The sequence below is a fragment of the Lepidochelys olivacea genome (assembly GCF_965140295.1).
Source record: "Lepidochelys olivacea isolate rLepOli2 genome assembly, chromosome: 1".
NCBI classification, from domain to species: Eukaryota; Metazoa; Chordata; order Testudines; family Cheloniidae; genus Lepidochelys; species Lepidochelys olivacea.
The window spans coordinates 310,466,121-311,017,125 of record NC_140411.1 but is presented as its reverse complement, the minus strand read 5'-3'; the positions used below and the strand labels follow the sequence as shown (position 1 = coordinate 311,017,125).

Here is a 551,005-nt window from a genome sequence, read left to right as displayed (position 1 = left end):
TGTTGGGACTACACCCTCAACTGGCATCTGAAATCCCTCACAAGGGGACCTCTCTGTGCACCCAGGAGAGGAACAATGAGCCTGTTGTAGTCCCTGAACCCCACCAAGTGCTTACTCCCCAACCTTGCACAGAAGACATTCCCAGTTGTTCCCCAGAACAATTTTCCACAATTGTTCCGCCTTGTCAGGGGGAGGGAATGGCAATGAGACAGGTTCAGAGACATTAACGTTTGGCCGTTGTTCACAGATGCAGTCCTGTTATGTTTTGTTTGTTCACATTCCCTTTTAAAAATAATTGTTCCCCAAAATATGTTCAATGTACTAGTTTTAATAAATGTTGCAGTCTCCTTGACTTGTGTGTGGACCTTTCTTCCTGAGTAGGAAGAACATAAGTTGTTTTCAAGTTCGGGATTGGGCCCCATGACTCGCAGCACCTGAAATTGAATGGATAGAACTGTCTGGTGCCATGATACTGCAAACACTTTTCTATCCATCCCACACCCACAATGCCCACCCCCAGGATAGGAAATATCGGAAGTCCCAAGGAGACAGGGGAGGGATGGGGAAGCATTGTTGTGTGCTTACAGAAAGCACTGGTCATTTTAAAAGCATCAGAACTCACAACACAGAATATGGAAAGATAAATGTCTTTATGATTTGGTTCATATACAGAACAACAAAACACAATTAAAGTAACAATACAGGCACCTTGGGAAGCAGGCCAGTCTTCATTTACAGACAGCCCCCCCCAACCTGAAGCAACTACTCACCAGCAACTCCACACCACACCACAGAAATACTAACCCAGGAACCAATCCCTGCAACAAACCCTGTTGCCTACTCTGTCCCCATGTCTACTCTTGTGAAACCATCATTGGACCCAACCACATCAGCCACACCATCAGGGGCTCATTCACCTGCACATCTACCAATGTGATCTATGCCATCATATGCTAGCAATGCCCCTCTGCCATGTACATTGGTCAAACTGGACAGTCTCTATGTAAAAGAATAAACTGACACAAATAAGACCTCAGGAATGGTAACAGTAGCAGAACACTTCAATCTCCCTGAACATTCAATAACAGATTTAAAAGTAGCCATCTTGCCACAAAAATACTTCAAAAACAGACTTCAAAGAGAAACTGGAGAGCTACAATTCATTTGCAAACTTAACACCATTAATTTGGGCTTGAATAGGGACTGGGTGTGGCTGGCTCACTATAGAATCAATTTTCCTCCCTTGGTACTGACACCTCTTCATCAATTATTGGGAGTGGACCACAGCCACCCTGATTGAATTGGCCCTGTCATCATTGCTAGTTCTCCATTTGTCAGGTAACTCTCTTCTTTTCGTGTGCCAGTATATTTATGCTTGTATCTATAATTTTCACTGTATGCATCTGAAGAAGTGTTTTTTTTACCCACGAAAGCTTATAAATATATCTGTTAGTCTCTAAGGTGCCACCGGACTCCTCGTTGTTTATACAGGTACCTGCCACTATTCAGTGATTAAACTGACCCTCCTTTCCCTGGACTTCCAAAATCTTGACCAGTTTCAACTTTGGGGTTACTGCTCCAGAACAGCTGCAGTTAGCACCACTACCAATGAACAGTGAAAAAAAGAATGGGTGAACCTCTTTCCCACCAAACCAAACGTTGATGAGCTTGTTAAGAGCAATCATGTGCTCCTGATAACAGAGGTTTGTAAACAAGTGTGAACATTACAGAAAAAAGCATTGCGTAATGACCTCATTACAACTAGGACATCACCCTCCATAGCATAAACCCAACCCTTAAAGTGTTAACCCAGTGGAAACACCCTGTTATAATTGTTTGCAGTGGGTGAATAGTCACAGGAATGAATGGCTAGTGCTATCACCTACAGGGGAACAAAATCCTCAGGAAGCTATTTAGCCATGCAAGTGTTTTTTTCTAGCAACTGCCCAGGATGTGAAGATGTCCCTCAGCATAAACAGAGATCACCCTATGCCTCCCTTCTGTTCCAAGAGGTGTACACATATGGCATCCCTAATTTTGCCCACTGTGAATCAAGACCAGAGTGTACGTGGGTGGGATCCAACTGCCTGTACAAATTTGGTAAACAAGACTCATCCTGTGCCCATTCTGGACTGAAGCACTCCTCTTTACCCTCACAAACATTATGGACTGTGCAGCAGATGATAATTATATGAATGGCCTTAACCACATTGGCATCCAGACCATTGTATAGGCAGCAACAACAAGATTTCACCCTATCGCATACTCACTCTACAACCATTGGGTAGCTATTGAGTTTGTAATTGAATTCCCTTTTTTCCAAAGTCATTGATGTCAGGGAAGAGTTTTATGAGTCAAGTTCAGAGGGGGTATGCAGGGTCCCTCAAAATAACAGCTGGACCAGACACACCGGAAGAACCATATCATTTGTGGGGAATAAATGCCCTTCTTCCCCCTTGAAGTACAATCCCAATCGCCTCAGCACCCTGGTGTCATGATACATTCCAATGTTTCTCCTGTTGGTAGTCATGTATCTGCCACTGAATACCTTGCAGAACAAGTGGATAGTAAAATTTTTGGTTCATATATCTACTTTCCCCTTTTGGCGGGCAAAGTATTGGGGTGTGGTTACCATCAATAGCCCCTGCACAGTTCAGAAAACCCACCCTCTCAAATTTATTATTTCCAGAACTTTGCTTATGGCAACCACCTGTGGGTAGATAACAGTGTTAATTGCCTCACAACCCTGCACCCAAAACCCTCTTCTTCACGTTTATGGAATTGAGTGCTCTGTCTCTGGTGGTTTCCTAAAAGTGCCTCACAAAGTTCCATGAAGGTCTGTTTCCTCATTGGGAAGTTCTGAAGTCTCTGCTCGTCATCCCAAGTTTCCAAAATGATGTGTTGGTTCTCCTGTGCCAGAAACAACAATCCACCCATGACGATACCAGCAGTTACCATATCTGTACCATGGGAACTGAATGAATTGTTATCCCCCCTCAAGGTCCGCCATCTTCAGCATATCAGAAAGCTCTCCCCAAAGTCCATCCTGCAGCTCATCTAGCACCTGCTCCACCACATAACTAGCTGTTCTGCAGTAAGGAGAAGGGGCAGAATCAGATCATCATTCACTTACACCATGGCTTCCATTCAATTTGGTGGGGAGAGCAGCAAGTAGGAATTGCCATCAGCAACAGGTATGTGAAGGCAGGGGACAGTACCAACAACACACAGCAATGTGATTCCTAGAGTGTCTCTCTCTGATGCACAGAGCCCTGGGATGCTGCCTCTGAAATGATAGTGCTAATGTCGTGTAACAACAATGCCAATGTGGACGTGGGTATAGACTTTTAGCTAGCATTATACCCATGTCCAGCATACCATAAGTGGACACTCAGTGCAGATATTGGGAACTTGTGCAAGCATGTACATGGCCTAGTACTCCAGTATGCATGCCAGTGTAGTCATACCCATAGAATCCCTCCGGGGACTTGAAAGAAGTAATCTCAAGCAGTCATTAATATTTCTTTTAAAATAATAATAATTAAACAAGATGGACTCCTAGAGTACAAACTATTTATTTAGGTTGTATAACACCATAGGTAGCAATTACTTTCCCCTAGGTTTAACCAGAGAAAGCAAGCAAGCCAGCCCCTTGTTAGCTTTCCCCTATACTTATCAATTTAGTGGGAGGCATATTTTGGCTTTTTAAAAGGACCCCGTAAAGAAATTACATAGCATGTAGGTAATAATCTGGGCACATATCTTGTGATTTTTTAAATTGTTTGTTAAAGTTTATCAAAAATAATATAATATACACAGAATAAAATAAAATATAGAAATTATTTGAATCTGTTCACTGAATTATGAAATCAGCCAATACAAAATTTAGAACTAGTTTCTTTATTCACATCCATGCAGCCCTATTAGAGCAAATGGTATTGTTAGGGATGTAGCGAGAAGAATTTGGCCAATTTTTTTTTATTTGCTCTTGAATAAATATGCTAACCATTGCTAGTTACTGAGGCTAATGTTGGCAAATGTGTGGCAATGATGGAGAACTGGTACTGATTTTATATAGCCTCCTGTTTTGAAGTTGCTTCTTGGCAGACATCATTGGCTTTATGGTCGAAGAAGGAAATCTAGATGATAATAGGGCAAACTATAGATCTGAAAAGACTAATATAGCTCTGAAAAGACTAATAATGATACTGGTTATTGAGTTGTGAAGGCCAAGACTATAATAGGGTTCAAAAAAGAACCAGATAAATTCACGGAGGATAGGTCCATCAATGGCTATTAGCCAAGATGGGCAGGGATGGTGTCCCTAGCCTCTGTTTGCCTCAGACTGGGAGTGGGCGGCAGAGGATGGATCTCTTGGTCAGGGCCGTCCTTACCCATACGCAAAGCACGCAGCTGCGTAGGGCACCAGGAACTTTGGGGCAAATTTCCTGGTGCCCTGTGCAGCTGTGTGATGCTCCAGGACCTGCTCCAGCGCTTTCCCAGCCCTGCCCCCACTCCCCTGAAGATTGCCGCCAGGCCTGACCCTGCAGTCACCGCATGGTAAGTGGAACGACCTGGCCCCAGCCTGCTCCGCTCCCCTGGCTCCCAGCCACGCTGCCAGCAAGTGCTGTGGGGCGGTTCCCCCCAAGCCTGGGGAGCCAGGGGCGCAGAGTAGCCCGGGGCCCCAGGCCTCCGCAGCAGGGGGTGGGTGGGTCTGTGTAGGGCCCGAGGCCTCCACGGGGAGGGGTTGGGGAGCTGGCCCCAGGCCTCCACCGGGGAGAGCGGGGGGGGCTGGCCCCAGGCCTCCATGGGGGATGGGGGATGGCCACTTCCTGCGGGAAGTCGAGTGACCCGGCCCCAGCCTGCTCCACTCCCCTGGCTCCCAGGCTTGGGGGGAGAGGGGAACTGCCCCCCAGCACTCACCGGAGGCGTGGCTAGGAGCCAGGGGAGCGGAGCAGGCTGGGGCCGGGTCACTCCACTTTCCGCAGGAAGTGGCCAGCCCCAGTCCCCCACGGAGGTCTGGGGCCAGCCCCCCTGCTCTTCCCCATGGAGGCCTGGGCCCCCCTGCCCCCGGGGAGGGGGCTGCATAGGGCACCAAAATAGCTAGGAATGGCCCTGCACTTGGTGATTGCCTGTTCTGTTCATTCTCTCTGGCAATGGCCACTGTCGGAAGACAGGATCCTGGGCTGGATGGACCTTTGGTCTGCCCCAGTATGGCTGTTCTTCTGTTCTTATATGTGGATTAAGGCTTTCTTTTCTGCGGCACCATCATCTTTTGGCGTTACAAAAGTTATGCCAAACCAGGGACGTCTAACCTCCACCCTCTGATCCCATTTGCTCTCTGGGCAGTCCTGTCAGTCCTGGAATGATGTTTGGCTCACATGTCAGAAATGCAGTGTATGGACACATATGATCCAAAAATATTCAGTAACACATATTCAGTAACACAGTACCGTAAACAGAGTCATATTCATAACAGAGCTTCCAGCCATTCAGAGCTGACGCTCCATGAAGACTGTGGGCTGAATTCTCAGCAATGCCAAATTCTTGTGCGTTGGAGGGTCTACGTCTACTTCGAACTTGGAGATAGCTGTGGGTCAGACTGACTCTTGATGTAAAGTAGAGTGGCCACAGGGCAGCTCTAATTTATGCTGGCAAAGGAGCAAGTTAATACTGCTCTTACAGAGGATGATGCTGGGTAAGGCACTAAGCCCTGATCATATCCACCTTGTCTACAGAGTTTCTAAAATGGCATCATTTCTCCAGGAACAGACAGTAGCAGTTTTCTCATGTTTTATACTCACTTCAGAGGCTTATGTGTAACTGGCAACCCTTTTTCGTCCAATGCATGCCATGCTCCAGATGGGATAAGTAGGCCGCAAATCACCTTGCCTTTCTGTGCCTCAATTTCCCCTTCTGTAAAGTTGGGATAATATTATTTACTAACACAAAATGATGTTGTTTTAGGCCCTGTATAAACTTAGGCCAGGCCTACGCTACAGACCTATATTGGTATAACTGCGTCGCTCATGGGGTGTGAAAAATCTACACCCCTGAGCAACATAATCATACCAACCTAAACCTCCCCACCCCAGTGCTATGTCAATGGGGAGCTTCTCTCGAGGCGCTGGATTAACTACACTGATGGGAGAAGATCTTGCCCATCAGTGTAGTAGTGTCTTCACTGAAGTGCTGCAATGCTGTATGTGAAGACAAGCTCATAGAAGTAGGCATGATTTCTGTCCTGAAGGTCTTACAATCTCAGAAAGAACCTGGAGGGTATTTTTAGAGCCAAGGCTGCTTGTCTGGGCAACTATAGCTGCTGCAGACAATGTTGAAGCAGGAGTCCTGTGTCTGGAAGCTAGTGCTATTGGGTAAACAAAAATGCTCTGGACCCTCTGGTTAGAAAAAATAACTGCGCAGGAAGGAGACAATTGACTACGAGGAATCTGTATATTGTTATTTGTTTAAAAAGGGAAACACATGACCAAATATTAATTTGCATTACTTCATTTGGCTGAATTGCTGAAACTTCTTAAATATTTTGGAGTAAGCAGGAAACTAGCGTTTATTTTGTTTGGTTTTGAAATGGTACTTTATTGAAAGTAGCAGTTCATCATGACACCAGCCGTTTCCTAGGCTTACTGATAACAAAATCAACACAAATAGCATTTCAAGATAGGCTTTTAAAGTAATAAAACATTTGTTTGAATTTGCCTTGATATGTAAACTTGACTATATAAAATCTCCCCCTGTTTGTTTGTTCACCCACCTGTTGCAATTTGTTTCAGACTAGCCTTATATACTCCCTGGGGCAAGGACTGTCTCTTACTAGATCTGTACAGCATCTAGAACAATGGGGCCCTAAATTGGTTGGGGCATTTAAAAACTGGTGCTAACATAATAATTTTCCAGTAACTACATCATTATATGTTCTTATATGAGCAGAATTTTTAGCAAGTTTATATAGTCAGCACGCTTTTTACTTGAGGCTCAACCAATTCCCATTAAAGTCAATGGAAAAATGTCTATTGATGTCAGTGGAAGCTGAACTGGATAGCCGAACCAGATGGTTTCCGGGATAGATAATTTATCCTACTTTACAAGACATCTGGGAAAGTGAAATAGGTTTTTGGTCCTTTCTCTATCATTCCTCATAGTTCTCCAAGCAGTCTGAAACAATGTATCCCAATCAATATGGGTGGTCTGTTGGGCCCTATCTTCCATATTACAAACTTTTACTTTTTCATTGTTGTTATAATCTGAGTTATACAAGTACCATATGCTATTTCTTTGCAGTAGTGGAGTATCAATATGCAGTAGAGAGAAATTTACTGTATTACTTACATGTAAAGTTTTCAGTCACATTTTTAAGAGGTTAGCTAATAATGAATAAAATGGGTGTTTTATTAAAAGGGTGATTTTTAGTGGGAATTAAAATATTAAGTTTTGCTACTGACTTCAGTAGGGGCAGAATTGGGTCTAGGAATACATATATTTTTGAAAAGGAATAGTATGCATATTTCAAAAGTTTAATATCCTGGTGGATAAGGAGTTAAACCTAATAAAACAACCATATGAAGACGTGACATGATAAATTACAATTAAGCAAAATTTGAAAATGAGGAAACCAGTACATTGCAGGCCAAATATTCCCAGGCAGTCTCTAAAATTACAGGTGCAGTTTTACATGTGCAAATGCTTAGGGTCTCTTTCAGAATTTGTCCCTGAACCTGTATAGTACAGCCAATGCTGGCACTTTGAAGTCAATGAGTATTTTGCAGAGTCAGGACATTATTATACTTATGAAAGGACAGAACATTCTGTGATGAATAGGTATGCAGTGTAAAGGCTCTGTAGATATATATACCATGCAATCAGCCATGTATGCACAGTGTGATACTTCTGTTAATTGCAACAGCTGTAGTAGAGAACTAAGGCAGCAGCTTCTCATTCAGGTCTAAACAAATTAAAGCTAAATTTACAATGAATCCATCTGAAGAAGCTGAGTGTTGCTTTTATGGGTCATTAGCTATTAGCACTATTAGCAGTGTAAAAAGGTTGTTAATGAACTTACTATATATCACACAGCCTATTACTCAATCTGAGAAACGGATTAAAAAAATGAGACTTTATATGTGATCTAGGAGTTTGGTGTTAACTCAAGTGCTTTCATTTTTTATATCCTGTTAGAAAAACATGTCAGTGTTCATATCTGTTAATTTATACAATTCAAGGTCCAGGTCAAAGTTCACTTAGAACTCTGTATGTAAGTATGATGTGCTTTGTTTTCTTTTTCTTCTTTTGTTGTTGTTTTCTCAAATCAGAACATGATCTTCTTGCAATCTCTAATAAGAAAATACTTAAATGTTCAATATATTCACCTAATAGCCCAGAATGGATTATGATATTGGCTACTTCAATCTTGAAATCTTCTTCACACCAGTGTAGGGAATTGTTGTCAAGGAGAACAGATGGAATGCAAAATTGTGGGTTTTTTAATCCAAATCTGACTACTAATTCCATTTTCTTGTATCTGATCATATTAAAAACAAAAGTGGGTCATAACAAGATGCTCTTTAAATTATACACTCTTTTAGTTAAAAAAGGACATACTTCTTGCAGTGGACCTTGGGAGATGTGGGCACTGGATTTGGCTGTAATGCTGGCTAACACGTGGCAGATCACTCCCTTTATGGAAGAAGTAATATGAGCTCGTTAGACTTTTGCAATGGAATTACACTGATCATGGCTGAGATCTCAGCCCAACACAAAGAAACTTGGTTCAGAAAACCAGACAAAGGGGAAAATCTTGATTGTTAAAGTCATTCACAGCTCTGTTGTCTGTGTGACATCTGATATAGAGAGCAATTATTGTCTGTGGCTGGTAAATAGGAGGCAAACAATTCAAATTCAGTGGGAAAACCCAAGATTATAATTCGTTTGCCTCTCTTTTTTCCATTTGCATAAATAGCTGATTCACATGTGCAAAAGGGAAGTTAATATACTGTTGATTATTTTTGTTGTGGTAGCCCTCTAAATTCCCAAACGGGTACTGTACAATCTGTTCCGGGCACTGTACAAACACACACAGAAGGCATGTTCCCTGTCCTGAAAAGTCTATAATGAAAGGTCCTGATCCCTCCAGAGAATTGTGGGGCAGATGCTTGCGCCTGCATGGAATCCCATTCAAGTGAGATTCTGAGTGCAGGACCAGACTGAAAAAAATAACTGATGGTAAGGCCTGGTCTACACCACGGGGTTAGGTCAAATTTAGTCGTGTTAGGTCGATTTAAAAATGACTGCGTCCACACAACCAACCCCGTTCCGTCGACCTAAAAGGCTCTTAAAATCTACTTCTGTACTCCTCCCCGAAGAGGGGAGTAGTGCTAAAATTGACCTTGCTGGGTTGAATTTGGGGTAGTGTGGATACAAATCGATGGTATTGGCTTCCAGGAGCCATCCCAGAGTGCTCCATTGTGACCACACTGGACAGCACTTTGAACTCCGATGCACTAGCAAGGTAACTGCAGGAAAAGCCCTGGTAACTTTTGAATTTAATTTCCTGTTTGGTCAGCATGGCAAACTCAGCAGCACTCAGCAGCACAGGTGACCATGCAGTCCCCCCAGAATCATAGAGCGTTGAATGTTTCTTTGCTCCCCCTATCGTCTCCGTCCCTGAGGTTATCGCAGATTAGAAGGCGAAAAAAACGCACTCGCAATGACATATTTTCCGAGCTCATGCAGTCTTCCTGCACTGATAGGGCACAGCTTAATGCATAGAGGCATTCAGTGGCAGAGGCCAGGAAAGAATTAAATGAGCGCAAAGAGCAGAAGCAGGACGCGATGTTGAGACTAATGGGAGAGCAAATGGACATGATGAAGCGTCTGTTGGGGGAGCAAACGGACATGATAAAGCGTCTATTGGAGCTGCAGGAAAGCCAACAAGAGCACAGACCCCCACTGCATCCACTGTATAACTGCCTACTCTCCTTCCCATGTTCCACAGCCTCCTCAACCAGATGCTCAAGAACATGGTGGTCGGGGGAGGCTCCAGGTACCCAGCCACTCCACTCCAGAGGATGGCCCAAGCAACAGAAGGCTGGCATTCAAACAGTTTGATCTTTAGTGTGGCTACAATAATCAATGTGGCCTTGTCCTTCCCTCCTCCCCCACCCCACCAGGAGCTACCTTGTCCATTATCTCTTTTTTTTTAATTAATAAAGAAAGAATGCATGGTTTCAAAACAGTAATGACTTTATTTCCTTTGCCAGCTGTGATTGAAGGGGGGAGGGTGGTTGGCTTACAGGGAATTAAAATCAACAAAGTGGGCTGGTTTGCATCAAGGAGAAACACTGTCACACTGAAGCCTGGTCAGTCATGAAATTGGTTTTCAAAGCCTCTCAGATGCGCAGCATGCCTTGTTGTGGTCTTCTAATTGCTCTGGTGTCTGGCTGCTCAAAATTGGATGCCAGGCAATTTGCCTCAACCTCCCACCCCACCATAAATGTCTCCCCCTTACTCTCACAGATATTATGGAGCACACAGCAAGCAGCAATAACAATGGGAATGTTGGTTGCGCTGAGGTCTGACTTAGTCAGCAAACAGCACCAGCGAGCTTTTAAACGTCCAAAGGCATATTCTATCACCATTCTGCACTTGCTCAGCCTATAGTTGAATGGCTCTTTACTACTGTCCAGGCTTCATAAGCCATGGGAGCAAGGGGTAGGCTGGGGTAAGTGCTACCGTGCGGTGCTGCTGGCTGGGAGAGCAGCCTGAGATAGAAGCCTCCAGCTCGCATGATATTCCAGGCAGGACTGAATCTCCATAAGATGAAACTTAAAGAAGAAAATGACCTGGAGTCTCTGGCTCCCATTGGGTGCTCTAAGAGGACAATAGCCATGTCTTTCTCACCAAGGTCAGCCAGGAGTACCCAGGAGACATACGATGGCTATCAGTCCTACTGCACCATCTGCCACAAAGGCAAGGAGCTGCTGCTGTGTAGCAATGCAGTACTGTGTCTGCCAGCAGCACCCAGGAGACGTATGGTGATGGTGAGCTGAGTGGGCTCCATGCTTGCCGTGGTATGGCGTCTGCACGGGTAACCCAGGAAAAAAGGCCCGAAACAATTGTCTGCCATTGCTTTCAAGGTGGGGGTGGGGGGCCTGATGACATGTACCCAAAACCACCCGCAACAATGTTTTTGCCCCATGAGGCATTGGGAGCTTAACCCAGAATTCCAATGGGCAGCAGAGACTGCGGGAACTGTGGGATAGCTACCCACAGTGCACCGCTCTGTAAGTTGATGCTAGCCACGGTAGTGAGGACACACTCTGTCGACTTAATGCGCTTAGTGTGGACATACGCAATCAACTGTATAAAATTGGTTTCTAAAAATCGACTTCTATAAAATTGACCTAATTTCGTAGTGTAGACATACCCTGAGGCTGAAGGTCTGTGAGCCACTATTTCCATAAAAAATGATGAGATGTGGCTACCTTAACCTTCATTGAGATGCAGTAATAGTGTCTTGTTATCTGGTGATAATGCCACCACAGATATGCCATCTCTACAGGGCAAAGAGAAAGTAAGTTAAAGATGGCGGGCCAGAGTCCTGGCACTCTTGGGCTGCTTGCACTGCATTGTTGATGCAAAGCACCCATAAACACAAATGAACTGGTGAGTTAAACTGTATTTTTAGATACTTTGGGTCACTGAGGAGCACAACACAACCAGAGTTTACTAGTGACTCTGGCCGAACAGTTCAATTTGGACAAAATGTTATACATTCCAACTCCAGCAAATAAAAAAAGGGGAAACTTAAGGCTTGTCTGCACAGGGAAATTAGTGTAAAAAAAGCTCGGGTGTGAATTTAAAGCATATCAGCCACCTCACCCAAAGCTGTGTGTGGACACTCTGATGCCACACTAAGGCCTTGTCAACACTACACAGTTTTGTCGACAAAAGTCAGCTCTTGTATACACAAAAATGCTCCTCCAGCCGATTTAAATTCCCTGATATAAATAAATTAATAAATATGAAAAAAATAAATAAATTCCCTGACAAAATAAAACCACCTCGACAAGCGGCATAGAGCTTTCTGCGACATAGTTAGAATGATGCAGTGTCAGAGTAGACAGTGCCCTTGCTTATGTCACCCTAATTGGCCTCCAGGAGGTGTCCCACAATGCACATCATAACTGCTCTGGTCAGAAGTTTGAACTCCGCTGCGCTTCAGGTACACAGGCATATGTCCCTCTCCTGTTTAAAAGCCCAGGAATTTTTGAAATATCTCTTCCTGTTTTCTTGACATGGACTGTTCTCACAGCATCTTCCCAGCTGACCATGCTGGCGTTCTGCAACAGACACACTCCCACATGGAGTACACTGGAGCTGTTGGATCTGCGGAGACGGAAGGTTGTGCAACCACAGAGTCTCTCAAGCTGTAGGAGCTTTGATATCCATGGCCAGATTGCTCATGGCATGCAGGAGCACAAAAGGGACACACAGCAGTGCTGTGCTAAGGCCAAGGAGCTGAGGCAGGCATACCAGAAGGCAAGGGAGGGCAACCATCACTTTGGTGCAGAGCTGCAAACATGCCACTTCTATGAGGAGCTGCACACCATCCTCAGTGGTGACCCCACCGCCACTGCCAAGAGCCCTGTGGATACTTCAGGGGGACTAGAGGTAACTGCCAGTTCAGTCAACAATGAGGACAAAGTGGTGGATGAGGAAGTGGAGTTGGAGGAGGATGTGGGACATGTGACAGGGTTGGCTGGTGGTGTGCCAAACCAGGACCTATTTTCGACTCTGGAGGGGTCTAGCTAGCCCCAGCACTATGGTTCTGGTGCTCATGAAGCAGGAAAGGCAATCTCCGGTAAGCATGCACTTTGGTTTGATACTGCACAGTCATATGGTAGGGGAGGGATAAGGGATAGAAATTGCCAACAGAGTCTATGCAGCTACGCAGTGGGAGCCTGGTGGAAAAGTTTGTTACTGTACACCAGGTTGCATAGAGATCTCTAGGAAACTTTTGTGTAGGTACTCTGCAATTCTTTGCCGAAGGTTCCTTTGTACAGCTGCCTTGCTTCCCCCACTGTAGGAAACTTTACTGTGCCAACTGGCAATTATTTCTGCAGAGACCAAAGTAGCACACAGGCAAGCAGCAATTGGACCCAGTATGAAGCTACACACATGCAGGAGATGCACCCTTGCATCCTGGATTACCCTCAGGAGTGAGATCTCGGGTTCAATTACCCCAGTCTGTAGAAAAGTGTGCAATATTCAGAATACTCTCCCTAGGCGCATGTAGTCATAGGAGCTGACTCCATGAGTTCTGTGGGGCTGGAGCACCCACAGAAAAGAAATAGTGGGTGCTCAGCACACACCGGCAACTCGACGGACCAGCTCTTCCCCCTCTCCCCCCAGCCCTCCTGCCCGCCAGTGGGTCCTGCCGATCAGCTCCTCCCTGATGGGGTGGGATGCAGTGTTGGGGCAGGGGCGGGAAGAGGTGGGGTGAGGGTGAGGACTTGGGGGAAGAGGTGGAGTGGGGAACTGGGGAACTGGAGAGGTGGAGTGGGGAACTGGGGAAGTCAGAACTTCTGCATGTAGTGACCCTCTTCGGAAACTACCTAGACCCTTCATTCCTTCTTGCCCATTCCCTCTTCCCATCCCCCACCCTGCCCAACTCACCATATTTGGACTCTCACTTAGCTGTGTGTTAGCAAAGGGACAGTGAGAAAAAGGTGTATGTGACTTTTGTGATTCATGGCTTTGAGTACACTCCCAGTATTGTCTCTGTTCATTGTTTCCTTGGCTTTTGCAGATGTGCCCTTGAGGACAACCCCTACACACTGGCGGAGTGCCTCTATCAGACAAGGAGGTGAACCAGGAGGAGTAAGGAGGATATGTTTAGAGAAGTGCTGCAGTCAACAGATGCAGCACATAGCCAAACAAGAGCATGGAGGGAGACAATTAATGAAAAACTCAGGCTGGATAGCCTCGAAAGGAGACATGGGCAGAAGAGGATGATAGATGGACAGGAGTGGATGATAAAGCTACTGGAGGGACAGGCAGAGATGCTCAAGTCCCTCATAGTGCTACAATCTGAGCGCATGTATGCATGACTCCCCCTGCAACCAATACAGAACACCATTCCATGCCCTCCACAAACACCCCCAACAGATTCCTTGCATGTTCACATTCCATCGCAACACCCCTTGCAATCCACCCCTAGAGACTGGTTTCATGATGAAAGCTGGAGTTACACACAGGTATGAGAGCATGAACCGAGAGACTGCTCCTCATTGCCATGTCTCCTGTTGGCAACAACAACAAAAAATATATTTTATCTTTTAATTAAAGTCTAGAATTTGAAACAAAATGAGTCTTTATTTGTATCATGCTCATGGTAGTTGCTGTTAAAATTCAAACACAGTGGCTATAGGCAGGAACATTTGCACACTACAATTAAAGCTCAGGGAGCAAGCATTACAGGGGTCATTTAAGGGAGCAAATAAACATTGCCTGACTGAATGCATCACATAAAGACACATTACTGGTCCTCATAGTCAAAATGCTCCTTCAGATCCTGCCTGATTCTAATAGCCACCGCTGAGCCCCTCTAATTGCCCTGGTATCTGGCTGCTCAAACTCAGCGCTCCACCCTGGGAAAACTCCCCCCACTTCGCTTCACAAATGTTATGCAGAGCAAAGCAGGCTGCTTTGACCTTTGGAATATTTTCCTCATTGAGGTCTAACCTGCCAAAAAGGCAGTGCCAGTGACCTTTTAAAATCCAACAATCATTCGGGAGCAAGTGGTAGGTGGGATCTCCCAGGATCACTATGGGCATTTGCACATCACCCAGTGGAATCTTCTGGTCTGGAAAGAAAGTCCCAGTGTGCAGCTTTCTAAACAGTCCTGTGTTCCTAAAGATGCATACATTATGAACTTTCCCTGACCAGCCCTCAATGATGTCAGTGAAACAGGCCTGGTGATCCATTAGTGCCCCAAGACCTTGGAGAAATAGCCCTTTCAGTTGATGTACTCTGTTGCAAGATGGTCTGGGGCCAAAATTGGGATATGCATGCCATCTATTGCCCCACTGCAGTTAGGGAATCCCACTGCTGCAAAGCCATCAATTATTTTCTGCTCATTACCCAGAGTCACAGTCTTTCATAGCAGGAGGCAATTAATGGCCTTGCATGCTTGCCTCACCGCAACCCTCACCGCAGACTTTCCAACTCCAAACGGACTCACGATTGACCAGTAGTAGTCCGGATTTGCCATACAGCACTTGCCACTCGCTTTTCCACTGCGCGGGCAGCTCTCACTCTGGTGTGCTTATGCCGCAGGGCAGGGGTGAGCGCCACACATAGTTTCAAGAAAGTGGCTTTGTGCATCCAAAAATTCAGCAGCCACTGCTCGTCATCCCATACGTGAATCATGATGTGATTGCACCACTCAGTGCTTGTTTCTCGAGCCCAGTATTGATGGCCCACTCTATGCAGCTGCTTTGTGAATACCAGAAGCAATCTTGAGTTGTTTCTTTCCATTGCACACCACAGATTCATTTTCTGTTTCCCAGCTCATAAAATATTTCTGGACCAGCCATAATGTTCATAATGTTCCTCACCAGACTGGTCAGCAGTACAGGATCAGTGCTTTCCATCGGAGATGGTGGGCTTACAATTTACAGAGGCTGTTAAAAAACAGCATGAAACGAAGTCAGAAGCCCATGGAATATTGGGATAGAAAGAACTGCATCATGGGATGGTAAGCACATCCCCATGATGCACTGCGCTCCATTCCAGATCTCCCAGTGGCAGAGAATGGCGAGTTGCACAATGGGATAGCTACCCATGATGCAATGCTCTCTCTGTGGATGCAAGAGCACCGACAGTGAACACACTCTGCCGACACGAGGAGCACTGTCTGGACGTGCACAATTGATGTAATTAAAGAAGCTTATGTTCATTGATGTAACTTAAGTTGACTTAATTCTGTAGTGTAGACAAAGCCTAAGACTGCCTTTGTGCACTTTAGTGTAATACACTTCCACAGTGTAGGAGTAGCTGGTGAGCACTATCTATTCTGCTCTAGGTACTCTGGGATTTTTCCCTGTATAGACAAGCCTTTAGTGTTAATATGCTTATACTAATTTCTTTGCTTTTATCTTGTATACTTTCCCTTGGCATCAAATAATTTGGAACCAGGACAGATTATCAGGTTAGGAGGTCAATAAACCATAGTGTCAAGGTTCCATAAATACTCAGTGGCAAAGACGAAGTCCAAATGTGGGATTTAATGTGTGACAAAGAGCCAAAAATGTGGGATGCAAACATTTATTCCTGCAGAAACTCAGAGATTGTGGGAGATGCATTCCTTTAGAGTGAATCTTTCTCTGTCTGATGAGTCTTTATATCTGATGTAAATAATTTTCAATAATAAAATGGAGGGGACACAAAATGTGTGTGGAATAGAGATGACTTTGGGACTAACTTGATTGCTAACCTTTTGAAATGTAGGTAATTTGAGAGGTATGTTCACATGACACGTCATAACAGCTCTGTTGACAGGAGGAGCTGTTACTGAAGGGTAAGGAGGAATGTATTTTATAAAAATAATGCATAATCCACTATACCACTATTGTAGTTTAGTACTATACAGAATAAACAGCCTTATGAACAGTAGTTACTGTGAAGGCATAACCAAAAGCTGGTTTTCTAAGATTAATGACACGTGTGGTTTAATTTTTATTTTGAATAAAAAAGCCATGGCTAAATTATAGTGTATTAGCCTTATGTACAGGGGAAATCTGGATTCAAATGAGATTAGCTCACACATGAAAAATGAGTTTGATTGTCACAGCCTAGCTCCTAAGGCAAGTTTGTCTACAAAATAAATCCCATTCAATTCAGCACCACTGGTAATCTCTGGGCAGAATTGCATGGGTGTTGTGTAGGCCAGGGCTGAGCTGTATTGGCAGAGCATCTGTAAGTAAAGAAACAGGCACTGTGCCAGGCTCAAGCCAGTGTTCTAATCCCTTGAGTGGGTGTAAAAAGCACCAAGTTAAGAGGGGATTGGGAGGAAGCTATAGTGCTCTGAGTTTCCTTGGTCTATGTGAGAAATAGGGAAATGTTCTCATCTCTTAAGCTCTTTTCTCTGGTAAAAGCATGACTGGAGGCTCCTACTGCTGAGTGCTGATGAAAATTGAAGTCCTGGTGAGCAGCTTTGTGTGTATGGCACTGGACTAAGCCTCAGGAGATGAGTTCAATTTCTGGTTCTCCTATAAATTTCCTCTGTGACCTTGGGCAAGTTATATGGGGGAAATCTTTAAAAAAGTGGTCAGCTCCCAGCCACTTGCAATCCTCCCTACTCTCAGTGGGACCTTCTGAATGCTGGGCAGCACCTAATTAGGAACCAAGCTCTTCTGAAAATCTGGCTATTTACCTGGAGGAGGAGAAGCAGGTTGCCTGCAGTGAGACACCTTGAGTCCTGGCCTGGTAGAACAGGTAGCCAGGAGTTTTTTAAGAAGCTTCTCTACCATTTCGGGGGAGGGATAGCTCAGTGGTTTGAGCATTAGCCTGCTAAACCCAGGATTGTGAGTTCAATCCTTGAGGGGGCCATTTGGGATCTGGGGCAAAAATTGGGGATTGGTCCTGCTTTGAGCAGGGGGGTGGACTAGATGACCTCCTGAGGTCCCTTCCAACCCTGATATTCTATGATTCATCTTCCCCGCTGCTTGCTGAGGAGTGGTCTTACACACAGTGTTAGGCCCCAAAGTAAAGGCCAAAAGAATAACTCTCCTCTGGCAGGAGCTCTTCACTGTTAGCCAGGCCAAAAACTGAAGAGAAGTTATATTTAGAAAGGTTACGTGAAGCAAAAAAAGATTGTTTTGCTGAATTCGGAAGCAAGTGCCTAACTATTTCCAGGCAGGTGGCCAAGTAAGCCAGGAACATCATTACAGGGCATAAAGGTCAGTTCCTTTTTCAGCTTTAGATGGCTACCAATCTCTCCTGAGTGCAAACAGCACCCATCAGTGAAGACTTATAGACACACACTTGTTAGAGCAACATCAGAACATTAATCAACCTATTGCCCTGTTAAGCAATACTTTCCTTTAGGTATGTCTGCACTTTGGGCCGAAATGTGTGATTTCCAGCTCAAGGACCCAAACCTGTGCTAGCTCAGTTGAACTTGCATGGGTACGTCTCTTTGAGTTGGAAATGATGCCTCTAGTTTGAATTGCAGACACACCCTTAGGGCCTGGCTACACTGGAAAGTTCAAAGCACTGTTGCGGGAGCACTCCCGTGGCAGCGCTTTGAAGTGTGAGTGTGGTCGTGCGCGAGCGCTAGGAGAGAGCTCTCTCAGCGCTCCTGGTAATCCACCTCCACGAGGGGATTAGCTCCAAGTGCTGGGAGCGCGGTTCCCAGTGCTCAAAGCCTGTCCACACTAGCGCTTTAAAGTGCTCTGATTTGCTGCGCTCAGGGGGGTGATTTTTCACCCCCCTGAGCCAGCAAGTTAGAGAGCTATAAAATGTAAGTGTAGCCAAGCCCTAAGTCTCAAATTAAGAAAATGAGCATGCATGCATGCACATAAACATGTGCATCCACATTATGGACTGAAGGAATTACATTTAGAGCATTTTAGAAAACAGATATTTTTCCAGTGAAATTTCGAGATGTTTGTCTCCTTTAATTTGGAAATGTGGAATTATATGCGTGCCACGCTTCATCTCAGAGTGAAATTTAAGGTACAGAGCTAAGCCTCTAAATATGAGATTTAGAATGGCAATATTGACAGATATTTGACCACACAAATGTTATTAGGCGCTGCTATTGAGACTGTGCTTGGCAGATGAGAAGTCTCAAGTTTGAGACAAACACATCTCCTAAATCGTATGACTACCACCAAAAAAATGTGTGGTCATAAGATCAGAAAAGAATGGTTTGGAAAGGCATTTGGTAAATAAAAGCTTGTACAAATAATTGGGAATTATGGCAAATATCTTACACACTTTTCTAAGCTTGATAGGAAGGTATGTGTCATAAATATAAAGGGAAGGGTAACCACCTTTCTGTATACAGTGCTATAAAATCCCTCCTGGCCAGAGGCAAAACCTTTCACCTGTAAAGGGTTAAGAAGCTAAGGTAACCTTGCTGGCACCTGACCCAAAATGACCAATGAGGGGTCAAGATACTTTCAGATCTGGAGGTGAGGGGGGAGGGGAGAAGAGGGGAGGGAGGGAACAAAGGGTTCTGTCTGTCTGTGTGATGCTTTTGCCAGGAACAGATCAGGAATGCAGCCTTACAATTCCTGTTAAGTTAGTAAGTAATCTAGCTAGAACATGCGTTAGATTTTCTTTTGTTTAATGGCTGGTAAAATAAGCTGTGTCTTTTTGTAATTTAAGGTTTTTGCGCCTAGAGGGATTCTCTGTGTTTTGAATCTGATTACCCTGTAAGGTATTTACCATCCTGATTTTACAGAGGTGATTCTTTTACCTTTTCTTTAATTAAAATTCTTCTTTTAAGAACCTGATTGATTTTTCGTTGTTCTTAAGATCCAAAGGTTTGGGTCTGTGTTCACCTGTACCAATTGGTGAGGATTCTTATCAAGCCTTCCCCAGGAAAGGGCGTGTAGGGCTTGAGGGGATATTTTGTGGGAAGACGTCTCCAAGTGGGCTCTTTCCCTGTTCTTTGTTTAAAATGCTTGGTGGTGGCAGCATAGGGTTCAAGGACAAGGCAAAGTTTGTACCTTGGGGAAGTCTAAGCTGGTAAGAATAAGCTTCGGGGGTCTTTCATGCAGGTCCTCACATCTGTACCCTAGAGTTCAGAGTGGGGAAGGAACCTTGACAGTATGTAATAAGGAATATAGAGAAAAGAGAGTCACAGTTGGACAGATAGAAAAACTACGTCAGGATGTGATTCACTGTAGCAACTTGCATAAAACTTGGAGGGAGGAGCAGAGGTTGCAGGAGGGAAGAGTTTGGAGGAGGCACCAGGAACTGGCACAGTTTGTACCTGGTTAGAACGCTAACTACAGTTGCAGCATCTCTGTAGATAATTCTCTTAACAAAAAGAAAAGGAGGACTTGTGGCACCTTAGAGACTAACAAATATATTTGAGCATAAGCTTTCGTGAGCTACAGCTCACTTGATCGGATGCATTCAGTGGAAAACTCTCTTGACAAAGAGTCAATTAAATTTTACAAGCTTAGAATCCTCTCATGTTATTACCCAGCATGAGGTACTTTGAAACATTTTCCAAAAAGTGATTCAGCTTTATGAAGGTTGAAAAAGCTCCAAGAACTATGTTAACTGGCCTTGTGCAATGTAGAAGTCAAATTGATTTTCACTTAATCAGACCCCTAGTGCTTATGATACACTGAATAGAATTAATACTGAAACATCCCGGGAAATAAAGATTTCTAATAAATAATATGTTTACTCTACAAATACTGAGTTTAATGGAATTGGATCAGAAATATAAGGCTACCGAAAGGAGAGGATGATATACCATTGAATAGTAATTTAAATATTGAACAATAGAAAATTCAAAGGTCAGGAAAAAACTGGGGCTGATATTCAGCCCTTAACATATTGCCCACTATTTTGTCCCCATTTACATGGACATAGTTTATTCTAAAGTCAGTGAGAGTTTCAGCCATGTGACTGGAGGCTGAATTTATCCCAATATGTTGAATTTCAGAACAGAGTAATAATAAAAGATTAATTTTTTGTTGCTTTGGGACATAGTTCAAGCAACTAAAAAAAAATAAAATAAAATAAAGGTGTGTGTGTCAGAATGCACATTTAGTGGGTCATGGCCAAACAGGATAGTTCTAAGCCACTGTAATGGATTAAATTTGATCCTTATAATGAACTCCAGACATTTAAATATAGTATTTATTTATTCAACAGTTTGTAATTGCTCAGCAGGAGTCACTGATCTTGATTAACTTTTCCTGACCAGTTCCTCCAAATTGTGTTGCTGCTCAGCCATTGCTTTAAGCTGAGGTTTAAAAAACAAAATTTGGTGCCATCAAGTGGAAATATTCTGTACTGCTGAGCAGAAGTGTCAAAGTGGCAGGGCGCAGTTTTGAGCAAACATATTGGCACTTAAGAATATTGTGCTGTGAACATTTTCTTCTCCCTATGCACACCTCCCACCCCCTTCCAAAAGATACAGAAATATTCCCAACTGTTCACAGACTTTAGGTGCTAAAATGCTTCTCTTTTGCACAGGCAAAATGTGTGTAATCTTTTCCCATCTCTTCTTTACTGGACAATCACATTTATTGTGGTCATTGTAAGGAGAAAATCCGTTTCCATTATTTTGTGATTTCCATTATGTAACCCTGACATTATTGCCCCTAAACACTAATCTATTGCTAGATTATACTCCATTGTAGAATGTTATTTGTTTTTAAAAAGAACAGGAGGACTTGTGGCACCTTAGAGACTAACACATTTATTTGAGTATCGGAAGTGAGCTGTAGCTCATGAAAGCTTATGCTCAAACAAATGTGTTAGTCTCTAAGGTGCCACAAGTCCTCCTGTTCTTTTTGCGGTTACAGACCAACACAGCTGCTACTCTGAAACCTATTTTTTTAGTGATTTCTCCAAATTTTCAGACAGTTAGCAATTACTAGTGTTTGATGATCTAGTTCCAGTTTTGGAGTATTGAAAGTGATTTTCTTTGGCTTCCCATGTGAAATTCCCTATCAGGCAGAAATGCTGTGATATCGGTAGGGTCAACCATATGGGTTTGTATTATACTCATAAACTGCTGACGTGTACTCTCCAGCTTAACCCTATTTTAACCTAGTTTTTGTCTGCAAACTGAGTCACAGATAGAGGTTGAAAAGCCCTATTAGATTACTCAGCCTATGTCCCTGCCAGTGCAGATTTGGTCCCTACAGTACATTGCCTCGTTTGTTGTCGAATCCAGTTTTAAATATCCCAAGAGATGGCATTTTCACTATTTCCCTTGAGAAACAATTTGATATTCTCATTTATTTCACTGTCAGGAAGCTTTCAGACTAAATTTTACCATTCTTAATTCTATCCCATCACTAATAGTTAACATCCCAAAATATTCTATTAAATTATAGTTAAGGTTACACAAGTGTATTTCCTAACAACACAATCACTATAAAAATCAAGGAAATCAACAGTGAACAACATTAACATCCACTCCAATCTTAATTCATATGCCTTCCTATACAAACATCATAATACCTAAGTGCACTGGCAGAGTCTTGAACTCTACAAACTCTTTTTCACTTCCTAGATACAATCATGAGAATGTGCATGTCTAGTTCCTTAAAAATCTCCTTTGTTGCTGATATGCATTAGCACATGTTCGGAGGGGCAAGACAAAGATATCAAAGTAAAGCCACCTTTTTACTGTCATGACCTGGACTTGGGCAGTCAGGCCTAATGTCAAAGTCCAGGGGCCTAGGATGGAAGTTAGAAACTGGGACGGTGTCTAAAAGCAGTAGGCTGAGTTCGGGACTTGGATCAGGGTCCTAGTACTGATGCTAAGGGACAGGAATGGAGCCAGGATTCTAGGGGCAAAATTAGGGCCTATAGCCAAAGTCCGAGTTCAAATGATGAATCCTGGGGCCAAAGCTGTAGTCAGAGTTCAAGCACCAAAGCCTATCAAAGCCAGAGTCAGAATCCAAGTACCAAAGCTAGGGGTCAGGACTGGAGTCAGAGTTCAAGGGTAGAAGCTGAGGGTCTGATCTGGGGTTGAAGCATGGGAGTGAGCCGACAGGCAGGTCCACCACTACAGCTAGCAGGCATGTCCACCTCACTGCGCAAACAGTTCCTGGAACTCCTCCTGGGCTTAAATAGAATACCTGGACCAGTCAGGGGCCACAGGAGAAGCCCAGGCTTCCCAGGTGATACTTCCTGTGGCATTTATCTCCACAGGATCTGTGTGGCAGTACATGTGCCCATACCAGGGTTGCTGGGTAGAGGCCTTGGCCATTTGGCAGACCTGGCTTCTAGTGCCGTCCCTGCAGAACCTCACATTTGCTTTCTGTATTCTGGGGCTCAGTTCCTGGTATAAGTTACAGAAGCCTCAAAGGCTGCTCTAATTAATGCTCATGTCCTTAGCCCCCCTGTTAGTGCTGGGATTAATGGTAGCTCAGTGGACTTCAGTCATGCCCTTGACACTCCCCTCCTCTCACATGCCCAAAATTTGCCTTCTGTGCCAGGGAGTAAGGCTGGTGTAGAGCCTTTACAGTTCTACATCAGTCATGGTCTCTTCCTGCACAAAGGGTGTTCCCAAGAGGGATGGTTACACGCATTTTGAGGCCCCTTTACAGGGTTCTTACACCTCAGAGTGGTGTAAATGAGAATTAGGCCCACTATGTCTTGAAGGAGTGGTGTGTCAGTACTAGAAACACTGACTCCATCAAGAATATAGTCTTCTGCAAGTATATTTCCAGGAAAGAGAGACAGACACACATTAAATATGTGGGTGCGTTAGGGATTATGGCAGATAGATGTGACTAGCTGTTATAAAATTCCTTCATGTGGTATATTTAGACATGTCATTATTTTGCTTCTGCTTTCTGTATGCTGCATCTTGAAATCTTTAGGGGCCTTACTGTCTGGAAAGTATGTGCCTTTTTGCATGGAAATCATAAAATCCCACCACATCCAACATACAATTGTCTCCCCAATGACATCAATTGGACTTTTGCTATTGATTTAACCTGAAATGGGATCAGGAGGATCCTAATTGTGGGAGTGAGGGATTACTATTCATGGTTACTTTGAATAAAATGAGAGACTTTTTTGCTTCTTATTGGTCGGTACTAAGCTACGTTGTATCATATACCTTGATTCAAACATACCATAAGCATCTCTTTTATTATTTTATTGGTCATAATAGTTTTTAAGTTGGAGAGTGCATATTGATTTTCTCCATTTTAGAACCTCGTTCATAGATGGCCACTTCCATGTGTTCTGTTGAGTATTGTCAGAACTATAGCTAATTTGAATTTCACACCCTATATTTAGATAATCCGCCCATAATTAAGAAAATTGGTTAGGTGACTGGATGACTTTATAATGACTTAATAGCATTGATTTGTAAACCCAAGGAGAATTTTCTTTGGTGAGTTCTAATATCCTCATTTTCTTTTAAAAGAAAATTGTTAAATATTTTGCTGATATCAAAAAAATCTGAAAAAGCCTGTTCAACTCACTACTACTGTCTGAAGCTCAGGGTTGGTAATTCTGGTTTATTGTCTTCTGTTTTATTATTGTTTCTTCTGTTCAAGAAGCAAAATCAAGGTAATGGTTTAGCGCTAGACTTTTGTTGCTATGGAACTGTTCATTATCTTATAACATGTGATGCACAAACCAGAGACACAAAGATTTGATTTCATAAACATAATATGATCTCTTTAATCCTTGCATGGCTGTTGGATCACTCATATAGAATTGTAGTTTGCAGAAAATTTTTTATTCACCAAATGGCTGTGCTGGGTACATTCTTTCATTTAAAAGATTTTAAAACACATTAAACACATTCTTTCATTTAAAAGATTTTAAAAAGCATATGTGTGTGTGTATACATTAGATGTATATTTACACACATCTTTTGCCCCAATTATAGGAATATTAATACTCTGATCATAATATATAAATCATATTACATTTTGGGATTCATAGATTTTCTACTCATAAGGTCACAGATTTGGAGCTGCTGTGTAATAATTTATGACTGCAGTATGTTGGCCTGGTTGCTGTGGTGTTTTCTGTATGACCATATTGGTTTAACTCCACAGCACTCTGTCTGGAAAAACAGGCAGGAAGAAGAAGAATGGTTCAGGCTAAGCCCCCTCTCAGCAAATACTAAATAGTTGTTCAAGAATAATGCCAGAATTATTAGCTTTCATGATTTTCCCTCTTCTCCAGCCAACCTACAAAACTGGTTGTACCGGGACAGGGAAAGCCTGTGAACATAGAAGGATGAAAGGACTCTTGACAGCTTATTAAGGCATACTCAAGAGAGAGGCAATTTTTCTGAAGAAACAAACTGAGACACAGGACCCCGACAGAGGTGTCTGAAGAAGTTAGGCCTGCCTCAGTTATCATCAGGGATAGCTAAGAACTTTAGGTAAGACAGATGTGTAAATGGTTTGGTGTTTAAAATCCTTTTTCTCCAAATGTTTTGTTCCCATTGTTACAACAAACACTTTTGTTTTAAGAAGGCAGTCTCTCTCTGATCACTGTAAACCACTGGTCACAGACTCCTGATGGGGAGAACCGCAGGTGCCCAGACTTAGTCAGACCTGCAGCATGAGAACAGAGGTTACGCAAAACAAAGCACTGTGGACCATGGCCTGATCTAAGAAGTGGGAGAATTGTGAAATTCCATCCCAGTATAGGTAAAGTCATGAGGCCTGAGACCTGAGGGAGTGCTCTCAGAATGAACAGAAAGGGCACAGAGGTGTAGTTAGCCCTGTAAACATAACAGGTATATTTTTAGGAACCTCTCCAAATTTTAAAGAAATAAAAGTGAAAATTGAATAGTAATTAAAGTCCAGATTTCTCTGTGTATGTTTCTCCCTCTTTCTACCTCACCCCCCAAAATAATGCACACACATAGAGTTTTCATCTTCTTAATGAAAGTGTGTGTTTAGAAGTATTTAACATAGCCATTTGGTGAATAAAACATTTGGGGTAAAAAAGTCCTCATGCATTTTTCACTTTTACTGTAAATTGGCCCAAATAAAAACTTTTGATCTGAATAAACCCAAACTTTGGGAGACCTGGACCCAGGCCTTCTTTTTGTGAGTCTGGGCCATCTTTACAGTTTGCCTAAATTAATATAAACTAGGCCGTGTTTTTAACCTTTATATACTTTATGTGGTCTTGCATTTTGCTGGACCATCTGGTATGAAATACCATAGTCAGTGAGTGTTGTTGTGTACACACATACTGTGTAAAGAGATTTGCATATTATATCTGATTGGCTTAGAGGTCAATACTACATTTACCTAAACTCAGGCAGCCAATCAGGATGCAAATTGGTCAGCGTTATTGGTCAGTGTTGTGGAAAAGCAGCATCACTTGCCCCACAACCTCAGCCGTGCAGAACACAATGCCAGTCACAGCCTCAGAAACAACTCTGACATCATGATCAAAAAGTCTGACAAAGGAGGTGCTGTTGTCATCATGAATAGGTCAGAATATGAACAAGAGGCTGCTTGGCAGTTCTCCAACACCACTTTCTACAAGCCATTATCCTCTGATCCCACTGAGAGTTACCAAAAGAAACTACAGCATTTGCTCAAGAAACTCCCTGAAAAAGCACAAGATCAAATCCGCACAGACACACCCCTGGAACCCCGACCTGGGATATTCTATCTACTACCCAAGATCCATAAACCTGGAAATCCTGGGCGCCCCATCATCTCAGGCATTGGCACCCTGACAGCAGGATTGTCTGGCTATGTAGACTCCCTCCTCAGGCCCTACGCTACCAGCACTCCCAGCTACCTTCGAGACACCACTGACTTCCTGAGGAAACTACAATCCATCGGTGATCTTCCTGATAACACCATCCTGGCCACTGTGGATGTAGAAGCCCTCTACACCAACATTCCACACAAAGATGGACTACAAGCCATCAAGAACACTATCCCTGATAATGTCACGGCTAACCTGGTGGCTGAACTTTGTGACTTTGTCCTTACACATAACTATTTTATATTTGGGGACAATGTATACCTTCAAATCAGCGGCACTGCTATGGGTACCCGCATGGCCCCACAGTATGCCAACATTTTTATGGCTGACTTAGAACAACGCTTCCTCAGCTCTCATCCCCTAATGCCCCTACTCTGCTTGCGCTATATTGATGACATCTTCATCATCTGGACCCATGGAAAAGAAGCTCTTGAGGAATTCCACCATGATTTCAACAATTTCCATCCCACCATCAACCTCAGCCTGGTCCAGTCCACACAAGAGATCCACTTCTTGGACACTACAGTGCTGATAAACGATGGTCACATAAACACCACCCTATACCGGAAACCTACTGACTGCTATTCCTACCAACATGCCTCCAGCTTTCACCCAGACCACACCACACGATCCATTGTCTACAGCCAAGCTCTGCGATACTGTTGGGAACACTGGGGCATGGCCACTAGGTAACTCGAGGGGATGGAAGACCACGAGTGTCGATGAAGCCCCCTTGCACTAGGCCCCGGTGACCTTGGCCCCCCCTCCTGCCTGGAGGCACTCGCAGCAGCTCTGCGTACTAGGCCCAAGTGTCCTTGGCCCCCCTGCCTGGAGGCACACACAGCAGTTATGCTGAGAATCTGCAACAGTATGTTGCAGAGTCAGATTGCCTGAAACTAAGCAAGGCCAAACAGGGGAGATATGGAAGAACAATGCTGAATAAAGCAGCTTTATGTATAGTTTAACAAATGATACAGAGAATCAGGGAACTAGCTGGGAACTGGATTGGCTGGCTATATGGATACTTGGGACAGCTTGCTATTGGATAAGTATGCTGGGAAAAAGGATGTATAAAAGCCCGTGTAACTTCCTGCTCTGTTGTGCAGGATTTGAGATTTTATTCTCCCTGTACCTTTTTGCAGCTGCAAATAAACTTTTCTGCTTCTCCACCCCGTTGTGATTATTGGGTGCAGCACACTGGGTAACGAACCAACTCAAGCTGTTGTTCAGCCTCTCGGCACTGGGTGCCGGCAACAATACAACCGCATTTGCTCCAACCCCTCAGACAGAGACCAACACCTACAAGATCTCTATCAAGCATTCTTACAATTACAATACCCACCTGCGGAAGTGAAGAAACAGATTGATAGAGCCAGAAGAGTTCCCAGAAGTCACCTACTACAGGACACGCCTAACAAAGAAAATAACAGAACGCCACTAGCCGTCACCTTCAGCCCCCAACTAAAACCCCTCCAACGCATTATTAAGGATCTACAACCTATCCTGAAGGATGACCCATCACACTCACAAATCTTGGGAGACAGGCCAGTCCTTGCCTACAGACAGCCCCCCAACCTGAAGCGAATACTCACCAGCAACCACATACCACACAACAGAACCACTAACCCAGGAACCTATCCTTGCAACAAAGCCCATTGCCAACTGTGCCCACATATCTATTCAGGGGACACCATCACAGGGCCTAATAACATCAGCCACACTATCAGAGGCTCGTTCACCAGCACATCTACCAATGTGATATGTGCCAGCAATGCCCCTCTGTCATGTACATTGGTCAAACTGGACAATCTCTACGTAAAAGAATAAATGGACACAAATCAGATGTCAAGAATTATAACATTCATAAACCAGTCGGAGAAGACTTCAATCTCTCTGGTCACTCGATTTCTGATCTAAAAGTGACTATTCTTCAACAAAAAAACCTCGAAAACAGACTCCAACGAGAGACTGCTGAATTGGAATTAATTTGCAAATTGGATACAATTAACTTAGGCTTGAATAGAGACTGGGAGTGGCTAAGTCATTATGCAAGGTAACCTATTTCCCCTTGTTTTCCTAACCCACCCCCTCCCCCTTCCTCAGACGTTCTTGGATTTGTGCTGGAAATGGCCCACCTTGATTATCATACACATTGTAAGGAGAGTGATCACTTTACATAAGCTATTACCAGCAGGAGAGTGGGGTGGGGGAAGAGAAAACCTTTTGTAGTGATAAACACCCATTTTTTCATGATTTGTGTGTATAAAAACAAACATCTTCTGTACTTTCCACAGTATGCGTCCGATGAAGTGAGCTGTAGCTCACGAAAGCTTATGCTCAGATAAATTGATTAGTCTCTAAGGTGCCACAAGCACTCCTTTTCTTTTTGCGAATACCGACTAACACGACTGTTACTCTGAAACCTGTCATTCCAGACCTCGGTACTGTTCACATCTGAGGAAGGAAACTGAAGAAGCCTACTAATTCACTAGATGGCTCTTTCCATCCAGTCATGTTCCAGGATATTTTTGTTGTATGTAGTAAGAGAAATTAGGAGTACAAAAGATATATTAGGTCATCTGTTGCCTATCCCCTCTTGCAAGGCAAGCTTTCTCCCTCTAATTTAATCTTGGGTTCAGTTCACTTTAAAGCTGAACTGCTAAGGAAAAAGGAAACTGGAGTTAAACACACATTTCAGTGCTGAAGGCCCCCACTAACCACATTGCAGGTTTCTTCACAGAAATAAGTTTTAATTAATCTTTTCCAAATGTAACCCCCTGGGAGTTTAGATAGCAGGGCCCTTTTAAAATCTTGTCCTATGGCAGAGGAAGTGCTGTTTGTTCCAGGAGGAGGAGAGTGGAGAGAGGGAGAGCGACAGGGTGTGTGTGACTGTAGTGCCAAGCAGTAGGGCCTACAGTGAACAGGCCCTCATGTAGTGAAACAACTGAGAATGAGCCCAAAGCCTGGGAGGGACAGAGCAGACAATGGGGATTGTCCCAGGATAGGAGCCAGGAAGGGTGACCACTTGCCAGGTGTCAGGTTTTCAACTATGATGTCTGTTTGAAAAGGGAACCTGGCAGGCTGACCGGACACTAAACGTCCGGTTGCCTGCAGTAACCAGCCTCAGCCCCAAGGGGGGTGGGAAGAGCAGCAGCTGGGGCTGGAGCCTGAAGGAGCAGCTCTGTTTAGCAGGTGTTGCTCTCCCCCTCCTCCCCCAAGCCTGATGGAGAGAACTGGCTGGTTCCCAGACTGGGCTCCAAAGTAGGTACTGGTGCTGTCCGGGGTAGGGTGTAACCTGTCTGCCCGCCTGCCCGCTGGGCCCCAATTTCCCCACCCTGGCCCCTCACTCTGGGGACCCGCACTGCCCTACCATGCCCCGATTTTCCCACCCCAGCCCCTTGCTCCAGGGACCAACCCCCCCACTCCACTGTGCCCCAATTTCCCCACCCCAGCCCCTCACTCTAGGGACTGACCCCTGATGTGCCCCAATTGGGCAGGCAGGCCAGCCGGCAAGCTCCACATCAGCTCCTCCCAGCCCAGCTCTGCAGGTGGCAGGTGAGTCCCAAGGGATGGTGGAGTGAGCAATGGGGGCGGGGCTGGAGAGTGAACGACAGAGAGGGGAACAGGTGGGACAGGGGGCGGGGCCTCTGACGAAGAGATCGGGTAGGGGTGGGGCTTCAGGGGAAAGGGCAGGGCATGGGTGTTCAGTTTTCAGGGTTTAGAAAGTTGGCAAACCTAGAGCCAAGAGAAGCACCGTGAGAAGGACAAACTGGAGCCGGACCCAGTATCACTGTCTCCAAGAGCTGTATGGGGCTGTGAGTACTGGGGCTTGTGACTTTGCATTGGGACTAAGGGGGGAGGCTGTAGCTAGTGAAGTGGGGAGGTTGTTGCTCTGTGTGAGTTTGCAGAGAGGGGCAGAAGAGGACACCAGAGGGGTTTCTTGGGGAAAGTTTACTGGCATTGAAGATGACTAGGAGCACCCAAGACTCACTGCTGAACTGGAACTCTGCCTAGGATTCCTGAACTATGAGTCTAGATGCATTGGTTGGCCTCTATCCTTTTATACTGTGGTTCCTGTAGGTCCTCAGGTTGGATGTTACCCTGTTTAACTGCTCCCCCTATCTTATCACCCTGTTGTTTTTCTCTATTCATGTCTCTATAAATAAATATTTCTCTTTACTATATTCATTGTAGTATTCCGGTGTGCGTGCGCGTTTACTCTGGGTGGGGGTTGAAACAGCTTCCGCTGGGGCAGAAGAGAGTTTCCTTGCTGTATTGCTGCACATGCCATTATTTTGCCAGAGTCACCTGCAAAGTGGATTCCATCTTGGCCAGGAGGGTGGTATAGTTACACAAAGATATCCCAGAATGTCATATCATGAACCTCAGAAGTCACATTGTCAACAGACAAAGGCAACCCATGGCATTTGTGGTGTCCCACAATGATGTATTCAGGGTTATCATCAGTGAACCTAGAAATAGAAAGAGGATTTTACTAAGGAGGAAAAATTATATATCTATCTATATCTATATAGTTATCTCTATCTATCTATTGATATAAAAGTTTAGCTAAAATTTTCATAGATTCATAGATATTTAGGTCAGAAGGAACCATTATGATCATCTAGTCTGACTTCCTGCACACGCAGGCCACAGAATTTCACCCACCACTCCTGCAAAAAACCTCACACCTATATCTGTGTTATTGAAGTCCTCAAATCATAGTTTAAAGACTTCAAGGAGCAGAGACTCCTCCAGCAAGTGACTCGTGCCCCATGCTACAGAAGAAGGCAAAAAACCTCCAGGGCCTCTTCCCAACCCCAAATATGGCGATCAGCTAAACCCTGAGCATATGGGCAAGATTCATCAGCCAGATACTACAGAAAATTCTTTCCTGGGTAACTCAGATCCCACCCCATCTAATATCCCGTCACAGGCCATTGGGCCTATTTTCCATAAATATTTAATTACCAAAACCATGTTATTCCATCATACCATTTCCTCCATAAACTTATCGAGTTTAATCTTAAAGCCAGATAGATCTTTTGCCCCCACTGCTTCCCTTGGAAGGCTATTCCAAAACTTCACTCCTCTGATGGTTAGAAACCTTCGTCTAATTTCTAGTCTAAATTTCCTGATGGCCAATTTATATCCATTTGTTCTTGTGTCCACATTGGTACTGAACTTAAATAATTCCTCTCCCTCTCCGGTATTTATCCCTCTGATATATTTATAGAGAGCAATCAGATCTCCCCTCAACCTTCTTTTAGTTAGGCTAAACAAGCCAAGCTCCTTGAGTCTCCTTTCATAAGACAAGTTTTCCATTCCTCGGATCATCCTAGCAGCCCTTCTCTGTACCTGTTCCAGTTTGAATTCATCCTTCTTAAACATGGGAGACCAGAACTGCACACAGTATTTAAATTTAATTCTGTTCCAAATTGGCTCCCCTGAGCTTGGTTAGTGTGTAGGGCCTGTCAGCACATGCATTACATATTTAACCCCATTTTCATTTTTGCTTTGTAATCACCTTTAAATGATCTATGATTTTAGAGGCTTCAAAAATAATCTGGCTCAAGAAGTCCAGTGTAGGAAAGAGCAAGAGACTGATAGGAAGACCTGAACTTTAACCCTGGTTTTGACACTGATTTACTGTGTGATTTTAGGCAAGTTTCAATCTGTCTGGGAATAGATGACAGATCACTTGATGTTTACCTGCTCTGTTCATTCCCTCTGGGGCACCTGGCATTGGCCACTGTTGGAAGACAGGATACTGGGCCAGATGAACCTTTGGTCTAACCCAACATGGCCATTCTTATATTCTTATGTTCTTATGTCTCAGTTTTATCATCTGTAAAATGGAGATAATACACAATTCTCACCACACTGTTGTTAGGAAAATAAGTTGTTAGTCAATTACTTCAGTGACTTGAAGATGGAAAGCGCCAAATAAGTGAAAAGTGTTGCTGTTTTTGTTTTGGTTCCTCTATAAGAGATCAGCAACTTCTGACTGAGACATGTGGCAAGTGGCTGAGATAAGGCAGGGAGAACCATTATTTATTGAAAGAGCTTCATAAGTAAGGTTGTAGTTTTAATGCATCTATGGCATAATTGCTTAATGGACTCTTTAAGCTCTAAATCTTTATTCTTTCAGGGAAAAGCCAAGGTTTTGATTATATTCACACTAAGGATCAATATATAATAGAAGTTTAGTATTGACTTGAGAGCCCTACTAATGTGAATATGGACAAGCCTAATTCTTCGAACCCAGGAAAGATTCTCAATGCATTTATATTTCTCATAGACCCCAGGCTCACCCACTTATCCTTACTTTTGTAAGATGCCAGAATGTGTAAATGTTGTAAATCTAGTCGGAGAGATTCCTGTTTATTAACCATAGATGGGATTCAGCTAATGAAGCCTTCTTTGGAACTGCCAAATCTCTTTCTTGTGCTTTTGCACTGCCAGATTGTTTTGTTACACAGCAAGCTGACCTTTCGTCAGGAGAGCTGTGCTGTGTGAGATATAGGACAAAAATATTTTCAGAATGGAGGCCCTGAAAACTATTTCATTTGCACAATAAATTAGGCTAATTTGTATCCATAAAGCACTGCAGTGGCTTGCAATTATCCAAGTACTATATTCTTAACATGAGCCAGTTTGTTAATTGGATTTAATTATTTCATAGGTTGCAATTTTCAATTAAAATGATTTGCATTGCAATTTAAAAATATTTTGGAAAGATTTTAGTATTTAAGGGTACAAATGAAAATTGAATTCCAAACATGTATTTTTGGGAGAAGATGCTGCAAACAACCTAATGTGCATTGTTTTATGAGCATGGATGTACATGATGCTACAGCAATATTCAGTATCTACAAGTGTGACTAGATCCATGCCAACTGTTAGTTTAGTGGCCATTACTGAAGAGTACAGAGCCATTTCTGACGGTACCTGAAGCCCTGTGGATCCCAGTTTCCCCTGTTGGGCAAGACAATGCATTGTAATAGAGATTCCCTACCTGACTAGCAATGTGTTCTGTAATGGCTACTATTCTGATGTGAACTCTGTATTCACAGTGGTAGTCAACAGCTGCCACAGGTAGTTGCTTTGAAATAAAATGTCATATTTTTCAATAACCTCATTCTGATTAAAGTCCCGAAAGCTTTGTGGAAGCCACTTGATCTTTGCAGAACGAAACAAGAATTAAAACGGAAAATAAAGTCTGCTTGGTAAAGACATATTTTGTAGAAAAAGTCTTTTCAGGATGTTGATTATTCTGTTCATTTGAGACATGGGGTGAAATCCTGGTCCTATTAAAGCCAATGGGAATTTTGCCATAGATATCAATGTGGCAGGATTTCACCCTTGATATTTTAAGAAGAAAATCTGCTAAGTCTACCACTGACTGGGTGCTCAGGGGAGCTAAACATTACTATAACAGAAGCCAGCACCGTCCTATTTGTGCTGAGTCAAAAGCATTCCATTTGACTGAGAACTAACCCTTATAGTTGGGGACTTTCATAGAAGAGTATAGAAATGTAAATATTTTATAGAAATGTAAGGCTGGAAGGCACCTCCAGAGGTCAGCTAGTACAGTAGTTCTCAAAGTCGGTCTGCTGCTTGTTCAGGGAAAGCCCCTGGCAGGCTGGACCGGTTTGTTTACCTGTCACATCCGCAGGTTCGGCTGATCGCGGCTCCCCCTTGCTGCGGTTCACTGCTCCAGGCCAATGGGGGCTGCGGAAAGGGCGGCCAGCACATCCCTTGGCCTGTGCCACTTCCCGCAGCCCCCATTGACCTGGAGTGGCAAACCGCGGCCAGTGGGAGCCGCGATCAGCCGAACCTGTGAATGCGGCAGGTAAACAAACCGGTCCAGCCCACCAGGGGCTTTCCCTTAAAAGCGGCGGGCCGGCTTTGAGAACCACTGATCTAGTACATCCGCTTCTTCCCTTTCCCACCCCCCAGGTCAAGTAAACCTAGAATATCCGTGACAGGTGTTTATCGAACCTGTTCTTAAAAAACCTCCATTGACATGGATTCCACAACCTCCCATGGTAACCAGTATTTAACTACCCTTGTAGTTAGAAAGTTTTTCGGAATATCTAACCTAAATTTCCCTTCATGAAGATAAATCTGATTACTGCTGGCTTGCTCTTCAGTGGACATTGAGAACAATTGATCATTGTCCTCTTTATAAACAGCCCTTAACATATTTGAAGATTGTTATTGGGTTCTCCCTCAGTCTTCTTTTCTCAAGACTAAAAATTACCTTTTTTAACCTTTCTTCATAAATCAGATTTTTTAAAACCTTTTATCATTCTTGTTGCTCTCCTCTGGACTCCTTCCAGTTTATCCACATCTTTCTTAAAGTGTGGTGCCCAAAACTGGACACAATACTCCAAGTGAGGCCTCACCAGTGCTGAGTAAAGCGAAGCAAATACTTTCTGTGCCTTAGATATGACACTCCAGTTAGTATACCCCCAACTGATACGTGCCTTTCTCACAACTGCATCACACTGTTGGTTCATATGCTGTTTGTGATCCATTACAACCCTCAAGTCCTTTTCAGAAGTACTATTCTGGAGCATTATTCCCCATTTTGTAGTTCTGCATTTGATTTTTCCTTCCTAAAGTTCGCACCTATCTTTATTGAATTTCATCTCCTTGATTTCAGACCAATTCTCCAATTTATCAAAGTAATTTTAGATTTTGAATTCTAATCCAAAGTGCTTGCAACTCCTCTCAGCCTGCAAATTTTATAAGCATACTGTCAGGAAACCGGGTTGTAGGCAGTCTAGCCTAGTGGTCAGAATAGAAGTCAGGCCTAGTGCTTGGAGCACCAGAGTCCAAGTCCAAATGCCAGAGCCATGGGACAAGACAGAGTGAGAGCCAGGAATTGGAGCTGAAGGTCAGAAGCATATTACCTGGAATCAGGAAAGGCAGGAACAGGGCTGGTTCCAAGGCAGGAGTGAGGCTAGGAAAGAACTGGAACAAGGCTAGTTGCAGGGCAGGGTCTAGGCTGGAGCAATGCAGAAGCAAGGCAGGAGTAGGGCTTGGAGTAAAGTGAGCACAGAGAGACAGAGAATCTGTGTGTGTGTTGAGCAGCCAGTGAGCTGCTCCTGCTGCTGAACTTAGGAACAGGCCTGCTAGCTTCCTCAGCCAATCAGGTGGGGCAGTCTGTCAGGTGACCTAGCTGATGTGGCCCAGTTGTTCTTTTTAGGCCATCAAGAGACACACCTGCAGGGCCTTATTCCTGATAGCAATCCTCCTCCTCAAATGTCCAATTTCTTGGGGTGGTCTCTGTAATGGCCCGCAATGGATCTGGGGCATGGAGGTGATTTACCCTTTCCCAGGGCTGTTCATCCAAGCCATAACCCTCCCAGTCAACCAAGTGTTGGAGGTGTCCTCTAACAAGTCAGGAATCAAGGATTTGCCAGACTATGCACTCATCATGCCCTTGGATTGTTACAGGAGGAGACACCAGGCTAGAACGGCATTCTCAGTGTACGGATTCAGAAGGGAGGCAGGAGTGAGGCTGAGACAAGACTCGAACAAGGCTGGGAGCAGGGCTTGGAGCAAGGCGAGCACAGGGAAGCAGAGAATCCATGGGCATGTGCACTGAGCAGCCAGCAAGTTACTGCGGCTCCTGAGCTTAAGAACAGGCTCTGTAGCTTCTTCTGCCAATCAGATGGGGAGGTCTATCATATAACCTAGATGATGCGGGCCAGCTGGGCTCGTTAGGCCATCATAAGACTGAGCAAGTGCAGCTTCAGGCCCTTATCTCTGACACATACTCTCCATTCCATTACCCAAGTCATTAATGAAAATGTTGAACAGTACAGAACCCAGGACAGACTTTGAGTACAGTTTTACAATCAACTGTGCACCCACCTAATAGTAATTTCATCTAGATCACATTCCATGATAGATGGACTCACAGTCCACCTCAATCAGAAGGTGTCTCTTACAGAAAAAAGCTACAGCTACACACCAACTGGCTCCCTCAAAGCCTGAATTCCGTCTGTGTTTCCTTTGTTTCCCAGGGACCACATCCTCTCTGTCTGGAACTCTGTACAGCACGCAGACTGCTAGTGGCTGAATAATATAGTAAGAAAACTTAACTTTAGGGCAGAGGTAAAAATAAGCCGGTCTGGTCTGGTACTGCGTACCGGCAAGAGCCGGTACACAGTTGACCGTACCGGCAGGGGGCAGCTTTCCCAGGCTGGAAATTTAAAAGGGCCCTGGGCTCCAGGCAGCAGCCAGAGCCGCGGACCCTTTAAATTGCTGCCAGAGCCCCGCTGCTGGAGCCCTTCGGTAGCAACCATGAGCCCCGAGGCTCCGGCGGTGATTTAAAGGGCCAGGGGCTCCACTGTGGCAGTGGTGCCCAGGAGCCCCGGGCCCTTTAAATCGCTGCTGGAGCCCCGAGGCTCCAAAGACCCTGCCCCTTCTGGTTGAGGCTCCACCCCCTGCTCAGGACCCTGGCTCTGCATACTGGTAAGTCCCTTAAGTTACTTTCACCCCTGCTTTAGGGGTTAGCACTTCTGCCCTCCTTACAGCTTCTTGCTGCTACTCTAGTCAGTTTGATAATCTATAGTAAATAATGTCCCATCTGGTTGTAGAAGATCAGTCTGAATTAATCATAGTCATGTAACAATAGACAATGGTCTCCAATCAGGAGTATTAAATATCCAGAATCTCCTGAACATCTCGTCCTGATTATCACTCCTGGAACAGCCCAACACTGTAATGTAACACTGCTTCTCCATCAGACCCAGAAATGACAAAGGCTGTAAAGAATCTCCATGCCCTGGAAACAAGGATTTTCTTCACACCAAGATCTCTCAGAGCTGCATAACTCTCTAAAAATCCTCTCTACATGCATAGAACTTTTGATTAGTGAGCACTGCTGAGAAGTTGCCACTCCAGAGAGGAATGATGGTCTAGTGGTAAAGGCTCTAGTCTAGGACTTAGGAGAACAAGTCTGCTTTCCCACAGACTTTCTGTGTGACCTTAGGCAAATCACTTAGCTTCTATGCACCTCAGTTCCCCTTCTGCAAAGTGTGGAAAATAGCACTTTGCTACCTCACAGGGATGTTGTGGGGATAAATATATTCCACATTGTGAGGTTATCTGGTACTATGTTAATAGGGGCAATATAAGTACCTAAGATATATAGATGCCGAACAAGGTCATATAGAGTATTTCCAAGGGTCTTAAAAGCTAGGAAGCCCAGAGTCAGAAATAATGTAAAGTAGAGTTGGTTTGGTTCATTTCTTGCAATAAATTCACCAGTAACTGGTTTATTTTCCAATTCATTCTGTTTATAGACAAAATGGTTACTAAAATACTTTCATTAGTTTAATGAAGACCAGGTTATGCTAGGATACAGCTGACTTGTTTGTTTTAGTCATGTACCCTCTTTCTAGTAAATATAATACATAAATAATCATTTACTCTTATAAAAGAGCAGAAAACTAGGAGCAACCCTTAACATTGTAGCTCTTTCAGTTTCATGGGTGACTTAACCTCCGAGGTCACACACTAATTATGCTTTTTGAAAGACGAATGTTAATGTTTCAGCTACATTTTGTACGTAGATAAGATAAACACTAAAGAATTTTGCCTGCATTAGGCACTTTCATTCTTGCCTAGCCTACTATTTATATCTTATTCTCTGATCAAATAACCTTTAAAAAGTCTATTATTAAATATAATTTAGAATCACGAGTGCAAGAAAATGAGGCTGGTGTAATTGTCTCAAAATTCACTATTTGGTTCACACGCCCTTGTAATTCAGAATGTAATTGTCCTTATTTAGGTTGTTTTGGGGAGCAATAACAACAAAGTAGAATAAATTATGCCTTTTCTAAAAGGTGTGGACATAATTATGTACCATACACTACCTAATTAATAGAACTTCATACCCTTTAAATCTAGGTGCAATGCTTTGTATCTGCTTTATTAAGCATGCAAAGTGGAAATTAGATTCTGGAGGACATACGTGTGAGGTCCTTTTGAAATAGCAATGGGAGGATTGTTCTTTCCCATGATAAAATCTGTGGGACTGGAATAAAAGCTAAGAGAGACTCCTTATGCCACAGAGTATGGGGAAGGTGGGGTTCTCCCACTCTAACAGGGTGAGATAAAAATTCATCCCCAAATCTTGCGAATACCAGAGAATCTACAGAATACAAGTCATCCATCTTGAGGTGTTGTGCCTACATACAAGCTCTGGAGACCTGGATTTCCTTTCTCAGGAAATCTCCATAGGGCTGTTGTGCAGTATGATATGCTTCCTCTGGCCCCATCTAACTTGGGCCTACCTGCTCCTCGTCCTGGGCTCTTCCCCCAGGATGTATTTCAGCTGCATGGAGGGCTCCCTGCATGGTCCTTAGAAGGTGGGAAATCTTGGCTTGCATTCCACCATGAGCCTTTCTGCAAATCAAGTCTGAATTTTGAGTTTATAACAAAACCAGAAATCAGGGAGATTTTACTTGGCGTCAGATTTTATTGCCCAAGTTCTGTACAGCTCTTGTAACAATAAAGAAATAGGTTGGTTTGAAGTTTCTGTTTCTAACCTATTAAATCTAATTAATGCAGTTGGACACCTCTTGGGATAGAAAATCAATTAGGAAAAGTCGGGCATAAGCAAACATGCTTATAAGGGAATCTATGATCATTGGTATTTTAGATGGCAACCCAAATTTATGAAATATTTAGGGATAACTCATCCCCAAAGAGATGGAAAATCTGGTAAAAATTAATCTAGCATCCATCTTCCCCAGGGAGTGAGAGAATCTTAACCCCTTTGTCACTATTCCTCAGTTTTATTTTAGGAAAATGAACAAAAATGTTAAAATATTTCTCTGGGGTGGGCGCGAGGCCAATACTGACATTTTGTAAATGGCAACCCCCAATCGCACACAATGGAGGCTTCCTTTTCCACGGTTTGTATCATTATCATTCAGCTTTTATCCTTAGCCAGTCAGCTCTGTGGCTCCAAAATGCAATAGAGCAGACCCCCTCCCGGCTGCTGGTGGAACAGGTGTTGGTCCATCCCCTCCCACAGGCAGGAATACTGGGTTCAGCCTATTACAGTTTTGATCATCAAATATTCCATACAATATTGGCTACCAAACAAGGGCCAGTTTGGCTAGAAAATTTCTGCTGTTCCAAAAGCTCCAACAACAGTACAATCTATCTGGTCCAGTGGCGTGGTGCTATTTGCAATTTAAGATCTCTTGAAGGATGAATTTGGCCCTGATGCACTGGGAATACCAGAGACTCCAAAATTGTTATTGACGTGGAGGGAGATCTATAAATTCACCCAACCATTTATAGCCTTTACAACTTCCTTACCCAGAAGATCCTTGCTAATTTAGATTACCAGTGCCAAGCCTGAAATAAAGATTTGTCTATCTCCTTGAACCCTAGCCAATGGGGAAATCCCTTGCAAAACATTAAAAACTCAAATTTTGATCTCTAATTAAGGCTGATCCAACAGAAAAGTATATTTCATTCACACTGGTCCCCACATAGGTTACAGTGCATGGGCCTTACCCAAACAGACTGCTGCCATAGGTGTGGATCTCCTAGAGCTACAGTGGCTCACATGTCCCAGGATACAATCTTTTTGGCTAGGAGTAGGTAGGAGTATTAATATGATAATGGATCCCTTCCTAAAAATTACTTCCTAGAACTGTGTTTTGGGATATATCCTGTCCTCTTTGAAACACTCCAGCTCATGGAGAGCGTAATTTTTTAGAATAGTGCTTGCAGAGAAATGACTCATATTGCTTACAGGGAAGAGCAGACTGCCTCCGCAGATGGAAGCTTGGCACAGCAACTTGGCTGACCTGGAACTAAAGAGTAAGTAATGTTTCGGAGAAGAGGGACCTCAAAACATTTGAAAAGATTTGGTTTAACTTTTTATAAACCTTTGGTTAATTCCTGGTGGATGGAAATCAAAATGTCACTTTCCTCTCCCCTCCCTACCTCTTTCCTTCCTTTCTCATTCCTTTGCTTTTTTTTTTCCTTTTTGTCTTTCTTTCTGTTCTCCCCTTATTTTGGGAGAAAATATCAATATAATAATAATAGTAAAAAAATTAGCCTTGTTGATTTAGTTTAAACTAATTTAAATTCAAACTCCAGAATAACTGATCAACTTGTGAGAGATTTTTGTGCATTTACAGTATTTAACAGAACTATATAGAATTGCTAAAGAGCTCAAAAACCAAAGGGGGAACCCCCCCCGCCACTGCAGTAATGCCAGCTTTGAATGGAACACAAAGCAATGAGTAGCAAGTGCTCTTTAAAACCTGCTTTTCAGCTCTGCAGTTACTGAGGACATGCCTACATGTGCAGCGCTGTAGTGGTAAAGAAGACACTCTATGTCAACAGGAGAGAGCTCTCTCTTTGGCATAATCAAACCACCTCTGTGAATGGCAGAAGTTCTGTTGGTGTGAGAAGCTCTCCCACTGACATAGTGCTGTGCACACGAGCGCTTATGTTGATGTAATTTATTCACACCCCCGAGTGACATAAATTATGCCAACATGAGCTGTAGTGTAGACATAGCCTAAGTCATTGCTACTTTTGATCCCTTTTGTTTCCATGAATTTTCATTTGTTCATTCTCCTTGCAGCTTGTGTTCCTGTGTGAGTGACACAATTATAAATAAAATAGCTATAGAAATAAGAGGAAACTGGCTGACCTGCTAGTTTGAGTATAAGGCATTTGTGACCAATCTACCTAGGTTCATGGCCCATAACACTGTAATATTTGATGGCCTTACCAATGTTAATACATGTATCCCCCCAACATCCCTGTGAGATGGGGAAGTGCTATTATCCTCAATTTAACAGATAGGGAACTGAGTCAGAGAGAGATTGAAGTGACTTGCCCAAGATCACATTGGAAATTAGTAATACAAGCTGAGATGTGAACTCCAATTTTCAGGATCTTTACCAAACTTCCTTTGGGGAAGGAGACGAAGGTGGAAGAGTGTTAATAAATTTATTGTGACAAACTACATTCTAAAGAGGGTGAGGAAATCGATGAGAGGAACTAGAGTTAGTCCTGAGTAAAAAGTCTTATTGAACCAAACCAACACTATAATAGTAAGATCAGGTATAACACAAAATTTAAACTTGTCTTTACCTGTGATCATGTTGTGAGTACTTCTGATACAAAGAAAGTATCAGAAATAAAGGGACATAGGAGTCAACCTCATCTCTAATGATTTATAGATCTTGCTACTAGAATTGCAGGAAATAGGAAAGGCAGTTCCCAAGCTTATTCAGTCCTTACTCTCTACTAACACAATTCTCAGTTGTGATGATGGTTGTTGTGATGTGGTTTCATAACCATAAAGTTTGTATTGCTATTCTCCAGTTGCCTATCAGAGAGATGGTAAGACCAATACAATCAGTACAGTAGCACAGACCAGATGATCATAGTGGTCCCTTCTGGCCTTAAAAATCTCTGAATACCTTAACTTAAAGTAAATGCACAGGTATCGTTTTGCTCTGTGTTCATACAGCATCTAGCACAATGACTAGGGCTGCTGCATACTATGTTAATAGACATACATAGTGTAACCTTTCTGCCCGTCAGAGTTGGCAGAAACAAGGGCCGGGTTCAATATCTAGGGGTTCCATTCCAATAACACAATGCAAACCGGCTCGAGCCCCCACCCAGTGACCTGGGACAAATATATACCACCCCCGCTGGGCGCCTCCAAGAGGCAATACTTCCCCTCTCGCAAGCACATAGTCTGAGTGTAGCAAAAGTCTTTTAATAACAGAGAGAAACAATGTGGCATTATGTTGGGGAAACACCACCAACAGGATTCATAACACAACCCATGAGCAAAAAAAACCCCACCCCAGGCAAATTGCGGCATGCCCTTTTCCCTTTGGTTCTTGAGTCCAGCAACCCCAAATCACCCAAAGTCCCAAAAGTCCAATGCCCCAAAAGTCTCTGTCCCTGGTCAGGGCAGCCCCAGAGTTCGAAAGTTTATCTGCGGAGCTTTACCTCCCAACCTGGGTGGAAATGGGACGGGGGTAAGAGGCACCTTACGTGATCTGAAGCTGACCGCTCCATAGCGGCGCTCCACTCTGCCAGCCGCCCCACAAACTCCTTCGCTCAGCTGCGCTCCGCTCCGCCAGCCGCCCCACGAACTCCTTCACTCAGCTCCACGGCCCACAAGCAGCTCCTGCCATCCACACACTGCGCCGCGTCGAACTGCTTCACCAGCCGTCCCCCAAACTGCTCCACAATATATCTTCAGGCTCCCCCACTACCTAACACAACACTCAGTGATTTCAGCTCTTAGGTGAATTCAGCTTATAGTAGGGGAGCCCCAGTGCTGGTGCACTGTCAGCCCAAAGTGAGCTCAGCAGCCTATAACTAGACTTCTAATGAAATCAAAATTAGCTCTGATATTCCACAGTGGAGAGAGGAGGAAGTGCAATCAGCATGTAAGGCCCTCACCAAGGGGCCCATGCCACCAAATATTAATACTTGTCCCCAGCCTCTCTCCATTCACACAGTTTTGGAACCCATGACCCTTGCCTAGCGAGTGCTACTTAGTTGATGGTGAATCCCTCCATCATAACAAAAGGCCACGTACAGTTCCAAGCACAGTTCCCATAATCAGGGTAATAACAATTTATTCTTCCTGCCCCAATAACAGAGACACTGGTGATCCCACAGCAGCCAAAGTGACCACTTGGGCAGCTATGGTCTCATTCTAGGCGTGGTGAGTGTGCCTATGCAAATGAGATCGGCCCCTGAAGTTCTTTTCCACAACTTGCCACACCTCACCACCAGATGTCAGGGTGGAGCTCATCCTGACACTGCTTACATCAGTAATAACCAATAATTTAAATATCAGGAATGTCAGCAGATACTCCTATTGTTAGACTAGGAATGGGCTAATTAAGAAGATTCAGTTTGCACCCTATTTATCCTGCCTCTATCATCAGGTGTTTTAAGTAGTGACAGAAAACTGACAAATGGATAGGGTGAAAACGAATGAGATTTATTAACAAACAAGTGATTTACTAAACAATGACCCCAACGTAACTATAACAAGACATAAAACACCTCGGTTGTCAACACAAACTCAAATGTGGGCCTGAAGTCCTGATCATTGATTCCCACACGATGGGTAGGATAGGAACAATGAAAAGGGTTAATACATCACCATGCCATGCAGGGAAGGAGGACACTGGCACACTGGAGGGAGAGATGAACTGGAACCCTGGACACTGATGGACAGGAGAGTGGAAACACAGGAGGGTCTTCACACAGGTAAGCAGCTGATGTCTTCTGTCTTTAGGGCTTCTGCTCTTGATACGTCATTGTGCGTGTGACAATGCAGATGTTAATCGGTCACTTAGCTGGAATAGCAGGTGAGTGCAAGCAATGCGATACTGGCATGCAATGGAAAGGCAGCCAGATAGACCTAGGTAGGGAAGTAGGTGGTAATCTCACAGATACAGGCCTACCTCTGGGGAGAGCAGTCTGTCATGGGCACTGGTCTGTCACTAGGATGGACAGCCCTGAGGGACCCGTGAACCAGATTTTATAACCTGCTGTCTCTAGGCAGATTATGTGGTCACCTGACCTTCACTTTTCCCGCCTTATGGGGAAAGGGCGCCAAATCCTTCATGAAGAAGGAGACTCAAAATGGAGGCCAACAACATTTGAAAAAAAAACAAGATGGCCAGGTAAGGGCAAGGTGATAAAAACAGAATAAAACAGAATTCCCTTACATGTTCCCCTCCTTGGTGACTTTTTAGGCCTGGCTACATTTGTCACCACACCTGTATTGCTTACACTTCAGGTAGGCTGGGATGCCAGGAGCTATTAATGACCCTTCGCACTTTAGCCTTCACCCATCCAATGGTTGCTATGACTGAAATAATAATAATAACTTTCACAATTAAAATAACAATAAAAGGATGAATAAGTGTGTTCCATGCTTCTGTCAATTCAGTGGGACTGACAAAAAAACTTTCCCACCAGTGTGCAAATCTGGAATTTTTCAGCACCCTTTTAAGGATTTTCTTGATTTGCTCTGTAGAGTGATGCACTGTGAGTGTTAGGTCTTTACCTTGCTTTACTAAATCTTTTACATGATTCTCTAGCACGGGTGCTGTACCAATTGTTTTAGCACATCAGCGTTCACTCCAAGGTTGACAGGGTCAATGTGCTGGTACAAATTATAAAATAACCGAATATTTTCACATTCATTTTCTCTGAAACAAAGGTAACATCACATCCCTGGATGGCAAGTACAAAACAAACAGAGATTTACATGTGGGTCATTAACAGTGGTGTAAAGAAATGTACAATGAACTCTTTATATCTAATTCTTATACAAATGCAATTGCTGTTCACTACCACCAGCTCAGATTGGTTACCTGTTTGTAATTGCAGGTCATAGTGGCAGCTTCCCCAGTTTGGGCTCAGACAGATATGTGGTCCTTCATACACATCTGTGGTACAGATGTATCCACTATTAGGCTCCCAGACACAAGCATCTAAATTAACACTATGGTACTCTTACTTGATTTTAAGCGCCCGTTTTGGGATGTTCACAGGTATCATGATTGACTGATTAATGTTAATCCTGAGTGGAATGAGAGGATAAACCCAATTTGTTCTGGCATTATAAATGGTTAGTGTGTAGGTAGTTACCTTCTTTGAATCTGAATCATAGCTGAAATCCAGCAGTTTCCACCAAGCGTGGTGCTCCTTTTCAAAGGGTGATACATCCTTTAACATTAAATTTCTTATCTTCTTAGGAATGATGCCTTGGAAATCCTATCCTAAGGATCCCACTTGCCACTCCTTGCAGCCATGCCTGCACTTGAATACAGGTAAGTGCCCAAAATGCATTGGCTTGTAATGTGCCTATGGCATCTATTATCTTTTCCTGGTTCTGTTTCTGGGTATTATACCAGGTCTGCATGGTGCTGACTATGTCATAGTCTAAATCACTGATTTTATTCAGTGATGTTGTAAGAGGCTGGTCTAAAGATGACATATCATGGCCTACATTACTGATTCTTTGGGCTAGAATGCTAGCACTTAATGCATTAACCACTCCCAAGCCAGCTCCCACTCCACCTAAGACTTTGGCTGTTAAATCCCTCTTGGTCTTAGCCCTGGTCTACACTATGAGTTTAGGTCGAATTTAGCAGTGTTAGATCAATTAAACCCTCCATCCATCCACATGACGAAGCCATTTTTGTCGACTTAAAGGGCTCTTAAAATTGATTTCTGTACTCCTCCCCGACGAGGGGATTAGCGCTGAAATCGACATTGCCGGGTCGAGTTTGGGGTAGTGTGGATGCAATTCAATGGTATTGGCCTCCGGGAGCTATCCCAGAGTGTTCCATTGTGACCGCTCTAGATAGCACTTTCAACTCAGATGCACTAGCCAGGTACGCAGGAAAAGCACCTGGAACTTTTGAATTTCATTTCCTGTTTGGCCAGCGTGGTGAGGTCATCAGCAGAGGTGACCATGCAGAGCTCATCAGCACAAGTGACCATGCAGTCCCAGAATCGCAAAAGAGCTCCAGCATGGACCAAACGGGAGGTACTGGATCTGATCGCTGTATGGGGAGATGAATCCGTGTGTCATAAATATAAAGGGAAGGGTAAAACCCTTTGAAATCCCTCCTGGCCAGGGGAAAGCTCCTCTCACCTGTAAAGGGTTAAGAAGCTAAAGGTAACCTCGCTGGCACCTGACCAAAATGACCAATGAGGAGACAAGATACTTTCAAAAGCTGGGAGGAGGGAGAGAAACAAAGGGTTTGTGTGTCTGTCTGTAGTCGTCTTGGCCGGGGACAGAACAGGAATGGAGTCTTAGAACTTTTAGTAAGTAATCTAGCTAGGTATGTGTTAGATTATGATTTCTTTAAATGGCTGAGAAAAGAATTGTGCTGAATAGAATAACTATTTCTGTCTGTGTATCTTTTTTGTAACTTAAGGTTTTGCCTAGAGGGGTTCTCTATGTTTTTGAATCTAATTACCCTGTAAGATATATACCATCCTGATTTTACAGGGGGGATTTCTTTATTTCTATTTACTTCTATTTTTTATTAAAAGTCTTCTTGTAAAACACTGAATGCTTTTTCATTGTTCTCAGATCCAAGGGTTTGGGTCTGTGGTCACCTATGCAAATTGGTGAGGCTTTTTATCCAACATTTCCCAGGAAAGGGGGAGTGCAAGTGTTGGGAGGATTGTTCATTGTTCTTAAGATCCAAGGGTCTGGGTCTGTAGTCACCTAGGCAAATTGGTGAGGCTTTTTACCAAACCTTGTCCAGGAAGTGGGGTGCAAGGTTTTGGGAAGTATTTTGGGGGGAAGGACGCGTCCAAACAGCTCTTCCCCAGTAACCAGTATTAGTTTGGTGGTGGTAGCGGCCATTCCAAGGATAACGGGGGTAATATTTTGTACCTTGGGGAAGTTTTAACCTAAGCTGGTAAGGATAAGCTTAGGAGGTTTTTCATGCAGGTCCCCACATCTGTACCCTAGAGTTCAGAGTGGGGGAGGAACCTTGACATGGTGGCACAGTGGTGGGATTAACCTGAAATCATTTTGAGATCCAGTTGAGATTTTTTGAACTAGAAATACAGATTTTAAAAAGGAATTTTTAGGAAGTCCAGAAGGCAGCTTTGAAACTGAAAGCAGCTTGGTTTCTCTCTGCTTTGTGGCCAAGCAGAGACAAAAGGGGATTATCTTGTGAATTGCAGGTTTTCTTTGCCTGGAGGCACGGTACTTAACTCCTGCAGGGAAATTCACAGTCTTCCAACCCAGAGGTTTTTTTTTTTTTCTTCCTAAAAGTAAATAGGGGGTGTGTGCTCTACCCATTTGCCTGGAGACAAAAGTGGCAGGGTTTTTTTTTTAGGATTTTGATTTTTTTTTGTTTTACAAGGAGCACAGGTTTGAAAAGAAATTTTTTTCTTCTTTGGGCTGGGTAAGCAGGTTTCCAAGTAGTTGGAGGTTTTTTGCTTTAATTTGGGCCCAGAGCAGAGACAAGGGAATTGTCTTTTTCTGTAGGCTGACAATCACTATCAGAGAATAGGTATTCTATTCCAGCACAGCAAAATTTTACAGCCAAGTTTTGTTTGTTTATTTCTAAACCTCGGGTGTAAAGTTAGTTAAAAACAGAGAGGTTAGAATGGCCAAATCCTCAGCTCGACTACAGCTGGAATTAGCCAAATTTCAGGCTGAGGAAAAACAAAGGGAACATGAAAGACAGATAGAACTCATGCAGCTGAAGAAGGAACAAGAAAGGGAGGCAGAACAACACCAAGAGGCTGCCCACAAGAGGGAAATGGAGGCAAGGAAGCATGTGGAGGAGGAGAGGGAAAAAGAGAGGAAGCATGTGGAGGAGATGGAGAGGATAAAGGCCCAGCAGAATATACCAACAAACCCTAGCAATCCTTCTCCAGGTACCACTTCCCATCCCAGAAAGTTCCCCACCTACAAGGCAGGTGATGATACTGAGGCCTTCTTAGAAAACTTCGAAAGGGCCTGCCTTGGGTACAACATCTCTACTGACCAATACATGGTAGAGCTGAGGCCGCAGCTCAGTGGACCCTTAGCTGAGGTGGCAGCTGAAATGCCTAAAGAACACATGAACAAGTATGAACTGTTTAAATCCAAGGCGAGAGTCAGAATGGGGATAACACCCGAGCAGTCTCGTCGGAGGTTCAGAGCCCTAAGGTGGAAACCAGACGTGTCATTTACCCGACATGCCTACCACATTGTAAAACATTGGGATGCCTGGATATCAGGAGCAAGTGTTGAATCTCCAGTAAATTTGCCCTTCCTAATGCAAATGGAACAATTCTTAGAGGGTGTTCCTGAGGAAATAGAAAGATACATCCTAGATGGGAAACCCAAAACTGTAATTGAGGCAGGAGAGATTGGAGCCAGATGGGTGGAGGTGGCAGAGAAGAAGAAAACTGGTCGCAGTTGGAGCGGAGACCAGAAGGGACCACCCCAGACCACACCCTATTACCGGGGGCCGCCCAAAGCCCCACCTACCTCCCAAAGAACCCTCCAGACCCCTTATCGTCCCACCACCCCGTTCTCCAGCAACCCTCCTCGCCCCAGTGACCCGTCAGCTGGACGATGTTTTAAGTGTAACGAGCTGGGGCATGTAAAGGCCAACTGCCCCAAGAACCCCAACAGATTACAGTTCATTGCACCGGAATCACACCAGAGGTCCACAGGCCCAGATACCTCCCAGATACCCTTGGAGCGGAGGGAAACTGTGAGTGTGGGTGGGAAGAAGGTCACCGCGTGGAGGGACACCGGAGCACAAGTGTCAGCTATCCATGCTTCCTTAGTGGACCCCAATTTAATCAACCCAGAGATCCAAGTGACGATTCAACCCTTCAAGTCCAACTCTTTCAATTTGCCTACAGCCAAGTTGCCTGTCCAGTACAAGGGCTGGTCAGGAATGTGGACTTTTGCAGTCTATGATGATTATCCCATCCCCATGCTGTTGGGGGAAGACTTGGCCAATCATGTGAAGCAGGCCAAGAGGGTGGGAATGGTCACCCGCAACCAGGCTAAACAAGCCGTGAGGCCTAGCTCTGTTCCGGAAACTTCTATCAGGACCCAGTCAGAGGTGATGGACCTGGACCCCAGGCCAATGTCTGCAACAGCAGTAGTGGATCCAGTCCCAGAGACCCAGACGGAACCAGTCCCAGAACCGGAACCAGCCAAACAACCAACACCAGACCCCGTGTCAGCACTGAATCCAGTACTTGCAACCTCAACACCAGAGGGCCCCACCGAACCTGAACTGGCAGCAGCCGATAACCCTACACAAGAGGCTCAGCCGGAGCCTGAATCCCAACATAGTGCACCAGCGGAGAGCGGTTCACAGTCAACAGAAACAGCTCCATCCCCTATATCGCTTCCAGAGGGACCAAGCCTAGGTCCACAATCCCATGAGGAACTGATGTCTCCAGCATCAAGGGAACAGTTCCAGACCGAACAGGAAGCAGATGAAAGCCTCCAGAGAGCTTGGACGGCGGCACGGAGCAACCCACCACCTCTCAGCTCTTCTAATAGATCCAGGTTTGTTGTAGAAAGAGGACTTTTATACAAGGAAACTCTTTCTGGGGGACACCAGGAAGACTGGCATCCTCAGAGACAGTTGGTAGTTCCAACTAAATACCGGGCCAAGCTCTTGAGCTTAGCCCATGATCACCCTAGTGGCCATGCTGGGGTGAACAGGACCAAAGACCGTTTGGGGGGGTCATTCCACTGGGAGGGAATGGGCAAGGATGTTTCTACCTATGTCCAGTCTTGTGAGGTGTGCCAAAGAGTGGGAAAACCCCAAGACCAGGTCAAAGCTCCTCTCCAGCCACTCCCCATCATTGAAGTTCCATTTCAGCGAGTAGCTGTGGATATTCTGGGTCCTTTTCCGAAAAAGACACCCAGAGGAAAGCAGTACATACTGACTTTCATGGATTTTGCCACCCGATGGCCGGAAGCAGTAGCTCTAAGCAACACCAGGGCTAAAAGTGTGTGCCAGGCACTAGCAGACATTTTTGCCAGGGTAGGTTGGCCCTCCGACATCCTCACAGATGCAGGGACTAATTTCCTGGCAGGAACTATGAAAAACCTTTGGGAAGCTCATGGGGTAAATCACTTGGTTGCCACTCCTTACCATCATCAAACAAATGGCATGGTGGAGAAGTTTAATGGAACTTTGGGGGCCATGATACGTAAATTCGTAAATGAGCACTCCAATGATTGGGACCTAGTATTGCAGCAGTTGCTCTTTGCCTACAGAGCTGTACCACATCCCAGTTTAGGGTTTTCCCCATTTGAACTTGTATATGGCCGTGAGGTTAAGGGGCCATTGCAGTTGGTGAAGCAGCAATGGGAGGGATTTACACCTTCTCCAGGAACTAACATTCTGGACTTTGTAACCAACCTACAAAACACCCTCCGAACCTCTTTAGCCCTTGCTAGAGAAAACTTACAGGATGCTCAAAAAGAGCAAAAAGCCTGGTATGATAAACATGCCAGAGAGCGTTCCTTCAAAGTAGGAGACCAGGTCATGGTCTTAAAGGCGCTCCAGGCCCATAAAATGGAAGCATCGTGGGAAGGGCCATTCGTGGTCCAGGAGCGCCTGGGAGCTGTTAATTATCTCATAGCATTCCCCACCTCCAACCGAAAGCCTAAGGTGTATCATATTAATTCTCTAAAGCCCTTTTATTCCAGAGAATTAAAGGTTTGTCAGTTTACAGCCCAGGGAGGAGACGACGCTGAGTGGCCTGAAGGTGTCTATTACGAAGGGAAATGTGCTGGTGGTGTGGAAGAGGTGAACCTCTCCATGACCCTTGGGCGTATGCAGCGACAGCAGATCCAGGAGCTGTGCACTAGCTACGCGCCAACGTTCTCAGCCACCCCAGGACTGACTGAACGGGCATACCACTCCATTGACACAGGTAATGCTCACCCAATTAGGGTCCAACCTTACCGGGTGTCTCCTCAAGCTAAAACTGCTATAGAACGGGAGATCCAGGATATGTTACAGATGGGTGTAATCCGCCCCTCTGAAAGTGCATGGGCATCTCCAGTGGTTCTAGTTCCCAAACCAGATGGGGAAATACGTTTTTGCGTGGACTACCGTAAGCTAAATGCTGTAACTCGCCCAGACAACTATCCCATGCCACGCACAGATGAACTATTAGAGAAACTGGGAAGGGCCCAGTTCATCTCTACCTTGGACTTAACCAAGGGGTACTGGCAGGTACCGCTAGATGAATCTGCCAAGGAAAGGTCAGCCTTCATCACACATCTCGGGCTGTATGAATTTAATGTACTCCCTTTCGGGCTGCGAAATGCACCCGCCACTTTCCAAAGACTTGTAGATGGTCTCCTAGCGGGATTAGGAGAATATGCAGTCGCCTACCTTGACGATGTGGCCATATTTTCGGATTCCTGGGCAGACCACCTGGAACATCTACAAAAAGTCCTTGAGCGCATAAGGGAGGCAGGACTAACTGTTAAGGCTAAGAAGTGTCAAATAGGCCTAAACAGAGTGACTTACCTTGGACACCAGGTGGGTCAAGGAACTATCAGCCCCCTACAGGCCAAAGTGGATGCTATCCAAAAGTGGCCTGTCCCAAAGTCAAAGAAACAGGTTCAATCCTTCTTAGGCTTGGCCGGTTATTACAGACGATTTGTACCGCACTACAGCCAAATCGCTGCCCCACTGACAGACCTAACCAAAAAGAAACAGCCAAATGCTGTTCAGTGGACCGGAAAGTGTCAGAAGGCCTTTAACAAGCTTAAAGCGACACTCATGTCTGACCCTGTACTAAGGGCCCCAGACTTTGACAAACCGTTCCTAGTAACCACAGATGCATCCGAGCGTGGTGTGGGAGCAGTTTTAATGCAGAAAGGACCTGATCAAGAATTCCACCCTGTAGTGTTTCTCAGCAAAAAACTGTCTGAGAGGGAAAGCAACTGGTCAGTCACTGAAAAAGAATGTTATGCCATTGTCTACGCTCTGGAAAAGCTACGCCCATATGTTTGGGGACGGCGTTTCCACCTGCAAACCGACCATGCTGCACTAAAGTGGCTTCACACCGTCAAAGAAACTAACAGAAAACTTCTTCGGTGGAGTTTAGCTCTCCAAGATTTTGATTTCGACATCCAACACATCTCAGGAGCTTCTAACAAAGTGGCTGATGCACTCTCCCGTGAAAGTTTCCCAGAATCAACTGGTTAAAATCGTCCTTGAGATGTGGAAAATATTGTTAGTCTTTATGTACTTGGTAGTATATTTAGAGATGCATGTGTCTTATTAACTCTGTTTTCCTAGAGCTCCAGGAAGAAATCCCAGCCAGTGTTTCACCCTAGCTGAGATTTGGGGGGCGTGTCATAAATATAAAGGGAAGGGTAAAACCCTTTGAAATCCCTCCTGGCCAGGGGAAAGCTCCTCTCACCTGTAAAGGGTTAAGAAGCTAAAGGTAACCTCGCTGGCACCTGACCAAAATGACCAATGAGGAGACAAGATACTTTCAAAAGCTGGGAGGAGGGAGAGAAACAAAGGGTTTGTGTGTCTGTCTGTAGTCGTCTTGGCCGGGGACAGAACAGGAATGGAGTCTTAGAACTTTTAGTAAGTAATCTAGCTAGGTATGTGTTAGATTATGATTTCTTTAAATGGCTGAGAAAAGAATTGTGCTGAATAGAATAACTATTTCTGTCTGTGTATCTTTTTTGTAACTTAAGGTTTTGCCTAGAGGGGTTCTCTATGTTTTTGAATCTAATTACCCTGTAAGATATATACCATCCTGATTTTACAGGGGGGATTTCTTTATTTCTATTTACTTCTATTTTTTATTAAAAGTCTTCTTGTAAAACACTGAATGCTTTTTCATTGTTCTCAGATCCAAGGGTTTGGGTCTGTGGTCACCTATGCAAATTGGTGAGGCTTTTTATCCAACATTTCCCAGGAAAGGGGGAGTGCAAGTGTTGGGAGGATTGTTCATTGTTCTTAAGATCCAAGGGTCTGGGTCTGTAGTCACCTAGGCAAATTGGTGAGGCTTTTTACCAAACCTTGTCCAGGAAGTGGGGTGCAAGGTTTTGGGAAGTATTTTGTGGGGAAGGACGCGTCCAAACAGCTCTTCCCCAGTAACCAGTATTAGTTTGGTGGTGGTAGCGGCCATTCCAAGGATAACGGGGGTAATATTTTGTACCTTGGGGAAGTTTTAACCTAAGCTGGTAAGGATAAGCTTAGGAGGTTTTTCATGCAGGTCCCCACATCTGTACCCTAGAGTTCAGAGTGGGGGAGGAACCTTGACACCGTGCTATCAGAACTCTGTTCCAAAAGATGAAATGCCAAAATATTTGAAAAAATCTCCAAGGGCACGATGGACAGAGGCTACAACAGGGATCCACAGCAGTGCTGCTTGAAAAGTAAGGAGCTCTGGCAAGCCTACCAAAAAAACCAAAGAGGAGAATGGCCGCTCCAGGTCAGAGCCCCAGACATACCGCTTTTATGATGAGCTGCATGCAGTTCTAGGGGGTGCCCTACCACTACCGCACCCCTGTCCATGGACACCTGCAAGGGGGGAGTCTCACGCAACAGGGATGAGGATTTTGGGGATGAGGAAGATGAGGAGGATAGCGCACAGCAGGCAAGCGTAGAAACCACTCTCCCTGGCAGCCAGGAGCTGTTTATCACCCTGGAGCCAATACCCTCCCAAGGCGGGCTCCTGGACCATGAAGCCGGAGAAGGCACCTCTGGTGAGTGTACCTTTGAAGAAGCTGAAAGATGGGGGCTTACCATGGCTGCCTGCAAGCCGAATTCTGTTGCCCGGCCCTGTGTGTGTGATCTCTCACACCAAACCGCAGGCCCTCAATACAAGAGGCAAAATGCGACCTTGTCCCGAAAGCGCGTGCGCTATGTAATGTTAACAGCTTGGTTCCCCGTGAAAGTTGTTGTAACTTGTGCTGGAGCTTCTTAATTTTTCCCTGCCAGTCTGAGCGCTCCACCCACTGGCTTTGACTGGAACAAAGCTCTTTCATCAGCTCCCTGGAGGCAGCTTGGGATTCTTCCTGCTTCACATTCAGTGAGTGGATCTCTTTCTCTTCCTCAGCTAAGAGATCATGCAGGTCCTGCACCTGCAAATCTGGCCTGTTGATCTGCGCAACATATCCTCTGTTTTGGGACTCTAACCCTTCCACCCAGCTTTTCTATCTCAGTGTTCTTAGCTTTGATTTGGTCTTTCAGTTGGGCTACTCGGACTCCCTGTGTGTTGCAGTGCCCATTCAGTTCCCTACACACCTTACAGAGCCCATAAATCAGAGCCCTCTTTTTCTCTTTCTTGCGGGGCTTGAGCTTGTCCTGCACAAATCCTTCCCATTTTCTATTCAACATTGTCAAGTTTCCTCACCCACTCTGAACTCTAGGGTACAGATGGGGGGACCTGCATGAAAAACCTCCTAAGCTTATCTTTACCAGCTTAGGTCAAAACTTCCCCAAGGTACAAAATATTCCACCCGTTGTCCTTGGACTGGCCGCTACCACCACCAAACTAATACTGGTTACTGGGGAAGAGCTGTTTGGACGCGTCCTTCCCCCCAAAATACTTCCCAAAACCTTGCACCCCACTTCCTGGACAAGGTTTGGTAAAAAGCCTCACCAATTTGCCTAGGTGACTACAGACCCAGACCCTTGGATCTTAAGAACAATGAACAATCCTCCCAACACTTGCACCCCCCCTTTCCTGGGAAATGTTGGATAAAAAGCCTCACCAATTTGCATAGGTGACCACAGACCCAAACCCTTGGATCTGAGAACAATGAAAAAGCATTCAGTGTTTTACAAGAAGACTTTTAATAAAAAATAGAAGTAAATAGAAATAAAGAAATCCCCCCTGTAAAATCAGGATGGTAGATATCTTACAGGGTAATTAGATTCAAAAACATAGAGAACCCCTCTAGGCAAAACCTTAAGTTACAAAAAAGATACACAGACAGAAATAGTTATTCTATTCAGCACAATTCTTTTCTCAGCCATTTAAGGAAATCATAATCTAACACATACCTAGCTAGATTACTTACTAAAAGTTCTAAGGCTCCATTCCTGGTCTATCCCTGGCAGAAACCAGCAGACAGACAGACACAGACCCTTTGTTTCTCTCCCTCCTCCCAGCTTTTGAAAGTATCTTGTCTCCTCATTGGTCATTTTGGTCAGGTGCCAGCGAGGTTACCTTTAGCTTCTTAACCCTTTACAGGTGAGAGGAGCTTTCCCCTGGCCAGGAGGGATTTCAAAGGGGTTTACCCTTCCCTTTATATTTATGACAAACATGGTGAAAGCATCTCCTCCCTCGAGCAGCCCCTCTGCCCAAGGATTTTTTCCCTTCCCAAATAATTCACACAAAAATCAACGGAAACTTTATTTAACACCAGCAGGCACCCAGATTCACCATAGGTCCGAGTGCTCATCCTGCCTGCTGTTCTGATCACAAGCATGTGGGACCCCAGGCACTTAAGCCTGCCATGGAAGTCTTTTCTGGGCAACAGCACTCGTGACATGCCCGACGATGGTCGGCATGTGTCAGAAGCAATTCAAGTTTCTCTCAGTAGCAGTTTGGCTGTTTCACACAGACTGGGTTAGGACATGCAATAATGAGCCAGGCCGGCTTCGCCACCAGTGCCTGTTCCAATAAATTTACAAAACTGCTACTCTCTACAGAGCTGGGCTTTGCTGCAGTCTGTATGGAGCTGGGCCCTCTCCGCAGTCCACTGAGCTTACTAGCCGCAGTCTGTCTACTTGCTCTCCTGACACCCTGGTCAGAGATCCCCCTGGTTTCAGACCAGCGGTAAAGATCTCTAACAAGTATAGTTCTCCCGCAGTGCACAAGGCTGCAGCCCAATCAATGGGTGTTGGGCCCAACACAGTGGCACACAAAGCCACACCGGAGGAAGAGAATATCCTCTCCCTCACAGCATACAAGGCTGTCAACATGCTCTGGTACACAAGGCCGTAAGACGCCCTTCCTGGCTACAGGCCAGGCAGAGAGTCGGTGGCTGAATAGCCCCTTCATTCCCGGTACTCAAGACTGGAGGCTCCTCCTAGGTGCTAGCTAGGCAGGAAAGCCCAGTGGCACACAGGCCACACTTTAGTAGGACACAACGACTTGCAAGGTCGCCGGCACACAAGGTCTACCGGCTCTCAGCACTGCTCCGGCACTCACAGAACAGTGACCCACCCACACAGCCTGTGGGCCGCTAGTTGACAGAGCCAAGTAGATTATAATTACACATAAATTACAATTTAAAACAAAAAGGGGTTCCTGCTGCGGTCGCCAAATTATATTAGCCTAGGAATGGGCTAATTAAGAAGATTCAGGTTGCATACTTCTTATCCCACCTCTATCATCAGCCCAAAGCTTGCACCCCTCACCCCTCCTGCACCCCTACCCCTTGCCCCAGCCCAGAGCCTGCACCCAGCACCCAAACTCCACCCCAGAGTCTGCACCCCAGACCCCCCTCCCCCCACTCAAACTCCCTCCCAGAGCCCAACCTCTCACCCCTTCTGCACCCAAACACCCTCCCAGAGCCTGCACCCTGCACCTCTACTGTTCCCTAATCCCCTGCTTCAGCCCAGGGCCTGCATCCCAGACCTCCTCCCCCCACCCAAACTTCCTCCCAGAGCCTTAGGGAGGTGGGGGTGGAGTTTTGGGGGGGCGGGCTCTGGGCGTTCTGGGCACCACCAAAATTTCTACAAACCTGCCGACCCTGGGGTAGGATACGAACAATAAAAAGGGTTAATACATGTCACGCAGGGAAGTAGACACCGGCACACCAGAGGAAGAGACGAACTGGAATCCTGGACACTGATGGACAGGAGACCGGAAACACAGGAACACAGGAGAGTCTTCACACAGGTAAGCAACTGATGTCTTCTGTCTTCAGGTCTTTAGGTCTTCTGCTCTTGACACGTTGTCGTGTGAGCGGCAATGCAGACGTTAATTGGTCACTTAGCTGGAATAGCAGGTGAGTGCAAGCAATGCGATACTGGCATGCAATGGAAAGGCAGCTAGATAGATCTAGGTAGGGAACTAGGTGGTAATCTCACAGATACAGGCCTACCTCTGGGGAGAGCAGTCTGTCTTGGGCACTGGGTCTGTCACTAGGATGAACAGCCCTGAGGGATGGGTGAACCAGCCTTTTATAACCCACTGTCTCTAGGCAGATTATGTGGCCACCTGACCTTCACTTTTCCCGCCTTACAGGGAAAAGGGCGCCAAATCCTTTATGCAGAAGGGGACTCAAAATGGAGGCCAACAACAATATTTGAAAAGAACAAGATGGCCATGTAAGGGCAAGATGATAAAAACAGAATAAAACAGAATTCCCTTACACTATAGGGCCTGATTTTGATCCCAGTTACATTTGTATAAAGTCAATGGAGTTGCATTGGTATAAGTGAGATCAATTTGCAAAAACAAAACTTTTACAAAACACTAACTCTAGTTCTCCTGTCATCCTTTCCTAGACATGTCAAAAAGATTTGCACAATGAATTTATTACCACCCAGCCTCTTTATCATGTAATTTAGTCCCCAATCAACTTGCCTGAGAGATTGCTCTTTGTAACCTAAATACTTGACCTATAACTGCTTGCTAACTGAAGGTTTATCTCTTAGAGCTCTGATATAGTTGGGCCACAATATCAGTGGAAATGATCAAAGCCAGCCACATCCTTCAAAAATTACAACAGTATGTGATAACTAAGACATAAAGTCCTATAGTTTGCAATATGCTGTGTTAGTGAGGGCTATTTTCCCTTTAACAAGGGTACATTTAACAGGGCCTTGTATGAAGTAAAGGGCTAGTCTACACACAGTTTTTGTATGGCTTTATCTATATTGGTTTGGAAACCAATATAGGTAAAGCGGCACAAATTACTAGTGTGGAAGCAGTTATGTCAATATAAAGGTCCTTATACCAATATAGCTTATTCCCATAACACACCTTTATAACAGTCTGTGTCCACACAAGGCGTTTCAACCACTTTAACTATATCAGTATAAAATATAACTAACTTGAATAGTTAAATCACTATAAAAACCGTGTGTTGCCCATGGCATGATAGGTCTCTGGCAGAGTTTAATCCACTCTAGTAGTGTAATAGGAATTGTATAGTATGCTTGTAACTAGTTTGGGAGCCCTCTACTGGCCTCACTTGCCTTTTGGCACCTTAGAGACTAACCAATTTATTTGAGCATAAGCTTTTGTGAGCTACAGCTCACTTCATCGGATGCATCCGATGAAGTGAGCTGTAGCTCACGAAAGCTTATGCTCAAATAAACTGGTTAGTCTCTAAGGTGTCACAAGTACTCCTTTTCTTTTTGCGAATACAGACTAACATGGCTGCTTCTCTGAAACCTGTCACTTGCCTTTTGTTATTGTAGCCATCAGACTCCTTCCAGAGCTGCAGTGTCATACTTAGGGCTCCTGTCAGGTTGCCCTCCCCCTCAGTTTCCTGTTCCCTGGTGGGAGGGGGAAGCCGCCCAGCGCTTCTTGCCCCAGGGAAGCAGGATCTGGCTGCCCTGCCTTCTTCCTCCCTTCTCCCTCCCTGCAAGGAGAGGGGCAGCCTTGTCAATTTCAGGGCTCCATGCTGGGAGCAGGGGGTGGGGGGCGGGAAGCGGCCCTGGCTTCTCACCCCAGCTCCCAGCTGGGAGCAGGGACCAGCTGCCAAGGCTTCTCGTCCTGGCTGCGGGGCGGAGGTGTGTCCAGCTGCCCAAGCTCTTCAGGAGAGTGGGGTGCGAGGGGGGGGGCAGCTGAAATCTAGCTGCCTGGTTTTCTTGTCAATTTCACAGTTCCTGCTGTAAAATTGACAAGACAACCAACAGCCAATGTAAGTAACATAGTTTCTACGCAGATACTGTGTCACCCTAACTATACTGACATAAGCCCTCTACCTCTTGTGGAGATGGAGTTATTATATCGGTGTAGTAGGGTATTTCAATTGGTGGGAGCAAGACTGTAGTGTAGACACTGACACAATTAGTTCAACGTAAGCTGCCTCATGTTGACCTAAGTGTAATGTGGACCAGGCCTTAGTTTTTCATAGTGTATGTCTACCCTTACAATGCTACAGTAACAAGGCTGCAGTGGTTCAGTGTAGTTCTCCCGTCACTATAGGTAATCCATCTCCCCAAGAGGAGGTAGTTAGGTTGATGGAAGAATTCTTCTGTTGACCTAGCGTTGTCTACACCGGGGTTAGGTTGCCATAGCTACGTCTCTTCAGATTTTTCACACCCTGCAGAAATGTAACTATGCTTATGTAAGTTTTCAGTGTAGTCCAGCCTATAGAGCAGGGGTGGGCAAACTTTCTGGCCTGAGGGCCACATCGGGTTTCCGAAACTGTATGGAGGGCCAGGTGGGTAAGGCTGTGCCTCCCCAAACAGCCTGGCCCCCGCCCCCTATCTGCCCCTTCCTGCTCCCTGACTGCCCCCCTCAGAACTCCCTACCCATCCAAACCTCCCTGCTCCCTGACTTCCCCGACCCCATTCACACCCCTGCCCCCTGACAGGCCCCCCAGGACTCCCACACCTATCCAACCCCTCCTGCTCCCTGTCCCCTGACTGCCCCCCTGGATTCTCTGCCCCTTATCCAGCCTCCCTGCTCCCCACCCCCTTACCATGCTACTCAGAGCACCAGGACTGGCAGCCGCACTGCCCAGAGCACTGGTGGCATGGTGAGCTGAGGCTGCGGGGGAGGAGGGACAACAGGGGAGGGGCCGGGGGCTAGCCTCCTCAACTGGCAGCTCAAGGGCCACGCGGGCCGTAGTTTGCCCACCTCTGCCATTGAGTCTGTCATAAATATAAAGGGAAGGATAACCAACTTCCTGTATACAGTGCTATAAAATCCCTCCTGGCCAGAGGCAAAACCCTTTCACCTGTAAAGGGTTAAGAAGCTAAGATAACCTCGCTGGCACCTAACCCAAAATGACCAATGACGGGACAAGATATTTTCAAATCTGGAGGGGGGGAACAAAGGGTTTGTCTGTCTGTGTGATGCTTTTGCCGGGAACAGATCAGGAATGCAGCCTTACAACTCCTGTTAAGTTAGTAAGTAACCTATCTAGAAATGTGTTAAATTTCCTTTTGTTTAATGGCTGGTAAAATAAGCTGTGCTGGATGGAATGTATATTCCTGTTTTTGTGTCTTTTTGTAACTTAAGGATTTGCCTAACGGGAATCTCTATGTTTTAAATCTAATTACCCTGTGAGGTATTTACCATCCTAATTTTACAGAGATGATTCATTTACCTTTCCTTTAATTAAAATTCTTCTTTTAAAAACCTGATTGATTTTTCATTGTTCTTAAAATCCAAGGTTTGGGTCTGTGTTCACCTGTACAAATTGGTGAGAATTCTTATCAAGCCTTCCCCAGAAAAGGGAGTGTAGGGCTTGGGGGGATATTTTGGGGAAAGACATCTCCAAGTGGGCTCTTTCCCTGTTCTTTGTTTAAAACGCTTGGTGGTGGCGGCATACGGTTCAAGAACAAGGCAAAGTTTGTACCTTGGGGAAGTTTTTAACCTAAGCTGGTAAAAATAAGTTTAGGGGATCTTTCATGCAGGTCCCCACATCTGTACCCTAGAGTTCAGAGTGGAGAAGGAACCTTGACATGGTGGTAGAGTGGTGGGATCATTTTAAACCAGAGATCATTTTAAACCAGAAGCACAGCAGGATTTTAAAAGTTTTTGTAAAAGGTGATTGCAGCTCTAGATTCTGTCTCTCTGCCTGGGGGACAGAGCAGCAGGCATAACAAAAGGATTTTTCTGTAGGCTGAGAACAGCTATCAGAGAAAAATGTATCATGTTACAGCACAGCAACATTTTACAAGCCAGTTTTTGATTTGTTTTGTTTTGTTTCTAACTCTCGGATGTAAAGTTAGTTAAAAAAAAGAGGTTAGGATGACAGACTGCACTGTTCAACAGAAGCTGGAATTAGCCAGATTTGAGGCAGAGGAAAAACAAAAGAAACACGAAAGACGGGTAGAACTCAGACAGATGGAAATGGAGGCAAAAAAAAAAAAAGAAATGGAGGCCAAAGGAAAAAAAAGGGAGGCTGCCCACAGGAGAGAAATGGAGGCAAAGGAAAAAGAAAAGGAGGAGAAGGAAAAAGAGAGGAAGCATGCACTGGAGATGGAGAAGGCAAAGGCTCAGCAGAATATACTGAATAACCCTAACAATCCTTCTCCAACAATCCACAAATGGGAGTGACTATGTCCACATTATCATAGAATATCAGGGTTGGAAGGGACCTCAGGAGGTCATCTAGTCCAACCCCCTGCTCAAAGCAGGAACAATCCCCAATTTTTGCCCCAGATCCCTAAATGGCCCCCTCAAGGACTGAACTCACAACCCTGGGTTTAGCAGGCCAATGCTCAAACCACTGAGCTATCCCTCCCCCCCGATGAAGCCAGTGATATTGCTGAATATTTTCTCACCTTTGCACACTCCATCAAATTCCTGAAGCTCACAAGATGACCACATTGGTTGCAAAATTGACTGGAAGAGCTCTGGACATATTCAATAAGATGCCTATTGAGGAGGCTTCTGACTACAATAAATTCAAAGATTTGGTTTTAAAACAATTTCAAGTTACACCTGAAACTTACAGAGTAAAATTTAGAGCCCTTAAGAGAGTGGCTGATGCACTCTCCCGTAAAAGTTTCCCAAAATCAACTGGTTAAAATCGTCCTTAAAATGTATAAAATATTGTTAGTCTTTATACAGTTAGTAGTATATTTAAAGGCGCATGTGTCTTATTAACTCTGTTTATAAAGCTCCAAAAAGAAATCACAGCCAGTGTTTCACCGTATCTGTGATTTGGGGGGCGTGTCATAAATATAAAGGGAAGGGTAACCACCTTTCTGTATACAGTGCTATAAAATCCCTCCTGGCCAAAGGCAAAACCCTTTCACCTGTAAAGGGTTAAGAAGCTAAAATAACCTCTCTGGCACCTAACCCAAAATGACCAATAAAGGAACAAAATACTTCCAAATCTGGAGTGGGGGTGAACAACGGGTTTGTCTGTCTGTATAATGCTTTTGCCGAAAACAAATAAAAAATGCAGCCTTACAACTTCTGTTAAGTTAGTAAGTAATCAAGCTAAAAATGCGTTAAATTTCCATTTGTTTAATGGCTGGTAAAATAAGCTGTGCTGGATGGAATGTATATTCCTGTTTTTGTGTCTTTTTGTAACTTAAGGATTTGCCTAATGGGAATCTCTATGTTTTAAATCTAATTACCCTGTGAGGTATTTACCATCCTAATTTTACAAAGGTGATTCTTTTACTTTTTCTTTAAAATTCTTCTTTTAAAAACCTAATTAATTTTTCATTGTTCTTAAAATCCAAGGGTTTGGGTCTGTGTTCACCTATACAAATTGGTGAGAATTCTTATCAAGCCTTCCCCAGAAAAGGGCGTGTAGGGCTTGGGGGAATATTTGGGGGAAAGACATCTCCAAGTGGGCTCTTTCCCTGTTCTTTGTTTAAAACGCTTGGTGGTGGCAGCATACGGTTCAAGAACAAGGCAAAGTTTGTACCTTGGGGAAGTTTTTAACCTAAGCTGGTAAAAATAAGCTTAGGGGGTCTTTCATGCAGGTCTCCACATCTGTACCCTAAAGTTCAGAGTGGGGAAGAAACCTTCACAGAGTCATAGATTCAGTGGCCAGAAAGGACCCGTTCTGATCATCTAGTCCTACTTCCTGTGTAACACGGGCCCTAGAACTTCTGCAAAATAATTCCTAGGGCAGATCTTTAAGAAAAAAAATTCCAATCTTGAATTAAAAATTGTCACTGATGGAAAATGCACCACAATTCTCGGGAAATTGTTCATAAATTGTTCTAATGGTTACTTTCTGTCACTGTTAAAAAATTACACCTTAGGTAGGCCTATGTATTTGTATATAGTTAAACACTGTTATTTGGCATCCAACTGTGTAACTTAAGGATTTTGTTTTATTACTAACGTTGTGTAGAGAGCAAAGATACTGTACCGCCATTCCTTATTTTAGTGGGTGGAGAAAAGGGGAAATTAAAGAGCTCTGAGTTACTTGTCATTGAGGAGGAGGGGGATACACAAGGATTTTGTCAGCTGGGGAAGGGCTGGGATGCTTTTCAGAGGCAGAGATATGTTGATCCTTCCATGTCCTATCTGCCTTGCCAATGCCCATCCCCCATTACCGTACAATTTATGTTAAAAATACAATGTTGACACCCATTTTATTAATGCGTTTCTAGTCTCCCAGATCCACACGGTGTTTTCCCTGTCCCAGTGACTCTCGTATTCCAGACGCCTCTGAGTCATTTCGGGGAAGGGGAGCTCCGCTCTCTCCGCCATCCCCCGGACTGTCATGTATGGCAGATCCCGGCAGCATTGCGGGGTGTGCAGTCGGCGTGGCCAGTAGGATCCCTGCGAGCCCATTGATTGTCCGTATCTGGGAGCGTTCCCGTGACCTTGTGCAAGTCCCCTTGGAGAGCCAGGGCCCCGCAGCAGAACATTCCGGGAAATCTCCCCCGCCCCAGCCAAAGCAGGAGCACACACGAGAGAGGCGAGTTCGGGGGGTGTGTGTGGCGGAGAGACGAGACGTCACCAATAACGTCACGCCTGGGGACCTTTTGCGATTGGCGGAAAGGGAAGGTTGTACCCCGAAGGTCACACGCGATTGGCTGCCGGCGGGGGGCTGCATCCCTTCTTTCCCCTACATTCTGTACATAGCCTCGCTGGGCAGCCCCTGCCTTCCTTTGCGCAATCCCAGAGCCGGCGGCTCCCTTCTCCCGTGTAAACCCCCGCTCCGCTGCCAGGTGGGTGCCGCGCTTCGCGCGTGGGCTGGGCTCTGCGTCTCCTGCAGTGGGGTCCTGCTGTAGCAGCAGGCGGCGGAGGTTTCCGTGGGGGGCCTCCAGGCCGCGCGTGGAGCTGTGCCTGCTGCTGGGTCTGGGCTGGACCTTGGAGGCCGCTGCGGCCCGGGTCAGTGCGGGACAGCGGGCTGGGCTGTGGGAGTCGCTCCCAGTGATTCCGCCCCCCTCGGGGATGTCCCTCTCTGCCTCCGAGCCCAGGCGGTGCCGTCCCGCCGTGGTGGGTCGGGCAGAACGGCCTGGCTTTCAGCTCCCTCCCTCCCCGCTCCTCGGTACAGCTGGATTCTCGAGGACAAGTTTGCATCTTCGTTTCTGGCAACAAAGTAGCCACGTTCGTCCCTGGTGGTGATCCCTGCAGCGAGCCTGGATTTTCCAGCTCGTGAGGTCTTTTCTGGCCAGTAATTTAGACTGTCAGGGAGCAATCCATCAGAGAGAAAGCTGTGAAGGAGATTAAATGCTCCTTTTAGCTGCATCTCTAGATCAGGAGTTACCTGCCGCCCTGTTCTAACATGGGGGAAACAAGTTTGGATCACATTATATGTCTGGTTTCAGAGTAGCAGCCCTGTTAGTCTGTATTCGCAAAAAGAAAAGGAGTACTTGCGGCACCTTAGAGACTAACCAATTTATTTGAGAATAAGCTTTCGTGAGCTACAGCTCACTTCATCGGACACATCATATGTCTGTTAGGAAAGAACTATTCGTGACCTCTGGCAAAGGTGTATGTGAATCTGAAAGTCACCATTGTTTTAAAAAATCCTCGGGGGCGGGGGGAAATATAAAACCCATCGATCTGCAATTGCTTCAAGTAATAATTAAGATAAGTATAACTGAAGGAGATTGGGGGAAAATATTTTTCTATATCTTCACTTTGCATTGGGTACCTGGCAGAATTCTTAAGTTTTTTAACTAGTTGTTAAAGATGCAGCTGGAAAAACAGAAATTGGCAGTAGGTTTCAGGCAGGTATTGATACATGGGATTGTTTAATTTCAAAACTAAATGCTTTGAATAATCATTTAAAAAAATTTAAAACTCATACCAACTTCATCAGTTTGTGGCACTAAAACTACCATTAGAAGAAAAGCCACATATTCAGTATGCCTTAAAAATTGCTGTCAATTTAAAAATATGTTGTAAATGTACTATCTTTAACATAATTAATGCAGCTAAGATTATTAAAAGTAAGAATTTTTTTAAAACCCATCTTGCCAATCTTCGTATGTCTTGTACTTCTTTCAGTAAGGCCAGTGAAAATCAATGAGGTCAGTTTTGCTCTAAGACTTTAATAGTGTTTGAGTTTCAAAGGCTTCTGGGAATGTTTGTTTACAAGCACCTATTTTTATTGGAACTCAGAAAGTTTCCACACTGTTTTCTTTTGGTCTGAGGTTTTATAAAATCTTGTTTTCAGGCCAAATTTAAGGTGACAGTGTCCCTTTAATAGACCAAATGTCAAAAATACAAAGCACTGTACAAATGGGAAAGAAGATTTTTGCATGCTAACTCTTCTGTCCCTATCCCTATCCCCATGTGACCCATCCCTTATCCCCATGTGACCCATAATCAGCCAGTTAGTTTCTTGTACAAGTGGGCCTTCAGCAGGAAGGATGGTGTGCTTGCTGGCATTCTGCTCATAGGAAGGTGCTATGGAAGAATGTAAGTGAGAACTAAAAGATCATTACACATTGCATTTCGAAGTAGCTTTCTCTGATACTGTAGGATGCTCACTATTCATTTCTTGCTATTGCTCTGATCTTGCAAAGATTTACAGGTTTCAGAGTAGCAGCCATGTTAGTCTGTATCCACAAAAAGAAAAGAAGTACTTGTGGCACCTTAGAGACTAACAAATTTATTTGAGCATAAGCCTTCGTGAGCTACAGCTCACTTTATTGGATTTACAGACACTCCTAACTTGAAGTCCATGAGCAGTCCCACTGAGTTTAAAGGGCCTTTGTATGCTTAGTTAGATATGTGCATAGGTCTTCGCAAAACCGGGGTCTAAGAGCTAGATTTTCAAAGATGTTTAAATACAGATAGGCATCTAGACCAGATCCTCAAAGGTATTCAGGCATCTAAGTACGTTTTGAGGGTCTGGACCTTCGTGGGGTTTTCAAAAGTGCGTAGGCACCTAGCTCACAGTGATTTAAATTTAAATAGGGATTGGGTGCCTAGGCATGCTTCTGTAAGTACCTTTAAAGAAACGGCCCAAGGGCATTTGTCATTGATCATGTAGTACTCTTAACTGTACTTTATTGCTTTTTTATGAGTTAATCTCTTTTTTTTAATCACTATGCCAAGTGATAAGGAAGATATTTATAAGGTGGGGGGCTGATACATTTTTGGCTCTTGCATATTTATACTGGTGACTCAGTCTAACTGGCATTTTTGCTTAAGCCTCCAGCACTGATCACAAGTACAATAACTAGAATTAAAAAAATATACCTTGCACATGAGTAAAAACCTTTTGATACACCGATACTGGTGGTTTGATTTTTGTGAAGTAACCTTGTCAAGGTTCCTCCCCCACTCTGAACTCTAGGGTACAGATGTGGGGACCTGCATGAAAAACCTCCTAAGCTTATCTTTACCAGCTTAGGTCAAAACTTCCCCAAGGTACAAAATATTACCCCCGTTATCCTTGGAATGGCCGCTACCACCACCAAACTAATACTGGTTACTGGGGAAGAGCTGTTTGGACGCGTCCTTCCCCCCAAAATACTTCCCAAAACCTTGCACCCCACTTCCTGGACAAGGTTTGGTAAAAAGCCTCACCAATTTGTCTAGGTGACTACAGACCCAGACCCTTGGATCTTAAGACCAATGAACAATCCTCCCAACACTTGCACTCCCCCTTTCCTGGGAAATGTTGGATAAAAAGCCTCACCAATTTGCATAGGTGACCACAGACCCAAACCCTTGGATCTGAGAACAATGAAAAAGCATTCAGTGTTTTACAAGAAGACTTTTAATAAAAAATAGAAGTAAATAGAAATAAAGAAATCCCCCCTGTAAAATCAGGATGGTATATATCTTACAGGGTAATTAGATTAAAAAACATAGAGAACCCCTCTAGGCAAAACCTTAAGTTACAAAAAAGATACACAGACAGAAATAGTTATTCTATTCAGCACAATTCTTTTCTCAGCCATTTAAAAAAATCATAATCTAACACATACCTAGCTAGATTACTTACTAAAAGTTCTAAGACTCCATTCCTGTTCTGTCCCCGGCCAAGACGACTACAGACAGACACACAAACCCCTTGTTTCTCTCCCTCCTCCCAGCTTTTGAAAGTATCTTGTCTCCTCATTGGTCATTTTGGTCAGGTGCCAGCGAGGTTACCTTTAGCTTCTTAACCCTTTACAGGTGAGAGGAGCTTTCCCCTGGCCAGGAGGGATTTCAAAGGGGTTTACCCTTCCCTTTATATTTATGACAAACCTAGCCAAAGCAAAGAGAAAATGAGACTTTGTAATGTTCTCTTACTATTTCAGCTGTGGTTTACATTAGAGAGCTTATGTTTGGTAATGAAAGTAAATTCAGATTTCTCTTGCACAGGAAATCTGGGAATATTAGTATTGTTAATCAGAAAATTGTGATAATTATTGCTGGTGTTACGATCATTGTAGTGATTAGTTGAGTATGTTTTACAACAGATTTTTAAAGAGACGTGAACTTCTTGTACAAACAAAGTGGTTTCTAAGCACCTTTACAAGCCTGGTATCATTTAACTACTTTGTCTTTGCTGCCATCAGGTTTTATTATGCTACGAGCATTCAGAAATCCAACTGGTAAGTGTGGGGTCCACCTTTTAAAGTGCCGTCACCATCATAAACCTGTACTGGCAATCAGGAGGGAAGACGTTAGTGCTTGGGAAAGAAGAGCACCTCTAGCACCAAAGCATGTTAAGGAGCTAACAAATTTGGGATACAAAGTCTTAGTACAGCCATCAAACCGGAGAGCCATCCATGAAAAGGTAAGTTCTGCTGTGGTTCCCATTTAGAAGAACGAAATGTAACATTGGTTTATGTAACATTGGTTTACTTAATTATGGTACTACAGCATTAAAGGATGTAAATAATAGTGAACATATGTTATTATCTACTTCGTTATTTATTACAAAAGGGGGTCATTCTTTCCCACTGACAAAAGCAATGGGAATCATTGGCTAGATCTGTAAGTATCCCAATATTGATGCCTATTCATAGTTCTTTGTTTTTAGGTCTGTCCTGCCCTCCCTCAGCCGCACTGCCTTCTATTGTCTAAATTCTCAATAGTTCTTTGCATAGGAACTTTGGGGTTTTATAAAAAGAAAAGGAGTACTTGTGGCACCTTAGAGACTAACCAATTTATTTGAGCATAAGCTTTTGTGAGCTACAGCTCACTTCATCCGATGCATAAAGTGGATGCATACACAGAGATCATGCAAAAATGGGTGTTTACCATACACATTGTAAGGAGAGTGATCACTTAAGATGAGCTATTACCAGCAGGAGAGTGCGGTGGGGGGAGAGAAAACCTTTTGAAGTGATAATCAGGGTGGGCCATTTCCAGCACATTTCCAGGAGTTAACAAGAACGTCTGAGGAACAGTTGAGGGGGGGAGGAATAAACAAGGGGAAATAGTTTTACTTTGTATAATGACTCAACCACTCCCAGTCTCTATTCAAGCCTAAGTTAATTGTATCCAATTTGCAAATTAATTCCAATTCAGCAGTCTCTTGTTGAGTCTGTTTTCGAAGTCTTTTTGTTGAAGAATAGTCACTTTTAGATCAGAAATCGAGTGACCAGAAAGATTGAAGTCTTCTCCGACTGGTTTATGAATATTATAAATCTTGACATCTGATTTGTGTCCATTTATTTTTTTACGTAGAGACTGTCCAGTTTGACCAATGTACATGGCAGAGGGGCATTGCTGGCACATGATGGCATAAATGTTGGCATACTGTGGGGCCATGCGGGCCATTACCCTCTGATCCCACTGAGGGTTACCAAAAGAAACTACAGCATTTGCTCAAGAAACTCCCTGAAAAAGCACAAGAACAAATCCGCACAGACACATCCCTGGAACCCGGAACTGGGGTATTCTATCTGCTACCCAAGATCCATAAACCTGGAAATCCTGGGCGCCCCATCATCTCAGGCATTGGCACCCTGACAGCAGGATTGTCTGGCTATGTAGACTCCCTCCTCAGGCCCTACGCTACCAGCACTCCCAGCTATCTTCAAGACACCACTGACTTCCTGAGGAAACTACAATCCATCGGTGATCTTCCTGAAAACACTGTCCTGGCCACTATGGATGTAGAAGCCCTCTACACCAACATTCCACTAAAAGATTGACTACAAGTTGTCAGGAACAGTATCCCTGATAATGTCACGGCAAACCTGGTGGGTGAGCTTTGTGGTTTTGTCCTCACCCATAACTATTTCACATTTGGGGACAATGTATACCTTCAAATCAGCGGCACTGCTATGGGTACCCGCATGGTCCCACAGTATGCCAACATTTTTATGGCTGACTTAGAACAACGCTTCCTCAGCTCTTGTCCCCTAACGCCCCTACTCTACTTGCGCTATATTGATGACATCTTCATCATCTGGACCCATGGAAAAGAAGCTCTTGAGGAATTCCACCATGATTTCAACAATTTCTATCCCACCATCAACCTCAGCCTGGTCCAGTCCACACAAGAGATCCACTTCCTGGACACTACAGTGCTGATAAACGATGGTCACATAAACACCACCCTATACCGGAAACCTACTGACCGCTGTTCCTACCTTCATGCCTCCAGCTTTCACCCAGACCACACCACACAATCCATTGTCTACAGTCAAGCTCTATGATACAACTGCATTTTCTCCAAGCCCTCAGACAGAGACCAACACAAGATCTCTATCAAGCATTCCTACAACTACAATACCCACCTGCGGAAGTGAAGAAACAGATTGACAGAGCCAGAAGAGTTCCCAGAAGTTACCTACTACAGGACAGGCCCAACAAAGAAAATAACAGAACGCCACTAGCCATCACCTTCAGCCCCCAACTAATACCTCTCCAACGCATGATCAAGGATCTACTACCTATCCTGAAGGACGACCCATCACTCTCACAGATCTTGGGAGGCAGGCCAGTCCTTGCTTACAGACAGCCCCCCAACCTGAAGCAAATAGTCACCAGCAACCACACACCACACCACAGAACCACTAACCCAGGAACCTATCCTTGCAACAAAGCCCATTGCCAACTGTGCCCACATATCTATTCAGGGGACACCATCATAGGGCCTAATCACATCAGCCACACTATCAGAGGCTCGTTCACCTGCACATCTACCAATGTGATCTATGCCATCATGTGCCAGCAATGCCCCTCTGCCATGTACATTGGTCAAACTGGACAATCTCTACGTAAAAGAATAAATGGACACAAATCAGATGTCAAGAATTATAACATTCATAAACCAGTCGGAGAAGACTTCAATCTCTCTGGTCACTTGATTTCTGATCTAAAAGTGACCATTCTTCAACAAAAAAACTTCGAAAACAGACTTCAATGAGAGACTGCTGAATTGGAATTAATTTGCAAATTGGATACAATTAACTTAGGCTTGAATAGAGACTGGGAGTGGTTGAGTCATTATACAAAGTAAAACTATTTCTCCTTGTTTATTCCTGCCCCCCTCAACTGTTCCTCAGATGTTCTTGTTAACTCCTTGTTCTCTCCCCTCACCCCACTCTCCTGCTGGTAACAACTCATCTTGAGTGATCACTCTCCTTACAATGTGTATGGTAAACACCCATTTTTGCATGATCTGTGTGTATATAAATCTCCTCACTGTATTTTCCACTTTATGCATCTGATGAAGTGAGCTGTAGCTCACAAAAGCTTATGCTCAAATAAATTGGTTAGTCTCTAAGGTGCCACAAGTACTCCTTTTCTTTTTGCCAATACAGACTAACATGGCTGCTACTCTGAAACCTTTGGGGTTTTATGTAATTCATGATGTCCCATATAACTGTGTTTTTGTCTTCTTTTTTTCCTTGCTGCCTGAATTCAGGCAGAATATTTCCGCTGATGCTGTGTGCAGCTGTGACAGAAAAGGTGTGCCCCTCCCAACCCCCCCGGCACCAGATCCGACTAATTCATCTGAGTTATATTGAAATGATTGCAAAGCCCTGTTAAGTTGCAGGCCACCATGTTTGAAGCCTTGCTAGCTGGCTGTATTGTAGTCACGCTAGCCTGACTCTTAATGAGGCATTTGTGTTAAGCTAACGCAGTTGTGAGATATACCCTTTTTACTTATCAAGTCAGGGTCTGAGAGTGGGAGGAATATATTTGAGGCGAAAAAACCAAAAGACAACCTACTGTCCAGTCTTTAAGGATTTGTACTCTAACCAGATGTTTTAAGTAACAACCACATTTACACCAAAGATAACTTACTTTGTGTAAATCTATTGATTTTTGTTATGCTAATGTTCAGCCTGGTCCCACTGTCACTTGAAGTCAATGGGAGTTGTCAAGGTTCCCTCCCCACTCTGAACTCTAGGATACAGATGTGGGGACCCACATGAAAGATCCCCCTAAGCTTATTTCTACCAGCTTAGGTTAAAACTTCCCCAAGGCACAAGTTCTTTGCCCTGAGTCGGTATGCTGCCACCACCAAGTGATTTATTAAAGAATCAGGGAAAGGATCACTGGGAGTTCCTAGTTCCCCCAAAATATCCCCCCAAGCCCTTGCACCCCCTTTCCTGTGGAGGCTTGAGAATAATATCCTAACCAACTGGTTACAGAGTGATCACAGAACCAAACCCCTGGGTCTTAGGACAATGGAGAAAAGAAGGATTTTAATTAAAAAAAAAAAAAGGGGGGGGGTTAAAATCACCTCTGTAAAATCAGGATGGAAAACTTTATAGGGTAACAAAAGATTCAGAAACACAGCAGAACTTCCTCTAGGCTTAGTTTCAAAGTTACAGAAAACAGGAATAAACGTCCCTCCAGTAAAGGAAAAATTCACCAGCAGAACAAAAGATAATGTAACATGCCTCGCCTGGCTTTTACTCTCAATTTTTGTAATATGAGAGACTTCTAGGATGGTTTATAGGAGAATGCATTTTCTGACCTGATGTTTCTCTGCTTCCCAAGAGAACACACAAAACAAAGCCTTCTCTCCCCCCCACCCCCCACCCCAAGTTTTGAAAGTATCTTCATTCCTCATTGGTCCTTTTGATCAGGTGTCAACCAGGTTATTTGAGCTTCTTAACCCTTTACAGGTAAGGAGGAATTCTAGGCTATCCTTAGCTGTATGGTTATCATGCTGCTTCCACTGAAGTTGATGACAGAAGTCTTGCCATCAACTTCAGTGGAAGCAGCATGATAAGGCACAGAGATGGGAGCAGAAGCCCTAGCTTCTGTAACCCACTGTATGACTGTGGACAAACAACCCAATTTCTGTGTCTTAGTTTCTCCATCTTACAATGGGGATTGTGATGTTTTACCCACTTTTGAAGGAATGAAAACCTCCACAGTCTATTTATTATTAGTAATAAGATGGTCTGAATTCTGCCCCCAGGGACAATCCTATGCAATCCCAATGAAATAATGTAGTGTGACTGGGATCCAAGGGCGGGGGGGGGGCACACTGAGATTGCTCAATTAGGGCAAACTGCAAAGAATGGGGAAGACAGTCCCCCAAACTGGTTATTCTAATATTTAGATTCACAGACCCAGCAACAAAACTGCTTCTACAATACCTTACTGGTTACCCAGAAGCCAAAAATACAGTTCCCTTAAAGCAACTGAACCTTGAGCTCCCACCCAGGCAGCCAAGTCCAATATAATGAGGATTACTGAAAATCCTGTTCATCATATAAAAACAATGCCATACAAATGCCTATCTCACTTCAGGTAACATTATAAACAAGAAGTGGGCAGCATTATCTCCTCCTGCAAATGTAAGCAAACTTGTTAGTCTGTGATTGGCTGAACAAGAAGTAGGACTGAGTGGACTTGTAGGCTCTAAAGTTTTACATTGTTTTGTTTTTGAACGTTAGGTTCTTTTTGTACATAATTCTACATTTGTAAATTCAACTTTCATGATAGAGATTGCACTACAGTAATTGTACTAGGTGAATTTGAAATACGATTTTCTTTTGGTTTTTACAGTGCAGATATTTATAATAAAAATATAAAGTGAGCACTGTACATTTTATATTCTGTTGTAATTGAAATAAATATATTTGAAAATGTAGAAAGCATCCAAAATATTTAAATAAATGGTATTCTATTGTTTAACAGCATGATTAATCGCAATTAATTTTACTCTCTTGACAGCCCTAATAGAAATCCAAGCTCTTCACTCTTAAATAAGCTTGTTTAGTAACAGGCCTTGACTTGTTTCTGTATCTTTCTGCTTCATAAGTTCTTTTAAGACCTCTTTTGTTTTTTCTGCATTACTGTTGAAGAATGAAAGTGTTTCTTAATGCTCTGTTTACAGGAATATATAAAAGCAGGTGGCATTATTCAGGAAGATATTTCTGAGGCATCTCTAATTGCGGGAGTGAAGAGACCTCCAGAGGATAAATTAATTCCCAAAAAGAACTATGCATTCTTCTCTCACACTATTAAAGCCCAAGAGGCAAACATGTCTCTACTGGATGAAATTCTAAGACAGGTAAATATTTTAGTAAGAAGGATCAGTGACCGTTACCACAAGGTAATAAACAGGATTAAACATAGAAGTGCAATGGAAAGTAACGTAAGTATTCATAGATATTTGAGCTTGCTTTTTATGATACACTAATAGAAAGTCTGTACTCTCCGCAGTTGTTGTTTTAAGAGATGCATTTAATTTTTTAAGCTGTTTATATTGATTCTCTTAAGCTACAATATGGAAGTAGTCAAGAGGGTATTGTATATCCAAACACCAGCTATAGGGTATCTACAGCACATCCCTTAGCTATGGGTTAGAACACATTGCTGCATCGCAGCATTTATATTGTAGGCTTCTATTTTTATTCCTGAGGGAAATAAAAATTTTGCACACAATATTTAAAAATTCTACAAATTTTATTGGTCAATAAATAAATAAATGTGGAGGCTTTAGCATGGCAGTGCGGAGCACAGGCCACTGGCTGCACAGAAGTGGGAGATCACCCTGCAGCCCCAGTCCCAGGACGTGGACCTGGCAATGAGACTGCACTTGACCCTGACACAGCACAAGGGCTGGGCCTGCCCCAGAAACCCTCTGGTGCCCTGTCCCCCATGCCAGGTGCAGGAGGTGCCGGCAGGCAGGCTCAGACCGGCAGGATCCAAGTGTGGAGGGCTTAGTGTGGAGGATCCAGGTGTGGGGTGAGAGGGATCTGTGTGGGGCAATCTGGGTGCAGGTGGCTCAGTGGGGGGTCCAAGTGCAGGTGGTTCTGGATGAAGAGGGGCTTGTTGTGGGCTTCAGGGGCATGGGACTTTTCAGAGGGCTTCAGGCAAAGGTGGTTGGGGCTCAGCGGGGGGGTGGGTCTGGATGTGTGGGGCTTAGCATGGGGGTTGGGTGCTGGGGGGGTGGGGCTTTGTAGGTGTGGGGGTCCAGATGCAACTGGTTGGGGCTCTGGGGTGTGGCTTGTCAGGGTGGAGGTTTGAGTATGGAGAGTTCAGTGGGGGGTGGTCTGAGGGGTGGGAGTCCAGACGCGGGGGTTGGGGCTCAGCGGGGGAGGTTATGGGTTTGGGGCTTTTGGTGCAGGCGGGTCTAGGTATGGCGGGGTCCAGATGCTTGGGGTTGGGCAGATGGGGGAGCAGCTTCTCAAACAGTGACCCCTCCCCCTGTGGCTGAGGAACGATGGGGATGAGAAGCTGTGTGCGTTTGCGCGCAGAGCTTCCTGCAGCTGGGGGAGGTTTCTGGCCCTGGCCCGTCCTTCCAGGGGAAGAAGTAGTCCCGGCCCCCAGCCTAGCTGGGACTAGCAGCTGAGCCCAGCACAGGGTATGAGCCAGTAGTCGGGGCATCCTCAGCATTTCTTTCTTTCCCCACCCCAGTTATGCAGTTGTTTACCTCTCTGCCAGCTGCTCTGGGCACCCGAAACAATGCGCCTGCACTGCTGGGGACGGGGTGAGTGATTGCTCGTGCAGCTTCCCTTTGCTTCCCTGTCAGAAAGTCATTTTTCTGAGGGGAAGCAAAGAAATCTGCAGGGGACATGAATTCTGCATGCATGTAGTGATGCAGAATTCCCTCAGGAGTATATTTTGATATTTATAACTGGGCTTTAAACATTCATTTTAGGCTGAAATTGCCATTCCTGGCCTCAGTCAGGGACTTAATTATCCCTCTTTACTTGTTGTTTATATGATGCAAAGCGCTCAACTTGAAACTGATAGTCTTGGCTATAATACACTTTGAAAAGCTGCTTAAGTGCTGTATATGCTTTCCTAAGAGATATTCTCACGGTTAAAGAATATGGCTCTGATTCTGACCTTTCTTGCCAGAGTAAATTGTGAGGAGAAAAAAGATTGAAGTCCGTGTAACTGTACTTCAAAACATGATATTGATATCCAGTCTAAAGGGTCTGGTGTGCAGTCCTCATGTGACTGACTATCCCAAAGAAGCTAATTCTGCCTGATTAGGAATTGCAAAATTTGGCTCTTTGCATGTTTCATAACATTGGGTAAAATCCTGGCCTCATGGAAGTTTTGCCACTTATTTCACTGGGACCAGGATTTCATCCTCTGTTTGTTCAGTACATTGATTTGAGCAACTAGTTGTCCCCGAGAACAGAGGTCATCTGTCTGCAAAGAGCATGGGCAATAAAAGTGCAAGTGTCTCCCAACAAGCCACAACCTTGATCTTCCAACTTTTTTGGGGAGAGGGTGCATGGATACTGGAATCAGATGTAACATTTACTCTTGTCTCACTTCTGAGATTGACAATGAGTGTCTTATTTGTGAGGCGGCAAATATCCCATTAGGACTGAATCACCCTGCCATTTGGTCAGGATGCTGCTGTTTGTGGGTTATGACGTCTGGGTCAGATCCTCATCTGGTGTCAGTCAGTGTAGCTCTGTTCCTGAGCTGCTGATTTATACCAGATGAAGATCTGCCCCTCTGGGTTCCTCGAAGATGGTCATGTTTCGTTTCAGTGATCTGCTGATTGCTGTACTAACATTTTTATTTCTTAACTTAAAAGTGTTATGGAGACTCTGGTTATAAACCAAGCAAGCCAAAAATCAACATGTTCTTAAAAAACACTTTTTTTTTTCTCCTACAGTTGAAAACTCAGTCCTGTGCATGTGTGTGTTTCATGCACAAAACATGGCAGAAGGTGCATATAAAAGTAGTTCCCAGAGAAGCAGTTATATCCTTGATTTTGCTGTTTAAAATCAAACTTTTAGTGAAAACATAAAAGCAACTTTTTATGTATTTTCAGGAAATTCGATTGATTGACTATGAGAAAATGGTTGATCACAGAGGAATACGAGTGGTAGCTTTCGGACAGTGGGCTGGTGTAGCAGGTATAGTGCACTATACAATAAGTAGGCCTAGGACTAATAATGCTTCACCTTTTCAGTTTACATTAACTTCCTGAGAGTCCAGGCCTGTGGTGCTTTCTGTAGCTGCTGTGCAGCTCCTGAGAATCTCTTTCTAGTCTGTTGCTAATTCCCGGCACACAGTATAGTCAGCGTCCTGAGGATTCTCCCTAACTCCATTATTTTACTTCATATTAAGTCCCACCTATCTATACAGAAGCAGTATTTCTCTTGCCAGGAGAGTAGATACTCCACCTCACTGGAAGGAGAATCAGTGACCTTAGGCCAACAGAATATGTGCTCTAGAAAGAAATGTCTGTCACCCTCCCTGTGAGCCAAAGTGTGTGGTGAAGTACAACACACGTGCTAATCAGCCCTCTTTTTTTTGTGACATGGTCCTGATAGCTTTGTATTAAAGTATTTATTGTTTTTCCACTGTACCTCCAAAAAGCTCACTACTCTTCAGTGGAATTTAGCAGTGTGGGCTTTTTTTCCTCCCCCTCCCCACATGGTTGTTCTCTCCTTTCCCCTCCCCACCAAAAAGAGAAAATATATTGGCATGTTTGAGGGATGCCAAATGGAGGACTGAGATCCAAGTCTGCTACTGAACCTGTTTTATCTTGAGTCCAGGAAGATCTTGGGTATCAGTCACTGTAGATCCTATATGTCCATTCTTAATTATATTAACTGTGTAATTCTGAAATAGGAATGATCAATATTTTACATGGAATGGGATTACGATTTCTTGCCCTGGGACATCACACTCCTTTCATGGTAGGATTTTTACATAATATCACTTGAACATTTTAGTAAAAAGAAATATCATGGGCTCTGGACAAACACATTGATAAGAACCCTTTGTGTCTGGTTTCAGCACATTGGTATGGCTCATAACTACAGGAACAGCAGCCAGGCTGTGCAGGCAGTGCGGGATGCTGGCTATGAAATCTCTCTGGGTTTGATGCCAAAGTCGATTGGACCCTTAACATTTGTGTTTACAGGCACTGGTAACGTTTCTAAGGTAAGATGCCTTCCCTCCCACCAATGTAATACTCGTTTTTGATGTATCTTTTTACCTAAGTCCTATTTCTGAATCTTGTACGCATCAGACTCACTGTATGCAATTTCATGATAGATTTAATTTGTGCACTACTCTTGCTTCTAGGCTTTTTGCCATGGTATGATATGAATTCCCAGTTATCCTAGACTTGTGCTTGTAGAGGAGCTATGATACTGGTTACTAGTCATGAATCATATAAACTAGGCTGCACTGTCAAGGACAGCTGCTCCTCACCCCCTTAAATGCTATAGAATGGTTAAGGATGACTATGTGGGAGAACTTCTGTTTGCTTTATCGGTCTGTATGTATTATTCTTCAAAGAAGGTTAGACTTACACATTATTTATGTGGTGTAAGACTTGATGTTACTCTACCTAAAGGATGGATGGTTGATCCAATGGATGGGTTACGCTCTCCACTACTCCTGAGATGCAGGCATTCACAGAAGCTCTTTGCCTTTTGGGGCTGGGTGGTGGCAGAGTGCAGCCTCCATTACATTCACGCACCCATTTAACATACATCCTTAGGCAAGAGACTACTAGCCTGCTGTTGGCTGCAGTGAGCAACTGATGTGGAACCTGGTTGATGGTCTGTTAGGAGAAGCTAATGAGCATGTGCTAAAGTGAAATGTCAGCTCAGAATCAGCAGTGAAACTCCTTTCTGGGGTCAACCGAGCCTCAGAGACAGCATAATCCTGCAGGCCATCCTCCATGAAACAGAAGAAGAGCCAAAGGAGAATATCGGTTGTCCCACCTGTTAGGATATAGATATTCAGGCCTGTCTGTAAAGGCCTATAATTTAAGAATTTAGGTATGTTTATCATTTTAGCTAGTTATAAGGGTATAAAAGAGAGAATCAAAATCAGTGTCTGCCTGTGTGAGGGCCTTCGCTCACAGCGACAGTCTGAGGCCCTGTTCCTAAGCTAGGGCCTTTGACTAAGCAGTGGGAGCAGCCATAAGCTGGAAAGCGTTCGGTCGTGTCCTTGCACATTTCAAACCAGTCATATTGAAATAAGGCAATCTGGGGCTGTTAGAAAGGTGATCTGACCTATCACCTCCAGAGAAAGGGAAGAGCCTAGAAGATGTAAAAGGAAATTTAGTTTGATAGATTTCTGTTTGGTCAGAACTCCCTTATCAATAGACGTAGTTGGTTTCAGAGTAGCAGCCATGTTGGTCTGTATTTGCAGAAAGAAAAGGAGTACTTGTGGCACCTTAGAGACTAACAAATTTATTTGAGTATAAGCTTTCATGAGCTACAGCTCGCTTCATCGGATGCATAGTTGGGAAACCTAGTTGGAAAACCCTTATGTCTTTATAGATGTAGTTGTGAAATCCTCACTTCTGTATTGTTTTGTCATTATAGTTCCCATTTTGCTGTTGTTTGTTTGCATGGTCTCTGGTTCTGTAATTGTTTCTGTCTGCTGTATAATTAATTTTGCTGGGTGTAAACTAATTAAGGTGGTGGGATATAATTGGTTAGCTAATCATGTTACAATATGTTAGGATTGGTTAGGTAAATTTCAGTAAAATGATTGGTTAAGGTATAGCTGAGAATATTACTATATAAATTAGGGGCAAACCGGAAGTAATTTGGGATTCAAAAATAGGGAAAAAGAAACTTGGATTTAAGCTTGCTGGAAGTTTACCCCAATAAGCATTGAAGCACCTTCGGACTTTGGGTATTGTTGCCCTCTGTTCACGCGAAAAGAACCAGAGAAGTGGGAGGGTGAAGGACTAAGCCCTCTAACACCACCTGCCATAGGAAGAAGTGTCAAAAGAATAGCTGCTGCCATTCAGGAAAAAGAGGAGGGTCCAGAAGAGGATTAGATGCTGACAACATTTGTGTACCCAGAGCAGACTTTCCCAGTCACCTGCTACTCCCCTGGTTTACTAACCTAGCACAGGCCCTTCCCAGCTGCATACATTCTTCTTCTTTCTTTTCTTCTACAATTTGCCTATGATTTTATCTACTCCAACCCCAATCTGGAAAGGCTTTGATACCTGCACCTCTTCCCAGCTGAACCTAGATGCAATCTCCTGTGCCCCCCCCTCCCCCCAATCATTGTCTGGGAGCTGTGGGTATTCCTGCTCAGAAGAGAATCCTCTGCTGGTTAGATACTCCTAGGGGAATTCTGCGCCACTGTGCATGCACAGAATTCATGTCCCCCACAGATTTCTTTGCTTTTCTGACGGAAGCAAAGGGAAGCTGCAAGAGCAGTCATGCACTGCTCCCTAGCTGCGCAGGTACGTTGTTTCAGGCACCTGGAGCAGCCAGCGGAGAGGTCAATCACCGCAGGGCTGGGGATACCCCAGCCAGTGTCTCCTACCCTGAGCTGGGATCATCTGGGCTGGAGGCAGAAAAGGATGGGACTTCCTCTTCCCCTGCAAGGAGTGGCTGGGGCTGTGTCAGACCCACCCCTAGAAACCTCCCCCAGCTGCAGGAAGCTCAGCATCCTTCCCTGCTTCCTGCCCCCTTAGCTGCGGGGGAAGGGGTCACTGTATGAGGAGCTGCTCCCCCATCTGCCCAACCCCCATGCATCCAGACCTCCCAGACCCAGATACCTCTGCCGAGCCTCACCCCATACACCGATAACCCCCCTGAATTCCATCCCATTGAACCCCAACCCCTGCATCTGGAGCCCCCTGCACTCAGACACCCTGCCTGCAGACTTCCACCCCTGCACCCAGACCCCCCCCACCACTGAGCTCTCTGCACTCAAACCCCTACCCTGACGAGCCCCACCACCCTGAGCCCCCAGGCCACTGATCCCCCAATGAGCTGTACCCAAACCTCTCTGCTGAGTCCCAACCACTTTCACCTGGAAGCCCCTGCAGAGTCCCATTGCACCTGGAACCCCTGCAACAAGCCTCTGTGCATCCAGATCCCCCCCATACCTAGACCTCCCCCTCCACTGAGCTGTCTGTATCCAGATTGTCCCACACAGAATCCTCTCGCCCCGCACCTGGATCCCGCCCCCCCCACTGAGCCCCTCCACACTTGGATCCTGCCTGGGTGAGCCTGCCTGCCCCACACCTGGTTTGCCTGGCTCAGAGGGGCAGGGCCCCAGGGTGTTTCTGAGGCAGGGCCAGGCCTTATGCTGTGTTAAGGTCAGGTGCAACCTGAGCACTGAGTTTGTGTTCCTGGGGTTGGGGGTGGGGAGGCTTCAGGGTGATCTCCCATTTTCATGCAGCCAGTGGTCTGTGCTCCCCACTGCCATGCTGGAGCCTATGTATTCATTTATTGACAAATAAAATGTAGAGAATTTTAAAATATTGTGTTTAGAATTTTTAATTTTTTGGTGCAGAATGCTGTCAGGAGTAGTTAGAGGAGCCACACTGATGGGATGAAGCTTTTGAGGTCTGTGCGGGAGGGGTAAGAAACCTATTGGTAAGGATTAAATTGAGATGTATGATCAGGGATCAGGTGTCCTAGAGGGAATTAGAGAGAGAGTGTGTGAGAGATGCATGAAAACTCCTTTCTCTTCATGTGTCAGTATAATAATGCCTGCATCCTTAATTTTCACTCCATGCATCTGAAGAAGTAGGGTTTTTTTACTCACAAAAGCTTATGGCCAAATAAATCCGTTAGTCTTTAAGGTGCCACTGGATTTCTCATTTTTCCAGACGAAGTCTTTAGCAATAATGGGCTGTAACTTTCCAATGTGGATTTTAGGCCATTTGCCATAGTTTGGGTGTAATTTGGACTTGATATGTTACCTGCACAAAATTCTGTTACTATCACACTGTAGGGCGCCCATCCTTACCCTGTTCCTAGGGCTCAGGCATAACCTTGTTAATTTAGGCACCCACCCTCACCCTTCTGTGGACTCAGTGCATAACCTTACACTCTGCAGGTTTTCAGGGTCTTTTACCAGTGAAAAAGCCTTACACAGTAATATCCTACTTAACCTCTATTTATTATCAATTACCAAAACAGAATGCACACATTAACCATATAATGCTCACCACTCCCAGTAAGGCAGATGAATTTTTCTTGATGGCCAGTCAGGAACAGGTCATCTGGGGAACTCCAGCTTCTGCACGCTGTCATTAGCAGAATGTTGGGGCTGGCAGCTCTGATCTTGGGGCTGTGTCCTGGAGTTGGTTCCCAAGAACTTCCTTTTGGATCCTAGTTTATATAGTGAAACTTGAGTCCTGCTTAGCTGTCATTTAACCAATCATTTTACTAAAGTATTACTGAACAGTGTTCTAACCAATCCTATCGTAAAACAATTCTCTAACCCCACCACCTTAATTGATTTTTTTTTTTACACCTAGCTAAGTATGTAACAGACAGAAACAATTAAAGAACCAGAAAGAGACCATACAGATAAACAGTAGCGAAGTGGGGACCATAAAGACAAAACAATAAAGAAGTAGGGATTTCACAACCACAACCTGATAAATGATTTCTTGCCAGACAGAATGCCATCAGACTAAGTTTTCTTTAACCATCTTAAGATTTGTTTCCTTGTCTGGTGATGGTGGATACTGTTAGGACAGGATCGCCTTCTTACCAGTCTGGTATTACATTGTTTTAACGTAATTCAGATGGAATGTGATGATGTGACTTCCTGCTTCTTAGCTCATGGCGGCTGCTCTCCTAATATGACTGCAGACAACGGCCTCAGACCTTACAATGTGGCTACAGGAAAAGGCTGTATCCTCACAGGTGTTTTGTGATGAAAATCCCAATCAAAGGGACTTGTGGAAAGGTCTATATGGATGGTAAAGAACCTTCTGAAAAAGACTTTAAACAGTGGGGGTGATTTGCATAAAGCTTCATTGGTTTAACTGAAGAACATCTGTATCAACTTTAATCTAGCTAGCATGGGTACCGATAGGAGTGTAGTGGTGGTAGCCTGCACTGAAGCCTGTGCCATCAGCCAGAGTAGGGACCCTGGAGCTGAGAGCAACCACGCTTCAAAATAACAGTTGAGTTTCACAGAGCAATTGGGTTAGCTGCTGCTGACTTATAACTCAAGCTGTTGCATCCCTTTGCCTTATTAGCTCAAGCTTCCGCAACACTGGAATGTCAACAGACCCCCTGCTCTACTGTCTGACCCCCAATGGGCTAGCTAGCTAGAGTTAAAAGAACCACTTACCTGAAGTTAGAGAGAGTTGCGTGTGGATGGGAGTCGAATTAGGGGTAATATTTAAGTTCTAACTCAAGTTAACAATGCTCTGAAGACACATCTGGTGACTTTTTGTTTTTCGTTCACTAAGCTAAAATGAACACTTTCTCATGTTACACGGTAAACCAGATTTCAGGGAGGTACTTGGCACATGTGGATTAGTATGTATCTCTATAGAGACAGTGTAATCTGGCAGAACTGGCAAGACCTATTGAAAATGAGCCCTTGTGAACATTCTGTGAATGCAGTAATAATTTTCTTTCTGCAATTTTTCAATATCCTATACTCTTTGCTGATGTCCACGTGATTCTGAGTCATATTTTTATCTGCAGGGTGCCCAAGAAGTGTTCAATGAACTCCCTTGTGAGTTTGTGGAGCCACATGAACTGAGGGAGGTTTCCAAATCTGGAGGTAATGCTAAGGCACAAGTGTGATAAGCTTTAGAATCTCTTTGACCAACAGTATTGCTTCTTAAATAACTGACTTTCTCCTCTTTTTATTGCAGACCTTAGGAAAGTATATGGGACAGTGTTAAGTCGTCACCACCATCTTGTAAGGAAGACCGATGGGGTGTATGATCCAGAGGAATACGACAAATGTCCAGAACTCTACACTTCTCGTTTTAATACTGATGTGAGCGTTGTTGCTGTTCTCTCAGTACAAGGTTTTCCAAATACTGCTGATAGCAAATACTGTTCCACGTTCTATGTAGTTAGGGTATCACTTGTCTATAAGGCTAGATGAAATGCAAGTCCCCTTGACTATCAATAACATCCATGTGAGACCTTCTAGAATTTGTGACTTTCTTTGCAGATTGCACCGTACACTACTTGTTTGATTAATGGAATATACTGGGAGCAACACACCCCTCGCTTGTTAAATCGACATGATGCAAAAAAGTTGCTGGCTCCGATTAAACCTTCTGCTGCTGCAACTGAGGGTTGTCCAGAATTACCACACAAGTAAGGCACCTTTGATTGGTAGTAATAATTTATTCTCTAACATTCTAATTAAGTAATAAGGATCAGTGGTTTCAGCAAAGCATTGAATAAATACATTGACAGTCTCTGAGAGAAACTTAGGAGCAGAACCCAACCCATCCTGCTCTCTTTTCCCACATGCTTCCCTATTTCTGTTTCCTTTTGGAATTTGTACATCCCAGTTACAAATGTCATTAATTTCTACTATTGACAAATGGCAGATTTGTAAATTAAGTTAACCCTGCACGTGCTTCTCTCCCTGGGGAAAGGCTGGGAGAATAAATGTGACAGATGTTGTGGTGTGTGTGTGCAGGTTTAATAAATTATGATATCAAATACATCAGCTGAGTTAGTTAAGACAACAATAAATACTTAATAGAGTGCTATACAGAAAAGGAAACATACATTGCAAATTTGAGACTGGTGAACTGTGTCCCCTCCCCCCCAACCTGAGTTCACTTGCGACTAACTCCCTAAAACTCATCTCTAATATACTGTTCAGAACAAAGAAAAAAATCTTTTTTCATGCTTGACCTTGTTTAAGAATCAATAAACCAATGATAATTGTAACCAATTTTATCATTATTAGGACAATACGTAACCACAACTAGCTCTTAAGGCTTAGATGTTAATCCATACTTTAATATTTTGCTGATAAATTGATTATAGAACACATCTGCTGTACCACATGTTCCTTGTCCATTTTGTCAATTACTGAGTATTTATGGTCCTCCCTTATCAATGACATAATTTTGTCCATTACAACATACATCTATAATAGTAGGAATCTCTTTATATACTACTTGTGCTCACAGAAGAGACAAAGAAAATAAACTATTGACCATGGTCTCTTTTTCATGGTGTCTGGTTTACGTAATTGATAAGCTAAAGACCTCTCTTTATCTACTAATTTTATCATTTAAAAAAAAAAATCTATAACCAAGTCATTCTAGAAATAGTCTGTTACGCTTATCAGGAATTGCAGTCTTTCAATAGATTATTTTATTAATGATAGAAAACACCTGCCCCATGTCCGTTACAAGTAGTTCCTTTCTGGACATAAGAACATAAGAATGGCCATACTGGGTCAGGCCAATGGTCCGTTTAGCCCAGTATCCTGTCTTCAGACAGTGGCTGATGCCAGATGCTTCCACTCCCAGCTTCTAGCAGAGAGAGGCTTAAGACACCCAGAGCATGGGATTGCATCCCTGAGCATTTTGGCTAATAGCCATTTATGAACCTGTCCTCCATGAACTCCGCTAATTCTTTTTTTGAACCCAGTTAGTTTTGGCCTTCACAACAACCCTGTGCACTGTGTGAAGTAGTACTTCCTTTTGTTTGTTTTTAAACCTGCTGGCTGGTAATTTAGTTAGGTGACCCCTGGTTCTTGTGTTATGTGAAGGAGGAAATAATATTTCCTATTCGCTTTTTCCACACCATTCATGATTTTGTAGACCTCTATCATATTTCCCTAAAGTAGTCTCTTTTCTAAGCTGAATAGTCTCTGTTTTAGTTTCTCCTTGTATGGACTGTTTCATACCCCAAATCATTTTGTTAGCTTTAACTGCTGCTGTATGTTGAGTGGATGTTTTCAGAGGTGTCCCTAACCTCTGTTTGTCAGAGCTGGGAATGGGAGACAGCACATGGATCACTTGATGATTACCTGTTCTGTTCATTCCCTCTAGGGTACCTGGCATTGGCCACTGTCAGAAGACAGGATACTGGGCTAGATGGACCTTTGGTCTGACCTAGTATGGCCATTCTTATGTTCTTAACTATCCACAATAACTCCAAGATCTTTCTTGAGTGGTAACAGCTAATTTAGATCAAATCATTTTGTATGTATAGCTAGGATTGTTTTCCAATGTGCGTTACTTTGCAGTTATCAACATTTGATTTCATCTGCCAATTTGTTGCCCAATCACCTAGTTTTGTGAGATCCCTTTGTAACTCAAGTCCAAAGCAGACTGCCATCTTGAGTAATTTTGTATTGTCAGCAAACTTTTTACCACCCGATTGTTCACCTCCTTTCCCAGATAGGTTTCAGAGTAACAGCCGTGTTAGTCTGTATTCGCAAAAAGAAAAGGAGTACTTGTGGCACCTTAGTCTCTAAGGTGCCACAAGTACTCCTTTTCTTTCCCAGATAGTTTATGAATATGCTGTACAGAATAGGTCTCAGTACCGATCCTTGGGGCACCCTGTTGTTTACCTCTTTTTATTATGAAAACTGACCATTTATTCCTACCGTTGGTTTCTTCTCATTTTAACCAGTTCTGAACCATGAGAGGGCCTTCCTCCTTATCCCATGACTGCTTAGTTTGCTTAAGAGCCTTTGGTGAGGGACCTTGTCAAAGGCTTTCTGAAAGTCCAAGTACACTATACCTAGTGGATCACCCCACATACTTGTTGATCCACTCCAAGCATTCCAGTAAATTGATGAGGCTTGATTTCCCTTTAGAAAAGCCATGTTGACTTTTCCCCAACATATTTTATTTATCTGTGTCTGATAAGTCTGGTTGAAACTCTTGTAAAGAACAATCTTCTGATCTTTTGTAACTATTCTTATTTATGTTTTGGATGACTTTGTTTATTGTTTTTATTTAATTACTTTAGACTTATGGCAATATGTGACATTTCAGCAGATACTGGAGGATCCATAGAATTTATGACAGAGTGTACAACAATTGACAGTCCATTTTGTATGTATGACGCTGACCAGCATATTATTCATGGCAGGTGGGAGAACCTTTAATTTGCACTGTACTTTTTGTTTGAATATCCTATTCTACTCAAACCACTATATGAAGTCATGCTTTTGAAACATGACCGCTAAAGATGTGACAAAGAAAATGTGACATGGAATCATAATGTTGTCTCTTCCAGCGTGGAAGGCTTTGGGATTCTGATGTGTTCCATTGACAACTTACCAGCACAGCTTCCTATAGAAGCAACAGAATACTTTGGAGACATGCTCTTCGCTTATGTTGAAGAGATGGTAAGGCCTTGTGTATTCAGTGACAGACTGAAGGTTTGAACTTAAACTTTGATTGCATTATGTGGCTCTTCTGGTCTGCCGTATATAGATTTAAAAAATCTGCTGTAGAACATAACTGAATCAGTCTGAAAAATGACTGCTCCACAGTGTCTGAGGTAAAATTTCCAAAGGCACCGAAGTCCCATTTTCAAAAGTGAAAGTTAATGGGAATGAAAGTCACTTGAAACAATTAATTATATGGGTCAGGAGAATTTCAGGTTTCAGAGATTATTTTATGTGCAATTCCTGCATGTATTTTAATATACCTTAAAACCTGGACAGTTTCCTTCTTTTATTATTATTTTTTTTTTAATGAAGCAAATTTTTCCAGAGGATTTATCTCTGAAAGTTCTCTGAAAATTTGTGGGAAATAAAATGCTCAGACTGAAATCCTTCATCTCCACAGCTGTTGTCTGATGGCTCACAGCCTCTTGAAAGCCAGAATTATTCACCTGTTGTACGAGATGTAAGTCTTTCAAGCTATTTCCATTCCTCTTCTGACCTAGATATGTAAAGTTCAGACGTAGGAAAAGTAATTTTATGTTTCATATACTTTGTAGGCAGTGATTGCGTCCAATGGTTCATTGACTGATAAGTATAAATATATCCAGAAATTGAGGGAAAGCAGGTAATGTATAGTGTGGTTTAAGTTTCTCATTGTCTTGGTTCCTGTGACTCAGGTTTTAAATAACCATGCTTGCCTTCTACCTTCCTTTTTTCATTTATTTTAACTGTTGGTGGAATTCAGCTGTATTACATTATGCGGTTAAAGGTATCCTGAGTTGAATCTCCCCACTGTGTCTAACCCCATTAGCATATATTACTAATTTAATGCTGAATCTGAGGAAAAAGCAAGGGTAACAAATGTGTGCCTTGTTAATAATCAGGATTTCTCAGACAGAAAATAATTGCATGCTAACCCTATTATTTCCTCCTTGCACCTTCCAAACATGCAATGCTAGCTTATTTAGGGGTGGCTGGGCTCTGAGGACCAGTAATATAATTTTGCAGACTTCTAGTTTTAGTACTATAGACTTGTAGTTCTCGCCCTCAGGAAGAGGTGGTTCTCTTGCCCCACTGATCTGCAGCATTATTCTGTGACTGGGGTGTATTCAGGATTCTTCATAAAGGTCTCTGACTTGTACTATGCCCATTACTTGAGGTACCATTCTATCCTTGTCATGTCTATTTTATCTTGCAGTGGTAAAAATGAATGGAGCAGATGGGGTTAGCTTCGTTCACTTAATGTACAATTTCCCTCCCCGCCACTTCAGTTATTCCTAGTAACTAACACATTTTATTTTTATTCTTTTTACAGAGTAGCGTTGATTTGGCAGTGATTAACTCCGTCTTTGTGGTTTTTGGCTAGTTGTGGCTGGAGCACATATAATAAAGAAAATAGAAAAACACAAAGGAAATAAATATAGATTTAAGCACTAGGTACATTCATGGAAATTAAAAACAATATAATCTGTCATTTTCCTCATTTACTTAACATCTGGGCTGCAGAAATGTAAAATATAATGGTCCAGATAATTAATAGTGAATCCCTCTGAGGATATTAGGAAAATTCTGTTTTAAATGAAGACTAATTATTTACAGGACTTACTGCACCCTTTTCTTTAGTAGTGGAGCAAGTCATTTGCTTCTGGAAAACCACAGCTTACCACAGAGTTTTTGGTATATGCTGTTATGGTGGACAACCTTAGCCAGTTGTCTTCACGAACATACCTTCTTATTCCTGGCACAGGATTGTGGCCTCTCTTTTTTGACACCCTTCTTAGCGCACACTAGACCATGCAAGAGGTTATTAAGAAGCTGAAATCCCTTTGGAAAAGGGTCAGCTTGTGGGTAGACTTTTTTTGATCTTTCTACAAAACAGCATATTGTGCCTAAAGGAAGAGTGGTACTCACTAATGCCAGAGCCTTTTCTCTGATGCCTTCCCTTTGGATTTCTTTGGAACTAATGCAAATGAACTTACTGTTTAAAATGTGATGGTATACCCAAAGAGGGGAGAAGGTTTGATGGCTTGTTATACCCTTCTCCATAATTTCTTCACAACTGCATGGCTTATGCTGGTTATATGTTCCTCTTGCACAACTGCAAACGGCACATTTCTTTAACTAACCTAAATGTCCAAAGTGCTGTACAAAGATTACTTAATTGAACCACTCCCATGTATGTTTGTGATGAGCAATAGTTCATATGTTCTTTTCTGGAATATAAAAACTTTGCTGCAATTATTGATGTAACAAAAATGTCTCTTAACAGCTTGTAATGGACAAACACAAGTACAGGCAGGGATCAGCCAATCCCAGTTTGGTTAAACTCTTGCCATTGGACAGTTAGAGCTAGAGATCGGTGTGTTTAGAAGCTTGATATTGCAAAAGCCATTTCTTCTGCAAGGAGTCTTTCCTCTGTTGCAGCACTGGTGGTGCAATCTACTTTACCCCTCTTTGCATGTCTGTATGTACGCATCTGGTGTAGGTATGGAATATGTGACAAAGTCATCACTCTTTCTCTATGGGTCTGAGAGTAGTATCCTGAGTGAGGAGGATCTTTCATCAGAACTGATGATGGGGCTGTTGGAGGAAAGATTCTTTGTCCTACCATGCCAAAAGATCGACAAAGTGATATTTAGCAGGTGTTGGTGGTTTGTGAAGTAATGCTGGGACTGTTGTCAAATCTGGGACCATGTGTACAAGCAGGTTTTATTATGTAGGTGATATCTGCCTATATAGGTTCCCATGATGCCCTGAAGTGACTCTGGCATAATCTGTCCAAAGTTGGCCTCTCAATTTAGAGGTCACTGATGATGGCAGGAGCTAGGCACAATCTGGAAACTTACAATGTTAGTTCAAGATGATACAATCAGATCGTTAGCCCTGAAGTGGTCCAGTTGTTTTTGAACTAGAGTAAATGATGGATTCCTTTTTGATTTGAAGACTTCAAGTTAGATTTGAGAACTTCTGTAACTCAGACAGAGGTTGTGGGCCTATTGCAGGACTGGATGGGTGAGGTTCTCTTGCAATGTGCAAAAGTTTGTATTCGATGATCATGATGATCCTTGCTGGCCTTAAAGTCTTTGTGTCTGTGACCAAATTCACAGTCCATTTTAGTCAATTTCACGGTCATAGGATTTTAAAAATCATAAATTTCATGATTTCAGCTATTTAAATCTGAAATTTCACAGTGTTGTAAATTGTAGGGGTCCTGACTCAAAAAGGAGTGTGGGGGGGGGGGGGGTTGCAAGGTTATTGTAGGGGGGCTTGCAGTAGTGCTACACTTGCTTCCGCACTGCTGCTGGTAGCGGCGATGCCTTCAGAGCTGGGCAGCTGGAGAGCAGCATCTATTGGCCGGGAGCCCAGCTCTGAAGGCAGAGCTGCCATCAGCAGCAGTGCAGAAGTCAGGATCGCATGGTATGGTATTGCCACCCTTACTTCTGCACTGCTGCCTGCGGAGCTGAGCCCTCAGTCAGCAGCCACCTGCAGAGCTAGGCCCTCAGTCCGCAGCCTAGCTCTGAAAGCAGAAGCAAGGGTGGTATGGTATGGTATTGCCACCCTTCTGCACTGCTGCTGGCCGGGCACTGCCTTCAGATCTGGGTAGTTTATTTCTGCACTGCTGCTCTCTGGCTGCCCAGCTCTGAAGGCAGCACACAAGTAAGGGTGGCAATACCACAACCCCCTTAAAATAACCTTGTGACCACTGTTCCCTCTAAGCTGTGCATGTGTGCATGCGCACACAGATCCTAAACCCCAGGCGCAACAATTTGCACAGAAGCACAACAATTTGCGCAGAAGAATTTTTTTTGTGCTCACGGCCTGTCAAAAATTAGAGGGAACATTGCTTGTGACCCCCCCCCCCCCTTTTGGTCAGGATGTCCAATTTGAGAAATACTGGTCTCCCCTGTGAAATTTTTATATAGTGTAGGGTAAAAGCACACAAAAAGACCAGATTTCATGGCGGGAGACCAGTTTTCATAGTCCATGACACGTTTTTCATGGCTGTGAATTTGGTAGAGCCCTATCTATGAGGTTGGACTAGTTTGGCTGAGAAAAATTCAGTGACTTCTGAGGAAGAATGAGAAGTAGCAGCTACTGCAGCTGCTGGAGGAACAATGGAACGGGTTGGCTGGTGTGACCCTTTTTGAGGCTGGATGTAGACATTTTAGTCCACTTTCCCTGAAGTAGGAGTTGTGCAATAGAAATTTTGGAAAAGCTTAGGGAAGTGACGTACTTTGGCTAGAAAATCAGGCCGCAGAACTTAAAGTTCTTCCTGAAGTGAGCGCTTGGTTTGTAAACTTGCTAAAACATGCTGACTTGACATTGGCTTCAGCCGGCTGCTGTTTGCTTATCCTGTATGTTTTAATTTTGATTATAACCCCTCTAGGGAATACTCACGGTCACTGACCAAGGATAAGAAGAGGGTCTTGTTACTTGGATCTGGCTATGTTTCTGGCCCTGTGATAGAATACCTCACTAGAGATCCCAATGTAGAAATCACAGCAGGTACGTGAAAGCAAGCAAGCCCTTAAGTATTAAAGAACTGTATTAAGCTTCAAGTGTGTGTACTGTGTATTGAAATAATTTATTTTGTACCAGCATGGCAGCACACTAAAAACTTTTATTTAAAAGCATATGAAGTGTGCTATGGGAAACTGAAGATATATTCTACGTTTGTAACTACTGTGGACCTCATTCAAAAAATTATTCTGTAGCTTTAAGAACACCTTAAAGAGACACCAACTTGAAAATCACATTGCTATCTGAAAATATTTTACCTACTTCTTGTTACAAGTAGTGCCTAGGAAGAGACTACAGAGAATATTTCTTTCTTTTCAGCTTGTTTGCTTCCTGCATCTGACAGTATTTCATGCATAGTCAGTTTCATTCTTTCCTTGACAGTCAGCTGCATTTTCTGTCATGCAAAAGCATGATGACACCACTTTTTTTATGTGCTTCTCTGGGGTGGAGGCTCTCATGAACTGTCTTTCCCCTTCTCTACAAGCATGTGTTTACAACAATGGTAGCAAAGCTGAAACCAAATGGACAGCAGGCAGGCGTACGCACAGACATCGGGGGAAAGTGAGAGGAAGTTTGGCCAGGTGTGTTTTGCTGTCAGTCATGTCCAAAACAACCTTCCAGTCACCACCAGGAGAATGAGGATTTTTTTTTAAAGTCAGAATATACTCATTAATGTCTGCTCCATCAGGGAATGGGTTCTCTTGAAATTAGTCCACTTAAAAATTATAGTTGACATGTCCCTCTTAAGAAGAGCTAATGTGGTGCGTGTATATAAGAAATATCTCTCATGATCCTTCTTTGCCCACCTGTGCTACCTATCCCACCTTGTTTGGCACCCTTTGCTGTGGTAGTGGTGGCTGAATTACAGTAGAATGTAGCGAACCCAGCTGAGTTGGAGACTCTATTGCAGTAGGCATTGTGCAAACACCCAGTAAGAGACAGGCCTTGTTCTTAAGAGCTTGCAGTTTAAATAGACTACAGATAAAGGGTGGAAGGTGAAACAGATGCATGGAGAGGTGAAGTGACTAGTTTACTATTACACCGCAGTTCAGTAGCAGAGTCAGGAATAAACTTGTGCCTCCTGACTCCCAGTCCAGCACCTCTACCCACTAGACCATGCTGCTTTTCCATTCTGTTTTATACAGTAAACTCTTTGGTGCAAGGACCCTTTATTTTATTAATGTTGCATATGGTATAATGCTGTATGAATAATTAAAATAAACGCCACTTGTTTAAATTCCTAATTTGTCTAATATGTGTAGACCTAAACCTACAAATAAATACATCTTTCAAATAACACATTCTTACTTATCAGCCTATAGATACAGTGTTTCTCCTGCAAGCTGATGAGATTGTGAATACTAAAGCATTGTAATGATTACAGCTCTCTGATTCCATCATCTGTTGCAGGAGAAACAGACCCCTGAACCCAGTTCCTGGTATTTCAGTTTACTTTTCAGGCCTGTGAACCTGTTGATGACCAAAGGACTACTCCACATGGGTAGGGGTTGTGTAACTGGCCCCATCTCACAACATTAAGACAAGTTTTATAGTGTTGTCCACTAAATTGACAAGAAGATAAATCCGTGTCCAGAGGTTCATAGTTCTAGCGTTGTATGTGAGATTGTGTTGGGAATGGCGGAGCAGAATGCTTCATCCACCTAGATCCTCTTCTTTCAGGCTTTTCTGTGTTTGATCCTCTTGACTTTTCCTCCAGCAGTTTCTCCACTGACTCTTTATCTCAGAACAGGTACTGTTTGCCTGCATGAGTTCATGGTAGTTTTGGCTGGTCATAGCGTAGCTAGTTGCTGGTATATTTTCTGGCAATACCCTTTTATTCTATTCCTCCCACCTCTTGTCCTAGTGCATTATCAGGATTAATATTCCAGAGGAAAAATACTTTGAGATCCCATCAGCGTCTCTCTTGTGAATTGTGACCAAGATTTTCTCAGTCCTGAATATCCCCATTGTAGTTCTCCCTCCCCATGTGGCTTTTCCTTACATTCTGTGTAAGAATCCCTTAAGCATTTTTGTCTAATTGATCATCTTTTGGATCCAGTTCCAGCACCCTTCTAATGATGAAGGGAATTAGACTGTCCCCTTATCAGCAGTCCACTCACTATTTTTCAATTTTTTAAAAATTTCTGATGTTTCTAGGTGCCTCTTTTTCTTTTTCTAGTAAAAATATTAAGAGACTATGTGTGAGTGATTTATATTGAGGCTCCAGCCCTCCTCATGGAACCATATCTTAATCTTCATTTGAATCTATTCCCTCCTCCATCAGTTCTACCTGAGTGACTAGATTAGATATCTTGGGACATGCCTGGGAGTTGGTTTTGTGCCCTGTCTACACTATAACTACAACTGTGTTTTGTTTTTCAATCTGTTTGTCACTCCCATCTGACCCAGGTATGAAAAAACCCATTGAGTTGTGTCCACACAGCAACCTTTTTTACACACAACACAACCATGTTTCTGTGTCCTGCATCCACCACACTTCCTAATGGTGTTTGGTGCATCCTTGGTAAATGTGGGCAGCTATTCCATAATGCCTAAGCACAGGACAGAGGGCCTGCCTGTGAGGCAGTGCACTCAGCAATGTCCTGCTGCACAGAGTTGGGACAAAGGAGGGCTGGCCAAACCAGTGTTGCAGGCACAGTTTCAGATGCTGTGCCAAGATAGTGTGCTGAATTGCTGACCATAAGATCAACTTGTACTAGTCTTGGCTGCTGGTGAGGACAAAACGCTGTCAACAGCCACAGTTATTAACCATGTTTTGTGTGATTGGAGCCTACAGCGTCACTGACTGATTAGAGACGCTTTAAGGTGTGGGAGGAAGGGTAGCAGTTTTCACTTCACCTGGCTAATGTTGGTGCCCCACGAGGACTCAGAGAGAGACCTTCAGTCTCTCCTGATTCCTACAATAACCTGCTCGATCATACTCGAGACAGCAGATAAGGCTGCTAAGAAGAGAAGAGCGTCAAAATAAATAAAGAACAGGAAGGAATAAAACAGAGTTCTTAAATGCTGTTAATTTCCTGTTCTCATTCTGCAGTTTCCCTTAGTGGATCACTGTTTCTCAAGGTAACTATACTGTAGCTTGACATGAGCAACGCACTAGAAAATGAAGAAAAAAAGTCAAGACATGGGACACTTACACCTGTTTATCTTTCAAGTGTGCTCCTTTTTTTCTCTCCTTTCTGTGCAACTGCTTACTTAAAGAAAGATGGATGTGGAGTGTAGTTGTGTATTTGCGAAGGAACCCATGCAACAAGTGCCAGTGAATGGAGTTTGATGCACGATGACTAGGTTATTCTGCAAAAAGAAAAGGAGGACTTGTGGCACCTTAGAGACTAACAAATTTATTTGAGCATAAGCTTTCGTGAGCTACAGCTCACTGTTATTCTGCTAGTTTGAACCAGTGTGGAGGGTGTAGTTGGGGTTTTTACCTTGATACTTTGGGGAATGGGTTTGGGAGGGAAGTAAGAATAATTTTCACTTGTGTAACAGTTGAAATTCATACTTTTTAAACAGCATCCATCATGAAGGAGCAACTTGGCCAGCTGACCAAGAAATACAACAATGTTACTTCTGTTCATGTGGATATCATTAAGCAGGAGGATAAACTGTCCTCCTTGGTGAAGAAACACGACCTTGTGATCAGGTCAGAATGCTGATTAAAACACAGAGGGTTTGATCCTGAGATTTGCTAGGGTTCCTTTACATTTCTTCAGTGGCACAAGTCACCTGTGTAGTTGCCGTTAAATTGCTACTGGGGATTCCACCAAGGTACGGAGAATCACTGGGTGATGTAAAGCCAGCATAGTCCTCCCCCCCCCCCCCAACTCACAGCACTTGGGGAAGGGGTGGAGATGAAGTGTGTTGGGGGGCAGATAGCGACTAGCCACATCCCCATCTCTCTGCACACAAGAGTACCAGGAGTGTATCTAATGCAGTGTAATCTCTTCTTTGTTGTTAAAGAGGCATGATAACTTTGAGGCAAGATTTTCTGTTCTGGCTCTCTGTTCAACTCCTTCGTGGGCATGCAGTGTTAATTGCACAAACATTTGTGCCTACTTGGGGGACAGAATTCACCCACAAAGCCATCACCTGTATGTGCAAGTTACGTTGTAAACACATACGGTCATTGGCGCTTGCTAAATTGCATGCGCATGTACAGAGGCCAAATTCGGAAAATTTGGGCATTACTGTCAAATGCTTGAAGAGTAAAAGGTTTCCTTTCTGAGCATTAAAACTATCATTAAAGTAGGGATGGAAATTGCTTTATAGTGCTTGCCATTGGGTCCCCCTCACTGAACTTGTCCTGAGTGATACCTCCTTTTCAGGCATCCTGTGCCCTTCTAGAGATGGTTTAGCAGGACTTTTAATGAAAGCTTCTTCCAAGACAGCATTCTACTTTGAATCTGTTAAACGTTTAGCACACCAGTGTAGAATGTGGTACTGGGAAAGAGGGCCCGGTTCTGTTTTCACAAAGGTGGCACTGAAAGCTGGGGGCTGCAAAGGGTTGAGAGAATTTGAACTCACTCCTCTGCTGCCCTGCATTTTGTACAGTCACTTGCAGCAGTTCCAAGTGCATGTAAAACAGTGTCATTCCGCTTTGGTAGGAATTCACGCCCACTTGCATTAGTGTAAAAACTGCATTCAGATCAGTGACGGAGGCCCCTTGTGTTAATAGACCTCATCTAGATAAACTTTTTGCAAATTTTCTTCCAGTGAAAACACCAGCAACTAGTCAGATTTTGTCATACAATTTTTCTTTTGTTCATAGCTTGCTGCCTTACTCAGCACATCCTTTAGTTGCTAAGAAGTGCATTGACAGCAAAGTAAACTTAGTGACAGCCAGCTACCTAACACCAGCTATGAAAGAACTCCAAGAAAGGTAGGTCAAAAGATCAGTAATGAGATGTGACTTCTTTCTTAGGTACCTACATGGCCCCGTTACCATATTATTCAAATGCCCCACAACAGTTAATGTATTTATGCGCTCAGTGTCTCCTGACTCACTATTATCTGCATTCTACAGATGGAACGGAATCCAAGAGACTAAGGCCCAGATCCTCAGATATGTAGGCACTTAGCCCTCATTGAAAGATGGGTTAAAGCAGTGGTCACCAACCCACTGATTGCGATTGACTGGTCAATCCTGGAGCCTCTGCCAGTTGGTCATGGTCTCCTTGCTGCTAAAAGTCTGGTGGTGCAGCAGGGCTCAGAAGTGGCTGGCTGCTGGCATGTCTTTGCAGCCCCTGGTGTGGGGGTAGGTGTCTCCATGTGTTGCCCCTACCCCCAGCACCATCCCCGCAGCTCTCATTGGCTGGGAACTGGCCAATGGGAGCTGTGGGGGCGGTGTTTGCGGGGTATGGGCAGCTCATGGAGACCTGCTGTCCCCCTTCCCCTCTAGGGGCCGCGGAGACATGCCAGCAGCCAGCCGCTTATGGGAGCAGCGTGGGGCCATGGCAGGCATGCCACCTGCCTGAGCCCCGCTGTGACGCTGGCCAGGAGCCGCCTGGGGTAAGCGCCTCCCGGCTGGAGCCTGCACCTCACCCCCCTCACTCCCCGCACCCTTGTCCCAGCCTGGAGCCCCTTCCTGGACCCAATCTCTCTCTCTCTCTCGCTCTCTCTCTCTCCCCCCAGAGCTTGCAGCCCTGCCCCAGGCTCAGCCCAGAGCCCCCTCCCACACTCAGAACCCCTCAGCCGCAGCCCAGAGCCTGCACCCCCTCCCACGCCCCAACACCCTGCCCCAGCCTGGTGAAAGTGAGTGAGGGTGGGGGAGAGTGAGTGATGGAGGGAGGGGGAGAATGGAGTGAGCAGGGTGGGGTCTTGGGGAAGGGGTGGGGCTTCAGGGAAGGACCAGGGTAGATCCTGGGTTGATCTTAAATTCACAATGTGATCTTGTGCGTAAAAAGGTTGGCGACCACTGGGTTAAAGGCTCATACCCCCATTTCCCAGGCTCAGTACAGAATCTGTTCTAGCATTTCTAGTTTGTCCATGGCTGACCATGGATATCATGGGCCTATCGCTTGTCAAGTTAGACTTCAGGAATATTGTGCAATATTCTGACAATACCGTGTGTTTTATTATTTTAGTGTAGAAGCTGCTGGTATTACGGTTATCAGTGAAATAGGTTTGGATCCTGGCCTCGATCATATGTTGGCAATGGACTGTATTGATAAGGCGAAAGATGTAGGCGCTACGGTAAGGTGATGGATGAGTTGCACATGCATAGTTTTGTCAAAGCTATATTAACAAAACTGTCATTCCTTCAGCAAGAACCTGTCTTTGCTACTGTTCGGTAACTTACTGTCCCTAGAGGCCTTCAATCAATGGTGCCCAGAACTTGGATTGCATGATGATGCTAAATGCGAGTACAAAGTGCATTGGCACTCCCCTTGTGATGTCTGCACAGAGGGTTAAACTGAGTTACATCACTAGAATAGCTGTGTAGCTGTGCTTTAAACTAGAAGTATAATGCCAGTGAACAACTTACATTTTTAAAATGAATGAATCTGACTAATTGGCTTAATTACGTTGCCTCAGACAAATAGTATTTAACATCGTGCCATTTATCATAAGCTTTTAAGGTGGTACGGCTTTTACTCTGGAAAGGACTTCGCCACTTGTTTGCTGCAGGCTCAGATGGAAGCATATGGGCCACTTGTTTTTGGAGGAAGTGTTTCCTAGAGAACAGTGGCCATAAGGGTCACGAGTGAATATTGTTTTTCTATTTTAAAAATCAACCTTTTTTTTCTTTCCTCCTGAACAGAAGAGCCATGAATGATCTGGAAAATGCTCTATGCCTGCTGCAACTTCCTCAGTGCTAGAGCCATAGTTTTGTTAAACTTAAAGTAACAGCTGTGAATTTTCATAATTATCCATATCTAGCTCCTGGGTCCATATGCACATCAACGAATCCCTTTCATTTTGGCTCACTTTAAAGCCTACAAAGCCTCTTGCTCGTAGTTTCCATTTGGTGACTCGGGAGGACTGAGTCAGCTCTTCTCAGGCAACCTGCCAGTGCCGGTCCTTCTGGGCCAGAGAAGTCCCTGCTGAATAAAGCAGGATGCTCTTTCTCCTCAGGCTGAGCATGCTGTCTCTCCATTGTCCCAGCATTCTGCCGCGGGTGAGAGATCAGAATGGGGGTTCTTATTTGGCTATCTGACTCAGTAGTCAGATTTCAGAGTAACAGCCGTGTTAGTCTGTATTCGCAAAAAGAAAAGGAGTACTTGTGGCACCTTAGAGACTAACCAATTTATTAGAGCATAAGCTTTCGTGAGCTACAGCTCACTTCATCAGATGCATATCGTGGAAACTGTAGCAGACTTTATATATACACAGAGAATATGTTGCATTTGGAAAGGAAGATGATGTCTGTCTGTATCTGTACAAGTTTTTTCATGCAGTTGATAGATTTCCACTCCATACGGCTAAATGCAGTGCCTTGCATAATGACAGGTTTCAGAGTAACAGCCGTGTTAGTCTGTATTCGCAAAAAGAAAAGGAGGACTTGTGGCACCTTAGAGACTAACCAATTTATTAGAGCATAAGCTTTCGTGAGCTACAGCTCACTTCATCAGATGCATATCGTGGAAACTGTAGCAGACTTTATATATACGGATCCTCACCTTTGAGTCACCTGGCCAGATGGCGTGAGGGTAAATTAGCTAAACTCCATTGGCTGCAATGGATCTGGCCTAATATTTTCTTATCTATAATGCTTGTGAAATGTGCAAGATTGACAGCATTGTCAACTAAATTCCTCTACCAGCACATAAATACCTCCATAAACAAAGGCAGTCCCAGTGGTCTCTCAAAGCCCTGCTAATCTGCCTCAAGCTTTCCACAGAAGGGAAAGGGTAGCAAAGGGTAGCTAGTCACCAGGCCCAATTAGTTTTTGGCTTGTTGGCTCAGATTTACCACCAGGATGCCCCAAGCAGTGGTCTCAGTACAATTTCTATTGCTAAGCCAACAAATTGTGTCATGAGTTCTGCTAAATAACCGTTGGATGCTACTGTTCCATTGATGTGAGTGGTGCTTCACTGGAATGAATTTGCCCCATTATATATTGCATTGTTCATCTGTGACCTCTTCCAGATGGGAGCTGAAAGGGACAGCTCCTCAGGTGGTGTAAATGGACAATTCAAGCAGTTGCAGTCAATGGAGTGATGACCGTTTACACCAGCTGTGGTTCTGCCCCAATACCTTCAGAGATGAAAGTCCCATGAATAAACTTGCTCTGTGGCCTGTTATATGTGAAAATCATAAATATTTTTGGCACTGTTGGCATAAAATAGTCTCAGTTCTTTGCCTAATTCAGGCCTTCTGAGGAATGATTTACTAAACACAGGTAACTGAGTGTTGCAGGTGGTGATTGATTCCTTTTGCTAGCTGGATGATGCTGTAGATCTTTTTCTGATCATATGCGACTTGTGGATTTATTTTTATATTTGCAGGTTATATCGTACACTTCCTTCTGCGGTGGCCTGCCAGCTCCTGAATATTCTGCTAATCCTCTGCGATACAAATTCAGTTGGAGTCCACAGGGTGTTCTATTGAATACAGTTCAATCTGCCACATATTTAAAAGATGGAGAGGTGAAGTAATCCTGATTCTTCTATTTAAACACAAGCAGAGAAGATGGTATTAGGCTGAAGAGGAAACTGGGATTTGTGAGCTGTTGCATTATTTTTAAGCTACTGACAGATACATAAACTGCGTTTAAGTAATTGTCACTCTGTCACCTGTTATCTTTAGGCATAAAGTGACATGCCTCCTTGCTACTATCAGGCTAATATTTGCAGAGGTCTGAGGGCAGCGAAGAGGGATGGGCTTGTGACTAAGGCACTGGACTGGGATGGAGATCTGGGTTCAGGCCCCAACCCTGCCACTTAACCCTGTTAAGTCACTTTGATCTCCTTGTGCTCATTTCCTCCCTGTAAAAGAGGGATGAAGAGGCTTCCTTTCTCCTAATTTTTGTCTCTCGTCTGTCTAGATTGTGAATTCTTTGAGGGCAGGGACTGCCTCTTACTCTTTGTACAGTGCCTAGAACAATCCCTGATCTCCTTTGTAGGGGTGGGAGAGGTGCCTGGATGGTCCCATAATACCAGTGCTAAAAAGTAGTAATAACTGATGCTGTGCCTTGTTGCACTGGGGGTGGTCAGCATCTCATTGGGTATTGCATGAGCTCTTATTGTAATAAAAGGCAAAATTCCATATCACATCAATAGTAATACTTTGTAAAATGGCCACAGAAATATTCACTGCTAGGAGGAACCCTGGCATGAGATTGACTCGTTCAAGGGAACACAGCAAGACAGCGTCATTGCCAGATTTAGAAATCTGAGTTTCTGGCTTCCAAGCCTGTGCTTGTTCCTCTGGCCCACTCCACTTTGCTCAGATAAACTACTGATGGGTGCACCACTAAGTGTCCAGAGGTTCAGTCAGTATATAGGCATCCCAGAGTGTGGATGATTATCCAAACCCCTTGGATCTCCAAAGAGGCTTTCTTGTGACAATTCAGGGTTTCATTGTTCCAGCTACCATGCAAAATGAATTGTGAACTGGATTTTTATGTGGAAAAAAATAAATTGGTCCAAAAATTTCAAAGGAAGGCCATGTGGGTAGATGGAGAAGTGTTTGTTTAATTACGTGCTGGTTCACCCATTGCTAGTTGAAGTTAGATCATGGATGTCAAGGATTTGTTATGAAAGGCTCTGTGGGTCTCTTGGTAAATGCAGCAATTCTCCTCCTTGCCCCCAAATCCATAGTTCTCTTTGACTGTGTGGGCTTTCCTCCACATGTGTCTTAAGCAACACACACAATAAATTCCTGTGGCATGGCTGCAGGCTTTGCTGCTACGGATGGCTTTTGAGTAGGAAACGTCGCCGCCTTGCTTAGAAACCACAAAAGGAATTGGTGTTGATGCAGATCGGTGCTTCAGTTGCTTGAAGAAAGCAGGGTTCAAGGTTTTAGGGATGATAATGGAATTAGTCATCCCATTCTTTTCTTCTTTTTTAACAGGGTATTCTGTACATTTGCTTGCTTTTTAGTGGCAACTGAAGATGTTCATGGGTGCAGATGCTCTATCCAGGGCACATGGTGGAGAGTGATTACTGTAATCTTAAAACAAACCAATCCCTCTTCCCCACAAAACTTAAATTTTCGAAAGGCAAGTTAGTCAAGGGCCAGATCTTATCTGTCTTACACTGGTGTAAATCAGTGAAGTTATTCCAGATTCTCACTGATGTGAGATCAGAATTGGGTCCCTTGTTACTGAGTATAAAGCATAGCACAAATCTGCAATAGGCATTGAAAATAGAAATGTTCTTTTGAATAAACAACCTAAAATACAGTGCACTTACGTGCCTATTTTTATTTTTTTTACAATCCTTAGATTGTTAATATTCCAGCTGGAGGAGCTTTGCTTGATTCTGTTGCTGTCATGGATTTTTTCCCAGGATTAAATTTGGAAGGTTTTCCCAACAGGGACAGTACAAAATATGCTGAACCATATGGTATTCAGTCAGCCCACACCTTGATAAGAGGCACCTTAAGGTATAAGGTAAGATCTTAGATATTTTCTAGGTTTTTTTAAAATTAAAGTCTTGTTCAAATTAGACAAATTTTTAATAGTGTGAATTGAAGGGATACTGTCAATCTGTCACATTTTCAGTGATAACTTTTAACCTGCTATTGTTACAAGTAATACCTGTGATTGCTATAGCCAAAAGGGACCCAAAAAATTCAGTTTTTGCTTTTCTTTGTGGATATGACTGCACTTTGCTGTGTCCAAGAAGCAAGAATAATTTTTCCCTGTTTCCCTATTTAACTATTCAATTTGCATGGGTTTCTGAACCCCCAACAGCGTGGGGGAGAAATGTTTTAGGAAATTGGCAGGGATGGTTCCTGAAACTTGTATTTTTTGATGAAATTCTGAAGAAAAACTGTCATCTTGCACAAAACAAAATAATAATAATAAGAAGCACTCTCTGGCCAACTCTCTTAAAAACACATGGAAGATTAGAGCTAGTTTTTGTGAATGATAAGAGTAATTTGATGTCTCCTTCTTCCTCTTTTGCTCATCTTCCTCTGAGGTGAAGCTTTTGCCACGGGGATTTGTTTTTGGCATTTTGTGGACATGAATGAGGAGGTGTGGTGTGAAATTTTTTTTATCATGAAAATTCCACTGTATTATATTCCAAAAGGATTGAGTTGGTCCCTTTCTGTCTTTGTGCAAAAGCAGGTGGCAGAGATGGCTCAAGGAATTAGTGAAGGATATATTGGAACCTTCTAAGTCCAAGTATGGTTTATATTGGTCAGAAGCTCTAATAATATGCTAAAGGCCTGTGTGAAATGACTTTGTTACAGTAGGTACTGTGGTTATTAGGTACTTTTAAATGCTAAATGATGGTTGGTCTAAATCTAGTTCCTAGTAGATAAGTGTGAACTTAAATAAACTAAAAAATATCCACCATTTAGCTGGCATGAATTGGTATTCTCAGCTGTGAGGTGAAGATATGAATGGCCATGGAGACTGTACTACCTTCTTATCTCAAGGAGTTGGTCCCTCCATTTTAGGACTGAAATACATTGGCAGGGTTTTGTAGGGGAGCTTGTAGCATTGCTTTTTTTCTTTTTTCTTTTAAATCTGTCCTGTGGGTATCGAGTGGACTTCAACCTGAGCATAAACTTTTTTAAAATGAACGTAAGGCCTTGTCTACACACAAGTTGCACTGACAGTTATATCAGAGCAATCCCATTATATGGACATGAAAACTGGTTTAAGAGTGGCTTATCTGGATCTAAGCTTAAGTAGGTAAGGAATTAAGTCATATAACAGAAATGTCTGGATTGGTCTCTATGGGTACATCTACACTACAGTAAAAACAAACAAACTGTAGCACTGATCCTCAAAGGCTGAATCAACTGACTTTAGCTCACTGGGATTGGACTGCAGGGCTAAATATTGCATGTAGATGTCTTGACTGGAGTCCAGGTTCTGAAACCCCTCAAGGGGAGTGGGGTCACGGAGCCTGAATGAGCCCTGCGAGCGCAAGTCACCTGACTCAGGCCAGTAACAGCCATGGCATTGTCTTTATTGCAGTGTAGACCTTCCCTTTGACCACAGAACATGTGTGCCCGTGTGATTTCTCTGTGCCAGCCACCGTGGAGGCTGTTCTAAATGAAATTAGCCCTTTGTGGGAGTGTATTTTATTGTTAACCTGGGTTCTTGTCTTTCCTGCATCCTGTGCTGTCTACATAATAATTAATGTCCCATTGCTTTGAAGAATTGACAAATGGAGCAGCATTTTGTTTATGAAGTCTTTTAATGTCGGAGAATCAAGAAGCAGTAGTTGGGTGTTTTTTTTTTTGTTTTTTTTTTAAAATGAAAACCTTCAAATAAAACATGCTTTTAAAAGAAAGGGGGAGGAGGGGGAAAAAAAAGCCAACTCAAATCAGTCAGGAGATTTTTATTGCAAAGGCCAAACAACCTTGACAGTGTCCCTTAGAATGCATTCCACTTCTGTGCTGTTTGCAGCTCTGATATTTTTGGAGGAGGACTGACCATATGTTTGTACCCTAGGCATTCTGAGCCCAAATCTGATTTTACTTACTGTGGTGTAAACCAGGAGTTAATCCACTGATGTCTGTGCATGTACTGATGTAAAATTTGGGGTGTGTGAGCTCAGAATCAGGTCCTTTGTCTTTAATTTAGCTATTGGCCAGCTGAACAATTGTGACAAGCTTTCCTTTGGAAAGGTACTAGTCAGCTGAACCCTTTAATTTGTTGAACTGATGCTGCTTGCGGGGGAAGGGATAGCTATTTCTTCTACAGTTAAAGAGCATATTGAAAGGAGTGAGGAAGGCAGTGAGGTTAAACCCCCTTTGGCATCACATCTGACTGTTGCAGTCTTCCCATGTGTGTAATATTAATCATGGCTTTGTTTGTCCTTGTCTGACTGTAGTCCAAGTATGTAAATATTCACCTGAGCATCAACTTGGACTGCGCAGCATTTATAGCCACCTTTGTTTTGTTTTAGGGGTATTCGAAAGCTGTGGGAGGCTTTGTAAAATTAGGTTTAATAAACCCAGATCCATATCCTTTGCTTAGCTCAACGGCACCACCTATAACCTGGGTAAGTGTGTAGGATTTTATTTGGTTTTCTGCTTTCCTTCATTCCATTAATCTTTTTCTGTTTGTCAGGTTGGGGATTTGCTTTTTTTCCTGGGAAGCCTGTGTTGCGTTCTGTTCCTCCCTCCCCCTCCCCCCCCTTGTGTGTGTGTGTGTGTGTGTAAGGAGGTTGAATTCTTAATGGCCTTTATTGCTCATAATTCAGCTCTCACTGGCCACTGACACTTGGCCACAGTTGGAAGAGCGGATACTGGGCTAAATGGACCTTTGGTCTGACCCAGTGTGGCTGTTCTTACGCTCTCAAAACCAGAGGCTTCTCAGCATGCATTTTATTTCCTCAAGATACAGCGCCCCACCTGTGCCAAGGCATTGCTTTTACAAGCCTTTTCTGATGCAGGTTGCTCATATGAATACATGAGAATATCCATCAAGGAAATTAAAAATATGCACAAGGATATATAGAATGAAAATTCTCAAGTCCTACCCTCCTCCTCTGCTGTCTTCCTTTCCACCAGTTTTGCAAATTCTTCTCTTGTTCTTACATTTACATGTAGTTTTTCTCCTAGATGTTTCTCCTGATATTTGTCTTCTGCAAACTGCCACCCAAGGTTCAGAAACTCAGCTGGTGTAAATCACCATAGCTCCATTGAGGTCACGGGGACTACACTGATTACTCTAGCTAAGGGACTGGTCTACAGTGTATTTTTCCTTTGTTCAAGGCTGCCTGTGAATGTAGGACAGGGTCAACTGGGGATGGGGGTAGCTAAGAAGGATACAATTAGAGGCTTGACCTCTGAGAGTGTCTATGCTGCAATTAAAAAGCTGTGGCTTGCCTAAGCCAGCTGACTGGGGCTCAGGCTAAGGGGCTGTTTTAATTGTGGTGTAGACATTTGGGCATGGGCTGGAGCATGGACTCTAGGACCCTATGAGGTGAGAGGGTCCTAGAGCTCAGGCTGCAGCCCGAGCCAAAGTGTCTATACCACAATTAAACTGTCCTTCGCCTGAGCCCCGCAAACCCAAGTCAGCTGGCATATTGCAGTGTAGACTTCCTAAAAGCCCAGAATCTAGCCTGGCTGAAAATTTTTCTTGTAAACTATTTTTTTATGGAAAATCAGTTTGTGACCAAACCTTCCCCATCCACAAATGTCCACTTTCTGCAGTGAACATGACTCCAGGATCTGGGGCTTTAAGGAAAACTCCAACAGTCATAGGATTCGCAATAGCATGAGAAATGGCAACACTGCCATTTCAATGAATTTTATCCACGTGTATTAACCATGACAGAGCTGTCCTCTTCTATGACTCCTTAAGAATTTTTCCTTTTATTTCATTTCTCTAGTACAATCTTCTAGGTCATGGCTTGAGGCTTGCTGCTGAACTGTCTTTGTAACTGCCAGATGACACTTGCTTCATACATGCAATCCTGCTTTACATGTATCACCTTATTATATTTTTGGAAGAACATGGAGCAAGCAATAATTAGCATTACTGAAAAATATATTCAGTCCCTAAGATGTGTATGAAAGTTACAGGAAGGGATTTTTTGGTAAACATTTGTAAGATGACTAAAATCAGGGCTGTTGGCAGGCTGCTGCTATTCTGTCCTTTTTTCCCCTTCCTTTTGTAAATTGAAGTGTCTACCCCTTAGGCGACTGATGCAGCGTTTCTGGCCTTCCGATGACCTGCCCCCCTTGCTCACCTCACCAGTCCATTTCCTCCCTTCTTCCAAATGGGATTCCCCTGGCTCTCACCTGCTTTAAGAAACCCCCAACCAAGCAGAGAACCTCTGGCTCCTCTGACACTTGGTCTCTGACATTTGCCACCAGTTCAACATAAAGCAGTTCTGGGTTCGGTGTTGTCCTCCCCCACTTTGTGTTTGTTCACATTCCCATGCCCCACTTCCCTTGCTGAGCAAGGGGGCAGGACCAAGCAGAGACAGGTAGTTCAGAAAGAGTGCTGGCTGGCAAGACTGTCCGTGTGTGTGTCTGTGTGTGTGCACGTGGGAACACGCACAGCCCACCCCCTCTCTCGCTCCATGCAGCATGGAGAAGGGGCAATTGGCTCTCGCTGCACTTTAGAATTTTGACCTACCCTTGCTTTGCTGGAAGCACAGACCTTCTTCTCTTCTCTCCCTCAAACCCTAGAGATTCACTTGTCCTCAGTGACCTGCACCTTTAGTTAGCTAGTTTCCTAAAACTTCATCCCAGGGATATGAGAAGAGGTCCCAGGCCTGCAGGTGGTAACTTGCTATTTGAATTTTTTTGTAACTAGAAAGAGCTGATGTGTAAGCTGCTTGGACTCAAACCTTCTGCCGAATCTGATGTCCTGAGAGACGCAATCTACAGCAAACTGGAACAGGACAACAGTCAGCTGGAAGCAGTGGAATGGTAGGAGATTCCAGTCATGATTCTTTATTATTATTTTATTTTATTATTTTTAATAAAGCCTTTCTAGAAACCAAGTATGTAGCCCAGAACAGGAATGTTAGGGTTTACTAGACACATTCATTCAGAGCTTTATTCTAAACTTTACTTTTAAACCTGTTGTTTGATGATTGTGACAAACGTTTGGGAAGGCCTGATCCTGCAGTTGTTACACATGTGGACGTGTTGCATGGGGATAGGCTGCAGAACAGAGCTCCCTTTTATTAACCTTCTAGAAAACAGAAGTTTGACCCTAGAGATCAAATATTTAGGAACATTCTGTTGCGTTCCTTGCATTGCAGTTAATCAGATAGTTGATTGACACAGTGATGATTTTGCATCCCACTAACAATGCTATGATCTAATGGAGAGGTCTTCTAGAACTACAAGGATGCATTGAAGTTTTAAAAAAAAAAAAGTATAATTTCAGACAGCAAAAATTTGTCCCCTACCACCACCTTTTGGAGGGCCAGGGAACTGAGACTCAATCCTCGCAATGATGTGTTTGCTGAAATATGGTGCTATAGAAAATAGAAATCAGACGAAACGTCCACTTCAGCTCTGTTAGTGTGACTTTGGTTTGATTCTGTTTGTATAATTGGTGCCCCTTCTCTCCCCCCCCACGTGTGTGTATGGGAGTTAATGGTTTTTTTTAATGGTTTTTAACAGGGACTAGTGCTTTTATGTAGCTATCTGTTTAGTTGTATGCTTTTTGTTAAAAAAAATTAATAAAGTCATAAAGAAGCCCACACACATCTTGAGGGATGTATGTGGGGGTGAGGGTTAATGGAATCCAGTATTTGCCAATGCAACGCCATTCACAAAGTATTTCCTAGCATCTTCTCAGCAGAGCACTGTGTCACCTGGGTTCATATACTCTGCTCTGTTTCTTTGCAAAATATATCTTAACCTTTGTCAATGATAAAATTAGTAATGTCTGATTTCATGGTGACACCAGAGAGCAAGGTGAGGAAGCACAGTGGCTAGGATATGGTACTAGCAACCAGGAGAACTTAATCTCTTCCTGCTCTGCTGATGACATGCTGAGTCATGTTCAGGAAGTCGCTCCTCTTCTGTGCCTGCATTTTTTCTCCACTGACACAGGGATGATATGTAGCATGTTTCTAATTTGTAGATTGGACAGTGCTTTGCTAAGATGTTAGAAGTCTTGTTTATTGCTGCAGTGTGACCTAGTATTACATCTACTGTGTAGACCATGCATATGGATGAATTTTTTTGCTGGAATTAATCCTAGAGATGCTTTGCGCTTCTGTCCTGCTGAGTCGCAGGGTGGGTTGATTTTAAATCAGTGAGCAGGAAACCTCGATTTAAATGATCAATGTTCATCTAGTTTTGCATTTGTATCTTTTTCCTAAAGGTTCATTCTCCTTGGTTGGTATTGCTATTAATATATGTTGATTTGTGGTAGAACTCATACACAAATGCACAAAAACAAAACAATTTTTAAAATGCTGTGTTAACTAGAACTAAAGTGTTGTGGATACATAAGCAAAAAAAGGTTATCAAAAATGTTTCGCATTTAAAACTAACTGATTTACTAAACAAAGAAACTTCCATTAGTAAATTGATGAATTGTTTCTAGTCACCATGGGCCAGCTTTTTGAAGATATTTAGGTGCCTGAAGATGCAGATAGGTGCCAATTGGTGTTTTCAAAACTGAGCAGGTTAAGTGCCTAACCCCTTGAAATCTGTGGGGGTTAGATGCCTTCCCTGCTCAGATTTATTTATTTATTGAAAATACCCCAAGGTATCTATTTTTTTAGTTACCTAGATAGCTTTGAAAATCTGGCTGCATGTCCTTCAAGATTTTAGAATTTGTAGATCTTCTCTCCCACCTGGTTTTTATTTCTAGATGGGAAGAGGAAAAACAAGCTTTCCTGTTCTTTGTTGTCCCCCCCCCCCCATCCCCCCAACTTCTAATTGGTTTCTCAGCTTTGAATGAATTGATCTAACTGAACAAAATATTCTCTCTGCTCCTGCTAGCTAAACTGAACCTAAATGTAATTAAGGCAAAAGTTTTTCTGCACAACCAACGGAAAGTGCTTACATTTGGAAAAATGTAAATACCAGCATTCACTCCACTGGAAAGGCTGAAAATAGATTTTTCTTTCTTAAAATTGTGGTGTGCATGTACAGTATAGCTTGAGTTGACCTCAAAAGTTAAAGATGTTTTCCCCCGAGTCTCTATAATTAATCAAGTACCACTCTTTAACTCATTTAAAATTTTGAGGAGGACTCACTGATTTTAATATATTCTAGTAAGTTTAGGCCTTCACATGAGTTGTTATAATTTCAAATTTAATTTTAAACAGGTTTATTTCTCAAAAGGAAAAAAATAAATTATCTGTTTAAATCACTTTTTTTTTTATCCACCCTGTTGCGCTTTCGGTTACATAGATACAGGGTCAAAATTCTACATGATGTCCTATTGCTCCTCTCCCAGAATTGCACACTAAGGGCCTTGTCCCTCACTTTGTGGATTGTAGAATGTAACTTTCAGAGGAAAGCAATGATCTCATTCTGTCATCTTTCTCTCACCAGGTTAGGGTTACTTGGAGATGAGCCAGTTCCTATAGCAGACTCCATTGTGGGGGCTCTTGCCAAGCACATGGAGCTGAAGCTGCCCTTTGGTATGTGAGCCTGCATTATTTCACATTTGAACTGAGGTCTTGCCTACACACACTCAAGAAAATTTAAAGTAGATTGTTAAACCACATCAAACCCTCTGTGTGGAGGATCTCAGGCCTGGTCTTCACTAGGATATTCGGTCAATCTCACTATCTTGCTCATGGGTGTCAAAAATCCACATCTCTGAGTGATGCAGTTAAACCGACCTAACCCCTGGGGTAGACAGCGCTGGGTTGATGGGAGAATTCTCCCATCAACCTAGCTACGCCCTTTCAGGGAGGTGGATTATCTATGCCAGTGGTCACCAACCAGTCAATTGCAATCGACTGATTGATTGATCCTAGAGGATCTCCCAGTTGATTGTGATCTCTGGTGGTGCAGTGTGGCTGCTGCAAAAGCAGACTCACTACCCTGGTCCCACGCCATTCCCAGAAGTGGCCAGCGCGGCCCTGGGGGCAGTGGGGCAGGGATCTCCCTCTGCACGCTGCTCCTGCTTGCAAGCACCGCCCCTGCAGCTCCCATTGACCGGGAGAGCTGCGGGGGCAGTGCTTGCTGAGAGGGGCAGTGCATGGAGTCACTTGCCCTCTCCACCCACAAGGGGCCACAGGTGCTTGTTGGCCTCTTCTGGGAGCGGTGTGGGGCCAGAGTATGCAGGTACCCTGCCTTAGCCTCACCGTGCCGCCGACTGGGAGCTGCCGGAGTAAGTGCTGCATGGCGGGAGGCTGCACCCCAGCCCTGAGCCCCCTCCTGGAGCCAGCACCCCATACCACCTCCTGCACCTCTATACTCTGCCCCAGCCCAGAGCCCCCTCCTGCACCCAAACTCCCTCCTAGAGCTTGCACCCACTCCTGCACCCCTGCCCCAGGCTCAGCCCAGAGCCCCCTCCCACACTGCGAACCCCTACCCCAGTCTGGTGAAAGTGAGTGAGGTGGGGGAGAGTGAGCAACGGGGAGGGGGGATGGAGTGAGCGGGGTGGGGCTTTGGGGAAGGGGCGGGGCCTCAGGGAAGGGGCGGGGTAGATCTTGGGTTGCTCTTAGATTCAAAAAGTGATCTTGGGCATAAAAAGATTGGAGACCACTGATCTATGCCAATGGGAGAATCCCTCCCGTCGGCGTAGGTTGCATCTTGACTCTGCTGCTGCAATTTTTAAGTGTACACGTGCCCTTATTCAGAATTAAACTGAATTAAGGACACTTTTTATCTTAATTCACGGAGTGAAAGAATAAGTGAACTGAGCTAAACCAAAGTAAGGTCACTGTAATTCTGTGTGGATGCTCTTATTCAGGGGTTTAGTGCAGTTTAAGTAATCCAATATAAACTCACACCTTTAGTTAATTCAGATTAATTTTCCTGAGTGTCTTTATGTAGACAAGTCCTGAAACATGCTTTATTATTTCTCCCTATTGAAGGCAAACATGAGAAAGTCAAGCGAGATTGCTAACAAAGAGCATAGTTCAGTGTTGACCCCCGCTTGGCTGTTGCTTAACCCTGTAGATGTCTAAACTCATGAGCTACCAAATTTTAGCTGTAAAAGTCATCTAGGTGCCTAAGTTTCTGCTTCAGGGTATGTGCCTGCCACATCTAAGCCCCAGTGCAGTCCTCAAACCAGGTGGATATAGGCAGATGGAACACCTGTCTTGTCTGCTGGGCCTGATCCAATGAGGTGCTCAGAGCACACCTAACTACATGGAACAGCCAGGTCGAGGAGGAGGGGCATAGGAGGATGACCTCCCTTGTAACTTTTAGCCCAGTGGTACTCACCTGGGACCCAGTTTCAGTTTCTTGCTTTCCTTGATGAGGAGAAGGAACATGAAAAGGGGTATCCCACCTCTCAAGTGTGTGCCTTAACCACTAGACTATGGGATATTCTAATGTGGGGTGCTTTGTCGCTCCTGTGGAAGCTGTTCCACATGGTATGAATATAGTTTGGATGACAAAGAGAGTGAGAAGGCCAGATAACTGAGATGTGTGAACAGCTCTGTTCATCTCAATGGATGTTCTCCTCTCCCCTTTCTGCCTTCCTCTGTCCCATTTCCCCACCCCTCCCCACAGTGTCTATGCTTGTGAGCCTCTGTTATGTACCAAGCCATGCCCATTCGTAGCTCCTCCTCCCAGTCCCAGCATTGTTTGGCACAAACATGCCTGTTCTCAGCTCCCCACCCAGAGGGACGGTCCTCCCCAGGTCCTGAGTGACATGGGACGGGAGCAGAATCTGGGAAATGGGCTCAGACTGCCAAGAGTGGGGATGATGGAGAGGGGTTTGGAACCCCCACAGGGGCAAGACACCCCAGATCCTGGTTCATATGATGGAAGGGCACCCCCAGAAAACTTAGTCCTTCTATATCAGCTGTACTACTCAAGGCATGTTTCCCAAAAGTATAAAAAACCCTTCAACAGAGGCAGAGAGTAACAACATGCTCATTGATCATTCTCAGATTTTTGCCATGCTTAGAGTTCAAATTCACAATGCATGGGTGCAGCTCGGGTTCAGTGGCCACAGTGTTTCCCTTTGAAGGCTCAAACTCTGCTTCAACAAAGCTCTAATCTTGCTGCACATCCCATTTCAAATTTTTTGGTTGCAGCTGTTTTCTTCACTTAACCCTGAATAACTTCTTCAATATACATCCCCCACCCCAAGGGGCAGTGAGTGCCATGCCCCATGTGCTAAATTCCATGTGACTGAGATCAGTTTGGGGTGGATCAGAGCCATAGTTTGAGCCCCAGGTGTGGGTTTAAAAACAAACAAACAAAAAAAACCCAGAAGAATTTTAGAATGATCCAAGTTTGCACCAGCTAACACTATTCAGCACCTCCGTGAGGCAGAGTAAATTTCAAGACAGTCTGAGTCTTGTGCATTTTAAGCATGTGGATTTTAAAGCACATAAAGTAGGCCTTAACAGAGAGCAGTGATGAACGGAAACTCCACTCTAACAGAAATTAGTGTTGTACTTAGTAAATTGTTTGTTCTGTGTATACAGCTGATCCAAAGGTTTGTGCTGTGGAAAAAGTAAAGCAGTGTGGGCCTGAACCTGCAAAGCACATAACATGAGCAGTCCCATTGAAGCAAACGGGATTGTACATGTTTTGAGATAAGCACACGCTAAAGTGCTTTGCAGAATCAGGACCAGAGAGCTCAGAATCATGCTGGATCAAGACTAATCACAGTATCCATTCTATGTCCATTTTATGGATGGCTAAACAGACATGTGAAATAACCCAAGGTGGGAATATTAATAATTCTGCCATATAAAGATGCATCTTCAGAACAAGAACTACGTTATAAAATGGAGTACTTTTGGCACCTTAGAGACTAACCAATTTATTTGAGCATGAGCTTTCGTGAGCTACAGCTCACTTCATCGGATGCATACCGTGGAAACTGCAGCAGACTTTATATATACACAGAGAATATGAAACAATACCTCCTTCCACCCCACTGTCCTGCTGGTAATAGCTTATCTAAAGTGATCATCAGGTTGGGCCATTTCCTAAAATGGTTAGCTGGTCAAATGGCCATATTAGCCCAGAACCATTGTGGGTTAATTTTCTGCTTCTCCAAGGGTTCCGTGACTGGGTTTACATAGCCAAGTACAGTGTGCCTTTTACCACTGATGTAGCTAACCCTTTGTTACATGGCTTTTCAATTAATATCATGGGACTGATTCTGATCTCACTTATGCTGATGTGAATAAGGAAAGTCTCCAGTGAAGTCCAAGTAAGTTCAATAGGACCGATGCGCCAAATCTCCATATTACAGAACTGTTATCATTCTAAATGGGTTTATTTTATATACGAAATGCTCAGGATGAGGCGCTTAGCACTGGCAGGTGGCTGTTTGGGTTAATCAGAAATAAGAGCCTAAAGCAGAACACACACTTGATTTGTCAGCTCACGGGCCTGCAGCTGATCTTCTCCTTGTGTGCACAGTGCCTAGCACAATTGAGCGCTTCATAACCATAATAGAAATGATATATAATAATCTAGGTTTGTCTCTTTAGGTGCTGGAGAACGAGATATGATCATTATGAGAAATGAAATAGGTATCAGGCACCCATCTGGCCATTTGGAAGATAAATTCATCAGTCTGGTTGTGTACGGTGATGATAAAGGATATTCTTCAATGGCTAAAACTGTAGGGTACCCCACAGCTATTGCTGCTAGGATGGTTCTAGATGGTAAGTGCCTATTCATCCTATACTATGACTATACAATTATTGGTTTAGGGAATTGCTTCACACCTTTCTTTGTGTTCGGCTACCTCTAGAAAACGTAGAATGCGCACGCATGGCTTGTCTACACTGGCACTTTGCCGCGCTGTGACTTGCTCGCTCAGGGGTGTGAAAAGAGCACCACAAGTTTCGGCGCTGTAAAACGCCAGTGTAGACAGAGCACTAGTGCTGGGAGCCGCGCCTCTTGTGGAGGTGGCTTTAGTGCTGCCAGGGTAGACTAGCCCATAGTTTATATAAACCACCTTTAGAAAGTCTTGAATTGTTCCTGTGTCATCTTAAATTGATTTTTTTTTTTTTAAATTTCCATTTTTGGGTGTGGATATGTTAGTGATTTTCTTAAATTACTTTGTCACTGATTAGATTTTAAAATCTAAACCGTACCAAAGGCATGTTAATGATACTTATTAATGACTAACATCTACATAGAAGCTTTCATCCGAAGGTCCCAAAGTGCTTTTCTGCCTTTGAAAAATGATCTACAAAGTATGGGTTAAGAGTGAAAACTCCATGACATTTTTAGTCCCCTCCTAATCTTTATGCTGAATGGTCTTAGGGCCCACTGCTGAAACCCCAGAATAACTCTATACTAACTAAAATACAAATCTAGCCGTGCAGACCGATTCCTGATTTGATTTTCAGGGATCATGTTAAAGGAGAGATGGGAGGGATGTTAGATCATTTTGAGGAATGGGAGCTACTCTTTCTCCATAACCAAAATCTTCCCTAAAATCACAACAAAAAAATCACTGTCCTTGTTCTCTATCTATCGCTGCTTTCCAGTGTGATCATGTGCATGCAGAGAAGGAGGGGAGCATTACTTTTCCAAGATGCTCTATCCTTGCCTCTCCTCTGAGAATTATACTCTCTCCTCTCAAGACTGAGATCCTACTCATTCTGTGGCTTACAAGGAGATTGCTGAACCACAAAGGGCCAAATTCTGCATCTACTCCCATGAGTAATTTTGCCAATCAATGGGGCTAGTTGTGTGAGTAGAAGTTACTCAGCATGACTAAGGACTACAGAGTCTGAGCCAAGGTATTCAGAGGCTTCAGCTCACTTGCAAAATTTTAACTATCCTTAAAGGATTTTGACTATTGTTACTAAATTACTATTTTTGCCAGGGAAGAGCAGCCTTTGACATGGCAAATAAACTTCTGTTGCATTGAACAGAGAGAGATCCTGACTCACAACAGGCTAAAGGCAGACAAAGCTAGATGCTCTCATCTGCACCCTCTGAATCATTTAACTTTTGAGGTCTGCATTAAAGTTAACCAATCAGACTGTACATGTAAATAAGCACATGCTTATTGGTTGTAGCCACCTCTACGCCATTCCACACATTCAGATCTCCGTTCCTTTATTGGCTAATTGGAAATTAAGAAAAATTTTCTGAGTCTGATTTCACCTTGCTTTTTTTAGTTTGGTTTAAAAGGAAACTAATTGTTACACGCCTGACACTCATGGCCAAAATGGAAAGTCTTCCACATGTTTTCTTGGATCCGTTCGAAATGTGTATACCAATACATATGACAAGTTCCGTTTTTAGTATCTCTCGAAATTGACTTTTACCTCCAGGCAGCATCAATACTTTACCTAACAGGTTAATAAATCCTGATATACACTGCAACAGAAATTAGTATATGCACATTAGTCTAAATATGTAATTTCCTTTTTTATCTTTCAGGTGAAATTGATGCCAAAGGTATGGTAATTCCATTGAGGAAGAATATCTATGCACCAATACTTGAGCGCATTAGAGCAGAAGGCATTGTATATAGTACCCAAAGCATTATCAGACAATAACTGACAACAAGAGATTGAGCTTGATTTTTTTTTTTGTTGTTGTTAAAGGATCTTAATTTTGGCTTCCCGTTTTATGTACACAATTGTGGGCCCACTACTGAGCGTGCCTACAGATTGCAGCACAAATGATGCCCTTTGTAGAATTATCTACCTGCATTTATGTGGGCCTAATGAATATTTAGATGTATAAATGGTATCACTTTTCTCTTCCAAACTGAGGGGGCTGTTCAATAAACTAATTGGCTCTGCCCAGGTCACATCATAAAGTGCCCAAAGCCTTTTGCCATCAACATAGCTTACAATGCATTATTACACTGTATAATACATTAATGATGTATTAGTACTATACACTTTGCTAATAAAGGAAGATATCTAAGGAGATTTTAAACACGGTGTATATTTTTAGAACATGAGAGCATGTTATTGGCAGAAGCATGGAACTCTATTGTAGGAAAAATCTCAGGGTTAGGCCCACAAAAGGATTTAGGGCCATAACTGCCACTTTAGGTGCCTAAATCAAAAATTTAGATCCTCTGATCCCCATGCAGCTGCCACCTAACTCTGTACATGCCAAAAATCCTATGGCACATAAATTGCTTTTGGTAAAGTTCCCATGGTGCCTAAAAATATGTCTGAATATGCAAATAGCTGCCTTAGTCTAGGTGCCCCAGTGCCACTGGGGCTTAGGCATGAGCTAGGCATTTTCCACCTGTTTCTCCTGCAATAAGAGTCCCAATATGGTAGCTGTTCTCAGAAGCACATTCTCTCTGGCCTGATGTGCAGGGGTGTGCACAAGGCCGGGCAAGCAGGGGCATGGGCCCCCCAGTCAGCAGGGGCACAGAACTCCTCCAGCACCAGGGCTGCAGTGGCGGGGAGAGCCAGCTGCTTTAGGCTGGAGAGCAAGCTCCTGCTGGAGCTGGGATGGGGGAGGGAGAGAGGAAAAAACGAGCCGGGGGAGTGGGGAGGGGAAGGAAATGGGGAGCCGGAGCTGGCAGGGGGTGGGGTGGAGAGACCAGTGAGCTCCTGTCGGGGTGGGGGCGGCACAGGAGGTTATAAGAAAGGAACAGCTCCTCCTCCTTTTTTGCTTGCCGCAGGAAAGGGCTTAGGTATCTAACTCTAGGAAAGGGATCGTGCCTGTGAATTCAAAACTGAGAGAGGTGCCTGGAGTTTCTTTGAGGGGTAGGAGTTGAACTATACCCCCTCATCATCGTTTCCTATTGGCTAGCTTACATGACTCCCCACTCAGCATGCTGGCTTTTGTGGATTCCATTCTTAGGCACCTAACCCTCCCCATGCATTGTATAGGGAGCATGGGTACATAACTTAGCTATGGACGTCACTAGGTAGCAGGGTGCCTAAAATGTTAAGCACTGTGATGCTTAACATTTAAATCCCCTTTGTGGACCTAGCCCTTAAGTGTATATTAATATGACAGAAGTAAGTCTGGTTAATGAGTTCCAACCAGTAATTAACTTTAAACATCGTCTTGGTCTAAGTCGTTGACAAATTTATACCAAAGTCATTACCAGAAGCAGAACTAAATACTGAATTTGCATCTCGGTACCAAGAAAATGTTGATCATGTAAAATAAATGAATAATATTTTTGTACATCTCAGGGTAATATGAAAGCAATTATAATTTCAGAAAGTCTAGCTCGCTAGCGCATTCAATCATGTGAAATCTTGAAATGTCAGTCTTTAAATATAAAATCTGCATTTTCATATCTGCCAGATCTGTGCCTCTTGGAGATCGGAATAAATATACAAGTTAATAGAGTGCTTTAAAAAAACAAACAAAAAAACCCACACCAAAACCCATGTTTCTAGTTACTGAATAGAAGCTTATTATACAGTGGATTAATAACTATAACATGTATTGCTTTTTTTTTTTTTTTTACTTTCTTTCCAGTTAAAGGGCATGCAGTGGCATATAAAAGTACTCTACGCTTGGGATTAGCAAGGGCATTTAGGTTGTAAATATAGTGCAGTTAAAATGTCATTTGGAGAAAAACTCTTAAGTCTGTTTACTTTTGAATTACTCTTTCCACTTGGCCTAGCAGAATAATATAATTACAAGTGTAAAAGAAATTAGATTCTGTGGTGCGCAAGGCCTTAAGATATTCTAGGCAGAGAAGTGTAAATCCAGGATGTACTAATGTTTTTACACTGGTCTGTGAGTGCATTCTCCTTCTTCTCTGCCTTGTCCTAGAACACATTGTGAAAACATTCATCCAATATGTTAATCAGTTAGGACTTCCACAGAGCAGTGTCTGGCCTGTAAAACTGTCCTTTCTTCTTGTAATACTGACCATTGATTCTAGAAGTCTGCCTGCTTTCCTTCTTGGTTCTTCCCCACTGCACCCTTCTCCCTAGTTTACTATGTCACAGCCCTGAGAGGCTGGGCTACTAGAGGGAATTTTTGGTTTTGGCAGCTTGTCCAATAGTAGGAATCAGCTGCAAGCATAGATGAAGTTCATGATTAGAGGTAAAAATAAACTATTTTCACAGGAGTTAGATGTACTAGGTGCAGTATTTAATAAGATGATGGTTGGCACAAAGCTGAGGATGGAAGGTGGTAGAGGAAGGAAGCAGAAAGTAAGGGATGGTAGAAAAAGTCCAAGGGTCAAATAAAGAGGTGTCTAGGGAGGGATTTAGTGGAACTACTTCATGATCCCAACTCTTGATTCTGTTAGGTTCTATTAGATGATCAGGATAAATGGATGAAATCCTGACCCCATGAAGGCAATGGGAAAACTCCCATTGGCTTCAACAGGACTGGGATTTCACCCAAGAACTTTATCTAGAACCCCCGCACCCACTAAACCATGCATTCATTTCCCCCCATGACAGAAAGCAAGTGCACTAAGAAAATGGGGTTTGAGTTTTTGTTTTTATTTTTTTTAAATACTGATTTCTGAGCAGGAGAGGAGGAACCACTCTGGTGTTTCCTTCAAGAACTACCTCTGCTCCCTTCGAAGGGATATGAGAGAAGGTATTGCTATTTCCCAGCACTTGGGTTGTGTCTTTTCTGCTAGGCCATTTTTTGAAACCCAAAAGCCACTGAAACTTTCTTTCTGAAGACTGTAGACTTGCCTTTAAAGTAATAGGGAGAGTGCTGAAATTTGTATCAGCTGATGCATAGTACTTAAAGAAAAAATACTGGATTTAAACAAACCACTTTGTGTGGAGTGAACATAGCTTTTTGCTTTTTAAATATGGGGACTTCTGATGTTGGATTATTTTGTATACAACATGGATTTCTACATGTAGAATTGATAGCTGTCCAGGGCTTCTCTTGTGAAGTTTTCAATACACAATAAATGTCTTTTGAAGCTGAGTTTATACTTGCCTCCTTTTTGTTTTTGCATGAATCACAAAATATATTATGGTGGTGGCTGCAGAAACTAATCTCCCTGAACACATCGGGGTGTCCAGAAGCTGTTGTCTAAACTAGACTCCAGGGTGAAATTCTGGCCCTGTTGAAGTCAATGGCACAACTCCCATTTGACTTTAGAGGAGCCAGGGTTTTCCCCAGAGGCTCTGATTCTGCAGACTTCAATGGGGCTCTGCATGAGTACAGGGGTCTGCCTGTATGCAGCAGTGGGTGAGATCAGGGCCGCTATCAAGATGCATAAAAACTCAACCACACAAACATTAGAAACCCAGAAAATGCACAGTTGTACTTTCCACACCCCCACAACTGTAACTGTACCTCTGTAGAGCTGGCAATGGGGACTAAACCCCCATACTTAACACCACCTGCCATTTTCTACACCCCCTCATTTTCAACTCCAAATCTGCTGTCCTAGCTTCACACTTCCATGGACCCGTACTGCTCCTTGAGCGGGGGCGTACCAGCAGAGGGTAGGACGATTGGCTGCCTTGTCTAGATGTACGGGTTCTGCTTTAACTATACTGGTACAGTTAAAGTGGTACAGCCCTGTCTTCCTGCACTGTGGATGCCGTTGTACCTGTATAGCTTACTTTCGTAAAGGAAGGGGAATAAGGTATACTTCTGTAATGCACCTTCAAACTGCCTCCACAACAGGGCTTGTTCTAGTATAGCTATTTTGTGTGGTGGGTTTTTTCCTTTTTTAAATGCTAGTACAAAACCTGTGTAGAGCAACCCTTTGCTGAAGGATAAGGTAATGGAATCTTACTGAGAGATTCCTTTGATTCGGGATTAGAGAATTTAAAACACAATTTCTTTAGAGTAGCAGCTGTGTTAGTCTGTATCCGTAAAAAGAAAAGGAGGACTTTTGGCACCTTAGAGACTAACAAATTTATCAGCACATAAGCTTTCATGAGCTACAGATCACTTCATTGAATGCATAAAGTGGAAAATATAGTGGGGAGATCTTGCATACACAGAGAACATGAAACAATGGGTGTTACCATACAGACTGTAACAAGAGCGATCAGGAAAGGTGAGCTATTACCAGCAGGAGAGCGAGGAGACGAGGGATGGGACCTTTTGTAGTGATAATCAAGGTGGGCCATTTCCAGCAGTTTACAAGGACAGTAGGAGGGGAAATAAACAAGGGGAAATAGTTTTACTTTGTGTAACGACACATCCACTCCCAGTCTTTATTCAAGCCTAAGTTAATTGTATCTACTTGGAAAATTAATTCCAATTCAGCAGTGTTTCATTGGAGTCTGTTTTTGAAGTTTTTTTGTTGAAGAATTGCCACTTTTAGGTCTGTAATAGAGTGACCAGGGAGATTGAAGTGTTCTCTGACTGGTTTTTGTAGAGCTTGGCTGTAGACAATGGATTGTGTGGTGTGGTCTGGATGAAAGCTGGAGGCATGTAGGTAAGTATAGTTGTCAGTAGGTTTCTGGTATAGGGAAACACCACCCTATACTGGAAACCTACTGACAACTATACTTACCTACATGCCTCCAGCTTTCACCCACACCACACGATCCATTGTCTATAGCCAAGCTCTATGATACAATCACATTTACTCCAACCCCTCAGATAGAGACAAACACCTGCAAGATCTCTATCAAGCGTTATTACAATGACAGTACCCACCTGCTGAAGTGAAGAAACAGATTGACAGAGCCAGAAGAGTACCCAGAAGTTACCTACTACAGGACAGGCCCAACAAAGAAAATAACAGAATGCCATTAGCCATCACCTTCAGCCCCCAACTAAAACCTCTCCAACACGTCATCAAGGATCTAAAACCTATCCTGAAGGACGACCCATCACTCTCACAGATCTTGGGAGACAGGCCAATCCTTGCTTACAGACAGCCCCACAACCTGAAGCAAATACTCACCAGCAACCACACACCAAACAACAAGAACACTAACCCAGGAACCTATCCTTACAACAAAGCTTGTTGCCAACTGTGTCCACATATCTATTCAGGGGACATCATCAGCTACACTACCAGAGGCTCGTTCACCTGGACATCTACCAATGTGATCTATGCCATCATGTGCCAGCAATGCCCCTCTGCCATGTACATTGGCCAAACTGGATAGTCTCTACGTAAAAGAATACATGGATACAAATCAGAAGTCAAGAATTATAACATTCAAAAACCACTTCAATCTCTTTGGTCACTTGATTACAGACCTAAAAGTGGCAATTCTTCAACAAAAAAACTTCAAAAACAGACTCCAACAAAAGACTGCTGAATTGGAATTAATTTGCAAAGAGGATACAATTAACTTAGGCTTGAATAAAGACTGAGAGTGGATGTGTCATTACACAAAGTAAGTTTATTTCCCCTCCTACTGTCCTTGTAAACTACTGGAAATAGCCCACCTTGATTATCACTACAAAAGGTCCCATCCCCTGTCTCCCCCCCCCACTCTCCTGCTTTAATAGCTCACCTTTCCTGATCGCTCCTGTTACAGTCTGTATGGTAACACCTATTGTTTCATGTTCTCTGTGTATGCAAGATCTCCCCACTATATTTTCCACTTTATGCATCCAATGAAGTGATCTGTAGCTCACGAAAGCTTATGTGCTGATAAATTTGTTAGTCTCTAAGGTGCCATAAGTATTCCTTTTCTTTTTACAATTTCTTTAGTTTCCCTTTCTCCTTTAATTTTACTGCTGCTCCTCTTGACCCTTGAGCTGGCTGAGAATATCAGGGTTGGAAGGGACCTCAGGAGGTCATCTAGTCCAGCCCCCTGCTCGAAGCAGGACCAATCCCCATCTAAATCATTGCAGGCAGGGCTTTGTCAAGGCTGACCTTAAAAACTTCTGAGGAAGGAGATTCCACCCCCCCCCCCTCAGGTAACGCATTCCACTGCTTCACCACCCTCCTAGTGAAAAAGCTTTTCCTAATATCCAACCTAAACCTCCTACACTGTAAGATGAGACCATTACTCCTCGTTCTGTCATCTGCTACCACTGAAACCAGTCTAGATCCATCCTCTTTGGAACCCCCTTTCAGGTAGTTGAAAGCAGCTATCAAATCCCCCCTCATTCTTCTCTTCTGCAAACTAAACAATCCCAGTTCCCTCAGCCTCTCTGCATAAGTCATGTGTTCCAGTCCCCTAATCATTTTTGTTGCCCTCCGCTGGACATTTTCCATTTTTTTCACATCCTTCTTGTAGCGTGGGGCCCAAAACTGGACACAGTACTCCAGATGAGGCCTCACCAATGTCAAATAGAGGGGAACGATCATGTCCCTCGATCTGCTGGCAATGCTCCTACGTATACATCCCAAAGTGCCATTGGCCTTCTTGGCAACAAGGGCACACTGTTGACTCATATCCAACTTCTCGTCCACTGTAACGCCTAGGTCCTTTTCTGCAGAACTGCTGCCTAGCCATTCAGTCCTTAGTCTGTAGCGGTGCAAGGGATTCTTTTAATGGGTAGGTAGTTAAGTATTTTTCCTTGTTCAAATGAAAGGTGTAAAACACTTACTTGTAAAAAGTCTAGGCTGGTGGACTGCTAGACTGATACTAAGGTGGTTTAATGAGTGTAAATGAAATGGTTCCATGATTACTGAGCATCACAAAAGTAATCTCAATGGCAATACATATATATTCCATCTAAATTTTCCCCCACACTCTATTAAGGTTGCAAAGTGAAGCACTCAACCATTAGGAGATGCCAGTGTCAAGATGGCCCTTGCACCCTTAATTTAGCCCCTTCCCCCATACATTATGTTATGGTCCAGTCTTTAATTAGATGATCTCACACTTTCCCCACCTTCCTCTCCCTCTGCACCTATTAACCTCCTCACCCCTATCTACACCCTCCCGGCACCTGGGTCCTGTCCCCCTCCCCTGCAACTTTAGGAATGTGCCCATACACACTCCTCTGGCCACTGCTGCTCCCATCCACTGTCCCAGCTTCCTCTGTGTACCTATCAAAACTCCACCCCGTCCTCGCTGCCCTTATTCACTGGTCTTTCTTTTCTGGCTCTTGCCCTAACGCTGCACCTATCTACTCTCCCAGCTTCCTAACTCTTCCATTCACCCCTTCCCCAGGGCTCTTTATTTTCTCTAGCCCCCTGGCTCCTGCTCCCCACATTCCTCAAACCTCTGCTTTCCAGTCAGTCTGCTGCTGCCTTCTCCAGGTTGCTTGGGCTCTCACTAACAAGAACCTTGGGCGTGCAGGAACGAGTGTCACCCTGAGTTCAGTTCCTATGCGTGTCACCACTGCAGCCCTGCACAATGGGGAGATGCCGTTGCAGGGAAAGTCCTTCTTCAACCCCTGCAGGAAAATGCCAGGGGAAGCTTCAGAGCATTTAACTGTCAAATGCTAACAAGGCTCTGCATGTTCAGAGCTAACAGTGTGGCCAAATTTGGGTGAAGTGTTAAGTGGATAGCTAACACCAGGATAATGTCTATGCCAAATAGCAAGCCCTTGCACCCAATATTGGAGGTGGTAGAGTTCCTTAACAAAATGAGTAAGAATTTCTTTGGACACGAGCAAAACACCCTTTCTTCTCTCTGTGTGTCCCACTCTCCCTGTCCCCCAACCATCTTATTCTCAGGAATGGCTGGCCAGTTATCTTGAGGGAGCCACCCAGAATGAAAAATGTCTGCCCAGACAGTAAAGTTATAAGCAACGGAAACCAGGGTCTTATAAAGCCAAGGAGCAGGCAGCTGTAACCATTACACATGGTTGAGAGCCTTAGTTTATGGCAATTGTTATTGTGTCTTTAGAGCAGTTACAAGTGATACATAAATGACACCTGTAAAAGTTTTCCTTATATATGCAGTCACAATAATAAATGCTGTATTTTCAGGAGTTGGGAGTGTTGCTGGTGAATGTATGTTTATTTGGGCCATTTAGGTGGGTCTTCTTAGCAGGAAACCTGTTAAGCATAGCATGACATACACAGGTTTAAAAAAACCAAAAAAACCAAAAAAGCCTTAAATTGACATTTTGTTGAGTTAGTTGGAGACTAGCAGTCTGTCCCTAACATCTTTTCCCCACTTGACCCAATTTACAAAGACAGGATCTGTCTTTTGAGACTATAGCCTGGATTATAAGAAAAAAATTAAGTAAAAGATGGCCTTTGTCTGAGAATTACTTGCCAGCTCTATTTGGGAACTGACACGCATTTATTAAAATCAATAATCCATCACAGGTTGAAGATTAGGGAAGATTTCTTATGATTCTTAATTTTTTTCCATATCAGAACCAGTATGTGTTGCTAAAGAGATTATCCTAAGGACTTATGTTTTAAATAACTTGTCAGGCATGCTAAGATGATGAATATGATTGCAGACATCAGTGGAAAAAATCTTGGAATACCACTTGCTTCCTTGGATTATTATTTTAAAATGGACAGTGTTTCTTTCAAACTAGTTTTGTAGTTTGAAAGAAATACTGATTTCAAGGGTGAATTTTCAAAATAGGACCTTTCAGTTTTGCTTTTAGTCTGAGTTAGATTTAAGAGCTACAGGAGAGTGTATTTACCTATAAACCGTTTTGTGTACTTGGATTATATATAACTATTTTTAAGTGGAAGAGGTGGGGTAAAAATACTATCAGACATTGTCAGGGGAAAAAAGCCTGACACTGTGTTGGGTTATGGTCCAGTTTTCCTAGCACAAAAGCTGGAGCAGACGCAGGCTTTAGGGTTACTTGTGCTGTTGCCTTGAATCAAACTGTGTGCTGATATTATGGTGAGGAGAGCAAATATAAAGTAAGAGGATTAGGGAATGGGGTTTGGGAAACAGCCATAAGATCAAAATTAACCTCACTGGCACTTGCATCCCAGGGGATTAAGAGAAGAAAAAGTATTTTGTCTGTTTATGTTCTGTGTTGTTGGAACAGAAGAAGAGAGCCTTAAATTCCATTGCTGCCCTGTTTGAACTATTTATGCAAAGGTTTCAAGCACTTGAGTGCTTTGCAAGAAGTAGAATCCAGTTGCCTAGGCCCCTTAGAGGAATATGTCTTCTGGCAAAGAAGGAACATCCTACTTCTTTAAAATACAGCTCAGCTGAGGGTTGCAAAGATGCAATTTATGGAGTTTTACAATGTTATAAATTAATGTGTATTTTTGTGGGCGTGGTCAGGTACAATATACATGGAACTCTTTTGGTTTATCAAATGAAGAGAAAATATGCAAACTACAGAGTATCTGTACAAACATAAGTTTTAAAAACCAAATCTAAACTTTTTCTGACATTCAACATGGCTAAGACAATATAAATAATACTGCATCATATCCACACACACAATGTACCCCATTAAGCTATATTTTCTACCTAACCTATCATTAGCAATGTACAAATATGACAAGTAACAGCACAAGAATCACCATAGCAGCCAGCAACCTGATTCACAAAGAATGGCTTCTTTATTTCCATATGAGTTATTTGTGCAATTGGTTGACCCTTTGAATTAGGGAGGCAGGGGGGCTGCATAAGTATAGAAGCAGATGAGATCAAGTGGAAAATGGGATTTAACAGAATAAACACATTGGCACAATTTTAGAAGACAAATTATGCATTGTCTTGTTTTGACTGATTCAGGTCAGTCCACTCACACTTGTGATTTCATCTACATGTTACACAGCAAAATGAATGAGTTTGCCTAATTTTCTGGGCAAATCAGTTCTACTTAGGACTTGTCTATGTGGTCAGCTGTGTGCATCAAGTCACGGTGTAACTCTAGCTTGCTGCGTTCCAACTGGCCACGTGGACCCTGCTACTGTGCACTCAAATTCTGTAGCATGCTTTGATGTACAACTATTTCAAAGTGAGTTCTTATAAAATGAGACTCCTGGTTGCTGGAGGACCGAGACAATGTTAAGACTCCAGGACTGTAGACAATAAATGAGAGAAGCTGAAGACAAAATTTTATAAATGATTCCAGTGGCACAGGAACACTTTTAATGGGGGGGGTGTGCTGAAAGCCAACACCCTTACCCTTGTTTGCCTCTTCACCCTGAGCTGGGGGTGGGTGCGGGGCCAGGAGCAGAGCCCGGGGCAGGCAGCCAGGAGGGGAGGGGCAGTAGCCAGGACCCCAGGGGAGGGGGGAAGAAGCTGGGACTTGGGCATCGGAGCCCTGGCTAAAACCTGGGGGTGCTGCAGCAACCCTCGCACCCCTAGTTCCCACACCTATGAATGAGACCCATGTGAAGTTACACAAACAAGCAACGTTGCATGTCTCAGTACTTCTAGCTTTCACGGTTCTGAATTCTGGAGCCCAGAGATCCATTTAAATGCCTATCTGTTGTCAGGCACTCCTCAGGTAAGCACAAAAGAATGTCAATACTGAGTCAGACCAGTGGTCCATCTAGCTCAGTATCCTGTCTTCCGACAGTGGCAAATGGCAGATGCTTCAGAGGGAATGAACAGAACAGGGCAATTGAGTGATCCATGCCCCATTGTCCAGCTTCCGGCCGTCAGAGGCTAGGGACACCCAGAGCATGGGGTTGCATCTCCAGTCATCTGGTACAGAAGCTGATTTAAGTGATAGGTTACATACCACACATAGTAGTTCTGCAATTTCATATTTGAGTTCCTTTAGAAATCTTGGGTGAATATCATATGATCCTGGTGACTTATTACTGTTTATAATTTGTTCCAAAACCTCCTCTACTGACACCTCAATCTGGGACAGTTCCTCGGATTTGTCACCTAAAAGAATGGCTCAGGTTTGGGAATCTCTGTCACATCCTCTGCAGTGAAAACCAATGCAAAGAATTCATTTAGTTTCTCCACAATGGCCTTATCTTCCTTTAGCATCTCAATCGTTCCATGGTCCCACTGATTGGCAGGCTTCCCGCTCCTGATGTACTTAAAAACTAACAGCAAAAAAAAGCTTTAAGGCTTTTGCTAGGTGCTCTTCAAATCCTTTTTTGACATGCCTAATTATACTTTTACACTTGCCTTGCCAGAGGTTATGCTCCTTTCTATAAAAAGAAAAGGAGGACTTGTGGCACCTTAGAGACTAACCAATTTATTTGAGCATAAGCTTTCGTGAGCTGTAGCTCACTTTCAATGTTCCTCAAGTGTACAAAGGCCTCTCACAGTGCTCCGAAGAGCTCCAAGCCCAAGTAGATCGATCTTCATCTGCTTCTAGTTTCTGTCTGGGATAAAATCCATTCCCCTCTCATTGCCACAGCATTTCTGTCCAGCCTCATATCAGATATGCCCCCTAAAAATCTAAAACCAACTGTGCCAAAGTAAACTGGTTATTGTTACCCTAGCCTCTCTAAGATTTAGCGCTGCTTCAGCCTTCTCTATTCTCATGGACATAGCGGCTCTGATTTTAATATACAGCCTCTATGTCTAAAGTTATAAATTCAAAGGTTTGAGGAAGCTTGAAGGAAGGTTGAGGGGGCAAAGCCGAGACTCCTAACTCCTACTTAGAAACCACTACTTCTTGTGATGCTTCTGCCAGGTTCTGGTTCCTGCCTCACAGCTGGAGGCAACAAGGAGCTGAGAGCACAATCATAGCCAGATGGGGCAAAACCAGCCTGGAGGAGGCAGGCCAGGACTTAGCACTCATGAGTTTCACACAGGAAGTTTTTTTTTAACTTGATCCAGTAATACTGTTCTTGATAAGTAAAATGCCTTCAGTATTGATGACGCATATTGTTTACTGTGCTAGGCATAGACTGGAATATTTATATTTATTTTTTCAATGCCTTAGGTAAAAACAATTAAAACAATGCCAAGTACAGATGTTATTTTCATAAAAACTTCTCATTTCAAAACAACTGAATTTATATTTCCCACAAAAGGTTAAAATTACATGCACATATATGAAAGTTAATCAACAAAGATGCACAATAGTATATCAGAAGACTTTGTTAAAATAAAAATGGATACTAAACTACATCATTATAACAATGCAATTACACAGAACTAGAAAACTGACTCTGTAGTAAAATATAAAAATCTACAATTATAAATATAAATTTGGTCCATGGAATCACTATAGAAGTATTTACAGTAAGTATCAGGTTACTAGTCTAAGTCTCTACTGCATTCTTAAAATGTTGAATATTACAGAGAACAGTATTTTATTTACATTCTACTATATTAAAAGTTATATTTCTATCAAATGTATGGATTGCTATAAATACAGCAAGTAAATTGGATACTAAAAACATGACATGTTTATTTGTAGTTGAGAACTCCCCTACCATCTATAAATATGATAAATTTTAAGTTAAAAGTAAAGCCAGACAAATTGAAAACTAATACTGAAAAACATACCACAATTTCATTCTTAGAAACACTGTAAAATTCAATCAAGTTAGTCCAGACATAACAAATGTATTACAAGAAATCTTTCAAAAAAAGGCACACATTGTTAATGATGTGAGTTTGGAAGTAAAATCATATGCCACAAAAATAACTAATGTTTGAACAGGAGAAGGGAACAGATCATATAATAACTGGACAGATTTCTCCCTGCATAATTTAAAAAGGAAAACAACAATGATAAATTCCAGGGATGTCTGGGGTGTGCGTGTCTGTGTTTGTTAGTTAAACTAAAGATTCTAAGCTTTCAGCTGCATTTCCATCAGGTAAAGCTGTGCCATTACTGTCCATGGATGCAGAAGGGTTTTCTTCTTGCCTTGTGCTAACAAGACTGAGGATAGCTTTGTACAGAAACTGGTACTGCTCCTACAGAAGAAAAGAGGATACGTTCAATGTGGTGCTCTAAATAATAATGCTAGATTATTTTGTAATACTTGTACACAAAAATAATGTAGCAATTGATGATGAATCAATTGGTGCTATACAGCCCATCAGTCTACTGTGTGTAACTCATTATCTGATGTGTTAATTCTGTGACAAATAGCCCCCATCTGCATACAGTCTGTAACTCAGTATCAATGGCTGTTGTGCGTGTGCTCCAGGGGAGAATATTTTCTTGTGCATTTTTTTTTTTTAATATAAAGGGGTGAAATCCTGGCCTCACTGAAGTCAATAGTAAAGCTCCTATTGACTTCAACAGGGCCAGGATTTCATCCATAATGTGAAATGTTCCCATAACTCTGGAGTAATGGCACTGAACCTACTCTAGGTTTCCATTGTGTAACTGACAGCAGAATTCAGCACACAACTGTCATCTCTGTGTAAGGGCACTGTTGCCCCCTTACTAACATTCAGTGGGGGGTGTTTTAGTTCATAGCTCCCAGTACTAAAAGGGGGAAGGGTCGATGGGGAAGCAGGACCCTGAGACTGACAGCCCCCAGGAACAATGGGGAGCGGCCAATGCTCCAGGTCAGCCTGAATGACAGGGGGGGCAGGCTAATCAGGGAGTCAGGAGGCTCCATTCTCCGTGTGAGCTGGATTTGCCTGGGTCAGACAGAGTGGGGCCGAGCTAAGGAGAAAGCAGGGGCCCGAGCTGAACTGGAGAGCAGAGCTGGGCCAGATCCGGAGGGACCAGAAAAGCAGCCCAGAGAGAGTGCAGACCCTGTCCTGGGAGCAGAGCGGCAGCCCCAGAGTCAGAGGCCCAGCCCAGAGAGAGCAGACTTGCCCTGGGACGAGAGCTGCAGCAGCCAGAGCCAGAGGGGCCAGAGAAGCAGCCCAGGAAGCAGGTCAGTGCTGGGAGCAGAGGCACAGAAGCAGCCTGCAGAGCAGACCTGTCCTGGGAGCAGAGCTGCAGCAGCCAGAGCCAGAGGGGCCAGAGAAGCAGCCAGGGAGCTGGAGGCAGAGCAGCAGCCGTGCTGAGGCAGAGTGGAGCTGGGGCTGGAGCTGGGCTGGAGCAGTCCGGAGCCGGGTGTCGTGAGCAGCTGGGGAGGACGAGGGGGACCCTGGGCAGCGGGCCCAGCACAGGGAGACGCCTCAGTCAAGGGGCTCTGCAGGCCAGGCTTGGATCGTAACCCCGACAGGGCGGGGGCGACACTGGGAAGAAGGGTCCTACCACTTAGAGCCTGAGAGCGTGTGGCCACCGCCAGAGTGAGTGTCCAACCCGCAGCATCCCTGCAGCACAGCCAGGGCCTGAGAATGCGGCCTGGGACTTACAAGGAACAGACTGTGAACTGCCCTGACGTTCCAGAGACACTGTTTGTGATGTTCCCTGCCACAGAGCGGGGTGATGTGTTTCCTTTAACCTTTCCCGTTTTCCCTTATTCTTTTTAAAATTAACTGTTGATTAAATAACTTGCATTTGCTTCAAATTGTATGTAATGGTCAGTGGGTCAGAGAAGTGCCCAGTGCAGAGAGAGTACCCCGGAGTGGGGACACCCTGGCCCCTGTCCTAGGTGACCACAGCAGGGTTGGGGGTCGAGCCCCCCAGGAATCCTGGGCCCAGCCTTGTTGGGGTTACGAGGACTCTGGCAGACAGGAGAGTGGAAGGGGAGCCCTCCAGGGCAGGGAGGCCACTGGGTAAAGGAAGTGGGAGCGAGGATTCAGATCCTTTCGCTAGCCCACTTCACTGGGGTAGTGCAGAAGCCAGGAAAGTTCCCCGCAGTAGCGGGACTATCCCCCCGCTTACATCTGTAATGAATTTGTATCTGTTCCTACATGGACTTCACTGGAGATTTCTAATCTAATACTGTTTTACCCTTTCCAAAACCACAGATCAGGGCCTTAGTGGCAGTAGGAGTTCACTTTTACTAAAAATTGATCCTAACCATACCAGAGACATTCAGGTGATCACTCAAGGGTCTACCTGCAATGTTTGGGAGTGTGTATGTTTTCCTTGGTGAAATCAAGCCATAATTTGCAGATTATAGTGCAAGTTTTGTCATGGTATAGGAAGTGCTGCACTTTCTGACTGACAATTATTAAATAATAGTCTATCAAGTAGGCTTAAGTTCTTCATAAGAAACACTTTATTTTGGAAAGCAGTTTTGCTTTAACCAATGAAGAGATTCACACTGAAAAATGTGATTTTGCTGCTCTAACTCTAATTTTGCCAAAGATGATGCATATTTTGAAAAAATATACACAGCTGGCTTATTTACTTACAATGTCTGTGAAGACTCCTGGCCTCATCAAATTTATCATCTTAGCTACCTGATAAACATCCATGGAACTTTCATTTTCCAGCTGATGCATGAGTGTTGTTAGTGCACAGAAAGTACCTGCTGTCACTCCTCCATGCCTGTTGAAAGTTAAAAACACACAAAAGAAATATTTGTATGAACTGGGTCATATTCCCACAGCTGAAGAAGATACAGAAGCCCTCTGAGTGCATGGGGTGACATTCTGTGCTGCACCTCTAGGAGGTGTAGCACATAGGGAGGGTGGCCACTACGATGGCTTTATGCAGCTTTTGCACCCTTCTGATCCTTGGCTGCTTCAAGGTTACCAGTGTAATTTAGACACCCCTGTGGCCTGTTTTAGGGCAGCCTTCATGGACTTCCCTATGGGCAGCAACACAACCAGGAATCTCTGCAGCACTGTCACAACACAGCCCAAAGGCAAGCCCCTCTCGCTCCCACGCCTTTCCTGTGAGACCCCCCTACCCCAGGGCTTGTGAGGGGGTCCTCAGGAGGCAGCTTTGTGGCTGTCACTACAGTGCGTGCACTGAGAGAATCCTCCCACAGCTAGAACCAGGGCTGTTTAGTGCTCCTTTATGCTGCTCCTGCACTGTTTCCCATGGTAAAGGGGCCTGAGCAGGGGTGAGGATCTGACCCACAGTGATTTCTAAAGACCAGTGCCTAAACTGTGTATTTACTTCTCGCTATAATAAAAGAATGACACTAAGTTATTTAATCTCCATTGGATGGGAACTGGTTCATCTTTCAGATTAGTAAAAAACAAAGACTCCAAAAGAGAACATTCTTGATGCTGAGTCAAGTGTTTCTCTTGCTGATGCAGATAAAATAACAGGATTGTTCTGCTGCTTTGATTATTTGCTCTTTCTATATGCTTTAGGCCTAATTTCAGTGGATCAGACTCTTTATGAGAAATTAGCATGAGTGTGGTTGGATAACGGCGATGTATGTAGTATCCAAAGCAAAGCAAAAGTTACAATGCTTACTCATCGTGCACTATGATGGGTCCATCTCTGTTGGAACTTTCTTCTTTTATGATACTTATAAGTTCAAATGTTTTACTAATAGGGCTATCAGGATTTGGCCATTTTGGACACTGAAAATGCCTCACTTCAAGTACATAGTCATCCTAAAAGGAAAATGTCATGATTAATAGTTTTGCATAAATCTAACTCTTCAAAGAATAGACTGCTCTTGTATGGTGTCTTGTGGAGAGTTGTATACATGGTCAATGCTTAACACACAAAATAATTTCTACAATTTTCTTTCTTTTCTCCATTACAACAGGAAATTGGAGTTTCTTATGAGGTAACAGATGCTCCACAAATAACCTAGCAAAAATGTGACTTGTTTTTTCAAGACCGATATATCAAGTCTTAAACTAAACCCTAAGAGTGGAGTCTTGCAAGGTATTGACTTCTAGCTCCACCAAAACACTTACGTACAGGCTCAGAATTAAGCATGTGAGTAGGATGAAGTCAATGGATTAGGCGAGGGTGCTTAGTAAATTTCAGGACTAATCCCTTAAATTTCTGGGGTTAATTTGGTAATACAACCACATTTAACCTAGAATTTCTATGACGTTTCTATGAAAATTAATAGGGCATTTGTATGATTAAAACAACAAGGCATTTTTGGTGTTTCTGCGTGTGTAGTTATTGTCTATGTTCTTGATGCTATAGCATTCCATTCATGCAATTACTATTACTTATTATTTGTATTATCATGTATTATAGCATGCAAAGGCCCTAGGGGGAGCAAAGCCTCATTACTTTGCACACACATAGGAACACATGTTCCATCCCTAAAGAGTTTACAATCTGTGTCCTGGATCCACAAAGATATTGAGGTGCCTAATCCCCAGATTTACACCCCTGTGAGATGAAACTATGCTGAAGTAAATTCCCAGTGTACACTAGCCCTTACTCTGGGCATCTGGAACCTATCTCCTGCCTGAGCCCCAAGGCGATCTACAAACTGGAGGGAGATACATATTCACACACCTATCTTGCCTGCAGGGCCCTGTCTGGTAGGCAAACTCAGACTGGCTAGCACAAAACAGCTGGGTATTGGGGCTCCCTTATATCCTTCAGCCCAGTGGTTAGGGAACTCACCTGGGATGTGGGAGAGCACCAGATCAAGACCTGAGGAGAAGGGATTTGAAGAGTGATTAAGTACCTATTAGGTGAGTGACCTGGTCACTGCTCTATGGATTATTCTAATGTGGGTCTCCCTCAGTCTCTCCGACTGAAGTTGTTCCACTTAAACAATTGTATAATGAAACTTTAATTGGGCCAGAGAAAAAGTGAAAATCACTATGCAGTCTACTGATTAGCACACTCTCCTGAGAGGTGGCAGATCCGTGTTCAACACCCTTCTTCTCAGAGTGGGGACTTGAACCAGGGGGTCTTCTGCATCCTGGATGAGTACCCCAACCATTGGGCTAAACATTATAAGGGAAGCCTAGCTTATACTCCGCTCCCCCTGGCTGTTTTGTGTGGAGCTAGGCAGCCTCTGAGCATGCTTACCAGCTCGGGTCTGCAAGGCAAGATAGGTGTTTGCCTGCCTATTTCCCACCAGAGACAGGTGCCTCCCGTCACCCCAGACTTCAGCATCTTCATGAGAGGGATGAGGTTTAGGATACACTTCTCTCATCAACATCTTCCATTGGCTAATTTAGGCCTTTCCCCAACTATTGTGCTGGCTTTTGGGGATCATGTTCTAAGCTGCCTACCTCTCCCCATTTGTTGTATAGGGCACCTATGTGCCTAATTAAGGCTTTGTGGATCACAGTCTATTCCAGTATTTTCTAATCACCTAAAAGTTAGGTGTTGTGAAGCTCAGGGGTGCAATGCAATAGTCCCTCTGTGAATCCTGGCCTGTGTTTAAAGGACCTCGCATATTCTTTACATTTTAAAGGTTTTAAAGTAAAAAAAAAACTTTAACACATCAAATCCCCATAAATGTACCACTTTAATGATGTTACCTGTGTAGCTTCTAGAATAAAGTCTTGGATTATAAGCTTTTCCTCACTAGACAGACACTTGTGTTCTTCAGCAATCATAGTAACTTTAAAGCTCTCACAATTTATAGGCTCGTCTTTGTTTGGCCAGTAAACAAATTCATCCTCAGCCTAAAAAAAAGCCACAAAGTTAAGTAATTTTCTTTCCAGTTCTCAAAATAAAACAATCCAATGTAGCTGCTTTGGTAGAGAAATAATGCAAAATGTATATAAGTGACAGTCTTAAAGTTCAATTCATGAATTTAAATTTGACATGATTAAAAATGTCTTTTCTTGCCTGTATATTAGGCACAATTTACAGTTCTCAGAAGTTGCCCTGATCATGAAAGCTACGTTAAAAGTCTTTCCCATTTATGAAAAGAATAACTTTTATAAAATGTTTGTAGAGAAAGCGAGACTGTAGATTTTCGTGTTCACAGCTATTTCTAAACTTCTGTGAAGTTTCTCTCAAGCATTTGCATGACTGTCCTCCAAAATGCATACTCATACACTGTCCCCTTCCCATTCCTCAGGTCTTACCCAAAACATAAAAATAAAAACCCTGAGATGTTTCTATAGCATATGCCACTAGTCATTGAAGAGTGCATTAGCTCATTCTTAAAGTATACATACAGCTCCAACACTTGAGCATCTCTTTCAGTTTTTACTCAGATAAACTACTATTGTCGTCAGTTGGAGTTTGCCTGAATAAAGCCTCAAGAATTGGTCCACAGTGAATAACACAAGCTGACTTCCCATATGTTTCAGAGCAGTACTATCATATTATTTTAAAAACTGTGTTTGGTAGAGCCTCAGACTTCAAATCCAAGTTTTCTGTTGATCTGTTTGGTGTTTTTAAATTAGGATACTATTATAGCCTACATTGGATCAAACCACAACAATTAGCCATCAATCTTACCATGTTCTGACTATCAGGAAGCATGACTATTAGCTGAGCATTATGGTCCCATATCATTCTCCAAAAATCCTTGATGGTATGTAACAGGGGATGCTGGGTAATAATGAATTCATTACTTTGATAATAACCCTGCAAAACAAAAACATCAGTCTGAGAATTGATGTTCAACAATATATATATTTAAAGGAAGCTTTTACTATACAAAGACAGAAGTCTAAAAAACAGAGCTAGGTGGTATTTCATGAGACTCCCAGGAATAGAAATGAATGTATGTCAAATAGAAAAGGAGAAAACCAATAAAAAACAAAAAATAAAGTTCATGCTTCTCTCCCTCCCCCCAAAAATGTACTGCAATCAACAGAGGGTTAACTGTGAACTGCCAACTCAAAATAAAAATGCATATTAGCCCAGACATATGTACTGATTGCTCTGCCCTAGCTAGGCTTCTGGAGGGACTGGGGGTTTGCAGCAAAAGAATAAATTCAGTTTCCTAAAATAATTATTCTCTCTCTCTGTGAAATCCTCTAGCACTTCCCTGCTTTATAAAAGAAAGCCCAGACATACCTGCCAAATGTCACTCATCAAGAGTGTCACTCTCACTTATGCCTGGTAAAATGTCATGCATAAGCAGGTCTGCAGGCAATGAGCAAGGTTTCCAGTCAAGTCCTCCTACCAGCTGGCAGAGGCCACTCCTAGGGCTTTTGAATACACAGCCAAGGCTTTCTCCTCCTCTCTCTGCCCCACTCACTGTCCTCAGTGCAGCACAGTGAGGCAGGATAAGGGGCGGAATAAATGGCCAGCACAGCAGACTCCTGGCCCTGAACACATTCCACTCTCGGGAGAGGGCCGTGGTGTGAGGCGGACAACAGCGAAGGGGTTACAAAGGAATCCATGGAAAAAATGGTGCAGGGGTAAAGCAGAAGGCGGGAGGCGACACTTTATGGCTCCTGCACACAGCCACTAAAACATTCATAGACTGGTCCCTGCACATGATCAGGGAGGAAGCAAGGCTATGGCTCCCCTCCCCCAACACATGGACACTGTTTTTGCCAGAATGATTCACTGAGGCCTGAAAAAACTTGGTAGCTTTCATTTACCTTTGAAGCTTGCCCATAATTTGTGCCAAATTGTACTGCTTTTAAAAGTGTTGTGCGTTCTTAGTGTATGCTTAGTCAAACTGTAACGTGTTTGAGTGGACTTAAAAACAATTCCAATGCAGCATCCACCATGGAAGAATGGCACATGTGAAAAATGAAAGAGAAAGCAGAGAATCCCTTCAAAATAAAGACTGTACCACTAACATGCAGATATGTCAACTCTAAAAATATATCTAGCAGTATAGAGTATTTTGCAGCAGACCAGACAATTTGACTTACCATAATATAGGAAGCATTGATGTAGTCTGTACCTTCACCAGATAGTGATGAGATACCCACTCTAGATCTTTCCACTGTAAAAGAAAGTTGTGAACTAGTCTATATGTTGTAAAGATCTATCAAACAGGACAAAACATCACCCAGCTCTCTACCTTCTTCTCCTAACAGTGGCGACTTAGGGCAGGTCTAAACTACCACTTGTGTTGATATAACGTACATTGTTCAGGGGTGTGAAAAAAGACACCCCCGAGCGACGCAAGTTACAGCCACCTAAGCGCTGTGGCCACTGGCGCTGTAGTAGCAGGAGACGCTCTCCTGCCAACATAGCTTCTGCCTCTCGCGGAGGTGGAGTAATTGTGCTGACAGGAGAGCGCTCTCCTGTCGGCAAACAGCATCTTCACCATATGCACTACAGCGGCGCAGCTGCATCAGTGCAGATGTGTCAATGAAGCACTTCTGGTGTAGACTAGACCTGAGTGTGACACATTCCTTCGCTAACATTACGTTACAGGAATCATGTACCCTCTGCCCCACTGCCAGCGAAAGCAACTGATTTGAACAAGCCTACCAGGAATGATTGATGATGTTCTGTTCTTTTCTCTGTTACACTGTTTCAGTGCAGTAGAATAATCACACTGCTGTATATTAGATTGGCTCAGTAGCTGAAACAATAAGGAGAAAGAATCCTATTACGGTACAATCAACAAAAGAGAGATGAACTGTAGAGTTAGTTTTATTAAAATCAGCTTACAGTAATGTCTTAATTAGATCAAGTCATTCACATTTTTAATATTAATGCTTTAATAATCTTGGCTTTCAAGGGAAAGGAAACGTGAGGGAAACATCCACTCTCTGATATTATTTGGTTTGTTAGAATTTGGGCTTCAACGTTTCCTCCCATTTACACTTGGGATCCGGCCTGTCATGTACTTGCAGCCATGCGGCACTGTTAGGGGATTCCCTTCTGAGCTCACCAACCCTTAATTTCTCTGAAAGGGTTATTGTTGAGCAATCTGAGGTTCTGCTTTCTCCCAGGGAGTGACTATGCAGCATTACAACCTCGTCCTACCCAGGAGCGTGGGACAAACTGTGAATTCCTGCTAATAAGCCTGGTTTATTCCTATTCAGTCATTAATTATATCGGAGAAATGCTAGTACTGTGCATGTGTTAGTAATATTTGCTAGTAAATTAGAGCACTAGTTCAGTTGTACCACATAACCCAGCAAGTACAAAGGTGGGATTTGTTTTCCTAAATCAAAATTCATTTGGAAAGGTAGATTTCTCACTTAATGGGCCAGGTCCACCCCAACTAACAAACCTGTGTCAGCCACTAGCACTTCAGCTGGATGCCACAAAGGCTGTGGCTGTAGCAGGGATGTGTTGGATCAGTGCATCCCCCATTTTCTCCATGCCATGTCTCCTGCCCAGCCAGTGCTGCATACTTTTGGGGCTGTGCTGGCTGGCTCTGCCTACCCTGCAAAGCAGATTGCAGGCACCTTGTACCACTACAACGCCTTCCAGGCAGTCGTTCTAGCAGGGACACTTCAGTAAATCTGGCCCAATATCCACCTTTTAGACTGTGTTTCCAGCCCTTGTTTTCCAAAAACATGGCTTGTTTGAGGTAGAGTTCATGATTAGGTCTTTTTACCCAACATGTGCTATGTATTTTTGTGCTACTCTGGATCTAGTCTCAGCAGTTATGAATAGAGAAAACTAAATCAGTGACTTCATCTAGTCTCAGACTTTTCAAGCCCATTGTTTACTTGTGATGGGTCAGAGAATGAAAATGACACTGCCCTGACACTTTTCATTTTGACATCCATGAAAGCTCACCTTGAATTGTTTCTCAAGCTTTGTCTTTCCTGTTGGTCCAGGTATTAAGAGAACATTAACATAGGCATGAATGTGACTGTCAAGAACTTCTGTTTCTTTACTGAGTATGGCTTCAACCAGTGCATCATGAATAAAGACGTACTGCTCCTAGTAAAATAGCAACAAACATCTTAGGTCTAACAATTGTCAGATTGCTCCCATGAACACCTTCTTTGGTTGAACTGCCACTGTTGGCTCACACCAACCTTTATATATGATTATGAATTCTTCCCATCTTACTGCTATGATTTAGTCTGTTGAAATTTTATTTAGTTATATAACTGCAGCGAACTCCAACTCAAGATGTGCCAAAAACTTCTTCAGATGGGGTCTGGGAGCCAGAATTTCCCTGCCGACTATGCCAATGACTCTCCATTAACTGGATACCATTAAAGAAAAAGTCTATCAGCCTTTGCCACACAGTGGTGTGTGAGGTACCACAGATCTTCTGTATAATTAGAGTAGGGATAACAGTGGTAACTATGATATTTGTTGGCTAATGGTGATCAGTGTAATTAGAGACAATCAGGAAGTCAAGCATCTTTTTAATTGTTTAAATGGAAGCAGTAAAGCCTGGCTTTCCAAAAATATACCATATGTATACTGTCTGGGCTCCTGAAGGGGGAGGCCTCTCAGATGTGACCACAACAGACTGTGTCCCTTTATACTGAAATGTAATATTAAAACCCAAAAGCCCAATAAAATCACACTGTGACCAAATGCACCCCTGTAGCCATGCCCTAGACAGCATTAGAATAACCTTTGTACAAAGTATGAATGCAGCTGTCCTTAACACAGAACCCCCAGAGTTACTGGCAGGTCCTCTGTTGAATTTTGTGAGGTCTGACCCGATGGAGGTAGATATGGAATTCACAGCCCTATCTTTTTAACAGAAAGTTCAGGCTATTAACTGATCATTTCCATTAGTCTGGTTACACAAAATAAAAGGCTCCAATTCTAAACTGCTCCAATAGAGTCTCATTCTCCAAGAATATGATATGGAAATTGTGCATATAAAGGGAAAAGAGAACATGGTGGCAGATGACATGTCCAGGAAAGAGGGCTTTGATTTCCTGCTTCTGGGTCGGCAGTGGCTAACCCTCTTTCAGCTTTATAAGGGGGGAGTTGTGATTGAATTCACCCCTGTATTCACACCCCACTATTGTAATAATCTTTGTGCTAAATATGTCTTGTGAGGTATCATCTGAAAACTAATAACTCACTGGTCAATAATATCACGATGAAATGTGGATAGCAACATTATATGTAAAGTTGTGAATTCCATCTGAATGATGTTGGTAGCACATGTTCAAATCCACGTAGCCCCAATGAGGCAGGAATGGTCAAGCAGGTCTTAAACAAAGGAATGTGCGTTTACCTCAATTTATATGTAAGTTGTAAACAGGATCCTCAGACAGGGAGAGGGTGGAAGACAGGAGACAAGGAAAATGTACATTTCAGCAAATAGAGGTGAGAAGAAACAATGTGCAACCTCTTTTACCACCATACACCATGTCTCCTTCTTTATTGTTTGAAAGAACTTTAACTAAGGATAACCTTCAAGAAAATGCATTTTGAAGAGTGACTGATCTATAAAAGTGAGGGCAAAAACACCTCAAGTTAGCTCTCCCTATCGATCTCTCTCTTTTTCATTTAAGAGCACAAAAGAAACAACCTTTGGACTTTAGGAGCAGAACCTGACCTGAAACTTGGTCAGCAATGTTACTGGAAACCTGTGGTAAGAATTTCACCTTGAGACAAGTCTAGTTTGTTAAGTTTAGTACTAGGAAGCATTTATCTTTATTTCTTTTTCTGACTTAATGCCTCATACTTGTACTCAGTTTAAATCTTCTTATACTTAAATAAACTTGTTTTATTCTTTAAGCAAAACTAATCCAGTGCTGTGAACTCTGTTGGTAACTCCATTTGGTATAGCAGACTGTTGTACGTTGACCCCCTCAGAGGGGCAATGGTCCTAATATGTCTGAACTATCCAGGAGAGGGCTGGACAGTGCAGAACACACATTTGGGGGAGGGGAATTTGGGACTGAAAGGGTATTGGGGTCACTCTGCAAGTAGTAACCAAGGCTGCTGGAAGCCAGAGTGTGGCTGGTGTTTGCTAACAGGCTGCTGGGATCAGTGTTGCTGGCAAAGAATGTGGCTATACACAAACACTCAGGGTATGACTTGCATGCTGGCAGACTGTGAAGGGACCAGGTTGGAGCTACTGCAGCAAAGCATTGTGAGGCACTCAAGTTTGCAGGGCAGGTGTGACACAGCCCCTCACTAGTCTGAATTACACCCCAAAATGTCATACACATATGCTATGCATGGCTGGTGTTGTATCATATCCCCATCTGTTCTGAGACACCTGCAATTCCTACAACCACAGGATGAGTTAAGAATGGAATGATAGTCTTGGTCAGAATTTTCCAACCAGCCTCTTACTGAGCTCTAATTCAGCTGTCTTCCTTGCCATCACAATAAGCTTCTCTCCCCCAATTGCTACGGCTATGATGTGTTCCCTCTCTCAAGCATTTTAACACTTGGTCATTTGTGCTACTTTCTTCTCTAGCTAAGGTATTTCTAAGGCATCCATCACCAGGGTATCTAACCACCAACAGCATCTGACTCCAGCTCTTGAGATCTGAAATAGACTTTCCTATCCCCTTCCTATTTATACTCATTGTTTCTCTTTGACATAACACCATTCTGCCTATCTTTGTGCATTACTGGTACAATAGCCTTTTTATAAATATCATTTCATGCTTCAATCCCGATTACTGAACTATTGACGATTCTAGAAATGAGCTCAGACAAAAATGCCTAAAGCTCACCCAGAAAAGTGCCAATGTTGCCAGCCGCAGCTGCAGAGGTCACTCGCCTGCTCATTGCTTGAGGGAGCCAGGAACAAACATTCAAAGCAAAGGAGGGAAACCAAGCCAGCAGGAAAATCCTGGATGGTGATTGGTCACCATCCTGCCTGTCAGAGCAAATGAGGAGGGGGAACCCAGCGTCTGTGCTGTTGCCAGCTGAGTCACAGAAACTGGCTTCAGTTTACTTACCATAATGCATATTCTCTTCTTACCTCAGTCTGCACCAAGTAGTTCCTTTGTGTACGTATGTGTTTTAAGAATCCAAATATGTTGACTGTCCCTTCATGCTGAATTTGCTGCAGCATGCTGTCTAATACTATGTATGTGCCTGTTCTTCCAACGCCAGCACTGTAAAACAAACCCAAAAAAATGCTCCTGAGTTGGAAGCAGGGTGAAAGAACTCACATGGGGTGCATTATTGCTCCTTAGATATGAGTTTTTCAATGCAAGCTCTTACATACCTACATTACATATAACATATTCAGTGTAAGGGAGGTGATGAAGAGGAATCTCTCCCCCTTCCTCTCTATTAATCTTTTATTAAAGGGGAAGACTTATTTCTCATCTCCTTCAACCACTCTCCCTATATCCCAGTTTAAACAAGACTTGTGACTTCCCGTTGGTTTGCAGCTTTCAGGCCTCTAATGCTCCAGGTATCCTTTGAAGCAGGTGCACTTCAGAGCTGTGATGTGCCCAGAATCCTCTCTGCTGATACACGTGACCCTTCAGACAAGAGGCTACATTTACCAGACCTTACAAATTCAGACACTGCCTAGGGATCTTTCAAAGGAGATATTGCACTGAGGAAGATCCTAGGAAGTATCAGAACTGATGAAAGTACACTAGCAAATGGAAATCTTACTGCTCTTCAGAAATAGCCCAAAAAGGCAAGCAAAGTGTGAGGCCTTCCTCAATAAACAAGAGGAAGAAAGGGAGCCAACTTACACGGGTTAGTTGATCAATAGTTTATAAAAATCCTATTGATTGTGTACGAAGGTCTTTGGTGTTCAAGTATTTTAGGACTCATGATAGTGCCATAGTCTGATATTAACACCAAATTTTGCCCTAATGCAGCTTACCTGTGCAAATCCCATTCAATTTAGCATGCACATATCAAAGGCAAAATTTGTTGCTTATGCTTAGAACCCTAACCAAAACTTTTCATGAGAAACTAAAAAAAAAAGAGGTACTTTTGAAGCAATTTATATTTTTATCCCTGGATTATGAAACACAATCCAGTTATTTAACACAGTCTTAGATCCCACAGTGATGTGTGTTGTATAAAAACCTCAATACATAAACAGTTAGTTTAGGTTTCTCATGAATAGTTTGGGTTAGAGTTGTAAAGTCAATATTCTGTTCTTTGCTATATAGTCACAATTCCATTTATGTCAATTAGAATTGTATGCATGTAAAAGTGCAGAATTGGGCACCAACACAGTAATGTATAACTGAATAAGTCAAGGTTAGCAGCACACTATTAGACCCATTAAAATACAAATACAGATTATCAGGCACCATATACCCTTGTTAGAAATGACAAACATGAAATAACAAAAGCACTGAAATAAGAAAATAATTAAGTAAAATTTCATAAAAATAAGAGTATTTTCACCTCAGTGTAACCTGGAAAGGCAACAAGAGAAGTTAGTCTCATACCATGAGAGTCCTTCTAAACTCCATTTCAATCCAGAAACAAACAAACAAGTTTATAAAGTTTATAAAACTATTTGCAGCTTGAACCCTGAAATTTGTACATGACCCAGTGGAGAAGTCTGAATGAAGCCATACAATTTAGTGTTGTTAAAAAATTATTGAGGGCTGTCATATTGCCGATCTCTCTGCAACCCCTTGGAGAGTGTTGGTATTTCTGGAAAGCTCCAATTTTGGCCTTCTGAAGAACAATCAGAGGTGGAGATATCAGCATAACAAAGAAAACTTGATCATTTTTTTCCAGTACAAAAAATGTTTCAGTAAAATTAGATCATCCCAAAACAAATTATCTTCGACTTGCAGCTTTTCTATGGCAACTTTACCTGTTGGCTTCATCAGTCTCAGCTCTAGAAGGACAGAATTCATGAGGAGGCTCTCTTTTCAAATGTTCCATCAAAGATGAGGTACTATAGTGGAAAACCAGAACCTGCTTATATATTTTCCAATAATCTGGTCATTCACTGGTACTGTGAAGTAATCCCAGGTCCTGTAAATCATTTTAAACCAACTTTCCCTGGGTCGCTTCAGTCTCAGTGAGCACTACCAGTACATCTGCCTAAAACTTGCAGCATTGTCAGAGCTCAAGTAGTTTCTCTTGAACTCTCCTCTATGACAAACCATTGATAGAGCACAGAGTAATGATACAAACAGCAGAGCTATAGTTCAGCAGGTACTATATTCAGTCTTCTTTTTTGCATAGTCTCCTTTTAGAACTACAGTGCATCCCTGCACCAAAGACCATATGAACTGAAAAAAATTAGAATACATATTTTGGCAGAAGTGAAACAATTACTGCAATACGTATATCAGGAAAGTCCTTAGCTACCCAAACTGCAATATATACATGCAAAATAAATTAAAAAGAAAAGCAATTTGCAAAAGAAAAAATTTTCTGTAGCACATAGCAGCATCGCATTGTTTATAGTCACCAGGCGATTCATAGTGCTGGCACGGCCAGTTGATTAGTCAGCCTTACGAAAGCTACAACTACTAGATAAAGAATTTAGTGTTCTTTCACTAGTAATTATGAAATATTAATGTGAAATCCTGCCTATAACACCACTGAAAAAATATTTTTGTGCAAAAAAACAATGAGATAAAAATCAGAGTGAACTTTACTGCAGTAAAAACCACACCTGCAATGAACCACCACAGGCCCCACAGCATGGCGCTTAGCATATGATGCCTTTCGCACAAATGTGAGGACGGGCAGAGTATATTCTGGAACACCCATATCAGGCCACTGGGTATAATGGTACTGAGTAACTACACGTCCACTAGACCTTCCTTTCTGGGAACCCTGAAACAGAAAATAGTTATATATGTCAATAGGCCAAGTCAAAGAAAGGCCATCTTCTCACTGTTTCCTTTATATACTTAATATTCTATTTTGGAATTGAATTAACATAGTCACTATTCAGCATAAAGCACACGAGACCCTAAGAATACTGGTAGCGAATCATACAGTTATATGTACTAGAATGGCCAAATTGTGTCTTCCTTATTAGGAACACAAGGGGTCTTTCCACTGACTTTATTGAGTCAATACGCGTGCTGCTTTTGACTTCAGTGGGGCCAGGCTTTGACCTGCCTTCATTAGGGCTACTCCTGATTTACACTGGTCTAAGTGTGTATCAAGCTCGTATTTCCACTGGGATGCTCAGAGAAGTGTACCTCCTCCCTCTCCCCAGAACAGCTCTGCCTCTTAAACTGAATCATCTAGCCCTAGAAATGGAGCAAACTTTGCTGAGCAAAATGATTTAAAATCAGTCTACTTCTTTTTTGTTAGCCTTTTTCATTCTGAGAATTCCCCCGGCTCACTAGTCTAAGTGATGTCCACAGCAACAGACTTATATGACCATAGCCCTTCCCCTGCTGGTGGTATTTCTGCTGCACTCAACTTGCTTGCTACAAGGGCAGAACATGTGGCCTCAATAGCAATTTCCCTTAATAAGTCTAACTGGGCATTAGATTGTGGTTACACAGTTGTGAGGCCATCACCTCCACATTTAGAGAGCACTCAGGTAAAACTCGCTGTGACGTCAATGAGAGTTTTGCCTTGGTAAGGACTGCAGAATTCAGTCCTAAGTTTGTATCAAAACAGTTGACATTATAAGATTCTGAAAATCATAAAACATCCCTGTGTCCAGGACATGCTTTTGGGATATCACCAACCTTTTTGACCTTGGTGTTTCTAATAGTAAAATTCCTCACAGTGTAATAGGCAAGTACGTGAACACTTTTCTGAGTGACCAAAAAGTTTCCATATTCTTCGCTACCATCAGCAGGCCAGTACTGGTCACACTTTCTCTGTCATAAAGAGAGAACACAGTGTCAAACCGCAGAGTTAAAATGAACAAATTTAAGAGCACTATAATCTTCAGAAGTCAATGGGAACTCCAAGGACACACAGCAAAGGTAGAATTTGTCCCTTACTGTGCGTCTGGTTATCTCTTGCTATCCCCTTATCAGAGCAGGTGTTTATTTTGAATCTCAAAGTTGGGCTTTGCATTTCTTTCACTCTCTTCAGAAGCAAGAATATTGTAGAAAAGAATCCTTAAGGACAATTATTGACCAAATAGCCTATTAAGTATTAACTACAAAGAATTCATAGTCCCAGATCACCCCATGACATAGAAGAAGCTGCAGAAAAGGAAAGCATATTTGTGGTGCCTCTCCTACAGTTCTTCCCTCAGTTGTGTGGCGATGGCCGTCTCTTGGAGAAACGGAGTCTACAACTACAGGTCAGGACCCTGAGAAGATGCCAGGGGATGATAAATCCCTCTACGTGGATTGCAAGGATCTCCTAGCAGCATCTCCACTCCTGTGTCGTCTCTGCTACTGGCTTCTCCACCATAGCTATGCACTAGGGGAAATTAATAGTGGTCTGACCAATGGTAAATTCACAGTGGTGAACTGTCACTGAATTTGCCAGAGAAGCAGGCTCTGCTCATCTTGTGGTCCTAATCATAGCTTCATAGAGTCCAAGACCAGAAGGGACCACTGTGATCATCTAATCTGCCTCCTGTATAACTAGGGCCCTATTCAGGAAAACATGTCATGGACCATGAAATCTGGTCTCCCCCCTGTGAAATCTGGCCTTTTGTGTGCTTTTACCCTATACTATACAGATTTTATGGGGGAAGACCAGTGTTTCTCAAATTGGGGGTCCTGACCCAAAAGGGAGTTGCGGGGGGGGCGTGTCACAGGGTTGTTTTAGAGGGGGTCGTGGTATTGCCACCCTTACTTCTGTGCTACCTGTAGAACTGGTCAGCTGGAGAGCAGCAGCTGTTGGCCAGGCACCCCGCTCTGAAGACAGCGCCCTGCCAGCAGCAGCGCAGAAGGGTGGCAACACCATCCCATGCCACCGTTATTTCTGCCTTGCTGCCTTCAGAGATGGGCGTCTGGAGAGTGGCGGCTGCTGACTGATGGCCCGGATCTGCAGGCAGCAGCGCAGAAGTAAGGGTGGCAATATGACTCTGACTTCAGAGCTGGGCTCCCGGCCAACAGCCGCCGCTCTCCAGCTGCCCAGCTCTGAAAGCAGCACAGCTGCCAGCAGCAGTGCAGAAGTAAGGGTAGAAGTACTGCAACCCTCCCTACAATCGCTTTGCCACCCCCCCACAACTCCTTTTTGGGTCAGGACCCCTACAATTATAACACAGTGAAATTTCAGATTGAAATAGCTGAAATCATGACATTTACAATTTAAAAAATTCTATGACAATGAAATTGACCAAAATGGAGTGTGAATTTGGTAGGATCCTGGTATAACACATGTCATAGAATTTCCCCAAAATAATTCCAGGAGCATATTTTTTAGAAAAACATCCAACCTGGATTTAAAAATCCACCACAACCTTTGGTAAATTGATCTAATGGTTAACTACTGTCACTGTTAAAAATTTACACCTTATTTCCAGTCTGAATTTGTCTAGTTTCAACTTCCAGCCATTGGATCATTTCATACCTTTTTCTGCTAGATTGAAATGCCCATTATTATATATTTGTTTCCCATGTAGATACTTAGAGGCTGTAATCAAGTCACCCTTAGCCTTCTCTTTGTTAAGATAAATAGATTGAGCTCCTTGAGTCTATAAGACATGTTTTCTAATCCTTTAATCATTGTCATGGCTCTTCTCTGAACCCTTTCCAATTTATCAACATCCTTCTTGAATTATGGGCACCAGAACTGTACACAGTATTCCAGCAGCAGTCACACCAGTGCCAAATTCAGAGGTAAAATATCTCTCTACTTCTACTCAAGATTTCCCTGTTTATGCATCCCAGGAATGCATTAGCCCTTTTGGCCACAGTGTGACTTTGGGAGCTCATGCTCAGCTGATTATCTAACACGACCCCCAATTATTTTTTCAGAGTCACTGGTTCCCAGGATAGAGACCCCCATCCTGTAAGTATGGCCTACATTCTTTGTTCCTAGATGTATACATTTACATCTAGCCATATTAAAATACATATTGTTCGCTTGTGCCCAGTTTATCAAATGATCCAGATTGCCCTATGTATGTGCCCTATCCTCTGCGTTATTTACCAGTCCCCCAATTTTTGTGTCAGCTGCAAATTTCATCAGTGATGATTTTATGTTTTCTACACCTCACCCTCAGGGTAGCTGTGGGGCCTGGAGAGGGTAGACCTAAATAGTTGTTACAAAATGCCAAAATGTCTGTTAATGTAGTTATTCTTATAATTTTAGGTTATTATAAACTTGCTTTTGCCTTTACTGAATTTTAAGAGATAGTTATAACTACTTTCATACACATAATGCTTGGAGATTATAATAACTCACATACTTTTGTTTTTTGTTGCTTTTATAATTAAGTGAAATGTTTAAGTTTATTAAGGAACTCCCTTGGAAATCTCCTCTTTCTGTCAATCAGTGATGGACATTGAGTGTCAAAGATGATGACACCTTGTTAGCCATAAAACCATATTTATTATTTCCAGCTGTGTTTACACAGATTCTGAGGTGCAGCATTACGACTTCTATTTGTATTAACGTTCTACATTATTTTCTTTTATACTATGTTTTGAAAGAGGTATATAAGTATTATTGTGACTTCTGCTTTGTATAGAATATTTGATAGGAGTCTAATAGCAAATTGGAAATGTACGTAGGCGGCATGTGTAGGAACCATTTGGTGTAGATAGCATAAAGAAATGGATTCATACCCTTCCTTTCTCAACAAGATTAGTTATCATCACAATGACTTCCACATTATGCTCCCAAATCATTCTCCAGAAATCTTCTGCTGTTGATTTTAATGGCCCTTGAGCAGCAATGTAAGCTTTTGGCTTGTTGTAGCCCTAAATTAAAATATAAAGAAATGACACTTGTTAATGTACAGTTTCTATAAAAAAGGCATTTGGGTAGAGTACATGACATTTTATATATGGATACAATAGAAAATCCCACACAACTTCAGGTATTTTTTTATTTGTAACAATTTCATTCACATAAAGCCTGTTGGAACCGGATACAATGTGAATGGAATTATTATGTTAATGTGTAAAATTCCAAAAAAGGGAATAATACCCTGGCAGAACATTGACATACTAATGATTTGAAAAGATCTATTATGATATTCATGTAAGAAATAAACCAGTATCATTCACATATAACAGGTTTAAAGAATAGGGTAACTAAAACTGAAAAAATGCTGTCCCCCTGAGACCCTTATCCGAATGGCATACACATCTCATGAGATTATCACAGATAGAAGAATTAAGTATCTACTACAAATATATAAAAATATAGAAATTCAGAACTGAAATATTCACTCTGTACTGCCATACCACATACTTTATGGTATTAAAAAATCATCAGCTGATCTGAAGCCTCTACAATAACTGAACACAAAAACGTGTGTTCAAGATACAATCTGAGATTTATCTTCATGTTGATGGTTTGTGGATTTAAGTCAGATCCTTAAAGAATCTTCTACTAATGAAGCTTTTTATATTGTTTTGTGCATATATATTTAAGAATTAATCCATTTTTATGAACTCTAGATGCCTCATTGCCTCAGCTGTCTTGGAGATACCTGACCAGATTAATAGATATGTAAATGTACTTACATCAACATAGTTGGCATTGATGTAATCAGTCACTCTTCCATCTTTTTCTGCAAGTTGTGCAAGTTTAACCCTACTATGATCATCTGCAATAAAACAAGTCAAAATAACACAGCACTCTAGCAAGCATGGTTCCTTTTCTTTAGGAAACCTTTTACAGTGAGAGACGTTAATTGGATTTTAAAATATTTATACGGGAAGTACAACAACAATATGCAAGTATTCTGTGCTTAAATATGAATCACATTCAAAATTTCAGCTGGAGAAATGCTAACTAACATCTGGGATTTGGGTTGGGAAATAATCAAACACATATCTCCTAGAGAAGGGAGAAAGTTGATCACCCTGTGAGATGCACATGTGCAATTCCCTTTGAAGCCAATGGAAGGATGTATGGCTAGATGGTCAGAGAATGTATCTCTTTAGAAACCTATCTATATTGGTTCTCACAGTGCCACACATCACTATAGTATCCGAGCATCTCTCAGGAAATAACCAAAATCACCTGAGTAGTGATCCCGTAAAGCTTTGGATAGAAATGGGGAGAATGGGAGAGCAAATAATGCTAACCTTTGTTCTGTGAAGGTGAATCTTCAATAAGGTGAAGTGAACCTCTTTTGTTCTGGGGTGAAATTTACACCTCCCATTGCCAAATCAACTGAATTGGTCCTATTATATATACAGCTCTGGTGCTATGCACCTAGAACACCGTATTTATTTCTGACTGCCTTGTTACCAGAAAAATATTGGTAGACCAGAGAGAGTTCAGAAAAATAGCCACAAAAATGGTCAGGAGGCTGAAAGGACTGACATTAAAGAAAGATTAAAAGAGCTAAATATATACACACATTAGCTAAGAATTACTAGCATGATGGAGAGGGGCGAAGCAATTGGAACATGTGTCCCAGCTAATGAACCTGATTTATATTCAGTGACGGGGCACATACAACCTAAAAAACTGATAAATATATATTTCTGTGTGTGCAGCGACTACAGATCCTGGGATTCTGCAGATTGCTAAAGAGGATACATCGTCATTATTCCAGCTCAAAGATGGATTAACTTTGGTAATCAAAACATAGCTTCTTTGGCTTTATAATGGAATTGTAAGGAAGTCTCCAATTTCTTTTTTGTTTTGTCACAGAAGGCCTACACAGGTTTCACTATCAAAAGCTCAGTAGGGGAGCAGAATCTCAGAGAAATAACTTGAAAAGATATGAAAGTCTGTTCTGTTACTCACAGAACACTACTGAACAAGACCAATAATTTTCAGACCATTGTGATTCCCCCCTCCCCATGATAATACATAAGTGCACACTTCCCTATGCTGACCTTTAAAATACATAACCAAGAGTGTTCACTTACAAGCAACGATATTTATATATCGATTCTTATTCTTGTTGTCTGGGTGATTAGAGCTGTCTGAAGTAATACCAAGATCTACAGTACAGCTCTGGATTTCCTGAAAAGAAAATAGGCACATGCTATTTTAATAAATATTAACTTACATGCAATGTTTTAAAATGTAATAAATCAACATGAAAAACCACAACTATATACCAAACTATCTTACAACTAGTTCTCTGCTAAAAAAAAAAAAAAAAAAAGCAGTGAAATAATTCCTTACCTTGTAAAACTCTTTCAGTGTCTAATGAGGGAATGAATGCAAAAAAAGTAAAGAAATCAAATTCCACAGCACACAACAAATGGATAGAAGTGCTTATACATATTACAATGGAAAACAATTATGGTCATGCAATATATGTGTTTATAATATAGCAACAACGTTGAATATTTCTGACATAATGCATGCAAGTAAAAGAAATGAGAAATTCTGAACTTGAAATAACTTTCATAACAAAGACTGACATCTGTATGTATCACAGTGACTTGGCCTCAGTCAGACTCTGGACTTGCAAATACTTATGCATGAGTAGTCTCATTGACAGGGCAGAGGCCTTTAGTTATTGGTCCAGGAACTGGGTTAAGTTTTACAAGCCTGCTCTTACTCTCATTGAAGTTAACTGCAAAACCACAACTGATTTCCAAGGGAGCAGGATTGTGCATCTTTACATCTTCATGTGACTAAACTCTACCAGTTTCGGGCTCTAAACTACAACCCTTATGCATACAAGTAGTCCCATTGGGCCTAATGCATGTGTAAGGGTGACTTGAATGAGTAAGGGTAACATGAGCAGGCCCTTAAAAATCCATAATAGTATTCTCAGCATTTAATTCAAGTTTTTATTTTATGGAATGCTTCAACTAAATAGTAAACTCAATCTTCTATAAGGGGCACCTTATTAAACGGAAAATAAATTCCATTCATTTAAAAATAGTACAATTATGGTTCCTGTAATGTTCTGGGACTCATTTTAAGGCCAAAACATCTTCCTTTTAGGCTTTCTAAAAGTTAAAAATAAGAGATGTGGTTACTAGTCATGGTTAAAGCCTAATGACCTGGTAAATTAGGTTTTAAATAGGATTTGCTTTATAGTAATAGGAATTAAAAACTGAAAAAGCTAACTTTTGTCAGCTCTGCAAAGATAATAACTTCAGTTTAGAGTCTTGCATATCTTGTTAGTTCTCCAGGAGCAGAGAGAAAGTCAGGGCACATATTCTGGGGCGTTTTATAAACCTGGAAGAACAGATAGGTAGATTGGGGTTCTCACTCCTATCTCCAACTGTGCTGTAAGTAAAAATGCCGTTTTTCAACCATACAGTCTGAACAAAATGCCCTATATTGTGGTCTCTGGACAACAGTGGGAAATAGAGATGGGGGATGGTCAAGGGTCTGGTTTGTACAAGGTCTTCCTATTTGTGGTGAGACACAAACCAGACCCTTGACCAAAAAATTGAATTCTGCCAAGTCTATCTATAGGCCATATGTGTTGAGTGTTGTCTTATGGCCTATACAGGAAATGTTTATGGGATAAATTAGGTGACCGTAGGAGAGTTTTCCCCTATACATTGTGAGTGGACAGAGAAAACACAATAAAGCAGAGGGTGTTTAAGAATGAATGTCCATATTTTCAAACATTTTTGATGCAATTATAACATAATAATATTTATAATAAATACAGATGATCTATTTACAATCTTAACTGTGCCTCCACAAAACTTTTTTTTGGGAATACATACAAGATTTTTAACAATAGATCTTTGATGAGAGAAGTGAGATTGACTATTTCAATTTTACAGTTTTTTAGTTAGATATAGGAAATATGACTTCTCGAAAGCTTGTTCATGAAATACATGAGTATTTTATCATGCATTGAAATTCATTAGTTATATAGGGTAAAATTAATGAATTATGTGATGAAGTTAATATTTTCAATTTTGTGAAACACATAATGAATTATATGTGCTATGGGATTAATCTGAAAGTTCTCACTATCCTATACCAAGACTGTGCATCAGTACACTTGCTAATTCTAAGTCTAAGTAGATATATCTATTAATTTGTCAACACTTACATTTGTTCTTAGCTTTATACACATAGGTTCAAGGTACTCATGTCCATAAGTATTTACAGAATTGGTCCCAGAATCTGGATCCCATCTGACATTAAAGAATCCCTAATTCTTTATTTTCAAATTAATTTTAATCTGACATTATTTGTAGCCTTTCTTTAAAAAGAAGACATAGAGCCATACCTCAAATTCTTCAGTAAAACCATTACTTGCATGTAAGTCTGCAACATGTTTTGGAAAATGCTTTATTGGAATTGCTCCAACATCATCTTAGGGGTGGGAAAAGACAAAAAAAAAAAAAACATTTGTGAAGGATAAGAAGCCAGAGTGATATATAACAAGCTTTATAGTTAGGCAAACTATACAAAATCCCAAAATAAAACATGCAGCCTGCGTAGGAGCTTTTGGTACTTGTCTTCTTCTTAAAATCACAACCCATCTCTAACACTGTTTAAATGATGCATAATAATGGTGCTTTCTACAAGTTTTGCAAAGGCCCTGTGAAATAAGGCATACAAGTTCCCCATCCAGCTCTTTTTCCACCTTTGAAGATTCTCTCTTTTCCTCATGTCTGCATGCCCACGATACCTCCACAAACAAGGGGCTGATCCTGCAAAATGCTGAGCCTGTACATTGAAGAGTGCTCTCAGCACTCACTGAAGTGAAAGAGAGCCGAGAGTTTCAGCTATTTGCTGAAGCAGGTTCAAAGTGAGGCAGTCGGAGTAGAATTCTTTAGTAATGTTGACAGAGAGCAGAGAAGGAATTACTGGGTTCTGGAGTCAGAATGCTCTGTGTTGAGTGGTATTAAACTGGGTGTATGGGGCCAGCTGTATGGGCCCCGGACTAGGAAATTAAGCCAGCATCATGCCAACAAGACTGTGTTAATTACGGCATGTGTATCAGCTTGAGTGTCAAAAGTAACTTTTACTCTCTCTCTTTCACTCACAATGAATCACTTGTGCAAGCAAATTTTCTTTATTTGTTGTACACCTATAAGTTTCTGTGGTTGTAATTATTGGCAATAATTTTATGTCTCCTCCTGAGACGTGTTGAGCATCTGTAATCTCTCAGGATCAGGGACTGATAGTGCAATTCTTAACCAAGGCTTTTTTTCTCAGAGGTAACTCTTATTACCATTAATGGGAATTACACACACCAGGAAAACTTTCTGGATACCACAAATAAAATATTTACACTGTTGTGAGTTGCTTTACACATAAATATGACAAATTGATATTGATGGGTTTTTCAGTTTGCATTTAACATGCTGTAATCAGAATTCTCAGGCTGATATTTTTATTTGAGAAACTCTCTTTCATACTTTATGTAAATACAGAAAAACAGTTATGTGCAAAATATTCATTAAGGATCATGTAACAAACCTTCAAGGATTTTTAATCTGCAGGTCCCCAAAGAAATATGCTTTGTAAATAACATCATCTGTTCTGTTAATTAATTGTTAAAGGGCCACATTATTTTAACTAGTTTTGGCTCTAAAGTGGAGAGATCTTTTTTTTTCCATGGAAAGCCTTCCATAGATTAAACATATGACTATTTCACAATAGCAATTTCATAACTGTATGATATGACAAGGAAACATCAATTACATTGCATAAGGAACAGCTATTTACATCAACAGATGTTCATCTTTTAGGACACCCAATATTTTTAGGCTTCAGTTACCAGGGATTTGTTGATTTGTATTGAGATCCATCTGCTCTTTCCCTTACATGAATGGACATGAATACTAAAACCGAATTAGGCAGGCAAGCCTAAGAAAAACACAAATGTGTAATATCATCTTCACACCTAGGAGAAGGGTTCTGGCATGAAGTATGTTTTCCAGTGAGCTCAGAACACAGAAACAAGCACCAATATCCATCCACACACACACACACACACTATTGTTAAAGCTTCCTTCAGATAAGGTTTGACCATGCATTAACTAAATTCAGTAGCAAAACTCCCATTGACTACAATGAGCATAGGATCAAACCTTAAAAGTGTTCTAAAAATATTGCCCATTTATGACCATGACCGCAGAGACCCTGAGGAGGGAAGAGGGGTATTTTTAAAGTGGTAACAAGACTGGCAAATGCCAACCAGGCCTCCTATCTACTGTGTGTAAACAAATATTTGCAGCATTCCTGGAGCATGGAAACCTCTTGATCTTAAAACAAAGCAGGCTCAGAAACAAACAAATCAATCCCTGCTGCTCCTGTGGCATCTTGCCCTCAGGGCTACTTTAGCTATAGATGCGCAATAGCTGGGGAGGGAAGGGCAACACTGGGGCCATGGACAGTAAAGGAGAAAGGAGGTTGCTTGCACTTGTTTTTTATGGGCAGTGCTGAGCTGGCCCCCAGCTAGTTCTGGCTACAGGAGTAGGTCTTATCATTATTTGGCAGGTGCCATCGGCACAGTCCAAATGGTTGGACTAGTCCCCAAGTCCCACCCCAACAATCCAGAGTGGCCTGATTCATGCTACAGATCTCTAGGGCACGTTCTGTACATCTCTGGCATGTGGATCTCCCATGGATGCTAATGAGAATGCACAGAAGTAATAAAGAGTATGTAATAGAAATGGATGGTGTTTGCATTCAGTTATAATAAAAATAATACTTAGCGGTTGCATAGTGCTTTTCCTGCTCAAACTACTTTACCTACATTAGACTCATATGAGCCTTTCACATACTGTGTATTGAGTAGCCTTACATAATATGTCAATAGTTCTAAAAATACAATGATTTTAGAAAACATGTGCATTAGGAAATCTAAAACTTGCTCACTTAAAATCTATCACACAACACGGTAAGTCAGAATTATTTCTGCAATCTTTAGAAGTTTTCCACAAAAAGTTCTGTCTATTTTTGTCACTTTAAAAGGTTCTTTTCACCTGTTTTAAATTAACATTCATTACTATTTTTAGTAAATAAAATCCCCAGTACCATAACACATACATGAATTACACAAAAACAACTGCAGATGCAATTCTCCCCAGGACAGTGGAACGTTATATTTCCTGTAAAAACAAATGGCACAATGACACTGCAGTACAGTTATTGACTTGGAACCGAAACAGCCTTTCATGAACTACTCTAACAAGGCATGACAATGGCTAACCCAAAGTAAATAAACAAAACAAACAAAAATGGAACTTCTGCATGACATTCAGGCTAAAATCACTCGAGAGAATTGTTTGAATTTCTGGAGATATACCTATTAGTTTTGTGATTAACTATTTAAAATATGATGTTCCTCATGTCCACAGCTGTCACTTGGCTTAGAGGGAACACTTTAAAAATGTCTACTTTTCAGTTACAAATAGTAATCAAATGCTTGAGATTTAATAAATAATATGTATTTATTCGTTACCTATACAGATACCTGGCAGATTTTGTGCCCTTTACTCACTGTGTCTTACTCCCCAGTAATGACATTGTTTTCAGTGGCACTACTTATGTAGTGAGGTACAGAATATGGGTCACAGATTTTTGTAGAAAGTTTCATTCAGCACATCTCCCAAGCAGCCTCTATCAGAGGGGGTCTTAAAGAGCCCTGGCTGTAAGTTAAAGGTACTTTATTCCTGCAGAACATTCAGGTGAGCCTAGTGACAGTAGCATTGTCTGACTCCTCGGAGGGTGTCTCCCCCGCTCAGGTACAGCTGTCTCCATGAATACAAAGGGGTGCAAAAAAATCTCAAACTCTAACATTTCCAAGCGGTGAATCGAACCATGTTTATAGCTATTGGACTGTGCATGAGGAATGGTTATTGACCCAAAAGCCATTTGCCAGATCATCCTGTTTAATGACAGTACACTTTAATAAAAAGAACAGGAGTATTTGTGGCACCTTAGAGATTAACAAATTTATTAGAGCATAAGCTTTCGTGAACTACAGCTCACTTCATCGGATGCATAGAATGGAATGTATAATAATAAGAAATATATATATTCATACAGATAAGTTGAAGTTGCCATACAAACTGTGAGAGGCTAATTAGTTTTTATCAGCAGGAGAAAAATTTTTTTGTAGTGATAATCAAGATGGCCAATTTAGACAGTTTAAAGTATTAAATATTAAAGTACACTTTAATATTCACCACATTTTTTCAATGACAAACGATAATTCATAAAATATTTCAAAACAAATTACCTAAAACTGGGAAGACTGGTGCTGAGGGAGTGGAAATCACTCTAGGTGATGTGTTATCTTCTAAATAAAAGTGAGCAGTCTGGAAGCATTTCCTAAAGAAAAAAATCATATGTAAATATAGCAAATATAACATGTTTTCTGAGATGTCTTCCTGGAATATTGGCAATATGATAAAAAAAATTAAACATCTGAGAACCTCTTGTAAGGAATATTGAAATGCATCTGTTAAAATATAAATATTCACTGTAAGCACCACTATATTGCACTAATAACATTATGCCTACAATTTACGACACCACATACCTGCACATTAGCCCAGAAGATCAAATAGTTTATGCTACTTTTACCTGTACCAGAGGCAGAAGATCGAGCAGACATCAGCCATAGTGAGAGCCAAGAGAGTGTGAATCTGCACCTGGAACCACTGTAGATGCCGTACAGTAACTTTCAAGTGTAATGAAATTCCATTGCCCTATTCACTCATCCAGATCCACATGATTCTACTCCTTTCGTATTCTAGGTACTGTACTACTCCAAAGCTGGAATCCTCACTGAGAGACCTTTCCTACCACAGGTACTGAATTCAATAAAAGGTAATATGCTGCGTAGAAAACAAAACAGAGGCTCACGGTTCTGTTATAACTGGGGCGGGGGTGGGGGGGGAGTTGCTTCTTAATGTAGCCATCACTCTGAGCACAACCAAGGAAGTCATCATGATGCAGATAGCTGAAAGCAGGGGAGTTTATGATTCCAACAGATGCTAGCCGTGTTGCAGAGGGTTTAAGGATGAATACTAATAGAATCAACCTTAACTATGGCCCACAATGTTACTTGTGTCTATTTCCATACCCCAGCTGTGAAGAGAATATGGGTAGCATCTGCTAAGAGTATAAAACAAGCTATTCAAAAAAGTAAATAACCAACTGCTGCTTTAAGCACTGCACACCCTCCTTAATTAAAAAACTCACCAGATAATTAAACTTGCTAATAACATTCTTTGCTGTGGGTCATTTAATCTATTTGAAACATTACTCACAAGTGGTTAACTTTAAAAAGAGATACCTGTTTCAGGGAAAATATTAATCTCATTTTATGTTTATGAATTTCCATTTGCTGAAAGCCATTGGCTAAAATGGTTTTAGAGTCTTTTGCCATTTTGTGAGGTTATTGTTATTCTAAATTCTACTTCCATATAATAGTTTCTCCAAATTAATAGGATTGCACAGAGAAAATATACCTTATAATTAATCTGTGTGATGGTATAATGAAAAACAGTTACATCCAGCTTTTGTATGTTAAAACAGGAGCTCCACTTGCCAGAACTCAGTCCCTCTTACTATCACCCAATTTTATGAGACCTATTAAGAAAAAAATTTTAGGAGAGAAAATTCTGGGTTTACATAGGGGTAGATTTGAAGGTGAATCAGTGGATAATGAACTGGGGTAAGGACAGTAGATTCTGCTGTGGGTTAGGAGACCTCTGCCAGGAAAAAATGCTACTTCTTCTCCATCTTCTACCTCCGTCATCTCTCCCCTCACTAGGCCATTCATGACACTGCAGTTAGATATCTACTTTTCCTGCCGCTCTGATAACATAGCCCTCCCTTTTGCTTCAGTTCCCAAATTCCTCCATTATTTTCCTATCCCATTCCTCAGTAATTTCAATCTCCTTGATTTTAGCTTCATGGCTGTCCATACAGTGGTCCCTGCTTACATGTGGCTTTCATTTCACCCCATCCCCAGCCTTGTGAATGTATTTACACTGATTTCATGAAGATGCACCCATTGCTCCCCCACTCTACGCTTTGCCCATCTCTCAAACTTTATTCTGTGCTCTTTATTTCCCATGCTGCTCCCTATTCCTACTCCATTCTGAAAACGGCCTATGTGCAGAGCTGAGGACTCCCCTGGTGAACAAAGCTCTGCAGAATCTTACCTATGATGACAAGCTAAAGAACATAAGACTATACAGTATAGAGAAGAAGAGGCTGTGGAGACGTTAGCATTCTCTAGAAAAACATAAATGTAGACCACAGACACTTGGGTGAGAACTGTTTCAACTAAGCATTTGGGAAATATGTAGACATTCCTGGAATGATTTTTTTTTTTATTCCTTCAAACTGTAATCAGTGTCTGAATTTTTTTGTCCCTATAGCTCCTGACAGATTCCCCTCTAGGATTCTAGGGGGGTAAAAGGATAGTTACATGAACAACAAAATCATAGAGTATTAAAGGAGGTTGAGGATACAGAAGGGAGATTCACGTGACAGCCAAACTTGGGGCCAAGAAGGAATTTTCCCTCAAGGAATATCAGCAAGAGCCTTGGAGGATTTTTGGCCATCCATAGGAGTCTTGAGAAGGGATTATCCATTATGTACTTACTTTATTTTGATTTAGACAAATAAAAAGCGCCCGTACACAGGCTCTGAGCACCCTGCCACTGACTTAAACTACAACATGAAATATAAATCTCAGTCCCCCTTCTACTAAGAAGCAGCTCTTAATCAAATACTAGCACCCCCGCGATAGCCGATAACTCAATCCACTATCTTTCTTCAGAGGCTGGGTAAAAAATGTGGGTGCTCCAGTGTGACCTGACAGTCAACTTAATGGAAGAAGATCTTAGCTATTTTGAATCAGAATCAAGAGGGCATCCCAGAGCCTGCTGGAGAACACCCTGGCAGCCACCTCTGCTTTAATATACTGTATTGAGAGAGATCTAGCACCAGTGCCCTCATTGACTGCAACTCCATCTGCTTATCACAGTGAGATAGACGGTGTGTCAGGTAGGCTGCTTCCAGGCCCAAGTGTTGGTGCTCAGCACCTGCTGCAGATCAGGCTCATTTAAGATGTCTCAAGGAGGACACCCCAAAAATAAGGCACCAAAAATCACTAGTTATTTTTAAACATCCTGGCCTGATACTCAGTGCATTGTGCATTTTAACAGGGTGTGCTTATTAAAAATATATGAATAAATAAAAATAACAAAAGGAAAATCTAAAAAGCTTGACGCCATTGTTTCTAAAGATCTTGTTCCATTAAGTGTATACAGTCACATTACAGTGTTTTGTCACATTTCTGCATGAAAATGTTTAAATTAGAAAAGATTTGTGTAATGATTTTCACATCTAAAACATGCTTTAAAGCATTCTAGTAACATACTGTGTGTTAATTATCCCTTGTAGCCTCAAGTAAATTATACCCTAAAACATCTGGGAGAAAAAATTCAAAGCATCCTACTTAATCTAGAACAAGATTCAGACTAAGTATTCCATCTGCTCTGCATCAGCAGTGAAAGCCTTCATGACTAAGCTAAGTGTTGATAGCCATGTCACTTCCTGATTATCACTCATCTTTAATGAAAAAAGTGATGACTGTTTTAAACTTGCAGGCAAAAGTCCCATCAATCAATCTTAACCTCATTATTTAATTTACACCTTTTTACCTCAGTATTTTGATCCCATATCTAAAACTGTGTAATTCATAATTCAGACATTGCACTTCTTAGCACATTCAGTTAAAACCCAAGACAGTATTAAAGATGTTGCAATAATTAAAAGAGGCTATAGCAGGAGCGTAAGACAAAGCAGCAGCACATTAAACTGCCCTGAAGAAACTAGAGCTGAGTGAATAGTTTAAAAAGAACAGTTTAGGGCAAGACTGTGACTTGGACTCTTTAACAGGGGCTTACGGGGGAGTAACAACCCCTCCACCCACCCTTTCACCCCTCTGTAGATGTGCATAGACCTTGGCTCTGGGCATGCAGGAATAAGTAGGTGCTGTGTGCCTATTATTCCTTCCCTTCTGCTGAGGGCAGGGAGCAGACAGAGCCTTGGCTCTAACCTCCAACAGCTGGTCAGTGCAGCTCAGCTGGCAAGGATGATGGTGTAATTTGCTGCTAGTATAGGATAGGGAAACTTTCATTTTTCAGAACTGGGATTTTTTTTCACCCAGTGACCCTAAAATACAAATTCCATTCACCAAAGTAGAAAGCCATCAATAATGAAATTTGGGCCCAGAGCATCAGACATGAAATCAACAGAACCAGCAGATTCAAGCATTCCCAATGAGGCTCTGAATCTTCTATCTGTTTTCTTGGTTTCATGTATTCTATTTTTGGATGAAAAATCCTCCCAAAGGCTGTACAAAACGATGTATCCAAAGGGATAAGGCTGTGAAATAAATAAAAGGATCTCTTTGCCTACTTCACTGTAAACCTAGACTGTCGAAGAGAAAAGACAATGATATTGACTGGAAACTCATTGCCTGAGTTACAAGAGGCCTTGAACGACCAAACTAGAGGGGGCAAAATTATACATTTTTATTTTATATATGGAATCTGAATAAAAAATATTAGAAAACATCAAAATTAAAAAGTTGCCATTTCTGCCAGTCAAGACAATTTTTCATCATGAAAAGAGTGAACCTCTGTCTCATGAAATAGTCAAGAGTTGTTGTGAATTTCTCCAGGTGGAAGTTCAAGAATTCTTTACTAAGAACAGAGTTAAACAGCTAAGTTAGTTTTCTGCTGGCCACAACTGCTGTTTGTTTTTACAAACAATTTGAGGGGAGAGCAAAATAATTTCTGCATTTTCCCATGAATCTGACAAACAGGCATTTGTCAGCTTTGCCAGGGATGATTCTTTTTGACTCATCTTCAAACCAAAGACCTCCACTGGGTAGCTGGACTATCATTTTTTGTGAACACTGTTGTAAATAAGCATACAGAGATAAGTTTCTTGCAAGTTTAAGTATTTGATGAGCAGTTTGGCCCACAAAAAACAAAAAAGGCTCATATTGGGTATCAACTATCAGCTTAAAACCAACTAAAGCTGAGCACGAGAATTGCTCTGTTAGGGATTCAGTTGTATTATTCAGTTCTTCCTATAGAACATTTTGCAAGTATAAAGAAAATAAAATTGTCCTATAAAATTAATGTCCTAATTTTCCATTGACTTTAAAAAGATCTGTGGGTGCTCAGCACCTTTGAAAATCAGGCCACAAAGTCCAAATTACAGTACATGATATTTAGATTTCATTCCTTTTAAAAACATAGAAAATACGTTACTGGCTTCAGCATAAGGTCAACAAAATTTTCTCTTGAAGATTAACAAAAAAGAGCTCCATATTTTATTTTGTAATACATGGGAAATACACAAAGGATTAAATTAAACATCTAGAAGATATTACTGCTAACGGGATCTTTGCTATATTTTGAAAGACTGGGTTTCAAAACTGTGCATTCTCTGAGAAAGAATACCAAATGAACACAATGTCATTTGACAAGAACAAGCTCATAACATGTGTAGGATTACTAAAACTACACCATGCAATCCGGGTCTTAAAGTGTATGGCATTGTTTTCTTTTGTAAACAGGAAAGATTTCGAATACCATTTAGCTTTAAAAATAAAGCCTTTTGAAGATGAATATGAACATTCATGTTGGACAATGTGAAACTAAGAGAAGCCTGTCAGTAAAATGAAGGAGAGTTAACCATAAATCCCCATGGTAGAATTCATAATCAACTGACTAGAAGTAATCTAGGAAATGAGTTGTGCAATTCTTCTGGACATTAACTGATTCCTTTCCAAGACTCACTCTGAAGATGAAATATTTTAAAAACATCATTTTTCATACACCAGCTCTAATACTGTCAAAGGCTGGACTGCTAGTTACCATTGTAGCTTGGGAGACTTGGGTTCAATTCCCTGCTACACCACATAGTTCCTGTGGGACCTCAAGCAAGTCATGTAGTCCCTCAGTTCCCTATCTGTAAAATGGGAACAATAGCACTTCCCTACCTCACTGTGTCGTTGTGAGGCACAGTCTATTAAAGACTGTGAGATGCTGAGATACTACAATGATAGAGGCCAGATACATATATGAGATAGATAGATAGATAGATAATAGTAGTGTGTCATTATTCCTGAATTTATTCATTTTGTATTTGTTTTACACTTGTCATGCAGCTTCTTTGTTGAGTGATATTTTGACATGACAGTCTATTAGAATATAACACTATCACTTTATACCTTTATCAGGACATTTTAGAGATGGCTTAACTAGTGGTGTGCACATGAGTGAAACTAGATGTAACTCACATGCATAATAAGTGGAAGAGGGTGGCTATAGGAAAAGAACCAACAGGAGAATGTAGAGAGGTGTAAAATGTAGCAGGTCCCCTGTGGTTTACCTGACACCTTATATTCTCTGTTGGCTGTTGTTACAACTCCACCCTCCCATATCCTTGGTATGTAACTTACAGCCATTTGCATTCATTTGTGCAGATTTGGACCCACATGTACCTTACATTTATTATTTACATCACTTCTGAATTTATCCCCAATTGTTTAAATTTCCATGGATTCACATTATTTAAAAGACAGTAACACAGATAATATAAAAAGAGTACTTGTGGCACCTTAGAGACTAACCAATTTATTTGAGCATAAGCTTTCGTGAGCTACAGCTCAATTCATCGGATGCCTGCATGATAATATATCAGCCATGGAATGCCCTCCTTCTCCTTTGTACCGCTAACATGTATCTTCACTCCACTTCAGTCCCTCCCTTTAGATTTCCTTTTCCCAGGTGCATATCAATGATAATACAAGATAAAGAAAAAGCTGACCCACCCTCCAAAAGACATAATGGGCAGATTCAATCCTGAGCTACACTGACAGAGAAAGTTCTTTGGTGGCAGAAAATCCATCTGACAGAGGGTGGGTTTAGAATGATGCGCAGTGCCTGTAGGTCCCCCTCTGCTAGAAAGCTCAGAATGGCTGGTACTGGCCAGGGAGGGCCAGGAGACACACTGGCAGGGCAACCATGAGGTCCTATTGGAATCAAGAATTATGCTCCGCCAGTCAAACCCTCGAGGGAAAGGTGGTGGTGCAAATACTGACTTCCTTCCCCTAGGGATGGATTGCCACCCCCAGACACAATGGCCCAGGCTGGCCAAACTGGCCCAATATCTCTATTTGCTCACATCTTTATCTTCTGTGTAAAGTTGGTAAAAAAAAATGCTCAAGTTTTTTTTTAAATTTCAACAAAAATTTTTAAGAATTTTTTTGTGTGTGCTGTTTTCTGACCAGCTTTGAGAATCGCTTGAATTTTTCAAAAAATTCAAACTTTTTTGGTGATTTTTTTCCAAAAAACTGTTTACATTTTTTACACAGCTCTACTCCTGTGTCATGTTATATGTTTGCTTGGACCTAGCAGAATAGGGCCTATGACAAAGTGGGAATTTTCTGTCATATTTTTATTAAATCTGTGTGTGCCTCAGTTTCCCCCTATACTTTGCACTGGTAACCAGTGATTGGGAAAATGATTAAGTTTACTCTCAGGACAGGCAAAAAGACATAGGTCTGTGTGTCATCTCCCTGTCTGGGTGCAATGAACAGAGTCATTAAGGAACTGGTTGAAACTGACCCAGGCCAACAAGGCGTAGAGAGACAACAGATGCTCCAATGACTCATAGATTAAAGTTATCAGTAGCGAAGCTGAGCAGAGACCCCAGCTCAAGAACAAAGGACTGAGAGGTGTAAATTAGGGGAATAAGTGTGGGCTCTGAAAGAAGCTTGAGCTCTCTCACCTGCGAACTGACAAAGGAAGGATATCAGAGAGAGACACAGAGTCTGAAAATAGAGTTCACTACAGGTTGGTGAATTGCTCTGGGCTGACCAGAATGGACTAGGCATTAACCTTTATTTCTCTATGCCAGTGGTCCCCAGACTTTTGAGGGTCACGCCCCCCCTTGTCCCTGTCCATACCCCCCCACCTCCCCGGAACTGGGAGTGGGGCTGCGGCTCTGGAGCGGGGGCGGGGAGAGGACTGGACAAGGGGGCTGAGGCTGGGGCTGCAGATGGGGGTGGGTCTGGAACCGGGAGCACGGCAGCCAGAAGCCAAAGCTAGGGGTGGGAGCAGAGCTGCAGGTGGGCTGCGGTGGGGGCTGGCAGCCTCACCTGTGGCCAAGTGCATCTCCTTTCTCAGCCTTAGCCCCAGGACGGGAATGGAGCCATGGCCAGCAGCAGCGGCTGGCTGGTGCAGGGCCGGCAGCAGAGCTGCGCTGAGGCTAGGGACAGTGCCAGGAGCCAGGGACGCAGCTGGGGACAGGGAGGGGCTGAGTGGCACTCTGTCCCCGCCCCCATGGGCTCTGGCCTGGTCCCTGCCGGGTCCTCCCCCAACCCCGAAGGTTCCTCTGCACCCCACACTTTGGGGACTTCTGCTCTATGCTAACCTAAGGACTGTTAATGCTACTACACTCCAGATGACTAATAAACCCTGCTCTTTTGAAAACATTGCTTCAGTGTCACTGGGTGAGGTGCCTTAGTTCCTGAAGAATCTCGAACCAGGGGTCTATCTCAGTTGGATTCGCTGAGCAGAGCTCATGGTGTGAAGCAGGAGTGCTGAAGCCCCAGAGGATTAGTCTTGGAAGGTATTGAGGCTGCATGGCCTACCTTGAAGGAAGAGTGAGACTCCTTAGGTGTCTGGCACATTGAAAAGTTCCTCCAAGAGACTGTTCAAAAGCTGGGGGGCATAGCGTTAATCCTGTGAGTCCATGACAGGACACTATTCATAACTGGGATGTTTTGGCACGATCACAATATAAATAATAACCTGGGATCAGACAGCTCAGAACCACAGTATAACAGGAGGCTTTAGGGGAGGAAATCTCTGCAAGGGAATTTCTCCCTAATTGTCCCAGGGAATAGGCCATGGAGCCTCTGGAACTAGAGGACTACCAGCATTCTGCATGGATCTTGGGGGATCCACGGGAGGGCAGGGCTATCCTCCTAAAGACCTCTGTCTCCTCACTCACTTTGGCCCACAGAAAACCTTGTGTACAATGGAGCCATGCTTCAAGGTGGTGGAGCTAAGCATAAGCAGACTAAGCAACTGCTTAGGGCCCTAAGCAGCTCAAGGGGCCCTTGATTTAGTATTACCCCCAAAATACCATTAATGTAATTTAACATGGACTTTTTAACAAGTGCATTAGTATGTGTTATGTTGGCTTTTATTTTGGTTTGTGAAAATGATGCAATTCATATTTTTAAGAGGTGTGGGGTAAGAGGGACTCCAAAACATTCCTGCTCAGGAACTCTAATGGGCTGGCCCTGCCTCTGGCTATTAGAGAATCCCCTAGTTATGACTCTTGTTTTCTGTGGAATCCCCACTGGGCCAGAGGAGCACAAAGTGCAGACCCAGCATCTGCTAACCCTTCCACTTCATATGGGACAGTGGAACTGTGTGTGCTAGAGAAAGAGAAAAGGTTCCAGCCCTGGTCACCTGTTGTACTGTTGGCCTAATGTAGGATCTGTGCTTGCATGGAAGACCCTTAGGTTAGGACCTGTAACTTCCTCTGCTTTGTACATCTCCTTCCATGCTGATGGTGCTCCGTAAGTAATTTTAAAAAACGGAAAAAAATAGCCATGTAAAAAAATAAATATATTACTATACACTTAGCTTCACTGCATTTTAATAGGAGTTAAGAGCTAATCCCGCAGTCCTTTACAAAGTTCCCACTGACATCAAGAACTCCAGGATCGGGTACTAAATTTATAAATCCCCTACAGATACATTTCTGGTACATCTGGAAAAGGAAGCTGTGATGTTTAATTTTGTTTTTCCTATATCACTTAATTCCTAAAGGTAAACAAACAATCACATCAATTATTTGTTTTTTAAAATCTCTTGATATGCAAGTGAACATTTTAATAGCTTACCAGAAATGGGTATTACTGCAATACAAATAAATAATTATAATAATAATAATAATATCTGTTAGAAAGTCAGGATCCAGTCTGATCTCTTGCAAATCTTCAGTAATGCCAATTACATTTTTCTAATCAGGACAAAATCTACGCTTTGTAGAACTGCAAAAATAAATAACTTACCTCCAGTATATGAGAATACCCACAAGAATCACTAGACAGATAAAAGTCAGAGCTGATACGACCACAAGTGGTATAACTGTCTTCTTCTCTGATTCCAGACTCTCAGCTAGACCAATACGAGACTCATGGCTACTATTACTTGCCTCTGTAGTCAGAGAAAATTGAAATAATCCATATTTAAATGTCAACAAAAAGCACAGCATAACTGAATGTGTTTATAAGAGCCTTAGGTAATGTCACTTACCGTTCTAATTTTTACTGTGTAGCAGAAAACATACATATTTGCAAACCAGTTTAAAGAAAATAAGCAGACAGAAAGTATAGCAAAGTATCAGAGTTTATGCAACACAGCATCCCAGCAGGGTAGAACTTCTTTGTAAAAATGCAGATTGTTGTTAAAATATAATTTCAAGAAGAAAATGTTTCATTTTAAATTTCAATTAGCCGACACTCAGTGCTTCAAGGGATCTGAGTATATAATATTGAAGTGTTTAAAGATAGCTTTCATATTATATTTTTACTCATGTAATGCAAAATATTGTTCTTTTGATCAATAAATATAAATGGACAATGTTCTTAACATAGCAAATAGCTACATGACTGCTAAATTGCAACTGAAATTGCAATATTTTAATATTTTGTCAGTTCTGTAAATTTGGTCTAGCGATTCATGAGAGAAATCCTGCTTCCACTGAAGTCAATTCAATTGAGCCAAATTTCACTCCTTACTTGGCTTTTTACAGAGAATCAAATTATTGTATATATAATTGTATGTTATGGATCTGACAAGTTTCTATTAGCCAGATGCCTGAAATGCTCAGGCCCAGGAGTGCATTAGGATTTCAAAATATATTTTTAGTATTTTATTAAAATAAAAGAACATACTAAAGGGATTGGCCCTGCAACCCTTTCTCAGGTTGACCGTTAAACTTGAAGTCAATGGGATGTCTCACAATAGTTAGGATTGTGGGTTTTGTCCCAAATGACAGTTTTTCTAGAGAACGTCGTTCACGCATATCAACGTCTATGACCTTTACATTATCATCACTGCAAATGAAAAGGTATTTCACAGTTGTTGGAATTAAAGCCCCAATATTTCAAAGAGCAGTGCATGGGCAGACCCCTGTGCCCATGCAGAACCCCAAGTCAATGGGGGCAGGAATCTGCCTGTGTGGAGTCAATTGCAGGTTTTGGGCCTAAGGGAGTAATTCTACAGTTCTACTTGAACAAAACTGCCCTTAGATGGAGGGTTAATGGGATTTTTGTCCTAGTAAGGATGTCAGGAGCTACTTTCTGAAATGCACAATACTAGAGCTGCTTGGAAATTTGTCTATGAAACAGTTTTCCACTGAAAAATGGTGTTTCATCAAATCTGTAACTTTTTGCAAAACGCTTTATGATTTTGACAGAATTTTGTTTCAACTTGGGGGAAAATATGTCAACATCGTTGGAACAGAACATTCTGATTTTTCATTTCAAAACATCTTTTTGTTTACATTTTTTTATTTTATTTTAAAAATAGATTGAAAAAATTAAAAAGATCAAAATTGAAACATTTCAAAATTTCAATAGATTTAAAGGCCACAAAGAGCCATTGTGATCACCTACTCCGACTCTCTGTATAACACAGGCCATTGAACTTCCCCCAAATAATTCTTAGAGCGTACTTTTTAGAAAACCATCCAATTTCAATTTAAAAATTGTCAGTCATGGAGAATCCACCACAATCCTTGGTAAACTGTTCCAAAGCTTAATTCTCTCAGCATTAAAAATTTACATCCTATTTTTAGTCTAAATTTGTCGAGCTTCGTCTTCCAGCCATTGGATTGTATTATAGAATCCTAGAATCATAGGACTAGAAAGGACCTCGAGAGGTCATCTAGTCCAGTTCCCTTTACTCATGGCAGGACTAAGTATTATCTAGACCATCCCTGAGAGGTGTTTGTCTAACTTGCTCTTTAAAATCTCCAATGATGGAGATTCCACAACCTCCCTAGGCCATTTAATTCAGTGCTTAACCACCCTGACAGTTAGGAAGTTTTTCCTAATGTCCAACCTAAACTGCTCTTGCTGCAATTTCAGCCCATTGCTTCTTACCTATCCTCAGAGGTTAATGAGAACAATTTACCTCCCTCCTCCTTGTAACAACCTTTCTGTACTTGGAAACTTTTATCATGTCCTTTCTCAATCTTTTTGTCTCCAGACGAAACAAACCCAATTTTTTCAATCTTCCTTCTTAGGTCATGTTTTCTAGAACTTTTGCTCTAATGTATTTGTAGAATGTTTTCTAGTTACCCTTTATGTCTCTGGCTAGTTTCACCTCTTTTTGTGCCTTGGCCTTTCTAATTTTTATATCTTTCGCTCCTAAATTGAAGCACCCATTATTCAACATTTGTTCCCCATGTACATACTTAGAGACAATAATCAAGTTTGTTAAGCTGAATAGATTGAGCTCCTTGAATCTATCATTATAAGTCATATTTTCTCATCCTTACTTCTTGAGTAGTCCCACTGAAATCAAGACTGGTAGAATCTATACAATAAAACTACAAAAACAGCACCCATTTAGAAAATATAAAGTACAAATAATACATGAATTTCACAAACATCTACTAAATGAATCACTTCAGTTGAGACAACATGTAGTTCTTTTGAAATTTCATTTAACAAAAAAGGTTCAAAATGTTGGTTTTTTCATTTAGTTTCAGATAAAACAAAATTTTGAAATCTCAATTTTTTCTGTAGAATGTAATCTCCATTTTGACCCCAACCCTACAGAATAACAAATGGAATCTGCAAAGGCCAAACATTGAATGAATTGTCCTCTGAAAGCTATCCGCATTAGCAAAGTGATTAAAATATGTCAATGGTAAGGCAATTAGCAGGTTACTATCAGTTTCTTGAACTCAGGGGCCTCTTTTTTATAAAGACCTCAACTTAGTTCCCAATTTTGCATGGCACAATTTTGTTCCTATTTTTTGTTTATAGCATTTAAACATCTAAATAACTCACTTTCTGTAAATCATTTCCTGTAAATATGCAAATGCTATCAGTTGTGGTCACAACTGCAGGCGCAGAATTGCACTCACAGTATTGGAGGCTGTTTCTAAAAATCAGGGCCCAAATTTCTGGTGAATAAGATATGGGATGCACTCAAGATTTTAACTGGAACTATGTATATGCATGAGTGATCAGGATGTGGCCGCTGAGCAAAGTGCACTTATTCGACTCTGGAGGTACTCCCAGGGTAGAACATGATCATATATTTTTAATTACAAGGCAGCTTAAAAATGCACCATACTTTAGTGATTTAAATTAGGGGAGTGAAAAGAATGCATCCCTTCAGCCCTATAAAGTAGTTCTTTGCCACCATCTCAGTCATTCCAAATGCTAAATCCTACTAAATCCACTAGAAGGGTCATATTAATATTATTGAGTTCCTCATATAATTTATATTTTAGCTGTGCATTATGCCCATGAGGCACAGCTAAACTACAAATTTACAGTTCACATTTGAATCTACTAATACAGACACAGAAGTGTCCATGTGGTATTTTATAATAGAGAGATGCTTCCTCAGTGCACCATTAAAAGAAAACATTTATACTGTATGGTGCTCATTTAAGCAGCTCAGGTTTCTTGTACTTAGCCTTCAAAGTATGTGGCAGATTTTGGCCCATTCCTATCCCCTCCCACCCAAACCAAAGAAAGTGGGCAAAAGAACTTTAGAGACAGTGTAATTTGAAGTGAGCTAAGATAAATGTCAATATAAATAAGTAGCTAGCTCTTTACACAGTAGTTTGAATAGATTATTATGAAATCAAATCTTATGAAAATAAACTATATTATTATTTGATCACTGATTTCACAAGGAGCCAAATTCTGGTTCATGGTAAAATGGAAGTAAATTTCATATTATAACTGTGTCTGTGCTGAGCTGGCTGATTCTGAGGCAAAGTTTAGCTTGGTGCACAAGGGTCCGACGGGATGGTCAGCTGCTGATGTATAGGGTACCATTGTTCATAAGGTCCTGTCCTCTTCTCAAATTGTGTATGCAGAGTTTTTGCGAAGCTACTGCGGGGTGCACAGCAGAAACCCTAACCAAAAATAAGCATTACTTGTGGATATATGGGATTGCAGGGGACCTGTCTACATGTCATCCTTCCCCTGATTTCCACAGGAGAATGTTCCTATCATCATTGGGACCCTCTCATCTTCCTAGGTTACATCTTCAGCTCCTTTTTGGGAGGGCATTTTGCTCCAGGCAGCCCATTGAATCTCCATTCCATGGGTAATTGGCAACCAGGGTAGAAGCTGCTCCTCTCTCTCCAACTGGGATATCAGGGCCGCCCCTGGCACAGGGCTACAGGTGGTACAAGTTTGGTGGGCACATAGGTGGTAAGCAGAAAACTCTCATTTGGATACTGTTTCAGAATACAGCCCTACGGTCATGAAGAGTGGCCAAACCTTACAGTTCCATTTGCCTCTTTTCCAGCCAGGCCAGGATTTGGGCTCTGTAACTACGTTTAAATTAATCAACTATTTCTCATAATTAAGACATTTATTTTTACATTCAGTGTAACTGGTGCTATTCTAAAATACCGACACATATTAGTTTCTCAAAGCTCAATTCTTCCTGTGCTTATGCATTGTCATGTTTAGCAGCAAGAGCAACCACATTTGCTAATAGAGGTAATTAAGGGTCAGAATCTAAAATATCACACTTAAGCCCCGCATAACAATGAATTTTGTAAAATCTTCTACTTGGGCCTGGGCAGCATATAAATTCAAACTAACTCCGTACAGGGAGATTTTCAAAAAAACATTTCAAACAAAAACATCAGTCATTCTCTTCTACAAGAGCAACACTCATTAGCAGTAATAATTACAATTTATGTATGGTGTGAGACAGATGAACAATTCTCTGCTGTCATTAACAGGAGAATCAGAAAGGCCTCTTAATGTTCACCATCACTATTTTCCCAATGCAGTAAGTGGCATAACTCCTATTGATTTCAATGGTATAGGATCAAGCCCTGTGAGCCTGATTTAATGACCACAGAACTCAATGGGAAAACTCGCACTGGATTTACTGGGCTTTGGGTCAGGTCCTGTGTAATTTTCTTTTTCACCAAAAGCTAGTTCCTCCTTAATTTTGGACATGCCTTCATATCTGTGAGGCAGTTAGCCGTAAATCCTGCATCATCCTTTTCACTTCGATGTTACAATCCAGTTAAAAATTCATAGTAAACCTGTTATAGCAATTTTAAAATATGAATGACATCTTGAAATTCCCCTCAAATAAATGGTTCTATTGGAAAGCTTGACAAGATGATTGCTAATTGATAAAGCAATTTTTCAGTGATGCAGATCTTATAAATGCATCTCATACTATCACTACTACTAATTAATAATAAATAATAATAATAATAATAAGATTTACTATTAAACAAAATATGAGTTAATATTTTTAAACTCACACAAACTCTCAACAAAACATTTGACTTATGTAGCTACTGAGGATTGCACTGTAATACTTGACATTTAAATTTAATACAAATGTTCATATATCATAAGGTTCTTTTGTTGTTATTGTTTTTAAATTGAAATTAAGATGTAACTAGGTAGCTATTTCTGATTAGCAGGAGAGCTCATATGAGAAATGCTCCAATTTAATTGCTGTTTTATTAAAAGACAATATAGGGAATAATTTGTTGGAAGAAACTAATGCATAGGCAAGTTCTTTAATGAGAGTGATGACTGGAAACTAAATTGTAAATATGCATTATTAGTTAAGCCATGTTATACCATCCTTTTGGAGTACTGTCAAGAATCAAAGCTCTTCATTGTTAATTGAAAGTGAGGAATTTTAAGTTTAATTACAGAAAACTATAAATAATTTATGATAACCTTCATGTCATTAGCTGGTATAAAATGTGCTTAGAAATTATTCTCCTTTTCTTTTTTGCAGACCTTTAAAGGAAACACATTTATTTCATGTGTGTTTTATATAATTTCCCTTAGGAAACATCAAAACAATTAACCCATTTACTGACTCGATTGCTTGCTCAGGTAAAACTCCTGTTGACCAAATGGGCTCATGATTATCCATGCTACAACATCCTGAGATATGCAGACTGCCTGGGACTGCTTTTTTGCACAAAGTTATTAACAAATGTATCTGGTTGTATATTTGCAAGATCGGACCTAAGATTTTTGCATACTTTATAGATACCATTAGTTGGATGACACTGCCCTCTACAGAGATTATAAATATGTGATGGAAGTTCAATATTTAACATCTTTCCTACATTATCCAATTAACCTTGAATATTTCAAATAAGTACAGATATTGATGGTTCTGATTTTACACTTAGATTTCAACAAATGTGACAAAGAGGCAATGCAAGTTAATTGTTTGATCACTTCAAGTTTTTCACAACAGAACTTTTTAAAGCCTTTGCTTTACATTTTATCAAGATCTTATAAATGTATGGTCCAATTCTGCCACCCATACTTATGCTGAGAATGTTACTCCACAAATAGCTAATTGGCTTCAGTAAAACTGAACAAAGAGCAAGGCAAGCACAGCAGAATCTAGCCCTTAGTGATTTTAGAATGAGCAAGTCTAGGAGGAAATTTCTGTAAGTTACTGAAATTTAAAAATATGAGAAGCTTTAAAAATAAAAACAATTTTTTTACAAGCTAAAACCAGTCAGAACTAGGTTGAAACATCTTTTACCTTGCTCAGTTCATCTTGAAGAATACAAAATAAAAAGCATTGCCATAATAAACACATACTTTTAGGACTCTTTCATACAGAACTTTAGAATCTTGCAGTGAGCTTACCCCTGTGCAAATGGCCTAAGTCCCACTTAACCTTTAAAGAGCAAAAAGTCACACTTTTGTGCCCTCTGTGCATAATTCCCATTGACTGTACAAACATACCCAAGGGCAGCATTTGGACCTCAATACTACAGGATATTTCAGTTGCGTGTAATCAGAAGTTGCATTTACAGCAGAACTGTTTCAATGCTTACGTTCCCTGTTCCACAGCATTTCCTTAATCCAACTGTCTGCCCCATTAAGTTCTTCCATCACTGAAATATCTGTAGCAAATCTCACTAGTCTCATATATATTTGTGTTAAGATATTTTTTCATTTTCAGTGGCAGAAGAATGTCACAGCTACACATGTTATGCATTAAATTGATCCACAACTAACCTGCCTCAGAAATGTTGAATACTGGTGAGTGACCACTAGTTACAGATGGTGCTGATGACTGTGATGATCCAGGAGTTAAATCTGAGTTACCTGCTTCAATTGCCCCCTCAGTGTCTCTCTCATTAAGGTCAGGAAAACTGAAATCTGTTGAAGTCTCATTATCATTAAGGCTATCTGAGGTACCTTGACCAGAGCCACTTTCTTCATCACTTGTAAAAACAGCCCAAGATTTAGACTCTGGTGTGTTTTGCAATGGGATACTAAGAGTCTGAATACGGTTTTCCCATATAGTTGGATCGTTGTGCTTCTTAGGTATCAGTGCTGCCAATGTTGGTATTGATGGATAATTACGTCTGTCCATACCATGACTTATCTGACTGTCTGATGCAGCAGTTGTAATTTTCTTTTCTTCTTCTTCAGATTTCTCAGAATGTGAACTGATAATTAGGTTACTCTGATCCTTTATATTGTTTACCTGTGTATTCTGTTCATCTACTACCTTTTCCTGAGTTTCTCTATGGGAAGTGCATGTGATACAATTACTTACAGGTAAACCATCATCATACTCATCATAATCATCATCAATTACAGGAGGCCACAAATTAGTATCAGAATTGGCACTGGGGAACAACCCAGAGGGTGTCTGAGAGGGAACCAGCAACCTGGTTAGGGTTCTAAGGCCCTCACCACTGGGAGAAGCAGCCATAACAGAAATATACACATTTGGTAAAGGAAGGGCATGATGAGCAGATACATGAGAATCAGAAACAACTGCAGGCACATGAACAGAAACATCGGCACTAGTAGAACTTGAGAAAAAAATGGGAACCTCATTTCTTTGAGAAACACTTGAAGAAATATGGCTGTTTAGAAGAGTGGGAATATTTGGTAATATGTCAATTGTTAAGGCAGGAGTAGCCACTCTGTTCACTGCCTTGGGGGGAAAGGCATTTGTATTTTCTAAACGGGTTGACTGGAATGAAACATCACTACTGTACAATGAAGGAGCAACCTGGTGATTATCTTCATTGTTAACCAAACTGGATAAAACATATTCCTCACTTCCATAAGAGCCAGTTAAACCTTGAAATGATGTTGTGGGCTTACTAGAGGTGTGGGGAAACATGTCAACAACTGAAGGTGCAGATGTAGAATGCAACATTGTTTTATTTGTAGCAGAATCTGGTGCCATCTGATAGAATATTTGGTCAAATGTAGAACTATCTTTATAAACGCTGGAGCGTTCAACCAATATTGGATCAGTAGGCACAGTTGCAGCTGTTTTAAGCAGAGTGCCATCATCAGAAGATTGAAAGGAGGTTTGTTGTAATGCTTCATTATTTAATGTAGCTGAGGTCTCATAAAAGTACTGCTGTGTTGAAGGAGACAACATTTTGCTAGAAGCAGGGACAGAGACAGCTTGATCTGAGACAGCACTAAGCATAGGTTTAAGCAAAGTGTCATCAAAGGCTGGAGATGTAACATGCAAAGGCTGAACGGAAAAGTAATTTTCTGAAAGTTTACTAATATCATAATCAAAAATCTTAGTAGAGGGAAAAGCAAGAGAGACTGGAAGGATTCCCTTTGTGCTAGAAACAGGAAGTGGGGTTTCTTGCAAAGACGTAGTCTGCTTAATTACATCATTGTTAGAAACATATGTAGGAAGTTCAGGCATCACTGTACTTTCAGCATGGGAAGCCACTTCACTGAAAGAAGAAATTTGCAGTTCTTTCTCATCTCCATATATTATATCACTTTTGTGAAGTGTCTGATTAAGATCACTAAACTCATATGTTGCATATGTAAATTCACCTACAGAATCAGATGAAGAAACTTTAAGTATGGCCAGAGCATCTGTATCGGGCAAAAGGGACTCCCTACCAGAGTACGGTTCAGACCAATCCATATCACTAGATAGAGTGTGTGTAGGCAGCAGCAAGGTATCAGCTTGTGGTATTACAGAAGAAGGCTTATGCACCAGTACATTGTTATAGCTGCTAAATAAGGGACCCTGATGAAATACGCCAACAGAATCATGCACATATTCTGCAGAGTCATAAGAAACAGTAAAAGTTTGGAGGGAGCCCACATTACTAGACAAAGCATAAGTAAGTTCAGACATTGTAGACAGTGCATGCATATTTAAATCACTGCTGGATGGTTCAACTTGAGTAAACATGTGAGTTCTATTATGACCAAATATCAATGTCTCTGAAGCAGCATGAGTAGTCTGATGTGACATCACATCAGAATATTGAGCAAGGCTTGACTGTATTAAAGTATCCCCCTCAGCCAATGTCAAAGAAGCATGCAGGGACACCTTATCACTTGTAACAGCTGGAGTAACTTGTGGAAACATTTGAGAAACTGTATACAGATGGTGAAACATTTTACTACTGAAGGAAGCAGAGGAAAATGTAAGCAAAGGTACATCACCATAGGAAGACAGGGTGGGTTCAAATGACACATCAACACTGGGAAATACAGGTGTAGCATGCAAGGTCACATCACTACCTGATGTAGCAGGGGTAGTGTTGAGCATCTGAGTGTCAAACAACAAAGGGGTGACTAGAGGAAACACTTCACTACTGTAGGAAGGTTGAAGAGGTATCTCACCATTATATACTGGTTGAGTTGTCTGAGAGAGTACCTCACTGGCAACAGAAGCAGAGCCATATTCTCCAGAGCTTGAAGAGATAGAATGAGGTGATAATTCAGTAGGGGAGAAAGCAAAATTAGAATAATGTAGCAATTCTATATCCGCATCTGAAGTATCTTGTGATATCACTGGACCACTGGAATAGGGCACTGTAGCTGGCTTTGATTCCTCAACATAAGCATCAGTATAACTAGTCTGAAATAATAGCTCACTATCCGATGGAACATCAGATCTAGGTGTCAAATCTGTTGCATTTTGAAACCACAACTTTCCATCAACAGGAGTACTCTCTGCAGATTCTTCAGCACCTGAGGGTGCTACATCTTCTGAAATATTTTTTACATAGCCTTGTGAATCAATATCGTGTTTGCTTATTTCTGGACTTCCTGAATGAAGGATGTCTTCCTGGGATGCTTCCTCCGTGACAAATTGCATAGCAGAGGTGGTAGGAATGGAACCCCAAGAGTTGTCTACATCTTGATAAGGCTTAAAAGTTGACAATGAAATATCTTCCTCACTACCACCAGTAGCAGATATGCTTGTTGGTTCAGTGCCAGAAGAAATGTAAATGTATTCTTCATCAATACCTTTGGTGGAGTCAGTGACTTGCAGGGGGATTCCAATAATAGTTTGAGATTCCAAAGAAACATCTTCTTCATTTGATGTTTCAATAACAGGTCGGGAAGTAGGGTAAAAAACTACTTTGAAAACATCATCCTTTCCATGTGATCCTTCCTCTCTTGTTAAGTATCTGTTTGTTTTAGCTTCATTGAATTTTGTCCCCTTTTTCTCTTGGCTATAGCTAGATGTAGTCACCTGGAATTCTTTTTTCCTTATTTGGTTTACAGTACTATCAGTGGTAGGAATCACTGCAATTTCTTCATCCACCTCTGCCTCCTTCTCTTCAACTTCCTCCTTTGGAAAGAAAACAACATAGTCAAAGTTTACTAAGAGTGTTTATGGATAAAACAGGAAAACTCAAGGTACATGCTGCAAGACATTTGCCTGTGTCCATAAATTATAACAGATAAAATGGCAGGTAACCAATGAAATGGCTATTGAACTTAATAATAAAATGGCTTTATCTACAAAAACATTCATCTCGTATTTTTTTCTTGAAACCATAAATTTGTAATACTGACAAAAGAACCACAGATCCCTCTACCTTCTTAAACATTGTGTTCCTGCTACCTGTGACTCACTGTTAGAGAGAGATAAAAACCTCTCACTGTGTTTTGTCCACTTTACTCTATCGTTGTACAGTAATAATAAAAAAATGATAGAATGTTTTTTATTTGATAGTGTCTCAAAGATATGCATTAATATTCTTTGATATCAGTTCAAGAGTCATTGCAACATAACAGAAGATCATCATCATCTTCTTCCTTGCCATTTCCCTATTTGGAGTTGGTGACTTTTATAGCCTTCTTTCAAAACTCATGATTGTATGCCTGGCTGTTGTGCAAATTGGTCTTTCTAAGGTCTTTTGATATCTAGTCTTTGGCCTCCCCCTTAGTCATCTTCCGTCCATGATAATTGCAAGGGTCATCCAATAAAACAGAAGATATTTTTAAATATTTACGATCTGCTTTCAAATCATTTAATCTTCATAGTTACTCCAAACAGGATGTTAGGATTTAGGATTTTAAAGGTCAACATGACCCTGAGACACTTAAAAGCAATTTCACAGGCAGTATCTCAGATACCACATACTGAAATTTCTGTTGCGGACATCTTAGTAACTGTTTAGTGAACACAATTTAAAGTACTTCTGCAGAAATGTATGTTAGGGCTTTGCATTAGGTTCTGAAAATCCATTTTCTCAAGGCCAACTCCCCCAGTCTTTATTCAGTCCTAAATCAGGCAAAAATCACAGTTGAAATTAACTAACATCCTGATATCATATTGATGGGTGCAATATAAATACTTAGATAAAGAGTTTAAATAAATATAGATAAATGGATTGAACAAATGGGTAATTGGATAGATAGATTTGATAGTTTGGATGAATTGGTACAGAGATGGAAAGACAGATATGGGCCATTTCTCTATCTATTTAACTGACTAGGATTTGCCCCTCGGTGAGAATAATGTGCACATATTATCAAACAGTAAAACAGATGTTCTGAATGATCACTTGATGCTAACACATTTTATAGAGGTATTGGACACATTACAAAAACTATTTTACAGTCTATTAAAAATTGTACTGGGACTCTTTCATATTCCTCTGCTTGTATGCCAGCTACCGTAGTTGCCAAAAATGCAACTGTGCCAGATCAGAGGGAGTTATGAAAACATCTAAAATTGTATAAAACATGGTTACATTATTATAAATTATGGTTAATACATCAAAATGTCATTACTTATGTTCAAGGGGTGGAATTATCACCCTATTGAAATGAATGGAAGTTTTGCCATTGACTTCAACGGACCAAGGATTTCACCCAGTATTTCGGGGCCAGATTTACAAAGATATTTAGGCACCCAAAGCTGCAGATAGGCATCTAGTGGAAAGAACAAAAGTGCCTAAGCAGGTCAATCACTTAACTCCCATGGGCCCATGCAGGACTGGATGAGTGCTGGGTTCCTTCTGGAAGCTGAGAATCTCTCTCATTCTCAATAGTATAAAACTGCCATTTCTAGCATTACAGAGAAGCAAGGCTTGGACTTCAAAGTCATGACATTTTTATGTATAGAAAACCTATCACTAGCCCAAAGCTGAAGCGTGCCTGAGGCAGGTGTAACTGGGGAAGGGGAGGCAATTCCACATTTTGGGGAGAAAGAAAAAACATTTCTTTGGCAGGTGGATTTTTAAAAATTGTACTTTTTTGAAGCTGCTCAAGCATCTGGAACGTAGAGTAATTCCCAGGGGATATGCGTTAGTGGGCAAAGTGTAGGTGACATGGTTAAAAGTACATAAATTCAGCTCTGCAAGTTATCACAGTTGATCATCTCCATTTATGTGGAGTGTGTTATATATTATTTGAAACGTTTGTGTGAAAACGAATGTATGAAATTACTACACTTTACAATACCTCATATTCTTCAGTTTCATTCAGTTCAGGAAAGAGGTCAATTTCTATGAAACAAAAAGGTGCATTATATTATCCACTGTTTTAACCTCACAGATTTATTGATTTTGCAAGACACAATGGTATAATTTTCATGGTTAGTGTAGAAATGATAGACCAAAAGATGTTATTTAAGCTGTATTACAATCACAGGTCATTACAATGTTATAGTCATTTTCTAACCATGGCTGTATTAACCAATAAACCCATTAGGCTGAGGTCTGAGATGATTTTGGAGGTGCGATCTGCTGCCAAGTAGCTGCACAGAGGAGTAGCAGTGAGGGAAACAATGGGACTCAACAACTGGCTGGCATTTTGCTGATGGGCTGAGGGGTGTAGCTGAAGTTGCCTGTCTGCACAGAGGAACAGCATCCAGGCCCATGGTGATGAGAGTGAACAGGTGGGCCTGGAACTGGGTTGGGGGGTGGGGGAGACAGATAGGAAAAAGGTCCTGCAGTACTAGCTGAAGAATGCTCCAGGCCCTTGGAGTATGTCTAAACTGAAGCTGGGAGTAAGCCTACCCAGACCAGGTAGAAAGACACTTGCTAGCTCCGCTCAAGTGTATTAAAAATAACAGTGTGGATATTGAAGCAGTGGTGGCAGCTCAGGCTAGCCACCAAAATCCAAGCTTGCCTGACCACCTGGTCCAAACCCAAGCTGTGCCACTGTCACAACGTCCACACTGCTCTTTGAGTGTGCTGGTGTTAGTCTTTCTAGCTGGGCAAGGAGGCACGCTCCCAGCTGCAGTGTAGACATACCCTTTGTACCTGTGCAACGAGGCACACATTACGTTCTAGTTAGACTCATGGACTTTAAGGAGGGACTGTTGTGATCATCTAGTCTGACCTTCTGCACATTGTAGGCCACCAAACCTTACTGCCCCCTCTTATAATGGACCCAGGCACTTTGCACTGTTAAATTCAATCCATTTCTCTATTGTTTCCTTTTTAAGCTTCTCTAGATCTTCTTGTATGATATTCCAGTCCTTTGCCGTATTGTCAATACCTCCCAAGTTGGTGTCATCTGCAAATTTTATTAGCCCATTCCCAAGTTTTGTGCCAAGGTTTAAAAAAATCTATCTTCTCAAAGATAGAGATCAGGTTGGTCTGGCACAATTTATCTTTTGTAAAACCATGCTGTATTTTATCCCAGTTACTGTTTACCTTTATGTCCTTAACTACTTTCTCTATAAAAATTTGTTCCAAAATTCTGCATACAGCTGAGGTCAAAGTAACAGGCCAATAGTTTCCCATATCACTTTCCCCCCCTTCAAAATAGGGGCTATATTAGCAATTCTTCAGTCACAGGATATGACCCTCGAATTTACAGATTCATTAAGAATCCTTACTATTGAGCTTCCAATTTCATGTGTCAGTTCCTTTACTATTCTTGGATGGAGATTATCTGGGCCCCCCCAGTTTAGTCCCATTAAGATGGTTGAGTTTGACTTCCATCTTGGATGTGGTAATTTATACTTCCATATCATCATTTCCATTAGCCACCCTGCTACCACAAGCTTCTTATAACCCTTATTAAAAACTGACATGTTCATTTATGTATTGGGCCAGACCTAGGTTATCTTTAATCTCCATCCTATACCTCATTGTTTAGAGGTCCCACTTCTTCTTTCCTTGTTTTCTTTTTATTTATATGGCTAGAGAACCTTTTACTGTTAGTTTTAGTTTTCTTTGCAAGGTCTAACTCTGCTTGGCTTTTGGCAGTTCTTTCTTTTTCCTTACACTTTCTGACTTCCAAGAAGTAGCTTTCCTTGCTGATCCTTCCCATCTTCCATTCCTTGAAGGCTTTCTGCTTTCTCCTAATAACCTGTCTGAGATGCTTGCTCCTCCAGTTTGGTCTGCAACCCTTCCCAATGATTTTTTTTTTATTTGGTAGGCCAGCATCAACACACATGCCTACATTGCTGAGGGAAGGGTTAGGGGCAGCTGTATCTTAGTGTCACATCAGGTGGGATTAGACATTTGCTTGTAGACATTTGCAGTCAGAATAACCCCATGCAAATTTGGATTGGTACAATATGTGCAAATGAATAAAAGATGTACAGACTTCAGCTCATTTGTGTAGTGATTTTCCTTGTGTAGGAAGAAGAGCAGCATAATTCATGCCACTCTGGAGAAAGTAGCACATCTTAGATATACCTGGGGGTTTGAGGGGATCAGACTGATAGATACCTGTGTTCTCCACAGCTGGCTGGGAGTGGATAGTGTGATGGTAGTGGTGGTGGAGAAGATGACATGATGTTACCCATGGTGGGTATTGTTGGTGTGATCTGGCCTATTATCCCCATACTTGTGTGCATGTATTCCAATGATCCTTCCACAGTACATAACATATTTTCTGTTTTTCCCTCCCTGGGCACTGCTGCCCCCTGTTTGGGTGATGCAATCTCCTGGAGGGAAGGTTGAGGCTGCCTTGCTACCATTGCAACCTCCTTCTTGTACACCTTCCATCACGGAGTCAGGGAACCCTCAGGTGGGTCCTGTGCCATTATGATCTATGATGCAGTGCAAAATATGTTATAAAGGGACTTTTAAAAAATGGCATTATTGATTAGAGAGTTTGAATGTTGTCCTTGGACTGCTTATGGTCAACTTCTTAATTTGATAATCCTTGACACAATAGGCTAGACTCACATTCAGAGCCCAATTCTGGTCCCACTGAAGTCAATGGCAAAATTCTAATTGATTTCAATGGATCATGATTTGGCCCTGCAAGGATAAACTACAGTGGATCATATTAAGGCATTAAAAATATGTTGCAAGTTCTTATGAATAGATATAGGCATTGGGTGTTATGCATCTGTAATTAAATGGTTCCTTCTGAAAAGCAGTTATTATGCAGCTGCATTGTACATCCTTAACTGAAACATTTTGGCTGCATTCATATTTCATTATTCCATATTACACAGTAATTACTTGCCAATTTCTCCTGCCCCTCCCCAATAAGATAAGTTAAAGGTGACATTTTCAATAGTACTCAGTGCTGGTGGACATTGCTCTCATTTAGGTAAATGGCCACTGACTTCAGTGGGAACAGAGTTAAAGCCATAACCAAAAATAAATCACGAAGCAGTTATACTTCTATATTTTGCACTCCTGCATCTTAAAATGGCCACTCCTGATTGGACCCAGGGTAACGTTTAAAAAAAAAATCTAAATGATGTGGAGACTAGGTCCTATTTTCAAAAGTGTCTTAGGGCCAGATCCACAAAGGTCTGCTCAGTGTTGCAATGCCTAACCCTGAAATGTAGCCCTGAGTTAGGCACCCAGGCTCCCAATGGGGAGCGTTAGGTACCTAAGAGGGAGATCCTCAGAAACCAGTAGCTGAGTGGGGAGCTGCCTAAAACTAGCCTGGAGTAAAAGGTAGAGGCTTAGGTGTGGCTTAGACCCAGATCTTCAATGGTACCAGTGTTAAACTTCTATTAATCTAGACCTTAGGTGCCTCACTTATGGGCCAAAGATAGGCATCTCTCTCCATTCAGGATTCTCAGCCATTAATTCTCTTTTGGAGCCTAAACCAGGTCATGCCATAGCAGCCAAAACTCAGATCTTTCTCATGAAAAAACAGAGAAAATGAGACCCCAGAATAGCCCATTGTTTAGAGCTTTTATGTGGGAGACCCAGGTTCAAATCCCTGCTCTGCCTGATTCGAAATAGGGACTTTAACCCACATTCTAGATGAGTGCCCTAGCCAACTGGCTATTCTGGGGGCACATCTCTCTAACCTCCCCTGTTCTACTTTGAAGAAATAATTAAATATTAATTGGAGCAGAGATTCCACATTTTCCACATCCCACGTGAGTGTCCTAATCACTGGGCTACTGAGTCAGACTCTCTCTCTCCCAATGGATATTTGATTATTAATTAGGGTTCCATCACACTAACAAGTTAAAATATTTGGATTGATAAGTTGTAGAATGTAAAAAAAATGGAATAATCAATTCTCCATGAAAGCATTTTATAAGTAGTAATATTGAATTAAATACTTGGCATATTAACAAAAATATAGAAAAGTTATCTTACCTCTCTCTTTCTGAAGGCTAGAAGGCTGGGGGGAGGGGGGGGAAGATGATGATATTCCCTGGCTTCTCAATGGTTTCTGTTTACATTTTTAGATAGTGATTTCAAAATTCTTAATACTGTAGCCTGGTAACATACATTATGTGGTCAATAGACTCTTAAAAACAGCCTTTCATTAAAGAGAAATATGATTCTTTTTGTTGTTAGGATTAATTTTGTCTTCAAATAATCAAAATAAATATTTTCTTTCAGATTTCATGTTTTCTACAGTATCTATGTTATCTTTTGAACTTTATCTAGAAGAAAAACTAATGCAGTGATAATACAAATGGATGTAAAACACCTCTACAAACTTTATTTACTACAAGGAAAACTGTAAAAGGTTTCAATATCCTCCGTTTCAACCAGAATGAAACTACAATTTCATCCTGATGTATCCATGGAAACTCTCTTGATTAGATGGTAACAAAATAAATCTACTTGCTAGCAACATTTAATTACAGTTATTGTGGTTTTGCTAATCTTAATACTGTGTTCTTGAACCAATAATATATACAAGTAATATGGTACCATTTCCCAACACAGGAATAAAACTCAGAGGTAGGTTAACAAACAAGGCATGCTTGATTTTTTCTATAACGGCAACTTGGTTATTCTATAGCTTAGATTTTATTGGAGAAGTTCCAACCTTAAATTTATTAAAAGTTTTCAAGTGCATGTATATAATACTGTAGTTTAATGATTTTTGCAGAAATGATAGAATAAGTACAAAAGGAAAATGTGATAACTAAATATTTCCCTACAGTTAAATTAGCTCAACTCCTAAAAATATCCCCCATAACAATGTGTTCCATAATTTTACAATAATATTCACAGAATAAATTATCTTCAGTTCTACACTACAGTACATAATAAATGACACTGCAAGAACACAAGTAAAACCATTTTTGCCACATTTAAATGAAATATCTATTATCTTTTCATCATTCCTCAGCACAAGAATCACAAAAGCCCTCCTAAAGTGAAATATTTCAGATACCCTTATTCTTTATGCAGAAAATCTCTCACAAAGACAAGTTACAAAGACACTGCATAAAAAGGCCCTCACAAAGAACTGACGCTAGCATGAGCTGCCAAGTGGGAGCCAAAAGTTTGAGATTTATGTCCCATTATGTTGTTTTTATGAAAAACTTCAGTTGACTTCCTCACACAGAACAAGGGGAGGATACGTATTTAGTCCAGTGGTTCTCAACTTATGTATCACTGTGGGCTGCATAGTGGCCCACAATGTGTTACCTGGGCTGTAGGGGTCAGGTGGTAGGGCAGCAGCAGCCCGGACTCTGACCCTGGATGCCCGCTGCGGGGGCCCCATCTGCTCGGGGTCAGGCAGCTGCCTGCCCTGGATCCTAGAATCCTGCTGTGCGGGGCAGGGCAGCTGGCCTGGAGCTTGCGGGGCCAAGCGGCAGCCCTGGACTCCTGACCCTGAGGGGCCACCTGGGAGCCCTGGACCCACTCGGCGCAGCTGTCCCCGACCCCCGTCGTGTGAGGCTGGGTGGCTGCCCCAGAGCTTGCAGGGCCTGGCAGCACCACCAGACCCCGGACCCCAACCCCATGGGGCCAGCAGGGACCCTGGACCCTCACCGCGCGGGACAGCCTGCCAGCCCCGACCCTGCACATGGGATGGCGGGGCAGTCTGGATCCCACCGGGCTGGGCAGCCGGGAACCTGGACCCTGCCACGCAGGCCGGCCTTAACACACCGCTGAGCTGGGCCGCATTTATGCATCTATAATAACAGCTATAGAGGAAGTTACTGCAAAACTTTCATAACTATACAAATGTTATCTAAAGAATGAAACACATGCATTTAGATCACCATTCAGAAACCATTTCCAAAAGCAAATAATCAGATTATAAATAATGGTTGAGATATTGTCAAAGCTGGCTATGCCATTCAGCCATGCAAGTCCCATTAATTTTAATGGTATGGCTAAATCTCCTAGTTGGGTTTGAAAATGCTAACCCATGCTAAATAATGCTAACCCATGCTAATGCTAAATATTGATAAAGCACTCCAAGACCCGAAGCCCTTTCTGACTAGCCATGAGCTTACTGGAAACTATATATATACACACACACTGTATCACAAGTTTTAAAATTCCACAGTTCTAAATAAAAAACAATATAGGAACAAACAAAGAGAAAATCGTACAGTTCTTCTCACAAACTTAATAGATTAGTATGGTAGTTCTCATGACGGCACGTGGGCCCCCAGTGGATTGCAGAGCCCTTTTGGAGGGTCCACAGACTGTAATATTTCTTAGAACCCAGCAGTACAGGGATGAAGTTGGAAGAGGACCTGGCCCATGACAGGATCTTTCCTGTTATGTAATAGTCCTAGAGAATGAGAAGTTTCACTCTGGTTGGTGGATCACCTGTAGTCTGCAGAGCCCTTACTGGTGGTTCACAGAATGAAATGTTTTGAAAGGGTGGTGGCAGGCTATGAAAGGATCTCTCTCTTACAAATGGTCAGCATAATGGAAAACCAAGAACAAACGAATGGTAGCAGGTGTTGAGTACATAAAAATATATAGTACAGCAGTACTAAAACAGCCCCTATATTAAAAATATGCAGTCCAAGGGTGAAATTCAACCCCAAGCAGAGGGCCCAGGCAAAGCCTTCTGTATTAGTTAAGTTCCACTTAAGCTTTTAACATGAAATTTAATTTGTTCAGATGGCATTGCAGTGAATTTCATCCTAATTGGGCTGACATACTCAGAATAAATCTTGAATATAAAAGTTATTATACTGAATTTGAGTCCATTTTGTTTCAGGTCTTCATAGGTGAAGATAGTGTTTTTTTCATATATTCACAAGCAGGAGTTCTGGGAAATATTTCGGTCTTATTACTGTGAACCCCATTTCATACCACCATCTATAAAGCAGATCACAAAATCAGTTTTGGTATTATAGTTGGCAGGTGAATGTTTGTATGAACACATCTCTTTCTCTGACTAATTAGATACATACCTTCTCATGTCTCTGTTATTTAATATTTCCAGCACACTTCATTCAAATGCAACTGATTAAATCAATAAATTGAAGTTACAAGTGAAGGAACATTTTGTTTAGAATGTTACCATGTTCCCACTTTGTACAGATGTAAGATGACATTTACAAGACTAGGGAATACTGTAAATTCATATTAATGATACTGACTATATATGAGGGATTTTACACTGCTCTTACATAGTAGAGTTTCATAATTCAATCATTTTTGCATATGAAACTGTGAAAGTACACAGTGAAATATGTACAGAGATTGCTTTAATCTCCTCACATTTTTTCTTTAAAAATGGGGAAATGATAAACATATCTAGGAATTTATGTCAATGCAACTTTAAGGTTACCATTTTAAAAGTTCTAAAGCAATACAATGCAAAAATCAAGTTCTTATCATAACATTAATTGTTCATGCTGCACATAGGTATGGTTTTTCATTACTACTCATGAAGCAGATCCTGAATTCCTTATTCCATATTTACTTATTTCTCACTCAAAGGGAAATCATCAGGAGTTTCCTTGCAAAAAAATGGAATGAGAACCTCAAGCCTTGACCCTATGCTGATAAATGTAACATACAATGGATCCGTTTCTGCCCTCAGATATGCACACAAAATTCCAAATGATGTCTTTGTGCGTTTTATAGATGTAATGGAGGGTGAAATTAGTTTTTACAGAAAGTATGTGCCATGTAAAGGCCCCACTCCTGCCCCCACTGAAGTTAAAAGCAAAATTATCACTGACCTCCATGGGAGAACAACAGGGTTCAAATTTACTATGAGAATCTTCGCTTCTGAGCGTTTAAAGCTGTAATGTTTGTGTTGTACCAAAGTAAGTTTATGTACTGAATTAAGAACAGTTGGCAACTCTGTCCACATATCTATTCAGGGAACACCATCATAGGGCCTAACCACATCAGCCACACTATCAGAGGCTCATTCACCTGTGCATCTACCAATATGATCTATGCCATCATGTGCCAGCAATGCCCCTCTGCCATGTACATTGGCGAAACCGGACAGTCTCTACGTAAAAGAATAAATGGACACAAATCAGACGTCAAGAATTATAACATTCAAAAACCAGTCGGAGAACACTTCAATCTCTCTGGTCACTCGATTACAGACCTAAAAGTCACAATATTACAACAAAAAAACTTCAAAAATAGACTCCAACGAGAGACTGCTGAATTGGAATTAATTTGCAAACTGGACACCATTAAATTAGGCTTGAATAAAGACTGGGAGTGGATGTGTCATTACACAAAGTAAAACTATTTCCCCATGTTTATTTTTCCCCCCATACTGTTCCTCACATGTTCTTGTCAACTGCTGGAAATGGCCCATCTTCATTATCACTACAAAAGGTTTTTTTCTCTCCTGCTGGTAATAGCTCACCTTAACTGATCGCTCTCGTTATAGTGTGCATGGTAACACCCATTGTTTCATGTTCTCTGTATATATAAAATCATCCTACTGTATTTTCCACTGCATGCATACGATGAAGTGGGCTGTAGCCCATGAAAGTTTATGCTCAAATAAATTTGTTAGTCTCTAAGATGCCACAAGTACTCCTGTTCTTTTTGTGGATACAGACTAACACGGCTGCTACTCTGAAACCTGTCATTATGCAAGGTATTGAATTAAACATTAATTGTGGAAACCACATGAACGGTTGGCTTCAATCCAAATGGAGTCATACTGAAATCGAGGCCCTGATCCTTTAAAAGGTATCTGCCAATGAGGTGCCTTGCTTAACTCCAATGGGACTTGACACAGGAATAAGGGTCTGTGCTTGTGGATTCTTTGCACAATTGGGGCTCACATTGCTCCAAGCTTCTATAGTCTAGACTTTGGGTGCGTGTCTGTGGATGGAGTCCCCTCTCATGTGATTTTTGAAGCACAAGTTGGGAAAATTCTGTGGGAGAGACGTAAGGAAATCCAATATCAAGGAGTTACAGACTGGCATTTCACTTCAGTTTGTATCTTATTACATTGACAGAACCTCTCCTCAGAGAAATACAGAGTACAAAGGCTCTGACAAATATGAGCATAATAAGACCTAGGAAACACAGTCTTCTAAACATGTTGTTTTTGAAAGACAGGTTAAATATGCCTTGGAAACTTTTGTGTTTTAACCAAAAATGTCCCAACATAAAACAACTTCTTATGCTCATATATCATTACTTTCACACAATCCATGGTAACAAGCAGAAAATGGAAAATACTTATATTCTTTATCAGTAGTGGTTCTCTTAACATTATGGGCGAAACTGGGCTCTCAGGTACATGTACGTTTCTCTTCTGACTTAACTGGAGTTACACAGGTAGGTGTAATTGAGGGGAGAATTCCATACTTATAACCCAGAATTAAAAACAAACAACAATCTAATCCAAAGGTAAGAAAAACTGGGGTGTGTGAGTATGCTAAAGACCATAAGGGACTGATCCTATGATCAAGATACACACAGTCCAATCCAACAGCTGCTTAAGTCAATGGAAGATTTCCACTGACTTCTATGGAAATTGGATCAAGCCCTAAAACTTCCACTGACTTTAAGGAATGACTGAAGGACAAGGACAAGCCTCTCTATTTTGGTTTTAAATTATCTATCATTTACTTACAGACAGAGGAGTTAAATCTGGCTTTGAAATCAACAAGATTCGATTATTAGCCCCTTTGATTTTCACAATCCAACATTAAGAAGCAAGGGAATTCCATCACCACATATGCTTTGAAATCAAACTCCAAGTACTCATATGTAATAAAATTTCAAAATCAATTGAGATACACATTTTTAATTTATATTAGCTCATTTTGTTTACTTAACATTTTTATCACGTGGATTAATTTTAGGAGGCAGAAGGATGCAACTGAAACAATTCCAAAATGGCTTTACTTCCCAGGTTTATTGTTCAAAATCATTCATCTGATCTGAAATCATGTTCACTTGTTTAAATATATTTTTATAGTTAAAAAAATCAACATAAAATTCTCACGTTTAAAGGAATACATGGCAGAAAATGAGTGACAGAGAATACAAGTCACCTCATTAAACAAATGTAAGGTTAACTACAATGATTTTGAAATTCCATTTTAGTGTACTTTGATAGTCAAGCATTTTTAACTGGTTTGCAAGCAAACTATTTCTCTGAATACAGATTTGTAGCCAGAAGTTACTACTGTGCTCAAAACAACACTTACCTGGATCATCTAAAGGCATATCAACAATGACTTGATCACTGTATTTTCCATATAGACCATTAGTGCAAACTGCAACTATCTGAAGAACATAACTTGTATTGGGCAGCAGATTATTTAGAATAGCTCCCTAAAAGAAAAACCATGTTTAATCATATAAATATACATCTTTAGCATATTTTTTTTGAAAATATTAGATTATTTTATTCTAAGAACAGTGTTTTCTCATATGAGACAAGGTGGGTGAGGTAATATCTTTTATTGGACCAACGTCTGTTGGTGAAAGAGACAAGCTTTTTGAGCTACACAGAGCTTATAAGAGCTCAAAAAGCTTGTCTTTTTCACCAACAGACGTTGGTCCAATAAAAGATATTACCTCACCCACCTTGACTCTCTAATATCCTGAGACCAACACAGCTACAACAACACTGCAAACAACAACAGAAGATATCAACATTTTCTCACATGAAACATTCTAATACATCATTTTTTACATTTTATAGCCAGAAAACCAGGCATAAAGCTTTAATCAACTGATTTTGTGAAACGTCCTAATGGCAGGTGACCGAAAAACTGGAGAGAATACATTTTTCTATGCTGAATATTAGTTTTAGATTCTAATATTCCTTGTGAAGCTTATGCAGCTTCAAAGGGGGTGATTGTAAATGTTTGTGTTGGTAAAGGACCATCATATTATAAATCAGTGAGCCAATATTTATAGTAATCACAGATGGATCATTGTTCAGATGCTGAATTTGTCATTAGTTACCTGTGTACAACATCCTACATATCAAAGATCATTGGGGCATGATGAAAGTGTCTTGTGACTAACAAAATCTGAGTTTGACGCTATAGTAATAGTTATTTCAAGGTATTACAGACAAATAAGAACAGCAAATTTTTGAAAATTAGCACTGTAGGTGATGGTAGCTCTCTCCCGTATAGCTTTTTGTTTGTTTGTTGTTGTATTTTAAATTTGTCTCTGTGGCTGTATAGCCAAGGATACAAGCAGTGTTTCTACGAGCAGCGGCCAAAGACATTAATTCTAGCTGAATCAGCTCCCTGACATAATCTCTCAGAATAATTCTGGTGAGTGCTTCACCACCACCACTTTTGTATGAAACTTGAAGAGTTTACAGTTACCAAGTCCTGATACCCATCTGTCAGAAACTCATGTTTAGTCTGGTCTTCTCCATCCAATTGCTGATAAAAGACAGCAAATCTCTCGATCATGGCATCATAAACAACTCGAGGTCTTTCCCATGTAACAAGAAGGCTGGTATAGTTCTTTGGATCAGCTTGGACGTTTTCTGGTTCTGAGCTGCAAACTAAAAACAGCATCACATTTATAAACAGCATAACGGATTCTGAGCACTGAGGGTGTGGTCTAATTCCCATGGAAGTTAGTGTAAGTCTATCCATTGATTTCCATGGGAGTTGGATCAGTCCTTAAAATTCTAAACCATATAAATCTAAACTACCAAAGATCTACTTATGTCACCACTGTGTTTGAGTTGTTTTCCAATTGGTGAAAGTGGAGTTTTTCCTTTTGTTTTAATGATATTATCTAATAGAATGAAGAGATCTTGGTACATTCTAAGTTTTCACATTTTGATAAAGGTGCATATCAAGTCCCATGAAAATTAGAGAATAACATTCTTTTTGATTTGTGTTAGAACTGCTTATTGGCCATAAAGTACTGGTATACCCAGAAGGATAAATTTTATTTCTTTGTAATCATGCAAGTGGCAAAATGGAAGTGTAAAGGTTTTTACGTATGTTTCTCAGGAAAAAAAAGTCTCTAGTAGTCTATACTTTCATGAATCTGTGAAAGAGGAAGCCATTAGAGTAGGAGGAACTATGCATTGCCTTGACAATATCTGCATTTTATGATATGTTTTGTAATAGATTTTTACAATCAATAGCAGTATTCTTACAAATTATTATGAGTATACTATTCAACAGTAAGAATATTAATAATAATGGCTGAGATCTTCAAAGGAGCCTAGCAGAGTGAGGTGTCCAAGCCCCATGAGACTCAATGGAATATAGGTGCCTGTCTTGCTCCTTTTAAAATTCCAGCCAATATCTTCCATTTCCTTAGCAGTTTTCATCATAGGATGAAACAATTCCTAACTGCCAACAGTAATTGACTAATCCTCACAACACACTTCTTGAGGTAGGTAAATATCGGGCTTATTTTACAGATTGGGCAATTGAGGACAAACTTGCATAAAATACCTAGGGTGAAATCCTAGCTCTGTTGAGGTTAATGGAAGGTTTTGTTGTTGACTTCAATGAAGTTAAGATTTCACCTCTACATTTTTAAAATTGGACTCTAATTTTAGGTTCCTTAATATTTTTTACTCTAGGTGTCTAAAGCTGAAACTTGTGGTCATGTTTGAAAATTTGGGCCATAGTCACTTGTTCAAAGGTCAAGTGTCGGGGTACCCATGAAGAAGATGGCTGCTTAGTCTTGGACCTCCTCATTCCCCACATATCTATTTGTTTCTAATAATTACTTTTCTACCAAATTAGCAATAAGTTTCTGTGATAAAAGTTTAAATTAATCCCCTAGATAAACTACAAACTGTTGAATATGAATTTCAATGAAAAATATGAGAGGCAACAAAAGACCTAAGGAGGAGCTGAAGGAGGAGAACACAAGGCCACCACAGAACATAGCCCAACATATTTCAAAACTCAAAGAATTCCTCACAGATCGACTGGATTCAGTCTCAGTAGATATTTGTGGCCTCTCTAAAAATGTAAGCCATGTAAACTCCCAAATGGCTCACATAGAAAATGAGCTACAAAAGACTGTCATTGAAACCTGTGAAATTAAAGAAGAAACTGCCTCCTTAAATCTTAGACTAGATAAACTGAAAAAAAACCCCAGGATGACTTAGAAAATAGACCTCAAAGAAACAACTATCACTTCTTGGGGACTATTGCGGGTCAGCTTTCTTCAGAAGCTGCTCCCTGACATATTTAAATTGGACCCCCAGCTGCCCTCATTAGATATTGAAAGGGCTCATTGAATGGCTGATACTAGAAGGCAGGAGTCTGATAAGCCCAGACCCAGCATCTTCAAGCTGCTGAAGTTCAATGATAAAGTAATGTTAATGAATACTACCAGAGAAGCTCCAACCCTTACGTACAAAGGCCACAAAATGTCTCTTTTTCCTGACTTCTCAGTGGAGCTTAACAAAACAAATGCATTCAGTGGCATAAAGCAAATTCTAAGGGGGACCATAAAGTACCCATCCACCTTCATTATGGATTTAGCAGGCTGCACATGATTTTGCAAAAACCCTTCTGAAGCTTGGCAGACATTTCAAAGACTGAGACACTAAGCACCATCTACTGACTAATGTATTATCTGCACTTATCATCACAATTTGATAGAGAGAATCATGATATTATGATAACCACAAGTCCTTGGAACAGTCAATACTCCTGACATGTAAAGCAGACCATAACCTAAACCTTAAATAGCACTAGTTATTCAATTTGTGCAGGGCATTTAACAGAATATGAATATGATTATTTTATGCTGTTGTATTATTCATATTTAAATTTTGTACTAATTTATATTTGCTTTACCAAATCAATTGTAAATGTACATGTGATAAGTGTGTCTATATGTATATCCATATACATATGTGTATGTGTGTGTAAAACCTCTGTAGGTAGGTATATATTATACGTGTTCCAGAATGCCCAATGGTATTTACAAGATAAATTTGACTTTAAATATATTTGCATTGGAGATGTTTAGACTATTATTAGATAATATAGGGAGGAAAGGAGGGGATGGAATTGAAGCCATCAGGGATCTGAACATGCCCACACTGGCTTGTTTTAAGTCTGTTAAATTTGTTTTGTTTTCTGTTACAAATATATTTTGGAAGACACATGACATTTAACTACAGATCTTTTTGTATACTTGACCCTCTTAGGGGTTCAACTGAAGGCATACATTCATTCAAAATTAACCAGTATCTAATATATATAAATGAAGACCATATCATTGAAATATGGTTTTACAATATCAGTGGGGAAATGTGTGTCTTTAGAATAAGGTTAGATGTCTTACTGTATCATTTAAAACTTTGTCATGAATTTTCTTAGTGTATGCTCCTGGAATGTGAAGGCACTTAATCAACCTTCCAAAAGAATTTAAATCCTGAGGAATCTCAGATCAAAAAAAGTGCCAAGTAGTTTATTGCAGGAAACTCATCTAGCGGATATAGATGCCAACAGAATCAAGTAGATGGGGGTAGGTGCTGAGTATCATTCATCGCTGAATTCTAAGAGCAGAGGCACAACCATCCTAATTCATAAAATTTGTAATATATACAGTCTTGGTCTGATCCCAAAGGAAGATGCATTCTTCTTGAAGCCTCTTTCAACTCAAAGAAGTTAATTCTAGGAAGCATTTACAATCCAAGTGGAGGTAATTCTGAATTTTCCAAAGACATAGCAGACATTCTTTTTAATAAAAAAGACATTCCTGTAATTCCAGGGGGAGACTGGAATACTATGCTAGATAGACATCTGGACAAATCTAATTACATGAGACCCAGCTCTCAGAGCACAATAGGCCAACTCTCATTATTAATGAATGAACTTGATTTAAAAGATATATGGAGACTGAGACACCCCAAGGAGCATGACTATATGTATTTCTCTATAGTACATTCATCTTACTCCCGAACAGAGTTTTTTCTTGTGCCTTCAGAACTGATGCCGGCATGCCTAGAAGCAGCTATTGATAATATATTAATTTCAGATCATGCTACAATTATACTTATCATAGACACTGGTTACACATCATTAAAATCTTCTAGGTGGAAGCGGACACTGATTCTAAAAGCTCTGTTCCACAGTTGACTCAGTCATATCTAACTTCATAGAAGAAAATAAGCACTAATTTACGTCAGATACCATTTTTTGGAAAGCTCTGAAAGCTACTGTAAGGGGTGAATGCATAAAGTGTGCATCCCAAAAGAAGAAAACGAGACTCAAGTTACAAGATTCTCAGAACAAGGAAATAGATGAGTTGCAGAGAATACATGAGACTGACCCAAATAATGAAAACATCCTGCATTCTCTAATCAACACCAAATAGAAATATAAGGAATGCTTATCCAGCCAAGTTGAATTTGCACACAATGGGGTCAAACAAAGATATTGTGAACGGGGATATAAAGCAGGTAAACTACTTGCCAGAAGACTTAAGATGTGGCTAGCCACAACAATATTTTTTCCTTCTTACTAGAAGACAGGAGTACTGTCCTTGAACCAATAGATATAAATAACCAATTGAAAAAATTCTATCTAGCCTTTATATAATCAACCAATTTGACTTTAATAAATTTGATGATTTCATTGAAGGCCTGTCTTTTAATACCCTAACTTCAGAACAAGTCTTGTTTATGGACTAAGCTATCACAACACAAGAGATTGAACAGGCTATAAAAATATGAATTCTGACAAGGCCCCTGGGATGGATGGCTTTCCAGTAGATTTCTACAAAACATTTTGTAATCAGCTACCTTCTATTCTTTCAAAGGTCTTCACTGAAACATTCCAAAAAGAAACCATGTCTCATGACTAAGGCTAAGATTTTGTCATGGATATTTTTAGTAAAAGTCACGGACAGGTCAGGGCAGTAAAGAAAAATTAATGGAAGCGGTGACCTGTCCGTGACTTTTACTAAAAATATTAGTGACAAAATGCGGATCTGTGGGTCCCCACACCGCCTGCAGCGGCGCAGCTGCACAGTGGCTAGGAGCTCCGGGAGCTCCCACTGCACATTGGGTGTTGGAGCTCCAGGGTCCCCTGCAGCCCACGGCTGGTAGGTACGGAGCCCTCCGCCGCCTGCAGCACCTGGGAGCCATGGGGTACCCCTGCCGCCTGCAGCTCCTGGTCCTGCGAGGGGCTGGGAGCTGTGGGGTGCCCCTGCAGCCCACAGCTCTGGGACCCACCATGGTTGAGAGCTTGGGGGTTCCACCGCTGCCTGTGGAGGCCGAGATCTCCAGGGTTCCCACGCCTGCAGCAGCTGGGAGCTTGGGGATTCCTCAGCTCCGGAGTTCCCCGCTGCCTGGGAGCTGCAGGGTATCCCCGCCACCTGCAGCATCTTGGAGCTCCGGGGGCCACCAGAGATGGCTGGGGGACCCCACAGCCCCTAGCCTCCGTGGGTGGCAGGGGACCCTGCAGCTCCTGATCACCATAGGTTGACGTCACGGAGGTCGCTGGAATTCATGGATTCCATGACTTCCGCGACCTCCGTGACTAAATCGTAGCCTTACTCATGACATGAGAACTGCTTTAATTACTTTAATATTAAAGAAGAAAAAAAGATGGTCACAATTGTGATGACTTCTGCCCCATATCTCTGTTGAACACAGATTGCAAAATAAATGCAAAAATTTTAGCTGCATGACTCAACACTATCATCGCAACAATTATACATGCAGATCAGACTGCTTTCATTAAAGGCAGATTGGCTGCTGCTAACACAAGAAAAATTGCTCACTTGATCCAGCAAGCTCAGATGTCAGATGTTCCCTCCATAGAGTTATCTCTAGATGCAGAGAAAACCTTTGATAAGGTTGAATGGCCTTACCTAATAAATTCTAAATGAATACTAAAAGAATTCAGATTTGGACCAATATTCCTGGTTTGGATCAGTATTATACAACTCTCCCCGCACTTTACTATCAACCAATTGAATTGTTTTGCCCATATTTCAGCTACAAAAAGGGACACGACAGGACTGTCTGTCCCTTTTCACCCCTCCTTTTTCAATCTCTCTTGAAGCACTGGCAATGTACATATATCAGCACTCAGCCACTGAAGGTTTGACTGGAAACAGAAGAGAATACAAAATCAGCTTATATGTTGATGATATAATAGCACTACTGAAGAATCCTCCAATCATTATTAAATGTAGTTTATAATTTTTTGAAAGATCTCTGGCTTTTGCATTAGCTGGGATAAATCACAAGCAATGGATATATCCAAGAGACCAGATTCTTCTCAGTTTCAACATTTTCCATTTCAAAATATGAAAGGAAATAACTTATTTAGGTATTAAAATTTGTACTAATCTTCTTGAAATGGTTTCTATACATATGGACTATATATTAAAAGAAACCTCCCTTACTGGGGAGAATAGAAATAGCCAAAATGAATATCTGCCCAAGATAGACTTTTATCATTAGCCTCTTGTCTTTCAAGATCTCCCACTTGCTCTTTCCTTGAATAAACAGGCTTATCATACAATTTATATGAGATTTTAAAAATGGCCTCACTTGTCACACAAAACTCCTAAAAAATCCAGGGCAACTGCAGGGTCATGGGATTGCCAGATTTGTATCTATATTATCTAGCATTCCAAATGTGCCCTGCTGTAAGGTGGTTCCCTTCTAGTAGCTGTGTATACACACCAGCCTAGTTTTAAATGGAACAAAGCTTAACTATGCCATTTGGTTCCCTTTCTTCTTTTATTTACCTTAAGAGGCTACCCATACCCTTAAGGAAAAGTCCAGTCTTTGCATCTACAAGGGGCATTTCAGTGTGCGACCTTGCTAATTCTCTTCTTGTACCACTATGATATAACCCATGTCTCAGGATCAAGGCCAACTCCATACTTAAGACAATTTGGACAGAAAAAGGATTCATAAAAATGAAAGATATAGTACAAGATGATAGACCGGCCTCCTTCAATTACATGTGTCATAAATATCAGCTGTCCTTGTCTCATAGTTCCTTGTTGCAGCAGCTATGCTCAAAGATTCATGCAAGGATAAGGGGACAATTGGTCTGTTTCAACTCTCTCACTTCTAGAAGAGCACATTAAGAAATATGGAAACAAAAGTCATATAGTAGGAATTTAATAGGTGTCTTAATGCTTTGCACTACCTCCTTGATCTCAAAGAAAAATGGGGAAAAGTACTTAGCCTTACTGTCACAACAGAAACTTGGGAAGATATCTGGCTTCATGTGAAAGATACTTCAAGTTCTTTATCCTTGAGATTCTTCCAGAATGAGATATTAAACAGGCAATACTGGACTCCAGAACATTTGTTTAAGGCTAGATTGGCATCACACAGTGCATGTTGGCCAGCACATCCTCTATACCTGTCAAAAATGCACATGTTCTGGAATGCCATATTCAGTGTTCTCTCAAAAACTTTAAGTGTTGCTATCTTTCCTTCTCCAAACTTGGGTATTTTAGGGGTGCTGAATGAGTTGGTATTACCAGTTAACATTAAGAAATGGATTACAGTAAAAATGTTAGCGGCCAAAAGAGTTATTTTGAGACAATGGACATCTTTAATTTCTTTCTCATACACAGACTGGCTTAGTGAGCTCCCTACTACTGCATTAGTGAAAAAAATGACTCAGTCTAATAGAAATGCCTGAAAAAAATATGAGTATGTCTGGTCACACATGAAACTACTGCATATTTTTGTAGTTTAGTACATATTAGTCCCTGATACTCAGAGGTTATGTTCTTACTTATTTAGTCACTTTAATCATTGATGCCCTGCATGACATCTATGGGTTCAGATTTTGTTTGTTTGTTTTCCAGGTTTTGAAAATAATGAGTGTTGAATTGTATTATTTAATATACTATTTCCATCTTGTGTATGTTTTGTTTCATTGTGTTTATATTTTATATAAAAACAATACAAATAAATTCTAAAAAGGTCAAGCGTCAAGTCTCTGGGAGAATTGCAATATACACTTCTCACTCCCAATCCTGTGCTGTAACCACCAAATAACTGCCTCCCTTATAATGTCATCTGTTAAGATTTGATTGCAATGCATTATAATAAATGTGTCTCCCTATTGCATAACCAGTTATTGCATGTTACTTACAACATGAGCTTTGGCCTGCTAAACCCAGGGTTGTGAGTTCAATCCTTTAGGGGGCCATTTAGGGATATGGGGCAAAAATCGGGGATTGGTCCTGCTTTGAGCAGGGGGTTGGACTAGATGACCTCCTGAGGTCCCTTCCAACCCTGATATTCTATGATTAAAGTGTAACCCTGTAAATGTACGTGTTCCATTCAAGATTGTTTGAATTCGTAAACGCAGATCTCCATTTTTCTTAGAGAGGAAGGCAAGGGGCAAGTGAAGGAAGGGTTAAGGATACACAAATTATGCGATAGACATCTGGACAAAGCCAATTACATGAGACCCAGTGTACATGTTGTGTAGTGGTTAGAACATAAGACTCAGAGCAAAATCTTTTGGGTACTTTTTTCTGGCTCTTCCACAGGGTCTTTATGTGGCTTTGAACATGTCACTTAATCTTCCTATGTAAAAATGGATCCAATGGCTATAAAAGTACCTACTTCACAGTGGCTGAGAGTTAACCAGCTGTTTGCAGAGGATTCTGAGATCCTCAGAAGAAAGAGGCTACGTAAATTCAAATTATTTTTACTGTCCCCACTAATCATTATATGACCCTCAAAGGAGAGAGCGCTACGGAAGATGAAAAAAAAAAAAAGAAAGAGCAAGAGAGAGAAGAAAACTGAAGGAGTCAAGGAAAAAGAAAGAGAAGCAAGAACAAATGCAAACTAGACATGTTAAGTGCAACATTTATTTATTAGAAAATGTTTGTGGGACTGAAATTTGCCCTCTGAAATAAAAGTTAGTTCATGAGTACCACTGTTCTGTTCATTCTGTTTTCCATCCATCAACCTTTACATGCCAGGTCCGCCTAACACTTCAATACTCTTCCAAAAATACAGGTGACTGAATAAAAATTACATGGGAGAATCAGATTTTGTCACTTTACTACTTAAATTACCTGAGAACTGGACCAGTGTGTGGTGTAAATTAGCACACCAGGCCTAAGGGGTTTATCCCTACATGACTAAGTCACATTAACTTAGTATACAAACTATTTTGCTAAGGCTAACTAAAAGATGACAGACCATGTCACCTTACACTGAAGAGTAAAGTGACCCTAGTCCAGGGTTAATACATACAGTATTATTTTCTATTCTAGCCTGGGACAGCTATGAGTATCTTTAATGAAGTTAATAGAAAGAGCTTTTCAGATATCACTTTCCATTACCTCCTCTAATCCTACTTCTAGGAGATATTAGTATCCTGGAATCCAATCTAATGCTCCTTTCACAAACTCTAATGATCTGTTCCTGCAGTAACAGGAACTCTAATGATCTGTTCCTGTTCCTCAGTGCTTCCACTCTGTCCTCATCTCCTCTGCTGATTTCAGCCTTGTCAAATCCATTCTCCTTCTCCAAATCTTGCTCTCTCCAGAGACGATAGTGGCTCCGTCCTCTTCTGGTCTCCTCCTACCTCTCTGGCCATTCCTGCCATCCATCTTATCCCTTCACCCATTCTCTGTGGGGGTTCTACATGGCTCAGTCCTTAGCCCTCTGTCTTCTCCTTCTACATCCCCTCTAAAGACCCACTTCTTACATGAGGCTGATAAGCAACTGGCCAACTAATAACAGACAAGTTGAGATATCGGTGATATTTGTTCATTTAATTTAAAAAGCATATATAAAATTGTATATGTTGACTGTGCCCCGCACCCATCATATGCCACTTGTCTTCTTAGATTGTCAAATCTTTGCAGGATGGACTGTGTCTTTCTCTGTATAAAGAAAGCACAGAGCCTACCATGTTTTTTGGAGCTACTACAATGTAAATAAAAATTACAAACAAAAAACTGTGTTAAAAGAACATTGTTAAGGTTGCAAAGTCAAGCACCCAAAAGGTAGGAAATGGTAGAAATAAAATTTCCTTTATAATCTCCCCCTCCTTGTTCATGTGCATATGATACAGCCTTTAATTACATGATCACATGCTATTTATTCCATAGGGCCCCTGCCTCATTCAGTGCACAGGATGGATAGTGTAGCTATTCAATTTTTGTTTTCTCCTGACTGTTCAATGTGTGCCCCTACCCTAGGCCCTATTTACTGTACTCTATGCAAACCCTGCTCTGAAGACAACAATTGGGCTTTAGTCTGGTTCTCGTTGCTATGGCATATAAGTGCTTCACAAACATTAACTAATTTATTTGAACAAGACCCCCTGGAGGTGAGGGGATGGTATTATTTCTTTGGAGCCGGGACCTGAAATTGGTTGGGGAATGGCCTTTGAGTAGCTGCATAAGCTTGTCTCTTTCAGCAACAGAAGTTGATCCAATAAAAGATATGTCCTCCCCCATCCTCTTTCTAATATCCTGAGACCAACATGGCTACAACTGCTCTGTAAATAGATATGCCTTTTGCCATCTGTGTGAAAATCTGTCCAAATTTGGCCATTATAAGCTTTTGAAAAATCATATTTTACACATGCTTAGTAGAGACTTCTTAGTTTTTAGCAGCTGAATTCCCCAAAGATTCCATGAGGACAAATCTTGTGAAGACAAAAGTGCAGTTTGCAATAGAGGGGCAGGATCGGATATTGAAATTTTAATTAACCTTGCAGTTTGCATCTTGACCACAGGAGGGCACTGAAACTAAATATTGTTTTGCAAAAGCAAATTTCTCTACAATAGACTGGAGGGATGCTCTAAAAGTTCTTTTTTTTTCTTCTTTTTTCTTTTTTCTTTTTTTTTTTGTACGAGCGAATAAAACAACAAAAATTAGTGAGCTTGTCTTTCTTTTCCCTCATCAGGACACACTGATGATCCTTATAAATTATTCTCAAACCTCTCACTGAGCCCATTTTCATATTTCGGATGTACAGTGGTGATGTGTTAATGTCTTCATTATAATGAATTCCTTTAGGCGCAGTATGAGAAAATATGAATAATCACAATAAATTGTCTTTTCAAACCACTTTCAATTACATTAAATCACTCCAACTGTTGCTGTTACAGGTCCTGCCCTCCAGATGGCATGAGGAAATCACTACAAATAACCAGAGGACGTATGCTTTTTCAATTGCGAGCAACCATGAGGAACAGGGATGCTGGAACAATTTGTATAGTGGGGAGCTGAGAGCCACTAAACTAAATTATAAACCCTGTATATGGAAAACCACTTCAAGCCAGGGGGTGCAGCAGCACCCCCAGGACCTCTAGCTCTGGCACCTATGATGAGGGATGCTGTCAATAGGTAGGACATAACCCAGTGCTCAGTGCTCTGTTGAATTGGCTGTATGGGGAAGCAACTGGCCCACCTCCCTCTTCGCATGGGAATTCAGAGTCTTTTCATGGTGAAAGGGGGAGGTTGAGATTGAGAGTGATTTGGCAGTCCTACGTATTATCAGGTGGCTATGTCTTTTTAGTCACCCTCACTGCAGGTTGTAGCTGTAGCATTCCTACTAGTGAGCACTGTAGATACGGATGATGCAGTTTAAATCATCACTTTAAATCATCTAATGTAGTGTTCAGTTCAGTCAATCAGCAGGTCCCCTCCCTTGTGCACAAGCAGCAACCCTGAGAGCAATAGGTTCCCCCCAAGGATAGGAACCAAAATCAATCTAAGCTGGTCAATGAGACCAGGTGGATGGGGCCAGGAGCCTTCCCCGGTGACTCAAAGAACCTAGACACAGGAAGAAGAGGCCTAAACAGACTGGGAAGTACAGGAGGCACAGGATTGAGGAGGAGAAGCTGCCAGCTGGCACAGGACAATAGCCCTAACAGCTGCTGGGGCGGGGGGGGGGTAAGGGACAGAGACACTACAGGGGATACAGAGCCCAGAGGATGCAGAGGGAGAGATCCAGCCTTCTAGCAGCTGAATGGGAGAAAGCTAGTGAGACGAAGATGAGCAGCTGCAGGGAGAATTGCTGGAAAGAATTAGCCCAGCAGTTGGAGGGTGTGGGGAAGATTTAGGCGGGGGCATGGGGACAGAAGACTGCTTGATAGCAGGGCTCACAGAGCAATGGGGTTTGTGTAGGAGAAGGAGCTGGGAGGAGCAGTGAGCACCAGATAAAATAATTGAAACATCTTCATACAAAACACACAAAGCCAATATCCAAAACCAGTGGGGCAAGGGTTCCAGGCAGCTATTAGCCTGAGGACTTAACTTTACTAGCTTAGGTGAAAAATACCCCCAAACCACTTCTTCCAAACCACATTCATGCAATTAAAAAAAATAAAGCCACTTATTGCCTCCCATGCCCACTACATTCTGCTAACAATGCCAACTTCAACGCTGCATTCATTGCTTTTTCCGCACCCTCCTCTGGGTCTAAACTAGCACCCATTGAAATCTATGGAAAATTTCCCATTGGTATGAGTGGACTCAGGCCTTCTGTGCCTTTCTTGATGCTACTCCCTTTTGTGTGTAATGACTTCCCTGTCCCAGTGAGCCACCATTCTCTCCTCTTTCATCTACGTTATAAAAACGTATCTCAAAAAGTGAGTTTAAAATGAAATAAACAGTAAATAAAAAAAGAAACCCTCAAACTGTTCCCTCTTTGGACTGCCCAGTGTCTCCTGTTTGTTTAGCAAAGTTCTTTGGAGCAGGGACTGTCTAACTCTGAGGGGTTTTATCACTTTACGGATGCTAAAAAAAATAATAATGATGTGACCTACATTTAACTCTGAGCTCTGAACACAAAATCCAGCATTCAGGGACACTGGATTTGTGACACTTTCTAAAATACTGGGGACTTCTGGCTACCTATGTACTGTGACTGGGCAAGGCCAGATGGCTATAGAAAAGTAGTGGGAGGTAGATATATTAGCTCCAGGCTAAACAAATCCCTGGTACCAGGATAACTTAAATGGCAGCTGCTCCAGGTCAATTAAGACACCTGGGGCCAATTAAGAACTTTCCAGAAGGCAGGGAGAACGCTAGGTTGATTGGGACACCTGAAGCCCATCAGGGACTGGCTGAAACTAGTTAAAAGCCTCCCAGTTGGTCAGGTGGGTGTGGATGTCAGGAGCTGTGGGAGGAAGTTGTGCTGTTGGAGAGACTGAGCAGTACACACCATATCAGGCACAAGGAAGGAGGCCCTGAGGTAAGGGTGAAGTGGAGCTGAGGAAATGGGAGCTGCTGTGGGGAAGTAGCCCAGGGAATTGTATGTGTCATGTTTCTAAAAGGTCAGCTACCATAGCTGATACTGTAGGGTCCCTGGGCTGGAGCTCAGAGTAGAGGGTGGGCCTGGGCTCCCCCCTTTGTGCCCCCTGATTAATCACTGAGACTGGGAGACAACAGAGACTGTGCAAGGGAGGATAGCTTCTCCTCACCTCCCTTGCTGGCTTATGATGAAAATGGGTCAGTAGACTGACCCTTGTCTCTAGAGAAAGAAGGGTTATGTGGAGGGTCACAGTGAGCCTCTGAGGCTAGTGAAATCTGCCAGGAAACACGGGACCCACGGAGACAAGGACAGAGTGTTGTCACAGTAAATTTATAATTGCTCTGCCAGAATGGTCTGGCTACTGTTCTTCCTGTGTAATTAATCTATTTATGATTCAATATGTGTTATTGATGAGCAGGAACAGTTAACTGTTTTTTTCCAGACTATCCTGTGCAGGACAACACAACTGAATAGAAATGGCTTTTGCAAAGTGTGAGACACATTGTGTGCCATGCTGCAGCTTTAGTGACATGTCATGGCTTGAAAGCACAGACACTGATTTTTGGTTTTGCTGATGGGTGCTCCTCTCTGCCCCATGCCTCCTGTGTGAGCAGCAGGTGGGGTCTTGTGGGGAAGAGGGTGAGCGGGGGCAGGGCCTTGGGAGAAAGAGACTGAGTGGGGGTGGGGCCTCAGAGTGGAGCACAGGCAGGGTTTCAGGGGAAAGAGACTAAATGGGGGCAGGGCCTTGGGGTGGAGTGTCAGGCAGAGCCTTGGGAGGGAAAGAGGCTGAGGGGGGGTAGTGTCTTGGGGTGGAGGTCAGGCAGGACTTTGGGGGGGGGGGGGGAAGAGGCCAAGCGGGGGCAGGGCCTCAGGGCAGATCATGGGCAGAGCGGGGCATGGGGCCATGGTCTGGGCATTGGGGCCAACAAAAGATTAATCTGGCCCTGCAGGTACTGAGCACCCCTATTTTTTTTTCAGTGGGTGCTTGAGCCACCCATGGAGTTGGTGCCTATGCTTGAAAGACACTTCGTGATGCCTTTTCCTTGACTAGGAGACATGTCACATGCCACAAAATGCAGCAGCCCAACTTCAAAATCCTGCATTACATGTTGGTCAGGCATGTTGTGTTTCTGGGATCCATCAGTGATGAATTGTTGGCTTAGCTAAAAGAGAAAGTTGCCATACACTAATGTGACAATGTCTTATCTAAACCTGTTTGAAATATTTGCCCCCCCCCCAAAAAAAAAACCCTCCAAATCCACACAACTGATCTGTTTTCATGTTGGGTTACTAGGAATTTATACCAGCTTGGTGTAAAGGTTTTTTATGGTTCATGAGCAGTTTGAGTGACTCTGGGCCTAATTTTGAGGGAACCTAGGCCAATTTATGATTTTACATAATTTGTTGTTCTGTTATTGATCATTAAGTATTTTACAACCCTGCCCCAAATAGATTGCAACTCAAAAATCATGTGAATTTTGAAGTTTGGTTTGGTTTCAATTTTGATGTGGATTCAGGTGAATCCCAAGAGTTTTGACTGAGTTTGGTTTCGAGATCTTGAATTTGAATTCAAAATTGAAAGTGACACTCTGGGTATTGTTTGAGACCATGATAATCAGTCCGAAGAAAATGGGACCATTTCTGTCTTGCTCCTGAGTTCCAGGATGCAGCAGGGAGCTGGTTCCAGCACCCCAATTCTGAGGGCCCAACCCAACCCAATGCCACTTAGAGCTGTCCAGCAACAGCTCTAACTTTTGCCACTGGAGTAGGGTCCTTAGTGGACTCTGCCAGTGGAGGATTGGCATGGTCATGCTCTGCTATGCTACAACACATCCTCTATGCTGGAAGGAGGGGAAGCACAGGGCAGGTCTACACTATAGCCCGGATCGACGCTCTGAGATCAATCCACCAGCGGTTGATTTAGTGGGTCTAATGAAGACTTGCCAAATCGACAGCAGATTGCTCTCCAGTCGATCCCTGTACTCTACCCCCAACGAGAAGAGTAAGGTAAATCAACGGGAGAGTTTCTCCCGTCGACCTCCCCACGGTGTAGACCCTGCGGTAATGCGACCTAAGATCCATCAACTCCAGCTACGTTCTTCACATAGCTGGAGTTGCATAGCATAGGTCGGCTTATCACAGTAATGTAGACATAGCCTCAGATGCGGGACCCAGCAGTGGCACAGATATGTCAGCACCAGAGTTCCTTGTGCCAGGGAAATTGTCTGCTGGTGATTTGTGGTTGAATTATGTCTCCTTTATGAGTGGTATTAGGAGGCCATAATCGGGCTTGAGGCTGTGACCCAATATCTGCATGAGATCCTGTAAAGAGAAATTGCTGAGTTTCACACAGCTCTAGTTCTAAGGAAAATACAAAACGGTGAGTTAAAAGGTGTTTTATGTTGAGCACAAACAGTTGGTCTTTAATTTGAAGAACCTATAGGCTTTTTATGTCTTTACTGATTCTGGGTAAGATTACCAGGAGCTGTATTTCTACAGCTATCCTACAGGACACAGTTAGAGGAGTACATCTGCTGACATGTTATATAATCAGCTTGGTGTCTGTCAATATTATTTTCAGATGTATATTAACAACAATTGATCATTGTTAGACATAAATAGATTTTCATTTCTGCTGGGGCTGGGGACAGATAAAGGGCTAAAGTTTTCTCACAAGCTTTCTGTGTTGGGCCCTGATGTGCAGTCTTTCAGTCTACTACTAATGAAAATTACATGCAACACTGTGCAGGCTTAGAGAATGAAATACTTTTAAACCTAAAACAAAGCAGTCTCTGCAAGGTAAGTTTGCCAACGCTGGCATGGCTGCATGGAAATTCCTGACAGCTCATTTCTGAACCCAGTGTGTAGTTCAATAGAGAATGTATTTCCCATCACTAGCAGTCTTTTACACCTTCTAGGACAATTCCACTCAGATAACCAATAATAATAAATGAAAGGCGCAATCCTAATCTCTATGAGAGATTGCATTGATTCCAACCGGAGGAGAATTTGGCCCTAATCTCCTTATTATATAATTTTAACTTTTCAAATGGGCACTTGAGTAAGGGCTCATGTTGCACTTTCTCCTATGTTAACTGAAGGTAAATCAGATTTTTCTTCTGCTAAGTACAATATTAGTTGTAGTTTCTGTTGGTTAGAGAAAATAAACAGCATACGATTCCATTTATTACTGAAGTTAGCCATTCATGTTTTAATTTTTATATTTCAGCATTTCAGAGCTCCTTAAGATCCTTTCAGAGCAATGAGTTTTCTTCTAGTTTCTTTACCTACTAGCTGCTCAGAACAAGTGCACACAATTTAGATAAATATTGCTCGATACACATCCATAGCTGATGTTAATATTAAAGGCAGCTATATGTATTCACATCAAGAGTAATCACCTTTTCCTTTATTTACAGTGAGTTAAACATGTTAGGTGGAATTTTAAAATATGTGCACACCTGGAATTTTTATTAACCTGTACCAAGCCCTCCATTTTGCCTATGGGCAGAGCAGAATGTTTAACCTACAATTAGCAACTTTAAATTCCTACTTCAGAACAAATACTAAATGTGTTTGTTGCCAGGGTGATATGAAGAGCAGAATAAATGTTTCTTAAGCTCAGTAGATGGAAAACACTTTGTTCTGTGCCTGTACGTCTACACTGCAATAAAAGACCCATGGCTCAGCTGGCCTTGGTGAGCTGACTTAGGCTCATGGGGTCAGGCTGCAGAGCTAAAATCTGCAGTGTAGATGTCTGAGTTTGGATTCTGAGACAAACGCCCACCTCGCTGGGCTCCGGCCCAAGCCTGAACATTTACACAGCAATTTTTAGCCCCACCGCCTGAGCCCCATGAGCCCGAGTCAGCTGACCTGGGCGCTGAGACTAGGTACGGCAGGTTTTTTATTGCAATGTACACACACCCTGTTATATAAGTCTATCAGTCATGTGTGAAAATGTCTATTGTGCTAGTCTGAAACTGGAAGCTATCGAAAAGTCAAACTATATTCATACCATGTTAAGTATGAGGTTTTAATTGCACAACAGTCAGATGTTTTGAATAAATACAAAATATTTAATCAGTAGTGGAGTTTAGGTTACTCCCTATGTACACTGACTGTGTGACTGAGAGTAGAAAAGGACCTTGCTAACTTTAGATAGTTTCTCCACATATGTGCAATGAAAGGGCAGAAAGGGAGAAGTTGGATACAAATCTACCTCTGCAGTTCTATCCCCCATTGTGTAAACCCACACACTTCTGAGAGTCAGCCCAGAGAGGACTCCTCCAGGCTTTTGGGTGTGGGATGGGAAGGATAGAGCAGTAGCCCACTTTCTGTGGCACCATCCCCCATTCTGCCCCCTATTTCTATGTGGAAACCCAGGTGGGGGTAACACAGCTCAAAGCTGTATTAATGCCCTCTGGGTTCCTTCCACTAGTGCTAGTGGCCTGCAGGGACATGACCATTGGCAGAAGTGCTGCCAGATGGAGAGAGAGGCAGAGTGGAAGAAGGAGCCATCCAAGCAGATTCCTTCTCTCCCTGTGAGTATGGGGTCTCACCCCCAGTGAAAACCTTATTGGTGGATCCCAAGCTCCACAGGCTTGAGAGGCCTCATCCCCTCCCAACAACATGGATCCCCTAAACTCAAAAGGATGATCCATCTGAGGGAATGATCTGCCTCTGTGGGCCCTTCTTCAAGCATCTCCTTGGGAGGGGAAAAATCTTAGGCCTGGTCTATACTACACAGTTAGGTCAACACAAGGCAGCTTACATCGACCTAATTATGTCAGTGTACACACTACAACCTTCCTCCCGCTGATGTAAGTGCCCTACTACACCGACATCACTCCACCTCCAGGAGAGGCATAAGGCTTACGTTGGTGTAGTTAGGGTGACAGTGTCTGTGTAGACACTACATTACTTACATTGGCTGTCTTGTCAATCTCATGGCTCCATGCTGAAGCCATGAAATTGACAAGAATGCTGGGCAGGTAGAGCCCAGCTGCTCCTGGCTCCCCACTCGCAGATGGGATGCTGCCCAGAGGCTCCCCACTCAGGGAGCCGAGAAGCCTGGATGGCTGACCCCCAGGTCTCAGCGGGGACCCAAGAGTCTGTGGGTGGGGTGGGGGAAGAGAGCTGGGCTCCTGGCAGGGAGCTGTGTGGAGTTGAGAACCCTGGCTCTCATCCCCCACACTGCCCCTCATCAGTTGGTGGAAGTGCTCCTGGTGAGGACTCGCACCACCAATAGAAGGAAGGTAGTGTGGACATCAGCCACTGCAGTAATAAAATTGGCGCCCATGGTTTATGGAATCTAAGCTGGTAAAAATTACCACTCTTCCCCCCCTCCCCATTTTGGGGCATGATTTTGTGCTTGTGAGTATAAATCCCTAATAAACAGATTTAGTGCCAAATTTTGCTTTCAGTTACATGGAAGTCATTGCTAATGATTTAAGTGAGATTCCACAGGTATAAGAGAAAACAAAATTTGACCATTGATGCTGTAACCATTTTCAGTAAATGACTCACACAGTGGTCTGAGTTATGGCTGATCAGAAGTAGCTTCTCTTGCAGTTGCTTGGTAGGTTAAGTGAAATGAATTTGGTGGTCTCCTTTTAGACGCTACTGGACAGGGATCCCACACAACAATCACACAACAAAATTAAATTGGTATGGAAAACTAAGTACTTTTTCACCCCTACAACTGCAGTGTTGTCAATGGGCCACTTTACTTTGAATGGTTCCTCTTAGAATATGTACAAACTAATTATGCTAAATTATCTGCTCCACCTTGTATTTATCTGTGACACTTTGAGTACCTTTCCCAGACCTGAGGAAGAGCTCTGTGTAGCTCAAAAGCTTGTCTCTCTCACTAACAGAAGTTGGTCCAATAAAAGATATTACCTCGCCCCCCACCTTCTGTCTCTAATATCCTGGGACTGACATGGCTACAAGAACACTGCATACCCCTCAAGATGGCAGCTTTGATCAGTGTTGAAACAATTAAAAGGGCTGCATGGGGATGCTTGGACTGATAGCCTTTTCACTACATGTGCTCTGTAGATGCAAGAATTTAATTTTCCACTCCATTTAATCTGGCTTTTTTTTTATGAGCACTAACTTGTCTCTTAAAGCTGTGAGTTATTAGGCTCTTTTCTCCTTCAAGTTAAAACCAGGATCTTGTTATTGGGGTCAATAGTTATACTTAAAACAGTCTTATAATCTGTGAAGCCTGCAGTAGTAATTACTCCATAAATACCTGCTTCATGAATTTCTTCTTGGCCAGTATATGAGGAAAACACCTGTCCAAAGAATTTATATTGTTGTTCTCTAAAGTTGTTTTGCAGGTAATCCATCAGCATGACATAGCCAGACTGCTGCATTGTAAGGACTTCACAAAATACAGCCAACTGAAAAATAAAAGACAGCACACTTCCCCTAAGAAGTCATAAAAATTAACTGGATTCTGATATTAGGCACAACTCTGAGAAAGGGAAGGCCGAGATTGTCTCAGTTCAGTAGTAACCCCAGGAAACACTGATTCAGACACATACCTTTGAGGGTATGTGTACACTGCAATTAGACACTTGCAGCTGGCCCATGCCAGCTGACTTGGCTTGTGGGGCTTGGGCTAAGGGGCTGTTTAATTGCAGTGTAGACATTTGGGCGTGGGCTGCAACTCAAACACTGGGACCTCCCACCACACAAGTCCTAGAGCCTGGGTTCCAGCCCATGTCTGAATGTCTATATCACAATTAAACAGCCCCTTAACCTGATCTCCAGTAGCCTGAGTCAGTTGACATGGGCCAGTTGTGGTTTTTTAATTACAGAGATGCCCTGAGTCACTATTCCTCCAGTGCTTCCTACTTGCTTTGGGTTAGTAGTTTACCTTTGCACAGGCATGTAGTCAGAATCTAGCCATGAATGAAAAGGGAGGTGGGGGTGGTGGTGGAGGGGATTACTCAAACAAATAGATTTTAATTGAAACATGTGCAATGAAAAGCTAGAATAAAGAAATGTTAGGCTAGAAAAGAATGCCCTGCACTTTTTTACCACATACATGAAAATTGTTTTTCCTTGCAAATAAGAACAATTTCTTTCACATGGCTTAAATGAATTACCTGGTTTTCAGAAATGCTAATGGTATCCTTAAACACAATCCATTCGACTGTCTCTGAGCAGGGAGGCGTTGACAAAGATCCATTATAAGTATAATATTTGTCTGTTGAGTTCGGCAAAAGGTTCAGCAAAACAAATGGCTCTAATGCAGCCTGTTTTCCTGAAAAACATTTATATTCAAATTATTAAGATATTGAATAAAACAAAAGTAGAGCTGCAAGAGAACCAAAGGAAAGTTTGAGGACACTTGGAGTCTGATTTCAACGGCTGTTCAGCCTATGAAAGGTTGGGCCCTCTGCACTTAAGTTTTAACAAAGATCCTAAAACAATAATTCTACTGGGTCAGCAGATGGTTCTAATGAGCTACTTTATGGAAGGCTGAAGTTTAGCTGTAAACTCAGAACTCCCAATCTTCATCACGGCAGTGAGCTTCAAGAACCAACGCTTTTAGCCTTTGCATCTGAGACTCCCATGAAGTGCTGAATGACTTAGACCACTACTGAAGTTGGAGTCAGGATCATTCAATACATCACATTCACAGTACCTCTTACCCTCTGTGGGGCAGGGAAGAGGTATGAAAGCTGCATATGGCATGCCATCTAGTCCAGAGAAGTGTTACTTCATTGGAACACACTGAGCATTACATTACTCTAGCCTGGAGCAAACTGTGTTGAGATGCAGAAAATAGTAAAACATGGTGAAAAAGAATGGGAAAGCTCAAGGAACAATGTTGCAAGAGAGAGAACGGGAGATGAAGACCTCTTTCAAGATGAGATAACACTTCAGGTGACTGCCCTATACACAACAGTAAGGGATGGTCTACATGGGGAGCTCACATCAGCGTAGCTTCATTTCTTAGAGTGTGAACACTTCACACCCATGAGAGATGTAGCTATGCTGACCTAACCCCCGGAGTAGACAGCATTAGGTCAACAGAAGAATTTTCCCATCAACCTAGCTACTACCAATGAGGGAGGTAGATTACTATGACGATGGGAGAACCCCTCCTGTTTGTGTAGACAGTGTCTATACCAGGGGTGGGGAAACTTTTTGGCCTGAGGGCCCCATGAGGGTTGCAAAACTTTATGGAGGGCCAGGTAGGGAAGGCTGTGCCTCTCCGAACAGCCTGGACCCCACCCCTATCTGCCCCCTGACTGCCCCCCCTCAGAACCTCCAACCCCCCCCAGCTCCTTGTCCCCTGACTGCCCCCTCCCAGGACCCCTGCCCCTAACTCCCAGGACCTCCCCATCCAACCCCCTCTTCTCTCTGACCCCTGTCCACATCCCTGCCCCTAACCACCCCCTGGGACCCCACCCCCTATCCAACCCCTGCTGCCCCCAGTCTGCCCCCCCACGAACCTCCTCCCCATCCAACTGCTCCCTGTCCCCTGACTGCCCCCTGGGACCCCCTTCCCCTTATCTATCCTCCCCCACTCCCCACCCCCTTACCTCGGAGCGGAAGGAGCTCGCAACTCCGCCAGCCAGCCAGAGCCAGCCCCACCGCCACCCAGCCTGGCAGGAGAAGCAGGCCAGAGCACTGGCAGCACAGCGAGCTGAGGCTATGGGGGAGGGGGAACAGCAGGAACAGGGCCAGGGGCTGGGCAGGATGGTCCTGAGGGCTGGATGTGGCCTGCAGGCCATAGTTTGCCCATCTCTGGTCTATACTGAAGTGCTGGAGCTGTGCCGCTGTAGTGTTTCAAGTGTAGAGAAGCCCTTACTCCCCTTTGCATACACACACACACATCCGAGGAGGGAGGAGAAACATTCCAGCTCACTTAGATGCTTTGCACTCACTGAAGAGCATGGAAAAACCCCACTTACACATTTAGTCACGCGCGTAACTGTCTGGCTGGTGCAGTTGATCCACTTCCCTGGTGTCTTGCCAGGATTGGGGCTTGGACTGAGATTCAGCTGGTGAGGTAGCAGGAACCAGTCAGTGGAACTGGCAGAGATTATACTAGCTTCCTCAAGTGCAGGAATTTACCAGCTTTTGGACAATCCCACTTCCATGAGATGACTGTGTCACCTAAAATACCACTGATCCTTTTAGATGCGATTTTAGACAAAATTGGACTCACGTCTATATAATTTGCTGTTTATCAACCCTAGGTTCATTTCAATGCTACTGCTTTGAAAACTTCCCTATCTCAATATATATCCTTTCCAAATTATTTTCTCCACATGCATGTATTTCTAACCTAGTCATGTCCCTTTGCATTATATCTGTCCTCAGTGGTGTTTGTAATTCATCCCCATTTAGTGTCACCTTAATATTCGGCTATAAACTGTTTGCCAATTTATTGCACAGAATCACAGCTGTTCTACTGAGTCAAGTCTTAGAAACCACCTTTTCTTTCAAAATGACTTGTTCTTGTCCACATTTGATGACAGGGGAACTTTTAACAGGGTTGAGCAAAATCTTTCCACCTATCTGTAGTATTCTGTCAACCTGCTAGGCATCTTCAGATTGCAGCCACCCTAACAGTCCAGTGTAGATCTAGTTAAATAATTCTATCTTCACAAACCCTTTTGTAGTTGTGAGCATCAGGATATCAAACCTGACATTTACAGCAAGTGTCCTGATAAGATAACTTCCTTTGCTAGAAGGTTCTTCAAAAGCTTGTGGAACTTTGGATGTTAGTAACAACTTGTGTTCTGGTTTATGAGTGGTAGCCGTGTTAGTCTATATCAACAAAAACAACGAGGAGTACTTGTGGCACCTTGGAGACTAATAAAGAAACTTGTTAGTCTCCAAGGTGCCACAAGTACTCCTCGTTGTTTTAACTTGTGTTCTGTTTCACAGTCTAGACTATGAAACTTTTCAAATGTTTAGTTTTAAGAGAAAATGTCCTATGTCAAATAGTAACAAGACTGGTTTCTATTCCCAGAGTGTTAGCCTGGGAAGAAACTGAGAACTTCCACTCTAGAGCCTGAGAGCTCAGCAACTCTCATTTTAATATACAAAACAGAAGATGTACTATACATCTTTCTCCAGTATAAACCATCTGAATTAGTTTTGGTCTGAATTTTGTGAGCTCACTTAGATCTATTCAAATAAAGCGTGTTCTGTTCATCATTAAGTGTCATGTGCTTGACACCTGCTGCCCTTGGTTTTCCAGCTCCTCAGCAAGGTTGTTGGATGGAGTCTACCTTGATAGGTTACAATTTCCCTTCAGGTGTCTCATGTAAGCATAGCATCTAAGACTAATGAATAGGGCTGGTCAGAAATGTTTTGACGAAACACAGTTTTGTCAGAAAGTGCCAGTTCATCAAACCTGAAGTGTCTTGCAAAAGCAAGTCAGGTTTGACAAACTTTCATCGACTTGCGAGCAGGATTACAATGGAAACACTTCCCTGCCTGCTCACAAGGCCAGCTACTGTGGGTGCCAGGCTTTCGTGTTCTGGTGCAGTCATGTCATGATAGGGCATCCAGGTTTTCCAGGCTCCTTGGTGTGGAGCTGGGAGGCTGGCAGCCCTGGAAACCCAGGCTCTAGTTGTGGTTCTGAGGGTATGTCTACATTTTGTTTGTTTGTGTTTGTTTTTTAAAAAACAAATGTGGCAGTGAGTCTCAGAGCCTAGGTCAACTGGCCAGGGCTCACAGAGCTGGTGCTCTGGGGCTAAAAATAGCAGGGTAGACGTTCTCACTAGGGCTCTGAGAGCCTCCCTGCTCCCAGGTTTCAGAACCCAGGCTCCCAGAACCTGGGTCCAAACATCAAGAGTGCTATTTTTTAGCCCCACATGCAAGCCCAAGTCAGTTGACCCAGCCTCTGAGATTCGCTGACGCACGTCTCTTATTGCAATGTCTCTAGACATAGCTAGAGCTCTGCAAAGCCACAGATATCTGCTTTAAATCCATGGATATATGCATCTGTGGATGTGGTCGTATTGCTTATCATCTTGGATCGGACGTGGATCCAATTTTTTTTTTATCTGCCCCAGGCTCTAGCTCAACCGTGGGTTAATGGCCCCTTGTAGGGCTGCAGTTTCAGAGGATCTGCCCACAGGGCTGAAGCCCCAAGCCCTTGTGCCCCTATGGGGCTAAAGCCTGGAGTCCCAAGAGCCCCTGGCAGGGCTAAGGCAGAGCCCTGAGTCCCAGTGCCCCGTACAGGGCTAAAGCCTGGAGCTCTCAGCCCTGTCACCCACCCCCACACCCTCCAGAGCAGGGCGGCTGAAGCCCCAGTGCTCCCAGCAAGGCTAAAGCCCAGAGCCCTGTGGGGGAGGAGCTCTTGGCTGTAGACCCCTGGGGTGCACCAGGACTCTGGGCGCTGGGACTCTGGACTTCAGCCCTGCAGAGGGGTGCTGGGGTTCAGGGCTCTGGGCTTCTGCCCCATGGGGCTCCTGGACCCCTTGAAACTGGCTCATTGCCCCCCCCCCCCCAGGGGGCCACAGGCGCCTGGTTGAGAGCCCCTTCTGTAGAGGGTGCCTGTGTGGATAAAAGGTGGCATGTAGATTGCGGATCGGATACAATTTAATTACCTCGGGTGCAGATCAGATGCAGATACAAATTTTTGTATCCGCACAGGGCTCTAGACGTACCCTCGGAGTGTAGGATCCTGGCTTCACAGCAGGGAATACTGAAGCCCTAGGAGCCCCACATCTAACCAGTGCTTGGGTCCTGTCTCTGTGGCAGGGAGCATGGAAGCCCTGAGAACTACAGCTTGAGCTAGGGCTCTCGAGGCTTCCAGGCTTCTCTGCCGTACAGCCAGGAATCTTGAAGTCTTGAGATGGGCTTCCAGTCCATGGCTCTGGGACAACCCTGCTATGTAGACTCGCCTGGGGCAGTGACCCCAGGGCTTCCAGACTCATGGGCCAGCTGGCTCGTCATGCTGCTGATTCCCAAGCTGGACCAGGAATCTGGAAGACCAGGTGTCTCCATGCCTGGATTTGCAGATCCTGGGATCATGGGAAGCTGCTGACTGAAACTGATAATGTTAATTTCAGTCAGCATCTACCTGTCCCAGGGAGCATATTTCCTGTCAGAACCACCATGTGTCAGTGTTTTCTAAATGATTTTTTTTCCATGATATTCAGTTTGAGAGAAATTTTTGGATTTGTTTTGAAAAACTCAGAACAAAACCAGATTTCAAAGTAGGATTTCTCATTTCTGAGAAATTTTGGTGAGTTTGACCAGTTGTAATAATGAATCCTAGCTGATTTACACAATTCACCTTGTCCTCATAACCTATAAAAGTTCCATCACCTTGTTTTGTGTTTGTCTGTTGGAGACCAGATATCTGCTTCCATTTTGGGGGCTAAATGTTTAAAAGTTTGATACACATCCTATAATAACTAATCATAATAAATAAACAATACTTTACATTTTAAATCCATATATTTCAGAGGACTTTACAGAAGGTAGGTATTTTTATCCCCATTCTATAGCCAGAGAAACTGATGAGCCAGGCAGGGTGAAGTTTATCTACACTAAAGCTGCTGCAACAGCACCGTTACAGCTGTACTGCTGGAGTGGTGAAGCATATAAACTTCCTACATTGACACAAGCGATTTTACGGGGTAGTGCATATGCAGTGTGACAGAATTGGCCTCCGGGGCTATCCCAGAGTGCTCCAATGTGACCGCTCTGGACAGCGCTTTCAACTCCAATGCACTAGCCAGGTACACAGGAAAAGCCCTGGGAAATTTTGAATTTCATTCCCTGTTTGGTCAGCACGGCGAGCTCAGCAGCACAGGTGACCATGCAGTCCCCCTAGAATTGCAAATGAGTTCCAACATGGAGCTAACGGGAGACAGTGGATCTGATTGCTGTATGGGGAGAAGAATCTGTGCAGGCCGAACTCCGATCAAAAAGAAGAAATGCTAATATATATATGCCAAAATCACGCAGGGCACGGTGGAGAGGACATACAGCAGTGCCTCGTGAAAGTCAAAGAGATCAGGCAAGCCTACCAAAAGACAAAGGAGGCAAACAGTCGCTCCGGGTCAGAGCCCCATACCTGCTGCTTCTATGATCAGCTGCATGGCATTCTCGGGGGGGTGGGGTGGGGGGGGAGAGACCTTATCACTACCCCACCACTGTCCATGGACACCTTCAAGGGGGTGGGGGAGTCTCACGCAACATGGAGGAGGATTTTGTGGATGATGAGGAGGAGGAGAATGTGCAGCAGACACGTGGAGAATCTGTTCTCCCCGGCAGCCATGACCTTTTCATCACCCTGGAGCCAATACCCTCCCAAGGCAGGTTCCCGGACCCTGAAGCCGGAGAAGGCACCTCTGTTGAGTGCACATTTGTAACTAAACACAATTGCTTTTAACCCCTGTAATGTAATGTTTGATTTGCCCTGAAGAATTGTGATGCATTTGTGGCCAGTACAGCTATTGGAAAAGTCTGTTAACATGTCTCTGGAGGATTCCCGCTCCATCCCCAGACATCTCCATGAAGCTCTCCTGGAGGTACTCTGAAAGCCTTTGCAGAAGGTTTCTGGGGAGGGCTGCCTTATTTCGTCCTCCGTGGTAGGATACTTTATGATGCCAAGCCAGTAGCAAGTAGTCTGGAATCATTGCAGCACAAAGCATGGCAGCGAATAGTCCTGGGTTTTGGTCGCATTCAAGCAACATTAGGGCTATGTCTTCCTGTGTTAGCCTCAGGAGAGTGATATCATTCATGGTCACCTGGTTGAAATAGGGGAATTTTTGTAAGGGAACAGTAAAAGGACCCCATTCAAACTGGGCGGTTTGCGCTTGACTAAAAGGGATCATCCCTGAGAATAGCCATGCGGTGGGGGGAGGGGTGAAGGGATCATCCCAGAGAATAGCTATACAGTGGGGTGTGGGGAAGGGTGTGCTGCATATCCCCCCACAAACCGCAGCCGCTCCTTTTGAATGGCAAACCCAACCGGCATTGCTTGCTATGGGAAAGGACGCTGCTGCGGTTTGAAACCATTCCCACGTGTTATGAAGGCAGAAGAAGCCAACCCTGTGTACCCTTTGGCTTACCATGGCTGCCTGGAAACCGAATTCTGTTGCCCAGCTGTGTGTGATGTGTCACCATACTGGCAGGCACTCAATATAAAAGGCAAAATGCGACCTTGTACCTAAAGCACATGTGCTGTCTGCTGTGAATTGCTTGATTCACTGTGGAAGAGTCTCCCTTTTGTTCTCAGAAATGTATCATCTTAAATTTTACTCTCCCTTTTTATCCCCCCTGCAGGTGCAAATGTTTCTATGCTCCCCATATCATCTCCGTCCCTGAGGTTATCACAGATTAGAAGGCAGGAAAAAACACACTCGCGATGACATGTTTTCCGAGCTCATACAGTCCTCCTGCACTGATAGGGCACAGCTGAATGCATGGAGGCATTCAGTGACAGAGGCCAGGAAAGCATTAAGTGAGCATGATCAGAAGGTGCAGGATGCAATGCTGAGGCTAATGGGGGAGCAAATGGACATGCTCAGGCGTCTGGTGGAGCTGCAGGAAAGGCAACAAGAGCACAGATCGCCGCTGCATCCACTGTACAGCCGCCTGCCCTCCTCCCCAAGTTCCATATCCTCCTCACCCAGACGCCCAAGAACACGGGGGTGGTGGGAGGCTCCGGGCACCCAGCCACTCCACTCCAGAGGACGGCCCAAGCAACAGAAGGCTGGCATTTAAACATCTTTGATTTGTAGTGTGGCTACAACAAGCAATGTGGCCTTGTCCTTCCCTCCTCCCCCACCACACCCCACCCAGGATACCTTGTCAGGGATCTCCCTTTTTTTAATAAATAAATGCATGGATTCAAAACCATATGGACTTTATTTCCTTTGCCAGCTGTGGTCAAAGGGGGAAGGGCGATTGGCTTATAGGGAAGTAAATTCAACAAAAGGGGGCAGTTTTGCATCAAGGAGAAACACACACAACTGTCACACTGTAGGCTGTCCAGTCATGAAACTGGTTTTCAAAGCCTCTCTGTTGCGCAGCACGCCTAGCTGTGCTCTTCTGATCGCCCTGGTGTCTGGCTGCTCAAAATCGGCCACCAGGCAACTTGCCTCAACCTCCCACCCTGCCATAAACATCTCCCCCTTACTCTCACAGATATTATGGAGCACACAACAAGCAGCAATAACAATGGGAATATTGGTTGCGCTGAGGTCTAACCTAGTCAGCAAACAGAGCCAGTGAGCTTTTAAACGTCCAAAGACACATTCTACCACCATTCTGCACTTGCTCAGCCTATAGTTGAACTGCTCCTTACCACTGTCCAGGCTGCCTGTGTATTGCTTCATGAGCCATGGGCACAAGTGGTAGGCTGGGTTCCCAATGATAACTATTGGCATTTCAACATCCCCGATGGTAATTTTCTGGTCTGGGAAGTAAGGCCCTTCTTGCAGCTATTTGAACAGTCTGGAGTTCCTAAAGATGCGAGCGTCATGCACCTTTTCCGGCCATCCCACGTTGATGTCTGTGAAACATCCCTTGTGATCCACCAGTGCTTGCAGCACCATTGAGAAGTACCCCTTGCGGTTTACGTACTGGTTGGTAAGGTGGTCTGGTGCCAAGATAGGGATATGCGTTCTGTCTATCGCCCCACCACAGTTAGGGAACCCCATAGCAGCAAAGCCATCCACTATGACCTGTGCATTTCCCAGAGTCACCACCCTTGTTAGCAGAAGGTCAGTGATTGCATTGGCTACTTGGATCACAGCAGCCCCCACAGTAGATTTGCCCACTCCAAATTGATTTCCGACTGACCAGTAGCAATCATGCGTTGCAAGCTTCCACAGGGTTATCGCCACTCGCTTCTCAACTGTCAGGGCAGCTCTCATCTTGGTATTCCTGCACTTCAGGGCAGGGGAAAGCAATTCACAAAGTTCCAGGAAAGTGGCCTTACGCGTGTGAAAGTTTGTTTGCCGGGCACAGAATCGGCGTTCCACTGTATCAACCTGCCCCACTGCTGCCATGATGTCCCAACTGCCACAGCCCATGCTTTCAGGAACGTCTGTGTCCATGTCCTCCTCACAACCGTCCTCGTGCTGGTGTCTCTTAGCCAGGTTCTGCACATACTGCAGGATAATGCGTGAGGTGTTTACAATGCTCACAACAGCAGCGCTGAGCTGAGCAGGCTCCATGCTTGCTGTTCTATGGCATCTGCATGGGTAATCCAGGAAAAAAGTTGCGAAACGATTGTCTGCTATTGTTTTCATGGAGGGAGGGAGGGGAGACTGACGACATGTACCCAAAACCACCCGCGACAATGTTTTTGTCCCATCAGGCATTGGGAGCCTAATCCAGAATTACAATGGGCAGCGGAGACTGCAGGGACTGTGGGATAGCTACCCACAGTTCACCACTCCGTGTGTTGATGCTAGCCACGATATTGAGGACGTACTCCACCAACTTAAGGCGCTTAATGGGGACATACACAATCGACTGTATAAAATCGCTTTCTAAAGATCGACTTCTATAAAATGGACCTAATTTCGTAGTGTAGACATACCATTACCCAAGGTCATTGGCCTTGATTTAGGAAAGAATCCTCACTCATGTGCTTAAATGCTTTTCTCAATTGGGGACACAGTGAGACTGTGTAAGTAACAAAAACTAGGTTTCCTGATGCACCATCCTCTACTCACCATGCTCTGATGTAAATGAATAGACAATTTTTTAAAAAGCAAAGTATTCACACACTGAGTTGAAATCTGCTCTGAATGACACCAGTGTAAATGTAAAGTAATTTCATGGAAACTGACTGAGTTATTTCAGATTGACACCAGTGTCACTGAAAGTGGAATATAGCCCCCTGACTCTATTGAATACTGACATTCATAAAATCTCACTCTGTTCCCAGAACTAGTCTTGTAAGCCAGATCTTTGTTTGCTACAATAGTTGTATTTGTCCTACAAATTGCACAGAAAACTCAGATATATACGACTAAGAAACCGTAATGAATAAATCCGTAATTTCTCTTGACCAAACACTGGAAGTGTAGCAAAGGCCTTGGAAAAGTTAAATGTATTCACTTTGTGTCTCAGGCGCTTCCAGTTTTTTTCAAGTAATAATTTTTTTGGGGAAATATAACAAATTTGTGACATTTTTTATTTTAGTTTTAACAAAAGTGACCAAACCCAGCTTTGGGAGGTTCATGGTTCCCAATAGCTTCAATAAGTTTTGCATGCACGGTCAAAAGCAGAATTTGGCCCAACAAATAACCAATCAAGCAAGAAGATAAACTCACCAAATCGGCTAACACTATCTACTTCTTTGATGATTGCATTATAATCCATATTATCTTCCAGGCCAACCTGTTCAAGAGAAATTGTACACTTTATTAAAAACAGGATTTAATAAAAAAATGAAAGTTATACATTAACTGAATAGACAATACAGGATTTAAAGAAGAGAAATCAAACATATTTGCCCAATTGTTTTTTGTGCAAAACAAATTAGAAATATATATTAATGTGATTACTATATATACCAGAACCATTTAGCTTCAGATTGGATATTTGCTATATTTCAAAGCAAAGTTAATGCCAGAGATATACAAAATGGTTACCTCAAATAAAATTGATAAAGCTCTTAACTTCCCATTTCCTTTAACTGCCTCCTCAAAATTTGTATACTGATCTGCATCATAGCAGTAGATTTGCATCTGTAAATATAAAGATTAGATCTTCAATTTTCAGAGGTATACATTACATGATAGAAAAAAATCTTTAAAAGAATTTAAACAATACAATTATTTATTTCAGATATTCCTACTCTGAGAAAAATCTTGAAGCAGTAACAAACTTTAATTTTAATAAATGCCTCTTCTGTAGTTCTCGCATCCATTGCCTGAAAACTTACTTGGTGAAGTTGATGGCAAAACTATCAACTTCAGGAGGACAGGATTTCACCCACTGTATCTACCCCAAACTAAAAGTAGAGATGTATTGGTAATACAACCAAATCTTTGATCCGGTCTCTCCTGCAGCCTGGAGTCGGCTGGAGCTGTATGCTTGCGTCAGGCTCTAAATCCTCATACCCTCGCTCTTCCACCACAGGGGTAGCTCCATGGACAACCAAAACCTGGCTCCCTACCTTGGGGCAGAGTTTGTGACTCCACCCCTCTTCCCATGTTTTCAGAGGAGGCTCTGCTCCCTGACGTCCTGGCAGGATGGAAGATAAGGTAGGAGCTTGAATGGCAAGTCCAAATGGGTCATGAAGTCAAGAAGACTGAATGGACTGCACTGGCCACAGTGAAAGTTTGTGCCTAACATTTCTCCATGGAACTGGGGAGAAGAGAGGACCCCAGCAACCCCATCCCTCCATTTGTCCCCTCAGAGATATATACTGTTTTGTAACTTATTATAATAGACTATGAATGGGTCCACGGAGTTTACTGTAACTCTCAGAAAGAAAAGGAGTACTTGTGGCACCTTAGAGACTAACCAATTTATTTGAGCATAAGCTTTCGTGAGCTACAGCTCACTTCATCGGATGCATACTGTGGAAAGTGTAGAAGATCTTTTTATATAGACACCAAGCATGAAAAAATACCTCCTCCCACCCCACTCTCCTGCTGGTAATAGCTTATCTAAAGTGATCACTCTCCTTACAATGTGTATGATAATCAAGTTGGGCCATTTCCAGCACAAATCCAGGTTTTCGGAAATGGCCCAACTTGATTATCATACACATTGTAAGGAGAGTGATCACTTTAGATAAGCTATTACCAGCAGGAGAGTGGGGTGGGAGGAGGTATTTTTTCATGCTTGGTGTCTATATAAAAAGATCTTCTACACTTTCCACAGTATGCATCCGATGAAGTGAGCTGTAGCTCACGAAAGCTTATGCTCAAATAAATTGGTTAGTCTCTAAGGTGCCACAAGTACTCCTTTTCTTTTTGCGAATACAGACTAACATGGCTGTTACTCTGAAACCTGTAACTCTCAGGTATTTGATCATCTGTGGCAATTGTGCCTATATTCAGTTTGCAGGATTAGACCCTGTATTTAATACCAAGATATGTGCTCATCTCTCCTGAGCAAATCTGAATTTGAAAATGCACACTTTATTTTCAGAATGGCAAACTAAATACAACTGTACAGTAAGGACCTCATTCGGAGGCTACTGTAGTCAGTGGCAAAACTTCCATGTTCTTTGGCTCAGGTCTTGATTCATATTCGCAAACATAAAATTTAAATATTACTCATTTGCATTTGAAGGAGGATTATATACACACAATGTACCCTAATCAAATGATTCTTTAACAAGTAACTTGATTATTTGCAGGACTGTACAATATTGAGTCTATTACAATTCATTACCTCAAGAGGAAATTTTTGTCCTTCTAAACTATGTTCTGATCCATCTGATGATATATTGCATTTTCCCCAGTGAAAAGTTATCTTGCTTGCTTTAAATATTGTTTCTAAGCCACCTCCGCTGACATAATAATCATTTGTCAGGTTAATTTCCACTAAAGAGAAAAAAAATGGTCAATGAGCATGTGTGTGCATTTCAAATTCAAATACATCAACATTACTAGCTAAAAGGTGAACATATGTTGGTTCTCCTTACATTTCATAAACAGCTTGACAGAATGTGGATTATTCAGCTAAGAAAGAAAACCATTTGGGAGATTTATAGCCGCTAATAACAAAATGAAATGTATTTTACTTCATTTCAAACTTTGATTAATAAAATAGACATCTGGGGAGTGGAATTACTTTAATGCACTCTCATAATCCATTCTTTTGTAATCCATCTGAAACCTGTCATAGCCTTACATTAAACAAAAGCTCAAGAAAGCTGGCCTACCAGTGAAGCCCTCCTTCTAAGAAAAGAAAACAAAACCCTAACGGCCTCTCTTTGCAATCCTAGGATATAGACCTTCCGGAGTGTGGATGTGTTGATAAAACAAATGGGGAGGGAGGGAGGGAGGGAGAGAGAATTTACTGAGCATGGTAGAAGGGGATTAACTAGAAATAATGAGGTAACACTTAGGGCTTGTCTACACTAGGACATGGGACACTCCTTGGAGGAGGATAAAGTGACAACAGATTAAAGGCACTTTACTCCTGAATGACAGTATCCTCCCTGGGTGGGGGGATGGGATGTGGTTAAGGCACTTTAACTTTTCATGTAGATGTGGCCAAAGGAAAGGAAAATGTAGGCTAGATACCAGGAAGCATTTCCTGACTGAGATATACAAGGTTGTGGAATAGTCTCCCAAAGGATGTGGTGGAAGCTCTGTCTCTGCAGAGAATTATAAATAAACTGGAAAAAGAGCTGAACACAGATATGTTGTGGAGAATTATCCTACGCTGGCAGAGGGATGGACTAGATGATCTGTACTGTACTCTCTTCTTGCCACACATAACAGCAGTGGATTCTCAGTTTCATAAATTCCCTCAGTGCAGTGCCATGAACAAAGCTGACGGAGGTTTGGCTGGAGTGCCATGCTGCTCCTTTAAAATACTTTGAACTTCTACAACGGAGAAGGATCTCAGTTCACTTTCATGAGCATTCAAGAATTTATCCTCAGAACATTCCTGTAAGGTAGGGAAGAACTAATTGCCTAATTTACAAATAGGGAAATGGAGGCACAGGGGAGTTAAATGACTTGTCCAGAATTATACAGGAAGAATATGGCAGAGCCAAGAATAGAACCAAAATGTCCTTACTCCAAATCCTGTGCCTGAAACAAAAGACCACCACCCCCCACTTCTCCAACAGCCAAACAGCTTTTGATCACCACAGCTCTAGATCCAAATAGCAACCTTGGCTCAGTAAACACTAAGTAATCCTATGAACTACTTACTGGTGATTGGCTGATTATTCATGATATATTAAAAATGATTTTTGTACCTTAATTGCATCTCCCAGAACAGGCATTACTACTAGTAATTATTATTTTGTGGCAAATGTTAAATTATTATTTAGCTTCAATAAGTACTCATTATTGGATGATACTAATGATGTGATTACTTTGGCTATTTCTAACCGTGCACATAATTTCCATTTGTTTTCTTTATTTTAGTGACTTTCTATTACGCTTGGCTGCTATCACCACCTGGCTTTTGCCTAAATGCTAAAATCAGAAATGCAAAGGCTTAAAAACAAAAAAAAGAAAGAAAAGAAAAGAAAAGAAAAAGAAAAATATAATTAAAAAACCTGAGCTATACACCACATTTCACTTTCATGACCCCCAATTAACTCAAAACATGAAACCGGACATTTTACCTGTTTTGCCAGTATTGTGAATGAAAGTGTCTTCTGAAGTTTCCTTTTCCCAACCTTGGAATTTAAGTTTTTTGAGATTTACATTTACTTGGGTAAGATCTTCATCAATATTAATAGGAGATTGTTTGGCACCATTGCATGCCGGATATTTCTTCCCCCAGTTCTTTTGGTTCATAGTTCCTAAACATCAAAACATAACAGGCAAACCTTATAGGTAAACATGAACTTGCAAGCTAGTACTCTTATTTTTTGCACTTGGAAAAGGTAAAATATAGAATGTAATAGCTTGGCAGAAATCTTGCCTTTCTTAGTATTCATTTACATGGTAATATGCAATACATATGACTTACATCCGAGATATTAGACATAGAGAATCACCTTTTTAGGCCATCTAAAAAAATCATGTACAAAGAGTAAGGTGAAATGATCATGGACTGATGACATAGCAGATCACACAAGCATACAAAGTATATGCTAAAATATGTCTATAGGAATGGAACAAACATCCAGAGGCGGTCAAGCGAATCCAGAGTCTGATCATCTTTGGGAAATGCTGCAAAATCTTCTTCGCTGAAAAAGCTTGTACGCTATAAGACTGGTGCTTATAACACTGCCACCTTCTTGTACCAAATAAAGCACAGCAGCCACAACACAAAAAGAGGAAATTAATAACATCTAAAAAAAAATCAAAAACAAAATCCTCACCCCAAGCAGAATTTTTACCATTGAAAGGGAGACATGACAGAGATCTTATGATTCCACAAAGTCTGCTAATGACTTTGTTATTACTATGGGAATAAATGGCAGGCACTCCGATAACATGGTAATGAGTGTGGAGGATTTGGAGGTGATCTGTAATAACTGATGAATATTATATATGGTCTTTCTGTTCATCTGTTGTAAGTGGGGGTTAGCCCATGAATACTGAAACAAGGAACTCTGGCAAGATAAAAAGACAGGTCCTCAAGGACAGGGCAGGCAGTGACTGTAGAGGAACAGATTGAGCCCCAGAGGCCAATGATCTGGGGTAAGACAAGCCTGCCTCAACCTTTCGGCACGTGTATAGACTGTTTATTGTTTTAAAAGCCTCTACTTTTATACTTTGCCTTGTTTCTGCTGTTAAGATTAAACAATACTTTGTTTTAAGAAGGCAGTTTGTGGTCACTATTCAATGCTGGCCAAAAGTTTCCAAAGGGAAGAGCTGCAGGTACCAAGTCCAGTATGACCCGGTGAGGGTAAGCTTGGTTCATCCACAGAGTGCTGTAATCTAACACCTGATCTAAGAGTGGGAGAAATGTGTGCTTCTACTCCAGGGAGGTCAAAGCACTAGGCCTCATGCTAGAGAGTGGTGCAATGAGTGGTCAGAGAAGGGGGTCAGAGGTGCAGAAGTTTTGCAGCTGTGACAACAGCCAGTGGTATAAAACTCTACAATCAGACTGATTGATCTGTCTGTGTGTCAATCTCAAACTAAATAATTCAGGAAAGTGAGTTAAATAGGGTACTGACATCACCTAACTGTGTATAAGTAATGTAGGTACTGCTCTGAAATTTTGACAGATGAAACTGTCAGCTGCAATATCCAAGCAAACTAAACAGAGCTCACAATGTAGTTTTAGATTTTCTGGAGATGGGGGTTATAGCTTCATAGTAAGTACCTGACCACTGGAGAATGCCAACCTGTCTAAACTTCCAGCCCTATCCAAACATGCATACTCCTTTTAGTGGACAATCTCTAAAATGACTAATGGTGAACTTTGATGGGATTTCCTATTGCAAGGTAATATCTTGCAGTCTTGTGGAATTTTCATAAGAAAAAACAGAACATGAGGTGTGGAGCTAACATTCCACTCTCAAAACTTCCTTCAGAGGATTCTGGGCACAGTAAATAGGCATTTCTTGTGGTAAAACAAGGACAATGGGGAATTCAAAATACCATCTGCATGCAGAAGCAGAGAAATGTAGGGCTGGAAGGGAGTTCAAGAGGCCATCTAGTCTATATTACTACTTAATAGGAATGTCCAAGGTGATTGCATTTACAGCCAAGAAAGTTCAAGTCAAGTCCAATATCTATTCCACAATACCATATCAGTTGTATATCTAGGGTGAACTGACTATGCACTTTACCAGGATTGTTCTGTTTTTTAGGAACAGTACAGGTTTCCTGGCTGATATTATTGAGGCCAATTTTGTCCCAGATTCAATTTAATTGGCCAGCTGGCTGGCCAGCCTACCCCAACTTCATGCCAGCGTACAACTTCCCCTCCCCCAGTAGCATTTCCTCTTCTCAATTGCCTTCTGTGGGAATCCTTGCCTGCAACTCCCATAGTCTAGACATCATCTCTTCTAGACCCTGTTTATACTGCATCACTCGTTGCCAGTCTCCTGATTTAAATATGCATACACAGTAGCTCAATGCCTCAGTAAAAATTCATAAGGCATATAATTATGGTCAACCTCTTTCCCCCTCAAAAATGCCCTTGTGTCCCTCTTTTTCAAAAGACTCAAACCTGACCATTCTACTTGTCTTTGACTATTGATTGTTTACAACGATATCAATTTACTCTCCTTTAACTCAGTCTGGGATCCATACCAATCCAGCTTTCACCTTTCCCACTCTGCTTAAACTGCATTCACCAAAGTCTCAGACAACTCTTCCTAGCTCTGCTATGTCTCAGGGTCTCTATCTTGATCTTCCTGTTGTTTTTGGTAATGTTGATCACCCTCCCTCTTCTTCCTCAACATACCGTCCTCCCCTGAATTTTATACCCCGTTGTCACACAGATTCAAGGAAAGAGCGCTTATGTCCCCCCTCCATGGACTCTCGAGGGTACCCACTTAAGTTTTGCAGCTCCCACTTCTCTGGGGTGGAGATCTGCATCTCTCTCTCTCTCTCCCCCCTCCCCTGACCAGAGGTTTTCAGGCTGCTGAACTCCCTGCCTTACACTAGGATATCCTCAGCAAGCCATACTGCCTGAAGGCCAGCATCTGTGCTTTGCTTTCTCTCAGAGCTCTATGAACAGTATATTGCCAGCAGTTAGAAGTTACCACACACCTATTTCCAAGTAAGCATATTTATTCTTCAGCTAAAAGCATTTAAGAGAAAATGCATATAAAAACAACAGAAGTTCCTGTATGCATGCTAAAAGCTTACCAGAGTCTTACCCCATCAGTCTTGTGGGGCCTTAGCAGGCCCAAATCTTTTCCTTCCACAAATGATCATTTGGACAGAAGGTCCTGTCCATTTGCTGGATCAGAAAGACGGCCCTGAGGTCAGTTTAAACACAACCTTTTTATGCCAAAAGCCCTCTAGTTATTTGTTGGTCTCTATGAAGTCCAGTTTGAACCAGCATATGCAAGACTCCCCAAGGGTGGTATCTCTCTGGAGGTGTTTACAATTTGAGTGATTCACCTATGGCAAACCTCCTGACTCTGCACCCGCCCGCCTTGAGTTGCATACATAAACCGTTCATACCCTTAATACAATGTGGTCCCCCAAAGATACTGCATGTGGCTGACATCTCTTTCATTGTCCTCCTCTGACTTTTGTGGCCCTGTCCCTTCATTAGCACTCTTTTCACAGCATCTTTGTTGATAGATTATTCTCCCTTCCTTACCTCCTCTGTAGAAGTCCCACATGTTTCTGTCCTTCACTCCCTCCTCTTCTCCTTACTCCTGGGAGACTCAAACAGCTTCCATAGTTTCTGCCCTACGCTGACAATTCCCAAATTTATCACTTAAAACCAGTCCTTTCCTGCTCTACCCTGTTTAGTTTGCAAGTGTACCTTTCTCTCCTACACCTTACCTGGATAGCTTATCTCCAGTTCAGGCTCAGCTGAGCTTCTTATTTCTCTCTTTTGTCCACCATCCTCCCATTCTCTAAGGCTTGCAGTCTTTGTGTCATTGCTGACACTTCCCTTCCTTCTCCTCATATGAGCATCCAGGCTCTTGCCACTTCCTTCTCCACAACATTTAAAAAGTCTGATCCTTTGTTTCCGATTGTATGGAGATATCAGTTGTCCATACCCTTGTCATCTCCCCTCTTCAGTACTGTATCCTCTTCCTAGTCCTCTCTGGTTTCCTCAATATCCATTTCACAGCTAAAATGTTCATTCTCCCCATCAATCACAGTGTGCCACTATCCTCTGCTGAATCATTGCACTGGCTTCCCCTTGCTCACTGCAAAAACTTTTAACTTCTAGTCCTCATCTTCAAAACCCTGCCCTGGCAAACTGTTGGCTGTTGTGCCCTGCTGCATTCCCCTCAACCTCTTTTTTTCCCTCCCAGTGATGCCAGATATGAGGCCTCCACGGTTTCTTTCTCCCACTGCTGTCTTCTTTGCACTTTCTTCCCTCCCAGTGCCAGTGCAACAGGCCCCTAGCCTCTCTTCATTCGAATCCCCTCTAAAGCTTCACATCATCTATGAAGCCTAAAATTAAAATCAAAACATTTTTAAATAATTAAAAACGAACCCATAATATATGGCAACTCCTTCCTCTAGTTTTTCCAGCATGTTTTGTGCTGCTGTATTTGTCATTTAGAATGTAAGCTCTTTGAGTAAAGGATTGCCTTGTTATTGGAGCCTGAGACAGCACAGAGCATAACAAATCCTGAAAGCTAAATTAATAACAATGCTAATAAATAATCCTACAGTACCCCAGGAAGCACAGAATGGTTATAAATCCTCCATACTGCCCGGAATTAGTGCCATTAAATAGGAAACTGGCTGTAAGTAGTGCAGCATCACTAAGGCCCAGCAAAGACAGTTAGACCCTCCAGTCCTAAGGTAAAGGGGAGAAACTTGAAGTAAACAGGAAAGGATGGAGGGTGGTGTCATGAAAAAGGAGGAAGTATGACTGGCAAAAGAGAGAGGACAGAAGGCTGGGGACACAGGAAGGGATGGTGGCTGGCTGCTTGGCTAGGCAAGGAAGGAGTATGCCTGGAGAATGTGTGGGAGGGAAAGGGCCCAGGTGGCTTGGGAAAGTCAGAGTAAGTGAGGATGCATTGGCAGGAGAGGGAAAGGAAGCACATATTTTTTTCCCCTCCCAGTAAGAGCCCTGTGCAACCTGCTACAGCTGGCTGGGGAAAAAAAAGAATTATCTTTTTTAAAAAAAAAAATACCCAAAACAAAGGACAAATTTTGAAGGAAAGTTTTTGTGACTTTTTTTCAACCAGCTTTACTGCCTACCCGCTTTCAGTTACCAAAATTCTACGTGTGTGTGAACCCTGATGCCCTGGGAGAAAGTTACTGAATTGTACTGATAGCTTTCCAATGATATGTTGCACATAGTTACTGTTACAGGATGATCTCCTTCCTGTTATGAATAAAGGAAAAGCACAAAGTCTCCCTGTTGCTCTCTAGTTGAGAAAAAAATTACTGATCTTTGTATGGTGCCATGAATGTTAAGTGAAATCCAGAAGAATGAAAGAAAAGGCATTTTCAAACGTGCAACTGAAGGAGAGATAAGACTTCCAACTAAGATGAATTAATCAAGCCTCCACATTCACTGCGCATGGTAGGAAGTATGAACAGTAATTGGAAAACTTTCAAACAGACTTTTCTTCTCTATATTACAGCAGTTGATGCAACTGAAAAGCTAGATAAAGAGCAATATCGCTGCTTACAACTGCAGAATCACAAGCAACTGATATTGACCCGGAGGAAGACAAAATTGGCAAAATAGTTTGCAAAAGTTTGATACATACTTCTCTTCAAAAGGAGAATGAGCTATATGAGGAATATTATTTGAACACAGTAATAAGAAGTGACATCTGATGTGCTCATTTCATAGATAAGCAACTACAGAGATCTTACATAATTGATCGAATAGCATTAAGAGTTAAATATAAAGCAAATCACAGACAAACTGCAAAGAAAACAGGAGTTCAAGCTTGATGGTCCAATTCATATGTGTATGCCTGAGAGCACTATTACATGTAAGTATTGGTGTAGGTATTGAAAGTGAAAATTGGTTTAGATGATTTGTAAAAGTTCAACAAATAAACAAAACCCCATCAACTCCAAGATATTCAGCAAAACAGCAGATTGTTTAAACGTAAGTGCTGTGGTGTAAAATCACAGTTGTTGTAAAATCACAGAAATCGCTTTTTCAAAGCAATTCCAGCTATTTTGAAAAAATTATGAAAACTGAAGGTAAGAAAATAATTTTGCAAAACTATGCTTTGCTGAGAAGAAACCTGAGGAAAATAATAATCTTCATTGTGAAACTGAGGCAGGCCCAAAGGAGAAAATGTTAGTCAAAGCGGTCATCTGTGGAGACACATCTGAAGCTTCACAATGATTGAGAATGAGTGCGAGCAAAACAGGTAACAAGCTACGAGAAAGGTTGCTTATATCACTATCATCGTTGTTCTTGTTCTGGGGAAAAAAAATCTCCACAGCTGACTCTTAGTCCTTCTCCCTAGCTGAGTCTCATGTTCAATTCTGCTCCTTCCCTGCTCCCATTTAGGGCTGCCTGGAATAAAAGGAATTCCATTTCACCAAAAATTTTGAGACTTCAACACTTGTTTTTGTTTGGATGCAGAACAACAACAAGACCTTTTGAATTTTTTTCACAGAAAATGGAGGGAGAGAGAGACACATCCCCTGAACAGCTAATAGGCTAGTGGTTACGACACTTACATGGGATGTGGAAGACCCAAGTTCAAGTCCCTTCTCTCAATGATTCAGAGGAGAGACTTGAACCTGGTCTCCCACGTGCCCACTCCCATTCTCTCAATTCTATCCTGGACCTGAGAAACTCTCCCAAGGAAAGTTTAGTCAAAACAAGCAAGTTTCCAGGAAAAGTTTGGGCTTTGATGAATCAGTATTTTTCTTATGAAAAAACATTTTCTCAGAAAGATTCCCAAGCAGTTCTACTCTCCAGGATGCCATCTCTCCACTGATAGCTGTAGCTACTGACTCTGTGATCTACCCTTGTCTGCTGAGCTCCCTTGAAATCTGGCCCATAATATATTATTGCACAGCAGACCACTCCCCCAAAATCACTCTTGCCTTGTGTTAAAATACCAACAGGAAAAAACATCCGTCAGATGATAGTGCATGAAACATCTAGAGCTAGCTAAAGAAGTACACAGGATTTCAAAAGACAAGCTAGGAAATTAACTAGGCTGTCGTACCCTCTGCAAGTCTACAGAAGAGGTGCTTTTCAGAGGGTTGATGCACTGCCATGCACATACAGTCATGGCTGTAAACCATCTCGACGTACATTGTATCCACATGTACACAGTGATGATATACGACTTGTGGTTCACTTATCATGTATCAGTGCTGCTCGGGAAACATTATGCACAAAGAGCTTCAGATTCAAATCTGAAGCCAAAGGAATATGGTTCTGAAACAAGGAACACATATTGCATATAATTTCAGCACATTATGGAGAATGGACATATTTGTGCAAGAAACAAGAAGTTGAGATAATTATCATTCCCAGGAAACCAAAGTATGCCAGAAAGAAGTACATTAGGAAGGAGGGTTTTTAATTTGGGAAATTCCATTTTCCCAAGACTACATTTTAGTAAGGTACCATAGGTCAAAACTACCAGAGTATGTAACTGATTAAGTTCATGTTTCTCTTGAATGGAGGTATGTCTGCCCGGAGGCAATGTAAGATGGGTTAGTGTTAACAGCAGCTACTAGTGGATAAATGCTTTGCAAATATGTCAAGGTGGAGAGGCCACTCTCACTTCACAGGCATAAATTTTGAAAACACTAAAAGATTAGAGCCATAGTTGTAGGGATTAGGGATGGGAGAACTATATCATATAAAATAACTAGTTTGACTCTATTCCCAAATTGAACCGTCCCTCTTGTCAGTCATCTGAAATACTGCTTCTGGCATAGGCAGCTCAGCATGAGTGGAACGGGACCGTAGAAAAACAGTTATGGAAAAGGCACTTGAAACTACTTTAGGTTTTCTTTAGTACCCCTCTCCCTATTATCTAAGAAATGGAACCCTAGAAGACTTTATTTTTAAACTTGAGTAACAGATGAAAGAGAATAGAGAAGGGATATGGAGGTTTTTCCATCTTTTCTTTAATTCCGTCCTACTTAGTTTTCTCCCTTACTTCCCATCTTTTCTTCTCCCCTTCATTTTTAGAAGCGTATACTGCACACATAAGGGAGATTAAGGATATACATTCTATGCAATTAGTAATACTGGAACTGCCTTAGCTAAAATCTTACAATCTTATTACTTTTAAAGTAAGTGATATTAAACAATTCTATTAGAGCAGAATAATTCTACCCAGTGGTACCAAGAACGCACAGTCAACCTGTGGAATTGTTTGCCAGAGGATGTGGTGAAGGCCAAGACTATAACAGGATTCATAAAAGAACTAAATAAATTCATGGAGGATAGGTCTATCAATTGCTATTAGCCAGGATGGTCAGGGATAGTGTCAATAGCCTCTGTCAGCTAGAAGCTGGAAATGGGCAACAGGGGATGGATCAGTTGATCATTATCTGTTCTGTTCATTCCCTCTTGGGCACCTGGCACTGGCTACTGTCAGAGACAGAATACTGGACTAGATGGACCTTTGGTCTGACCCAGTATGGCCGTTGTTATGTTCTCAGAATAAAACCAACATTTAGCAGAAGCTTGTCTTTCACGATCAGAAGTTGGTCCAGTAAAGATATTACCTCACCCACCTTGTCTCTCTAATATCCTGGGACTGACACAGCTACAACAATACTGCATATGAACTTGGGATCTACCCAACACCATCCTGCTACTTAAGCTCCTTTGTCCCAATAGGGTCATCTCACCAGTTCCATACTTAGAATCATAGGGTTGGAAGGGACGTCAAGAGGTCATCTAGTCCAGTCCCCTGCACTCATGGCAGGACTAAGTATTATCTGGACTATTCCTGACAGGTGTTTGTCAAACCTGCTCTGAAAAATCTCCAATGATAGAGATTCCACAACCTCCCTAGGCAATTTATTCCAGTGCTTAACCACTCTGACAGTTAGGAAGTTTTTCCTAATGTACAACCTAAATGTTAAACCTCGCTTGCTGCAAGTTAAGCCCACTGCTTCTTGTCCTATCCTCAGAGGTTAAGAAAAACAATTTATCTCCCTTCTCCTTGATAACAGCTTTCAAGTACGTAAAAGGTTGTTACAAGTTCCCCCTTGGTCTTCTCTTTTCCAGACTAAACAAATCCAATTTTTTCAATCTTTCCTCATAGGTCATGTTTTCTAGACCTTTAATCATTCTTCTTAATCATGTGGACTCTCTCCAATTTGACCACATCCTTTCTGAACAATACTCCAGTTGAGGCCTAATCAGTGCGGAGTAGAGCGGAAGAGTTACTTCTCGTACCTTGCTTACAACACTCTGGCTAATACATCCCAGAACGATGTTCGCTTTTTTTGCAACAGTGTTACACTGTTGACTCATATTTAGCTTGTGGTCAACTATGACCCCCAGATCCCTTTCTGCAGTACTCCTTCCTAGGTAGTCATATACCATTTTGTATATGTGCAACTGATTGTTCCTTCCTAAATGGAGTACTTTGCATTTGTCCTTATTGAATGTCATCCTATTTACTTCAGACCAATTCTCCAGTTTGTCCAGAACATTTTGAATTTTAATCCTATCCTCCAAAGCACTTGCAACCCCTCCCAGCTTGGTATCATCTGCAAACTTTATAAGTGTACTCTCTATGCCAATATCTAAATAATTGATGAAGCTATTGAACAAAACCGGACCCAGAACTGATCCCTGCAGGACCCCACTCGTTATGCCCTTCCAGCATGACTGTGAGCCACTGATAACTACTCTCTGTGAACAGTTTTCCAACCAGTTTTGCACCCACCTTATAGTAGCTCCATCTAGGTTGGATTTCCCTAGTTAGTTTATGAGAAGGTTATGCGAGACAGTATCAAAACCCTTACTAAAGTCAAGATATACCACATTTACTGCTTCCCCCCATATCCCCAAGGCTTGTTCCCCTGTCAAAGAAAGCTATCAGGTTGGTTTGACATGATTTGTTCTTGACAAATCCATGCTGACTGTCACTTATCACCTTCTAGATGTTTGCAAATTGATTGCTTAATTATTTGCTCCATATCTTTCTGGGTACCGAAGTTAAAGTGACTGGTCTGTAATTCCCTGGGTTGTCCTTATTTCCCTTTTTATAGATTAGCACTATATTTGCCTTTTTCCAGTCTTCTGGAATCTCTCCCGTTTTCCATGACTTTTCAAAGATAATCACTAATGGCTCAGATATCTCCTCAGTCAGTTCCTTGAGTATTCTAGGATGTATTTCATCAGGCCCTGGTGACTTGAAGACATCTAATTTGTCTAAGTAACTTTTAACTTTTTCTTTCCCTATTTTAGCGTCTTCTGATCCCACCTCATTTTTACTGGCATTCACTACGTTAGACATCCAATCTGTCCAACTGAAAAACTGTCAACTGTCTTCAATTGTTTTTCCCCTTAGACTTGCTTCCCATGGGATCTTACCCACCAACTCCCCGAGTTTGCTAAAGTCTGCCTTCTTGAAATCCATTGTCTTTATTTTCCTGTTCTCCTTCCTACCATTCCTTAGAATCATGAACGCATTTCATGATCACTGTTACTCAAGCTGTCTGCCATTTTTAAATTCTCAGCCAGTGCCACCCTATTTGTCAAAATCAAATCTAGAACAGTATCTCCCCTAGTAGCATTCTCCACCTTCTGAAATAAAAAAATGTCTCCAATACATTCCAAGAACTCGTTGAATAATCTGTGCACTGCTGTGTTATTTTCGCCAACAGATGTCTGAGTAGTTGAAGTCCTTGTTTGGACTTCCCTTCTGCACTTTCCTCTAGCTCTTACTGGGCTGCACTTCCTGCTCCCAGGCTGCTTCCATTCTATGGTGTCCATTTCTCGAGCACCAGCTCCAGTTGCTGAGGCTGCATCCCTTCTTTTTCACCTCAGCTATGGGTGCCTCTCCCCCATTTCCCTCAGTAGGCAAGAGCTCTCCTCTACTCCCTGCCACAGCTCTGCCCTCCTGCACTGCTTCTCCCTACCTCCACTACTTAAGAATACCCCCTTCCAACACCCAGCTTCACTATCCTGCTAATTTAAAACTATCCTCACCCTTTCAGATTAAAAAAAAAAAATCTCGGCATTAAACAGCTGAGTGACTTGTCCAAAGCCAGAGAGGGAGTTAGGGCAAAGCCAGGAATAGAATGAAGTAGTTCCTGGGGCCTCATTTTGGACTCAGATAATTAGATTATGCCTCTTACAAATGTCTCGTTTCTTCTGGCTTTTCCAAGATGCTAACTGCCTGCCAATAAGTAGGTCAAGAGTTCAAAACCAAAAGTAACTAGTACTGCTTTCTCAGGTAATATCAAAGATCAACTGTCTGACCACCAGGGAAAACTTTAATGACATTGTAAAAAGCATTCAGGAAAGTTCAGCCCTCATATAAGCAGGCTCAACTATTACTGATTCAGTAATTATGAATCTAGTGAGTTGTGCCTTTTATACCACAGATATATTTGGCACATATCTAGGGGCAGGGAAATTGATGTATTTTATGCTGCTAACACAGGATGCAGCATTTAAAATGAAACAAACAAATGAACAAAACCCCCTAGATGGCTGGCAACTGTCAGTCCCTGATGCAGTCAGGACAAGTGAACTGGAAAAGATAGTCTGGTATTTATTTTAGCTGCTTATTTATCCTTTTCATGTTTTCATATCAGTGTATTGGTATTGTGTGAAAATGCACTTCAACCTCTGGACACAAGACAATAAGTAATGTACAAATAAAGACTTGTAACAACACAACAATCATGGGTTGTCTTGAGTAAATGACATCTACTGGATGACCCAGCACAAACAAGTTAGTAAACTCAACCTCTGCTATCAGAATATAAGGGTATGTATGATCTTCTGCCCTTGAGCGAAATCCAGTTCAAGGTGTCAATAAGTTTGGGAAATTCTACAGGGGTCATTTGTTGTCTCCAAATCACACAAAATCTAGTACTTTCACTGTGTTAGATAGCAATGCTTTCTTGATTATCACACACATTGTAAGGAGAGTGATCATTTTAGATAAGCTATTACCAGCAGGAGAGTGGGGTGGTTGGAGGTATTTTTTCATGCTTTGTGTGTATATAAAAAGATCTTCTACACTTTCCACAGTATTCATCCGATGAAGTGAGCTGTAGCTCACGAAAGCTTATGCTCAAATAAATTGGTTAGTCTCTAAGGTGCCACAAGTACTCCTTTTCTTTTTGCGAATGCTTTCTGCAGTGTCTCTGAAGCAGAACCACCCCTCCCCCCCGAAAGCATGGCTTTTGAGTAGAACTCCCCAGAAAGCATGGCTTTGGTATAACATCACAAATTGAGTGTGATTGCCACTGGGGAAAGATGCCCTCAAGGATTAGGAAATGAGGTGTTGCAGATTAAGAGAGGAAGTTGGAGATCCAAAGTCCTGAACTACCAGTTTGGAAGAAAAGCTTTAAAATAACAGAATACAAAATAGCTGTAGTTATTGTAAGAAAGTTCACTCCCATAGGCCCTGAAAGTTCTGTAACATGAACCTAGGTCTGGTCTACACACAGGTTTTTACTAGTATAAAAATGGGTTGGTCAAGGGTGGAATATTTTAAACGGTATATTGGTACAATACTCTTAACGTGGACATAATTACATTAATGTAAAGGTGGTATAGATTATTTCTTTTACCAGAATAAAGTACCTTGATACTGATATAACTGTGTTCACATTCGTTAAAGCAGTACACCTCTCTAGTATAGAGAAGACCATAGATAAGTACGTTTGTTAGTTTTTCAGGGCAGAAGTCTTGTCATCTTACTTGTCTATAAATTCCCAAGGACACTCGCAATGTGAGATAAATAAAACTATGTAATCATCACTTGCACTGTGTCTAGTGACACAGAGATATGGCTCAGCAGAACAAAAACTGAAAAAAAAATTAGTGACACTGCTGGACAAGACCAAGAACCAACTTTCTCCTTCCACACCACCCACGCTGGATAAAATGTTTAAGTCCTAAGTACAATTGTAGGGATAAAAAGCAACTTTGCAATCAGCATTATGATATTACTGCCAGCCTAGAGATTTTTCTGCCTGGGACTCAGCCTGATAATGATTCAGAGTCAGGGTGAGGAAAATACTGAGCCAATTGTGTAGAAGGATAAATGCCACTGTACACTTTCTTTTAATTTAAAAACAGTTTGCTCGTTCGCCTCACCTTCCTTCACATCCTTCCAAAACTGGCAATTGCTGGCTGGTTAGCAAGTATATAATCAAACACTTGCATACCAGAGAGATACCAGTCTTCACTATAGATCTATCTGCAGTGCTGTTTAGATTAGGAGGGGAATCATTAGAGAAAGTCAGTCAGACTAGAATCATAGAATCATAGAATATCAGGGTTGGAAGGGACCTCAGGAGGTCATCTAGTCCAACCCCCTGCTCAAAGCAGGACCAATCCCCAATTAAATCATCCCAGCCAGGGCTTTGTCAAGCCTGACCTTAAAAACTTCTAAGGAAGGAGATTCTATCACCTCCCTAGGTAACGCATTCCAGTGTTTCACCACCCTTCTAGTGAAAAAGTTTTTCCTAATATCCAACCTAAACCTCCCCCACTGCAACTTGAGACCATTACTCCTTGTCCTGTCCTCTTCTACCACTGAGAATAGTCTAGAACCATCCTCTTTGGAACCACCTCTCAGGTAGTTGAAAGCAGCTATCAAATCCCCCCTCATTCTTCTCTTCTGCAGACTAAACAATCCCAGTTCCCTCAGCCTCTCCTCATAAGTCATGTGTTCCAGACCCCTAATCATTTTTGTTGCCCTTCGCTGGACTCTCTCCAATTTATCCACATCCTTCTTGCAGTGTGGGGCCCAAAACTGGACACAGTACTCCAGATGAGGCCTCACCAATGTCGAATAGAGGGGGACGATCACGTCCCTCGATCTGCTCGCTATGCCCCTACTTATACATCCCAAAATGCCATTGGCCTTCTTGGCAACAAGGGCACACTGCTGACTCATATCCAGCTTCTCGTCCACTGTCACCCCTAGGTCCTTTTCCGCAGAACTGCTGCCTAGCCATTCGGTCCCTAGTCTGTAGCTGTGCATTGAGTTCTTCCGTCCTAAGTGCAGGACCTTGCACTTATCCTTATTGAACCTCATCAGATTTCTTTTGGGCCAATCCTCCAATTTGTCTAGGTCCCTCTGTATCCTATCCCTGCTCCAGCGTATCTACCACTCCTCCCAGTTTAGTATCATCCGCAAATTTGCTGAGAGTGCAATCCACACCATCCTCCAGATCATTTATGAAGATATTGAACAAAACCGGCCCCAGGACCGACTCCTGGGGCACTCCACTTGACACTGGCTGCCAACTAGACATGGAGCCATTGATCACTACCCGTTGAGCCCGACAATCTAGCCAACTTTCTACCCACCTTATAGTGCATTCATCCAGCCCATACTTCTTTAACTTGCTGACAAGAATACTGTGGGAGACTGTGTCAAAAGCTTTGCTAAAGTCAAGAAACAATACATCCACTGCTTTCCCTTCATCCACAGAACCAGTAATCTCATCATAGAAGGTGATTAGATTAGTCAGGCATGACCTTCCCTTGGTGAATCCATGCTGACTGTTCCTGATCGCTTTCCTCTCATGTAAGTGCTTCAGGACTGATTCTTTGAGGACCTGCTCCATGATTTTTCCAGGGACTGAGGTGAGGCTGACTGGCCTGTAGTTCCCAGAATCCTCCTTCTTCCCTTTTTTAAAGATTGGCACTACATTAGCCTTTTTTCCAGTCATCCGGGACTTCCCCCGTTCGCCACAAGTTTTCAAAGATAATGGCCAATGGCTCTGCAATCACAGCCGCCAATTCCTTCAGCACTCTTGGATGCAACTCGTCCGGCCCCATGGACTTGTGCACGTCCAGCTTTTCTAAATAGTCCCTAACCACCTCTTTCTCCACAGAGGGCTGGCCATCTATTCCCCATGTTGTGATGCCCAGCACAGCAGTCTGGGAGCTGACCTTGTTCGTGAAGACAGAGGCAAAAAAAGCATGGAGTACATTAGCTTTTTCCACATCCTCTATCACTAGGTTGCCTCCCTCATTCATTAAGGGGCCCACACTTTCCTTGGCTTTCTTCTTGTTGCCAACATACCTGAAGAAACTACTCTCCTTTTATTTCCTCCGAACCTTCACATGAGTGGTGCTAACTGATAATGTGGCAGCACATGACCCACACTTGCCAGGTATTTATGGTAATTAATTTTTGGCTTTCATTCATTAATAACCAGATTATATTTTTTCAGGTAATTAGCAAATCGGAGTTTTGTGAAAATACCATCTGATATATAGATATGCAAAAAGTAAAAAAGAAAAAGAAAAAATGCAGTCTCTCCTCTGATTGTATTTATTTAATTTTGCAGATATGTACACTAAATTGAAAGCTCTAGTTACCTCTTAGTGCCTCATGTTTCTGATGAACTAATATTTTATGGAAACGATTTCCTTTAACCCACAGACGCATAGCAACCTGTGTTTGCAAACCACTAACAGGGTTTCATAAGTGAGGAACATTCTAACAATGCAGATAAGCAAGGCTGTGAAGTTGCAAACAGAATCTGAATACTGTACACGAAGAAGAGTCATTGTAGTAACCCTGGCCCTGGTATTAGCACGTGATGCAGCAGCATCGAATGATGTCCTGGCAAGAGAGACAGTCAACGAGAGGGCAGCTCGAGCTGTGGCAGTTGGAAGGTGGTTAGAGAAGAACGAGGCAAAAAGTGGTGGTGCTGGGGTGGAAAGGCGAATGGCCAGTGGAAGCTGTGCTAGAGGAACCTGGCCCATGAGGGGCATGTGCAAAGAGCCTGGCTGTGAGGGGCACAGAGCATGTGACTGGTGAGGTTGATCCCTGACAGAGGGAATACACTTTGAGTGCCTGGGGAACGGGTGTGGCTCTTTGGGTGACGTGCTACCATTCATAGTTGGACCTATTGGAAAGGGGTGTTGCCACTGCAGTGTCAAAGCAAAGGAGCATCACAAGCAGGAGAGAGGCAATGGCAGGATAGCCAGGGTGAAGCTGGACTCTGCAGCCAGGGCGAGGTGGAATTGATTCCTTCTTTCTTGGGGTGACACAGCGTATTGTTAAAAAACAAACATTTTATTGTGATGGTAATTTACAGTTTATTATTTTCCTAAGTATTTCATGTTACTTTATATTGTATAAGAATCACAGAATCATAGAAAATTAGGGTTGGAAATGACCTCAGGAGGTCATCTAGTCCAACCCCCTGCTCAAAGCAGGACCAACCCCAGCTAAATCATTCCAGCCAGGGCTTTGTCAAGCCAGGCCTTAAAAACCTCTAAGGAAGGAGATTCCACCACCTCACTAGGTAAGCCGTTCTAGTGCTTCACCACCCTCCCAGTGAAAAAGTTTTTTCTAATATCCAACCTAGACCTCCTGCACTGCAACTTGAGACCATTACTCCTTGTTCTGTCATCTGCCACCACTGAGAACAGCCAAGCTCCATCCCCTTTGGAACCCCCCTTCGGTAGCTGAAAACTGCTATCAAATCCTCCTTAACCCTTCTCTTCTGCAGACTAAATAAGCCTAGTTCCCTCAGCCTCTCCTCATAAGTCATGTGCCCCAGCCCCCTAATCATTTTCATTGCTCTCCGCTGGACTCTCTCCAATTTGTCCACATCCTTTCTCTAGTGGGGGACCCGAAATTCCAGATGTGGCCTCACCAGTGCCAAATAGAGGGGAATAATCACTTCCCTCGATCTGCTGGCAATGCTCCTACTAGTGCAGCCCAATATGCCGTTAGCCTTCTTGGCAACAAGGACAAACTGTTGACTCATATCCATCTTCTCGGCCACTGTAACCCCTAGGTCCTTTTCTGCAGAACTGCTGCTTAGCCAGTCGGTCCCCAGCCTGTAGCAGTGCCTGGGGATTCTCCCGTCCTAAGTGCAGGACTCTGCACTTGTTCTTGTTGAACCTCATCAGGTTTCTTTTGGCCCAGTCCTCCAATTTGTCTAGGTCACTCTGGACCCTATCCCTACCATCCAGCGTATCTACCTCTCCCTCCAGCTTAGTGTCATCTGTGAACTTGCTGAGGGTGCAATCCATTCCCATCATCCAGATCATTATTAGTCTATTCTTTCTATTATGTTATTGTTCCTGCCACATTTCTTTATAATTTATAACATTTAAAATTAAGGTTATCTCCAATGTATGAGGTTGCCTCTCCTCACTGGAGGTATAGCCTAGCTGAAGGCTGAATCTTCTCTATCATGTTTAGATTCAGGGCTAGATTTTGCGTTTAGGCACAGCCCTGAGCAGGGGGTGACTAGGGATGCCCCTCTGAGACACAATTCCCTCCCTGCTTTCTCCTTGGGCCTACTAACAGCCTGTTACCAGTACCAGTAATGAATTATGACACTCCCTCCGTCAGCTCATCTGTGGTGGCCAGCAACAAAGGTAAAACTGAAGGCATCACTCATTCCCTGCTCACACTCTACCCACCTGCTTTGGGAGGGGAATGAGTGGCTGTGTATTGTCCACATATTTCTGGGGGAGGGTCATTAACTGGGTAGTTTCCCCTTTACATCCTTGCACAGCTGTGTCCTCCAAGTCATGATGTACTTGGAAATGAACAATGGTTGAATAAAAGAAAATGTGAAATCAAGGCATGCACCAATTTTTAATTAGGCCATGAAAGAGACAGTTTAAAGGGACATCACTTTTTAAAGATAACACAATTTGCTGCGTATTAAAATATCTTTAGTGTGTGTTCTAGCATTGCAACTGCAACATTAGAAGGGAACATGTGGGCTGAAACCAATCTGAAAGATATAGATAGCACCACTGAAAGTAAAGCCAGGTAGGCTATCAGGGGCTGAGGATGGTGGTGGGCAGAAGCTGTGGAAGCCGTATCTCCACTTTCAGCGCAGACCAGATGCAAGACTGGCAGCCAAGGATTTACCCCCTTCTCCCACAAAGTAGTGGCAACTTGCCCTCGCTCTCTTCCTCTGATCAGCAGGAGCAAAGGAGGAGGGGGAGATGATCATCTGCTTCAAATGCAGCATTTATCCTCCAGCTAGTAAGTGACAGCTGATATAGTCAAAGGAGATTAGCACAATGAAACATCTTCATAGGAGAGAAAATCACTATAAGCAGAATAAAGTTCACGGTCAAAAGAGAGGAAGTCTACTGAAACGTACAAAAGCAATTTTGCCTTCTCGTTCCATATTATTATATGGTAGATTCTACCGTGTTTCGAAAAGATTTTCAAGGAGGCACCATTCTTGCCCCCCAGTACAGACACAGATCATTGCAATGATCAGGGCCAGCTCGAGGCACCAGCAAAACAAGCAGGTGCTTGGGGCGGCACATTTCTAGCGGCCGCATTCCGGCGCCGGCCATGCCGCCCCTAGAAATGTGCCCCAGCTCGCCTCCGCTCCGCCTCCGCCTGCTCCCCTGAGTGCGCTGCCGCCGCTCCGTTTCTTCCCCCATCCCTCCCAGACTTGCAGCGTGCGAAACAGCTGTTTCACGCTGCAAGCCTGGGAGGGAGGGAGGAGAAGCCGTGTGGCAGCACACTGGGGGAGGCGGCGGTGGTGGAGCGGAGGTGAGCTGGAGCGGGGAGCGGTTCCACTCCCCCCCCCCGGTTACTTCCTACGCTCCCCCCCACCCTTGCTCACCTCCGCTCCGCCTGCTCCCCTGAATGCGTTGCCTCTCCCTTGCCTGAGAGGGAGGGGGAGAAGCGGAGTGGCGGCGTGTTCAGGGGAGCAGGCAGAGCGGAGGTGAGCTAGGGCAGAGGGTTGCGGGGGATTGCGGGGGGGGGGGCTGCAGGAAGCAATGGGGGGGGAATGCGGCACGCCCAGGGGAGGAGGTGGGGCCGAGGATTTGGGGAAGGGGTTGTGAAGGGGCAGAGCCAGGGGCGGAGGGGGGCACGAAAAAAAAGTGGGAGCGGCCAAAAAGTTTTTTGCTTGGGGCGGCAAAAATCCTAGAGCCGGCCCCGGTAATGATGTACCATCCCTCCATAAACTTGTCAAACTTAATCTTGAAGCCAGACATGTCTTTTGCCCCCCCTGCTCCCCTTGGAAGGCTGTTCCAGAATTTCACTCCTTGGATGGTTAGAAACCTTTGTCTAATTTCAAGTGTAAAACTTCCTGATGGCCAGTTTATATCCATCTGTTCTTGTGTTCACATTGGTACTGAGCTGAAATAATTCCTCTCCCTCCCTGGTATTTATCCCTTGATAGATTTATAGAGAGCAATCATATCTCCTCTCAGCCTTCTTTTGGTTAGGCTAAACAAGCCAAGCTCCTTGAGTCTCCTTTCATAAAACAGGTTTTCCATTCCTCGGATCATCCTAGTAGCCCTTCTCTGTACCTGTACCAGTTTGAATTCATCCTTCTTAAACATGGGAGACCAGAACTGCACACAGTATTCCAGATGAGGGCTCACGAGTGCCTTGTATAATGGTACTAACACTTCCTTATCTCTACTGGAAATACCTCGCTTGATGCATCCCAAGACTGCATTAGCTTTTTTCACGGCAATATCACATTGGCGGCTCATAGTCATCCTGTGATCAACTAATACTCCGAGGTCCTTCTCCTCCTCTGTTACTTCCAACTGATGAGGCCCCAGCTTAAAACAAAAATTCTTAATTAATCCCTAAATGCATGACCCTGCACTTTTCACTATTAAATTTCATCCTATTACTATTACTCCAGTTTACAAGGTCTTCCTGTATGATTCCCCAGTCCTTCTCTGAACTGGCAATACCTCCAGCTTTGTGTCATCTGCAAACTTTATTAGTACACTCCCACTTTTTGTGCCAAGGTCAGTAATAAAAAGATTAAATAAGATTGGTCCCCAAACCGATCCCTGATATACTCCACTAGTAACCTCCCTCCAGCCTGACAGTTCACCTTTCAGTATGACCCATTGTAGTCTCCCCTTTAACCAGTTCCTTAACCAGCTTTCAAGTTTCATATTGATCCCCATCTTTTCCAATTTAACTAATAATTCCCCATGTGAACCGTATCAAATGCCTTATTGAAATCGAGGTAAATTAGATCCACTGTGTTTCCTTTGTCTAAAAAATATGTTACCTTCTCAAAGAAGGAGGTCAGGTAGTTTGGCATGATCTACCTTTTGTAAAGCCATGTTGTATTTTGTCCCAATTACCATAGAGCTCAATGTCTTTAACTACTTTCTCCTTCAAAATTTTTTCCAAGACCTTGCGTACTACAGATGTCAAACTAACAGGCCTTTAGTTACCTGGATCACTTTTTTTCCCCTTTCGTAAAAATAGGAACTATGTTAGCAATTCTCCAGTCATACGGGATGGTATGATGGGATAGCCTAATTTTGGTAATTAATTGATCTTTGACTATTAGCGGTAAATATGCCCAATGGCCTATGATGGGATGGGATCCGAGTTACTACAGAGAATTCTTTCCTGGGTGTGTGGCTGGTGAGTCTTGCCCACATGCTCAGGGTTTAGCTGATCGCCGGATTTGGGGTCAGGAAGGAATTTTCCTCCAGGGCAGATTGGCAGAGGCCCTAGGGGGTTTTCGCCTTCCTCTGCAGCATGAGGCACAGATCGCTTGCTGGAGGATTCTCTCACCTTGAAGTCTTTAAACCATGATTTGAGGACTTCAATAGCTCAGACATAGGTTAGGGGTTTATTACAGGAGTGGGTGGGTGAGTTCTGTGGCCTGCGTTGTGCAGGAGGTCAGACTAGATGATCATAATGGTCCCTTCTGACCTTAAAGTCTATGAGTCTATGTACCTAAAAAAAACAAAAACAAAACCTCTCTCCATGTCATTTTCTTCCTCCTTCAGCCTCTCTCCTGATCAACAAAAACAACAGGTTTTCCTCCTCCAAGTGTATTAATTTTATCTTTTTACTCTTGTTATGGTGTTTATTTTCTCTTTATTTAAGACAGTGGTCCTGAATGTTAATGCAACACGAATTTGTCTAATTCCATGCAAAAGTTATTCTCGTACAAAAATCACAAAAGGAACTTTTTCTAGTTACCAGATAGATTATATTATTGAATTTACTGTGGTTCGCTGTCACCTAGGCAGGTAGTTTATTTTAGGACTTGCCTATCACTAAAGCTAATGTTATTTATTATTTTGCCCACAGTCACAGAAGTTCTGATCCAAACCCAACTGAAGTAAGTAGAAAGACCCCCAATGAATTCAGTGGGCTTTGGATACGGCCTATTATTATAGCACATGAAAAAAAATTACCAACAAATGACAGCAGAGGAGCCTTGTATGCCAAAATTTCACAAATAGCCATGAAAAAGGTCAACATTGACACCTGAATAAAAAGATGGCCTTCGCCTCAAGTTTCAGGAATAACTTAAAGCTACTGAAATGCAAGGACTTGACAGCAATAAAACAAAGCAAGACAAATATAATCCAGTGCTATTTTAATCTCATATCACTGCTTAGTCAGTCCCAGTAGCCATCAGCACAAACATGTCTCATGGAGCGTGAAAATAATTCCATTTCTTTACTCCTCAGTTTCTCACATTATGAAACTTCAAATTTTATAAAGGAGACATGCAAATCTCCACAACAATATGTTACCATAAGAAAATTATTTAATCTAACAGGATTCTGTATGTACCTGTGCTACACTTCTACAGGGAATAAGGGAATTTTTAAAAAGTGCTAATTTTACAAGCCATGAGGACAGAAAAGGATACAAATAAGAGAGAGTGAATTTTGCTTTGCAATATTCTATCGAGCCATATGGAATTCTTGCACACGTGTACATGTATACACACATAAACATTTGCCCAAGTAAACTGATTTTGACCCCAAACACTAGGTTCTAGAAATTCTATGGCCCATAAAGCATATCATAGTTCATAATATTCTGAAACTCATTCAATAATAAAAAGAAAAGGAGGACTTGTGGCACCTTAGAGACTAACAAATTTATTTGAGCATAAGCTTTCGTGAGCTACAGCTCACTTCATCTGATGCATTCAGTGGATGCAGGGGGGTGGGAGTTCACCTTCGCATTTTGAAAACATACAAAAATAGGTTCTAAGCAAAGAGATGAAAGCCAAAAAATGTCCTACAAGCCTTTTGAACTGAAATGGCATTATTTTTTTTGGACCCAGTGTAATTTCATTTGAACCATTATGTTCCCATTTTTCCACTGAAGCTATAATGGCTCCTTTAGAATTGTGACATCAATTTCAATGGAAGTATAAAAGATTCTTCTTCCGAAATTGTGTCATATTTCAATAGCACTATTATGTGATTATTCTGTCTTTGAGACTATCAGGCTTCAAAAAACACTCCTTACGAATGTTCCACTGAATAGGATTTTACTCTGCCTTGACATGATAACAACATTATGTAAATTACGTAATAGCTGTTATACAAACTCACACTTTTTCCTAGTTGAAACATTTTGTTTGAAAATTTTTTTCTCCCCTCTGCAGTTTTAAAAAAGGCGTAACCAGGCTTTTTAAAATCATCTTTCTGAACTAAGAACTTTCATAGCACTTTCCAGTGTGGAGAAATTATTCTTAGTTATACATTTCTGATGAACAAACAATCAGATGGCTAAACTCACCTCAGCTGTGGAATCCACTCAGCCTCAGGGTGTTTCTACTGCTGCCCTTAAAAGGAATTTATGTTTGGAGTGGTGAAGGAAGCAGCTTAATTGCAGCCGTGATGCATTGAACAAGTACATCCTTTGGCAACTGTATAATAATTCTCTATGGAAACACAGAGTTTTATTTTGAATGGTCTTTGTGTTCGAATGTCAGAAACTCTATAGCAAAGTTCTATTGCAAAGATTCCAATCCTTCCTATCATCAATTCTCCTTTTAAAATTCACTAAACTCTTTAAAGGTTAGGTAGCCTCATTTTTTTATTCCATCCATGAGTAATACACAGGATAATCAACTTCCAAGATGATTTGTATTACCATCATCCCTTTTCTTTTTTCATTCCACCAGTGAAAAATATTTCTCCCCCCTTCTTCCCTTATTTCTGCATGCAGAAGGATAGTAGAGAATCAGGAGCAGCAAATGTTATTTCTTTTCCCCCATCCTGTCACCTAGGGAGCAAAAGTAAATATTTATGATCTGCAGGAATATTTATAAAATCTTTTCTCTAACTAAGCCATTTCAAAGGGAAGACTACTAGATTTGCATAGCAGACTTCGTGGCCTAATTTAAAGAATGCTTCCAGTACCACTCACCAGTTTTAAACAGGAAGCTATCAGAGGAGCAGGCAGGGGCTAGATGAGTGCATGGCTCTGTGCCCTGCATATACACCCTCATCCATCCGTCCCCAAAGCAGAAGATGCACAAGGAGAGTTAATGCTTTCTGGAGAAGCATTAACTCACATACATATTGCCTATTGGATATCAATCAGATCCTAAAGAGGATATGCTGCACAGAGATGCTTCCCTGCTCCATTTCTTCTGGATTCAGAAAACCTCAACTGTCTGTCTCTGGAGGGCTTCTGTAGCAGGAGACTGATCACTTGCTTTAGTTCTGAGTAACAGCCGTGTTAGTCTGTATTTGCAAAAAGAAAAGGAGGACTTGTGGCACCTTAGAGACTAACCAATTCATTTGAGCATAAGCTTTCGTGAGCTACAGCTCACTTCATCGGATGCATTCAGTGGAAAGTACAGAAGACGTTTTTATACACACAAACCATGAAAAAATGGGTGATCATCACTACAAAAGGTTTTCTCTCCCCCCACTCCACTCTCCTGCTGGTAATAGCTTATGTAAAGTGATCACTCTCCTTACAATGTGTATGATAATCACGGTGGGCCATTTCCAGCACAAATCCAGGTTTTCTCCCCCCCCCCCCACCAAAAAAAACCCCCAAAACACTTTAGATAAGCTATTACCAACAGGAAAGTGTTTTGTTTTTTTTTTGGTGGGGGGGGAGAAAACCTGGATTTGTGCTGGAAATGGCCCACCGTGATTATCATACACATTGTAAGGAGAGTGATCACTTTACATAAGCTATTACCAGCAGGAGAGTGGGGTGGGAGGAGAGAAAACCTTTTTTAGTGATGATCACCCATTTTTTCATGGTTTGTGTGTATAAAAACGTCTTCTGTACTTTCCACAGTATGCATCCAATGAAGTGAGCTGTAGCTCACGAAAGCTTATACTCAAATAAATTGGTTAGTCTCTAAGGTGCCACAAGCACTCCTTTTCTTTTTGCTTTAGTTCTGTGGCTTTTAACTGTTTCCTGTTGGTGGCAAGTAGCTGTATGTATTTATGCTAAAAAACAAATTGTCCTCAGTAACATACTTGTATAACAAAATTGTCCTCTGGCAGAATTAAGTTATGTATTAGAAATCTTCCTGACAAGAATCTTCTCTGTTCATACTGTTGAGTATTGAACTCTCAGAGCTAAAATATTGACAGATGGAATTATTTGAACTAAATTATTATCAGCTACCAACAATAGAGCCCTGCAGGCCCTTTGTCATAAGCTTATAGGTAACCTTAAAAATTATTTTACTAGCAAAAGAAAAAGCAGAATAGGTAAGAAATATTATCACGTGTCTATGAAGATTGCCTTTCACAGAAACATACTGTACAAATTATTGAAAACTGACATCCCCGAAGATAGGGATTTGAGAGAGTTAACAATAAATCAAGGACAGCTACATTACTGTACAAAACATTGTGAAGATCTCTTAAAGAAACAGGCCCCTAAGAGATCTCCATTGTCCTTGCTACTGAGTATATCCAGGAAAATTATTAAAATGTAGATGACAGTTTAAAGTGCTTCTTTTTAGAAACTTAAATTAAATCATAATGTAACTCTACACTAATATTTCTCTACTACATTAGTCCTCAGTTTGATCTGAGCCCCAATCCTGCAATGAGACCCTCAGAGGCAGACCCATTTGAGTCAGCTATTCAGGCCACAGAACTTATCTTTATACTTGTCTGCAAAGCACCTTACATGCCGCTAAAATAATAAAAAAAATACAACATGTTTCTAGGGCATACTTAGAGTTCAGTCCTATCAAGGAAATACAGTTTAAAATGTAATTAAAATATTAAATATTTTATATTGGATACTCAAGTAACTTGGCTACCATTTGTTTTACGTCACTTAACTCCACACGGTACGATGTGTATCTACCAAAACATTTCTGATGCAACTTCACACAGACTCAGTAATGTCTGTATCAACTGATCATATTCAATCTCCAGACCATCAAACACAGAACTCAGTGTTTTATGCAACATAAATTATTCAGAAAAACAAGGGAAAATAGATGAAGCCAAAAAACCAGCAACAACTTTATAACTAGCCTGGCACAGAATATTAGTATGTGGAAAACCTTGCTGTTAAAGGTACCACACACATGCACACACCCCATACTTGACACAAACCCACAAAAGTAAGGAAATGAAAAGTTAATCCACCTAACAGAACATTCCCTCTACTTCTCCGTTCACCAGCACATCAGTTACCATCACAACAACTACCCTTCACCACAGACCAGGCACCACAACTGTAATTCTGTCTGTTTTGCCCTTCTGTGCATACCGGGTTATTTCCCCCTAACATTCGTAGTTGTAGACGATTGGTGTAATAGCTGGTTGTGTTGGGAGACTGTAGTTAGGTAAAGGATTGTGTACAGAAGGGTGGCGCTGTAAGGCTGGCATCTCTAGAGGGCAGAGGTTGGCTGTGAAGTGTAGCCTGTTGTATGTGGTAGTTATGATAATGCTAAAGTATATGTGAATAGGAAGAGGAGAGGGTATTTACTGTTAGGTCACTTATCTTTTCATTTCTTTGCTTTCTTGGGTTTTGTATATATGGCCAGTAACCCTAACTACTTTACAACAAAGTTTGTGTATTCATTTGAGGGTTTTTTAAATGCGTAATTGAGAATGGGGTTTGAATGAGGGTGGGTACAGCTTGTGGGGAGCAGGACAGTCGTTGGAGTAGATGTGATCTGATAGCAACATGAATCCTTTTCTGTCATCGGGTAAATTAAGACAGGAAAGTGTAGCTCCTAATGGAGGTTTCATGTCAAACCATCTAGCAGGTTTGCATTTGCCCAGCCCTCTTCCTCCCCACCATCAGTCAGGCTAATATGTGTCAATCAACGAGTCAAATGTATGTGCATAATCTAATTTAAAAATCAGGTTTGTGAGAACAGGACATACATTTTCACTTACAATGTGAACAATGGCTAAAAAGGGCCTTAAAGTCAACATTTAAAAAAAAATCCAAATACTGCCCATTGCACCAGATTTAGCTAAGATTCACTTCTTTACCAAGGTATGTGTAGATAGACAATGTTTAAGAGATATTGGTCATCAATGTAAAGTAGGATTGCCCTGGACAGATTTCAGGAAGATTGCCCTGAACAAATTTCAGAATGTCCTGTTAAAAATATAAGGAGCAAAACCAAACAAAACCTCCACAGAATATTAGAAGGGCAGCAAAAGTAATTCTGTGGGAAATTTCACTCTGACTGACCAACTACTTTTAGGGATGCCCCATTGTATGCTCTCTTTTAACACTTTTTTAGAATGTAACCCTAGCTAGGAAGTCACAATTGTGGTTTACATTGATATCAGTGCAGCTACGCAGGTGTATGTGATTGCAGAATTTGATTCTAATATATATTTATTCATCATTTATTTGTTTAGCACTAACAATGTGCTCAGCATTTTCCTTTCTGGAAGACATTACATCACAGCTGTACCGATGCAGTCACATCGCTGTAAGATCTCACGTGTAGCAGCTCTAAGGCAATGAGAGAGAGCTCTCCCCTGGCATAATTTATGTCGCTCAGGGATGTGGTTATTTCACACCCAAGTGACACAAAAGTTGCCGACATAAATGGTAATGCAGACATGACCTAAAAGAAAGACACAGAGAAGATGGGATACGAGACATCCAGAGATGGAGAGGACACAGTGATTGTTTCTTGTTTATTTGCGTTCCTCTTTCTTTTAGTATTTGTGTATGAAAGAACAGAGTAATTAACTAGAGTAAAATTCTCTTTTTACACACAGTAAAGTAAAGTAGTATATACGTCTTCCAGTATAAAATTGTGAAGATGCAAGGGTATTAGGGGTCTATTTGTGAATGATTTGCACAATACTTACATGGGAATTTTAGTGCGAAAGAGGTAATCAAAAGCAAATTACACAAGATCATGATTCATCCACATGAGTTTCATAGCATGTAATGGCAGATTAGATTAAAAAAAGGTGGGAAGTCAAGAGCAGGAAAGCAAGGAGAAACAAAGAGCAGATTATATCAATGTTTCTGACAATGTGGCAATACTTATTTGCAGATATGATGGTGACCTGTTTTGAATAATTTCTATAAAGTACAGGCACAAACATGACTTCTTCAACATCAGTTCTTTTGCATCAATCTTGTCTTGGAATAACACACAGGGCGTCATGTTCTCCTGTGCAGGGTACCATTCTGCAGGGGAAAGTTAAGTCTGGGACATTTGATGCAGAAGTTCCCTGGAATTCTTCTTGAAATCATGAAATGACATAGGACTAGCCTACTAAACCTGGGGATCTGCTAGAGGAAAAAGCCATCCACCTCTTGTCCACATAGCCATCTCAGCTCCCAGCTTTACTACCATCCCTTCACAGCATGGTTCCATCAAACATTTTGTTTTGGGTTGAACAAAATGTTTAGTTTAAACCAAGATAAAACTTTGTAATACTTTGATTCCTCCCCCACCCCCGCGCAATAATTTCTTTTAAAATTGTTTTCAATTTGACTCCAAACAATTTTTTTCATTACTGTCAGCAAACCAGTAAAATCTACTGTTGATCTAGTTCTGGTTGCACAGCATGGAGGTTCAATCTGTTCTAACTAAGTTACACCTCTTTGTCCTGAAAGTTTATGCTGAGAGAGAATCCTGCTGAGCATATGTGGCCTTCCTCAGCCCTGCCCTCTCTCAATCTGCAAGATCCCTGCACTCTTCAGAGGTCTGACTACTGCTTTAGGAGTCTAAGCAGATGGAGAGAATGGGGACTAGGTTGGCCATGGAAGAAGTGAGCAGACCAGGACTGGGACCAGAGGCAAAGCACATCATCCTCCTGCTGCTCCCTGTGGATTTTATAAGGAAACGATAATATAGTATGGCCTGGAGTGGCCATGACCAGAGGGAGTCACTGGTAGCTCAGCTTCATTAGAACTGCACATGCAGGGAGCACCTGCAGTCAGTGCATCTGTGGAGTCACAGAGCTTCCACAGTCTGGTCCTCCTGCCTCTCTAATGGCACTCACAGGGCATGGGGATGAGTCACACAGACTATTCTGTGGGTTGGCATGGCAAACTCTGCCCCCCATCCCCAACAATGGGAGCGTCAGTGGGGGGAGCCTGAAGAGGATTTCTTCTCACTAGATCCCTTTTGCTAGATGTTGTTATCATCAGGTATTGTCCCACTCCAGTCCCTGTGAATGTAGCAAGCAGTGCAGTACCCAGGGACAACAGCATGAGGCTATCAATTCAATCTCACACCAGAATTGATTATCTTTTTGTTCACTCAAACTCTTGTCAATATTATTTATTTTATAAATAAATTTTTATTATAAATTATTATAAATTATTTTATAATTGAAGAAATCCAATTACAAGCAATTTCAAGAAATATTTGGCCATTTAAAAAATATACTCCTCCCACCACCACCCTAAGAAGTAAAGAGCAAGCAAGATGTAATACCTGGTCTTGGCTTTAAATAGGTATGCAATTTAATTTTGTATTATGACAAACTGCTTAGTGATGTACAATAAATATTGCAACCACTCAAACCATTGTGATTCCCTAGCTAATAATGATGCTGCTGATTGTTAAAAAATTGGCAGTTATAGAACTTCTGATGTTCCAATTAGATGATTATTTAGGTTGATGGGTTTCTAGTATAAAGAATTATGTCTCACATACTAGGATATGAAGGAAATTCATTCAACACGTTAATCAATTTAAGCTTACTACATTTTAATGGATCTTGAAAAGCAAAATATTTATTTTACAAAAATGCTGTAAACAAATTGACACAAGCAATAACAAGTCATGTCCTTTGTACCCAGTAAGACAGAAATGCTTGTCGTAGCTGACCTTCAAAATTAATTTACAAATTTTCAACTGTGATGGTCTAATGAGCACACGAAGAGCATCTTATGAGGGAGCCAAAGAAAAGAAAAATTTCCATTCAAGAAATGTGACTTGTATTTTGGATTCTTATGAAGTATTGACTTGACAGCCATGCACAAGCCAACAGAAATTTTTGTTCTCTCGTTTCTGCTGGAGGTATTGTTTCAAAGGGGGTCATTGCTTTGCAAGTCTGACATCTACTTACATTGTTTAAAAATCTTCCAAAGCCCCTATTAGAATAATGGATACTGACATATATTTCCTAATTTGCTTCATGATTTAACTACTGTGGACAACTGTAATCAACTGCTGTTTCAGAAAGGGTGTTTTGTTTTTTTTAAAGGCTTCTTTGAAAAAAAATTGCTTCATTGATCTGAGATGTAATCTGCATCTGTGATGGTATAAACAATATGTCCTGTGGGATGACAGTATAAATATTTAATGAATAACTGCAAACTGCCTGTTACATGAGTTGCTTAATGCAAAAACAGCCTTTACTGAAGTTGCTTAATGAAAACTTTGAAGAGGATTTATAAATAGGCTTTAGGGAACATTGTCTCTGTAGGAACTGTATTTAAATTGAAGTTTTTCATTTTTAAATTACAGTATTGATATCCAATATACATTTTAAAGGACACTGTCAGCTTGAAACCCAGTCCGTTTTTTAAAATTAGATGAACAAGTTTCAAGTATTACACCTCCTCCTGAGTAAGGCTGCCAATCTTTGAGGTTTTATTATTACATTTCCTTTTTATATATATTTCTCCTCTACATTACTATGCAACTGATCCACATGAACACAAAAAGGAAACTGGCTTACTACTCAGGGGACACAGAAAAAATGACTGTATACAAAACGTTGCCAAATGACCAGTAAAACAAACTGAAAAATCAGACTTTTCCTCCACTAATCACATTCAGTAATAGTAGTCTTAAATGTTCTAACAATAGTAGGAAAAAATATTTTCAGAGTCTGATTTTCATATGTCCTATACAAAAAAGTAAACCCGATGCCAATTTAGAAATTACTACTAAATGAACATTATTAAACCAATGAAAGTTGGTTGCAGGTATATTGGATAACAATGCTGGGCTTCCTTAGCTACTGTAGTCCTGTGGTTGTGAAGTTCAGGTAGGGGCCCCCCAGACCACCTCACCACCCCTCTGATGGCCCACACCTGATCAAGGAGCACTACACACTAGGTCCCATGCAACCGCTTCTGAAAGCCAAGTGGGCCTGAATGAAATAATACTGTCAAGGTTCCTCCCCCACTCTGAACTCTAGGGTACAGATGTGGGGACCTGCATGAAAAACCTCCTAAGCTTATCTTTACTGGCTTAGGTCAAAACTTCCCCAAGGTACAAAATATTACACCCGTTGTCCTTGGACTGGCCGCTACCACCACCAAACTAATACTGATTACTGGGGAAGAGCTGTTTGGACGCATCCTTCCCCCCAAAATACTTCCCAAAACCTTGCACCCCACTTCCTGGACAAGGTTTGGTAAAAAGCCTCACCAATTTGCATAGGTGACCACAGACCCAAACCCTTGGATCTGAGAACAATGAAAAAGCATTCAGTTTCTTACAAGAAGACTTTTAATAAAAAATAGAAGTAAATAGAAATAAAGAAATCCCCCCTGTAAAATCAGGATGGTAGATATCTTACAGGGTAATTAGATTAAAAAAACAGAGAACCCCTCTAGGCAAAACCTTAAGTTACAAAAAAAGATACACAGAAATAGTTATTCTATTCAGCACAATTCTTTTCTCAGCCATTTAAAGAAATCATAATCTAACACATACCTAGCTAGATTACTTACTAAAAGTTCTAAGACTCCATTCCTGGTCTATCCCTGGCAGAAACCAGCATATAGACTGACACAGACCCTTTGTTTCTCTCCCTCCTCCCAGCTTTTGAAAGTATCTTGTCTCCTCATTGGTCATTTTGGTCAGGTGCCAGCGAGGTTACCTTTAGCTTCTTAACCTTTTACAGGTGAGAGGAGCTTTCCCCTGGCCAGGAGAGATTTCAAAGGGGTTTACCCTTCCCTTTATATTTATGACAAATACTAACTCCTGGAGGAGAAGCAAGCTCCAGGAGCCAGAAGGACTCCCTGACCAGCAACACCACTGTCGGCAGAGGGGGAGGCCAACTAGAATATATATCTGGATATCCGTAAACAGACGTTACATACCCCATATAAGACACCTGTGTTGCATTCTTCTCCTGTTTAAAATTACACCACATTGCATGGTGAGGAAAGAAGAGCAGAATTTCTAAATTTTCGAAGAGGTATATGCAGTAATGAGCTGCCAAAATCTTAACCGGTTCCCTATAAAAAGTTCTGGTTTAAGGGATGTGCCCCAGTATCTATTTTTGTACCAGTAGGGTTACCATACATCCGTATTTTCCCGGAAAATTTCCTAGGAAAACCCTAAAATTTAAAAATTCCTCCCGGACAGCGATTTAAGAACCAAAAAGTATGACATGTCCGGGAAAATACGGAGGTATGTCAACCCTACCTAAAGTTCTTTTTTAAAAAGATGGGTCTGAACTAAAATGAGCTCCGTTTCACATGTGTGGGTCCCCGCCACTCCCTGGGGATGTGCTAGGGTGACCAGATGTCCTGATTTTATAGGGACAGTCCTGATTTTGGGGTCTTTTTCTTATATAGTCTCCTATTACCCCCCCACCCCCGTCCTGATTTTTCACACTTGCTGTCTGGTCACCCTAGGGTGTGCACATGTGTGGGTCCCAGCTGCTCCCTGCCTCCCTCATTGAAGCAGGTGTGCAGGGTTACTGCCCTGGGAACTGCAGGGCACCAGTGGACGTGGGGCCAGCTGCAGACAGGGGCGTGGGCCAGGGCTATCTGGAGGCAGGGGGTGCGGGGCTGGCTGCGGGCAGGGCAGGGGGTGCAGGGCTGGCTGTGGGCAGGGGGTGCGGGCGGTGGCAGGAGGCGGGGGTGCAGGGGTGGCTTCGGGCAGGGGGTGTGGGGCTGGCTGGAGGCAGGGGCTGGCTGGAGGCAGGGCAGGGGGTGCAGCGGGGGCTGGCTGCGGGCAGGTGGTGCAGGGGTGGCTGGAGGCAGGGGCTGGCTGCGGGCAGGGTGGTGGGTGCTCACGGGGAGAGCGGCTCAGAGCAGCCCAAGCAGCAGGACGCAGCCCAGGTCCAGCAGAGCAGCTGGGGACCCACCAGACAGCAGCGGGAGCCCCAGGGCCAGGGGTCAGGGGAACAGCAGCAGCAACAGGGCTCGTGCCCAGGGCCAGGCGGCAGCCCACATGGCTCCCGCAGCGCAGCGCCCCCGGCGGCCGGAGGAGGAATTACATAACTTCCAGGCCGGAGCCCATCAAAGCCTCTGCGCCCCCTGCAGGGAAGCGGGTTAACAGCCGGTTCTAAAACAGCTTCAAAATTTAACAACCGGTTCGTGTGAACCGGCTCCAGCTCACCACTGGGTATATGGGGTCTTACACACAATTCAGAGTTTGTGTGCAACTAAAAATCCCCTGTAACTTCCTTGGAAAATGTAGGTACCCCCGCATGTGTACTAACATTTAGGTTACCAACTTACATGCAATATCCCATGCCTCTAGTGATCACAGGTTATAGAAGATCAATGATGAGGATTTTTCCATCCCCACTAAAACAACAAGGAGTCCGGTGGCACGTTAAAGACTAATAGATTTATTTGAGCATAAGCTTTCGTGGATAAAAACCCCACTTCATAAGCTTTCATGGGTAAAAATCCCACTTCTTCAGTTGCATCTGAAGAAGTGAAGTTTTTACCCATGAAAGCTTACGCTCAAATAAATCTATTAGTCTTTAAGGTGCCACCGGGCTCCTTGTTGTTTTTGTGGATACAGACTAATACGGCTACACCCTGATACTTGACTCCATCCCCACTGTATCCTTTATTTGAAAAAGTACAGAACTAGGTAAGAGCTCTATTCTGTAAATGGCTAAGTGCCCTCAACTCCCAATCTCTTTAACAGAGGAATCAATACTTGAAAGGATCAAGTCCTAGTATGTTTGTTGTATTTTAGTATATAAGAATATCAAATGAAATATTCTCCCAGGATATTATGCTTACTGAAGGGTAGCCAAATCCTATCTGACTGTAAAAATTAGGGGATAATGAGCTGTTCAATGAAAATAAAATTGTTTGGTTTTTAAGCATTGTACACAAAAGGGTGGTGAGGACATGCTGATGCTAGCTCAACAGTTTTACAGTAGTTATTAGTTTTTACAGCTCTGCTCATGCTCGGTTGATCTGTTTATAACTATGCTATCTTTAGATTCATAGGTTCATAGACACCAAGGTCAGAAGGGACCATTATGATCATCTAGTCTGACCTCCTGCACAACGCAGGCCACAGAATCTCACCCACTCCTGCGAAAAACCTCACCTATGTCTGATCTATTGAAGTCCTCAAATCGTGGTTTAAAGACTTCAAGGACCAGAGAATCCTCCAGCAAGTGACCTGTGCCCGGTGCTACAGAGGAAGGTGAAAAACCTCCAGGGCCTCTTCCAATCTGCCCTGGAGGAAAATTCCTTCCCGACCCCAAATATGGCGATCAGCTATACCCTGAGCATATGGGCAAGATTCACCAGCCAGATACTACAGAAAATTCTTTCCTGGGTAACTCAGATCCCACCACAGCTAACATCCCATCACAGGCCATTAGGCCTATTTAGACATGTTCACTCTAATTTATCTGGCTATATTATGCCATATCACTATATCAAGCAAAATAAACCTAATATTATCCATACATGATACAGATTCAACACCCACTACAGTGCAGCCACCTCTGGGAAGGCAGGCAGGCAGGCATCAGCCAGGTAGACAATTGGCATGTAGCACAAGAGTAGAGGGAGGGAAAGTGAATCACCAAGGACAAATATTTTCTGGTTTACTAGTACAGGTGATATGGACTCTAGTGCTGATGTGTACTGTTTAAAGATGACAGTAGAAGGTGTAGTAAAATGGCAAGTTGGCAAATTGCTCTCCCATGCTCTCTTATATACTTAAAGAGCAGTGGATACCAGGAGGAATGCAGATGGTTTGCTAGTGCTGGTTGGCCAGCAGTATGGGCTACAAAGCTTGGCTGCACTGCTGAATGAAGCCAGTAATTAAGGCATGACAAACTGAGGTAGTCCATACTGACGCACAAACCCTACAGAAGATAAAAGTAATGCAGATTCAGAATATAGGATCCTAAGGCTGACTTAAAAGAAAAGTCAGTAGACTCCAATTACTGAAAATCCAGGTCAGTGGAAGTTCCCAGCAGCTTGTGAAAGAAAATTCTCACACCCATCAGCTGTACATTGTGGACATCTTTTACCTTAGATTGCGGTAATGAACTCATGTTCTTGTGTTATCTCTTGAGCTAATGCAAAGTTCAACAATCCAACAGGAAGAGCATGAACACAAAATAAATTTGATAGAATCTTAAACTTCCTTGACTGCTGTTGTGTAACCGTTGAATACCCATGTAGCAAGAAGATCTTTAATGCCCACACAAAGTACACAAGCTCAAGTTTTCAAGACCTCCAAAACCATTTCCATAGAGTAATTTGTATTGAGCCCTTTGGAAGTATGAAGGGCTGAAAACAACCCCACTTGGATCTGACCATGGGGTACAGGAAGTCTGGATATTCAGACCCAAGTCTTAGATCACTAAGACATCATCTTAGGTCACCAAACAGTCTCATGTTTGATGGATTAGACCACTCTCCCTGCAGTGCTGTGGTAACCTGAAATAATAGCTTTGAGAGCATCAACTGCCCCATTCATGTCAATAACGTATTAAGTCTGAAGTCTCATGACAATTAAATGTCAACATTAATTTTCACTGATGATCAGTTTAGCTGAGTCATGTTAACATACTTGCCACTTTTTGCTGTCATGGCAAATAATGGGGAGGAAGGTGCAGTGGGGCTAGTAGTTTCTGTGCAGAAACACTGGAGTGACCCTATACGCATCTGCTAAAATCTCCAACTTCTGTCCTGATAACTTTTACAGGACAGTGTTGCTATTTAATATTTATGCAGGCCTTTATTTTAGTCCTGTAAAATGACGGGACTTTTATAATGCTTAAGCAGGAAAGAAGTTTTGGAAATTAGCAGTATTTTGGCTAGGCTGCAGAGAATTGTACGAATCAATTCTTATATCTTGACTCATGCTCAGCAAGTCAATGGAGCTACACCAGGAATGAACTTTGCTCACAGTATAGGAGTGAGACATGTAATTGGACAGTTCAGAAGACTATGAAAAATTGGGAATTGTGCTGAGTACAGCATTAATTATCCAAAAATGTTTCCACTAACACCCAAACAAAACATACTGTTTACTCTTCCAGTAATAATAATTACAAAATCTAAGGTTACAGTTGCTCTTACTCACAGTTGTCCAATCTTACAGACTTCACTGGAGTTAAACCAGTACATCCAGGAGCAGAATTCAGTCCTGTTGTGTAAAAAATATTTTTCAAAGAAACAGAGCAGAACAAACTGTAGTTCTGAGATGCTATTTCATTTGTTGCATCTGTCACAATATGTTACCCAGTGTAACTCTCTGCAGTGAAGCAAAACATGACAATACAACATGAAACAAATTATGGTACTGCAATTTACAAGCATCTTAACTTTTGGAACAAACATATTCATGTTTATGTTAGAAAATCTATTTATGAAGTGAATAAAATATTGTAGAAAAATTGTATAACTTTGTTAACAAAGGATTCCATAAAGTGTTATTTTTTTTAAAATGGACTCCACTGTTTGGGCATCAGTTTAGCTGTGGCTAGCTACAAATTTAAGATTTTTCTTTTATAATTTTCATACAGCTGGAGACCAACCACTCCTAATCTGCAGAGATACATTTGCACTCCAGGAAACAATGTGTATCAAGAAGAGGGGTTGTTTTTTGGAAATGACTGATCAGTTGTGAGGAAGTGGATAAAGCCTTCTAGCATCCTTGAAGAAGATAATGAACAAAAGGAACTGTTGGGTTTAACTGTTCTACAGTAATGCTAATATTTATAAACTGGTCAGCTGATTTGAAAAGCTCACAAGTAGTTCATAGATACACACAATGTGAGGGGGGGAAAAAGACAGAAAAAGAAGATTCTGAGGTACTAGACAGGTGACCAAAATGTAAAAGGAGCTCCAATAAGCACCTACTATAATATCCTTTAAATTGTAATAGAGTAGGTAAATGACTGGCATCATTATATGACCTTTTAAAATGTGTTGCTGATTTGCTGGTGGGTTGTATGAACTCTTGCAGACATTCCAACAGAATGCACCATGGTAACCATGCTGGAGAGTGTCTGTGACATTTCGGGAAATGCAGCTGAGGAGAGGATAAGCACAAAGATAGCCAAGGAAACAGAGTCAGCTGGCTCCTTTTCCAGTGTTGGAAAGAGTTTCTCCCTAGAATACAGTAGACAGAAAGTAGCAAAGTGACAGCTATTTTATAACTAGTATGTAGACAGAAGGACTAGGCAGGAAGACACCAAAAGGCCAGCCAGAGATAATTTACTTTGGGAAAAGAGAAATAGGCTCCATGGAAAGAAAGCAAAGCAAGAGACACTTTGAAAAACAGTGGTTGCGTCACAGGAGAAGAAAATTGGACAGTGTCGGCAGAGTCACAAATGTAAATGCTAGGGAGGGCTAATACAGTGAAAGGAGTGTCTTGAGAAAACACAGGCACTGAGTGCTTCTCTAAACTGGAGCCTAATTGAGAAGGAGGAGTGAATGCACAGATCACAATACGAACAAGTATATTTGCAATGCATCACAGAAATCCCTTCCTCCCATGAAGAAGTGAAGTACTATTAGCCCCATCTTACAGATTTTGTCTCAGAATTGAGGCATAATATGTTAAAGTGGCTTATCACATTGCAGGTCTGTGGCAAAGCTGGGAACACAACCCAGATCTCTGGACTTCCCAACCTGTGTTAGGGGCCAGACCTCTATGCCCAGTATATTACACTGCCTTAGGCCACACAAGAGGCCAGCAGCAGGTCTCAACTCCCCATCTGCTTTTCCTGATACTCCTGACTAAGGGCTCCCTCTGAACCCCATTTTCTTGAGATTTAATGCTGCCCCTGAATGGGGAGTTTGAAAGGAGTCCCCCAACTGCTGCTTTTTCATGCTGCATGCTGGTTCCTTTTCACGCACTTGCATCTCTTCATGAAAATCATCCCATCTCTGTCTCTGTCCTTACTCTCTCCTTGCCTCAGCCTTCCTGTCCTGTACCACCTTTCACACATCCTACTCAGCCTTCCCTAATATATAGAAAGTGCGTGTAATTTTAGGACAAATCATTCAAATGGGGGCGAGGGGCAGGGCAACTGAACCTCAGATGGGCTGAACAAACCCTGCAACCAGATTATCATCTGTTACTCTCACTGGTAAGAGGACAGACATTGCTCTTTATCTGGCCCTGCATTCATATCCAATAACAGATTTTGGCTAACAGTCAAGAGTTTTGATTAACAGTCTCTCACTAATCGTTAAAATGTGCTGTTAAAGATTAGTTATAGCAGGTTACTATAGTAATTACTATAGTACTATAGTAATACTGACAGTATAGCAGAGATTTACAGGTAAGGGGAATCTACAGATTTCCCTATTTAAATAATTGTACTTTCCCCCCAATAAAACATGCTACATGCTATCCATTCTGCTGTGTGCCACTCTTCTTCTTCACCCTGTTCTGGATATTCTGAAGATGGGTAAAATGACAGATTAAGGAGTTTGGGAATCTGCATTTCATATTTAAATCCTAGAGATCACTCTACTCAGAATGCCAAGGCTCACTTCACAAATAACATATTCCAAAACACAACTCTAGCCTTCTTGAGTACCTATCTGAGATAAGCGAGAAGGTATCGGTCACTAAGCAGCACTTTTTACTATAGATACCTGCTTTAAAAAAAATTCAAAAGAAAAAAATACAGATGGAGGAGTCATCCAACCAATACATTAAAACATTTACCAGTCTTGATTGTATGTATGCAAGAGTGGCCAGAGACTTTAAAAGTAGTTACTAAATCCATGGTTACCCGAGACACTAGAAAATAATTTGCAAATAACTGGAGCAATTCCAAATGCCCCACCTATCTGATGTTGAAATACTGTAGCAAAAGTTTGTGCACCTTTTGTCTTTTAAACAATCAAATAAAATAGTGTAGGATTTTTTGCTTGTTTGTTTTTAAATCTGTAGAAGAAACGGCTGCTGATCTGTGACAACCCAACCTTGGCCTGGATTAACTCTCTGTTAAACTAAGAGACTTCAGATATTTAAAAAACAAATTCCTAGTATCCTAAACTTCTAATTTGGGTGTCTCTTCCCAGCCGCCAACCATCTTTTCCAGGTTTCAATGCTCTCACCCCTCTGTCTCTCTTTGACTGTTCTTGTCTGTTCTGAGGGGGAGACAAACCTTGCCTCCCTGGTGGAGCAACAGGGAGCAAATCTCCCAGAAGACGACCCTCAGGAAGGTTTCCTCTTCCTCATTTTCCCAGGGAGGGAGTGATCAGTCCCTTTATTTTTATTCCCCCACCCCCCAATAAACTACTTCAACATTTATTGTCTCTCAACGACTCCTGATCAAATGTACTCATCTTACAAGTATTTTTTTCCCCAATTGCCAGCCCTGCAGAGTCAGCCTGAGATTTAAGTCAAGCTGGTTTCTTGCCTTGCCATGCATTACCACCAATGATAATAGAAGGTTTCAGAGTAACAGCCGTGTTAGTCTGTATTCGCAAAAAGATGCATCTGATGAAATGAGCTGTAGCTCACGAAAGCTTATGCTCAAATAAATTGGTTAGTCTCTAAGGTGCCACAAGTCCTCCTTTTCTTTTTAATGAAAATAGAAAGGCTGTAAACCACAATAGGTCATTATTGACACTTGGATAACCCCACTGGTGTGAACAGGTTCTCACAGGTGTAGTTGTATGGAACTCAGTAAACAATTCTGTTGTTGATGCACAAGGAGGAGGAACAGGAACCAGCTCACTCTCTGTTAGTTGTATTGGATCTGAAGTCCTAACTGGAGCAAGAGCAGCAAACACTTATTTTTGACACTAAAGTGAGCAGATATGACTCTGAATATGAGGAGGGAAGTGATCTGTTGAGTAGGAAGGTTCCATTTTTATATTGTCACTATTCAGTAACACTGCACTTTAAACCCATGAGTCTAGGAAGAAATTAAGAATTTAAATTTTGTGGGGAGATACTTTGATGTGCAAGAAAACACAAAAAATGTACAGAGAATCTAGAAAACATTGAGTTTCTCAAACTATATTGCAATAAATATATACAATATACAATCTATGACCAAAAAGTGGAGTTACATGAACGTGGTCTGAAAAGTCTTTAAAATGTCCTCTCTAGGCCTGTTATTATCCCCTGGCCTGAGTACCTGAAATGGCACATGGAAGGGAGTAAGACACCCAGAGTGTGTCCCTGTACAGGCTTACCTGGATCTTGGGCCCTGACTCTCTAGTCTAGATACTCCCCCTCAGAGCAGACAGGCTGCCATGGAGAGGAAGATCTGACTAGTGGGTTTAGCCTTGGCTCTGCCCCTCCAACACTTTGGCCAGAATAGATGAGCTTGTGGTGAAGTATTGTCATTTGATGCTGGTATAGGCCAGCAGCAAATTATCATCCCACTGTAGCAATGAGGAAACATGGAGGGAATTTTGATTTTTAGAGGTATAAGTCCTTCCCTGCACTGTTCCTGGCGCAGTGCACAGCTGTGCATCACCCCACGCAAGCCCTAAATATGCAAATCAGCTGCAGAAACTCTTTAAGAATGTTCCAAAACAGTAATAAATAAAATTTCAATTTTTGTCAATAGGGGATATTCATCCTCCCCTCACTTCTATATCAATCTAAGCAGTTGTTCATCTGCCTCAAACTGGATCCAATTGAAAGGGAAAATATACGTGTGCACCTTTGAGGTTCACAAAACTCTCCAGTGTAGAATATTCCAACATACTATGCCCTGTCTGTGCTTCTCCCACCCTCTGCCTACTCCCCACCCACCTGCACTGGGAATGCACGAGACATTCAGCCCCTGCTTAGACCACCTACCTTGGGGACAAGGGCAGGCTGAGAAGGCCACTGGGGGAAGAAGTCTTACCCCTCCTTATATCCCTATGAGGCTTTATAGGCTAGGCAGTGATCTGTTCCATGAGATTTTACACTTGTCACTGAATTACAGAAGGGATCAATTGTGTGACTCTTCTTCATGGTATGAACATTTATACAAGTAGTCTTACTGAAGCTAATGGGATTACTCACATGAGTAAATGCACACACCAAAAGAGGATCATAACTGGACCTAACCCAGTGGAATTGCTCATGGAATAAGATACTGACATGAGCATGAGTAAGGGTGACAGACCAGGTCCTAAGTTTGTAGGGCTCTGATATTCATCAGTGCAGAAATCTATTTTGGTTTGTGGTTGACAATAACTTCACGTTAAGCATCTGCACATTTTAGAAACAAGTATTCCTCAAGCAGACATCTTGCCTAGTGTAGCATGGCTTGAGTATGCTTACAAGTGAGAAATAAATCAATAAATTATATAGGAGGACGGTTTTATTATCCTCTTGAAGTGCAAAAATGCTTAACCACAGCACATACTCTACTGTGAGGTGATCCCAGCATGCTTGTTCCTTTTACTTCGATGCATGTCCCAGATAAGGTAAGCTTAGAAAAAGCATTTGGCTTAATATCGCCTATGTCTACCAGGTACCACATATACCGTTTTGAGCCTTGCCTATGAAATTTTCATCAAAACATTAGTACCATACTTTACACAGGCACATTCTCACGTGCATTCTGGATCATCTGTAACTTTGAAGCACCCTTTAAAAAGATCTAGTTAATGAGACGATGTGTTGATTCTGAGCATTACTCACCTGCTCCATTGCCTTTGCATGCAGCAGTTACAGGGGCCAAGTGGGGATGGGATAGGCCTCATCAGAGCAGGAAATTTTGGCAAACAGATCACTGCAGTCTTAATTGTGAATCATTAGATGGCAGAAGATTTTAGAACTTTATGAAACTGGGGACAAACATGAGCTGGGGTCATGCATGGGTCATGTCTTTTATCTTTGTTGCTTTCATCTGCTACAAGCATCCAAGACTGAAGGGCCACGTGCAGCCATACAAGGGTCCAATTTATTAACAATATCTGCATCGTGTACTTAGTTTTCCACCCAATTTATGCAAAAAATTGTTGATTGCATCAAAGTTAAATAAGCTGTAATTTGCTGTTACAAGCCTTCTTTTTTTGTGCTCAAAGACCAATTCTATTGTAACAAAAGAGGCAGCTTCCATTTGAATGAACAGGCTCTTTTGAACTATAGCTTTTAGAGGAACATAAGGGCCACATATATTTGACCATAAATATCGTTATTTTCTCATTTATTTTACATAATGTTCTTTGCTTGTTTCTCATTGACACAGTCCATCCAGAGATTTAAAATGGTGTTTTCTCCATGGCCAATAATGTTTACATGTAATTGCATATCAGGGAATACCGCATTCCTGTGATGCGCTGAAATGTGTAATGTTGTAATTTCTGCTGCTGAATCATCAGCCTGCCCAAATAAATAATAATGTAATAGACTTTATAATTAATGAGCCTGTGAATTGACTGACAAAACACTGGAGCTATCAGTGACCACATTGTTCAAATGGAAACAAATGTACAGAATGAACTATCATGCAAGAAGCATTTGGACAGCCTCCTAAGCAAACAACCTACTAGAAAAATGAAGCTAGCCTTTGCTGAGCCATTTTTAAAATCAGATAATCCAAAAATCCACACTATTTTTATCTCTTATGCTACAACTTTCATTAGGGTGGGACCCTCCAAAGCACAGTAGTATAGGTTTTTCTTTGTTACTTACAGCACTGATCTATCATTTATTATTATAATATATGGATACTATCACAGTGATGTATTTCCTGCGGGATGATAGAAATATCAGGTCTGATCACAACATTATGCCAGTACTGCTATGGTAGCTAGCCAGCAGAAATAAATACAAAAACGATGTGACATGCACCCTCTCATTGGAGCCCAGATGAATCCATGCTTCCTAGTTTCATCAGCCCTTGGCTTCTCTTGAACCTAAGTTTCCCATGTGTCAGCACCCTGCCATCTCTCACTTAGTCCTGGGAAGAAGGAAGGAATTCATTAGTTTTCTTTCACTGGGGAAACCATCCTATTAAAAATGGTATTTAAAAATTGCAATCTAACCACAATTTAATAGGACTTAATTACAAGAGACAGATCTTCACCTTGTAGGGGTATAAATAGGAGCAAAGTCCCTCCCCCCAACCTACCAATGCAGCTTTCCCATATCAGGCATAGGGAGGAGAAGCTGGGGTTATGACCCCAGGGCTCCACTCCCAAACAGGTGGGTGCGAAGTGGGCAGAGCGGGGTGACGAGTGGGTGGAGCCTCAGTTCTGCACTCCTAATCCGTAGGCAAACCCAGTTTAGCTGGCACATGGGTCAGGGGCGGATGGGGTTGTAATCTGCTACTGGTGGGGAGTGGTAGTTGATTACTTCCCCCTTATTCCCAAGGGAAAAAGTTAGGTCAGCTCTCTGTGCGTCACAATTCCTTCCCTGAGTTCCAGCGGAGGTGGCACAGCTATCTGCTGCCCCCTAGAAGAGTGAGAAATAGAAGCACACGGATTCCTAAAATATTCATAGAGTCAAGGCCAGAAGGGACCACCCTAAAACATCCCCAAAATAATTCCTAGAGTAAATCTTTTAGGAAAGCGTTCAATTTTGATTTTAAAATTGCCAGCGATGGAGAATCTACCAAGGCCCTTGGTAAATTGTTCCAGTGGTTAACTACCTTCATTGTTAAAATTGTATGCATTATTTCCAGTTTGAATTTGCCTGGCTTCAACTTGTAGCTATTGGATTGTGTCATACGTTTCTCTGTTCGACTGAAAAGACCATTGTCAAATATTTGCTTCCCATGTAGGTATTTATAGACTGTAATCAAATAACCCCTTAAATTTTTCTTGGTTAAGCTAAATAGATTGATCTCCTTGAGTCAATCTCTGTAAGGCATGTGTGTTGTAAGCCCTTTATCATTCTCATGGCTCTTCTCTGAACCCTCTCCAGCAACAAAGACTTCTTTTTCTCGCAATTCTAGGACACTGAGTATGCCACAGAATTTACCCAGTCCTGAGGAATTATGCAACAGGATCGAAGGTCAAAAAACCTAAAGTTGGGCACCTAAGTCCATACATACGCAACAAACAGAACTGGAAATCTAATACAGGGGTAGGCAACCTGTGGCATGTGTGCCAAGGGCGGCACGCGAGCTGATTTTCAGTGGCACTCACACTGCCCGGGTTCTGGCCGCCGGTCTGGGGGGCTCTGCATTTTAATTTAATTTTAAATGAAGCTTCTTAAACATTTTAAAAACCTTATTTACTTTACATACAACAATAGTTTAGTTATATATTAAAGAATTCTAGAAAGAGACCTTCTAAAAATGTTAAAATGTATTACTGGCACGCAAAAGCTTAAATTAGAGTGAATAAATGAAGACTTGGCACACCACTTCTGAAAAGTTGCCAACCTCGATCTAATAGAACACCTAAGAAAATCAGGTCACTTTTAGTTAGGAGCCTAACTATGGATTTAGTTACCTAACTTTAGGCACTCAGGTTTGGAAATTTTGACCTATATTTCCAGCACTCACAGTTTCAAAGATAAGCTTCTTAACATGAACTGAATGTGAGCTGGACCAGTGATGTTTACTGTAGACTGAAACTGACCACCTGAAACAGTAGCTCCAGCTGATATGTTGAATTATGGCAATGTTAATGTTAACGTTGCTAGTCGTTTTACCGCTGATTGTTTTCACAGTAAAGTGCTTACCCATAATTGTCAGAGGCTATTGGCGTGGGTGTGGAGAGGGACATCAGGAGTCAAGAGTTGCAGATCTGGTGAACTAGTTGTTCAAGACCCACCAGAAAAGGTTCAAAATTATCTTCAACCCAGCTCAAAAGGAGGGAGGAAAAGAGATGCATCCTTTGCAGCGCCAAAAGCCTCAGCAGCCCTCTGAATTCCAAACTACTCAACAACTCCCACCCCTTCCTGGACACTCCAGTCTCGAATGACCTCTTACCCAGTAGCCAGGGTGAAAGTTGGAGCTTTTGACAACTTCCGCAAGGCAGTTATGCATTGTCCTGCTGCACACTGGGAGGCAGCATAAACTGAATATCAAACAATAATACAAAGACTACTGAATTGGTTGTATTATTCATTTACATATTAAATTCAACAAAATGCCTCCCTTTTTTATTTACTGGAAAATTGGGCAGAATTTCCAATTTTAGCATAATACTGCACTGGAGTCCTACAAAAGCTAGGGACCTCATCAGAGAATTTAGATCCTGCTTGAGGCACATGGGAACATGAATATAAACAATAAATCCCTGACTGAGAGTAGAATTTCACCAAGAGAAAAAGGGATTCTTTGTAGTAGGAGTCCATGTTTATGAGGTGTATACACAGACTTGAAACTTCTTAGACCACATTCATCCAGATATATCAGAAAAGCTGCAGCAGGCCACTTCTTCCAGCTAAAATTATGTATTTAAACATGGCATCTATAAAAAAAACTTTCATGTAGATGTCACAAAAATAATTGAAACTCATGTTGCTTGTTTCACAGATTGAATTAACATAGGATTGCCCAGTCTTAGTAATATTGCTGTACACAAAGTATATATAAATGTTCATTGTCCACCAAATAACCAATTTCACCAAATGTAGTTACTCAGTATACTTAATTTTTTCTCTGTAAGATTATCAGTCTCATTATTTCTTAATATATTGACATATATATGTCACTACTTTACAAAATGCTCTACACTGGACAAAGTCATTTCATCTGATAATTTAATGCTCAATTATAATCTTATTGAAATAAAGATATTTACTTAGTAAAATAACTGTTAGGTACATTTTTCTGCTTCATGTATTACAGATACACCTACAAATGCTCTTACATTTCTTGCACCTCCAAAATTCAACACTTGTGCATTCAAACCAGCTTACTTCACATGCAGATTTATAGATCTATGCATGCAAATGCATAGTTTTGTGCACAGCTGAAAATTGGGGCCTAATAAGAATTATGACATTATTCAACAAACATGTATGCCTTCAGAGTACAATTTTATTTATAACATTTTATTAAGAGCCTAATTTAAAAGATATGTGAACAATACCATGGTATATGAAGGTGGTTTATTATTAAATTACATTTTCAGGAATTCTGGAAGGGAGATTCAAATTATTCTTTCATTTGTCCTATTCTAGATCAGTTCATATGCGACTATCATCCCACTGTAGCAGATGGGCACCTTCCAGAAGTGCATTAAGGAAGGTGACTAAATATAGGGTTACCAGATGTCTGGGTTTCCCCTGACACAGCCTCTTTTTTGAGGTTCCTTTCTTTGTCCGGGCAGATTTTTTCAAACAACAGGAAATGTGTGGGGGTTTTTGCAGAGCAGACAAGCTGTAGCTCAGAAAGAGCCCCAACTGGTCCACTTTCTGATTGGTCCCTCTCCTGCATTCGCAGCTGATCGGTCCATTCCCCTGCAAGCCACAGCTGCCGGATCCCACCTACCCAGGCCCCGGCTCCCAGCCTTGGGGAGGGTGTCCCACAGGAAGGTGCTGATTGACAACTGTTGCTGCGTCCTGGGCTTGTGCCTGCTGTCCTGCCACTGCCCCCCACCTCCAGTAAGTACCCCTACCACAGGTATCCCCTTCAACACCCCCATCTGTACCCCCTCTGTCTTCCCCTCTTCCCATTTAGCTCCCTCCCCTCCTCCCACATGGTGTCCTCTTTTTGATAACCTGAAACATAGTAACCCTAGACTAACATTTGTGGGCAGGGTGAAGTTTGTCCAAACCTGGCTATATTACAGTTTACTAACAGAACAGACTTACAGGCCCCTGTTTTTAAATAGGCTGCCTAAAGTGAATTATACAACTGCAGGACAGGGAATTCTTCTACCTCATGCTGATGAAACTCAATGTTTGGAAAGCCCCAAAGGCCCATAAGGCTCCCACAAAGCAACAGTCACAGAGGCTAATTTCTCAGGCTCCTTAGTGCTCAGGATTCAAGGCTATCAAATCCAAGCATAATTTGAGTCTGAGCAAAGAATGAGTACACTTTCTCAGTTTGGGCTGTACATTCAAACTTGCACATGCAAGTTTATGCACCAAAACCCTAGTTTCCATATACAAACAGGCATGTGCATACATAAGTACCTAGTATTGTCAATATTGAGTTTTCAGAAATCATGAGTCAGGCCTAACAATTCATGTGACTGGCTTAAAAATGTTGAGATTTAATAAATAAATAAAGGTTGGGTTCTTTTTATTTGCCTTCTGGCTTTTGAGCCTTTAGAATGCACTCAGGTTGTTACATTTTTAAGCTGTTGTCTGCAACCATGAGAACTAGAAACTTACTTTTTAAAAATGAAAGCTGCAGTTTTCATGTAAACTCTTGACTTCAGGAGCTGGAGCTTTAAGAAACTCACGAAATATCACGAGAGTTGTGATAAAATCATGAGAGCTGGCAAAATTGAGTACATAGGCAAATTCAAGTTTTGGTGACAACAAATGCATCCAAAAGGAGATACTTAGAAAATGTAAGACTAGGAAAGACTTTGCAAAAGAGTCTTAGGAGGTCTCATAGCAACAGAGCTGTGTTGTTCAGCTGTGCAGTGTTGTCCCAGCCACATACAAACGGCTCAGAGGTTCACAGAATCATAGAATATCAGGGTTGGAAGGGACCCCAGAAGGTCATCTAGTCCAACCCCCTGCTCGAAGCAGGACCAATTCCCAGTTAAATCATCTATTAGGTTAAGTCTATCCATCTGAATGGTATAGATCCAGTTTTTAAAAAATCCGGCAGAGAGGACGCCCATGGATTAGAGGTGTTACTGCAGTCCTGAGGGTCTAGTAGCAGCTGCAAAAAAGCTCAGATGGTGTTTTGTGGCCTAAGGGGAGGTTCTGTCCTTCCCTGAACCCCATACCAATCCCCTGTGCAAAGGTCCTTTACTAGTTCTTTGCACAGGGATCAGGATTTGGCCTCTGAGCATATGCATTCTTTGTGTTCAACTCTACTTCTTTTATACAGAGTAATGTTTACAAAAGACAGAGAAGGATTTTGAATAAGAAATGTTGTGCTGATTGATCTCACCCCTGGATACCATAGCGCAAAGTATCCGAGTAGGTGTTTCCATTATAAACTCATTGTTAAGAGGTTTATGACTTGCTTGCTTCAATTCTCTCTGGGCTCATATTTGTTAGACATGTTCTACCCTGGAAGAAAAGATTTTGCCTTACAAACTGAGAGACGGAGACTAAAATCACTTTAGATCTATTTTTTTTAGATACAGAAAGATTTGAAAAGTTATCCTTGGCTTCAGAAACTTTTTGAACTAAAAATATATTAAAAGCATAACTGGTGCCTTTTGAAAGTGACTAAACAAATTAAAGCTATACAAAAAGGACGTGGCTATGTACAGCTACTATAAGTTACTTTACATTTTTTTTAAATTGGTTCTGGGTAAGATGTAAGTAACATTTTCGAACAAAATTAACATTTCAATATGTCTGAAAGATGACAGTCCTTTATAGCAAAAGCTGGGAGCCAAATCCTGAAGTTCTTATACAGCCCACCTGTATAAATCTTATTCACCTGTTATTCAGTCCATACTGAAGACAAGTGGGTAAATCCCAAGAAGCACTAAATCCCTTTCCTCCTACAGATGGGAGCTCTGTACCAGACTGACTGATCCTGAGGATGGTTAAGTCAGTATGGTACCTGGTGTGGACAAGACACTCAGCTGCTCCAAAGATGAATCCCACAGAGTCCCAGAGTGGACATAGAGCAGGTACAGGTAATTTCGCTACCCCTCAACCAGGACTTAGCCAGTCATGGCCCATCTGTGTGCTTTACATAATCCCCAAATTGTGATATACAGGTGATGAGAGAGAACGCCTAACAATAGAGGGTGAGTACTCAAGTCTTAAAGACAGTTGAATGTTAAACGACTTTGCTTAATCAGGGCCATGCCTTTTTGAGCGTAACACATTCAATTAAAACAAATCTAGCTTGTTCTATGCAACTGAATCAGTACTTGTTCCTGAAGCTTTCCAGACTTAATTTCAAACTCTGTATATATAATTCAGTCCCCAGTACAATTTTAGCTACAGCTATATTGCAGAATCCAGGAGTTATAATAGTGAATGTGAAATATCAAATCAAAATATTACCTTCAGTCACAAAATGCATTTACCTGTATAGGACCAGTCGATCTCTTCAATCATTTTTCTCTGCTGTCTATAGTATCCATAAACCAAATCTATAAAAAAAACACAGTAAGAACAGAAAAGTATCAGTAACAACAACAACAAAAAAAGATGAATCCACAAACAAGTTGTGATGCTGGTAGACCAGGTACCAGTTCATGCCAGAGCTCCACCCCAATTCACTTGTATGTTAGTATAGATCAAAGTGATTGTTAAAGGTATGAGTATATTTGGTGTTTAAATGTCTTGAATACTAGTGGGATGTTATTTGCATTGTTTTTACTTATCTGTATCCCGTTATAACGTTGTAACAAACATTTACATTGTGTATACCCCTGTGACTAAATAACCCATCTAATGAGAAAGAAGCCTTGTGGAATGAAAATGAAGAACTTTAACAGAAAAGTGCTAACTTCAAAGCAAGTGGCCATTGTGTGTGATGATCAGAGGTCAAAGACTCAAAATACATTCTTCACTCTCCATTATCAAAGGAAAAGCCCATGTGGGTAATGACATTGTCAGCTTGTTTTCTGTGAGAAGAAGCTATGAGCATGGACTCAAGGAAAAGTCCTGCATCTCTGGACTGTTTGGACTCTTACAAGGAAGTGTACCAGATGCAAAACAGAGCTCCTCAGACACCTTTTGGGTATCCTGGAAAAGACTTTTGGGAATTATTTGGGAAAGACATTATTACATTACTGCCAACATTTGGAGTTACAAACTGTGACTCACCTGTGCCTATATTTAACCTCTCAATAACTCATGTCCTTTCCTTAGCTAATAAACGTTTAGTTAGTTTACTATAGAATTGGCTGCCAGTGTTGTCTTTGGTGTAAGATCTAGAGTACCAATTGATCTGGGGTAAGTGACTGGTCTCTTGGGACTGGAAGCAACCTAAATTAAATATGATGTAATTTTTGTGATAAAAGGTCACATACCAAAGTCTGGTTTGTCTTGGTGGAAAGATAGACTGGAGAGGCTAAGGGGACTGTCTGTGACTCCACAGTTAGACCAGTATCGTGATCCACGAGTTCAGTGGCTTGGTGAAATCTAATTATAGAACACCCCACCTGTTTGGGGTATCTGCCCTGTTTTCTGACACTCTGCCCTGAGGTAGGCACTCAGTCGTGAGCTGTAGCTCACGAAAGCTTATGTTCAAATAAATTTGTTAGTCTCTAAGGTGTCACAAGTTCGCCTTTTCTTTTTGCAGATACAGACTAACATGGCTGCTACTCTGAAACGCCAGACAGTATGACACAGGTGAATTATCATGTTTAATGCCTACACATTATTAAATTCACCTGTTTTAGATTTTGAATGGTAAATATAGACTAAATAGAACACTAGTGCCATCAATATTGCAGTCTATCGGTCTTATAAGCAAATATGCAAAAAAATAGAAATGTATTTGGAAGTTTTATTTGAATGTAGATTATTGATCAGTTTTAAAGCTTTAGCTTATCCACATTTGATATACTTGTAGGTAGCAAGACTAGTGAAATGAATCTTTCTTCTTTCCAGTCTTCATTCCATCCCCATTCCCTTCTTTCCATCACATCTATATTTCCACTTTTAAAAGTACAGCAACTGGCACCAGAAACTCTCACTTCCAGAAAACATATTCTGTATTGGCCCTTCAGAAATGGTCAATTCTGGCTCCACTGAAGGCAGTGGGAATTTTGTCATTGACTTCAAGGGGCCAGGATTTCACCCTAAGTCTTTCTTTGTCCAGCATGTGACTAGTGACTTCATTTGATGATAGGGAGAACAAAGCTTTCTGCAATGGAATTTCAGCACTGAATAAAAAATACTACTAAAAGTGCATATTATACCTTGATTTGTGTAGTTTTATTTGTAGATGAAAATCCACCATTAAATAACCTCGGACCAAACTCTGCTCTCACTTATGCCCATACAGCTCCTGTGACTTTATTAGTGTGCACAGGTGATAAAAGCAGAATCTGGGCCCTCACATTTAGACAGAGGTTGCAGGAGTTTTGAGAATCCCGGTCATATTTTAGGGTCATAATCCTAGTGTAGCTTCTTTAAACATTGTTCAAAAGAAGCACACTGTAACCTACTGAAGAAACAATTAACTTAGCAGGCATACCAAGTGCATGTACTGATTGTCTTTTTTGGGGGAAAATGCTGTATAACTCTGCTCATATTGTGCCATTGATAAAATTTTACAAAACAAACAAGTTAGCTCAGCAAGGTCCATGTATTATTTTCACCAGGATCTCTGGGAGAAAGCCATCATATACGGTGGATTATAGGATATTACAATTATAGTTCCTTCTGGGCAAGAATATTTTCATATATATATCATAATATTTTCCACTTGTTTCCCTGGAAGATTCATGTTGCTAAGTCTGACAGGACACCTGTATCATGCACGTGACTCGAACTCCTTTAAGATATTTCTCCTGAAATCTTGTACACCCACTGAAGTCAACAGGAATTTGGTGTGCACAAAGACAGCAGGATCAGGCCCTTACGAGGCAAAGTGGTAAATGAGCTATTTGTAGAGTACTTCTGGCATCTTGCACTATGCATCCGATGAAGTGAGCTGTAGCTCACAAAAGCTTATGCTCAAATAAATTTGTTAGTCTCTAACACAAGTACTGGTGATACAAGTGCTCCTGTTCTTTTTGCGGATACAAACTAACAGGGCTGATACACTCTACAAATAGATTTCAGAGTAACTGAAAGCGACGGCCAAGCCATGCGTTATGTATATTAGCACTTTTTCTGTACCACATTTTCAGACAATATGCATTTGCTAGTGTTTTCTTTTAATCAATATGTAAAAGAAAGCTGTTTAAGCCCTGATTCCCAGGTGTTAGTTGTGGTCTCCAATTTCCTCCTTTATCTATTGTTCTCCTAATTGTTACTTCAAACAATCTGTGGGGCATTCATATGCTAAAGAAGCAGAGTTTGGGCGTGAGAGAGTACCACCACTTTTAAATTCCATACAGAGGTCTGATGGACAAGGAGTGATAGCTTCAATGAACAAGAAAAAAGGAGAAGGATTCACTTTTTTTTGTGCATTATACACTTTTATACCCAGTAAATCCTGTGGGAAGCCTGTATAAATGCCAGCGGATTTTCTAAGTTCATACACCTTCTTTACTCTGGTTTCAGAGTAGCAGCCGTGATAGTCTGTATTCGCAAAAAGAAAAGGAGTACTTGTGGCACCTTAGAGACTAACAAAATCTGAATGCATCCGATGAAGTGAGCTGTAGCTCACAAAAGCTTATGCTCAAATAAATTTGTTAGTCTCTAATGTGCCACAAGTCCTCCTTTTCTTCTTTACTCTGCTATTCACCTATTGTACTCTTTTCAAAATGCTCACAGAAAACTGATTTACAAATACTATGCTTTCCAACATCTGCAGTTGTTAACTTTTTTCCTATTGCTTTCCTTCCTTTTTAAAAAATTGATATAGATAGATATTACACAGAGAGAGAGAGAACAAACTGCTTTTGAGGAAGGTGATGGTGGAAGTACTACACAGTGGAGGAGGGGAGAGTTAGAGAAAAGAGGGAGTGTGTGTGAGTGAGAGAAAGAGAGAACATAAACGTAACAGTTTTTCCTCTGTGGTACGGGTGTAATACTACTATGGGAAAATACAATAATGCTTTGTGTAAACACTTGATGTTGACCAGCTGACAATGTATGGACAAAATAGGGGCGGGATATCTTTGTATAATTTATTGTGTGTTATAATTAGCAAATCTACAACCACTTTATTCCTGGTTACCTGGGAGTAGGCACCCATGTAAATGCAATGTTTTATTGTGCTTAAATTAAAAATTTATTTTAGCTGAATGGAAGAAGAAAATAATTTAAAAAGAGGGGGAAAATATGAAGTCAAAATCTACATTATTAGTAACTAATTTCTGGACCGAACGCTTGATTTTAAAAATTGATGGCAGCATGGCTTTTGTAAAATTGACCTACAGTATTTCATCCAACACCTAAAAATAGTTTTAAATCTATTACTGGAGGATTTATTTTATAAAGCAAAAATACTTCATGTTTCCATGTGCACATAGGCTTGCATGAAGCTACAGAACAGGTTTCCACAGCTTGTTGATTTATTCGTACAGCAAGTTGGCGGAGTCATAGGGTCATGGTTTAGCCAGTTGCATGACTACTTTTCTATGAAAGTCAGATAGGAATGAAAAATAATCAAAATGCTTTTCCTTTCCCTATTCCCACATTTCAACTGGGCCAAAAATTTACTTGTGAGGCTGTGAAACTAATTTTCTTTTATTTCTGCAAAAATGGATTTCAGTAGTGCACATCGCATTTCCATTGGCACTTAAGGGACATTTCTGGCAAGAGGCTACACTGATCAAAAGGAGGTTACTACCAGGTTGACTCATTTGTTGTTGACCTTGTTGCATGTTCCAGTCCTTAGCCAGGAGAAGAAAATGGAGGGAGATTATTTTTCTGGTTAAAATTGCAGAACTGAGGGATAGCTCAGTGGTTTGAGCAGTGGCCTGCTAAACCCAGGGTTGTGAGCTCAATCCTTGAGGGGACCATTCGGGATCTGGGGCAAAAATTGGGGATTGGCCCTGCTTTGAGCAGGGGGTTGGACTAGATGACCTCCTGAGGTCCCTTCCAACCCTGGTATTCTATGACTGAGAATGACAAGATCTAGTAGTTATCTTTCATAAATATAAATAGCCAGAGTCTCCTCTCACTTACATCAGATTTACCTCACCAGTTAAACCACAAGGTTAGCTCCATTTACCTTAGTGAAGTTACTCCTAATTTACCTCTGGGTAAGTAAGATTAATAAAAATTCTGGGCTGACTCAATTAAAATGCAAAAGTAAACAACAAATAGTTCTGTCAATAAAAACAAAAACACTTCTATGCATGTGAACCTCACATTTGTTCTGGCTCCTTTATATTACTGACATTGGGTAAAGGGGCCAGAGGGCATAAAGGGACTTTAAAAACCTCAGATCCAGCCAGGAACCCTCCTCACAAGCCCCAACACAGGAGACACTGCTCATGGCAGAAGGGGCATGTTGGGATAGGGCCAGAGCACATAGTGCTGCAGAGATTCTGAGCAGGACTGCTGCCCAGAGGGCACTGTGAGGAGGCTGCTGTATCTTATTCAGGCCCTTAGGGCTTAGTTATACTGCGAATCACTCCAGCCACCAGAATCAGCAGGGCACAAAAGGTAAATTAAAGCCAGTTTAGCTCCCTTTTCCCATGGGCTGCAGCTTCTTTGGCTGTGTCTTTAACAGGACTAGCATAGAATCTCATCTTAGATATGAATCTGTCATCAAATAGCTTATTTATAGAATCTGGGCATATTTAGAGAACATCTCATTTCTGCATTTATGGGGTGTTCTGAAAATAAAGGACTGTAGGGCTGATGTTCCATACATATAGAATAGAAGTTAATTATGCATTATTCATTCAAACTGTAAATGTGTTTTGGGCCTGAAAAATCTCATGTCTCCCAGTATTTTCCTCTAACCCCAAAATATAATTTAAAAAAGCCATAAAGATGGGCTCTAAAGTAAGGCAGGTCTATCTTTGATGGAGGTATGGAGACTGATGCTGCTCCCATTGAAGTCAATGGGAGTTCTACCATTGAGTTTAATGGGACCAGGAGAGAGCCTATGATGAGTAAGGCAAGGAAAATTATGGGAATTTTCAAGGTTCCGTTAGGCATCTAAAGGAACCCCTGAAAAATACCAATTAATTATTCCTTTGATAAATCCAGGTTCAACGCTTGTGTACTCAAAGAGATCCATCTGATTTCATACTTAGGAAGGAGATGGACTATGGTAGACAAGGATTTTATTTAAAAACCATGGGCCAAATTTCGACCTTAGTTATATTTCCTCAATCCTCATTCACTTCACTAGTGTTCCATAGAAAAACGGAGAACAGCATCTGCATCCATTACAATTCAGTAATTAGGAAAGAGTATGTCTAGAAAATTAAATACAAGTAAAACATAAATGAGTTTATTGCTTTTTAATCTTTATGTTTGAACGTTTTCCCAGCATGAAATCTTTTAGGTTTCCCTATCCCCCCAAACAAGGCATTTCAGCATTGCAATTTTATTAACACGTGTACTATAAACATTATAAATACATCATCATGTAAATACTACAACTAAGGCATTAGCAGACACTTCTAACTCGACTTTGGAAAGGTTTTCTTTAAAATTAGTTCTTAGTAAGACTATACCTTATTGTTAATAACACATCTACCAAGCCATATTTACTTTTGGTCCTAGCTGCCTTATGACGCTATCATAAGTAGCCCCAAACAACTCTCACAGGAGTAAAAGCTACTTAGTAGTAGTAAAGAGTTGCAGAATCAAGCTGTTAGAAAATTCCTGTTCTTGTGCACCATCTCTGAAGTTGAAACCATTTGTTTTCCCTATTTGTCTGACAGAGTCCAAATTTATTGACCTTCGAATTGCTTAGCAAGGTGTTCATATTCACTCAGTGGCAAATTCTGTTTGACTTACACCCATGCAATATTCAAGTAAATAGGGTTGCATGGGTTTAAGTGAGCAGAATCTGGCCTTTAGACATTTGCCAGAAAGAGTGGTTTTAAGAGTCTGAATGTCTTTTGCACTTTATGGAGATATCAGAGTCCTCTTTTGGAGTATTTGTCATCATTTGGAAGATGGGGATTACCTTGTGTGGTTTTAATATTGATCTGCATTTACATTTAGAGAGATTGCACCAAGGTCATTTTATAAAATTAAAATAACTTTTAAACACACACACACACAAGCGTTCAAACTAGCAGTGTTTTGATTAGTAGTCCAGAGAGAGCCCAGTTCTCTTCCCAGTGAAACTGATATGCAAAACTCTCATAGATTGCAAGGACAGCAAGATCAGGCCACGATCTAGAGACAAGGCTTGTATTTCTACCCTCTCATTTAAGTGCTCCTCAGCAGCATGTTTTTTTCATTGACTGTCTGATCTTCCATCACAAAAGCAGACTGGAATAAAACCTGCCTATCTGCTTTCTTCTGTGCACCCATCCAGGTACAGACATGCTAAAGTTTTGTATAGGCTTAGAAGTATTCATTGCAAGTGGACATTCACACTTTACAGCTCTACATTAAAAATTATTTGCTGACACGTGGGATACAGGAGAAGCCTGGAAACATACAGTTAATGAGTTATACGCACTGCTATGCCCAAGAAGCTGCAAATGCATTACATTATCTATTATTGCATTTTCTGGCTGTCATTTATCACTTTTCTTGGCTGCTTTCCAACCATCCTTGGCAGCATCATTTTTCCCCAAAGATTTGTTATTGAATTTGATGAATTTTTTCAGGCTGCTGTCAGTGAGAGACTGAATGTGTGGTACAGGGCTTATAGCAGCATGCCACATATGTTAGTCACCATTAAAAAGTCACCACTGACCAAAAGTAGCCACACAATTGTATTTAGGTTACCATAGTATTTCCCAGTGCTCAGTGCTTTTTCTTAAATACATCTGTCTGGTAAGTGTAGTAAGTGTTGAGTACCTCTGTCACTCAGTAAATGGTCTGTCAGTAGGACATATTATATAGGGCTTCCCCCCTCCCCCTTTTTTTTGTTTTTTTTTTAAAGAAGGGGAGAGCAATGCCTACAGGGAACTACATTAATGCCATTTATTGTGTGACTTTAGCAAGATCTTAACACTGTGCTCTAATGGTTAGAAGAGAGTGTATTGACCAGTTAAACAAATGTAAATGTATATGACTTTACTATCTCATTAACCTTGGGCAAAAGATGTCATAAAAGATAAAACACTTAATATTAACAACAAAGGCCATTCTTGTGCATCCTATTAATGATAGTCTCAAAGCATTGAAGCAGGATGCCTTGAAAGTTTCATCAGTGCTAAATGACTACCCAGATGATCCTACTGCATATTTTTAGTATTTATAACACAATGCCAGTCCATGTCATGCCTTAGGTTTGGATATGCTTAAGGCAGGGACCATTATGTAGATGGTTTCCAGAATTCTTCCTAGCCTATAGACTGAATGCACATCCACTTTTCCTGATGTTTCATTTAGCCTTTACTGACCTATTAAAAAAGAACAAGCTATTAACATGTTCGGGAAAAACAGTCATCATAATTTTTGCTAAAATCTTCATGCAATTTACTGGCTCCCTGCACTACTCTTAATCTGTCAGTATACTTAGTAAAGCAGGATATGGGAAGTAGATTTTATAAACCATTAGATTCCCATTTTCTATCTTCAGTAATGGCTAGAATTTGCCTTTTGCAAACAGAGGTGCACCAGAGAGGGTGCAAAGGAGATATTCTGATATTTGCAGGAAGAATTCTGGTTAAATCAAAGTTCCTAGGGAAGAGCATGCCGGAATGGTTGTTCCACTAGAGAGGGTACAGTGTGTGCTCTCTGACCAACATAGGGGTACAGGAGGTCGTGGCCCTGTCTTCACCCATTTCAGGCAGTTAGTACTCACATGGATATTAACAAGGTTCTTACTCCCTAACTTTGAGTCTGGCAAGAGATGTGGGCCAGCAACCATCTGGTCCTCAACCCAATAAGGGTTTGATGTTTTTAACATCAGTAATAAATGAATGTGCTGCACAATTCTATCCAGCAAAGCTTCATTACATTTCTAGACTACTGTAAACATATTGGTGTGTTATACATTGGCTGTGCTTAGAGAGTCTTCATTGACCTTAGTGTACAACCAGGACCTCAGTACTTGCAATTTTTCCCTAAAATATGTGTTAGTAAAGTATAGGGAATACTGCAGATACTGAGGTAATGGCAATTCTTAAATACATACTCATGATATTTCTTTTACTGGACTCACTTTCTATTCTTCATTTCAGTGTATTGCTATTTATATTCCTATTACCATCTGGTATATTTTTAGGGCCAAATGCTGGCTCTCCTAGATATGCATATGTAAGAGAAAAGGGATCTATGAGAGGAACTGTGAGGCATAACTGATCCCTAATTCTAGCTCTCTGAAATTCCACAAAACTGGCACTTTGCAGGCTCTCTCTGAATTCACAAGAGCATTCCAAGGTGGGGCTCAGGAATCGTGTGTTATACTCTAGGTATATTTGTGTACCTTGGTGGTGCATATGTGATTGCTATGCACTCATCCTTGGAGAAATCTGCATGAGAAGCTGTTTAGGGGTTGTGTGAAGCCACATGGCCAGCCAGAATATGGTGAAGAAAAAAGAAGTAATGCTGATTTGTGCACATTTCAGATAAACCTGAAGAGAGTCAGAATTCAGCTAATTTCAGAATACAGAATCTACGCAGAATCCATTTAATATTTTCTCTCTCCAAGTGTCCGTTGTGACTAATTTAGTTCTAAAAGTTGCCCCCGAACGCTGAAATAACAGCCTTTTAGCATGATGGGCAACAAGCTATCCAAACGTAGATCATTTTCCTCAGCAAAGATACGGTGTTCAATCAACCATTGAAAATATGAAACTTTACCTTTCTGCAATCACCATCTCACATATAGTCCAACCTTGTGATAACACAATAAAAAGGCCTTTTACCAATTCTTGTGTGGTATTGGTGCACCATTTCTCAATTTGTCGGTTGAGCCACAAAATGCAGGTTATGACCTTTTGTTACTTGCCATCTTGAACTTTGTCTGTAACACTAAACTGGAAAACTTCACCTCAGCTAATCTCTCATAGGTTTCAAATTAGTTTGATACAAATGAAAGTTCACATATAGTGTCATTAGCTGTCAGTGCTGCCTAACCAAGTGCCAACAGATCTTGGCTCTTTCTTTGACTTTCTAGTGGAAGGAAATTAAATATTTGCAACAAAAATGAGATAAAGCCTGAGAACAAGACATAGTCTCAACACTATAACACAAAAACAGAAACTTCATAACCATTATTTGTTTACAGTCAATTGCAATGATAATCACCCAGACAAAAAAAAATAATTTTTTTTAAACTGTACCTCCAACCAGACTTGGTGGGGGGAAAGCAGGGAACGATCTATGAACTACCCACTATTAGTAGTTTTCAGAAGCATCCATGTGATTTAAGAGCCTAAGTGCCATTTTCAAAAGTGACTTTAGGAGTAGAGGCTGTGAAAGATTTTTCCCTAAAAGCTCCCCCCCCCCGGGGAAAAAAAATACAGATTTGGCTTGACCAAAACATTTGGCAAATTCATGTTGAATTTGCCAAATATTGTCTCAGTAAAACAAAACTAAAAATAAAATTAAAAAAAAAACAACCCATTTTGACATTCACATAATGAAATTATTTGATTTGAAGTGACTTACTTTCAAAATTTCCTTTAATTTTTTTAAAAATAATGTAGAAAAAGCTCAAAACCAAAATGAAACATTTCATTTTTGGCTAAACAAAATGTGTAGTTCAACCAAAAACAAGATTTTCCAATTTTGCGATTTGCTAAAAAATTTTTAAAAAAAATCAATTTTGGATCAACCCAAAATTTTTTTTTTCTATTTTTTCAGAATTTCCAGTGAACCAAAAAAATATGTTATTCACACAGCTCTACTTAGGAGTCTACGTCTCTTATAAATTAAATGGGATTAAGCTCCTACATGGCTAAATCACTTTTGAAAATGGAATTTAGAAGCCTAAATTGCTTAGGTCCTTTTGAAAATATCACCTTATGAGCCTAATCCAAAACTCAAGGAACTCAGTGTAAAGATTCCAGTTGATTTCCATGGCCTTAGGATCATGTGTTATAAAAAAGAGAAACTGAACTTTTTGTCCCCTCAGACTTTAGAGGAAACTTATTCAAATGAATAGACATTCAGCTGCTACACACTGCCTTCTTCAAATAATCCAGTAATGCTTTTCTTTGTCATCTTTTCTTTAGAAAAAACAGTAAATGTTGTGGTATAATGCATCTCTAGGATACATGAATACCTCTGCTGTGCTCTTCAGATATTATTTGACAGGTAGGAATCTGGTCAATGGTACTTCCTTTTTTTCTCACTAGGGGGACATTTAAACTTGCAAGTGACCTTTTTAGAAAACATACTATGTACAGCATTTGTTTATGTTATGTTTAAATTACTTTAGACATATGGGATTTCATTCTGCTTTTAGACACACTAGTTTGAATCCAGAGTACCTGAGAACAGAATCTAGTCCAACCTGTACACAATAATACTGCAATCTAGACACTGCACAGGATGCCTTCTTGATAATGAAAGCAACCATTTAGTGAATTAGACAGGTTTAAAATTCTGTTCAAGACAATGTATAGTTCTTACATAATATTTTGCCAAGGTAAAAAACTACTTTTACAAATCAAAATCCAAATACTTTTTTGGAGAACAGGACTAATTTATTTATCTTGGAAATCTCAGCATAGATGCAAGCTTTATTTTTCAGTGGATTCCTGCTTATTATCCAGTTCGACAGGCACTGAGCAGTGAAGAGAGTTGTCCAGGCGAGTTTCTCATCACTAAGCCACGTGGATTCATCAAAATCATCCAACTACACTGGCAGCAGCCAAAAAATAATTTTGTCATCTTTTCTACTAACAAATCCTTCCCAGGGTGGCAGATTCCATACTTCAGTACTATATACGAGATGAAATAAAAGTAGATCTATAAAAGTCAAACCTCATATTATCCTCACAAATAAATGCTAAATTAGCTTTAATTAACTTTGTGCCTCCCTTTAAAATTGATCCAGAGGAGAATACTATAGGTTTTTGAATTAGGGCTCCTTAGACAATGTACTTTACTTAAGCAGATTCTATTTTCAAAGGTGGAGATGGGGGTGGAGGGGGGGAAAAAAAAAATCAATCAGGAATGTAAACAGTTGGGTATGTGGTGACTGAGAACTGCTGGGTGACATGCCTGCTGGGTGTGAAGGTGACAGATATCATGAGACACCTAGATGGATTTCAACTGAGGAACCCTGTGCTCTGTAGTCATGATACTGGGAGATGTGAAAGAGGTCCTGGAACCTAAATTTTGCTACTAAGTAGAGGGCTTAAATCCAGGGCCTCAGTGGTAGCTTCTTCTGAAATAGTTCCAGTTCCATGCGTAGTACAGCTAGGCAAAAAAACCCTCAATGTATCGTGTGACACTGGCAGACCAGGTGCCAGCTCATGCCAGAGGCCCTGGCCAGTTCACTTGTATATTAGTATAGATCAAAGTGACCGTTAAATGTATACAAGCGTATTTGGTGTTTAAACTTCATGAAAACTAGTGGGATGTTACTTGCATTGTTTTCACTTATCTGTAGTTCATTCCTAATGTAGTAGCAAACATTTACATTGTGTATAGCCTTGTAACTAAATAACCCATCAAAGGAGAAAGAAGCGTTGTGAAATGCAAATGAAGGACTTTAATAGAAAAGTGCTAATTTGAAAGCAAGTGGTCATTGCGTGTGCGATGACTGGAGTTCAACGACTCAAAATGCATTCCTGACTCTCAGTCATCAAAGCAAAAGCCCTTGGAGATAGTGACATTGTCAGCTTGTTTTCTGTGAGACAAAGCTATAAATATGAATTCAAGGAAAGATCCTGGATCTCTGGACTCTTACAGGGAAGTGTACCAGATGCAAAGCGGAGATCCCCAGACACAATCTGGGTCCTCAAAAAGATTTTTGGGAAACTGGCAGTTTATTACATTACTGCCACCATTTGGAGTTACAAACTGTGACTCACCTGTGCATAAATTTTACCTGCTTTAAAGTTTCAATAACTCATTTCCTTTTCTTAGCTAATAAACCTTTAATTAGTTTACTGTAGGATGGACTACCAGCGTTATCTTTAGTATAAGATCTAGAGTACCAACTGATCTGGGGTAAGTGACTGGTCTCTTGGAACTGGAAGCAACCTAAATGTGATGTGATTTTTAGTGTAAGTAACCATTTTATCACAAAGTCCAGTTTGCTGGGGTAGCAAGATAGACTGGAGTGTCTAAGGGGACTGTCTGTGACTCCATGGTAAGACTGTAGTGTGATCCAGGAGTTCACATTTGTCCTTGGCTTGATGAAATTAATTATAGAACACACCACCAATTTGGGGTGTTTGTCCTGTTTTCTGACAGTCTGCCCTGAGGAAGGCACTCACAGTCGTGAGCCGCTCCAACGAGCATGACATGTGGTTGAGAAGATGGTACAAAGTTTATTAGGCACTGGGGAACATTTTGAGGAAGGTGGATCACACCCAAATGAGGATGGACTCTACTTTAAAGAAAATGGAGCCAGAATGCTGGCATGTAAATAAATAAGGTTTTGGAGGAGTGTTTAAATTAAGCGCCGGGGGAAAGCTAGCAGCAGAGGTGCTGGAACAGGGGAGGATCGGGAGCTATGTCCCCTTCACTTTTTACTGGCTGTAAGGGCTAGTGACAGGAGGAAGGGGTGGAAAGGAGTGAGCAGAGCCTCAGGGAGAGGGGGCAGGGCCTCTGGGGAAAAGGGGTTGTGCGGGGGCAGGACCATGGTTTGGGCACTGGTGACCTCCCCACTTTCAGGGAGCTTCTGCCACTCCTGACCAGCAGCAGTTGAGAAGCAAATCAATGAAACAGAGACATCTGTTAAGTACATCAGAAATACAACACTATCTGTATATCTAATAAAGGGTAGGATGCAAATTACAACTGGAGTAGAACAAGGAGAGGGTACAAAACACAGAGGTAAATTCTGTAAAATTAGCAGGAAGTCAGATTAAGAAATTAAATAAAACCAGACACCTAGTCAAGAGTAAAAACCTGTAATTGTCTATCTTCAAATGCAAGAAGTTTAAAAGCAAATTTAGATGAATTAGAATGCCTTGCAATGGATGAAGACCTAAATATAATAGGCATTATCAAAGCAGACAAAAAAAAATAATGATGGAATACTCTAATATCGGGTTATAAACTATATAAGCAAGACAGATGAGGCTGAAGAGGCTGGGTTATAGAGTTGCATCTAAATGATTCCACAGACTCTAGCAAGGTAAAAATTCTGAGTAGACAGGAATACGCAGCTGAATCTGAATAGATACAAATTCCAAGATATAAGGATATAAATATATTAGGGCTACATGACTGGCCCCTGGATCAAGAAAAGGAGATTGATCTCTCTCAACCCTGTGCAATCAGAGCAGCAGCAAAATGATATACCAGGGGACTTCAACTACTCACACACATACACTGGTCAAATAGCACAATGGGATAACATTTAGAAAAACAAAAAGAAACGGGAGTACTTGTGGCACCTTAGAGACTAACAAATTTATTTGAGCATAAGCTTTCGTGAGCTACAGCTCACTTCATCGGATGCATTAGCTGTAGCTCACGAAAGCTTATGCTCAAAGAAATTTGTTAGTCTCTAAGGTGCCAAAAGTCCTCCTTTTCTTTTTGCAAATACAGACTAACATGGCTGCTACTCTGAAACCTGTCATTTAGAAAAACAATTTCTCAACATTTTAAGTGATTGCTTCTGGGAACAATAAGTTCTAGAGCACAAAAGAACAGAAACTAATCTTGATTTAGGCTGTGTCTACACTGCCAAGTGAAGACAAAAAATGTCATTCACAGGTGCTTAAAAAAGCCGCCCACTCCCCCATGAAAGACAAAAGTTTTGCCGTGGTAAGTGGCAGTGTAAATGGCTCGTTATCAGCAGGAGCGCTCTCCCGTTGACAACGGAACCCCACTTGTAGGGGGTGGAAGTATTTTGTCTGCAAACAGCGTTTAGACTGCCTGACTTTTAGTGACATGGTCACGTTGACATGGCCGTGTCGCTAAAAGCTGTGTAGTGTAGACAAAGCCTTAGTCTTCAGTAACACCTAGTAGCTAATTCAAGAAATGGCTGTAGCTGACCACTAAACAACAGTGACCACAATATAATTGGGTTCAACTTCCAAGGGACAAGTAAGGTAACAAAAAGTGATACAGTGACACTAAACTTTAGAAAGGGAAATTTCAACAAAATGAGACTGTTGGTCAAAAAAAGATGTCAAGTTAAAAGTAAAGGAAGTAAAGTTCTTAGTCCTAGCATGGATGCTACTTTAAAAAAAAAAAGTCTCAGAAAAAACATCTACTGCTTAACAGAAAGGGAACCAAGAAGGCAAAGACTAAACCAATACGGCTACACGGCAAGCTTCTAGAGGCTATTTGAGCTAAACAGAAAACCTTAAAAATCTGCAGATGACAAAGTTATGCTATTTATAGGACAAGAGGACTGTGAAGAACTTCAGGGAGACAAAGAAAGTAGGTGAACGTGCAACAAAATTGGAAATGCTTTTGTCAATAAATGGCAAGTGGTATACATTGGAGGGAGAAATTTGAACTACTCATATACCTCACAGCCTTCTAAAGTAACTAACTATCAAATCAACAAAAGGATCTTCAGCATAGACTGCTCAATGAAGACTTTGGAATTCACAAAACCCCTGCTGCAGCTGTGGTCAAAAAAGCTAATAAGATGATAGGATGAATAAAGCTGGGATGGTGATGAGTACAAAGAATATTATAATGCCTTTATATAAATCAACGTTGCAGCCTCATCTGGAATACTGTATACAGTATTGATCACTCCATGTCAAAAAAAGCATATTGAAGAACTAATAAGAGTGATGAGAATGATCACATTGGAAAGCTGTTGGATAATGTCATTTTAAAGAAAGGTCAGGAAATATAGTTTCCATGCTCTTTGAATTCAGCTTCATATAGCATCACAGCAAATTAGTGTATCCCTAAAATTGTATTACATGATGGCGATACCTATTTGATTAAAAAAAATTAAACTAAAATAATATGGATGACTTATGCCGTACTTTTATTCTATTACATTTGCTCTATTGGTTTTTATCATCATCAAACTGTCCCTAAATGCAAGTAAAATATTAAACTTTGGAAATATCTGGCAGCATATTAAGCTATGATGTTAAGTGATCTTTTACTGTTGCTCAAATGACATTCTGAGGAAGCTAAACTGAGCATTAGCTAAACTGAGGAAGCTAAACTGATCTTGCAAGTTTAATACCTGCTGACTGTCCAAACGAACACAGATTATCTAAAACAGATGTAGTTGGTAGTACTATGGATTTAATGTAATTATTCAACGTAACAAAAAAACCCTCTAAAGTGGAGCATACGGGCTTGAGTTTTCCTCCAAGGGCAGAGGGAGATGCAATTTGAGCTATTCTGTTCTCACCAGGGCTGCTATGCCATTGGAAGCATTCATGTCTGGGGCAAAGCAGACTGTCCTTCCACTGCGGGAGCAGATACGCCCTCTGACCAGGGTCCCATAGGAGCCCTCTGGGTAGATGCTCCATGGGAGACTGAATCACCACTTCTGGGTGCCCTGGCCCCTCCATGCCTACTTTGTTGGATATTTTGGCCACCTCATCCCCATCCTCCTCAGAGGTGTGGAATGGGAGTTGAGGGCCTTGTGCTGCAGACTTCCTGCCACTGGGCGCTCACAGCCTGACAACAGTCAGCTTCCACTGGCTGAAGCTAAGCAATGAATCCGGGCCTATACGACATAGTCATGCTTCCAGATTCACAGCGGAGGTTATAAATAGTTACGGGATTTTTTTTTGTCTTGTGATGTGTTTGTTCTCCAACTTTTCTGTATAATTTGCTTATGTCATATAATAAGTGGCATCTTTTGAGTGTAGCAGGTGACCAGCATTAAGCTCTTTCAAAGAGAAACTCTTAATAAATGATGTCCAGCTCTGATTAACTTGGCTATCTGAATGCAAAGCATGTCTTGACTGTTTTCCATGAAAACAAGTGATCCTTTTCATGGCTTAATGCCATTGTAACTTCCTCCACACATTGAAGAGATTACCATGGACACAGATTCAGACTCCTTCCATTCACACAAGGTCTCTGGAAGTTTACATAAGTCTGCAGAGAGACCAGGCAGCCAAACCTTTACTGACTTGAGGCTTGTGATGAAACTTTCGAACACTACATATTTTTGTCTCGGAAAACTAAGTTCATAACTGAAAACTTAAATAGTTAATGCGGAGAAGGTAACAAAGTTTTACATTTATTTTTAGACAGTTGTATCAAACACTTTCAATATGCAATCAATATCTAACTGTGTTAAACTCATGATTTATTGTGAAAGCAAACCAAAAACAGTTTAGAAATATTCAGCATGGAATAAAAATGACATTTTTCTCTACATGCCAGTGAGGGTTCTTCTTATGATGTCAAAGTGTCATTTCAACAGAGAAACAGGTGAAGACGTACCTGGAACAAAGCTAAACTCTGCCAGCACTCACAGCTTGATTGAGGGGGATGTCCTTAGCACAGCCTGGTTTTACTCTAGGTCTTTTTAGCCCAACCCCCTTTTGAGATGACACATTCTTTTGCTAAAACTGGTGTACCCATCCTCTCCACACAAGGTATTTATTGTTTCTCAATCATTCTGAGCCCAATCAAGCAACCTTTATTCAAACAAGATTCGCACTGAACTCAGTTTTGGCCAGTTGATCAATATAGAATCATAAGGATTCGAAGGGACTGCAACGGTCATGTAGTTTAACCCCTGACCAAGATGCAGGGTTTTTTGTGTCTAAACCATCCAAGACAGATAGCTATCCAACCTCTTTCTGAAAACCTCCAGTGAAGGAGCTGCCTCAACTTCCCTAGGCAGTCTGTTCCATTGTCCTACTGTTCTTACAGTTCAGAAGCTTTTCTAGAGATTTAATCTAAGTCTCCTATGCTGTAGTTTGAACCCATTGAGTCTTGTCCTGCCCTCTGTGGCAAGACAGAACAAGTCTCCTCCATCTTTCTTATGGCAGCCTTTCAAGTATTTGAAGACGGCTGTCATGTCCCCACCTTAGTCTCCTCTTTTCCAAACTAAACATACCCAGTTCCTTCAGCCTTTGTACATATGGCTTGCGTTCCATTCCTTTGATCATCTTTGTTGCTCGCCTCTGGTTCCTATCTGGTTTCTCTACATTCATTCTATACAGCAATGACCAAAAATGGACAATACTTGAGCTGAGGCCTAACCAGCATTGAGTTGAGCAGTACTATCTCCTCCAGTGACTTGGGTTGCATTAACAGAGTAATAGCATGCAAAATTGCATTTGCTTTTTTTTATTTTGCAACAGCATCACATGTTGGCTCATGTTGAGATTGTGATCCACCACAAATCCTTCTCAGCAGTGCTGCTGCCAAGCCAGTTATCGCCCCATTCTGTATTTGTGCATATGTTTTTTCTTCCCTAAGCATACCACCTTATATTTGTACTCACTGAATTTCATTTTGTTGGCTATAGCATCTGTAGTGTGACTCAAGGTTTTTAGTCTTGAGGGCTGTCAACCAGCATGAGAGACAGGCCTGAATGGCAGAGTTCAGGTGCAGAATCGCACCCCGAGCTGCACTCCCCAGACTTAGCACGGGGTATATGAATAGGGTGCTCCAGTCCAGGCCAATCTCGAACCAGCACTATGTTCACCTTGAACAATAAAACGGACACCGATGATGTGCTAAAAAAAGATTTCAGATCCATGTTTAAATACAGAAACAAGCCTCCAGGTAAGGATCCCACTGCTGCCAGTGTGCTGTGCACCATATGGTCACTTAGGGCCACGTCACTGTGACAGCAATGTGGTCAATTCTGAGTTCAACAGCAGTTTTGCTTGAGTACAGAGTTTAGGACAGCGGCAGTATTTCTTGAATCTATATTTAGGTAACATTATTAGGTAAGATTTTCAAAAGTGACTAAGTGACATTCACCCAAGTCCAAGTCCCTCATTGGGTCTTGTGCTCCTAAATCCCATAGGTACTTTTGAAAATCTCTCCCTAAAAGGATGAGACAAACTTGCTATAATGAAATGTGGCATCAGGAGAAAACTTCACCTCTTCTGAGGAATCCTTAAAGGATTGTGCCTATTGTGCCACCCTTATGGTGAACAGCATTTTATATAATGAATAGTTGTCAGTGGGAATAACTTGTATGGTACTCCTCGGTGCAAGGAGGGTAACACTATCTGGCTCTAAATGAGAGGTGCATGAGACCTGCTCCAGCCTACTTTTCAGGCTATGTCTGCCCTATTCCCCTCCCTTCTCCTTCTGCTCATTTAGCACTAACTTCCTCTCTTTGCACAGTCCTGACACTGTTCGCTTAACAGCCTTCTTCTCTGCAGCTTCTGTCATCTAGGGACCGCCCCCTTGTATCTTTCACTGCCTCAGAAATGCCAAAATACTCCCAATGTATGTTATCTTGTAACAAATGTTGGTTGCTTTCCTAACAGAATCCTATACCACCAATCTTATTTTAAAGCCCCTTTCTTTTAACAAAGCTCCCTGCGTGTTAATAAAAGGAACTCTATTTTTTCTTACTCTGGAATCTATTTCTATAGCCCGTGAAGATACAATTACAAATTGAACATACTTCTCTTTGATATTTAAGGCTGGAAGTTTACTAGGTTCAGGGTTAATTGCTAGTTTCTGTGACAAGCTATGAAAAGATTTTTTTAAAGCCATGCTAACATACCACATTTCTAGTCACAATGCCTGATCCGGAATTCCTCGCACATCCACAACTCTATTGGGTGAAATCCTTGCTGCACTGAAGTCAATGGAAGCTTTGCCAGAATTTCACCCATTAAGTGCAGGAGAGATTTGGGAGCACAGGGAATGCAGGCACACACACATAGGGGAAGGATATCTCAGTGGTTTGAGCACTGGCTTGCTAAACCCAGGGTTGTGAGTTCAATCCTTGAAGGGGCTATTTAAGGACCTGGGGCAAAAATTGGGGATTGGTCCTGCTTTGAGCAGGGGGTTGGACTAGATGACCTCCTGAGGTCCCTTCCAACCCTGATAGTCTATGATAGGGTACTTTTCTTTAAAATGTCCCTCTCAGCTCAGAACATGTCATAATATTATGATTTTTAAAATACCACTTTGTCCAAATGTGCATTGTCTGAACCTACTCACCCTTACAGTCCTGAATGGATCCCTTACACTTTAACCTACCCATAAGACTGTAGATATCGGTTTCCAAAAAATTAAAACATCAGACTTGAAACACTTAATGGTGCAAACACAAATTCAGTCAAAGAAAAATAGAACATTAAATAATCATGAGCAATTCATCAGCAGCACTGACTCAATTACGAGACCATTGTATTATCAAAATAGTGAATGGTGACAACTCAGCTAAAGATAGGTCCTTTAAGCTTCCATTAATAAATTACTCTTTACATTAGAGAGTGCCTTTTAGATGACGAGCTCAATGTTAATCTTGAGGCTATCCAGAAATTAACCTTCAAAATACATGGGTGAGGAAGATGAGCATTTTGACACCCATTTTAACAAAATGGGATGACTGAGGCGCTAAGGTTTGCCCAAGGTCTCACACTGAGTCAGTGGCAGCTTGAAAGAGAACTTTGGAAACCTGACTTCCAGAGCTCTGCTCATACCACAGACCCCACTACTACCAACACATATATGTCAAATGCACATATGGTTTTCTGTTGTCCATCAATATTTTAGATACTTCTGGCTCAGTTCATCAATGTGTTCCTCCAGTTTTATGACAGTAGAACTCTATTGACCTCAGTAGGCTTCTACCAGCATAAAACTGGAGTACAACGGTGGTGAGTAAGGCCCATTGTGTTTATTAATAGTAAAGCAGGGTTCCCCATAGACAAAGCAATATATCTTTCCAAGTGATGAGCAGTGATTGTTTGAAGATATATATATTTCATTAGTAATAATGAGAAATGCTCTGCTGTTCAAACCTAAGGGCTGCAAGAACAAGCACATCAGCTGATCTCATCTATTGCAATGGTGCATAAAAAGAGATGTAGTTTCGGAGGAAACTAGAACCCAAACAATACAGAGCTTTAAAGATCTGAATCAGCATGTAGAGCTACATATGGAAGTGAACAAGAAGCCAGTGCCATTTTGGGATTACCAATGTAATATGGCCATGCCTGTTATATTCTGTGCTAACTGTAGCTTCTGAGTCACCATCAAGGCTAGCACATGTAGAGATCATATTACAATATTCCTATTTGAGTCCACAGTGGCATAAATAACTGTGACAAGGTCCACAGAATATCATAAAGTAATGGCACTAATCCTCATGTTAAAAGATGAAGAAAGAATATTACAGGCTCCTTCACTGTTAAAACTTATTGGCAAAGTGTGGACAAACTCCCTCAGGATTGGGGTAGCATTAACACCTCACCATGCCTTTTTTCTGGAGGTAGAGAACAGGCCTGAACAGGAAGAGAATGTCAGCACAGCTTTCTTAGGCATCATGCTACCAGATGTAGAAGCTAGGTAGCACCAATATGGGGCTGGACCTCTCTTGCAAGTGCTCTGTGATCTAGACAGATGGATCCTGACTTCCTTGAAGAGCCTAGAGCTTTCTAGCTTCCGTTCTTACCCTTCACAAATGGCTGAACCCACCCCTTTGAGCACAATATGCAGAGGAGACTCCTTGAGGTGAATCACAGGTTTCCACTAGAGGGGAATATCTGGTCCTTTTTAATTCTGTAATGAGAAAATCTAATCCTATGCAAAAGGCAAGCAGAAATCTTACATGCCACTAAGTCCCACATACATCCTCAAAATAGGTCATAAGTGGTTCATATTCTTTGTTCTCCCCATGTCCCCCCGCTCACACTCAAGAGTACATTTCACCCTAAATATTTCCCTGTCCCCTCTCCAAATGCTTCAGTACATATTTTATAAACATGAATTAAAATTACTCATGAATATTATTTGAGTAACAACAAAAAAATTGAGCTTTAATGAGAAAAATATGTTCAGTAAAGAAAGTGAATTTGCTTTCAGTGTTGGGAGAAATATTGTTTTAAAAGTATGGAAGAACATCTTGAGCTATCCAAGAAAATTAATTTGTAAAAAAGGCACTTTTAATAGCATATAGGGCAGAAATTCAAAATTTCTGGTCCCAATACATGGCAACATATGTATTAGGTAAAGGGGTGTTCTTTCAATCCTTCAGTAAACTCTGTCAATGTATCCTTGCAGTACCACTCAACAAGCACTAATCCTATGTTTCAGGAAGTATTATTTATAGGGCCCTACCAAATTCATGTCCATGAAAAATGCATGTTGGACCCTGAAATCTGGTCTCCCACCCCTCGCTGAAATCTGTATAGTATAGGGTAAAAGCACACAAAAGACCAGATTTCATGGGGGAGACCAGCGTTTCTCAAATTGGGGATCCTGACCCAAAAGGTCAGGGGGTCGCAAGGTTATTTTAGGGGGGTCATCATATTGCCACCCTTACTTCTGCGATGCCTTCAGAGCTGGGCAGCTGGAGAGAGGCAGATGTTGGCTGGGCGCCCAGCTCTGGACAGCACCCTGCCAGCAGCAGTGCAGAAGGGTGGCAATACCATCCCATGTCACCCTTACTTCTGTGCTGCTGCTGGCGGCAGCTCTGCCTTCAAACCTGGGCTCCTGGCCAGCAGCCACGGCTCTCCAGCTGCCCAGCTGCGAAGGCAGGACTGCCGTGAGCAGCAGCACAGAAGTAAGGGTAGCAGCAGCCCCCACCCTCCCAAAAAAAAATAATCTTGAGACACTCTTTCCTCACCCCACAGCTCCTTTTTGGGTCAGGACCCCTACAATTACAACACCATGAAATTTCAGATTTAAATTGCTGAAATCATGAAATTTAAGATTTTTTTAAATCCTATGACCGGGAAATTGGCCAAAATGGATCATGAATTTGGTAGGGCCCTAATTATTTGACAGTTATATGGGGAAAAATTAGAACTAGTTCTTGAAATACTAGATTGTTGCATCAAATGGGATGAGCCAGGATGACAGGCAGGACCGGTTTTAGCAGAAGGACAAATTCACTCTGTGCAGAGGACCAGCACTAGGTCCAGCCAACAGTTAAGTGTTGTTTATGTCCCCCAAAGTGGGGCTGGGCATAGTTTTTGTACTTTCCCCTTGCACTGAGTGAATTTCACTTTGGGTGAAGGAAACTAAAATGATCGTGTATATTACATCTGTGTGTGGAAACAGTTATCAAAATGAAGGTAGTATTGTGAAGAAACTTCTGCTTATCCCATGAAGAGGTACAGAATGGGCCTCAGATCTTCAATTTCCTTCTTAATTCCTTTTTCCAGATGCCTGATCTTCCCAAGACCTCTTGAATTTCTTCAAAAGCAAAACTAACATCACCCCCCCACCCCGCATTTCACTTTCCTCTCCTTCACCTTCCATTCCTAATTCTACCTTTCTTCCCTCTCTCCTGTTTCAGACTCTTGTCTTTCATCTACTTTCTGCTACAGATCTTCAGTCTGTACCTTTGACCTCATCCCTTCCCCTCCTGACATCTCTGGCTCCATATCTAGTTCCCCCCCCACCCCCAATTTCCTTATTTTTAACTTCTCTCTCTTCCCCCTGTAGCTTCCTATCCTTTACCATGTCAAATAGGAGTTCCTCATCCTCTCCTTCAAGAGCCCTCCTTCCCTCATCCCAGGCTACATCTGATACAATCGCACCCCCCCATCACTCCCCATGGTCATTTGGGGATTACCATTTTACTCCTCTCTTTGCTATCTTGTCTCACTCTCAGCTTCACTCCTCAGCCCCGTGTTGAGTCTTGTTTTCCTGTCCTCAGCAAGGACAAATCTACTCTCCCTACTGCTCTTCTTTATTAACTGCTACACCCTCCTTCTCCTCCACAGCCGCCCTATATCTTATTATTAGTTTTTTCATAATTAGACAGAGAGATAGAGAGAGCATAATTTATATATGTTTAAGTGCTTTGTAAACTAACAGTACGACATTACTATCTATAAAACAGTTATTCCATTATCAGAGAAATTCAGTCTTCTAGCAGAGTATATCATAAAAGAGGGATTAGAATGTTCGAATTAGAATTAATTAAGAAATCACACTCTATATTCCTTCTCTAATGTTATGCTCATTGCTTTAGCCAGTCCAACTAGTGTCAATTAAATGCAAAATCAGGTTGAGACAGAGAGGCTGCATTCTAAATTAACCTACAGTAACCTGGATTATTTCCAAATTCTCAACTGGATGAATGGATTGATAGCTCACATACTGGCGGCGAACCAGTTTATTAAAGTGAGGATTAAGAGTCTCATTCATTCATTAAGAGATATCTGCTCTGTTATATATTCCACAGTGAGCTTGGGTTGGGGGGATTGGTGTTTTTGTTTTATTGCCTTGCATCATAGCTTTACCATCCCAGAGATCCACTTCCTGAGAGGACACAGCAATCCATTAACTCTGCCACACCTTCCTCCTCAGGACTTCCGTAGTCTGGCTCTCCACTCATGTCACAATATAGTTTCCCCCTCTTCTGAGGTATCAATGATCCAAACACATAGTGCCCATCAAAATCGTGGTAGTCAACACACCATCTTCCTCCCATCCTGGGCTCCTCTTCAGCCTCAATCTTTTTCCAGAGCAGCAGCTCACAGGGCTTCCCCCTGGAGTCCCTGAGCAAAAAACTCAAAAACTAGACAAAAATACAAACTATGCAACTTCCACCCACCCCAGGGTTGAGTTTTTATTCCATCTTAACTTGTCCCCAGTTCTCCATCCTTCAACACAGACTAGCCTACAGGGCTACCTCCATAGAGTCTTGCACCTTTTCCAAGGCCCCCAACACAGAAGCTAATTCCACTCCTGTAACTTTCCCACAGTTCTCTCTTCACCTGGCTTCTGGCAGATCTTCCCACACAGAGGGAACTCCAAGCCTCCTCTCTCCAGCATCTCCTCCCCCAACTGTACTGAACACCTTCATTTTAACTGCTCTCTGAGCCTGACCCATCCTACAGATATGGCAAGGTGTGGCTAATAGAGCTCACAGGCTCTAGTTAACCCCTTCTCAGCCAGTGTGTGGCTTATACACCCTATCACACCTGGTTTCAGTTTTACTTTTCAGTTGTTACACTATATGGTTATTGGGTTTACAGTTAAATACTGGCAGCTTCTGACTATAAGGTTTTAACACTCCGTGTCCTATGCCCATCTTTTCGACTGTATCCTAGAGATAAAAGAAAAAACCCATCAGGCATATGGATATGCTAGGATATCCTTCTTCACTTCAGATTCTCCATTTTAGAAACCATCTGTATTAGTACGTTTATCTAATTTCATTTTGAATATTCAAATCACTGAAACCTAATAGAATCATAGAAGATTAGGGTTGGAAGAGACCTCAGGAGGTCATCTAGTCCAACCCCCTGCTCAAAGCAGGACCAACCCCAACTAAATCATCCCAGCCAAGCCTTTGTCAAGATGGGCCTTAAAAATCTCTAAGGAAGGTCATAAACATACAGCTAAGGGTAGCATAAAATCCCTCCTTTACCTGTAAAGAGTTAAGAAACTCAGATAACCTGGTTGGCACCTGACCAAAAGGACCAATAAGGGGAGAAGATACTTTCAAAAAAAAATTTGTTTTGTGCTTTTGTTGTTTTGTTTGGAGACAAAGAAAGAGACCAAGCAAGTAATTCAGCTCCTACTGAATGATACTTACTATTTCTCTAATTTTAGATGTAATAGCAAGGAAATGCGTTAGAGTATCTTTTGTTTTAGCTTGTGAATTTTCCCTATGCTAAGAGGAAGGTTTATTCCTGTTTTTTTGTAACTTTAAAGTTTTGCCTAGAGGGGAATCCTCTGTGTTTTAAATCTTATTACCCTGTAAAATTATCTTCCATGCCGATTTTACAGAGGTGTTTCTTTTACTTTTTTTCTTTATAATAAAAGTTCTGTTTTTAAGAATCTGATTGCGGTTTTTAGTGTCCTAAAAACCCAAGGGTCTGGTCTGTGCTCACCTTGTTTACTCTCAAGCCTCCCCAGGAAAGGGGGTGAAGTGGCTTGGGGGGATATTTTGGGGAAACAGGAACTCCAAGTGGTCCTTTTCCTAAATCTTTGTCTAACTCACTTGGTGGTGGCAGCGATACCGTTCCAAGGACAAGGAAGAATTTGTGCCTTAGGGAAGTTTTTAATCTAAGCTGGTAGAAATAAGCTTAGGGGGTCTTTCACGCGGGTCCCCACATCTATACCCTAGAGTTCAGAGTGGGGAGGGAACCCTGACAGATGGAAATTCCACCACTTCCCTAGGTAACCCATTCCAGAGCTTCACCAGCCTCCTAGTGAAATAGTTTTTCCTAATATCCAACCTAAACCTCCCCCACTGCAACTTGAGACCATTGATCCTTGTTCTGTCATCTGCCACCACTGAGAACAGCCTAGCTCCATCCCCTTTGGAACCCCCCTTCAGTAGCTGAAGGCTGCTATCAAATCCTCCTTAACTCTTCTCTTCTGCAGACTAAATAAGCCTAGTTCCCTCAGCCTCTCCTCATAAGTCATGTGCCCCAGCCCCCTAATCATTTTCATTGCCCTCCACTGGACTCTCTCCAATTTGTCCACATCCTTTCTCTAGTGGGGGACCCAAAGCTCCAGATGTGGCCTCACCAGTGCCAAATAGAGGGGAATAATCACTTCCCTCGATCTGCTGGCAATGCTCCTACTAATGCAGCCCAATATGCTGTTAGCCTCCTTGGCAACAAGCACAAACTGTTGACTCATATCCAACTTCTTGTCCACTGTAAATACCCAGGTTCTCTTCTGCAGAACTGCTGCTTAGCCAGTCAGTCCTCAGCCTGTAGCAGTGCATGGGATTCTTCCATCCTAAGTGCAGGACTCTGCACTTGTCTTTGTTGAACCTCATCAGATTTCTTTTGGCCCAATCCTTCAATTTGTTTAGGTCACTCTGGACCCTATCCCTACCCTCCAGCATATCTACCTCTCCCTGCAGCTTAGTGTCATCCGTGAACTTGCTGAGAGTGCAATCCATCCCATCATCCAGATCATTAATGAAGATGAGCACTATATTTGCCTTTTTCCAATTGTCTGGGACCTCCCCCGATTGCCACAAGTTTTCAAAGATAATGACCAATAGCTCTGCAATCAAATGAGCCAACTCCCTCAGCACCCACTGGGAGCTGCAGGCAGCCATGCCTGCGGATGGTCAATGTAAAGAAACTGTCTCACGGCCCACCAGCGGATTACCCAGAGGGGCCGCAGGTTGCCCACCACTGGAGTAGAGGCTCATGCATTTAGCTCTGGGTCCCAGGTTTGATCCCGCCTGCTGACGACTGGGGTCTGTTGGCCTTATGTAAATACAAACAGAAGGACAACATCTTCCTAAACTGCTCATCATAAAAAACAATTGATGTTTTGCCAGAGTACAGTAGCAGGATTTGCCCCTTTCTTAGGTTACTCTTTCTTTTCAGAGGAGAGCTCTCCTCTTTAACAGCAGCGTGTACAGTTTTAACCAGAATTAAAGTCCATTGGGCCCATTTCTGAAATCCTTGTCAACTCTTTAAGGGACTTTGGTGAGCAAACCTCTTTACAGCTCCTCCCATTTAGCTCAGTGGGATGTTTGGAGTTTTGCAGGAATGTAGAATTGTTGCCCTCATTTGGAACAACAGTCAGTACATTTTTCTTAAATTTTCTAGTAACAATTATAAAGGATTCTAGGAAGTACTGTTCATATCCCTTTGCTTAGCAAACTGTCACCCTTTATCTTTGCCCAGCTGTCCAGAATTTCATTATAAAATTCGTCATTTATCAGAAGTAATTAAAAATACTGGAAAATCTCTTTTTACTAGGTATTTTTGTTTGTTTTTTAAAGAAGGTTTCTTTAGTTCAGAAAAAATAAAGGTAGGTAGGTTTTCATTCAGCACTTGCTTGCCTAATTTAAACTCTTTGGGCACGTGAATGCTGGTTTTCATGGCCTGTTTTTAGCCTTTACTTGCAATGTGTATTGTTGTAACAAATTTGGGATCAATTGTGCTGAGTAAGGGTTGTTGAAGACACAACCCCAGCAGGTGCAGTGGGAGGAACTGCACCTCACTGTTGGAGCTTCCCGGTGGCCAGGGAGAGTGAACCTTCTCTGCTACAGCACCCTGTTTGCTTTCCTAGCCAGCTCCACTGACCTCCCTGGAAAGTTCAGGGCCACAGTTATGGCTCTTCCCTGCTACTTTTCAGGTGGCCAGTGCCCACACAGGTGTAAGCAGACCTCTCAGAATAGGGTTATTGTGTTATCATTCAAAATATATCCGAGGGTCACCACATCCCTAAACCACCGACCAAGATTTAGCAATGGTCCATCACAATGGGGGTATAATTTACTCAGCAAGTGAGAGCTGGGGTGGGGGGGGGGGAAGGAGGTGTTACACCATTTCAAAAAGGTTATTTAATGGAAGCAAAGATAATATAAATGGTTAATCAAAAAAAATAACAGGGATTTTATTTAAACCAGAACAAATGGAACTGGATTTGACCTACCTACAACAACATTAAATAGATGAAGAATACAGATAATAAACAAAAATTAGAACCATTTGATTATTATATGTATGCAATTATATACACACACACACACACACACTCTATAGCTTACTACTAAGTGTACTTAACGAAATGTAACTTCTAAATAAATAAAATGTATCTATATCTATCTTTGCATGCATAGGCCTCTTTTAGGTTATTATAGTTCAAGGTTCCCCTTTCCCAAATCTCTTAGTACTGTCTAATGCCCTACTCAGTCTCTGACCCTCAAGTGCCTCTCATGACTTCCTGAAAAGATGGACTGGACTGCAGTGATTCTTGCTTGCAGGGGTGCACATTAGACCAGACCATGTGATCTGAAGGACCTTTGGTTTTCCTGTTCCAAATCTCTGGGACAACATGAATCAATGACAGGAGATTATATTCTATGACTGGAACCAATGATCAGGAACATACAGGAACAGATGTTCAGGAACACACGTTCAGGAACACACCATCCAACACGGACTCACTTGACCAGCCAGCTTCCAACCAAACAGACCCTCTCCTGCATGTCTGTCTGTCCTGCCCAGTCTCAGCCTCTCCATTTACTCTCCTTCTCGCTCAGTCTCGGTTTCCCTCCATCCCTCTGGTTGCCCTCGCCTCCTGCTTCTCTCACTTTACTCACAGATTCTCAATTTTTTTATGTCTCTCTCTTTTAGCCTTCCCACTGCCTGCCTCTGTCCCTCCACCATCCCCCTCTTCTCCTCAAATTGTCAGTTTCCCTCCTGCAGAGGGGAGAGATCACCTCCTCTCCATACAGAAATGTGCGCAGTCGAATCCCTTTACTGTATTTACATGGGCTACAGGAAGGACCAGTCTCTGGCACTTGAGGGAGTGCTGGGATTGCAGCTTTCTCTGGTTGCTGTGCAGGATTGACATAAATAGGGAGGCATATATAATATACCGAGTACAGTGGCAATGGTCAGTGTCAAAAAGTCAACATTTACCACAGTGTTTTAACTATTGGTATCTGACACACTGTAATATTTTCCTATAGTTAGAACAGGAAATAATGGTGGTATCTTGGGACACTGCCATGTGGTAACTGTTGTTAAAATGTAGAATTTCGAATGGTGACCAATGTATCTTCTGATTCTGATCTCTAATGTTTGTTTTGTGACCTCTGCATTAGCAAGCCAGATCACCAAGTAGGAACTAGATGCTACTTTGGAACATGTGTGCCAAGGCCACACAGAACTGAGATGGCAGCTAATGAAAGATGTAACCTTGTTTACCACATGTTCCGGCAGTGAATGTTAAAAGCCTCACCTTTTAGCATAAAGAAACTATCAAAATTAAACAGGATGCTATTATTTCTTACAAATGTGACCCTTATGAGGAGCCAAACAATGACAGTGGTCTGTTAGCCATTGTTGAATGCTAGAAGATCTGAGTTTTCTAAACCTTGAAAGTGCCCTACCACACTTTTGGGGCATGCATAGTCATTAAATGAAAGGAGAAAGACACACCTGTTTTATGGATGTCCCATTCAACTTAAGTATTTCCTTTGCCATGCTATAGCTATGCTGTGGCATGGCTGACATCACAAATGCTCATCAGATGTGTCACATTCTTTTCACTTCACTGACTTGGATGCAACATGCCACAAAATGCTCACCTACTGCTTCCATTCAGAATCAGATTACTCGATAAAAGTAAATTGTACTTGATGGAATGAACAACATAGCAGTTAAAAATATTTGGCCTAGATGTTATATCTAATATTCATAGAAAACAGGGTTAGAGATGACGTATTGGGAATAAAATTGCAGACCAGCTAGTTTGACCCAAGTCTTCTAGCATATTCACAACTATGACTTAATTTATCTGAGTACATTTAAGACAGCTACATTCAGATGATGAGAACAGAGGACTCAGGGCTATTTGTCAGCAGAAGCAGGGTACCTTATTCCAAGAATATTTGTAATATTAACCCCACTTTTTTGCATTTACATAGTACTTTTCATCCCAAAGTGCTTTTAAAAAGGTTGGGGAGTTACCTCCATTTTACAGATTATATGATAAGTGACACGCCCAGCATGCCAGTGGTAGTCAGAACCAGTCACCAGGTCTCATGACTCCTAGTCCCATGCTTTAATCACTAGATTAAACTGCATCCCCATATGTAAATTTAGCCACAAATGTAATTCTAGTTATTGGTTAAAATACTGACCACAGATAAGGGGAATACAAATATAGGAACTACTCTCCCTGCCATCTGAATGGAAGTCTGCTTCCCTGTACATATACTGTAGATCTCCATAGACTATGAAGGAGTCTACCTATATCATTTCCTGACAGTAGGATTTTGCCCATCATCATGCTACATAACACTAACATAACATTTTCCTCTTGAAAGTACAATACAAAAGTTAACTTATAAATTCTCACAACATGCCTGGGAGGAAGGTAAATATTGGTAAGCCCATTTTACAGATTGGTAGCTAAGGCAGAGTGTTTAAATGGCTTGCCCACGGCTACAGAGGCCAGGATGAGAACTCAGGTGTTCCTAGAGCCCACTCTTGAACTAAGGTCCATAGAATGCTTAAGTCTATAGAATGAAAACCTCCTTCTATAATGTAAATAGCTATATTTCCCAAACACAAGAGTAATTGTAAAGTACAGAGGTATTACATCAGTAAGCATAGTAATAACATTTCCTCTTTAAATTAAAATCCTGCAGGTCTTTATATCTATAGAGATTATTTTGACCTGTATTTGTAGATCACTTTGTTTGGTAAATGAAGTTTCAAAAGCAACTAGTGTTCATTCACTGCCTCTTGAGAGGTGTGTCCACAAGCAAAATGGTGAAAAAACTGCTTAATAAATTATTTTGATGTAGAAACGTTACCAGAATATTTGTTTCCCTAGGGAGCAATGTTGAAGAATATTTTTTCACTTATTTGAACATAATTAAGAAGCATTTATTAAGCAATTTATCAGAGTAAACAAAATGTTTTTGAATATTCTTTGCCTGGGAACACTTTGTTTTGCATGTAATATATGAGTACAATAGCTAAAAGATATCCATGCAACCTTAAAATTAAAGCTTTTCTGTAATGACTTTATTCTATATACTTAAATATATATATTCATAAATAACTCCTAAGTGTAGAGAGACAACAAGCAAATTCTGCACTAATTTAGACCACAGAGCCTTTAGTACCTCTCTCCTTAATTCTGATCTCATGAAAAATTAATAGTATGGGGATACATTTTGGCAGATTCTGTTTCTGAGCCTACAACCAGCAAAAACACATCCACCACAAGTCATGAAGAGCAGAAGATGGCCTCAAAGATTTTGCCTCTTGGAAAAAGTCACAGCGACACCAACCTTCAGGGGCATGACAGGGCACAAACTAGGGATCTGGGGCGCAGTGTGCATTTTTAAAACACATACTGTATTCACTCAAGCCTGACTGACCTCAGGCCTCTATGTACAGTCTCCATGCAAAATTTTCCTTCTCTTGAAAGGAACAGACTGTTCTGGTCTCAGCCAGGCTATGGGCACACATTAATGCTGCTTTTTTGACCTACTGATGCAGTCACTCTCAAAGGTGAGGCAAGGAAGAGTGTGCCTACAATGACTAGATGTCCCAATTTTATAGGGTCAGTCCCAATATTCGGGGCTTTGTCTTATATCAGCACCTATTACCCCTCACCCTGCCCTGATTCACACTTACTATCTGGACACCGTAGGTGTGCCCCCTATTCCTTTCCAGCAGCCTGTTTGAATGTAGCCTTACATTTATGTACACGAGAGTTAAAGAATTTCTGTAAGAGGACATGAAAGGAAAATTCTTCATATTCTCTTCTCCCTCTTCAGATCATAAATACATGTAACTGCAGATAGCCTAAGACCTGGCCAGTCATTTCTGCAACACATAAATGCTTAAGTGGTTGCACATCTAGTTTTGGAAGTAGCAATAATAAATCTGTGTTTTGGTCTTTTGTCATGCACTGGATATCTAAAATTTGTAGTTGTTCTGTAAATATATCTCACCAGTGCAAGCTGAACATTTACTTCCTGTTCTGGACTGATTGAAAGCTTTTCAATCTCCAACAAGTTATAACTGCCCATTTTAAAGGATTATTGAGAAATGCTTTGTAAATCTAAAATAATAATAATCATAATACTTAGGACTTATCTAATGTGTTATATCTGCCAAACATTGCACAAAACTAACTAATTAAGGGGCCTGGTTGAGCTTTTACCCTGCATTGAGGGCGGTCTGAGATGTACTAAGTCAATGAAAACTCGGGGCGGTATTGTGCTTCAGAGAAGCTGAGTGACTCAGTGGGGAAATGGTTGTATTCTCTCCACTCCATCCAATGGAGCTGGCTTACTGTGAAAAGGAGCACATGTTCTACCCTCCTTAAGGATGGTGCAGCTGCTGCATGCTTTGTGAATCTGGGAGGTATTATATCTGCCTGTAGCAAAATGCATCTTGGAGCTCCAGCTGGGATGGTGCAATTACACAGTTTCCAACACAGGGATGCAGATTAATGACAGTTATACAACTGCACCCTTTAAGGGTGAAGCATGAACTTTTCTGCCAGACCAGTTCTGTTTCTGATACATAGAAATAGGGATCTGCCAAGACTGAAATGTGCATGGTCTTCTGGGATATGCAATCCCTCGGAGGCTGCCCAATTTCCACAAAGCCCCAGATGTACAGCAGCCCGACTTATCCAGAAGTAAACTGTGCACTGTGGGACAGGCTACAAAATTACAAATAACCAAGAATGAGAGACTCTCCTTTCAAGCAGCTCGGCAGCAGGGAGATGCGATACTGCTTGAGAGGATAATTTCTCATCTTCTTTAACAATGCTCCCTACCCCTACACCCCGCCCCCCCATTCAAAAGGGAAGACTGGTTCCAGGCCTAAGCTATTATTAGTTCAAAAGAATGCCTAACTTTGTGCTAGGAACCAAAGGACTTTCCCACCCTAAATATTTCTACTTTTGTTTATATTACAGTAGCACCAATCAAGAGCATGGTCACACTGTACCATACAAGTACATAAAACAACATGGATCCTACGGCAAAGAGCTTGTCTGGAAAGGAGTCCTGGAAATCACTGTTACTAGTGGTGACCCCCAACCTAGAAAACACTATCCTAATAAGAAAAGGAGGACTTGTGGCACCTCAGAGACGAACAAATTTATTTGAGCATAAGCTTTCGTGAGCTACAGCTCACTTCACTGGATGCATCACGAAAGCTTATCCTCAAATAAATTTGTTCGTCTCTAAGGTGCCACAAGTACTCCTTTTCTTTTTGCAGATACAGACTAACACAGCTGCTACTCTGAAAACTATCATAATAGACTCCTTTCTACAACCCTGGCAGTTGTCATACTGTGGGGAATTATCACTCTTTTCGTTCCATAGCCCATTTAAATCTTCTTCGTGGCATATCTGTTGAGCAGAATCTTTATCTCCAGCTCTGAGAAAGAGCATGGCTGGGTGACCACAAAGCTGAGTTTGCCATCACGTGGCTGCTTCCACGGGTTGTGCTGCCTTGAGGCAGTATTTCCTGGGATACTTGTGGTTCAACCACAAAAGACCTATTTGGCCTGGATAGGACCATTTTATATGAAAATGTTATTAGCCAGGGTAATTTTTATTCATTTAACCTTTTATTTCCTTTTTAACTACCACTCTAGTTTAGAGTTATTCCCCCAACACCGCCACTAAGAGGGATATTATTCACAAAATATACTGCTTTTAATATCTAATGTCAAGAACAAAATATAATTTTGCGTTACTATATAGAGTCTTTGGACATATTCTTGCTAATGAAGGTCTGATCCAAGTTCCACTACAATCAGCAGAAATCTTTCCAGTGATTTCAGCGGGAGTCAGACTGACTTCATATGCACCAAAAAATGCATGTAAGCAAGCAAATGGTGGAACCCACCACACATATGCAAGTGGAAGATTCCACTGGGATTCTAGATCATTGATGAATGTAGCTAAGGGAATGTGAAGCCCATTAAACCCAGCAGATCATAAATTCTACCTGTTTGCAACTAGACTGAAGATCCTGTGCTCTGGGCTATTTCCTCTTTCTACTATATTCACAAGCTGCTAGATAGCCTGCAAGGCAAGTGTATCCTGAATGAAGCCTCTTCTGCTGTTCTCATTCACTTTGACCTTTCTTCCCTGTGACTTTCTTTCCACATCAGACATTGCCATAGGATTTACTCCAGCTGCATGTGGGACAGAAGTTGGGATACTTCTTGTAGCCATTCCCTTCCTTATACATTTATGGAGGAAAAAGCCATAGCCTGGCCCAAAGACTGCAAATTCCTCTGGGTAGAGCCTTTCCTGTCTCCATTAATATCAATGATAGATCCCATTAATTTGTCAGCAAAACTGCATGCATACCCAGGGTGTCCTATAAACACTGAACAAATAGTGTCTACAATTACAGCTTTTTCATGATATAGTCTGTAATAAAGTTTTATCCACATACAGTATCTTCATTTGGAATATGATCTACAAATTTTATCCCTATCAACTGATTAACTTACAACTTATTTACCACAAACAAAACAAACACACATTTTCGGGTCCTCTTGTATTTTGTTTCTATTTCTTTGAAACTCTATGTAACCTGAAACTTTCCATTATGAACCACTGCATTATTATCTCCATCTGATTTATCTGAACTGATCTTCTTTCATTCAGCAAGACAACTAGACTAAGCTTAATGTACATTAAATTGCCCTAGTAATTTTTTCACATTAGGAATCTCTTTCCCTACAGTAAACATTTAAACAGTTGAAAATGTTAGTCACGTCATTTAAGATGTGCACATATTTCCAAGGGGAAGTATATATCCATCTTTCCTGGCTGCATATTTCTAGTAAGTTTTCTGCTTAGCAGTTCAACCACTCAGACAAATCTCTAGTAGATTGTGTGTCACAGTCACATCACCTCATGCAAAAAAGTCAGAGCTCCCCACGTAGACAGTGAAGAATACTGTTAAATGGAGGTACATTTTCTCTGCCAGTTCACACAATACAAATCCCACAGCTGACAGCACAATTCAGAAAAGACACAAAACTACTCAGAGCTAAAGGGCTGGGTAGTCTCCCAAAATCTTTTTTGTACAGGTCTATTTATCACTAATGGATGAGGAGAATGATTCCTTGGCTAAATGTATTCCTGTCTGCACTTGAATGAATGCTATTGAGTATAATACTGACTAATCTGTGTTCAAATGCCTATGTTGCTAACTACAGAAATCTGCTTTCTTCCTCTAATCCACAGATGCCAAACACTGTAAACCTCCATGCAAAATGATAAGACATGGTACAGAAAATAAAACAGAAAAAAAAAGAACTTTACATTTTTTTCTTTTACCTACTCTTTGTAATGAAAATTACTATTGATTGTGATTCATACCGACCTTAAGTTACTACTGTATACAGATAAAGTCAGTACTAAGCAAAACTAAAATAAGAATAAAAAATGAAATCAAGAATACAGAGTGGAATAAATCCAAATGCCAAAAACATGGAGAATAATATTAAGAAATAAAGAGAGTGGTTAGAAAGAGTGGGGAAGATTGTCCCCTCCATATGTGGAAATACATATGGGAGTGGGTCTGAAAACCCTGGAGGAGGAACATTGCAAAGCTTCCTGATAAGGATCTGGAATCATCCTGCACTTAATTCACTATAATCAACACAGCAGAAGTGGGTCTTTAGGAAGGACTTGTATGTGGATGAGGTAGGGGCTTTGTGGATGAGGTCAGAGAGGTCACACCATTTATAAGGAGCTGTGTGGAACAAGGCACGTAAGGGATTGTGTGAAAAGCTGTCCAACCAGCGGATAAGGCTTGAAACACTGTAAGAGTGGAAGGGATGGGCCAATGCTATGCTTAGCATTGACAAGCTAACACAAACTGGAAGGGGCAGCATTATGAAGAACTTTGAAAGTGGTAACAAGAGTCTTTCATTTCATGCAACAGCAGATGGGGAGCCAAGAGAAAAGTGCAAAGAGGGAGGAAACACGATCAAATGGATGGGCAAGGGAGATTATTTTAGTAGTTGCATTTTGTATGGATTGAAGGGGGGGGTGGGGAGAGAGAGAGAGAGAGTGTACAGCACAACAAAAATGGCAGCCCCTCATCTTTCATGCCCCACAGGACAATTCTACTCAGACAGACAGCCTTTCACTTGATAAAACTGAGATGAAGCAAGCCAGTGTCAGACCTATTGGCATTATTTTATAATTACACACACGCAAAAAGTACATTATTAAGCTTTTAAAGTCAAGCACTCAAAAGTTAGGAAATACCAGAATTGAGGTTGCCTGTGCACTTTGGCCCTTTGTATGTATGCATTATGAGAAATATTTAATTACAAGAACACATTCTATTTTTTCCCCATCGGACCCATACACTAGTCGTTCGTCCCTCCCTCCCCCGAGAATAATATTTCACACATGTATCATGCCTTCCATCTCAAAACATTTATTAATTTAGCCGCAAAACATGCCTCTAAAGCAGATGTTCTTGCCCCAATTTACAAAAGGGAATTCTAAGGCAGAGAGAGAGAGAGAGAGCGACAAATCTAAGCACAGAGTGGAAGTCTGATCGACTGAGTCCTAGTCTAGAGTCTTATCTACAAGAGCTTCTTTCCTCCACCCAGGGCAACTCTGCATCCATGTGAACCGCTTGGATGATATGGGAAGGGTCTACAGAATGGCTGGGGGAAGGAAGTGAGGAATCCTTCCTCCAGCGTGAGCAGCTACTGTTGCCAACTCTCATGATGTTATTACAGGTCTTGTAATATTTAGCATTTTATTTACAGCCCCAGCTCCTGCAATGACACGCTTAATTTGATCATTTGTTAAAAACTAACTTTTTAAAACCATTAAGAAGTTTCTAGCACTCCTGGTTGTGGAGAAAACCTTGCTTGAAATAGTAGATGCTACAGGGTTCAAAAAACCAGAAAGCAAATAAAAAGAACCCAAAATCTATATTTTAAAATCTCATGTTTTTTAAGACAATCTAATGGAGCTTTTGGGCCATGACTCCTGATTTTTGAATATTTGGGTTTGGCAACAGCAAATAGCAGTGGAGTTGCTATACAACCACTGAGTGTGGCCATGATCCAGTGTGCATTTCCCCTCCAGGGTGAAGGATGGCTTTTCTGGACACGTAGTCGTAGATACATGAATGGAGTAGCATTATTTTCCCCTTGACATGCTGAATATATTACTACTAATTTGGTACTCAATATTCTGATTAACCAGTTACAAATGCTCATTCTGGGCCTGATTCTCCCTTCAGTTATCTTGTAAAATCGCTAGTAACTTCAGTGAAATCAACATAGTACTAAAAGAAAATGCAATTATTGTCCAAACTTATAAGTAAATTACACATAACGAGGTACCCCATGACACTTCTATGTTATTTACAAAGCACCTATCAACGTAACCGATATGGGGAGAAAATGCACAGAACAAAAGTTTTCAAAATGGCTGGAATTGAATGAAACGACTGATTGAAATGAGTGATTAATTTGGAGATGCATCTGGAACTGAAAAAGGTAACTGCCTTTATTAAAATTAGGAGAACCTGTAAAATCATCTGTTTTTCCACTAACTAATTATTTAGTATCCAGTCCAATATTGCTTTTCACGTGAAACATCCATTGAAATCATGGGAATTTTGCATGTGGTATAGGCACAGAATCAGGCATCTCTAAGAAATGATTTTATGGACTATAATTTCCCTTAAATATATTGGCTCTGGCCTTCAAAAGGAACTTTCAGGTACCTTAATGCAGGCTGCCCCTATTGGAATATTACAAGGTATTCTTTCCCTAGGCTTTGACAGATTTAAAAAAAAAAAAAAAAAAAAAAAAACCCTAAAGGATTTTTTTTAAAATGAGTTACAATGCAGGGAGAATCCACTGAAGTCAATAAATTTTTCCATGACTTCAGTGGGAGTTGGATTGGGACCATATAGCATCTAAATCAACTGAAAACCAGACATATTAAAGGAACACCCGATGATTTGTCAGGAAAGTTTAAATGAGTTAGCAGTTCTCTATGAAATTCAATTAGTGCATATACAGAAACATAAGTCTTTATTCATTAAGAAACTTGATTTAATGTGTTTGTGTACAGCAGCCTTTATTCACTGTATTTCAAAGTACCTTGTAAAAATATTTCAATACAGCACTCCAGCTGTTTCATTTCTCCCTTTGTAACACGAATATTTCATCAACTCTTCACTTCTTTTATCTTTAACAAGCCTTAGCAAAAGATACTTAAGTCAGTGAGAACAGATATCATTCTTAATTGTAACTGTTTTATTCAATTGTCAAGCAATCTAGAACTAAACAGAATTCCCTGGACGCAGAACATGAAAATTAAGGGTCCAGCACCTGTCCTGTAAATCCTTAATCAAATGAGTAATTTGTACGCAGGTGAGTACTCCCAATAACTTCAATGGGACTACTTACCTGAGCAATTTTACTCATGATTATGGCTTTGCAGGATTGGTCCTTTATTCTGCAGAACACTTGTCATTTCAACATGATGCAACAGTTGCAAGAGCAAAAATAAAGATACCATTGAATTTTGTTGTAGTGTTTTTTGTTTTGAAGGTATCCTTAAAGATTTTACAAAGATATATACTGAGAGTCTGATGACTGGGTATGGAGCAACAGAAATCAGTATGCCCCTCACAATGACATATATAAATGCACAGAGAATTTTTTACATTAGAATCATCCACTTGATTGAAGAGGATTGTTTTCTAACTCCAAACTAGTTTGTAGGAATGCCAAATAATTTCTTTATCTTTATGGGGTTGAACCTGAAATGGGAATTTGGAATGCAGATCAGTTGGATGATTGTACCCCTAGATTCTAATCCTAACTTAAGATTCCCAAATGTAATATTTCAATTTTACATAGGGAATTTTTCAGGTATGATTGACATCCATAAATGTCAAGAAATACCTGGTTCTTTAGCATTCTTCCAAAGTAGTAAGTAATTTTCAAAAGCAAAATTGAAAGGATCCGTGGTAAACACAACATTAATAAACCTTGATATTTACACGAAGTCATGTGTATGACCGGTAGGGGAGCCAGGTGTCTAGTTTTCGACCGGAACACCCGATCGAAAAGGGACCCTGGTGGCTCCGGTCAGCACCGCCGACCGGGCCATTAAAAGTCCGGTCAGTGGTGCCGTGTGTCTAAGGCAGACTAGTCCCTACCTGTTTTGGCACTGCGCTGCGCTCCGGAAGTGGCCAGCGGGTCTGGCTCCTATGTGGGGGAGCCCATGGGACTCCACGCACTGCCTCCACACTCCCACTGTCTGGAAACCATTGCTAATGGGATATCGGGGGAGGGGGACAGTGCCTGTGGGCAAAAGCAGTGCACGGAGGCTCTTGTCCCCCTCACCTAGGTGCCGGACCTGCTACTGGGTGCTTCCGGGGTGCAGCGCGGAGCCATGACAGGCAGGGAGCCTGCCTTAGCCGCACTGCACAGCTGCCCGGGAGCTGCCTGAGGTAAGCTTGCACCCCAACCTTGAACCCCAACCCCCTGTCCCAGCCCGGAGCCCCCTCCAAACCTGGAGCCCCCTCCTGCACCCCAAACCCCTCATCCCTGGCCCCACCCCAGAGCCTACACCCCCAGCCGGAACCCTCACCCACTCCTACATCCCAACCCACTGTCTCAGCCCAGAGCCCCCTCCCACACCCTCTGGTGTGGGGCCAGGGATGAGGGGTTTGAGGTGCAGGAGGGTACTCTGCACTGTGGCTGAGGGGTTCAGAGTGCAGGAGGGGGCGAGGGCTCCAGCTGGGGGTGCAGGCTCTGGGGGTGAGGGGTTTGATGTGCAGGAGGGGGCTCCAGGCTGGGGGGTGGGGCTGAGGGTTGAGGCTAGGGGTGCATGCTCTGGGCTTGTGGTGCAAGCTCTGGGATGCCTCATACTGAGAAGCAAGATAAAATGGTGCATGAAGCTGTAAGAATCAAGCTATTAACTGGGAGACACGGGTTCCAGAACTATCTCAGACTTCCAGTCCCCAGGGGCAATATTGAGAAGCACTGCCCATTTGATGAGGAATTAAGAACATAACATAAGAATGGCTATACTGGGTCAGACCAAAGGTCCATCCAGCCCAGTATCTTGTCTACCGACAGTGGTCGATGCCAGGTGGCTCAGAGGGAGTGAACCTAACAGGTAATGATCTAGTGATCTCTCTCCTGCCATCCATCTTCACCCTCTGACAAACAGAGGCTAGGGACACCATTCCTTACCCATCCTGGCTAATAGCCATTAATGGACTTAATTGGATAAATTCATGGAGGTTCTCTTTTAAACCCTGTTATAGTCCTAGCCTTCACAACCTCCTCAGGCAATTGAAATGGTCAGCAAAAGAACAGAATCTGCTCTTCCTTAAATTACTAATTAGAGGAATCATAGTGGGAAGTGACCACTTAAATAATGTATGCAGGAAATGAGGAAAATAGCTTTAATTGGAGAATAGGCAATACATATAAAGAATAGGCAATACATATAGTTGCATGTTAATTTACTAACTCATAGTTGAAATATTCAGAATATAATCAAATTATCTCCACATACTTATTTCCTGAAGAAAAACATAATTTAAAAATTAACAAAAATATATTTAAACAACCTTAAGTAGTGCTGCCTAGCATAGCTTTGAAAACTTTGCTTTTACATTGCATTAGAAGTGGGAAAAATTACTGTGCCAGCTACGTTACATATCACACTCACAAACAGTGTGCAGCATAAATATTGGTTTGCACTTACGCTATTTCAAGTTTCATTAAAAACAGTCTCAGTAACTTCTGCATAACTTTTCAGATCTACTAATATTTATATGTATAATCAATACACACTTTGAAATGGGAATGTCTGTATAAAGTCTTTTTGGTACACAGATATATAAAATCAAATGATGGTTAAGAAAAGAAAATCCCCTTTAAATTCATGTTTATGTTTTGTCTTTTTTTATTCTGCTTAGCTAAATATATCCATAGAGAGCATGTAATAGGAAACGTGCATCATCTTAAGTGTAAAGCAGAGTTAATAATAAAATCTCCACTGTGATATCATCTAGTATAAAGTACAACAAACATCAGAAAAGAAATTTACGCTGGGCAATAGGGCCTCATTCTGTATTCTTTACATATCATACTGAATCCAAATGAGGTTGTAAATATGCACATAATGTATGATTGAGTCCATAAAGATCATAAAAGCATACTTGATCCAAGGCTTTCATGTTTGCATATCCATTAATTGTTAATTATTAGGGGTACATATCAAAGTACAGCACAGCAGGTGCATTCACAAAGCTCTTATTGGTAATGAGATAATTGCTTGTACTGTACCTCCACCACTCAGCTTTGGAAATAAACCCCTTGAAGTCAGTAGAATAACACAAAATGAATTATTTAGAAAAAAAAAGTGCTATTTTCTGTGTTCATAATGGCTTGTTACTCTGATGCTACAGACTGAACTAAAAACGGAGCAATGCATTGCACATAATGAAACCAAAGGACAATTTACTAACGGGAAGATTTCTTATTGGGTTTTGAAGGGTCAAGGGTTGGGTGGAGAGTGGAATTTAATAATGGCAAAATATAGATGAGCTACATTCCAAGTGATTTTTTTTTAATATACTTTGGGGAAATCATCTGTAAATTTTCACGAGTAAGAGGAGGGTACAGAGAATCACAAAGCAATCTGCAACATGTTAAGTTCATCTGAATATTTAAGTCACTAACTCAAAATGAATCACTCTTCATAATACAATTTGTTAAAATGCGTTTCTGGTTTTTAAAAAATTTTCTCCTCTTCAATTATTTATAGCTAAATCTGCACACTGGAAACAGAATGGGACAAATCCTGCAAAATCTTACAGCTCATGGATTTGGGTTACCTAGAATGTGTTTAAGTCAGAGCAGATTTGAAATGAGAGTGAATTAGCTGAATAAATGCAATTACAAACTGTGTCAATGATTTTTTGTTCATGGTAAAAATGCCACAATCAATGCAGAACGATGTGCAGTGCTTTTTTATTTTTTTATAATAAAAACAAAAATTTACTAGGAAATCTTTATTCTGACCATAGAATAATGTTTGCATATAATCACATAGTGCCAGATTCTACTACCTGTAAGGATCCCAAATGAATAGCATCATTGAAGAACTGAAGTAATTGGTACTATTTGAATAAAACCTTATCGCATAAGGAGTCCCAGTGATTTCAGTTCTTTAACTGACTTTAGTGGGACGACCTGTGGAATAGGGTATTATTCATCCCTAAGTAAGGGCATCAAATTAAGGGCATTATAATTTGCCCAGTAATACAGCAGATGAAACCCCTGCCCGCAACTCAAACTCTAAATTTTTCCTTTGGGAGTGAGTATTCTTCCCTCCTGTTTCCCTCCTAGGAGTTTTTCATAGGGTGGGGAGAGCCAGGCTTTACTTATTTTTCACAGATTAATGACAGGTTTCAGAGTAGCAGCCGTGTTAGTCTGTGTTCGCAAAAAAAAAAAAAGGAGGACTTGTGGCACCTTAGAGACTAACAAATTTACTTGAGCATACGCTTTCGTGAGCTACAGATGCATCCAATGAAGTGAGCTGTAGCTCATGAAAGCGTATGCTCAAATAAATTTGTTAGTCTCCAAGGGGCCACAAGTCCTCCTTTTCTTTTCACAGATTAAGTGCCTCATACTGCTCCCATTGAAGTCCAAGGCAAAACTCCAAAGTAGAACTGGACCCCAGAGCAGACTTCTCTTGAAGCACGAGAGGATATCACTGTAAGACAGTGGCAAACTGGGAACTCAACTGTATTTTTCTGAAATTACATGCACATCAGATTGGATCTGTAGAACACAGTAGGTTTTCAGGAGAGTTCTCTGTATCTCCCTGAGGATAAAATGATAGACTCTTGAAACAACAGGCACAGCCTTCACGAAGAAGCTACAGTCTACCAGGCACTTCAGCAACATTCCATTCATAAAATAAGCTGACGCTGGTTCTGGATACCAGAATGAATGGTAACCACTAGCCCAGTACAAAAAACTCTAGGACCTATAAAATTCACTAAACCCAGTGATTCAATTCTTTATTCTGAGAAAGCAAAACTAAATTAAATCAAAATCTAAAAAAAAAAAAAAAAAAACTTTAATCTTACAGGAAAAGAGCTATAGATTAGAAGTATTCTGGGTTGTAGGCAGAGGGAAGAAGATATTCAAATGAAATCTGATTAAAATTAGTCTAATAACCTGTCCAGTGTATTCATTCATGGGAACAATCACATCATTCAACAAGCTATGCAGTCTGGCTCATCAGTCCTCAGAAATGAGCTACCATTGAGACCAAATCATCCATCACCTCTAAGAAGGGTGACCCCTCCAGGTCAGTTTTGAAAACAATGGTGAATCTGTCAAGGGAGAAAAATGAAGTAGCAGCTGGTGTTATACCTGATGTGGGATTGAAAAAAAAAATGGTTTCTAGTATCGGCAGATCTTTTGTATTTACGTGTACAGTATACTCACACAAGTACACTGAGTGTTAGAAAGTTACATTATAAACAAACACCTTACTTCTACCAAGACACAAAAGGAAGTAGAACAAATGTTTAACAGTCAAGAATCTCTATTTCCCTAGAGAGTTCAAGTTCTACTTAATGCCTTTCCATTTTTTATAATATGGCATGACCACATTAACCTACAAGTAAGAGGTAAACTCCAGTACCATTGCACTTCTGTCAGAAATGTAATTATGACTTTATAACATATACATTGTGTCATAACAGCATACACCCATATTTACACGTTGTGAAAGTAGAATGAATTATATTGAAATTATATTTCATTAAACAAATGCTACTTGAAGGGTTTGTTGAAATATAGTTGTCAGGAAGAGAAACATTAAGGAGTGTGAGACAATGGGTCCTCAAACTAATTAACTTAGAGCTCCTACTGAGCTAGGAGATTGGTGAACGTTAGTATGCAAATAAGATATGTCTGTATATTTGTCAGTTTCTGCTTCCTTTTGTCTCTTGCGTTAAATTGGCTTTGGCTTATCTGTATAAATAAGTTAGCTTGAGCCTCAGAGAGGGGCTCACATATCTGCACTGGCAAAGCACTTTGCTAATAAACAGAGTGATCGGACAAATTATGTGAGTCCTGAATCTGACTTTGACAAGGTACATATAAATAGATTTTAATTTTGACTTTTAAAATAGGAATTTTCATTACTATTAGGAAATAAGTAAGGAATATATGAAAGATGTTATAAAAACCTCATTGAGTATATTTTGCTAGTTCATACTTTGCCATACCTTACTACTGGAAAAATGTATTGGTCTATTCATTTATATTTTATTTTAGAAAAAGATTTTTAGAATTAATATTTTAGAATTAAAATTTGAATAGCGCCTATCAAAAGTTAAGAATGTCGTTATAACAACTGAAATATTTTTAATTAAAGGTCATTTGCACCCATCAAGTTTACAATTCAACCACTTCCAATACGCTTTTTGGAAAGGAAATTCAAATTAGTTTCTTCCTCTGTCAAATCAAAAGAATTACCGTATGAGGAGTTCAACTACAGTGAAATTGATTGCACCGTTTGCGCATGACATTGATCTTTGTTTATAAAGATTTACTGTGCCAGAAGCAGCACCACCTATTGGATGAAAAATGTAGGTTAATATCTACTTTAACATGAGAGCTCTACTATAAAACTGGTTGTGGACAGATGACAATGACTGAAGATCTTATTTTCACATAAGTATGTGAAACTTAACCAATATTTTCCAGGGTTTTGGCAGGAGCTAATAGCATCACACCATAATATACAATATAAAATTTCATGATTTAAAAACATTTTTATTTTAATATATATGACAAAGTATTTAAGACAACACTTCTAATAATAAGTTAACTATTCCTTTAATATTTGCTTTCGAATGATAGAAAGGAAATTGCAGGATTCTAATGATGCACTCTGCATAAATCTGAATGTGTTTAAAATTAATTTGGTTATGTAAGTGGTCCTGCTAAAATCAGAATACCAATACTGTGTACAGTAAGGGTGAAATGTTAATATACAGACTAATGTATTTTTGCTTTTAAAGACATCAGTATCCTACTCATTTTAGAGCAATGACTGAATTAATCAGCTATTGGATAACTGTCTTCTTTTTAGACTGAGATTTGGCACCATTCATTGATACTCTTAAAAATGTTAATTGCCTAAACAGGCTGCTGGCTAAAATAAAATCGAACATCTAATGTACTGTACAGACAAGTTGATGCTTGTTGCCTATATTGCCTTGAATTGTAGATTTTTCTCTCTCTCTCATTTCATATGTGATAAATTTTCATGTGAGTGCATCCAGTCGGGCTGTGGGAGTGAATGGCTGGAACAGTGTCACCTCAGAGGAGGCTGATCCTGGCTCCTTGGCTAATGGCAATGCAAATAGCCCTTTACCTAGTGCTTTTGGTGTTAAATACCACTTTTCAGGCCAGGGCGTGGGTGGGATTGTGAGCGATCCCAGCCAGAGCAGCCTGTCTCTGCTAGTGGGGGCAGGACTCGAGCTTGCCTCCACGGAGCCCAGCAGCAGCAGCTGGAGGCTAAGGTGAGGAAGGAGAGAAGAAACATTCCCGTCCATGATGCTGACAGCATATTTCCGTGGTGTGAAAGTAAAAGAGGCTCCGGTCGGGAATGGCACTAGCCAGGGCTCACAGAGGCGCAAAGTTGGTTTTAAACCCCGCTATTATTAAAGCATGCAAATCTCACTCACCCACTCGGAGGACGCAGAGGAGCTGGATGCAAGCAAGCAGGCGCCCTAGAATTAGCATTTCCAAATCGTCCTGTTCCCCCTTCTCTCTGTGGCTCTCTGTCCCCAGGCAGCTGCACCTCTCCTCACTGGGGGAATGGCTTGTGAGCCTCCAGCCTCGCCTTTTAAACGCTTCCCAATCGAGGAGGAGGAGGAGGAGGAAGAGAAGGAGGGGGTGGGGGAACCTAGCAGGGCCAGACTTGGTGCTGCATCTCTGGGACTTTCGCTCGCGCTCTCCAGCCTGCTGCTCCCATTCACCCGCCGGCGGCGGAGCTGCCTGACGTGCGTGCGGGAGACTGCGCGAGCCCGCGCGCTCCAGCGCGTGAGGGTGGGGGCGCGCGCCCGGCAGAGGGGCGGCCCCCCAGCGCGTGCCTCGCTCTCTCCTGCTGCATGTCTGCGGGCTGGGGATTTGCCCCTTCAGGCCGGGGAGAAGTTCGTCGCGAGCCCCAGCGACGTCGGGGCGTCTGACTTGGCAGGAGCCAGCAAGGCTCCATTCTAAATATGCACCCTACAGAGCCTTGCAAGCCCTGCTGACTTCAGCTGGGCTGCACACCCAGGAAAGGGGGCGCCTAGGCCACCCCTGCGCTGCAGCCACCTGCCCAGCAGCTATTTTAACGACGCTCAAACCTGGCCACTCCTGCTTCATTTGCTCCGGGGTTTGCTAGGGCTGAGCCCCAGCACCTCTGGGCTTGGCAGTTCATAGCCCCAGCACCTCTGGGCTTGCTGCATCAGTTATGAAAGTAAAATAGTTGTTTGAGCCCGGCACCTCTTTCATTACAAATTAAGACTGCCTATCACCCACACTTGTAGGGATCCTGCAGGCATTCCCTGTGTGTATAATAGTGTGACTAAGCCCAGTGGTTTCCATGGAAGTCCTATAGTGCTGTGTACTACTGCCTATTACTTATATAGCCCTTTCCATCAGCAGATCCCAAAGCACTTCCCAATCTTTAAGGTGTTTATCCTCCACTCCACCCCTCTGAATAGGGAAATGTTGGTATTCCCATTTTCCACATGGGGAGCTGGGGCACCGAAAGGCTAAATGACTTGCCCAAGGTCACACAGGAAGGCCATGAACCCCATCTTCCATGTCCTAAGCCATAATCCTTCCTCTCTGCTCTGTGACAGGAAGCATAGAAGAATACTGGATTCATTTGAAACTGCTGCGGGGGCGGGGAGATGAAGGGACGGAAGTAGCAGAATATAATGAACCATGATAACATGATCAGAATATAAAAATTAGTATTATTTCTCTTGTAAAATGAACCACAGACTCTTAATGACCACTTGTTTCAATGTTTGGTAAGGAAATTGAAGGAGGCTACACAGTATGTGATTTTGGTGCTGTATGGATAAGTCAACCAGTAAGTGTCAGTTTCTCCTCAGCAAAGGGGTGATGGACTCTCTTAGACCAGTTTTCTGGACTGCCTGGAAGATGATCTTCTGATTCAGCAACTTCACTGACATTAGGAGCAAGGGATTAAGACCCTGGAACAAAAATGTTAACATTCTGTGTTTCAGCATTTACATGAAATCAACATCATATATTGAAAGTCTATCATGAAGTAGGTATATATAAATAGCACTGATTTAGGATGAAAGGACAATTCTGGGATTTTGAATGCCTATATCCATCAATTAGCCACACAACAAAAATAGGTTTAAAGAGCTTAGACTGTTGCATCTCTGATGCCTTGGTTTGCAAACATGGTATTTTGTAATAAAGTGCTGAACATATCCTGCTTAGAAGATGGAATAATAATCCTGTGCTTAATATTATTAAAGAGTCCATATGATATCCCACTCTATACCAAATCCCAAGGAGTGGAAGGTAATAACAGTCTGAATTATTTTTAATACAGTTTTGTGTTTCCAATACTATTCCCATCTGAGCTAAACCATCCACTCCGTTTGTATGTGACGTGACTTTTAACGGCTGGAGATACTGAAGTGTAATTTCACTTCATGCTTTATAGTTACGCTATTCTGTTGGAGCTTTGTTATTCCTCATGTACTGGTAGCATATGCTTCTACTTCACAAAAAAAGAAAGAAAAAACTCTTGCGTCAGCTTTTCGTTTAACATTTCTGGCTGCTGACAATTCAAGTGCCTGACTGTTTGGGCAGTTATGAGCTATCTTGACACAAAGCAAATTGTAGAGTTCTGAGAAAACAAAAGCTATACAAGGAATTGTCATTAATATTTAGGAATGTAGGACGTTGATTGTGTTAAGTGGCAAATTGCGTGTCTTATTATGCAAGTTCAGTATCTTCCACTATGCTATATGATGTACTTAGGAATGGAAGCTGGTTCATTAGTAGAAGGATTTGCTTTGAATGACAGTCTTGTTAACGAAGTGTTGTTGTAGCCAGGATATTAGAGACACAAGGTGGGCTAGTCCAATAAAAGATATTTCCACACCCACCCAGTCTTGTTAACAGAACACAATTTATCACATGAACAATAAAGTTTTATGTATTAAGCTTTCCCATCAAATGATGCTATTTCAAGATATTCCTAGGGGAAATGTTGTTGAAGATTTTCAGTCAGCTGATTTCCATGTTACTCATTGAGGCTCATATTCCAACAGGTGCCAGGTATAATGGCCCCCAGATGTGCATGCATACATGCTGCAAAAGCAGTGTTAATGTTAATGTGTATTGTGGCCAAGATCAGCCTCACCCTCCACACACAACATCACTGCACAAGTCATACTCAGAGAAGGAAATAATAAGCACTTGTACAATACTTTACATCTTCACAAGCACTTATATTAACATGTTCAGGAATAATCTGTGAAGAGGTCTGTGCTTAAAAGCCACTGCAGGGTCAGAGAGTATATACTCCATCACTCCAGATCACATTCTTCATTGGCTTACACCTTGTCTAGTAATTTTAATTCAGCCAAAAGCAAGGTCATATATCTAGGAAAAAAAGAACATAGCCTGTACCTATAGAATGGGGAACTGCAGCTTGAAAAGCAGGCTCTCAGTAAGGAACTTAAGGATCATGTGACCAACAGCCCATGAGCTCTTAGTACAGTCTTTGGAGATATAGATTGGGGAATATCAACCAAGAGGAGAGAAGCGGTTTTACCCTTGTATACAGCAACTGGGGTCCCCACTACTGGAAAACTGTACACTTTAAAAAGAGATATTGAAAAATTGCAGACGGTTCACAAAACAGATATACAAGAATCCAGAAAATATGTCTTACAATGAGAGATACAATAAGGAACTCAATCTATGTAGTTTATCAAAGAGAAGATTAAGAGATTACTTGATCACAGTATGTAAGTGTCACTGTCCCTGGATAAACTGCCCCTTCCAAGACTCTTATCCAGGCCCTTGAGCGCATTCCTTTCAAGTGACAGGCCTGTGCCTCCACCCTTCTTTGTGTTGGGATCCCATGGGCCAACACTTCAACAGAGCCTCTGGTTTACACCCCAGGTGGTCAACCATGCTACCCAGCAGGCCCGATAAGCCTGGCACCTGCAGGAGTTTCCTGTGGAACAGTAGCAGTATACACTGGCACAGAGAGAGCTTCTTCAAAATAAAGTATGGTTTATTTGCCAAAAGGTTCACAGCACTCAGAGAAGTGAATTTAAAACAAAGAGGCCTATACACATAGTGTTTTACCGATGGTTGGCATTCCCCTCCAGCCCCTAGGAAGACATGATTAGCCTTGGTGCCCCAGTTCTCTTTAGGACCAAGTTATAGCCTGCTTGCTGCAGATCCCGATTCCATCCATCGGTGTCAGCCCGCCATAACTAACATCCCCCCATACCCCCCAACACACACACTTTCTGTAGGGCAGAGCTTTTAATAAACCAATATATTTTGATCTCCAGGTTCTCAGACTTAGAAAAACATCTATGGAACCAGGCTTGGCACTGAGGAGTCTGCTCAGAACTGTTATTTACCTGATACTGTGTTTCTGCCTTTGTTAGAAGAAAAGGAGTACTTGTGGCACCTTAGAGACTAATCAATTTATTTGAGCATAAGCTTTCGTGAGCTATAGCTCACTTCATCGGATGCATAAAGTGGAAAATACAGTGAGGAGATTTATATACACACAGACCATGAAAAAATGGGTGTTTACCATACACATTGTCAGGAGAGTGATAACTCAAGATGAGCTGTTACCAGCAGGAGAGTGGGGTGGGGGGAGAGAAAACCTTTTGAAGTGATAATCAAGGTGGGCCATTTCCAGCACATTTCCAGGAGTTAACAAGAACATCTGAGGAACAGTGGGGGGGGGGGGGAATAAACAAGGGGAAATAGTTTTACTTTGTATAATGACTCAACCACTCCCAGTCTCTATTCAAGCCTAAGTTAATTGTATCCAATTTGCAAATTAATTCCAATTCAGCAGTCTCTTGTTGGAGTCTGTTTTCGAAGTTTTTTTGTTGAAGAATAGTCACTTTTAGATCAGAAATCGAGTGACCAGAGAGATTGAAGTCTTCTTCAACTGGTTTATGAATGTTATAATTCTTGACATCTGATTTGTGTCCATTTATTCTTTTACGTAGAGACTGTCCAGTTTGACCAATGTACATGGCAGAGGGGCATTGCTGGTACATGATGGCATATATCACAATGGTAGATGTGCAGGTGAACGAGCCTCTGATAGTGTGGCTGATGTGATTAGGCCCTATGATGGTGTCCCCTGAATAGATATGTGGGCACAGTTGGCAACGGGCTTTGTTGCAAGGATAGGTTCCTGGATTAGTGATTCTGTTGTGTGGTGTGTGGTTGCTGGTGAGTATTTGCTTCAGGTTGGGGGGCTGTCTGTAGGCAAGGACTGAAACCTGCCTTAGTTAGGACACTCCTTATCTAGGTCATAATGTTGTCTTTCCTGCTTGGTTCCCCTAACAGTCCACTTTTGAACTAACTCCACAGCAAGTAACCCATCTGTGACATTACGCCCCATATTCTTCATATAAATATTGTTATGATATGAATATGGCATAATTATTATATGCTTTATTTAAGATGGGTCATGTGAGGTATCATTGGAAAGGTTATGATTTACTGAATGTGCTTATCCAATCTGTATGCATGTATCATTCCTGTATCTGAAGTTAGGCATATAGACTATATAACAATTACAACTGTGTGTGTACTTGGGGAATGCCCACCAGACAGTAGGCAATCAGCCTGGATGGGCCATTAGGAAGGACAATAGGTCTCTGAAGATACTAATCTCTTTCCTTCCTGTGAAGCTTCCTGGGTTGCTGCTTTGACACTACAAGGTCCCATCTTGAGCTGATATTTTTCCACTGGAAGGGTGTGGGCTAGAAACAAGAGATTCCTGCCATATGTAAATCCTATTTAAGGCTGGAGAGTGAGTTAATCTTGGATCTTCTCGACTGCCTCCCTGTCCAAGAAGGAACACTGCTGAAAACACATGAAGAAACAAAGGATCTAAGCTGGGGGAGGTGGGGGTTGAGTCCAGGCAAGACAGATGAATCTGTAAAAGGAATCCCTGGAGATTTAAGCTAAAACCAGTGCAGTTTACCTTCAAGAAACTCTACAACCTGCTTGAAACAACATTTAGGGTGGGAAATTATTATTTGTAGCTAGTATTCCTTAGTGTATTAAGCTTAGTTTGCGTGTTTTGTTTTATTTGCTCGGTAATCTGCTTTGTTCTGTTTGCTATCCCTTATAATCACTTTAAATTTACCTTTTGTAATTAATAAAATTGTTTTTTGTTTATTCCAAAACCCAGTCTGTGCAATTCATAACAGCGGGGGAAGGAAACTGTGCATATCTTCCTTCACATTGAGGGAGGAGGCAAATTTCATGAGTTGACACTGTATAAATCTCTATACAGCGCAAGACAATATAGTTTTGGGTTTACACTCCAGAGGGTGTGTGCACCAGAGTGCTGGGCAATTCCCTGAGCTGAGCCCTCCCATACAGAGCTGATTGCAGACTCTGTGTGACTCTACAGCTGGGCATGTCCCTACCTGTGTATGTGTTGAAAGGGGGCGTGAGAGCCTGACACAGCAGCAAGAGTCGGGGGGGACCCAGGCTGGTGGGACAGGCAGGCACAGTGGGACCCCAGCACATCAGGGTGCACCCTGGAAAGGGGGCAGGGTCTAACCCATCACAGCATCATAAACAAAGAGTCATGTACAATATTCAAAAAAATAATACAAATATTACCCAGTGTCTACAATACGTACCTACATGGAGACAACATCTGGTACTGGAAGGCTCTTTAGTTCAACAGTTAAAATTTTGCTATCTTTAACTTCCAATTGATAATAAGGTACAAACTTTTATCAGTGCAGCTAATTAAGCATTAGAAAAAACTAACAGCTGATGCAGCAGATATTTCACCCTTTGAAGTCTTTACATTAAATTTAAAGTCTCCCTAAGAGATATACTCTAGTTCAACCACAAATTATTGGGCTTTGTGTCAGCCTGTGGCAACTGATCCAGGACTTACTGGGTGAAGTTCTGCAGCCTGTGTTATGCAAAAGGTCAGACAAGATCATAATTGTCCCTTCTAGCTTTAAAAAAAATTGATTAATGTACACACCTGGTAAGAGAATATATAAAATGCCGCCATCCTGATAGTTTTATACTCACTTTGCACAGGTGTACATGATTAGACAAGGCACCAGACCATAGGCCACACTCCTTAACACCCCTTCTGGTTCCTAGTATTTAACAGTTATGAGTGCAGTAGCTTTCTATAATGTTTAGGAGAGGTCAGAATAAAGGAGGGTCCAATTCTGCACCAGCATTTGGTAAAGGCCATCAGTTTTTAGTTTGTGTCTACGCATAGTGGCAGCCTGAACTGGCTAAAATATTTCGTAGGGAAGTTTGCCAATCAAACTGCTACAATAATTATAATTACCTCAGTTTCAATTGTTGCTGTCTTCTTCTATATAAAATATAAGCCACTACAGCTTGAGACACAAGGAATAAGACATGAGGAGACTGAACTTATGGTTAGCATTTCTCAGATTCCTTTTTTGAGACATATCTTTTATCAACTTTCATTTACAGTAAAAATATTGTGTTTGTGTTGAACCCCTTTTGTGTCAGAGTTTTTTCCTCCATTTGTCCTCTTTTGTCTGCATTAGTATATTTTTGGTGAAGAAACATGTCCTTTTTGTTCTGTGTTAATATTTCCCCCCCTAGCATCCTTTTTCTTACTTTATATTAAACCCTCCCTTTTTCATTGTTGTATTTGCTTTGTCTAATTTTGAGCCCTTTTTTACCCTCTTGGTTTGATATTGAATGTTTTCTTTCTAATCTCTCTTTTTTTATCCAATGTTACGTTAGTTCTTAGTCTAAATGACTCCTTTGCCAGTGTTGCTACAGTTCTTTTTTTTTTATGGTTGCAATCCTATTTTTTTCCTCAGAGTGAGTCATTTTTGGGTTCACCTTTCCTTGAGCTTGTTTTGAGGGCTTATATTTTTCAGAATAAAATCAAATGTTGTGTTGTGCTAATCTTTTGCTTCTCTTGTAGTGAACCCTTTTATTTTCAGCACTGTCCCTGATTCTTGCTGGTTATATAAGGCTTTACTTTTCTTTTCTTTTCTGTGTGAAGAACGCTCCTCTTCAGCATCTCTTCCAGTCAGGCTATAGGATAAGAAACCTAGATGAAAATTAATTTTTAGTTTCTAATGTGCAGAAAAAATATTATTTAATATATAAAAATGTCTGTGCACAAGCTTTTATGTCCCAATAATTAAACTTACGTTTAATAGGAATATCATCCAGCAACATAATAAAATAATCAAATCCAGATTCACCATGCCCCACATTTAAGTCTAAATATATTTGGTTATAATACCATAATGTCTTTTCAGAGGTATCAACATTTGGTGGCAACTTTTACTACATTAAGGAATAAACAATCTTTGGCTGAAACTGCAGACTCTGAACAGCTCAGACTTATGTATATGAACAAGAACTATGTATATATGATATATGCCCTAATATCTTTCATATCTATTTGTGACTGTTCCAATCACAATTTATATATAACCCTACAATATTGCAGCATGCCTTACCAAGCTGCAATGTCCTCCACTTAGATTTTGCCCCATCAAGAATATCTGTGACATTAAAGACATACCATCTGATTGCTTTTCCACTGTGACTTAACCAGCTAAGCTCTGGCTTTTAGATAATTGAGAGACTTGCCATGTTACAAAATGCTCCTGTAACCCCCTTCTCACACTTTCTATCAGCAAATTCATATGTATTGGGGCTGGGGGGGGGGAGATTGAGTTGTGGTTGCATGTCCTGCAATTGTTAAAAAAATGAAAAATATTTCACCTATTTGTAATTGATATTCAGTTATGCTTTGGTTGTTTATCAAATGGAGAATTACATACATAGCACTCAGGTTTCAGAGCAGCAGCTGTGTTAGTCTGTATTCGCAAAAAGGAAAGGAGTACTAGTGGCACCTTAGAGACTAACCAATTTATCTGAGCATAAATAACAAATAAATTGGTTAGTCTCTAAGGTGCCACTAGTACGCCTTTTCTTTATACATAGCACTTTTCATCAGTAGAACACAAACCACTTTACAAAGGAGGTCAGCATCATTCATTATCCCTGCTTTACAGATGGGAAAACTGAGGCACAGAAAGGTGAAGTAATTTGTCCAAATTCACCCAGTAGGCTAGTCTAAACACGGGGATTGGCATAGTTACTGCCACCATGTTTCAATTGCCTATTTACTCACAGGTTAGCAACAAGATACCTCCCTTACTAGTAAAGATACGAGTAACCTCCAAACATTGAATTAATTGGTGTGTGTGTGTATGTGAAGGGCGCATTATTTTACTTAAGAGACCGAAACAACATGGGCCAAATCCTGGAGTCCTTACTAAGGTTCAGATTCTGACTCACCTGTCTGTAGGTGGGAAAGGAGCACACTCCAGGATAAATGCCAGGAAGAGTTAGAGCCCTCAGACTCATTGTAGTGCAGAGAATACCCTCACCCTACTTCTCTGGGGACACATAATACTTCAAAGAGCACAAAGAGAGAGTGCAACCACCATGCTGCCTTCCCTAGGCAGTGAACAATGGAGCAGACAAGTCACATGGGGCAATGGGGACCAACCCACAGTTAAACCACTCATATTTCACTCAGTCCTCACCACAGACAAAACTCATTAAAGTCAGTGGGGTTACTCTGGATTTATGCAGGCGTATCAGAAGAGAATATATATATGAACTTCCAAGAAGGGGTAATGTCAAAACTTGGATCTGTGTAATTAGACAATGTATTCAGTGACACTACATAATAGAGAACTGCTAGCATGTAGTTAGCTATTTGTTGGCTAACAGCTTGTTACCTTTTTTTTCAAAATGTAATGTATGGAATGTTTGAGTTATGCAACTGCAAAAACAAAAGTCCTAATATTATTAAAGGCTTCTATTATTTTTTAAAAGATAATACACATCAATGCATAAAATCAATGCAATTCAACACAACTTATATATTTGCAAAGGTAGAAAACCAGGATGGAAAACTTAAGTACCTTCTTAAAATATATATTAAAACCACATATACAAACTTCAAAAATTTGATCTTGCAGATAAAATAAACAAATAAAAAAATACCACCCTCTTTAACAGTGTCCATATTTTTTTTTTCATTTAGAGAAAAAAAACAACAGCTCTCAAAATGAGATCTAATAGGTCAAGTTCCAGTCAAGAGCAAATTGTTTTGGCTGAGTCACAAATATAATCAAATATTTCCTGATTGACTCCATATTTCCAAATTTTTATCTCTTTCATTTGTAAATGCTGTGACCTTCTTATTACAAGGATCGCAATTCTACAAAACACAATAGATGTGAAGTCCCTGGAATAATTTATCATAATCATGCTTGAGTAACACTGTTGATTATTCTTCACAGAGGAGTTTTCAGGTAAAGCTATTGAACTTTTAAGTACAATTTACTGTTGCGAAATGAATTTTTCTTTTAAGTTTTCTTCTACAATTGTATAAAAATCAAAATGTACCACTATGAGATGGAATTTTCAGTTTTAAAATTGACACATATCATCTAAATCAACCACCCTAGGCCATAAATCTGACCTACTATTTAACTACAAAAAGAAAGAGGAGTACTTGTGGCACCTTAGAGAGTAACAAATTTATTTGGGCATAAACTTTTGTGGGCTAAAACCCACTTCAAGCTTATACCCAAATAAATTTGTTAGTCTCTAAGGTGCCACAAGTACTCCTCGTTCTTTTTGCTGATACAGACTAACACGGCTACCACTCTGAAATCTATTTAACTGCAGTCATTTCAGAAGGAAATCTCATTGATCTGAAATGTTTATTTTTCCCGAAATCCACCATTCAGCCGTTGGAAAAAAAGCAAACAATAAGGACCTCCGGATTTTAAGGAACTGCCCTTAAAAATAGCCACCATTACATGCATTCAGGATATACTCCTATTAGAATATTCACAGCTGTGCACATTTCTGCCAATACCACCGGTGATGCCTGTACACAGATAGGAAAATAAACAAATGGAACCATGCTAGCTTCGGTTGCATTTGAAATAAAAAATAATGGCAATGTTTTCAAATAGGGAAAAGGACAAATCTGGTACAAAAATATTCTTCTCTAGCATCCAAAAATAGTCAGGCCAACCTATCCTAGGCAATGACTCATAGGGCTAGCGAAGATCAGTTGCCAACAAGAGGTGATCTTTTTTTAATGGTTGGACAAAATTGTACTGGAAAACTTTGGCAGCTCTTAACATGGTCATTTAAACAATAGAGTTGCCCTTTGACAGCCTTTGGCCCACAGAGAGATTTAAAAAAATCCTGTAAGGCATGGACTTGCTTAATGGAAATGATACTTAGCACAGTGATCACTAAAATAGATAATCTAGAAGCTAACAGAGCCCCTTTAACATTAGCAACATCAATAATTCCTCGCTAAAGCATCTCTGAATATTGGGTTCCCTCTTCAGTTTACTGAGTTGGCATTAAATTATGCTTCAGTCAAATGTATCTATTTCATTATTAGAGCTGGGAAGGAACTGGAATTTCTGTTCTGTAGAAACATTCACAATTTTCAAATTGGAATAAGTCAGAAGTATGAAATTTTCCATGAAACAGAATTTTCAAAAGAATTCCATTTCAGGGGAATTGAAATTGATTTTTTCCTCAAAATCCAGGACAACTAGGGAAGCCTTCACCAGAGAGTCTGCTTAGTCCACCAGGCTGGCAGCCATTAAGCCATAAAGCCTGGGGAGATGGAAACTTCACCCACCTGCCAAGTGGGGAGCTAGAAGCTGTGGAGCCTGCAAGGTGGGTAGTCAGGGAATCAGTCAGCTTGCCTGATTTCCATTGAACTTTTTGGCAGAATCATGATGTTACCATGATGGTTTTCTCATAATGTTACCATTCTGTTGAATCTACATTTTCTGATGGAAAACTGGTCCATCGGCAAATTTTCAGTCAGCTCTACCCAGCATGATAATGTTATGACTCTCGTGAACATTACTGACTTTTGGAGGCAAACAAATCCAAAATAAATGTGGGAAAGTGCTAAATTTATACCACCCTCTTAAAGCCCCCTACTGACACACGCGCAGAATTCTTTCTACCAAGATGAACGTGTTCATGCCAGTCCTCTATTTCACTGAGCTGCAGACAACACTGTGAGTAATTACCTTCTCTTCCTTTTCTTTCTAAACTCCTGTGTAGAGGTAATGTACATGTGAACAATTGAAACAAGTACTGGAGGCTAACCTTATTGATAGGAAAGTGATTTCTCTCTCTTTAGTGGAGGAAGCATGGTCCAGTGGCTTATGTACTAGCCTAAGACTTGGAAAATCCACATGCAATTCCCTTGTCCATCACAGACTTCCTGGGTCATCTTGGGCAAGTCATTTTGTGGCTCATTGTTCATCTGCAAAATGGAGATGATAGCACTTCTCTATCACACAGAAATGTTGTGAGGATTAATACATTAAAAACTGAGGTGCTCAGATACTACAGTAATAGGGGCCTTATAAGTACCTAAGATAGCTATAGTTTGTGAAGTAGCTAGTAAAGTTTGTAAAGCACTGAGAATTATTTAGATGAAAGACCCTTTAAGATGCAATATCATTATCAAAATTTTCAACAAGTTGCATATACCTGCAGCTAGTATATGATTGTGTATAATTTTATGCATTAGCTGGTTGTGACATAATACATTTAGCTAAACTGTTACTAATGAGAGGCAGGAATACTTGCTAAGAGGTATTACCACAGAGGAAAGATTACATTTATGTGAACAGTTCATGGATGTAATGCTCTGTGCTTTCATAATTTGGAACAAATGGGTTGTTTCTTCCCTCAGTTGATAGATGGTTCCAGGCTCCAACATTTGGCACCTCCAAGATAGTTGTTACTAACCAGGGAATTTCTCTCTCTAGTCCTTTGGCTTAGTGCACTTTAGCAGTAACCGCTGCATTCTGTGTTCACCTTTTAATCTCCTATCAGGTCATTTGCAGGTTTTGAAAATATTCTGGATTATGGCAAAAGCATAAAAAACCCAAGATGAAGACAGAATTGTAAAGAGTTCTTCTCACTTCTGTAACCAGTGATTGCCACATTGGCTAGCATGAATTGTTCTTCGGCTTCAGCTCATCCAGAAGGGTTGTGACCTGGGAAGTCAGACCCTGAAGCCTCCCTCTCTGGTTTACAGGTCTAAAGATGACAGTAGCCTAGAGGAAATTGTCATTTCCAAAGGTGAGGCAGCTTCTGTTACAAGAACTGGTAGAAAAGGAGTTTACAAAAAAGGCTCCTTAGCCACATGTCTAGATCACACAATAAAAGTTTTTAATTAAAAATGTTGGAGTAAATCCGATAGTTGGAAATGTAGTCATGCATAACTACCTACCAGTCAGAGTAGCTAAATTTGCTAGAATATACAGTAATGTGCTCCCACATGTCAGAGAACAGTTTCACACCTTCAGTGTTTAATTAAAACGAAGCTAAACTTCATAAGCAATTTTATGGTATTGAAGTGCTGGCAAGCATGCTTATCTTGAGAGTAATAATTTTCATAATACAAATCTTGTTATAGGACTGGATTAATTCCAATTGTCAGGAAAAAGAACTATGCAGTAGCCATAAAATGTCTTGTACTTGTTTCTGTAAAAACACTTGTGAAGTTTCTTGTTAAATATGGTAAATGCAGGAAATATTTGTCTGAAATATTTAGGCCTTGATTCTTTGTACTTCATGTAGTCATTTATAGTACACCAGTGCAATGTGAGTGCCCAACACTACTAGATCAGGAGGATAATATTTTATACCACTTAGCACATGTGCAAATGACTATACAACAGCAAGGCAACGAAGAATCTGGTCCAGTGAGCACTAACATGCAGAAATGTTTTGGAATGCAAGTACCCAAATGGATACTGGTTGGTTGGTTTTAAAGCTTTAATAGCCTGCCTTTAGAAAACAAATTTAAAAAAGCATTTTTTAAAATAGCTGTTTATTTAGTTGCAAAATATGTAGAAAGGCATATTTTGCTTTGCTTGATCAGTTATATTGCATTATACGAGTATATGTTGAAAAATAATTAGCCTGGGAGCGATTATCAAAGTAAGAGATTTTTGCTTAATATAACAATCATGCAGCATGTTGATCTAGGAAAGGTTTATTTTGGACAAAAAATGAAGTTTATTGCACAGCAGCAATGCAAAGTGGCAAAAAGGATACTTTATTGCTATAGGCAGAGTGAAACCTTGTTACTGGTTGCGTTAAAACCCCATTGAGGTTGATAGGTGTGAACTCACCCTTCAATTAACATAACTGTAAGCGTAAGCCCCCACCAAAGACAAAACTTGACAACTTGCCCAGGAGCTGAATATTATTTTGGGTAGAGAGATGGGTATGTGTGCAGTGTCAGGCAAGCAGGAACCTGTAAGCAAAGGTGGATTAAGGTCTCCTGGGGCGCTGGGCCAGAGCAAGTGGGCGGGCTCACCCCTTCTGCCTGTGGTCCTGCCCCCATTCCACCCTTTCTGCCTGCAGTCACGCCCACAGCCCCACCCCATTCCACCCCTTCCGCCATGGCTATGCCTTGTTCCGCCCCTTCCCCCATTCTGCTTATGGCCCCACCCCTTTCTGCCCCTTCTTCTGCTGCCCCACCCCTGCTCACTCCTTTCTGCCCCCACCCCTCCTGCTGCAGCCTCGAGACCCAGAGAAGCTCTGTGCTCCCGTCGCTCTAGTCCTGGGGCCATGGCATGGAGTGAGAGCTCTTTCAGCCCAGGGCCTGCGACGGGGAGAGATTTTTCCAGGGGCCCCAAATTGGCTGGGGCCCTTAGAAATGAGCCCCATGGGCCCGTGCAGTAATCCGCCATTCCTGTAAGGACAGTATGACACTGGAAAAGCTAGAGAATGAAAGCTTTTGGGTTTGGTGTTGGCTGAAGAGGCTTGGGTTGAAGAGGCTGTAAATTAAGAAACTGCTCCTTTTGTTCTTGGTTCAGTCTGTATTCAGAGCCACAGGACTTTGTGCATTTCTTGTAACACAGAAGATTCCATCAGAGAAAATACAGACTCCACCAGTTTCTGCTTCCAGCTGAAACATCATCAGGGCCTCAAACTTTGACCAGTGGAAAGAGTGTAAAGCAAATGGAGTGATTTTGATACATCACTTGCTAGCGGATATTTGGGGTGCTGTGTTCTGTACTACTCATTTTACCCCAAGAAAGATATTAATTCCTTGGGTAGAGTGGAAAACAGTAGCAGGTAACAGACGATAGCAGGACTAGCTATACATGAGTTCAAGGAGGAGGGAATTGAGGAACAAGGTGAACAATGAAAGTGGGATTCAAACACCTCTGTCCTCTTTCTCCCCCACCCCCGCAACATACACAAGCACAAACATGGGATGAAGGCTACTAAAACGACTGTTACACTGGGTTGGATTGCATTAACCCAGACTCTGTACGGAGATCCGCCCTGCAGTAGGAAGGAGCTATTATCGCTCTCACAAATCTGGATGGCCTTTTCCGTTCCTGACATTTCTTATGTTATCATATAACATTATTTATCATTTATTTCATCCTCAGTGGTTTGAGGGGAGCAATGGCATGGGAAGCAGCTATATTGTGGTGCTTGTTCCTCCCCGATGCAGATAAGCCCCTACCAAACCACAGAGCCTAGTCCTGGCGTGTATCTATAAGGGTGTTTCTGGAACACTGCAGGGAAGGCATTGAGCATGCTGCAGCCCTACATTTCTGCACCCCAAATCTGCCTTATTCCCTTTCAACAGTAAAGCAGGAAGAGTATAGGGGCCTTACTGAACGTGGTACATAGTTCACATGTAAGAGGATAATTCAGTCTGATGCTGACCTGTGGTACATAATATAGTTTAATTTGTGTATTATGAGGTATAGTAGACATAATGGGTGAAATCCTGGCTCCACTGAAGTCAATGGCAAAACTCCAATTGGCTTCAATGGGGCCAGGATTTCACCTAATACAGAATATGTGTGTTATGAGGTGGAGGTGATATTTTGGCTTGGTGGCAAAACTGAAAAATCAAAGAAAGACCTGCTCATTTTGAACTGAAACTGAATTTAGTTTCTTGTTGAAATAGAAACACCCAGCTCCCCCACCCCCTCAAATCAGGCCAAATGAAACGCATCGAACATCATGTTGAAATGTCATTTCAAATCAAAACTTTTGATACGTATCAAAACTTTTGATAGTCTCCCACAGTATCCTTGCCAGCAAGTTAAAAAATTATGGATTGGATGAATGGACTATACGGTGGATAGAAAGCTGGCTAGATCATCAGGCTCAACAGGTAGTGGTCAACGGCTCAATATCTAGTTGGCAGCTGATAGCAAGCGGAGTGCCCCAGGGGTCAGTCCTGGGGCCAGTTTTGTTCAACATCTTTATTAATGATCTGGATGATGGGATGGATTGCATCCTCAGCAAGTTCGTGGATGACACTAAACTGGGGAGAGCGGTAGATAGGCTGGAGGGCAGGGATAGGGTCCAGAGTGACATAGATAAATTGGAGGATTGGTCCAAAAGAAATCTGATGAGATTCAGCAAGGACAGGTGCAGAATCCCATGCACTGCTACAGGCTGGGGACCGACTGGCTAAGTGGCAGTTCTGCAGAAAAGGTCCTGGAGATTACAGTGGATGAGAAGCAGGATATGAGTCAGCAGTGTGCCCTTGTCTCCAAAAAGGCTAACAGCATATTGGGCTGCATTAGTAGGAGCATTGCCAGCAGATTGAGGGAAGTGATTATTCCCCTCTATTCAGCACTGGTGAGGCCACATCTGGAGTGTTGCATCCAGTTTTGGACCCCCCCACTACAGAAAGTATGTGGACAAATTGGAGAGAGTCCTGGAGAGGGCAACGAAAATGATGGGGGGTGGGGGCTGGGGCAAATGACTTATGAGGAGAGGCTGAAGGAACTAGGCTTATTTAGTCTGCAGAAGAGAAATGAGGGGGGATTTGATAGCAGCCTTCAACTACCTGAAGGGGGTTCCAAAGAGGATGGAGCTAGGCTGTTCTCAGTGGTGGCAGATGACAGAACAAGGAGCAATGGTGTCGAGTTGCAGGGCGGGAGGTCTAGGTTGGATATTAGGAAAAACTATTTCTCTAGGAGGGTGGTGAAGCACTGGAATGGGTTACCTAGGGAGGGGGTGGAATCTCCATCCTTAGAGGTTTTTAAGGCCCGGCTTGACAAATCCCTGGGCTGGGATGGTTTAGTTGGGGTTGGTCCTGCTTTGAGCAGGGGGTTGAGCTAGATGACCTCCTGAGGTCCCTTCCAACCTTAATCTTCTATGATTCCCCTTCCCATTACACTCACATCAAAAAAGGGTGCCCCCTACATTCATTATTCATGTTTCTTTTCTCCAGTGTCCCTTAATATGCTTCAGGACAGCCATAGTGGATTTTGATGTAAAGCTGTGTCTGTTATTTGATTTTCCTTCAAGGCAGAATTATCAAAGAACAAGTGGAACTGTGTCGTGACCTTCCAAAACAATTACTTAAATCCTCAATAGACAGAATTGTTTTGACTCATGATGACAGATTAAGATCGAAAATTATCTAAGAGTTAAGGGCCAAATTTTGCCCTAAAATGTGTTTGCCATTATCCTCATTCAGAGCCCTATTTTTTAAACTTCCAAGGGCAGAAAGTAAGCACAGCCGTAAGCACAAAGATGATTTTGAGGCTGCAACTTTTCCTTCTCTTCATCAGACATTGTGACAGCATTGGGACCCTCATGGTAAACAAACACTACTGAAGAATTTCTGTATTAAAAACTGCTGTAAACTTGGAAACTATCCCATTTCTGTGTAAGATTCAGTGAAGGAAACTTTCTAGCTGTAGTTTATTATTATGCAAAGGGCCCACTTTCACTCTCAGTTATATCCAGTGCAACCTCACCAATGGCAAATTTTCCGAAAGTATTCAGTTAGCGCTAATGTAACACCAACAGACTCCAGTCATCATAGGGGTGGGATCAAACTTGGGGCCTCTGGAGTTTAGTGCATGAGTTATAAGCCAATTGGCTGTTAGCTAAGGCTGTAGAGCAGTCTCTCTGTCGCTCTGTCTTGCTCCCTCATCACCACTAGATGGGACAGAAGACCACACCCAGAAGATGTGTAGGTTACACTAAGCCTTGGATTGTTTCTTTATGAGCTAAGAAAGGTGAAAGGTTTCTGCTCATATTTGAAATTGGCATTCATATTAAACTATAAGCTCTTTAAGCAGGGACTATGTTTTTGTACAATGCCTAGCACAATAGGATTCTGCTCTATGACAAGGGCTTCTCAGTGCTATGTTAATACAGATAATAGTCATGTTATTATTAACAAATAAATAAATAATTAATAAGTGCAGCTGGCCAAATCTTTCCCAAATGGAGCTGCACAGATTATTATTTCAATATATCCAGAAGAAGATGCATCAGAACTGAGGTTCAATCCTTTCAGCGATTCCAGTCTCTAAGGTAAATGGGAAGTGCAGACAAAAACCACAGCAATGCAAGCACATCAATTTGTTTTTAGTCTGGTAGCCTGAATGGAATATGTGTCACTGGGATGTGTCAGCTGAAAGTTACAATTTTGGGGAGGGAAAATTTACCATCTCGCTACAGGATCAGACTGTGATCCCCTTTCTCATGCTGATGAGTAGTTGAAGTCAATGGAATTTGTCATGTAAGTGCTCACCAACATGAGTACTGGCTCCATAATCTGGACCTAAACCCATTTCTTTTGATAAATCCTATTAAAAAAATATCTCCATTAGCTACACAGCTATTGATGGGCAAAATATTACCAGTAGAGAGAAAATCAGGTTTCCTGGCAGTTCTAGAAGAACTTTTTAGTGGCATATATTAGTTGCTATTTACTCCTTACTTCGTTACATTTTATTTTATGCTGATTAGCAAAGCTTCTTCTAAAATAGTACAGAGAGCCATTATATCAAGATATCTACAGGATCTAGCAACATGAATGACACATGTCAACACAAAAGTCATGGGCTGAGGGACGTACCGGCCGCCGCTTCCTGCAGCCCCCATTGGCCGGGCACAGCAAACCGCGGCCAGTGGGAGCTGCGATTGGCCAAACCTGCGGACACGGCAGGTAAACAAACTGGTTGGGCCCGCCAGGGGCTTTCCCTGAACAAGCGGTGTCCCAAGTTTGGGAAACACTGGTGTAGGATATAGAGTGACTCAGCTTGTAATTACCATAGAATGTGAATGAAGAACTGGTATCTTGCCCTTTCTCCTTTCCCCTCCCCCTGCCCACACTTTATATAGCACCTTATTCTATGAGATGCCCCACTGAAAGCAATGGAATTACTCAGGGGGAAGGAACTGCTCTGTGCAACAAATGGAAACAATCTGGCCCTCAGAACCAAGACAATGAAAAATGAATGTAATTTCACTGATGGAGCCTACTTCTGGTACCAGAGTAACAGCTGTGTTAGTCTGTATTTGCAAAGAGAAAAGGAGTACTTGTGGCACCTTAGAGACTAGCCAATTTATTTGAGCATAAGCTTTCGTGAACTACAGCTCACTTCATCGGATGCATACTGTGGAAAATACAGAAGATGTTTGTTTTTATACACACAAATCATGAAAAAATGGGTGTTTATCATTACAAAAGGTTTTCTCTCCCCCCACCCCACTCTCCTGCTGGTAATAGCTTATGTAAAGTGATGATACATACACATTCCTGCTTAACAAACAGCTCTTGGGTTTGTTCTCAGATAATAATGTACCTGTGCAATAAGTGTTTGTGTTGAATGTATTCTATACAGCAAAACATAAGAGCACTGTCTGATTTTATAAAATACACATGATTCACATCTGCATTTGTAAATTCTGGATTGAATATTTAGTACAGAGGGTGAAGGATTCCATAGTCTCAGTGAAAATTTCCTTTCCCCACCATCAGATTCAGTCTACACAACAGGTGAGATTCAGCTCTCTGGCGGGTGCCTGGCCTGGCCTCTTTGCACCACTCGTGCGGTACAAAGAGACAATCAAGCTGTATTATTGATCCAGCTAAGGATCAACCCAGTGTGAGACAATCACTGGTGGTGACCAGCTGTTGCACCCAGTTCTACATAACGTAAGAATGGCCATGCTGGGTCAGACCAATTGTCCATCTAATCCAGTATCCTGTCTTCTGACATCATGCCAGATGCTTCAGAAGGAATGAACAGAACAGGGTAGTTATTGAGTGACCTGTCCCCTGTCATCAAGTCCTAGCATCTGGCAGTCAGAGGCTTAGCTATCTTGGCTAATAGCCATTGATGGACCTATCCTCCATGAACTTAACTAATTCTTGTTTGAACTCCATTATACTTTTGGCCTTCATAACAACCTCCGGTCAATGAGTTCCACAGGTTGACTGTGCATTGTGTGAAGAAGTATTTCCTTTTGTTTGTTTTAAACCTGCTGCCTATCAGTTTCATTGGGTGACCCCTGCTTCCTGTGTTATGTGAAGGAGTAAATAACCCTTCCTTATTAATTTTCTCCACACCAATCATTATTTTGTAGACCTCTATCATATCGCCCCTATGCCACCCTTTCACAACCCTGAGCACCAGAAGAAGGCTGGTGAAAAGTGGAAAGGAGCCATAGCAGAAGTGGCACTATGCTCTGTTGGTCCCTCGTTGCTAGAACATGGATTGGAGCAGCTCCGTCCACATTAGAGCAGCCCTGAATTCCACAGAGTTACACCAGGGAAAGATTAGCGAGAGAAGACCCATGCCATAGTTGCCGCCCTAAGGACATTACAAGCTAACACCCCAACCGGGCAGAGTGAACCCTGTGCTCACACAGTCCTGCAATGGAACCTGAAGTCTAACTTAGAACTGAGTTCTGAGGAGTGATATGAAGTACCAGGGTGGTTTCTACACCACTAAGAATAGTCTGAGCCACCAAAATTAACCGGCCTTTGACAGGGGCATGTGCAGGAATTTCAATTTGACCACTTTTAGAGGGGCATGTTCTGTGCTCCCACGATGGCCACAGGGCCAGAGGAGCTCTCTGCCCCTGCCAATTATTGGGGGGGGCCCCAGTCCACCCCCCCCTTATGCACACCCCTGGTCTTTCGGTTGGAATGCCTCCTGAATCTGAGGTCAGAGGCAAAGAGCACAGCTAATTCCTTTTCCTGACCTTGTGCAGTTTTATTATGAACTGACTATCCTGGCAAAGTTGTGCCAGTTCAAAGCCTGATGATTTTACCGAGCACCATCTCGGTAATGCTTGCAAGAGGTTAGGCACTAAATGCACACCCTGCGATAGATTTATTACAGAGGAAACGTACATTCAATAGTATGAGCTGAATGTTTGGGGGAAGAGTTCAGGCAGACGCAAAAGGACAGTGATCTGTCCATGGTACCTTTTTTAAAAACACAAACTTTTAGTTTTTGATAGGCTGCCCCAGACAAAGAATGTCATCTAATTTATATTATTTGGATAAAATAAACCCTAAAAAACTTCTATAAGAGGTCCTGATTCACCACTGTATTACACCAGTGTAATTAAACTGAAATCAACAGAGTTATACCTAAAGTAGCACAGTGGTAAATATTATAAATATTCTAGCTCACCAGCCAAAATGATAAAAAAAAAGACCCACTAAAAGAAGCCCCACCAACCCACAGCAAGACATCCTCCTCCCCCAGTCCATTCCATATCCAATGAGCTTCAGTGTCCTCACTCCCTTTTCAGGGGCAAAGAGTCCTGTGGCACCTTATCGACTAACAGATGTATTGGAGCATAAGCTTTCGTGGGTGAATACCCACTTCGTCGGATGCATGTAGTGGAAATTTCCAGAGGCAGGTATAAATATGCAAGCAAGAATCAGGCTAGGGATAAGGAGGTTAGTTCAATCAGGGAGGATGAGGCCCTCTTCTAGCAGTTGAGGTGTGAACACCAAGGGAGGAGAAACTGCTTTTGTAGTTGGCGAGCCATTCACAGTCTTTGTTTAATCCTGAGCTGATGGTGTCAAATTTGCAAATGAACTGAAGCTCAGCAGTTTCTCTTTGAAGTCTGGTCCTGAAGTTTTTTTGCAGGAGGATGGCTACCTTTAAATCTGCTAGTGTGTGTCCAGGGAGGTTGAAGTGTTCTCCTACAGGTTTTTGTATATTGCCATTCCTAATATCTGATTTGTGTCCATTTATCCTTTTACATAGGGACTGTCCAGTTTGGCCGATGTACATAGCAGAGGGGCATTGCTGGCACATGATGGCGTAGATTACATTGGTGGACGTGCAGGTGAATGAACCGGTGATGGTGTGGCTGATCTGGTTAGGTCCTGTGATGGTGTCGCTGGTGTAGATATGTGGGCAGAGTTGGCATCGAGGTTTGTTGCATGGATTGGTTCCTGAGTTAGAGTTACTATGGTGCGTTGTGTCGTTGTTGGTGAGAATATGCTTCAGGTTGGCGGGTTGTCTGTGGGTGAGGACTGGCCTGCCTCCCAAGGCCTGTTAAAGTGAGGGATCGTTGTCCAGGATGGGTTGTAGATCACTGATGATGCGTTGAAGAGGTTTTAACTGAGGACTGTATGTGATGGCCAATGGAGTTCTGTTGGTTTCTTTCTTGGGCTTGTCTTGCAGCAGGAGGCTTCTGGGTACATTTCTGGCTCTGTTGATCTGTTTCCTTATTTCCTCATGTGGGTATCATAGTTTTGAGAATGCTTGGTGAAGATCTTGTAGGTGTTGGTCTCTGTCTGAGGGGTTGGAGAAAACGTGGCTGTACCTCAGCACTTGGCTGTAGACAATGGACCGTGTAGTGTGTCCGGGATGGAAGCTGGAGGCATGAAGGCAGGCATAGCGGTCGGTGGGTTTTCGGTATAGGATGGTGTTAACCGTGACCGTCAGACAACCCACCAACCTGAAGCATATTCTCATGTTTGCATTTCCAAACAGAGATTGATTAATTAATTGAATCACATATATTAATTCAGCTATAAAATGGAATGCTACAGGTAAACACAGAAAAAAAGAATTCATTTACACAAATGGAAATCCAGAATAATGCCACCAAAAGTGATGGGGTTACTCCAATTTAACACCACTAAAACTGACTTCAGAATTTCTTGGCTTGAAGACACTGCCCAGGTGGGATAACAGAGCACCAATTTTAAGCAAGTGTCATGTCACAACACTATTCCTTAGAAGTGTGTTGACCATACAGTGATTTCCTAGGAGAAATGTACAGTGATTCTTCTACGAGAAGAATTAACTTTGGAAAAAAATAATGAACTTTATAATAAAAAGAGGCCTGTATAAATCGGAGGGGGTTCAGATTAGAAAGATGAAGCAACCAGAAAATGTTAAACCAGAATATTAATATTTGTTATCTACTTAAGTTTCTGTTGTCAGGCCCTTGTTCATCTCCTTTTAAAGGTTACATATATCTTTATTGGCAACAGTATCCACTCTACTAATAGGGTTGTTGTGAAGCTTAATTAATGTTTGCTTTAAGTCTTTATATGTGCTCAGCATTGATAAGTACCTGTAATTACTATGTACTCGGCACCTCTCAAAATTAGGACCAATGTGAATTATGCCAGATTGAGGTCTCAGTTAAAACTTCAGAATTTGACCCATGGAATTATATTTTTAATATTGAAGTGTTCTGATTAGAAGCCATTATAAATAAGGTTGTCGTAATCATGTTTCAGAGAAACATAAGCCTATGAAAACTAATATAGACTCTGACCTGTATTTCAGCCACTATGTTACTTTCACTTTTGTAACTGTATCGAATTAAACACTGCAGAGACTTGGTCTGGCTCTGTACAATTTAAATTAATTCCACACATTCTATTCAAGTCATTACAGAAATAGAAAAGGTTTAAGAGTCCAGGAGAATTCGCTCCCTCCATCCTTTCCGTTTATGTGACATTTATATACGTATGTGGCATGCTATTATTTTGCCAATTAAACATGCCTCAACTGTTTATTTGCATAAAGCTCAGGTAGATTTATTCATATGAATAAGTACTTCAAAGTAGCATCAGACATTTCTACTGGTCCGACTGAACATCAAAAGCAAAGCTTGCTGCTATTCACCACTAGGTTCAGTGCCATGACAACAGATGGCATTCATGCTTGGCTGGGGAGGGTGGAGTGCGAGAGACTTCCAGCCCACTGTCACTTTTCGTAAGAATCCCTAAAGAGAAAATTATGCAAACTAGTAGAAACCAAATGCAAAATGGAAAGGGCTGTGAACCTATGCTATTTGCATTTACACAAAATAGCTTATTTGTGAAACAATGTGCGTGGTACAACTAGATATGGAAGTCATTTAAATGCTTGGGAGGGGAGTGGGGGAAGGAAATGGGCCTGATCTTGCTTCCACTGAAGTCAATGGGAACAGAGTCAAAACTGTCATGGGGTTACAGGCAGATTAAATACAGCCACAATTTCTGTGTCATTAAAAAAAAAAAAAGATTCACGTTTCTGATGAAAATTATTTAAGACATTTGGACTCAAGGATAAGTATTTGCACTGATTATTGTACAGTATTTTTTACTCTTTAGAGTTTCAATATTTTGGACATTTCCATACTGTTTTGAAAGAAAACTTCAGATAAAAGTTTATTCTGTGGAAGAAGCTACCCATGTGTTAATATCTTTCTTAGAAATAGTTACTGAAGTTGATAGGATTCACTGGTGTAAATGAGAAAAGAGTTTGGCCTGATTTTGGCTGGTCAAGCACCCAGGAAAGTAGGGCCATGAGTCAGCTCTTATTCACCTATTAGGAACCAAAGTTACTTTGAGTAACTGGATAGCTTAAATTATATGGGCCTAGAAAAACCATGGGATGGGGGTGTCTGGTACACAAAAGATTGCCCCCAAAGCTCTCTCTCTCCTAATAGCTTTCACTAGACTACATGATCTCAGCAGAATTTATCATTAGTACAGCTACAGGCAGGAGAAAAAAAAGCATGAGAAGGTGGGGAAGGAAAAGTAAAGTGATGAAGAAAAACAGGCTGACTTTATGGGGCTGGATCCTGCGCCTTTTTAGTCAAAGGAATTTTTGCCGTCTATTTTGGTGGATGCATGATCAGGCCACATGTAAGGAATAGAATATGACTTGTAGTTCTATAAAGGTACTCTCCAGTGATCTGTATTGGTATCAAATGGAAGTATTATGCACCAAAAATAGATTCAGTATTGACTTAACATCCCTCCACACCCTAACAGAAATAGACATAGCTCTGCAAGAGATTGACCCTCAGAGAAATCTCTAATATTGATCAAAAGCATTAACTGGTTTTTGCAGTATGGCAGTTGGAATTAACTGTTTGGTTCCTCATTAGATTAATTTTGTTAATGTTTATCTGTACCCCGGTGACATCGGACAGTACAATGGTGGGGATTGGAGAATGCTGGAACATTCCGTGGTATGAATTACAAAGCCATCTCAACTGAAATTGCAATTACCGCCCTGTACATCATGAAGCATGACCTTACCATAAGAGCTAGGCCAATGGAATATTCTACATCCTATATAACTTTGAGGACATTCAGATCTGAATCGTCTGGATTTGTGGAGCAGATTCAATGCTACTTAATACAGAGTAAAAGTCTGCCCATTTTCTGATTGCCCGGTTTCACATATTGTGAAAAGAAGGAAGCCATCTTTTACCACAAAGCTACAAAGCTATTCCTTTGTGTAATTTTCCACATATTGTCCTGTTTATTCCCACTAAAAATGGATTTGAATGACACCCTTAACATCTATATTGAGCCCTCTCAACATTTGGGACTGATCAGGTCTAGGGTTTTGATTTTACCCATTACCCATTGATTGTCCCATTGATAATGGGACAACAGATGAGAAATATATATCCACACAAACTGGGCAATTGGAAGTCTAATTATTGCATGCGGAAGTTGTACATTCAGATATTGTGGACACAAAACGAGAGGAGTCTTTTTGAAAATTTGGCCCACCTGTAAGTTGTATATCTGCTTTTGCTCGCATTCCTGGTTTGTATGTTAAATGCATATATTTAGCCATTACGCCGCATGACACTTTACATTAAAGCCTACATATGGTTCCTTGTAGCGATTCTAATGTTACTTAAGAATCAATGAATGAGTGCCCAGAATTAATCACTACGGCAGAAGAGACCGAGCGAAGTAAATTTAAGTACAGCACAGAATGTAATGGGCTTATCAAATAAAACGTTCACCCACAAGTTTAATATTCTCATACAATAGACAAATGCATCGTGTCAGTATACACAATGGGGCCCCTAATTTAGAAGGGGTCACCGAACTTCACAGGGCACTTTCCTCCATTCTAGTGTGGCTATGCTCTTTGGCAAATCTCACCTTTTGACTAAAGGGGGTGGGAGGTGGTAGCAAGGCCTATTGAGATGCCTATGAGATCAAAAAAGCAGGAGTAATTATTCAAATCACACAGCGAAATAAAAGCAGAGAGTAAGATGTATTGAACCTAAAAAGTGGCAGACAGGGTGAGGAACGGCCAAAGGGGAATGAGAAGCAGAAACTGAATGGAGAGGCCAAGGCCTGAATGAGAAGCAGGAAAGACTGGTAAGAGAAGATGAAAAGGAAGGGAGGAGGGGAAAGTCTAGGGCTTGAATGAGGGAGAAGAGAGCAGTGAGAGGCACAGTCTAGTAAATGAAGCAGAGATAAAAAGTTGATCCCTGTCAGACTATAACGGTTGTCTGGGGTATTTTATGATGAATTCTGTGATGCTAAAACACAGCTAAATAATTCTCTTTCATAGGGCTCTAATTTAATTCAAGTAACATTTTCTGCATCTGCTATTAGGAGTTGGCCATACTGTTGAATGGCAGGTAAAGTTTCAGAAGGCCATGACACACCACATCCAGTTCTACTACAATTCATTCAAGCAACAAATATAGGAGTGCCTCACCTCACATTTTGCACTCCCTAGTGTTCTATGTGCCATGTTATGGGCAATAACACAAAAAGAGTCCAGTCTTGTAAAACTAAACTGGCTTCTTATTGAGTGAGTTATTTACGGAGATGCTGCAACTGCAGCCAGCATTCAAGCCATGTGCACACAGACTAACTTCCTGGTGCTTCCTTTAAATGTTACAAATCCCTTCTTCAACTTGTACATCTCTGTAAAAGGGCATGCCTGCCCTGTAGCACTCCCTGCTGGCCAAGCATGGCTCTGTAGTGCCTTGCCTCAGTTTACTTTCCTGCAGGGTGTCAGGGTCCAGGTCATAGGTGGTCATGCCTAGTGGCCAGAATCCAAATGCCACAGGCCAAGGTCAAAGCAGAGTCAGAACCAGGAACTAGGGCCAAGGGTCAGAACTGGATTACCTGGAGTCATGGAAGGCAGGAACAAGGTTAGTACAGGACTGGAATAAGTGTGGGTGCAGGGCATGGCATAGGCTGGAGTGAGGCTGGGTGCAGGGCAGGATCTAGGCTGGAGTAGCAGGGGAGCAAAGCAGGAGCAGGGGTTGGAGTGAGGCAGGCACAAGGAGACAGAGAATCCACAGAACTGTGCACTGAACAGCCACTGAGCTATTGCTGCTGCTGGGTTTAAGAACTGGCCTACTAGCTTCCTCAGCCAATCAGGCCGGGCAGTCCATTAGGCAGCTTCATTGACTCATTAGGCTGTCAGGAGACTGCCCAGGCACAGCTGCAGGGCCTTATTCCTGACACGGGGCCCCTCAAGAACTCCACACAGTTGTAGAGTTGAAGGCCAGAAGGGACCACTAGATCATCTAGTCTGACCTCCAGCATATCACAGGCCACCAACCACACCCAGCACCCACACCCTAAACCCAACACCCCAAATGAGACCAAAGTAAATGAGATTCGCAGAAGACTAGACTATTTGCCACAGGCAGAGAATAGGAAGGAATAGGAGGTGCACCAGTGCTCAAAGCCCCGATAATGGCAAGGAAATGATTAGATGAGAATTGTGGCAAATGATCCACATCCACACACTGCAGAAGAAGGCAAAAAATACCTAAGGTCACTGCTAATCTGATCTGGGCAAAAATTCCTTCCTAGCCCCACAGATAGCAACCAGTTAGATCCTGAGCATGTGAGCAAGAACCAGCCAGCCAAGCACCTGAGAGAGGTAAAGATAAAGACAAAAATCCTCTGCTGGAGCTCTATTCTATTAAGTCAAAATAAACTTGAAATAAAGGCTCTCTGACCTGTAGTTAATCCCCTTGGATTCAGGGGGTTGCCCAGCCCTCCTTCCTTAGGGCCTGTGCAGCAGTGCAAGTAGGGCGGTATGGTCCAGTACGCCATACCAGCAAGATATTTATAGCTGATACGGTGTACCAGAAAGACATAGGAGGAGCAGAATGTGGGGCCACTGGGTGGCCCCATGCCGGCAGCTCTTATGGCACAGCTGTACTGCCCCCATCATTTCACTTAAAGTTGCATTTTTCGGGAACATAACTACAACGTTAAGTGAGGAGTTACTGTAATTCTTTCCCTTTCCATCATGGCCTGAGAGAGCTCCACAGCAGTCCTTACCCTGCAACTGTCTGTCTTGCACTGAGGGAAGAGAAAGAATATATACAGCCTTATTCCCGGAGCTTGTGTTATATGGTTGGTAGAATGGTAGAGCTCTTTCTAGGGCCCCCGGTCCCAGGCCTTTAGAGCAACAGTAGCTTGGATTTTCACCAAGCCTTGAGTGTTCCTCTGGGACTATCTTCCTCTCTCGCAACACCTAGCTCTGCCTCCCCTAGAACTTCATCTGCTCACAAACTCCCAGAGCCTAAAGGGACACACCATGGAACAGGTGCTGGCTGACCACTAGTCCTTACTACCCTGAAGGGGACAGTCTCTCTCCGTCCAAGTTTCATGCAGGTTACTACATCCTGATCTAGAGCCAGCTGCATGCTCTGAGGGTCTTTCATCATAAATTAGAGCAGATTTCAAACTGCTGCGATACATGTCAGATGTTAACTGCCCCTGAAAGCCAAAATGGCAGCATAGGGAACCTATTCTTTCTAGGTCCTGGCCATGCCCTGTGTGCTGCTACCAGGGAGGAGAGGTGGTGCAGGAACATGGAATTTATATCATTGCAGAAACTTCCTACACTGAGATGAGATGAAGCCAGATTATGCAATCAGATTCCAATGGAAGAGTTGCACAAAGAGACAAACAGCATGTAAGAATCTGGTCCAGAGACTGCATGTGCACAGTAATGTAGTTAGGGGAAAGGAAGCATGGATAAGATGGGAATTACTCAGAACGTATTTCACCTCAGCTCCAAGAAAACGATGGCATGGAATCTAAAAAAGCAGGACTTATAGATGGATATTAAATCAATTTATTATTATTTTTAATTGGCCACTGGCAGGGCCATGAATTTATAAAATAAGGCCCAGTTCCCCATTAAGCAGTGGTCAAATTGTTTGCCGAATTGCTCTATCACCAGTCCCTCATTTAGGCAATGCATTTAAGTATGTATTTAAAAGATAGGAGTGTGTTTCAATGGAGTCCAGACAAGTCAAGAGTGGCAAGACGAAGGATTGTGTGGCCGTGGGTAACTGTTTGATTTACTTAACTCTTCATTTCCAGACACTTTATTGGTTGGGTTTTATTACCTCATGTTGTTTAAAAAAATTAAGAACAGGAAAATTAATATAATTTACTTTTATTTTTATTTTTTAAACTACCTGTTATGTGAAACTAGGCACTAGAAAGGTTAGAGAAGCATGAAAATTACATGGAGTAATCTAAGTTTTGGAAATAATAAGATAAAATGAAGTCTGTGGTTAAATGTGGACTGTATGATATCTGTGTAGCTCTTCTGCCAGGTGGAGTTGCAGCAACCAAGGGCCAGGTTCAACATCAAGGGGTTCCTTATGACAATACAACACAGCACTGGCTCAAGCCACCACCCAGGAACACCACCACCTCTGGGCACCTCTAAGAGGCAATACTTCTCATCTCGCAAGCACTGGGTCTGTGTATGGAAAAGAACACTTCTAATAAAAGGAGAAAGGAACCTGGCATTAAACTGGGAAAACACCACGAGCATGATTCAAAAACATATGACCATGAGCAAAATACCCACCTCGGAGTACATTGGGCAGTGTCCTTTTGCTCAGTCTCTCACCTTGTGGTGTGAAAGTCTGACAAACAACTGTCCCTTTAACACACCACTCGCATCTCCCTCCACAACGCTCACAGTTGTCCTTTGTCAGTGGCAGCCCAGAGTTGCATTCACATGAGTTTACCTCCCACCCCGGGGTGAAGAAGACGTTGAGCAATGCCTCAGCTGCTGTCGCTGCACCATTTACGCTGCATCGCTGCCCATCTGCCATCATTCACTCCACCGGGGGCTGCTCTCTCTTGAGGATGTCTTGAGGCCCTGCCACTTCTCACATCTCTAAGTGATTTCAGCTGTTGGTGGGGGCACAGGCACTGACTCTGTGGATGCTCTGGGGCTGGAGCACCCACGGGGAAAAAATGGTGGGTGCTGAGCTCCTCCCCTCCCCCCGGCACCTCCTGCCCACCAACAGGCCCCATGGATCAGCACCTCCTCCTCCCTCCCCGTGCCTCCTGCCCGCCATGAACAGCTGTTTCAGGAGGAGGCTGGGAGGGAGGGGGGAGGAGCGAGGACACAGCGGGCTCTGGGGAGGGGGCAGAACTGGGCGGGAAGAGCTGGGGTGAGGGTGGAGCTGGGGAATGAAGATTTGGGGTGGGGCCTTGGGGGAAGGGGTGGAGTGGGGGCAGAGGCTGGGGTGGAGCCAGGGGTCAAGCACCCTCCAGCACAATTAAAAGTCGGCACCTGTGAGTAGGGGAGCCTCACTGCTAATGCAGGCTAGGCAGTTTCTTTCCCCAGAGACACTGTCTCATCACAGGTCTAATGCTGAGACCTGGTTATCAGTGATTTCTGCTCTAGCGAGCCACAATAAAAGACTCTCAATTGAGTCGTTCTCAGCTCTTTCATTACACAGAGGAGAGGGTCAAATGGTGTCTAGGACCCTTTGGCAAAGCCCACACCACCAGGCACAAATATCTCCTCCCTCCACCTCTCCACTGCCATCTCCACTGGGCCTTGGCAACCCTACCCACTGTTTAGCGAGTGCAGTTCATTTGAGGGTGAATCCCTCAATCCGGGCATGCCTCTGCCTTAGGTAACAGCCTCCTTTGTCTCTCTGTGTTTTTGAGTTTGTGTGTGTTATCATTCTGAGTTCTAAGAGATACAGCTGTGTTATGTTCCAACATTCCAGCAGGAGTATTTATGTTTTTACCTAATTTTTCTGTGTGTAAGCTGTGAACATAACAGGAACCTTACTCCCCAGCTCAGTCAAATAGGACAAAGGTACAGTTTTACTCTCAGAGACTTCCCATATTTCTAGCCCTCTGCAGTGGGCTAACACACATCTGCATTTGAACTACACAGTTGCAAAAACCTGAGCGCCTACTAACACTTGTGTGCACCCTCTTAAGAGTCTTCTGTTGTAACATGGAGACAGATGTTTGCAAAATGCAGGTAAGTTTGTGTATGCCCGTGTCAAGACCAGAGAGAGGCCTAGCTGAAAAGTATATGCAAAGATCAGGAAAGTATGAAAGTATTGACATAAAACAGCATGGAAATTTGAGACACTAAAGGGAAAAAAATCATGAATTAAAGAGTCAGGGGAGGGGGGAAAGGGTGAAGAAAAAATTAGATGCAAGAAGAAAAAGACAGAAGTAGTTGAAGAAAAAGGAGGAAAGTACCTCATGAGTAAAGAGATGTTTTACTCCTTTTTATAAGATATGCAAGTGCACTGATCTAGGATTAAAAAAATATATTAAAGGCCTTGTTGAAGCATTGCACCCTTGGTAATATTCCTTTGGACATAGAAATTTTGTAGTTTGTCTCTTGTGCAACTTCCATGAAATCCATATTCAGCAACTCTAGTTTCTAGCAAACAATGAAACATTCAGCTTATGTGTGACGAGTGAGGGCATGCAAGTGAAAAGAGAGAGCACAGAATGGGAAAGAGTGTCAATACTGGTACAAAAGAGGCAAAGAATGCCAATTCAGAATGCGGGTGTGAATGTGAAATCTGCTTCCATGCCTGCTACAGTATACATTACACAACTGGCACTTACTTGGCAAATCACCCATTCAGGCACTGACCTTGGCAGCATTACAGGGATAACCTCTATGTGTGTGTATGGTAGGGGGCTGTTCTTTAACAAGGTCTCCAATATTTATGGCACCAAAATACTTTTTAAAAATCAAGCATTTTTTCCCACCTTTAGTCCAGTTGAAAAACAGCATTTTCGTCAACTGCAAGGGAAAATGTTTGGGTTTCCTTGTATTCTTCATATTGTGTTCCAGATGATTATAGATTGCATATAATTAAGGCTATGAGTCGGTCATGGAGGTCACAGATTCTGTGATTTTACGTGACCTCCGCGACTTCAGACCCACGCGGCGGGGTTCAGGCTGTCAGCCCTGGGTGGCAGGCTCCAGCTTCAGCCCCGGGTGGCAGGGCTCCTGTTTCAGCCCCACACAGTGGGGCTTGGACTCCCATGATTTATTGTTTATTGCCCATGTCCCATCCATGACTTCTACTAAAAATACCCATAATAAAATCTTAGTCTTACATGTAATGTAAATACTATTCCACAACCATGCCATTCTTGTAGCATTTCCCTTCAAAATTCCAGTGTCACAGAGCAATAGTTGTGTTCAGAGACCTTCTGTACCAAAAATGCTATCTGGTGTTATTATTCTATAAGTGGTGACATAATACGTGGTGTTGTAGGAAGGTTTATCAAAGTAAACAACCTGATTGTTCTAAATAGTAGAATATAGAAATTCTCCATCTTTTCCTGTGCTCTAACATCCGTTAGAGCTATGGAGGCTGCAAATGTTGGGGCTTTATCATCAGGAATATGAGATAATTAGGTTGAGGTAGTGTTTTTACTACTAGTAAGCTTGCTACCAGCATTTATGAGATGCCGAAGATTATATTTCTACCTTGCATATTGTACATTCTAACGTCTTGATCTTACAAATATTTATGCCTATGAATAAGTGAATTTAATGGGAATACTTATGTGAGTAAAGTAAAGTTACACATGTAAGGTTTTGCAGAATCAAGTCTTTAGGCAGGTGCTTTTTTTTAAAAAACTATTTATTTAGGAAGTATTAACAGATTTATAAATCCTTGCCTTGTATCAATACAGAAGTGAGCTTTTGTTTAGAGAGGCATTATATACAGCAATATAGTTAACCAGATCTCTCTAGTTAACAGGGTGTTACCATATTACAGAGTGAACATCATTCTAATACCTATGACCTATCGTTTCTAGTGATTTTATTAAACTGAGTGAAATCTCTGATATTTAACGGACCAGGTATGTCTCTTAAATGTTAATATTCAAACTAATTGGACAGGTGTGCTTTTCTTTTGTTGTTGTTGGGGTTTTTTGTTTTGTTTTTTCAGGTGAATGTACTTGTCTGAGTATTGAATAAAAGGTAATTAGTCAGTTACTCTTCACATGTATCTTATATTCACAAGCACATGGTTAAGACTGGCCAGAGCACACGTGTAAGGAGTGCAATCCCAGTGGTCTGGGAAATATGGATCTCAGGTCCCAGATTATTTATATATTAAATCCTGAAATCATTGGAATTATAATTGCTAATCCTGGGGTTTTAAGGAAGAATTTGGGCAAAAGTATTAGTCTGAAAATTTGTAAAAAAATGCAAAAGCAGACAGAGCAAGGGATGACTCTTGAGAATGAGATGAGACCAAATGCCATTGCTTGTACTTGGTCTCTGGAGAATGATTGAAAGCCTTTCGGTATAATTAGAAGCTCAAATGTGTCTCTTGCTCTAAGCAGTAAACTGTGAAAGCAAAAAAAAAATATACCAGGAAGAGGAATGGCAGCCACAAGTAAATATATGGTGTATAGGTCCAACACTGTAGTTGCTCCATGCACAGAACTCCCATTGACTTTAAATGGAGTTCCACGAGCAGAAGAGCAGCTGTAGCATCAGCCCCTATGAAATCACATTATTCTATTTGGAAATCATTTTTAAAGAGAAAATTGCAGTCAGTCTGCACACTGTATTTTTAATATCTAAAGATGGTGGGAGACGGACTCTGGCAGCCTTGGCAAATAGGTTGAGCACCCCCCAAATAATACTCTGTATGTGTGACATATATAATGCCTGATGATGTAGTATAATGTTCTTATTTGCAAGACTCTGGGATGGCTGCATTAATCCTGTGTCTCACTTCTCTCTCTGGTGCCTGCCACCTTCACTCACTTTCTTCAGACCTGGAGTGGGTGTGATGGGGTGGGGTGGACGAAGGAGGCTCCTCATGCCCAGATCTGGAGGGGGCATCACAGGAGTCTTTTCACCAACTCATACACCTTAAGCAGGGAGGAGGGCACCCCCTGAGACTTGGCTGGACGGGATGCCACAGCCATCACTTGACTGCCCTGCCGACTTAGAAGTAGGTGGGAAGAGTGTCCAGCTTGAGGCAGGAGCTTTGGTCTTAGTTCCACTTATTCTCCCTGTCCTGAGACAGAAGTGCCAGAGTGATTGGAGATCAGGTCAAAGCTCCACTCTGCACCACCAGTTTGGCTCTGTGAGCCTTTAAGGGGCCAGCTAACTGGGCAAACACCTGGTTGCCCAATCATCCAGCCAGGACCTGGCTGCAGGTCTCCTAGAGGACTTTGCACATACGAAAGCCAAACAGCATTCATTTTATGGCGTTTTTCACAGAATGAATAAATATCATCAGCTTTTCAAGAATCATAAGTCCAAAGGTTTTTTAAAAGGATGGGGAAAGGGGTGAGAAGGGCAGGGGATTACAGACTACAAAGGAGAGAAGCCGATCTAATGCGCTATGTAAAGGAAATCCTACATTGTAATTCTGTGTCTGATGCTGACTCCCTTTATGGCTTTGGGAAAGGCATCTGACATCACTGCCTCTGTTTCTCATCTGTGAACTGAGAATAATCATCCTTACTACCTCACAAGAATGAGGATCAAATAGATATAATCTACCTACGTATGTCTGTGTCCTTATATGGTCCCTCCCATCTCCATAGCATCAGGGAGTGGGCCTAATTCAGCAACGTTGGTGCAGGGAACATTAATGCTTATAATTCCGGTCTGCTATTTTAAGCATTTAGGCTACTTTATTTATAGGCATTTCCATGGCACTCATTACCATAGCATCTGAGTGTTTCACAACATCCCTGCAAACTAGGGAAAGTACCATCCCCATTTTACAGAGGGGAAACTGAAACATAGAGAAGGTAGTGTATGTGTGACTGCTGAACCCTCTGTTCCACCCACCTGAGCTCCCTCTCACACTGTGATGCTGTTGCTAAGCCACAAACCTCTGTCAGGTCCTGCACTTACACAGACATCCACAGGCAGGGACACACCCAGGTCAGTTACATGAATGTTCTCCCAGCCACTCATGAACCAACAATAGAAAGGCTGCAGCCAATTCCCACACAACTCCCCAGCCTTGCACCCCAGAACTCTACCATCTTGCACTAATGAGAAGGCTGGCCAGTGTAAAATTCATTAAGGCCTTGTCTACACTAGAGGGTAAGTCAATGTAAGTTACGTAGCTTACGTAACTTAAGTCAATGCAGTTTACATCGACTTAACACAGTGTCTACACCATGCTATGTCGGCAGGAGACACTGTCCCATTGACATAGCTTCCACCTCTCATTGAGGTAGAATACTGAAATCGATGGGAGAGCTCTCTGCCATCAACTTATCATGTCTTCACCAGATCCACTAAATCAACACCGCATTGATTGCAGCAGCACTGATTTAGCCGGCAGTGAAGACAAGCCCTAAGTTCACCACTTCTACAAAGGAAAGTGGACATGTCCCAGCCTTTGTTACCTAAGCTGATTCCTCAAGCACTTCAACCAGTACAAACTGTTTTAGGTAAAATATAAAACAGATTTATTAACTGCAGAAAGAGATTTTGAGTGATTATAAGTAGTAAACATAGAGATCAAAGTTGGTTACCTAAGAAATAAAATAAATTCTCAGTCTAAGTTCTATAAACTAAACAGGATTTGACTCAAGCAGTGTCTCACCCTGATAGATAGCATAAGCAGGTTACAGATCTTCAGTACACAAGTTGGAACTCTCCTTCAGCCCAGGACCACTCTCTCCAGTTCCTTTGTCCTCCAGATGTGTTTCCAGGTGAGGAGTTGTGGAGTGGGGCCAAGTGATGATGTCAGTTCCCCTCTTTTATAGTTTCTTGCTGAAAAGATCTTTGCTTGTGAGATTGGGATCTATCCCCATTGAGCAAGCATTCTCCATTTTCTACATGCTATCTCTGAGAAGTCTCCATTGTATACAGTTCCTGGAATAGTGAATTCTCTTTAATGGGCCATCAGCACATCTGCCTGCTCCATTATTATGCCTGAACGGCTGGTTCTGGGTGTTCCCAACCTCACATCCTATTTCAGTAATACACATATATCAAAACTTCACACATAATGATAGCACATACAATCCATCAGGATATTAATGTTCAACAGATCAAGACTTTTTAAATGATACCTCACAAGGCATACTTTGTACAAAACATATCATAATTATATGACAGCGGTGAATATGGGGGTTCCAGGGTGCTGTTCCAAGGCACAGAATGCTACAGTATGGTCACACATTACATTTGTAGAAGAGGATCTTCTGACTCCCTGGCTTGTGTTTTAGCCACAGATCCATCCTTCCTCCCCTTTATTAGCTCCCTATTCTTCCTTCCCGTTATTAGATCATAGACCAAATAAATATGTGATTTATATCCCAAGGTCTTACTTCTGTTTTTTTCGTTACACGATATTTGGCGCAAGATGACAAATCCATGAGCCATAGTTAGTGTACATGGCACAGTGCCAGCTGAAACTAGTATTAGTGTTGGAAAGTGAGTAAATCATAGCCTATCACTGAATAAAAAGCTTTATTACACTAGTGTGGAAGCAGAAAGGGACTTTTCTGCAGCTTGCACCTTGTCTACCATGTTGCGCTCAAGGATGAGTGCTGAATGACTTGACTGTTTATATTTCCTATGTGCATTTTATCGCAGTTCATTGGGCACCCATGAGCCTGACTAATGATTATGTGCCGTGTGTAAAAGCAATGAGAAATGAGAAATTAAGAGAAATGAGTGACAGTTAAAGAATAAGCTATAATTACAATCTCCCTTTTTCATGTGTTTTTTTGGCAACTTCACAAATCGTGCGTGTTAACTGATTCAGGTTCAAATTCCCTGTTTTATAAGGGATACGAGTATCTAATAAGTAACATACCAATGCAAAATAAAGCCTTAATACTAAACATTCGATTCCAAAATCAATTTGCTCCATTGAAATCAGGCACCTGGCACCTCTCAGTATTTTTTCCATTAAGGGCCCATGGTTGCCCAAAAGAGAACATCTGTCAAGATCAATGCTGCCACATGGAAGCCTTTCCCCATAGACGCTATGTACAAAATAAAATGGGGACATTAGCTTTTTCAGTGTGAACGAGGCACCTATAGATATGAAAGAGAAACAGCTCCATTACAGACTCCTTCCCCTTCCGTAATGCCCAGCAAAGCTGGCTCTCTTCCTTGCTTACAAGTTGGTCTCCTATAAATGCCCCTGTTCCCAGAAACTATTTCCCTTAATGATGTCCCAGAGATTATTCAGTTTGGCTAAAAAGTTAAACTGGCCTAAGGGCCTGTCTCTTAGAAGGGACAGGACAGAGCTGCTAGATGGGACAAACAAATCAATAAGCAGGTTTACTGAGCATTAGTGTTACTGATGTGTGTACTACTTTAAGGTTGGTGACTTACTGGAAATCAGTGGATAGTTAAAAGCTGTGTAGAGTGATTGCTATTAAAAGGCAATTATTTACCAGTGGTTACCACATCCTGGTGAGTGTAATTGACAACTAGAACAATTTATTCAGGCTTGTGGTGGATTCTCCATCACTGGCAATTTTGAAATCAAGATTGGATGTTTTTTCTAAATGATACACTCTAATTCAAACAGGACTAAATCAGGAATGTGCCCTGGATTATACTATGCAGGTGGTCAGACTAGAGGATCTCAATATATCCCTTCTGGCTTTATAATCTGTGATGTTGGAGATACTGCAGCTTTTGCTATAGTTATAATACAGAAACCCAGATATTGTAGGGCAGTAGGTGCTGGTAAAAAATTACTCATTAATATTTATGTGTGTCTCACTTTCTCTTGGGATACTAGACAAATTCATATTGCATGGAAACTGAGTGTACTTTGAGGCTTGCAAGTCAGATTCATAGTTGCTCTATGGCTCCTTTGTGCTAACTAGGATAGTACAAAGGGGCTGTATGCCAAATGTAAGCCCCCTTCTCCCCAATCAGGAATATACCCAGGGCATGTTATTCATTTCATTTATTAATCATGAATCCAAATATTGGTATTTTTATACAGAAACCCTAAAGATTTACATAATGTGATGTCAGGATTGTCTGGGATTGAATTCCCTAATTCCAAGTCCTCACTATTTTTCTGCAGTATTTGGGAAATTTTTGTCTCCTCTCTTTCCACATCCATCCTTATCTGCTCTACAAAGTTCAGCTAGGCTGACACAAGGAAACAACCTTTTGCAGAGATGACAACTCCCAATGCATACTTTAAAAAAAACATACACCAGAGAAATATCAGAACTGAGGTGGGGAAACAAGACAGCTGGTGTTTATTTCTCTTTCTATACAACAAGATAACATTTCATCATTAAAGTACAGCACAATACTAGGTTGGTCTTTCAAAATTCATTGGTACATGTTTGCCTCCTGTTTGAAATTTGAGATGTCTAGACGTCAGTGGCAGATGGACTGGTCTATATCTAAGTCATTGAAATTTTCATTCAGCACTACAACCACCATCAGAGAACTGAGCCAAAAATAAATAAATAAATAAAAAGAATGGAAGTTTGTCTAGTAGGGCAGGTTGGGAATTTTTTGACAAATGTTTTTTCATTGGAAACTGCTGATTCATCTAAACAAATGTTTCATGGTAAAGGGTTGGTTTTGATGAATTTCTTGACTCCATTTTTTTTTAAACATTTCATAATTGTCTGTTTTATTTCAACATTTTATAAATGAAAAATCCCAGTTTTCTGATTGGATACAACATTTTGTTTATAAGTTTAAACTAATTGTAGTAAAAATAAAATAAAAATGGCCTAAATTGAAGTAAAACATTTTGATTGACCCAAACTGATTTATTGAGCTATTTATTTATTTATTATTTGGGGTTGTTAAACCATTTGAGATTTTGACTTTTTTGTCCAATTTGGGATGAGAAGATTTTTTTGAAATCTCATGTGGAGACAGGAAAACTGTTTACTATCCAGTTATATTCCCTAGGCTTTTCTCTCATTCTCTCACCACCTTTTTATGCAGCATATCCCGACAATGCTTTATAAATGTGTTTAAATATTTAGAACTAAAGTGCTGTAATGACCAACATTTTCTCTCAAGCAAGGGGAAAAAACTTGCAGGGAAGGGTTGCAGACCAAATGGATGAACTAGTATCTGAACCAGGTTATTAGGAGAAAGCAGAAAGCCTACAAGGAATGGAAGAAGGGATGGATCAGCAAGGAAAGCTACCTCTTTGAGGCAGAAGGTGTAGGGGAAAAGTGAAAACTGCCAAAAGCCAAGCAAAGCAGGATCTTGCAAAGGAAATTAAAACCAATAGTAAAAGTCTCTTTAGTCATATAAATAAAAAGAAAATAAGGAATGAAGAAGTGGGACTATTTAGCGCTGAGGATGGGGTAGAGATTAAAGATAATCTAGGTATGGCCCAACACCTAAATGAATACTGCGATGGGTTACCCTCCCCCCACTCTGGGGTGCCACCTGATGTACTGGGGTACCATTGAGGCAATATGGGTCAGGGGAGACTTGCTTTCCTTCAGTTTGGGGGGAGTTATATCTCAGATACTCCGTAGAATTACAATGGAAGCAACTTCTAGGGTCTCCTGTTTTTAAGGGTGGTTTGGGATGGGTATGGGAGGTAGAGTTCTGGGAGGGTGAGTGCCCCATCTCCCAGCCACGCTCCCTCTTCCCAGGGGTAAAGTGGTAACCTTGCTTCCCACCAAGCTTAAATCCCTCTGCCTGTGATTTATTTCTAATAGCTGTTTGGGACTGTTCAAATCATCCACAAAAGTAGCAAGCTCTTTGACAGTTTTTACCCTTTTATCTCATAAATACTGTTTTACATCATCATGACACATATTCAGGAAATGCTCCTGAGCAACAAGATCACACATTTCTTCAAAGCTTGATATGCCTTTTCCCCTTACCCACTTATCCATCAAATTTCTTATTTGGTTTACAGGCAATACAGTTTGGAGTTTGCACCCCAGAGGGAGTGTGCACTTGAGTGCTGGGCAATCTCCAGGCTGATTCTTCCCACACAGAGCTGATTTCAGTGTCTGTGTCTTTCTGCAGCTGGGCGTGTCCCTACCTGTGCATGTGCTAGAGGAGGCTTGAGGATCTGGCTCAGCAGGACAGGGTGAGGGAGCCCAGGCTGGTGGAACGGGCAGGCTCAGTGGGATCCCACTACATCAGGTGGCATCCAGAGTGGGGGGTTACCCGTCACAGTGGTGCAGCGAGCAAGGTAACCCGAAGCTTGTTGATCTGAGACACTGGTGGTGAATTTTAAGTGTGTTGGCTAGAGAACAGCCAAAGTGGTTACCAGTTTGTTATTTTCTGTTTGCTTACTTTGGGCAAGGGAAATTTATCTTAACAAAATGAAGGCTGAGGGGAGATAGGATTGCTTGCTATAAATACATCAGAGGGATACATACTAGGGAGGGAGAGAACTTATTTATGTTAAGGGCCAATGTTGGCACAATAAGAAATGGATATAAACTGGCTATCAACAAGTTTAGTCTTGAAATTAGACAAAGGTTTATACCATCAGAGGAATGAAGGTCTGGAACAGCCTTCCAAAGGAAATAGTGGGGGCAAAAAACCCAACTTGTTTCAAAACTAAGCTTGTTAAGTATGTGGAGGGGATGGTATGATGCAGTTGCCTATAATGACATATGGCTCATCCATATTTGCTATTAGCAAGTATCTCCAGTGACTGTAAATTGTGAAAGTGTGACTGAAAGCACCGTTGTATTCACACCCTACACACTATTGTAATAACCTTTGTGCAAAATATGCCTTGTGGGGCATCATTTAAAAATTAATGACTCATTGATCATCAACACTCTTGTGTAATGTATGAAATGCGTACTAAGAGGTATGAACATAAACTGAAATTATAACTCAAATATGTTTACCAGACAAGTCTGGGGAGGAGGGTAAACCTGTTGCTCAAAGACAAAGGACAAACTGACACCTCTTGCCAGGTGTCATCAGAGTTGATTGGCAATCATCGGTCAAGTGGCCATTCTTTGGCAATGAAGGGGAGGGGCAGGAACAGATTGATCTGTATTTTAGCAAACAACAACATGGAACCTCTCTCACCAGGAGACTTCATGGCTCCATCCTCATAATGGGAAGGAACTTTATCTAGGGGTAACTTGGGAAAATACATTTCAAAGTGTGACTGGACTATAAAAGTCAGGAGCAAAACTCCCCCAGTTATTCTCTTGTTCTTTCTCTCCCTATCTCTCTCTCTGTCTCTCACTCTCTTTCATCTAAGACAACAAAGGAACCAACTCTTTGACTTTGTGGGGAAGGGGATCCTTCCTTGAGATTTTGGCCAGCAATGTTGCTGGGAACATGTGGTAAGGATTATATCATGAACCAAGTCTAGTTTGTTAGGTCTTAGCTACTAGAAAGTGTTTTATCTTTATTTCTCTTGTAACCATTTCTGACTTTAATGCCTTATACTTGTACTCACTTAAAATCTACCTCTTTTTAGTTAAATAAACTTGTTTTATTTTTTAATTAAAACTAATCCAGTGTTGTGTTTAAATTGAACTGTTTGGGTAACTCCAGTTAAAGTAGCAAACTGTTGACTATTGACCCATTACAGGGGCAACAGACTTATAATATCTGAACTGTCCAAGAGAGGGATGGACAATGCAGAACACACATTTTGGGGGAAATTCAGGACTGTAGGTGTGTTAGGGTCACCCTGCAATTAGTAATCAAGGCTGCTGGAAGCCAGAGAGTGGCTGGTATGTTTCTGACAGGCTGCTGTGGTCAGAGTTGTTGGACCAGAGCTGCAGCTATACACAGACAGTCAGGATGTGACCTGCATGCTGTTTGACTGTTTGTAAGTGGCCCAGGTTGGGAGCTACAACAACAAATCATTGTGAGACACCCAAGTGGCAGAACATAGAACCCCACTGTTCTGGTTTGCACCCCAGAATGTGACAGAGGGCTCTGATTTAGTACAGAGAATTCTTTCCCAGGTGTCTGGCTGGTGGGTCTCACCCACATGCTCAGGGTCCAACTGATTGCCATATTTGGGGTCAAGAAGGAATTCCCCCCCAGGTTAGATTGGCAGAGACCCTGTGGGGTTTTCACTTTCCTCGGCCGCCTAGGGTAATGGTCACTTGCTGGTTTGAACTAGAGTAAATGGTGGATTTTCTGTAACTTTATGTCTTTAAATCAAGATTTGAGGACTTCAGTAACTCAGCCAGAGATTATGGACCTATTGCAGGAGTGGGTGGGTGAAGTTCTGTGGCCTGTGATTTACAGGAGGTCAGACTGGATGATCATAATGGTCTCTTCTGGCCTTAAAATCTATGAGTCTATAAGGACACAACTGTTTCAGTCACTAATTTAAGCAAACTCTTGTGCTCTGAAATTTATATCTGAAATTACAGATATAACAAAGACTGTGGTGAGCAATTTTGTTCCCAACCTTCCAGCTTCCATGCCCTTACTCTCTTTGCCAGGGGCAGACACTATCTTATCCTGAAACCTCTTTGATACAAATGTTGGCAATGGAATTAAAAATGTGTAAATCGTCAATCAGATCAGGAAAATGAAGTACACGTATTCTATAGAACTTCTGGACTCATTTGGATGCTTTTTTAGGAGCTAAGCCTGCGGTTGGTAGGCTGGGAAACTGCTTCTAAAGTTTAGAATTCCTTGCCTGTTGACAGTAGGACAAACTACTGAATATTTATATTTTGTAAGGATGGCCAGTCTCACAAGAGTTCAATTCACAGCCAGGAAATGTCAATCGTTATCTCCCTTGTTTTCTCCCTTGCTTATAGTGTGCTTACAGAAAATAGGGCTGTTATATGAATAATGAATAATGTTGCATAACAATTGGAGTGTCTCAGGGTGCCCATGTTCTCTTCAGTATAACTGCTTCTCTACAGAATTTACTAAGCATCTCTCATTAAAGAAGAGATAGTATATAAAATTGCAGTTTACAAAAGAATACCTCTCAACAAAAAAGGTCACTGAGCTGCTTAGCAGTTAGTCAGTCTAACGCTAAGCATATACTGTCACAGACTTATGCTAACCTATGCAGTTTGTAATCAGGACAAGCTACGGCACAAATATTTGTTTGTTAGTGAGAGACATAACCCCTGAGCAGAGATTCTGCTGGACATCAACCTCACTTGCCATAGCTTTTGGACTCAAATATATTCCTCCCTATGAACAATACACTTGAAACCCTCTCACAAGTGAGACTGTTGTGGTGCAGGAATAAAGTCTAACGTCTTTTATTGTGGGAATCAAGGGATCTATTACTGTGCAGCTGATCTCATAAAATAACACTCATGGTGAAATGACTACCTCATGGTTCTCTTTGGAATGTGATTTTCTTAAACAGATGCACATCAGAGGCGTGATCATCAGAGCAAGTGGAATAGGTTTAGCTTGGAGGGTTATTCGTGGTTGGGGTGATATTTGTGAATATACTGTGGTATGTTTGTTTCTTCACTTAAAGGGCTTGTGAACATTTGCATTTTTTGTTATGATAAATTAGGAGGGTAAATTAGTTTTGAGAGCTGATGCACCTATTACTAGGGAACATTTCATCCAATCACACTGCCTGAAAAAATGTCATGTTTGCAAAATCGAGAATTTATATGTAATTATTTCTAGAGTGGCAATATTTCCTTGTGGCTTTAATTAGAAAATGAATAAAAACAAAGTTCCAGGACACAGGTTCCAGACAACAAATTTAATAAATATTGTTGCTTAAATATATTTCATGCATTAACCAAAACAGAGGTAGATTTCTAACGTTGCTCACTCGGAACTGCTTCTCTTATCTTTCCTGCAGTGAAACTTTTCATTCCCTTGTTCATTACTTCAACCACTGCTTTCACCCATACAGGCAGAAGATTGCCCATTAGCCTCCACCTCCTTCATACGGCACTTCTTGCTTGTTTCATTCTCCCATGGAGACTTGCCTTCATTGAACAGCACACCATGAGAAAGTATGGCTTTTTCTCTGTTACTAGTCCAGATGTGACAAATGCCTAATATCCTATCCTCGTGACAGTCAGTTGTTTTTATACAGCTGTTAACAATAAGAATTGGGGACAGCATGGGGTCAGCGGAGAGGCTTCTATTATGGAGGCATTTTTCTCTGTCTTTTTGAGCATCTCTTCAGTTGCCATTGATCCTGGGGAGGGCATGCCACTAATAATGGGTGGGATTGTTGCCCTGGATTTGAGGGGTGTGTATACTCCAGAATGTGATTAAGCTAATTGCAACCATATTATGTGCACTCAGCCACCATGCATTACTTGCATTTAATCCTTGATTAGACAGAATTTCTGTGTTCCTATTGATTTATTCCTGACACTGCCTGGAGTGAAATAGTTAAGCTGCCCCTGCTGTGTGTGTTCTGAAAACCCTGAGTAACAGGATGAGTCATTGGTATGGCTATTTTGCTGCTTTTCACTGTCCTTTAAAGCAGTGGTTCTCAAACTAGAGGTGCCGCTTGTTCAGGGAAAGCCCCTGGTGGGCCGGGCCGGTTTGTTTACCTGCTGCATCCACAGGTTCGGCCGATCACGGCTCCCACTGGCCACAGTTCACCGCTCCAGGCCAATGGGGGCTGCGGGAAGGGCGGCCAGCACGTCCCACGGCCTGTGCCACTTTCTGCAGCCCCCATTGGCCTGGAACGGCAAACCACAGCCAGTGGGAGCTGCAATTGGCTAAACCTGCAGATGCAGCAGGTAAACAAACCAGCCTGGCCTGCCAGGGGCTTTCCCTGAATAAGTGGCGCCCCTAGTTTGAGAATCAGTGCTTTAAAGAAAATAAGGAAACAAGAATGCTAGCAAGTGTGGCTCTAGCATGTGCTAATCCTTGAGGTGATGTTTATGTTGTCAAGGGATGTGTTACTTGTGGAAAGAGTGAGTACCCTAATGGATAAGGTGTCTTCTTCAAATGTCTTAGGCCATCAGTTCAAATCCTTCAAGGCTGCACTTGAACAGAAGTGAGAGGTAAAAACAACAGAATGATTAATTGAAAAGCTATTGTAGAGGCAAATGGGTGTGTTTCAGAGAAAATTGCTTTTGAGGTTTTACAGAAACAAGCAGAGATTCTGCCAAGTGTTTGTTTTGTGTGTTGAGTGTCTTGTACGTAGTTGAAAGCTCTGATGTTAGGAGCTGAAGAGATGTATTTGCAGTGACAACGTGGGGTCAACCAAAGTATATCAGCAAAACTCAGTGAAATATTGTGGATAGGAAGACAGCAAAGAGGTGGGTTGCTGAAGAAGTTCAAAGAGGAAGAGATATTATAGTGCCTTATGTAACCCTTCTGCCAGGCCAAGTTGATAGCAGCAAGGGCCAGGTTCAGTTCACAGGAGTTCCCTCTCATCAAAGCAAATGCAAAACTGGCTCAAGCCCCCATCCGGTGACCTGGGAAAATCCTACACACCCCCTGGGTGCCTCAAAGAGGCAATACTTGCCCTCTTGCAAGCACAGAGTCTCGGTGTAGCAGAGAATCTTTAATAACATGAGGTAAAGGACATCAGCATTAAATTGGGAAAACACCACAACTAGGGTTCATTAACCAAACCATGAGCAAAGACCCACCCCAGCAAATTGGGCCACATCCCTTCCCTCGGGTTCTTGAGTCCCACAACCCAAACGTCTCTTGAGTCCAGCAATCCAAAAAATCACCCAAAGTCCGAAAAGTCCAGCCCCAGAGTTCAAAAGAGTTCACCATAGTCAGGTGAACAAGGAGGGGAACCTGAGGGAATGAGATTTACTTTAGCCCCGGAGTGGCACTGCTGGCACATGTAAGGACTACTTACAACAGAAAGGAGTTACAGGCCAGAGTCCTACTGCCCTGTCTGGCTGGTGGGTCTTGCCCATGTGCTCAGGGTCTAACTGATCACCATACTTGGGGTAGGGAAGGAATTTTCTCCCAGGTCAGATTGGCAGAGCCCTGGGGGGTTTAACTTTCCTCTGCAGCATGAGGCACGGGTCCCTTGCAGGTTTAAACTAGTGTAAATGGTGGATTCTCTGTAACTTGAAGTCTTTAAACCATGATTTGAGGACTTCAGTAACTCAGCCAGAGGTTAGGGGTCTATAACAGTGCCCCAAGGGTCAGTCCTAGGACCAGTTCTGTTCAATATCTTCATTAATGATCTGGAGGATGGTGTGGATTGCACCCTCAGCAAGTTTGCAGATGACACTAAGCTGGGAGGAGTGGTAGATACACTGGAGGGTAGGGATAGGATACAGAGCGACCTAGACAAATTAGAAGATTGGGCCAAAAGAAATCTGATGAGGTTCAACAAGGACAAGTGCAGAGTCCTGCACTTAAGACGTAAGAATCCCATGCACCGCTACAGACTAGGGACTGAATGGCTCGGCAGCAGTTCTGCAGAAAAGGACCTAGGGGTTACAGTGGACGAGAAGCTGGATATGAGTCAGCAGTGTGCTCTTGTTGCCAAGAAGGCTAATGGCATTTTGGGCTGTATAAGTAGGGGCACTGCCAGCAGATCGAGGGATGTGATCATTCCCTTTTATTCGACATTGGTGAGGCCTAATCTGGAGTACTGTGTCCAGTTTGGGGCCCCACACTACAAGAAGGATGTGGAAAAACTGGAAAGAGTCCAGTGGAGGGCAACAAAAATTATTAGGGGGCTGGAGCACATGACTTATGAGGAGAGGCTGAGGGAACTGGGATTGTTTAGTCTGCAGAAGAGAAGAATGAGGGGAGATTTGATAGCTGCCTTCAACTACCTGAAAGAGGGTTCCAAAGAGGATGGATCTAGACTGTTCTCAGTGGTAGCAGATGACAGAACAAGGAGTAATGGTCTCAAGTTGCAGTGGGGGAGGCTTAGGTTGGATGTTAGGAAAAGCTTTCTCACAAGGAGGGTGGTGAAGCACTGGAATAGGTTACCTAGGGAGGTGCTGGAATCTCCTTCCTTTGAGGTTTTTAAGGTCAGGCTTGACAAAGCCCTGGCTGGGATGATTTAGTCGGGGATTGGTCCTGCTTTGAGCAGGGGGTTGGACTAGATGACCTCCTGAGGTCCCTTCCAACCCTGATATTCTATGATTCTATGATTCTATGAAAAGTTCATCTGCAGAGTGTTTCTCCCCAGTCTGGCTAAAAATGCGCCTGTGGGGGGGGGCGGAGAAAGAGGTAAGGGGCACCTTACGTGACCTGAAGCTGACTGCCCCACAGGGCTCTGCTCCGCTGTCTCACGAACAGCTCCGCTCTGCTCTCTCACAAATGGCTCTGCTCAGCTCGGCTCGCCGTCTCACAAACACTCCGCCAGCCTATCCACGAACAGCACCACTGCACTCTAGATCTTCCGGCTCCCCACTACTTGACATAGTGATTTCAGCTCTCAGTGATCTTAGCTCTTTAATGATTTCAGCTCATAGTAGTGGGAGCCTTAGTGCTGGTGCACCATAAGGCCAAAGTGAATTCAGCACAGCACCTGTAGCGAGACTCTTAATAGACCCAAAATTAGCTCTGACATTCCACAGTGGAGAGAGACAGAGGTGCAACGGGTGTTTCAGGCCCTCACAAAGGCACCAACACTACCAGGTACTAATGCCTATCTCAAGCCTCTCTCAATTCAAAGAGTTTTGGAACCCATGTCCCTTGCCTAGCGAGTGCTACTCAGTTGATGGTGAGTACCTCCATCATAACAAAAGGCCAAGTACAGTTCCACTGTCCTTGATTCCCATAATCAGGGTAATAACAATTTATTCTTCCTGTCCCAATAAGAGAGACACTGGGGATCCCACAGCAGCCAAAGTGACCATTTGGGCAGCTATGGCCTCATTCTAGGAGGGGTGGGTATGCCTATGCAAATGAGATCAGCCCCTGAAGTTCTTTTCCACAACTTGCCACACCTCACCACCAGATGTCAGGGTGGAGCTCATACTGACTCTGCTTACACCTATACAGACAGAGTCCAACAAGAGTAGAGGATATCACTAGAAGTAAGATCCAACAAGTGGAACATGCCGTGGCTGCCATTCAAAGTCAACAGTCCATTAGCAAAAACAACTAGGAGTCCTTGTGGCACCTTAGAGACTAACAAATTTATTTGGGCATAAGCTATCATGGGCTTCATGGGCTTCAAGCTTTTCATGGGCTTCATGGCCCACGAAATTCAGTTTCCATCACAAATCCAAAATACTAGGATTACATTCTGTCATTGTAGATATTGGGAAACTAATTTTTAAAAAAGATGTGTTCTGTTGCTCCTTCAGCACTTTGCAATTAAAAAGCAGATAGCCTTAAAATTAAACAGACAAACAAAAGCACAATTTTATAGCCATCTTTCATTTTTAAAGCCATTTTCCCACAAGGTTTGTGCCTATAAACAAATGGATAAGTTATACAGCAAAGAATGGATGAAGGCAGCATTCCTTTTCTCATTACATTTAAAAAATAAAGATGTCCACAATATGGCTACGCACTTCTTTAAGCTTGTATTAAAAAAAGAAGTCAAGACTAGACAGTCAAGGAAAGTTATTCAGTTGATACATTAGTTAAGTTGACAATGGCAGATTGTATCTTCCCTCTATTAACACACTATTCTAATTTACAGATACTTAATGAAAAAATAGACTTCTTTAAGCCCATCTATGACAAAAGAAAATTGTGCAATACTTTTTGCTCCCTTAGGAGAATGCCACATAGTTACAACTCTGCTGAGCAGTGCTGTAATTGTGCTTGTCATGTACATGTGAGTCAGTGCCAAGGCTGAGATCTGCAACTGTAATTCTGAATTTTCTTGGTTTCTAATTTCTTTTTCTAACTCTAAAGTTCTCAAAAGGTAATATTTACTCAGATCACTGATATATGCTTCAACCTTAACTTCACCTTAACAAAGTTACTTTGTCTTGGAAAATGTCCTTAATTTTCTTCATATTGTTAACATGTGACTAGAGAATCAAGAGGGAAGGGGACTGGCATTTTCCCTTCTTCCTGATGACTTCATGAGGTAACATAGCTTTGGCCTGGTCTACACTAAAAAACTAGGTTGGTTTAAATGCATCGGTCAGAGATTAAAAAATTAACACCCCTGAGAGGCGTTGTTAAGACAACCTAGAGATCTGTGTAGACAGTGCTAGGTTAACAGAAGAATTCTTCTATTGATCTAGCTACCACCTCTCAGGGAGGTGGATTACCTATACCAATGAGAGAACCCCTCCTGCCAGTGTATGTAGTGTATCATGCAGTTCATAGTGTTTAGCAGTTCCAAAATTATCACAACACTGCATATAAGCCTTGTTGCACAGCTACACCATGAGTTTGGGTCTCTCTGTTTGACATACTACACCTTCATGGATTCTGTGTTAATTACAATGAGCTCAGGCCATTCATCACTAGTGCTGCAAAAACTGAAATAGTAAGACTCCAGGTCGGTCTGTTCATTCCAAATGGAATTGTACCACTTCATGCTGGTGGAAATCTCATCCATGAAAGAGAGTATAATATAGAAACCAATGTAGAGACCACGCATAGGAAGAATACCTTCCATTCAATGGCTAAAGTGGTATTTCAGAACAGCCTGAAGATAGTCCAGCATCACAAGAAATATCACTGAAGTGTGGGAAAGAAAAGTCCCTTACCCTCCCTGGGTAATCAGAGTCTCTTATGCAGTGTACAACATTTGAAAAACCTAGGATATGTCCAGAACTAACTCACGAAGAAAATGTACTTGAGAAAATAAACTCTTGTCACTACAAATGAATGCTTTTCGAGATTTTTCCTGGTGTCTTTGAAGACTACTACCTCATGCTGTCCTATCAATACCAAATGACACTGATATTGTTCATACTCTGTTGATTCCATTTTGGACTGATTTTAACCATAAACTTTCAACAAGAAGAGCACTTACACCATGGTTGCATATGCACCTATTGTGGATGCCATACCAGCTGATAATGGTCTCAGTCTATGTCACAGTGCTGAATTGTAAGGAAATGTCTAGGACAGCAACATACCATTCAAACCATGGATCAGCAGCTGTATGCTGCTGCTCAGCAAGAGAAATGGACTCTCCCAAATGAACTTGGTACCAAAATGATTTGCCTGGATGTTTTTCACACCCTGTGCTGTTTTACTGCATGTATTTGGAAATTTTGGGGAGAGGCAGGATTACTAGACTTTCTTGTTGATTCTGTTGTGTATGTAGCTTGTACTGCAGATAAAATGCTTGCTGGTAAGCAATTCAATCATGCCCTATGTGGCTCGACTAACATTTGAGGCCCTGAGTGCTATGAAACTTTGTCCGTTTATTAAATGGTGTGAGCAGGGAGGAGGTACTCATGTAGTTCCAGCATTTGTCTGGTAAATGTTGGCTACATTCAAAAGGTATTTGAGTCTGAAGACACTGAGTCCTTACAACACATTAAAAGAGCTTGATGATGCTGTAATTCAGCATATACTACCACTACTGGAGGACTTTAAGACATGGGGGTCTGCCCAGTCTCCTACTTTTAAGTTCTGGGGTAATTTTCTCCAGGTTATGCAGATACTAACTTCTAAATGTCTATGCAGTGCAAGAGGCTGATTGGAAACTTCACCGACACACACAGTGTGCCATGCTTCCCTACTTCTTTAATGCAAACAGATCCAATTATGCCAGCTGGATACCAATCTTCATTCTTGATATGTTAAATCTCTTTGAAGAAGTACACAATGGCTTTGAATCTTGGCAATTTGCTATACGTCAGATTTTTGGTTCTTTCAATAGAATTTGGAGTGACATGGGAACACAGAAAACTGTCATCAAAGACTCACAGGGCAGCAGAGGGATTGTAGGACTGACCATAAAGAAGCCAACCCTTGTCAGATGTACCCTCACAAGAAAAGGCAATGAAGACTGTGGTAACTCACACACTTTAAATAGAGATCATAATGATGAACAAGATGATAATGATGTTGACTAGAAATGTCACCAGCGCTACTACATTGCAATAATACCTGTACAAATTTATTATTATACTGTTCTTGTGATGCTTTGCAGTCACAAATAAATCCAATTTTATGGACTGAAATAATAGATAGAACCATTAAGCTAACAGAAACAAATGCAAATATTTCAAAGCGGTCACTTGAATGTGTTGATGGTGTCACTGATTATTCACGTTTCTATGGTAATATCACCACTTGATAGCTTCACCTCATGCCTCATCTTAAAGTAGACATAATAAGCTTTCGAATGATGTATGGTGTGTGTGTTTGTGTGTGTATGTGTGTGTGGAGAGAGAGAGGGGGTACATTAAGTCAAACAAATTGGTGGTTTTTGCCGCTTGCCTTCTACAGTCACTGCATAATACCTTGATATAGCAACTGTTGGTGACTTTACTTCTTAAGAGTAACCACTGTAGATTGAATACGTTGAGTCTATTTTGAGACTTGGATCTAGGATTGACTAAGGCAGAGCTCTGACTTCTGGACAACAGTCTGCACACTCCTAGTAAACACAGATCTTTTCAAACTTGAAGCTGCTGGTGCTATAGATGTCAATATACAGCCTCCAACAGCGATAGCAGTAGCTGGAGTATAATGTCAGCTCAGCTTGAGAGGATACAATAGTGAAAAAGAATCCTGTGAACATGAACCTCCTGACATCACAGCAAGCAACACTTAGCAATTCTATCTGGCAGATGACTGACTAGAAGGCCAAGTACAGCAGAAAGTAAATGATGGCCAAGCTGTTTAAAAAAAAAAACCAAAAACCCAGTTCATTAGTTTGCATTTTGCCCCATCTGATTTTTTGAAAACAAAAAATAATTATAGGAAAGCTGTGGGAATTCAGTGGAACATCATAACACTTGGGAGAGAAGTGGTATTTTTGGGTTTATATTTGTAGGGCTAAATTCTGCTCTCACTTACACCAGTGCTTTTTTTCAAGCCACTAGTATTCTTCATCTTGTGTGAATTAAACCTCAGCCAGCTAGTTCTCATCCAAGCCCAACAAGGTTACAAAAGTGAGAGAGTAAAATTTGACCCCAAAATGACTGTTCTGCTACTTAAAAGCATTTATGGCCTCCTAGATACCTAGCTGTAGTTCCCTCAAGAGAGGACACTGATGTCCTTTATGTATCTGTCATGTGGTGCACCCTTCACCGCCCGACTGGCACCTTCCCCTGGTTGCTTTGGGGATTAGCTTGAGGCTGACACCCCCGTTCACAGTCTGCACACCATCACTCTGTCTCTGCTTCTGCCTAGAGCCTTTCTCTTGGCTTCTGGAACTGCAGCGTCCTCTTCGCAATTCAGCCCTCCAGTCATGTCACTGTCTGTTTACCCCTTCTGGGGTGGGGGTGGGACAGGATGTATCACAGTCTTATTGTCCAGCCACTTCTCCAATGGCAAGTGGCAGGGACCCAGGCCCACCCGCTACTCCAGGTCCCAACCCAGAGATCATGTAAATAGCAGTCTCCTGCTTCGCCTCTTTAATTTCCATCAATGCTGCTATATTTCCTTGTGTCACTTCCACATGGCCCCAGCACCTGCTTTGCCCTCACCTCAGGGCCCTCAGCTGCTCAGCCCCACTGCCAGTCAGGAGATCCCCCTTGCTCTTCTAGTCCCTGCTAGCAGCTGCTCGGTCCAAGATGCTTACAGTTCTCTCAGCCCTCCAGGGACACAGTGCTTACTTCCTAAGCTCCCAGCATCCACTGACCCGTTCTGGCCCTGCAGCTCCTTTTATGTGAGCCCACTGGGCCCTGATTGGTGGCTCCTTGTATCCTATCCCTGATTGGTTGTGCCTTACACAGTTTCTCTGGGCCACTCAGAGGACTCGCCTCCACTGCTCCTTTTGGGACAGGGCATGGTTAACCCTTTCTATATCTGTGTGGGGCAGGCATCCCATCACAATAGCCCATCCGTGAAACAAAGGAGAACCAGTATCACGTACCACTGGCTTCAACAGCTTGTGTTTTATTTTTTGCTGATCTATTTCCATCTTAGTTTTAAATCTTCTCTTCCCCTCCCTCTGGCTCATTGGATGAGTTTCCCCAAGACCTCTTTCACCATGCCTGTGAGTGATGATTCTTATCTTGGCAAAAGGGAATGGACAGAAGCTCTATTCCAGTTACTTTTCCTAACTCAAAACACAAGGCAGCTAATTTCTTCTGCAAGATTTCATGCCTAAGAAAATCTGTTCTAATAGCAAAGGGACTGATAAGGCAAATCACTGAGTATGCCCCCTGTTTTTGACAAAAATTCTTCATAAAATGTTGCACTGGCCATTGAAAAAGGCCAATATCAGACATAAAAGGAAATTCTTGAGATCCAAATCACTTTTAGTGTAGCTTTTCTTTGGATCTTCGTTACATTTTGCATGGCCCCACATAGAATGTAATTAACATGGTAATTTTTTAAAAGTTTATATTAGGTACTAATGCGGTCTTGGGATGCATCAGGCGAGGTATTTCCAGTAGAGATAAGGAGGTTTTAGTACCATTATACAAGGCACTGGTGAGACCTCACCTGGAATACTGTGTGCAGTTCTGGTCTCCCATGTTTAAGAAGGATGAATTCAAACTGGAACAGGTACAGAGAAGGGCTACTAGGATGATCTGAGGAATGGAAAACCTGTCTTATGAAAGGCGACTCAAGGAGCTTGGCTTGTTATAGCCTAACTAAAAGAAGGTTGAAGGGATATATGATTGCTCTGTATAAATATATCAGAGGGATAAATACCGGAGAGGGAGAGGAATTATTTAAGTTCAGTACCAATGTGGACACAAGAACAAATGAATATAAACTGGTCATTGGGAAGTTTAGACTTGAAATTAGATGAAGGTTTCTAACCATCAGAGGAGTGAAGTTTTGGAATAGCCTTCCAAGGGAAGCAGTGGGGGAAAAAGACCTATCTGGCTTTAAGATTAAACTCGATAAGTTTATGGAGGAGATGGTATGATGGGATAACATGATTTTGGTAATTAATTGATCTTTAAATATTCATGGTAAATAGGCCCAATGGCCTGTGATGGGATGTTAGATGGGGTGGGATCTGAGTTACTACAGAAAATTCTTTCCTGGGTATCTGGCTGGTGAATCTTGCCCATATGCTCAGGGTTTAGCTGATCATCATATTTGGGATCGGGAAGGAATTTTCCTCCAGGGCAGATTGGAAGAAGCTCTGGAGGTTTTTCGCCTTCCTCTGTAGCATGGGGTACGGGTCACTTGCTAGAGGATTTTCTGGTCCTTGAAGTCTTTAAACCACGATTTGAGGACTTCAATAGCTCAGACATAGGTGAGAGGTTTTTCGCAGGAGTGGGTGGGTGAGATTCTGTGGCCTGAGTTGTGCAGGAGGTTGGACTAGATGATCATAATGGTCCCTTCTGACCTTAGTATCAATGAATCTATGAAAACACCTGCTGTGGGTGCACTTAAAAATGTCTATTGTTGTGAATGATTCTATTGCTTCCAGAGATATACCCTATCTTTTCATTGTGGCACTCCAATAGAAAAGACAAAATCTGTATATAAGCAAAACTGAATAAAGTAATATTTCCATGTGTAAGATGATTCTCCTTCACCTCTCAGAATGTTATTTTTGTGCAGACTTAGCATATTGTATATGACTGGAGCCCCAAATTGTTTACTTTTGGCTGCATCTCTTAAGTGGAACTTCTATCTTTATACAATGAGACTATGCTTTCTCCTTTTAGCTGTGGCTGAAATCTATAGAAATGCATTAGTGGTGTGCTGAGGTAGTTTCAGCAATTTTGGGTAAGTTTTAGGATACAAGCCCTCATTCAAGGAAAAAGCTTTTATGGTTGTGGGCCTACAGAAACTTCTGGTCTGTGCAACCATGAAGGCATTTCTCTTCTCAGAAAAGGACATTCCCACTCCAGTAACTGCAGAATGCTAACCAAGATGAACATTGTGACATTACCAACTTGAACATCACATATGGCCAGGCCCTTCAGAATGTCACCAGGGAATTTGACATTTAACTAAGGCAAGGAAGAAGTGTGATCCGAAGTTTCTGTTCCTTGTAAGGGAAGCCTTAGCTGAAGCTCCATTTTAGAGGTCAGACAGGGCAAGGAGGAAAAAACCATTGAGGCCTGAAGGTCCATTTCTTCTCATTCCTTCAAAACAAAATCTAATGCTTTAGGGAAGTCAGGAAAATGATCTCTTGCTTTCCTCCCCTCATGCAGACACACTTACCGTGGAAACAGCTCATAGACATGAAAATGGAGCTTTTTATTTAATTTCTGCAGCAGGTCAGTCTTCTCCTGGATAAGTTTGGCTAGTATAAATGTGCAGTCTTCCAAGTGAGCACCAGTGAGATGGCCACGGATGTTTTCAGTGACATCAGGTCCTAATTGTGTTTTTTTGCTTCTTCTTAATACTAAAAAAATTCAAAATGAAGCTGACCCAGACAATGGTAATAAAGACAGCACTCCTATACTCCTTATTTCACAGATGATAACAGTGGATCATTATTTTGTGTCAAAGTAGAATTTTTAAAAAATACAGTTAAATGTTTTGCAGTTGAAATAGCAACATGATTTGTTAATCATTCTGATTTTTCTAACCAGAATTAATCAGTTAAATGTGCAGTTCATTATTACAATTTAATTAAAGGACAACTGCAGATGAAGATCTCAGAAAAAAGTGAACAGACTAAATTAAAATATATGAGTAAAACAAAATTAGGTGTACATTTCTTTAACTGACTTATACCCTGTGAGTTTTTCCAAAAAGATGAACATTATTTATGACTATTTCAGGATTCTCTTTAATACATATTTGATAGGCTTTGAGTGTATTCAGACTCAGAAATTCTCTTTTATTTGGATCTCTTTTAAATACTAAAGTGAAATCAACCTTGGATTTAAAGGAATATTAGCTCTCTCCTCACATATTCTGTCTGGTCTTGTGAGAGCTGCCCATTGTACCCAAATACAACAGTTTCTTTAGCAGTGCTGAAACTTAGACACTAAAGACAGCCTCTCCTCAATGGGGGCTACTACAGGGGGGAAAAGACATTTTCAGTGCATCAGAGAAGGGACAATCTAATCCTCTTTGCTGGTACATCTGCTCTGGCAGTTTTGCTCTACAAATCAAAAGGCACCCCATTAATTAAAGTTCCTTTTTCCTTTCATTTTTATTCAGCTTGTGAAATGTGACCAGTATTCACAAAAGTTTCAGCCCACTTTAGACACAAATATCCACCAGAAGGGTATGCACTTTGATTTGTTGTCTGGTTTCCGCTTACTTTTCTTTCTTTCTTTCTTTCTTTCTTTCTTTCTTTCTTTCTTTCTTTCTTTCTTTCTTTCTTTCTTTCTTTCTTTCTACATGAGGACTTTCTCCTTTGGCAAAGTGTGATACATTCAGAGAGACTTACAAAACAAAGCTTTCAGTTCTTGGTCAGCAACAAACTCATCTTTGTTCATGCAGCTCTATTAAGGAAAGAAGGCCAATTTTATGCAGGTTTCTATGGTCTGCAGCACAAAGGCATCTAACTGCATGCAAGCTATCTGGCAGGCACACTGCAGACTATGAGATCATCTATTTCAGCAATTGCCAGCTGCAATGAGGAACTGTAAAAATTATAAACTGGTTTATATAGTGCTTTTATTTTTCCAAACAGCCTGCACTACAGATTTATGCATTGTTTTGTGGACAGTTAACAAGTGCAGCTAATAGGGTCCCTTCACATCTAGATCTCAGGACCTCGTCTACATTTTTTCCCCCTGTGATTCCAAACTATTTTGATTGGATACTAATGTTTTTTATCTTAAGCAGGAAATGATGCTCGACTGCCTCATCCCTGGGATTTCTACTGCTGCCTAAGGAATCTGGTCCTTTATTTGATGGACTTTTACTGCATTTTCACTACCGTCCACCATCATCACATAGTGGGTGGCCATCTATTTAACTCTTGCCAGTTGCATCATATACTCATTATAAAGAGAGCATACTGTAATTCCACAGGATGAGAAAAATGAGAACATTTCACAAAGTCAGACTTACTCTTTATAGAAGAACAAGAAGGGAGGGGGCTTGGATGGGATTGGGAGGGTTTTTAGAATTTTAAAAAATATTCAGCTCATAACTAATCATGACGCTATCAAAAGAGTTGAGCGAGTGAGAGAGAGAGCATAAGATCTCAATTATCATATGCTTTTAATTTGAACTGCATTGTGCAATATTTACAGTGAGTGCAACTGTGTATAAGGGGACTGTTGCCCCTTACTAACATTCAGTGGGGGTGTTTTGGTTGGCTAGCTCCCAGTACTAAAAGGGGGAAGGGTCGATGGGGAATCAGGACCCTGAGACTGACAGCCCCCAGGAACAATGGGGAGAGGCCAATGCTCCAGGTCAGCCTGAATGACAGGGCGGGCAGGCTAATCAGGGAGTCAGGAGGCCAGGGAGGTCCCATCCTCCGTGTGAGCTGGAATTGCCTGGATCAGACAGAGTGGGGCCAAGCTAAGGAGAAAGCAGGGGCCCGAGCTGAGCTGGGAGGAAGAACAGTGCCAGATCCAGAGGGGCCAGAGGGCCCAGGGAGCTGGAGGCAGAGCAGCAGCCGTGCTGAGGCAGAGTGGAGCTGGGGCTGGGGCTGGGGCTGGGGCGGGAGCAGTCCGGAGCCGGGTGTCGTGAGCAGCTGGGGAGGACGAGGGGGGGACGCTGGGCAGCGGGCCCAGCACAGGGAGACGCCTCAGCCAGGAGGCTCTGCAGGCCAAGCTCGGAGGGGGATTGGTAACCCCGACAGGGCAGGGGCAACGCTGGGAAGAAGGGCCCTGCCACCTGGGGCCTGAGAGCGTGTGGCCACCACCAGAGCGAGTGTCCAACCCGCAGCATCCCAGCAGCACAGCCAGGGCCTGAGAAGAAGGCCTGGGACTTACAAGGGACAGACTGTGAACTGCCCTGACGTTCCAGAGACACTGTGATGTTCCCTGCCACAGAGCGGGGTGATGTGTTTCCTTTAACCTTTCCCATTATTCCTTATTCTTTTTAAAATTAATTGTTGATTAAATAACTTCCATTTGCTTTAAATTGTATGTAATGATCAGTGGGTCAGAGAAGTGCCCAGTGCAGAGAGAGTACCCCGGAGTGGGGACACCCTAGCCCCTGTCCTAGGTGACCACAGCAGGGTTGGGGGTCGAGCCCCCCAGGAATCCTGGGCCCAGCCTTGTTGGGGTTACGAGGACTCTGCCAGACAGGAGAGTGGAAGGGGAGTCCTCAAGTGCAGAGAGGCCACTGGGTAAAGGAAGTGGGAGCGAGGACTCAGATCCTTTCGCTAGCCCACTTCACCGGGGTAGTGCAGAAGCCAGAAAAGTTCCCCACAATAGCAGGACTATTCCCCTGCTTACATGTGCAATCTTTTATCTATTGTAATGGGTCACAGTGCTTCTCATTTATATCAATGCAACTTCATTTACCAAAATGGGCTTTTACCAAAGCAACTCAGGAGCAAATCCAGCCCTTATCTAACCCACAGATGGCGCGCAGGTCAGCTGACTCGGGCTCCTGGGGCTCAGACTGTGGGGCTAAAGTAGACATTTGAGTTCATGCTGGAGCTGGAGCTCTGGGACACTGTGAGGGTGGAGGGTCCCATAGCTCGGGCTCTAGCCCGAGCCTGAATCTACACAGCAATATTTAGCCACGCAGCCCGGGACCCAAAAGCCCAAGTCAGCTGTCCTGGCCCAGTGGTGGTTGTGCCATGGGGCTTTTATCCCCATGTAGACATACCCTCAGTGACTGTAGAGTTGCCTCCAAAGCCCTGTGAAGTCAATGGAAAGACTCCCAGTGAATCTGTGGGCTTTGAAACAGGTCTGTGGTGCAACTCGCTGCACAAAGGAGGGTGCTGGATTTAAGTGGCTCTCACTGTATGCTGCGGAGTTCAGGTTCACAGGAACTCCCTGCACATTAGTCCTTGGAGGCAAGAATGACATAGGAGCATGGACAGATTGGGGGATGGGCAAGGCCAGTGGGCCCACTGCTGCACAGACAGTACACCCTCTACACACTATAGCCATCTTAAGCATGGCCAGACTTTTTTAGCCAATGGCCCAACGTACCACTGTGAAGCCATTCCTCGGATTTGGGATGAAAGCATGCCTTCCCTAGCTCTCCCTGCACATTTTTCTACATCCAGCCCAGCACCGCAGACTAGACACTAGGGTTAGGATTTGCGTCCAAGAGCAGAATGTTGGCCTAACGTATTGAATTTAATTTTTCTTAATTGAAAAAGTCATTAACAACAGCTACTGTGTTACATTAAAATGAAGTGCAAGCAGTGTGGGATGGAAATGTTTGGAGGAGTGAGAAAATGGGATTCTACAGACCCTTATTTTTCATAGATTGTGTGATGTTTATTTACCTGAAGGGTAACAACTCACAATGTCTTTCAAGCATATTTGACAGAGAACTTTAATACATGTCTATAAAGAATTCATAAGCTTTTGTTATCCAAGACCTGTGGTTTGAAAACAATTAAGTACTGTAATGAGAGTAGTGTACACTCTTTATTAATGCAGAGTATCCTCTTGCAGTTAATGCCATAGGAAAGTTCACCCTGTTTGTGAAAACTTTGTCTTTATATCCATTATACCCTGACCTATATAGTATTCCTACAATCAAAGTAATAATTCTGCTGTACTTTCTCTTTGATCAGTAACAACCATATCATTCACTCCTAAGTTAACAGTTACATATTTAGAACAAATATGTAACGCTGTAGAATATTGAGCTAAGTCACTACACATGATGCCAATGGCTGCTTAAAATAGATTACTGTGCTCTCTGTGCCTTTCCAGAGCACTTTGAGCCAAATTCTGCCCTAAGAGACTTTGCTCCCCTAGATATCACTAGGATCGTTATTATTTATACATATTACCATAGCACCTAGGAGGCCTTGTCATGGACTAGGATCTCATTGTACTAGGCACTGTAAAAACATGGTGTGAGCTTTGAGCATGTGTTTGTGGACAGAATTTCTCCCATTGTGTTTATAATACCTAGTAAATGCCTAGACATAGTCTTTGTTTTGTTTCCAAACATGAAAGCAACTCTGTGTATTCAGTAATGCCACAACATGTGGGTGAGAAGTGATCTGTATCCCAAATGAATGATTTAATAGCCCATGTGTTGATTTGTAAGGATGATCATCCAGCTAATGTGTCTTTCCCTAGGATGTTGGCTATAATTTGTAGATTTAACTTGGGTGTAGTCGTATTCTGATGACAGCTTGGTTTGGGAAGAAATGTTTGTTCGGGGTATATGGATCTGCTCTGTGAACTGAATCTTTCTTTACTTCAATTTATTTATGAACTTCAGAGACTAACGGTGATTCACTGCTAAGGTTTGATTCATGATTGGTGTGCTTGTCAAGAGAGCTCTAGTCTAGAATATGATCCACTCAAAAAGACATTGTGATAAATTGTAACTATTTCTCTACCTTTCTATCCTATATTTTAAGCCTACTTTACTATTACTGCTGTCTTACATTTACAATTAAGATCGGAAAGGATCCCAAAGCACTTTATAATTATTTAGACAGAGCACCATAACTGTAGCCACATCTTGGCTATAGAGATAGAAACCAGCCAAGATACAGTATATTGCACAAGAATGCAGGGGGGAGGAGGGGATGAGAGAACAAACTACCACCGTCATCTTTAATGACCATACTGAATCCTAGATTTTCAAAAGTTTTGTTGAAAAGAATAAAATGCATGGTCTTCAGTCTACCTGTCTTAGATAATGAAGGACTGGGATTTAAGCCTGGAGTTCCAAGGAATCCAGACATTTCAAAACTGAATTTTTTAAAATTTATTTCTCTGGATTTATACACACAGACACAAAAAGAGGGCATCTGCCTCTTCAAGCACCTAGGCACCTTGACATAAGTTGAAAAGAAAAGAAGCAACCAGGAGAATAGCAGGGAAATTTTCTAGACGTGGGAAAACAGACACTTTTGGGTTTGTGCATATAGAAGGTCCATCCATCCAATGAGAAGTTATGGCCTTGATGCAGGAATTACTGGGTGAAATTCAATGGACTACTTCATGCAGGAGATTGGACTGGGCTAACATTTTTAAAAGTGTCTAAGTGACTTAGGGGCCCAAATGCCTTGGGCATTTAGGAGCCTTAGGAGCCATTGACTCTCAATGTGACTTATGTTTATAAGTTCCTAAGTCACTTCTGAAAATGGGACTTAGGTGCCTAAGTCAATGAGATAATCATAATGGTCCTTTCTGGTCTTAAATCTATTAATCTGTCCTAGGTTCTTATACTGTGCCAGTCAATGAGCTAGTGGAGGTCTATGACTGCTTTTTTGTGTGGAAGAGCTATATGCTGTGAATAAATTGTGGCAACCATCTAAACTCTTTAATAGATGATGCAGCCAACATAAAAGCTATAAAATTGAAGGAACCCAAAATGCTTCATACAGAAGGTAGCTGGAGACCAGTGGGTTCCACTGGCATAGTGTGCAAGTCACTTCTGCAGGGGCCCCTAAGAAAAAAATAACTGGAATGAGCAAATTCCATATAATCAGTGATAGCCAGAATCTCTTTGGCTGGGGACACAGAAGCCAGTTCTGCTCATTCTTTTCCTTACTCTAGTCAATGACCAGATTTGGGCAGAAGGGTTTTTTCAATCTGAAACCAACTCAGAGGCGATTACTGTACCCGACTAATCACTTGTTTTTCACCTGTAAGAAACACAGATAAAATCTGGATATTTGTGAGAACCCCATACTGGTTGCTCATTTTCTAAGTTCAAATAAATACAAACTCTGAAATTTGCAATCACAAGGAATACTTAGTAAACAATCTGCAAGGACAAAGCTGGATGAGTCAACAAGAGTAGGCGAGGCACTTGTTAGTTGATGCCAGGTTTAGGTTTCTTTTGAGATATGTGTAACTACGTGGTATTTTCTATAATGAAAAGCTTAAATGACAGGTATAAATGCACTATAGAATCTTGTGGAAAGCAGGGAGGGAAGTAAAGGTGATGCATCAAAATAAGGACAACAATACAAGAGAAGGATGCTCAACCAATTCAAACTTGACATACAACGTAATTTACCTTTGTTCTTTTAATACCAAGGGATGTGGCAGAAATTCTGAATTCTAGGAAAAAGCATGGAAGACAGCAGAAATATCCTTCCTAAACATTCCTTCAAACTCCATAGGAACAGAAACAGTCTGACAAAGGCAGTACACATTACTGTTTGGTTGTTTCTTAGGAATAAAATCTGCATTTTTTTTCTTCCTAAGTGATTGTACAAATCTACAGATCCCATAAGGAAGCTCATTTGAACTGACATGCATAGATCCCATCCAGTCTATCCAGTGGTTGGCAAACACAGGACTAACTAACACTCTCTCAGAAACCAGCACAACTGCTTGTCCGTAGTGCTGGGATAGTCTAGGAGCCCAGCTGCAAAAGGGAATGTTGCTGGATTCAAGCAGGGTGCATGACAGCCTCCCAGTAGAAGTGAGGCTTTAGAGAGTCTCTCACTCTGGACAGGTCTGAACTAAGGTCCAGGCTCTCCTCCCAGAAATAAGGCTGCAAAAAGCTGTTTTGCACAGCATTTATTAGAACTTTGGCTGTGAGATTTGTTTGCATTTACAGATCCCATGGCTGTGAGAAACCTTTTGGTTATCTGTATTTCAAATGCTAGCTGGTTATTTTTTCTCTGGCTTTGTCTGTTGCTATGGCATTTCTGCAGTCACATTATGTTCATGATATACGTTGCAATGGTAGTTTGTTGCTGAAATGTTTTTACTGAAAATGAAATAGAGTACTAGAATGTAGTCCTTACCCTGTAACTAACAGCATCTGGTAGCCTCATTTACTGAGGACACACCAAAGCAGATAGCATGTGTTGCCACATATCAGAAAATTCCCTAGAAGGCAACAGAAATTCTTATATGTTCATACTTCACACTGAGAGACATAACCAGTTCAACCTATATAACTTATCCAAAAGAAGATCAAGAGGTGATATGATTATGGCCTATAAGTACCTTCACAAAGAGAAAATACTGGGTACTAAGGGGCTCTTTTGCAGAAAAAGGCATAACAAGAACCAATGGCTGGAAACTAAATCCAGACAAATTAAATTTAGAAATAAGGCACACATTCTGAACAGCAAGGGTGATTAACCAATGGAACTAACTAGCAAGGGAAGTTGTGGATTCTCCATCTCTTCAAATCAAGATTGATTGCCTTTCTGAGTGATATGGTTTAGTCAAACTCAAGTTATTGGGCTCACTACAGGAGTAACTGGATAGAACTCTATGGCTTATATTATACAGGAGGTCAGCCTAGACAATCTAATGGTCTCCTCTAGCTTTAAAATCTATGAATTCATTCAATTCTGTTTCTGTATCTACAGTTCCATTTGATAAGCTTCCAAATTTCTGGGTGCTGAACTGAACTTTGGAAGGTTCGCCTGTCGTTGACTTTTACATGTCACTCCTTGCATTCTACTCCAAGAACACATCTCATTATTATTAGTATTATTGATTATTTATATTACAGATACAGCTAGGGACCCTGATTGGGAATGGGCCCCACTGTGCTGGACACTGTGCATACATACAGTAATAAGAGGAAGAGTTTATAGACTACAAATATGATGAGGCACAACAGATAAAACAAATAAATGGAGGGAGGACAAGGTAAATAGTGAAGCAATAATAAATTGTAACAGCACACCAACTGTCTAGCCATGTCTTGGAATCTAGACACTAAAGCTCTTTAATGGAATTCTAGCCCTATAATTTAAATTCTACCTATTCCAAAAATATTACATCCACGCCATGCAGCAGCTGCCTCTTTTAGCTTCAATACCTGCATTCACATTGCAAAATGACAGGCCTCACACCTGAGTCACAGCAGGACTCAGGCTCTGACCCAGCCCCTCTAGCAGGGTCCTAGTTCCTAGTGTTCCTAGTGCTTGCTGACTGAGTCAGACTGATTTGTGTGGGGACTTGGGCTCAAACCTAAATCAAAGCCTGGCCTAAGTGTGCAGTGTAGACATACCCAGAGTGAGCTTTTTCTACTTCTGTTTCTCCACTCTTCTTCCCAGATTCTAATACTGCCACCTTCCTTCCACACACTAGTACCGCCTCGGTTTCCTCCTGTTGCTGTGCCTGTGCTCAGTTCTCTCAGACTTTCTCTGCTGCCTCACACTGCAGGTGACATGGCTGTTCTGCCCTGATAAATTACTTGTATCATCTCCCAAGACTAGTTATGAGCTATGCAGGAGGTCAGACTAGCTGATCATAATAGTCCCCTCTAGCCTTAAAATGTGTGAATCTATGAGTCACAAACGGTCCTGTGCAGCCATTCCATAGATCCCACTTGTCAATGCATTCAAATATCTAGTGTATCTATAACCCACATTTAGTTTGGTTTTGAAAGTGTGGGTCCTTTAATGGAAACAAACAGGGCGTGTTGCATAAAATTCCTAAAAAAGACTCATTGAGCAACCACAATTAGTAAACCAAAGATGTTATAACATGTTTGTTTTCTTGAAGAGGGAATAATGTGATTAATAAATGGAGCTCTTAGTGGCAAAGTTCCAAACACTGTCATTTGTTTTATCTGTAACTTCAAACAGCTTTACATTCATGAACTTGAAACTATAAAGGTCACCTATAAAGATTTTGATCCTGCTCCATTGAAGTCCATGGGAGTTTTTGTCATTAACAACAATGGGAGCCTGAACAAGCCAATAGGGTCTGATTTTCAAAGGTGCTTAGCACTCACAGCAGCTATTGATTTAAATATGGGTGATCAGCACCTCTGAATATCTGCCCTTAGCTCTCTGATACAGAATCCACTATATAAATGCGTAGCAAAATAGTGTTCTTTCTTTGCCACCTCCTCTTGGTTTATTGGGAACACCTGTGATACATCAAGATCTGCAGTGAAAGAACAAACAGTTCCTGATTCAAGCTTCCCACTGTGATGAAACTTTAATGGTGAGTCATGGTTCATGGCATTAAATATTTAAGATCAAATATGTAGTGTGACTTCTGTCTTTTGACATGTTCAACGATGACTAGCCCTTCAGATCTGTCTAGGCAAGTGCACATGTTGCCCATCCTTAAAATGCAGAGGATACATAAATTCAACACACTAGCTCTATTCTCCTCATTGTACCAGTACAACCTTATTTTTTTCAATGAGTTTGCACTGGTATAACTGTGGAGGATCTGACCCAAGGCATTTACATCCTTGAATAAAATAGTCCCATTGAAAAGGTGGGGTTACTTTGACATGGACGGCAGTAGTATATTCAGAAGCTGTCTGCTGAACTAGCAATAGTGAGTGATAGAGCAGGAGAACATAGAGAACCCCTAGAGCAGAAGGTGGAGCTATTCTAGATATGGAGAAGCAGCTGTGGGGGAAGAAGACAGGCTGAGAAGGAGCTAGAGAAGACGGTGTAGCAGGAGCTTGTAGAGAAGAAGCAGCAGTGGGTGGGGGTGAGGCAGTAATACTTTGTGAAGGCACAGAGGAATAGAGAAGCCCTGGGAGTTGATGCAGGGGAGGGATCCAAGAGACATCCCAAGGAGCTTGGTGGGAGAGGAGCTATGGAAATGCTCTGTGGAGGCTGGAAGACAGGCAGATGGTGCAGAGCATGGATCCGGGCTCAGATTCATGCACTGTATGAAACATATAAAAAAAACTTATTTTGAATTATGAAACTGTAATTCCATTTAGGAGCTCAGGTAACTGCACAAACCACTTGAGCTTTGGTCTCCTGGCTTCTGACATTATTGAGACTCCTTGATAGGATTAGACCCCTGTAATTCACAGTGGCTGGTTATTTATTATAGATGTAATTAGCCTGAGCATGCATAAATGCACAGTAGTTTCTATTGTGTTACAGCATAATCCAATCATAATTGCAGTGGTTATTTTATTGTCAGGTAAAGAACATGGAATTTGAGCTGTGGAGATCAGAATAAATATGTGAATGCTGTAAGAAGTATTTATTTAGGCGTAATTCTAAACGGCATACTACAGCCCATCATGAGGTGAGTAGCTGTAATACTGAAACTGCCTATGAAAGTATACTCAGAGCCTAATAGATTGATGTTAACTGACCTAATTTTTTTTCTAAATCAATAACTGTCATCAATATCTGCATTATGGTACAGTGGAGTTCTCTCATAAGTGTTATGACAGCAAGAGGTTCAAAGCAAAGATGCTCAAATGAGATGCCACCCATTTATACTATATCAGTAGAGGTGATCTTGAGGGTCTGGAAGTCTTCACACTCCACTGTCCAGCATACTTGACTGGGGCTGCCCTTGGTGAGGAGCTCAGTCAGGGGGGCTGCAATTGAAGCAAACAGGGGCATGAATCATTGGTAATACCCATCCAGCCACAGGAACTGCCGCACCTGCCTCTTCATGGTCGGGGCAGGAAAGGCCTGCAGGACTTGGACCTTCCCCACGAGAGGGTGTACTTGCCCCCACCCCCTGCAGGGTGTGTCCCAGGTAGGTGGTTTCTTGCCACCTGATTTGGTATTTTGGGGGTTCGCTGTTAGCCCAGTGGCTCATAGGGCCCAAAAGATGGCCACCACCTGGTTTAAAAGGTCCTACTAGCACTGGCTGTACAGTACTACATCATCCAAGTAGGCTGCAGTGTACGCCATAGGAGGCAGTCCATCATCAGCTGGAAGGTCGCTGGGGCTCAGTGAAGGTTGAAGGGCATTTGAGTGAAGTGATAGAGTCCTGTCGGGGTGGCAAACACTGTCTTCTCCCTGGACCTCAGGCCCAGGTGATTTGCCAGTAGCCCTTCGTGAGATCAAGGGTTGTGATGTACCAAGATTCCCTGAGATGGTCAAGGAGTTCATCAATCCAGGTAATTTGGTAGGCATCAAACTTTGAGATTACATTCACCCTCCAGAACTCGATGCAGAACCAGAGGGCTCCAGGCTTCAGGACCAGCGCAATGGTGCTGTGCCACTTGCTCTGTGACCATTCTACAACCCCTAGTTCTACAATTGCCCGGACTTCCTTCTCCATGGCTTCCTATATCTGCTGCGGGAGAGGCTGTGTTTTCCAGCACAGCATGCTGGACCAGGGATGTCTGGCTGGGCACCACAGTTAAGGTCTTGGAGAAGGCTTATAACACTCTGTGGATTTGTTTCCACTGCTTTGTGATTAGGGTGTCACCCAACTGTGGCTCCTCAGAGTCGGTGGCCTCAGAGACCTGTAGCCCTAGAGCTAGTTCGGGGGGATACGGGATGATCAGCAGCCCCTTGCATTCCCACCAGGGTTTCAGGAGGTTCACATGGTAGATTTGTTTCTTCTTCTGGCAAATTACTTTGTAGGGGCCCTGCCAGCAGGCTAGGAGCTTCGATTCCTTCGAGGGGAGTAGAAGGAGTACCCAGTCGCTGGGCTCAAAGGTGCAAACCCGGGCTCCCCGGTAGTAGGTATATTCTTGCACCTCTTGGGCCGCCTGCAGATTCTCCTTTGCAAGGTCCCCCACTTGGACCATGCACTCCTATAACTGAATGACATACTGCAAGAGTCCCTGACTCTTTGACAGGGTGTGCTCCAAAGCCATCCTCATTAGGTCCAACAGCCCACAGGAATTTCAGCCATACAATAATTTGAAGGGCAAGAACTTTGTGGATGCTTGGGGCACTTTCATAATAGCTAACAGCAAAGGTGGGATCAGTTGTTCCTATGGGTGGAGCTCCTGCAGGGGAAACTTACAGAGCATCTCTTTTAAGGTCCAGTTGAAACACTTGACCAACCCATCCATCTGGGGGTGATACACTGAGGTCTGTAGCTTGATACCCAACAATGTATACACCTGGAAGACCAGCCTGCAGGTGAAGCTGGTGGTCGGTGAGGAGGGGAGTCCCACCCAGGTGAAAAACTTTGTGAGTTCAGCTGCAATGGTGCGGGCATTTGCATTTTGTAAGGGGATGGCCTCGGGGAAATGGATGGCATAATCCGTCAAGACGAGAATGTATCGGTAGCTGGCACTACTCTTTGGGAGAGGTCCCACCAGATCCTTAGTGAACTGCTGGAAGGGGACCCTGACCATGGGTAAGGGCACCAAGGGGACCTTCCGCACTCCCAGGGGAGCCATGAGCTGACCCTTGGGACACAAGTTACAGTAATCCTTCACCTTGTGGTGGACCCTGGCCAGAAAAAATGGGCCAGGACCCAAGCCAGGATCTTCTTGTGCTCCAGATGACTGACTGCTGGGATGTCATAGGTACGTTTCAGAACAGCCCACCAGTGGCTGGGTCCAGACTTCACGGGTCCATGGGTCTTGGTCAATGTGCTACAGCGGTTGCTTCTCAGGTCAAAGCAGGGCCACTGGCCCACCCAACTGGCTCAGTCACCTCTTTGTTGACGCAGGCCAACTTTTCATAGGCTCAACTGAGGTGTCCTGCCTCCTGGGTTACTCATTGTCTTCCTCAGGCAGATCCCACTTGAGGCCTTCCTGAGTAGGGAAAGCCCTGAGGTTTGAGCCCCTAAGCAGTTCTGCAAACCCCACCCAGTTGTGGCTGAGGATGATGGGATAGGCGAGCGTGGGGACCAACTCCACCGTCATCACCCAGGTCACTCCATTTCTGGTCAGGGGTTCCAGGCACTGGGATACAGTCGCACATCCCAGTGAGTACACTGCAGTCTTATTTTTCCAAGCACCTGCTCGGGGTCAGGGGTGAGCTTCTGGCGGATGAGGGTCTGTCCAGAGCCCAAGTCTATGAGGCCAGTGACCTGTATCCATCCTACCTCCACAGGGGTCATGAATTTTGGAGCGGGTTGCCAGCAGGCATGGGATTCTCCCATGTAGACCTGGCCACAGCTACAATCCATGTCTGGGCAGTCTCGTTGCAGGTGTCCAAACCGGCCACAAGCAAAGCAGGGCCCGAATTCTGGGCATGCCAAGTGGGTGGCCACCTCAGCCAGGAGGTTGGGCTGACTTGGGTTAGACAACCTGCTGCCCCTAGTTGGGGCAGCGTGGGGCTCCCTGGAATGCAGGATAAGGTCGGCAAGGAGCGTCGCTCACCCAACCATCATGTCTCCAGGGTCCAGGTCGTACATCAGCCTTGGGCCTGGACTTCTTCTCTGGACCCGGGGTGGTCAGTCCTGTTGCCAGGGTCCAGACTCTCAGCTCAACAGGAACTTCAGTAGCCAGGAAGTCCTCCATCAAACCAACAGCCACACTGAGCATAGCAGGCCGGTGTCAAGGGACCCAGGCTGTCCCTCGGGGTGGGAGGATATGCATGAACTGCTCCATGGTGATCTGTTCAGCAACGTCACTCCTGGAACGCCTCTTGGGTTGCAGGCATCACCAGCAGGTGTCCTTCAGTTCCTGGGCTACGACCCAGGGTCAGGCACCCGCCGAGTAGACTTTTCCTTGAAACCGTTGTTGGAATATCTCCAAAATAATGTCCAAAGCATTGATGATGGTGGCCTGCACCTGTCCATAAGTCCCAGGCCTTGTCGTTTGGAAGCCCCCAGTAGGCAGTTTGAGTCATCCTCATCAGGTACAGGGCTTGGAGGGTTGTCCACTCTTCAGGTGGACACCCGGCAACTGGGGACACCATAATGAAAATTGCTTTTTGCTTCTTCCAGATTTGGCATCTTTTGTTTTTTGCTTCATTTTCCTCTTGTTAATGCGACTTACTGAGAGGAGTCTTTGGAAAACATGAAACAGGCTGCTCTGAAAATGCTCAGGTTTGGGCACTGTCACAGAGTTGCTAGCCCCTTTAAGGAGAGTCCAGGTGCAGGCTACCTATAAGAGCTAATTTAAGGAAAACTAGCCTATCTAGGCAATAAATTGAATAATGAGCACCTGACCCTGATCAAAGGCCGCTGGGGCTCAGTTGCAGGGAGATACTCATATAGAAGCCTTGTCAGGGAGAGGAGTTCCAAGAGAATCACAAGCCCCAAGGAGGAGGGGTTTTCAACCCAAGCCTAAAGGGAGAGCTTTTATTTCAAACTTATTCCAGTGAGGTAGCTCAAAGTAGAAATTTAGCCATCCACCATAAGTTGGGGCCTACCCAATGTCACCAGGGCAAATCCAGAGACTTGGAAACCAAACTTCCTTACTCCTGCATGGTGGGGGAGGAGGGGAATCTTTGTGTTTGTCCAAATTTCCAGGGCAGTAGCCACAGATGGTCCTGAGGAGGTGAGGGCAGAGAGGGGATGGTGTCAGGAAAGGGAAGAGTCCTGAGCTGTGTTGCTGTCTCTGGAGGTAGTTGGGAAGTACCTGCCCTGCAATGAATCTCTGCCCTGCCCCCAGGGCAAGTCTCAGAGTGGGGCAAGGTTAGAGAGTGAAGCCCTGGCCAGGCTGTGCCCCACACTTTATTGATAACTCAGTGCTGCACCTGTTCCCCCCATTCCCCTAGGCAGGACTCACCAGTGAGCTGACTGAAGGAACTATCCAGGTCTCTGGAGTCAGACTCTCCTTCCTGTCCTTGCTCTGCATCTTCCTCACTAGCCACACTCGGGAGGTGTCCCAAGCCTGGCCAGGTGTGTCTGTCAAGGAGAGAACCTGGTTCTGGGTTGGGACAGGAGGGGACCAGGTGCATCTCCTCCCTCTCTGACTGACAGCAGATACTTTGAGCAGGGTGGTGGGCACAAGACAGGGGATGTGGAGCAGGAGCAGGTGAATTTTGGGTGAGCTTGGGTGCTAATGGGGTGGGCCCACCAAGGCCCACCCATGGCTATGCCTCTGGTTTATTTGTATTTAATAAAGCAGAACCCAACAGGGGAATTTTGTCTGACACCCTTTTGGGCTGTGTGTGTTTCTTAAGGGTCCCTGAGAGGAGGAAATTCAAGACAGCGCATGCTTGCAGTGCCATGCTAGGTCAAGAGGAGACACTACAGGGCAGGCGTGACGTGCAACAGGCATGTTTTACTCTCCCTGGTTAGGTTGTTTCATGCTTGGGGCCCTACACCAAGGATGTTCTAGCTCCTTTTCAGAGCTCCTCCTTGGACCCTATTGGATAAACTGTCACAGAGGAATGCAGCTAAATGGATCATTAATGGAGAGGCAGCTGATCACAATCTAATGAGGATGTTTGACATCCTAGAACTGTAGATTGACAATGAAATGAACTGGGAGCCAATTGTGGGTGCAGAGCACTGGTATGATGAGTTCTCTGCATTATTCCTGTTAAGGAAATGGGCTGTGTATACTATGCAAGCTGGAGATTTTGTGTTGTTTCCACCTGCAGCCCCAAACAAGCTTAGCTGCACATGGATCATCGTGACTAGGTCTTCATCTGAGAGTCAGAAGTTGGAAGAAGGTATCTCTCATTACAGTTGCTAGCTGGATATGCTCAAGCGGTCCAGTTGGCAAACAGCTGTTTTGACTGCAACATCCTTAACGTGTTACCTCTAACCTTTTTTCTGAAAGCTAAGAAGAGTCAGGTGTGATGTCTACTTGTATAGGAGACAATCTGAAAGATCATATTGCTTAAATTGTTTCAGCAGTAGAAGAATTTCCTGTAACCCAAATAGCAGCCGAAGGTAAAAAGCTTTAAGAGCCATCACCAAGTAAGATCTGTTCAAGACAGAGAAAGGATGGATTCCTTACATACATCATGTAACCCAAGAAAGAGATAATCCAGGTGTTTGTTGTTTTGTATCACAAAGTCAGGGCTAGTTCTAGTGGTGGGTGAGGAGGGCAGCTTGGTTTTTATCCCCCCCTGCTCTCAATTGGCTGGCATCTTGTTTTCTTTTTTGCCTCAACTATTGCGGGTGGGGGCAGCCTGCCAAAAAAAAATTCTGCCCCAGCCAGCAAAATGACTAAGGTCTCTCTTGCACATGGTTTTAAGCCCTATACTCTCAGGTGAATAAACCTGGCCCTCTGTGCAAATAGGGCCTACTTTCAAGTTCCTGCTCCTTTTACCTGTCCCTGCTAAGAGTTTGTGAACACTCCAGCTGCAAGGCTATTGTTACCAAGTCCTTTTGAGTGTTAAGAATGTAAAAGACTAAATTCCTTGTTTAAAAAATAACTTCCATAGTTTCATAAATGTGAGTGCCCATTAGAGCTGATCAGAGGACTGACAAGTCCATTTCACAGGAACTTCCAAGTTTTGAAATTTTCCAAATGGGAATGAAACCAAAAGGGTTTGGAATGATTTTGTGAAAATGGAATTGTGTTTGTGGATAAAAACCTGAGCTGTTCAATTCAGGAAATGGAGTGGGGGCAGTTTATAGCACTGGCCTGAGATGTTCAAGTCCTGGCTCTGCCTGAGTCAGAGCAGAGTGGTTTTTGATCCTGATACTCCAAATCAGGCAGTGCAGGAACCTAAATCAGGATCTGCCATACCAGTACCTGAACCAGCAGGCTACAGAGTCTCCTTCCCTCTCTCCTACCCAGAGAAAATGTCATTAAAACTGATACATCTCCGTGGAACATTTCAGCTTTGGCAAAATAGCATCTTTTGAAGAAATTGCATTTAGTCAAAAATGCTCTGCCCAGCTTTATCCATTATTTACTACTGTGGGCCTTTCACCATGAGCTGCACAGCCTCCTCCAATGTGTATTCCTCTTGTAATGTTTTTTCTCTTCATGCTATGTATCCCTTTGCCCCAAAGTGTGCTCGCCTACATCTGAGGAAAACTACAAAAGTCTGAAAACAAAAAGCATGAGTAGCTAGCAAGATTTGTGGGTTTGCTTTATAACAGGTTCTACAGCTGTCTGCTGTTCTTTTAATTGAGAATGGATGTGGCACTCTGCAGGGAGACTCTGTGGCTGAGATTGATACTAGAATAAGACAAAATCTGTTGAAACAAGTCAGGAGGGGCACTAAGGAACATCAATGAGAGCAGTTCTAAAGGAATTATTAAATTTCTTTTAATCTTTCTTATAATTGTTTTTCCTGTTCGTACATCAGTGCTTTTACACTGCTGAGAACTCTTGGAAAGAAGTAAGCTGTCTTCTCTAGCAAGGGGTTTAGGTGCATATCCTGGTTTCAGATGATATTAGTGAAAGGGTATCTGCTATGCTACTCATTGCTGGAACGGAATGCTCTTCTGTCTCTTGTAATTGGAGTCTGAGACAAGATTAAGACCTTTGTCCTTAGTCCTTCAGTGCTTCAGTTTAATTCATTTTTTGTTACCATTTGCTAAAATTAATAGAAATACCAGTTAGGGGCCTGATCCTTAGGGGGTGCTGATTTAGTAACTTGCCCCATATCACACAGACAGATCAATAGCAAGGTTAAATGTAAAATCTGCAACTCTTGACTTACATGGCTATGTGTGAACCACAAAATGTTTCATTTGATCTCAGTAATAATCATTAAAAGATTGACTGTTGTGTAATTTTTTCATGTCAGAACAAAAATAACTAACATTTTAGAGTAAATAGCTCTTCAGGAATATAAATGGCTATCACTAAATCTGGGAAATGTGCACTTTTTAGTTAGAGTAGGATAACATTACTTTCTTCTTCAAACTTCCCATAATCTATGTGTTGAGACTAGAGCTGGATGGAAAATGGAATTTTTCATCCCTCTTGAAATTCCAAGATTTTGAAATATGGTTTTGTCCGGAGGCAAGACGAAAAGTCAATCTCAGAATCTTTTGCGACACAAAATATTCTGAAATATTTCACTCTGACCTTATCAAAGTATTTCAGGGTCAAAATGTTTCATTTCAACTTTTGTTATATTACTTTATATTTTGTAATATAATATGAAAGTCAAAACACTTCTAATTTTATATTATATTATAAAATGTTATGTAAATTGAAAGGATAAAGCTGAAATGAAATATTTCAACCTTATTGAGATTAAACATTTCAATTATTTTGAAGAAACTGATACATTCCTGCAAAATGTTTCAGCTTCATCAAATCAGCATTTTCTGATGGAAACTGTTCTGCTGAGAACTTGTCTCAACTCGAGCTTGTAGAGCAGGGTCTTGAACCTCTCAAAGGACTACCTAAAATCATTGCTGAACGAAGGTGGCAGAGAATTGTACTAAATATGTCAGCAAAGATGTTGGGGGAAATTTTTAAAATAGGTTTCCAAATAAGAGTGACTCTAGGAGGTGGAACAGATTTCTCCAGTGGATCCTGACCTAACAAAACTGCATGCAAGCAACTGAAAAACAGCTGAAACCACCATTGAAGCAGAACTATTATTGTTATAACAGTGAGCAAAACTTTCCTAGGAATTTGAGAGGACAAATAAAAATGCTAGGTCTCTGTCCCAAAAGGCTCACAACCTCATTTTAACTGTTCAGGATTAGACGGGATAACAAACGGCAGTGAGTATAGGGGGAAAGGAAGGGCAAGTGTTAAAGTAATGAGATTCCAAGGTTCCTTCATTCACGCATATGTACTCCTAGATAGTTTGATTAAAAGTAGCCTTGTACATGTATATGATTGGCGGGTTCAGTTGTGTGTGGAAGAAGTGAATCTGAAGGAAGGAGTTGAATGAAGAGAGAGTAATGGCTCAGGTGACCAGAACTGACGCAGGGTAGGGGGGATGATAGCCAAGATAATGTTTTGAGGGGGGATCAGTATGCCAGATGAGTATCACTTTTGCCCTGACATGAAACACAAAAGTCACAGATTAGAGTTATTTAAATAATTTCACAGTATTTTTATTTTCCTGTGAAAAAAGTACTATGCTCAGTTAAGGCTGCTGTGAGTTTTCTAACACTTTCTATTATCCCCTCATTTTTTTTATAAGCATTAGGCAGCAGTGTAACATTAGGCAACAAAGTTAAACTGTTGCCTAACACTGGGTATCAATTTTCAGTCACATTCAATTGAGGAACAATAATGTCAGTGCCTCCCCCCTGCATTTTTATGCAAAATAATGTAACAGAATGCTAGAGAAGGTCCCAAGCCTTCCTTGTGGAAACGTAGTCTATTCAAATCTCTGTTATCTGTCCTGAGCTAAATGGCCACACCGAAGATGGAGACATGGAATCTCACTTTTCATATGCCCCATGTCACAAGGGTGACTATCCTATAATAGACAAGGGCAAGAGGGGGTTAATGCCCTGTCCTAGAGACAGGAGATACAGCTGCCCCACAGCCACTGTCAACAATATTGAACTTGGGGGCAGGCCCTCCAGGAAGGCTTCACAGCTGGGCTGCCCTGAAAGAGAAATAATGGGTCAGATCTTTAGTCAGTGCGAGTGTAACTCTATTGAAATCCATGGAGCTATGTTGATTTATGCCAGCTGCTGATGTGGCTGACTGATTCTTAGGCAGACAGGACCTAGTGGGTAGGTGGAAAAGCTGGGAGCAGTCAAGGCTGGGAGGAGGGTTGGACTGGACTATGATTTCCCATTGTTCATTCATCAGTTAATAATATTAAACCTCAGGCAGAAGGTGAGTGTGGTGTATGGATTGTTTTACAGCATATGGGAATGTCTCCGGCTCACACTCCACCTCCCTTTAAATTCGCACAAATATTAGAGGAAGAACTCAGCAAACTGATCAAACTAACTTCCTTTACAAACATGGATTAATTCCAGTGACAGAACAGAGAGAGAGATGTATAAAATATATTACCCCATGTAATATCTTACACAAAACTAGCAACATCAGATTCAGACCCAACCTGTACTGGGGACAGAGTTGGGTTTGAAAAAGCTCCCTAGAACAGGCAATAGCCAGAGCTGAGGTGGACTACAGATGCATCTCCTATTTAGATCAATGGGAACCTTTTCACTGACTTCAGTGGAGCCAGCATGAGGCCCGCTAGGTTCCAATTCAGCAGTCCATCCCTGTCCAGCAAACCACTTAAACACATGCTTAACTTTTAGTCATGAGCTTAAGTCCTATTGACTTCAGTGGGACTTAAGCATGCTATTACTTTTATTATTTAACATATTTATTACGGTTGTGCTGAAAGGCCAACCAAGAACAGGGCCTTGTTGTGTTAAGCGCTGTCTAAACGCAGAGTTTAGTCCCTACCTGGAAAAGCTTATAATCTGAACAGACAAGACAGACCACAGGGTGCGGAAAGGGGTAGAACATACAAACAGAGTGAACAATATGATGGCAGCAAATCACACCTTGTTTCCACTTTTTATTTTTGGGGGGTGGGTGGGTTTGCTTAAGAGGGGCTTTGCTAAACGGAAAGAAAAGGGGGAGAGTGGAAGAAGGCAGAGGAGAACAGGGTAAGAGGGGCAAGTGTGCAATGAAGCTGAGGTAAAGAGGCTGGGAGGGAAAGGGAGCAGGAGGGTTGGGTTAGGTTGCTTGTCCTTAAATGTAAGAATATGCTTAGGCCGGTGGTTCTCAACCTTCATTGCACCATGACCCCTTTCTGACAACAAAAATTATTATACAACCCCCAGGAGGGAGGACCAAAGCCTGAGCCCACCCAAGCCCACCACCCCAGGCAGGGGGTGCCAAAGCCCAAGGGCTTCAGTCCCTGGCAGGAGGCCTGTAACCTGAGCCCCGTTGCCCAGGGCTGAAGCCCTGGGGCTTCAGCTTCTGCCCTGGGGCTCGGGCTTCAGCCCTGGGCCACAGCAAGTCTAAGCCAGCCTTGGTAACCCCATTAAAATGAGGTCACAACCCACTTTGGGGTCCTGACCCACAGTTTGAGAACCACTGGCTTAGGCACTTTGCTGAATAGCGATGGACTTAGGCATCTGCTTTGCTGAACTGGAGCCTCTGAGAGAGCGGGGGCACAGCAACAATTACTTCATACGTTTCCAATTATTTCCCACTGTTATGAAATGAAGACGCTCTTACTATTAGACAACATGTTTTAGAACAAGAATATCTCCCCTTTTCCCCAGACCTGACTAGTCAGTATGGGGAAGGTTGCTGTCCTTTTCAAAACATCTTTCTCCTCTAGTTCTTCCCCTGAGGAATTTATCGTTGAGCATTTCCCAGTTAAGTTGTCTGTTCTTTTTCTTGCCTTTTTCATTATGAATCCTCCTGCTAACTCTCTTACATCACTGTATCCTTGTCTCAGATTTGTACTGACATAAAAAGATTTTTTTCCCCAGAAGATTTTAGTATCTTTCTATCAATTTCCTCCTAGTCCCTGAGGGTGCTTGTCCTTCTGTTTCTTCCTGCTGCTGCAGAAAAGGGCTGAATATCCCCCCCAGCAGGGGATAGTGCAGGTACTAAAGGCCCTTGGCCGGAGCCACTGAGCCAGCTTTGGGATGTTCTGCAAAGGGATGGGCATGTGCCATCACTACTGCAAGGGCCCACAAGCCAGTGTAGCATAGGTGCAAGTTCAGCACCAGATGCAAAACCTGCCTGAAGTCATGGCTGACTCCAAAAAAATATCAGCGCTTCAAGAACAATGTGCTCTGACTCACAGCTTTTTATTTATTGTTTTAGTCCTTGTCTCTCCCTTCTCAAACGCTTTCTTTGAGGGCTAGCTGCATTTTGATGTTTGTCTCCTTTTAAGCCCTGAAAACAAGATCAGCTCTTAGTTTACTAAGCGTTCATTGCAGGGGCAATGCCTTCTTATTTCTGAAAAGCGTCATGCAAATTAATGGGGCTTCCCACCCTTTCTCCTCCTTCTGTCTCCTTCTCCTCCTTGAGTCTCTTGACACTGTTCTCTCTTGGTACAGCTCCTACTCAACTCATTTACTGAGATTTATGTGAATTGATTGCTGGTGAATGGTACCAGACTGACAACCCTTGAGACTGAAGGCATGTATTTATCTACTGAGCAGATACAGCGTGGCAGTGTCTGTGGACACTTCTCCACATTGCACAGTTAATGTGCTTCATGCCTGGCCCACAATCCATCTGCCAGAATGAGCAACTAGTTTAGTGACCAGTCTCTACACTCATTCATTACTTGGCATCTCCTCCAAGACTACAAACAAGGGAGCTAACTAGCGCCCATTGTGATGTTGGATTTTGCCAAATTTACTTATGCACTGGCAACTGGACTGATACCATGAATCACAAACGCCATCAAACAGCCATCAGGTGGCAATATTTTTTATGCTGACCTGGATTTGAATAAATGGCTTTGAGGTTAAAGTGTATCTCTTGACTTATCCAGTTGCAAGGAATTTGTGTTCAGTGAGGTGCCAATTTTTGCACTCAATCCACTGTTGCAAGTATCCCAAAAGGCTTTGTTCTCAAATCTCTTGTTTTTAGTATAGATCGGCTTTGTCGTAGGTATATTCTACCATCTTCACTGTTAACGTAATAAATTGTTGTAGACCTTTGCAGAAACAAAGAATATATCACTTACTTCCCCCCATAATACCCCAGCCTCGTATCATATATATGTAGTGAATTTTGTGTGTGAGAACTGGTGGTCATATGGTTATACCCTCTTGCTTCCAGGTTTACTCTGTGATTATTTGCCCTGAAGATCTGTTGGCCAAGAGCCTTGTCTTGACTTCCTGGTGCCATATGAATGTGTTTAGAATTAAAATCTTGAATCAATGCCATAAATGTTTACTTTAGAGGGCAAAAATGTGTGTACCCCCCCACCACAGTGGAGGAGGGGGTGGACCAGCAATAGTCCCAGATTTCTCAAATGAGAAGCAGCAGTCACCAACCCATGCCTATCTTGTCTGTAGAACTGGGCATAAAATGAAGTATAGATTCCAACATCTCATACTTTGGGAAGTCCAGGTCCAAACATGGTAGCTGGCCCTTGCAAAAGTAACACTGAAGTTAATGAAAACTGACTTCTGTCACGTAACATAGACAAAGGCCTTTTAAACCCGACTCCTGTCATGTGACAGAGCCATTAAAGTACACTTAACAATATGTCCATTGGACTCAGCCAAGTTACGTCTCATCTTTCGAAGTATGTATGTCTACACTGCAATTACAAATCCACAGCTGGCACGAGCCAGCCGACTTGGGTTCACAGTGCTTGAGCTACACCACAATTCAACAGCCCCTTAGCCCAAATCAGTTGGCACAGGCCAGCCATGGGTGCTAATTGCAGTATACCCTATGAGCAGTGATGAGCTACCAAAATCTTAAGAATCGGTTCCCTCCTCACCCCACGAGGGGCTCATGGCCCGCCCCCCGGACCCTGGCCCCGTCCACCCCCCTCCCCTGTCCCCTGACTGCCCCTGGATCTGGGCAGGAGGGTCTCGTGGGCCACTGTAGTGGGTGCCCACCCTGCCCCACCCCTAAGAGAAAGAGGGACCTGCTGGGGGGTGAAGTGGGGAGTCATGGCAGTGCTTACCTGGAGCGGCTCCCGGGAAGTATCCAGCAGGTCTCTCTGGCTCCTAGGGGTGGGGTAGCATAGCTAGGGGGGAAGTAGGGGGAGCAGCCGCTCCCCCCACTGATCACATCAAACGTGGAGCCCCCACGGGGAGAATTTGGTGGGTGCAGAGCACTCACCAGCAGCTCCCTGCCCCATACCTTGCCGCAGCTCACCTTCGCTCCGCCTCCACCCCTGAATGCGCCGCCCCGCTCTGCTTCTCCACCCCCTGCCTCCCCCTCCCCACGAATCAGCTGTTCGCACGGGAAGCCTGGGGGGGTGAGAATCAGGCGGCAGCTTTGCGCTCAGGCCCAGGGAGACGGAGGTGAGCTGGGAAGAGGAACGGTTCCCCTGTGCGCCCCCCCTGGGTTACCTGCTGTGGCGCAGGTGGCCCTCCTCGTGCCCCCCTGCCCCAGCTCACCTCCGCTCCACCTCCGCCTCCTTGGGCCTGAGCGCGAAGCTGCCGACTGCTTCTTAGCTCTCCCAGGCTTCCCGCACGAACAGCTGATTCGCAGGAAGCTGGGGGGCGGGGCGGAGAAGCAGAGCAGGGCGGAGCGTAACTCAGGAGTGGAGGCAGAGCGGAGGTGAGCTGGGGTCGGGAGGAGAGCTGCTGGTGGGTACTCTGCACCAAGGCACCACTTTTGGCCAGTTGTTAAATTTAGAAGCCCTTTTAGAACCGGTTGTCCCTTGCAGGACAACTGGTTCTAAAAGGGCTTCTAAATTTAACAACTGGTTCCAGCGAACCAGCTCCAGCTCACCACTGCCTATGAGGGCAAACCAACTCGCATCTCATCTGAATACCTTCGAACTTTGGGAAAGTTCAAATAGAGACAAACGTTGTAGCTCTGTTTATTTTACTGCCACACAAAAACATCAATCAAATTCATATTTGAATGAATTGAATTTGAATGATGTATAATCCTGGGGATTTTAATGCCTGTGGCTCTATTATGCCCATCAAATTTTGGGCTAACAACACACTGTTGGTGATAGATAAATAACTGGGTAAGGAGCAAAGTCTAAATTTCAGTTAGGTTTGAAAACCAGGCATTATATGTACCCTTGACTCTGGCTACAATGTATGAGTAACTGCAATAAGAAAATCAATTTAAACAAGGTTAAACTGAAAAAGATATATATTTGGTTAAAGTAATACGGATTTTCAGACATAAGTGAATCCTAAACTGATTGTATGTCTTATCATTTGAAGTATTACCTAAGATTACCTTAACGGAAACTTTTTGAGAGCTCAGACTTTTCTCTATGTTTCAGTTTATTTACTTGTGCAGTTGATGGCACTTTGTGCATAGTCAGTTTCACTGTATCCCCATCTAATCAGTTACGGCCTGATTGTGAATTCCTTTCACTGGGGTTATTCCCAGTGATGAGCTGCCAAAATCTTAACAACCGGTTCCCTATAAAAAGTTCCGGTTTAAGGGATGTGCCCCAGTATGTATTTTTTGTACCAGTAGGGTTACCATACGTCCATATTTTCTTGGACAGCGATTTAAGAACCAAAAAGTATGACATGTCCGGGAAAATACAGATGTATGTTAACCCTGCCTAAAGTTCTTCTTTAAAAAGATGGGCTTGAACTAGAAATGAGCTCCGTTTCACATGTGTGGGTCCCCGCCACTCCCTGGGGGTGTGCTAGGGTGACCAGATGTCCCGATTTTATAGGGACAGTCCTGATTTTGGGGTCTTTTTCTTATATAGTTTCCTATTACCCCCCACTCCCTGTCCTGATTTTTCACACTTGCTGTCTGGTCACCCTAGAGTGTGCACATGTGTGGGTCCCAGCTGCTCCCTGCCCCCCTCATTGAAGCAGGTGTGCAGGGTTACTGCTCTGGGAACTGCAGGACACCAGTGGACGTGGGGCCAGCTGCAGACAGGGGCGTGGGCCAGGGCTAGCTGGAGGCAGAGGGTGCGGAGCTGGCTGTGGGCCGGGCAGGTGGTGTGGGGCTGGCTGGAGACAGGGGGTTTGGGGCTGGCTGGCCGGCTTTGGGCAGGGCTGCAGGGGGGTGCGGCAGGGGGTGGCTGGAGATGGGGGGTGTGGGGCTGGCTACCTTCGGGCAGGGGGGTGCGGCAGGGGCTGGCTGGAGACAGGGCAGCGGGTGCGTGCGGCAGGGGTTCGCTGGAGACAGGGCAGGGGGTGCGGCAGGGACTGGCTGCAGGCACGGGTTGCGGGGATGGCTGGAGGCAGGGGCTGGTGCGGGCAGGGGGTGGCTGGACGCAGGGCAGGGGGTGCGGCAGGGGGTGCGGGGTTGGCTGCAGGCAGGGGCTGGCTGTGGGCAGGTGGTGCAGGGGTGGCTGGAGACAGGGGTTGGCTGCGGGCAGGGTGGTGGGTGCTCACGGGGAGAGCGGCTTGGAGCAGCCTGAGCAGCAGGACACAGCCCAGGCCCAGCAGAGCAGCCGGGGAGCCACCAGGCAGCAGCGGGAGCCCCAGGGCCAGGGGTCAGGGGAGCAGCAGCAGCAACAGGGCTTGTGCCCAGGGCCAGGCGGCAGCCCACATGGCTCCCACAGCGCAGCGCCCCCGATGGCCGGAGGAGGAATTACATCACTTCCGGGCCGGAGCCCATCAAAGCCTCAGCGCCCCCTGCAGGGAAGCAGGTTAACAACCGGTTCTAAAACTGCTTCAAAATTTAACAACTGGTTCGTGCGAACCGGTGCAAACTGGCTCCAGCTCTCCACTGGGACTACTTGGATGAGTAACTGCTCATCACTGGGAATAAGAGGTTCTCAATCTGGCCGTCAGTCAGTCTTTTTCTATGTGGTTGGAATGTCTTTTCTCCCAGCAACAGAATAGAGGAACAGATTTTGAAAAATAAATAAATAAATGTGGCTTTTAAAGCACAAATATTGGCATAGGGACTCAGGTACAGGGGTAAGTATTTGAAACTACATTAACTCAGTTAAAAAATAGACAAGGTTTCCAGAAATAAAATACAAATTCTGCCCTTATTTAGGCCCTGATTCAGCAAGGCACTTAAAATGTACTTAACTTAAGCACATGCTTAAGTGCGTCACTGAATCAGAGTCCTGTACTCATGAAACCTTGTTGCTCAGTTTAAGGAAGGACAGAATTTGGCCTTGTAATTTTGCATTAGTAGAACAATCCTGTTATCCTAGTCACTGCAGCTATACTTGCATCAGGACAGCAAGAATCAGGCATTGAGAACGAGAACTTTGAACTATTTTTCACAGTTCAGTGTTCTCATTTTTTGTTGTCAGTTGCTTGCAGGCATCTGTGTGACTCCTTCTGCTACAGTTAGTTATGCAAGCTTCAATGCACCTTTTTCAGTTATTAGCCATACACAGTATCCAAGCTCTTTCCTTTGGGCCACATTTTTAAATAGAAGGGGCCTAACTAGCTCCCATGCAATGCACAGATACAAAGAGGTGATTTTTTTCGTATGCACAATTACCTGGTTTCAGTGAGTACACACTTATTCTGTGTACAATTACCTACTGGCATGCACATATATTATGAATGCAATTTAGATTCTGTTTGAAAAAAATATCCTTTAAGTTTAGGAACTAACCTGACTTACTACTGGTTTGACAACATATTGATTTAACATTTTATCAATTGCATTGTCATTATCCAGGTTATTTGAGTAATTTGCTGGTAATATTTGTCCTTGAGAAATCTCTTATTCCTAAACAGGACCTTTACAAGTACCTTACACTTGGTCTCTTATTTCAAGCTGAGTCTTTTCACTTGCTGTATTTTCCATCTATGGAATTACTTACTCTTGTGTCTTAGAAGTGTCCTTGAACTCTCTTAAAAACAAAACTGTGGTTTCATTCATTAGTTTTCTTTTTACTTACTTTTATTCTGTTCGAAATCTAGTTTTCGTTTGTTATCATTATTGACAATACATGAGACACTTCCATCAACGGCACTACAGAATACATATTGACTGAGTGATCTAGAGTGGCAATAGTGGCTCTTTATTTCACTACACAGTGTACCCGGTTTCCTATAGCACCTCCTTTTTTAAAATGTTCTTCTTAAATAATGTAGAGAGCTGGCAACAGAAGAGTGCATGAGTACAAACCCAAAATATCAGAAAAGCACTTCAGGGAATTCTCATTTTGATAGTTCTGTGACATCTGGTCTCAGTTCATCCCAAATGGAAATGTTTGATATTACTGACGTAAAGAAAATTTACTGTTGATGTTTCTATTTTAACATCATCGTAACAAGGCACTGAATACCCAGCACAGCCCCACTCTGTTCTTTGTAATGAAATGTGCTCTTCTCTTATACATTTTGTTTTATGTTTCCTATTAGAGTGTGATATAAGCTTTATAAAGGATTTGGGAATGCCAAGAGCTATTAAGTATTATATTGGCTCCCTTCCCATAAATTGTCCCCTTCTGCTTCTGCTGTAGTATTGTCAGCTTTTGAAAAAACCTAGCAATCATAATAAAGACATGTAACTGTCTAGTTTGTAGCAAAAATAGATTTCTAAATCATGTAAATATCTTTTCATCTCAATTTGAATGGTGGACATAAGAACATCTCATGTTAGGTAGGAGTGAACAGTTCTTTCTTGCAGGCATTTGGGACTGTAATTTATTATAAGATCTGCTCATATTTCATAGAGAAATACAAGTACAAATTATATTACTCCCTCTTTTAAAATGTTTTGCTTAAATAATTTACAGAATTGGCAACAGAAGAGCGAAATAAAAGTACAAATTACTTAACCCAAATGTTAAAAGAAATTCTCAAAACCGGCCCCTTTACTTAAAAAAAATTAGTTTCTTGCTTTTATAACACCAGCGATCACAAAATGTTAAAATATTGTTTATCATGTTACCTACTGCATGTTGCACTGTATGTTGGGTTTGATTTGGACACATCTGTTTACATTACAAGAAACAGTGTAGGAGAAACCAGTGTTCTGTGATTACAAGTTAAAAATCTGAGATGAAAAATAGTGCTTTTTCTATAGTTATTAAAAGAAACCTGTTTTCACAAGAGCACATTTCTTTGCAACATCCACTTTTGAATGACTGTTAGCTGGAGGAAAAAGTAGTGAATAAACAATAAATCCAAAGTAAAAAGAGGTCTATCCATTGTCCATATCAGGGGGCAGCAACCTTTCAGAAGTGGTGTGCTGAGTCTTCATTTATTCACTCTAATTTAAGGTTTTGCGGCCAGTAATACATTTTAACGTTTTTAGAAGGTCTTTTTCTATAAGTCTATAATATATAACTAAACTATTGTTGTATGTAAAGTAAATAAGGTTTTTAAAATGTTTAAGAAGCTTCATTTAAAATTAAATTAAAATGCAGAGCCCCCCGGACCGGTGGCCAGGACCCGGGCAGTGTGAATGCCACTGAAAATCAGCTTGCATGCCGCCTTTGGCACGCGTGCCATAAATTGCCTACCCCTGGTCTATATCTTGTATGTACGTAGTGCCAGGCACTGTAGTATCCAGGCCCAAGGCTCTGAGATTATCCAAGCTCTGCTTATTACAATTAATATATCTATTTACAGTAAATGGCCTATTGTCTGCTCTTGTAGTTTGGAACCCCATTGACTTCAATGAGGAATCTTGTGGGGAACATTGCCTCTTGTTAGGCTGTTTCTCTCTATTAATGCCTAAACTAAAACCCCAGATCTGTACACACCTGAATTATCAACTGGGTTCAATGGGTGATTTCAATGAGGTATAAATGGGAGCAGAACATGGCTCTACATATGGACATGCTAAAACACCCACGGGGAGGTAGCACATACTTGAGGGAATAGCTACTAGAATGGTTTTGGAGTAGACCTGAGACACCACTCAAGGATTTAAGATTGATTGTCACTGGTGAAAAGTTGTTTGCAATCTTCTTGTAGCTGTGTTTGGTCTCTGGATATTCGAGACAAGGTGGATGAGGTAATATCTGTTATTGGCCCAACTTCTGTTGGTCAGAGAGACAAGCTTTCAACCTTCCCAAAGAAGATCTCTAAGTAATCTCAAAAGTTTGTCTCTCACCAACAGCAGTCGGACTAATAAAAGATATTACCTCACCCACTTTGTCTCACAGATGAAAAGTGTTAATGTGTAATTACAATTTTTCACTTAGTCATACACTGAGAGAAAGTTATGACATTTTAATTGTATAGGTCCCGATTTAGCAAGATATTTAAGCATGTGCCTAACTTTAAGCACAAGCAGTACAGCTGGTCAGAACTTTTTTGACTAAAAGAGATTTTGCTGAAGCATTTCGCAGAGACGTATCAGTTTCAACAAAGTTTTTGTCAAGAAGCTTTAGAGAGATGCCCTCTGTTTCAGGGGTGCTGCGACAGTTTGTGTAGTGGCGAAGCTGAGAGCCGTTGAACCAAACTGTAAACCCTGAATATAATGGAATCCACTTCATGCCAGGGGGCACTGCAGCACCCCTAGCTCTAGCACCTATGCTCTGTAGCCTGGTGGTTAGCACACTAGCCCCAGGTGTAGAAGATAGTAGTTCAAGTGCCTGACTCAATGCAGAGATTTTCATTGCAGAAGAGGGATTTGAACCAGGGTTTCCCCCATCCTAGGAGTGTGCCCTAACCGGCAGGATATATGAATAGAGCCACTTGCCATCACTTTTGATCCAAAACCAGACATTCTGACACAATTCCATTTTCATGAAAATGTTCTAAAGGTTTTGGTTTTGTTCCAGTGCGGAACGAAAATAAATTTCAAACCCTCGACAGCTGCCACAAAACAGAATTGTCATCGTCCAGTCAGCTCTAATGAGTAGCTCCACTGAAGTCAATAGGGCTCCTCATCTGCTTAAAGTTAGGCACGTTCTCAAGTGTCTTGCCAAATTAGGGCCTAAACTAAGCCAACAGTTAATTAGAGGTTAAAATTAAAATTAGAGGTTAAACTGTGTCAGAATGGTGAAGCAATCTGATCCAGCTCTTCCGATAAACCCCTAAAGACAGATTGTGTCACTATTTAGGACACAGTCTATTATTAAGGATGGTATCCCCGGAACATCCCAGAGAGTTCATAATTTGCTGCTGGCTTATAGACCCCTGCCCTGGCTCAGTTAGGTTAGCACACAAAGGGGAAATGGAACCCCAGGCTCTGCTCTTTCCCTGCCCACCTGCTTTAAGGGAGGAGTAAGTGGTATATAGCATTCACTTAGCCCTGCATGCCCAGACCCAGGAAACTTATTCTCCTTTATGCTCCTGTGCAGAGTCACAAGAAGCCCATATTTTTCTTGATCCCTTTCTGAGCTATAGAGAGGAGACTCTACATCTTTCCTATTCACCTCCCTTAGTAATAAGCAGCCTTGCAGACCTTGTATATTTTAAATTCGGAACCTTTATAATGCTGTGAAACAGGCAGGAAGAGATGGCTGGTCCCCTGGAAGAAACCAGGGAAGGCTTCACCCTCCAGGAGCCCATCTCTGAAGCAAGAGGTAACCTATCAGCAACATGGAACTCCCAGCATCTCATTAGTGGGGCTTAGCAGGGCTGCTGCATTGGATCTGCTGTCTACTCCCATGGATTCAGGAGTCTTTCCTGGGGTTTCGCCTACTTTTCTGGGGTTTCTCCAGTGCCGGGAAGTACAGATGTTTTTCTAATTGTGTCTGTATGTGTTTGTTTGGGGCGGGGGAGGGAGACTGTGCACACAGAATCATAGAGAATTCTAGCACCTGGCGGTATCCATTTAGATTTAAATTTCCAGGAGCCATTTCCCTTGGAGTCCCTTCTCCGGAAGATTTCTCTGAAAGGAGTGTTTACTACTAACAGTTCAGTCTGTATTCTGTATTGTGATGCTGGTAAGTTACTTCCCAGCTACACCACTTTTTTTTCTTACTACCGTAGTGTAAACATTACTTTTTGCCCCACCTTTGTTGATGAAAACCCCCCAATGTATCAGGCTTAGTAGTGGAGCCACCAGTGATTTTTAATGTGGCCCCAGATCCTGCCCATCATTTTCTTTTCCATCTATGAGGTAGCCTCTCCCAAACCAAAGCAGCAGTGGCCTCCTGGGAAGATCCTGTTCTGGCTGAGGGGGCGGTGGGCTACACCATGCAGCTACACAATCCCCTTCCTCAAAAATCCCAATTTAACCAGTGAACACAAACACACAAACAAAGCAGGATACTTGATATATTTTTCTCTCTCTTCGCATTTGCATTCAGCAGAACTTCAGGAAAACACCTCCTAAATCCCTTCTGAATAATTTAGCTTGAAATGTTTACCCTTTGATGAACAAGCACAAAAAAAGTAGAAAATACAAAGTGCTGAAACCATTCCCAGAAGCTACCGTCACATACACGGTCTTTACATATTTTAGACTCTTTGTGCCAGAAAAGGCCTCAGGCCTTCTGTGCTGCACAAGGCTCAGGAAGATACAAAAGAGACTGTAAATCTTGGCTATGCCACTGAACTCTCCTTCCCACATGTGAATTTCCTCTCAACAGAGAAGAGCCAAAAACCAATTCACTCTGTAGTATGTTACTTCAACTAAACGCAAAAGTAATTCCCTAGTGGACACCCACAGATGGTCAACAGAGTTCATTGCAGCTGTCCTATTTCTATAAGTACCTGAGTTACAATGAAGGACACTTTTTCTCATTTTTAACTTTTCAAAGTGACTATGGCTTAAGGTGATTCACAGCTGCTATGGCAACTAGCTTTCTACTGTTCTGCTCAAGAGAGCTCTCATCCTTGTTATATCATGAGAATTTCCTGCTCCTTAGAGCCCCCTTGGTTTTGTTATTGGTTGGATTAAACCTCATTGAAACTGCTGGGTATAACAGCCACCCCTCATTTGGGAAAAATGTAAGAAGCAATTAAGCTCTTTTATGGAACCAGAAAGCCTCCACTCATAACACAGACACATGTCACCACTCAAAACAAAGGCACATGAAAGGCATGGGTGGGTGAAGGGGTTCACTGGGTATTGTTTTAGGAGAGGGGTGCATGTATGTGTGTGTGTGTAAGAGTGACAGAGACAGAGAGAGAAGCAGGAGAAGCATCAGAGAAGGAGAGAGAAAAGCAGCAGAGAATCAAGGACATACCCAAAAGCAGCACAGGGTCTGGAATGAGGCTCTGAGAAAAGACTAGGGAAAGAGAGCTTTTGGACTAAGTGCTGGCAGGAAAGTGGCTTGGAACTGTGAGCAAAGAATTGGTCGTCTCCTGTTTGATTTCTCCTGTGTTCCGGGAAACAGTATTTTGTACGTTCTTTGTAAATACACAGAATTGTTCAAAGATGCGTGGCTCCATCATCAATTTCTCCTCCTAATTGAAGCAACCTGTAGGACCCTGAATTTTGGCTAACTGCTTGGGTCAAAAAGGGTTAACTATCATAACAAGAGCTACATTACATGAGTGTGGATGGCAAAGGCAAAAGAGAACAATATTCATACCTTACACCTTTCATCCCCCCAGATCCCAAGGCACTTTACACTAAATATAGGAATTATTTCACCCATTGCAGAAATACAGCCACCTCTAGGATGGAATGTGCCAGCTGTTTAACACTGTACAACAATACACAGGAGTTCAGGACAGGAAATGACGATGTATTGTAACTGACCCTGCTGCAGGGAGTCTCTGTGAGTGGTATGGTACACCATTCCCGTAGATGGCTGGCAGTGGGCTGTGTGAACTACACGCTGAGAGGCAAGTGCTGCAGGAGTTCCAAGCAGTAGGCCCTTCAGTCTCTAGCCCTTGGTGTTTTCCCATAAATACAGAACCTGACAAAGAGTGACTAATGCTTTACTAGGGCTGCCAGCAATAAACAGTGCAATTAATGATTGCTTTAAGGACTAGTGTCCACACCAGTATAACTATGTCAGTTAGGGGAGTGGATTTTCTACTGCTATATTTATCCCGGCATAAGCCCTAGTGTAGATGCACTTGTACCAGTATAAAGGATATAGGGGGATAGCTATATGCACATTTATACCAGCATAACTGCGTTCACCCAAAGGGGGTTGTACTGATTTTAACTATACTGGTATAGTTACAGCAGTACAGCTCTTATGTGTAGACAAGATAAACAAACAGTCCCTAACCCAGCCCCTGATACCTTTGGGTAAGGTAAGGAGGTGGGGCCTCTACAGCCTGGTGCCAAAATTACTCACCCCAGGCCACTGCTGTCCTGCAGGCAGTCACACACAGATCCCCCAGCCAGAGCCCAGCCCTCTTGCCTGGCTAGCTCAGACCGAACTGCCCTGTTTGCAGGCTGTTCCCATGTAGCCACCTGTTGTGATTGCCAGCAATGAGCCATTTCTTAATCTGGTTCTCAGCCTTTCAGTCCTGGCGCTCCAGCTACTCAGCTTTCTCTCCGCAGCCAGCTCCCCACCAGGCTACCACTCCTGCCTGCTGCACCAACCACATGGCCTTTCGCACCCTCTGACCTACGGTGGTAAGTCCCTTTCCTGAGCTGAAGGGATTCTGGACCCCTCGGTTGGCTGGATGTTGCCATGGGAATCAGTGCCCAGTGCGGAGTGCCCAGTAATGAGCTGCCCGGTTCATTTCAATGTGTAGTAACTGAAATTACAGGAAACTGTGACTAGCCAAATCAGAACAGGGCAGGACAACAAGATTAACATCCTAACTCTGCCTTTTGAAAAGTGCAATGAGCTCTTTAATTACCATAATCAGTCAGGACTTCAGTTTTATATCCTACTCCATTAGTGTTATTTGCCGTGTACTCATCTTGACTCCTGCTTCCCTCCTGGCTTTTATACACTGGAGCCTCCCCTTTCTTATGCACCAAATGGCTTCCTTTTCCTCCTTTAGGTAACCCCTCAGAACACACTTCTTCCAGAAAACCTTATAAACAATATCTCCTAGTCCCTCTTACATTCATCCCCCCATTCGATACATGTCTGAACTGTTTGTATGTGTGTGAACTGATCCTTGAGGCAGGGATCATATTTATGTCTGCACATGCCAAGAGCACAGTCAGCAGTCAATTAATAATAATAATAGTTTCTTACATCTATTCAGGTACAAAGCTGTGGAAATCAGATAAAGTTCTGCATCTTATCACCTGAGGACCTGAATGTCTATGGAATGCAGCCCTTCATGGTTACTTTGTTTTGAACAACCATATTGTTTAAGTATTGAAAATAAGAGTGATCTAAGCACAGGCCTGGAAGGCAGTAAACTACATTCTACTCTCAGATCTGACATTAACTTCCCTCCGTGACTGTAGAAAAGTCATTCGGATGCTTTATCCCGTACACCCCGTCTACAATTTAGATATGACTTACTTTTAGTGTTTTAGGCCAAGGTTTTCTAATGTTTTTGGATGCCTCATTGTTTGGGTGCCAACTTGAGACTCCTTAAAGGCGCTTAATTTTCAGAAAGTGCTGAGTACCGACCCCTATGGTCACCCTTCAAGTGATAGGTGCTGACTCTATGGGTGCTCTAGGGCTGGAGCACCCATGGAAAAAAATTAGTGGGTGCTTAGCATCCACTGGCAGCTAGCTCCCCTCCTCCCTCCCAGCACCTCCCATCTGCCAGCGGCCCTGCTGATCAACTCCTCCCCCTCCCCCCGAGTGCCTCCCGCCTGCTGCGATCAGCTGTTCTGCAGCTTGCAGAAGTTGCTGGAGGGGAGATGGAGGAGTGGGGATGTGGCGCACTCAGGTGAGGGGGCAGAACTGGAGAGTGGAGTTGAGCACCCCCAGGGCCTGGAGGAAGCCAGTGCCTGTGCTTCAAGTATCCCAAATTTACCCCCCACTCCTCCCCAAATCACTAGTCGTATTTGAAACGCTTGGTCCTTATGTCAGTAAACTGTTTTGTAGATGAAAGTGCCAAGTATTATTCACAGTTGTACTGTTTGTGAAAGCTTTAAAACTACAGTGAAAAAAGTTTGAGGATAAAGAGAAAAATTATATATATCTAGCTGCTGTTCCAATAAAGAACACTATGATAGAATTTCCTGTTTGTTTTTCTTTAAAGATGAGCTTGTGGCTAAAGCACAGACTTGGGACTCAGGAGATCTGGACTGTAATCTCAGCTCTGCGTCAGATTTCCTCTGTCACCGTGGGCAAGTCACTTAGGCCAAAGTGTTCAAACTTGGGTGACTATAGTAAAGCACCAACGTGGAAATAGTTGGTTCTTAACCTTTGTGCCTCAGTTTCCCCATCTGTAAAATGGGGGTGATAATACAATACAGGAGTTTGGGGAGTTTTAATACACTAGTAATTGTATAGCACGTTGAGATCCTTGCATGGAATGGAAAGTGCTATATAATTGCAAACTATTAATATTGCAATATGCCGCAGTTACCTTGACATAAAATTAATTTAAATGAAATCAGAAGCTCAAGCCCAGTATATAGGAGTAGGTGAGAAAGTTATATAATGCAAAGGGCATGAGGAACTAAAAAGAGCTAAAACAAGAATTTACAAGGCAGCAACTGGTATTGAAAAGCTTTGAAAATTAATTGGAAAAAGAAGGTGGATGAAATCCTGCAATCCCAGTGTTGCTCTAACCTACTTTCTGTAGCCTATTGTGAGTCTTATAGAGCTAGAGTGTTTAAATCCTTCCCTTCCCCACTAAGTAAAGAAAAAAGTAAATGCTTCTGCCAAATCATATGAGATTTAACCTACTTGAAAGTACTTTCCAAAAGAAACAGACTCCAACATGTCATGTCTCTCTGCTCTTCTCTGTTCTTGAGAATAATTAAATATGTATTGCAGACAGGGAAAATACATTTTTTTCTGATGCAAATTGATAACATTTCCGAATTCCTCTAACCAGTTCATACGTTTGTCCTTTTTCTTTTCACTGTTAAAAATCTTATAAGAGTGGGCTTGGAGGTGTTAAATGCGGTAAAGGGAGGTAATTGGGAAAGGGCACATGCCAGGCTACACAGAGCACATGTTTTATGTGGATGTTATTAGCTATACGAACCATTTTGTTTTATTCCTTGGGGAAGGCATGACAAGCAGCGTAACACTCCACTGAACAATTCCTTTATGGAAATCTCCTGTTCTGACCTGGTGAATCATTCTTGTGTATTATGATTCAAAGCAGATGTTTCCCTTTGTCATATCCAGCATTTCATTCAAACATGCCTCACACAGATTCATAAGCTTGAAATAAACTGTTTCTTTTTCTTGTGTGTTTCATACATTGTGGGAATTAGGTCAGAACTGGCCTTTGCAGGCCCATGGAGCTCGTGCCCTTTTCCCCTTCTTCTATCTCCCAATTTCAGGAACCTAGAAATGTATAGGAGAACCCCTCAGCTTTTTTTTTTTTTAGTATGTTTCTAAGTCTTTTCCTCATAATGAGAGCCTTGAGCTGTAACTGATGCAAACTGATCGCTAGGAGTGCAAGTTTCACCAGTTTTCCCTAAAGGACACTAGTTATTCATAGCAACTTCCTAGTCACCCAGGAGAGGGCTGTGGGCCCCTGTAAAACTATAGCCATTGATACCTTGGTTTTGGAGAAGACCACAGAGCAGTTCAAAGCAATAAAGTGCAGTGTTGCTCTGGCTACTGCTGATCGCACAAGGCTATAACAATTTCCTACCAACTGAGCTGGTAGCTTGGCCCACAAGAGGCGTAGCTCAACAGCATGAAATAATGGATTAAGCAAGGGTCTGACACTAACCGCCTCGGTGGATTTTTTATAAGCCACACAGGCCAAAATTTCATACGTGGGTGCCTAAAATGAGTCTGAGAAAGCCAGCTCTTCTGCCGGTGTAAATCAGCATGGCTCTGCTGACACAGGGTATGTCTGGACCTTAATCATGGGGTGTGACTAGACATAATCGGGCTAGCTTTAATTTAGCTGGCTCAGGTACTGGAGCAATGAAGCTGTGGTAGCATGGGCTGTACACCCCTACTTGGTACCCAAACGACTAGCTATGTTGCTGTGGCTTTGCGGCTCTGGTACCCAAACTAGCTAGATTAAAGCTAATTTGGGTATGTCTACACACTCACTCACACCCCATAATTGCAGTGTACACATACTCTTGGGTAGAACCAGGCTCTTCTCCACAGCTGAGGCTCTGGCTCTGAGAGCCTAACTGTAAGCACATGAGCCTGTCAAAGATCTGCTGAATTCTGTTCTCTCAGACACTAACTCCCTCCATGGCTTTAGGCAAATTGCTTATGGCTTAATGATACTTAAATATATCCTTAAAGTTAAGCACATAGAATCATGAGCCTATATGGCTAGAAGGGACCTTGAGAGGTTGTCGAATCCAGCCCCCAGCGCTGTGACAGGACCAAGTAAACCTAGACCCTGACAGGTGTTTGTCCAATCTGTTCTTAAAAACCTCTAATAATGGGGATTCTACAATCTCCCTTGGAAGCCTATTCCAGATCTTAACTGCCCTTATAGTTAGAAAGCTTTTCCTAATATCTAACTTAAATCTCTCTTGCTGCAGATTAAGCCCATTACTTCTTGTTCTCCCTTCAGAGGACATGGAGAACAATTGATCACCTTCCTTTTTATAACAGCCCTTAACATATTTGAAAATTGTTGTCAGGTCTTCCCCCTGTCTTCATTTCTCAAGACTGAGCATGCCCAGATTTTTTAACCTTTCCTCATAAGTCAGGTTTTCTAACCTTTTGATAATACTTGCTGCTCTTCTCCGGACTCTCTCCCGTTTGTCCAAATCTTTCCCGAAGTTTGGCACTCAGAACTGGACACAGTACTCCAGCTGAGGCCTCAGCAGTGCTGAGTAGAGCAGGACAATTACCTTCTGTATCTTACATATGACAACCCTGTTAATTCATCCCAAAATGCCTTTTCACAACTGCCATATAAAATTGACTCATATTCAATCTGTGATCCACTATAACCCCCAGATCCTTTTCAGAAGTACTATTGCCTAGCCAGTTATTCCCCATTCTATAGTTGTGCATTTGATTTTTCCTTCCTAAGTGAAGTAATTTGCAGTTCCTGAAGGATTTCCAAAATAAGGAGGGGTTAAGCACATGTTTACATGCTATCCTGAGTTGGGCCATAGTGGTCTCTCAGCCTCCTGGCTTCCACATGATAAACTGCATTAAAAAGCAGCTAATACAATTAAATGTTTTCCTAATATTACTTTTCAATGAAAGCCATTACCACAGAGATGCTATATGATCATGAATGGAAGGCAGATGGCACACAAGACAATCACCCTATTGAAATGTGGCCAACAATATGGAAAAGTTTAAGAAGCACTCATATTCAAAATGACAGGAAGGCCCAGGTCCACAAAGGGACTTCTTCTTGCTATTTTGTATGGTATGCTCTGAGCACACCTACCAGATTGGGCCTTACAGGCAAGGAAACATCTATCTTCCCCTGGTTTGAGGATCATATTGGGGCTTAGATGCAAGATAGGTATCCAGGCATCTGCCAGAGGTAGCAGTGTGCATGTCCAGAGGCAGAAACATAGGCACCTAGAGGACTTTTATAGCCAAAAATTAGGTCCCGAGTGAGTTTAGGCACCAACAGGGTTAAGTGGCAGCCGAGAGGGGGTTTTGTGCATTGCAGTGGTGTCTAAAAATGGGACCTAGGTGCCCAAATCTGGCCTTTAGGTGCCTAAGTCCTTGGGTGGACCTGGCTGAAAGCCATCACTGTTTGGGAAAATAAGTCCCACAACTGAGATATTCAGACCTTTCGAAGAAGTAGTAATTTTTTACTCATAGCAATATTGAGGTGATCCATTTCAAATTTCCTCTACCTCAGGACATGATAAACGTCCCACGATTTTAACTTGTAGTATGATTTAAGATTAGCTATGAAACAGAGAGATTTTATCGTAAACATCCAGCTGGATAACAATGAGTATGTTGCACTGTATCACTGGATCCGCATGTTAGAAGAGGATGGAATACAAGCATTTTCCTCACTCAGTTGGTGAATCCAAATGCATTGTAAAAACAACGATGAGTCCTTGTGGCACCTTAGAGACTAATACATTAACACAAATAAACGTTTTAGTCTCTAAAGTGCCAAAGGGTGTTTTGGTTGATACAGACTAGCGCGGCTGCTACTCTGAAACCTGTCTCCAAATGCACTGTGTAACCCACACCTGCTTAGTGTGGCACTCTGTCCCCCTCTAGTGGCACCTAGCCTAGCTAGAGATTGATGAATCTGCTACAGCCTTGGCTAAGAGCCACATGGCTTTTAGCTCAGGCAGTAGAAGCTCATACACTAAGTTTCAGAGCTCCCGGGTTCGATCCCAATGACCGGGGGTCTGTCAGCATTATAATTCCATAAGACGTAATGCAGGCTCTTTGCATGTGACAATGACACCATCTCTCAGAACCCAACCCAAGAATATCTGCTGACTTCCCTTTTTAAAACAAGAGGAGACAGTTGCTTGGGTAGATTTAGGGTGTGATATCTATGAGTGTAACAGCCTGAGGCAAAAATGCAAAGGAGTTACTAATGGGTAATTTAACTGGGGAGTTACCTCTTAGAAAGTTATTTTATAAGTAAGTATTTTATGTTTAAAATGAACTTTAATTTCCTTACAAAGCGTCCTTATAATCAATTAATACATAATAATAAAGCAACTCCATAGGCCTTTGACATTTCTTAACAGAATAACACTCCTTTAGACAATCAATGGATGCCTCATAATTTTGCCATCCAATACAACTAATTCTTCCCCTGCTAGTTCATTTCATATTTACAAAGGAAGATTTACAGCCTTATTTAAGCTTACCTATCAAGAATATGTTTAGTAGAGCTGAGCAATGAATTCCCAGTGAATAATCTGACTAATTTAGAATTTTTTTCTGGTCAAATTGCCTGAAAGTTGTATATTATTTTCTTTAAAATATATTTTTGTGAATAATTTCAAAATTATTGACCTAATGTCTATATGAATAATTCTTCATCTGTATATTATTCAAGAGCATCTTATTGAAGGTATTTAAAACTTGAGCTGTGCCGATTGGTTTTGATTGACAAGAAGTGTAAATTGAACTCGTTTGTGTATCAAGGTTGTATGAATGAAGTGGTTCTTTAGCATGCTTTTCACCTCAAAGGGACTCCTCACTCCTGCACACACGGATACACAAAATCATGCTCTGTGAGCCAGATCTGAACCATTTCTCTAGAATGTGATTCTGAAAGCCAGACTTCCTCTCATCATTTGGAACAGCCCTGTTCATCTGTGTGACAGAAGTTACACATCGTTTTTCAACATGTGGGAATTGCTTCCTTATATAGAGTGGCAAGAGATGACGCTTTAAGTCCTTCATAACAGAAAACCTGTACTCTTGTAGTTTTTATATAGGCCTCGCCTTCCATTCTTACTCAGTTTTGAAGTGGAAGACTAAGTTGTCTGTAGAAACATAAAAAGAACTTTAATATCCCTTACTAAAGAAAAACAATTTTTAAAAACTAGACAAAAGCCACAGATAAGCAATAAATACAATCTTTCTGAAAAAGGAATATTGCCTTCTTTCACACTATGGTAAAGTATTTGAAATGAAACATTATTTTTATTATTATTTTACAGTGCCCCAAAATGAGATACCTTCTTTACAGAACAATTCAATATGCATAACATTGTCCCTGCCTCAAAGAACTTGCCATCTAATTTTCAACATGTTGCAATAATTGAGAGTAACAAACAATGGAAGTGAAGGGAGAATGAATTGAAGAACAGGGTTATAGTTATTAAGTATGTGGTTACTTAATTTTGGTGTTTTCAAAAATATGATGGTTCCATTCCATTTTTTTAACTGGGATAAGTCAAACTGAGAATTCCCCCCCAATGCCAAATCTTGGAAAATGAAAATATAAGGAATTATACACAAAGGGCCAGGTTTTTAGAGGTATTTAGGTGCCTAACTCAATGGCAGTTAGCCACCTAAATACCTTTAAAAATCTTGCCCAAAAAGCCCATTTGAAATTTGTGAGAACAAAGAACAAGGGTAAAGTCCTGGCCTTATTAAGGCAAAGGGATCTCTCCTATTGACTTCCAGAGCAGGATTTCACCCCACAACAACAAAGACCAGGGGAATTAATAATATTTAACACAAGGATCTTAACACTCATACCCGGCACCAGTTTTAACAGGCAAATGTCTATCCAGTTTGAAAAAGCACAGGATTACGCTGAAACTGTCTAAAACTCCTGTAATATATGCTGAAAGGTATAAAGACAATGCTAGTGTTCCAAAAAAGATATTTTCTTTCAGGTATGTTTGCTGCTAACTACATACTGAAGGACTGATTCATATTGTTGGTACATTTGAATAGAATCAATTCTTAACTGAGATTCAATGATCATGGTGCCTAAACTGGCTTTACGAAAGGTCTATTCACATTAATTATGTATGCGCTATATAATGTGTACTTACTAACTCATAGGAGTTACTAAACTCAGAGCCAGATGTAATGCTCTTCTCAATTAGTTTTTCTTTCAAAAATCATATTGACCTAGAAAACCACTCTGTCAAGTACTAATGAAACAGGATACATTCTCTAGACTCCTTAATAATCTGTTTGTATATGAAGTGCAGATTTTATTTTCCCCTATGTATGGTGTATGCTCTTCACAGGGAAAATATCACGCGGGATATATTTTGTAAGATCAGAAATAGATCATGAAAGTACATGATAAAGCATACTGGTGGCCCACAATAATGGCATGCTTATTATTGTGCAAGATAATATATGTTGTATTGTGAGAACTTTTGGGATTACATGTAACACTAATTTCCCATTGAATAGAGTTATCAAAAGGTTTTACAGTAAGTCCTGTGATAAATGAGCAATTACTGCGTGCATATATAGTCTGAGAAAACACCCTTTTTAGTTACATAAGCTTCCTTCATATATTACTGAGTGAAATCTGCATGCTTACTCAGTTATATAGAACGGGATCTTATAGATGTTATCACATTATTTAATTATTCCTCCATGCAATAGCATTACACAACATTTTATTATGAAAACATTCTGACTGGCTTCTACAGTGCACGCAAAAATTGAGAGCCAAATTCTACTCTCAGTTACACCAAAATTAAACTGCAGCAATTTCATGAAAATGAACATCTGTCTAACGGACCAAAGTCTGGATCAAAGTGTCCTGCAACAAAACATTGTTGCAACATAGTGCAATGGGGCCTGATGCAAATCTCACTGAAGTCAACGAAAAGATTCCAGAATCAGACCCCAGGTTATATGATACAAAAAAGGTAGGACTCTTTCAAATTACTGCCATGAAAACACAGACATCGGTGCCAATTCTTTCATGGCTTCGTCATATTAAAATGCCTCTGGGCTTTCCCAGCTGTTCATTGAAGATTAATTCTGGATGCTGTAAAAGTTGTTAATACTCAAGGCACTTTACAAAAGTAGTAAAAGACAATAGGCATGAGTCTAATCTGATTCACAGTGATGTGAATCAGGAGACTCCCCGCTGAAGTCAGTGGATTAATACAAGTGTAAAGGTCGTGTAAGAGCAGAATCAGCCCCAAGGTCCCTGCTCTGAACGATTTATATGCTAACTGAAATAGGTAGTGGAAGCGCAATGAGCAATTACGCAGGGCTGCAAGTTCCATTCCTGAATTGAGTTCCTCATCTTCCAGGTTTACAGACAATCTGAATGGTGAATGAGAAGCATACTCAGTCCCAGTGTGGCTCTGTATGGACACTCTCCACCAGCAACAGAAATTACACTAAAACCAAATCCATCTAAATGACAGATATGCCTTTGGAAGGGGGTGTCAAGAGATAAAAATAGGAAATGGAGTAGCTCCAGATGACTTGCTTCTGTCTAAAACCGCTGTAATATATGCCATTGAAAATATGCTGAAATGCTTGAAAAAATTCACTACAAATTAATTTTGGAGCAAAGATTTAAAGTGTGAATGCAAGAAAAAGTGACTGGGCAAAATGGAAATATGTTATAACTGAACAAGACTTGAAGTCATTCATTTTCCACAGTGATGGATGTGGTATAAAAATCGACATAGAGGTGTAGAGGCTATTGTCCCCTGATATTACAGTTACTTTAGTAATTCTGCAACATGCGGAAAAGTAGCAGCATCTGAAGATGGGGTTTTTTGTCTTCACAAGGACCATACTCATAAGTACATACAAATATTCTTAGAAGTTATTCTTCATTCCTGGCCTGGACAACTTCAGAGATTTGTTTAATATTCAGTGTGCATAATCCCAAAAGGTCAGTGCACATATTTACAATTTCTCTGTACAAAGGTATGTTACTGAATGTTATTTCAGCGGTTCTCAACCTTTTCAGACTATTGTACCCCTTGCAGGAATCTGATTTGTCTTGTGTACCCCCAAGTTTCACCTCATTTAAAAACTACTTGCTTTCAAAATCAGACATAAAACTACAAAAGTGTCACAGCACACTATTACTGAAAAAAAAAACTTTTGTCATTTTTACCATATAATTATAAAATAAATCAACTGGAATATTAATATTGTACTTACATTTCAGTGTATAGCATATAGAGCAGTATAAACAAGTCATTGTCTGTATGAAATTTTAGTTTCTACCGAATTCGCTAGTGCTTTTTATGTAGCCTGTTGTAAAACTAGGAAGATATCTAGATGACTGGATGTACCCACTGGAAGATTTCTGGGTACCCCCAAGGGTTAGTGTACCCCTGGTTGAGAACCTCTGTTTTAGGTTATGGTACTCAGACCTGCCTGAATAGAAGTCAGAAAGGAGAAAGATAAGACAACTGCTATTAGGCAACAATACATGGAAAGGTCAAACATTATTTATATTAGACAAAAATATCAAAAGTTTTAATCCAAAAGGAGAATCTTTTTGAAAGTTCTGAGTAAATCAAAACAGGGCAATAAAAGAAACCATTTTGGAATCCTAACTATAGCACAAGTCATCATGATACTTTTAAAAAGTGTTTATAGACAGAATATTTACAGTGAAATGTTCAGATTCTCCCTGTCGCTAATCTTTTTCTATTTCACCAACACAGTGGTGTTGTATTGTATTCTGTATTGTACTGTACTATTCCATATAGTCTACAAAGTCTACTTAGTTTTGTTGTTGGATACATGAATAGGCCCTTAGTTATGGAAGCAATGGTTTTGTAATACAGTAGTGTCTTAGGTGTAATTTGATAACTATCTGTATTTTCCTGTAGGCCAGCTGAAGAGCCCAAGTATCGCTGCTGAAATATATTTATTGTGATAGCCCAGATAAGGGCATCTTTCTTGCCACTGTAATGTTATATAGTACATCTCAATGTCTCCAAGAAATGCCCCCCAGCATGTTCCATGTATACATGAGGCTGTATCGTAGTGTTAGTTGATGCTGCCATTAAAATAAAAAAGTAAAGAACGCATGGGGTAAAGGTGAGTGGTTACATTAGAAGAATGGGCACAGTAAATGAAACATGAATATTACTGGAACATAAAGATCCTGCTTTTTGAAGAACGAGGTGACATTTTTAAACCACTGACCAAAAGAAAAATAACCTGAAGAGAAAGAGCAGAAGGCCAGTGTCAAGGTTCCTTCCCCACTCTGAACTCTAGGGTACAGATGTGGGGACCTGCCTGAAAGACCCCCTAAGCTTATTCTTACCAGCTGAGGTTAAAACTTCCCCAAGGTACAAACTTTTACCTTTTGTCCTTGAAACCAATGCTGCCACCACCAAGCATGTTAAACAAAGAACAGGGAAAGAGCCCACTTGGAAACGTCTTTCCCCAAAAAATATACCCCCAAGCCCTAAACCCCATTTCCTGGAGAAGGCTTGATAAAAATCCTCACCAATTTGTACAGGTGAACACAGACCCAAACCCTTGGATCTTAAGAACAATGAAAAATCAATCAGGTTCTTAAAAGAAGAAAAGGAGGACTTGTGGCACCTTAGAGACTAACCAATTTATTAGAGCATAAGCTTTCGTGAGCTACAGCTCACTTCCTCAGATGTGAAAAGATGTGAAAAGAAGAATTTTAATCAAAGAAAAGGTAAAAGAATCACCTCTGTAAAAATCAGGATGGTAAATACCTTACAAGGTAATCAGATTCAAAACACAGAGAATCCCTCTAGGCAAAACCTTAAGTTACAAAAAGACACAAAAACAGGAATATACATTCCATTCAGCACAGCTATTTTACCAGCCATTTAAACAAAAGGAAATCTAACGCATTTCTAGCTAGATTACTTACTAACTTTTTACAGGAGTTCTGAGCTGCATTCCTGATTTGTTCCCTGCAAAAGCATCACACAGACAGACCCTTTGTTCCCTCTCCATCCAGCTTTGAAAGTATCTTGTCTCCTCATTGGTCATTTTGGTCAGATGCCAGTGGGGTTATCTTAGCTTCTTAACCCTTTACAGGTGAAAGGGTCTTGCCCCTGGCCAGGAGGGATTTAAAGGTGGTTACCCTTCCCTTTATAAAAAAAAAAGGAGTACTTGTGGCACCTTAGAGATTAACAAATTTATTTGAGCATAAGCTTTCATGAGCTCACTTCATCGGATGCATTCAGTGGAAAAAATCAGTGGGGAGATTTATATACATAAAGAACATGAAACAATGGGTGTTACCATACACACTGTAACGAGCATGAACACTTAAGGTGAGATATTACCAGCAGGAGAGCGGGGGGGAGGGGGGGGCTTTTGTAGTGATAATCAAGGTAGGCCATTTCCAGAAGTTGACAAGAATGTCTGAGGAACAGTGGGGGGGTGGGGGGGCGGAATAAACATGGGGAAATATTATATAGGAGGCAATTCCCACATGTTGAAAAAAGATGTGTAACTTCTTTCCACAGATGAACGGGGCTGTTCCAAATGATGGGGACTCTCGTTGGAGTTTGTTTTTGAAGTTTTTTTCTTGAAGAATTGCAACTTTTAGGACTGTAATCGAGTGACCAAACAGACGTCTGACATCTGATTTGTGTCCATTTATTCTTTTACGTGGAAACTGTCCAGTTTGGCCAATGTACATGGCAGAGAGGCATTGCTGGCACATGATGGCATATATCACACTGGTAGATGTGCAGGTGAACGAGCCTCTGACAGTGTGGCTGATGTGATTAGGCCCTATGATGGTGTCCCCTGAATAGATATGTGGACACAGTTGGCAACGGGCTTTGTTGCAAGGATAGGTTCCTGGGTTAGTGGTTCTATTTCACATTTGGGGACAATGTATACCTTCAAATCAGCGGCACTGCTATGGGTACCAGCATGGCCCCACAGTATACCAACATTTTTATGGCTGACTTAGAACAATGCTTCCTCATCCCCTAATGCCCCTACTCTACTTGCGCTACATTGATGACATCTTCATCATCTGGACGCATGGAAAAGAAGCTCTTGAGGAATTCCACCATGATTTCAACAATTTCCATCCCACCATCAAGCTCAGCCTGGACCAGTCCACACAAGAGATCCACTTCCTGGACACTACGGTGCTAATAAGTGATGGTCACATAAACACCACCCTATACTGGAAACCTACTAACCGCTATTCCCACCTACATGCCCCCAGCTTTCATCCAGACCACACCACACGATCCATTGTCTACAGCCAAGCTCTACGATAAACCGCATTTGCTCCAACCCCTCAGACAGAGACAAACACCTACAAGATCTCTATCAAGCATTTTTACAACTACAATACCCACCTGCTGAAGTGAAGAAACAGATTGACAGAGCCAGAAGAATACCCAGAAGTCACCTACTACAGGACAGGCCCAACAAAGAAAATAACAGAACACCACTAGCCATCACCTTCAGCCCCCAACTAAAATCTCTCCAACGCATCATCAAGGATCTACAACCTATCCTGAAGGACGACCCATCACTCTCACAGATCTTGGGAGACAGGCCAGTCCTTGCTTACAGACAGCCCCCCAACCTGAAGCAAATACTCACCAGCAACCACACACCACACAACAGAACCACTAACCCAGGAACCTATCCTTGCAACAAAGCCCGTTGCCAACTGTGTCCACATATCTATTCAGGGGACACCATCATAGGGCCTAATCACATCAGCTACAGTGTCAGAGGCTCGTTCACCTGCACATCTACCAGTGTGATATATGCCATCATGTGCCAGCAATGCCTCTCTGCCATGTACATTGGCCAAACTGTACAGTCTCTACGTAAAAGAATAAATGGACACAAATCAGACATCAAGAATTATAACATTCAAAAACCAGTTGAAGAACACTTCAATCTCTTTGGTCACTCGATTACAGACCTAAAAGTTACAATTCTTCAACCAAAAAACTTCAAAAACAGACTCCAATGAGAGACTGCTGAATTGGAATTAATTTGCAAACTGGATACAATTAACTTAGGCTTGAATAGAGACTGGGAGTGGATGGGTCATTACACAAAGTAAAACTATTTCCCCATGTTTATTCCACCCCCCCACCATTCCTCAGACGTTCTTGTCAACTGCTGGAAATGGCCCACCTTGATTATCACTACGAAAGGTTCCCCCGCCCTGCCGCTCGCTCTCCTGCTGGTAATATCTCACCTTAAGTGATCACTCTCGTTACAGTGTGTATGGTAACACCCATTGTTTCATGTTCTCTATGTATATAAATCTCCCCACTGTATTTTCCACTGAATGCATCCGATGAAGTGAGTTGTAGATCACGAAAGCTTATGCTCAAATAAATTTGTTAGTCTCTAAGGTGCTACAAGTCCTCCTTTTCTTTTTGCGAATACAGACTAACACGGCTGCTACTCTGAAACCTTCCCTTTATATTTATGACAGCCAGTGATTCATTCTCATAATAGCTAAATGAAACCCATGGCATTAAATCAATCTATCTCTCTCTCTCATATGAATATCTCTTTTCCTGTATAGTATATAACTCCCATCTGTTTGTATGTTAAATCTAACTAAAGATGGCCCTCATCACTGTGGTATCTGGGTGCCTACAGGCATTTATGAATTTATCCTCACAACACCTTAAAGATAATTATGTACAGATGGATAAATGAGGCAAAGAGAGAATAAATGCACACACTGCCCAGGTTGGATTGACAGCTCATTAATTGACTGTAATTCCACCAAGAGAAGGTAGCCCATAGAGTGAAAGGTTGCACGTGTAGACATTTCTGAGGAACTCCACAGCTTTCAGTTCCAGCCACAGTTGGGATTTGTTTATTTTGTGTCCCACCCAAGAAATGGCCATATTTTAGAGGCAAATAAAGTAAACGGGTATCTGGATATTTTGGGGTATGCTTTTTTAGAATTGTATTTGCACAATTGCTCATGCAAAAAAGAATAAGTGCGCAACTCTGCAGCTAATTCATAGACTATCAGGGTTGGAAGGGACCTCAGGAGGTCATCTCGTCCAACCCTCTGCTCAAAGCAGGACCAATCCCCAATTTTTGCCCCAGGTCCCTAAATGGCCCCCTCAAGGATTGAACTCACATACATGGTTACCACAAATGCATGTGAAAATGTTCATACATGTGCAATTGAGGATTTGTGCATGCAATGGTGTTAATTCTGCATGCAGATTAGGCGTTTTTGGCTATGTCTATACTACTAGGTAGGGGTGCGAATCCTCTGCTTGTGCACACATTCTCGTACTAGCTTTCATTCAGCTAGCATGAGTATACATAGCAGTGTAGTCCCAGTAGCACTGGGCAACAGCTGAGATGTGTCAAGTAGAAACCCGCCCAAAACTGGTGGGTATGTACGTGGCCTGGCTCAGCCATGCCGCCGCTGCCCCTGCTTGTGCTATTGCAGCTACACGGCTGTTTCTACTCAGGCTGGCTTCATGCGTGCTAGTGGGAATGTGTGTGCATGAGCAGGGGCATCACACCCCTAGCTCATAGTGTAGACACACAGCCTTTGTGTTTATATAGTTCTTAAAACGAGAACCTCTGGACAGCTTCTAACTCTGCAGAGCACCTTGCTGTTTGTGAAAAGCGATTGCCACAGGGCTCCTCCGTCGCTACTCAGGTTTCAGAGTAGCAACCGTGTTAGTCTGTATTCGCAAAGAGAAAAGGAGGACTTGTGGCACCTTAGAGACTAACCAATTTATTTGAGCATAAGCTTTTGTGAGCTACAGCTCACTTCATCGGGTAGGCTTCCTTGCAGCCCTCACTCCCTGGCCCAGGCTTACAGAGCTTCTACCTGAGCTGCCCCTTGCTTCCTGTTTCCTCTCCTTATATTCTCCCCAATTACCCTGTTAGCCCAGTGATTGTCATCCAGGCGCTCAGAATCCCCCACCAGAAAGTGTATAATTGCCCTCAGCTGGGCCTGCAGCCTTCTCCAGGCTGCAGCAGTGTCCATGATCAGGGGGCTACTGATAGCACCCTGTCACAGATATGTGAACAACATGCACAATAGTAATTAATTATATTAGTAATTTACTAATATATATCTCTCAAATAGACACTTATATACGCTCTGTATCACATTCTTAATCAATATTTTCCTCTGCCAATATTTCAGTTTATCCATTGAAGACATATTATGAACTTCACACCTGTATTTAAAACCTATCTACTTAAGGTACTTATATGGCCTGCATTTCCATAGTATCTGATCACCTCACAATCTTCAGTGTATTTGTTCTGCAGTAGGGAAGTGCTATTATCCCCATTTTACAGATAGGAAACTGAGGCACAGAGGGTGGGATCCATGGAGGGATTTAGGTGTTGCAATGCTGACCATCACAGTGCCTAACTTTTGGGCACCTAGAAAATTAAAGCAACAGCACTGTGAGCCATAAAGCCAAGTTAGGCACCCGTACAATGAATAGGGAGAGACAGGCGCCTAAGAATTCAATATGCAAAAGCCAATATGCTAGATGGGACTCAGTCTAAACTAGCCAATGGAAGATTCCTGTGTGCTAAACCCCACCCCTTTCTCACAGATACATGCCAAAATCCAAGCTGCAGGGCACTGTTCAGTTCTGCTAGCAATCCACACATGGAAGCCCTCTCCTGGCTTCGGGACCTACACAGTTTCTTGGGGAATGAGTTAGGTGCCTGTCTCACTCCACACACAATGTCCAGAAGAAGGCGCGGCCCAGCTCAGTGGTTAGAACACTTGCCAGGGATGTTGGAGACCCAGGTTTAATTCCCCTCTGCCAGGGAGGGGGAAAAAATGGATTTGAACAGGCAACACCCCACCTCTCAGAAGAGGGCTTTGCCCACTGCACTATGAGATATTCTGATGCAATGCTCCCTCATTCTCTCATGTTGAAGTTTTTGTACTCAGGATAAATAATGAAAGAGTGACTGGAGCAGGGGGACTGGACCCAGGTTCTCCTGCCCCCCACCTGTGTGCCCTAACCCCCAGGCTACAGTCATTCCTGCTAGCACATTCTCTTGCTCACTCCCTTATAATTATAAAGGGAGCACCACCTCCTTCTCCAGCCTGCTTTTCAGTGGTGCCCTATCAACAGGCACATGAAGAGATCAGCCCTCTTGGGCAGGTTAGGCAGCTGACAGCCTGTCTTTCCCCAGTTCATGAATTGCCCTGTGGCTTAGGTGACAGAGGCAGGAACACAGGCCTCCTAGGGAATTTTTAAATGGAGGACTTTATACACTGAGTGAGTTTAGGCACCTTTAGGGTGTGGCACTGGCAGAACAGGTCCCCATGCCTTAGCTGAACACTGACACGTACGTAGCTGGAATCAGTCTGTCTCACCTGTGTGTTAGTACTGTTAAAATAGGTATTAAAACTATAGGAATGTGTTTAGACTTTATTGAATGCTTGTGAGTTGCTGCATGCATTAATCTCATTTCTTATATCTGTATCCCATTTTGTAAGGTAAGATGTGAGCAGTTGTTGAATCTCTGTGACTCTGTAAATCACCAGACCGGAAAGAGACATTAACTAGTGTGAAGTGCTGATCTCCAACAGAAAGTGTTAGATCCTGCCCAACAGGAAAGGTCCATCAACACCAGACAGTCTAATGTGGGATGATAAAGAGGACAAAAGATGTTTGTTGCAAATGGATTCCTCTTGTCAGCTGAGTTTGCAGCTGAGAGCACGAGCGAGGAGGGGAATAAAAACCTCTAAAGAACAGAACTGGATCTCTATGCTGCTTGGACCCTTGGGGGTAAGGTTTATGAGGCATAAGCAAGAGATCCCCAATGCTTAGCCTGGGTTAGTCTTAAAGGTCATATAGAATTTGCTTTTTATAGAAAATTCTATTTTTGAAACTTAAGATTGTAACTCATTTGTGTATCTATGTTTACCTGCTTTAACCTTGTAAATAATTCTCTTGTTTTCTTTTCCTACTTAATAACTCTTTAGATAGTTTATTATAGGATTGGCCACAAGACTTGCCTTTGGTGTGAGATCTAAGGTGCAACTGAGGTGGGGTATGTCTCAGTACTTTGGGACAGGGAGTAACCTGAATATTGCTCTGATTCTTGATGTAAGGGACCATCTATCACAAAGGTATGCTTGCCTGAATGTCAAAATAAGTCAGACTATCTAAGGGTACTGTCTGTGACTCCATGTTTAGGCCATTATAGTGCCTGAGGAGTTTACATGTGATAATTGGTTGGATAAATCTAAGTCTAAAACTCCCCATCCAATTTGGGGTATGTGCCCTGGTTCCTAACAGTCTATCCTGAGGTCGGTATTCTTTATCCTGAGCCACTGCAGGCAGCCTGACAAAGGTTTCAACAGGAGTTTTCTGGATCACAGCAGGGGACTAAACCATCTAAGAAGCTTCATGGATTCCACCTAGAGAAACAAAGTAACTTAGCCAAAATCACACAGGAAGCCTATGGAGAGGCAAGGACTTGAATCAAGGTCTCCAGAGACCTAGGCTACCATGCCATCCTAACTACTGGGCCATCCTTCCTCGGTGTAATTTTATCTTATTTTAAGATACTTGTGGTTTAAGATGTAAGTGGTCTCTTTTGTTTTGTGTGATGCTTTAATAACATAAGTATTAAATAATTTCAGGACAGACTGACATTAAACAATAGCTTATCAGATGTGCCAAAAACGGGGTCATTAAATCAGGCTGGATCTTTACAGCCCTGTTTCTTTAATCTTCCTGTGTTTTTGAGGCACCACCTGGGGAAGTATAAAGGGCAGGTTCTACTGCTTAATTATTTGGAACAGGCTTTACTCCTAGAGCATTAATACATATTTTGTGCCCGTACCTGTTCAGTGTCGCCTGTTCAGAAAGTTGAATTTCTTGGTTTTGGCAGATCACTGCTTAGAGAGGAGTAGATTAACCCAGGGAGAAAAGGTTGGGAAAGAAAATGGCAAGGAAAAGATTTTGTTTGTTTGTTTGTTTGTTTGTTTGTTTTAACTACGTGGCAATAATTTACACTCTTGTCTAAAAGTTATTCTGGAATAAGGCAGGTTGTGAATTTAAAGTAGAACAGCTGTTCTGGAATAACCCCATGCACAGACACCTTTATTCCAAACCAAAAGTGCCTTCCAAAGTGGATTAAGCTAATTTGGAAAAAGATATTCTTATTCTAGAACGAGAGCCTCCATACGTGAAATTACTCTGGAATAACTCACATGTAGACAAGCCCTTCATGAAAACAAGCATATGAAAACAATTAATTTTGATACAAACAAATGTAAATGTGTTAAGGTATGGAAATGCATAGGTAATGAATCCAAACGACCAGAACTCTGCCCTGTAGTGATGCCGGGCAGTAACTGTAGGATTAGAATTAGGTTGTTTTAATGTCTGTGGTCTGAGATTAGATTCAATTGATTTTCAAAGATGCATTAGATTTTTATTCTTCCATGAAGTTGCCATGTGAAAAGCCATGGGCCAGCCCTGATCCAACTTACCTGAGAGTCTGAGGTAGTCCAAGATTGTTTAATAGAGCCATGCAGAGGACAGAAATTCTGTTTTGTGAAGAATTTCAAGATTTCATTTTGAACTGGAACAAAATCCCAAACATTTGAAATTCTCCACAAAGGAAAATTCCAGAAAAATAATCATTTTGAGGCTAGCAAAATGGTCTGATTTTTGACTTGGTTTTGTCAAATTTTCTCCAGCCAGTTCTCGTGTTTTATTTATGCCTTCTTTTAGCCCCTCCTTTCACAATTCTCTCATTTACACAAGTATTGTGTTACACTGGACTTATACTAGTGTATCTGAGCACAGTATTATGCCCTGAGTGTGCAAATTACCTCAGTTTATGCTTTTAGGCCTTGTCTATATTAAAGATGAACTAACTGAATTGGTTTAGATTCACATCTTTAGTTATTGAGGTGTAAATTGTGTGTGGCTGCTCTTATTTTGAAATAAACGTGCTCTATTTCCATTTAACTTAAATTGATTTTTTTTACTGTTAAGATACGGGCTTAATTAATTATTTACAAAGTGCTTAGAGACCATCGAGTAGAAGGTGCCATTAGAGCAAGGAAGGGTTTACTCTACTGTATAATGAGCTGTAAAAATAAATTCCATTTGTGACAGCCACCATCTTGGCCAACGCCAAGGACCCCCTGATCTGAAAGCATAAGTCTGCGTAGCTTCCAGCTGTAAGAGGCTCGCATCTTTTGTAGATTGGGCATAAGTGGTCAGGATACGACATACACACTAACCCTACACATTCACTTCTGCCTGGGAAATCAGGAGTAGCCCCACTGATGTGAGTAGAATTATACCACTGTAAAACCTTAGTAAACAAGATAATAGTCAGTGCCAAACTGTAAGAAAAGCAAATAAGATTGGGACAGAGTAGAATGAACAAGCAGTAGGAATGCTCTGTATGGTCTCTTACAAACTGTGACAACTGTACACATAACACCACACTAAGAGCACAGCATATGGCAAGAAAGCATGCAAATGGAAGAATTTTAATGTGACTATGATGGTCAGTAGTTTACTCAATTATTGCACAAAAACTATTAGTAGCAGCTGACTGCGCCTGTGGTGTACTGTGCGGGACCTCACCTAATTGCATTGCATTGCCAGAGATGAAAGATCTATTTTCCTGAATAGTCAGTGATCTAATTAGTGCATTTCTGTTTCTATACCTCTTAGTCTTTCTGTGACCATGCTATGTGGTATCCAGAGGCAACAACATTGAAATAAATGGATGCTTAGCATACTGTGCCAGTCTTAATAGAAAGGCTTTTCAGAGCTGAAACGCCCTGGACATTTTAATGAATCAGGGCACAAGTTTCATATTCTGTCTCACCACTGAAATCTTCAACACACTGCAAATGAAGTAAATTCATTGCATAACAATTCACTGAAAACAGCAAGGTTGGAAGAATCATACCAAGAATGGAAAGGATATGCATATCCAAGGAGCCAAAAAGGCAGATAAAATGGATTCCCAGCATACTTGTCTACTAAATAGCACCTTAGGAGCCCTTGGGTTAAGTCCTATGCTTAAGATGCTCCGTGGATGCCCTCTGAATATGCTATAGGAAGTTAGGGATGCATAGGAGATGACTGGAGTAAATAACAGATGCGGTTCGAGTGTATTTAGAGAAAACACTAGATGAGCAATAGCAAGAAAAGAGAAACAATAAGAACAATCTTGTGGCTAAAGAGACAGACTGGGTGGCAGAAGATCTATTCCTGTTTCTGCCACTGCCTTACTCTGTGACTATGGCCTCAGGTTCCACTGCGATAGGATAAATACCTAGATAGACAGGTGAGTCACAGCCCTTCTGGGCCTCAGTTTCCTCATCTGTAAAAGGGGATAATACTTTCCTGCTCACAGGAGTCCTGTGAAACTTAACTGTTTGTGAAGCTCTTTGAGATCCTTAAATGGAAGGTGCCTTAAAAATGCAAAATAATGTCATTATATCCTATCTCTACACCAGAGAGAGGGCTCCAGACTCCCAGAGCATGGTTTGAGGCAATTGCTCTTCTTTCCCAAGGTTGCTATTATATAGAGATCCATGGGGTTCCATCTTATCTTCCCTTTATTCAGTGTGTATGTGGGGCCATTGGGAGAGTTAGAGAAGGCATAGGGTAAAGAAGTCACAGAGCTGTATATCTGTACCTCATCCACCCCAGTATAACATTCAAATGCCTTGCCGATGGCTGAGATTTGAGCATGGATGAGATTGAGCTAATTAGGGCTTAGTCCAGATAAGGTGGAAGTAATTATAACAGGTTAGGGGAAGCAACCAGAAGATATGCTGAAGATTAAATCTGTCTGATGAAAGCTGCATGTGCACGGTCTATCAATTAAGTTTGCAATCTGCGGGAGTGGTTGAGATCCTTTGCTTCTGTTGGATGATTAAGTAGGTGCAGTGGTCAACAGAACTCTGTTTTCCAGCTGTGTCTGGCCAGAACTTTCAACCATTTCTTTCTGATGTGGACATGTTTCCCTGCTCTTATCACCTCAAAATTAGACTCCCGCAGTACAGTCTACATGAGATTATACCTTAAAAGGGCTACTGCCAGGCTGTTCCCTTTAAGAGGTCGTTGATTGGAATTTGCTCCCATGCTTGGACTGGAATAGCTCAGATCTATTGGGTTTTAGGCATGCTGCAAAGCTCATCTCTTTTATTGGACTTAGGGGTGGGAGGAATGCAATGAGGATGGGTATGCAAGTGGAGGTTGGGGAGATTGCTTTGATTTTTATTTTCTGCGTGTGCAAATGATGGTAGGCTGTCTGGCTTATTGGATTGTGTTTTACATATTTCTAAAAAGTGCCTGCAACCCTGGCTAGGCGCTTTTAATGTTGTGTAACCCAAAACAAATACATACATAAATTCCTCTTTAATGGCTCAGTGTACAGGGGCCTAATGGAGAACCATGCAGAGTGAAGCTAAAGTAATCCTACGAATGGAAGCTAGAAGTCATGCCTTTAGTGAGTAAGAGGTTGCTGGGGTAGGCGTTAAACTACTACTGCAGTGTTGAGGTTGTCTTAGAGTGTATCACCAGGATACTTGGAATATTTCTGAAACAATGAAGCAAGTCTGTATAACCAGTTGTGAACAGTGTGAATTTTTGAGTGCCAATATTTGAGAAGAATGACATTATATTTCAGCATGGCACACAATTTTAAACTTCAAATATCCTGAAATCTGTAAAAAGAAGAGGAGTACTTGTGGCACCTTAGAGACTAACAAATTTATTAGAGCATAAGCTTTCGTGAGCTACAGCTCACTTCATCGGATGCATAGAATGGAACATATAGTAAGATAGATATATACATACAGATAAATTGGAAGTTACCATACAAACTGTGAGAGGCTAATTAGTTAAGATGAGCTATTATCAGCAGGAGAAAAAAACTTTTGTACTGATAATCAAGATGGCCCATTTAGACAGTTGACAAGAAGGTGGGAGGATACTTAATTTAGGGAAATAGATTCAATATGTGTAATGACCCAGCCACTCCCAGTCTCTATTCAAACCCAAGTTAATGGTATCTAGTTTGCATATTAATTCAAGCTCAGCAGTTTCTCGTTGGAGTCTGTTTTTGAAGCTTTTATGTTGCAAAATTGCCACCCTTAAATCTTTTACTGAGTGGCCATAGAGGTTGAAGTGTTCTCCTACTGATTTTTGAATGTTATGATTCCTGAAGTCAGATTTGTGTCCATTTATTCTTTTGCGTAGAGACTGTCAATGTACATGGCAGAGGGGCATTGCTGGCACATGATGGCATATATCACATTGGTAGATGTGCAGCTGAACGAGCCCCTGATGGTGTGGCTGATGTGATTAGGTCCTATGATGGTGTCACTTGAATAAATATGTGGATAGAGTTGGCATCGGGCTTTGTTGCAAGGATATGTTCCTGGGTTAGTGTTTTTGTTGTGTGGTGTGTGGTTGCTGGTGAGTATTGCTTCAGGTTGGGGGGGCTGACTGTAAGCGAGGACTGGTTTGTCTCCCAAGATCTGTGAGAGTGAGAGATCATTTTTCAGGATAAGTTGTAAATCTTTGATGATGCTCTGGAGAGGTCTTAGTTGGGGGCTGAAAGGTGACTGCTAGTGGCGTTCTGTTATTTTCTTTGTTCGGCCTATCCTGTAGTAGGTGACTTCTGGGTACTCTTCTGGCTCTGTCAATCTGTTTTTTCACTTCAGAAGGTGGGTATTGTAGTTTTAAGAATGCTTGATAGAGATCTTGTAGGTGTTTGTCTCTGTCTGAGGGATTGGAGCAAATGTGGTTGTATCTTAGAGCTTGGCTGTAGACAATGGATCGTGTGGTGTGTATTAAATCTGTGTTAAGGCAAAATTCTCATTTGAAGTAAATTGCTATGGGGAAATGGAGGATGGCTCTATGGCAAAAAGCACACTGAAACAGGAGAAAGAGTGGCATAGTTCATGCTTGAACACTGCTCAACAGAAGAATCTCTCATGGGATATTTTTCAAATATCTAAAAAAAAAATCAAAGCAAAGCAAATAAGGCATATTGTAAGACCCGTGAGACACTCAGATGGATGCCTGCATTTCAAATTGTGTGTCATTAATAATTTTGTGCTCATTCATCATCATGAGGTTTAATAATTATTTAGAATGTGTATTCCCTGATGTTTCTGTAGGTAGTAAGAAAGAAGGGGAAAATTCAGAAACAAAGATATGTGAAAATTAGAGTAGAGTGACTAAAAAACTTTTTCTCCCAAAAGAGAGTTTCAATGTCAATGCAACTTTTCAGGGAAAAAATGATTGTTGTAGAAATATTTTGGGGATTTATGACATTTTTAACAAAAAAGATCTAAAATATTTTTTAATTTTTAGTTTGAAGAGATGGGGGGGGGAAATCCCACATTATTTTACCTTTTTCCCAGTATAAAAAGATGAAAAAAAGATTTTAAAGTGAGAGAAAATGTTTTTTTTCTCCCTCACACTCTTTTTTACTTTTCTCCCATTCCTCCTCCCCTTTACTGGAAAAGCAGGGAGGAGGCTAAAAAGGGAGAGGAGAGGAGGGAACAAAAATTCAAAATGATTTTTTTCATTTTTCCCTACAAAATTCTATTTTGAAGTTTTTGTTGAGTAAACAAAAAACAACCAACCAACCAAAAATAATGAAAAATTCAAATAAAATATAAATAGTTCATTTTTTAAAATAAGCCTGGTTTACATTAAAGCAATTGAATTTTTCTTGCTCAAATGCGCACCAAAAAGGAGTTTTCAGTTTACACATTTAAGTATTCATAAATAATTAAATTTAAGGCCAGAAGAGGCTATTATGATAATCTAGTCCAGTGTTTCTCAATGACCTGTCCATGGACAGGTACCGGTTCCTGAGATCTCCCTGACAGTTTCAGAAGGTAGCAAGCCAGTCCCTGGTATCAAAAAGGTTGAGAAACATTGACCTGCTGCATAAAACAGTAAGATTTCACCAAGTAATTTCTGCTTCAAGCCCATAAGGTCTGACTGAGCTAGAACATATATTTTAGAAATACACTCAATCTTCATTGGAAAACTTTAAGTGATAGAGAATCTACTGCAACCCTAGGTGAATTGTTCCAATGGTTAATTATCCTTACAGTTAAAAAAATTCACTTTACTTCTAGCTTGAATTTGTCTAGCTTCAGCTTCCAGCCACTGGATCTTGTTATGCGTTTGTCTGCTATATTAGAGCCCTTTATTATCAGAAATCTTCCCATCCTGTAGAGGTCTGTAGACTGTGATCAAGTCACTGCTAGACTCTCTCTTGGGTAAACTAAATAGATGGAGCTCCTTTAATCTTTCACTGTAAGGCAAGTTTTCCAGAACTTGAATCCCTCCATTGAACACACTTTTCTACATAGCCTACCAGTAATAATCCCCTGAAGAAATGATCTCTGTAATACAACATTTACTCATAAAAGTGACATCTGCACCACTTTGAGATCTGATCATTGTCTCATTACTCTGTATATTTTGTATCTCAACTGCTTGAACGAACAATTGGGACAGTGCTCACCCAGGTGCACAGAGCACACAAGGAGCCTCCTCACTCACCCTGCTCAAGGACCTGTTGGCATTTCCTTGTTGAGCATAGAGGATGCACATTGCTCCCCAGGTGGTGGGGCAAGGCAGAGCTGGCCTGGCATGCTAGTGTGTGTATACTTTGCCCTCTGAAAGAGTATAGCAGGTTGCATGCTCCCTCTGCATACTGGGGGGCTCTCTCTGAGATGATGCAGCCCTGCACTGCTCTTAACACAGTGCGGTCTGTAAGTGACAAACAAAGCCCTTAGACTGTAGGCTCAATGGGGGATGGGACTGTGTCTCTTTCTGTGTTTTGTATGGTGCCAAGAACATCAAAGGATCTCTGTAAATCAAAATGATAAATAATCTGTTGGAGTTTCGCTGTGACTGCCGCCACACTCTGAATTGCTGTGTGCCTTAATGTGATTTGACACATTAATGAGTCATGAGTGGTCTCATTTTCTTGCAGAGTGAAACAGATCTAGCAATAAAATGGAAGGTAACATATGTCAAATGCTGCCTGCACTTTGCCTGAAAGTGAATTAATTTTACCATTAAAAGAAAGGCATCTTTAATGGAACCATCAAGATATACAGGTTTCAGAGTAGCAGCCGTATACAGCCACCATAACTGAATAACCACGAGGTCATAGTACAGATCCCTGGTGCTTCCTCCTCCCTTACTCTGTATTTGTCCTACTCCTTGTGTCATGTCTGAAAGTAGGTTGTAAACATTGCAGGGGAGGGCTCAGACCTTTGTTCTGTATATTTATAGGTATTTTATAAATATGTAGGTTCTTGACTACGTAAAATTTAACATGAATTTTGTAACAGTGACTCATATCTTCTGGTATGGCCAAGCTGTGCTCAGCCCAGGACTATCGGGGGCTGAGATTGGACAGCAAAGGTTACTTTAAGCCATATACATTCCTTGACCCAAAGACTAGTCAGGCCTCTGTCATAAGTTAAAGCACCCTGGAGAAAGGCTTATGACAGGACCCTGAATGGTCTCAAAGTCAGGGGAATGAATGTGTCTTAAAGTAACCTTTCCTCTTCACCTTCAGCCTCTTGCTAGTTCTGTCCTGCTACAGTTTATGCCTGGCTGGCCATGATGCCACCAGGCTGATCCATCATATAGGGGCTGCCAGAATACTGGGGAACTGTTCCTTTTCACAGCCATCCCTCTATGTGCAAACCAGCTGGAACAGATCTGAAAATCAAGTCCAAGTGTGAGCTTATGAGCCCCTCAGTGCCCCCAGCGAAGACTTTACTGTTCTGTAACTACAACTCTTACTAGGCCTGACAAACTCACCACACCTAACAGTGTTGTCATAATATTTATCCAAAAAGTATCGTGTAAGGCATCAAATGAAAACTGGTGATCCTCTGGTCATTAGCATTGTGCAATATTTGTATAGTTAGGGTATAAAATGTGCTGGAAATACGTTCCTAAAATATGTTCAGACCAAGCAATCTAAGTAGAGCAGATCAACAGGTTTGTCCCTGACAGAGGAATGTGGATTAACCAATCTGCTTGGTCTTGGCTTTGTAAACCAGAGACAATGAACATTTGCATCTGAGGTAAACACCAGTTATCAGGATGAGAAGACAGCATGGCATCAGCGTTCTGGAGCACAAGCCACAGGGAAGAAAAACTTTATCTGGGGATACACTTTAAAAGAACACATTTTGAAGGTTTACAGACTATAAGAAGAAGGAGAGAGAACTCCTTAGTTATCCATCATTTAAGGGACAAAGAGGCCAGCACTCTTAGAATCTGTGAAAGGTGGATCCCCCAGCCATGTGGGTGGAAGATGCTGAGAATTGACTGTAAGTGAGAAATTGCCTGAGACCTGGATTGTAATCTGTTAAAACACATTTTCTAGTGTCTCAAAGTTATTTGTGCCCACTTTTGTTTCCATTATCTTTGCTTACTGTCACCTAAGTCTCTATTCTTTATTTATAAACTTATTTTTGGTTTTAACATAAAATCATCACCGTGCTGTGTAGTAAAGTAAAAGGCTCGTCCTCAGCTAAACAAATGGGCTGGGGTGTGCACGGTCTCTTTGGTGGCAGCAGACTTGGTAATTTCTGAGAGTGTTCAGTGATAGGGGCTAGACACTGCAGAGAAACATCTCTGGTGAACTCAGGAACTGAGGCGCACTGAATGTTACCCGTAAGGCAAGGTTTAGACTGTCAGCGTCTCGAGGAGGCGGACAGGTTGGAGTGGCAGGACGCTGCCACACTTTAAGCTCCAGCAAAGCTCTCTGCTGTGACAGAGAGGCAACAGTGGTTTACAGTTCTGGGCTCCCTGAGGAAAGTATCACACCAGGATTTTGGTAGGAGCCTCTAAAGGTCCCATCTATTTTCCATCCACCAAAGGCCCTACATTACCGGCATTTCCCCACCATCCAAGGCAGGCTAGTTACCCTGTAGAGCATGTTAAAGGCGCTTGAAGGGCTTTCCAGAGACCAATGCAAGGTATTCTCTCCCTTTTCAAGGCGGGGGTGGGTGGGGAAGGGATGAACATATTTTTGCTGAATGTGTTTCTGCAGCTCCCCCATCTCTGGATAATCTGGAACCTGAATGCTCAGCCTCTGTGCAAATACTTTATATTTCTACACCACTTTTCTCCAAGAATCACTAAGCACTCTATAAATCTGAAGCCTCACAACCTTCTTGGGAGATAGTCACCATTATGCTCATTTTACAAATGAGGCTCAGAGAGGTTAAATAACCTATCCTAGGTCACAACGTGAGTCAGCCACAGAGCCAGAAAGACAATCCAGGAGTCCTAGTTCCATATCACCTTGTTCTAACCACTAGACAACATGGCATGTAGGTCTCACTGACTGTACACAATGCTATCTTCCTGCCTAGATTGTTCCTGGAGAAGGAAAGGTAAGAAACTGTGGTGAATCAGATGTGACAGTCCTGGTCCTATTTGCACCCTTCTGGTGTTAGTGGGAGAATTCTTTAGAATGTTGCATTATTCTGGCAGTACATAGGACATACCCTGTAGCTAGATGGCTGGCGGGGACAAGGAAGATCTAAACACGCATAGGTATAATTAAGACAAAGTTTTTATGTATTAAATACAATAAAATCATTTTATGACCATTTAAATTTTTTTTCACCTTTTGGGAAGAAGAAAAAAAAACCCTAATCAAATAATGTAGGGCATCACTCTGAACAAGTCTAGCCCTGTATGCATCTAGAAAGTCATAACTCCAAGGATACAGGACCTACTGTGGCTTTTTTATAGCCCAATAAAAGAGAGACAGCACAGAGCTTACCCTATAAAGGAGCTGCAGACAAAGAGTGTGAGGTTTCTTTTAAACCCAGAGGTCCCCATTAAACATACTAGTAAAAATCAGCACTTGAGGAATTGCCTGGTCTGTAATATAAAACAAGTAATAATGCAAACCTGGACACTTACAATAATGGTAGAACCTTTCTCCTGTTCAGAATGGAGAGAGACAGAGATGCTGTCTGCACAGTAGAGAATTAAAGACCTTGTAGTTGAACTGACTCACAGAACAAACTGTCCCTGTTAGTCATGCTGATTCAGTTTAAGAGCCCTTTTGCCCTGCATCCCCTCTAGCACTATTCTAAACCTTTTCAGTCGCAAAACCTTCTGGATACCTAGCTTACAGTTCCTGGCAGAGCTCCCAAAAAGCAGTGGATTCTGGAAGATTTCAAGTGGTCATTAGCACACTGTTTTATGGTAGTGGGAGGGTTTGTCCACCCTAAAGTGGTTCACAAGGAAGCAGTTCTTAGAGCTGCTGAAAGCAAGTCTAATTTGGACACAGATGGCATCTGGATCTCCCAAGGGACCAGATCCTCAGCTGGTGTAAATTGGCATAGTCCAATGGAAGTTGATAGTGCTAAGCTGATTTGCATCAGCTGAGGAGCTGGTCCATTAAACTGGTTGGAGCACTTGTGTGGCTGCAAAGTGTTTTACAAGTATTCAAAGGACTTAGAATGGTTCTTAGAGGGTGAATTGATCTAGTGTAGGAAATGCCTGAGAACAAAGCAGGCCAGTGGCAGAATGGGATGTATCCTGTACCCCTGAAGGCTCACATTTTGCACTCACAGAAAAGCTCCATTGTTTGTTGAAAACAGAGATAAGTTTAACTTTCCAAGCAAGAATGATCTTCATTTCCTAAGGGATAAAATAAAAGATAAAAAATACTGTCTCATAAGGCCAGGAAATTCAATAATTTATTTTGTGCTTTGATCTCAATCTTTTTTCAGCCTGACAACCTGGTGTAAGTTAATTAAAGATGGACAAAATAAGGAGCATTATGCATATTTCTACAGTGCCATAAGAGTGAAGGCACATTCATGTCATCAGGGCATGCAAGTAGCTGATACAACACTCAACACTTCTTTACTGGAACAACTGATTGTGCATAACCACACAGCAGTGTGTTTCTTGGCTAGCTCTTTGAGAGAGCCAGGTGAGCTCGCTTAGCTCTTTAGAGGTATGGGCTGTCCTTTACTACATGTTTGCACACCCCCAGCACAAACTGGACTCCACTTGGTTGAGGCTTCTGGGCACTACCACGATATGAATATTAAATAATAGTAAATTGACGATAGACTTTCTTTGTGTGATTTATTTCTGTGTCAAGGTAATTAATGGTAATAAGACAAGAACTCTGCCCTGAGCAGCCAACAATCAGATTTCTAGAGAGGTGACAGATACAATGAATAAAAATAGAAATCATCAATGATTGTTGAGTGTGGGAAGGGAGAGAGGGAGGGGCTAATGAGTTACAAAACAAAAAGGAGAGGGAGCAAAGTTGTGGGAAACTGGGAATGTTGGCTCTGTTGCAATCATTCATGTTACTATATTCCATTAATTTCTTGGGTGTATTTTGCTTTTCAGGGGAGGGAGGAAGTGCTTAGATGGTGTTCTCCTAGTACAACTGGGAATGAGCGTGTCAATGAGCAACACCATGGGGGAAAAGAGGGTCGGTGACAGAAAAGTAGTGAGGTTTAAAGAGGAAGGAATCAACATTTCTAGATGTGTTAGAGGAATGAAGCTATTGAGGGCAATATGAAGTAAAGAGTCATGAGTGGGAAGAGGCAAAGCGAGCAAGAAAGCAGGTCAAGTTAGCAAAGGAAAGTGTGCATGAAGGGACATTAACAGAACAGAGTCCTGCAGAGGCAGAGTTTTGAAGAACCTAGAAGTTTCTGCTACAAGGAGTCTGTGCATGATCAGGAAGGAGGCAGGGAGTCATCAGAGACTTGAGATTGGGGAGTTTGCAGCACTGGGAGAGAAGGTGACTTTTTTCAGCCACATTTTGGAAAGACCGGATGGGAGCGAGGTGAATCAGAGATTTGGGGAGGGGAGTGTTGCTGTAGTGAAAGTAACAAAGTAACAGCATTCAGGTATAAACAAGAGTTTTGTTCGTCCAGAGATAGACTGAACAGGAAAAATAAACAGGATTTTGCTGGATAGGAATTTTGTGGTAGGAATGGAGGGGTGCAAAAGAAAAAATGTTGGTCTAGCCGCAAACTGGGGGAGCATGGAACATATTCTGGAGGTGGGGGTGAGACGCTTCAGGAAAAAAACTTACTGCATGCATTTTACCCACAGCAATGAATAACTAGCAATGCTGATTCCTCCAGACATATCAGTTCCTCAGATGAGGCTATGCATTTGTCTCAAGATAGCACTGTGCATTTTGACAGATTTCTGTTAAGCTTGCATAGCATTATACAAAGTTGTTGCCATCTGTATGTTAAACTTGTTTGCTATGATGAGGGGTGGGCATTTAATTGTCAGCTTTTGCTCTTATTACAATGGATCGTTGGCTCATTTGTGCAACAGGAAAAAACACAACTCAAGAGAAAAACGAAGAAGCCGAAACTGATTCAAGCGACAGGTTTCAGAGTAGCAGCCGTGTTAGTCTGTATCCGCAAAACGAATTGGTGTATGTACTTGTGTGTGCAGACGGGAGCATAAACTGCTACAGGCACAAAGAAAGGGAGTACAATCACATTAGTTTGAGAACCACTGGTCTAGAGACTCAAACACAAGTCAGAAAGCTCAGCATGACTGAGTTACAAATCTGGCTCTGACAGAGACTCTCTCTCTCTGCCCTTATCTGTAAAAAGGGATAACACTCACTTGCCTGCCTCACAAGCATCTTTGGAAGATTAATGAGCTACTGCCTGTGAAATGCTTTGAAGATGAAAAGTGCTGTTTCTATGTCAAATAATATTACCCTGCACGTCTGCTGCTGCACCCCACACTTGAAAGTCTCACTGCTACTATTCACACTTGTGAAAACAGTAAATGTAATGTTGACAGGTAGTAGTGATCAGCTCTAGGTTGCAAGCTGCTGGGAATGGCCACAGAGGAGAATGGCCAAGCCACAGTGGTTCTGAGACCTTCTCCTTACCTTAAAGTTTGTTGCAATGGAAGGGGTGGTTAGAGTGTGTGGAGGATGGTTCTAGAGAGGAAGGGGAAAAGCTGAAAGGACAGTGGGTCTTCAGAAGAAAGAGCAAAGCTTTTTCACGATAACAAGCACCAACTCTACCACACACCCCAGCTAAACACACTCCCTAGGGATAAATTCTCTGACCCGTTCTCTGTCACGAAGCCCCTTATTATGGTCATGACCCTTACATTATTACAGAACAGTTGTTTCTCTCCTGTACTGATTAATGATGGCTACTCCATGCCTAGTGAGAAACCTGTCCCTTCTTCCAGGTCTAAATCAATATTAATGGAAAATGAGCTTCTCATTTCTTGGGGTTTGTCTACACAGGGAGCTAGTGCATGGCAAGCTGGAGTGTAAATCCAGTCTGTACACACTAGCTGGATGTGTGGACCTTGCTACAGCACACTAAAGGTTCCATGGTGCATTCTGACTTACTGCTGTTTGAAACTGCCACATGTAACTCTCCATATAGACATCCCTCATGGACTTGTCATTAAGTAGGTGCTGCTTTCTTTTCAAGCAAAACAGAAAAACCATAACTATAAAATGACAAATTAACCAGCAAGAGATTTGTATAAGCAGTAAGCAAAACACAATATCATTGGTCTTATATTCAGGACTTTTCTGGGGTTTAAAAAAATGGGTGTGTCATATATTCTAGTTATGTTGGTGTCTGAAATTTAAAGGGTTCTTCTCAAAGTTAGTAAAATGTTTTGACAAAACGTACTTCTTTCAAAGATCTTTAGGTTTGTCTGACTTCAGAGGATCTGTAGAGGAGCTCAAGGCACCTAATATAGGACAGGCACCCTTTGCAAAATACTAATGACCTTTAGGGGATAAAATGAAAACAATATTAATATGAAGGAGCCTGGATTCAAATGATTCAGGTTAATTGTCCTGTGAAAACTATGATTTTGAAAGCAGGCAAGCATGAAGGAAAACTTTCATTTTTAACGTATTTGATGGACTCATATTACAGCTCAGTCCACAACAGCTCAGAAAACATTTCAAAATTACAGAGCAGATTTTGCAGGGAGGCATATCGTACAGCAGGTAATTATAGGAAGTATATTTAATGAGCTACAGATTAAAGAAAATTGCTATTTTCAAACCAATCCAAACAACCAACCAAAGCAACTGAGCTAGCAGATAATAGAGCTGACATCTGAAATGTTACCCATAAAGATGAAGAATGTCGAGATTAAAAGCAGAATTTGCAGTGTATCAACCAATTTAACTAGACTTAAGAATAAATGTGCAATAACCACTGCAACTGTTGGCCCAAAGTTGCAAATATTTGCACATGTGAGTAGGTCTCTTGATTAATGTCTCTAACTCAAGGGCATAAAGTGATACATGTAGATAAGGGTTTGCAGAATCAGGACCTTAAAAATCATCTGCTTTATCCAAAAGTGGTACCTAAGTTTTCATTATTGGCAGAACTTTCTTTTCATTTAAATCTCATTTTGACCCCAAACATGCAAACTTTTATACACATTTTTAATTTTAAGCATGCAAATAGTCCCACTGATGTCAATTTAAGCTCACACATGAACAGTATTGTCAAAAACCATTCATAAATCATGGGTTGGGTCACAAAACCCTGCATGAAAATCATGAGATTTTTAATTTTAAATAGTAAGTTTGGGGTTCTTGTAGTGTATTCTGGTTTCATAGCCTTTAGGGTTCATGTTATTAACCTTTTCTATGCAACTTTGAGGATACAAACTTTAATTTAAAAATAAGGAAAGTGGATATTCTCACATAATCACATGAAGCCAGGAACGGAGACTTTAAGTAAAGTCTCATATATCACAAAACTCACAATAAAACTCACAAGAGCTCGTAACATAAACTTTGGCAGGACTGAGATATTTGTGAAGATGCAGCAGAACCAATATGGAAAATTTTGATCTGATAACTAGTTTAACTTGTTTTAAGATTTCCTTTTAGGGGACTAGACGCAACCATAGGGCTGTATAGGCTAGCCTGCCAACTGTCACAGGTAGTGTAGCAGTGTGTGGAGGCCTGGGCACAGACAACTGGTTAGTTAGTAAGTACTCATTACACCTCTGGCGTTTAGGGCAGCGACGAAGCTCCTCCACTCCTGTCTGTTTCTGGCAAGTCTTTCAATGGTTCCTCAGCTTTGCCCCAGGTTTTTCAGCTTAGCTTCCACAGCTCTTTCCCATGTTGTTTTCGGGTGGCCTTGTTTTTGCTTGCTGTCCAGAATACAGCAAAGTTTCTCCCGAGGCTGTTGTTAGTCTCCCTGATCCCATCCATCTGCTCTCGCTGATGCCCAGAATGTGTAAGCTGTAGCATCTCATCTCTGCTGTAACCTGAGCTAGCTTCCCTGTTTTGTACATTGTCCGTACATTCCAAAAACCAAACTTGGTTTTTGTCTTGGTGGAGAGCACTTCAGTCTTCATGCCAGTGGCTTCCTTTTGGCTTTCACCACTGGCAGGGTCATTGACTCCTGAAGGCCATCACACACACTAATGGTTGATTTCTCTGCCACTGTTTCCATGACCTATTTTGTTTTTTATGGGACAAGGTTGTTAGCCCTCTGCCTAACCCCTGACCTAGAGGACCAGGGTGTCTGCTTTGTCTGGCCCCTCCCCCACAGATCAATCTGGCCTGGCTGAATCTGACAGGAGCAAAAAAAAAAACCCCAGCCAGCACAGACTCTGGAGATTGTTAGAGCCCGCAAGCTGTCCCGCCACGACACGGCACAGACACAGGAGGACAGAGACAACTGGTGGCTTGCATTAATAAAAAAGGAGATGCTGAGTTTGGAACAGAATCTCATTTATCTCACTTTATTAATCGTGGACAAACTAGTCATGGTACAAAACTCCTCATTAAAGCATTACTTTTTAAACAGGAGCAAAAAGACAACTTAAAATCTGAAAGCATTCCAAACAATGACCTTGAAATGAATTAGTCTGCAACATCTGCAAGCTGTAAGCCATCAGTTTTTCCTTGGGTATATGTAACTCTTCTGCCAGGTAGTGTTGGCAGCAACAAGAGCTGGGTTCAGTATCTGGGGGCTCCTCTGAACATTACAAACCAGAACGAACTTGGGCCCCCACTCAGAACTCTGGGAAAACTAAACACCATTCCTGGATGCCTCTAAGAAGTAGTACTTTCCTATTTGCAAGCACTGAGTCTGTGTATAACAAAAGAAAACATTATTTAAGAGAAGGAAACACTGCATTAATCTGGGAAAACACAGCTACAATGACTTGAACCTATTCAGCGATAAGTAGAACACCTGCCCCACAGTATCTTGGACAGTAGTCTTTCGCCTCAGTTTCCCACTTCGCCATATGAAAGTGCAGTGGACAAATGTCCCTTTCATACACCACTTCCCTTTTCCCTCCATTGCCCCCCACTTATTGCTTGTTGTCCAAGGTCAGCAAAGTCCCAGAGTCCAGGGATGTTTTCAGATGGGTTCACCTCCTTCCCTGTCGGTGTGTGTGGGAAGGAGGGGGTTCAGCAGTACCTCACCTCTGATTACTGTGGCTTGCCATTGTTGCCTCTGCCAATGCTTACTATTATTGCCTCTGTTGCAGACATGCCAAACCCACAGGAAAAAGGCAGAAATTGGGCTTGTTTTTGGCTTAATTGGCTTGTGGGCTAGTGTTTGGCTTGTAGCTTGTTGCTTCTTTGTTTTGATCAGCTCCCGGCAAGCAGGGGCAAGGCGGGGGAGAGAGTAAGGGGTGCACAGCAGGCCCACCACAGTCTCAGACTGCTCGCCGGGGGAATCTAGTCACATAGAGTGTTGGGGTTCTTAGGGATTGGCTTGTTTTGGCCTTGTTTTGAAACGGGATTCGCTTGATTTTTGGCTTATTGTGAAAGTCGGGGTGCTTATTGACCGCATGGAGGCTGGCAACTGTGCTCTATTGCTGCTCATTGGTGTCACCTCTGCTGCTGCTGCCCTTAGCTGCAATGCTGTGTTCTGAGGTTCCACCACCTAACCTAGTCCACCTTCAGCTGCAATCCCATGTTACGAGGTTCGACCACCTCTCCCAGACCTCAGTAATTTCACTGCATAATGGGAAACCTCACTGCTTCTTCTGCATTGTCCCCACACCAGCTGTAAGGCTCAGCCCTTAGACCAGTTCATCAGTGATTTCCGCCCTAGTGATCACTGACAAGAGACAAGGACTCAACAGAGTCGAGTCCGCTCAGTTTTGAAACACTGGAGAGAAAGAGAGTCACTTAGCATTGAAGACCCTTTAAACAGAGTCTAGGTCACCAGGTAAAAACATCACTCAGTCACTACACACTTAGTAAGAATCACTTAGGATGGGAGAATTAAAAACACATACAGAGTGTTCTGTGGCAAAATGAAACATTTAGCTGGCTTCTTGGTTTTACATAGTTACTGTGTTCTTTGTAGAACAGTTTAGAATATGGCAGAATGGAGAAAGGGAATAGCAGACACCTGATCTGTTGATTACACTGGAAAACAATTGATATTGTGTTTTACTTGAGGAACCCCCTCAATCTCACTCTGAGACTCAGACACAGAAAAGACTACAAATAAGATAACAGCTGTGGGCCCTTTGACCCCCCAGGCCTGCTGGGACTGGAGTGAGAGGCTGCAAAAGGACAGCCAAAGAATCATGGGCTCGGTTGTGATAATTGGGCCTACAAATTTACCCCAATTTGAGCTCCACTGTAAGAAGTATGTGAAAGTTCATAAGATGTCACAATAACAAATGCTGACAGGAAAAGGTACGCAAGAGACAGAAAGACTGAATTAGTCCAAACCAAAAAGGCCTACTAATATAGCTCAAGGACTGCACTGAGATCCAGCTTGGTACACAAGAAAAGTGTGGAACCAGAAATCAGTGAACCAAAATTGGGTATCAGAAACAAGATCTAACTGGTCGACAAAATAATGAGAGGATGGGCTATTCCACCCATGACTCCCTTTAAAGGTCCTTAAAGAAAGAGATTTGGGGGAGAAAAATTGGCTATTGGAGTGAGCTACACCACCATGGCTGCATCCTCACCACCTTCTGTGACCCGGACCTTCTGTCCGAATCCTGAGAAATGTCCTGACCAGATCATGCCAGACACAGGGACTCAGGAGACAGTCCTGCTTCTATCGGCTCCAGCTGAATCCCAAACACCACTTGGAATGAATCGGGATTGGACAACAGCTCCAGCCCATCTCAACAAACTTCTCCTCTTTTCCCCAGAGGACAGTTATTACCATTACCATTATTTGATACTATCTAAGAGACTATCAAACAAGGAGGTTTTTCCTTCTAAAAACTCTCTCCAGATAAAGGGAACAAGGGATGTTGTAAAAATGGAAGACTTACATTTTATTTTACATTTCAACTGCTTTCACTGATTTTCCTTCTTTTCTTTATCTTTAATAAAAGGTAAAAAGGATTTATAATGTTGTTTGCCATGGTATTAAGCAAGCTGAGGTCTCTGTACCGCAAACCCCAAACCTTATTTAATGTTTAAACACTGTTTAATGCTGGATAGTGACTGGGTATTTTAAAACCTTTCGCCCATATATTCCATCAAACTAAATATGACAGTTCCTAGATATCAGGCCTTCCCCGACCCTTTGTGAAAAAAGCACATTGAACCTGGGGGATGGATGGGGCTTGTTGTGATTATTGGGCCTACAAAGTATACCCCTGTTGTAAGCTCAAATGTGTAAAGTGAGTGAAAGTTCACAAATGTTACAATAACCTGTCATTTTTCTCTGCTTTGAAATTAACCATGAAAACTAGGTTGAGTCGTTTTCAATAAATGAATATTATAAACAAAATACAAGGGAAACAGATAAAGAAGCAGGTTTAGTCCAAACAAATGGGACCTACTGATATAATTTGAGGACTGGTAAAATTATGTTTGGTAAAAACAGAAGATGTGGAAGCAGAAGTTAATAGACTAAAACTGGTGTGACAGATATTAGGCCTAAGTGGTAGATAAAATAAAGAGGGGGATGAGCTAGACTGCCCACTTTTCCCCACATTGCAGCCCAACTTGTCTCATCTCATCTTCCCTGGCCTGCGCCACTTCCCGCAGCCCCCATTGGCCTGGAGTGGCAAACCGCGACCAGTGGGAGCTGCGATTGGCTGAACCTGTGGACACGGCAGGTAAACAAACTGGCCTGGTCCACCAGGGGACTTTCCCTGGCAGGCCGCGTGCCAAAGGTTGCCGATCCCTGACCTACAGAGAGGGGATCAGAAGTCCTTGTGCATGGAGAGATAATAAAAGAATCTGTAGCTTCTATAAGAGAAGGAGGGAAACAGCCAGCCTTGCTGTCAAAAGAGTAGGAGAAGCACAGACAGGTGAGCCTTACCCAGGCACCCCGAATTTATGTCAGAAGAAGAGGGGACCCCGCTTCCTGAGTCATTTACCAGTCAGGAAAAAGAAGAACCAGAGCCTGCTGCAAGCAGAGCAGTTCAACTTGGCCCCAGCTACCAAAGACCAGCTGCTACTCTGAGGTCAAGAGAGGGACTTCAAGCAGCCAAGAGCATCAGAGGAGTCCTCCTCTCTTCCTGGGGTGAAGAGAACAAACTGAGTAATCAGGGAACTGTCCCTGCTAGAACAAGTAGATGGTGTAAAAATCAATATTCAACAGCTTTTTTAAAAAAAACTCTAGCCCTCTCCATCCTCCCCTGCCCTGTGAAAGGGAAAAGGCAAAATAGCTATAATAGCACTACAGAGGAAGAGGATGGGCAGACAGCAAGATGCCACTGCATGACAGGACTTCAGCATTAGCTATTCCCGAAGAATGTATTTCTGTACTAGTGTAGCGGCAAATTCTCCCGTGTAGGGGAGTGGACATTTTGAACTAGTGGAGATTCTGTGGAATTCTGCAGACAGAGTAAGAGCAAGGAAGAGGCCAGAGGTTCGCCTTCTAGGTCTGTGACACCCGGATTCTCACCCAGATCTCACGGATCCAAATGCCCAGTCCCTCCTTTCTGCTGCCTAGCATCCCTTAGCTCACTGCACCTCCTGGGCACCTTCAGGGGCACTTCAGACCACAGAATGCCTCAAGACTCCCCTTTTGAGGAGCTTCCAAACTATGGAGGAGGCAAATAGAATAAGTGATTGAAAGCATAGTGTGCTGTGGGTCACAAGTTACTGGGAGGGAAAAGTCTGGCTGAAGTTGGCTGGCCTCCTCTTCCCTGCACAGCTCTGTTGTGCTCAACACATTATTAGGCTTTTCCATGTGTGAGGGGGCTTCAGCAGCAGTAGCGTTTTCCTGCTACATCCCTAAGTCTAGGCCCAGGAGTGCAGACTCCTTCTCTGTGTGAGGAAGTGGAGTGGAGAATGGCCTGGAACCATGTATTTTTTCAAAATAGTGCAAAGATTTTCATAGCTATTTTCCAATCACCCTTATTACTGGTTCTTTGCAATGTTTTAGGCCCTCATCATGCAATGAGGTGCATATGAATGGAACCCTAAGCCCGCAAGGAGACTCATTGACATCAATGGAGCTCAATGGGGTTGCAGAGGTTCACCTGCATGTCTCTCATTGTAGGATCAGGACCTTAGTTTTATACCTATATAGAGATTCACTTTTGAAATCTGAAGGCTCCAAAAGGAACAACTGAATGCTCTTATTTAGAAGGAGATTTCTAAGTGGCATTCAGCCAACACATCAAGTGCCCCTAGAGGCCTATCAGCACCTGATGCATAGTGAGTTCTTGTTTTACAGCCATCCTCATGGCCTCCTTAAACACTCTAACACAGGAATGTTTGAAAATGTAATTTCAGGCCTAAAATTCAACTTGTTGCTGGTTCCCACATGGAGTGGGAATCTTGGAGAGGGAAGGCCACTGGGCCCACAGCCCTCGGTGGGGCTGATAGTCTCTACATTCATCCCCTGCTCCAGAGGCGACACGTGAGGGCTGGGGAACGTGGGATCATGTGTCCCCTGAACCCCCGAGTTACAGCTTGTCTTATACTGATCATGCATGCACGGACTGAGCATTCTCAGTAACATCTGCTGAAGCTGCTGCCCTCAATCTGCCTCGCCACTATTGCCAGGTAAGGGTCGCCTCTGCCCTGCTCCATGTTGCTGATTATAAACCCTGAGTCCATATATTGTCCAATGTGCTCTCCCCAAGTATTCTCACCACAACCCAGCGTGCCAAATTGCTAATAGTTTCCTTTAAATCACTGACATCAACATTCTAAGTTGAACCTTAGTCTTTGTGACATCGTTCATGGTAACTCCCCTTGAGCCAACATTCAGCATGCTCTAGCCCTTGGGAATGTACACTTAGGGTATGTCTACACTACGAAATTAGGTCGAATTTATAGAAGTCATTTTTTTAGAAATCTGTTTTATATATTCGAGTGTGTGTGTCCCCACAGAAAATGCTCTAAGTGCATTAACTTGGTGGAGTGCTTCCACAGTACCGAGGCGAGAGTCGACTTCCGGAGTGTTGCACTGTGGGTAGCTATCCCACAGTTCCCGCAGTCTCCACTGCCCATTGGAATTCTGGGTTGAGATCCCAATGCCTGATGGGGCTAAAACATTGTTGTGGGTGGTTCTGGGTACATGTCGTCAGGCCTTCCTTCCCTCCCTCCCTCTGTGAAAGAAAGGGCAGACAATCGTTTTGCATCTTTTTTCCTGAGTTACCCATGCAGACGCCATACCACGGCAAGCATGGAGCCCGCTCAGCTCACTGTCACCGTATGTCTCCTGGGTGCTGGCAGACGCGGTACTGCATTGCTACACAGTAGCAGCAACCCCTTGCCTTGTGGCAGCAGACGGTACAGTACGACTGGTAGCCGTCATCGTCATGTCTGAGGTGCTCCTTGTTGCCTCTGTGAGGTCGATCAGGAGCGCCTGGGCAGACACGGGCGCGGGGACTAAACTTGGAGTGACTTGATCAGGTCATTCTCTTTAGTCCTGCAGTCAGTCCTATTGAACCATCTTATGGTGAGCAGGCAGGCGATACGGATTGCTAGCAGTCCTCTTGTACCATCTTCTGCCGAGCAGCCATGAGATGAGGATGGCATGCAGTCCTTCTGCACTGTCTGCTGCCAGCCAAAGATGTAAAAGATAGATGGAGTGTATCAAAACAAGAAATAGACCAGATTTGTTTTGTACTCATTTGCAACCCCCCTTTGTCCCCCCGTCTAGGGGACTCATTCCTCTAGGTCACACTGCAGTCACTCACAGAGAAGGTGCAGCGAGGTAAATCTAGCTATGTATCAATCAGAGGCCAGACCAACCTGCTTGTTCCAATAAGAACAATAACTTAGATGCACCATTTCTTATTGGAACCCTCCGTGAAGTCCTGCCTGAAATACTCCTTGATGTAAAGCCACCCCCTTTGTTGATTTTAACTCCCTGTAAGCCAACCCTGTAAGCCATGTCGTCAGTCGCCCCTCCCTGCTCAGAGCAACAGCAGACAATAGTGCATCTGAGTTGAGAGTGCTGTCCAGAACATTCACAATGGAGCACTCTGGGATAGCTCCCGGAGGCCAATACCGTCAAATTGTGTCCACAGTACCCCAAATTCAACCCGGCAAGGCCGATTTAAGCGCTAATCCACTTGTCAGGGGTGGAGTAAGGAAATCGATTTTAAGAGCCCTTTAAGTCGAAATAAAGGGCTTCATCGTGTGGACGGGTGCAGGTTTACATGGATTTAACGCTGCTAAATTCAACCTAAAGTCCTAGTGTAGACCAGGGCTTAGCCTCTCCCTACTGACTATAGCTTCATCCTAAACTCAGAACAAAGCTGCCATGTGGCACTTTTAATGACATGCTCCCCATATATATGTAAAATTGTCATCTCTTCATTTCACTGCTGTACTGGTCTTATACAACCATATAGTTTTTGCTATGGAGTCAGCCAGTTGGCATGACAGTACCTGTCCTGCTGGAAAACTCTGCACAGGAAGTTTAAAAATAACCAGTTAATCACTGCATCTGCTTAAAACTCCCCTAACAGGCATGAATTGTCTGAGCCAATTACACTACACTATAAGATTTTTCTCTTTATCCCCAGGCACCTGTGACTTCATTTGATCTGAAGCTAATTAAGTGCACAAGAATGTGAAAAGCAAGTCATTAATATTAATCTTAAAACTGAACTTTGCAGCACCTCCTATTGTAGGAATATCCTAGAAGCCCCAAAGAATAGGCAAGAAGCCACATATTCTCCTTATCAACATATATTTTATCTTCAAACTTGATCACCTTGTTGTTGAAACCTAGCAACAGACAAGATGCCTATATAACTTTGCCATAAACAACTATCTCCCACACGTCCTTCTTATCTCTTACTTGTTAAATAGAGTTATATGATACACAAAGCAGGTGTTCCATCATTAAAAATATTCACCTTCTGGGTGAAGTAAATAGCGTACAAATTCCTCAAAACCCTGACTAGAATCACTTTCATGTGCTAATGTGATGTGTTTTAAAATAAACCAATTTTACTTAATATTGAACAGTTTCCCTTCCTGGACCATCACAAGTTTTTTTTTTAAATTTCTGGCATTTATTGTACATCTGCACATCCATGCTATTTTTAAAAAATTCCTTATTTGCTATATTTTCGAATGGGTGTGTGGGCTTTTAATCCTGAAACTGCAAGGGATTCCTCATTGAGGGATCCCTGACACTGCACAGATTTGGTTGCAGGCTTGGAGCCTTAGCTTATGTTTACAGTTGTAATGTAAGACCAGGGTTAGTGGGACTTGAGTCAGCTGACCCTGGGTTAGAGAACCCCGGGCTTGAGATCTACACTCATTGTTAACCCTAGATTAAGAATTTTCTAGCCCAGGCTCAAACCTGGGTCACTGGCATCCACACTGTAGCATGCAGACCTGAGTCAAGCCAACCATATCCCAGACTCCCTAGTGCCCACCTGAAAGTTGGCTGCTGTAGCCCTTTGACCATGGTACATTGTAGGAAAATTTGATTGTTCACCCTGCACAGAAAGTTTAAACTGCTTTGGGTGGTTGCTTTTGTTTTCAATAGAGTAGATTCTTGGGATAGAGAGGACAAAGGAAGTTGGCCCATGGGATTGTGGGATACTTTCTGGAGGACCTGAGTCAAGTGGTGCTCCATCTACACCACAAACCAATAGGGCTGAAACCCTATTAAATCTTGACTTGGACTCAGACTCTGCAGCGCCAGGAGGTCCTGGGACCCTGTGTCCGAGCCCTGGATTAGTACAATTTGTGTGTGAAAGGAAGGGGAGGTGGGCTCGAACCTGAGCCCAGGCTTACATGTGAGTGAGATATACACTAAGGCACTTGCCTTGCTTTGACTTTAATAGGAGTTGTGCATCTGAACCCGAACGCCTCTTTGAAAATATAGCTCATTTGTGATTGATTGTGTATCCCACACTCTGATCATTCATGCTGACAGTTATTAATTTTATTTTCCAGTTCATGAAAATATGCCTCACAGCACTTGGGCCCAAACCAGAAAATACAGAACACATACAATATCAATCAATCAATTACACACAGAGTAACACGATGTCAAACTTAAAAAAAAGAAAACAACTTTCTCCACTTAGTCTACAACTCTGCTCCTGCTAATCCACACCATCATCTTAAAGCCCAGGTGAAGAGATAACTCTCAGAGCAGGCTGAAAAACCTAACAAATTCAGGCTGTTTTGTATAAGCAGGAAAGGCAAGTTCCAGTCAAGAGCCCTTATCTGAGAATTCCATGCCACTAGCCTGCAGGTTTATCAATCTAGGATGTGTTAATTCAAGAATTCCAGATGATCTCAACAGCTGTGAAAAAGCATGAAGAGAAAGGAGGAGATTTTCAGAAAAGCACAAGACCCTTGCGTTTCAGTGAGACATGCTCCTATGCCACTCAGGCACATTTGAAAAAATCACTCAAAGTCTCTGAACACTTCATGCTGCATCACTGAAGTCAAAATGAGCTCTGCCATTGTCTTCAGTAGGATCCGGCCTAAGATAACAAAGAATAAAAACACATATGGCTTTACACATTAAAATTGACACATTGAGTGACAACCAGAGTAAACCCTGGAAGCCAGTGAAGTCTATCGGCCTCCCATGTAATATGCTCTGCATATATGATATTGTCAAGAAAGCAGGTAGCTGTATTCTGAAACAGATGAAATTTATGAATGGTCTTCAAATGTAGCCCCACATAGAGCACATTGCAGTAACCCAGTCTGGAAAACACAGAAAATCATTTACAAATTGCTCTGATATGTATCAAAAAAAGTAAATGATGTAAGTGAAATTCAACAAGGATCAACTTTTTCCTGTCCAACCTTTATTTTTCCAAGCCTGTTGAGCCCTATTCAAGAGAACGGTTCTTGTGAACTGAAACCTCATTCAGGTCTCGTCTACATCTAAACCTTAGGTTGACCTAGCTACATCACTCAGGGGTTTGAAAAATTCACCATTCTAGTTAAGCAGACCTACGCCCCAGTGCAGATACTGCTAGGTCAATGTAAGAACTCCTGTCACTGTAGTAAGTGTCTATATTACAGTACTACAGCAGCAGCGCTGTACCTGTGCCTCTGTAGTGTAGACATAACCTGAGTCTACAGAAAAGCTGCAGCTGAACAATCAAGCATAGACAGAGCAGACCCAATCAATTCATAGTCCAGTGATAACTAGGAGTCCAGGCACAGATAATACAGATCTAGTTAGTTCTAGTGGGGATGAGGAGTCCAAGCATGCATGGAACAGGCCAATATAATAGCCAGTGGTGTTGATCATTAGTCAATTGAAGAATAAATTCAAGAGAGGATTTGTAAGCAATGTGTATGGAAGGTTATTTATGCTTGTAGTTATTCTGTGCTACTGGAGCTGTTTTTACTAGTACTACTCAAAGTAAAACCTCTTCAAAACACAGTTTGCAGAATGCAACAATATTCTACAAAAAAACATTCACAGTATGCTTAGCATATTAAACTATGTAAATACTAGATAGTGAAGCTAACAATATTCCCCAGCCATATTATATCTAAGGTCAACCACCTGCTAGGGTGAAATACAATTCCCCTCCCCCCCAGTCATTAGGGTGACCTACTTATGACACACAGTGCACGTTAATTCTTACCATTCGGTGCTCTGTGCAAATAGATTTGACATACAGTGTCACTAGCTAACTCCGTAGAGTAAATTCCCCTTTCACTTACCCTAGAGTTGCACAGATTTCAGTGGCATTGGTAATTGTTTGTGTGCACTTCAGGGAAATAGGGGAACACACTGACAGAATGGTACATCCTAAGGCAGAGACCAATGTCATTGCTATCTGATTTGAGAATCAAATAAAACTTAAAAGAACATAGATCATGGACCTCTGTTGATATATATTTTGATCTCTTGCTGGTCAGACTTTTCACCACAACTTCTGGCCCCAATCCTGCAAAGGGATCCACATGGACAGATTCTTATGCCCACAGGAATCTCTTTGCGGGATCAAGGTCTTTGTAATGAACAAAATTGACTTCAAAAAATGGTGAACATTTAATTTTTTTGTGAATGTTTTGACCAGTTTTAGTAATCAAATAAGACATTAAAATATCACTGTCCAGTTGAGATTATGAATTACTGTACTAATTGAATCATTTGAATATTCAGTGGTTTTATTAGGAAACTAAGACCCAATCTACCCTGGTTGAATGACAGAATTTAAAAATCATAGTATTTGGTTGTTAGACTGTAATCTTTTAGTTCTCTTTAGTTGTCATCTCTCAGGAAAGAATAGCACTAATTAAACTATTGACATTTGCATTTCTCATTCCCTAATCACATTTTAATACCATTCACTTTGTTCTTCATCTCCCTTGTTATAATTAGCATTGAAAGGATGTGCTGAAAAAGCCAATAACTGCATCCACTGAGGCATTCCCTTTCCCCAGTTCTGAGAACTAATTTCCCCAGTATTCATATGGGAAATGCTAAAAGAAAAGCCTGGGTGCATCAACACTAGATAGATTTCATATGTTTGCCATAGTTCTGATAACAGATAATACTTAACACTTTAGCATCTGTTTTTAAAATACTGTACAAACATTAACTAATAAATTAATTGCTGATGTTGTTGCTTGCAGTTTGGGAAACTGATCCACTCCTCTGCCTAAGTTTTCTACAGTGCTCCTCATCTTAACTTCCATGTCTTCAACTGCACCTTTATTAGCTGCCACCTTTCACTGGTTTTTAGCTTTCTTGATGTATGGCTCCTGCAAATCCATAAATGTGCCTGCCATACTGTACTTCCAACTACCTGCTCATTAACATAGGTTCCTGAGCTCTCCCAGTATTGCTCTGGGCAGGACATTTCACTTCCATAATACATAGAAATGAAGTTCAAAGAGACAATATGGCAGGGAAGTACTTTAAGCCTCTTCAGCCATCAGAGAAAGTGATCTTACTAAAGCTGTATTTGGCTGGTAAGAAACCAGAGCTGTAAGGATTCACAATATCATTTCAGCTGCTGTCAAGGAGGTTGGATCAGATATGGGCACTGTGGGATTATTTCAGTACCCTCATCCTCCCTCTATGCTGTGTCCAAGGAATTAGGAATCTAAAAGAAAAAAGGAGAGACTCAAATGGCAGACTGACACAACTGATTTTATAACAACTGTTTTATTCTGACAGGGGGATATAATAGAAAGAAAAGCCCAAGCAAGTAATAAAAGCAAGAAAATTCCAACTGGTATAAAAATAGCTAATGCTATTGAGCTAAACGAGTCTCATTCCTCATACTGATGTGTTGAAGAGGATCTCTGTGTCTTGTACACTTAAATATAATATACATTTCATCTCGTTTGGCAACTCAGCTCTTATGTCGCCAAGTTTTCAGCTCAGCTTTTTCTCTGTTTCCACAAAATTGGAAACGCAAATAATTGCAGTCACAGTTTTGCACCTGTAATTTGCACCACAAAAAAAAGAGGCCAGTGTTCAAAACTCCAGCCTTTAGCGTATATTATAAGCAGAGAACAAATACAAGTTTAACCTTCTTTTTCCCCAGAGATTCTGCCTCATCCAGTGCATGAGAAATGTTACATCCGTGTGTCTGTTCCTATTTCCCCATCCTTCCTGAACCGACTGTGAATACAGCTGTCTATCACTTCCTTTTTCAGTGTAATCCTGGGGATAGCAGCATAGTGGCTGCCAAAATGTTTTTGTTAGCTGTCTCCTTCCCAATCGTGTTCTGTGTCTAGGTCCAAACTTTCTAGGTTTTCCAGACACCAGAGGACAAACATTATACAACACTGAAGTGAAATGCAAAAATTGGCTACAGTGTGAAGAGTGGCATCAAGCCAAAGGGCACCACCTCCAGTGAACGCTCTCTCCCTCTGTGAATGTAAAGGCTCTTCTGAGGCACTGGAGAAACTACAAAGCAACAGCAGGGGCAAGAAAAGGGTGTTAAGAAGGTGATTGCTGTGTGGGGGCATGCAGAGTTGCCAACACTGTAAAAATGTTGGCAGGGACAACTCTCCATATAATAAGCCAGGGGTCTGAAAGCAGGGGTGGGGGTGCTAGGCCCCCTACTGTCAGAGGGTTTGCATGTAAATTCTGGTGCATTTTAGGCTAATTTGAATATGAAGACCTCATTAAGGGCCTCAGTCACTGTGTGGTCTGGATAACCACCCAGAAGTTTGAAAGCTTATTCACACTTATGAAGACTGCGTAACCCTCCATCCCCAGGAACCCCATCACCTACAGAAGGCTCTCTCTGCTTGTAGGTCTTCTTGTGAGAAGGCACATTGGGAAGGAGGATGGCATCCCAAAGGGAGAATGGCCGGCCTGTTCCCTCTCTTCTCTTCTCAGGGAGGGTTGTAGGGTTTCTCCCTTTTTTAGGGGATTTTTTCTTAAAGGACATGGAGCTTCAGTTCTCTCTTTCTCAGAGGATCACAGAGTTTCTATTTATGGTCTCCACTTTCTCTATTTCCCCTAAGTTCCCCCATTTCTCCTGCTATTAAAACCCTGCATTGTATCATGCAACTCTGTGTGTGTGTGTGTGTGTGTCTCCCGTTCTGAACTCCTTTCTCTGTTTACCTCCCTATTCTGGCCCCTATTCTGTACTCTATGCAGCCCTTCTGTTCTGCCCCCTGTGTCCTTCCTAACTTGGCTCCCTATCTGTATTCGGATTATTGGCTGGGACTTAGGGCCTCCAGGATTGGGTTTACAAACCTATGGCACCTGAAGCCAAACTAGGACAGTGCCACAAGTCCTCCTTTTCTTTTTGCAAACTAGGACAGTTTGTCAATACAGTAGATTTTCCACTTTTCACCTACATGCTAATGAACTAGCTAAGTTTTGCCAGCAACAGAGGGAGGGAAAAAGCAAATGAACCTCCTCAGGCAATGGCAAGACAGGGAAACAAATACCAAGAACTTTACAACTGAAATAGTAATGTATTTGTCTCTGCATTGAGTGCAAGGTGTTTCACAGAAGGCATAAAAAGACAATCTCTGCCCCCACGGGATGTACATTAGAATCGAGACCATGCTCTGCACTGCACCTATGTGGTCAGAGGGGTTAGCTGAACTCAATTCTAGCTCACCCAGTTCTCGGACAGAGCTGGGATACCAAAAGAACTTCCTGGTAAGAAGTCATTCCATGCTAACCACATGGAGTCGGTTGTCTTTCTGCTCACCCAGCAGGAAGTAAAGGAGAATGAATTCTTTCTCACCCCTCTGCATGGCCTCAGAGGACCTGCTCTGATCATAAGTTCAAGCACCCAGCGCTTTTCCATGCAAACAAATGGGTAGACAGCGGGCAGTTTCGTGGCTTTGCCTCCACCCCTGGTGAACTGGAACAGTATCCTTCACCCCCGAAAGGGTGCATAATCAGTGACTCTGTCCAGTGCTTAGTTTGTGCCAGGACTTGCCAGCACCTTTAGGCTTGGCAGTTCATAGCCCCATACCTCTTGACTTGCTGCATCCATTATGAAAGTAAAAAAAATTGCTTGAGCCCCAGCACCTAATTGCTTGAGCCCTGGCACATCTTTCATTACAAATTAAGCACTGACTCTGCCTCAGTGCAAGGGAGGAGCCCAGGAAGGAATGGTGCTGCTTTTCTTTGAGGCAGCACGGCTGTGCACTGCCCCATACTTTAGGCTGAGCCTAAAGGCAATTTAGATGTGACGTATGAGTGGAGGTGACAAACAGGAAGGAGAAGATGGAGTGAGGAAAGACAGTAGTTATTGCAATACTATCCTGTGGCCACCCATTTAGACACATGCACATCTTGTCAATGACTTTATATGCAGGGGGAGCCCCACTGAAGAGAAATACTGTGAAGAATTGGAGCGAGCATTTCGAAGTGTTACACATAGCAAGAAATTGATGAGAATTATTCAGGGTATTTTTGTCATCTTCATGCTCATTCAGAAAGTGGCACAGCAAAAAGAACTGCCTGGGTTCTTTCTTGATTTGCAGCTGTTGTGGCAATTCGTTTGGGTTTGCTGGGATGATGCATTTAACCTCACAGGTGCTTTTCAAGGACTGTACAAGTACCCTATCCCCAAATACAGGTCAATGATCAGGTCTTTGAAGGCTCAATACTTTATCCCCCTTCTGCCACCAATCTTGGAGCCACCCCTGGCCAAGCTTCTCCTGGAAGCCTCCTGTCTGCAGTTCAGAGATGGGGGGCTGATGTTGGAGGTGTCCCCCTTCTCTCATCCCCATGCCTCCTCTGTACCCAGTCTCTGCTGAGCTGGGGTGGGAGGACAGGAGTCAAAAGTGGGAGCTGCTGGCAGCTGCTGCTGTCTGAACAAGCCTTCAGACTCGTGACTTCTGCTCTGCTTAAAGTGACAGCGCACTGTCTCTCACACTCCCCCAAAACACAAACTCTCTCACACACTCCTCCAACACACACTGTCTCTTTTACATACCCCCAACACAAACTCTGTCTCTGTCACACACACTGTGTCTCTCTCTCTCACTCACACACACACAGAGTCACACACACACACACACACTGTGTCTCACAGACACACACTTCTCTCTCTCTCTCACACACACACACACACTCCCTCTCCCCCCAACACACACTTGTTGTTATTATTACTTCTTGGTACTTCCTATCAAAATTCATAAGGCATATGTATTATCTGATTTTCTTCTTTCAAAATTCATTAAGGATTACAATGCTGTTATTTTAATTTTTTCACTGGTCTATGCATTTCATAATTTTATTGCTCACTTATGCTTAAATTTAATTCTTTGAGTATTGAGTTCTAAAATGCGTAACCTGTCCTTGCTGGAGTAACTACCATATTGTGCTTTGTCATTCATTATTTAAAATGGTACAATCAAATAATAGTATCCTTCTAGAATGTAAATTTAACTTGTACTCACCTTAGCAGTGCCAGTTTTAAAAACATTAGCTAAACACATAACTTTAGACACTGTGCAGATGAAGGTCATTCATTTTCAAATTGTATTTTTAGTTAAAATTTGTACAAAAATAAATGCAGTTCCAAGTATGATAGTAATAGCAATGATGGAGTCCAATGTTAGTGAGTCACGTACATGATTGTGATTGGTAAAGATAAATGCCAAAATAATTAGAAAAATAAATTCCCGTTCTTAATAAAAGAGGAAAAAACCTTAATCATGTATGTTAAAATTAACTAAATAAATTTTTAGTGGAGTGAAAAATAATTGACTAAAATAGAGTATATAATGGCAGTAACATAGAGTGCGTCTGTTAGTGAAAGTAAGCAGATCTTATTTATTTTTATATATCTCTAAAAATAGTATACAAAGTATCAAATGTGTGTTTCTAATATGTGTTAAATCTCCAGAACTGATACCTCAAGGTTTGGGATTGGGAATATCTTGCTGTATTAGCTCCTGATTATTCTAAATTTACATATAAACTTAAAATATGGCTTTAATTGCAGTTTGTATATATTTTTCTTTCTTTATATATGTAAGGGGACTGTGATCCCCTTACTAACATTCAGTGGGGGTGTTTTAGTTGCTAGCTCCCAGTACTAAAAGGGGAAGGGTCTATGGGAAACCAGGACCCTGAGACTGATAGTCCCCAGGAACAATGGGGAGAGGCCAATGCTCCTAGTCCTAAACTAACAGTTAGTCAGCCTGAATGACAGTGCGGGCAGACTAATCAGAGAGTCAGGAGGCCAGGGAGGTCCCGTCCTCCGTGTGAGCTGGATTTGCCTGGGTCAGACGGAGTAGGGCTGAGCTAAGGAGAAAGCAGGGGCCCGAGCTGAGCTGAGCTCGGGAGCAGACCTGGGCCAGATCCGGAGGGACCAGAAAAGCAGCCCAGAGAGAGCAGACCCTGTCCTGGGAGCAGAGCTGCAGCCCCAAAGCCAGAGGCACAGCCCAGAGAGAGCAGACTTGCCCTGGGAGCAGAGCTGCAGCAACCAGAGCCAGAGGGGCCAGAAAAGCAGCCCAGGAAGCAGGTCAGTGCTGGGAGCAGAGTCACAGAAGCAGCCTGCAGAGCAGACCTGTCCTGGGAGCAGAGCTGCAGCAACCAGAGCCAGAGGGGCCAGAGAAGCAGCCAGGGAGCTGGAGGCAGAGCAGCAGCCGTGCAGAGACAGAGTGGTGGAGCTGGGGCTGGAGCAGTCCGGAGCTGGGTGCGGTGAGCAGCGGGTGAGACCAAGGGGGACCCTGGGCAGCGGGCCCAGCACAGGGAGACGCCTCAGCCAAGAGGCTCTGCAGGCCAGGCTTGGATCGTAACCCCAACAGGGCGGGGGCGACACTGGGAAGAAGGGTCCTACCACTTAGAGACTGAGAGTGTGTGGCCACCACCAGAGCAAGTGTCCAACCCACAGCATCCCTGCAGCAAAGCCAGGGCCTGAGAAGAAGGCCTGGGACTTACAAAGAACGGACTGTGAACTGCCCTGACGTTCCAGAGACACTGTTTGTGATGTTCCCTGCCACAGAGCGGGGTGATGTGTTTCCTTTAACCTTTCCCATTATTCCTTATTCTTTTTAAAATTAATTGTTGATTAAATTACTTGCATTTGCTTTAATTTATACGTAATGGTCAGTGGGTCAGAGAAGTACCCAGTGCAGAGAGAGTACCCCGGAGTGGGGACACCCTAGCCCCTGTCCTAGGTGACCACAGCAGGGTTGGGGGTCGAGCCCCCAGGAATCCTGGGCCCAGCCTTGTTGGGGTTACGAGGACTCTGCCAGACAGGAGAGTGGAAGGGGAGTCCTCAAGGGCAGGGAGGCCACTGGGTAAAGGAAGTGGGAGCGAGGACTCAGATCCTTTCGCTAGCCCACTTCACCGGGGTAGTACAGAAGCCAGGAAAGTTCCCCACAATAGCGGGACTATTCCCCCACTTACATATAGGAATTAGCTACTACTGCTCCTGTCAGCTAATTCCTAAGTTATTATCTGCAAAAAATGCTAGAGTTTTCAGGTGTCTAAGTAGTTTCTGGAATAACAGTTAAAGCATTGAGGGGAGGCAGTGTGGCCCAGAGGTGATGCGGGGTGCGGAGCCCGTGGGAGCCAGAGGTGCTGGGAGGGTGGGGAGCTCGCGGAGGCCAGGGTGATGGGTGTGTGTGCAAAACACAAGTTTGCCCGGGGTGCCATTTTCCCTAGGGCCGGCCCTGACAAGCCTAAACTTACTGATGGCCAGTTTATATCCATTTGTTGTGTCAACAATGGTGCTTAACTTAAATAACTCCTTCCCCACCCTCATATTTATCCCTCTCATGTATTTATAGAGAGCAATCATTTCTCCTGTCAGCCTTCATTTGGTTTGGCTTTGAGTCTCCTCTCATAAGGTGCGTTTTCCATTCCTCTGATTACCCTAATAGCCCTTCTCTGCACCTGTTCCAGTTTGAATTCATCTTTCTTAAACATGGGAGACCAGAATTGTACATAGTATTCCAGATGAGGTCTCACCAGTGCCTTGTATAATGGTAAGAACACTTCCCTATCTCTACTGGAAATACCGCACCTGATGAATCCTAGGACTGTATTAGCCTTTTTTCATGGCTGCGTCACATTGGCGGCTCATAGTCATTCTATGATCAACCAATACACCCAGGTCTTTCTCCTCCTCTGTCACTTCCCACTGATAAGTCCCCAGCTTATAGCAGAAATTCTTGTTGTTAGTTTCTAAGGGCTTGAACTTGCACTTTGCACTATTAAATTTCATCCCATTTCTATTCCAGTTTTCAAGATCTTCCAGATCTTGTATGATATTCCTTTCCTTCTCCATACTAGCAATACCTCCAAATCTTGTGTCATCCACAAATTTTATTAACATTTCCACTTTTTGTGCAAAGGTCATTAATAGAATCATAGGATCACAGAATCATAGGACTGGAAAGGACCTGAAGAGGTCATCTAGTCCAGTCTCCTGTACTCAAGACAGAACTAAGTATTATCGAGACCATCCCTGACACATACTTGTCTAACCTGCTCTTTAAAATCTCCAATGAAAGAGATTTCACAGCCTCCCTAGATAATTTATTCCAACGTTTAACTACTGTGGCAGGAAGTTTTTTCTAATGTCCAACCTAAACCACGCTTGCTGCAATTAAAGCCCATCGCATCTTGTTCTATCCTCAGAGGTTAATAAAAATGTTATGTAAGATAGGTCCCAAGACTGATCCCTGAAGAACTCCACTGGTAACCTCCCTCCAGCCTGACAGTTCACCTTTCAGTTTGACTCGCTGTAGTCTGCCCTTTAACCAATTCCCTTTCCACCTTTCAATTCTCATATTACTCCCCATCTTCTCCAATTTAACTAGTAATATTTCCTTTGTGGAACTACATCAAATGGGTTACTAAAATCTAGGTAGATTAGATCTACTGCATTTCCTTTATCTAAAAAATCTGTTACCTTCTCAAAGAAGGAGATCAGGTTGGTCTGGTTCGATCTACCTGTTGTAAAACCATGTTGTATTTTATTCCAATTACTGTTTACCTCTATGTCCTTAACTACGTTCTCTTTCAAAATTTGTTCCAGAACATTGCAGACAATTGAGGTGTAACTAACAGGCCTGTAGTTTCCTGGATCACTTTTTTTCCCTTTCTTCAAAATAGGAACTATATTAGCAATTCTCCAGTCATAGGATATGACCCTTAACTTTACAGATTCATTAAGTATCCTTGCTATTGAGCTTTCAATTTAATGTTAGAGTTCCTTTACTATTCTTGGATGGAGATTATCTGGGCCCCCCAATTTAGTCCCATTAAGGTGCTTGAGTTTGACTTCCACCTCAGATGTGGTAGTTTCTACTTCCATATCCTCATTTCCATTGTCCACCCTGCCACTATCCCTAAACTCCTTATTACCCTTATTAAAAACTGATGCAACATATTTACCTAGATCTCTTCAATCTCCATCCTATGCTCAGGATTTAGCAGTCCCACTTCTTTCCTTGTTTTCTTTTTATTTATATGGCTATAGAACCCTTTACTATTAGTTTTAATTCCCTTTGCAAGGTCTAACTCTGCTTGGCCTTTGGCAGTTCTTTCTTTTTCCCTAGGCTTTCTGAGCTGTGAGAGGTAGCTTTCCTTGTTGATTTCTCCCATCTTCCATTCCTTGTAGCCATTCTGCTTTCTCTTAATCACCTGTTTGAGATGCTTCCTCATCCAACTTGGTCTGCAATCCTTCTTTATGAATTTTTCCCCTTGCTTGGGATGCAGACTTCAGGTAGTTTCTGCAACGGGGACTTATAGTAATTCCAAACCTCCTCCACATTCAGATCCTTGAGTCCTTCAGTCCAGTCGACTTCCCTAACTAGTTCTCTTAATTTTTTTAAGTTTTCCCAGAATATGACACACATTTCACTAAAACTTCTGATGAACACAGGAAAGAAAAGCTGTTTTGTGAAAGATTCAACAACCCCCCCTTTCAAGTGGCAGCTCAGAAACCTCCCATTCCAGTTCTCTAGTACTTGAGGGAGCTTTCCAGTAAAAAAAATTAAAAAAACTATGAAAGACTTGATATTCCTGTTACTGTACAGTACTGCTGTCAATGGGACTGCTGGCAGAGTTGAGCCCTGTCAAGGTTTCTTCCTCTCTCTGAACTCTAGGGTACAGATGTGGGGACCTGCATGAAAAACCCCCTAATTTTTATCAGTTTAGGTTAAAACTTCCCCAGGGTACAAACTATTTTACCTTTTGCCCCTGGACTTTATTGCTGCCACCACCAGGTGTCTAACAAATATATAACATGGAAAGAGCCCGCTTGGAAACGTCTCTTCCCCCCCCCCAAATCCTCCCAAACCCTACACCCCCTTTCCTGGGGAAGGCTTGATAAAAATCCTCACCAATTTGCATAGGTGAACACAGACCCAAACCCCTGGATCTTAAGACCAAGGAAAAAGCAATCAGGTTCTTAAAAGAAGAATTTTAATTGAAGAAAAAGTAAAAGAATCACCTCTGTAAAATCAGAATGGTAAATACCTTACAGGGTAATCAGATTCAAAACATAGAGAATCCCTCTAGGCAAAATCTTAAGTTACAAAAAAACACAAAAACCGGAATATCCATTCCATTCAGCACAACTTATTTTATCAGCCATTTAAACAAAACAGAATCTAACGCATGTCTAACTAGATTGCTTATTAGCCCTTTACAGGTGTTCTGACCTGCATTCCTGCTCTGGTCCCAGCAAAAGCACAGACAGAGAGAACCCTTTGTTTTTCCCCCCCTCCAGCTTTGAAAGTATCTTGTCTCCTCATTGGTCATTTTGGTCAGGTGCCAGCGAGGTTATCCTAGCTTCTTAACCCTTTACAGGTAAAAGGGTTTTTCCTCTGGCCAGGAGGGATTTAAAGGTGTTTACCCTTCCCTTTTATATTTAAGACACGCCCCCCAAATCACAGATAGGGTGAAACACTGGCTGTGATTTCTTCCTGGAGCTCTAGGGGAAAACAGAGTTAATAAGACACATGCACCTCTAAATATACTACCAAGTAGATAAAGACTAACTATATTTTCCACATCTCAAGGACGATTTTAACCAGTTGATTCTGGGAAACTTTCACGGTAGAGTGCATCAGCCACTTTGTTAGAAGCTCCTGAGATGTGTTAGATGTCGAAATCAAAATCTTGGAGAGCTAAACTCCACCGAATAAGTTTTTTGTTATTTCCCGAAGCAGTATGAAGCCACTGTAGTGCAGCATGGTCGGTTCATATGGGCGTAGCTTTTCCAGAGCGTAGACAATGGCATAACATACTTTTTCACTGACTGACCAGTTGCTTTCCCTCTCAGACAGCTTCTTGCTGAGAAACACTACAGGGTGGAATTCTTGATCCAGTCCTTCCTGCATTAAAACTGCTCCCACACCATGCTCGGACACATCTGTGATTACTAGGAATGGTTTGTCAAAGTCTGGGGCCCTTAGCACAGGGTCAGACATGAGTGTCGCTTTAAGCTGGTTATAGGCCTTCTGACGCTCTTCGGTCCACTGAACGGCATTTGGCTGTTTCCTTTTGGTTAGGTCTGTCAGTGGGGCAGTGATTTGGCTGTATTGCGGTACAAATCACCTGTAATATCCAGCCAAACCTAAGAAAGATTGGACCTGTTTCTTTGACTTTGGGACAGGCCACTTTTGGATAGCATCCACTTTGGCCTGCAGGGGGCTGATAGTTCCTTGACCCACCTGGTGTCCAAGGTAAGACACTCTGTTTAGGCCCATTTGACACTTCTTAGCTTTAACAGTTAGTCTTGCCTCCCTTATGCGCTCAAAGACTTTTTGTAGATGTTCCAGGTGTTCTGTCCAGGAATCCAAAAATATGGCCACATCGTCAAGGTAGGCGACTGCATATTCTCCTAATCTCGCTAGGAGACCATCTACAAGTCTTTGGAAGGTGGCGGGTACATTCCGCAGCCCAAAAGGGAGTACATTAAATTCATACAGCCCGACGTGTGGAGAAGGCTGACCGTTCTTTGGCGGATTCATCTAGCGATACTTGCCAGTACCCCTAGGTTAAGTCCAAAGTAGAGATGAACTGGGCCCGTCCCAGTTTCTCTAATAGTTCATCTGTGTGTGGCATTGGATAGTTGTCTGGGCGAGTTACGTTTTTGCGTGGACTACCGTAAGCTAAATGCTGTATCTCCCCAATTGGTTTGGGAACTAGAACCACTGGAGATGCCCATGCACTGCTAGAGGGGCGGATTACACCTATCTGTAGCATATCCTGGATCTCCCGTTCTATAGCAGTTTTAGCTTGAGGAGACACCCGGTAAGGTTGGGCTTTAATTGGGTGAGCATTACCTGTGTCAATGGAGTGGTATGCCCGTTCAGTCAGTCCTGGGGTGGCTGAGAATGTCGGTGCATAGCTAGTGCTCAGCTCCTTGATCTGCTGTCGCTGCATACGCCCAAGGTTATCCTAGCTTCTTAACCCTTTACAGGTAAAAGGGCTTTTCCTCTGGCCAGGAGGGATTTAAAGGTGTTTACCCTTCCTTTATATTTATGACAAGCCCTAATTGTGTTTTTATAAACTGATAGAGCCTTCAGTGTGGGACACATTCTGCTCTGTTACACCAGTATAACTCCAATAACTCCACTGACTTCAACTGAGTTGCTCTGGATCTATACCAGAGTAACTGCGGTCGGCATGTGACTCTGATAGAGTAAAGTGGGTAACATAATTCCACTTCCCTCTCACTGTACATGAAGCCTAAACAACTCCATGTTGTTTAGATCCTTGAGGCATAAATAATAATGAGACAGTTGACTGAGCACAGGTTATTATCTCTTGTGTGGGTGCACTTCTACTGTAGCGTAGGCAGGGGAAAGCTGAACACAGTGTTCAGAGACACTGACAAGTGAAGGCGTTCCTTCACTCTCCCTTACACATAGCATGAACATACATCATCCCAAAGTGATTAAACACAATACTCACAAATGGACACTTGGAATATGTTCTCTCTCTCTTCTACAGTTTGCTGTTTTGGCAGAGCAGATAGAAAACAAACAGACAGTTGCTCGGAACATCAGTATGTAATGGGCATAATGTGCGGCCTTCTATTTATAGTTTCTCTCCCTCAACATGCATGCAATAGCCTATTTAGCATGGATGACATTAGAGGCCTCTTCTATTCATCCTGATTCTGTCTTAGTATCTGTCAGTCATGTGGCACCGAAATCAGCTGAATATTTCACGGCTGTCTTTCCCTTCTTTCCAGTATTTCAGCTTCTCAAACAAGAGAGCTAGGATTTGTCTTCCCGCCCAGGAGACACGGGTTTTGGAGCGTGGATCACTTGAACCATCTGTAATAACACACTTAAAGAGACAGGAGATGCACCTGAAAGAACAGCAGAAGTAGCAACTTTTCGTAAAATGTCTGGTGCAGCAGTGCTGAAAGGTTTAGTTCAGCATCTGAATTACCTGTGCTTATACACGTTGAACTAAACCTCTAGGTTCACACGTCAATACAAACCTCTGAATCTAGAAATCTGATCTTATAAACTGGAACTTATTTTTTCTTTGGTATTTGATCAATGTAGTTTTAAACAAGAAAATAGAAGAGAAAAAATATATTCCGGTGAAATACCTTTACTCATGAAATCCTAGGCTAGGCTCTCAGCTGGTGTCAGTTGGCATCATCAACAGCGCGATGCTGATTTACACAGATCTGGCCCATAGTCTTTTCATTAAGTCATCTGTATGAATTTGAATTAGAAACACTGTCATAGTAAGCCTGATCCTCTGCGTACTGTGGGTCAGTTGGAGTTGAAGGTGCATGATGCCTTGGGGCAGGTGTTAAGCACTCTCTAGAACTGGGCCCTCATCCAGAAGAATCTGAAAATTCAAAGATGTAGTGTTTTCTTTTAGATTATACTTGCAGCTACGACGTTAATCAAGATGGTATTGAAGCTTTCATGGATGGGCAGGAGGCCAGCTTTTGATTCGTTACCTTAAATTGCAAACACAGCAGAATCACTTGTTTAACAAATACTTGGTGTGAAATGCAGACTGTGAGGGGTTTTTTCCCTCCCATTGAATGGCAGGAGTATTAAATAGTTATTGTTGCAGTCTAACAGTGAAGCTGGGGAGATAAACTGCTGCTCTTCAAGTGCTGAAAACATTTTTCTGGTAAAATTGTAGCAAACCGCTATTGTGTAAAGGTGACCTTATGTGACTCTTGTAAAAGACAATCAAGTGCCCTAATCCTCTGCCATTCTGTACACTTTTTTTAGATTAATTTCAGAGGGCTGCTTGCAAATGATTGGCAAACTTCTATTCTCCAATCTACACAGGGATCTAGCCTCCAGTAGTCTGCTTGCCACATGTGTGAAAGGCTGCAGACAAGGGGTGGAAAGATCAAATTAACTGATCAGAGAAAAGAATTTTGCTCAATTTAAGTATGACAACCCTAATAATAGTGCGATATCCATCTATCATATTTCTAACATGCCCATCTTGTGTAAAGTATATCTATTCAATTCACATAACTCTATTTTAGCATTGCAAGTTTTTATTAAATAGGACTGTATCATAAATACACTGTAGTTATACTCGCAGTGCATAGACTTAAGACTAAGAGGACTTATTGATGAAGCAACAGCAAAAGGTTGATTGCAGACCTGATGTTGAACTTCTGAAGCTTTCAGAGTATCAGCCGTGTTAGTCTGTATTCGCAAAAAGAAAAGGAGTACTTGTGGCACCTTAGAGACTAACCAATTTATTTGAGCATATGCTTATGCTCAAATAAATTGGTTAGTCTCTAAGGTGCCACAAGTACTCCTTTTCTTTTTTCAGAAGCTTTGCCACTCATTTCAGTTGTAGCATGGTGAGGCCCTGAGTGGAAATCTACAGAAATAGCTGAATTTCATTTAAACATGTTTCAGGAAGCCTCATTGGAAGGACAATTTTTACCTGTTTGCAACTTTTGTATTCAACACAAATATGTACAAGTGCAGATACAACATGCTGAAACAGCTCTTTAAGGAAAAATAAAAATCAACCAAACCCTGCCCCAGTAGAAAGAGATGGGACAGGGTTTAACACCCCATCAAGGTATCCACAATCATTACACTCTGTGGAGCTCTGTTCCCAGGAACTTTGGGAGTAATGGGAAGTTTGGGAGGTATAGGAAGGAGACTGGTGTATCCATGACTATGCAGATCTACTCTCTGTTCTTTCCTATGAAGAAAGAACATACTGGCCTTGGAAGCTATTGTAGCCCAGAAACTGCAGTGATAGGCCCAAAACATACAGGGAGGATCCTTTCCAACATGCCCCTGGCAAGAGTCCCAGGACACAACCCAGTCCTTCAGGCTAGATGCTGGGTACATGGACTAGACCTTATATTGTTGCAACTCCTTCAATTTAATGCATTTACTGGTTAGTTTCATCCTCTATTCTTGTTTACAGTGAAATTCAGATGTGGAAACAGGATGATTGGTACTCCAACCTTTCTGAACTTGTCAACCCATTGAAAAGTGAATTTGAAAGAGTTTACAGGACACAGGTCCAGAGATGGTGATGTTACTCTAACATGATGGTGTATCAGCATCATATCCAGCAGGAATGAGCAAGAACAATCAAAGCTGAAAATGCAACAGAAAAAATGCAACTATTTGTACTTTACATGCTGCCTTTAATGGAATTGGGGTGAGGTTTCAACAGAACCCGTCAATTACTTGCATTTAGTTTATGTGAATTCAAAATATGGTTAAATGTTCTCCAGAAGGGGCACAGTTGCTGCCAAGCACTCCCTTTCAGCTGAGTGTGGCTCGAGTCAGGGTTAATCAACCCTAGGCCTCCTGGGTTTAGGTGCTTCTACTCTAAAAGTCCCTGACTAGGATATATAAGGGAACCCAGGCCTGCCCACTCCACTGAGTTCCAGTTTAGGGCCCTGGTTTGGGACAGCCAGAACCAGTCCTTCTCAGTCCCTTGCTGTTGCCTGAGCTACTTGCTATCTCTGCAGTCTTTCCCAGCCTACTGTCCTGTTTCTCCCTCTTAGAAAGTTTGTTTTGTCTGGCAACATCTCACCAGGCTGCTGGAGGGATCCTCTCACTGGCAGCCACCTTTCTTCTCAGGAGGTCTCCCTCTAACTGAGGTCCTTAATCTTTCATTATGCCAGGTCTTCCTGCCTGATTAACTACCTCCCAGTTATTCAGTGGGGTAACTACTCTTAGGTGAACCTGAGCTGCCTCATTCCCCCGTGAAGTCTGTCAGAGGTAGGCTAGGGTTGCCACCCATTCAGTTTTCACCTGGACAGTCCAGGTTTCAGCTTCTGAGTCTGGATGCCTTTTGACAAGCCCTGATGTCCATTTTTTTTATCTGGGGGGGAAGAGGTGGAGTAGGGAGTGAGGCCTTGAGGGAAGAGGTGGAGAAGAGGCAGGGCCATGGGGGGAAGAGATGGAGCAAGGAAAGGGCATTGGGGGAAGAGGCGAAGAAGGGTCAGGGCCTGGGGGGGAAGAGGAGAAGCAGAGCAGGGGTGGGGCCTCTGGGGTCCGGTTACCAGTCATTAGAAAGGTGGCAACCCTAAGGTAGGCTGCGCCCCTGAGCCCTTCAGAGGGTCAGTTACTCTCAGACATGTTCAGAGAGCAGCAATCATAGTCTTGAGGAAATGGAAATTTCTTTGTCACCTCATATGCGGATTGCAGTGTAGCAGTGAATGATTTGACAGCGCTAGTGAGAACTTCTTTTAAGATCCGTGCTTTAAAATGAATGAGAAATTAGAAATATTTACTGGTGGTTTTATTCCACCCAAATGTTTCGCTCCTGCTCATCCTTCTCCTACTTTCCTCTTCATGCTTTCTTGTATACTGATCTACATTCTTGGAATGTCCTCTCAGTGTGCCAGCCTAACACCTCATCATTCAAATTCCTCTTTAAAACACTATCTCCACAAAGCCTATGAGTATTAGTACATTAGTACATTTACATCCTCAGTAAAAGATTCTGTTTGAAACTTCTCATAGACATATACATACAAATGTATGTTAAAAATCCTTTCAGCACTATAAGGTAGAACTTCTCTCTCATCTTCTAATGCATTTTGTGTCTGAATACACTGGTGCCCATTTAGTCTGAGTTGTTAGCTAATATTTGGGGCCTTGCAGAGTTATTGCCATTAAGAGGAGCAATGAATGATATGAGTCAGGTATTTCTTTGGTGCAATCCTGTTTATTTACAGAGAATCGACACAAAGACTTGTTTCCCTGAACACAGGAGGAACAAACAGTGAGCAATTTCCTTGCTCATAACTTACATGTCTGCTTTCTGCCCTGCAAGGCTAGCTGTCTCTGTTCCCTTAAAACTGCTTCTCTCACTATTTGCTGGCTTTTGCCAGGCTTTCTGCCTCTAACACACAGTTGGCTAAATGATAACCTCTAGCCCTTGCATGTGCAATCAGGGAAACCCTCAGCCCTTGTTTTTTAGGCCTGGTCTACACTAGAAAATTAAATCGGTTTAAGTATGTCACTCAGGGGTGTGAAAAATCCACACCTCTGAGAGACATAGTTAAGCCGACCTAATTCCTAGTATAGACAGTGCTATATCAATGGAAGAATTCTTCCATCAACCTAGTTACCCCCTCTCAGGGAGGTGAATTACATATGCTGACAGGATGACTCCTCCCAGCGGCATAGGGAGTGTCTACACTGAAGTGCTTCAGCTGCAGCATTGTGTTTGTGCCACTGTAGAATGTCAAGTGTAGACAAGCCCTTATCTACTGATCAGGCCTTGCCATGCAGTGGCTTTTGTTGTCTCCAGATACTTCACTGCATAAATGGTTTAACTGCTCCTACCATTGAGTCTGAAAGAAGGGTGCTTAGGGTGCTTGCATCGATTTTAACCAGACCTGTGACCATCTATAAATTACAGAAGCACTTGATGGCAGACATCAAAACCTTCCATCATAACCATATTTCAGACATAGATTGCTTTTACTGTTAATTACTTTGACAGGATTTTCTGACTTTGATAGTTACAGGGTACATGAACTACCCTTCTTAGCTTAATGTCTCCACCCTGATTAGATGATTGAAACTTCTAAAATCAGGAAGAGAGTTTGAATGAGTCACTCCAGATTAATCCTTTATGTGAAGCTTTGCACTTACACACATGAATAATTTATTTCAGCTCTCATTGTCCCAACATCCAGCTAGGAATGTTTAGATAGGTATTGAATTTTGATGCAACTTGAAATGAGGCTGCACTGCAAAAGTTATTTGTGTATCTGTTCCATGAATTAATCCAAATTCTGGTTTAAAACAAACAAGAAGCTACTATAGGATAAATGATTTCCTATCCTGTCAAGACTACATAAGAATGGCCATACTGAAACAAAGATCCATCTAGCCAGTATCCTTTCTCTGACAGAGGTTAGTGCCAGCTGCTTCAGAGGGAATGAGCAGAACAGGGCAATTTCGAGTAATCCATCCTCTCTCATCCAGCCCCAGCTTCTGATAGTTGTAGGTTTATAGGCACCTGAAGCATGGGGTTGGGTCCGTGACCATCTTGGCTACTAGCCATTGATTGACCTATCCTCCATGAACTTATCTACTGGTGTTAGGATATAGATATTCAGGCCTGTCTGTAAAGGCCTATACTCTAAGAATTTAGGTGTATTCTTATCACTTGGCTAGTTAGAGGTATAAAAGAAAGAATCAAAATCACTGTCTGCCAGTCTAAGGTCCTTCTCTTACTGGGACAGTCTGAAGCCCTGTTGTTAGGCTAAGGCCTTTGGCTAAGCAACAGAGGCAGCCATAAGCTGGGACCGACCAGTCACCTCCTCACATTCCAAACTCGTCACATTGAAATAAGGTGCTATTGGGCTGTTAGGAATACAATCCTGTCCTGATAATGCCTATCACATCCAGAGAAAGGGAAGTGCCTAAAAAATGTAGAAGGCAACTTAGTTTGATAGCATCCTGTCTGGCAAGAACTCACATCAATAGGTGGGATGTGAAATCCTCATTTCTGTGTTTGTTCTATCACTGTAGTCCCCATTTCCCTATTCTTTGTCTGTATAATCTCTGTCTGGTTCTGTGATTGTTTCTGTCTGCTGTATAATTAATTTTGCTGGGTGTAAATTAATTAAGGTGGTGGGATATAATTGGTTACATAATCATGTTACAATATGTTAGGATTGGTTAGTTAAATTTCAGGAAAATGATTGGTTAAGGTATAGCTAAGCAGAACTCAAGTTTTACTATATAGTCTGCAGTCAATCAGGAAGTGTGTGGGTGGGGAAAATTGGAATCATGTTTCGCTAAGGGCTGGAATGGGAACAGGGACACAGGTGTAAGGCTCTGTGGTGTCAGAGCTGGGAAGGGGGACACTAAGGAAGGAAACTGGAATCATGCTTGCTGGAAGTTCACCCCAATAAACATCCGATTGTTTGCACCTTTGGACTTCGGGTATTGTTGCTCTCTGCTCATGCGAGAAGGACCAGGGAAGTAAGCGGGTGAAGGAATAAGCCCCCTACCAACCGGTAGTTCTTTTTTTGAACACAGTTATACTTTTGGCCTTCACAATATCCCACAACAATGAGTTTCACAGGTTGACAGTACATTGTGTGAAGAAATACTTCCTTTTGTTTAAACCTGCTGCCTATTATTTCATTGGATGATCCCTAATTCTTTTATTATGCTCTCAATACCTTTTAGCATTTCCCTTTTTTCTTCCTCTGTACTGTTCATGATTTTATAGACCTTTGCCATATAGTTGTCTCTTTTCTAAGATGAATAGTCCCAGTTTTTTACTCTCTCCCATATGAAAGCTGTTCCATACACCTAATCATTGTCATTGCCCTTCTCTGTACCTTTTCCAATCCTAATATTCCTTTTCCGGGAAGGGCAGACCTGTACTGCATGTAGTGTTCAAGGTGGGGGCATACCATGGATAGATATAGTGGCATTATCATATGTTTTTGTTTTATTATCTATCCTTTTCCTAAAGGTTCCTAACATTCTGCTAACTTTTTTCATTGCTGCTGCACATTGTTTTCAGAGAACTATCCACAATGACTCCAAGATCTCTGTAACAGTTAATCTAGACCTCATCATTTTGTGTGTATAGTTGGGAGTATTTTTTCCAATGTGCATTACTTTGCACTTACCAGCATTGAATTTCATCTGCCATTTTGTTGATCAGTCACTCAGTTTTGTGAGATCCCTTTGTAACTCTTCAGAGTCAGCTTTGGACTTAACTATTTTAAGTAATTTTGTATCATCAGCAAATTTTGCCACCTCATTGGTCACCCCCTTTTCCAGATCATTTATGAATATGTTGAACCGTACTGGTCCCAGTACAGACCCCTGGGGGACACTCCTGTTTATCTCTCTCCATTGTGAAAACTGACCATTTATTCCTACCCTTTCTTTTCTATCTTTTAAACAGTTACTGATCCATGAAAGGACCTTTCCTCTTCTCCCATGACTGCTAACTTAACTTAAGAGCTTTTGGTCAGGGACCTAGTCAAAGGTTTTCTGAAAGTCCATGTACACTGTATCCACTGGATCCCCCTTGTCCACATGCTTGTTGACACCCACTAAGAATTCTAATAGATTGGTGATTTCCCTTTACAAAAGCTGTGTTGACTTATCCCCAACACATTGGGTTTATCTGTGTGTCTGATAACTCTGTTCTTTACTACATCTGTTTTAAGACTGACTTTAGGATTTTGCAGTTAATCCAGACTTTTTCTACCAAACCACTCATTTCCTTTTGTACCAAGTTATCTGTGTTTTCTTTTATGCTGCTAGACATATTATTATTTTATGCTGCTAGACATTATATTATTTACTAATGTGTCTAAACATGCTGTAATTAAAAAACTACAAGAGGAAGAAGAATGTAGATCTGATCCTATTTCTTTTCTTCATTTTAGGCCTTATCCTGAGGAGTGCTGAATGGCAGCTCTGAATGGTTAGAGGGTGCTCAGCTCTTCACAGGATTTGACCCAATGGAAGTTATGGATGTTCACTTCCTCTCATGATCAGGCCCTATCATTTTTATCCCACAAGGTCCAACTGGTTTTTCACAATGATGGAATTATTCTTTCATGCTTTATATATCAAATTATACAAACCAAATGAGACTTTTAATACTCTTTACTGGATAGATAAAATCCCCTCCCCCTTTCTCCTTCATATTATTTAATTCAGTCACACAAAATCAAGGATGAAGGAGGGTTTTTACAAGTAATTGCCCAGAATTATGTTCAAATATCAATGTCTTTACACCCAAGAGCAAAACTGTTTGTTTTTCTTTTTCCAGTTTATAACTAGTTGTAGCTGCTTGACATTTATTTTGTCAAAACATCCACCTCCTTCCCTCCCCCCATCCCAAATAACTTTTCAATTGAAAATTTCTAGGGATGTTTCCCTCCCTCCCACCCCCCAATATGAAAAATAAAAAATGAAAAGTTTTTAGAAAACATTTTGTGGGTTCACCCACCCCAAAATCATTTTAAGACAAAAAATAAAAACACAGAAACTGAAGTTTTCATTGGAAATTAAAAACATTTTTTAAAGATTTCCAGTGAAAAAATATTTGGCATTTTCCCACCAGATCTGCAATTTATTAGTTTTACCATTGCCCAAAGGTGTACTTGGCAATTTACAGAAAAAGATAAGGCTCCTTGTGAGGTTCTCTCAGGGCTTTTCTGCCTACAGCTGGAGGTATTAGTACCCTTACAGCATCCTGCTCTGGGTTGGTGACCATCAAGTCTTAGCCTTCAGAGGCCTAGAAGGGCCAGAAGCAGACCCTGACCAATCAGTAGCCAACAGGCTAGCTAAGAAGACTTCCCTGCTTCTTTTCATGGGAGTGCTAGATGAGCTCCTTAGTGCTAGCCCAGAATCCCAGGGCCTTGTCAGGGCCATGCCTTCAAACAATGCAATCAAGCATTGTTTTTATTTAAAGTTGTTTTTATTTAAAGGCACACACAATCAAATTCTGAGTGTGTTATCCTTAGTTATCTGTTTAGAGACTGACACTGAGCTTAATGTATGGGCTGCCCTGCTCTGAGCAGGAATCCCAAACTTATGGCCTAATGCAGGGAGTGCCTGCAGTGCCTCATCTGGCCCCACAGGGGGTGCTTCACAGCAGACTTACCTGCCACATTTCTCACTTGAAGAACTTAAAAATCTAATTTTTAGATGTGGTGCAAATTGTGGGTAACAAACAAAAAGAGCAGGTTGCAGCAACAAGGTCTTTCAGTTATTCAGCTGAGTTTTGCGCACACCTTCATGACTCTGGTAAATTGTGTGTGTGTGTATTTCAAATCAATGACATTGCAGAAGTAAGTTTTAGGGATGGAATTAAGGTGCTGATCCAATGCCCCCTGAAGACAATACGAAGTCTCCCACTGATGTCAGGGGGTATTGGATCAAGCACTCAGGGAAGAGAAGGAGTTAGCTAAACACAGAAGGTATTTCATACATAGGGAGCAGCATGGAAGAAGACACAAAGCAATAGTGGGAGAAGGAAATTAAGAAGGTATCAACGCTGATATTATTGTCTATAATGAAAAACAACCTGGTGCCAGTGTAGAATCCCAGTACTGATAGCAGCAGAGTACAGCTCTGAATAAGAAAAAAATTCCATTTCTCAGTTAATTTGCTTTGCTATCCCACTTAGATTGGCTTGTTTTAAATTGGTTTGTAGCATGAAGGAGACTAGGAATATGTTTGCTCTCCTGGACTGGACCTTTAACATGAACTTTCCTTTAAAACCCCTGATTAATGTGTGCTGTTGGCACATGGTACAAAGCTGCAAGAGGCCAACTGCTGCATGGAAAGTGAAATACGTCACCTAAGAATTCTGATATTTATTTTGTTGCTGACACAGAGAGACAAGGAGAAGCTGAGCTGGCTTCAGTATATCAAAACTGTACAGGAAAAAAATTCAACCCTTCAGTCCTCTAGCCTTGGTTAATATAGTAACACTATCTAGACTATCCCAGTTTTCTAACTGAGATCGGAGATTATTTTAACTCTCTGATTCAAGAATGACATTTTTATTTGGAGCGTAATGATGCAAAACTTCTGCTCTGGAGCCTTAAAATTCCATTTGTCCTGTAGAGGATCTCCTGACAGGTGAGGGCCTTTCAATAAAATGGGATGTGTGTGTGTGTGTACGTACATTTGAAGGACCTAAGGGAAAAATCTAGGTCCCGCTGACATCAACGGCAAAACTTCTTTTTCCCCACTGACGTCAATGAGCATTTTGCCATTGATTTGTCTGGGAGCAAAGTCGACCCCTATATAATTTGAAGATAACAAGAATTTTATATTAATCACAATAGCATTAACTATTCATTTAAAAATAGAAAAAACACTTAATGTACATCTCCCATGAGTTTAAGTTCCAGCAGGCAACTATTCTCAGAATTGAATATTAAACAGGAACAAAGCCTTTGGTCATTATTCAGAGCAAATTTCTATTGAAGTCAGGGCTATAAGCTTTGACTCATAGTTAGCAAACAGTCAAAGCTTCCTATGCTATAGCAGTTCCTTAACATTACAGTATCTATTTTCAGTTTAAATCCCCCCTTTTTTAAAATAGCATTTTACCTTTAAAAAAGAAAAGGAGTACTTGTGGCACCTTAGAGACTAACTAATTTATTTGAGCATAAGCTTTCGTGAGCTACAGCTCACTTCATCGGATGCAACTCTCAAATAAATTGGTTAGTCTCTAAGGTGCCACAAGTACTCCTTTTCTTTTTTTGCGAATACAGACTAACGCGGCTGTTACTCTGAAACCCATTTTACCTTTGATATTGCAACTTTCAGTAGAGTCTCTTAGGAGGAAAGAGGTGGCAGGTACCTAGAATATTTTGAGTTCTAGATTTCCTGGAACAAACATTTCTAACTTAACCACCATATGAATGGGATCCAGCACTGAGTAAGCACAGGATATTTTCAGTGTTCTGCGTGTACTATGGCAAATGGTAAACAATGACCAAGTGGTTTTAGACAGAGACTAAATAAATTGATGTCAACTTGCAAAATCAGTGAATGCAGAGCAGCTAAATACCTCTGTCAAAAATCAAGTTAATTGTTTCAAAAAGTCCTCAGACAACTTCATTAATGCTACAGTACAGTTTATTTATAATGCCTTCCAGGCACATGGCTTGTAATCATCCATCAGATGGCAAACACTTGTCTTCAGGTTACAGCTTTAAACACTCAGGGTACGTTTACACTGCAATAAAATACCCACAATTGGCCTTGGCGGAGAGGCTATAAAATTCAGTGTAGATGTTCATGCTCAGGCTGGATCCCAGGTTCCAGATCCCAAGATCCAGCCCAAGCCTGAATATCTACACTGCAGTTTTATAGCTCCTCAGCCTGAGCCCTGTGAGCCTGAGTCAGCTGAGCCAGGCCAGCCGTGGGTGTTTTATTTCAGTGTAGACATACTCTCAGTTGTCAGGAATTACAAAATTCAATGTTTTTATAACAATCTTAACTCATCTACACTTCACAGATTGGGTATTATCTACACCAGATTTCCAATTAATTTCCATGTGCAATTCAGTGTGTTAGTTTTGATCAGTAAAGCCTTAAAGGGTGTGAGTCCTAGTTACCTTAGAAGCCTCCTCTTTCACTGTGAGATCCTGCTGGAATTGAGGGCCGCTGCATCTTCAAGCTTTAAAAGTGAGGTGATTACAATCAATGACTTCCCTGAATGGCCTGACAAAGTCCTAGTTCTACCTAAGGAAGAGCTCTGTGTGGCTCAAAAGCTTGTCTCTCTCGCCAACAGAAGTTGGTCCAATAAAAGTTATTACCTCACCCACTGTATCTCTAAGAGTTCTAGTTTGTTAACTTTCAAGCCATGCTGCAAAGGCCCGTGTGTCTTCCCGGGTTTTCTTATGAGACGGCAAGAATGCACAACCAGGAAGCACTGAGAACGTATCTGTGTGGATGGGTGGATTGAAGGAAGAGATTAGGAAAGACTGTTAATTGTGCCATTGGGTTGATTAGAAATGTGTGCTTCTGGCTTTTCATTGAATTGATTTGTGTGTGTGCTTTAAACTCTGGAGAGGCGAAAGATAAAAATCTAAATATGCTAGTTAAATTATTTAAATGTTTACTTTTGTATTTAATGTAGTGGTTCTCAACCCGTGGCCCATGGGCCACATGCATCCCAATTAGCACACATCTGCAGTCCAGCTGTGTGCTAAAAAAATTCAAAATTTGCTGCTCTGGTCTAGCAGGGCGTGGGGCCGGTTAAGGGGGAGACAGCATTTTGCAGCCTGCACCAGTGCTGCTGCCAGCAGGGGGCGGGTGAGTGCTGCAGGTAGCAGGGGGTGGGAGAGTTGGTCTGTGGGTAGGTTTGTAGGGGGGAGCTCTGGGCAGTGAGGGAGTGGGGGGCACCGTGAACTAGGGGTTTGCTGGGGGGCTGCAGCACCCCTAGGTGTTAGGTGCAGCTCCGTTTCTGGCCTCCCTTCTCGGTTTCTGTTAGCCCATGCCGGGCGCTCTGCTCCTCGCCCAGTGCTGGGGGTCCCGGCTGCCCATCCGTGCACTGTGGCACTCGGGTCCCAGCTGCCCATCGCAGCATCGCAGCATTCGGAGTCCGGATCCAGCTGCTGCCCGGCCCTGAGTGGCGGGTCCGGGACCCGGCCACCCAGCCTGCGGCCAGGGTCCTGTTCTGGGCGGGGTTGCTGGGCATAGGGGACTGTGGGTGGTCTTGAGGAGAGGCGCTGTGATTCTCAACTTGTGACCCAGGTAACACATTGTGGGCTGCATATGTGGTCCACAATGATAAACAGATTGAGAACCACTGATTTAATGTAACTGTGCAACCAGTAATCTAGAATCGCTATGGTCCAAATTCAGCCCTGATATAAGCAAGTGCAACTTCATTGAAGTTGACAAAGTTGCAATCAATGTGCATTACCCATAAGTAACAGGAACAGTTTAAACACTTTGGTGTGTAATGAGGTTTGGGGGTTATTTCTTAGAATAAAGGCTGGATTAACAGCAGAGGGATCTGCTCTTGGTAGAACTCAGGTCCTGCTGAAGGACCAGGAGCTAGGCAGAACCCTGGTTCTAGTAACTGAATGGTAAGAACTGTGCCGTAGAGATTCACCTCAGCAGGAACTCCATAATTTCCACAGGAGTATTTTGTGTTTTTCCCAGTCATTTCTACTTTCAAGCTCTCTTTTTTTTTAAATGAAGTCATTTTTAATACACCCTTCCAGCCTCTTTAATGTGATATCTCAATGCCTCCCAATAACATTTTTTAAAGAAATCCTTTGATCCCAACTGTGCTGAATTATTGCTGACAGAAGCACATTCTGTCAATCATTGGCATGAAGTGCAGCTTCCCAAAGTGTTCTGTAGCAGTGGGTGGTACGATGTTGAGAAGCCAGAGGGCAATAGGCAGGAGGAATCATTACAGTAAGAGGATTGAAAAATAAATGAAAACATTTTAGTGATGGGGGATGGGAGAGAAAGGAGATGGCAAAGGAGAGGGAAAATATCAGAAGGAGAAACAGAATAAGGGAAGGAGGAGGGAAGGAATATAGCCAGAAATGGGCATGTAAGAGGAATGGGGGGAGGACGGCCCCAGGCCCAGGTTCCAACCTAAACCCCAATGTCTACACTGTAATTTTACAGTCCTGCAGCCCGAACCCTAGTCAGCTGACAAAGGCCAGCCACAGTTGTTTAATTGCAGTGTAGATACACACTAAGTCCTTATGTAAAGGCACTGGAAGGAAACAGATACCTATTTTGCCAGGTGAAAGGCTGGTGTAGTCTTCCCACAAAACAAGATAGACATTTTCATTGCCAGCTGGACCAGTAAAAGTGATGGCCACGGTTGTGGAAATAGCTGCTCCATTGCCCGCTCTGGGCTCTCTAACTGCACCACATCAGGTGTTAGATCTCACACACTTACCTGTCTCGGGGTGTGTGACGGAATCCCCAGGGTACAACCTGGAACTGCGGTACGACTGTGCCCCCTTAACTTTCCAGCCTGGGCTGTCTGTCATGACGCTTTACTAGTGACAAGCAGCAAACCCCTCCAGGTGCTGTGATCACTCAGCCACCAACATACAGAGACACATCCAGTCAGATTGCATGAATGCTCTCCAAACCACACATGAAGTATTCAGAGAGAGACACCAGGAAATCCCCCCGGCACCAGCCTTGCACCCCAGAAATGTATGGTCTTACACTGCTCAAGACCGTCTCTTGAGCAATGCAAGCTCATTAATTGGTTTGCCACTTAGTCAAAAGATAGTGGACATGCACCAGCCTTTGTAGTCTGAGCAGGTTCTCTAAGCACTTTAGACAAACTCGCTGGTAAGATAAAACATTAAAATAAGTTTATTAACTACAGAAAGATAGATTTTAAGTGATTATGAGTGGTAGGCATAAAGGTCAGAGATAGTTACCTAAGTAAATAAAAAGTAAACACACATTCTGAATCTGAATCCTAAACTTTCAGACTAAGCAAGATTTGAATCAAACAGCTTTTCTCACCCCTCTGAATGTCACAGGCAGGTTACAGTTCTTAATACACAGACTGAATTCTCTTCTCTGTCTGGGACCAGTCTCCTCAGTTCAAAGTCTTTTTCTTCATAGCTTCTCATTGTCTTCAGTGTAGGTGGGGGAGGAGAGAGGTGGTCTCATGATGCCCCGTCCCTTATTTTATACTCTCAATTCATGTCCCAGGAAAAATACTGGCCCAGACATGTCCTGGTGGGCCTTGCTGAGTCACAGAGTTAAGCAATCCCCATTGTGTAGTGCTTGCACAACTGTCTCTTACTGAATTGTAAATCTTTTATTTACAATTCCCCTGCTGGTCAATGGTCCATGATGGTCACTTAATGTCCATTTGGGTGCACTTCACCTACTTTGTTGCCACTAGAGAGCTAGCTGTGGGCATCTCCCAGACACACAACATATTTCAATAACAACCATATAGCAGAATGTCATAATTCCATATACAATGACACACATATTTTGAGAGAACAATGAGTTTCAGCAGATCATGGCCTTTCATATGGTACCTTACAAGGCATGCTTTGTATGAAATATCACAACCATATGTAACAAATGATGAATTCGGGAGTTACAGGGTGCTACTTTGAGGTACAGTGCGTCACAGGATGAAATCTTGTGATTCTTCCACTCTTAGACGGTGAGCCCAGTACACTACCTTGTGGATACCAATCACTTAACACCCTGCAGACCTGACTGGGTTTTGGGCACCTGCATTTTGGGCATCTTCCCTTTGGGAACCTGTAGCCAGTGATACAATGACCTTTAGCATTCTTATTTTTTATTTAGTATCTGGAACAAAGCATTAGGGGGAAAAAACGTTTTAAAAAACAACCAACAGCCTACCGGCACATTTAGTCTCATCTAATCTTATGCTTCACTACAAGCTAATGGTAGATTGACTTTCCTCTTAAGTTACAAGAACAAAACAGACCCAATTTACATTCTCCTAACAACCCCAGATCCTCCCATGTGTCTAAGGGTCAATCTAGTCTAATTTATACTTAGAAGTTTTGAAATTATAGTTATATCGGCAAAACCTTCTTAGTGTAGGCACAGTTGGGAGGCTCACGGCTACCACACCCAAGAGGAGGAGATGTAGGGTGCTGGTGGTTGGGGACTCCCTTCTGAGGGGGACAGAGGTGTCCCAGAAGGTGTCCTGCCTGCCTGGAGCCCAGGCCCGAGACATTACAGAAAGGTTGCCGAGGCTCATCCTTATCTCTGACCACTACCCCATGTTTCTCATCCACAGGGGCAGATCAGCAGTGGCTACAGGGCTCTGGGAGCAACACTGAAGGGGTGGGTATTGTAAGTTGTGTTCTTGTCCATCTTCCCAGTCGAGAGCGAGGGATGACCTAGGTTTACTTGGTCTTGCCTCAGTGAAGAGGCTGGACTTGATGACTTCTCAAGGTCCCTTCCAGCCCTACATTTCGGTGACTCTGTGATAACTCTTTTTACACTGGAACTTTGGCTGACATAGAAGTGCTTCAAAAAAAAAAAAAATCACATCCCTAACCAACTCTGTTATGCCAAGAAAAGTTCCTGTTGTAGACCTGATCTTAATCTGGTTCTCTCTCAGCTACTGTATTCAAACTTGATTTTTGGGTGCTGCCTAGGAGAGAGGGCTGGAGCCATTAAGACTACTTGCTCTGGCATTGTCCCTTAATGACCCATTAGTGTAAGTGTTAAGTGACTATTGGTAATGGCATCCTCTGTCTTTCTCTAGGTGGGCAGGCTCTCCTACCCAGTTAGACTCCTACGGCATTTAGTGGATGGTAGTGACAGATCCAGGCACCATGTTAATCCCTAGAGAGCACCCACATTTGTCACATAAACCTAAAATAGTTAACAGAGGCACTCAGACACAATGGAGATGAGTGCAACAGAAAGCATAGCTAGAGAGATGCCCCTGGCAAGCCATGACAAAGAAAGGTGGCTCACTATTTCCATTCCTTTGACTCACAGATCCCAGGAAGAACTGCCACAAAGCTCACTTTAATACCACTCTCAAACACTGTATTAAAATTCTGGTTTTCAGCAATTGTCTCATAACCTGATATGAGTGAGATGTGTAGGCAGCAACAAATACAAAACTGTGTCCAACAGTTGGACTCATTTGGTCCTTAGTTCTCTTTTCTCTGTGTTTCTCTCTTGGTCTTCATTGATCTCATTGGAATATAAAATACATTCCTTGCTGCATATCCTTTGTGATTTGTAATGTTCCTTCAATTAAAGGGTGAGAAAATCATCCACGAAGATTCAAAACCAACTCCACTACTGCAGGAGTGTGTGCTTTAGGTATGTTAAATTAATGAGCTTCATATGAAGTTACCATTAGGATGCAAAATAAAATATATACATATTGAATGAACCATATCTGAAACAGAACTTACTTAATGTGTTCATTAAGTGATTAGGGACCTATACAATCAGCATTTGCATGGAAGAGAAATGAGGGGCAAGTGGAGATGGCTTCTAAAAATGGTTAGTCTAGCTGTCCCATCTGCCTGTTGGCAATCCAGCTGCATCTTGTCCAGTGACTAATTTACTTTCCAAATGCACCATTTCTCCTGTAATATTTCTAGGAAGACTTCATCTGAATTCCCTATTTTAAAATATCAGGTTCATGTAGATGTGTGGGTGTATGTGTTTACTTGCATGTAAGCTGTCAAGGTTCCTTCCCCACTCTGAACTCTAGGGTACAGATGTGGGGACCTGCATGAAAAACCCCCTAAGCTTATTTTTACCAGTTTAGGTTAAAACTTCCCCAAGGTACAAACTATTTTACCTTTTGCCCCTGGACTTTATTGCTGCCACCACCAAGCGTCTAACAAATATATAGCAGGGAAGTAGCCTGCTTGTAAACGTCTTTCCCCCAAAAATCCTCGCAAACCCTACACCCCCTTTCCTGGGGAAGGCTTGATAAAAATCCTCACCAATTTGCATAGGTGAACACAGACCCAAACCCTTGGATCTTAAGAACAAGGAAAAAGCAATCAGGTTCTTAAAAGAAGAATTTTAACTGAAGAAAAAGTATAAGAATCACCTCTGTAAAATCAGGATGGTAAATACCTTACAAGGTAATCAGATTCAAAACATAGAGAATCCCTCTAGGCAAAACCTTAAGTTACAAAAAAACACAAAAACTGGAATATACATTCCATTCAGCACCGCTTATTTTATCAGCCATTTAAACAAAACAGAATCTAACGCATATCTAACTAGATTGCTTATTAACCCATTACAGGAGTTCTGACCTGCATTCCTGCTCCACACAGACAGAGAGAACCTTTGTTTCTCCCCTCTCCAGCTTTGAAAGTATGTTGTCTCCTCATTGGTCATTTTGGTCAGGTGCCAGCGAGGTTATCCTAGCTTCTTAACCCTTTACAGGTGAAAGGGTTTTTCCTCTGGCCAGGAGGGATTTAAAGGTGTTTGCCCTTCCCTTTATATTTATGACACAAGCATTGTAAAGGCTTGTGTGGTGGTCATTTGCTCAGATAGCATTAACGTACTAGTGACACTTCTGGAATGAATAAGCAAACACCTTCGTATTCTGTCTCCACAAAGAAACCTTCCACAAGCTATAATCCTCTGCTGTTTTAGTGTAGCCATGGCATTTATTTATAGCACCACTCTCTAGCAATGGGTGGGCTTGCAGATGGTTCTGTCTCACTGCAAAGCTAAATTAAGTAATTTCTTTTTGAGAGGGAGGCTGGTTTATTGACCTCAATAATGTTAATCTTGATTTGCCTGGAGCTTTAAATAAGAATATAAGGCAGCAATTTTATGTCACTTACTCTGTGATTTCTCTATTTTTCAAAGTGTGGTTTCATTTCTCTTCCCATCCTTTATGGCTTCTAATGTAGCCATTTTCCCCTGACCATCTGATTTCAGGCATATCCTCCAGTGCTGATCTCGGTAAACTTTTTGTTTTAGCTGGCTATTTAGAATCCCACGTAGGGTGGTAAAAATTTCAGGTAATCACAAGTCTGTGAAAGGCAGACTGAGCCTGCAATTTAATTTAACTAAAAATAAAGGCATGGTGCGTTAGAATGCAGAATGCATTCAACTCATCACAGTCAGGACATCTGGCAGCTTTTTCTCCCATCCTATCACTCGAGCCACTTTGCTTACTCCATCCCTCACATAAACACTGGGGGTGGCTGATAGCTCTCGCTGTTTCTTCATCACATGCGGTGGAGACACTTTACAGAACACAGGAAGGGGGTAAATTAGACCAGCTTCTTCTCCTCTGGGAGATCAAATTGCTCACTTCTGTGTTTGCACTAATAAAGACAGCAATAGTTTGGATATTGCTGCTGAACCACGGTCACACTCATAGCCGGGAAAATTGCTGACACCAATGACACCAAGCCATAGGCTGATATTATGGTAGCCAGCCTCTCTACTGCAGTGCCAAGTGCACATAGATCAGACCTACCTAATAAGCTCAGGGGCTTGACCTGCAACTCCCAGGCTCTATGGAGTTCCCCTGATTAATCCAGGGCTTCTTTTGGCCCCTTATCTACAAAAACGACCAGTGCAAATGATTCCTGGGTATCATGATTCCTAACGGTAAAAACACCATTAGAGCTAAAAATTACATATAAGCAGCAATTAGAATCAAAACCAGCTTTATAGAAATCCCACACACAATTTCCTTTAATCCCATGTCCACTGCAAACTAGATAAACATCAGCAAATGAACTGACTACATTTTTTCATATTGAACGTAGCAAAGTCCCTCGAACAGGAGACAAAACAGTAACGGAGTGAATATGCCTTGCTGAATTAGCAGAGCTGCTCCAGCTGGTGGATACACATTCTACACATCCTTATGACTGAGATTTAAAGCTGGATGTTTGTGGTTCTTAGTAACTTAACAGGGTAAACAAAAGGCTCCCTGTATTAGCCAAGTTAATAAGAACTATGGGCCTGATATCCCCGTCTTGTGGGGAAACTAATGGTACTCATAAATTGATCCCAGATTTTTCACAAATAGCAATGTGTGTCCATGCAGAGGATATCAGTGCAAAAGGGAAAACCTCAGCTAAGCTGCCACAGTTAGTATATCACTTGTGCGCATTCATACTTGGCTTCCTGCATCTGCACTGCATGCATTCACCAGGAGTACTTGTGTCAATGCACAATGCAGTGCACCCTGGGTAGATGTTCCAGTGTGCAATCCGCCATCATCCAGCGCACTGCCTTTTGAGAAGTTTTTGGCAATGCATGCTGGGGCAGAAACATGTCGTGCAGGGATGACTTGGAGCAAGGGATCTGTTTTCCAGTGTACAACTGTCTCCATCCCATAATGTCATCCATATCCCATAATTTTTTGTACTTTTTTTAAAAATCCCACCAACCCATGCAGTTCTCCTCACTGTCTGCCATCTCTGACAGAAGCATGGAGCCTGTACCGCTCTGCACTATTGTTGTAAGCGTAGCAAGCACAGGATGCATGATCCTCCGGTATTTGCAGCAGTAAGAAGAACCAGATCGGCGGGGAACATGACAATTTCATGGAAGACAGATTGTTGTGGGACCTAGCAAGAAGGAATTTAAGGTTGTTGTTAGCATTCACGGCGCAGCTGCAAACAGAGGAGTGCCATTTCTGGGCCTGAGAAAGGAGCACTGACTGGTGATATCACAGCGTAATGCAGGTTGGGGGTAATGAGTACCGGTTGCAGAACTTTTGGATGTGCAAGGCCACATTCCTGGACCTGTGTGACAAGCTCACTCCAGCCCTTCAGTGCAGGACACCAGAATGAGAGCTGCCCTGACAGTGGCGAAGAAAGTGTGATTGAAACTTGCAACATCAAATTGCTACTGATCAGTGGAAAATAAGTTTGAAGTTGGAAAATCCATAGAGGGGGACGTTGCCATGCAAGTGTGCAGAACCATTAATCATCTCCTGCCATGCAGGACTGTGCCTCTGGGCAATGTGCAGGATATTGGGGATGGATTTGCAACAATGGGTTTTCCGAACTGCAGTGAAGTGATAGATGGCATGCACATCTCTATTTTAGCACCAGGCCACTTTGCTACAGAGTACATCAACAGAAAGGGCTACTTTCCTATGGTTATGCAAGTGTTGGTGGATCACTGGGGACACTTCACTGAAGTCATTGTTGGATGGTCAGGGAAGATGCATGACGCTAGAATCTTTAACAACACAGAATTGTTCAGAAAGCTGCAAGCAGGGACTTTCTTTCCCAACTAGTGGATTACCACTGGGGCTGTTGAAATGCCAAAAGTGATCCCAGAGCACCCAGCCTACCCCTCCCTCCTCTGGCTCATGAATAAGGTTGAGATTTTGTTACATTATTTTTTAGTAAAAGTCACGGACAGGTCATGGGCAATAAACAAAAATTCACGGGAGTCTGTGACTTTACTAAAAATTAACCGGGGGGCCGGGCTAGGTCAGGGGGAGGAATGACAGCTGGAATCCCAGGCTGGGGGATGACAGGCTGAGCCTCCCTGCCATGGGGAGAGGGCACAGCCTCGGCTCCCACAGTCGTAGCCACAGTGGGGTACAACCGGGGTACACAGCCCCCACTCCAGAACTGGCTGCAGTTGCAGGACAGGGCCTGGCTCCAAACCCAGCCACAGGTGCTCAGTGCCGGCTGCAGTGGGAGAACGGGGGGGCTCACGGCCTTGAGGCTGTGAGGGGGGTGCACAGCACCCATTGCAGCCCTGGCCAGGAGTGCATGGCCCCGGCTGTAGCCCCAACCACAAGCCATGGGGCAGGGGTGCACAGTCCTGCCTCCAGCCCTGGCTTCAGCCGCTGACAGCTGAAGCCGAAGAAGTCATGGAGGTCCGGTAAAATAATGGAATTTGTGACTGACGTGGCCTCTGTGACTAAATTGTAGACTTACACAAAGCTGTACACCAACCACAAAAACAGCACCAAGTAAAGATTCAGCTACTGGCTCAACAGATGCAGAATGATAGTTGAATGTGCTTTGGGGAGATTGAAGGGACAATGGTGTTGTTTAGTCACCAGACTGGATCTTAGTGAAAAAAATCCCAATGGTTATAGCTTCCTGCTTTGGCTTATGTAATATCTGTGAAGCAAAGAGGTAAAAGTTGACACCGGGGTGGAGGTGAAGTGGCTGTCTGCTGAGTTTGAACAGCCAGACACAAGGCTATTAGAAGAGCTCAACGCAGAGCTATATGGCTCAGGGAGGCTTTGAAAGAGCTTCTGAAAGAGTTCTCCATGGACTGCAAAGGGAGGCGAGCCTGTGACTGTTGAACCTGTAGACCCACAAGAGTCTGCAGCATCTGCCTTTGTGACACAGAAGCCCCATTATGTCCTGGTGCATCTCCCTCTCCTTTTCCCATGCCTTGCTTCTGTCTGCTTTGTCCTTTTCCATACAGTCTGCAATGTTCACCCACCACGCTGTCTGGCTTGCATAATCTCACTGAAAATGTCATCCCAAATCTTCTTCTTTCTCCTCCTTAACTGGCTCAGGCTCTCTGTAGATGGGGGAACCCCTCAAGACTGCAATGGCCACAGCTACAGACAAAACACCCAGAGGTACCATTCTCAGTGTAGTCACAACAGAAAGCAAAAGTTAAGATTCAGGACTCCCTTCCTGGCTCCCCTTCAGTTTCAAACAAGACATGCTGATTGACACTTCTGCTTGGGAGTGCCTGTGCATGGCACCACTCACAGCACCAGCCATGCTGACTTTGGCCTGCCAGCAGAGAGGGAAATGAGGAGGGAATTGTTCAGTTGAATGAAACGATGAGTATAGGGCTGTGGCACTGAAAACTGGCACCATTTGCCACAGGCGGTTGTGATTTTAGCTGATATCTCATGGTTGAGGGTAACAAAGGCAGAGAGAGCACAGCTGCTGCTGGTGTCCTGAAGCACCCAGGCCTGTATGCTGCTAGCCTGCTTGCTGCAATGGTGCTGGTCGAAGGTATCATGGACTGGCATGGGAAAGTGTCCTACCACAAAAGAAGAAATAAGGCTGCCATTCCTAGAAACCTAGCAGAGCACCTCCATGAAAGTTTCATCGCGTTCTCTCAAGAGGATTCAAGGGACATCCCTGTGCACGTAAACAAACTGCTCCACATCACCACCACACCCAGCTAACTCTACAGGGGACTGAAAAGCAGATAACTCTACCTCTCTTTGTTGTACCGCTACCTCTTCTAGTAAGAATAAACTAATGAAAAGTCAGTAGTGGTGTCCTGCTAATTTGGGGGTGCCATCCCTGTAATAGGAAATAAACGTATACACTTACCTGAGGTTCCTTCCCCTGTATTGGGCTTGTTCGTGCTTAACTACCAGCACTGACTGGACTGTGGTGGAGTCTCAAAAGGTCCTAGCTCAGCATAGCTGGACCCCCTGGTCACATGTCCCTCATCCTCCCGCTCTTTATTGTCCACCTCCTCCTCATCCTCACTGTTCACACCAGGGGCCTGTGACTTGGGCTCCTTGGAGGTATCCATGAGGGTCTGCGGGATGGTGGTGGGGTCTCCGCCAAGTATGGCATGCAGCTCTTTGTAAAAGCGGCAGGTCTGCAGCTCGGCACCGGATTGACTGCTGGTCTCCCTGGCCTTCTGGTATGCCTGCGGCACTACCTTGCCTTTCACTTGGCACTGCTGCTGATCCCTGCCATACCCCTTCTCATGCATCCCCTAAGCAATCTACTCATAGATGTCCGCATTACTGTGACTGGTTCATAGCAGTGCTTGTCCAGCCTCTTCTCCCCACAGACTCAAGAGTTCCAATATCTCCTTTCTAGTAAAGGCCAGAGCCAGAGTGCATCTAGAGCAGTGGTTCTCAAAGCCAGTCTGCTGCTTGTTCAGGGAAAGCCCCTGGTGAGCTGGACCGGTTTGTTTACCTGCCACGTCCGCAGGTTCGGCCGATCGCGGCTCCCAGTGGCTGCGGTTCGCCGCTCCAGGCCAATGGGGGCTGCGGGAAAGGTGGCCAGCATGTCCCTTGGCCCGCGCTGCTTCCCACAGTCCCCATTGGTCTGGAGCGGCAAACCACAGCCAGTGGGAGCTGTGATCAGCCAAACCTGCGGACATGGCAGGTAAACAAATCGGTCCGGCCCACCAGGGGCTTTCCCTGAACAAGCAGAGGACCAGCTTTGAGAACCACTGCTCTAGAGTGTGTAGCCGGCATGGTCAGCTGGACACAACAATGGAGTGGTGCTTGTGCTTGCCAAGCTGGACAGTCAGGAAAAGGCATTTCAGATGTTTGCAGGGCTTTAAATGGGCAGTCTCCGTGACTCCTGGGAAGTTGAGTTCATAATTACAGTTGTAACCATAGCGATGAGTGTTGGGCATTGTGGGACAGCTCCTGGAGGACTGATATTCGAGTTGACATAAGTAACACAATACCTACACTCAGGCTGCATTAACCTCAGTACATCAACCATGGCTCAACGCTGCTTGGGAGATAGTGCTACTATGTTGGTGTAATGGAGAGCTTACATGGGTGGGATGCAAATTTAAGTGTAGCCACATGCACACTAGCTTGGCACAAGAGGGCTTACACTGGCCTAACTTTGTAGTGTAGACCAGGCCTCATTCTCTGGAGAAAGGGTTTAGTACACGTTTAAATCATGAACCAAAATTATAGTGCAAGATTCTCATTAGACTATAAGGTTAGTCACAGTGTCTTGACTTTTTAGCTATTCCAACAGTTCATTAATTCAGATGAATTTCTACTTACAAATTCTTTCAGCTAGCTACATGCCAAGGGCAAAAATCTGCCCTTGGACACATGAAGATGTTTCCCCCTGATTACAGTGGAAACTCTGCATACTTCAGAAGACATGTGGCTCAGTGCACATGGAGAAAGGTTCTCTGAGTCTAGCTCACCAAGAAAAACTGTTTCACTGTAATATATTAAGCTGAAACTTTTCATGAACTTTTCATTTTACCAGCCTGGTCCAGACCCCCCACTACATCTTATGCAATAGCACCGGGATATTTTTTGCTAGAGGAAAACAAATATGTAACTTCTATTTACAAATCAAATGTATTTATACTCACACTATCAAACATAGTGAAACACAATGCCACTCGTGTTTCTATTGTTAGAGTTGGATCCACTATAAACTCAGATTCTTGTAACTTCTAACCACTGTTGGAAAAATTCACTCCGGGATGAAATTTTGCATTAAAAATTTAAGATCATTTTTAATTATTTGTCTGTATACATTTTAAATATCCACAGAAACACCTTTAAGGTGAATGTATTGATCTGAAGACCTTTTTGTTTGTGAGATTAATTCACTGTGGTAATGTATGTCAAAGCTAAAATTAAAATTGATCAGATGGAAAACTTTAAATAGTAGCACTGACAACCAATCCCACATGTGCTGTAGCTTCCCTTAGGCTGTTCACTACTGAAAACTAATACTAAACACTGCTAAATAGGGCAAAATGAATTAATCCTGTTCTGCTCCTATTGAAGCTGATAGGAATTTTGCTGCTGACTGTGGTGGAAGTGAAAGAGAGCAATAGGGTATGTCTACAGAGCAAAAAAAAAAACTCAACCAAGGCAGCGAGTCTCAGAGCCCAGATCTACGGATTTGGGCTCGAGTAAAAGTGCTAAAAATAGCTGTGGAGATGTCCAAGCAGGGAGGAGGGTGGGTTTCAGAGCCCGAGCTCCAGCCCAAGCTTGAACGTCCACACAGCTATTTTTAGCACCATCACATGACCTTGGGTCTATAGACCTGGGCTCAGAAACACTGCTGCAGGGTTTGGGGTTTTTTCCCATGTAGACATACCCACAGGGTAGGTTTACAATGGAATAAAAGACCCGTGGCTGGCCTGGGTAAGCTGACTCAGGCCACAGGGCTAAAAATTGCCATGTAGATGTTCAGCTTGGGCTGGAGCCCAGGCTCTGTGATCCTCTGCCTTTGCAGGATCCCAGAGCTCAGGCTCCAGCCTAAGCCTGAACATCTACATGGCAATTTTACAGCCCTGCAGCCTGAGCCCCGTGAGCCTGAGTCAGCTGACCTGGCCAGCCCCAGGTGTTCAATTGCTGTGTAGACATACCCACAGAGACCAAGGTTCAACTGGAGAGGTCAGATCCTGAAGGAGGCTGCATGTCCTCAACTTTCATTAACTTCATTGGGAATTGAGGACACAATGCCCTTCACAGGAAATACTCAGGACGTCACATGATCAGGTCCATAATACGTTTAAAGGTCTCATACAATTCTGCAGGCGACATTTTCCCACAAAATGAACCCCCCAGAAAATGTAACATGATTGACAATTTCTGCTTATGCTGGCCAACAAGTGGAGTAGCCTGGGGAACACTGCAGTTCCAGACTGAACAGGCTTGTGTGGAAGCTTGCACAGGCCTGTCCATGCCCTGCCTGTATCTAGTCAGAACTGTTAGTCCCTCCCTTTCATAAGCAGTGCTTTCTCCTGAAAAATAAAAGGAGAAAACTGTTCTATTGGGTAAACTATGGGATTTCAGTATTGTGTAAATACAGGCTATAGCTCAGCTATATCTGATAGACTAAAAGATCTTTTCCATTCTTGTTTCCTGATACAACTGCCATAGTTCCGGTAGAGATCTTTCTTCTCTTTGGTAATTTTTTGAGTTGTAATAATACACCCTAGAGTCAAATCTCAAACATTTTCCTTAGCATTCCACTGTGCATAATTACTCTCTTACAGCAGAAATGACAGGGTGAAATCTTGGCCCCATTCAGGGCTGGATTAAGACCTTTAGAGGCCCTAAACACTGAAAAGATTATGGTGCCCCCCCATATGTAATTCAAATAAAAACAGTACTATACCGTAAAATAAAATTTTATTTTTCGAAATGACACAAAACTTACATGTATGCTGAAGTTAAAATAGCTTCTTTCTAGATTTTCTGATTGCAAAATCTGATTGCAAAATTCTGGATAAATTCATTGAAGCTGACTCAATGAAGCATGACCGCTTCCATACACAATAGGGAAAGTGAATCAAGTCTGTCCTGACACGTTGTTCTCTGAGGGTTTTTTATTCTTTTCAGCTGAGAAAAAGAACGTTCTGTGGAGCAATTAGTCATCATCAGTGTTAGAAAAATACATAGAAAATTTGGAAATACAGTTGGAAATACACACTGTATTCTGTCTTTCAATATTGTGTCATGAAGATCAATGTGACTGAATTTCATTTTTCCTGTTTCATTAAACTTTGCGCGCATATAACAGTGGAACTGCCGTACTTCTCCACAGAGATTCATGTACAAGTCAACAGGGTCTGAGTCAACTAGCTTTTGGGAACCTTGTGAATATTGTTCATCAGATAAGTCCATATCATTTAGAAAAGAAAATCTACTTGATACTTCTTTGTACAATTCACCTCTCCTCTTCATATGAGCTTCCAGTGTATCAGTTATAGCATAGTAAGTAGATACGCGAAATTTGTCTCTAGGATTCAATGCTGTTTCTGTTGCACTGCTATCATTTGCTTGTTTTTTCCTGATTCGCTTGCGGGACTGGGCTTCTTTGTGATTAGTATCAGGCAAGATATCTTTTGATATGCCTTCAAATCTTTCAAAATCATTCCTCAAAGTGTCTGCTAATGATTGACGGAGGTCTGCACATGTTTTCAAATCCAATTCTTTTTCTTGGAGAGCTTGACTTGTGTGGTAAAAGTGTTGTAAAATTTCATTCCACATGGTCAACATGAATACAAACTCTAGTTCTTGCATCTTGTTTGCAATGTTTTCTGCCTCTCATATAGTTTCTCCCTTTTGTGATTGGTCTTCAGCTATACTTTCTAATGCATCCACAATCTTTGAGTAGGACTCCAGAACTGCACTTGTTGCCACTGCATGGCATGTGCCTCCCAGCAAGTATTAGAAAGAGATTTCAACACACGATCATTGCCCAAATATGTTTTAAGAACTGCCCATCGGTGTGTTGAGGCAGAGAAAAATGTATAAAGTAACTGGACTGTTGAGGAAAAAACTTACTGCCACCGGACAACAATCAACAGCGCTGCGGCCAACAACATTGAGAGAGGTGTGCAGCAAATGGTATGAATATGGCATATTTGTTCTGTTCTAAAAGCTGCTTCTGCATTCCTTGATAACGCCCTGAAATGTTGGCAACGTTGTGATAAGACTGACCAAGTTTTCCAAACTTGGCACAGATAATGCAGTACTTGATTTGCCATTTCTTCACCACTGTAGCTTTTCAAACTGAGGACTACATGCAGAGGTCCAGCGCTATTGTGCCTCCTGCCCTGAATGCCAGTTGCATAGCCCCCGACCTCACTTGCGGGCCCCATTAGTACCTTTGTCTATTATTGAAGTCCCTTTCAAGACGATAGCAATGGACATAGTGGGCCCACTGGAAAGATTGGCACAGGGCCACCAAAACGTACTAGTCATCCTTGACTATGCCACGCGGTATCCAGAAGCCATTCCTTTAAGAAATCCCACATACAAGGCAATAGCAAAAGAACTACTCCAGGTTTTTGCCAGAGTGGGCATCCCTAAGGAGATCCTGACAGACCAAGGAACCCCGTTCATGTCAAAATTAATGAAAGACTTATGTACCCTACTCCACATCCAGGCCATATGGACCTCAGTCTACCATCCACAAACAGATGGACTGGTCAAGAGGTTTAACTGTACCCTTAAAATATGATCCGGAAGGTGGTAGTACAGGACGGAAAAGACCGGGATACCCTTCTACAGTATCTAATGTTTGCTATACGGGAAGTCCCCCAGGCGTCCACTGGTTTCTCTCCCTTTGGACTACTATACAGACTCCACCCACACAGAATATTAGATATTGCCAAGGAATATTAGGAAAAAAACCCAACTCAGGAAAGAATGTCATTGAGCACATGATACAGATGAGAGAGCAAATAACTCAAGTAACCCCTATAGTTACATTTGGAACATTTGGAAAAAGCACAAGAGGCCCAGCGGACATATTACAACCGTCGAGCGAAAGTACGGAGATTTCAGCCAGGGGAAAGGGTAATGGTGCTAGTACCAACAGCAGAAAGCAAACTCCTAGCTAGCTGGCATGGACCATATGAGATAGTGGAAGCCATTGAGGAGGTGGACTATAAGGTCAGACAACCAGACTGCCAAAGGCCAGAGCAAATCTACCACATCAACTTACTGAAGCCCTGGCGTGACCAAGAGATATGCCTGGTCATTCGGGGAGCTCCACCCCAGACAGACGACCCACAGGGGCAGGTGAAGATATCTTCTGAGTTAATTCCAGAACAATGAACAGAGGTCATTGGTATGATCCAACAGAACCAGGACATGTTCTGTACACAGCTGGGCCATATGACACTGGTCCAACATCATATTGTCACCAGTCCCGGAGTGAGGGTGATGATAAGACTGTACCGAATACCGGAAGCTAAAAGGGAAGAAATTAGGACAGAAGTGAAGAAGATGCTGGAACTCGGGGTTATTGAAGAATCTCACAGCCAGTGGTCCAGCCCTATCATCCTAGTCCCCAAGCCTGACAGCACCCTGAGGTTTTGCAACGACTTCCGGAAGTTGAATGAAGTGTCCCAATTCGATGCCTATCCGATACCACGCATTGATGAGCTAGTTAATCAGTTAGGCACGGCCCGATACCTAACCACTCTAGACCTGACCAAACAAAGGATATTGGCAAATTCACCGGCTGAGAATCCCAAGGAAAAGACTGCCTTCTGTACACCTGATGGCCTGTTCCAATACACAGTCCTCCCTTTCGGACTCCATGGGGCCCCTGCAACATTCCAACATCTTATGGACAAATTGCTGCGACCCCATGCCAAGTATGCTACCGCCTATGTAGATGACATAGTCATCCATAGCCCTGACTGGGAAACGCCCCTCAGAAAAGTAGAAGCGGTGCTAGGCGCCCTGCACAAGGCCGGCCTCACTGTCAACCCTCTCAAATGCGTGATAGGACTAGCTGAGGCCAGATACCTTGGGTATGTAGTAGGGAGAGGTTTGGTGAAACCCCAATGGAACAAAGTGGAGGCAATACAATTTGGCCTCAACCAGTCCGCAAAAAGCAGGTCAGAGCATTTCTAGGGATAGTAGGATACTATCGGAGATTCGTCCCTCATTTCGCCACAAGAGCAGGGCCATTGACGGATTTGATAAAGGCTCAAGGCCCCTAGATAGTAAAGTAGACTGATGTGGCAGAAGGAGCATTTGCAGATTTAAGGACAGCCCTTTGCTGCCATCCAGTACTCATAGCCCCAGACTTGGAGAAGGAATTCATCCTACAAACAGAAGCCTCAGAGGTACGGCTCAGAGCTGTCCTTTTGCAGATGGTAGGGGAGGAGGAACACCCGATCTTGTACCTCAGCTGGAAACTCCTCCCCAGGGAACAAAAGTATGCCGTCGTTGAAAAGGAATGTCTGGTGGTAAAATGGGCTATGGAGACTCTCCGCTACTACCTACTGGGGCAGCAGTTTACCCTCGTGACACACCATGCCCCACTCCAGTGGATGCACAGAAACAAGGAGAAGAACGCAAGAGTGACTAGGTGGTTCCTATCCCCGCAGCCCTTCCATTTCCGGGTACAGCATAGCGCCAGAAGCCAACACGGCAACGCTGATGGCCTGTCACGACAGCACTGCCTCTCATCCCAAGTAGCCCAGGGCAGCAGGAGAGTGTTAGAAGGGAGCTTTATTCCCTGTAGAGGGAAGAAAGTTTGCTATAGATTAATTAAAGCACCTGAAGCCAATTAAAGCACCTGAAGCCAATTAGAGCACCTGATAAAACCCCCCTGCTTCAATCAGACAAGGGAAGGAGTTGAAGCAGAGTGGATTGGTGTTGGAGTAGAGAGCAGTTTGGAGGGAAGCAGAGGAGAGTTTGGAGAAGCGCTGCAGTGGGCTAAGAAGACCAAGACCCTAGGTAAAGGGACACCTGGTTTGTGCAGAGGGAGGGCAGGAAGCCCCACAAGCTGAAGGGCAGGAGAGAGAAGTAGCCCAGGGGAAGGAACCGGTAGTTCAAGAGGTTTACCGCTATCCCTAGGGCCCCTGGGCTGGGACCCGGAGTAGAGGGCAGGCCTGGGTCCCTCCCTCTCCACTCCCCTCCTCTAGGACACTAGTGGGGCAGTTAATACCCCAGTTCAGGGGCGAGAAATGGTGCCCTGAACCCTCCCCAAGAAGAGAAAGTGCAAGACCCATGGAAGTAGTGCCATCAATTTGCCACAGTAGACAGACTTCCACATCATATCTGCCAAGGCACCACGGCAGTTGCTGTATATGGGGGGAAACATGGTTTGTTGGAGGGAAGCTGTAGGATTTCAGTGGGATTTGCAATTTCTTACTCCAAGACTGAATTTGGTCCGTAACATTTTGTATTCCTACTACACAAACTTCTGACAGGCTTTAAAGGCCAGACGTTATTGGGAAGCAGGAGAGGGCAACATTGTTTGTTATTTTTATGAGCTTTTGTATTAATTTTTAATTAATAAATAAAAGACATGAAGTAGATCAATATCTAATCAATGACATATTGTCAAGTAATTTCATACAAAAATCTAGCACATGCATCTGATTATTGTGGAATCTGGAATTCAAACTCTCTGAACAATCTCTTCTTTGCTGGCAGAAGTGAAGGAAATGATTTTACAACTATGACTTCCTGGCATGGAGTCTATATCACTAATATGCTAGATACAGAGCTTTAACATTCTCCATTGTTTCCATGTCTGTTAAGTGCAACTGAGATTTTTATACTTGTGCCACACACTCCCTACAACGAGTATTTTGAACAGCACATTGTTTCTTTTAAAAAAAGACTAAATAGAAATCATGTAAGCTGTTATGAAAACTTACATGCACAAAAGGTTGCACCCTAAAAGGTTGCAATTTGTTAATAGATGTTTTATTTATCTTTCCTCCAAAATCAACATTTACTGTGCATATTAAAGGATTATGTCCCCTGTAATCCCTGGCAAATAATTTTCCTGTAAACCCCCTCCTCTGTCAGATGCACTGTAAATCCTTCTTTTTTACTCTATCAAATATAATCCTACTTCCACATCAGATACCAAAACACAGCTGCTGCCAAGGCATAGTCTCAGCCCCCATCTCCTCTGAGATGAAGAAACCTTCTTTCAGATGTAATGTATAGTAAATCTTCGGTGTCTGTGATAGATATCCATTACAAAAAACCCTTCAAATGGGACAGATCAAGGGACTAAAATGAAATCCCGTTTAGCCTTGATTTTCATTTTAATGAAACTGCAGTGGGTTTGTCTGTTCTGATATTTCCACTGCCATTTACTACGTGGCAGGATTCACATTTTATAATACTGTCTGTGTTACAGATTTCCTTTCCTTGCTATAAGTAACAGTAAAGGATGCATGACTGAATACTTATGCTATCCTGTAATTTAATACCAGGAGCTTGCTGTCATTCACAAACTACTCAAGCTGAATTCCCTGCTTAAATAGATCAGCAGGAACTCCCTAGATTGAATTATACTCTGATATTCTATTGTGTAGCTTGTATTATTCTTTATTAAAATATAAAATGAATTGCTCTGCAGCAGGAACGTTGCCAAAGAAAATGTTATTAAATCAGTTCCCAGGGTCATAAGCTTGGCTGAAGTATAGTGCAAGGGCTGCTTCACCTATATGCTCTGACTAATGACCAGATTTGCCAGGAGGAGAATACCTGCCACACTTTCTTTTGCAAATAAGAACATAAACACTGCTTGCTGCCCACCAAGTATTTATGAAGACATTAATTTCTGGTGGTGGTAAGGTGCATCCTTTCTTTTTTTGCTTGCCACTACCTGCAACAGCCCCAAGATAGCAAATTGCTGCCTTGAGTGTTGGCCAACAGGAGTTGCTAAAGAACTCCAGGTCTAAATCAACGCCCATAGTCAATGGGAGTCTTGCAACTAATGTTAATGGGCTTTGGGTGAGTCCCTATGTCAGGTGCTCTCTCCACAGTGCATCCAGCTGCAGAAGCAAGATTACATCTATAATAAGTAACTTTTATTTCTCATAAAAAACTGATTGCATTGTCCAGAGCTGGGCATAACCTGCTCAACTATGTATCTCACTCATCACATCTATCTAACTACGTAGTATCTGCTGTATCTCTCTGAGCAGAGATTACAGCTTGTATGGTGGCTTCTGGGTGATGCAAAACAATTCCTAGAGACTACCTTGTGGGTCAAGGGTAATATATACTACAAATTTTCAGGGGAACCAGAGACACAACCAGCCATAGTTGCATAGGCAACAGTCTCAGCACATCAAACCATTCAAAAGAGACTCTGCAACCCAAAGTCCTCACTAGGGCCTGATCCAAAGCACATTAAAGTCAATGAGTACTTGTGGCACCTTAGAGACTAACCAATTTATTTGAGCATGAGCTTTCGTGAGCTAGCTCACGAAAGCTCATGCTCAAATAAATTGGTTAGTCTCTAAGGTGCCACAAGTACTCCTTTTCTTTTTGCGAATACAGACTAACACGGCTGTTACTCTGAAACCTGTCATTAAAGTCAATGGGAGTCTTTCTATTGACTCCAGTGGGCATTGGATCAGGCTCCAGGCCTTCAGAGACTATAGAATCAGTGGGTCCAATTCACGAAAAAAAATCTAGTATATGAACATCTTAATCAAAAGGGCTCTTTCTCTTTCTGCCACTTAAATTCAATTGGGGCTGTACAACAGAATTTACCCAAGTCATAAATTAAAAGATGGGAGTCCATGGCCTGTGTTATGCAGATCAGACTAGATGATCACAGTGGTCCTTTCTGACCTCAAAAATCCATGAATTTGTATGCAAAAGCAACGCAGAAGGAAAAATTGCAAAGAATAAGCTATTTATTTTCTTCTAAAGATTTGGCATGAGATGCATCTTTTGCGTGATCTTATATTTTATTAAGCCATCCTTCAGAGAGGTTGTCCAAACTGCTCATATTAATTAGTAGTCTTTGAAAGGCATAACTTTACCAAGCTGCTTCTCACAGATCTTAGATTTCTCAACCATTTCCTTCTTTAGTGCCCACAGATATAATCAGGCCATAGAAACAAAAATGGATAATGCTTCCTCCATTAAAAATATTATCTAATATTTTTTCCATCTTAATTAAATTATATAATCTTATCTAGAGCCACATTGTTAATAAAGTATCTATTCGTTAAATGTTAGCAGTGTACTCAGTAATGTACAAGGCAGCGCCTGCCCCTAGGCATTCACAGTCTAAGCAGGCTTTACAGTCTAAACAAGCCAAATCACTCCAGCCTGCAGGAAAAACACAGGAGATGGAGGAAGGTGGGAGGGGCTACAGATTCTAGAGGCCATGCCCCCTGCTAACTCCACAGCTCTCAGTGACCAGGCAAAGACAACTATCTCCTGGGCTGAGATGGGAGCCATTGCATGGAAGAGTGCTGCTCTGCTGGCTGCTCTCCCCTCTGGCAACATGGCACTGGCTGGATCTCTTCCACCCCTGGGTGGGTGTCCTTCAGGAGGCCTCTGGAAAGAAGGAAATACAGCTCCAAGCTAGATAGATCTGAGCTCCTGGATTTTTATGTAAAGTACCTCTTTATACCCAAATCCCTTGTAGTCCAAGTTGCTCCATCACAGGGGCACCTGTGCCAGGTCAGGGCAGAAGATGACATGAGAGAATTGGTACTCCCTCTTTACACATGGAGAGGAGGAGATCAACATGTAAAAGGCTGCTTTCCTGTGTCTGAATCCACCTGGCATAATCCATATATCAGATGCCAAAGGAAGCACATTGTAGGCCTTTATCCTTCAAGCTGTTCCATGAAGGTGCAGGGCCGGCTCCAGGCACCAGCAAAGGAAGCAGGTGCCTGGGGCGGCCAATAGAAGGGGGCGGCACTCCGTCAGTTATTGGGGCGGCACATCCGGGTCTTCGGTGGCAATTCGGCGGCAAGTCCTTCATTCCCTCCCTTCCACTTCGGTGGCACTTCGGCGGCAGCTCAATTGGGTTTTTTGGTTTTGGTTTTGGTTTTGCTGCTTGGGGCGGCTGGAGCCAGCCCTGTGCAGATAGATCCTTGTGAATGGGTGGTGTCCCAGAGAAGTCAGTGCAGCTTGCAGGACAGTGACCCCAGAATAGATTTTGGTGCTGTTTACATTACAGTGCACAAGGTGGAGTTAATGCCAGAATTCTGTTTCAGGAACAGTAGCTGAAGTTTATTTTGTAATTCAATCCATAAGGCCAATTGGTCCGTATTGCCAGTTGTAATTAATGAACTATTCTGCAGCAGACTTTTGTTGATTTCTATTGATTAAAAGTGGGAAACACATAAAAACCTCACAAAATCATCTCTAAATTCTCCACTAAATCCTTATGGGAAAGCTTTGTTGAATGTAAAAGGGATTAAGCCAATAAGTTAGTATAGGAATTTAATAAGATTCATAGATTCCAAAGCCAGAAGGAACCACTGTGATCATCTAGTCTGACATCCTTCGTAATACAGGCCATGGAACTTCCTCAAAATAATCCCTGTAATGGACTCTTATAGAAATTAACCGAAAAAATGAAAGGAGCATTGTCAACTTGAAAATCATACCTCTGTTTATTTTTCACCTCTGCTATTGTTTTAAGTAACGCATGAGTTTACCATACCTAAGAGGAAAACAGTTCTGTTTTTCAATGTGTTTATTTTGTGTATTTGAAAGCACTTTGTGCATAGTCACTGTCACTGTTTCCTTGTATAGTAGGCTAGTCAGTTTCCCCTGTTTGTGTGGGTCTTTCAGAAGTAAAAGATATGGGAAATATTTTAAAAACATTTAAAAACAGGATTTATGGATTTATTTTAAGTTGAAAGTGTTCCTAAATAAGAGAATGATCGATTTTCTGAGTGTTTAGAACTATCCTACAGAATTCCAGTGATGATGCCGGGGGAGGGGGAGGGGTGGAAGAGCTTGCAGGGGCGATAGCCACTCCAAAATTTGCCTTAGTCCTCCCCATAACACCCCCTCCCAGGGCAAAGGTCAAACGTTACGCAGGAGTAAGTTTGCCATGGTATGGTATCGCCACCCTTATTTCTCAGCTGCTGCTGGCGGCAGCGCTGCCTTCAGAGCTGGGCAGCAGGAGAATGGTGGTTGCTGGCCGGGTGCCCAGCTCTGAAGGCAGTGCCACGGCCAGCAGCAGTGCAGAAGTAAGGGTTGCCATCCTTACTTGTTCGCTGCTGCTGGCGGTGTCTATAGGGGCTGGTACATACAGCCTACCTGAACCTCATACACAGTGGTTGGGGAGTACATGAGGATACGGCAAGAGATCCAGTACTCTCACCCATGTGGTGTAGCCTAGGAAAGGAGGGGGAGCTCCTGATCTGGCCTCCAATCTCAGCTCAGTTGCTCTTCTCCTGGGCCAATCAGAGACCAAGAGACACACATTTAAACTCTCTTCCTGGAAGGAAGATGCACTGACTTGGATGGCTCAAGTGCAATAGAGGGAGGTGGGACAGTCACTTGTGCACCAGTCAGAGACCGGGGAAGTGTGATGGGCAAGTGGGAGTGCAATCAGGCGGCGGAGAAAGGCTCCGTGTATCTTTTTGGAGCAGATGGCTACACTGAGTCTCTGTGAAGGTTGTCGGAGGGGTTCCCCACTTCCTGCCAGGACATCTTTGACCTGGGTTTGGCTCTGCTTTCAGGGGCATGGCTAAAGGTACCCACCTTGACAGGTGCTGGGGGGGAGGGTAAGTTATGGAGGGCTCAAGGGGGTGTATAAGCTGTGTGAGTCAGGGGGGTCTGGCTATGGGCAGGATGCGTGTGTAGGGGCTGTAGGCTGGGCACCTATGGGGGCCTAGGATTCTGAGTTATATGATGGGCTGCAGATGTGTGGTGTTCTTTTAGGGAACAGAGGGAAGGGGTCAGGGAGTGAATGGGTTGAAGGAGGCATATGGGGTGTGAGGGGCACTGGAATTCTTCTGAGGAATGCTGAGGTGTGGGTGGGTATGAATGGAACTGGGGTTCTCCTGGGGTTGGGGACTACAGCCACTGCCTTCAGAGCTGGGCGGCTGGAGAGCAGCTGCTGCTGTCTGGGCACCAAGCTCTGAAGGCAGCGCCATTGCCAGTAGGCAGCACAGAAGGGTGGGATTGTATAGTATCGCCACCCTTAGTTCTGTGCTGCTGCTGGCGGCAGCACTGCCTTCAGAGCTGGGTGGCCAGAGAGCGGCAGCTGCTGACCGAATGGCACAGCCCTCCCACGTTTCTGTCTAGCCCACCTCAGACCCCCCACCAGGAAGAGACTGGTAGAATTCTATAAATTATAAGTAGTAATTCTATTAATTTCTATAGTATGCTTCAAACAACCTATAGAAATGTATCTTCCATTGTTGTTTGCAATGTTGTGGTAGCCATGTTGGTCTCAGGATATTAGAGAAACAAGGTGGGTGAGGTAATATCTTTTATTGGACCAACTTCTGTTGGTGAGAGAGACAAGCTGTGTAGCTCGAAAGCTTCTCTTTCACCAGCAAAACTTTGGTCCAATAAAAGATATTACTTCTCCCACCTTGTCTCTATTGAAAGTAATCACTTTCTGTTAATGTCTGTACGGCTTTTCTATAGGGAAACATCTGATCCCACAACCCCTCCACATATGGAATCCCTTTGAATTAAGTGAGAGGTCTACATCAAGAGTACTTGCAGAATCAGACCCAGAATATAGGTCATAAAGAAGGGATCCCAAGAACCTCAGCTGATTTACTTCCTTCCTTCCTAATGTTCTGCTGTCCTTGAACAGAAGGCTTCCCAGTCTTGCCATGAACACCAGAGATTGTAGTTTTGATCCTAATTTATTAATATTTGTGGCTTGGAGACGCAGATTGGAAACCTCTCAGATGTCTATGGTGTGTGTCAGAAATTATTAGAGAAGGAGTTTAGAATTTAATTTATGAGAGAGCAAGAAATCACAATGGTGTTGCATAATAGGCAAGTAAATAATTTCTCAAAGTGATCAAACTCCAAATGGCTGAGCTTAATGAGTTTGCTGACCAAGGGAATGATTTCTTAAATGTTGTCTTTCTTGTGAGCCATCCAAGAAAATCCACAACACCCAAGTGATATTGGGTTCCCCTTTGCGGATTTGATTAACTTTTAACCTGTTGCAGCCAATGAGAGAGTTTAATGGCTTTTAATAGGTTTCTGAATTCTACCAGATGTTAATGCTGCTAAAATTTCCATGTGTCACCCAAGTATACTCTGTTTCATCAGGCAGCTGACGTAAAAGATATCATACTTTCTCACAAAGACAAATTATAGCCTGACTGTCACAGTGAGAGGCAGCAGACACACTACATGGTGCATCCTATCCTACAAGAATTCTGCCAAGATTCCTCCCAGCTAGCTGGTGGGGATGTACTATAGAGCCCACTTTGCTGCACCCGTGACGACAGACAAAGTGCACTTGCAGTAGCCCTTGTTGCTGATCATTTGCTGGTTTTCAGAGGAAGAGGGGATCGCACTCCCCCAGAATCATTTACCATGCAGTTGCGTCACGGGGACGTGGAGGCAGTCTCTCTGACAGCTTGGTGTAACCCTCTGAGGGCTTTAAAGATCAGGACCAGCACCCCTGAGACAGATTTGGAATTGGAGCCAGTCTAGAGCACAAAGTACAGGTATAATATGCTGTCTCAAGGCTGTCTCATTCAGGGGGTGGGACACTAATTCTCATTTCAGTTTCCTGATGACCTTCATTATCAGCCAAAGGCCACAACATATTTCAGTAATCCAGCCTGGAGGTCATCAAAGCATACTTCAACATGATTAGGACCACATGTGAGAGGAAAAAGGTGCAATCTACTGCATGCCGAAGCTACAAGAAGCGATTTCTGGTCATGGCTGTTAGATGGAAGGCTAGCAGCAGCAATGAATCCAAGCCTGCACAAACCTAGTCCTCTGCTCTTAGCGTTTGCATTTGTTTATTAACTAGAAAATTATAATAGACCTACAGTATTTAATTCTATTGACTAAACCTTACAGAGATTTACCAAGCTATCTGAAACTCCACTTCCATCTGTTTCTGAACTCTTAGAGCATATTCTAGCCCCAGTATATCTAATATTCAAGTATTCACAATGCAGAAAATGCTCTGAATGTAAATCACATCTGCAATATGACTAGCTGTTGCTCCAAATTTAAAAAAAAATTATCACTGCCAAAAGAGGTCTTTCTAAAAACACGGTGTGATCAATGGTATCATGGTGTTCACCATTTGGCACACATTTTAACAAACAAAAAAATGCCCCAAGCTTACTTTCTGCTAATGTTCAACATAAATTCAGGTCAAGACTCTACTTCCCTCATAACTTGATCTGGTAGATGGAAGCAAGTGGAAGATTCATGAGCATCAGGAAATTTCCTTCTATTCCACAGCTTGCTATCACTAGTGCTGTGACCCTGACCCATCACTGCCATCTGACTGAACTCAGAGGGAATTGGTGGTGTCTTCTAAACTTCCAGCACATTTTTCTTGTGTAATCAGCACAGAATCTCATGGAAAATTTATGACGTGAACATCCTCCTCATCGTTACACTTACTCAGCTAGCTGAAAGATAGTCTCAAGAGGGCAGCGGAAGTAATAGTTCATGTTTAAAACCAAATATTGCTCATTTTTGAAGCAAGTCCCTTCAATGCTTTGAACATGAGGTGGCCAGAAGAATTATTGATATCATTAATATCCCCTGCTTGTTTTTAATTTTAATTTTATTTTTTCAAAGATCCAAACTAGAACTGGACTGAGGATGACAATTCAGTTTTGACATTTGTTTTTGTTCCGATTTGGAACAAAACCAAAACCTTTTCAATGGTTTTGTGAAAACAGAATGGTGTCAGAATGTCCGGATTCAGACCAAAACCTGTGCTTTTTGAATAGGGGGGCTAGGGCACTGGTCTGGGACATGGGAGACACACATTGAAGTTACTACTCAGCCTAAGTTAAGATAGAGATCTTCATACTAAATCGCTCTACCTCATTTAGAGTATGGACTTGAACTTGCTTCTTACACATTTCCAACCCATGCCCTTATCACCAGCTTGCAGGGTCTCTCTAATTTGCTTTCGCTCACAAAAAAAAAAACCTTCCCAACAAAATGTTTCAGCTTTGATTAAATGTCTTTTAGTCAAAATTGTTCCAAACAGTTCTACTTCAGACCTGAGGTTTGCCCAGACAAAATTTATATTGCCATGTTTTACTATCACTGTACGCATGTCCTCCTACTCCCATTGTTATACCAATAAAATCAAAACCAGCAGGATCTTATTAAAGGGGAAAAGGCAAAATGCCACATTTATTGTGAATACAGAAAGAATCATAGTAAGCAGTTAGTTATAGCTATAACATTCCATTCAATTTCATATTTATTCACACATTCACACACACACACATTCATTGATTCATTCATACACACACACACACACACAGGTTCTGCAAGGTTGTTATCATAGTTACCAGCCTTAGAGTTGCTCATGCCAAGCCACTTGCCAGGTGGCCTGGACATGAGGAGGGAGCAGGGCCTTGTCAGATGCTCATCTGATGCTCCTGGAAGTTGGTTTGCAGAATCAGACCCCAAAGTTCTCACTTTCTAGAGTCCATTTTTATAGGAATTTCTTCCTATGCCAGTCTATGAGAATTGTTTCATCATGCTGTTGCTGAATCAATCAGCAGATGGCACATTCCTGAAGGCTCCATGCTGCCAGATGTTATCTTGTTCTTTGGTTCTCCCATTCTTGAGGCTGTTGGGTGGATTCCAGTCTGCCCTCCAGGGGTCCTCTGGTTATTTCCACTTGACGCCTTCTTCAGCTGATGGACACTGGATTCTTGGGCTGGCACCTCCCTGATCATTCAGTTATTATCCACACCAAGCATCCATCCACATACATCCTCTATCTCTATGTTAATCACAATTGTTAACAAAGCAAGATGAATACAACAAAAGGGTGGGGAGTCTCTGGGTGCTGTTTCTGTTGTTACAGAGTATTGCTTTGAGTCTCTCTCTGTGTAAATAGTTGTTGTTACAAAGAATTGCTTTGAGAACAGACTCTGTCTTAGAATGTACTAACACAATTAGCAGCTTGCAAGTTTCACACATAGAGGGAGAGAAACAGTACCTAAAACCAAGAGACCACTTAATTAGTAATACCCTGGAATTTAAACTATGGGGAATCAAACTCATTTGTGATTTGAATACAGAACTTCTTTAATATGATCCAACACCATTCCTTCCATTTGTTTGTTACACTCACTTGCTCCATCATGTTTTACCTTTGATTGTAAGCACTTTGGAGCTGGAATTGCTCTGTGTTTGTACAATATCCATGTCATAAATATAAAGGAAAGGGTAACCCCCTTTCTGTATACAGTGCTATAAAATCCCTCCTGGCCAGAGGCAAAACCCTTTCACCAGAAAAGGGTTAAGAAGCTAAGGTAACCCAGCTGGCACCTGACCCAAAATGACCAATGAGAGGACAAGATACTTTCAAATCTGGAGTGGGTGGAACAAAGGATTGGTCTGTCTGTGTGATGCTTTTGCCGGGATCAGATCAGGAATGCAGCCTTACAACTCCTGTTAAGTTAGTAAGTAATCTAGCTAGAAATGCGTTAGATTTCCTTTTGTTTAATGGCTGGTAAAAGAATGGCTGGATGGAATGTATATTCCTGTTTTTGTGTCTTTTTGTAACTTAAGGTTTTGCCTAGAGGGATTCTCTGTGTTTTGAATCTGATTACCCTGTAAGGTATTTACCATCCTGATTTTACAGAGGTGATTCTTTTACCTTTTCTTTAATTAAAATTCTTCTTTTAAGAACCTGATTGATTTTTCATTGTTCTTAGGATCCAAGGGTTTGGGTCTGTGTTCACCTGTACAAATTGGTGAGGATTCTTATCAAGCCTTCCCCAGGAAAGGGGGTGTAGAGCTTGGGGGAAGACGTTTCCAAGTGGGCTCTTTCCCTGGTCTTTGTTTAAAACGCTTGGTGGTGGCAGCATACGGTTCAAGGACAAGGCAAAGTTTGTACCTTGGGGAAGTTTTAACCTAAATTGGTAAGAATAAGCTTGGGGGGGTCTTTCATGCAGGTCCCCACATCTGTACCCTAGAGTTCAGAGTGGGGAAGGAACCTTGACAACCCAGCACAGATCTAATTGCGACTGTGTATGTTACTGCAATACAATTAATGTAATAACAACACCAAACAGATGCAGGTCTCTCAACTCTGTTTTTTGTTTGAAAGCCCACTGATAGCAATAAAATCTACTGAAAAATAAGATAATTCAGCTTTCTTTTACTAATGGGAGTTACCAATATAATCGTGGTCCATGCAGATAAGAAGAGACCTTAACAGAGCATTTTGCAATCATCTCAGCATGGGCTGTGAACTTTTCAGTAGAAATGGACATGTGCATTAGACACCATGGAGATAAATGTCTGGCTAGTACATCAGAGAGCTAGATGACTTTTGAGGGAAATGCAAGTGCTCTAAGAGATGGTGCAGAGCACAACACAAGCAGACCATGTTTTACTTCTTTAGTATTGCACTGCTCAGCATGCCACTTGTGGCCACTGTGCTGCTGGTGATGCCATCTTTCAGGTGAGCTGCGACTTCTTTCACGCATGAGGTACCATGGGCACAGGTCTAGATACCAAGAACACCTGAGTTCTAGGTCTGCCTCTACCACCGAGTGTCCTTAGGCAAATCACCTCGCTACTTTGTGTCACAGCTTCTCACTCTACAAAATAACATTTACTTACCTCCTGAGGGGGTAATATTAATTAATTAATATTTATGCAGCTCTTTGCAAATGTAAAGCACTACATAAATGCTATAGATTCCTATGTCAAAATAAGGGTAGTCCGATCGTTAATAAAATCCCATAGCACTTTTGCAAGATTAGGGCTGTGGTCCTTATCAAATTCCTGGTAGTTCAGGTCAGGCAGTTATCACCTGACTTCTGCTTCTAATTTAAACGGAACATATTTTTCTCACTGTTTCCTGAAAACACTTCTGTAGTGCTGCTTGTACAGAAAAGCTGACTTGTTTCCCATTATGCCAGAATTTCAGAGCTCAGTAAATGCAAAATCTGGAATTAAAGGTGCCATATAAATGTACAGTATTATTGATATTTTCCATAAGCAAAGGCACTTCAAGGACCTTACAAGGGAATATTTCCATAAAAACAAATCAAACTGATAGTGTAGCTCACCCGTTAGGGCTGTTTTTGACAGAATACCACTTCAAGAAGAGACTGTATAAATTATGCAGGCCAAATCCATCACTACTGTTTCCCACAAAACTCACTAGATGGCACTAAGAGCACCAGCAATACCTCATGGCACTGTAATTAAACTAAAGGGCTGAGGTTTCATTGTGTCAATATTTCATTAAGATTTATAAGAATTCTTTGCAGAAAGTAAAGCAGTTTTGAACGTTCATTTTTCATGTTATGTCACATGTGCATTTCTGATGGATACTGGGCTCCAATTTACTTAAACATCAATAACGTAAACAAATCAGGCTGACATCCCAAGGAAATGTAATATCTTTCCAAGTATTAAAAACCTGCGGTGGTTTCAAAAGCCTCTCTCTGGGTTCTGTTCCTGAGTAGCTCACGGCTGTATTCCAGTGGAAATGCTGGTATACAGTATTCTGATAAGTTGACTAAGGAGCAGTTATCTATGGTTCTCTGTCAAAGTGGGAGGGCGTATCTAGTGGGGTCCTGTAGGCTTCAGTCTTGGGTCAGGTATTAATCAAGATTTTTATTAATGACTTGGATAATGAAGTGGAGAGTATGCTTACAAAATTTGCAGAAGATTCCAAGCTGGGAAGGGTTGCAAGCACTTTGGAGGACAGGATTAGAGTTCAAAATGACCTTGACAAATTAGAGAATTGCTCTGAAATCAATAAGATGAAATTCAACAAAGACAAGTGTAAAGACTTCACTTAGGAAGGAAAAATCAAATCCACAACTACAAAATGGGGAATAACTGGCTTGGTGGTAGTACTGCTGAAAAGGACAATGGGTCATGAAATGAATGAGTCAACAATGTGATGCAGTTTCCAAAGAGGCTAATATCCTTCGAGGGTATATTAACAGAAATGTGATATGTAAGACATGAAGGTAATTGTCTCACTCTGCTCGTTGCCAGGAAGGCCAACGGCATATTGGGCTGCATTAGTAGGAGCATTGCCAGCAGATCGAGGGAAGTGATTATTCCCCTCTATTAGGCACTGGTGAGGCCACGCCTGCAGTATTGTGTCCGGTTTTGGTCCCCCCACTACAGAAGGGATGTGGACAAATTGGAGAGAGTCCAGCAGAGGGCAACGAAAATGATTAGAGGGCTGGGGCACCTGATTTACAAGGAGAGGCTGAGGGAACTGGGGTTATTTAGTCTGCAGAAGAGAAGAGTGAGGGGGGATTTGATAGCAGCCTTCAACTACCTGAAGCGGGGTTCCAAAGAGGATGGAGCTTATAGGTGCCAACTTCCCCTCAATCCAGGGGGATGCTCAAACCCCCTCCACTCGAGGCTCCACCCCCACTCCACCCCTTCCCCCAAGCCCTCACCCAGCCTCTTCCTGCTCCTGTTCTGCCCCCACCCCACCTCTTCCCCACCTCTTTCTGCCCCTTCCCCCAAGCACGCCCCATCCCTGCTCCCCTCTCCCTCCCTCCTGGAGCCAACCTGCATGCCATGAAACAGCTGTTCGCGGAGAGCGGAAGGTGCTGGGAGGGAGGGGGAGAAGTGATCAGTGGGGCTGCCAGTAGGGGAGAGGCTCTGGGGGCCAAGGGAAGAGAGGGGGAGCTTGGCTGCCAGTGGGTGCTAAGCACCCGCTAGTTTTTCTCCCTGGGTACTCCGGCCCTGGAGCACCCACGGAGTTGGCGCCTATGATGGAGCTAGGCTGTTCTCAGTGGTGGCAGATGACAGAACAAGGAGCAGTGTGGGGGTCTCAAGTTGCAGTGGGGGAGCTCTAGGTTGGATATTAGGAAACACTATTTCACTAGGAGGGTGGTGAAGCACTGGAATGGGTTAGCTAGGGAGGTGGTGGAATCTCCATCCTTAGAGGTTTTTAAGGCCCGGCTTGACAAAGCCCTGGCTGGGATGATTTAGTTGGGGATTGGTCCTGCTTTGAGCAGGGGGTTGGACTAGATGACCTCCTGAGGTCTCTTCCAACCCTGATATTCTATGATTCTATGACACAGGTGAGGCCTCAGCAGGAGTCGTGTGTTCAGTTCTGGTTGCCACACTTTGGAAAAGATGTGGCTAAATTGGAGAGTCTCCAGAGGAGAGCATCAAAAATGATAAAAGGTGTAGAAAACCTGACCTTTGAGGAAAAGTTAAAAAAAGCTGGGCATGTTTACTCAAGACTAAGCGGGGGACATAATAACAGTCTTCAGATATGTTAAAGGCTGTTATAAAGAGGAGGGGGATCAATTATTCTCTGTGGCCACTGAAGGTAGGACAACAAACAGTTGACTAAATCTGAAGCAAGGGAGCTTTAGGGCTTGTTTGAAGAAGACTGTTAACAGGAACTAGCAAGTTTTTAGTTCACACCTGCAGCAGCCACATGGCACAGTTACAGCATGGCACTTTGGTGCACACTGCAATTCACACCCCCATCACCCAAACTGTGACACAGACATAGCGTTAGAAATTGTTTCCTACTACTAACCTAACTAAAGGGTAGTTAAGCACTGGAATAGGCTTTTAAGGAAAATTGTAGAATCCCCAGCACTGGATGTTTTTAAGAACAGGTTGGACAAACACCTGTCAGCGCTGGTCTAGATTTACTTGGTCCTGCCTCAGAGCAGGGGGGCTGGACTTCATGACCTCATGGAGTCCCTTCCAGCCCTACATTTCTATGATTAACAAAGAATTTTAGCACAGAAATGAGCTCAAACTGGAACTCAAGGTCAAAAACTCCCCCACACTTCCAAGAAGCTTGGGGAAACCTGGATCCAGATCCAAACATCACAGCTCATCTTTTTCTATAATGAGCCTGCATCAGAACACTGATTCAGATCAGAAGCCAGTTCCAAAGTCTTTGTATTCGTACTTTAAATATTTTCAAAATCCTAGCGACACGGGACAAAGTTAGCAGAAACATTTTAGATCTCTTCAGAGAAAAAGGCTAAAAATCATTTTTCTTTAATTTTTCGGACAGCTCTGACAAGGTGAGAATGGACAATGATGTAGAAACTGTGACAGGGTATACATGCTAGCAAGGGAAGGAAGGGGTTACTGGGCTTCCCTAAAGGGGAGGGGAAATACCTGTCCCACTTCGAAGAGAGTGATGAGCTAGAGGGAGGGGCTGACAGAGAGGGCTCATTAATGAACTAATTGTTTTAAAGAGTATGTTTGAGTTAAAGGAATCCATGGTTCGAGGGAGGAATATGCTGTGGAGATCTATACCTACAGTGCCCAAGTCTGAACAGCACATAAGGGTAGAAGCTTTGGATTTTGGTTTTAGATTGTTTGCTTACTGATCTTGCAAAGTATTTCTTCCAGGGAATCTGGAACATGCTGTGTTTCGTACCGACCACAGACTTGTGCCTTTTGGTCTGAACCTAAACTCAGTTGGACCACAGCTTTTAACAGATGTTAACTGTACGTTTTCAGTAAAAATAGGTTTCTGGAGTTTTATTTTGCTTTTTCCGTTTCTCCCAAGGTTCTGCATAATGTTTTAAGGATTTGTATAAGTAATTTCTATCTAAGGAGTGGTTGCCTTTATTACAAACTGTCACTGGGTTTTTTTTTAAAAGTCTGTCTAAGTTAAAACAAAGCCTCAGGCATGTGTTCGTTCCTTGTAAAGCCTGTAAATGTAAAATTTTCAGAAACACCTAGGACCAGTGTGGACCAATATAATACGCACAACTCTCTCAAATTTCATAAAACTCTCTTCTAATTGGAAGCACCTAACGAGTCTTGCTATGTGACCCCCAAGATCGTCAGCAGATCTGGACTCGAATGAACTTGGGGGAGGTAAACATTTCATCAGCTAGAACCCCTCACTAAAATGGACGGTGCTCTGTTCTTCTCCCACTTAGACAGCTCTAAATCAGGAGTAACTCTATTGAAAACAGTAGGATTACACCAGTGTAAAATTGGTGTAACTGAGATCTGAATCTCATCCCGATCACAATTACACAGGGGGATTGTTAATGTGAGGACCTCAGCAGATCTTTATTATAGTATAACCCTTCTGCCAGGCCAAGTTGATAGCAGCAAGGGCCGGGTTCAGTACACAGGGGTTCCCTCTCATTAAAGCAAATGCAAAACTGGCTCGAGCCCCCACCCAGTGACCTGGGAAAATCTTACACACCCCCTGGGCGCCTCAAGGAGGCAATACTTCCCCTCTCGCAAGCACAGAGTCTTGGTGTAGTAGAGAATCTTTAATAACATGAGGTAAACAACATCAGCATTAAATTGGGGAAACACCACAACTAGTGTTCATTAACCAAACCATGAACCCACCCCAGAAAAATTGGGCCACATCCTTTCCCTTAGGCTCTTGAGTCCGGCAATCCACAAATCACCCAAAGTCCAAAAATAGTCCAGCCCCGGAGTTCAAAAGTTCATCTGCAGAGTGTTACTCTCCAGTCTGGCTAAAATGTGCCTGGGTGTGGGGGGAAAGAGGTAAGGGGCACCTTACGTGTCCTGAAGCTGACTGCCCCACAGGGCTCTGCTCCGCTCCACCACGACCGGCTCCGCTCTGCACAGCTCGCCATCTCACGACCGGCTCCGCTCAGCTCGCCGTCTCACGAACACACCACCGTCTCGCGACCGGCTCCGCTCAGCTCGCCGTCTCACGAACACACCGCCGTCTCGCGACCGGCTCCGCTCAGCTCGCCGTCTCACGAACACACCGCCGTCTCGCGACCGGCTCCGCTCAGCTCGCCGTCTCACGAACACACCGCCGTCTCGCGACCGGCTCCGCTCAGCTCGCCATCTCACGAACACACCGCCGTCTCGCGACCGGCTCCGCTCAGCTTGCCGTCTCACGAACACACCGCCGTCTCGCGACCGGCTCCGCTCAGCTCGCCGTCTCACGAACACACCGCCGTCTCGCGACCGGCTCCGCTCAGCTCGCCGTCTCACGAACACACTGCCGTCTCACGAACACACCGCCGTCTCACGACCGGCTCCGCTCAGCTCGCCGTCTCGCGAACACACCGCCGTCTCACGACCGGCTCCGCTCAGCTCGCCGTCTCACGAACACACCGCTGTCTCACGAACACACCGCTGTCTCGCGACCGGCTCCGCTCAGCTCGCCGTCTCACGAACAAACCGCCGTCTCGCGACCGGCTCCGCTCAGCTCGCCGTCTCGCGAACACACCGCCGTCTCGCGACCGGCTCCGCTCAGCTCGCCGTCTCGCGAACACACCGCCGTCTCGCGACCGGCTCCGCTCAGCTCGCCGTCTCGCGAACACACCGCCGTCTCGCGACCGGCTCCGCTCAGCTCGCCGTCTCGCGAACACACCGCTGTCTCGCGACCGGCTCCGCTCACCCCGCCATCTCACAAATAGCTCCGCTGCATACTAGATCTTCCGCCTCCCCACTACTTGACACAGTGCTCAGTGATTTCAGCTCATAGTAGTGGGAGCCTTAGTGCTGGTGCACCATAAGGCTGAAGTGAATTCAGCATAGTACCTGTAACAAAACTCTTAATAGACCCAAAATTAGCTCTGACATTCCACAGTGGAGAGAGACAGAGGTGCAATTGGTGCTTCAGGCCCTCACAAAGGGGCCTACACCACCAGGCACTAATACCTGTCTCAAGTCTCTCTCAAGTAACAGATGCCAAGCAGAGATGGGCCTGTTAGGTTAACATGATTGAGAAACTGGGAAGGGCTCCCATGCCCCAGTCTCAGAGTGGTAGGACTTGAGACAGGGTGAAGGTAGAGAAACCTATCACTAGAGGGGTGCACTCAAGAGGGACTAAAAAGGGGTCCAACACACAGCTTGCCCCGTAACCATGGAACATGTCAACTCCACAGCAGTGACTTCAGTGGGAGTTGAGGGTATTCGGCATTTTGCAAAGGTGGTCAGCGGGTTGCAGAATAGGATCCTTGGTAAACCTGTTAATCTACACATATAGATATAATCAACAGTGAATGTAACCCCTGAAGATAAGTACTGTATTCCTTCATATACATTTCTTATCTCCCAAAGTAGGTGCAGTTTTAAAACAGTAGCTTTGGCCATATATAATTTGATAGGTTTCAGAGTAGCAGCCGTGTTAATCTGTATTCGCAAAAAGAAAAGGAGTACTTGTGGCACCTTAGAGACTAACCAATTTATCTGAGCATGAAGTGAGCTGTAGCTCACGAAAGCTTATGCTCATATAATTTGATGTAATCAAACTGGAACGTACATTGTGCAACTCTTGAACAAGGCTTGGGGGGCTCCATCACCAGGCTTTTTGTTATATTACATATTTGCCGACATAAACTCTGCCTGGCGTGAGTGGAAAATATGACCATATGAACATCTTGTTGATTCTTAAAATTTCCACTGGGAATGCTTTGTCACACAACACCCTTTCTCTTTGTGGGAACCGTTCTCACATCATTAATAGTTTGTCCTAAAATTCAAAGTATCAGTTTCATAACAAAGCCCAAATTAAGGATTTTTTTTTTTAAAAGTACAACAAAAACATAAAATGTCTGAGCATTTAGGTTTTCCCAAACTGGATTACCTTCTACCTCCATTTCCACTCATTCTCTTTAAAATTCATCATGTCTGTTAGAAACTTGCTATGTCATCTCATTCTCCACAAATATGAATATCCCAGTTTAATCATGGAAGACTAATAATCACATTTTTCTTGCTGCTTTTACTAAAGGACACTAATATTTCAGCTAATGTCTAGAATCTGTATATTATATATTGATTATACATGTTGTAATTGTTCGATTTCATTCTTGTTTTAAATCTAATCCAGTTAACATAACTTTAAGGATTAATAGCTATTAAAACTGCACTTAAAAAAAAGATTTATCTAAAAGGCTACAGTTTAAGTATTATTTTAGTGTGTGTGGTAAGAGAGAGAAAGAATGTTTATTATATACAGCTAATACGAAGCTCACAGCAGCCACTGAAAATATTCTTATTTACTTGGGCTTTGGATCAGATGTATAATACTTATTTATATATCTATGTATGTTAGCTATAATGCTATAAACAATTATTTCTATTCTGCAATACCCAGTTCTGCTCCTGAAAGCATGAACTGCAGACATGTCTATCTTTCTCCCCTCCCCCTAATTTATATGAATAAGAGAGTCTGTAATTTTCCTAGAGAGAATAAGCATGTGTAAGGAATATCACTCACTATGATTTAGGACATGAGCCAAGCACTGACTTCTGGAGGTCAGGAAGAAACTTCTCCTGTAAGTGTACTACGCCATAACTGTCCATGGGCTCTTGTACCTTCTTTCAAAACCTCAGGTACTGGCTATTCCCCCAGACTTAGGAAACCATTTTTAACCAGTTTTCTTAAGATTAGACTCTCATCACTGTGATAACACCATTTCTGCTGCCTTATATGGCTATCTCCCAAATGTTTATTGGGTTGGAGAGGGGGACATTAGACATGGTGGAACTGAACAGTATTCAGAATCCAGATGGATGTTCACAAACTGTATTTGAGGTACTTAAATTGCTTCTTTAGCTCTGTATATTAAAGATGAATGCAAGCTAAGTCCATTAATTCTTTATTCTGGGCCTGACAGAATTGTGTGGGAAGGAGGGGCTATCCCACTACACATGCAAAACAATATAATATATATTTCAGAATACATTTTTCATTTTTAGCTCAAATTTTCCAGGAAAAAGAGGTAGTTTTTGACAGATTTATTGCAAAAAAAAGTTTAACTAGAAGAAAGTGTGGGGTATTATCTTTAACTAGATTAATGAATATGTCATTCTTCACATGTGAATAGTCATGAAGACAAAATTGATATTGCCCTGTACTGAAGGTTTTTACAAAGCTGTCTCTTTGTGAATACAATTTTGCTGGGGTCTGGATGGCTCAAGGGATATGGAGATAGTTAGTGGCATATGGAGCTTCTCGGCTCCATCTTTTTGTTGAAAGAAAGCCCAGTTTAGCAGTGACCAAAAGTTAATCTGAAAGCTAGCTAATGGTTTATATGAAATGAGTTTGCAGTCTCATTCAGTTCCCAAAGGAAAGATGTTGACATCACAAAACTTCTATCACAGATGCCCCCTTGTTTGCAGTTTTAACAGAGAAGCCTAAAGGTTGAATTGGAATGGAAAGTGAATTACCCTTTCACTCCTAGCATGTTGTGGTACAATTGAGGCACAGGAGTTGACAAGAAGGGAAAGAGCTTTATGAATGGCAAATTCAGAAGCAGCGTAGAAGAAGCAACACTTCTTCCAGATCTAGTAGTATCTTCAATCTTAACTCATCCAGCGCACAAGCAATTGAAACACATTAAAATCATGGAGCAGGTCCTCAAGAAAACCATTCTGAAGCACTTGGAGGAAAGGAAGGTGATCAGGAACAGTCAACATGGATTCACCAAGGGCAGGTCATGCCTGACCAACCCGATTGCCTTCTATGATGATGAGATAACTGGCTCTGTGGATATGGGGAAAGCAGTGGATGTGATGTATCTTGACTTTTGCAAAGCTTTTGATACAGCCTCCCACAGTATTCTTGCCAGCAAGTTAAAAAAGTATGGATTGGATGAATGGACTATAAGGTGGATAGAAAGCTGGCTATATTGTAGGGTAGTGATCAACTGTTTGATTTCTAGTTGGCAGCCTGTCAAGGTACCTTCCCCACTCTGAACTCTAGGGTACAGATGTGGGGATCTGCATGAAAACCTCCTAAGCTTACTTTTATCAGCTTAGGTTAAAACTTCCCCAAGGTACAAATTATTTTACCCTTTGCCCTCGGACTTCCACTGCCACCACCAAACGTTTATCTGGGTTTATTTATTAGGAAAGCGTTGTTTGGAAACATCTTTCCCCCCAAAATCCTCCCAACTCCTGCACCCCACTTCCTGGGGAAGGTTTGGTAAAAATCCTCACCAATTTGCATAGGTGACCACAGACCCAAACCATTGGATCTTAAGAACAATGAAAAAGCATTCAGTTTCTGATTTTAATAGAAGTAAAAAGTCAAAAAGAATCACCTCTGTAAAATCAGGATGGTAAATACCTTACAGGGTAATTAGATTCAAAACATAGAGAATCCCTCTAGGCAAAACCTTAAGTTACAAAAAGACACACAGACAGAAATATCCATTCTATTCAGCACAGCTTAATTTCTCAGCCATTTAAAGAAATCATAATCTAACGCATATCTAGCTAGATTACTTACTAAATTCTAAGACTCCATTCCTGTTCTGTCCCCGGCAAAAGCATCACACAGACCCTTTGTTTTTCTCCCTCCTCCCAGCTTTTGAAAGTATCGTCTCCTCATTGGTCATTTTGGTCAGGTGCCAGTGAGGTTATCCTAGCTTCTTAACCCTTTACAGGTGAAAGGATTTTTCCTCTGGCCAGGAGGAATTTTAAAGGTGTTTACCCTTTCCTTTATATTTATGACACAGCCGGTATCAAGCGGAGTACCCCAGGGGTCGGTCCTGGGGCTGGTTATGTTCAACATCTTTATTAATGATCTAGATAATGGGATGGATTGCACCCTCAGCAAGTTTGCAGATGACACTAAACTAGGGGGAGAGGTAGATATGCTGGAAGGTAGGGATAGGATCCAGAGTGACCTATACAAATTGGAAGTTTGGGCCAAAAGAAATCTGATGAGGTTCAACAAGGAAAAGTTCAGAGTCCTGCACTTAGGATGGAAGAATCCCATGCACCGCTACAGGCTGGGGACTGACTGGCTAAGCAGCAGTTCTGCAGAAAAGGACCTGGGGATTACAGTGGACGAGAAGCAGGATATGAGTCAACAGTGTGCCCTTGTTGCCAAGAAGGCTAACGGCATATTGGGCTGCATTAGTAGGAGCATTGCCAGCAGATCGAGGGAAGTGATTATTCCCCTCTATTCGGCACTGGTGAGCCACATCTGGAGTATTGCACCCAGTTTTGGACCCCCCACTACAGAAAGGATGAGGACAAATTGGAGAGAGAGTCCAGCAGAGGGCAACGAAAATGATCAGGGAGCTGCGGCACATGACTTACGAGGAGAGGCTGAGGGAACTGGCTTGTTTAGTCTGCAGAACAGAAGTGAGGGGGGATTTGATAGCAGCCTTCAATGACCTGAAGGGGGGTTCCAAAGAGGATGGAGTTCAGCTGTTCTCAGTGATGGCAGATGACAGAACAAGGAGCAATGGTCTCAAGTTGCAGCGGGGGAGGTCTAGGTTGGATATTAGGAAACACTATTTCACTAGGAGGGTGGTGAAACTCTGGAATGGGTTACCTAGGGAGGTGGTGGAATCTCTATCCTTAGGGGTTTTTAAGGCCTAGCTTGACAAAGCCCTGGCTCAGATGATTTAGTTGGTGTTGGTCCTGCTTGGAACAGGGGGTTGGACTAGATGATCTCCTGAGGTCTCTTCCAACCCTAATCTTCTATGATTCTATGATAACAGCACAGTGTGGAGAGTCTTGCAGTGCTGATATCCATCCTGTGAGTAAATGGCCATTCTAGGGATGTCAATCCAACTCCTTTGACAAGGGTTCCAAGGCTTCCCAAGCATGTAAACTGGCAGCTCTTACATGGATGTGTGAGCATGGGTGTGGGGTTGGCACAGTTTGTTAATACAACCAAGATTTGGCAAGAGGGAGACTCCTGGGTATACCCAAATTGCAGCCCCTTTTCTGGCTTCTCCATAACTCATTATTATATTTGTGGCTGTTCTTCTCTCTACACTTTATTTTTTTTATTTTTATTTTTTTGCATATCCTATGTGAGCCTCCCCAAAGCCCATAGACCTCCTTGTCAACCTTCTCTTGGAACTCGCTAACATGGTCATTCATCTATCAGGAGGGAGAAGTTAGGAAGATAGGGGAGCTGGCTTTTCCTGTGACTGTGGGGCCTATTTCCTCACACTTTTATGATCACCCATCCAAGCAGAATTTCTTTGGGTACCTTCATATCTTCTTGGAGTGGTGCAGGTTGTCTGAGGTTCTCTGCTTGGTGGCCCTTTCTGACTGGTTAATTTTATCCTTATAGCTTCACTTCAATTCCTTCACTTTCAATTCCTCCTTCCACCCCTCATTTTTTGTCCCCTGTAATAAGGTTATTCATGTAGTCCCCCCCATATTTTTGTAGATGAGGCTCATTCACTGGGGACTTTACCCACCTGCATGGGAGTCAAACAGGCCAGCTCTTGTAACAAGCACTAAACTCACTACAAGAAAAATTCTATTTTAAACAACCTACTAATTTCAAGTCCCAGCATGTTGCTATGGTCAAGCCACCAATGCCTTTTCTTATGTGAGAAAAACAAAGCCACATTTTACTGTAAAAGAAAAGGTACTTTCATCTTGACTGTTTCTCACCCACATGCCATAAAACCGCATTCCTTGTATACAACCCTGAATATTGCCCCAAGCCTTTTAAATATCTACAGTAAGGAAGGCCACTTGCTAATGAAACCTGGCAAGATGCTGCTGCCTATCCACCTCTCTGCTATATCAAACAGAAGAAATTCTCAACAACCAGGTGCTTAAAAGACATGGACTTCAAAAAACTGTTCTAAAACAGTAACTAATATCTAAGGAAGGGTTACTAATAACTAATATATTCAACAGGATGCAGGGAGGCCATTTTGAGGGTGATGTGTCTTCGTCACAGTGGTGTTGTGAGACTTCTAGCCAAGGATCACAATGCACTTTACAGATATTAATGAATTAAGCCTCACAACACCATTTTGAGGAAGACAAGCATTACTATTCCTATTTTATATATAATTAAACAGGCATAGGGAAAGCGAAATGACCCAAGGTCACACAGGAAAGCCTCAATCCTGAACAATTTCTGCTTGCGTGAGCATCTGCATGCTCCATATTGACACAACATGATTAAGGGGCTTTGGAGACTCTCCAGAGAGTTGTACTGAAGAGGTCCAGGAAGCATCATCATGAACTGTTCGCATCCAGCCTTGCATACTCTGAGTATCTTCCCCTCATGTGATTTTCTGACTCGGGAATATTTTATTCTGTATGGCAGCTTTTTTTTTAATGTACATTATTGTAATGTTGCCCAGGTCTACATTAAAACCAACAGATTCTGCCAACTACGAACTCAGGTTTCCAGAGCTGAAAGGTTGGTCTGCTAAACAATGACCTCAGCCCGTTTGTCTTTACTGTCTTCCTTATTGCATAATAATACAATGCTGAGAAGACACTGCAGTAGAACTCATGGCTAAAATGCAGTGTCCTCTGGGCAAGAAAGTGTCAGCACTTTTAATGAACTACCTACACAGCCAATGAACCAAAATGGCACAAAGAAGCAAGCAAATCACAAAAGTGTGTCCAAAATTAGGAAGGACACATTGAAACAAAAAATAGCTCTGTGCAAAATGCAGCAGGAATTTATTGCGATGCACGTACAATATATACCAAAAGAAAAGCACATCAAGGAACACCTCCTAGTACATGGGAACGAAGAAGGGAGCACAGGGGGAATAAGAGAGCTAGCTATAGGGACAACAATGATATAGTCCTTACTCATGAGAAAACATCTATTTCAAAACCTTAGTTTCTCCCATGAATTCTCTCACGGCTACTGAATACAGGGGCAAGTAAGGCTCTGCCTTGGCATGTAGAAATAAAAGAATGTTGCATTTCTACTTCAGATTATGGCCTGAATGAACAGTGACTGCCTCAAAATATTTCCCTCACTAAGGGAAATAAATGAAGGAAGAATACCAAAGATGGACACAATGCAGTATTTGACTCACATGAATACAGAGATCAGTCACCCTTTATTGCATCCTCCCATACATCTTGCGTAGCAAAAACTACGACTCTCCAACAACTACTCACAGTATAATATGATAGCAGGTCAAATTATTAATTGCAAATCAGTTATCTGATTATTTTAACCCTTTTCTTTCTCATGGCTCATTTGTGAAGTGGCTTTAACCCTGGTTACTGAGAGGTGGTGTTGAACAGTTCCTCCTTACCCACATTTGCAGTTTCCCTGTGTGCAGCACGCTTGCTGAAACTCCCTGGCAGTGACAAATAATTTGTGTAGCCACTAGGCTTTGCTGGCCTGTGCTTAGTTCTTGTCAGCAATTTGCAAAAGGACATTCCGTCAGAGCAATCCAATGCCAGGAATAGGGTGTAATTAGTGTGTCAGTCAGGCCATGCTGGAAGAGCATGTTTCCAAAACAAACCTGGCTCATTATTCAGCATTAGGATATGAATTGGCCCTAAACCATGCTCTGAGAGGCCAGATTGCTCTTTCTGGAGAACGCACAAGTCAGAGCTCTTCACTGGAAAGAGATATAGACAAAAGGGGCATCTTAACCTCCCCGCAGGGCAGCCTCATTCCCTGCTCCTGCACTCGCCCCATCTGTGTCATGGAGACACCTTGTCTGGAATTGTTTCGGGTCACAAGAGGGTGAATTTACAAGCTTTGCCATTGTTAGTTTGAAGGCAGCTATGAGGGGGGCGGGGTCCTGACAGTGACACAGAAAAATTCTGTTTTGACTGTTTCCTCCCCCTACACCCTCAAAAAAACACAGCAGTGGGAGAGGACATGAGAGGGATTATTTCATCCCTTCAGAAGGTATTTGCAAAACAATGTTGCATATAAAGCTGGCCTCTACACCCTACCCTGGAGGGAGGTACTTATAACCCACAGTAAACTGGCTAAATGGGTTTGTTTAGTAACACTAGTGGAAGCGGGGGTGTGGAGCTAAGTCTTCTCTGACTTCTGTTACATCCCCTCCATAGCAAATATCAAAGGGATCACACTCAGACCTCTGCCTATCACACACCTTCTGCCCTCCGGATAGTTCTGGATGGAATTCTGTGTCCCCTTCAAACTCTTGATGCCCTGTTCAGCTCAGTGATTTGTTACTATTAAAGCTCCTTTTGCAAATCTCAGTCATTTTGATTCCTAAGGGTCTGATCCTGCACACGGAAGGCAAAAGAGAGTTTTTCTGAAATACTTATGCAGGGTCAGGCCAAAAATTTTTTCAGAATGGATTCTTGATTTGTATTTGAGTGCTTTTTGGACACAGTTCTACTAAAATTAATGCAGCACTTTGAATTCAGCAACTTGATTTTCATTATCTTGTTCAGATAATACTTCAGACTGCACAGAAGAATCAGGTTCAATGGGTCCTGACCTTGAGGGATTATTTTTAAAGCAGGAAATAACTTTCATAAAACCAAAGACAGTACAGGTAAAACACTTACTACTCTGTCTGCTTTTTGCAATTAAAACACGCAAGATGTGCATTAACCTTTATTTGTGGTTTATTATCTGTGAACAGGATTTTGTGTCATTCTTAAATCTAAATTAGTTCACAGAACAACATCCTCTTATGGTTTCATATTTTCAGGCATTAATGTGTGATTAACTCAAGTTCTTTATGAGAAAAGCTATTTCTCTCATGCGGTTGCTCTACATTACATCAACTAAACTCTGCAAGAACAGCTTGACAACCAGCATCCCCAAATGGTAACTCTTTGTAAACATACATAATTTGTTACTCTTTGGATCAACTAGTTTCACTGTAGGAAAGAGACAAATAGGACTGGGATAATCATGGAATTGTCAAATATGAAGAATTGTCCAAGACAGAGAAATGTAGGGCTCAAATAATTTTCCCAGATGACCCACAAGGGAAGGGACTTACTATACAGATCCCTCTTGTTCCTCTTTCTTCCTTTCCCCGTCTACAGATGGGCTTGGACAGGACAGAGAGGGAAAGGCCAGGGGGTGATGTGCATCTTTCTTCTCCCCAGAAAAAACAATAGACTATAAATTGAGCCTGGATTAACTTTTCCATAATATCCTAAGTGTTGGGGAGTCCCACTGAGATAGTTTCTGGAAACAGCAGTAGCTGGGAGAGGGAGGTTCAGTTAGACCTATGCTACCAGAGGGTGTGTGGGAGTAGAGCCACTATAGAGCCAGCAGGTCCCATAAGTAGGGAAGACACAACTTGGAAGCCAGGTTGGTTCCATGCAAAGAAGCATGGCCAATAGTTGTGGGAAGGAGTGCAGAGACCAGGAGACCACAGAACCAGTGGAGAAAGATGTGGGGCAGTCTGGTTTTTGAGAGTTAGTGGATAGTGGAAATGTGACAGTAGCTCAAAGAGATGAGAGAATGAGGACCAGGGAACAAGGCAGGGCTGCTACTGAAGAGAAACAAGGCCTAGAAAACAAGTAGACTTGTCCCTTGTGTTCTATGGATTACTATTGTGGGTTTTGTTTGTTTTGCTAGCCTTGTACAGAATAATGCTCTCTGGTAGCTATGTAAACATCAAAGGAAAACTGGGGCATTTCTGGAAAATTAATGTCATCAAAGTCCAAATGTTTATTTTCCAAGCTGGAGCTATAGATCACATAACAATGTTCTTTCATAATGACTATTTGTATTGTGCCCAGTGACTGATAGAGATTTAATCAGCTTATCTGATGGTTGGTCATGCATTAGTGACATTTGCTCCCTGTACCATTATTGATCTGCTGTAGTCTCATTTGCTTGGAGAATTGACTTATTGTGCACATCAGACAATCAGAAACCAGCACACATGCAATTACACTATGTATTTTTATGAATAAGCCAGTTTCTAACTGGCTACAATTTTATTTTGTTATTTAGTGGCAAGCTATCTAGTATACTTACTAGCTGCCATGAATTCCATTTGGGAGCTTCATCCCACAGCCCGTGGATGAAATCCTAACCCCATTTAAGTCAATGATGAAACTCTCATTGACTTTGGTGGGCTCAGGATTTCATCCATAACATAAGAAAACTCCCCCTCAGAACAACAGGAGTTCTGTAGCATTATGATAGTGGGATCAGGCCCTTGATACTGTCTTTGCTAGTGGTAGATAAAAGCAATACTAGATTGCAGTGACTATAAAGGAGATTCTCTGTTGAGCCTTTTGCAAACAGACATACTCTGTGTTGATCCCTAACTAAATAACAAAGCCTGTGTTGACAGACATCACCACACAGAAGCTTCCTAAGCTGACCAGCTATGGCACAGACTGCTGGCTATATTACAGGTATGATAGTTAATTATATGAGTTTGACAGGAAAATATACTGAGGCTAATAATCTCCTGTAAAACCAATGCTGTGATGTCCCTGTGAGTCTGCAGAGAGACAGCCTGAAACAATAACTCTCAAGGAAGTTTGATATACTCTTTCTGCTGCCAGGGCACGAGGGAAGAAAATCTGTGGAAAGGAATAATTGCACCAGAGAATTATTTGGCCCAATATATTTTCCTTTCAAATCCCCACAATTGACATCAGTGGAGTTATACCGGAGATTACTTCCGTCCATTGAATTCTATTCAGGTTACAATGTAATTTGCCAATATGTAAATATTCATTACTTCTACCCATCTATAGTCCTAATCCTACCTAGAACCTATATCACAGCCATTTTTAAAAAAAATCTGCATCATTTAAATAAAAGATTATCCATCAGTCAGACAGGGTGTGTCACAAGAAAATGCATCAGAGAGAAAATTTAGGACACACAATTTTAAAATTAACACAACTTAACATTTTTCTATTTAAATAAGAAACCAACTAACAGTCCAATAATACTTTACCTATATCATAGACTGTTAGCTTCTCAGGGTTTGACCATGTTTTCCTGTGTGTTTCTACAGCATCAACTAGAATAAGGCCTCATGACTGGGGCCTCCGTGTGCTTGCATGAGACTGCTAATAATCACATTGCCCTTATGCCAAGAGGTAGCAGATGTCCAGGGCCTAGCAGGTCAGCTTCCCAGTGGAGGAGAAATCAGTGATGTGGAATCTGTGTAAATTACAACTTTCCTGTTTACAGATACATAGACAGAAGTTCATAAAAGCAGCCAATAGATTGCTGTTCATGTTGAGCGTGTAAGGGAGTGTGCACAAAGGAGATGATGGCTACTCAGGCCTCCTCCAACTTGCACACCCATGAAAAAGTCAGTCACAATCTGGCCCATAGTGAATTCTAAAAGACCCAATCCTGACCCCATTGACTTCAATGGGAAAACTTCAGAGACTTCAATCAGAGCATGTTTAAACCCCATGTGTGTTACACAAATGAAGTTGTCCACCAAATATATGTTCTAGAATCCACAGTGAATACATTTTAGTCCTGAATCTGAATCTTTCCCTCACTGCTAGATGTCACTTAAGACATGAACAAGGCTCTGCCATCCCTGTCTTTCACGCTGTTGACTGGAATGGCTATCTAGTTGTGTTTCTGTAATTTAACGTTTTAGATAGTTGGCTTATCACTCAACTCTCAACGTGGGTGGCCAGTGGTCGCTCCTCTTTGATCTGTCTGTATTAGGTAGCCATAACATGAATTAAGATTCCTGACAGAATAGCTCTCAGGGTCAGTGGAGCACATAAGCCTTCCCACTGTGGCAACATGCAGTTCCAGTGAAGAATTTAAAGGTGAAAGAGTATTGATTTGGGGTTTTTTTAAAACCTGTTTTCTCACTGACTTACACTGTATTAATTAGATTACTTTCACCAGAAGGAATATTTGTGCAGCAGGCAGCATGTAACATAATGGATCTTGCATAGTGCTGAACTCCCTCAACTCCTGGTGAAGTCAGTAGTTCAGAGAGCATGGCCCTTCGCAGGATCGAGTCATGTGTTGGTATGACTGTTGCAGTGTACATTTCTTTAGCTGACCAGCAGGGCTTATACAGCATCTGTCACATTTCAGCAATGCAGGCAGAGGCCAAATTGCTTGGAATGTATTCAGAGTTCAATTGCATAACATTAGCAAAACCAAATATGCATTTCTGCTACTCTAACAGCAGAACACCGAGCAAAGCAATTCTCAGAGAATAATGTACTTCAGTATACTGGGAGGGACAGTCAGGACAGCTGTGGTGGGGCTATGCAGAGGGCAAAAGTCATTACATGAGGTGCTCTCAACATTCCTGCGGCTCACAGAAAAGTGGGCAGAGTAGGAAAGGAATCATAGCAACACAGGACTGGAAGGGACCTCCAGGGTCACAGAATCTAGTCCCATGGTATCATAGGCAACCCTGTCCTATAATTCCATTCATATACCCATCAAGGAACCACAGGAAGCAGTACGATCTCAGCAGATCTAGAGCTGATCCACTGCAAAGGTCTCTGGAAAGTGAATTCTGACTAAAATTCTAGAATTTCATAATGAATATATTGCAGAAGTGCAAAGTGGGGTTATTTAAAAAAAGCAGCACTCAAATCACTAGTTTTGAAAAAAAAATGAAGCCAAAGGAAATTACTTGGATTTTGGAAACAGATAAGGGATGAGAGAGCAGATTAAATTCTGGGTTTAGCCTTGATAGTGTCTCTTTGAAACCACAATTAATTCATTGCACTCTAGATGAAACATCTTGTCATTTAAAAAGATCCTTGTGTTTATGATGAATAATTGCTTTGCAATGTTGCCTCAATTTTTATTAATTTTATTACTTGCTTCATAGGCAGATTCTGTATTCCTTGTAACTTTTATGGATCATGTGACAGTCCTTAAATCGATTTTACTTAAACCAACAAATTTTCCTTTCAACTGCTAGATGCTCTTTAGCACTGCAGGATACAGTCTAAAATGTATGTGCGTGGGAGGGGAGTTATACTGTCTCATTATGGAGCATATAGCTCTCATTTCCATTAATTGAATTGCACATGCATTGAGAGTATAATCCTGCATGGTGCTGAGCAATAGTTCCCATGACTGTTGAGAGTGCTCAGCACTGGCAGGAGCTGCTCAGCACCTTACAGGATCGGTCTCATGTAAAGGACAATATAATCCTAAGGCTTCCCCAGCTGTTTAATAGCATTAGATGCATCAGTTATAAATTCTCTGCCATTAATGAGAAATCTCCCTACATCCATCTATCTAATCTTCATTTTCATTCTTGGCTACCCCAGCCACAAAGACAACTGTGATCATTGTCAGTGTTCTTATAGGGAAGACAGCCTGGTTGGGAGCATTCTGGTTACTCCTTTTTCAAATTCAAAGCAAGTGTATAGTAGATGGAATGGCAAACTAAGAGAAACGGGAAAGAAATGTTTAGACATTAACAGCTTATCTTTTAGTTCTCAAATGTTTTATGGCTGAACAGAACTGGAGATATAGTTTCTCTTAATGCTTGTTCCCCTTACTGCTGTGATGGAAGCAGTTGTTCCTCATCCTACATTTTAGATAGTAAATGAATGCATCCTTTATAGGAGATGTTGGGAAACATTTGAGGTCCAATTTCATTACTGTAGTGAAAGCATCCTGCATTTGATTTAATTAATTCACATTAATTTAATTAATTCACATTTTTACTTTTTATTGATCTCTCTCTCTGACAGGTTCATGGATGCCATTTCATATCAGGTGAAGTGCATAATAAAGTAGCTTTTATGGGGAACAGCTGCCATAGATATCATTGGGGATAGGTGGGTTTGTATTCATGTATAATGACAAATGAGAACTTTAAGCAAATATTTTCAAAAATGGGTGCCTAAATTTTGGTTCCTAAATCCACAAGTATGCATATTATAAGCCAGTAGGAAAATTCACCAGCCGATGCACCAAAGAATTCAGCCACAGGATTTTCAGTCCCTTTTTTTCAACACTTGGTTTGATTTCTTCAAAATAGCACAAGTTTAACACATGATCATGTCCCTTCCCCCAACCTGGGGGGAGCATATCTACCTCTTCTGGAGGAGTCTATCTACTTCCTACAGGATTGTGTTAGGATATAGATATTCAGGCCTGTCTGTAAAGGCCTATACTCTAAGAATTTAGGTGTATTCTTATCACTTGGTTAGTGATAGAGGTATAAAAGAAAGAATCAAAACCACTGTCTGCCAGTGTAAGGGCCTTCTCTTACTGTGACAGTTTGTGGCCCTGTGCTTAGGCTCAGGCCTTTGGCTAAGCAGCAGAGGCAGCCATAAGCTGGGAAGCGAACGCTCACATCCTCACATTCCAAACTAGTCACATTGAAATAAGGTGCTATTGGGCTGTTAGGCACTATCAGGACAGGATTGTATTCCTATCACCTCCAGAGAAAGGGAAGTGCCTAGAAAATGTAAAAGGAAACTTAGTTTGATAGCATCCTGTCTGGCAAGAACTCACTTATCAATAGCTGGGATGTGAAATCCTCACTTCTGTATTGTTTTGTCATTATAGTTCCCACTTTGCTGTTGTTTGTCTGTATAATCTCTGTCTGGTTCTGTGATTGTTCCTGTCTGCTGTATAATTAATTTTGCTGGGTGTAAACTAATTGAGGTGGTGGGATATAATTGGTTACATAATCACGTTACAATATGTTAGGATTGGTTAGTTAAATTTCAGGAAAATGATTGGTTAAGGTATAGCTAAGCAGAACTCAAGTTTTACTATATAATCTGTAGTCAATGAGGAAGTGACTGGGTGTGGGTGGCATGGGCATGTGGGTGTGTGAGATGGGAACAGGGAATGGGGGTAAGAAAATTTGAATCATGTTTTGCTAAAGGGGGAAATGGGAACGGGGAATGGGAGTAAGGAAGTTGGAATCATGTTTGGCTAAGGGTAGGAATGGGAACAGGGACACAGCTGTAAGGCTCTGTGGTGTCAGAGCTGGGAAGGAGGATACTAAGGAAGGAAACTGGAATCATGCTTGCTGGAAGTTCACCCCAATAAACATCGAATTGTTTGCACCTTTGGACTTTGGGTATTGTTGCTCTCTGTTCATGCGAGAAGGACCAGGGAAGTAAGTGGGTGAAGGAATAAGCTCCCTAACAGATTGCCTCACAGGCCATCTGCTGGGAGTCAAGGTAAGCCTTTCTGCTCCCTTTTCCTTCAAAGCCAGCTCCTGGCAGGATTACCCTCTGTAAGCCATGCACGAGTTACATATAAACTGGGTCCTTTTACCTGACCCAAGGGATCCCTACAGCTCAGCAGAACTATTTGCTGGTTTTCTGGAAGACCAGGGGCCAGATCCACAAAGGGGTGTAGGCATTGCAGCACTCAGCGTGGCAATGCCTAACTTTTAGGTCCCTAGAAAATCACTGGAACCCACAAAGCCAGGATCCCTATGCAATGAATGGGCAGAGATGGGTAATAAGAAGGGGATCCACAAAAGCCAACAGGCTGAGCAAGGAACTGCCTAACTAGCCAATAGCAGATGCCAATGAGGAGGGTGTGTCATAACCTCCCACCCCTCTCTGGGATTGCAATGCCTAAGTCCAGGCTGGAGACAGGTGCCTATCTCTGCTTGGGATCCACAGCTCAGAATTGTCTCCTGGAGTCAGGTACATAACCTGTTGGGTTTTTTCAAGAAATGCTGCTGGAGGAGTAGGGAGGGGAGTGCCACTGACTCTCTATTTTTAAGCCATTGGAGAGACTGGACCCTGGCTCTCCCACCTCCCAGGTGAGTGCCCTAACCACTCGGATACACAGTCACTTTCTTTTGAGCTCTCAGTGACTCTTTAAATATTTATACAAAGTGGAAAACCTTTGTCAGGAGAGGGAGGAGCCCCACAGCAGATTATCCCATACCCCACGGGTTAGGGCACTCTCCTCAGAGGTGGGCCACCCTTCTTCAAATCCTTTCTCCCCATCAGATGGAAGGGGGATCTGAACCTGGCTCTCCCACATCCCAGATGAGTGATCTCACCACTGAGCTAAAAGTTATAAGAGAAATGGCACCACAGTCTGTGGCCTGAGCACACCTACTCTATCAGGCCCCTATCAGAACTGAGAGAGACAGGGTAAGGCCTATCTTCATCTGGTTTGAGTATCCTGCTAAGGTTCAGCCATGAAGATAAGGGTCCAGATACCTAGAGCAAGGAGTTGTGCACATGTCCAGTGGCAAAAACTTAGGTACCTAGGGAACTTTTACAGTGAAAATTTAGGTGCTGAAGGATTTTAGATGTCTACAGGATTGGGCACCAAAAGTGGGGAGTTAGATACCTATGGCCTTTTGTGGATCTAGGCCCAGATGATCTTCAAGCTATCACATGATCCCTGGCCACACAGCATCAGCTGGTAGGCAGCTGATCAATCACAGGTGGAGGTAGGACTAACATCTTTAAGGGGCCACCCCACCCTGTGACATACATTCCCCACCTAGAGCCTAGTTTACCCCATTTGGCCAACCTTTTCATTAAACCACTTAATTGTTAATCAAATACAGGCAATAAGTCACTACATTTATCTTAATTCTTTTATTCTGATTCTGGATACAAAAAAGGTACACCCCCTACAAAGTCATTCTAAAATCTATTTCTAATAAAGTATCTGTATTTATTTAACTTTAGATATATCAGGTATGTTCCTGACATTATAGTCACAGGAGCTTGGGGGGGGGGGAGGAGGGGAGAAGTTGAAATAACTCTTGCCTCAATTTCCTTAGTTTGCTTGACTTTAAGCCAAAAATATGTTTGTTTTTTTTATATTAATAGGCCTTTGTAATAATGAATGGAGAAAAAACATCTGCAACGTACATACTTTAATTAAAAGCCATGTGTGATGCTCAGGACAGGGCTGCAGGCTAATTCACTCAAATGCTAATATAAATCAAAGGTGTGTCTAAAAGTATTGTAGTGTAATTAGGCCAATTCACTTGTGTGTCAGTTTAGTTAAAAGAAAATGTTAGTGATATTGTTTTCACTTATCTATTACCTCTTGAATGCTATCACATTACATTATGTATATCTCTGTAAATAGTTAACCCTAAATCAAAAGTGTGTGTTAGTGTTAAAATAAGAATGTACTTGATGTGTAAACTTCATGAAAACTAATGAAGGATTGTTGTTTGCTATTAAATTACCTTTCACACTGTGTATATCCCTGAAATTGAGCTACCCATCAAACACAACTGGAGCCCTGGAAATGTAAATGAAGAAGAGTGCTAACTTCAGAGCAAGGGCCATTGTGTTCAACAATGGAAATTCACAGACTCAGTCTGCATTTCCTACTCATCAGCATCAAAGGAAAACCCACATGGTTAGAGAGACTGCCAGTTTGTCTTCTGTGAGAAGAAGATATAAATATGGATTCAAAGAAAGATCCTTTATCCTGTTTGGATTCTTATAGGGAAGATACTAAATGCAAAGTGGAGATTCCCAGAAACATCTAGGTTCCCTGAAAAGACTTAAGAAACTGAGAGATTACTACATCTCTGTTATCATTTTGGACTTATAAAGTTTGACTCACCTATTAATGTATTTTACCTGCTTTAGCCTCTGAATAACTCTCATTTCTTTTCTGAGCTAATAAATCTTTAGTTAGTTAGTTTAATAAACCGCTTTGGGAACAGTCACCTTCTTGTGGTGAAGGGACTTGCACTTTCCAATGATCCTCAGAGCTAGGTTGTTGGGAGCTTCATGTTCCAGGTAGGATCTCCCAAGGAGAACAGGTCTGAGGGGAGGTCCCAGACAAAGCATGGTCCAATCCCGCAAGTCCCTCAATGGTGGATCAGGTGGAAAAGCGTCCTTGGATCTCAACGGCTGTGAAAGCAGATGAAGGTTGCAGCTAGTGGAGATCTCCAGGTGTCTTGGACTTTCCCTGCCACTGGGCCCCAGACCTCCAACTTGTCATGATCATGTGGTTGCTATAGACGCACAAGCTTCCTCCCATTAAAAGAAATCATGCACAGGCTTCTACCATGGGAAATAACATCTTTCCAAACTTCCAAGCCCTGCAGCGATGGACTAGTGGTGACAGGGACAGGATTAGTGAATCTGGCCATCCCTAGTCATGAATCTAAACATAGGCAGAGGTAGTTAGATGGTCATCTGGCACCTGGACTGAGATAGGGATGCAATTCAGCAGCTACTATTGTGACTTAGGATCCCCTCTGTTCACCCCGCATGGGGAGAGGTCTGGAAAAGGTGCCCTAAACCTAGGCTCTCTCATACACTTCTGGCTGGATTACCATGTCCAGTGGGATGACTCTGCCTGTGGTCGAAGCTGTAAAAAGACAGTGACTTTTGCTACATGGAATGTTCACACCCTGATGGATAACAAAGATAATGTACGGCCGGAAAGAAGAACTGCTGTCGTCCCCAGGGAACTTGTGAGATATAACATCGATGTCACTTCCCTGAGTGAGACAAGGTGCCCAGATGAAGGTCAACTGAGAGAAGGTGGCGGAGGCTACACCTTTTTCTGAAAAGGAAAATCTGCAGAGGACAGGCGTGTTCATGGTGTCGGTTTTGTAATTAGGAATAAGTTTGTCAGTCATCTTACAGAATTTCCTATAGGAATCAATGAATGTCTTATGACTCTTCATCTTGAGCTCAACAACAACCTGTCTGCTGCTGTCATCAGTGCGTATGCCCCAACACTTGATTCTATCGAGGATATCAAGGAACAATTCTATACAGATCTTGACAGAGTCTTGACCAACATTCCCAAGGAGGACAAGATCATTCTTCTCAGAGATTTTAACGCTAGAGTCAGGCAGGAATCAGATCTCTGGAATGGCACTATCGGAAAAGGAGTAGGAAAGGCTAACTCCAACAGCATCCTCCTCCTGAGCAAAAGCGTAGAACATGGCCTGGTCATCACAAACACCCTCTTTAGACAAAGTGAGAAGTATAAAACCACCTGGAGATGCCCTCGCTCCAGGCACCTTCTTATTGTTATTGTTAGAGCTCGAGATTGGAAGGATGTCCACATCATGAGGGCCATGCATGGAACCAATGCTGTTGGACAGACCATCGCCTTGTTATATCAATCATGAATTTCCAGATCGCCTCAAGGCATCACAAACGGGCAAAATCAGTACGAAATAAATTCAACATCAAGTCCCTTGAAGATATAGTGACTCGGGAGAAACTTCAGCAGTGTCTCCAAGAGAAGTTTGCTGCTTACGCCTACAGCTGATGATGATAATGAAAATTTCTGGAAGAGATTAAAGACTGCCATTCTCTCGGCATGTGCTGAATCCATTGACTATGTCACCCGCCATCACCAAGATTGGTTTGGTGAGAACAATGCTAAGATTCAGGGCCTGCTTGACCAGAAGAGAAAAACTCATCACATGTGGCAAAATGACATATCACACCAGCAGAAGAAAGAGTCATATGAGCCCAAAGGAAAACCCGTGACATCAAAAATAAGCGGTGGCAAGAAAAGGCCAAAGAGATTGAGCTTTATGTTGATAAACATGACATGAGGCGTTTCTTTCAGGCAATAAGGGCCTTTTACAGCCCATGCTCCCATGGACCCACACCACTCTGAGCCCAAGATGGGTCAATGTATTTAAAGGACAGCGTAGCCATCAAAGCCAGATGGAAGGAGCATTTTGAGTTACTCCTGAACCGTGAGTCAACTGTCTCTGATGCCACTATTGAATCTATAATCTCTATCAAATCTACTAATCTCAACACATGAAAGAGAATCTCTTGCTGACCCCCCACCCTCACAGAAGTAACACAAGCCATTATGCAAACTAAGAACAACAAGGCAGCAGGGCCAGATGGCACACTAGCTGAAGCTTACAAGTTTGGAGGTGAAGAACTGGTAGGGAAGTTCCACAAACTTTTTCTTCATATCTGGTATAATTAGAAGATTCCAGAAGACTTGAGAAATGCTAACACTGTTACAATCTTTAAGAAAGGAGATAAGTCGGAGTGTGGAAACTATCGAGGCATTGTCTTACTAGCTACAGCAGCGAAAATTCTTGACCGTATCCTCTTAAACTGATTACTTCTCCTTGCTGAGGAAATATTGCTGGAATCTCAATGTAGTTTTAGACCATCCTGCAGGACAACCAACATGATCTTTGTTGCCCGCCAAATCCAGGAAAAGTCTTGGGAGAAAAATCAGGACCTGTACATGGCTTTCATCAATTTGACAAAGGCCTTTGACTCTGTCAATCGCAAAGCCCTGTGGAATGCGCTGGCCAGATTCGGCTGCCCTCCAAAATTTATTAAGGTCCTAAGGCTTCTCCATGATCAGATGCCTGCCACAGTTCTCTATAATGGCCTTGAGATTGAACCTTTCATCATCAAAACTGGGGTTGAGCAAGGATGCGTTCTTGCCCCAACCCTGTTTTCCATTTATTTAGCGGTCATTTTGGTCCTCATTAAAGATCACTTCCCCAATGGACATTGACATTCAATACAGAATGGATGGGCGGCTCTTTAATCTTCGATGTCTCCACTCAAAGTCTAAAAACTTCAGGGCATCCATTACTAATCTTCAGAATGCTGATGATTGTGTCATCCTCGTGCACACTAAGAATGACCTTCAGTCCATACTGGATTTTCTTGCACAAGCTTACCGAAGCCTAGGACTCTCACTCAATACTGAGAAGACTAAAGTGCTCTATCAACCTGCTTCAGGCCTTGCACATGACCGACCACAAATCACCATTGAGAGTCAGACTTTGGAGACAGTTGAGCACTTTTGCTACCTCAGTAGCCAACTTTGTCAAAATGCAAAAATTGACAGTGAGATCCAGCACAGGATCCAGTGCACAAGTGCTTCCGTTGGGAAATTGCTCCGATGCATTTTCACGGATCAGGACCTACGGCAGGACACCAAGATCCAGGTCTAAGACAATTGTTGTTCCTACACTCCTCTATGGATGTGAAACCTGGGTGGCCTATCGACAGCACCTCAAGAGTTTAGAGAGATATCACCAATGATGCCTCTGGAAAATCCTTGGCGTCAAGTGGCAAGATCGCTGCACTAACACCGGCATCCTCACTGAAGCCAATGTCACCAGCATTGAAGCAATGATCCTCATACACCAACTTCGCTAGGCTGGACATTGTGTGAGGATGCCAGACTCTCGCCTCCCAAAACAAGTCTGTACTCTCAGCTCACCCCTGATCAGAGATCCTGTGGTGGTCAGAAGAAATGCTACAAAGACACGCTGAAAGCATATCTTACGAAAACTGATGTGGCCAGCACAAGCTGGGAAGAGCAAGACACCAACCGACTGCAATGAGGCCATATCCTCCATCAGACAGTGGTCCGCTTTGAGGAGAAGAGCCTTGCCCTCGAAGTTGAAAAGAGAGAGGAGGAGGAAGGAAAAAGAAATAACTTTCTCCCAGCAGGCCACTGGCCTGCCACAAAATGTCTGTACCTACTGCCAGCGGATTTGCAGTTCCAGGATCAGACTCCTGAGTCATCTCAGGCTGTATATCTAAATCTATGGTGGAGATCATACTCAAATCAAGGGATTGCTAATCAATGAGTTTGCTCGACAATTGGCTGCCAGCATTGTCTTTGCTGTGACCTGAGATTGGCACTCACGGATGTGAGCCGCTGTAGCGTGACACCAGCATGACACCATTCTATCAGGACATTTTGGTTAAAATAAATCCCAAAAAAACATTAGGGGCTTGTCTATACTTACAACACTACATCAGTGCAGTTGCAGCAGCTCTTCAGTGTAGACACTTCCTATGCAGACAGCAGGGATTCTCCCATCGGCAAAGGCAATCCACCTACCCCAGGGGCAGTAGCTAAATCAACTGAAGAATTCCTCTGTTGACCTAATGCTGTCTACATGAGGACTTAGGTCAGTTCAAATATGCCTCTCAGTTGTGTGAATTTTTCATACTTGTGACTGATGTAGTTAAACCCACGCATTTTTCTAGTGTGGACCAGGCCTAAGGTTTCACCCAAAAACTGGTTTTTCCCACAGTTTTCAGATAGTGCTATCTTAAATCCATAAACACAGAGATGTACTAAAAGAATTTTAAAACAAATTTTAATGTAAAACTTAACAGCACCTTCCCAAAACATTCATGAACACATTCAAGCTAACTTGTAATCTATTGTACAGATAATTATACACATACGCCTCAATGAATGTGTGTATTTTATAGTGTGGTCTATAAAATAATTTTGAAAAGCCAAGTGTAGTTGTGGATAGGTATTTTGGGATGACTGGATTATTGTATACAGGCTTTGCATATGTGTGTGCGCATCATGGTTTTTGCTATTGCACTTCCTGAAACAATTGTTATAAAATCATGTAATCTGCAAGCAGCCTTTTTGTGGATCGTGGCTAAATTTCTGCGTTTCTATTTGTGTGTACTTGTGCTGCTTCTGCTGATGTTATTACGGGCCCTGTATGTATCTGCAAAATTAGCAAAGCCCTTCTGGAGGTGAAAAAATGATTTTCAAAGAACTGAGCTCCAGGTAATTTTAAGTTAAAATTACCAAAAGAAAAGCCAATACTGGATTACCAAAATTGATACCTGGAGAAACAATCAAAAGATGGAATAGTTAACTTGCTTCTCATCTGACTAGTTTGGGGGGGAGGGGGGAAAGGGAGATGGAATTATTGATAATTTTATTAGACTAATGCAGGAAGGTGATCCCACATTCTCACCTTTTGGTTCTTTTCTCATGCATTGGGAGACAACCAACCAAATAAAAACAAAAATTACTTTTAAAATAAATGAAAAATGTTTCTGAACAATTACTAATGGAAGGGAATGACTTACATTAATGACTTGGATGGTGGAGTTGAAAGTACATTTAAAAAATTGCAGATGACAGCAAGCTGGGAGGTCTTGCAAGCGCTTTGGAGGATAGGATTAGAATTCAAAATGACATTAGCGAATTGGTCTGAAATCAACTTGATGAAATTCAATAAACACAAGTGAGAAGAACTACACTTATGCATTGTCTACACTACACAGTTCTGTCAATGCAAGTTACGCCAACAATCAAAAACCACTATAATTACATTGCTTATGCATGTTCACACAGCGCTCCTCCTGTTGGCAGAGTGTGCTCACAGTTGGTGCTCTACCATCAACAGTGAGAGCAATGCACTGCGGGTAACTATCACCACCTTCTGCAGCTAAGAGTTGTGGGAAGGCAGAGTGGATCACAGTGCATCATGGGTGCAGTCTCAACATCCCATGATGCAGTTTTTCCATCCCATCATTCCATGGGCTTCCGACTGCATTTTGTGGCATTTAAGCAGCCAGATCCCAGGGCTATTGGAGCTGCGCAACAGGGTGCCATTAGAATCAGGGAGGCTTTGAGGCAAAATTTTGGCAATGAGCACCAGTAATTGTCTTTCTATACAGCACTCTGCCGTGCTTTGTTAACTTGCTGCCTTGCATGAAAATTGTGATGATTCCCGAGCGGGATTTACAGTCAGCAAATAATCAAATTGCTAGTATGTATTACTACCAGCAGCAACCACTATATGTAGGAGACAAAGATTTCAGAGAATTTGTTTTTATTAAATACCAACTAACAACACACACAATCTCTCTGTTTGCTCCTCCATCACTTTTATCATCCACTCCTGGCCCTTTAGAATGTGCTCCTCATTCTCCTTTCTGTCCTGCCTGTCTATTTTAAATTTTTCTTTCAGGGTCTCTCTCCACTCCTCCCTGCATTCTTTTTTTCTGGCCTCTGAGGTTTGGAGCACCTCCCGGAACATGTCCTCCTTGCTCCACCTTGGGCACTTCCTTATCTGGCAGAGGTGCTCCACTGGTGTGTATGTGGGGTTCCCCTGAAGGCTGCATCTGGTGAAGCACGGGTGGTGGTGGGGGGGAACAAAACAAAACACAGAAGCATGATTGTTAGGTCACACACAGCATTGAATCATTATAGTAAAATACACCTCTTTTTACATATGAATTGCTTTCTCACTGTTCTTTGGCAAGCACACATCTCAGCATACACCCTAAACATGGTGAGTTTGGTTTGGGGGGTGGGGGGTTTGGGTGCTCAAGATGGGGCAAAGGATCTAGGTGTTTAAGAGATTCAGGCGACTAGGGACAATATTGTAAATTCTGCCACCAGTTTCCACAGGTGGGGGTCATTGCAGCATATATCTCACTTCTCAGGGTAAGCAATAATGCAAAGGTGCATCTCCTATACACGTGCAGCTTCAAGTCCTATCCCTATGCTGTTTGCCTGTATGGCACTTTGGTCCCTGCACAGGTGATTGCTGATTGGCACCAGAAAGTGTCCTACAATGGGGGAAGGAACAAAGCAGCTCTGCCAAGGAACCTTCAGCAGAGGATTGTCTCCAGGAAAGTTTCCTAGAGATCTTTCTGGAGGATTCCAGTGAAATCTCAGTGTGCATTAACACAATGTTCCGCCAAACTGCTTAGCTGCACAGAAGAATGTGGAGCACATGCAAACACAGCTAGTCTTGTACATTTCTATCCCTTCCTTCACCCACTTCTAGACTATACAGAGCAAAGGACAGCTCTACGTCATATAATCAAGCAACATCAACTCAAAAAGATCACTTACTAGGGCCCTCCTCTCCTGCATCATGCATGCCAGAGACTGCTGGGACTCGTTAGACCCCTCTGGAGTTAAAAAGAGGTCCTGACTTGCCATGCCACTGGACGACCGTGCCATGTGCTCCACGTTGTCCTCCAACTCAACCTCCTCATCCATGATTTCATCCTGAGGGTTGAGTTCACTGTCCGCCATCTCCAGCCCCACCGAAGTATCCATCAGGCTCTTGGTGATGGAAATGGGGGATGCTGCAGAGGATGGCATCCAGCTCCTTATAGAAGTGGTAGGTCTTTGGCGCAGCACCAGAGCGACAGTTTGCCTCCCTTGTCTTCTGATATGCCTGCCTCAGCTCCTTTGTCTTCACCCGGCACTGAAGCGTGTCCCATTTATAGCCCTTCTCCAACATACTATGAGAAATCTGACCGTAGGTATCGAATTTCCAACAGCTAGAGCAGAGCTGGGACTACATAACCTCCGCTCCCCACAGTGCCAGCAGATCCAACAACTTAGGTGTGCTCCAATGAAAAGAGAGTACAGCATTTGACTGATGTAAGTAACACTATAAATCCTAAATGTAACTTAAAGAAACTATATAGATCGATAGAGATAGGAATTAGCCGAGTCACAAAATAAATGCATGCAACATCCATTTCACATCACTAGGCTTCTATGCATTAATAGAGGTGACTGAGCTATACTAAAGTCTAAGCCGAGTAGAGGAATCTCATACAAAAAGGGAAAACAATCTTGGCACCATGAAACCAAAAAAGCTTTATTATGGCCAAGTGGTAATTTCTTCTGAATGCTTTCAGGAGAGTGCTTTTAACAAAGAAACACCAGGTGTATGAGGTAATTTTTTTTTACTGCACCAACTTTAACATTGGTAGTGAGATTCAAGAGAGCAATACTTCAAATTATGTGGCCACTGTAAGCTCAATGCTAATATACAGTATACATGCATAACAATTTCTACAGGATGTTACAATAGCAAAATAGTGTAGTTTCAATAGTGTAAAGATTGGGCAGGGTTTAAGTAGAAGATGTTGAAGGGTGGGAAAGCTATTGCTACTGTCCCATACAGCAATGTAAAATTAAGGTTTAGGACAAGTCAAGCAAGGTAAGATGTGCTTAAGGAGCAAGGTGGGACCCACCAATGCAGTCCCAGTTAATTTAGCTAGTGTTTCTGTGAACAGTGTTTAGGTGAGAACACACAACAGTCTAGTGTGTATGCTAGAAATTTAAGATGCAAAAGGGTCGGTCCTTGGGCCGGTTTTGTTCAATATCTTCATAAATGATCTGGGGGATGGTTTGGATTGCACCGTCAGCAAGTTTGCAGATGACACTAAACTGGGAGAAAAGGTAGATTCACTGGAGGGTAGGGATAGGATACAGAGGGCCCTAGACAAATTAGAGGATTGGGCCAAAAGAAAACTGATGAGGTTCAACAAAGACAAGTGCAGAGTCCTGCACTTAGGATGGAAGAATCCCATGCACCGCTACAGACTAGGGACCAAATGGCTTGGCAGCAGTTCTGCAGAAAAGAACCTAGGGGTTACAGTGGACGAGAAGCTGGATATGAGTCAACAGTGTGCCCTTGTTGCCAAGAAGGCCAATGGCATTTTGGGATGTATATGTAGGGGCATTGCCAGCAGATCGCGGGACGTGATCGTTCCCCTCTATTCAACATTGGTGAGGCCTCATCTGGAGTACTGTGTCCAGTTTTGGGCCCCACATTACAAGAGGGATGTGGAAAAATTGGAAAGAGTCCAGTGGAGGGCAACAAAAATGATTAGGGGACTGGAACACATGACTTATGAGGAGAGGCTGAGGGAACTGGGATTGTTTAGTCTGCGGAAGAGAAGAATGAGGGGGGATTTGATAGCTGCTTTCAACTACCTGAAAGGGGGTTCCAAAGAGGATGGATCTAGACTGTTCTCAGTGGCAGCTGATGACAGAACAAGGAGTAATGGTCTCAAGTTGCAGTGGGGGAGGTTTAGGTTGGATATTAGGAAAAACTTTTTCACTAGTAGGGTGGTGAAACACTGGAATGCATTACCTAGGGAGCTGGTAGAATCTCCTTCCTTAGAAGTTTTTAAGGTCAGGCTTGACAACGCCCTGGCTGGGATGATTTAGTTGGGGATTGGTCCTGCTTTGAGCAGGGGGTTGGACTAGATGACCTCCTGAGGTCCCTTCCAACCCTGATATTCTATGATTTTATAGAAATGCATCTTGCTCTCAGAATCATTTTAGTACCTCTCTGGAGTTGTGTTTGAAGTAGGAGAAAACAGCGTTTGGTAAGAATTCATATGCTCTTTAGAATGAAGTCTGATGGGAACACTTGGTGATAGGATATGTACAGAAAAGTGTTTCAATAACATGTACACATATAAGCGAACGTTGAAATGAGGTGGAAACTGCAAAAAGTTCTTCTCTCTCTCTGTACACAGTATAAGAAGCGGGCTGTGAAGGGGAAGGGTACGATTTGGCTTACCTGTCACTCACTTGCTCAGACAGACAAGAAAAAGCAGTGTTTCTTAGTTTGGCAAAGTAGGTATGAGAAGGCACAGTTGGAGTTTAAGAAACTAGGCCTTTAAATCAGATTAAACCTGCAGTTAGCTTGAAAGACAAAGAATGAAAGGCAGCAGTCTAGTAATGCTCCAACTCCTACAAAAAGTACACCACCACAAGAAAGGCACAGTTTAAAGCATATAGCACATAATAAGATGAATTACAAGTATTTGGTTAGCACTTCCAAATAGTAGCCAAGATCTTAGTAGATTTGAACAGTGATTTAAGCCTTAAAGTATCACACAACAGTATCTGTGCTGAAATACAATGCTAATTAAAACAGCATTTAGGTGTAACAGCAAATTAATTTCTCGCAATTTTAGGCACGTAGTTCTTGTTTGCTATTATGGAATAGATTTCACATTTCTGTGATGCTGACAGCCGTAAATTTGCTTGTTCTTTGGCCTTACTCAAAATCTGCCTTTCAGGTATTTGGAAGAGAATAGTTTGGCAATATTGCTATGGAAATTGTTACATCAGACTCCTATCTCCCTCAAAAGGGGATTGCACAAGTTCTAGAGTCTTGAAGTAAGGAACACAGGCATTTGGTTCAATTGGTTAATTACATGGGAAAGCAATATAGTTCTCTCCCCAACGAACTTCTGGTCTCCCTTCAAAGCCCAGAGGTTTCCTATGGATTTGTTGAGAGGGAAATATTGATTACTCCACTCTCTATATTGAAACAGGATAGTTTTAGCTCACCATTCAGTTTAAAGACTGATAGCTCTTGAGAGCAATGGATTTTCTTGATGTCTGCATCTTCTAGGAAGCAACCTTCATCCCAAGGCTGGTTTCTGATAGAAACTTAGGCGTGGGCCCTAATATTCCAAAGGGTTTTGTCTGTGAAAGACTGGATTTTAAAAAAGTATTCCTCTCCCTCAGGAGAGCAAGCTTTCAGCTAAGGTGACTCACTTTGTCTATATGTGAGCACAGCTCAAGATAGCTTCTTCATGGCAGGAGCATTGATATTTGTTTTACATTAAAAATGTATGGGTGGAAGTAGTCCCCATCCAAAAATAGTCAGGTCTAAGTGTTGTCGCTTTCCTATTGGATAGTTGCAAATTTTTGGAGAGGGACCTGCTGGTTAGGTGTTAGCAATCTGTATTTTCATTAACAGGTCAGGAAGAAATAAATTATTTTTTGTGCCCTGAGGAGAGTGTTGTGATCTCATTAAAATCTTCCAGCCCTTTTTTAAATTCCAGGCTTGTAAACAGAGTCACTTTAAAGTCTTTTAGTTGTGTTCTTCTGTTAATTTTTTTCATAAAGTTTTACATAGTTGTAATAGTCCTTTCACATTCTGTGGCATGTTAGTACAAGCTTTCTTAAAGGTTTCTTAAATTCTGAAGCTGGATATTGATTCTTCATCTTCCTTCGAATAATTTTCTATCAAAGGGTATTTTATCTATTTCAGTTTCAAATATAGGAATTTTATTCCCAAAGTTTTGACCTCCAGAAGTTGTTATTAAAGTTCAACACTCTACTCCAAATGATCAGGAATACTTTTATATTTTGTTCTGGATAATTTTACATTTACTATGTAAGTACAAGTAAAGCAACCCACAACTTAATATCAAATAATACTTAAATATAAGAGAACTTAATTCTTAGACACATTTTCATACTTCTAAGTATAACACAATAACAATTCCTAACACTAGACATAATTTCATAAACCACTAGAAATGTCTCAACTACAATTATAGAGTTGATGCTTATTTTGATTAAGTTTCATGTAGTCACTAAGAGAAGACTTTAAAATGAGGTTCTTGTCAAGGAGTTCACTCACCATAAATGCCTCCTTCTGGACGGGCAGGGGCACAACAGAGTCTCATCCTCTTCTCTGGAGCCCTCTTCCCATAGCCACGCCAGCCCTGCAGTTATCTGCCTCCTCTCATCAGGGGTGGCTCTACCAATTTTGCCGCCCCAAGCAGTCACTGCCGAATTGCTGCTGCTGCAATAGCGGCGGAGCTGCCGCTGAATTTCCACCATGGGACACGGACTGCCGCCCCATTCGGAATGCCGCCCCAAGCGCCTGCTTGGAAAGCTGGTGCCTGGAGCCGGCCCTGCCTCTCATGACTCAGCCCTCAGGCCAGGTCATCTTGTAGGTTCACTCCTTTTGGGATAATAATGTCTTTTCAGTCTCTTCCCACGTTCTGCCCCTTTCAAGGGATTATAACATCTTAAAAGTTTTTAATCTGCAGTATTTACCAACATATCTCTGGCCTGTCTTTCAGGGACTGGGTGTCTAGTTTTTCCAGCCACTTTTTTCTTTCCCCACCCTTCTCTTAAGTTTTAACACCTCTTAGTGCAGACCTTCCTCCAAAGCCAACTTTTCTTAGTCTTGCCCACTTTTTAGGGCTTAACTCCCTTTTTAAAGCCCTCACCCAGTTCTGTCCTTCTTTCAGGGCCTGCTGCCCAGGGATGTCCCCTTCCCCTCCAGCCCAGCTTTTCTTCCAAGCTTTCTTCTAGGCTTGCCCTTCTATCAGGTCCTGCTGTCTAGGGATCTTCGCATCCCCTCCAGCCCAGCTTTCTTGACCCTTTTGCATAGCTTCCTCCATGGGAATGATCCCTGGGCCTCCACCTCCTCTCTAGCCTGAAGCCCTACCCTTATAGAGGCCACCCACCCCTCCCCAAATGGTCTCATCCCAAATTTGTCTTGGCCTCTTTTCCAGGTGAAACTGGATGCACTTAAGGAGCTCTCCAGCTCCTGTCAACTGCTTCAGTGCCAGTGTGGGGTTTACGTCCCATCACAACTGTATAATGCAGATATCAAAATGAGGCTATTTGTGACAAATTTTGAGGTAAACAATCTTATAGCAAATGACTGTTGGTGGGTGGCTTCTGGTTCTGTAAGTATAGATAAGAGATATCAAATGGAGGAAGTCCCTTTAACTTTTTCTTTTGGAGGAAACCTTACATGGAGGTTTCCTTATGCTAGCCTATTGACAGGTGTTCCTGCTAGACTTCAAGTTGCAAGACCTGTAATTTGATTGATTTTATATAGATGTAAGATCTGGCTTGTCTGAAGTAACGGATTTTGCCTGTCTCATCTCACCAGCTGGACACTGGGCATTTATCTTTTGTTGTGGTGCAGCTTGTCTTTTTACTGTGACATCAAGTTTTCTGGCGTTCCAAACTTTCTTTTAACATGCCTGGCTCCTTAGTTGGAAAATGTATGCAACAGGTATTTTGCACTCTGGCTTATACATATTCTAAGTTGCATCAAATTATAATTATTTGGCCTTCTTGCTAAAAGGAAGAATTCCTTTAAAATGTAGAATTCATCATCAGAGAAGAGAGGAATGCATATGTGAGTGGCCTCCTTTCTCTTCTGTCTCCTTGGGAGAGAAGATGGTATAATTTTCTTTTACAACATTGATCTTTTCAAATGGACCAGAAAGTAGATAAACAGAAGGTCTCATGTTGGTGTGAAGCATGGTTTTGTAGGGACAAAGACAAATTTTCCTGCTGCCTCCAAGTTCAATTAGAGGTTAGTTTGGCCTCTATGAAAATTTGAGGCCTTTGATTCACTTTTACCATTGAACTCCTAACCCAGTATTTCATGTTAACATCTTACTTCTATAAATTGCATATTCATGACATTGATCTTGAAAACCTTTTTGTTAAGTAAAATCTGTCTGTGCATTTACTTCTCCACAATCTGCAGTTTCCCCCCATTACTGTGAGGCCTTAGTACTGTTGTGCTAATAATAAAGAGAGGGGACGTGGACAAAAGTGGTCTGCAAACATGTGTGCCTTGCTCACAGCCTATGGGCCAAAATGTCATCTCTGCCTCATTGTCTGCAGGCAAAGAATATTAGGTTAAATGCAGCCTTGCAATTAGATTTTCTGACAACCATGAAGAAGTCAGACCAAAGAAAGAAAGGCAGCTTTTTTTCTGTAGAGACATCTTGTGATTGCACTTTGTTTTGGTATTGGCAGGGTTGTTTGTTTGTTTGTTTTTAAAGAATTATTCACTATAAACCATTATGTATTTTCAGTGGGGGGTTGCGAAGGGGATGAGGGTACCCTTGTAGTGATTTGTATCTAATAGTTCGTCCTTTTTATTTTTTCTCTAATCTCATCCACCAATCTTTTTGACGTGTGTTCGGATTGCCTTGCTACTGGTGTACCTCTCCCTGCAGTAGCTCCTGAGTTTTCTGCAGCTTTGGCTCCAGAAGTCTTCCCCCAGTTTAACTGCCATGAGGTCTGAGCATCTCTTTTGGTTTTCCTTCAAATGTCCCAATTCAGGCTTTTAGACCTGACAAGATTCTGTCAGTCTAGTGAACAAAATCAATTAGATGCAGCAGCCAGTAAAAAGGCTATGACAGAAGTAGGTGCTTTTAATTTCAGTTTGAAACATGCACTGTTGGTTTATTCTGATTCACAAACAATCAGACAGAAACCACATTTAGGGCCAAATTATATACTTTGATGCACATGGCTTCAATAAGAAGGCCACTACAAGAGTAGAATTTGGCCCTATAGCAAAGAGACATAAGACTGTATTATTACACACCTCAGGTAGTGGATGTTATGAAGCATGATGCTGAATGCTAAGTGACTAACTACCAGAGACATGTAATTATTCTTTAGAGATGCTCTGCCTAGAGTCTTTGTTGTTGTTCAAATCAATTAAGAGACAGTAATAAAGGGCCAAACTGCAGTCAACTCTGATATAGGTATACAAGAAGGAGAAGGGGGGATAGTGTAAGGAGCCACCTCCTTGCATTCCCAAATAGGAGATGGCTACAGTTGCAGCCTTTGTGCCCCCCTGAGCAAATGGACTGTTCCTAGCTAGCGCCGCTAACAGCACTTGCCTCCCTGAAAGGGTGTGGACAGTGGAAGGGAGTGTAAATTTCATCCCCTGAAGGGGTATAACAGTGCATGCATTCCCATGTTTTCCAGACGTCTTGTGGAATCGATGAGGCTTCATATCACCCCCTAGGTAAGTGAGTCCTTTAAAGATACAGCTGGGCCCAAATATAACTCATAGATTTGCTTGGTATTATTGACCTGAATAGGACAACCTTGACTGTCATTCAAAAACTCTGTTACCAAAGCAATTGAATAAGCAAATATAATTGCCATAGAAACAGGCTGAGTATAAATCTAGCCATTTAGTTACGATATTTCATCCACTCTCACAGCATTAAGCATTATGCTGACAGCTGACACAATCATGTAAACCCTATTAGGGTAATGAACATATTTCTGAATGGTGTCTATACAGAATGTGATATATACAATATTTAGTCCTGTTGGACGAAATGTTTATAATTCAGTTCTAGATCAAGTGCAGAAACTGCTTTGCCAAGTTAATGTTGTCTATATTTCAACATTGCTCATGGTGTAATTTAAAATGTGTTACAAAAATTATGTCAGCACCTTAAAGCCAAACACACTGGGCTAAGTAAACCACTGTTGTAAGAGGTGCAACATCATTGACATTAATAGAATTGTGCCCACTTACCCTACCCATGAATAATGGCCCATGACAGGCAATTCTGAAAAAATAGAAATGCTAATCGAATAATGCAACTTTATATAATAAATGCATAATACTGTAATATTTTGTACCTCGCTAGTGCTTGAGGATCTGAGTGCTTTACAAACATTAAATAAGTTTCTATGGTGAGCATATTTCCCTATGCTGAATATGGGACACTATGTAGTACAGTAATTTCTCACTTAACATTGTAGTTATGTTCCTGAAAAATGCTACATTAAATGAAATGATGTTAAGCAAATCCAATTTCCCTGTAAGAATTAATGTAAATGGGGGGTGGGGGAGTTAGGAACCAGAGAATTTTTTTTCGCCAGACAAAAGGGTATATTTTATATATATACACACACAGACACACACATATACACAGTATACGTTTTAAACAAACAATACTGTACACAGCGACGTTGATTGTGAAGCTTGGTTGAGGGGGTGGAGTCAGAGGGTGGGATATTTCCCAGGGAATGCCTTGCTGCTAAATGATGAACTAGCACTTGGCTGAGCCCTTAAAGGTTAACACATGGTTGTTAATGTACAAGGCAGCAGGAATGGAGGGAGGGGAGACAGCATGGCAGACAGAGACAGATGCACACACCATGTGTGTGAGAGAGAGACGCACATTGCCCCTTTAAGTACGCTGACCCCAGTCTAAGTACTCTGCCTTTTTAAGTAGATCAGCAAGTTGGGACAGCAGCTGCTGCCAGCAAGCTCCCTCCTTCCTGAGCCCTGTCATGTCCTCCCCCGCTCTATGGAGATGGGGTAAAGGAGCGGGGGGCAGGAGCGGGGGTGTGGGGGACACCCTGACATTAGCACCCCTCTTCCCCCCGCCCCACACACAGCAAGCAGGGCCACACCTGGATGGGGAAATTGCATGCAGGGCCATGAATGTAGGGCTTGGGCAGGGGGTTGGGGTGTGGGAGGGAGTGCGGGGTGTCAGAGGGGGTGCGGTGTACAGGAAGGGGCTCAGGGCAAGGGGTGGGGGTGTGGGAGGATGCGGAAGGGGGCTCAGGGAAGGGGGTTGGGGTGCAGCAGGGGGCTCAGGTCAGGGAGTTGGGGTGCACAAGGGGTGCGGCAGGAGCTCAGGGCAGGGGGTTGGTGTGTGGGGTGCAGGAGGGGTGCAGCAGGGGTTGGGGGCTCAGAGCAGAGGGTTGGGGTGCAGGAGGGGTTTGGGGTGCGGGCTCCGGCCTGGCGCCACTTACCTGGAGCAGCTCCAGGGTGGCAGTGGTGCGCATTGGGGCTAATGTGGGCTCCCCGCCTGCCCTGGCCCTGCGCCGCTCCCGGAAGCAGCCAACATGTCCCTGCAACCCCGTTCCCAGCCAATGGGAGCTGTGGGGGGCAGTGTCTGCAGGCGAGGGCAGTGCACAGAGCCCTCTGCCTCCCCTCCCCAGGGGCCACAGGGACATGGTGCAGGCCGTTTCCGGGAGCGGCGCGGGGCCTACGGCTCCATGTGGGTGGCAATCCCATGGGCTGGATCTAAAGCTCTGACAGGCTGGATCCGGCCCGCGGGCCATAGTTTGCCCACCCCTGAGCTAGCTCCAACAGGCTGCTCTTTCTGCAAGCAGTGGACAAAGCAGGCAGCTGCCAAACAACCTTATAAGGGAGCATTGCACAACTTTAAACGAGCATGTTCTCTAATTGATCAGCACAGTAACAATGAAACAACATTAACCGGGACTACTTTAAGTGAGGAGTTACTGTACAAATGTTCAAATTAACATCAAGTTCACTGAGCCCCTGTGTCATAAATATAAAGGGAAGGGTAAACCCCTTTGAAATCCCTCCTGGCCAGGGGAAAGCTCCTCTCACCTGTAAAGGGTTAAGAAGCTAAAGGTAACCTCGCTGGCACCTGACCAAAATGACCAATGAGGAGACAAGATACTTTCAAAAGCTGGGAGGAGGGAGAGAAAACAAAGGGTCTGTGTCTGTCTGTAGTCGTCTTGGCCGGGGACAGAACAGGAATGGAGTCTTAGAACTTTTAGTAAGTAATCTAGCTAGGTATGTGTTAGATTATGATTTCTTTAAATGGCTGAGAAAAGAATTGTGCTGAATAGAATAACTATTTCTGTCTGTGTATCTTTTTTGTAACTTAAGGTTTTGCCTAGAGGGGTTCTCTATGTTTTTGAATCTAATTACCCTGTAAGATATCTACCATCCTGATTTTACAGGGGGGATTTCTTTATTTCTATTTACTTCTATTTTTTATTAAAAGTCTTCTTGTAAAACACTGAATGCTTTTTCATTGTTCTCAGATCCAAGGGTTTGGGTCTGTGGTCACCTATGCAAATTGGTGAGGCTTTTTATCCAACATTTCCCAGGAAAGGAGGGGTGCAAGTGTTGGGAGGCTTGTTCATTGTTCTTAAGATCCAAGGGTCTGGATCTGTAGTCACCTAAGCAAATTGGTGAGGCTTTTTACCAAACCTTGTCCAGGAAGTGGGGTGCAAGGTTTTGGGAAGTATTTTGGGGGGAAGGACGCGTCCAAACAGCTCTTCCCCAGTAACCAGTATTAGTTTGGTGGTGGTAGCGGCCAGTCCAAGGATAACGGGTGTAATATTTTGTACCTTGGGGAAGTTTTGACCTAAGCTGGTAAAGATAAGCTTAGGAGGTTTTTCATGCAGGTCCCCACATCTGTACCCTAGAGTTCAGAGTGGGGGAGGAACCTTGACATGGTGGCACAGTGGTGGGATTAACCTGAAATCATTTTGAGATCCAGTTGAGATTTTTTGAACTAGAAATACAGATTTTAAAAAGGAATTTTTTTTTTCCTGTGGAAAGGAAGTCCAGAAAGCAGGTTTGAAACTGAAAGCAGCTTGGTTTCTCTCTGCTTTGTGGCCAAGCAGAGACAAAAGGGGATTATCTTGTGAATTGCAGGTTTTCTTTGCCTGGAGGCAGGGTACTTAACTCCTGCAGGGAAATTCACAGTCTTCCAACCCAGAGGTTTTTTTTTTCTTTTCTTCCTAAAAGTAAATGGGGGGGTGTGCTCTACCCATTTGCCTGGAGACAAAAGTGGCAGGGTTTTTTTTAGGATTTTGATTTTTTTTTGTTTTACAAGGAGCACAGGTTTGAAAAGAGATTTTTTTTTCTTTGGGCTGGGTAAGCAGGTTTCCAAGTAGTTGGAGGTTTTTTGCTTTAATTTGGGCCCAGAGCAGAGACAAGGGAATTGTCTTTTTCTGTAGGCTGACAATCACTATCAGAGAATAGGTATTCTATTCCAGCACAGCAAAATTTTACAGCCAAGTTTTGTTTGTTTATTTCTAAACCTCGGGTGTAAAGTTAGTTAAAAACAGAGAGGTTAGAATGGCCAAATCCTCGGCTCGACTACAGCTGGAATTAGCCAAATTTCAGGCTGAGGAAAAACAAAGGGAACATGAAAGACAGATAGAACTCATGCGGCTGGAGAAGGAGGTACAGGAGGCTGCCCACAAGAGGGAAATGGAGGCAAGGAAGCATGTGGAGGAGGAGAAGGAAAAAGAGAGGAAGCATGTGGAGGAGATGGAGAGGATAAAGGCCCAGCAGAATATACCA

At 42.3% G+C, this 551,005-nt stretch overlaps 2 protein-coding genes across 5 annotated transcripts; one reads left to right on the top strand and one right to left on the bottom strand.

Annotated features, from left to right (window-relative positions):
* Nucleotides 1-63,768: 63,768 nt before the first annotated feature.
* Nucleotides 63,769-115,803, top strand: AASS (aminoadipate-semialdehyde synthase). The gene is made up of 24 exons (XM_084635778.1): nt 63,769-63,881; nt 67,680-67,900; nt 73,424-73,600; nt 76,334-76,418; nt 77,140-77,207; nt 77,308-77,454; nt 82,959-83,037; nt 83,132-83,259; nt 83,440-83,588; nt 86,220-86,342; nt 86,490-86,601; nt 87,047-87,106; nt 87,201-87,268; nt 91,031-91,149; nt 94,699-94,828; nt 95,954-96,064; nt 97,269-97,377; nt 99,633-99,773; nt 101,573-101,740; nt 104,220-104,315; nt 106,583-106,698; nt 109,297-109,385; nt 113,382-113,558; nt 115,297-115,803. The coding sequence occupies exons 2-24, from the start codon at nt 67,688-67,690 to the stop codon at nt 115,413-115,415; spliced, it is 2,784 nt and encodes a 927-aa protein (XP_084491904.1). The 5' UTR covers nt 63,769-63,881; nt 67,680-67,687; the 3' UTR covers nt 115,416-115,803.
* An 11,750-nt stretch (nt 115,804-127,553) lies between these two features.
* Nucleotides 127,554-319,788, bottom strand: PTPRZ1 (protein tyrosine phosphatase receptor type Z1). 4 transcript variants are annotated; one of them, XM_084642257.1, is made up of 30 exons: nt 319,480-319,788; nt 273,328-273,393; nt 224,761-224,940; nt 222,843-222,994; nt 221,087-221,182; nt 220,766-220,832; nt 210,596-210,753; nt 209,734-209,884; nt 190,587-190,771; nt 189,447-189,573; nt 179,108-179,151; nt 173,411-176,984; nt 166,187-166,331; nt 156,290-156,381; nt 152,321-152,406; nt 150,292-150,312; nt 150,030-150,126; nt 148,668-148,750; nt 147,762-147,896; nt 144,750-144,884; nt 143,711-143,874; nt 141,074-141,209; nt 137,947-138,093; nt 136,681-136,774; nt 136,113-136,186; nt 134,737-134,865; nt 133,803-133,949; nt 131,803-131,945; nt 130,785-130,920; nt 127,555-128,489 (listed from the first exon to the last, which is right to left on the bottom strand). In XM_084642257.1, exons 1-30 carry the CDS (start codon nt 319,535-319,537, stop codon nt 128,349-128,351), a joined length of 6,963 nt encoding a protein of 2,320 aa, XP_084498383.1. In that variant the 5' UTR covers nt 319,538-319,788; the 3' UTR covers nt 127,555-128,348. The 4 variants fall into 4 exon arrangements, with proteins under 4 accessions (XP_084498384.1, XP_084498383.1, XP_084498386.1 ...); XM_084642259.1 differs by having other exon boundaries at nt 127,570-128,489; nt 176,027-176,984; nt 319,480-319,780; XM_084642258.1 differs by lacking the exon at nt 150,292-150,312 and having other exon boundaries at nt 127,554-128,489.
* Between the last annotated feature and the right edge of the window lie 231,217 nt (nt 319,789-551,005).

What these genes read in the sequence shown, in the direction of transcription:
- AASS (XM_084635778.1), top strand. Translation starts at nt 67,688, where the DNA reads ATGCTACGAGCATTCAGAAATCCAACTGGTAAGTGTGGGGTCCACCTT. An exon ending in TGTCCAGAATTACCACACAA is followed by an intron (nt 83,589 to 86,219) that starts GTAAGGCACCTT and finishes TAATTACTTTAG; the next exon opens with ACTTATGGCAATATGTGACA. An exon ending in CAGCATATTATTCATGGCAG is followed by an intron (nt 86,343 to 86,489) that starts GTGGGAGAACCT and finishes TGTCTCTTCCAG; the next exon opens with CGTGGAAGGCTTTGGGATTC.
- PTPRZ1 (XM_084642257.1), bottom strand. Translation starts at nt 319,537, where the DNA reads ATGCTAATTCTAGGGCGCCTGCTTGCTTGCATCCAGCTCCTCTGCGTC. An exon ending in TCAATGCTTCCTATATTATG is followed by an intron (nt 134,866 to 136,112) that starts GTAAGTCAAATT and finishes TTTGTTTTGCAG; the next exon opens with GGTTATTATCAAAGTAATGA. An exon ending in TTATTCTAGAAGCTACACAG is followed by an intron (nt 131,946 to 133,802) that starts GTAACATCATTA and finishes TTTTCCTTTTAG; the next exon opens with GATGACTATGTACTTGAAGT.